The 549,742-nt window shown below is 42.3% G+C and overlaps 10 protein-coding genes and 1 pseudogene across 19 annotated transcripts; 3 read left to right on the top strand and 8 right to left on the bottom strand.

Annotated features, from left to right (window-relative positions):
- Positions 1-2,750: 2,750 nt before the first annotated feature.
- cd109 (CD109 molecule) lies at positions 2,751-49,217 on the bottom strand. The gene is made up of 33 exons (XM_085432640.1): positions 49,147-49,217; positions 48,537-48,703; positions 48,429-48,457; positions 47,557-47,793; positions 47,091-47,216; positions 46,233-46,272; positions 45,797-45,878; positions 45,626-45,719; positions 45,072-45,204; positions 43,910-44,019; positions 43,532-43,801; positions 42,293-42,394; positions 41,783-41,845; positions 41,390-41,563; positions 40,273-40,425; positions 31,419-31,508; positions 30,910-30,973; positions 30,711-30,825; positions 26,752-26,869; positions 26,487-26,600; positions 25,192-25,410; positions 24,534-24,675; positions 22,213-22,389; positions 15,775-15,856; positions 15,442-15,670; positions 14,423-14,594; positions 13,616-13,806; positions 12,015-12,170; positions 11,534-11,599; positions 11,069-11,205; positions 10,300-10,456; positions 10,127-10,229; positions 2,751-3,124 (listed from the first exon to the last, which is right to left on the bottom strand). The coding sequence occupies exons 1-33, from the start codon at positions 49,215-49,217 to the stop codon at positions 2,913-2,915; spliced, it is 4,395 nt and encodes a 1,464-aa protein (XP_085288766.1). The 3' UTR covers positions 2,751-2,912.
- Positions 35,554-39,477, bottom strand: LOC146692532 (uncharacterized). Its single transcript, XM_085432964.1, has 2 exons — positions 38,026-39,477; positions 35,554-37,538 (listed from the first exon to the last, which is right to left on the bottom strand). Exons 1-2 carry the CDS (start codon positions 39,475-39,477, stop codon positions 35,601-35,603), a joined length of 3,390 nt encoding a protein of 1,129 aa, XP_085289090.1. The 3' UTR covers positions 35,554-35,600.
- Positions 49,218-53,902: 4,685 nt separating the features above from the next.
- LOC146692533 (collagen alpha-1(XII) chain-like) lies at positions 53,903-75,057 on the bottom strand. Its single transcript, XM_085432641.1, has 13 exons — positions 74,957-75,057; positions 74,234-74,349; positions 73,167-73,316; positions 68,605-68,724; positions 64,175-64,339; positions 59,017-59,163; positions 57,461-57,628; positions 56,889-57,008; positions 56,636-56,800; positions 56,045-56,191; positions 54,998-55,143; positions 54,425-54,554; positions 53,903-54,282 (listed from the first exon to the last, which is right to left on the bottom strand). Exons 2-13 carry the CDS (start codon positions 74,310-74,312, stop codon positions 54,272-54,274), a joined length of 1,548 nt encoding a protein of 515 aa, XP_085288767.1. The 5' UTR covers positions 74,313-74,349; positions 74,957-75,057; the 3' UTR covers positions 53,903-54,271.
- A 3,111-nt stretch (positions 75,058-78,168) lies between these two features.
- On the bottom strand, positions 78,169-102,968 carry LOC146692534 (collagen alpha-1(XII) chain-like). 2 transcript variants are annotated; one of them, XM_085432642.1, is made up of 16 exons: positions 102,854-102,968; positions 101,749-101,862; positions 99,014-99,163; positions 98,241-98,360; positions 96,102-96,266; positions 95,771-95,917; positions 94,240-94,506; positions 93,176-93,365; positions 87,061-87,131; positions 86,382-86,540; positions 85,990-86,109; positions 81,625-81,789; positions 81,294-81,440; positions 79,868-79,998; positions 78,621-78,750; positions 78,169-78,413 (listed from the first exon to the last, which is right to left on the bottom strand). In XM_085432642.1, the coding sequence occupies exons 2-16, from the start codon at positions 101,825-101,827 to the stop codon at positions 78,403-78,405; spliced, it is 2,052 nt and encodes a 683-aa protein (XP_085288768.1). In that variant the 5' UTR covers positions 101,828-101,862; positions 102,854-102,968; the 3' UTR covers positions 78,169-78,402. The 2 variants fall into 2 exon arrangements, with proteins under 2 accessions (XP_085288768.1, XP_085288769.1); XM_085432643.1 differs by lacking the exons at positions 87,061-87,131; positions 93,176-93,365.
- A 6,270-nt stretch (positions 102,969-109,238) lies between these two features.
- LOC146692535 (cytochrome c oxidase subunit 7A2, mitochondrial-like) lies at positions 109,239-113,591 on the bottom strand. 2 transcript variants are annotated; one of them, XM_085432650.1, is made up of 5 exons: positions 113,475-113,591; positions 113,098-113,187; positions 111,113-111,158; positions 109,865-109,949; positions 109,239-109,501 (listed from the first exon to the last, which is right to left on the bottom strand). In XM_085432650.1, coding segments are annotated over exons 1-5 (279 nt in total). In that variant the 5' UTR covers positions 113,477-113,591; the 3' UTR covers positions 109,239-109,445. The 2 variants fall into 2 exon arrangements, with proteins under 2 accessions (XP_085288776.1, XP_085288777.1); XM_085432651.1 differs by lacking the exon at positions 111,113-111,158 and having other exon boundaries at positions 113,475-113,586.
- A 2,209-nt stretch (positions 113,592-115,800) lies between these two features.
- LOC146692536 (cell cycle control protein 50A-like) lies at positions 115,801-120,421 on the bottom strand. Its single transcript, XM_085432647.1, has 7 exons — positions 119,942-120,421; positions 119,503-119,622; positions 119,313-119,420; positions 118,496-118,583; positions 118,178-118,324; positions 117,391-117,597; positions 115,801-117,262 (listed from the first exon to the last, which is right to left on the bottom strand). Exons 1-7 carry the CDS (start codon positions 120,182-120,184, stop codon positions 117,069-117,071), a joined length of 1,107 nt encoding a protein of 368 aa, XP_085288773.1. The 5' UTR covers positions 120,185-120,421; the 3' UTR covers positions 115,801-117,068.
- Positions 120,422-120,721: 300 nt separating this feature from the next.
- LOC146692537 (filamin-A-interacting protein 1-like) lies at positions 120,722-177,706 on the bottom strand. 3 transcript variants are annotated; one of them, XM_085432646.1, is made up of 7 exons: positions 171,684-173,104; positions 144,604-144,878; positions 139,792-139,965; positions 138,943-139,121; positions 126,943-129,700; positions 124,979-125,036; positions 120,722-121,786 (listed from the first exon to the last, which is right to left on the bottom strand). In XM_085432646.1, the coding sequence occupies exons 1-7, from the start codon at positions 171,691-171,693 to the stop codon at positions 121,746-121,748; spliced, it is 3,495 nt and encodes a 1,164-aa protein (XP_085288772.1). In that variant the 5' UTR covers positions 171,694-173,104; the 3' UTR covers positions 120,722-121,745. The 3 variants fall into 3 exon arrangements, with proteins under 3 accessions (XP_085288772.1, XP_085288771.1, XP_085288770.1); XM_085432645.1 differs by lacking the exons at positions 120,722-121,786; positions 171,684-173,104 and adding an exon at positions 177,273-177,706 and having other exon boundaries at positions 124,453-125,036; XM_085432644.1 differs by lacking the exon at positions 120,722-121,786 and having other exon boundaries at positions 124,453-125,036; positions 171,684-173,103.
- Positions 177,707-190,682: 12,976 nt separating this feature from the next.
- senp6a (SUMO specific peptidase 6a) lies at positions 190,683-220,375 on the top strand. Of its 4 annotated transcripts, none has more exons than XM_085432652.1 (24): positions 190,683-190,821; positions 196,352-196,445; positions 198,313-198,376; positions 199,500-199,606; positions 201,020-201,163; positions 202,606-202,626; positions 203,736-203,806; positions 204,637-204,728; positions 205,942-206,338; positions 207,756-208,000; positions 208,093-208,233; positions 210,877-210,910; positions 212,759-212,947; positions 213,047-213,240; positions 214,517-214,716; positions 214,879-214,995; positions 215,106-215,228; positions 215,318-215,410; positions 215,513-215,844; positions 216,137-216,225; positions 216,313-216,401; positions 216,510-216,578; positions 219,358-219,508; positions 219,610-220,375. In XM_085432652.1, the coding sequence occupies exons 1-24, from the start codon at positions 190,791-190,793 to the stop codon at positions 219,844-219,846; spliced, it is 3,324 nt and encodes a 1,107-aa protein (XP_085288778.1). In that variant the 5' UTR covers positions 190,683-190,790; the 3' UTR covers positions 219,847-220,375. The 4 variants fall into 4 exon arrangements, with proteins under 4 accessions (XP_085288778.1, XP_085288779.1, XP_085288780.1 ...); XM_085432653.1 differs by having other exon boundaries at positions 202,609-202,626; XM_085432654.1 differs by lacking the exon at positions 202,606-202,626.
- Positions 220,376-225,889: 5,514 nt separating this feature from the next.
- LOC146692539 (unconventional myosin-VI) lies at positions 225,890-382,515 on the top strand. Of its 3 annotated transcripts, XM_085432657.1 has the most exons (36): positions 225,890-226,072; positions 258,463-258,597; positions 265,846-265,915; positions 267,129-267,202; positions 269,189-269,318; positions 270,033-270,138; positions 271,886-271,941; positions 272,018-272,115; positions 272,602-272,766; positions 277,043-277,123; positions 283,063-283,243; positions 287,650-287,794; positions 309,022-309,179; positions 309,430-309,521; positions 311,427-311,499; positions 315,413-315,540; positions 316,725-316,820; positions 317,094-317,264; positions 323,575-323,613; positions 323,844-323,937; positions 331,674-331,804; positions 331,902-331,979; positions 333,122-333,251; positions 336,472-336,562; positions 337,565-337,715; positions 340,404-340,612; positions 345,395-345,473; positions 357,517-357,677; positions 357,842-357,880; positions 359,059-359,106; positions 361,389-361,427; positions 364,931-365,034; positions 369,723-369,854; positions 371,424-371,450; positions 378,112-378,330; positions 382,239-382,515. In XM_085432657.1, exons 2-36 carry the CDS (start codon positions 258,481-258,483, stop codon positions 382,436-382,438), a joined length of 3,912 nt encoding a protein of 1,303 aa, XP_085288783.1. In that variant the 5' UTR covers positions 225,890-226,072; positions 258,463-258,480; the 3' UTR covers positions 382,439-382,515. The 3 variants fall into 3 exon arrangements, with proteins under 3 accessions (XP_085288783.1, XP_085288784.1, XP_085288785.1); XM_085432658.1 differs by lacking the exons at positions 357,842-357,880; positions 359,059-359,106; positions 361,389-361,427; XM_085432659.1 differs by lacking the exons at positions 357,842-357,880; positions 359,059-359,106; positions 361,389-361,427; positions 371,424-371,450.
- On the top strand, positions 349,186-352,229 carry LOC146692540 (uncharacterized; annotated as a pseudogene).
- A 2,817-nt stretch (positions 382,516-385,332) lies between the features above and the next one.
- Positions 385,333-445,086, bottom strand: LOC146692541 (uncharacterized). The gene is made up of 18 exons (XM_085432656.1): positions 445,020-445,086; positions 441,243-441,464; positions 435,945-436,111; positions 434,834-434,871; positions 429,587-429,633; positions 427,736-427,869; positions 424,612-424,761; positions 422,799-422,857; positions 419,707-419,727; positions 417,264-417,460; positions 416,467-416,522; positions 414,532-416,152; positions 412,492-414,441; positions 411,242-411,939; positions 406,363-406,582; positions 402,484-402,691; positions 390,705-390,787; positions 385,333-389,103 (listed from the first exon to the last, which is right to left on the bottom strand). The coding sequence occupies exons 1-17, from the start codon at positions 445,084-445,086 to the stop codon at positions 390,748-390,750; spliced, it is 5,895 nt and encodes a 1,964-aa protein (XP_085288782.1). The 3' UTR covers positions 385,333-389,103; positions 390,705-390,747.
- Positions 445,087-549,742: the final 104,656 nt, after the last annotated feature.

Raw genomic sequence — 549,742 nt, forward strand, 5'->3', positions numbered from 1 at the left:
TTTACTTTATAATATCTCAAAGATCGCTGGACTGCTGCTAAACTTTGGAAGGACATTCAGAGACCCTTTCACACTCCTTACACGGTTAGTTAAGAGAGAGATGCAGACTCACTGACAACCAAAGCCTTTCATCAGTTGCACTTCTGTCATCCTCACCTGGAAGATTAAAAAAATCTTTTCCATTTCATATGTGTTTATAATAAAAGCTTTTCTAAGCATTTTCCACTCCCACTTAGTAAACATGGTGTTCACTCTTAGTAAACATGGTGTTGGAACAGACTCTGTATCTTCCCACGTGAAAATAGACTGCAAAAGCAAAGCCGTAAACACACAGATGTTGGCCTTGTTTGTACGTCCAATAGACACCCAATCAGACGTCTCCTCCAAGCGAGAAATATACACTAGTTTGGCCACGCAGTGTCCACGTAATATTACTGGACCCCATTTTTGACTCTCAAACAGCACTTTAGAAATCATTTTATTTTATTCATTTTTTCATAGTGAACTTTGTTTTCTTGGACTGATGTAAACATAACCTCTCTGCGCTCTGACGTCAGCATTATAACCCCACGGTGTGGTCCGATCAGTGTCTCGATGAGTTTGACCTTCTGGGGCTTTTTTCACTTGTCACTTTGAATAATGTTTACTTTGTGTTCAGAGTTTATGTTATAATTTTGAAGATTGAGAAATGCCCTGATCACGTCTAACTCTCAAGTGACCGCTATGGTGCACCCTGAGTGGAGGTTAGCTGTAATGAGGCCATGGGAAAGGCAGATATTATCGATCCCAGCTGCTTCTCGTGTGCACACGTGGGTCAAATATTTCCAGCCTGCCTCGCTGTCGGAGCGCTCATCATCGGCGGGGCTTTAAACTTTATAGAGGCTTTGTCGTTAATGTTTATGCCTCGGTCACTTTGATTGTCGCACAGATTTATGGTGCTGCCGTGGCATCGTACCTACTTTAGTGTGTAGATTTATGAAAGGCCTCAGAGTGCTGCTCAACCTCCTGCTTCAGTTTGTCTCATCGCAGACACGTTTAATGCCCGCAGAATAAATTTAAATGTAATGTTTCATTTTCCGTCATTTATAATCTTTTAGTGGTGGGGAAACGGCAAGCCGCTCAAAAAACTCAAGTGATCAAAGAGACGCTTAAACTGTGAGGATGAAGTTTTTGCTTAGATGACGATAAGAACATGTTTCTGCTGCAGTTAAGTTCATGCAGGTGGAGGGAGTCAAACACATTTTTGTGACCTATGACAGCTGGGATAGTCTCCAGCTCCCCCACCCATGGATTCCTGCCTTGCATTTGAGTTTTTGTGTTTTTTTACTAAATATTCTTACTCTTGGTCATTAGTGTTCACCTGGCTGCTTGTCTTCTCTGTTCTTTTCTTTCACGTTCTTTGTGTCTCAGGGATTTTTGCCTTTCTCTTCCCTCTTTTCATTATTGGTCTCACCCTCGTTAGTTTCCTGGGTCCAGTCAGATTTCTCAAAGGCTGCTATCCTTTATCCTATAGCCTTTTCATGTCCCTAAATACACATCCCTGTATCAGTCTGATCCACCAGCAATGAGCTGAGGAATGAGGGAAGCGCAAGAGGAGAGTGGAGTTGAGGCAGCAGCATCTAATAAATTAGAGATCAAGGTGAATACAGGTGTTAGAGCCCAAATACTGCAGTTTTTTCTGATCTCAGATATAAAAGCGCTCATTACTTTCTGTTTATGGTCACTTTTAATTAAATCCACAATATGCACAATGTCAAGGATATTTTACCTTCACACTGCTTGTTTTCTATGAACCCACACTTTGTGCTTCAGGCTCTGTGCTCACTCTTTAAAACATGAATAATCTTTTGACTCTTCTTCTGCACAAAATAATCAGCTGAGCACATCAACTTCAGTCAAACACATTATCAGATCTGAGCTGGTAAATAACATAAAGTATAAAAGCAAAATGAAACACTGGTGTTGCCACAAAGCCAAGAGAGCAACGCAGGAGAAAAATCACATCTTGTGAATTCGTGAGTTTATACTTTTATTTGAGCGATTGATGCTTCTTTATAACATAAATCATAAAGGAGGTGTGGGAATAACCTCACTGATTCGCTCACTGAATATTTTCCATGATAAATACCATACATGTAACCTGTACTCGATTACTGCAGTTCCAGCAGTGTACAGTCTTGGCAGTAGATTAGGACCAGGTGTGAAAACATTTATAGAATATCTTCATCACCAGCTAAATACATACTCAATAAATTGCCAGGACATGCAGTTTGTGCTGCAGATAGTAAAATACCCCTGAGCACTTATATCACACTTACAGATTGTAAGTAACAGAATCAGTGAAATGTGGAGCCGATTTAAACCAAACTCTGAAGTTAGCCTCCTGCAGAGCAGTTTGTAAGTTCATAGGAGTTCAATTGAAAGAGCGCGACCTTGGTGACAGTGAAAACTCTGACTTTTTGAGCACGCCTCTGAACCTGAATGATCTCTGTTTGGACCAAAACATGTTCCTGTATAAGCTTTTAATGGGGGACTTCACCTCAAAATCATATTTAAATGTTTGCTTCTACAGACAAAAGAAACGCCCAGCTGCTAACATTATTGTGAACCAAGTGTTTTTCATATCCTGTCACACGCACCAGCTTTCTTTCACAGGTACATGCACGCTTCTTCAGCACAGCTGAAGTCGGTGAGTGTAGGGGAGTTTAAAATGAGGACACAAAGGGAAGAAAACCTGCAACGGAAATCAAAATTTATCAGTCACGTTTATTTTTGGACAGTACAAAGAAGAGTCCTGTGACTTTCTGCATCTCTAACACAGTTTTCTATTTTAGTCAGAAACAAAATAAGAACCCCACAACCTTGAACCGAGCCTGACAGATTTATATGTGCAGCTTTTTGTTTAGACATGTTTACAATTCAAAGATGATGAAGAGGAGGAGCAGTATGGGCAGAAAACCACTCAGACTGAAGTGGACACTGTTCCTGTTTGATGCATTGAAGATGGCTTCGTCGGGAATGAAGTCGCCGTTTACGTTGCACTGACTGCAGCTGTCCCCGCAGAGTGAGCAGGAAGATATGCTGCTCCTCCACTGCGACGTGTATGCCCTCGCCATCCTCCGCCCTGCAGGAGGACGTGAAGGTTTAGAGATCAACGGTTTCAGTTTCTGCCTTTGTGTTTCTGCTGTTTCTTTTTAATGATTAAAGATGGAGGATGTTTGAGACGGGAAGGATGAAAACAAAATCACCAGTTTTAGATATATAGATATCTATATATAGATATATAGATATATAGATATCTATATATATATAAAAATAATGATTTTTATTTTCAGTGGTCCCTCGTTTATCGCAGGAGTTACGTTCTAAATATAACCTGCGATAGGTGAAACCTGCAAAGAAGCCAACTTTATTTTTTACAATTATTATAGATGTTTTAAGGCTGCAAACCCCCTCACTACACACTTTATACACTTTTCTCAGACAGGCATGAACATTTTCACACGTTTCTCTCTTGTTTAAAAACTCTCAAAGTTCAAATCTTCATAGAAAAATAAGTCCAGTATTATGGAATGAAACCAAAGATCAAACCCTGTTTTCAGGTCCAGAACATGGGAATAGAGCAGCTGCCAGAGAATTGAACATTAATGGATCAATTGTACGAAAGTAAGGGAAGCAAGAAGAATGAGTTGAATCAAGTTTGACTTATCTGACTATTTTGCTTTGCTTAACCGGTGTGCCTTATGGTCCGAAAAACATCTACCTTCCTTTAGCATGTCCAGAAGTCCAACTTTTTATGCGATGGTAGCATCTTCCCCTGCCTTTTGGGTGCTACCACAGGTTCCTTTGACGGTGCAAAACACTTCATCGACATTGTTGTGTTCGTTGATTTGAAAACTTACAAACATACAGTACAGCACTTCAGAGTCTGCTAGCGATCGAAGATTTATGTAAATTTGACAAGCTGAACGCATTCTGTACTGTACAGGACCACGGCACAAGATTGACTGACAACGGTCTACAACCGATCAGGACGCAGAACAAAATGCACTGTAAAATAAATAAACAAATAAATAAAAGCATGCAAAATTGCCCCCCAAAAATCTGCAAAACAGCATGGCCGCAAAGGTGAACCACGTTATCCGGTTGTTCAGTCTGACGTCACTAGCCGTGTCTGGGTCTAAACTCCGCTGCAGGTCCATATATCAAACGATCACTATCAATCAATCAATCAATCAATCTTTATTTATAAAGCACTTTTCATACAGAAAAAATGTAGCACAAAGTGCTTTACATAGTTAAAAGCAGCCCACCCCACCCTCCAACTCACTCCCCACACTCTCAATACACATATATCCCCCTACCCCCACCCACACACACATACACACACGCGCACACTTAAAGAGTAAAAATTGGGCTGGGCTCGCATGAGCCAAGTGAGGAAACATTATAACAGGGAGCCGTCTGCACCGGGAGCCGGTCACAGACCGCAGCCTCCAGGCTGGGCACACAGCAGGAGGGAGGCCAAGGAGCCCCCCAGCCAGGCTGAGAGGACCCCAGAGACCCAGCAGCCACGGTCAATAACAGCCCCGGTGCAGAGAGCGCCCTCCGAGGAAACACTGGAGATATGACGCAATACGATATATACAGGGTAAAATGATAAAATAAATAAGAACAGGATACAATATAAATATAAATATAAATAGAGTAAGAAGATTAAAAAATGAATAAGAATAAAATCAAAAAAATATTAGGTAAATCCTAAATTAATAATAGAATAACAGGATAGAATAAATAAGCATAAAAAATAAATAAACGCTAAGTAAAAGCTAAATTAAAAAGGTGGGTCTTGAGCCTGTTCTTAAAAACATGTACGTTCTCTGCGGCCCTGAGCTCCTCCGGCAGGCTGTTCCACAGACGAGGACCATACCACTGAAAAGCTGCCTCTCCGTGAGTATGTGTCCTGACTTTAAGGACAATCAAAAGGCCAGTACCAGAGGACCTCAGGGTCCGCGAGGGTTCGTATGGTAAAAGCAGATCTGAGAGATAAGAAGGCCCAAGACCATTAAGACATTTAAAAACCAATAAAAGAACTTTAAAATCGATCCTGAAACACACGGGGAGCCAGTGCAGCGATTCTAAAACCGGTGTAATGTGGGCCCGCCCTCTGGTCTTCGTCAGCACACGAGCTGCCGAGTTTTGCAAGAGTTGTAAAGTTGAAATATTCTTCTTAGGAAGACCAGAGAGCAGGGCATTACAGTAATCAATGCGACTGGTAATAAAAGCATGCATCAGCATCTCCGTGTTGGCCCGAGAGAGAATAGGGCGGACTCTGGCTATATTTTTTAGATGATAAAATCCAATTTTGGTTACATGTTTAACATGTGGGATAAAACCAAGCTCAGAGTCAAAAATAACACCCAGGTTTTTCACTTGTAGTGAAGGACATAGTGAAAATGCCTCTAATTTAGACAAGAGTTTCTCTCTCTGAGCCTCAGGACCGACAATTAAAACTTCAGTTTTGTCCTGGTTAAGCTGTAAAAAGTTTTCTGCCATCCAAGATCTTATATCCAAGATACAGTTAAAAAGGGCATCCATTGGTCTGGTGTCATCAGGAGACACGGAGATGTACAGCTGCGTGTCATCAGCGTAACTGTGGAAGTTCACTCCATGCCTCCTGATGACACTGCCGAGAGGCAACATATACAAATTAAAAAGTACAGGGCCTAGAACCGACCCTTGAGGCACACCACATGTCACCACTATGGCATTACTGAGAGTTGAAAAACTGTCTAAAGTCTTTCATCTTTAATAAAATGATCAGCATTCTGCTCTACCACGTGTAACAATTGAGTTTAACATCCAGGCATCCATGAAAACGGAATTTATGACATTTGGAGTTAGAAGTTAGCAGGGAGTTAGCTCGCTAGCTTCTATCTAAATACAATATAGCAGAGGTGTGGACTCGAGTCACATGACTTGGACTCGAGTCAGACTCGAGTCATTAATTTTATGACTTTAGACTTGACTTGAAAAAATGTTCTAAGACTTGTGACTTGACTTGGACTTTTACACCAATGACCTGGGACTTGAATTGGACTTGAACCGATTTACTTGAAAAGACTTGATATTTTACCCCAAATATAAAATTTAACATGCATATTATATAGAGATTGAAAATGTGACGTCATTCACGGGTAGAACCGCAAAGGATTCTGGGAACTTGTGGCAAGAGGTACTAGCGCACGCAGGCTTTCAATTGAAATCAGTTATACAGCCATAAAAAGAAACACAAAAATGGCAAGAAGCTGTTGTATTATTAACTGCAATAGCCGGTCGAATGACAGCCACGGGAAGCCGACGGGTAAAGAGATCGGTTGTTATCGGATTACGTCGTTGAAGAGAAATTGTTCGAGCCATGTTTCCGAAGTGACACACAGGCGACAGATGGCCTGGATTGCAGCCAAGATCAAATATAACGTCCCAGAACACTCCAGCTCACAGGTTAGTCTGCTCCAAGCATTTACACAAAGGTCAGTGTTTTGTAGTAGTTAATACGTCATTTTCATAACATAATTGGTGATATAGGTTACAAGCAAGTCTGGCGCTGAACAGAAATTGTCGCGCTATGCTCCTTTGTTTATTGTGCATAAATAGTGAATTGTCCTGACACAATATTGCGTTTCGCTTCTGTTATTATGGTACATTGACAAAAACATATACTTTTATTCACAGGATAAAACAGGTTTTTTGTATCACTAATTGCCCAGTACGATTACAGCATACAGTATTATTGTCACTGCTACATTTCTGTGATGCGAACCAGAAATTATTTCCACTACTAATTAATTATCGTTGAGCTCAAAGGTCCTATTAATAAACGGTTAATGAATGTGTATTTATGACGACGATTTGTGAGACTGGTAAACTTATGATACGTACGATGGTCTTTCGTTCTACACGGTGCATTTCAAGGTCCTGTACCCATCCGTCGGTAAACTGTACCTGGGCTTGTTGCAGTGACCTGAAGTTACTAAACTTCATGAGTGTATGCACTCACTCCAAGAACCGTATGATTATAAATATGCATATAAATATGCTACGATGAGATAGCTGACTTCATCTAACTAGCAAATGTTTTCCAGGCTACGTTGGTGATGCAGTTTTTTTTTAATGTGTATGATATTTTTGTCATGCGATTTTAAAGCCGGTCCTACAACCGCATCCAAGAATAACATGCAGCTTATCTCAGAACTGTCGGTGAAAATTATTCTTGGAGCTAAGTTTAATTGAGCTGCATTTTAAAGAGGTGCAATTTCACAATTTGTGTATATTTTCTAAGTTCACTATTTTGTCATGTGTTGAGAAAAACACAGATTTAAAAATTACATGGTCTAATATTTACATTTATCATATAACTGCAACATTCTTTTTTTCGTTTTTTTTAATGACTCGAAAGGACTTGAAATTCAAAATTTCAGACTTGTGACTTTACTTGGACTTTTACACCAGTGACTTGAGACTCGACTCTGACTTGCCTGACATTACTTGAGACTTGACTTGAGACTTGAGGATAAAGACTTGAGACTTGCAAAACAATGACTTGGTCCCACCTCTGCAATATAGCATGTCCTGACTGCGGGGTTTTGGAAACAAATTAAACCGTACAGCTCTGTTATCACTTCCAGCATAAATGAAGACAGAAAACTAAACAGCAGTGACGTTTGTAGGGTTACTGAAGTTGGGCTAGCTGGTATATAATGATGTGCTACGTGACCGCTAGTGACACAGCTATGTTAGCATAATATAAACAAGCTAACTTTTTTTCCACTCGATAAAAGTTAATGTGAGTGTTCTCGGTGGTCAGGAACAAATGTAATCGCATGGCAGGATGCTGTAAAAGGACCAAACTTCAGCCAGGAGAACAACTGAGATAATCCATCCACAATACGAGGTTAGTCATTCATGTACTGCTGCATGGGCTGGGCTGTAGTTACATACTAAGGTTTTAAAAACTGAGCTTAAATAAATGATTAGCGGTAATAAAAGCCGAGAGAGGTCAACAGTGATCACTGACTGTTTTAGGAGCTTTTTGAGATCAAATAGAATAAAATAAAAAACATTAAACATGTTAACAACACAAAAGCCATATTAAACGCAGACTACTTTAGGCCCGGAAGTAGGATTCGTCACGTCATCACTGAACAACCGGATAGCGAGGGACCACTGTAACTGTAAAATTTGGCCGCTATCAGTGAATTTTCAGTTTTGCAGTATATTTTAAACTGAAAATCATTCTTATATACTTCTGCTTTTTATATTTTTAAACCTTATTTTGATACCCAATTTATTGTTTTATCACAAAGCATGTAAAAATGTATTATTAAATTAAAATGTAAATGTTTTTTCATTACCTCACAAGCAGTAATGTCAAACTCAAAACTCTTTTATCTCAAGTTGGCTGGAGCAGCAAAACTACATGATAAATGTGTGAAATTACAGAGAAAGTTGGTTCATTGCCCAGACTGTCCTATAATTATATAAAATACACATTTTTGGTTCATTCAAAGAAAATTTCTTCTTCTTTCTTTCTGAATCCACTGTATAAAAGTGTACATTTTTAGACATTAAAAATGTAGAACTTTCTGTCATTTAATTGTTCATCTATTACTTATTTGTTTTGGTGTAGAGCACAGGTGTCCAACTCCAGGCCTCAAGGGCCGGTGTCCTGCAAGTTTTAGATATCACCCAGGGTCAACACACCTAAATCAAATGATTAGTTCATTACCAGGCCTCTGGAGAACTTCAAGACATGTTGAAGAGGTAATTTAGCCATTTAAATCAGCTGTGTTGGATCAAGGACACATCTAACACTTGCAGGACACCAGCCGTTGAGGCCTGGATTTGCACACCCCTAGTGTAGAGTGATGGGCAATGGGAGTGAGGGGGGTCATCAATAGGAAAAGCTTTAAAATACAATTAAAACTTCAAAAATGTGTGCACTCCTTCAAATTTTCCAGATTTCCTGATCCAGGCCGGATTGGAGTCTTTGCCAGGCCCATTATGGCCCTGGGGCCTTATGTTTGACGCCCCTGTTCTAGAGAAAAAGGCTTGTAGCAATCATTCAGGCCAATACATTTTGTTTAATCACAGGTTTTTCGCGTGATTGGGTGAACACACAGTGCTAAACTCTTGCTAAACAAAAGCATAAAAAAACTCATAAAACGTCAGTGGAGGTCCTCGGTGTGTTTACATGGACATGACAGGCTGTTCTGGTTTGGATCATACTGCATGCATTTTCCCCATATACAAGATTATAAAAACATCAAAACTGAAAGTAAAAAAATAAAAGTGGACATGTTCTGCTTTAGGTCCATATATTTCTACACAATCGTGCATTTTATTGTGTCATTTTGCTTCCGTTTACTACCACAGTGGATCAAACAGCCTCAGTGAGGTTAAAGTGCTGATTTTCACTTTGACTTTAATGAGCTTAATTACAATATTGCATTAACTGTTTAGGAATTGTTTTATACAGTCCCTCGTTTTCAGGGGAAAATGATAACAACTGTGTCCCTGTGCAAACAGTATACTGTTTAATTGTTATTTGTTCATGAACTTGAATGTGGTCTTCATATAAGCTTCATATAATGAGCTGAGTACACACAGAAGTGATCTCTGTGAGCCATAGGATCCAGCTCAGCCTTCAGACTGCTCTAAATGCTCTGTTTCAAGCAATTTTTTCTACTTTCTGCTATTTATGATGTTGTTAAGATAATACAGTCATCCCTGCCACACTGCTTTGGCTAGTTGCACAGAAGCCCCCCACTCCCAGTTTCCATTAACGGCGGACAACTAATCAGAATAGAGCTGGTTTATAAGGGAAAGAGTTAAAACAGTTTGCACCTCAATTCATTCTCAGTCTGAAACAATGTCACATGTATACAACGAATGAATACGTTTGAGAGAGTTTCCGCCATGTTGTTACAACAACACTTTGTCTTTTGTGTTATAATTATATATCATTTTAAATAAGAGTTCTTTGATTTTATTGGGCAAAACACAGTATTTGCAGGGGAGAGTAAAATGATTATCCATTAATATAAGCATATGAGCGAAGTCTTACTTGGTTCGTAGTAATCATAGATGACGACCGTAGCTTCCTGGACTTTGGCAACTTTATACTCAATAATCAGAGGAATCTGGACACACATCTCCAGCGTTGTCACCTGGAAATAAATTTATAACTTAAGCTTCAGTATTTACACTCAGACACATCAGTGTTTGTGAGCCGCTCACTGAGTCCAGGTACAGGATGACTTTTCCCAGCTGCGTCTCCACTTTCTTTACAACGTCGTTAGTCTCGATGCCAACCGGCGACAGACTGAAGCCACTCAGCAGCCCCACCTCCATGATGGCCATTCCCGTTGCACTCAGGCCCAGACCATACACCAGCCTGCAGAGGACCACAACACCACACAAAGGAAAAGAAAAAAAAACATTTAAATGATATTCAAAATGTTATTCTAATCAAATCAAATTTTATTTGACTCTTAGCCTGTATTAAGTTTCTTGTAAATTAAAATAATAAATTTAATTGCTATAAAGTACTCCTTTATTTATCTTTGGAACTTTCTCAAGAGTATAAACATAATTAGGGTGAAATTTACCGACAATGATACATTTATTTAAAAAGAAGGAGCAATAAAAAATAATTTCTTGATGAACAGAAATTAATTTAAATGTTTCAGCAAACTTGTCAGAGCAAAGACCAAATAACCACAGTGATTAGAAGTTATCTGTGTATTGTTTTAGGCACTTTCCAAAAGTGAATAAATATATTTGGAGATGTATTGGTTTCAAAAAGGTTATTTCTAACAAATGTTTCAGTTTTTCTCGGGTCTGTTGTCAAACTGACATCTGGTGCTTTTGGCTGATTATGTTTTATTGTTTGTAAACAGACGATGATCGCTGGAAACGCTTCTCACACATCCTGCTGATTGCTGTGCTGATGAATCTGTTGCATCAAGCTGTTGGCATGTGAAGAAACAGATGCCGACCCGCTCACCTGGTGCAGATGTACAGATGTGCAGAGTTTACTTCGCTGTCGACCAGCTCGACGTACAGCTCAAACGCTTCCTGTTCGCCAGCTTCTCGCCTCCTTCTCCTCATCTCCTTGTTCCTGACGTTGTAGAAAACGTTAAGCTGAAGGAAGAGAAGAACCAAATTTACAGAATAAGAATGAGAATCACACAGAGGTTTAAAGGAAAAATGCAGCTTCTTTATTGTTTCTTTAGTTAAAAGTACTTGCTGTAAGTAGCTTCTGCAGAATTTCACTAAAGCTTTCTGCAGCATTGACCCAGTGGGCAGTCTGACATATGTGCTTCTGTTCTTTAACTTTTTAACTACCACAATTTAAGTGGCTTTGTTTTTGACATAATCTGAACAACTATTGTTCTTACTATTATACCATTCAGCAGACTGAACACAGACCAGCAGGAGGTGCTATTACACGAGTGACATGTCCTGTTACCTGAAACAAGGCGAGTCCACGACCTTCTGCTGTCACCTGCAGGATTAAACTTTCTTCTGGAGTAATCTAAAGCATAAAAAACAATCTCTATGTTTTTATTGACAGATTATTGCAGTTTTTTTTATTGCTGTGCACTAAACAACTGTTAAAAACTAAATTAAGTCCTTAACTGGACTAAAAGGAGTAGGCAACTCCTTTTAGAAGACTGACTCACACCAAGCAGTAAATCTTTTAGGGCATTTTTAGGAAATATAATATAGTTCCACGTTTTTCCTTTCAATATGAGGGAATATGACAGAGCTGAATTATCTGTATAATATTACATGCTGGATGTAATCATTTGTTTCACTGTTCCATGAACTCTGCTCTGATCAGTTGCTGACAGCCTTCAATAACCAGCCGATATCTGACTCATCCCCACAAATATTGCTGGATAATACTTCAGCCGCTGTTTTCCGATAACGCTGGCTCATCTGTGTACCTGTTGGCTCTGATGGAGCAGGTAGTTCTCGTTGTTGATTTGGAAGGAGGCGACAGTGGTCGAAGGGTCGATGTCCACCCTGATTGTGACGTCAGTGTCGTGCGACCCAATGCGAGCCGCGAACATAGACAAAGCCTGGAGAGCCACAACTGTGTCCTGAAAGAAAAAACGAGACTCGCGGTCACATGGTACACGTAAGCAAACGTGTGTCTGTGATGTGGGGGATTTCAATCCCTGATGATCCTTTGCTTTGATATTCATTGCTGATTTCCTGTTTACAGCTGAGGATGGGAGTCTGCTATTCAGCACATGTCTGTGCATCTGTTGTAGAGAAAATCTTTGCCAGACAACGCCTCACTGGGCTTTACTCACTGTGCTGTATTCGGATCTACTGGCAGTTTCCCCATCTGCCTCGCATGTTCTGCATGTACGAGTGGCCATGTGTGCTAAGAGGTTAATAAGTCTTTAGTCACTACATACCCAGACGGCCACAGTTGCCCTCTGATGTGACATATAACCACAGTTGGGGACTTTTTTTTTTTTAAACATGAATCCAGTTTAATCAGTAGAGAAAAAGTCCTTTATTTAGAGTTGACAGGGCCAACAAGTCTGTTTTATGTTTTGTTGGTGTTAAAAAGAAGATGATGCAGAAATCAAAAGCCTGTGTAGCTTTTTTTTCCCCCCTGACGTCTTTGTTCCGGTTTATTTCATCCTCGCATGTCTGTAGTTATCATGTGGTTATTGTGTCCCTGTGGCTCAGGTGAACTTTACTCTCCCAAACTCCACTGCAGAGATTTGGAAAGAAGACAATCACAGTCAGTGATGTATGCCAACATTTGTGGCTCCAGTGACAATTCGGGCCAGCAGGAAGGTGGATTGAATCTAAATAAACTACAATTAGTCTGTTTATGGTGTTAAAGGAACAGGGCAGCCCTGTCCACTGATGTCTTTTTAATCATTTTTGGATAATGATAGAGCTCCATGGCACAGATAAACACAATGCATTAAGTTCTGCATGAGCTCTGCTTTTTGACACATGTAGTTTTTGACAAGTGTAGTCAGATGATAACAAAGAGAGGGAAGGTAGTCAGAACTGAGGGGATCGAACTACCAGAGGGCAACATTGCAGACATGGAGGACAGCTCCCAGGCCTCTGGTAGAGGACCCGAGCTTGAGGGATTAACCGCCCACAGAGGTGAGTGGGGAATGAATATATATATAGTAACGGAATACATGTACCAGTGTTACGTATTTAAAATACAAAATATGAGTAACTGTATTGCGTTACAGTTACCGTTTAAAAAGGTGATATTTAAAATACAGTTACTTTGTTGAAATAAATCGATTACACGGCGGTCTTTTCCTGTTTCAAATGTTAGGCTATACCCTCTCTATTTTTGGTAATTCCACATGAAAAACCAATAAAAAAAATAAAATAAAAAAAACACGCATGAAGAGACTCTAATGCCTGTGTCTCAATCTCGCGACCCATGTCACCCCTATTTCTATAATGACGTGAAAAATTTTTTTTTAAGGATTGGTACAATCTTAATAATTTGAAGATTACATTCATGTACTTCTGTTTGGAGTTAAGATCTGACCTGAGTGCTTCCAAATCCTCCTCTGTGGTTTCTTTGCTGGCTGAGCCACTTCATTAGGTTCAGACCCTCTGGGATTGAGTTCAGCTTGTAATGAGACAGCAACACGTAGGACGCCATCTCAATGTCAGATGAACGAGGTTGCCACGATGAGGACAGGCCGTCATCCAGGGAGAACCACATCGGCACACCGTCTGCTCACAGAAAGACAGGGCATAATTCAGATGATTTATTTTTAAAAAGAGAAGCAAGATGATCAAAAAATATCTGGGGTAAAGACTCCCACAAATAGCTAAAAGTCAAAGCCAAGAAGTGGATTATTTTTCCAGCCATGCTAACTCTCAGATAATTCAATTAAAATGCTGAGAAAGACACCAATAAAAGAAACAACATCCGATTCAGTCACTAAAATTACCAGAGGTGAGGCATAGGGACAGGCTTGTTTTCTAGGCCTCACCAAACTGACCTGGAGGTTGGAGCTTGGTCCTGTCTAGCTGTCTGCCACATTACCATTACAACAGAGTTTTCTAGCTATGAACTTTTCAAAATAAGAAATAATTATTTATAATAGTGATTTTTATTATACAGACTAATTAATCATACAAAGACTAAAGGACACCATTCTTCAAGTAAAACCACTGTATGATCCAAAAATGTTTTTAACTGAATGTAACAGTTCTGTTCACAATCAAACAATGTAGATTTGCATGAAACTATGAGAATGAGGTGCATGAAGTTATAACAACCCCCAGAGAAAGCTTATGTCCCCCAAATGTTAAACTGGCTTTTAAGACACAGCTGCTGTTGTACCTCTTATCTCAGCTCGTCCAGTCAGATTATTGAGTGCTGATTGGGCTTTGGAGCTCCCTGCCAAAGCCAGAGCGTAGGTGAGTAGACTGAGGCTGTAGTTGCTGGAGACACCAAGAGCAAGATGGGTCTCCAGGTACATCACGGCTGCAGACACCTTGGTCTCATACAGAGCCTGACAGATATGGAATAGGGCAGCAGTAGGTGAGACGACAGGTTGGTACAGGCACATGTAACAATGTCAGGCCAAATTAGATCTTACCCATGAATGTGAGGAAAACAGAGACTTTCTCTTTATCGATTGGTTAATGATAATAACCATAAGGCATGGTCAGTTTTGGTTTTTAAATTGATTTTTACATTAAAAATACTACAGAAGCCTAGATAATTAAAATGCACAAGAAGTTTTTTTGTACGTCTACTTGGTAACTCTTATAAAGTGAACACTGTTTAAGCTTCTTCAGCCTGTCCATTGTTGCTACTGCATCTGCAAGCCACTCTGCAAGGCACTTTGCAACCCATCTCCACCCCAGGTCATTGTTTTTATGCTTTTAAGACTTCTGTGGCATATCTTCTCCATTTATGCCTGCTCTGTTATGTGCTTGCTGCTTCCAAATATAAATGACTGCAGATGGAAAGTTTTGACTTCAAAATATGAGTCACCACCCAAACATGTGTCACAAGTTAACACAATATTTTGTTTATCCTAAAGTTCAGCAATTATTTTGTAACTACAGTTAAAAGTTACCATAATAAACAGAAAATGTATAAAAAGGAACTTAAATAAGGAGACACATAGCTCAATAAAATAGGTATGACAGAAAAATAATCTTAAAGAGTTAAAAGCCAATCAAAAATCAAATAACTAAAACTAAAATAAGTATTAAATATTAAAAATATTTCTAACTCAGCAAAGGAAAAGCTGAATATAAAATTGCTCCCCATGTTTCAGTCTGAGAGGCGGACCCACACTAATCTCTCAAAATGTCCCTGGAAAGTGTGCCTAAACAATGGCATCTCACCTTGACGCTAGCGTCTTCCAGCAGGGCGATGAGGACGTAGGCCGTGAGAGAAACAGGCCCGTCCAGGCCTCCCTGGAGCTCGGTGTGGATCACCCTGCCGGGCTCCAAGAAACTCCCATCATGCCCTTGCTGGCTGGCTATCCAAGCTGCCACACTGTGCAGCACGTTGGAATCAATGTTGATGAAGGGCCGTGCCTGCAGGAAACACCTCAGCACAAAAGCAGAGAGCCTGTGCAAAGAGACTACCTGCTATTAGTTTTCCTGAGTTTTTCAGTTATATGAGCATGTTACTGATGTTTTCTTTTAGACAGACCTGGTATATTTATCACATACCAGGTGCTTCCAGATGAGTCCTGCTCTCCAAAGGCGCTAAAGGAGCCATCTCCTCTCTGAAAGGTGAGCTCCCGCTCATAACCTGGTGAAGAGGACATCAGATGATGGGAAAAAAGGCAAAGACAAATGACAAATCTAGAGGTTCTTAACCTAGAGAAATAAATGAGATGTGCATTTCAAATGTGTTTATTCAACAGGGTGTGATCAGATGTTCCTAAAGTGTGAGGCACCTGGGGTATGAATGAATTTAAAAAAAAGAAAAAAAAACCAAACTCATGGACACTGTTCACGTAATGGACCGGTATTTGACAGGGCTCCACACAAACGCAAAGCAGATGAAGCATCGCCAAATATGTTTCCAAACCAACTTTCTTCCAAGTCAAAGACTAGAAAATTTGATGAAACATATCTTGCCTTTGGCTTCACCTGCACAAGTGCCAAGGTATGTGGGGCGCCATTTGTAAAGTGAAACATGCTGAAATCAACGACAACATTTTTCCACATTTAACTCAAAACCTTACAAAAACATGTTTTTTGAGTCATTTTTCACAACATTTAGCATGAACATGTCCAGCGATTTTGGCTGGACATGTGCTGCAGTGATTGTGAAGTGGAGACTGCAGCTGCCGAGAGTCCACTACTGCTGAACCTTTGGATGGCTGACAAAACGGATCTTTGGATGTTTTCAGCTAAATCGCTGGATGTCCTGGTAGACAAGAAGTGAGGCAGCTCATGGCGGTGAGAAGTGACCATCATTGGAAAGCAGACACAATCTGACCACTACCGGCACACTTTTGCACTGGAATTTTTCATAAAGCTTTTATTTTGGTATTTCCGTTGAGCCATACAATAAATTTGCATGTTAGCTAAGTATTTAGTTTCCTGTAACATTTAGATTTAACATTTAGATTTAAATATAATATTTAGATTGAACATTTAACATCCATCCATTTTCTTCCGCTTATCCAGGGTCGGGTCGCAGAGGCAGCAGCCCAAGCAGAGAAGCCCAGACCTCCCTCTCCCCAGCCACCTCCTCCAGCTTATCCAGCCCTGCGATCCCAGGCCAGCTGAGAGATATAATCTGTCCAGCGTGTCCTGGGTCTGCCCCGGGGCCTCCTCCCAGTGGGACATGTCTGGGAAAACCTCGCCCAGGAGGCGCCCGGGGGCATCCTTATCAGATGCCTGAACCACCTCAACTGGCTCCTTTCGATGTGGAGGAGCAGCAGCTCTACTCTGAGCCCCTCATCCGGAAAAGATTGGAGTGCGCACTCCGCAAAAACTGAGTTTTCGAAAATCTCCAACTTGACAGGAGTTATTATGTGTGGATGACGGGTCAAACGCATGCTTTATCAGCCTCTTTATGAAAACACCATGTAGGTGTGGATGTAGCGTAAAAGAGTTAGTAGTTTATTTTATTGCTACCTGTAATTTATTGCAGTTTACTTTTATTACTAAATGTTTGAGGTGCGAAATAAACTGAAATGGAGTTTGAAAACATATATGTGTGTGTGTGTGGTTGGAGGACGTGTTTGTGCTGGGGGAGATTTTCTTGTAAAACAAAGGGGGAACCTAGCAAAAAAAGAAACCACTGAATTAGATGTAGATGATGAAGATAAAGGAGAAAGAAATGTAGCAGGGCCAGGTTTAAATTAAAAACCATTACTATCTAGTGAAAGATGTAAAGATGTTAACACTATGGACCAAGCACAAGCTATAAATACCTGGATTTAGACTTGAACACTAGACATTAAGCTGTCTGCATGAAAGGACAGAGCACAGTCTACTTTTTAAGGAAGCTAAGGTCTTTAATGTGCAAACAAGAACACATTTTTACTAACAGTGTTACCATTTTCTTTGTGGCTAGCTATCTTTCGGAGAAGCAGCATCACAGCCAGTGACAGTTGGAGGCTGAACAAGGTGAGTAGGAAGGCTTTGTGCTGGGGACTACTCTGAAGCTCCTAGAGGGAATTATTGAATCAAGGAAGTAGGAAGAAAGAAAAGAATATATAATGACTCCAAGATCAAGCTACTTTGTATTCTATAGAGATTTAAAAAAAAGATTTTTCATATTTTTTTCCTATGAGAATTCAGACCTGGTTTGTGTAATCAAAAAGGCTTCGTAGCACTACCATGACTAGCAGAATTTAGTGTGTTTAATTTCCTTTTCGTGAAATTTTGTGTTGCTGCAGTACTGAGGACAGGGCTAAAAACATCAGTACTGGTATAGCAACTGAAACCTATCCTCTGGTAAGTTTCCAAATGTTCCCAAAACATTGTGTCTACCTCCACAATCTGTCATGCCAAAGTGAAAACACGAACCTCACTGGTCTCCTATTCAGATCAGATGCTGCAAAATCAAACCTGACGAAAAGAAAACTGAACCTACCATAAGGGAAATACAGCAACATATGCAAACAAGAGTAACTAGGTGTAACCAAAGACAAATAAAACATCAAAGAAATGGGTCTGGAAACCACACACAGTAGGAACTACAGTTGTTATCACTTCTCACATGAAAACCCCAATGCTTGTAAAGTAACTGATTAAAAGAAAACAAATAGTTATGTCTATAACTTCTGTTCCCTGAAGGAGAGGAAGGAGGTGAAACACATAAGTATGGGATATCATGCCCTCGTGTGTCTTGGCTGAAGAAACCTTTATTCACGCCTTTAAGGCAGATGACGTGTGATGACATGCGCACGGCCCCGCCTGCAAATATAGCCGCTGTCATCATAGTCATCCCTCAGTTCGATAGCCGCTCTTCACCGAGCCAAACTGCTCAGTGGGGCCACCTTGTGTTGAGATGTCGCCTTTCTCACCCGATGGCACGGACATGGTCGGGGCTGAAAGCCGACAGCTCACCGATTCTGATGTTTCGGCGGGTCCGCGCTTTGTGTTTACGCCCTTTTTGCGCTGATTCTAAAGCTGTTAGTTTTATCTCTCTCCAAACTATATTGACTGAACCAGCAGCAAAAGAAGATCCAAACTACACTTCACATAAACATCGTCATGAATTCCCTCTTACTTTTGCTGTTTTGCTTCCAACATGATAAAAATCACACTTCATGCACAGCTCTCGCTCTCTGTGTACTTCAAGAACAGTTTCCTGTCTAAAAATCTGTTTTCTGCATTATTCGCTTGCTTGTTACGCACAGGTCTACCGTTTTTGGCTGCTGTTTTTTTTCCTTACTTCCGAAAAGAAAACCTAATTTCTGCTGTTCAATAGGCTTCTGAACAAATGTAAACTTTTTTAAATTATGCAACATGCTTAGCCGTGTCTCTAATAAAACCTCTGTAACTTCAGAGGTAATGTTCGTATGTTGATTCTTTCGTTTTTGATGTACTGCAGAATATTTTTATAAAATCCCAGGCCAGGAAAATCACCTTCATGTTTTTCTGCGTTTTATCTTCAGCTACTTTGACACAAAGGCATCTGCTGTGATGCTTACACCTTTGATAAAGTCTTGCGAGTGTCAGCCTCCTTTTTTATAGATACAAAAATATGTAAATGTACTGATCTGAATTATAATATTTCTGACTGTCTGAGGCAAAATTTCCCAGATTCAAATCTAATTGAACTGAATCGAATCGTGGATCGAATCGATTCGGGACCTTGTGAATCGGAATCAAATCGATTCTAGAAATCAGTGACGAAACCCAGCCCATATACACGCCCTGCAGAGCAGCCACCAAACCGGAATCGGACCACCACATCCTTAGTGAGCGGTAGACCCAGCAGAAAGGACGGTATGAGCCACTGAAGGGGCTGTAACGTCCAACCGATAAAACCGCAAAATTTTGAGTGGTGATGCCCAACTAGCTGCCGCACAAATATCAGCTACAGGCACCACTTTAAAAAGAGCCCACGAGGTTGCCATCCCCCTGGTGGAATGAGCTCTCACCCACTGGGACAAAGCAAGACCTCTGGTGCCATATGCCAGTGAGACAGCCTCTGTTTAGACAGAGCGAAGCAGACACACAGCTGGTCACATAAACGCACATTCTGAGTGCGTTCAATGTAGGTGCATAGCACACGCACTAGACAAAGAGAATGCATCCTCCTCTGCTCCTCAGATGCAAAAGGAGGGGAACAAATGCTCAGCAACTCAAACTCCATTGAGCTAATAGATGCAGGCATGAGCTTGGGAAAATAGGCAGCATTTGGACGCAATATGACCTTGTGGCCATCAGGTGCCGAAGCCAAAGCGAGAAGTAATGTAGTCTTATATGAAAGAAATTTCATATCCACAGACTCAATGGGTTCAAACGGTGGGCTACAAAGGACCTCCAGCACCAAAGACAAGTCCCAAGCAGGGACACTGGACTTAAGCACAGGTCTCAGCCGGCAAACCACTTTCAGAAAACGTATGGCGAGGGGATGTGCGCCTGGTGTCACCCCGTCAAAGTCAATATGACAAGCAGATATAGCTGCCAAATAAATCTTAATTGTCGAAAATGAAAGGCCCTTATCCAGCAGCTCCTGCAGGAATGTCAAAACATCCACAATAGTGGTCTGAAATGGGAGAGTGTGGCAGTCCTGGCACCATTGCTCGAAGGCTCGCCATTTGTAAGCATACAAGCCTCTTGTACAGTGGCTTGCAAAAGTATTCGGCCCCCTTGAACTTTCCCACATTTTGTCACATTACAGCCAAAAAAAAAAAAAAGAATCAATTTTATTAGAATTCCACATAAAAGACCAACACAAAGTGGTGTACACATGAGAAGTGGAACAAACATCATACATGATTCCAAACATTTTTTACAAATAAATAACTGAAAAGTGGGGTGTGCGTAATTATTCAGCCCCCTGAGTAAATACTTTGTAGAACCATGTTTTGCTGCAATGACAGCTGCCAGTCTTTTAGGGTATGTCTCTACCAGCTTTGCACAGAGACTGAAATTCTTGCCCATTCTTCTTTGCAAAACAGCTCCAGCTCAGTCAGATTTGATGGACAGCGTTTGTGAACAGCAGTTTTCAGATCTTGCCACAGATTCTCGATTGGATTTAGATCTGGACTTTGACTGGGCCATTCTAACACATGGATATGTTTTGTTTTAAACCATCCATTGTTGCCCTGGCTTTATGTTTAGGGTCGTTGTCCTGCTGGAAGGTGAACCTCCGCCCCAGTCTCAAGTCTTTTGCAGACTCCAACAGGTTTTCTTCTAAGATTGCTCTGTATTTGGCTCCATCCATCAACTCTGACCAGCTTCCCTGTCCCTGCTGAAGAGAAGCACCCCCAGAGCATGATGCTGCCACCACCATATTTGACAGTGGGGATGGTGTGTTCAGAGTGATGTGCAGTGTTAGTTTTCCGCCACACATAGCGTTTTGCATTTTGGCCAAAAAGTTCCATTTCGGTCTCATCTGACCAGAGCACCTTCTTCCACATGTTTGCTGTGTCCCCCACATGGCTTGTGGCAAACTGCAAACGGGACTTCTTATGGTTTTCTGTTAACAATGGCTTTCTTCTTGCCACTCTTCCATAAAGGCCAACTTTGTGTAGTGCACGACTAATAGTTGTCCTATGGACAGATTTCCCCACCTGAGCTGTAGATCTCTGCAGCTCGTCCAGAGTCACCTCTTGGCTGCATTTCTGATCAGCGCTCTCCTTGTTCGGCCTGTGAGTTTAGGTGGACGGCCTTGTCTTGGTAGGTTTACAGTTGTGCCATACTCCTTCCATTTCTGGATGATCGCTTGAACAGTGCTCCGTGGGATGATCAAGCCTTGGGAAATCTTTTTGCAGCCTAAGCCTGCTTTAAATTTCTCAATTTTATCCCTGACCGGTCTGGTGTGTTCTTTGGACTTCGTGGTGTTGTTGCTCCCAATATTCTCTTAGACAACCTCTGAGGCCGTCACAGAGCAGCTGTATTTGTACTGACATTAGATTACACACAGGTGCACTCTATTTAGTCATTAGCACTCATCAGGCAATGTCTATGTGCAAGAGATGTCCCAAAATGTGGGAAAGTTCTAGGGGGCAGAATACTTTTGCAAGCCACTGTATGTGTTGTGCCGAGAGAATCGACTGAAAGGGAACACCAACAGCTTTACTGACAAGAAAATTAGTTCAGAATTTTCAAACAAAGATGGGATTAACAAAGGCTAAAGTTCTAACCTTGGTTCGAATATCCCAGACAAGCCCCCATTTTTACAACCAGCTTTAAGTATGTATCAAGGAAGAAAATGTATTAAAAACAAACCTTAAAAAATAAAAGTTAAAGAGGGTTGATACTAAGTGGAATAAAAGAGTGTGGGTCCCACTATGAATCTCCAACCTGAACATTTTCTGTATTTGATCTTGAATTTGACCTTTTTAATTAACAGATTTGAAAACATCCTCATAAAGCTAAAACTAATATAGAAATAGTAGCCACACGTTTGTCAGATATCCTTCTGTGGCATGTTAATGTAACATGGTGCATGACTTGTTGCTCTACCTTGCATCATGTAGTTTATGGCTTGGTCTGTGGTTTTCTGGCTATCCTGTCCTGTGGCGTCCAGATACTGGAGAACGTAGATGTTTGGTGCAAAGTTAATCATGTTCTGTTCCCCACAGCCATAAGGCATTTGGATCAGTGAGTCCAGACCACTGATGGATGGACCGAGGATATCACCTTCATCGAGATGGAAACAAGAAAAAGAAAAAAAATTTGTATTTAATGGAAAAACAGAGCACAGGTGAGTCATTTTAATTAAAATTTTCAAACAGTAGCTTTTGGTTTGAGGAGTTACATGGTATAATCCACAAATGCTTTTCATATCAGCAGCAAAATTTCCAGTTAAACTTCTTGCATTTAAAAAGAATAGAAGACAATAATGGATACTTATAAGTATAAGACATTTTCCGCCATGAAGAAAAAAAGATTTGCCACATCAAACCAATATTAGTGGGCTCAACTTAGCAACAGTTAAACGAGAGAAACATACTCCCGTTTAACTGGAGTTAAACAGTTCAATGTCTCTTGAGAAACACTCTAAACAACTTGTCCGGAACTGTTTTTATCATCTAAGAAACATTTCTAAACTCAGACTACTGGCGTCAAAGGCAGAACTTGAGATGATTCTTCATGCTTTTATCTCTTCTCGTTTGGATTATTGTAACGGTCTTTTTACGTGTCTCAACAAATCAGCTCTGGATCGCCTTCAGTCTGTACAAAATGCAGTGGCAAGACTTTTAACTGGTGCAAACAAGAGGTCACACATTACTCCAGTTTTGGCTTCTCTTCATTGGTTGCCTGTAAATTTTAGGGTTCATTTTAAAATTTTAGTTGTAACTTTTAGAGCTCTGCACGGTGAAGCTCCCCAGTATATCTCTGACCTGTTGAAACCTCGTGCTTCATCCCAAGCACTTAGGTCTTCAGGTCAGAGGCTACTGGTGGTCCCACGTACTAGGTCTAAAACACGTGGGGATCGGGCTTTTCAGGCACTGGCACCTAGGCTGTGGAACTCTCTGCCTTTGTCTTTACGCTGTCTAGACTCTACTGACTCCTTTAAAAAGCAGCTGAAGACATTTTTATACAAACAGGCTTTTAATTAATTTTAACTTGTATGTCTGATCTTATTGTAAAGCACTTTGTGGTTTTTATCTGTGAAATGTGCTATAAATAAATTTTACTTACTAAATATAACTGCATAGTGCATATCAGTATAGCAGGATGCATGTTAGAAGTTTGAGGAAAGGTGGGATAATTATTTCTGTAGTACTTTGGAACAGTGGCGTTAATTAATATTAAAATTACCACAGTCAGCTTACCCTGGAGGGAGCATTTAACAAAAAAAATCTCAAAATTTTATGTATGTATAGGTGTGGGGTAAATTTTGAAGTTAGTTTTTTTTTTTTTTTTTTTTACTTAGGGTTCAGTAAAAGGTTTTAGATGTTTTCTCTGTACATGCTGTAAAGGCTGCAAAGGAAATTGGTGCCTCTTACCTGATCAGAATCAGCAGATTTTTTTTTTTAATGAACATTAGCATATTAAATGAGGCCATTTTACTTTGATTCTATTTGTAATTTTCTGAGCTTACAGGCCCTTGAAGTAAACTATTGAGGGTTGGAGTTTTATGCATTTTTAATTCAAATTTTTTTCAGCATTTTTAATCTCTTAGAAAATCATATGTCCAGGAGATATCCACATGACAATTTTAGGGCTGAAAAATGTATTCAAACTCTGTTAAAAACTGCAAAAACCAACATATGCAAATGTAACTTATTCCAAGATTGACAATCTAAATCATAATAACAATAATCTGCAGTAATTTAATATTTATGAGGAAGAGGAACAAAAACAATCACTGGTACCCTGGATGCTTAGTCTGTTTTTTGATAACTTACTGGAAGAACCCTTTAAAAAAGGAAAGAAATTGGTAAATTTTAAAAGAGCATATCGCCACGATATGGGTAAAGTGGTGATTGTTCCACTGTCTTTTTCATCTTCTAAATTTCAGTCAAAAAGGCGCCTCCATAGTTTTGTAAGTTCAGGATAGTACTTTCTTACGATAATACACTACGCTCTATCCAGGTACTTCCCTCACCTGATGAAAAGCCGTCTGAAATAAACCATTTCCTGCTAAGTCCTACACGTGACAAAGGACATCTGTGGAATATTTCCAAACTTTCCAAAGTTTGTGTGTGAAAACAACTTCAGTAAACCTTATTTTTAGGAATTATTGTCTTCTGTTTTGTTGTTTACCATGAATCAGCCTGCAATCTCAGGTGATCTGAATCTGTTACTCAAGGTTTCTCCCTGGTGTGTTTACATACCGACAGCCATAACTGAAGCTCTCTCGCTGCCCTCCACAACATCTGGTGGGAAGGTAAACGTAACGTTTCTAGACAGGCTCATCCCTGCTGGTAAAAGCTCAAGCAGCAGGGAGGTGGAAAATGACTGTTCAAGACCTTCGGCCTGCAGGATGAATGGACATGCAAAAGATGAAGGCAAACAAAAATGGTGAGTAAGAAATGGGAAACGCAGAGCTGTGAAACCAGGTCAACATTTCTTTAGTTACAGTGGAGTAGATGGCGAGGATTGGTAACGTTAGCAGAGTTCCCTGCCTGTTTGTGCTTTAGATGGCTGACAGGCACTTTACAAACAGGATATACACGTTCAACTTCCGCTGTCACAATTTCACAAGTTATTTTGTTATCTGTTAAAACCTGGAAAATGCTCCTTCTCAGTAAAAGCTAATAGAGAGATTTGGTGCCCCTCAGGCCTAGAGACCAATCAGTAACAAGATCTAGTCAGACTAAAGACTAACAATGTAGTAGTATTATAACAGGCTTGATAATAACAGAAGTTCATATTGATAATAAAATCTAAGCATGGGAGTTAAAGTTCTACAAAAACAACAAATAAATGTATTTTTAAGCCAAATTAATTATTTGAACTGTTTTAGGACTGTGGAAATTTTTCACTGCGCACCTTAACTAACACTGTTGTGTGGACAGAGTCGGACACTGCATCCGAGTTGGCTTTCACAGAGATGGGGATCTCCCCGAGGACCAGCGGCCTGATGGGAACGAGGACGGTGGCTCCGCTTTCACTCTTCACAAACACCGGATGAACACCGGGCGTGGAGAGCTGCTCGTTGTCTGGGAAGACGAACTCGAAGGTCTCACTCTGTGCAACAGTGACGGTGACCTAACGACAAAGGCACAGAGTGATCACATTTAACGTGGCACAAAGGGAGTCGGAGGAAACCAAAGAGGCCTGTTCTTTCATGAAGGGTTTAAAGAACATATCAATTTTCAGAAATACTGATGCCACCTTAGATTATGGCAACTTGACACGTAAAGAACCCCCAATATACATTGGTTAAACAGAATTTCGCATTTAAAAAGACGCAGATATGTGTGGGAAAGGTCACATTTTAAGTGTTCTCAACACTCTCGGTTCAAAGAAAACAAAGAAACTCACCACTGATACCACCAAGATCCTGGACACTGAACTAAAAAGCAGCCACCCTTCTATTATACTGTCTGCTTATGGTTCCTCTAGGTGGCAGCATCTTACAAAAGTCTAACTCTGCTGTACTGTATTGTGATTTAATAATGTATGGCAGGCAGAAGCTGCCATAAGTATGCAACAATTAATTAAATGCCCAAAATTTATTATTACATAAATACATACAGATTATGATTACATGTAATAAAAATAAATATTTTATTTAAAAAAATAAATATGGGAAATAATTAATCTATAAATTTGACATAAATGTATATTTCTGACTTAATATTCTTTATTTGTTTTCTTATTGCCTCAAATCCCACAAATAGATAAATAATAGTTAAAAAACTTTACAAAATGAAATTAAAGTTATCATGATCAAAACTTAAGAAAGCACACACTCTTAAAATAACAACCGATAAAATAAATAAAAACAATAAAGAATTTTCCAAAGGTCAAAAGCTGTTTAACTATTAAAGAAAAGGTTTTCTCTTACAGTATACTTTGAGAAGTAATTCTTTGATGTCCATATTTATATTCCTATATATAAAATATAGGACATTCTTTAGACCACACAGTTGAACATTTTTTATTTTTAAACATGTACTTTTCTTTTTTCTAACTTATTCGTTTAATTTTATTTTTGGCAGTCTCCATAATAAAGCTAATTTAGCACCGTACCAAGGGTTAAAAATGACCCATTTGTCTAATGCTGGCAGACTCTTATATTAATGTACACTCTGCCTGTGTCTGAGGAGAAGCAGATTCACCTTCTGGTCCTCTTGGAGGTAGTTGAACAGAATGATCTCCAGCAGCAGCTCCTCTCCCCGGATGATGAAGGCCGGAAGATTTAAGGACAGGAAGAAATCCTGGAACACTGTCAGCTGCAGGAAGGTTGCATAGAAAACATGGTTACAAGAGATGCTAATGCTAACAGCTACTGCTCAGATTAATAAGCCAAAAAGCCATACTGTGAATAAATTTAATAATACAGGGTTAAAAATTAAAATGAATTAAATATATAAACCTTAATACCTCTGCTGGTTGCTCTACAATTCCCAGTCCCAGATTCTCAGACATCACAAAGGCAGTGGCAATCCAGGTTGTGATGCTGTCTGGTACAGTTAGCGCCATTTCCTTTGTGTTTGAATTACTGCAACAAACGGCAAAAAAAAAAAAGAAGAGAGAGAACTTTAAATTTTAAAAAACTGCATCTGACCCAACGGTTTCTGAAGAATCATACCATGCAGGTCATCAGCTTTCTTACAAACAGTATGTTTGCTTACTGACTTAAAATGTTAGGTGTTGGAGGTGCGTTGTCTTTTGTCTTTGCAGGTTGGAGAATGGTTATTTGGAGAAGAAAAAAAAAAGTTCTTAAAAACTTAGATCCTGACCATTATCTATGAGATCTCTGACTGTTTGTGGCTTCACCTTCTTTGTGTTGTTTGAGCCTTTGTTTTGCACCACAGCTTACTCAGCGTTAGCTTGGTAATATCTTTTATCATTTCATAAATATGAATGTATATGGGACATCATCTCCTAAGGTTATATGCCAAGGTAACAGCAAAAATAACACCCACTCACATCCTGGGCCATTTAACCTCAATAAATCACATGATAGAGTGAGGCTAGGATTCACAATGGGTTCACCCAAAACCTTGGCTGATTGTGACTGTGGTGTGAATATGGCACGACGGGACCACAGATCGCAATTATGAGCCATTTATTTACATCTCATCACACCACAATACACACCGACCCCTGAGTCCCCATGTTTTAACTCGGTGGGCGTGATTAAGGATGCACGGCATCCACCCTCCCTGCACGGCACCGCAGACCACGTCCCACCACAGTGAGCCAAAACAGTTTTCACACCTTGGCTGTGTGATTAGGTAGAGGAACAATAGGGGGTCCAAGACCCTCTTGGGGACACTCCCATGGGGTTTAAAATCTGGGACTCTCCACCAATTACTCTTGGAACTGAAAAGCTTCTTGGATTAGAGGTGAAGCATCTTCAAAAAAACTTAAAGACGCCCAGACGCTTTTCTTTCCAAACTTAGACCACAATTACCTGGATCAGGGGTCAGCAACCTTTAACACCCAAAGAGCCATTTGGACCCGGTTTCCACACAAAAGAAAACACTGGGAGCCGCAAATGCTTTTTGACATCTAAAATGAAGATAACACTGTAATTATTGTTTTTTACTTTTATGCTTTGTGTGAACAACTAAGGTGTGTTGCTTATGAAATCTATGAAGTGCTACAGAGAAAATTACATTTAATTATGTAATTAACACTCTTAAAGAAATATAACAAAAGGAAAGACGCCCAACTGAACTAAAATGATCCATGTAGCAAACAAATACTGTTGTGAGCTGCCACCCTACTCGCCTTTGGGCTTTTGGAGCCTTGACCTGGCTTTTAAAAAAATAATTGGAAAAAAAAGCACTATACTACTAAAGAAAAGAAAAATAGATATTTGCAAAATTCTGCCTAAATATGTAATTTACCTGGTTAACGTGTGTGGCGGGGCGTGGTCTGCAGCGCCACTACAGGGGAGTCGGACGCACCTGAGCAGCACCCGCAATCACCCCTCGCCACCTGAACGTCTGTGCTCTCTATGCTGTTGTGTTGGTATGTGTCGGGCTGTGTATAGCAACCGTGTGTGAAAAGTGGTCAATAAAGAGATGCTGAAAAGCGTGTTCATGCAAACATCGTCAGGCTTGCCATGGTACAATGGGACTTCTGCTCCTGAATGTCTGCGCACAGCGTCTGCAAATCGGGGCTGTACGAAGTCACTTTCATCTTTACGCAGGATTGTAAGCTGTCATCTGTGAGGCATGAGCAGTGTTTGTTTTTAACATAGTTTACCAAAGGTCAATAATTGGCCTACCTGGGGCTGAAAGTCTCGATAAATGCGTGGTGTTTCAGCGGATATACCAGCTTCCACGAGTGTGACGCTTATTTTGAGCGATGAAAAAAATAATAGAATATAATTGTATTCTTATATTTCAATATCACAATAATCTTCCAATTTAGAACTACAAGTTAAACAAGAACTAACATAAATAAAATACACTTCAACTAAATACTTCTATTTTCCCAAACCACGCGGAGCCGCACTATAAGGACTAAAGAGCCGCAGGTTGCCGACCCCTGACCTGGATGAATGAGAACCTTCACAGAGAACAAAAGTAGAGGCTTTTCCCAAACTATAAACATGTTTATTTCTGCTGTTAACTTTGGGGTCTGTGGATTTATTGGACATTAGAGGAACTGCATTTCTTGACAGCCTCTTGGCCTCACTTCTGCTAAGTGGACTGATTGAATTCAACATCTCCACCTGTTTTACTCCTGCTATTGTCATGGTCTCTGTGCCTGTTCAGCAGACTCAGTATGGCTACAAGTGTTTCTGTATATTTTGCCCCTTCTCCCTCCCCTCTCGCGCCCTGCGCACTACCGGGGCGGAGTTCATTGTGACTCCCGCCCATGGCTCCCGCACCTGCAAACAATCATCTGACCAACACTCTCACAGGCTCCCTACTTAAGGCTAGAGATGGCACGTACCACTTTTTTATGTCCGATACCGATATGATGAATTTGGATATCAATCCGATATAGTGTTTTTTTAATCAATAAAACTGTTTTTTAAATATCTTGCTGCATTTTGCCTAAGTTCATACTCAAGTTAAAAAACAAACAAAAAAAAAAACAACAACACTAAAGCTATTCTGTTATACCTGTATGCAAAAAATGTTTTCATAGTTCAGCAATACTGATCAATCTAATAAACTTAAACCTACACCATCCTCCCTATTCTGGTATTTTAAAGAGTACTTAAGTGCCTATTGAAACCCTATTAGAGTACCTAACTAATAGGGTTTCAACTCCCAGCAACAAAGAAAAAAAGAAAAAAAAGAAAAAGGGAACCCTCCACCTCATGATGCTTAATTGACGTAATCAACTTTAATTTGATGCAGTGTGGGGGGGGAAAAAAATGCACAGAAATCTTTTTTTTTTTTTTCAAGAAATATTAAATAGATTCAACATCTTTCTTCAACAGAATTGCAGACTGCACAGCCTTCCTAAAGGAAAAAGTACTATAGCTTACTAGGGTATATTAGACTTAACAGTTACTATATAGATTGGTAGCGAGGCTCCAAATGCTGAACCAGACCACCGACACCTCTCGCACGCCACAGCCGCTCTATCACGTGATGAATACTGCTTCAATGTGCTAAGGTTATGAGGCGAGTTACAGCGTGTCGCAAGTTTTGTGAGGCGCTTTCGTGATTTAATGGATCGGATTACATTTTTTATTTCTTTCCGATATCCGATCCAGTAATTTAGGTCAGTATCGGACCGATACGAAATATCGAATCGGTCCACCTCTACTTAAGGCAGCCACTGGGAATGCTTCGTCGCTGGATTATTGTGTAACCTTCGTCAGTGTTTCCTGTATTCAGCAGCTTTCTTCAAGTTTCTCTTTGAAGTGCTATTCTGATACCAATCTCCTCTTTTCATGCCTGACTCTGCATGCCCCACCCGAGGACCTGCTACTGATCTGTTGTGAATGTGGTGTGTTGGTGCGGTGTGAGCGCGAAAAGGAATCCCTGGGAGGAGAAGTCCTGTGTCTGAATTAACCGTGTGCGTTTTCCCCTCATTGCCCTCGTGACCCCTAGAGACCCCAAATCCCTTTCCTTCACCTGTACATAGTGGCACTCGGTGTGAAGAAAATAAACTGCCTTGATATTGCCTTTTGCAGTATTTTAAATGCAACTGTCTCCAAAATAATGTGACCTGTGTTCTTATATCAACTGTTCAAGAAAATTGTGCTTTGCGTGTGTGAAATTCTGGTGTCTGTGTGCTGCAGCCTTACAATTTACATAAAATTTGAAAACTTTTGTTTAAACTCTATTTTTCAATATGTAGAGTAAAGGTCACATGAAACAGCAGGAGGCAACTGTTTCTACAGTCTGACACTGAAATATCACCTGGTGTTTGTGTCCATCCAGATCCAGGTCTCTGGAAAGTACCAACGCACACGTTCCTTTTGTTGCTCTCCACGTAAATGCTCTGTCGCAGTAGTGTAAAACATTATCTCCCCTGCTGTTTAAAAAAAAAAAAAGTATCAGTCACATTAGCATTACTGATCCACAATGTTTAAAATGTTTGATACTGTTTAACACTTACGGAAGTCGTGCATTATTTGATACGTTTTCAAACTGGCATCAGTGAAAACCACAAGATCACATGACTGTACAAAAAAACAGAACTATCATTACATATTATTCATTTTGAAATAAAGTGAAGACTGTCCATCTTCCCTCAGTGAAAAAGAGGAAAACCAAACCAAAACTCTATGTTATGAGTTATAAGTAATTACAGAAATATTACACATGTCAAAATATTAGAATTATGGCTTTAGTGTAGGTATAAGTGAGTTAAAAGCTCAGGCACCGACTGCTCTGAACACTCAGGGTCACAGTTGTTTCTACTCTTGGATCTGTTTGATATTATATCTGTAAATATGAGCATCTAGGGCACACAATGATCACGGAAGGCCCTCCCATGTCAAAGCCTGTTATAAGATAAGTAAGGATTATTTTGTGATTCAAACAATGCTTCTTGAGTCAAAGAATAGCTGAAAATGAGCAGAGTCACTAAATAAACAGAAGCGATGTCTCTCTGTGGAGGCTAACCTTGAAAACAGAGTGTGGATCCCCCATTTTTGGCGTTTCATTGTTGCCGTCAGCCATGGAATTGCCAAACTCCTTCATCTGCTTCATCACCTGAAAATATCACCAGCAATATAAGAGCTGCTACTGTTACACCCCATAAAACCGAACAAAGGAAACTGGGACAGAAACATGTCTAATAAAAAAGTTCAGCCTTGTTAAACTGATACTTGGGTGGGGAGGCAGGTTTGTTTTCCCAGGTGAACATGAAAGGGATCATATACCAGGAAGCATATGATTATAAAAGGCAGAGAACATTTAGCTGGAAAACAATAAACTACAGAGGACCCCAAGGAGATATGGAAGCTTCTAGTATTCACAGGTTACACTGTTGTAAACAATAAAGCATGTTATGTGATCAACAACAGTCAGTACAAATGAAAAACAGATGAGTCAAGGCTCCAAGTTTGATCTCTCAAATTAAGGATCAGATTGAAGTAAGCAAGCTGCCTCACATGCTGATATTTAATTATTAACATTTTAAGAAACCAATAATTGTTTTAGTTTGAGAAGCTGAATTACATTTATACAAACTATCCTATCATGTACGAGGAAAACATCTCATCTTCTTCACATATCTCTTAACCTATTCACTTTAAAAACATTTTTCGTAGGATTCAATGCAGTCTTCTGAACAATACTCAGTAAACCCTGATTGCCTCCATACGAATTAGGAGGATAAGGAACAGCCAACGTGCTGATTATCAAAAGTCAATGAGTTGCCATCAGTTCATCAGTCATCAGTTGTGAGCACCTCTGTAAAAGAAGACATTTTAGCAGCGTGCTGGGTATGTGTTAACACAATGCCAAAGTTATCCCAGGAGTACACGACCCAGTAAATTCCTTCCAAGGTCAGACTGTGCAATGCTCAGAGAAACTGCAAGATATCCAAGAGCTACATCTGAGACTCTGCAAGCATCGATTAGCAAGTTAAATGCAAAAGTTAATGACAGCGCACTTAGAAAAATACAGTGCTTTGCACAGTCAAAGTCTAGATTTAGATCTAGACTTTGACTGGGCCATTTTTTTTTTAAACCATCCATTGTTGCCCTGGCTTTATGTTTAGGGTCGTTGTCCTGCTGGAAGGTGAACCTCTGCCCCAGTCTCAAGTCTTTTGCAGACTTCAACAGGTTTTCTTCCAAGATTGCCCTGTATTTGGCTCCATCCATCTTCCCATCATCTCTGACCAGCTTCCCTGTTCCTGCTGAAGAGAAGCACCCCCAGAGCATGATGCTGCCACCACCATATTTGACAGTGGGGATGGTGTGTTCAGAGTGATGCACAGTGTTAATTTTCCACCACACATATCGTTTTGGCCAAAAAGTTCCATTTCGGTCTCATCTGACCAGAGCACCTTCTTCCACATGTTTGCTGTGTCCCCCACATGGCTTGTGGCAAACTGCAAACGGGACTTCTTATGGTTTTCTGTTAACAATGGCTTTCTTCTTGCCACTCTTCCATAAAGGCCAACTTTGTGTAGTGCATGACTAATAGTTGTCCTATGGACAGATTCCCCCACCTGAGCTGTAGATCTCTGCAGCTCGTCCAGAGTCACCTCTTGGCTGCATTTCTGATCAGCGCTCTCCTTGTTCGGCCTGTGAGTTTAGGTGGACGGCCTTGTCTTGGTAGGTTTACAGTTGTGCCATACTCCTTCCATTTCTGAATGATTGCTTGGACAGTGCTCCATGGGATGTTCAAGGCTTGGGAAATCTTTTTGCAGACCTAAGCCTGCTTTAAATTTCTCAATAACTTTATCCCTGACCGGTCTGGTGTGTTCTTTGGACTTCATGGTGTTGTTGCTCCCAATATTCTCTTAGACAACCTCTGAGGCCGTCACAGAGCAGCTGTATGTACTGACATTAGATTACACACAGGTGCACTCTATTTAGTCATTAGCACTCATCAGGCAATGTCTATGTGCAAGTGACTGCACTCAGACCAAAGGGGGCTGAATAATTACACACGCCCCACTTTGCAGTTATTTATTTGTAAAAAATGTTTGGAATCATGTATGATTTTCGTTCCACTTCTCACGTGTACACCACTTTGTATTGGTCTTTCACGTGGAATTCCAAAAAAATTGATTCATGTTTGTGGCTGTAATGTGACAAAAGGTGGGAAGGTTCAAGGGGGCCGAATACTTTTGCAAGCCACTGAATGGGCTGTTTGGAAGAGCTGCCAGGATAAATCGTTTTCTCTTTAAATAGAAAATGCCAGTACAGCTTAGGTTTGCAAAGGTGCATCTGAACAAACCACAAGACTTCAATGTCCTTTGGATAGATGAGACCCAAGTGGAGATTTTTTGGTCAAAATACAAAGCACATTTGGGGAAAACCAAACGCAGAATATAAGCACAAACAACTCATAAAAACTGTCAGCACAGTGGTGGAGGGTTAATGGTTTGGACTTGTTTTCACAGGACCAGGCGCTTGTGACCTGAACTTCTCTGTATGCTAACCAATTCTAGAGTCAAATTTCAGGCCATCAGTCTGACAGCTAAAGTTTGGCACAAAAACAAACAGGAGAATGGTCCCAAGCAAAGCAGCAACAACAGAATGACTGAAAAAGAAAAGAATCAAAGTGTTGCAATGGGCCAATTAGCATCCAGACCTCAACCTAATTGAAATGCTGTGTTGGGACATTAAGAGAGCTGTGCATAAATGCATACCTGCAAAATTACGATTAAATGAGGCAAAATTGTAAAGTAGAACCAAATCAAGCAATTTAATCGTGAGATAACGTAATCCCTGGTTCTTTGATAACAGAGTGAGGTGTTTCACTATGGGAATCGCCTCGTGACCAACTACGGAAGCTCCAATGACACCACGTCTGTCTATGACAGACCTGTCGAGCCATGCTCAGGGCTCCGCCCCCTCATACTAACACGGCCGACCAGCTCCTCCTAACTCATTCCAAGCAGATTTCTTTCCGTGCCTAAGCAAGGAGGGAAGTGTTGGTGAAACACCTCACTCTGTTATCAAAGAACCAGGGATTACGTTAAGTAACCCAACGTTCTTTTTCTAATTTCGCTCGGTGTTTCACTATGGGAGATATGGCCCACTCCCGGATTGCGCCAGCTCCCGAAGCTACTCTCCAGTGCTACTCCAGGATCTCAGGTCAAACCTGAGGCACCAGAATCCAGCACCGTCTGAGCCAGGGATGACTGTGCAACATCCAGCCGATAAAACCGGACAAACGTGTGCGGCGTAGCCCAGCTTGCTGCCGCACAAATATCCTGGACTGATACACCTCTGAACAACGCCCAGGATGTGGCCACACCCCTAGTGGAGTGTGCTCGGAGTCCCGGGGGGGCCTGCAAGCCCTTACAGCTATAAGCGAGAGCCAAGGCCTCTACAATCCAATGAGCTAGTCTCTGGCGTGATACGGGCCTGCCCTTGTGAGGGGAGGCCCAGGAAACAAACAGCTGATCCGACTTCCTGAATCCAGCTGTTCTGTCAACATAAGTCCCCAAGGCCCGGACAGGGCACAAAGTGTTCAGCCTCTGCTCCCTCTCGGAAGAGAATGGAGGGGGGTGAAAAGCTAGGAGCTCTACTGTAGAGCACCTGTATGATGTTTCCAACACTTTAGGGACAAAGGCTGGGTTAGGCCTCAGGAGTGCTTTAGTGAGTCCCGGGGCCAGCTGTAGACAAGAGGGGTGAATAGACAGAGCCTGTAATTCACTAACTTGCTTGGCTGTGATTAGAGCCAACAGCAGAGTGGTTTTAAGAGAGAGAAACTTCAACCCCACTGCCCCAATAGGCTCAAAGGGGTGGTGGGAGAGGGCGTCTAAAACGACTGACAGATCCCATAAAGGGACCAGTGGTCTAGAAACTGGGAGCGTTCGACGCGCCCCTCTCATGAAGCGACCTACAAGGGGGTGCTGCCCAGCAGGTTTATCACCAAACCCCACGTGGCAGGCTGAAATAGCTGCTAAATAGACCTTTATAGTGGAAAAAGCTTTCCTTTTGTCCAGCAAGTCTTGAAGAAAACACAACAGCTCCACCACTGAACACTGAAAAGGGATAATCTGCTTTTCATGGCACCACTCTTCAAAAACACGCCATTTACTGCTGTAAATGGAACGAGTGGAGGAGGCTCTGGCATTCTGAATGGTTTCAATAACCTTCGGAGGCATGCCTGCTGCCTTCAAATTCCACCTTTCACGGGCCAGGCCCAGAGAGCAACCTGGTCTGGATGGGGATGGTATATCTCCCCCCGCGCCTGAGACAGAAGGTCCCTGCAGATGGGGAGTGGCCATGGCTCGTCCACCAGAAGCTGGATGATTTCTGCTATCCAGTGTTTGGATGGCCACCGTGGAGCTATTAAAATCAGAGACAGCCCCTGATCCCTCACTCTGATCAGTGTTGGGGAGATCAGGCTGAGGGGAGGGAAAGCATACAGCAGAGTTTTTGGCCATGGATGGGCCAGCGCATCCACGCCCAGTGGCGCGTGTGCGTCTGACAGGGAGAAAAACAGGGGGCACTGTGTGTTTTCTCGCGAGGCGAAGAGATCTACGGCAGCCCGGCCGTATCTCTGCCAAATCTGCTCCACCACCTGTGGGTGAAGCCTCCATTCTCCGAACAGTGGATTTCCTCTGGACAGGAGGTCCGCCCCCCTGTTCAGAATTCCTGGCACGTGAGTTGCCCAAAGGGAGAGGAGCCGAGTGCTGCTCCACATAATTATTTCCCTGGCTAACCTGTGTAGCTGCCGGGAACGGGTGCCGCCCTGGCGGTTGATATAAGCAACTACAGTGGAGTTGTCTGTTTTCACTAAAACATGTTGACCCCGGAGATACGGCAGAAAATGCCGTAAGGCTAGGAGCACCGCACGGAGCTCCAGCACATTTATGTGATTCAGAGTGAGTCTCTGTGACCAAACGCCATTCACTGCTCTGCCCATCATAGTTGCACCCCAACCTGACAGGGATGCATCTGTGGTCAGCGTCACCCTGGATGATACTGCCCCGAGCGGTACCCCCGCCGCGAGAGCTGTCGGGCTCCTCCAGGGCCGGAGAGCCGCGATACATGGCTGCGTTATTTTTACACCACGACTGAGATGTCGGCGAGGGCACAGCTGCAGAGAAGCGACCCACTGCTGAAAATCTCTCATCATAAGCAGCCCCAAGTGTACCACCGATATCACCGAAGCCATGAGGCCGAGGAGGCGGAGACAGAGTCGGAACCGCACGACTTTCCCCAGCTGAAAACGGGAAAGACAGTGAGTGAAGGATGCGATCCTCCGCTCTGAAAGTGCGATACGATAAGAGATGGAGTCTATTCTGAGCCCCAGATACTCTGTAAACTGTGCGGGTTTCAAGTGGCTCTTTTCCAGGTTGATAGTGAACCCAAGCTCCGTGAGGTGATTCACCACCACCTCGGAGTCTTTGATCGCCTGCTCGCGCGATCGTGAGCATATTAGATAATCGTCTATGTAAGAGAATATTCTGATGCCGCTGTTCCTTAACGGAGACAGCGCTGCCTCCACACATTTGCTGAACACCCTCGGAGCTAAGGATAGCCCGAATGGGATAGTTTGAAACTCGTACGCTACGCTCTGATAAGCGAACCTGAGATATTTCCTGTGTGGAGGATAAATGGCGATGTGAAAATATGCGTCTGATAGGTCGATTGTAACAAACCAATCGCCTGTGTGAATTGAGCGACAAAGCGTCTTGTGTGTGAGCATTCTGAACGTGTACTTTCTCAAATGCTTGTTTAACACACGCAGATCCAGAATAGGACGGAGCGACGTTCCGTCCTTTTTCGGGATGAGGAAATAGCGGGAGTAAAAGCCCTGCTGAGCTTCTTCGCTCGGAACCGCTCCGATCGCCTGTTTGTGTAACAGGGAGGATATTTCCTCCTCCAGCACATTCGCTGAATCGCGACTGGCCACAGAAGCTAACACTCCGCCGAATCTCGGTGGTTTTGCCGCAAACTGTAGTCTGTAACCATGGGAAATGGTTGACAAGACCCAGGGATGAACTGCGCATGCGCGCCACTGCTCCAGCCGCGCTGCAAGCGGGCCTCTGAAGAAGCGGTAGCGTGACGTCACCCCTGTCTCCCGGAAGGAGTTGGGGCTCTCCCCCTCGGGAAGAGCGTGAGCTCACCCCGCTGGGAACAAAGACAAATTGCAGTGATTTTCTTTTGTTTTTATTTTGAAACTGGGGGGGACATTCTGCCCTTGGCAAACTGCCTGGCTGCAGAAATGCACGTTTTATTTCTTTTGTTACCCCCAAACCACAGTGAAGTGTCTGATGACTCTGGGCAGTGCTTGGTGACACAGACAGAGTGCTTAGAAGTGTTTGGTGACACTGCGCCATTTGTCCACAAGTCTGTCCTCCCTGAACTGGAGGAGGAGACTGAGAGGGTGCTCCTGGTGAACTGGAAACTTCCGGAGACCCTGAACTTTGGAGTGATTTGGTTACCCCTTCTAACACCTTCCTTCTATTTGGGGAAGAAAAGAGGGGTGACACAGAATGCTGCAGGTGTGCTAGGCTGACCGGGTGTAACGGCTTGTTTTTTGCAGCAACTGCTGCAAAGGAATGCTTGCCCCAAGGTCTTCGGTTCTCTACCTTGGCCTGGTGGGCACCCTGCTGGCCTCCTGCTCCTCTCTGCATTCTGACCCCACTCTGTCTCCCTCTCGCAGCTGCTGCTGTTGCTGCAAAGCCAGCTCTTGGCACCTGCTGGGGCTGAGAGTTAGGTTTTCTGGGTAAGCAGAGATTTAATGCTTCACCCTCCTGCTTTCTGCGGGTGCTTGTTTCTCTCATTCTCTCCAGGGCTGGGCCAAAGAGACCCTTGGTTGGGTCATAGGCTGCATCCATGACCTCAGCCTTCTGAGCATCACCTAGGCCTGACAGGTTTAGCCACAAGGCTCTCTCACCCGAGACTGCAAGGCCCATAACGCGACCACACCCTTGGACTGCTCCCCTGGAGGAGCGAAGAATGAGATCATTAACCACGCAGATTTCATCCCAGAGGGCTGGGTTCGGGGAACCCGAGTCAAGCTGACGGCCCATGTCTTCCAGAATTTCTGCCTGATATGCTGATAGCAGTGTGACTGCATTAAGCGAGCACACTGACTGTGCAGCATATTTGTACATCCTTTGATAAATAGATGCCGTGAGGCGATCTATCTTGTTGGGCAAAGAAATGCTAGAAGAAGCTGAGATTGCCCTGCGGTTAGGGTGAAGGTGATACGCCACTGAAGGCTCCACTGCTGGGGGTTCGGTCAGCCCCAGTTCACCCATCCCCTGGATCTCAAGCTTAGAGCAGCCCTTGTTCGGAAGCTTGCTTTTAAAAGGGCTTGACCAATAGCGACTCATTTCTTTCATGCAGGCTGGGACTGCTGGCAGAAGCTGCTTTGATGGCGGCAAGGCTGGTGGGAGCCTCTTGCCGTCATACAGGTCGCGTTCTGCCCCTTCGGCATCCTGGGCGGCTGGCCATGGGATGCCTAGCTTGGCAGCAACCCGTTTGCAGACCTCGTACAAATTGCTGTCCACCAGGGGTGCAACTTCAGCCCCACTCGGTGGCCTGGACTGCTGGGGAGGAAAGGTAGAGTCATCCTCCTGTTCCTCATCCATGTCCTCCAGGTCGAGGAGGTCGGAGTCAGCATCGCCCTCCGCGTCCTCGCCACCCGGCTCGCCCACGTTTTGATCGAGGAGGTCCTCGAACGATGGGGGCATGAGCGGGGACTCTTCTTCCATCATGTCCGCCCAGCTTGTGGAGGCTCGCGGATGACGGATATCGCTCGTAGCAGTAGCAGCCGACAAGCAGGGGTCCTGACTGTTCGTTACTGCTACTCTCAGCCTCCTTTCCAGGACTTTCTCTGGCATCAAAGCACAGTGTGGGCATCCCTGAGGGTCCGCCAGTGAAGCCCGAGCATGCTTGGCACCCATACAGACGATGCACATTGGATGAGGGTCCCTGCCCGAGATGGTGGCACCGCATGATGCGGGGCACGGGCGGGATGCAGCCTCTTTAGCCTTCGGCTCCGACCTTTTGGCGGGAGTAGGAGCTGTAGACATGGTTAGCGGAAAGGGGTGAGACTAGGCTACACCAGGCTCGTCTCGACACGTTAGCCCGTAAGTAGCTAGGACTAGCAGCGGGTGTTAAATCCGATCTAGTCGTGGCGGGAGTCAGCTCGTCGTGACACGTTAGCTGCACTCCGCTAGCCAATATCGTTAGCAACTTAATGCTAACCGAACCCTAGGTCGACCAACAAGCTAATGCTAGTGAGACGCTAATGTGGTTCGTGGCCTGCTAACAAGTTAATGCTAGCCGGACACTGAACGAACAGCTCGCCATAATGCGTTAGCCCGAGTCACACAACGTCGGCTACCTCGCTAACTAAAACCAGGAACCGCTGGGACAGCTCGCCTGACGCGGTTGCTGTTCCACAGTGCAACTCTAAGTACACTTCTTTCGAAGGACTTACTCAGCACGATCCAAACTGGAACCGGAAAAACTGCGTTCGGCGACGTACTCCTACACGGGACGCCTGAGAACTGTTAAGCAGCTAATCAAGTTAGCCTGGATGCGCTGAGGGAGCTCAAAGTAGTTTCTCACGGGAAGAAAGCGAGAATGAGTTAGGAGGAGCTGGTCGGCCGTGTTAGTACGAGGGGGCGGAGCCCTGAGCACGGCTCGACAGGTCTGTCATAGACAGACGTGGTGTCATTGGAGCTTCCGTAGTTGGTCACGCCGAGGCGATTCACATAGTGAAACACCGAGCGAAGTTAGAAAAAGAAACGTAGTTTTACTGTCAAAACTTTTATTTTCACATGAATGTATACATACAGTTCTTATCTTAACATTTTACATACCGTCTCCGTGGTGATGTCATTGTCTGATCCCGCCCACTGCGTCGCCTTGTCAACCACCAGGATCCCGACTACTGAGTTGGGCTCCAGTACACTCACATTCAGGGTCACAGTCTCAGCTGGCCTCTTTACAACACTGCTCCAACTAAGCGACACCTGCCAATCACAGGTTGATTAGTCACAAATTTGCAAAAGTACCATTTTACTCGTTATTTCCTGTTATATATGTCCTGCTCTAATGGTGGATGTTCATATTAAACATGCACAAAATTTTTAAACCATAATGTAAAAATAAGTCATCTCTGTGAGCAAAAATGTGAGATTTCAAAATTCTGAGGTTTGTTTTTTGTTTGCTTTTTTTTTTCAACTCTTTGATGTGTATGAAATCAGTGAAAAATAATGTGCCAAATGTGGTCATCTTAGGCGCAAACGTCCTGCCTACTAATTAGACAAAGTCAGCCTGAAAAGCTAAAAGCAAGACCAGTTTAAGAAAAATAATTATAATAATAATTATTTAGAACTTTAATAAAGTCAGGGAATAAGTCAGTTAGGATATTTAGGAGTTACGTATAAAGGTCCAGTCAGACCATCTTTTAACATAAGAAATATATTCACAATAATATAATAAAGAAATATTATTCCTGGTTGTGAACAGATAGTCACAGGATGTTCAGAGACACACACTAGCATTATGGCACAGGGCAGCAGAAGATATAAACCTCATCGGGATAAGAAATGGACTCCAGAGCAAGAAGACACCAGTTCATGTTACCTTTGCAGGTTGTTGTCTTTTCACAAAATACAATATTTTGCTTGTTTTTCTAATTTCTAGATAGTCAAAGAAGGACACCAGGCAGAGGGCAAACGTATTTCTCCAACACTGACACAACTTTCATTCAACTATTCTTTTCTTTTTCTTCTTTTTTTTTTTACTAAGACTAGACATTGAGAAAAGATGACGGTTACTCACTGCTGAAATGTTTGCTGGGAAATTATTATCATGTAACTTGGATTGTTTTTTCTTCACCGTTTTTTCCAACTTCATAACCTCATATTCACACAATTCAAGAGACAAATTAGTTTATTTTTCAAAGAAAAAAATGAAGAATGAAAAAATCACCTGGTTTTGTAAAAACTGCCTGATTGGCAGCTGGATTGCATCATTGATGACCTCTCCGCTGGGGTGCACACAGTAAACGATGATGCAGGCCAGAGGAGCCCAGGAGACTTCTGGGACCAGAGTCAGATCAGGAGAGCCTTTCCCGGCAGAAATCGCCTGTCCTCTTGACTTCACCTTTACACACAAGATACAGACGGAAGGTCTTATAAGAAGCTGGAAGCATACATTCGTCTTTCTTTGCTTACAGCAATAAACTGAATACTTAAAACTTCTTGTCACCACTACTGGAAAACAAACAACTTTCAACAGTTGGAAATGTGCTTTATTTAAATATTAATCAAATTAACTACAAATTTGACAAAGTGTAATAATATTTGATGCTTTTTTTCATACCAGGTAGTGAACCTCATTCAATGGAAAATTACTTTCAATGTGCAGCAGAAAGGGCGAACCAACCTGAAAGAAGGTCAAATGGTGACGTTACGTATGAGTATAAATGTTCTACAACCACAGTCAGTAATTGGCTGTAAATGTGTTTTTTGAAGATCTACACTGGACGAGTCATTCTAGAAGCCTCACCATCTTCACACAAGCAGTCACTTGGAAGCATTGTACAGCGCTTTGAGGGCCCCGAAAAGCGCTATATAAAATGCAATCCATTATTATTATTATTAACTAAGTTAACTTTAATTTGAATCATAGGCAGGACATAAAAACTGAATGTTTATAATTACTAAGCAAATGTAAATGAAACAAATTGTTATAATGAACTCAGTGCATGTGATTGAGGTGTGTTGAAAGGACATCTAAGGTAACCATAGACTATTTTGGCATATTACCTGCATGTTTACAATGCTGACACAAAGGTAATTTTAAATAGTTCCTTGTATTCTTCAGCTTTACCTCTGGAGGTGTGAAGGGTTTCTGAATCTGCAGGTAGCTCTCACTGGGGGATGTGTAGCTTCGCTGTATATATAGATTGCTATGGCTGTCCTCAAAAGAAGCCTGAGAAGAAAAAGAGATACCAAAGATTTTAAATGTAATTTGAAATCATGATCATGCTTTTGGGTTTAATTTCTGTTTTAGTTAACACGTAAATATTTTTCATATTAATTTATTTATCTATTCAAGTGTAATTTCTTTTGTACGTGATTTTCTTGTCAGGTGTGGATTTTTCACAGTAGATTACTTTATTCTTGCCTGTAGCTATTAGCACTCTCCACCTAGCAACTACAGAATAAAATAAGCCTTTAGCTTTTTAGGTACAATATGTGAGTTGTAAAATCCTGCTGCTAAATAAAAATACATTTAAGCAAATAAATGATAATATCACAAAAAAAACCCACACAAGATAAACAATATTAAACAAACATGTTGTGCTTTTTCTTGTTAGATATTAAATATGATAAAATCATTTTTCATTATACAGTTACCTTTAAAATTTTGTTTTGTGTTATGAATATAGTTAATGCAAAATAAATCTTTAAAAATCACATAATTCAGTTGATATTCAGAATTATCATAACACCCTGATATAATAAAGACATATATTCCAAATTTTTCACAAGTTATACTTAGCCTATTTTCTAAATTAAACTTAGAATTTAAATTAAATTAGCTTTCAGTTGGCCCCTGAATTGGTAAACACATAATTTTGTCCCTCTTCTATGCAGATGAGACACCAATTTATATTTCAGCGTAGTGCAATATGTCCTAAGACTTTAATGCATTTTGCCATTTCTTTCGATATAAATACATAATATTGAAAAAATATCAGCAGATGTCAATGATCTATCTACAGAGTATATTTGTTCAATTTAATGTTGACCAGTACATTTGAAATCATATGTTTAGCTGTGCAGTGACTCATTTGTTAATTAAAATTTAAATATAAAATTAAAAGTTAATTGAAAGTACTAATTCTGTAATTTTTTTTTCCAAAATTGGATCCTAAATTAAGAAATAAGCTGTGTCTGAAAGCAAAGGCTAAACAGATAAAGTAAAACAATAATAATTTTCAAGATTTCTTAACAGAACTAAAGGCCTTGTTACTTAATCCCACATCCAGACATTTTAAAGTCAAATTTTGAAATAATCTGTCTTATAATATTTAGTCAATGAGGGTATTATTGTATAACTTACATCAATACTGAGCATGTCTGTTTCACTCGTGATTTTAACGCTGAAAGGTATGAGTCCATCTGCAGGGACAGGAAACTTCATTTCTTTAGGTAGCATCTCCTTTGGACTTTCTGAAGTTCCTGAACTGTTCGATGTTTTAGGCTCCGTGTCTATCACCATGTCTCCGATCCAACCCCAAAATCTTTGCTTTTGCTGAATCACTGAAACTTCAACAAAGCTTTGGCGATCCTCCAGTGACAGTGGCTGATTGTTGTATGTAGATATTTTCAGCTACAAAATTAGAAAAAAAAATTAGCATAATTGTTTTACATTAACACTGGAATATCTGTTATCTGTACAGCTCAGACTCTGCATTTCACTTAAATGCTGCCTTCTTACCCTGGCGCTGAAGGTTAAAGAGGGCCTCAATAATTTGTGATATTCTTCAAAGGAGACTTTATATCTGGTTTTTGACAAACCTACTGTTGCCGTACTGTTATATGTAATGCCTGAAAAATGAGACGTAGTCACAGGAGTCAGCACCACAAACAAGAACAAAAGCTGGTTAGATTCCAAAAAATAATGTAGACTATCTCCCTGACTTTGTAATTAAAAAAAACTATAGCAGTTTAAAGTCCCACAGTAGAGAGCAAATGCAATGCATCTGGGAAAAAAAATACTCACAGCGCTTCACTTGTTTCCCATTTTGTCATGTTATAGCCTTATTATCATAAAATAGATTAAATTCATTTTTCACCTTGTCATTATGAGGTACACACAACACCACATAATGACAAAGTGAAAGAAGTTTGCTTAAAATTCTGGCAAATTTATCGTATGTCGTGATATTCAAAACGTGCAATGGTCCCATTAACACTATGCATCACATAGCTGTGTGTGCATGTCAGGCCAACCAAGCCACGAAGTCCTAGAGATTGTCTGTAGACCTCTAAAATTGTAAAGAGGCACAATCTGGGGTAGGGTACGGAAAAAAAGTATTGAAGGTCCGAATGAGCACACCGACTCCCCCCATCCAACCTAATGGTGCTTGTGAGGTTCTGTAAAGAAGAATGGGAGAAACTGCCCAGAAATAGGTGAGCCAAGCATGTGGCACCATAGCCAAAAAGACTCAATGCACTTCAACAAAGTATTAAGCAAAGGCTATGAATACTTATGTACATGTCATATTTTTGTCTTTATTTTTAATAAAGAATAAAAAAACTTTGCAGAATTTTCAAGCAAATGTTTTCACTTTATCATTACGGGATATTCTGTGCACAATTTGGGGGAGAAAATGATGTTTTAATTGTATGTAAATAATGTAAATATTGTAATACACACTAATTTCACAAAAATATGAGCTTGGACACTGCCTCGAATAAAACTCTACACCTGGAAATGCTGAAACTCAGAAGTTAGAACTACTTAAAACAATATATGAAATACATGCATACATAACATAACAAAAAGTAAAGAAATAAGCTGTAAATTGTCACTTCTGATCTGTACAACCAATCTTTTGGTATTTCAAGTTAACATTTATAAATAAAATCTGAATTACCTGTGAGGTATTCAGTCACATGAGCCACAACTGTTATGTCCTCAGCGTTTCCCTCGTAGTACATCATTTTGGAATCATTTCTCATTTGGAAATAATCAGGAGCATCAAATGTGAAGCTTTCAGTACCATCAATCTGATGAAAAGGAACACTGTTAATGTGTTAAATCTATGATGGTTAAGTTTAAATAAACTGTATATTCTCAAATGTTGTAATCAGGAAAGGAGTTCTTCAGTCAAAAATGATTTAATCAATATAAAGAGAAGGTAATTAGTAATCTTAAGCGTGATATATTACATATATCATGCATGTTGCATTATTAGTTTACGAGACAGTATAAATGTATGTTTATACTACATTTAGAGATATTTTTCACCGTGTAGAAAAATTAATATTTAGAAAAAATGTAATTAAAAATGCTTTCAGTCTGTAATTTTATTTTAATAGTTTAAATAAAGAAAATAAACAAGTTCAGATAGTGGGAGAGCCTATAATGATAACTGTACAGCTGAATATTAAAGGAATAATTACACAATGATTCCACTGACATACGAACCTCTCTGTCCTCATAGTAAAACTCGACAGTACCGTGAAAGTGATAAATGAACGTCATATTCAGGTGTCCCTGAACGGACTTCCCGTAAGTGTACCTGTGGATGGAAAGATCATAAATAATCCTGAGGAGCAACTTCATTCACACACAAACTGGATCAAAGCCAAGTCTCACTTTGCTGTGATGGAGCCCTCCAGAGGGTCCTCACGGTAAATGACATCCGGAGCATTGATCAAAACCTCAAACTTTGGCAGCACTGCAACCAAAAGATACACACACATGTTGGATATTCATATCTTGTGGGGACATCTAATTGACATAATGCTTTCCCGAGCTGCTTACCCTAATGAAATACGAATGCCTAACCCTAACCCAATTGTAACCCTGTTACTAAAACCACATTTTGAGTCTCAAAAATGCCTTCAAACTTGTGGGGACCAGGAGTTTGGTCCCCATAAGGACTGTTGGTCCCCACAAGTATAGTAAACTTCCTATTTTGGTCCCCACAAAGATATGAATACACACTCACACACACAAAATTAATATGTGTTTTTATTCTTCAAAAGGAGGAAGCTGTTCATGTAATGCTGGATAGAGAAAACATCCATACCATATTGAGCCACAGTGAAGTACTTCACACTTGAAATGTCCTGCAACACACAGAGGATCTTTATAACATCATCTCTCTTTGTTCTTTTTATAAGGAAAATCTATTCCTTCATTCTTTCACTCAGTCTGACTTTAACTGGTGTGTATAAATGTTACAGCCACAGAAGTCCCCTTCACATTCACAGCACGAGTTGTGAGTTACTGAAACTTAAGAGTTTTTTTTATGAAAGGGACTCTTGCCTGTGCTGCTATTTATCCATTCAATTGTTCCGATGGAATCTGCCCTGTTACAGAGTTATCCACTGCAGAGAGGTCCGATTACTCTCGTCTTTAATCACGCAAGATCAAATACATTTAAAAAACGCAGCAGTGATTTCTCTGACCAGAAATCACGCACAAATATCAAATAATAATATCCAAGAACCAAAAAATATTTAGATTTTGTACTTTTGCTTGTCTCCAAAACAAAGGGTTAGGGTCACCAGTGATGAGAAGGTTAGTATAAATCAAAACTACGAGTAAATCAGGTACGAGCAACACTGACATACTCTTTGAAGCAAAGATGAATAAGTTAAAGGAAATGATTCCATATGTTTTTAAATGTCTTAATATATCTTGTTAGGGAATCAGCCTTATATTTTAATGCAAACCTGGAGATGTGGAGGTGAGACATTTTTCATACTGTGCATTAATTATAGGTTTCCTGTCAAACAGATTAGTGCCACTGACCGCATGAATGTCTTTGCACAAAAGATCTGACTTTGGCAGAAGCAATCAGTGGTCAGGTGGATTAGATTGAATTATCAGAGGCCTGTCCAGCTTAATTACCCTGCAGAGGTTCACCTGCTAAAGGACTTACTTTGACTGTAGCGATGATGGTCCACTGACCCAGAGGAGGGTTTTCAGACAGCTGAAACTCTTTGGACACAACGCCAAGGACGCTGTCTGCAGCCAGCCACTGCCTGAGCAGGTTTCCCCTCGGATCCTGGACCAAGAAAAAACATGCTGATCAGACGATTTTCAGAATTTCAGTTTGTGCTTTGAAAAACGTCCAGCAAGTTTACAGGCAAGTGACTGATTTAGCCACCAGTGCTGACGAATGCTAGTGAATGCTAGTGCAAAGTTCGTGGCTGGAAATTCATTAATTAAAATGATGCTGATATGAATATGAAGCATGTGTAATAGAATTAACTCATAATCCAATCAACCAGACGCAGAAGTTTGTCCAAGTAAAACTCCCCTGAGATCTTTTAAAAATAGTCTCTGATCTTGCCCTCTTGTCCTCTCTTTCTTCCATGGTTTTGGTACAATAACATCATTCTTACCCTGATGATGATGTCCACGGGGCTGATGAAGGGCTTCCCATCAGAGTGAATGGAAACAACTCTGATCTTCACCGCCTGCCCAGGTAAGTACATTACTTTGTCTGTTTGAATGAAGGTGGCGATATCTTCAACATCCAAGTGGAGCTTTGTGAAGCTGGAGAAAACCTGGACTTCTCCTCTGTGACCTTTGACCTCCAGTATGTAGGCCTCCCAGTGATTGGGCTCGCTGTCACTAATCTGCAAGAATTCAACATGGAAGGAAATTCATCAACACTTAAATGACAAACAGTCACATTATCATCTTAACAAATTTAATCTGGCATACAGAAAGAGCAGGTTTTGAAAACGCTCCAAGTTTAAAGTTTAAAGTTTCTCGGGTGTAATCTGAACCGTGGAGGACTGAGAGCTCGCCTGTGGTCCAGATGAGAGAATTAGCCAAAATCTGCTCAACATCCATTTGAATTTTACCTGATGGTGTCTGTTTGTGCTCTACAGAATCAGAGTTAAGCCTCTCCTCGCCGACCTGCTCTCAGAACAGAAAACTGGCCTTTGTTCTGGGCTCTGAACTTTTACCAGGAAGTTGCTTTTAGGGGCCACAAGGGGGCATCAAAACCCACAATTTCAGCTATGATTTTAAAGCTGAACTGTAAAATATCCTGTTTTCAAAAAGTAGTCCAAAGTGTTATTGTTTATTTTCTAATGATTGTGTGTCATATTTAAAAAGAAATAAGGCACTTATTAGCATAGTGGGACATAGTAAACAAGTACAGTAAGTGCAAACAAAAAATAAAACTGACTTGAATTGTAGAAAGCTCAGACTGACTTTACAAAGACTGACCTTTGTATTTGTTACAGAGGAATTTCTTACTTACAGGCGGCAAAGTCAGCAGTGTGGTTGAACCTTTAGAAAGAGAATTTCACAGTGAGATTAGAGCTATAATTAATTAATTGTAAATTAATTGTTAGTGGCAGATACTTACCCCCTTCAACTTTAACAGATTGTGAGGCCATTGTTAGGTTTCCACGAACAATGTGAGCAGATACAGTGACCGGTGAAGGGATCAGGATGGTGACTGATATAGATGTTGGGATTCCATGTTGGAGGGCTTTGGGAGCAAGGAGCAGGTAGGAGGGCTGAGGGTGGGGGCTGAGGAAAAAACCCATAATATATAAATATATTTGTTTACACCCAAAAAAAACATCATTAAGAATAACAAGTTGGTGTAGAAAACCTGAAAGGGCGAATGGAAACAGAAACCTTCCCCACTGTGAACATTTATTATTTTATTGGAACTAATTTATTATAAAAATATGTACTTACATTAGTTTAAATCTATATCTTTTAATCAACTTGTGCAAAAATGACTGTAAGGCAATAAAACATGTTTGTAAAAATAATGAAAAATCAGCTTAGATTCAATGAATTTGTAACACCACTCCTGCAGTTTTGAACTGACTTTTTATTTTCTAAAATGTAGGAAAATATATTTAAAAACTGTAGATACACAGATGAGCAGAAGAGGAAAAACACTCATGAAGAAGCAGTTTAAACTGTCCAGGTGAGTCCTGTAGTTCAGCCTGTGTGCTTACCCGTTTGTGGTTTTCTGGGCGGCGGTGAGAACGATGAGGCTGAAAATGCCCCACACCTGGAGACGCTCCATTTGTATCAATGAAATTCACTCCAGAGAGCTTCTCTCAGTACTGAAAGCAGGTAATATCAGTTTTTGCCTTCATACCTGCAGACAGTAACCACACCCACCTCCTACTTCTCATCATCATCATCATCCGATATCACCTGAAGAATTGAACCAGGATCGGTTTACCTGAATCCCACTGGGAGGCTTTTATTTCTTGTGCTCTGATTCAGGTCATAATGAGAGTAGAAACACATAAACAGGCAAATATTGACAGCAACAGTAGTACAGCATACCTCTCCTGTATATATATTTTTGTATCACCAGGGGCATCTAGTATCTGAACAGAGTCAACCCAAGACCAATGATTGGACAATTAGTTCACTACAGTTGTACCTGGAGGAAGGATTGTCGTCTCCTCTCCAGAAAAAACTGGCAGAACTGATCATCAGGTTTTACATTCTGGGAACCAGACCTGTAAGTGATCACAAAGTTAAAGCAGGTGAAGAAGAAAGCCCACCTGGTGTGTCTAGTGTTCAGTCATTTGGTGGCTTTGAGTTGAGCGAGGTTTATGTTTTTTGTTTCTGACCAAATTATTAATGGATCCTCGGCTCCCTCAAGCCAGCGTTTCTGCTCTTTGAGCTCCAGTTTCCAACAGTTTCCAGTCACTGTTGTCAGTGTTGCATTTAGCTGGGGAGAGACATGAGAAGCAGGAAAAAGGATGCATTTGCTCTCCTTTGTACTGAGATTAACTTGTGCAAATTTTAACCACGTGAAAAAAAATTACTCATAACCATCTCACAGACATAACATTATGTACAGCTACTTTCATTATCAATTTTTTTTACTCTTTTTCTCCAATTGATCCGCGTTAAGTTCAGTAATAACTTCTTACAGTAATAAGTCCTACCACTAATTAATCTTTCAATCTTAAATATGATCAACCTCTCTCTAATAATTGGCTATGTACCACAGGCCTTCAAGCTAGCAGTAGTTAAACCGTTACTTAAACAGTCATCACTTGATCCAGAACTCTTAGGTAATTATAAGACAATCTCCAAACTTCCTTTTTGCTTAAAAATTCTTGATTGTCATTTATTATCTTACTAATATCATTTTAAATTATTGGATGTAACCTTAAAGCAAGGTTTAAATCAAGCCTGATGTTGTCACACACATTAAGGAATTAATCGCACTCTTATTAATTTAACACTGATATGAGATCAGTACTCGGTATCAGCAGATATCTTAAGCCAGAATATCTGTCAGAACTGGAAAAAGTTGCATTGAAGCAGCTTGTTGAGTCTCAGCTGATGGCTGTGTAGCACTTTGATCTGCTTTTTAAATGAGAAATACAAATGATCTGACTTGGCTTGTTTCTCAATTACTGATCAGACTAAATAAATAAGGAATACAATGGTGTGAAAAAGTGTTTGCCCAGTGCAAAAACAAACACTTTATCCTGAAAAAGAAGGAAATTTGAACAACAGACAGAACTGGAGAAGACTCTTGATTAAGAGGTGAAATGTTTTCACAGAAACTGGCCAGTTGTCACAAAAAACTGTTTTTCCTAGGAAAAGGTCTAATGTTTTGCTTACCATCAAACTTGGATGATTCACTGATCATTGGCACAAATTCCAATTGTAATGGGAATCAGACACAGTGACTGAATTCCCACCAATAAGGGAACAAGTGGAGGTTTCTACACAAAGATCCTTTCTTACTGAACTGCAGCTCTCACACTTTAAGTTTTTGACACGGCCATGTGATCTTGCAGGGCTGCCGTGGTCCTTATGAAGATAGTACAAGAGCTCACATTCATTACAACTACAGGCCTCACTTAGTGAAAGTCAGTGTTCATGACTCCACCATAACATGGCCATAAAATGGCCTGCATGGCAGAGCTTCAAGATAAAAACCACTGCCACACACACACACACACACACACACACACACGAACACCCTGTTCAAACATAAGAGTGTCCATAAGTGCACGTGGCACCAGGACGCTCTAGGCCGTAGGTCGATGATCGATTTTGTAATCGTATCAGCAGACCTGCGACCATATGTTCTGGACACTCGGGTAAAGAGAGGGGCTGAGCTGTCAACTGATCACCACCTGGTGGTGAGTTGGATCAGGTGGCGGGGGAAGACGCTGGACAGACCTGGTGCACCTAAACGCGTAGTGAGGGTGTGCTGGGAACGTCTAGCAGAGGCCCCAGTCCGCGAGATCTTCAACGCACACCTCCGGCAGAGCTTCAACAGCATTCCGAGGGAGACTGGGGACATTGAGTCCGAATGGACCATGTTCAGCGTCTCCATTGCCGAAGCTGCTGCATTGAGCTGCGGCCGCAAGGTGGTTGGTGCCTGCCGTGGTGGTAATCCCCGAACCAAATGGTGGACACCAGAGGTGAAGGGAGCCACTAGGCTGAAGAAGGAGTCCTATCGGGCTTGGTTAGCCCGTGGGACTCCGGAGGCAGCCGACAGGTATCGACAGGCCAAGCGGAATGCGGCTCGGGCAGTGGCTGAAGCAAAAACTCGGGTGTGGGAGGAGTTCGGAGAGGCCATGGAAAAAGACTTTCGGACTGCCTCGAAGAGATTCTGGAAAACCGTCAGACGTCTCAGGAGGGGAAAGCGGTGCTCTACCTGCACTGTGTATAGTGCTGGCGGAGCGCTGCTGACGTCGACTGAGAAAATTGTCAGGCGGTGGAAGGAATACTTCAAGGACCTCCTTAATCCCACTGACACGTCTTCCGAGGAGGAAGCAGAGTCTGGGGATGAGGGGAATGACCCGCCAATTTCCGGGGGCGAGGTCACTGAGGCAGTTAAACAACTCCTTGGTGGCAGAGCCCCTGGTGTTGATGAGGTCCGCCCCGAGTTCCTGAAGGCTCTGGACGTTGTAGGGCTGTCCTGGTTGACACGCCTCTGCAATGTTGCGTGGAGATCAGGGGCAGTACCTGTGGACTGGCAGACCGGGGTGGTGGTCCCCATCTTTAAGAAAGGGGACCGGAGGGTGTGTTCCAACTACAGGGGGATCACACTCCTCAGCCTCCCTGGGAAAGTCTATGCCAGGGTTCTGGAAAGGAGAGTTCGTCCGTTAGTCGAACCTCGGATACAGGAGGAACAATGCGGTTTTCGTCCTGGTCGCGGAACACTGGACCAGCTCTTTATCCTCTCCAGGATACTTGAGGGTGCATGGGAGTTTGCCCAACCAGTCTACATGTGTTTTGTGGACTTGGAGAAGGCATTCGACCGTGTCCCTCGGGGTGTCCTGTGGGAGGTGTTGCGGGAATATGGGGTGTCTGGCCCATTGCTACGGGCCATTTGATCCCTATACAACCGTTGCAAGAGCTTGGTTCGCATTGCCGGCAATAAGTCGGACTCGTTCCCGGTGGGTGATGGGCTCCGCCAGGGCTGCCCTTTGTCTCCGGTTCTGTTCATAATTTTTATGGACAGGATTTCTAGGCGCAGCCAAGTGGCGGAGGGCTTTCACTTTGGTGGCCTCAGAATCTCATCTCTGATTTTTGCAGATGATGTGGTTCTGTTGGCTTCATCGGGTGAGGGCCTCCAGCTCGCACTGGAACGGTTCGCAGCCGAGTGTGAAGCAGCGGGAATGAGGATCAGCACCTCCAAATCTGAGGCCATGGTTCTCAGCCGGAAAAGGGTGGAGTGCCCACTCCGGGTCGGGGATGAGTTCCTGCCCCAAGTGGAGGAGTTCAAGTATCTCGGGGTCTTGTTCGCGAGTGATGGGAGAAGGGAGCCGGAGATCGACAGACGGATTGGGGCTGCAGCTGCAGTAAGGCGGACGCTGCACCGGTCCGTCGTGGTGAAGAGGGAGCTGAGTGTAAAAGCGAAGCTCTCAATTTACCGGTCGATCTACGTCCCTACCCTCACCTATGGCCATGAGCTGTGGGTAGTGACCGAAAGAACGAGATCGCGGATACAAGCGGCAGAAATGAGCTTCCTCCGAAGGGTGGCTGGCCTCTCCCTTAGAGATAGGGTGAGAAGTTCGGCCATCCGGGAGGGGCTCAGAGTAGAGCAGCTGCTGCTCCACATCGAAAGGAGCCAGCTGAGGTGGTTCGGGCATCTGACAAGGATGCCCCCTGGGCGCCTCCTGGGTGAGGTGTTCCAGGCATGTCCCACCGGGAGGAGGCCCCGGGGCAGACCCAGGACACGCTGGAGAGATTATATCTCTCGGCTGGCCTGGGAACGCCTTGGTATTTCCCCAGATAAGCTGGAGGAGGTGGCTGGGGAGAGGGAGGTCTGGGCCTCTTTGCTTAGGCTGCTGCCCCCGCGACCCGGCCCCGGACAAAGCGGATGAGGATGGATGGATGGATGGATGGATATACTCAAATTAAACTGTTATATTTCAAGACCATGGACAGCGAACATGGTTTTCACTGTGATCTCCAACATGACTGTTTTTAAAGGTGGAACTACACAGTTTCAGCTACACTTCGACAATACATAAGATGTCACGGAGATCGTGCATTGCACTTGTCAGATTAGGCTCATCACACTGAAATGAATTGACTGCGCTTTTTAAACACACCTGAAAAACTAACCACACCTATCAACGCTATTGTGCGGATTGTACTCACACACTAATTTAGTTGGAAACAGCAGCTCAGTTTTGTGGACTCACACATTTTACCTTTATCCACCAACAGTCAGCCATTCTACACACAAAGAGCCACAAACTGGTTTGTTGATCATGGGAGCCATGTTGTTTTTATTGATCCTCGGATCAACATAAAGAGAGTACATGAAGTAACTGTAATGTAGTCACATTTATAAACAATTTGAGTCTGAGTGCTCGCACCATGAAAACTCCACAAAGGATGAAACCAGGAGCTGGAATCAGGAATCTTATTGCTGTGAGACAGAAGTGTTAACCATGGTGGTGAAGCAGTTAGCACTGATCATAATGATCCTAAAAACACTGAAATAAAGATATGAACACGCAGACCGACACAGATGGAGTATTTTCAAGTGGCTGACTGGTTTTGGGGGAGTGGAAACAACTGAAGAAGAGGAGTTAAACTTTCTTCTGAATGATGCCCCCACCGCTCAAATGACACCTATCCATCTCCTGAAAGGAAGAGTTCAAAGACGAAGATAGAACTAGTTTGTCGTGCACATGGTAACCTGAACATCAAACATAGTGTCCATGCACTAAATAAAATGATGAATTTTTTTTGTTCTTTAATTTTTGTAGAAGAGGAAACACTCACGGGTGGTCTCGGTGCCCCTGAGAGGCTCGCTGCTCCGCTCGCCCACCACAGCATAAACATTGATGACGTACTCAGTCAGAGGGTTTAGATTTTCCAGCACTACAGTGGTCACTGATCCCTCGACTTGCAGCTGAAACGATAAAGCAATGGTTCTTATTCTGTTGACCAGTGAACGAGTAAATGACAGGTGGATTTGATCAAAACCAAAGAATACTTCAAACCAACAGTTGGACTCACTTTTGGGATTTTGTGAGTGTCACAGTTCTGGGTCTTCAACACGGTTTTCAGTTCTGCATTAATTTTCTGTTTCTTATTGTGTGGCATTGGCCACTTTCTGGGCCAGGTTCTGTTCATAAGTTTCTGAAATGTAAAACTCTAGACTCAATGAGTCTTATGCAGCATTTTTATACACTGTTTATGCTCTGATGGGTGTATATTTTTATATTTGGGTTGTCACAAATAAATGAAATGAGAGTTTTGCCATCAGTATGAATTACATGTATTCTGATGGTGGGAGCTAAAAGCCTCTGGTCTCTGGTTACAAAATAACATAAAGGGGAGAGCTCATCTCACCTCCTTGTGGGGTCCTCCGGGTGCTATCGAGTAAGTGACGCGAAACTGGTCCACGGTGCCGTCAGGTGGAGTCCAGGTGGTGCGGAAGGAGCTCTGTTTCACCTCTGAGGTCACCAGGTTGGTTGGTGCCCCCAGTGGCTCATCGTCTGAATAAGAGACAGAGCACAGAGAATGGAATCCATCATGTTGACATCAAACGATGCAACATATCACATATCCTTTTATCATTCAGCTAAGCTAAGAGGATAATCTTCTGTTTTCAGTGCAGAATTGATTTGTGAATAACAAAAACAAAGTAATTTCTATTTCCTGTGTGTCATGTGTCGTCAGTTTCATTGCTGAAACAGGGTAAACGCTGCTGTGCCAATGAGTGCTTAATCTTTAAAGCCTGAACCATGAAATACTTGTAAGAATTTTCCATTTCTTTTGAAAATACAGTTTTTTTTAAAGCCTCTGATGAATCGGACTGGACAGCCGGAGAAAAGCAGCCAATGTATGAAGAAAAACTTGGAAAGTCCTGAAGAACGCATGGAAAGCTATTGCTAAAAACCACTTTAACAAATTATAAGAGTCAGGTTCCCCAGAAGGAAATCTAAAGGTATAAGAGTTGGCTCAAGACTTTTGCACAGTAACTGTATTAGTCTATTAGTTAGTATTAATTAGTAGATTTATCAGTGCTTTGCTCCACCGTCTTGTCTAAATATGGAAACCTCTGACTCAAAAACCAACAGAGCGATAATCGTTAAGCTAAAGTTGAGGGTTTAAAATTCACAAGCCAGTGGGTGATGTGACAATGATACAATGATATAGATATATATTTTTACTAAATGTACACTTATTAAATCACTTCAAAATTTCAGGAGATTAAGTTATTCAAGCTATATTAAAGGTTTTCTTTTAAGAATCAGCTTGATCAGTTTCATAGTATATGTACACATACAAGGAATTGGGCTCCAACTAATTTCCGACCTTTTGAAATCTTGACCAGTGCAAGATTTCATAAAAGTTATTGAGATGCTGGTCTTATAATTATCCAGTGTCTACAACCTGAGCCCTTTAAGCTGTTGTACAAGTTGATTGTGAGGTCATTAACGATGTCCGGCAGGAACTCAAAGTCAGTGACGGAGTATACGTGACTCTCATCTGGATCAGAGGCGATGGACTTCAGCTCATTCTCATCAATATGAGCTATACCTACCAGAAAAATGCACGATCAGATTGAGAATTACACATTTAAACAGAGACTAAGAACAAAAATAATATCAGTGTCTTCCAAATGAATCAGTCAAGCTTCACTCCTGTTAGCGAAGAACAGGAAACTGACGTTAAAATTGGTCAGTGCAAGACTGGAAACTCCTGAGATCTCTCTTTCTACTGCAACATTTAAATGCTGAGATTAGAATTTGCATAAACAACATAAAAGCGTGGACCCATTTTGCCTTGTAAGAACACTTCAGGCTAATGGTAGTGGTGGAAATGGTAGTGGGGCCCTTAGTACCAACTGAACCATCATTTAAATATCAAAGCATGAGTATTGTTGCTGGTGTTTTTTCTTTCTTTCTTTTTTAAATCACAGTCTGTAGCTCATTGCTGCTTTCCTTGCATTTTTTCCCTATGTAAACAACCAAGCTCACTAACCAACAGCATAGAGCTCAATGCCACTGTCTCTGAGTTTCTGTGAGACTCGGATGACTTCGTCCTGGGACCTTCCATCAGTGATCAGGATGCCAATTTTGCGGGAGTCTCCACGCATCCCCACATTAGGTTTGAAGTTGTTTTCAAGCATGTAGTTTAGAGCCAAGCCTACAACACAGCAGCAAAGATGTTTTACCAAGACTTCAGTTGGAAACATTGCGGTGGGGGGAGCCTAGCAATGCTGTTAAAAAGTCACCTGTCATGGTGTTTCCTCCTTTATGTGGCAGGTTGGCAATGGCATGCAGCAGGGATGCTTTGGTGGGGTGGGCGTTGAGGTGCCATTCAGTCCTTGGATCACCACTGTACTGAGTCAGACCTGCAGAAAACACATCCAATAATGTAGAACACCAAAGATACACAAACTCTGATCCTCAGCTTTTTCACAAAATAGACAAAATGATAACAACTACAAATAAAGAGGGACAAACAAAGCAACCTATTCTGTTTTTCCTTATTTTCTGCCATCTATACACTGTTCCAACGGTGGATGTTCAATGTAAACAAAGTTTTGAATAATGAGATTAGTGTACATACAAGTAATCCTTGTAAAGCCAGGCTTCAGACTACTCGAAATGTTTGGTACATGTTCAGCATAACGTAAAAGAAACCAGATATCCAGTCATCTCAGGCACAGAAGCCCCACCCACCTGCTGTTTAAATCATCTGCCTGTAAAGAACAGCCAATCAGAGGAAAGCTGACTTAAAGTAGTGATTCTGAAACTTCTTCTCATTTGCCCCACTTTTTAAATGAATCAAATCAACCTTTACCGATCTGGACACTTTCTGGGCCAATGTCAAACACACTGACCACACGAGCAATGAAGTTGCAGACTGTTTTGAAGTTTACGCGTCCAACACTCCAGGATCCGTCAACCAGCAGTACGATGTCGGCTTTCGCTGTGGTGTTACACTGAGCATCTCCAGAGAGAGGTGGTGCTGTTGGGAGGAGGGGAGGTTAGTGAGACACCTGGTACACAACAAATACCCACCTCACCTATTGAGTCCCATTTTAACTGTTTGTATGTGAGAGAAAAGTGAGAAAGAGTGAGATGAAATACATAAGGAGGAAAGAAGACAAAGGCACAGAAAAGACTGTCGATTCTTTTCTCGTCAGATAACTGGCCCTGTGTTCTCAGTAGGAAGTAGCCTCTCCCACACTGTGATCTATGGCGCCACCTGCTCCCAAAATTATTTACATGTTCCTGCTCCAGGAAAAGGCTGCTCAGCTGTTCAAAACAAGTTAGGAGACGTTTTAGCTCTTTTAAGGGACTGCAGTAATAAACACAGTAGTCTAAAAAGCAGCCTCCTATCTGGTTTTCCTAATCAGTTTTCCTTGACGTCAATGGAAATCCAAATGAGATCAAGAAAAGGTGCAAAGCAGATCATATAAAAAAGAACCACTGTTCAAAAATACAAGTTTAGTACAATATTTGAAATTTTAAATAGATACTAATAAAGTGAAGTAAAATTTATTTCATATTGAGGTGAGTTGGTCATTCTATCCGCTCTTATTTTCTCTCTCTACAACAGCGTTTGGGAATTCTCATTCCCGACCATTTTCATTCTTTTGGTCACTACCCAAACCTCATGACCATAGGTTAGGATAGGGACGTAAATCAGCTGGTAAATTAAAAATTTCACTTTTATGCTCACTTCTCACTTCACCACAAAAGATCAGAGCAGTGTCCACACCACACCAATCCACGTGTAAATCTTTCACTCCACTTTGTCCTCCCTTGTGAGCAAGATAGAGATACTTGAAGTCCTCCACTCCACCCTTCTCCAGCTTAGAACATGGCCCCAGATTTGGGGGTGCAAATTCTCATTCCAATGCACAATGACTGAAAATAGCACAACTAAAGAACAATGGGCTGTGAGGCCAGTTTCTTGATCATTAATATTCAAATTGTCATGACCATTGATCAACAGCCACTGGTCAAAGACCATTGATCAATAACCAATGATCAGTGGCCATGAGTACCATTTACAGAGAGTTGGGGAATAGCTGTAATCACAGCATTGTAAGATGGTGAAAGGTGTGCCCTACATGGCTATTTCTAACTCTAAATAATAGTACAAGCCATGAAAGTAAAGTCATGATTGCAATGTTGAACAATTAAAGGGCAATAGCCTTTATTAAATCACTAAAAAATGTGCCACTCTACACTTCCTAAAAGAGTTATACAACAGATTCAAATAACTAGCTATAGCCTCTTGTCAGAAAAACTAAAATTGGGAAGTCTTTTCAGCTTTGTAAAGTGTTGAACAATGTATCTAAAGCTAATTGTGATGCTGGTCTAATGCTCCAGTTACTCATTACCAACCTGAGGCCTTTATGCTGTTGCACAAGTTGATTGTGACATTGTCAACGATGTCCAGTAGGAACTGGAAGTTGCTAACTAGGTACATGTGACTCTCGTCCGGATCAGAGGCAATGGACTTCAGCTCGTACTCATCATAACTTCCTATACCTGAGGGACAAATGATTAGGTTGAGAATTTCACTTCAAAATAGAGATTTCAAAACAAAAATAGCATATCAGTGTCTGCTAAATAAATCAATAAACCATCATTAAATAGGTACACTTAATAAAAATTAAAATCTGGATTTAAGAGGGAGCCATTAAAGAGAAGCCAATATAGGAGAAAGATGCTCTCTCTTTCTAGCCCATTAGATATATATAATTCAAACTACTGCAGCACAGTACTTGTAATACTTACAGCATCCTCTAATCACTATAATACATTATTATGGTCAACAGTATCAAACACTGCACTGAGGTCTAGCAGGACAAGCACAGACATCTGTGATGAGCTCTGAAACCTGACTGAAACTCTGGAATAAACCATTCCTCTGCAGGTGCTAATTTAGCTGTTTTAAAACTACCCTTAGCTTAGACAGCTGGGTGCTGAGAAAGCTGGGATTGAGGGAGAGATTGAAGTTGCCCCGGCTTTCCTATCACATCTGAGAGGGTAAAAAGTCTTATCATCCAGCCTTTTATGCTTAAAATGATGCACGGTATAACAGGGCTTTTCCATATTTTCTAACAGTAAACCATCTTTATTCTTGATCAAAGATATGATCAAAACATACGTTTGATTAACATGTTGAACGGGAAATGTAGTTTCAGTAGTGAAAATTACATTAATGTCTGGATTTTGTGTGCATAGACGTGATCCAGCTTTCACCTTGGAGAATCAGTGTCTGCAGGAATGCGAGGAACGTCTTCTGCTGGAATTTTCAACAGTGAACATCTTAGGTACCATCTTATGAACTGTTCATCTCACAGAAGACAAAGGGAAGAACACGGTATCTCTTCTTCACTTAACATTTATACCTGTTTACCCTTTTCCCCCATTCTCTTACTTGACGTCACATCTTCTCAGATGACATCTGACATGTTGACAGGTTTTTGCTGCTGTGCTGAAGTCAAAGTGAACTTTATTTATATCAGGAGTCAGCACAGAGACTACAAGCCCATTATCATCAATGGAGCTCCAGTGGAGAGGGTGCAGTCCTTCAAGTATCTCGGTGTCCACATCTCCTCAGACCTGACATGGTCTGCCCACATTCATGTCCAGACCAATTGTCCGCCCTTTCTATCTGCCCCGTGAGTTCACCTCGGTCATCGCCACGGCGGTCTACATCCCACCCCAAGCGGACACAGGTATGGCTTTGTCCGAATTACATGATGTGCTGAGCTCGCTTCAAAACAAGGACCCAGGCGCAGCCCTCATTGTAGCAGGAGACTTTAACAAAGCGAACCTCAGACAAGTCATGCCAAACTTTTACCAGCATGTCTCGTGTCCAACGAGAGGGGATCGAATTTTGGATCACTGCTACACGCCATACAAGCAGGGCTACAAAGCTGTCTCACACCCGGCTTTTGGGAAGTCTGACCACAACGCCATCTTCCTCATCCCCCAGTATAAACAAAGCATACGGAGGGAAGACGTGACCACGAGGGAGGTAAAACGGTGGACTGCCCAATCAGAAGCTACGCTACAGGACGCACTCAACGACGTCGACTGGGACATGTTCAGAGCATGCGCAGTCGACATCAACGAGTTTACGGAAGTAGCAGTATGCTTCGTCAATATGCTAGCGGAGGAGATTATCCCCACTGCGAGAGTCACCACATTCCCAAACCAGAAACCGTGGATGGACAGATCGATCCGCACTGCAGTAAACGCCAGGACCGCCTCCTACAACGCGGGTCTCGCCACTGGCGATATGAGCGCCTACAAAGCGGCCTCATACGGCGTGCGGCGCGCGGTGAGAGATGTCAAACGCCGGTACCGGGAACATGTGGAGTCCCACTTCCACCAGGGCGACACACGGAGTATGTGGCACGGACTACGCACCATTACGGACTACAAAGCCAGGGACACTGCGCCGATCAACGCCGACTCTGCATTCACCAACGAGCTGAATCAGTTCTACGCCCGTTTTGAGGTTAGCCAGGCGGCTAATGCTATCTACCGCCTGACTACCGAGGACAGTGACGTCATCAGCGAGAGACCGGTGACCAGCATCGCGGAGCATGACGTCCGAGCGGCACTGAGGAGAGTGAACACAAGGAAAGCGGCGGGGCTAGACGGCATCACCAGCCGTCTGCTGCGCTGCTGTGCTAACCAGCTAGCAGGTGTGTTCACTTACATCTTCAACGAGTCCCTGGCGAAGTCTGTGGTCCCCACATGCTTCAAAAGATCCACCATCATCCCTGTGCCCAAGAACAGCAAACCCTCATCCCTGAACGATTGAATGAAGGTGTTTAAGAGGCTGTTGAAGAACATCATCTCCTCCTCCATCCCAGACACCAAAGATCCGCTGCAGTTCGCCTACAGATCCAACAGATCCACAGAGGATGCCATCACCCACGTCCTACACACCACTCTCAGCCATGTGGACAAGAAACAGGGTAACTATGTGCGAATGCTGTTTGTTGATTACAGTTCAGCGTTTAACACAATAGTGCCCTGCAGACTGTTCACAAAGCTGAGGGATCTGGGACTTAACAGCCGTCTGTGTGCATGGGTGTTGGACTTCCTCACTGGCAGATCTCAGGTGGTGAGGGTGGGCAGGTGCTTCTCCAACAGCATCACCATCAACACAGGAGCACCTTAGGGATGTGTCCTCTCACCACTGCTCTACTCCCTCTACACTTCAGACTGTGTGGCCACCCATGGCTCCAACACCATTGTGAAGATTGCTGACGACACAGTGGTGTTGGGTGCCATCTCCAACAACGATGAGACGGCCTCCATGGATGAAGTGAAGAATCTGGCATCGTGGTGCCAGGACAATCACCTCCAGCTGAACGTCAGCAAGACCAAGGAGCTGGTGGCGGACTTCAGAAGGGGTCAGCACAGAGACTACAAGCCCATTATCATCAATGGAGCTCCAGTGGAGAGGGTGCAGTCCTTCAAGTATCTTGGTGTCCACATCTCCTCAGACCTGACATGGGCTGCCCACATTCATGTCCAGACCAAAAAGGCTAGGCAGCGCCTGTATCACCTACGACAACTGAGGAAGTTCAGGGTCTCTCCAAAGATCCTCAGGATTTTCTATACAGGCGCTGTGGAGAGCATCCTCACACAGAACATGACATCGTGGTTTGGGAACAGCTGTGTGAAGGACCAAAAAGCTCTCCAGAGAGTGATCCATACAGCAGAACGCTGCTGCAGGGTTGCTCTCCCCCCGCTTCAGGACACCTACACCAGGAGATGCCGGACTAGAGCAGCGCAGATACTGAAGGACCCGTCCCATCCTGGCAACAAACTGTTCCAACTTCTGCAATCTGGTAGAAGGTTCCGCATCTTCCGGGCAAGGACAGAGAGACTCAAGAGGAGCTTCTATCCCCAAGCCATCCGTGCCCTAAACACACACACCCGCCCTCTCACATCATCTATAATTGACTGAGACAGGACTCTCTTCCAGACACTAAACCAAGGCACAATGTACATTTCAATTCCTTTAATTTTAAATATGTTTATATTGTCTATCCTGTAAAATAGTCAGATGTCTATTCATATTAATGTACAGAATTCACCTGCTTGCTGCTACTACTGCACATTCACCCAATGTATATACTATATATATATATATATATATATATATATATATATATATATATATGTTCTTCCTCTACACCCCCCCCCCCCCCCCTTCCACATGTCGAGGAGTCAGGCTACATTTCACTGTGTGTTATACTTGTATAACTATGCATGTGACAAATAAAGAACCTTGAACCTTGAACTTGAACCTTGAACCTTGAAAAAGGCTAGGCAGCGCCTGTACCACCTATGACAACTGAGGAAGTTCAGGGTCTCTCCAGAGATCCTCAGGATTTTCTATACAGGCGCTGTGGAGAACATCCTCACACAGAACACCACATTCTAGTTTGGGAACAGCTGTGTTAAGGACCAAAAATCTCCTCAGAGAACGCTGCTGCAGGATTGCTCTCCCCCACTTCAGGACATCTACACCAGGACTAGAGGAGCGCATATACTGAAGGACCTGCCCCACCCACGGGGTGGCTGTAGCTCAGGTGGCAGAGCAGGTCAGCCACTAATCAGAAGGTTGGTGGTTCGATCCCAGGCTGCATCCTGGCTGCATGCCAAATATCCTTGGGCAAGATACTGACCCCATGTTTGCCTACACAGGTGGCGCCTGTGTCCGGCAGCCTCGCCTCTGTCAGTCCAGGGCAGCTGTGGCTACAATGTAGCTTGCTATCGCCAGTGTGTGAATGTGTGTGTGAATGGGTGAATGACTGAATGTAGTGTAAAGCGCTTTGGGGTCCTATGGACTACAAATGCGCTATACAAATGCATTTACCATTTACCATCCTGGCAACAAACTGTTCCAACTTCTGCAATCCGGTAGAAGGTTCCGCATCATCCGGGCAAGGACAGAGAGACTCCAGAGGAGCTTCTATCCCCAAGCCATCCGGACCCTAACACCTCCCCACCACCACACACACACACGCTCTCTCACATCATCCAAGGTTGTTTTATTGTCAGGGTTAGAATTAGGTTATGGTTAGGTTTGGGCTAAGGGTTAGGCACAAACATTCATTTTTGATAGTTAAGTTTAGGGTAAGTGGCAAGGGAAAGCATTATGTCAATTAGATGTCCTCATTAGGATACGAAAACAGGATGTGCGTGCGCGTGTGTGTGTGTGTTTTTTTTTTTTATGTGTAGGTGTGTGTGTAGGTGTGTGTGCGTGCATCATGCGTGCGTGCGTGTTTGCTGGGCAAGAAACATTATACAATCATGTTAGAGTGGCACCCAACTACCCAGCACATTATGCCAGGCCCACAATCTGTGCAGGTGGTGGAAGCGTTTCCTTGTATAGTGGCTGAGCTAGCTAGCACGAACCTAAGAGTAAGTGCATTTTGTTTCAAGTGGTACAAGTTGTAGCTCATCACTGCTTAGCTAGTGTTACTTTTGTTTTCCCATTTAAACAATCAAGATCACTCACCAATAGCATAGAGCTTGATGCCTCTGTCTCTCAGGTTCTTTGACTTAAAGTAAACTTCATCTTGAGACTTTCCGTCAGTGATCAGGACACCGATTTTGCGGGAGTCTTCTCGCATGCCCACACTGGGATTTAAGTTGTTGTTACAGATGTATCTTAGAGCCCAGCCTACAAAATAGCAACAAAGAAGTTTTACAAAGAGTTCAGCCAGAACAGGTACATGTCACAATGCAGCAACAGACTCAAGCGTTGGATCAAGAAAAAAGTTGAACAGTTTATTTACAAAAGTCACACAAGTGATATATACAAAATGTGCAGGGGAAAAGAGGTCCAGACATCCTAGGGCGGGGAAGGGCAACAACAATCCTCTTCAGTCACACACACGAGAATGTTCTCTTCAGTCACACACGCCACTCGATACACTCGTCATAACCAACATACATACGTCAGAACTCCAATGGAAAACAGGCAGGGACACGTCCAGGGAAATCTATGCACAAAAAGAGAATGAAGTCACAAACCAGGAAAATATATCAGGAACGAGATTAGCATGAGAGAGCCGGGCAACACTGACAAGAATCATGCAACGATCCAGCGATGAGAAACACCGACCTGCCATCTTAAATAGTCGCCAGAGAGCCATGGTAGTGAGCAGCAGGTCCTTGTTACATACCTTGGTGCACAGCAGCACAGACTACGTAGCTCGCCAGGCATGACGGCACCTGGGGAGATGGTGGTGGTCCAAGGGTACCTCGAAGGGAGACAATCCGGTGGCTAAGTAGATTAAGCGTACTCTATCCAGGGAAGACAGTGACTCCATACGGACTGGTTGGTTGATGCCACACAACGGAGGGCTGCTTCCTGTTCCTGGCTCATGCGTTCGGTTTGCCCATTGCTCTGCAGGTGGAAACCAGAGGATCAACTAACCCTAGAGCTCTTAGCAAAACAGAACACCTTCCAGACTCTTGAAGTGAACTACGGCCCTTGGTCGGAGACGATATCCTCTGGTATCCCATGAAGGTGGAAAACATGGGTAGTCAGGAGTGGGGCTGTTTCCAGGGCCGTAGGAAGCTTGGGTAGTGTGAGAAAAAGGGCAGCTTTAGAAAAATGATCAACAATGGTGAGGATGACTGTATTATCTGCCGAGGGTGGAAGGCCGATGACAAAGAGGGAGACCCAATCTCCCAGGTGATGGCTCCCACTGTGCAGGATGGAGGTAGGATGGGTGAAGCTTCACAGGACTCTTCAGATGAAGTAAACTGCCAGGAAAGATGAGATGACTGAGATGTTTTGCAGTTTGTAGATCGGTCAGGTTCTTGAGATCCATCCAAACAATGAATGGTGCCCCCACTCCTCCAGGGCGAGCTTGATCACCAGTAGCTCATGGTCTCCCACATCATAGTTTCGCTCTGCAGGTGATAACTGACGAGAAAGAAAAGCACATGGGCGGAGCTTACTGGGAGAGGACAGCCCCAATTCCAGTGTCAGAGGCGCAGGTCTGTTTGAAGCCCAAGCAAACCACTGCTTGAGCTGGCTGAAAGCTGCCTGAGCCAACTGGTCCCACTGAAAGAAGCTCTTGGGAGAGGTTGGGCGGGTTAAAGATATGGCTTTTTTGCTGAGATCACAGATAAATCTATGGTAGAAAGTGAAAGAAAAAACAAGGAACCATTGTAATTGCTTTCGGTTTCGTGTTCTGGCCAATCCAACACATCCTGTACCTTAACAGGGTCTGGTTTCAGGTTCCCCTGCTGGATGATGTAGGCCAAGAAACTGACCGTGTCAATGTGGAATTCCCATTCTTCACCTCTGACAAAAAGTCGGTTCTCCGGGAGACACTGGAGCACCTGCTTTACATGATTCTTGTGTTCTTCAAGCGATCTGGAAAAGATGAGGATATCATCTTGTGGTGGAGGTGTGGTCCCTGGCTCAGCTGCAAGGGAGGAGTGGTGCAGTGAGCTCAAAGGGGCGGTACCGGGAGGCAGGTGAGCCACAGGTGGTGGCGACACTGGAGCCTTACATGATTCTTGTGTTCTTCAAGCGATCTGGAAAAGATGAGGATATCATCTTGTGGTGGAGGTGTGGTCCCTGGCTCAGCTGCAGGGGAGGAGCGGTGCAGTGAGCTCAAAGAGGCGGTACCGGGAGGCAGGTGAGCCACAGGTGGTGGCGATTGACTGATGATGGTATTTCTTTCCGTTTCTCTATATAGTGAAGGCAGAGTCGAGTGGAGAGAGGAGAGAGCTGGACTGGAACAGACTGTTTTCCTTGAGTGCCCAACTGTCAATAAAAAGCAATAATAGTGAGCACAATCACCGTGTATGTCATGTACGTCTACAAGTGATGCCGAAACCCAGGAGTGGGGTGTCTGACCCAAACAATGAACCACCCGCCCAGCCTGTGCAGTTGTTGACACAGTTGTTGGCACAGATGCTGGCGGAGATGGCAATGATGTGCCAAGACTGGGCGGTGGCCCAGCGGGAACACCTGATTAAGCTGCAGGAACACTCAGACTGGCAGACCAGGTCCTGGAGTCGCTGGCGCCACCAAAACTATCTCCTCTGTCAGTAACGATGCACTGGATGGGGGACGGTGACGATGCCCAGGTCTTTTTGGAGGCATTCCGTGCAATGACAGAGGCATGCCAGTGGTCACAGCGGAGTGGGCCCAGCGGCCGATTCCACTACTGTAGGGGGAGGCTCAAACGGCAGCCCTCAGCCTACCGCCAACCTTGTGGAGCAGCTTCTTAACAAAGAAGCTTCTTAAGCCTCCTTTACTGGCGGGCGCGACCTTTTGGCTTAGCGGGGCAAACAGCGATAATGTGGCCCTTACAGCCGCAACACAAGCACTCACCAGACGTAAGGCGGCAGTGCTGTTCAGCTACAGTTATGTGGTGAGTTGATTGCAGGTGTGTTGGCCAAAGGCCAGAACCTCTGATGAGTTCTGCCTTGGCAGATGAGAGATAAAGCAGAGGAAAACAAAAACAAACAATGGAGTGTTTGATCCTTGAGTGACGCCGAGAAGGCACGGGAACCACGACAGTACAGTCATATGAGAAGATTACAAAGACTTGTTTTTTGTTTGTTTGTTTCTCTCTTGGTGTCAGCTTACTGTGATGGGGGTTTATAGTCCCAGGAGCTGTTTTGTTTTTGGCATGCAATTTACTCCTGGTAGGATCTCCCTACAAACAGATCCCAAGTAAGGGATCAAATTGAGGGGATTTAGAAAGCCTCTATAAACAGGAACTCCAGAGACCACATTACACTGATTGGGACAGGGTTCCATGGCCCTACTTGGAGGCAATACTGTGGATTGATTGGCAGCCAGCGGCAGAAGCTCTAGCGGTCTAATCCCCAATTGCCAGTGACTACAAGGACATGGAACATCACCACTCTAGTGTTGATAGAGCCTAAGCTTGTGCATGAGGATGAAAGATCATGTCTAGATATAGTCAGACTCACCTCAACACTCCACTTCTGGAACCAGCTTCCTTGGAGAGGTGGTGGAAAGGAGTTGTATCCCTTGCCATATGGTGTCACTACACTTTTTTTTTCTTAGGGAAAAAGAGATTCAACTCTGCAGCTGCATGTCTTGTACACTCAGGTAAAGACAGGAGGAGAGCTGTGAACTGATCACTTTTGATGGTGAGTTATAAAAATCATCATGCCCAGACATATAGTGTGGGTGCACTGCAAGTGTCTAGCAGAAGCCCCTGTACTGGAGATCTTCAACTTCCACCTATCCCAAGGAGGCTGGATACACTGAGTCAGAGATCACTCCATGAATCCACAGACAGCTGCCAAGTATAGCCCATTGTCATAGGCCTTTTGGAGACTATAGTGAGAGCTTCTTTTGCATTGCCAATAATAAGTCATACTCCTGCGGGCTGGACTCCATCAGGATTACATTTGTCACAATTCTGTTCACATTTTTATCGAAAGAATTTCTAGGCACAGCCAAGGAGACAAGGGTGTTGGGTTTGGTGGTCTCTCCTTTTGCAGACGTTGTGGTTCTATTGACTTCATCAAACAATGACATCCAGTTGTCACCAAGATGTCTTGCAGTCAAGTTTGAATCAGCTGGACGAGAATTGGCCAGTAAAAGTCTAAGACTCAGGTTCTCAGTCATAAAAACTTGGAGTGCCCAATCAGGCTGTAACTGAGTAGCTGTCCTACATGTAGACGTTCAAGTATCTTGGGGTTATTGTTTGTAAGTCAGTGAAGGATGGTTGGTCTAGCATCTGTCATGCATATCCTATATCGGTAATTGTATTACTATTGCTATACACTATTGTGGTAAGTGTCCTAGTTGGACATCAACTAGCTGGACACGTTTAACTAGGACGAGGCCCCAGGGAACACTCAGGATGGTCTGGCATTGGCATTCGGGTCAGTTTAAATGCAGGAAGGACAGGTCTGTTGTGCTATTTAAAAAAATACCTGTCATGGTGCTTCCTCCTTTATAAGGCAGGTTGGCGATGGCCTCCAGTAGGGATGCTTTGGATGGGTGGGCATTCAGGTGCCATTCGGTCCTTGGGTCATCGCTGTACTGAACCAGACCTACAGAAAATACATCCAACAATGTAGCAAAACACCAAGGATACCCCATCTCTGACTTTCAGCTTCTTCACAAAATACAGGGAGTGCAGAATTATTAGGCAAATGAGTATTTTGTCCACAGCATCCTCTTCATGCATGTTGTCTTACTCCAAGCTGTATAGGCTCGAAAGCCTACTACCAATTAAGCATATTAGGTGATGTGCATCTCTGTAATGAGAAGGGGTGTGGTCTAATGACATCAACACCCTATATCAGGTGTGCATAATTATTAGGCAACGTCCTTTCCTTTGGCAAAATGGGTCAAAAGAAGGACTTGACAGGCTCAGAAAAGTCAAAAATAGTGAGACATCTTGCAGAAGGATGCAGCAGTCTCAAAATTGCAAAGCTTCTGAAGCGTGATCATCGAACAATCAAGCGTTTCATTCAAAATAGTCAACAGGGTCGCAAGAAGCGTGTGGAAAAACCAAGGCGCAAAATAACTGCCCATGAACTGAGAAAAGTCAAGCGTGCAGCTGCCAAGATGCCACTTGCCACCAGTTTGGCCATATTTCAGAGCTGCAACATCACTGGAGTGCCCAAAAGCACAAGGTGTGCAATACTCAGAGACATGGCCAAGGTAAGAAAGGCTGAAAGACGACCACCACTGAACAAGACACACAAGCTGAAACGTCAAGACTGGGCCAAGAAATATCTCAAGACTGGTTTTTCTAAGGTTTTATGGACTGATGAAATGAGAGTGAGTCTTGATGGGCCAGATGGATGGGCCCGTGGCTGGATTGGTAAAGGGCAGAGAGCTCCAGTCCGACTCAGACGCCAGCAAGGTGGAGGTGGAGTACTGGTTTGGGCTGGTATCATCAAAGATGAGCTTGTGGGGCCTTTTCGGGTTGAGGATGGAGTCAAGCTCAACTCCCAGTCCTACTGCCAGTTTCTGGAAGACACCTTCTTCAAGCAGTGGTACAGGAAGAAGTCTGCATCCTTCAAGAAAAACATGATTTTCATGCAGGACAATGCTCCATCACACGCGTCCAAGTACTCCACAGCGTGGCTGGCAAGAAAGGGTATAAAAGAAGAAAAACTAATGACATGGCCTCCTTGTTCATCTGATCTGAACCCCATTGAGAACCTGTGGTCCATCATCAAATGTGAGATTTACAAGGAGGGAAAACAGTACACCTCTCTGAACAGTGTCTGGGAGGCTGTGGTTGCTGCTGCACGCAATGTTGATGGTGAACAGATCAAAACACTGACAGAATCCATGGATGGCAGGCTTTTGAGTGTCCTTGCAAAGAAAGGTGGCTATATTGGTCGCTGATTTGTTTTTGTTTTGTTTTTGAATGTCAGAAATGTATATTTGTGAATGTGGAGATGTTATATTGGTGTCACTGGTAAAAATAAATAATTGAAATGGGTATATATTTGTTTTTTGTTAAGTTGCCTAATAATTATGCACAGTAATAGTCACCTGCACACACAGATATCCCCCTAAAATAGCTAAAACTAAAAACAAACTAAAAACTACTTCCAAAAACATTCAGCTTTGATATTAATGAGTTTTTTGGGTTCATTGAGAACATGGTGGTTGTTCAATAATAAAATTATTCCTCAAAAATACAACTTGCCTAATAATTCTGCACTCCCTGTATACAAAGTGATGAGAATTAAAATAATCAAAAATGTGATAAGTAAAGGAAATCTTGGAGCTGAAATTAGATCTGTGCTAATAAATTAGTTGGATATAGTGAATATTTGTTTTTAATTTTGTATTGCTGTGCTGTCATTTATTATCTTACTAATAAAAAACAACTCAGTAATTTTAAATACTTGGATGGATGTATTTGCTGGATAATATCCTACAAATCAACCTTTTAAGCTCAAGTATTGATGTGGAAGATTAAAAGTCCTGATATCAGATTTGTACTCAGTATCAGCAGAGTACCCAAAGTACCAAAGTATCTGTATCAATCGGAACTGGAAAAGTTGCATCGGTGCCCTTTGATCTTCTGTTCTTAAATGAGTCATATAAATAAACTGACATGGCTTATTCTTTAATAAATGATCAGAAGAAATTTTAAGGGAGGAGGAGCTACAACAGCTTTTTTTTAAGAGGGGGCAGAACAAAGGCTCTGCATACAGTGGGGCAAAAAAGTATTTAGTCAGCCACCAATTGTGCAAGTTCCCCCACTTAAAATGATGACAGAGGTCATGTCATGATCCTGGGTCTGCTGACCCAGCGTTTTGTGTTTAGTTTATGTAGCCTTCAGGTTTCCTAAGTTCATCATAATCATGCCTAGGTGTTTCTAGTTATTTTCCCCTCGTGTTTCCACTATGTTAAGTCTCCCCTGCTTTTCATGTATTTCATGTCTGTGGCTTATGTTGTCAGTTAAGGTTGTCATGTCTATATCTCACTGTGTTTCCTGTTTTATTGTGAAGAGGTCTGGTGTGTCTGTGTTCATCATGTTCAGTTACTCTCCCCCTGTGACGTAATTATGTTCATGTGTCAGCTGGGTTCCCCAGGTGCTGCCACTTCCCTCATTATCCTCCTGTGTCCATTTAGTCTGTGTGCTCTCAGCCATTCTTTGTCAGGTCGTCCGTTGTATTCACCCGTTGTACTCGTCCGTTGTTTCCTATGTCTCCGCTCCAGGTATCCCTGTCAGTTTGTTATGTTTAGAGTTTTCTATGTTTTGTTTTAGTTCACCCAGTTTAGGTCATTGTTTAGTTTTCATCGATTCCCTATTATTTTGTACCCTCGTTTCTTGCCTTAATAAACGGCTTGTTTTGTTATTCATATCTCATTTCGGTCTGCGCTTGAGTCCTTCCCTGCAACATACGGTCTGCCCTAGCCAGACCGTGACAGGTCAGTAATTTGCACCAGAGGTACACTTCAACTGTGAGAGACAGAATGTGAAAAAAAAAATCCATGAATTCACATGGTAGGATTTGTAAAGAATTTATTCGTAAATCAGGGTGGAAAATAAGTATTTGGTCACCTCAAACAAGGAAAATCTCTGGCTCTCACAGACCTGTAACATCTTCTGTAAGAAGCTTTTCTGTCCCCCACTCGTTACCTGTATGAATGGCACCTGTTTGAACTCATCATCTGTATAAAAGACACCTGTCCACAGCCTCAAACAGTCAGACTCCAAACTGGACCAAAGGGCCAAGACCAAAGAGCTTTCGAAGGACACCAGGAAAAGTATTGTAGACCTGCACCAGACTGGGAAGAGTGAATCTACAATAGGCAAGCAGCTTGGTGTGAAAAAATCAACTGTGGGAGCAATCATCAGAAAATGGAAGACATACAAGACCACTGATAATCTCCCTCGATCTGGGGCTCCACGCAAGATCTCATCCCGTGGGGTCAAAATGATCATGAGAACGGTGAGCAAAGATCCCAGAACCACACGGGGGGACCTGGTGAATGACCTGCAGAAAGCTGGGACCAAAGTAACAAAGGTCACCATCAGTAACACACTACAACGGCAGGGAATCAAATCCCGCAGTGCCAGACGTGTTCCGCTGCTGAAGCCAGTGCATGTCCAGGCCCGTCTGAAGTTTGCCAGAGAGCACATGGATGATACAGCAGAGGATTGGGAGAATGTCATGTGGTCAGATGAAACCAAAGTAGAACTTTTTGGTATAAACTCAACTCGTCGTGTTTGGAGGACGAAGAATACTGAGTTGCATCCCAAGAACACCATACCTACTGTGAAGCATGGGGGTGGAAACATCATGCTATGGGGCTGTTTTTCTGCCAAGGGGACAGGACGACTGATCCGTGTTAAGGACAGAATGAATGGGGCCATGTATCGTGAGATTTTGAGCCAAAACCTCCTTCCATCAGTGAGAACTTTGAAGATGAAACGAGGCTGGGTCTTCCAACATGACAATGATCCAAAACACACCGCCCGGGAAACAAAGGAGTGGCTCCGTAAGAAGCATTTGAAAGTCCTGGAGTGGCCTAGCCAGTCTCCAGACCTCAACCCCATAGAAAATCTGTGGCGGGAGTTGAAAGTCCATGTTGCTCGGCGACAGCCCCAAAACATCACTGCTCTCGAGAAGATCTGCATGGAGGAATGGGCCAAAATACCAGCTACTGTGTGTGCAAACCTGGTAAAGACCTATAGTAAATGTTTGACCTCTGTTATTGCCAACAAAGGTTATGTTACAAAGTATTGAGTTGTATTTTTGTTATTGACCAAATACTTATTTTCCACCCTGATTTACGAATAAATTCTTTACAAATCCTACCATGTGGATTCATGGATTTTTTTTTTCACATTCTGTCTCTCACAGTTGAAGTGTACCTCTGGTGCAAATTACTGACCTCTGTCATCATTTTAAGTGGGGGAACTTGCACAATCGGTGGCTGACTAAATACTTTTTTGCCCCACTGTATGATAACATGATGCAGTATACAATAGTAGCAGCAGTGAAAGCTTTACCGATCTGGACTCTGTCAGGGCCGATGTCAAACACTCTGACCAGGCGAGCGATGAAGCTGCGGATGGTTTTGAAGTTCATACGCCCAATGCTCCAGGAGCCGTCAAGCAGCAGCACGATGTCGGCCTTCGCTGTGGTCTTACACTGAGTGTCTGCACAGGCACAGTGGTGTGTGTGTGTGTGTGACATCTGGTACACAACAGATACTCACGACAAATGTCTGTTAAGTCTTATTGTGTGAGGGAAAATTGAGAAAGACAGACAGGAACTACATCAGGAGGGGAGAGGAGTACATCACAAAAACTCACTATCAGAAAGCAGATTACATTACATAACACAAATAATTTGTCTCAGAGTAGGATGTGATGCATAATAACGAACCTGATGTCTCACAGTGGTAAAAACAAATGACAAATATTCCAAATCCATTCTGAATGACTGTTGATCAGTCCTAAACCCCCTCAACTTTCTTTATAGAGCAGCATTTCAGAGTAATTGTTCTGCAGCATGTTAAATATGCCTTACAGCATCTCTGCCTGACCACATGGACCTGTAAAAAAACACTAAATTAAATCCTGCTGTGGATCCAAGATCTTGGAGTTGGGAAATCAGTCACTGTATCTGCTTCCAATTACAACAGGAACTTCTGCTAAGGATCAGCATGTCCTTTGAGTCTGATGGGAAGCATTGCATGAGACTTTTTCATAGGAAAAATTTGCATTGTAAATCTTAATAAACATGAAGCCACATTTAACTACACATTCAAGCTGCATTACTGCTCTCGGTAAGCTATATTTAGTGGATTAAACGTCTTTAAAAAATAAAAAGCTCCTCCCAGGAAATTCAAACTAGATTTAAGTTCTGATGGATTATCTGATCATCAAAACTCTTGCCTATGAGTTAAAGCAAAACACTTCACAGGCGTAGTTTGCTTCAGTTATTATTTTAATGTAGACAAAAAGTGCAGTTACACACAGCAGGAAGAGGACAGACAGAGGTGAGAGGAGGTGGAGGAAGTCAGATGTGTTGGATCAAAGAGGAAGAGGAGGGGGAGGAGGAGCGACTTTACCTTGCTCCTGGGCCTGAGAGGAGGACAGCAGCAGTGCCACGAGGGCCACAACTGTTGCCAGAGAGAGCCTGCTCTTCATCTTCAGCTCTACTGGTCTCAGCAGCGCATGAAGGAAGCTGCAAGAGGAACCAAGGAGGCGGTAAGGCTTCCTCGGGGCTTCACAAAACTGTTAATCCTCCCTGAACGTGAACCTCAGAGCTCATTATTGCACCTTTATTTTCATTTAAATCTACATTATGCTTAAAACAACAAAACAACTCAGCTTTGAAGAGAAAAATAACTCACATGAATATTACATGAGCAGCAATAAGATCACATGACAACCTTCTGTATGAAAGACTAAAATTCACCAAATTCTACAAAATATTTAAGAAAATCTTTTTTTCTGTCTCTACAATATATTCTTTTTCTGTCATTTCTGTGGCTCAGATTATTTCCTTTCAGAGTAAAGACATGCATTTAATATTTCTGCATGATGAGAAATATTCACTCATGAGGACAAAGTCATCCCACTGTCTTGCGTAATGGAGGATCAAGCCGTGGCACTGTACGCAATTACGCACAGCAACGGTGAGATATAATCCATATAAAAAGATGACAACAACAACAAAAAGTAATATTTCAGAATTTAAAAAGCACGCAGATTTTAAACAGGTGATAAATGAAGGCGTGTGAATCAATCCCCCTTAAATTGCACCCAAACAGAAACCTTCAGGCGCTGACCTTCAGAGGAGACGGACACAAATGTCGTTTGCTTAAACAAAAAGTCTTCGCTGTAGACTGCAGTCTTCTTCCAAGTGTGAAGAGTCTCCACACAATCTGCTACTTAACAGGGGGTGGGCTGCTCCCAGCTCTGCCGGCCCCGCCACAGTGAGCTCTTACGACATCCAGCCATGATGCTTCATTTATGGCACCGCTATTGTGTCTGTTTGTGTATCTGTTTGTCCACAGAAATTAGCTTTAAGCCAGTGCCAACCTGTTTCCGTGCAGTCTCCAGAGTTCTAACCGCAGCTTTTTGGACATGGATAGCACGGCCGAATGCTGATTGGTTGACAAGTGGGCAGGAACAGAGAAAGGACTGATGGTGGAGGAAAATTTGTCCAAAAAAAATAACAATACAATGAGATATCCCAGATATCATATTTAACGTACACACGCTTGACCTATATTTATATATTTTTCCACCTGCAATTAGCAAGCTGCGCCTGTCCTGTTAGTAAATTACCCAAAACTCATGTCTTAGTTTGTGATTAGGTGCTAAATTTCACTGCTCTTACAGTGGGGCAAAAAAGTATTTAGTCAGCCACCGATTGTGCAAGTTCCCCCACCTAAAATGATGACAGAGGTCAGTAATTTGCACCAGAGGTACACTTCAACTGTGAGAGACAGGATGTGAAAAAAAAAATCCATGAATCCACATGGTAGGATTTGTAAAGAATTTATTCGTAAATTAGGGTGGAAAATAAGTATTTGGTCACCTCAAACAAGGAAAATCTCTGGCTCTCACAGACCTGTAACGTCTTCTGTAAGAAGCTTTTCTGTCCCCCACTCGTTACCTGTATGAATGGCACCTGTTTGAACTCATCATCTGTATAAAAGACACCTGTCCACAGCCTCAAACAGTCAGACTCCAAACTGGACCAAAGGGCCAAGACCAAAGAGCTTTCGAAGGACACCAGGAAAAGTATTGTAGACCTGCACCAGACTGGGAAGAGTGAATCTACAATAGGCAAGCAGCTTGGTGTGAAAAAATCAACTGTGGGAGCAATCATCAGAAAATGGAAGACATACAAGACCACTGATAATCTCCCTCGATCTGGGGCTCCACGCAAGATCTCATCCCGTGGGGTCAAAATGATCATGAGAACGGTGAGCAAAGATCCCAGAACCACACGGGGGGACCTGGTGAATGACCTGCAGAGAGCTGGGACCAAAGTAACAAAGGTCACCATCAGTAACACACTACAACGGCAGGGAATCAAATCCCGCAGTGCCAGACGTGTTCCGCTGCTGAAGCCAGTGCATGTCCAGGCCCGTCTGAAGTTTGCCAGAGAGCACATGGATGATACAGCAGAGGATTGGGAGAATGTCATGTGGTCAGATGAAACCAAAGTAGAACTTTTTGGTATAAACTCAACTCGTCGTGTTTGGAGGACGAAGAATACTGAGTTGCATCCCAAGAACACCATACCTACTGTGAAGCATGGGGGTGGAAACATCATGCTATGGGGCTGTTTTTCTGCCAAGGGGACAGGACGACTGATCCGTGTTAAGGACAGAATGAATGGGGCCATGTATCGTGAGATTTTGAGCCAAAACCTCCTTCCATCAGTGAGAACTTTGAAGATGAAACGAGGCTGGGTCTTCCAACATGACAATGATCCACAACACACCGCCCGGGCAACAAAGGAGTGGCTCCGTAAGAAGCATTTGAAAGTCCTGGAGTGGCCTAGCCAGTCTCCAGACCTCAACCCCATAGAAAATCTGTGGCGGGAGTTGAAAGTCCGTGTTGCTCGGCGACAGCCCCAAAACATCACTGCTCTCGAGAAGATCTGCATGGAGGAATGGGCCAAAATACCAGCTACTGTGTGTGCAAACCTGGTAAAGACCTATAGTAAACGTTTGACCTCTGTTATTGCCAACAAAGGTTATGTTACAAAGTATTGAGTTGTATTTTTGTTATTGACCAAATACTTATTTTCCACCCTGATTTACGAATAAATTCTTTACAAATCCTACCATGTGGATTCATGGATTTTTTTTTTTTCACATTCGGTCTCTCACAGTTGAAGTGTACCTCTGGTGCAAATTACTGACCTCTGTCATCATTTTAAGTGGGTGAACTTGCACAATCGGTGGCTGACTAAATACTTTTTTGCCCCACTGTATTAGATTATTTTCATCATATTGAAATGAACTGACTGGGTTTATGGTTAAAGAATAGCAATAGGGATTGTCCTCACGCACTGTTTTACCCCATCTAGTAAATCTGGCCTTGAGTGGCCTACACCAGGAGATGCCGGACTAGAGCAGCGCAGATACTGATGGACCCGTCCCATCCAGGCAACAAACTGTTCCAACTTCTGCAATCTGGTAGAAGGTTCCGCATCTTCCGGGCAAGGACAGAGAGACTCAAGAGGAGCTTCTATCCCCAAGCCATCCGTGCCCTAAACACACACACCCGCCCTCTCACATCATCTATAATTGACTGAGACAGGACTCTTCCAGACACTAAACCAAGGAACAATGTACATTTCAATTCCTTTAATTTTAAATATGTTTATATTGTCTATCCTGTAAAATAGTCAGATATCTATCCATATTAATGTACAGAATTCACCTGCTTGCTGCTACTACTGCACAATCACCCAGTGTATATACTATATGTGTGTGTATATATATATATATATATATATATATATATGTTCTTCCTCTACACACCCCCCCCCCCCCCCCCCCCCCCAATTTTTGCACATGTCGAGGAGCGTGTCAGGCTACATTTCACTGTGTGTTATACTTGTATAACTATGCATGTGACAAATAATAAAGAACCTTGAACCTTGAGTGGTAAAATGTGAAACATTTTTGTTGGAGTCCTGCATTTCACTCATGTGGTGGCTGTAGCTCAGGAGGTAGAGTGGGATTAGAGGTTGGCAGTTTGATCCCTGGCTGCTCCAGTCTGCATGCCAAATATACCTGGGCGACATACTAACCCCAAGTTGCTCTCTGATGCATCCATTGGAGTATGACTGTGTGTGAATATTAGATAGAAAGCACTTGAAAGCACAGAAGAAGGTGTTTGTATGAATGGGCGAATGAGGCTCTGAGTGCCCTAGGAGAGTAGCACAGCGCTATGTCCATTTACCATTTATTTACCTTTATCCACCAACAGTCAGCCATTCTACACACAAAGAGCCACAAACTGGTTTGTTGATCATGAGAGCCATGTTGTTTTTATTGATCCTCAGGTCAACAGAGAGAGAGTACAAGAATTGTAATGTGGTCACATTTATAAATGTGTTTTGAAATGCCACAACATGAAACACGTAGTCCAACACAGATGGAGTATTTTTAAGTGGCTGACTGGTTTGGGGGAACTGGGACCATACGGCTGAAGCAGAGGAGTTAAACTTCCTTCTGAATGACGCCTCCACCAGCTCAAATGGCACCTATCCATCTCCTGAAAGGAAGAGTTCAAAGATGAAGATTAAAATGTACTTTTTTGTGCGCGTTAATCTGAACACCAAACATAGTTTCCATGTACTAAATAAAATGATGCATTATTTTTGTTCTTTAATTTTGTATTAAGTTTTCTGTATAACCAACATTACAGACTGTAACATGTCCATACACCCAGCAGCAGAGAAGCAGAAGAGGAAACACTCACGGGTGGTCTCAGTGCCCCTGAGAGGCTCGCTGCTCTGCTTGCCAACCACAGCGTAAACACTGATGACGTACTCAGTCAGAGGGTTTAGATTTTCTAGCACTACCGTGCTCACCGATCCATTGACTTGCAGCTGAAACAATAAAGGATTGGTTCTTATTCTGTGACCAGTGAACGAGTTAATGAAGTATTCTTCGAGTTAATGAAGAATACTTCAAACCAACAGCTGGACTCACCTTTGGGATGTCGAGAGGACTACAGCTCTCACCTTTTAATCATTAGATGATTATAGTTTGCTGAGCCTAAATCTATTGTGCTGCGTTCATGAGCTGGTGACAGTGTGCTTATTTGTGGACAGAGAAGTGCACATGCTATGGACGAGCAGTCTGCCCTCTTAAACATTCAGGTTGTTTTACACATGTTTGGTTGGAGTCTTGCAACATGTTAATGCTCTGATGATGAAATTTACGTCACTTGGATAACGGATTATGTCACTGTTAAACATTGCCTTAGGCTGATTGATCCTTTCTAGCTACTGGACTTGGCTACAGAAGGATGAGCCAGTAGCAGTGTGAGTCTCTTCCACACTTCCTCTTTCTGTACAGCACTTAAGGTGTGAAGCTGGCACACTATTTCTTTTCATCCTCCCTCTACCGTGTAAGGTCCACAGTTACTGCTAAGTCCATCCCAGCCTCTTTTATTGTTTTTTGTTCATTAATATTGATTTGATGACATCATTAGGCCAACAAACAGTGCCACCATCTATTTTTAATTGTCCTTGTCCAGCGATTGTTAATGAATTATTAAGAAATATTCCTGACACAGAGATCAAGTCAGTCAGTACCAAACAGAAACATCACACTTTGTACTTTTTTCACCCCAGACAGGAGGGCTGCCACAAAGAGTTGGAAGTTTGAAGTCATTTGTTTCACTGCTTAATTCTGTAGCACCATGACAGGTGTTGAGACATTTAAACATTATTTTTAGTAGAACTCGATTAACGAGTTAAGTTTAACGATTCTCCTGGTGCAGCGTTAGAACAATCTACCAAAATAACTGATTTTGCACACGGGTTAGCGCATGGGTTAATGCTGTATATCCTCTGGGGTACATTTTCATATTTTGATTGTTAAAGATAAATTAAATAACAGCTTTATCATCAATATGAATTAAATTTATTGTGACAGTTGAAATCAGAAACTTTCATACTCTTGTTTCAAACTAACATGAGGGGGAGAGTTTAATCTCACCTTCTCAATGCGTTCCCCAGCTGTCATCATGTAAGTGACATCGTATTTCTCCACGGTGCCATTGGGTGGAGTCCAGGTGGCACGAAAGGAGCTCTGTGTCACCTCTGAGGTCACCAGATTGGTGGGTGCCTCTAGAGTATGACATAAAAAGGAACGAAAGGACAGCATGTTCAGTATTTTCCTTTTTAAACCCACTACCACTCTGCCGCCATAAACCTGCCCTCGCTATTCTCACTCTTCTGACAGCGAGACTCCTGACCATCTGCTTCACTTAAAAACTGGGTTTTGGTTACACTTCCATGTGACCTTCACCACCAGTGATGACTAAAATGTCTAAAAATGACAGAGCAGTATTTAAATATTGATTTGTATAAAAAGCTTTGATCAGCTATTTACTTGTGAAAATTGCAGTTTTAAACTTTAAAATCTTACATTTAAATCACACTGCTGTAAACTTTCTGCTTCATTTGTTTTAAATCCTGGATGAATATGTGTTTGCCTAATAATACCAAGCATCGGCCTCTGGGTGTGAGGTGCCAAAAACTGCATTTCCACTAGTGTCCACTTGAGGCAGAGTCAAAAAGTGAGTCAGTTCCTATAGACTTCCATGATAAAATGTCCAACTTTACAGCAGAAGTAAAGACAGATTGATATAAATATATATATATAAAAAAAAAAAATAAGATCAATCGACTTGGGATAAGTCGATAACAACTGTTTGGATAAGTCACCCATTTGGATTTTGTTAAGGCTTAAAGTTAAGGATGTGGCCATTATGGCTAACGGGATGGTGCAGACACAGCGGTCGTAGTTACTAGCTGTCTCCACTTGGCTTCACCTATGCTAATTCAAATCACTAAAGTAGACCTCTAGAACAGCTTGTGCTGTTTGGTGCTTCTTGGAGCATTTTAATGAAATTATCTGCCGTGCAGCTAATTACAATAACAGACTGTCCCAGAAGTCTGTACTTCAGTTTTGGTGAGTTTGTTGTTCATAGCAAAACTTAGTTTATGTTTAGGTCCATGGATGCACCTCTATAAACGTAAATAAATAAGATGACCTGCTTATTCACATGTTTTATCTGTTAGTTAGCGCTCATTAGCAGGTATCTCTGCCTATGTTGTGAGCATGTACAGTTTATGGTTGCATCTTATTTGCATTAGCTGATAACTTCTCTCTCTTATCCAAATGTGGTCACTTCTAACTCCCATGACAAGCATAGAGGTAAAGTTGAAGGGTCCACAAACCAATGACTGACATCTCTGAGACAGCAATATTAATAAATCACTATTTGATTTAAGAAAATGTAAAATGTCTCAGAAGTCTTGTCCAGATCAGATGCAGACTAGATTCTCTGAGCAGCCTTTTGAAATACTGGCCCATCTTTAAGATTGTTCTGACAATGCTGAAATGGCTCCTTCCCTACCTGAGCCCTTAACACTGTTACACAGGTTGACAGAGAGTTCGTCAATGATGTCCACCAGGAACTGGAAGTCGTAGACGTTGTACATGTGAATGTCATCTGGGTCAGAGGCGATGGACCTCAGCTCATACTCATCAGCGTTTTTTACACCTGTGAGAAAAATAAACCATGAGTTTGATGAAGGAAGATGACTAAAGTGGCTGCTGGTTGATCATTTTCAGCCCATTCTAGTAAAGTCAGGTACTTTTCCTGATTGCTGCATGCAGGTAGCAATCATCCAAAAGTTCAAATGTGTTTTCATTTCCTTTTCTTCAAACCAGTGAAGCTCACTCACCGATAGCATAGAGCTCGATGCCGCTGTCTCTCAGGTTCTGTGAAATTACGATGACTTCATCCTGTGACTTTCCATCAGTGATCAGGATGCTGATTTTGTGGGAGTCTGGATGCAACCCCACGTTGGGTTTGAAGTTGTACTGGAGAATATGGTTCAGAGCCATTCCTAAACCACAGTGAGGAAGAAGTTTCATTTATGTGTGCAGATAACAAAGCACTGCTTCTCTGTTTTTTAACCCTTCTGAAACAAACCTGACCCATCAGAAAGCTTACAGCTAGATCAGGTGATGCTGAATGTGTCCATTATCAGGGATAGGAATCGAGAACTGCTTCTTGTAATTGAATTCCCCAGAATTGTTAGTCCGCTTCCCTATTGATCCCACTTAGCGGTTTCTCTTACACATGCTCCACAATCAGCTGATTTCAGTTCACGTGCCAGAGGACGAAAACAGTGGCACAGTCTAAGAGTGTTGATATGGACATTACTCTTATTTTTATTGAACAATGGGACAAGAGTTTGATGGCAAAGTGGAGACTGCTTCTAGGAAAGAAACAGCTGGATCAAGCTGCTAACACAACTTTGGCTTGTTGCAAGTATCTGCACGGACAGCATGTTAATGCTAAGCCAGCCAGACAACATGCTAACACTAAGCTAGCCAAGAACCCAGAGTGAAAGCTGCGTGAATGCTGACCCCAACTTAGCAGGAAGATGCTGAACTTCAACAGGTAACAAACTGATGAGCTGTCAGGCTGCAGCCTTTTTACTTGTGCATTATGATCGCTTTAAAGTTAAACCCTTTATTAATCTCCATCCATCCATCTTCTTCTACTTATCTGGGGCCAGGGCACACAGGAAGCAGCCTAACCAGAGAAGCCCAGACCTCTCTCTCCCTGGCCACATCCTCCAGCTTGCCCGGGGGAACACCATGACATTCCCAGGCCAGCCAAGAGATTTTATCTCTCCAGCATGTCCTGATTCTGCCCTGGGCAGTAAAGGGGCAGCCTCCCGGTGGAACATGCCCAGAACACCTCACCCAGGAGGCATCTTTGTCAGAGGCCCCAACCACCTCAACTGACTCCTTTTGATGTATAGGAGCAGTAGCTCCTATTCATACAGCAAGGGAGCAAGGGACAAGCCAGCCACCCTTCGGAGAAAGCTAATTTCCGCTCCTTGCATCCACGACCTTGATCTTTTGGTCACTACCCAAACTCGTGAGGTGAGGGTAGAGATGTAGATCGACCGGTAAATCACTCAACTTCTTTCTTCCCCACAATGGACCGGAGCAGCATCCGCATCACTGCAGCCACAGCACCAATCCGTCTATTGATTGTCCACTCCATTTTCCCGTCACTCATGAACAAGACCCCGAGATACTTAAAATACTCCACTTTGTTCAGGAGCTCGCCCTGACCCGGAGTTTGCACTCTACCCTGTTCCGGCTGAAGACCATGGCCTCAGATTGGGAGATGCTGATTCCCACCACTTCACACTCAGCTGCAAACTGTTCCAGTGCGAGCTAAAGGCCATCACCAAGTGAAAGTCTTCTGCCACTTGGCTACGTCTAAAATTCTGTCCATAAAGATTACGAACATGTCCGGTGACCAAGGGAAGCCTGGAGCTCTTGCAATGGTTGTATAAGGACTGAATGGCCCGTAGCAATGAGCCAGACACCCCATAGTCCCAAAGCACCTCCCACACGACACTCCAAGTGTCATGGTTGAATGCCTTCTCCAAGTCCACAAAACACGTGTAGAATGGTTGGGCAAACTCCCATGCACCCTCAAGTATCCTCGAGAAGGTAAAGAGCTGGTCCAGTGTTCCATGTCCAGGACAAAAACTGCATTGTTACTCCTGTATCCGAGGTTCGACTAAGGGATGGACTGTCCTTTCCAGCACCCTGGCACAGACTTTTCCAGGGAGGGTGAGGAGTGTGATCCCCCTATAGTTGGAACACACCCTCCGGTCCCCCTTCTTAAAGATGGGAACTACTGCCCTGATCTGCCATGCATCATTGTAGAGACATGTCAACCAAGACAGTGCTACAACATTCAGAGCCTTCAGGAACACCAACAATGATGACACCGCCTACAGAGATGAGGTCCAGCATCTGACAGAATGGTGCAACTACAATAACCTTACCCTAAACACCAGGAAAACCAAGTAAGTGGTCATGGACTTCCTAAGACAAAAACTGATCCCCCTCCCCTATCCATAAAGGGTGACTATGTGGAAAGGCTGCCCTTCTTTAAGTTCCTCTGTACCCACATCTCCAAGGACCTATCTTGGACCACAAACACATCAGCCCTAGTGAAGAAAGCCCAGCAGTGCCTCCATTTCTTGAGGGTTCTGAGATGGAAGAGGCTGCAGACTGACCTACTAGTGTCCTCCTATCGAGCCACAATCAAAAGTGTGTTGATGCATGCCATCTCCGTGTGGTACGCTGGTTGCACAACAGCCAATAAGAAGAGACTCCAGAGAGTCATCAGAACTGCAGAGAATGTGATCGGCTGTCCACTCTCCCCCCTGGACTCCATTGCCAGCTTGAGATGTCTCTCCAAAGCCAATGTGATTATAAAACCACCACCTCATCAACATCCTGCCCTCTGGAAAAAGGTTCAGATCCATCAGGTGCAAAAACAATAGACTAAAAAAAGAGCGTCTTCCTGTCAGCTATCACAACTCTCAATGCAAATTAAGAGTGTGAACAAACTTCTCCCACACAATCACTCTGTCGCTGCTATTGACTATGTTGCTACCATTCCATATGCAGTATTTTGGTCTTCCCTTTTTCTGTGCAATATTTTGGCCCGTGTGCAATATGTGCAATATTTTGGTCTGGCAGATGTGCAATTACTATCCCCATGCTAAATGACCATAGCCCTTCAATCCTTACTTATATATTATATTGTATTACTGCCTTTCTACGCACCAATATAATGTTTCTGTGACTCATACACTGTGTATATAGTTTACTTATTTATATATATTAGTGCTGTAAAAATTAACGCATTAACACAAATTAATCCGCCATCACGGTCAACACGATTAAAATTTCTAACGCATATTAACGCATCTGGAGTGCAGAATAACTCAAAATCCCTGAAATGTTTCTGTCAATGCATTTCGGGCAGTTTGTCCAAGCACCTTCACACACGCGCAAATGGGCAGTTGATCTGGTAGTGACTGCTGAACCAATCAACTCAATATGGAAGATGATAAACGCACATTGGCCCTCTCAATGGGAAATTTGAGTATGAAAAAAAATAAGAAGGAAAAGTTGACCGACATAAAGTATCATGCACATTGTGCATTTTCTTTCACCAAAGCGCTTCCATCATAAAATATCACATTGACGCAAAGCATACGTTAGTCGGGGATGCAGCTAGGACTTTGGCTAACGCGTCATCCAGCCTGCGACAAACCACTCACAGAGCATCGGGGACACAGTAAGTCTACCTCAAAAATATTAACTGACACAATTGCCAAGTAGATTGCAGACCTATTAATATACGTCCTATATTAATGCGAGAACATGCGCTTTACATAGCTTTGGTTCCTCGTTTCAAGGACTTGAAGTGCAAGAGTAACAGAGAGAGAGTGGATAAATGTTTACAGAGTTTTTTGTTGACGTGAATGTTCAAGATGTTTGATAAACATGTTAAGTGCATATATTTTCCGTTTTTTCTCCAGTCTGTTTCCTCATGCAAAAAGAAATGTGATTAATATAGAATAAAAATGAATTATATTAAAACCCCTCCATCACAACAAGGTAGCAATTCATAGAGGGACCTTTATTAATCTATGTGGGTGTATTTGAGTTGTAGGTATGGATTCCCATGGAAGATCATCATCTTGCAATATATCAGATTTTCCTTCTAGCTGTTCAATGCTCAGCTTCATCTCAGCTTCTGCTCCCAGTGTATTGTCGCTTTTAACTTGTACTACTTCTGTGTCTCTCCTTGGTTCACTTCTTCCTCATCATCCTGCTTATATCTTCACGCAACCCATTCACCTTCAACCGATAAAACTGAGTAATAACATAAAAGTCTTGTTGAATTATTACCTTGTATGCTTAGTGTGTCTCGCCTCTCTTTCAATCTCCATGAATTTTCTGCCCTGCTGCATCTCATTAACTTTGTGTCTACTCTCGCCGGTAGTTTGTCCATTGTCTTTCTCATACCTGTCTGAAGTTTCTTCCTTTTAAAAGTGAGCTTATCGTTCTCCACTGTGGCTGAGTCTCACACCAAGGGTTTGGCCCTATGTAAAGTGCTTTGAAAGCACAGTATATACAAATGAATTAAATTTGTCTCCCACACTGGCACCCATGTCAGTGATAGCAAGGCCAAAGTAATAAAAAAAAAAAACCTGTCATGGTGTTTCCTCCTTTATATGGCAAGTTGGCAACAGCATTCAGCAGGGATTCTTTGGTGTGGTGGGTGTTCAGGTGCCATTCAGTCTTTGGGTCACCGCTGTACTGAGCCAGACCTGCAGAAAATACAACACTAGATAAAGCAATTCTGATTTGGTGTTAAATAGCTTATTTCAGACAGAGCTTAGGGTTAGATTAGGGTAGATTTAATTGTGACTCATGCAAAGCTACTCTAGTAAATTTAAAAAATAAAAATGGGCAGATATGAGCAGAATATCTTGAGATTACAAGAGGTTCAGGTTAGGCAAATACTGAGAGACAGCTGTCTGGAGGAAAACATCCCTCCATGTGAGTCTTGTTGTTATAGTAACAACAGTGAAAGCTTTACCGATCTGGACTCTGTCAGGGCCAATGTCAAACACGCTGACCAGGCGAGCGATGAAGTTACGGATGGTTTTAAAGTTTTTGCGCCCAATGCTCCATGAGCCGTCGACTAGCAGCATGATGTCAGCCTTTGCTGTGGTCTTACACTGAGTGTCTGCAGAGACTGTGGTGTTGGGAGAAGAGGAGGTTAGTGAGACACCTTATCAATAGGAAATTTCTACTTTTGCATGACTAAAGACACATTTGGTCAATAGATCCAGAGCTCAGGAGTAATCTAATGTAGCTCTAAAAGGAGCTAATGAAGACATATGCTTATAGTGATGCCATTAAAGCTCAGTGCTGTAGCATATGAGGGGGTCAGTTGTGCAGTTTATATATGTTCATGTCAACACTTGATCAAATATAACTCTGCTCCACATTACACTCACACTGAGATAGTAAGGATAGTGCTATCCCTGTGTGAGTGTAATGTGAGGCAAGCATCTCTATATAATTTCATCCAATCGTAATCATCTGTGCCAAGTTTCAGTCCCAAAGCGACAGCGACTTCAATTCCGCGTGAGAACATATAAATCAAAGTCTTGGCACTAATCTGATCTCTGACTTCAATGTCAGAGATCAGAGAGCGTCTGCTCTGCAGGCCTGCTAACGAGTGCGGTGAGAAGTTTTTTGGCGGCTTTTACCAGAAGGATCTAGAGGAGGAGATTTGGGTTCATCCGTGAGGGTCGGCTTTTCATCTCCTGCACACTTTAAACTAAAAAAAAAAGCTCTATTATATTTTTGCATTTAAAAAAAACCAACAACAAAAAAACCCACACACAAAATAACAACAAGTTGGATTATAAAATCTATAAAACTAACCTAAGTGGTAAACCATTTACCAATATTTACTTTTTTAACTCCAAACTGAGATGTAACTTTACCCCTTAAGAGATTCCCTTTGAAGGAGTTTTCTCTGAAAACAATGTGTTTGTGTTCAGTGTTACTCGGACAAAAGAAAATTGTAAGTTTAGTAGATACACTATAAAACGTTACATTAGCTTAAAGTGCTAAAACACAGATTTGGGAGGTTTTACCTGTTGTTTTACAGCATGCCTGCTGTAATCAGAATACAATCGGCAATCATTGTACCAATGTAGACTACAAAAGTTTATTTTTGGAAAAGCTTTACGGTTTTTATTACTATGCATCAACCTTGTATCCTGTATTCAGCTAGCTAAGTTGCTACCTAAACATTAGCACTGTTTATGTGTTTAACACATATACACAAAGTCTAAGCACAGAAACACAACTTCCGCACATCAAAATGAATGATTTTAGTGTAAAAATGTACATTTCTATCAGTCTTTGTGCAATCATAAAGTAATATGGAAGAACACTGTAAAAAAGGTTAGTAGTCTACTTTCATGTACTGTATCCAGTTTGCTATAGCCTTCCTGTAGGAACCCATAACCTGTATTTTCATAGCAAGTTGTTAGAGTCACTATCTAACCCTTATCTTTAACCACATTAATTTTTTTGTTTTTTTACCACAGCAGATCATCTGCCTCCATCTCACCCTATCCCTTACATCTTCTCTCACATCAACCCTCTGAATGTCCTCCATGAAACTTGTCTGTGGACTTCCTCTTTTCATCCATTCATCTCTACCATACAAAGAAAGATTTATAAGTTAACAGAAATGCTGCTGTCTTCTCTGGGCCGAAGCTCTTTTAAAATGGACTAAGACAAAGTGTCATAATTTGGCTATGCAGCAGGCAGGAAAGGACCCTAGCACAGACTCAGAGAGGTGAAAGTAAACTAAAAAAATAAACCACAGATTTATTTATATGAATAAAACACACAGGGAAGCACGTGGAGAAACACACAACCATAAGGGAGATCGTCAAAGGAGCTTGCAAAGAAAAGCGTCTGGACTTCTTTAAGTTGCTTGAAGACGTTTCACCTCTCATCCGAGAAGCTTCTTCAGTTCTAAGGTCAAATGGTGGAGAGTCCCAGATATAAACCTAGTGGGAGTGACCCCCCACAGAGGGACAAAAGGACCCCCTGATGATCCTCTAATCGCCTGAGCCAAGGTGTGAAACTGGGCGTGGGTCCCAATCAGCCAGAGTTTCGGGTGTGTTCATTGTGAAACCTGGCCCCACCTTATCATGCGAATTGCTTGAAGAGGTGAAACGTCTTCAAGCAACTTAAAGAAGTCCAGACGCTTTTCTTTGCAAGCTCCTTTGACTACGATGACCTGGATGACTGAGAACCTTCACAGACACATAGGGGAGATCACGACACAGAACTGTGGGAGACGCTGACATAAATACACAGGAGGATAACGAGGGAAGTGGGAACACACGGAGAACACAGCTGACACAAATTAACATGACACCACAGTGGAAGCACATCTAGACACACCAAACACAGAACCACGAGACCGTCACAGTAAAACAGGAAACGGAGGAACACAAGACTGACACGTGAGTTTGACAGAGGAGTGGAGGAAAGGCAGACAAGAGGGAGCAAGGGAACAGGAAACAGGAAAGAGGAGACATGAAGGGTAACATACAATGGAACACAAGGAGGAAAACATGCACAGAAGAGGGAAACAAGGCACAAACACATACAGTGGGGCAAAAAAGTATTTAGTCAGCCACCGATTGTGCAAGTTCCCCCACTTAAAATGATGACAGAGGTCAGTAATTTGCACCAGAGGTACACTGCAACTGTGAGAGACAGAATGTGAAAAAAAAATCCATGAATCCACATGGTAGGATTTGTAAAGAATTTATTCGTAAATCAGGGTGGAAAATAAGTATTTGGTCAATAACAAAAATACAACTCAATACTTTGTAACATAACCTTTGTTGGCAATAACAGAGGTCAAACGTTTACTATAGGTCTTTACCAGGTTTGCACACACAGTAGCTGGTATTTTGGCCCATTCCTCCATGCAGATCTTCTCGAGAGCAGTGATGTTTTGGGGCTGTCGCCGAGCAACACGGACTTTCAACTCCCGCCACAGATTTTCTATGGGGTTGAGGTCTGGAGACTGGCTAGGCCACTCCAGGACTTTCAAATGCTTCTTACGGAGCCACTCCTTTGTTGCCCAGGCGGTGTGTTGTGGATCAGTCGTCCTGTCCTCTTGGCAGAAAAACAGCCCCATAGCATGATGTTTCCACCCCCATGCTTCACAGTAGGTATGGTGTTCTTGGGATGCAACTCAGTATTCTTCTTCCTCCAAACACGACGAGTTGAGTTTATACCAAAAAGTTCTACTTTGGTTTCATCTGACCACATGACATTCTCCCAATCCTCTGCTGTATCATCCATGTGCTCTCTGGCAAACTTCAGACGGGCCTGGACATGCACTGGCTTCAGCAGCGGAACACGTCTGGCACTGCGGGATTTGATTCCCTGCCGTTGTAGTGTGTTACTGATGGTGACCTTTGTTACTTTGGTCCCAGCTCTCTGCAGGTCATTCACCAGGTCCCCCCGTGTGGTTCTGGGATCTTTGCTCACCGTTCTCATGATCATTTTGACCCCACGGGATGAGATCTTGCGTGGAGCCCCAGATCGAGGGAGATTATCAGTGGTCTTGTATGTCTTCCATTTTCTGATGATTGCTCCCACAGTTGATTTTTTCACACCAAGCTGCTTGCCTATTGTAGATTCACTCTTCCCAGTCTGGTGCAGGTCTACAATACTTTTCCTGGTGTCCTTCGAGAGCTCTTTGGTCTTGGCCATGGCGGAGTTTGGAGTCTGACTGTTTGAGGCTGTGGACAGGTGTCTTTTATACAGATGATGAGTTCAAACAGGTGCCATTCATACAGGTAACGAGTGGGGGACAGAAAAGCTTCTTACAGAAGACGTTACAGGTCTGTGAGAGCCAGAGATTTTCCTTGTTTGAGGTGACCAAATACTTATTTTCCACCCTAATTTACGAATAAATTCTTTACAAATCCTACCATGTGAATTCATGGATTTTTTTTTCACATTCTGTCTCTCACAGTTGAAGTGTACCTCTGGTGCAAATTACTGACCTCTGTCATCATTTTAAGTGGGGGAACTTGCACAATCGGTGGCTGACTAAATACTTTTTTGCCCCACTGTATACACAGCAGGGGCCACAGAGGGCAAAGACACGAGAGGAGCCAAAATGCACAAAAGCTAATATAGAATAAACTTGGGATTACCTATATGAACCTTAAATAATAAACCATAAAATGGTATAAAAACATAAGAAACTCAAAATGCTGGGTCGAAAGGACCAATAACCATGACACAAAGAGGGAAACTGTTATGTGATCAGATGAATCAGAAGTGATTTAAAAAAAAAAAAAAAAAAAACATGGACACCATATTCCCCAGACTAAAGAGGAAAGGGAGCGCATGTTAACAGCACTCAGTTAAAAAATGTGCATTTCTGACAGGATGAGGAGGGTTTAATGCCCTTAGAATTCGCACCTTGCACATCTGGAAAGGCACCATCAACGCTGAAAGGTATTTACAAGTTTTAGAACAACATGTGCTCCCATCCAAATGTCTTTTTAAGGGAAGGCCTTCTGTGATCCAGTGTTATTTGTATTCCTTGATTATTGCTATTCATGGTTTTGAGTTATCTTGATGGTTTTCTGTTTAAATGTTAAGTTTGTTGTGTTTTTTAGCTTTTAGTTTATGACCTCCCTGTGTTCCATGATTCATGTCTTGTCTCCATGTTCCTTGTTCCCTCGGTCATGTCTCCCCGGTCAGTCATGTCTCTCTGTTTCACTGTCTCTGTGTTAAACTTCCTGTTTTACTTTGTCGGTTCCTTGTTTCATGTCAGTGTATCTAGTTTCGTTTCTCATGTCTAATTAGTCTCAGCTGTGTTTCCCTCCTGTTTCCCATTCCCTCGTTGCGCCCTTGTGCATTTAAGCCATGCATTTTCCTTGTTTTTTTCTGTGTTGCACCCTCACTATGCTGTGTGTTTCTTCCCTCAATGTGCCAAGTCGACTCCTAGTTTTGAGTTCCTGGTTTATTTTCTAGTGGTTTAGTTTGAGTTTCTTGTTTCTAGTTTCTTCTTTTGCTTTGTATTTGGATGTGAGGTTTTACAGCATTAAAGCTGCCGTTTTGAGTTTACTCAAAGTGTAGGACTAATAAACTCTTTTGAATTTATGAGTCCTACATCTGGCTCTCGTAGGTGTGCAGAATTTCCATAGAACTCCACCTGCTGCTCCGCGAGCATCCAAACCTCGTCCACTTCAGTTGGAAATCCTCCTGCGCACTGGAGGCACAGCTCAATTCTGTCCCCCGGACAAAGCGGTGCTTACGCCGCCGACACTCTTAATTCACTGAGCAACTGCCAGTGGTTAATGAAAATGACTATTTTTCTTTTGCTCTTCTCGACATTCAAAACTGTTCATCGTGGTGGAAAAGGTCTAAAACCTATTTTCGCTGCATCCGAGCCTGCTCCCCTGCCTCACTCTGTTCCTGTTCCTGGTCCAGCCTTCACCTACACCGGAGTCAGTTTCCCAGGTGAGGGGGGCTAGGCCCTGGTTGGTCCCTGCTCTATTTTCCAGGCCAGCTGAGGCTCTGCTAGTCCCTGCACTTGTACCAGCTTCTCAGGTGGGGACGGCAGCTGCCCAGCTGTTGCCACTGTCTGTTCCAGTCCCCAGGGTGAGGGCGGCCAAGAACCAGTTCACTGCTGCACCTGTACCTATTCCTTGGGTGGGAGTGACCGGTGTCCCCTCTCCCGGCACCTGTGCCGGTCCCTGAGGTGAGGCCTGCCAGGACACAGCCAACCTCCGAACCCATACCTACTCCTCGGGTGGAGTGGCTAGCACCCGGCAAGGGCCTTCACCTGTTAATGTCTCCACTGGAGGCTCAGGTGAGCTTGTCCAGACGTTTCTCTCATTTTCTGGGAGCTCAGGAGAACTGGCTCAACCACCACTAAACCACTGCTTCTATCTCTAGCTCAGTCACTAGCTCAGGAATCTGCTCAGCCACCTGGTCAGTCATCAACTCAGCCACCTGCTAAGCTGTTCAACCAGAGGTCTCCGCACCTGCTGGCTCTGCGTCTGTTCCCGGTGGGGGCTCAGGTGAGCCGCACCTGCTGTCTGTTCCCATTGGGGGCTCGGTTCCCATCTCTGCTGGTGACTCTTGAGAATGTGTCAAACCATCAACTCCATCAACCACTCAACCACCAATCAACTGCCTGTGGTAGCCACTCCACCATCAGTTGGCCTCCGGATCTTCTTTGCCTGCGCTGCCACCGTTTTCCACGCTGTCGGCCTCCAGATTTGATTCACCCACAACACTGCCACCTTCCTTGTTATTTGGACTCTTGTGCCTAGTTTTGTGCCTTGGACTCTGTTTTTCTTCTTGCTTGTTTTACTTCGATGGTCCCTTGTTTCATGTCCTTGTATCTATTTTTGCTTCCCCTTGTCTTATCATATCTTATCATATCTAATTAGTCCCAGCTATGTTTAAGTGTTTTAGTTTGTTACTTGTTTCTAGTTTCTTCCTTTGCTTTGTATTTGGATGTGAAGTTTCCCAGCATTAAAGCCGCTATTTTGAATTTACTCCTCTGTTTATGAGTTCTGCATTTGGGTCATCATGCCTGCCACACAGCAAACCATGAGAAATCCTGTTCACAAGTTATAGAAATAATAATAAGTGTGCCTTTTGGCATAGGCGCACTTAATGAGTTCTGCTACCATAGTGTCCATCTAAGCCTTTTCCTGTTGATTGTCTTCTTCACTGTCACATATTTGTTGTTTCCTTTTAAATGAAATCCTCTACGTATGGCATGAAATAACTCTGAAAGCTTACCTGAGTTTCTCTACAACAATTGTGTTAACGTCGGGGCCGATAAAGAGCTCCTTAAGGTCAATATTATTCCTTGAGTGAAAGGTGACTTTATAGCCACTGACATCCCCAGGTGCTGGATCCCAGGACACTCTGAAACTGGTCCTGGTGGGCTCTGAGGTCAGAAGGTTCCAAGGACTCTTGTACGGTGACACTGAAATAGAAGAAATCAGCAGGAAATTCAGGACAAACTAACCTAGAACTAAACTCGACACAACTCCAACTCTTGGCGAAGGTTTTTAAGGATCAGCCACGCCACATTCAAGCCAGTTTCTCATTAGTCCATAATACAATTCCTTGAACCCAGTGTCGACCGTTAGGAAGCCCATTGTCATGCTGTGTGTTAGTAATGCTAGCGTGTTATTGAGCACGTGTTTATCTGTGATTTTAGTGTTCTCGTGAGGAGGCGCTGCAGCACCTGTGGTGTGAAAAATACTCCTCTTAACAAGTAGTTTAAACTTGAAGTCAGTCCATGAAATTTTTGGTGGTAAAACGGGAAAAAAATCTGCAACTTGGAACAAAGAAACATATGTTTTTCCAAGGCACCGTGACTTGGTGTGAGGTTTCTCTGAGAAAGTGTGAATAAATCATCAAATATACCAGGTTTATCCACTGCCTGGAAAATACATACAATTCTTCAATCTTAAGTACTGAGGATTAAACCCTGGAGGCTACACATCCTCACACATCGTTAGTGTGGGCCTCAGATTTACTTTTCCTCATCATGTAAGATCTCCTTTAAAATTAGAAGCTTACAAAAATTGACTTTGAATGAGTGACTATGTGCCCATTGCATCCAGCATCTACTGAGAACATCTGATCTCAGTAGACTTGAACTTTACTAACTATGGATAAGCAGGGCTTCTACATTTTTAATAAGGGACCACCCAACAGCAGATTTTTTTAATCGTTCAGTTCCAGCAGCGATCATATTTTTAGACTGAGCACAGGTATAAACGTCTTGGCTAAGATGGACATGTTTCTGCAGTGTGCTGTCTCTCAGAGGGTTGAACTATGGACCAACGTACGTGTCGTTCCTACTCCTTGCTTTGCTTTTCCTTCGCTGCGCTTGTAGATGGGCAGAACGGTGATATTGTATGTGGTCGCAGGCTTCAGATTCTTCATGATGGTACAAGTGGCCTTTGCAGGGATTTTCTGGACCACTTCTTTGCCTCCGTTGTGGGGAACGTACTTCAGCCGGTAGTTGAGCAGCTTGCCCAGCGCCGGCGTCCACGTGACTCTCATGGTTTTCTCTGTCTCGTCTGACACTCTCAGTCTTTTCCCATCTGCAGAGCCTGAAAACATAGAATGCACTTTTAATACTGCAACAACATAATTCAGTTTCGTTAAAGAGAAACTAGTTGTACCAGTTCCCCTTTAAATTGTTCCTGGGGAAACCTAAACAAAGTATATTTGACTTATCCAGGGTTTGTTTTAAAGTAGAAACCTGCAGGGCTGAAAAATGCTCAAATCTGCAGTTCCCCCGATGCCCACTTGGGGCTGGCTCCAAAAACGAGTCACATCACAAATAATGTGGCTTATTGTGGCATTAACTGAACTAGCAGCCCTTCTACTAAGTCTACTCTAGTTCATAACAACTCAGATGGTGATGCAATAGTGTTAAAATTGAGGCTTCAAAAAGGATCCCATAAATTAGTGGGTAGCAAGTATTCAGTGTTCAAAAGCCAACCACTGACATCTATGAGCCAACAATATTAATGAATCACTACAATAGTGCTTTGAAAAAAGGAGGATAAAAAATTTGGATCCTTCTTTAAACTTGTTCTGATAAAATCTGTACAGGTGGTGAACACAACAGAAAAACCTTTTATTGTCATTGTACATGTACAATAAAACTTTGGGATAAGTCGATAACAACTGTTTGGATAAGTCACCCCTTTGGATTTTGTTAAGGCTTAAAGTTAAGGATGTGGCCATTATGGCTAACGGGATGGTGCAGACACAAGCGGTCGTAGTTACTAGCTGTCTCCACTTGGCTTCACCTATGCTAATTCAAATCACTAAAGTAGACCTCTAGAACAGCTTGTGCTGTTGGTGCTTCTTGGAGCATTTTAATGAAATTATCTGCTGTGCAGCTAATTACAATAACAGACTGTCCCAGAAGTCTGTACTTCAGTTTTGGTGAGTTTGTTGTTCATAGCAAAACTTAGTTTATGTTTAGGTCCATGGATGCACCTTGATAACATTAAATAATTAAGATGATCTGATTACTCACTGATTATTTACTCAGTGTTCTGAGCATGTACATTTTATGGTTGCATCTTATTTACATTAGCTGACAACTTCTTTCTCTTATCCAAATGTGGTCACTTCTAACTCCCATGACAAGCATAGAGGTAAAGTTGAAGGGTCCACAAACCAATGACTGACATCTCTGAGACAGCAATATTAATAAATCACTATTTGATTTAAGAAAATGTAAAATGTCTCAGAAGTCTTGTCCAGATCAGATGCAGACTAGATTCTCTGGGCAGCCTTTTGGATTACTGGCCCATCTTTAAAATTGTTCTGACAATGCTGAAATGGCTCCTTCCCTACCTGAGCCCTTAACACTGTTACACAGGTTGACAGAGAGTTCGTCAACGATGTCCACCAGGAACTGGAAGTCTTTGACGTTGTAGATGTGAATGTCATCTGGGTCAGAGGCGATGGACCTCAGCTCATTCTCATCAGCATTTTTTACACCTGTGAGAAAAATAAACCATGAGTTTGATGAAGGAAGATGACTAAAGTGGCTGCTGGTTGATCATTTTCAGCCCATTCTAGTAAAGTCAGGTACTTTTCCTGATTGCTGCATGCAGGTAGCAATCATCCAAAAGTTCAAATGTGTTTTCATTTCCTTTTCTTCAAACCAGTGAAGCTCACTCACCGATAGCATAGAGCTCAATGCCGCTGTCTCTCAGGTTCTGTGAAGCTAAGATGACTTCATCCTGTGACTTTCCATCAGTGATCAGGACGCCGATTTTGTGGGAGTCTGGACGCAACCCTACTTTGGGTTTGAAGCTGTTCTTGAGGATATAGTTTAGAGCCATTCCTGTACCACAGTGAGGAAGAAGTTTCAGTTATGTGTGCAGATCCCAAAGCACTGCATGCTGCTTTTCTGTTGTTTAGCCCTTCTGAAACAAGCCTGACCCATCTGAGGGAAACAACAAGGAATGCTTCTCTGACACTTTGCTCCACAAATGAGAGGAATAAATATGGCCCTTGTCAATGTATTTTTACCTAAACTGAAAGAATCTCCAAAAGTTGAATCTGTTCATCTGGACTTAGTGTTTTTGTGGGAGAAACGTTTCGTCACTCATCCAAGTGACTTCTTCAGTCTCAGCTGACTGTTTCTCCAATCTTATAAACAGTACATTTGCATAATGACTGAAACCAGCCCACTGAAGGAACAATGGGCTGGGAGGTCAGTTCCTTAATCTTAATTATGCAAATTCCCATGAGAATTGATCAACAACCACTGACCAAAACCCACTGATCAAAGACCATGAGTACCATTCACAGAGAGTTGGGGAATGGCTGCAATCACAGCATTGTAAGATGGCGAAAGATGTACCCTTGGGCCCCCTCCTTGATTCAGAGATGGTCTTTCCCTTTTCACGTAAATGGCCTCCTTGACTCCGCGCTCAAACCAGCGTTCCTCTCTGTCCAGGATGTGCACATCCTCATCCTTCAAAGAGTGTCCACTGGTCTGTAGGTGTAAATAGACTGCAGAGTCCTGGCCTGACGAGGTAGCTCTTCTGTGTTGTGCCGTCCGCTTCGCCAGAGGTTGTTTGGTTTCCCCGATGTATAAATCCTGGCAATCCTCCTGGCACTTAACAGTGTACACTATGTTACTCTGTTTGTGTCGGGGGACCCGATCCTTGGGATGGACCAATTTTTGGCGCAGCGTGTTTTGGGGTTAAAAAGCCACAGAGACCTGGTGTTTAGAAAAAAGTGCGTCTCAACTGCTCCGATACTCCTGACACATATGGGATCACTACAGGTTTCTGCTTGGGCAGTGGTTGTCCTTCTCTCCTGGATTAGCTGGAGCTTTCTTTAGGTGCCTTTCCCGCTTTGACAGAAGTCCAGCTGGGATAACCACATTTACTCAGGGCCTTCTTGATGTGCTGTTCTTCTGCCTCCCTGGCCGCTGTGTCAGTGGGGAAGGTGTTCGCTCTGTGTTGTAGCGTCCTGATGACACCCAGTTTGTGCTCCAGTGGATGATGAGAGTCAAACCTTAGATACTGATCCGTATGTGTAGGTTCACGGTACACGTCAGCTTTTAGATGTCCCCCATTACTGATGGAAAGCTTTAAAGAAGACTAAATCTTCAGCCTTCGGGGATTTATCATATCCATCCTTTTAGAGGCCTCCTGCTATCCCAGCCAAGCACTTTACCCTTAGGCTGCAGGCTTGTGGTTCCTGGAGTTTCTAAAAGGAGATCCTTCAGCTATCAGACCCCTCTCCTATGGAACCAGCTGCTCATTTGTGTTTAGGATACGGAAACTGTCTACTTTAGGATTAGGCTTCAAACATTTCTTTTTCAGAAACCTTACTGTTAGATCAGGTGATACTGAATGTGTAACTTTTCCTTGATTAATTTGTGTTTGAATGGAAGCTATCGATTCCTATGGAAGCGCATCATCTTCAATATATCAACTCCAGCCCTCCTGCCAAATTTTAAGCTCAGTTTCTGCTCCCAGTTCTTCTTGTTAAAAGGGAATCTTTCTTTCCCACAGCGTCCAACTCTCTGTAACATACTTCAACCTCACTGTATAAAGTGCCTTGAAACTATACTTGTATAAATTGTGATATAACAATGAATCAAAGTTGGCTCCCAAGCTGGCCCCTAGATCAGTCTGAACCCTGTGAGTGCTGGTAGTGCTGGTAAAAATGATGATAATAATAATAATAATAATAATAATAATAATAATAATAATAATAATAATAATAATAACAATAATAATAATAATAATAACAATAATAATAACAATAATAATAATAATAATTTTAAATTAAAAATTACCTGTCAGCGTGTTTCCTCCTCTATATGGCAGGGCGGCAACAGCACGCAGCAGGGATTCTTTGGTGGGGTGGGCGTTAAGGTTCCATTCAGTCTTTGGTTTATTGCTGTACTGAGTCAGACCTGCAGAAACAATGTAGAAAAACACCAAAGATACAGCAACTCTGACTTTTCCAAAAATATACCAAGATATGACATTTTAAATAATTAAGTCAACTTCAAAAAATGCAACCAATTTCTTTTATCTAGTGTGTAATTTTACTTCTTTAAATTGATTTGTTCTCAAAAATAACAGCAGCATGCAGCACCCTGTGACTCAAAGACTGATCAGAACATCAATTCAGTAGATTTCAGACACCAGTGTTTAAATTTAGCCTGATGTTGTCACACATCTAAAACAGTTATTATATTATTGTTGTTTAATGTATGAATTTCTCACTTTTGTTCTCACAGTACAGAATCCAGCTTATTACTTTAAGTTTTTTAAAGTACTGATTAGTACTCAGTATCAGCAGATACTTTGAGCCAAAGTATTGTTATCATTCCATCATGGCATCTCTAATATCAGCTGCTTGCTCGATTTTCTGTTTTTAAACGTGTCAGATAAATAAACTGACATGACTTGTTCTTTATAAACTGATCAGAAAAAAATTAAAGGCAGAAGGAGCTGCAACAGCTTCTTTTCTTTTTTTTCAAACGATGAACTGAGGGGCAGAACTAAGACCCGATGTATGATAATACGATACAGTATACGATAGCAGCAGTGAAAGCTTTACCAATCTGGACACTGTCTGGGCCGATGTTAAACACGCTGACCATGTGAGCGATGAAGTTGCGGATGGTTTGGAAATTGATTTGGCCAATGCTCCCGGAGCCATCAAGCAGCAGCACGATGTCGGCCTTCGCTGTAGTGTTACACTGAGTGTCTGCACAGAAACAGTGGTGGTGGTGGGGTGGGCAGTAGTGGGGGGGGTCAGACATCTGGTACACAACAGACACAATGTCTTTAAAGTCTTATTGTGTGAGGGAAAAGTGAGAAAGAGTCAGAGGAAATACATCAAGAGGAGAGAGGAGTACATCACAAAAACTCAGAAAGCAGATTTACATTACAAAACACAAATAATTCTCCCACCCCCATTCTCTGCGGCCTGCTGGAGCGGGAGGGCTAGTAGGAGGAGTTGGCCGTCCGACTGCGGTCTGGGGTGTGGGGCCTCCCTGCTGCTGCAGAGTCGGGGTGGTCTGCCTCTCCCCACCGCAGGGAAAAGGGTAACACCACCTGGGTCTGGGTGCAATTCCCCCCTCCAGGGGCAAGGGTACCTAGACCCGGTTTGTAGAGTACGCTTGGGGAGTGTGATTGTGTGTACAGCGTCTCTTTATGTCTGTCTCCACGTTGGTTGAGTGTGGAGTGAGTGCATATGAGAGCATGAGGGTGGGAATGGATGTTTGTGTCTGTGTGTGCCTGTATGTCTGTGTCTATATGTCAGGTTGGGTATCAGACGCCACCTCTCTGGGGACACCTCAGGCCCTCCAAGGTTTGGAGGCCTATCTCCACCCACCACCACTTCCCCTGCCGGTGGCGGACTCCCTCCGGTGTCGGTGTGTTGGTGGTTCTTTGTGCCTGGGGGTGGGCGTCCGGGTACACACCGGCTCACTCCTTGGCGGCCGCTTGTCGGGGCCTGGGGCCTGGGGCTCGCTCGGGCCCCCTTTGGAGGTGGGGTGCCCCCGGCCTCTCGGCCTGGGGCTCGGTCACTCAGGCACAGCTGGGGGCCGGCGGAGCTCACGGGCGCGTCACTGCAACTCCCCCTGACTTCTGCTCCGCGGCTGCTGGGCGAGCCCTCATCTGGGACTCTCCTCAGCTCTTACTGGAACAGTGGCGCGGCTGCCCCTCTGTTGGTCTTCCATGGTCTCTTGTGTTCTGGGGGCCTCTGGATGTCTGGAGTTTTGATCTCCTCCATACCCGCTTCACACCCTGGAGGACGGGGCTGTGGCCCCCCCACACTCCCTAGCAGATCATTACATGGAGAAACCTTTGGAATGCAAGCATGCTGATCCACACAGGTATGCACACATGGGTATTCACAGACGCGGACTAAAGCTTTCTTGGCTGCTGCCTCAAAGCACACTGTGCGCTGTCTATCTTGCGTGCTGCACAATATCGTTTATTATTTAGTAAATATTGATATCTATGACTAGCTAGTTTATTGTGATGGTGCTTTGTTTTCTCTATTATTATGTTGCTCTTTGTTGTTTGCTGTCTCCTCTGTTTGTTTTTTTTGTTGTTTGTTTTTTTTTTTCTCCATACAGGTGACCCAGGAGTTCTTTTTTTTTTTCTCTCTCTCTTCCCCCCCCTTCTCACCGTCTCTTCTCCCCTTTGGTTTTCTTTCTTTCTCTCCCCCTCTTTCTCTCATTCATTCCCCCTGTCCTATTTATTTAAAAAAAAAAAAAAAAATGACAAAGGATGAACTGAAGCTCTGCCATCACGTAATGTCGCATACTGCTGTTTCTGATGTCATAAAAAGAAAAAAAAAAAAAAAAAAAAAAAAAAAACACAAATAATCCACACACCTAACACACTGTGTAACCTATGCCCCTGTTTAAAATTTAAATTTCACATGTCTCAGTGTAGGTTGTAATGCATAATGACAAACCAGATGTCTCACAGTGGAAAAAACAAAAATCCTCACAAATATTCCAAATCCACACTGAATGACTGTTGATCAGTCCTAAACCCCCTCAGCTGTTTTTAAAGAGCAGCATTTTAGCATTATGTTTCTGCAGCATGTTAAAAATACCTTACAGCAGCTCTGCCTGACCACATGGACCTGTCGAAAACACTGAATAATGGATCCAAGGATCCATTTTTGGATCCTGCTGTGGATCCAAGGATCTCAGAGTTGGGAACGCAGTCACTTTTTGTCTTTTTCGAGTTACAACAGGAACTTCTGTCAAGGATTAGCACATCCTTTGGCTCTGATGGGAAGCATTACATGAGAACCTTTCATAGGAAAAATTCTGACTGTAAATCTTAATCACAAGCACAAAGCCACATTTAACTATACATTCAAGTTTAAGCTGCATTACTGCTCTCAGTAAAATGGTAAATGGCCTGTATTTGCATAGCGCTTTTCTAGTCCCTAAGGACTTCAAAGCGCTTTACACAATCAGTCATCCACCCATTCACACACACATTCACACAGTAGGCTATATTTAATGGTTTAAATGTCTTTTAAAAAATACAAAATAAAAAGCTCCTATCGTGAAAATAAAACTAGGTTTAAGTTTTGATGGAATTATTGGATCATCATACGCGTGAGATAAAATCTGAAGTTTAAGCAAAACACTTCACAGGCACACGTTCGCTTCAGTCATTATTTTAATTTAGACTAAACGTGCAGCTACACACAGCAGGCAGAGGACAGAAAGAGGAGAGGGGAGATGGAAGAAGTCAGATGTGTTGGATCAAAGAGGAGGAAGAGGAGGAGGAAGAGGGGAGGTGGAAGAGCGGTTTTACCTATCTCCTGGGCCTGAGAGGAGGACAGCAGCAGTGCCATGAGGGCAGCAACCACTGCCAGAGAGAGCCTGCTCTTCATCTTCAACTCTGCTGGTCTCAGCAGTATGAAGAAAGCTGCGAGAGAAACCAAGGACGCAGTCAGGCATCCTCTGGACTTCATGAGACTATTATTACTCCCTGAACATGAACCCTCAGATCTCATTAATGCACCTTCATCTTCATTTAAATCTACATGATGCTTAAAACAACCAGAAAACGCAGCTTTGAAGAGAGAAATATGTCACATGATTATTCCACGAGCAGCAATAAGATCACATGATAAGCTTTATTGTATATAAAAGACTAAAATTCACCAAAATCTACAAAATATTTAAGAAAAGAATCTTTCTTCTGTCTCTGCGTTATTTTCTTTTTCTCTCCTTTCTGTGGCTCATATTATTTCCTCTCAGAGTAAAGTCATGCCTTTAATATTTCTGCATGATGAGAAATACGCTCTATACTCCCAGCCGTTATTACGATCTTCTGGTCAGTTACTTCTGGCCCAGCCCAGGCTCTGTCTGAAGACTAGGGGTGATCGTACTTTTGTAGCACCAAACCTCTGGAATAATCTTCATGCTACCATTCATGCCTCTGACTCCATTCAGTCCTTTAAAGCACGCTTGAAAACTTACCTATTCAGCCTCGCTAATTCTCAACGCTCATTAACTGCCGTATCGCTACTCATTTCTCTGGATAATCATGATTTCTCCCCATCTCTACTTACTAATGCTTTTTGCTTGTTTCCTCTGTTTTATCTATTTTACCTTGTTTTAACGGCTTACTGTTCAGTGTAAACGTGCTATATAAATGAAATTGTATTGTATTGTGTATTGTCAATATTCACTCCTATTAGGACACAGTCTTCCCACTGTCTTGCGTAATGGAGGATCAAGCCATGGCACTGTGCGCAATTACGCACATCAGAGATATAATCCGAATGAAAAACAACAACAACGAAAACAACAAAAAGTAATATTGCAGAATTTAAAAAGCACACAGATTTTAAACGGGTGATAAATTAAGGCGTGTAAATCAATCCCCCTTAAATTGCACCCAAACAGCTGACCTTCAGATGAGATGGACACAAATGTCTTTTTCTTAAACAAGCGTAAAATTTAAAAAGTCTTCGCTGTAGACTCCGGCCAGAGAAAAGTGGGAGTGAGGTGGTCGGTCCTAGACTGCAGCCTTCTTCCAAGTGTGAAGAGTCTCCAAACAATCTGTTACTTAACGAGGAGGTCGGAGGGGCGGCTGCTCCCAGTTCTGCCTGCCCCACCGCGAGCTCTTACGACATTGTCCGTTTTTGTAGATGTTTGTCTACAGAGATGAGCTTTCAGCCAACGTTAACGTGTTTCCGTGCAGTTTCCAAAGTTCTAACCGCGCCTTACTGGACAATGCCGAGTGGTTGAGAAGTGGGCAGGAACAAAGTGATGGTGGAGTTCAGGACTGGGGAAAGAATTATTAAAAAATATCAAAAACGCAGAGGATAATTTTTAATGTCAGTTTCCCTTCAGGGCAGAATAAATACGAGTTTCACCACTTATTAAAAAGGTTGGGTTTAAACTGTTGTGCAGCTGCTTTTTATTCTAATATCTGGATGAGTGAAAAGTGATCTAATGAAGGCTGGACACTGGCCTATAGTTAGACGGCTGGGTCAATAAACAATGCTTTTTAAACAGTGGCTTAATTCCTGCCACCTTAAAAGCCATGGAGATCGATTGATCACATTAAGATCAAATAATTAATTTTCAGTTTAATTCAATTCGATTTTACTTATACAGGGCAAATCACAACAGTTGCCTCAAGGCACTTTATATTGTAAGGTCAAGACTCAATAATACAATAATACAGTAATACAAAAGAAACAGAAAAAACCCGAACAATCAATTAACCCTTATGAAAAAGCGCTTTGGCAACAGTGGAAAGGAAAAACTCCTTTTTAACAGGAAGAAACCTCTGTCACAATGAGGGGAGGAAAACAGGAAAACTCATGCTGTGGAAGAGAGTCAAAGATTGATAATAACTAAAACTTTAAAACCCTAACTATATGATCTAAGGCTCTTGTGTTTCTTAGGAAACACAAGCGAGCCTACAGTGTGGGAGCGAAGTGCTCTAATAGGGTGATATGGTACTACAAGGTCATTAAGATAAGATGGGGCCTGATTATTTAAGACCTTGTATGTGAGGAGCAGGATTTTGAATTCAATTCTGGATTTAACAGGAGTGAAGGGAAGCCAATAAAGGAGAAATCTGCTCTCTCTTTCTAGTCCCTGTCAGTACTCTTGCTGCAGCATTTTAGAATAGAATAGAATAGAATAGAATAGAATAGAATAGAATAGAATTCAACTTTATTGTCATTGCACATGCACAGGTACAGGGCAACGAAATGCAGTTTGCATCCATCCAGAAGTGCTTTAGTGATATAGATATATTACAATATATATTAGCAATAATATAGATATGTGAGTATATTACAGAAATGGGTCTATTATGTTATAATGTACACGGTATGAAGTATGTTGTGAATATTCTATAACTATAAGTATGTACAGGCTGTAGTGAGTACAAGCTATGTACAGGCTATGAACAGGATATAAATATGAAAAACTATACAGAATATGAAATAAATAACTTTACAGAATCTGAGATATACAGCTATACAGAAATGGGAACTATGCAAGTTGTAAACAGTTGTAGCATTAAAGATTATCGAATGTACAGAATGATTATTTACACAGAGCTATACAGTAGTTTAGATCAACTGAAGACTTTTCAGGGAGTTTTTAGGACATCCTGATAATAATGAATTACAGTAGTCCAGCCTGGAAGTAATAAATGAATGAACTAGTTTTTCAGCGTCACTCTGAGACAGGATATTTCTCATTTTAGAGATATTATACAAATGGAAGAAAGCAGTCTTACATATTTGTTTAATATCTTAATTGGAGGACATATCCTGGTCAAAAATGACTCCAAGGTTCCTCGCAGTGTTACTGGAGGCCAAGGTAATGCCATCCAGAGTAAGAATCTGGTTAGATACCATATTTATAAGATTTTCAGGGCCGAGTACAATAACCTCAGTTTTATCTGAACTTAGAAGCAGAAAAGTAGAGGTCATCCAGGTCTTTATGTCTTTAAGACATTCATGCAATTTAACTAATTGGTGTCATGGTCCGCGGCCCGGCGTCCGGGGTGCTGTTGGGATGCCCACGCCCACGGGCGTGGCTGCTAACCCCACACCTGCATCCCATCCCAGGCGATCACCAGGTGGACTATTTAATCCTGCCCTACCTGCTGCTCCACGCCAGTCCGTAGTCGCCTCTCAGCGGTAACGTACACCTGCGGGAAAAAAAACCCTTATGACAAATTGTCCATTGGAACTGATTCTGTTTTACCCTGTGTACTCAGATCACAACTCGGCGTTTTTGCGAGCCACCTGCCTGTCCACCTGTCCGCCTGAGATTCGGAAGCACTATCAGCCTCGCCGTCTCGACCCTTTTGGAGCTTCGGTTCATGACAATTGGTGTGTGTTATCTAGCTTCGTGGACAGATAGAGCTGGGTGTCATCTGCATAGCAGTGAAAATGTTTGCTATGCCTTCTGATGATACTAAGGTCCTAGCACTGAACCCTGTGGAACTCCATCATTAACCTCAGTGTGTGAAGAGGACTCTCCATTGTCATGAACAAATTGGAGTCTATTACATATATAATTTAAACCACTGCAGCACAGTACCTGTAATACCTACAGCATGCTCTAATTGCTCAGGATATTATAGTTGACAGCATCGAACGCTGCACTGAAGTCTAGTAGGACAAGCACAGAGATGAGTCCACTGTCAGAGGCCATAAGAAGATCATTTGTAACCTTCACTAAAGCTGTTTCTGTGCTGTGATGGGCTCTGAAACCTGACTGAAACTCTTCAAATGAGACATACATTAGTATTTCCACCATGTTACTTGTTGAACTTCTACAAGTAACTGCGGTTTATGGGAAAGCTTCAGCCCTTGTTACCCACCAAACTATTCCCATTTACTTGTCCCTGTCTGGTAATCATGAATTCTTTGGGTTTGAATATCCTTGTGCTGCTCTGACTCTTGGACATTCATGGCTGTAGGTTTACATCAAGGTCTGGCAGAGGTGTTTAGAAAAGAATAAAATCTTTCACCTCACTGACTGTATGACTGCTACTGATTGTTTTTATGTGGTGTACCCCTTCCCTTCAACCGTTTGTGCAACCATCCTTACTGGAACAAGAGGCTATGAAGAAATCTAGCTTGGATTTTCTGGTTATAGGTAAAGTAAGTAAGTAAAATTTATTTATTAAGCGCTTTTCACAGACAGTCACAAAGCGCTGTACACAAATATTAAAATAAACAATACAACCAACAGACTCTGAGTCTATGAGCGGAGATGAAGAGCAGCAGTGTATTTTATAAGAAGCTTGGATAAATAATCTGGAGCCTAGTCATTATTTAGTGCTCTGTATGTTAAAACAAGAATTTTAAAGCGAATTCTAAACTCTATTGGGAGCCAATGTAAAGAATATAAGATGGGAGTAATGTGAACACGCTTGGTAGAACGAGTTAGTAGCCTGGCTGCTGCCTTTTGTATCGCCTGGAGGCGAGAGAGAGATGATTTATCCAAGCTAGTAAACAGGGAATTACAGTAATCTAAGCGTGATGACACAAATGCATGAATCAGTTTTTCCAGTTCAACTGAAGAGACCATATGTCGCAGTTTAGAGATGTTTCTTAAATGATAGAAACAGGAACGAGACAAAGATTTTACATGAGAGTCAAGGCCCAGAGAAGAGTCAAATATTACTCCAAGATTTCGAATATTTGACTTGACAGATGGACAGAAAGAGGTAAGAACCTGACTAATGTAGCTCAGGAGGAGCTATGATCATGGTCTCGGTCTTGTTGGTATTTAGAACGAGGTAGTTGCTTGAATATAAAAATATAAAAAGAAAATAATAATGGACCTAAAACTGAATCCTGTGGGACCCCACAGGTCAGGGCAGCAATGTCAGAGGTGAACCTGTCAGTCCTAACAGAAAAGGTCCTGTCTGATAAATAGGAAGAAAACCAGTCTAGGGCAGAGCCAGATACACCAGCCAAAACCTTGAGCCTGTTAAGTAGGATTTTGTGGTCGATGGTGTCCTGCCACAAGAGGGAGGTATATTCAAACAGTAGCTTCTGGATAACACTGTTTGTGGCAGTCAAAAGAGACTAATTTTAATGTTCAAGCAAAATGATCACAGAATAATTCCCTGCATCAGATGCCATTAACAGATCATTATAGACTTTTAAGAGAGCGGTCTCTGTAGAGTGCTGCTTTTGAAGCCCAGACTGAAAAGGGTCAAGAATGTGTAATTTACATAATAGAGACCTGAACCGATTTTCAACAATTTTTATGGTATAATGGTGTTATACATCCATCTTCCTTTCCTCTTGCTGCTTTTTTCCTTGTGGCAAAAATGAATAATACACTATGGCATTTTATAGATTACTGTGGAAATATATCTAGCACAAGTAGTCAGTTCCAAATTTTGAAACTACAACATTTTTCCAAACTGGATCTCCATAAGGTCTATCACCCACTCCACATAAGCCAAGTGGATGATTTTCTTAACAATTTCATCTTTTTCACCAATTACATTCTTAATATTCCTGTAAGTTGGAGGGAATCAGTCAACAGGTGAGGTTAGTCTTGCAAAGGCTCTTGGAGAACAGGCTGTATACGAGTCATTTGTGAGTATGTTGACCAAACATGTATTTAGTCATGAAAAAGTACCTATTTCCCATTTCTATGGTGTGTCAGAGCTGTTTACACTTAGACTTTTTTCCTATGAAAAAGATTCGTGTTGTGATTCCCATCAGACTCAGATGACACGCTGAACCTGGCAGAAGTTCCCGTACTTGCAGGAACCACACACAGGGACAGACTTCCTCGCTAACCTGCAGCTCTCACACAGCAGGCTTTGATTCAGTTTTTTCGACAGGTCCAGAGCTACTTTAAGGCATCTTTAACACACTGCAGAAACATTGTTTTCACTCTCTGTGAAATTTACTATGTTGCTCTTTAACAGAGCCGGCCACTAAAATGTGGCCCTCATAGATAGTACAGGAGCACACATTCATTACATTACATACATTACACATTCCTGACTAACACCCCCATCACCTCTGTGGACTCATTCTGCTTCCTGGGTACCACCATCACCCAGGACCTGAAGTGGGAGCCCACCATCACCTCCGTCATCAAGAAAGCCCAGCAGAGGATGTACTTCCTGAGGCAGCTGAAGAAATTCAACCTGCCAACACGGACGATGATGCAGTTCTACACTGCAATCATCGAGTCCATCCTCACCTCCTCCATCACCGTGTGGTACGCTGGAGCCACTATCAGGGACAAACAGAGACTGCAGCGTGTTGTGCGCTCTGCTGAGAAGGTGATTGGCTGCAGACTCCCATCTTTGCAGGACCTGTACACCTCCAGGACATTGCGGCGTGCAGCTCGGATCTCAGCTGACCCTTCTCACCCTGGACACAGTCTGTTTGACCTGCTCCCCTCAGGCAGGAGGCTCCGGTCCATTCGCACCAGAACCTCTCGCCATAAGAACAGTTTCTTCCCCTCTGCTGTTGGACACATGAACAATAACCATATGACTGTACCCGCCACTAACACATGACCCTACGCTGTGTCACTGCATCATTCCATGTTTGGCACTGATCACCACCTGCACTCATGTATATATCTTTCAACGTAGCACTCTTAATTCTTATTCTCATGTATATATCTCATGTATAGCTCATGCACATATCTTTCTACGTAGCACTTTTAATTCTTATCCCTACTTTTATTTTTTTCCATGTCTATTTAAGTGCTATTTATGACACTGTTTGCACTGAAGCACCGCAGCAATTTCCTAATGTTGTAAACCTGCTCAACATTTGGCAATAAACCCCATTCCGATTCTGATTCTGATTACCTCTGCCAACAAAAATTGCTTGTTTTTTGGCAGGATTTATGGAGAAGTGGTAGCAGTGACCAAGAATGGTTTTAGAATATTTAGGATTTTTTTTTTCCTTCATATGAAAAACACAAAAATGGATTACTTGTCATACACATAAATTTACTGTCCAATGTACCCTCTAGTGCACGCTTTACAAAATAGCAAACAAAGGCTAGAGGCTGAAGGCTTTATATAATGTTTATTAACTGTGAGAAGCCAAAATTGTGACAGAGTGAGATTTCATTACTTGTGCAAGTTTAAAACTCTATAAAACTGAGACTGACGATGGGAAATCCTCACACTGGAGGAAAAAGGTTTACGCTTGCAGAGCCTCATGTTGCTTTACTAATAGTTTAAAGTTTAATTCCATTACTTCAGTAGCTTTTCACAGTTTACCACCATCAGAAAACTAAAAAGGAAGAGGCACGAGAAGGTTCTTGGTCATGAGAGGCATTTCTTTATTGATCCTCAGGGCACCAGAGACTACAAGAAATAAATAGTGATCCAATGAACACCACAATAGAATCGCACCACGACATGAAACGCGGTCCGGCACAGACGGAGTATTTTCATCTTCTTACACAATATAGAACAGCTGGCCGGTTTTTGGAAAGTGGAAGTAAACAGCTGAAGCAGAGAAGTTATTTCTTCTGAGGGAAGGCTGCCTTCACCAGCTCAAACAGCACATATCCAACACCTGGAAGGAAGAGCAAAAAGACGAAGATTAAAATGGATTTCAAAGTGCTTCACTAAGGATAAGGTCCCATTATTTTCCAATGGATCTGTATCCTCATATGTACTACTTCATGTTCTGTGGTCTGTGGAAAGAACACCATTTGTTAATAGCAGTAAGAGTTACCATTACTTAATCCCAGCAAGATTCTTTCTATTTGTTTATCTGAAAGGTATCAAATATCAACTACCATGGTACTAAACTTGTGTACCACCTGAGGCTAAATTATCAGGCTGGATTTTTCAATTTAAATAAAAACTACAGCAGCTCATGAGGTTCATAAAGTAGCTCAGAGTTTAAAGCAGTTACAAAGACAGGTGTACTTACCCAGGACGGTGAGTGCCATCGTTGTCCTGTAGAGCAGGGCGTCGGCACTGCCTCCCTTTAAATGAACCGGCATACCGTTATCCTCCTGCAACAGAAGATGGAGGGGAACAATCAGGTTTGTAAGCCCTGCTTTAACCAGAACTCATCCAGACACCGACAAAGATTAAACACAGTGAAGAGCAGCAGCAGTTTGCAAGAAAGCCTGCTGATGAGTGAGCATCAAAAACAAAAGAACAACTTTTCAACATCTCTATATATAAATAAATAAAATTTTTCACAATAAGGGTGTTTTATTCTATAAAAGTGATATCTGCTTCTATTCCAACATGGCACAAAGACTTTTGTTTTACACATTTTGGGGATTTGACTGATCTTTCCCCCCCACTTCTAAATCACCATACCAAAGTGACGTAACATGACCATAATGTTCATGTCCATCAGGAATCTGGGTAAGTTAGAAATCTGCATTTCATGTAAAAAATTTTTAGAAAAAGCAAACAATCTTTGTTATAAAATAAACAAAAATAACAGAAGAATACTTTTTTCCAAGAAAATATGAATTTATCAAGAAAAAGGTGGAATAAAGCCCTCGCTTTTTTTAACCTTGTGTCAATAAATAAATCCACAAAGCAAAAATAATCTTTTTTAAAAAAGTTATGAAGCCAACAAAATTACCTGACGCTTAAAAAAAATAAATAAATAAAAAAAATCTGTTACTCAGATCAAAGCTAACATTTAAAAATAGATCCACTTTCTTTACAGTAAATCTTTAAGATGTGTTAAAAAAATATTAAATATATCTACTATCCGAAAAGTGCTGCAATAAAAATATATTCTTAAGACACAGGAGGACGTTTTAGGGTATTCATTTTTATCACTGGTCTGAGTTACAGATTGAAAACGGACCTTTTGAAAGTTCAGGTCTAATTTTGTCCTCTTGTATTAAAGTATGCAATTATGTTTGCAGCTGTTTAATCATACAACACATAAGTAGCAGACTGGAGCAGCCAACAGCAGTGCAGGAGAACAAACCAGCTGGAAACTAGTTTAGTCTGCAGCACACACTGGAAGCTGTTCAAATCATCTACACTGTTCTTCATTTTCACACCGATGATCTGCTTCAGCACCAGCTCGTCCTTTTCCTGAAAGCTAAAAAACTACTGAAGCCCAGCTAGTGCTGCTGTTAGCGGCTGATTTACTGCAGGTTAAACATGCAGAATTAGTACTCCACTCAGTTCGGAGACTTATCTGTGGAGCTAAACTGACTGAGGTGTCCTCATTAGAAGAACCGCTGCTAAAGAAAGAAAAAAAAAAAAAAAAGCACCATTGACCACAAAACTGCAAGAGGAACACATAAATAATAATCCATCTTTGTGTAGACAGACCGGACACCAAAATCTAACTCTTTCAAAATTAAACACAAAGAAAACCAAGAAACTCGGATGGACGCTCGTCTCCACACTGCTCAGAGACTACAAATACGGTTTTAATGTCTGATCTCTGCAATTTAAAAAAAATTATCGTCTACGTTTTTTGCAATTACACAAATCTTAAATGAACATTTTATTCACTGAGGATTTCTGAAGCTCAAACTGAAGTATTTACTGAGTTTAAGGATGCCATCCAAAAGTGAAAGCAAAACCAACCAACTAAAAACAGTTCTGACATAAACATTTCCAGCAACTGCATTTTTCCCTGTTCTTCTCATCTACTTCTTCAGGGTTTCCTCCACTGTCTCATTTTATAGCTAAAGAATAAATAAGCTGATAGGAAAACTTTTAGTTTATAGTAAAACTGCTTGTTCTTTCTTTAAAACATTGCTGCAGGCTGACTGGACATGCAGAATTTACTCTACGATAATGTTTAAAGTTAAACTTACTCCTTATTTATGGCATTTATATCTATGATATTTATATAAAACAAATCTAATAAAAATTAGCAAACCACAAGTAATTAAAGGCATTGCCTTCATATTAAATACTTTTTAATTTAAGCCAAAATAAGACGTTTTAAGAACATCTTAAGGATTTGTAAGCACTGAGAGGTGTCACAGGTTTTTAAAGTGGTATGTTTAGCTAATTTTTTTTAAGAAAAAAAAAGCTATAGAATCTCATCTTAAGAGGTCTCAACTTGATTCAATTGCAGCTCCAGATTTTGGCCAGCAGAGGTCACCATTCAAGCTTGCATTTAACACTGGATCAAGTCATTGCTATTTTTTTAAGAGCCCATTTAAACTTAAATTCAGACCATGACTGAAAACTTAGATATTAAAGGTTTTTGTTTTATTTATTTCTTATTCACTGTACTTCTGGCTCTAAAGCAAATCTGATATTGGTTAAAAAGAAACAGTTATACTGTTCAAATCATGTTTTCATGGTCTGAATGCAAAGTTAAAACAAAAATAAAAGATCCAGATAATTGACTGCAGCTCTGAGGGGACCTTAGCTTCCCCAAGCTTTAAAAATGATTGATCCCAGATCACGTTAGGAGCGCCTGAAGGTTGACGTTCAGATAACTGAGTACACACCAAAACAAGAGACCATGAGAACATATTTCCTTTAAAATAAACACCTACTGAAGGGAGATAACAGAACTTTGGGTTTTTGTTGTTTTAAGTCAATGACACAAGTTAGGTGGGTGATTGTTGAGGGGCTTTGGTGTCCTCTGACTCCTTCCTTTGGTTGCTAAATTTAAAATGAACAGAGCAGATCTGTTGTCAGCAAGGTGAAGAAAATATGCTTAACTGTGATAAATATCTACAAATATGAACAGATGTGACACCATAGTGACCTTAGATAGCCACCAAAAAAAAATTACATTAAAAACTTAAAGGACCTCCAACTTATATTATTCAGTGTGGATCCCTTGAACTAATCACACAGAATGAACACATTAACAATTCCATCATCATTAATTCAGCTTTCTACATAGAGACAGAGACAGACACAGACACACACACACACAGGAATTATTATTTTGACATATTAGAATGTTTTCAATGCTCCTGTATCCTTTAAAATTTCCCAGCGCACTCCCAATACAAAGATATGAGGTTTGGATCACAGGACAGAGCCTCAGTTCAAATAATAATTAATATTATAGGTATACAGGAAGTAGGAAACGGTCGTATTCTGAATTTAAGGCCGACAACAGAAACACAAAGGAGGCCTTCGATGATGACAGGGTTTTATGGAACAGTTGGAAGTGCAGCGGTCTGTCTGTGTGACCTTTACCTGGAACACCTTCTGTTTCTGGGGGACTTTGTTCTCAACCTGCCGCCGGACGGAGCTGGAGATGCTCCGCCGCGCCACCTGCTGAAGCGCCTGGAAAACAGCAGCGCAAGGACACGGAGAAACACTCATTTAATGAAAATATAAGAACCCAGTCTTGAATACACAGAAAACAAACACCGAGAGGCCGGACACCACCGCTAAATACAACTCCTCTGCAAAGCTAATGCTAACTCTTCCCGGTGTTGACCCCTGCTAACCGTTCTAAGCTAAATATAGCCGACTGTTTTTACCCCGGTGGCTCATCCATCGCATTTATCCAGCTCACTAGTTTAAAAAACAACACCCAAGAGAAACTTGTAAATAGAAAATAAACTTACATAAAATTGTCTGTACATGCTCATCGACCGTCTACAGTCCGCTGTCTGTCACAAGGGCACAGGAAACCTTTACTTCCGTTTCCACTGAAATCTTCTTCGCTATCATTAACTGTGCTCATGCTGCGCGCTGCTGCCCCCTACATGAGCGTCAGGTACCCACAGTCAAGCATGAGAGCAGATTTACAGTTTTTTCTGAATGCCTAAGCACATTTTTTGTAACTATTGGCTAATTTTGCAAAACTCTTCACACAAATAAGAAAACCTGTCACCCAATAATCAAAACATTGTAGTTCTCTTGCAAAAGCAAACACAGCTAGATTAACTCTTCACACCTTCGTAAAAATGGTGTTTCCGTATCAAACAGTACACACAAGCCATCATCTACTAAGCACACAATGCGCCAACTGCACACTGATGGTATGAATACAAAACACATCTGGCTTTTGCTTTCTCTGTGCACAAGGTAGGCTATGTCTGTTTGAGCTCATACTTCTGTCATAGATCCATAAGCATAGAGGGATCCAAACTTCAAGCACTGGTGTTTATTCAAACACATCAAAACAAACACAAGTGTTTATTTCCAAGTATAGGATTATTTGCAATCGCCATAATGACTATATGGGTTACTTGGTCTGCAGTGAACATGCTGCCTCTGCCCCCAGCATCTGGTCATCTAGCAATTCTGTAAAGTAACAATTTCAGTATTTTTACATCAATGGTATTGGTGTGTTTCTCATTGGCATATGGCAGTGCTACAAATCTTTGTGCGAAGTGACTGTACTCACCGATTCTCATTTCAAGATGTCCTTATGGTACTTGCTACAGTGTAGCGGCTCGAGTTAGGCTGGACCCGTTGGCCAGCTACCCTCAGGGTCATTCGACGGTTGATTACATGGTCCACTATTGTAGCTCTGATGTCATCAGCAATTCTATTTCTTACTCTTCCTACCCTTCCTCTCCCCCCTCCTCATCTTCCTCTCCCTCCTCCTCGTCTTCCTCTTGCTCCTCCTTGTCCTTGTCGTCCTCTTCATCCTACTTCTTCACCTCCACGTCCACTTCCTCGGCCTCCTCTACTTCTCACTCTTCCTGCTCCCTCCATTGTACTCCGCACACACAGCTTACCTGTATTATAGTGCTTAGGCTGATTGCAAAGTGAACTAATTATCTAAAAAAGTTTTCACATGTGAAAGTGTGCCAGACAGTTGGCAAATTAGTGTTAATGATAGCCATACATGTGTATACTTTTGCTAGGAGTGTGTTGGAAATTTGGTAATTGAGTGTTGTGCAGTGAATTGTGCCTACAGTTTTGCAAAGTGTGTGTTACAAAATTGCAAACTGAGTGCAAAGCAGTTTTTGTGCTTTTAGTTTTGCAAACTCAGTGAGTGGTTTTGCTATAAGTCTGAATAGTTTTAGAGATTGTGCTACAGGAATCACAGTTAGGGTTTAAGCATTCAGAAAAAACTGTAATCAAATGAAATTATAGAATTTAGAATGAACTGGTTCATATATTAATAAATATATTATACATATTATCATATCATATATCATATAACTTCATATTTGCTTTCTGTTAAAGAACCTCTTCTGGGCCCTCAACACCAGCTCCATAACTAAGAAAGCCCAACAGCATCTCTAGTTCCTGTAGAAGCTGAGAAAAGCCCATCTCCCATCATCCATTCTCACCACCTCCTACAGTGGGACTAAAGAGAGCTTCCTAAGCAGCTACATTACTGTCTGGTACACCATCACTGCACCATATCAGATTGCAATACCCTACAAAGGATAGTGAGAACAGCTGAGATCATCGGAGCCTCTCTTCTCTCCATCACGGACACCTATCGCACCCGCTGCATCTGCAAAGCCACTGGCATTGTGGAGGACCCCATGCAGCCCTCACACACACACTTCTGTCAAGAGGTACCAGAGCATTGAGCCCCTCACTGCCTCACTGTCTTCCAATGTTTAAAGACGCCGCTGCTGCTGAACAAGCTGAAGCCAGTTTGAAGATGATCCATTCAAAATTTGTTGGTAATATAATAAAAATATATTTTTACTAATTTTTTTAACATTTCGTTTGATCTAGACCAGATTTTCACCAAACTGGAAGCAGCTTGAGCCATTATCGGTGTTTACCATCACACAAAATCTGAAAATGAGATCTTGAAAACTGTGGATGCTAGAGTGCTAAGATACTGACTACACACTCCCTCCCTTTTGGATTGGAGAATAAAATACAGTAAAAGTGTTTTATGACATAAAACTTATGAGAAAAATAAAACTATTTCCACACTTATCATTTCCGGCTGACGAATTAAAACGACTCATCTTTTTTTTTTTTAAATCACAAATTTATTCTTTTAAAGCAAAAACAACAAAACACAGGTGAAGTATCAAAAACACAAAAGTCAAATCCAACCAGACACAAATGCAGGTAATAAATTCATTTCTATGTTAAAAAATAAAAAGCATAATATATCTCGGCACATCTGAACATGCAGCATCTATTTAACGAGCAGGTGGAAGCAGCTGCAGCTCCTCGTAGCTTAAAAATGGCTGTAAAATTACATAAATTCACTCGTAGCACAGAAAACATTTAATCACATGTAGTGCTGAGTCATGCTGCTCTGTTGTTACTGCATGTAAACCACAGTGGATGAAACTACGCATCAGTGCAAATTTCTCTGGATACTCACTCAAATTTAAACCTGTTTCAGACTCTGCAACCCTGAGGTCTCACGTGCAAATACTGGCTTTACTCTAGCAAGCAAACATCTCATAAAACTGTTCATGTAAATACAAAAAATAAACACTCTTTTTTTTAGCTGCAGTACTCTGTGTGTTCCCTTGAAATTGCTACAACACAGTTAAAGCGCAGTTAAAGATTTAGGACAACGACAAAAAGGAGGCACAAAGACAAGCCACCCGTTCAACGCCGTACCAGAACCAACGAGGGGCAGAAAGAGACCGCGAGAGGGTCTCTTTTTTTAGTTTTTTCCTTATATTAATTCTGTCATATTTGCACATTTTGTTTCCCATGAACTTGCCAAATTTCTTTTTTACATTTTCACATTTTGACAGTCTCATACATTTTTACTATTAATTTTGCCACTTTTTCTGGTAAATTTACAACTTTAGCCACATTTTCTGCCTTCGGTGGGCCTAACACACCATCATACACCCGAGCAGCGCGGTGATAACAACATCTCAGCAGCATGCAGCTCACACACTTATACTCCCGCTCACTTCCACTTCACCATCAGAGATCCTAAAGTGACGTAAAAAACTTTCCAGACTCCTCCCTGTTAATTTTTTATTATTATTTTTTTTAATATTTGAAGAGCCTGGCTGGGCTTTAGGTCGTTCTGCGTGCTGACTTGAATCTCTGACACAATCGTTTTTGTTAGACTTGTATAGTTAGGAGAGGAATGAGCACATTTTCAGCTGATTTCTTTAAGATTGGCATTTTAGTGTGACTTTAGAACATGAACTCTGCACTACAGCTGAAGATGAATCTACCATCGTCACCCGTTTCCTCAGATTCATCATCGCATCACATTTATGGCGGTGGAGGCGAGCTGGAGCGCAGCCGGCACCTCAGTTTGAGATGTTAGCGCTGTTGTTGCGGTTCCCGTATTTGTGGTGGATGACCAGCAGCACGACGCCCAGGAAGAAGCAGACGGAGCCCACGGTGATGTAGGCGATGCCCAAGAATGGGTTCTTGCCTCCCATCCAGGAGATGGTGCTCAGGATCATCCGCTTCCTGCCCTCAAAGCTGCGAACAGGGTAATCTGGTTTTATCAGGTTAAAGGTACGACAACCACTTATTTTTCTTTTAAACCTTCATTTAAATTTTATAAGAATCTGTTTCTGTTTTTTTCATGCAGTTTTGCTGTCACGACTTTCACGTTAAGGATACTGTAGTCTACCACTAAGGTGTAGTTTCCTCGGGGGAGGGTGGGGGCCATATTGTTCTTCTTTTGGATGATGCGGTAGAGTTTGCGGAAGGTGGGCAGAGCGGCAGTTCTCATCCACACGATGAAGTCCTCATTGATGAAGCCGTTGTTCTCCGGATCAGTGTCCAGCTCGTACACAGGCCGGTGCCAGTTCACCGGCTTCACTGTTCCTGAAGTGGAAGTGAAAAAATAAACAAAAATAAAAACGGAATAGACGTTGATGATTATCTTAAAAATGGTCAGAGTTTCTGATATTGTAGCATTACCAGTATTTACTAGTAATATTAGTAACAGAGGATTACTATTAAACAATCAAATATATTAAATAATAAAAATCTATCTAATCTAACCACACAATAAAATATAAAAAGTGTGTTGTTAAATTATAAAAATACAAATATTAAAAACTAATTAATACAATCTAAAAAAAAATAAATGTTACTTAATAAAAAAAAAACAAAAATGTAAAAAATAAAGGTAAATAAATGCAGAATTTATTTCTGCCAGTCATCAATATTTACTTCTAATCTCATTATGGTGCATGTTACTGCATATTCATTTATTTATTGAGCCACTTTTAGGTTTATGCTTTATTTCAGCTGTTTTATTTCCTGTGTTTATAACACGGAAACAGTGCAGCTCTGTGCACAGGAGAACGAATCCTTTTTTAAGACTTGTCTGCAATAAGAAAAACAGACAGCCTCTCCCTCAGAGAGAGGGAGTGCAGCAGACGTAGCTGACTGGCGATACCTTGAAAAACAGCCGTGAGGTTTGAGTTGGTGCCTACAGGGTTCCTGAACTTCACATGTTTGTCCGTCCACCAGGCAATTCCTGTGGACGTCAGCGGGATCGGGACACTTGTGCCGTTGGGGTCGTTGTAAAACAGCTTCAAAGTGTCTGCAAAGAAAGCAAAGACGGCTGATAAGAGAAACGTGAGTCCTTCAAAGACACGTTCACACAAACTGATCTGTGATGATCTGTGACCATAATCATTTACTAACAGTCATTTTTTTATGTTTTCTTCATTCTCTCTTTGTTGTTAATCTGCAAGAAAAAAAATGGTCTCACCGTTAAACATGCTGTTGGCGATGGCCCCACACGGAGCAATTGGCTTATTATCAATGGAAGCATATGGTTCACACTCCTTGCTGGGCTTCTGTACAAGACGGAGAAGGAAAAGGTGACGAGAGAGAAGTGGCAGCACGTAGCGCAGCATTTAGAGCTGTAAGCAAGGATATAACCCAGCAACAACCAAGTAGAACTTCCTCTAATGTTGACCGAGGCTGGCTCCAAATGTGACACAGTCCCCACAGACTCCTATGTTAAAAAGTTCAGTTTTAAGGCAAAAATGAGCATGTTTACAGTCAAGATATTTTTTAAAAAAATGCATTTTGGCCTTTCTGGACACTTCATAAAGGTTTTACAGGATGACACCCCTATAAAATTGGGGGCGTAGCTGCTTGGACTGATAGATGTGCTCACACAGGCAGCTTGAACAATGTGTTTGTGCTGCTGTCTGAAGCGTGTTTAATATTATCATCTGACAAACGTTATGTCATCCTCTCCCGTTAAATGTGCTAATGGACCAATGAGGCCCAAGTCTGGGCTCCAGGTTTGGTTCTCCATACTTGTCTTCAAATGTTGAGATCACCACCATGTTTTGGTTTGTTTATTTATTTATTCACCTGTTGCTCTTCGTTTCTTTGACTCATGCCTGAAAATTAGCGTATATATAAAAAACTAAATATGTTTTTGAAATCTAAGTTTTAACTGCATTTAAACCCATTTTCCCTTGTTGTTTTCTTGGTCTGTGACCTAAAACATTTTGTCCTTGATATGAGTTCACCTTCTTTTTCCTGCTTGCCATTGGAGATGAAGCTCCTACCTTGAGGGAATCGATGTTTCCGTTCAGCTGGCTGTCATCTCTTGACTTCACGTAACGTCTGTGATTTTGGTAAAAGTTGGAGAGGCCATAATACATGAAGACGTTGCTCTGTTTGATTGAGAGAAAGATGTGTAAAGGTTAGCTTAATCAAACTGGCTGCCGCTGGGCTGTAGTCCTGGATGCATCTTACCTCATAAGGCTGATCCAGCTGGAAGGGGATTGTGCAGGTGCAGGACTTCGTGTTGTTCCAGCTGAAGTTCTTTGCACAGTTGTAGCAGGGACTGGACGTGTCATCTCCGGTATAATCGATCTGTAAGCACGAAGAAAATAAATATGATAAATAAATAAAGTTAGCTCAATATATTTCATGATACTGACAGCTTTATTTATTTAAGATATGTGAATGAAGAGATATTCAAGATACAATTATATCATGAATATGAGCGTTTTGGAGAAAATGTCAGTATTAACAGAATCATTTAGCTCAATAAAATGTTTAACCCTGTTTTGGAAGAGCTTTACCAGATAATGATCAAATTGTGTTTGTGCCATTTGATGGGAGTTACACTATGTGGACAAATACAATATTAATGCAATACTCGTGACACAGAGAAATCAGCTCAGTTTACCTCAAACTCCTTGATGTTGTTAGACGTCACGTACAGGCCGATGCCGATGGGGATGAAGATGAGCCCGATGATGAAGAAGGCCGGGAGGACAGTGCCCGCGGTGAGGATGGGCTGCCACGCGGGGAGCCTCTGCTGCTTAAAGGCGGTGTTTTCGGGCTTCTTGTTCCGCAGAGTCCCGCCACCGGGTCCAGACACGGTGATGTGACCGTCCTCGTCTTTGGCGCTGTAACTGGACGCCATCATAACTTCGGATCTGTGATTTATCCAGCTGACCGTAGCAAGCTAACGGGGCTAGCTTCTCGACGACAGTTGTTTTTAAAAGGCGCCGGTCTTAAACGACGTCGTCATTAGCTTGTTGCTAATTTGAGTGTTATTTATGCTAATCAAAGTTCTGTTAGTTCATCTCTAAACCACGGAGAGGCTAGCTAAAAACGGCTAGCACTTCCTTTCCCGGAAGTGTACAAACAGGTTTGTCAACAACACCCAGTGACGTAACTCTTGTGGTGGCTACTGCTGCATTCAGTGACCGCTGTGGAAACAAAAGATTCAGTCAGTGCTGTATTGAAAGGACACGTGGATTGGTGTAACATAAGAAGATGGAAATCTGTTTAGTATCTAATTACAATTATTTTATTCTACGAGTGATACAGCGATGGTTTTATTATTTCTCGCTGGAATGGCGAATAATTGTTTTCAATTTCCAAAGATGAGATTAAGATGTACGTGAATCACCTAAAGGCATCGTTATTAGTCATACAACGTCCAAAAATCAGAAATAAATAAGTTTCATTTCACTGCTAGTAGAATTTTATTGACAGATTTAATTCTATCAACATAAAGAAGTTCTTCACTGAGAATATCCGTGTGTGTGAATAAAGTCTCAGAAAGCCATCACGTAGGCTTCAAACAGCATACATCATGTATATTGAAAAAGAATAACAAAAAGCGAGATGTTCAAGGATTCGAATTGAAATTTCCAAGCACTGTTTGCATATGTTCACATCCACATAAATAATATGGCAAATAAACCATCAGAGACACTGTATGTCATTCATTATCTTCATGTCCAACTGCAGGATATTCAGCAACTTTCAAAACATGTTTGTTTGTTTTGTTTTTATTTCATTTCATATATGTTTTAAAACTGATTTAGCAAAAAAAAGAAAAGAAAAACTTCTTCTTTCCACTGTTCCCTTTAAGGGTCACCTCAGTGGATTACCACAGTGCCTCTACATCATCCCATCTCATCCTATCATTCCCTTTCACACCAATCCTCTGTATGTCCTTTTTCACTACATCCATGAATCTTCTCTGAAACCTTCCTCTGCTCCTGCCTGGCAATACAGACTAAAATTGTTAACGATTTGATGCCTAATAATCATAAATGTAACTTCAAAAGCCTCAAATGTGTTTTAAACTTTTGAATATTTGTCATTTAAAATGTATTAAAGCAGGTAAAACAGCGTGCCAGTACACCTCACTGGGTTGAGCAGATACAAATAAGCCACAAGGCGATTGCCAAGCCCCACATCTGAATTAACTGAGTGTTTTCCCACTCCTCTCTCTCCTGGCTTCCCTGGTATAATAAAGGATAAAAAGCCCCCAAATAATAATAATTCCATTTTATGGTGTTAATTTATTCCACTAATGGAAGGTGTTTGTTTGTGAACACAAAGGGGGGGAATGGGAATCATCAGAAGTGGGAGGTGTGACTGTTTGCATCATGTACTGAAGCTTCTGATTTTTTTTTTCTTTTTGTTTTTGTTGTTAAAAGTCTCCCATCATCTTCACCATTCTTCATGGCTCAGCGGTGCCAGTTTACTGTGCCAGCATCCATCAGTGAACCTGTGGTGGAAAACACACAGACAAGAAAACCTTCATTTGAGTCATCACGCTCCCCTTAGACAGCTCATCAACTTTAGAGCAGTAGGCAGTTTCATATGTATAAAAGATTTTAGAAATGAAACAGAGATTTGCTTTCGTCCGAGCTCTACCTCTAACTTGTTTTAAACTTACAGCTTACATAAATGAAACCATTTACTTCCTGTTCGACTTGTAACTTAATGAAGATAAAGGAAGTGATTATTTTGTAGTTATAGTGACAGTTATTATATTTATTCAGTTATTATATTTACATGAAGAAAGGGTCTACTTAGAACAGGACCTGGACTGAATGGATGGATGGATGGATACTGTTCACTGTGTCTCTTGTCTCTTTGTCTTCCACAGCTATATGTTTAGCACCCATCAGCAGATGCAGCTCTCTGCGTGTTTTTTGTGTATTTTTTTTATCTATTATCGTGTTTGGTTTTGTCAATTTTGTCTTTTGTCAGCATCAGTTGCTTGTAAATGTGCTTCATAAATAAAGTTGTTTTGAGTTACTGAATACTTCACATGTGCACAGGGTGTGAGAAGATCAATCAGTAGAAGCAAATACAGGAGGACAAATATCTGAAAAATGAGCACAGCACAATATCCGTGAGTGCATCTCTATCTCCGTCTTAGGTAACAACATCGAAAATGCATCCTGCTCTCTTTGGCATGAAAATATTGTCACCTTGATCTAAAGTCTGGAAAAACAGTAAACATTCCTCATCTGCACTAAAGCGGTGCAGTGACTTTGCTGCAGGCTATAATAGCACACATCAGAGTGACTGAAACACGCTATATAACAGGAGGCCAGACTCTTGTCCCACCCTGCTTTCTGGGTTACTGAGGAGTGCAACAAATCAGCTGTATGGGTGCTTACTTGCATAAATGGAAGTGCACAAATTGCACCTACACTGGGCCTTTAAAGGGGCTACCTGTTAGACTCCGGATTGGTTTTAAAAGCCGCTGTATTGCTTCAGACTAGCTCTCGCTCTTTTTCAATTCTTGACCATTTTATTTGTATCATCCTATTATGATAATAAGTCTGTTAATCAGGAATGGCTGTGGCTCAGCGGGTGATCTACTGAAGGTTGGTTGTTCAATCCCTGGTATCCTTGGGCACGATACTGAACTCTCAGTTCTTCCTGATGTGCTCATCAGAGTGTGAATATGTGTGAAAGGGTGTGAAAGATGTGTAAAGGGCTCCAAGTGCTCAAATAGAGTAAATAAAGCACTTTATAAAAACCAGTCCATTAAATCAAGTGACAATATATATACTGAGGAATCTGTCAATTTTTTATCTGTTTTATTCGAGTGTAGCCTGGATATAGTTGGATATATTATATAAATCTAGTTATAAATGAGTAAAAGAAGACACAATCAGATGAGTCCGAGCTGTAAATGATTGTTAGTTGTTAGACACTGTAATGGCCGGCCCACTCCCGGCAGTTTTTCAGCTCTGCAGCTGGACTGCAGCAGAAAAGTCCCGCATGTCGGTTCTGAGCAGTTTTCTCTGAGGAGTGTGCCCGGCTCAGCCCAGCTATGATTTTCATAATCCTGTTCAGCCTCTGATGTTGTTCCCAGAAAGGACTTGATCCCCCCCAAATCTCTAAGCAGCAGGCTCTGTGATTGATCATGTTTACCCTTCTGTTTTCCAGCTGCAGTCTTTAATATCCTGCCATCTTCCTCTTTCCTCCTTACATCAGTATATCTCACACTCTCCATCTTCCTGAATCACTCTAATTAAGTGGTAGCACAGTTGCTTGTTCATATCACCGCATCTCTCCACATCTCCTGACAGATTACACAATCAGCAGGTAATTGTGTTGGCTGTTTTGTTCAGCCTGCGCTGAGACAATCATTAGAGGAAGCGTGAGGCTGCTGCTGCCTCACTGAGGCAGTTTAGAGATGTCAGATTTCTAAATGTGATCAGTTTGTTGCTGAAGTGAATCTCAACTCAGTCGGTTTATGTGCACTTGTCCACAAGAGGGAGGTGAACGTTCACAATGTGGACTAACGCTCACAGGTCTGTGTGGAAACCATTCTGAATAATGGCCAGCAGGGGGCGACTCCTGCGATTAGAAAGAGAAGTCAGTGAGAAATGGGTCGACTTCACCCAGCTGAACACTTTCCTGATGAGTTTATGATCTCAGCTGCTATTTATATATGATGCTCATTTAGTAAATGATCCCATTAGAGCCAAACTGACTCACAGGTCGCCAACTCATGATGTACCTTGTCCCTCTGTTGCCACGGTACCAATATTTACATCATACAACTCAATAAATCCCTTTACCAGGTAACTTCAATTATCTTTAGTGTCTAAATTTTATTCTTGTTTTTCTTTACTTCTCAGGCTGAGGTCCACATGCATCTGTCCAACTGCTCACATTCTCAAATGCACTTTAGTTGAAACCGGAATAAGAAACCATTACTCTGCACACCTGTGATGAAGGCAAAATCCAGGCTACTTAAAGGTGAGGAGTACAAATATCTTACATGAAATGAATTTTTACTTCTATACAGGATGTGGAATCAAGTTCGGAGAATTAGTTTTCATGGTTTCCCGGGAGTGCTCTGGGAAGCAGCACGGGCACCACGCAGTCACAAAGATGGAAGTTACGAAGCAAAGCCGTACTTGGTTCAGAGATAAATAGTTTTTATTTTGGTGCGTGTCACAAACAATTCACAGTCAGCGCCTCGGTCACCAGAAACCTCCATGAGCTGCGGTGAAATAAACACATGCTATAAAAATACGATGATGACATTAAAAATCTGAACCATCTATGAAGGAGCGGCGAGATGGAGTTAATCAAATCAGCAAAGCTTTCTCGTGCAATTAACCGGCCGTTCAAATGACATGAATATTATCTGAAAACATGAGTGGTAGCACATTAAATGATGTTTGTAAAGCTAAGCTGTGGTAAAAGGCAACATCACACACAGTCCCATGGTGAATGCACACAGATGTGTTCTGCGTCTCTATTCTGGCAGCAGATTTGGGGATTTGGTGGTGAACCGGCACTCAGCTCTTTCCTGCTGCTGCAGAGGCCAAGCCACACACAGTCGGCTTCCTCAGCTCGATTTTCATCGCGTGGCTCTCGGCCCGTGACTCTAACCTTGTCACCGTGGACACGCCCAGGACCGCTTTGCTGCTTGGTTTCATACCTTTTGACACAGGGATCCGTGTTGCGGTGCTCCGACTGTACTGCACATCTGCACTGGGCTACAAAAAGAAGAAGAAGAAGAAAAAAAAAAGACAAAAGCCAGCATGAGACAGAGACAAGGATCTTTTAATCGTTTTATTAACTGTGTCACTGATTTCACTGAAGCAGGGATGGTGAGAATGTGAGCTCCCCAGTAAGCATGCTTTTGGTGGCTCTGATACACGATCAGTGGACTGAGTGATGGTGGGTCATTTCGGGGAAAGGGGAGAAACTCCTAACGACTAGGTACATAAAGCACCGTATTTTTCGGACCATAAGGCGCACCGGATTATAAGGTGCATCAAGCGAAACAAAACAGTCAGATAAGTCAAACTTATGTTATGCTAATATAGCTAGTGATCACGTAGCACATCATTATATACCAGCTAGCCCAACTTCAGTAACCATACAACTGTTACTGCCGTTTAGTTTTCTGTCTTTATTTATGTTGGAAGTGATAGCAGAGCTGTACGTTTTAATTTTTTCAGAAATCTCTCAGTCAGGACATGGTATATCATGTTTAGGTGGAAACTAGCAAGCTAACCTCCTGCCAACTTCTAACGCCATTAAATTTAATAAATTCTGTTTTTATGGATGCCTGGATGTTAAACTTCATTGTTACACCTGTTAACGAAGCAACGCTTATCATTTTAATCAAAGATGAAAGAATTTACAGTTTTTAAATCTCAGTGATGCCGCTGTGTTCGTTTGACTTTGCGACCTGAAACGGATGGAGTTTTGTACCCAGAGTACTCCGCGAGGCTCCTGACTACGGTAGCCATAATGCTCTGACAATCCATCAAGCTTACCAAAGTTGTACTAAAACATTCGAGGTCAGTAAGCGCAACCAGCATTCATACATAAGGCGTACCGGATTATAAGGTGGACTGTTGATTTTTGAGAAAATGATAAAATTTTAAGTACACCTTATAGTGCGGAAAATACAGTACACTGAAGTTTGTATTGCTTTGTGATAACTTTTCCATTTCTGTTATATTATGAAATTATGTAGTTCACTGCTGCTGGCGTTCATCATTCTGCACCTCTGGGCCAAAAAAAAATAAAATCAAGCCCAAGTACCAGAAAGCTGCAGTTCCTGTAGTGACCACTTGAGGCTGGCTCTAACGGTGAGTCACTCAGACGCAAAGGTTAAAATAAGAACTACTAACACACCCATTTAAACTGTCCAAAGGTTTAATTATGCATATTTAAGGGAGTGGTTTGGTTGTACTTAAATACACTCTTAGGAATCAGCTGTTGCGTTTTTAGCATCGTTAAATATTAGTTTTTTCTTTGTCCATCAGTTATCGGGATCTTCTTTGTGTCTCAGTTGTACAGATGTACTGTTTTCTTACCGATTCTTTATGTATAAATCCTAATTTAAACATTTATTGATATCTTTTCAGGTAAAGTTGTTTAGCAGTTTAACCTGAATGTCCACAAAACCTGATTTTCACCTGAATGTATTGATTTGACCAAATCAGCGCTTACTGGACCTTTTCGCACCAGTTTGTTAGGGTTATGTTGAGGTGACTTTGGTAAATGTAAATCTTAAGTGCTCAAAAGTCAAACCTTCAGTGCTCAGTAGCTGCTTTAACTTAGTTTGAAAAAGTGAACTTGTCAGTTTGTAAATTTATGCTTGTGTAGGAAAAGCCTCTCTACAGTGTTGAGCAGTTCTGGGTAAAGCATTCTGGGGTTAGTTCAGATTATATATTCACAAATTCAGTGTTTAATACCTGGACAGAGTGCTATCTAGGAAGCACAGACCACCTGTTTTCATTTTGAAACATTTCAGAAGCAACTGAAATGTAAAAAACAATTGAAACACTTCAGCCATTGCTGGAAACAAAGAGGAAGATATTCATGCCTCTAGGTTTGTATTCAGGGAGAGAGACAGATGGAGGTCATTAGAGCTAATGATCTCACCACTGACTGCGTCGGCCTGGAGGCGGCCGAGGTGATAGGCGTGATCGTTATGCTGCTTGTCATTTTGCTCAGAGTGGTTTTCCCCGCTTGGCGTGGAGAGCGGAGAACTGTTCCCGTTTCTCTGCTTTCTGAACTCAGGCCAGTTGGCCTGAGTGTCAGCACAGGACTGCTGCAGGCCTCAGATGGCCTCTTAAACTGTGGACCCAGGTGGATGTGGATCTTGTTGTCCTCCGTTGTGATGATGTTGCTGTTGTATTTCCTGACAGGTGCAGTTCCAGGCTGCTTCTCTGGGGTCACCTTGATTACTGTGCAGCCTGTGGAAACTTCGTGAGGCTCAGATAAAGCACACGCTTCAGCCACAGGGGTGGTGCTGACCGTGATGATGGACACTGGTGACTGATGGCTGCTCCCACCATTCCTCTCTGGACTCTTTGCTCTGGAGATGGTGGTGATTGTGACAGGAGATTTGGCTCGATTGAGACCTTCCATTCCGTCACAGGTTTTGGTCTTTGAGGTCACGGTCGTGGGTTTAGGGACGATTGTGATGCGGGGTTTCTGAAGACCGAGAGTCGGGATGATGGTGGTGCTGGAGAAGAAATCTTCAGCTCGAGGGCTGGTGATCTCCAAGGTGGCAGTGCTGTTCCCGTGATCTGGGGTCACTCTGATATGAAGTGGCTGACCCGGTTTTTGGGACATGGTTGCCTCCGGTGGATGAAGCAAAGAGACCCCGTGGATCTTCTCAGGAGTGGTCTGCGTGATTGTGATGGCCTCCTTCTTTTTCATCCAGGGTATCCAAGACTTTTTGGCTCCAAGTTCCGCTGAAGCTGGAGGGTATCGTTCGAGAACTGTTGGCTTCTTGAGACTGTGTTGCCTGAGGTTACTCATCAAGTGGTTCTCCTCAAGAACTGATTTCCGGATAAAGCCCGCTGCCGTCTCGTCCTCTGCGGGCTCGCTGGCCATCATATCTGTCTGGACGGCTGTGGAGGTAACCGGGACATCCACCATCCTCCTGCCATTCATGCTTGGCCTCAAGGCACGACTGTACCGCTTGGCAGCTTCAAGCTCCTTGTTGAGGTTCTGCATTTCTTGGCTCATGCTCTTATTCTTCTCTTCCTCCTCCATAAATCTCTGCTGGAGGACAGAGAAGTCAACCTGCAGCTGGGAGAGCTGGTCCTCTTTGTTCATCAGCTCGTGGATTTTCTCCTTTAAAGCCAGAACATCTGCCTGCAGATCTTTGGTTTTGGCCTCCTCCATCTTGCAGCGAATTCTCAGCTCAGCCTCAGGACTCATGACTTCTCCTTTCTCTATGGCTTTGTTTCGGGCAATCTGACTTTTCATCTCTTCCAGAAGCTTTGATAGAGCATTTGCTTTATCCTGCTCTGTCCTGAATTTCTTTTCAAGCAGATCATACTCATCTTCAGTTTTCATCAAATCGCCCTCAACCACCTCAAGATGTTTGAGCCGGCTCTTCAGTCTTTCGATTTCTAGCGTGAGCTCTGTTACTTTGTTATCCTCTTCTGGATTTTGGTTATTTTCCTTGCTGGCCCGCTTTCTCTGCATTTCCCTCTCCGTTTCCTCAAGTCTGTCTATCGTCATCTTCATCCCACTCAGCTTGCCATTTAGCTCCCTACACTTTTCCTCTTCACCTGCCAGTTTATTCTTTAACTCATCTCTCTCTTTGGTAAGCGTCGTCACCTGGATCTCCATCTCCGATTTGTATTTCAGAACTTTTTTGCTCTCCTCTATCAGCTTCTCTGTGACCTCTGTCACCTTCCCCTGCTCTGCTTTGAACATCTTACTTAAATCATCACTTTTCAGCTCTTCCTGTTTGAGTCTTTCTGCCATGTTTTTGCGTTCATCTACCAGAATAACCGTGAAGGACTTCAGCTTCATGAGCTCGTCTTTAAGGGCCATTTCCGCTTTTTCGAACTTTGACTCTGAGGACTCGAGTTCCTTCATCCGGGTTTTCACCATCTCCAGCTCACCGGCCAAATCCTTCACGACACGTCTCTCTTTTTCCAGGTTTGCGTGAAGCTGTGAGCACTCCGTTTTGCTCCTGTTAAAGATTGCCTCCAGTTTCTCCAATTCAGCCATTCTCTTCTGGAGTTTCTCAACTTCCAACTTCAGCTCCTTGCTGTGGTTCTCCTCTTCCTGCAGCTTCTTCCTCAGCTCCCTGCACTGAGTCTCTGTTTTGGTAATCTCCTCATCTTTGCCCTCCATCTCCAACACTTTCTTACGCAGATTCTCCAGCTCGGCCATGAGTGAAGAGTTCCCACACTCTCCTTTGCTGATCTTCTCCCTCAGCTCCTGCAGGTCCTCCTCTGATTTCTGCAGGACTTTGTTGCTCTCTTCCAGCTCTTCAATCTTGCGTGTCAGTCCAGCCAGCTTCAGCCTCAGCTGCCGGCTCTGGGACTCCTGGTTCGCCAGCTTGGCGGTCATCTCCTCATGCTCCTGTGTGAACTTTGCTGCTCTCTGCTCTAGCTCGGCCTCCAGCTTTAGGACCTTCTGGCTGCTTTCCTTGGCGGTGTCGCTGACAGACGCCAGTCGCTGCTCTTTTTCCTGAAGCTTCTGAGTGAGATCCTGGATCTTCTGGCTCTGCTGGTCGATCTGCTCAATGTGCAGCTGTCGCTCGTCTACCAACATCAGGGCAAAGGACTTGAGCTTCACCAGCTCTGCTCTGACCTTCTCTAGCCTTCTGCTGTGCTCCTTGTCCTTACGAGCCTGGTAAGCCTTCTCCTGCTCCAAAAGCCTTTTGAGTCTGAAAAACAAAGACAGTGAAAGATCTTAGTTAATCTCTGCTAAAAAAAAATTTTTTTGGAGCACTTGCTTTCATGGACCAAATGTGAATTGTTTGTTTAAAAAAAAAGAAGAAGAAAAAAAGCCAATTCAATTGTAATATTCTTGGGATGGTAGTCCAAAAAGATCCAAGTGCATGAATGCCAGCTATGAGATGGCAGTTTAGATTTGGCAATTTAATTTTTCAGTAAGTTACTACATTGGGTTTACACTTTTTAAATGTAGTTTGTTTCCTTAAAAACAATAATTTATTATTAATTATTATTATTATTATTATTATTTCAAATGTGTACACATGTAAACACATCTATGGGGAATATATAAGATGTTCTTAAGAGGCATTATAAAACACACTCACAGACATCCCCGTCATACGGACATGCAAGTCTCAAGCATTATCTGCATCTCCTAAAGCTTGTATTTCTGATCAAATAGATAATTTGTCATTTGTATATTGTACTTTAGTTTTGTAAGTGCACAATATTGTTTTTAGTTAGGTTTTTTGTTTCTCGAAAGTGAGAAAAATATGTTTTTTTAAGTCTACTTTTAGTTATGAATTCATTTTTTCATGTCATTTTATTCCAGGATTGTTTTAACTCCGCGAGTTTGTAAAGTAGATCAAGTCGAGTAAAACTTTTCCTTTTGATAACAAACATTTTCCATTCTATGTGGATACATTTTCACCTCATCGCCCCTAAAAATTACAAACTAATAGTTGCCTTTAATTTTTATTTTGAACACAGTTTGCAAAGACGGGAAGATAAATGGAGCAATTTCACAGATTTAAAAATGGCATCAGCACAGCACTGCACAGTGGCCTACAAAACTGAGAACTGAGCTTTTATTTGTAGATGTTTAACTGATCTCTGCATGAGTCCCTGCAGGTCTGAGAAAGACGCTTTACAGCAGTTACATAAGACACTGGGATACATCAGCTGAGCTCTGGATCAAAAAACAAACTTCCAACCTCTACGCATACACCTTCACAGCTTTATCCTCCAGGGTCAAAAACTTCTTCCCCTCCAAACTGAACTTACCCACCGGCTGGGCTGCAGTGCTTGCTGATCCATCTCTGAGGGTGTTTTTAAAAGTAGCAGCCAGACTGCAGCTCAGCGTCTCCTGGGGGGGTCAGAGAGGGAAGGGAAGGAAGGAGGGGCCCCAACTCCACTGGAAATTAGGCATCACATTCCAAACAGCTCATTGGAGGACAATGAGAAAGGTGGATGTCGTGCTAAACAGCACTGCTCTGCTGGATGGTGATGTCATCCACCCATCCATATATGGACACAGAGGCCCTGCCCTTGTTTGGACACCAAAGTGGGGGGAGGAGGAAAGGCTCAAATCTTCTTCACTGTTTTGCTTTCCCTCTGGGGAAGGAGGCACGACTAGACAGCAGGTGACATGACTCACGTAACGTGTCCACTTTCAAGTTCAGATTTCTTTTTCCTCATCTTTACTTTGGCTCCAGTTTTAACCCTCTGCTACCCACCATGCAGCCCTGCAGCATTTCCACAGAAACAAGACAACAATGCAAGGCGGGAGTTTTTGTTTGGGAGAGGACAATGCCAGAGTTGCACAGCCTTTCTCATTATAATCCCCTGGTATCGTGCAAAGCGAAAGTACATAGATATAATAATATATTTCTCCATAGTGGCTAAAGGGTGGGTGTGGGTGTGTGTGTGTTCCAGACAGAAAAGGCCTGTGGTTTGCACTGCAGAGGCTGCTAAATGAGCCAAATATGAGCAGTGCAAAGAGCTAACAGATGCTTACAGCTCTTCATTATTCCAAATGCATGTGATACATAAATACCACAGGAACAAGAAGCCACACTGTACAGTAACTGCCTGTGTTTTGTGGCTTCGATACTTACACTTTTGTTGGATGTTTGTAATTTAGAGATCTGGGAAATTGCTTTCTCAGCTTTGTATTTTAAATGAATAAAAACCATGAATGTAATCTTTCTTTTTAAGTTCAGAAAAAGCAAATGCCTATCCTGCCATTCAGTGTAGGAAATACTAGAGGAAAATGAGGAAGTACTCTCATGTGATTAGGGATTAATATCACCAAGGACTTTTTAATAAGTTCTGCTCAAAGAGCTGATGCGTTATCAATTTCTCACCGAGATGTCCCTCAGCCATCTGAGAGATACAGTCTCTCTGGTCACTGCCACCAGGCCTCATCCCACCTCAACATGCCTAAAATACCTCACCTGGGAGGTGTCCCGGTCAGATGCTGAACCACCTCCGCGGGTACCTTAAAGTAAAATAGGAGATCTACTCTGAGCTTCTGACCCGGTGTCTAAGGAGGAGTCCAGACATCCTTGACAGGAAGCATGCTCACATCCACAGTCTCGTTCTTACAGTCACTGGAAACATTCAATAACCAGTAAAAACCAAAGCTTCACCTTCAACGCAGCATTCGCATCATTACAGACTCTGCACCAATTCCTCAAATCCAAACATCTGGCAAGCAAATGTTTATTAAGGTTTAATTCTTTTTAAAATTCGCTTTTTTAAATAAATCTTGGTAAAATACAAAACCACATTTTGTAAGATTTAAAAAAAAAAAAAAAAAAAAAAACTGAGCCCATAAAGTTTTTACTGAAGGCCAGAGACTAAGAGCTCAAGTCTTTTTACAACGTCTGCCTAGTTCAAGACACTTCTGCCTTCACTTTTCACCTCCATCTTTTTGACCATCTGTGGTTAGCGAGCATAGCAATCCTGCTGCCAATGTTAGCTAAGAGCTCCACTCAGGTTTGAAGTGTCACTTCACCTGCTGTACCCCAGTATATGAAAAGCCCTGGTTTTAACCATCTTGGGAGTTTCCACTGCTTTGAACATCCATTTAGATATCAACCATCTATCCTGAGCCTACATGAGAAAAGCTCTGAGGCTTTTACACCATTTAGACTTAAAACAAATTTGTTTCAGATTAAAATCGTACCACGCATTCAAAAGTGCAGCTTTTGAATGCGTGTTTGCACATTAAAATTCTTCCCTTCCTCCCAAATTTTACTCTGATTGCTCCCCCATGCTCACAGGACACAGTATCTGTCATTGCTGCCTTGTTGGCAGATGATGGCTCTGCAGAAAGCCTCTCTCTGTGTTTGGGTCTATTCATAGCCTCAGCACTAACCGAAGCCTGTCACAGAGAAGGAAGAGAGCCCCAAACAACCATAAACCAGAGCATGGCTGAGCCCACAGCAAACATCGGGCCAGGAGATGCTGATCTCAAGCTAATAATAGTTGCAGTAATTACCATTAACGTGCTGAACAGACGCGTCAACAGGCACGCTTTGATACAGAGGAGGCACAGTTCATGTTCTGACACAAACTGGAAAATCTCCACCACTGTGAAATTACAGAGAATCAAACCTACATTTTTCTAAAGACAAGCCTGATTTATCGGTCAAAACGTCGATGTCTCAAACCACATTAACCCATAACCACACTGGGCTCAGGGCCCTCTGGGTGGTCATGACAAAAACTGACAAATCCATGTTGCCGAGACTGTTGGATTCCCCCATCAGGAATCGATGCAGATCGACGATATTATATGGATAACAGTTTTCCCCTTCATCAAAGCCACTGAAATTTGTATTTCTATAGTACATACCAGTCATGATGACAAGTCGTTTCCATAAATACATTTTAAAAAAATTAATGAAAATCATCCAGCAGGCAACAGGTCAAAACAAGAGCTGGAGCTTGGATTCTGTGAGGTAAAGTTAACTTTTACATCACAACCTTTTGGACATTTCTTCCTTCATTAGTTAATAAACATTTGGTTGGTTGCAGCCCTGGTTTGTTTTATTTTAGCCAAATGAATTAAATTTATTGCTTAGATCAAGTCTCTAAATGGCAGGTTTTTCGGCAAAACACTCAGCCGTAGCTCAAAGTAAATGGATGTAAACCCTGCTGGTGCACTGTGGTGGACATGTTTTCATTGAAGGATCTTAGCTTGTTTTTGGTGGGGGCCTTCCAGAGTCAACAGATTCATAAGCTGGTCTCTCGACACTTATTTTGTGTAGCTGTAGTGGTCTGTGACCGTTGTTACGCAAACAGAGCCTTGTAATCGGCCAGCGGGATCTCTGCTGGGAATGACATCATCAGGGTCGACATGTTGGTGATGCGAATCCACACGCTTACTGCAGCCAGCAGGAATGTGTTATCAGAGCAAGGGGAGAGGTGAGATCAGGGCGACGTTAGAGACACAGAGTCTGAAAACTTCCTAACGACCATGAAACTGAACCAACAGCTCTCTAAAAAAAAATTGAATACACCTGAACATCTTCACTGTTATACTTCAGGTCTGTCCTTCAACCTGCAGACCACTGAGCAGGCACCACTGCTTCAGAGTTTAATTCATTTAGATGGTCTTTTCTCTTTTTTTGAGCCATATTCTGTTTACTTGAATGTTAATTTGCAGTAACATTCACTCTCTTTTAACTCTCGTTTAGGTCTCCTCCTCCACCATTTTCTGAGAAAACCAACAGTTAAATCAGTTTATCAGCTACAAACCTAAGTGAATCAGGTTTTTATGACTTTTCCTTTAACCTGCTGCATCTTAAGGAAGCTGATGAGAAAAAAGTGAATGAGGAAGAAAAAAAAGGAATGGAAAAGCCCCACAATAATGAAGACAGCCAGTATCACACATATTTATGATTCTTAAACCATCACTGAAAATATGAAAGCAAGCAGAAAGATGCTGCTATGAGCCATGCAGACAGATCTGAGACTCGGTGAAGCATTTCTCCACATTCGGGCTGTTAAGAGTTTTTATGGAGCATGAGGAGCAGCTGAAATCTTCTATTGTGCAGATCTTCTTATGCCATCTCTCACATTTGGGCTGTTTTGATGTTGGGTAATGGAGGTCAGTCACTGGAGCCATCAGCACGCCTCAAACAAAGACCTTATCAGATCACTGCACACGTTTTCTGATGCTCAGTTTGGGAGGCCAGAGTTAAACTTTCCAAACCAAACAAGCTCACGAGTGACAACCATTTTCCACCATGTATAAAACCTACTGTATCATCATAAATTCTGCTTTTATTTGGAGCATTCATAACCATAAGCAGCCCAGACGTGAATTACAATGTGCAAAATGTCATAAAGTCAGAATTTGAACCTTTTCAGTCATCATTTCCTTGTTTTTTTAAATAGTCTTACACAAGCTATTTAGTTGGATTTAGTGATTGTTGCAAACTGAAATAAAAAAAAAAAATTCCATTATGTAAAAGAAAAGAAAAAGAAAGAAAAAAAATGTTCTTATTGTACAGATAAGGCCTCCAATCAGACTATAAGGATGGATGGAAAGACACCACAGTGCCACCCATTGCTTGATTTTATAACCAAAAGAAAGCTGCCATCATAAAATGTGCAGGTACAAAAACAGTTATCTGCTAATTACTGCCAAGAAACAGACCAACAGTTATATAAAAGTTGAGTTTCACTCACTAAAAATGAAGCACAGAAATCCTGTTTGTTCTTTTAGTACCACCATTTATGTAAAAATTCATATTTTTACTGACACGGGTGGCTACAGCCGCCCTGCTCGGCATCTGCTGCTTAATACGCCAATTCTTGATGATTTTTTTTTTTGTTTTATTTTGTTTTTTGTTTTTTTGTTTTTTAAAAACTCATTTAACATAATTGTTATGAAGGAGGAAATCATTTATGGAGATCAAACAGTTGGAACCACTTTGTGAAGAGGCTTTTTTGAGCCACATTAAGTGTACTGACATTTTCATTTGGAGTAATATTCAATCTCTTTTAGCTCCAGTTTTGGTCTCCTCCGCCTCCCACACCATTTTCCAAGAAAAAAAAAAAAAAAAGAAAAAAAAAACAAAACAGCAAATGTTGTTTATCAGCTACACTGACTTTTTCCTCTTACCTGCTGCATCTAAAAGCAAAGCTAATGAGAACCAAGCGAATGAGGAAGACATTAATTTGGACATTTTAAAAACTGGGAGATTATGGGGATTAACTCACTTTTGCAGTTTTATGTCAGAAGCAAAGTTGCTGCTTTAACAGTATTTAAAGCAATGCAGCACATCAGTTCACATCAGTCGCTGCTGCGTGTTCTGTTTTTGCGATGACTCTGTAAGGCATGTTTCACCACCTTGCCTATCAGACAGCATCTAAAACCCCGCTCTAGGTTTTATCTGACCTGGCCAAATAAACATGCATCTACAGAACACACGTTCTTTCAAGAACAACTCATCTCTCATCATCTTTTAAGAAACGTATCCCTAGAGTCTGCAAATCTTTCTAATCCCATGGAGTGAAAGATCACAGCTTGGTGAACTTCTAAAAATACAAACATTACACATAACATCAAATGATTTCAGCATCCGGCAGTGTTTGGTGTAATCGCATTACTTTTGTCATGATAGCTTGATTTCAAAATGTTTTAAAAATCCATGTGGGAGATGGAACAAAAAGGGGTGATGAGCACTTCTAGTTTGAAGAGTGTGGCTAGAAGCTGAAGCTGTTCAGCACAGCAAACTGAGCACAGGATTGAAATTTAAGTTTTTCTATTAAAAAGTTTGGGGTTTTCTTTAGCAGAGCTGAGCAGCTTCAGCTCATGATAACAATTTTTCTGAGAAACATCTGTGATGCAGATCCTTCCATTTGCTCTTTGTTTTTTTTGCAGAATACTTTGTGTGTGTGTGTCCATATGCACTTGCATCACTAACTTCAGGGTGAACTTCAACTGAACTTCAGGGCTTTTTCTGTAAGCCACATGACATCAAAGCTCAATAGAAAGCAACGCTGACCCTCTCTTAGCAATTTAGCTTTCATTTTCAGCAGGTAACCAAGGCAGATATGGACAGGCTTGTAAGCGTGATGATGCAGTCCCAGCTTTACTGCTTTCTACAGTAGAATCTCACCATTTTTCTGCTCCGTGGCCTCGTTTTCACCCACTTTACTATCAGCTTTGTCCCAATACTAAAAACTACTGAAAGAAAATTTGTGCAGATTCAGCTAGCTAATAAAAGCAGAAAAGCTTAATTTAAAAATCAACAAAGATCCAAACACCACACTGGGGACAAAGTTAACAGGAACACAGTTGATCAAACAAAGACAGAGAGGACGAGAGTAGCTAGGAAACAAGACACAGGTGGAAACAGTTAAGGTGGAGCAAACAATCAGAAACACAGGGTGAAAAACCAACAGAAACTGAATGTATATGAAAAAATATTCATAGTCACCCCTTAATTCAGGTCATGAAGTCTTGAGCTGACCGTTTTCCCCACCACCATCTAGGTGTTTTGAAACAGGATTTGACATGCAGAGAGGCGGATCTGACTAGAAACTGAGGTGACTGCGTGCTCATTGGATAAGAGCTTGTGATTTTCAAGTCATTAGCCAATGAGCATAACCCTCTGTCACTCTAAGGTAAAATTTATGTTGTATTTAAATCACACAGGCCTAGAGATTGGTTTGCGACCACCTGGCAACCCACTGGTTGCTAGGGGAAAAGCGAGTAATCAAGTGGTGGCCAGGGAGATTGCAGAGTGGTTTGTAGGCCTGTGTAACCAAAGCCATTAACTCATCATAATCGCTGGCCGTTGTGTTCCCATGAATAACTGGAGTTCCGATGAGCTGCCCCCTGCTGGTCATTTGATAGAATGCAGCAGCGCCTGAGAACAGATGGCCTGGATCAACTTTAACAGCGGGGTGTTTATTTTTTAAAAGAAAAGGGAGAGATTAATGCGCCACCTTCACAATACACAGCAAATTCAGGCATAAACAACCCATCTGAAACCACACCATGAACGCTTACAGCGAGTTTGCAGGTTTTAATTGAGCTGAATCCAGAACTGAAGTCAGAATCCTGCTCCTCACATACACGGTCTTAAATAATCAGGCAACATCTTATCTTAATGACCTTGTAGTACCATATCACCCCATTAGAGCACTTCACTTTCACACTGCAGGCTTACTTGTTGTTCCTAGAGCATTTAAAAGTAGAATGGGAGGCAGAGCCTTAAGTTTTCCGGCCCCTCTTCTGTGGAACCAGCTTCCAGTTTGGATTCAGGAGACAGACACTATCTCTACTTTTAAAATTAGTCTTAAAACTTTAAAACCTTTCTTTTTGCTAAAGCATGTAGTTAGGGCTGGATCAGGTGACCCCGAATCCTCCCTTAGTTATGCTGCAATAAGTGTAGGCTGCTGGGGGATTCCCATGATGCATTGAGTGTTTCTTCTTCACTAACTATGTGTTAATAGACCTCTTTGCAGTGAATCATACTTGTTATTAATCTCTGGCTCTCTTCCACAGCATGCCTTCTATCCTGTCTTCCTACTCTCTGCCCCAACCGGTCGCAGCAGATGGCCGCCCCACCCTGAGCCTGGTTCTGGCGGAGGTTTCTTCCTGTTAAAGAGAAGTTTTTCCTTCCCACTGTCGCCAAAGTGCATGTTCATAGGGGGTCATATGATTGTTGGGTTTTCACATATTCTATTATTGTAGGGTCTACCTTGGAATATAAAGCATCTTGAGGCGACTTTTGTTGTGATTTGGCACTGTATAAATAAAATTCAATTGAAAATTGAATTGGTTCGTGCGCTCTTGGCATCTTGGTACAGATGTTCCAAGCTGTTATAACTAACAAGGGCTTAGTTGTTAGTCCAATAATTTACAATAATCAGCAATGTGGGCATTTTATTAGCATTTTCATTATCAGCTGACGAGGCACAAAAGCTAACCTTCAAAATAAAACAGGAACTAACCTGAAGAAGGATCACAAAGGCAGAAGGGGACGCAAAGAGGCACAAAAGTTACAACGGGGCCGTGGAATAATGCAAAACTAATAAAAGCAGAGAAATATGAGTAGGCAGAGTAATGCATTACTTTAAAAAGCAATAAAGATTCAGTTGTTATAGATTATGTTTTTGGCTCACAAGACCACAAAATGTTGATTAAACCGCTGCTAAAAATAGTTCACAGCAGCTTATAAAAGGTGCAGTAATCCACCTCCAGCTTCATTTTAAACATCATAGTTTGAGCTGATTTTAAACGTTTTCTTTTATCTTCTTCAGGGACCACATGGCTTTGAGTTTTAGAGATGGACTCATTTTGTTGGTTTTGGCAGACTAACTAACTTTTTTCTTCAATATTTGAGACTGTTGAGCTCTTTTCATGCCAAAGTAAGCAATCTAAAAGAAAACAGGTACTTTTGTCCAGCCAGCCTGAACTCACCTCTCTCTCTCCTGCTCCAGCAGGTTGGTGAAGTCGTCACTCTTGTTGATGAAGTCGGTGTGCTTTTGCTTCTCGTTGTCCAGCTCCATGACGGTGCGGCGGTGGCATTTCTCAGCCAGCAGCAGCTGCTCCAGCATCCGTCTGTACGTATCCTTCTGTTTGTCCTCCAGACGGTCCAACTAAGGGCAAAACGCGTCAACACTCATTATGGACAACAACCCGCTCTCTAACATCGCATCTGCCAGCACAATATCACAAACCATTAGCCATGGTTATGGTGAGATTGTACTTGTGGGAGAGACTCTCTGCACACAATTCAAAACTTGTCACGCTTACTGCACATTTGTTCAGCCTTTCTTCCTCCACTGCACCCGCAGATTTCACCGAGCATGGAAAATCAGGTTTTGCTGCCATTCTGCTCACCAGAGAATCACTTTAGGATCTAATTTCAATATTTCTTTTTTTTCAAGAACTCCAAACCAAAGTTTTACAATAACTGTTTTATAGCTGGATATAAGTTTAATTTACTCTGTGTGTGTCTGACTGAGCACAGTGAGGACATTATTTCAAGCTGTGGTTACTCCACCTTCCTCTATAAATCATGTGTTGTCTCTGTATTCAACAGTCAAAGCTTCGACGTTTCCTTTTTAGTTTAGGTTCAGTTCACAGTCTCATTTACAACAGTGTATCATCAAATAATTGTTTTTATTATTATTATTTATTCCTAAAATAGCTCGGTACCTTTGAGATTAATGCACTTTTTTTGCCACTGTGTGCTCTAATCCAGTGTAAAAAACTTGTAATTTCCTTTTAAATGATGAAATGAAAGTTATCAGTGTGCTCACTGACCTCAGCCATGGGCTTCTCGTACACATCATCTGTGCTGCTGCCACTGTGGGTGAGCAGGGCGTCTCTCTGCAGGGCCTGCAGGGGTTTGGTGGGCACAGCCGAGCCATAGTGGGCCTCCAGAGTCTCAGGACGGGTTCTCTCGGACTTCAGCAGCCCGATGATGTCCTCTCTGGCCTGAGGAGACACAACAACGAAGGCGTATTGCATACATCCACCTCATTCATATATTATACTGTGAATATTTCTTTTCAGAGGTTTGGTCAGCACTTCCTGACAGAGAGAGAGAGCTGAGACACTCAAATGAGACAAAGCTGACTCCAAATAAAACAGCATGCAAAAAGCTTTGCGTCAAAAAAAGCTTTGCGTCAAAAAAGCTGGAATGATGCAATAAAAATACAGATTATAAAACATATCACATGATTTGATCATTTTAATCTAAAATAAGCTCTCCAATAAAATAATAATGGATTGCATTTATATAGCGCTTTACAATTCCACTATTCATTCACTCTCACACACTGGTGTGAGTAGTCTGTCATTCTACCCACAGCTGCCCTGGGGTAGACTGACAGAAGCGAGGCTGCCATATTGTGCCATCGGCCGCTCTGGCCAACACCAGTAGGGTAAAGTGTCTTGCCCAAGGACACAACGACCACAACAGAGAGAGCTGGGGGATTGAACCAGCAACCTTCCAGTAACAGATGAGCTTCCCAACCCCCTGAATCACGGTCGCCCCAAATGCTAATGCAAAAAACAAAACATCATCAACTGCCATCAGCTTCAGTAACACACATTAGCACACAGCTTTGCATGATGCACAGTTCAAAATAATCGTTCTTTATTTTATACCAAGCCTTGGTGCAGCTTCTCTAGTCATCATTTGTTTAAAATAAAATAACTCCTCCCCTTTTAAGCTAACGTTTCTCTGATAGGCTGACCTTGTAAACAGAAGGTTTAAACAGCAAATGGGAGGGGCTTCTGTCAGTAGAAGGCAAAACTGGTCTCCATGACATGTATAAATAGAAAAACCCTGCAGGAATTATTTGCACATAGACTGACATCATTATTTGAAACTTTGGGCATGTTTAATACGAGCAGCCACTGTTTGAACAGCATCTGTTTGACAGGAACTAAGAGGCAGAGCAGATGCCCTTCTAGTTTTATGTGCAGTCTCATCCCTGACCTTCCAGGTTTGTGCCAGCAGAGAGCGCTGTTTCCTTCATACAGCATTTCATTTCACAGATCTACAGCTATGAAGCCTGCTTGGTTTATTAAAAGCATCACAATCACCTCTATTTTCACAGCACTGGAAATATACATTGATTTAAAAAGCTGTTTTTACGTTACAGCCATTTAAAACATCCGCACACCTTCACCAAAGAGGGCTCTGTAGTCTGCTGCTCCACCGTCTCAGTGTGTGCTGTGACATCTAATTCAGAGCCTGTGTTCTTACTTTGTATATCTCATACAGCTGTTATCGCAGCCAGCCGTGGATCCTGAAGATTATAGTTGTGATCTCATAGAAAGCATCAAATCTCTGTCCTGTTATTTTCTGTCTTTACCCTACATGTCACTAGTGAGCTATTTAGACCAACACATGGTGGTGCTGAGATGAGCAGGATAAATGTGCATAATAGAAGTCCAGAAAGTAAGCAAGAGAGGAACTAAATTAAAGGAGAAAGCAACAAGATCAAAAAGACAAGGAATGGCTGAAAAAATGCAGATAGGTTCACAAACTGACAAACAGTGAGGAAAAGCACAAAAGCACAGCAGAAGGACAGAAAGTCAAACTGCAGCGTGTGCAGCTGAAAACAACCCGCCAAAAACTGCATTTCCCCACATGTCCACTCAAGACTGACGCTAAAAGTGAGTTACAGCTTTTGGGGCTGCAGATGTCTGGAGGAGCGTCCTCCTGTCAATCAAAGTAGCTACGCCCTGAACTTTAAGTAATGACAAAAATCAGGTGGATAAGTTTAAAAAAAATTGACCTCCAGAAAAATTAACTTTTGATAGAGACCACATGCAGCAGTCTTATTCACGTAAATATGTTAAAGTTAAACATCTCAACATGGAAGTCTATGGGGACTGCCACACAGTTGAAGCCGACCTCTAGTGACCATTGGAGGAACTGCACTTTAACACCGGCTCGGTTTTTCAGCTCCCGGAGTTGCTGCTCTGTTAAAAATCGATATAACTCGGGATTCTGTTGCGGCTTGAAAGTTGACATGTGGCCACTCGATTGGTGTCCTAGCTGTAGCTGCTAGCTGTCTGCTGGGCTTCACCTCAGCTAAACTGGACCTCTGGGCTGTGTTTGTTCTGTCAGTGACTTTAAGAGCATTTTTTATTTCATTCTTAATTTCTCAGAGATTAGAAATCAGTGGATGACATCATAGTGGCTACACCCATCTTTTATTTACAGTCTATGGTTGAAATGCATAAATGAGACTTTATTTAAAAGGATGCTCTTGTCATGGTTAAAAATGTGCTTATTTAGCTTGAATCTAAAGCAAAGCCTGACCCTAAATAGGTCACCAGTAACCTGGCAACGTTCCTTTCTCAAACAGGAAGAAAAGGAGTGTGTATGATGGGGAGTATTTTCAGCAGCGGTTAATCCACATTTGATACTCCTGTGAGGTTGTATGTGGGTCTGGTTTAAATAAACTGCAGTGTGTGTGTTCATAGTGATGAAGTATCATATCACCCGAGGGAAGAGTGCGGCTCACTGATGTGTTTTTAATAGTTCTTGGACGATAACGGAGCTCAGAGGAATAAGATATATAAAGGTTTAATCCACAGTAGTGGCATGTGATCAGCGTTAGTTTAGGTATATTTATGAGATTTGTCGACTTGGAGAAAACACATGATGATGCTTGTTGTATTTCTGGCTCTGTCATGCTGCAGCAAACTCTCCTTTTGTGTCTAAAATCTTGATCTGTTTTCTATTCCTGAGCACCTGACACGTGAAACAAAGCAGAAGAAACGCAGCTCTTCCTGTGCGAGACATTGCTCTGTGCTGATTATTTCTCTGCCTGATGGAAAATATTCAACACGCCCAAACAGATGAGCAGGATGGAAACAGAGGGCGAGGCAGCAGCATCCTGCCTCTCCGGAGAGAGCTTTATAAATGTGCCTCCATTAGAAAATCATTATCAGAGTGGAACCCAGAAGCAGCTGGTGGGCTGTTTCCACAAAAATCTCACCCATCACATGCTGTGAAACATCAATATGTCTCAGCGATGATGAAAAACTCCACTGCATTTATGGCTTTCACATCCCCAAACAGCTTCAGGCAAAGAAAAAGAAAGGAAATAATCAACACTTCAGCTTAAACGACTGAGCTGTCAAATAAACACTACTGCACCATCTCAACCAATACAATTAATTATTAAGACAACTGATCCTACTGTAATCAAACTCAGCTGATTCAGTCAGGTGTCCAGCATGTTCTCAGAGGTGCTGCAGGTATAACGCCACAGCCATGGCAGACATTATTACTGTCTGATGGTATGATGGCTAAACCCGTACATGAAAAGATGTTGACACTGTTTCCATGCACGATTGAAGTTCAGTCAGACACAGACACACTAGGATTACCAGAGCATGTGCTTTTAAATATAATGAACACTTTTCAAGCTATGTGCATATTTACATTACATTACAGATAAGAGGAAAACAGCTGTCCAATGGCTAAAAGAAGCAGCAGAAAGAGTCTCCAGCTGTTTGTGGTATAAGCAATAAAAAAGCCCGGAGGAGATGGGCAGTAACCACTCTGGGAAGGCTTCACCTGGTGACCTCTCCTCCACCTCAGGGCTGGATCCATTAAAACCAAATGGAGTAATTAGGCGTCTTTGATGTAATGAAGCCCCACCGTTAACAGAATGCTTTTCTAACCAATCAGACAACTCAAAGAGCTTTAGACTATGAGCCACATTTAACTATACATTCATGCAACGCTGCACTCTTTAAGCACTTGATCTACTTCACATCCACAACCAATAAAGAATCATCACTTAACCTGGCATGCATGTCTTTGGACCTGTAAACAAGATTAAATAAATAAATGTGTACTTTATTGATCCTCGTGGGGAAATTCCTCTCTGCATTTAACCCATTCACCCTGTGAAGCAGTGGGCAGCCATTGGGCGCCCGGGGAGCAGTGTGTAGGGATGGTACCTTGCTCAGGGGTACCTCAGGGTAGCCGTTCAGTGGAACCCCCAACCTTCCGATCATGGGGCCACCACTCTACCTACTGAGCTATCCCTGCTCAAAGCAGGTTCAAAGTGACCACTCAGTCTTCGCTGTCTGTATTAATGAGCCACACCAGCGGCTTTGACAAACTACTTTTTGCCCCGTGAATGAGAACGAGTCAAAGGTTTGGTTGAAAATACACTTTCTTTTAGGGAACATGGTTAAATATGAATAACCAAATCGAGTTACTGAGCTTTCTCATTAAATAAGGACATTTCTTTGAACTTTAACCAGCCACCATTTGAATGCACGTATTCCCTCTCAGATGTAGTTGGCAGCGCTCAAGCCATCAGTTCATTAGAGATTTGCATGAAGTTGGTTGCCAGACACATAAATGTGTACAGATGGTGTGCAATAATATGCATGTGAACATACGTATGAACATGTGATCACTGTACAGTATGGAAATGTTCATGACCATAATCACAAATGTGCAGTTAAATTAAATCAAATCAAACTGGAAAAAATGGGAAAGGGTGATTTTTCAATGCAACTGCTGCAAGGGGCAAACAAAAAGGGACAAATTTACAAAAATATGTCACATGACCTTGATGTCATTCATACCTGAACTTCTCCCTCCATGACTCCTAGCAGGTGAAGCAGGTCCTTCTTGGACAGATCTGGTGTTGCTGGCTTCTGGCTCTCTGCAGCTTTCTGAGGTTTCTTCACTGAGCCCGACACCCCCGTCCTCCCATCCTTCTCCTCTCGGTGAACTTTCATCTTCCTCTTCGTCAGCTCCGACATGTTTTCATCTTCCTGCTTGATGAAACCTTTACTGGGCTGGATGTGTCCATCATCTGGACCTTCCATGGTGCAGGTCCTGGATCGCATGTTTTTACCTGTGGGAAAGGGGGAAAAAATGGAGACCATTAAGTTTAAAAAAAAGACCCAAGGAAGCCAGATGTTTGTCTTTTTATATCAGTGTTGGGTTTCAGCTTGTAAAGATTTAAAAATGGTAAAAATGGCCTGCATTTGTATAGCGCTTTTCTAGTCCATAGGACCCCAAAGCGCTTTACACTACATTCAGTCATCCACCCATTCACACACACTTTCACACACTGGCGGTAGCAAGCTACATTGTAGCCACAGCCACCCTGGGGCGCACTGACAGAGGCGAGGCTGCCGGACACAGGCGCCACCAGGCCCTCTGACCACCACCAGTAGGCAAACACGGGGTTAGTATCTTGCCTAAGGATATTTGGCATGCAGCCAGGATGCAGCCTGGGATTGATTAGTGGCTGACCTGCTCTGCCACCTGAGCTACAGCCACCCCATTTACTTGGCTTGAAGGTTTGCTTTGGACACCTACGACATTAACAGGATCATTGTATTTGCAGCTCAGCCTCAAATTCCAGCTGTATGCACAACAAAGACATTAGCAAGTGATGAAAGCATGACAACAAAATAAAGGCAGTGAAATATTAACCATGATGGATTACCCAGCTCACCTTTCAGAATTTCAACCACTGCAAAGATGATTTTCATAGTATTCAAACTAACTGGCAGCGATGCAGCAGCTGCCTGGAAAGTCCAAACCACTAACTGTATATAAAAGATGATCATGGCCACCAGACTACAGATCACCCAGTGGCTTGTCGAACGACATTTGGAAGGCTTCTCAAGTTTGACGTTTTGGCCGTCATATAGCGGACGCCTTCAGTGATGCACAGCATTGGTGATACAATAACAACAGGTGACTCATATAAATATTTACTCATCATCTAAGCTTTAGACGTCCAAATGTTTCTGCAGCAGGCTGTAAAAATGTTCATTTCTGCTGAAAGTTGAACATTTTAACATGAGAGTCTATGGGAATTGGCTTTGGGAGCCAACCTCTAGTGGCCATTATAGGAACTGCAGCTGAGTTGAGTTGGTGAGAACTAAGGTTCATATCTTCATCATATTGGTTTCATATTGCAATCATGCAAACATCCCAAAGAGCATCATGTCACATTCTCACATATGCGGCTTGCATTACCCTGTATTTGACAATGATTGGTTTGTAGGTGGAACTGTGCAAATGATGTTGCTCAGTCATCGATTAGACAATCACCAATTGAATGAACCAAGAAAAACGATTCACATTCCTCTCAGGACTTTTTACATGACTCATGAGAAAAAGAAAAACAAGATATAATACAATGAATTAACAATTTAGAAAGGTTTAAACACTTTTTCAAACAGTTTGTTTTTTGTGACCCTCGTAGACAATGAGGACATTTAAGTATCCTTAGTAGGAGGAAGAAGTCACATTCATGCCTCAATTTATGAAACTGCATCCTGTAACGAGGTTTCTTAAACCCATTAATGGAAAGATCTTGGAGAAGCTCGCGGCTCTTCAACGGTAAATCGATACACCTGATGACCAGTGATGGTCCATCCATATTAAGTGACCATATTAAGTTAACTTTAAAAAACAGTTTAAAAAAATATTCCCATTCCAAAATGTTATGGGACAATCTCATTGGCTTACAGAGTGATGATGTCACAAGGACAAAAGGGGAGTGAGACGCAGCATTTTTAGTTGATTTGTTCACAGCAGTTGTGTTCGCAGCCTTCAAACGTTTGACCAAAGATACATTTGGAAACCTTCTCAGAGTCGCTGTGTACAGACTATGTATCCACAAAAACACCAACTAAGCAAAAAAGATTACGCTGCCTGAGGTGATACATTTCTCCAAGAGAAGAAGCAAAGCTTGATGAAGCACTGGGAAAAAAATAAAGAAATCCTCCAACAGAAGGAAGAACAGGACAAAAAGCAGAGAGAAATGGAGCGCAAATTCAAAGGCGTGGAGGGAGAAAACAAAGTGCTGAAAGTCAGGCTTGATCAAACACTGTGAAACAATGAAGAGCTTCTTCAAGAAAAAGAGCAACAGAAGAAAAGACAGGAAGAAGAAGAATTTATTCTCCAGGACTTTGAGAGGAAAAACCTACAACTGCAACAATTCTGTGATGAAATGAAGGACAAAACAACTGAACTGAAAGGAGAAAAGGAGAAAAGGAAAAACTGGAAAAACGATGTTCAGAGATGCAGCGTAGGATCAACGGAATAGCGAGAAACAACTCAGAGCTCATTAAGGGGATGTTGTTGAACTTCAGTGACTTCAAGCGTGAAAACACAGAAATGCAGGCACAAAAGCAACAACAAGAGAAAGTAAATGAAGACCTGCAGCGTACGCTTCAAGAAATCCAAAGAAGAAATGAGCAGTTAGAAGACATGCACAACAAAGCACAAGAGAGAAGTACAGACATGCACAAGATGACTCTAATGCACGAGGCAACATCCAAAGAACTGAGATAAAAGCTTGAAGACACACAAGCAACATTAGAAGATGTGCAGCAAATATACCAGAAACCCGAGAAGCAAAATGCTGAAACAACTGATGAGTTGAAAATCCTCATCCTGGAGAAAAAAGCGCTTGTGGAAAAGTGCCTGAAAAAAAGCTTCCACTTGTTCCAGAGGAGGGACATCCCCCCCCAGCCTGGTTCTGCCAGATGTTTCCGCCCGTTAAAAGGCAGTTTTTCCTCCCCACTGTCGCCCAGTGCTTGCTCAGAGGGGATTGTTGGGGTTTTCTCTCCTTTACCCTGTTTTTTTATTTACTTGTTTCTTTAACTTTTGGTTCTTACTTTGTTTTACCTTGTTTCTTTATTTACTTGTTTGTTGAACTTTTTTTCAACTTACTTAACAAAATAATAAACCAATTGAATTGATCCTTTCAGTATTTTTCATCTTATCTTTATATAATTTTTCCAAAACAATTTCAAACAATCAGATCTGTCTTTTATTTTCTTGTTGAAACCTCATAAATGGTGAACTAGGTGAAAGCTTTTCTGCTCTTTGCAGTGAGACAACAGAAATGCAATGATGGCAGAAAAAAGTCACACTTTGATGAGCCACAATTTAAGCTTTACTGCTGCACTGAATACTGAGTTTCGTTCTTTGTGCATTTTCGATGGGGGAAAGCTTTGGAGAGCCGGACCTTCCCATGTCTGAGCAAATCTCCTCTACGACCAAAGCCAGGTTAAACTATTGTGCTCACTGTGAAAGTGAAAAGTAGCTTCGGCATCACATCACAGGAAGATAAATGCAGTCACCTGGCTGTGACTTCTACCTTCATTCATACGCATAATAAAAAAAAAAAAACAAGTTACAACCAATTGAATCTGAATGAGGCCAAAGTTCATGATGTCTGGATGAAAGCAGGTCGTGACTAAGCCAAAGAGAATCCTGGCAGGCCAGAAGTAGCAACCACGTTACCGATACCCGTTATTAATAGTTGTTTCAGGGTAGATGCCAAAATTTCCCATGTGTCAAAACCACAGAGCTGAAAAGAAAAGGCTCAACCAGGGGGTCAAAATCTAAAGCCAAGACAAGCTCATCTCAGTAGCTGGAGGTCCAGGTGTCAGATGGAGAACATTTCGACAAGTTCAGGGAAAGAATCTGAACTTAAATCCATTCAGATTATATCCGCTGCCCCAAATCTGGATTTAATCAACATATCATGGATTCCAAACCACAAATATGGTGTCACTCCACATTAAAAAGTGTGCCTTGAATCCGGAGTCAGTCCGTATGATTTATTCTTCTTCTACCCTTCATCTGGAGTTAGTTTATATCATAAAATTAAATACTGAATTTGGATTAAAAATGAAGAGTTCAACACTCAGAATGTGCAGTCAATCCATATGATGAATTCTGATGTGATTCTGGAGTCAGTTCATAGGATGAATTCTCTATCGTCAATCTGGAGTTAATCTATATCACAAGTTCTTTAATCTGAATCTAAAGCTGGTTCATTTACACGTGACTGAAGCATGTAGCTCATGTTTAAGAAAGCAAACAGCAGTTCACAGTTTTAACAGTTACTCTTATGTCTGTCGTTGAGAGTAAAACAACTATTGCACCACAAGACCATAAAAACAAGCTAAATTCTAGTTATGCTAGTAAGAAGTTGAGATAATAAAATTCAAATTCAAAGGATATATTCTTTTAACCTGTAGAGTTTTATTTTGTTAAATGCTTATTCTGCCAGTCTGCATTGAAAAACTGTCCCAGGAGGAACTGCTTGAGCAGCGTTGATGGTACTGTACATAGACACAACATTAAAACACCAACACAATCTCTCCCACTTTTTCCTATTTTAGTTCAGATATGACACTAAATGCCCAATACGAGTGTGTCATGACTCACAAAGGATCCACAGGCAGATCACCACCAAGAAAAACACATTATTTCTAATTTTTGTGTACTCTTGGCAACAAACAGACCAAAATTTAACCAATAGCATAAAATCGTTGGAAGTCAGAAAGTTTTTGTCCACAAGGTTTAATTTCAATCCTAACTCTGAAACCTGCACTGATATCAAGCTCACAGGACAATGAAGCTCCTGGGACATGTTGCTGACGTTCAGCAGGCCTTTCACTGGAAGCGGCGCGTACGGCGTCTGTAAGCAGAGATGCTCTGTTTACAGGTCATGTTGTTTTCATTTCTGTTGCTACATGTCACATCAAAGACTTTTGCAGGCTTCTGATGGACTCTCACTCGTCAGATACCGACACACTGTTGCACCGAGTCCCAGATAAGTAAAGCCATCCCTATAAACAGTTTACCTCCCCAGAAGGAGCTCTGAGTCATGATTTCACTGTGACCTTATCAGCATCACATCCTGATGAAGCACCGATGAAAAGTCTACTCAAAGAGTTTTCCATCACTGAACGTCTTCAGCACAGAAAAACAGATTTATTTCTCGAGTATTATTAGAAACCTCTTCCTCTTTAATGTCGCCTGCAGTGTGTCGTCCACCATCTGTAACTTTCCAGAACTGGTGATCTCACTTCCACATACAGGGAGTGCAGAATTATTAGGCAAGTTGTATATTTTAGGGATAATTTTATTATTGAACAACAACCATGTTCTCAATGAACCCAAAAAACTCATTAATATCAAAGCTGAATGTTTTTGGAAGTAGTTTTTAGTTTTAGCTATTTTAGGGGGATATCTGTGTGTGCAGGTGACTATTACTGTGCATAATTATTAGGCAACTTAACAAAAAACAAATATATACCCATTTCAATTATTTATTTTTACCAGTGAAACCAATATAACATCTCCACATTCACAAATATACATTTCTGACATTCAAAAACACAACAAAAACAAATCAGCGACCAATATAGCCACCTTTCTTTGCTAGGACACTCAAAAGCCTGCCATCCATGGATTCTGTCAGTGTTTTGATCTGTTCACCATCAACATTGCGTGCAGCAGCAACCACAGCCTCCCAGACACTGTTCAGAGAGGTGTACTGTTTTCCCTCCTTGTAACTCTCACATTTGATGATGGACCACAGGTTCTCAATGGGGTTCAGATCAGGTGAACAAGGAGGCCATGTCATTAGTTTTTCTTCTTTTATACCCTTTCTTGCCAGCCACGCTGTGGAGTACTTGGACGCGTGTGATGGAGCATTGTCCTGCATGAAAATCGTGTTTTTCTTGAAGGATGCAGACTTCTTCCTGTACCACTGCTTGAAGAAGGTGTCTTCCAGAAACTGGCAGTAGGACTGGGAGTTGAGCTTGACTCCATCCTCAACCCGAAAAGGCCCCACAAGCTCATCTTTGATGATACCAGCCCAAACCAGTACTCCACCTCCACCTTGCTGGCGTCTGAGTCGGACTGGAGCTCTCTGCCCTTTACCAATCCAGCCACGGGCCCATCCATCTGGCCCATCAAGACTCACTCTCATTTCATCAGTCCATAAAACCTTAGAAAAACCAGTCTTGAGATATTTCTTGGCCCAGTCTTGACGTTTCAGCTTGTGTGTCTTGTTCAGTGGTGGTCGTCTTTCAGCCTTTCTTACCTTGGCCATGTCTCTGAGTATTGCACACCTCGTGCTTTTGGGCACTCCAGTGATGTTGCAGCTCTGAAATATGGCCAAACTGGTGGCAAGTGGCATCTTGGCAGCTGCACGCTTGACTTTTCTCAGTTCATGGGCAGTTATTTTGCGCCTTGGTTTTTCCACACACTTCTTGCGACCCTGTTGACTATTTTGAATGAAACGCTTGATTGTTCGATGATCACGCTTCAGAAGCTTTGCAATTTTGAGACTGCTGCATCCCTCTGCAAGATATCTCACTATTTTTGACTTTTCTGAGCCTGTCAAGTCCTTCTTTTGACCCATTTTGCCAAAGGAAAGGACGTTGCCTAATAATTATGCACACCTGATATAGGGTGTTGATGTCATTAGACCACACCCCTTCTCATTACAGAGATGCACATCACCTAATATGCTTAATTGGTAGTAGGCTTTCGAGCCTATACAGCTTGGAGTAAGACAACATGCATGAAGAGGATGATGTGGACAAAATACTCATTTGCCTAATAATTCTGCACTCCCTGTACACTTCACAGAGCAGTCATTCAGAGAGGGGCGAGGCACGGTGCTTGATTAAAGCTCCTCATTTTCTTACGTTATCAGTGTCTCCCATTCCACCCTTTTTTCAACAGAATTATATTCTGGTTATAAAAACATTTCATTTCTTTCACATGTGGCCCTGCATGAAGTCATGAACGACTGCACAACACCTCTGACATGTAAGCAGACATGCATAAGTTTACTAGAGCTTTACTAAAGCATAGGGCCAAGGATGTACTCTAATGGAAGCAACCACTTCGATGAGAAAGTCCTCCACAATACACTACAAACGTAAATAAATCAGACAAAACTGGGTCCTGAATAAACAGTGTTTCCGATTTTCAGTCCTCTGTTGTGAGCCATATTTCTGGACACATGATGAGTCTAAGATGTTCTCTGATTTACAAGACGGTGTGGATAAAACCTCTGACAGCTGTGGACTGACACATGAGACTGTGTGGATGAGTGGAAGCACGGTGCTTAAGAAGATCGTCCAATAATGACAAGGTCACAGCATTGACCCTGTGATCGACAACTGTTTCCAAAGCATTCTAGGAGATAATCTTTAATGTGAGCACTTCTGTTGTGTTATTAAATAATAACCCTACATTTAATGTAAAAGTCCAGATTTAAAACCTTTTGTGTCACATAAGAACCCCAAACATGAAGTCAGGTAGGAGACACTCACTAATGTTGCCGACAGGGGTTAGCGTGGGATAGCTTGGAAAAAGGCACTAACTCGTGTGCATTGAAAAATTGAAGTTTTTAAGTCTGTTGATGCTGCACGAATGCAGCGCTCTCTGATCGGGGGCAGGTGTAACTTAATCTGAGGCCTGATATGTCACTCATGTGCTATGCAGCCCGCTAACAGTGTAAATACAGCTAATGGGCGTCCTTGCAGCAGTCTCAGCTGTTTGTTTGGTGAAACTTAAAGAGGTATTTTTAGGGTGTCCCCACTCATGTCCAGGGTCCAACAAGGGGAGACTCTGGGGCTATCACTTTATGAGCCATCAGCAATCTCAGAGATGCCTGAACCTCAACTTTGCTTCACAGCTGCAGCTCTCGCACACATCCACAACAGCATTTGTTGTAAACAAAGTGCCCGTTAATCGGGCGAGCTTGAAGCGCCTCCAAGTTAGCAGAGGTCACATTTGGATGAAAACACCAGAGCAGTTAGCAAACAGCCACCGGCTCGGGTTTCATATTGTAAAGATGTGTCCGGGAGTAAATATAGATCATACTGACAACTTCATGTGGTCTCTTGTTCATTAAATGGATTAGAAACAAACACCACAAGTGCTGTCATGCAAACACAAACCTGACAAAGTTGGGAGACTATGATTTACAAATGATTTGCAAATCTCAGAAACCAAAAAGACCATAGAAAACATATCAAATGTTTAAATGTACCATTTTGAAATTTTTTTTTAGAATTTTGAATTTTAAGGCAGCAACACATCTCAAAAAAGTTTCCAACTGTGCAGCATCCCGTCTTATTTTAACATTAGACTGTAAACCTCTGTGAGCTGAGGAGAGTAGCTGTGGACTTTAACAGAGGAACGTTGTCCTGTTCTGGTCTGAGGAGGATTCTAGCTGCTCAGCAGTCCTGTTTCTGCTTTGTCCTGTTGTGGGTTTCATGATGCTCCAGATGTTCTCAGCTGGTTGAAGGTCTGGACTATCTGCAGACCAACTCAGCACCCGGACTTTTCTCTTACAAAGCCGTGCCGCTGGAATAGATGCAGTCTGTGGTTTGGCATCATCCTGCTGTAATATGCAGGCCTCCCTAAAATCGCACATCATCTGGATAGGAGCATGTGTTGCTCTAAAACCAGTATATACCTCTCAGCATTGATGCACCCCCACCATAGCATCAGAGATGCAGGATTTTGAACTGCGCACTGATAACGAGGAGGATGATCCCTCTACTCTTTAGTTTGGAGGACCTGGTGTCTTTTTTGGGATCCTCTTGGGATCCTCTTTGCCTCAGTCCATTTTAACAAGCTTTGGTCCACAGGAACTGGCGCTGTTTCTCCATCACAGTCACAGTCAGTCTGGCTTCTTCACTGCATGATGGAGCTTTAACCTGCGTGTGTGTGAGCACCACACTGAGCAGTTCTCAGACGGTGATTCCTGAAGTGTTCCTGAGCCTGTGCGCTGATCTCCTTCCAGAGTCATGTTTTTAATGCAGCGCTGCCTGAGGACCAAAGATCATGAATATCTATTATTGATTCTCAGTCTTGTTCTTCATGCACAGAGCTTTAACCCGCCCTAACCCCCACCAACTGCAGTTTTCTCGGCTGATTCCGAAAAGACTTTTTGTAGATTTTGAATTGGTTTATGGACAGTGCATCTGCATATGTGTTGGTCATTAGGCAAATGTACTGAAACCTGCAGTCAGCTGAGACTGAAGAAGCCACTTGGATGGATGATGAAATGTTCCTCCCACTGAAAACGTGACATCCAGATGAACTGAATCAACTTTCTGGGATTTCCTCACCTGGATGATGGAGCATGCATCAAGACTCTACTGGACAGGAGTGAAGCTGTTTTTGTGTGAACACTGCGTAAAATGTTTATGTGTAATATTTAAGTTTCCTTCTTTTCCACTCTAGCTCTAATTTTGGTTTCTTTAGTTTTGTGTGTGTTGCAGGGTGGATTAAGAATATAACAGTAACGACAAGAACAAGTTTGTTTATGTGTGAAGCAGAGAGTATAATTTTTTCTTAGCTAAACTTCAAGGATAGATTAATAATTCCAAATGCTGATGAACCAGGAAGTCACATGAATCTTTTTGTGAAAAATTTGAATGCAGTCTTTCAAAGGCTGTTTGACCTGTTTGTGAAGCTCAGACTGCTGAACATAATATTTGAGTAGCTAATAATCACAGAGGTGACTGCTGATATTTCATCAGAAGCTAACTTTCTCGTCCACTGGCAGCAGTAGCCGTTGCCTCACAGATCTCTCACCACTTGCTCTGTTTTACGAGCTCAGCTGTGAAGAAATAATCCTGCGAAAAGTCCGTGGCTTCCTGCCAGCTGAGCTCACAAACCTCTGGATTCCCAATAAAACTCCATCCTTTACTATGTGGGATTCGGCTCATACTGAAGAGGCAAAGAAGTGTTTATTTGTGTAAGGCCTATCAATAATGCAAGGCCATTCACAGCACTTTATACAAGACATAAAAAGGATCACGGGGGTGTCATTAAAAGATGTATGGTTCTGGTCTCCTTTATAGAGAAAGATAAGTTATGATGAAATGAACACTGGAGCAGTATCATAAAAATCACTGAGGTGAGCTGCAGTTCCTCTGATGTCCACTAGAGGCTGGCCAGACAGGGAGTCGGTCTTCACAGACGATATGTTAAAATGTCCAACTATACAAATAAACACGTGAATGTGAATTATTGTGTGACTCATCCAGGGAAGGTTTTAAATTAGAGGTGTGTAATTTGAGAGACGATGTGACAACGATCCACACAGAGAGTTTTTCTGCAACACAGCGTTAACGTCACAGAAACCACGCAGACATTAAGTGTTTTACTAACATTACTAAAACAATATATCACACATGGGGTGATGTTATAGTATAACTTTGTATTACTTTTATTTGTTTTGTAATATTGTTATAATGGGGTCTTACCTGTTCATGTTAGTCTTACATGATCTGACATGTTTACTGAAAATTTCCTGAAAATTTTATTACTATTATTTTTGTTTTTGTTTTGACTCCCACTGTTTTTATCCATTGGTTCATTTTACCCAGTGTGGTAAAGCCTTCGTTCTCTTGTATCTCTCTTGACCCCCTTTTCCATTAGTACCAACTTGGATCGACTCGCCATGTCAACAGCGTAATAAATGACTCGCCCTTTGTTACTTTGTCTGCGTGTGAGCCCTGGATTTGTTTCCTGTCCATCACACTTAATGACACAAAATTTGCTTGTAGGGTCTCAAAAATGATTGCAGTGTTGGTGGTGCATTAAAGGTAGTCATTAATATTTTAATGAAGTTCTTTGATTTCATTCTTCTCTTAGCATTGAAATGTTAACGACTGACGTCACAGTGGCTATGTCCACCTCTTATACACAGTCTGTGGTATGAACCCACTTTTCCCTGTGGGTAAAATTTCCTGCACTGCAGACTTGGCTCATGTTAGCCAGTCAAGTCGGGTGGGGTCACATGCACTCAAATGACCTCACAGTAACTCTGCTCCAATCAAAGTGCACTTTCTCTAATTTGCTGTCACGCATACAAAAATCCCCACATAAATTGACCGTGTAACACAAAAATCAAAGCACTAACTCAGCGTGTCATTCTCCGCTTCAGTCCATGGAAAATCACTGAGCAAGGCAGGCTGGGATAAAATGCTTGACTAATATCAGCCCATCAAGCTCTTGTGCTTATAATAGTGACACTTACAGTTGGTTTCAGCGCTGCTGCAGGCTCATATTACCTCCTTATTACCAGGCAGTCAAAGCCACATCAGAAATAGAACAATTATAAGCAGCACTCGACAGCCAGCACGTGCCCTTACAACCACATCCTTAATGCTGTTTCTATACCTTCCACATATCTGCTTAAATTAGCAACTTTCTTGCTTTGACCTTGTCCTGAAGTCACAGATATGACAAGCAAACGAGCAGCCAAGGTGAACTCATCTTAATGTTCATGGTTTTTGACACAGCCATTATTCAGCCTTAGTTCACTTTATTAATCAGCATCCATCATTTTAATCAGTGGGTGATTTTAAAAAATAATCTGTTGGACAAACTCTGATAAGGTTTTCTTGAGATGCCATATGGATGAATCTGATAGCATGAAGGGTCATTTTTTTACACTTAACACAGCAAATAAAAGACACAATAATCCAAACCTGCTCCAACATGGGAACAGCTATTCATGGATAACTTGGACTATGACAGAATACATGCACATCTGGGCAGTTCACTGAGGACACAGATGTTGCTGTTATGAAGGAACATTAATTCACTATGAATGCAAACTGTATCCTTACTTAATTTAAATTACAAGAATTTGTAGGTTTTTATAACGTTTTAAAGATTATTTTATTAACTGCTCACTGAGGAGTATAGCTTCATACACTTGTTTTATTTAATAATTTATACCTGGTTTTTCTAAGTTCAGACACGTTTGCATTTGCAAAGACAAAGACGCTTTGCAAATCTCAGCTTGCATAAAGTGAATCTTAAGTGTGTGGCTATACTGTCAAGTAGGGCTGGGCAAAACGATTATTTTCCTAATCGATGAATCTAGCGATTAATTTTTCGATGCATCGATTAATCTAACGATTCATTTTTCAATCCGATTCGATTTCGATTCGATTCGATTAACGATTTTTTCCCCATTATTTGACTTGTATAGCAATTTCACATTTATTAATTTATGTATATAAATGAAAAACACAAATCTATTCATTTGAAGACCTTTTAATAAAAAATAAAAAAATTGCAAAATAAAGTTGTAGAGGTCGTACAATCAATACAATAGAGATAGCATTTAACAAGAAATGAAATGTGCAAACATATATAAAATTAAGGAAAATAAATAAATAGCAACAATGGTGTCTTTAAACAAACAAAATGTAATATTCACTTTGCTTTCTGCCAAAAAGTGCTCTTCCTTCACAAAACAAAATCCACAATAACATTGTACTACAATCTTCTGTTTTTAGCAAAAAATTAAATGTTTTGCAAAACAAATATAACAAAGGAAATCATAGCAAAAAATTAATAATATACAAACAGCAGCAATGGCGTCTTTGAACAAATAATGAAATGACAAGTTTCCCCTAAGTAGGACTCTGTGACCAGACTTGTCCAAGCATAGGTGGTAAGGGAGATTTTGGATGTGGCTTTTTTTAGTTCATTCCTTAGTTTCTCCACTGAAGTTTCATACTTTCTCTCCATCATGCTTGTAAAATGACGCCTAGACGGCAGAGTGTAACCTGGTTGGAAAGTGGTCAGCATTTCTTTGAATCCCTCACCCACAGCAAGTGGTCTCTTGTCTTTTAAAATCATAGCTAAGACGCTCTCAGTAAGTACAGCCACCTCCTGGGGGGTGCATGGTGTACTTCTTCTCTGACAGTAGTCCTCCAGACTTTTCTGTTTATTCCTGAAATCATAAATCACACACAGCACACAGATGAATTCGAATAATTACAAAATAATTATATGGAAAGCATAATATCAAAATAATTTGATAAGGATCTGGTTGAGCTAGATAGATAGATACACACACACTGTTATGCCATGTGCTTTCATAGCATAACAGTAAGAGGTTAATAATAATCCCCAATGTTGAACATATGATATGCAGTAATCATGATGGCTGGAAAAGATAATGTTTAAACAGCCATAGCTGATGGCACCTTTACTGGTGCACTGCTTTCTAGTCATTAGATGGCATAACTTTGACTTATAAGATCAAGCTGGAGAAGCATAATGTATAAAAACAGCGTTCAAATAGGATGAAACACATTAAATTTGACAAATCAAGAGTTCATTGTCATTTTGCTTTTGCAAGCACTTTAACAATGTTGTAACAGTGTCCACGACGGCTACGTTTAGCAGGTGGTGCATTATCCTTGTTAACATTTCTCCTGCGGCCAATTCGCTGTCTCACATTTTTGTCTTTCGCCGATTCTGATAATCAGCCTGCGTGCATTCAGACTCATTTTGCCAGCATGGGCTACAAAAAAAAAACCAATAACAACAGCAGCTGCTATATGTTACTGCTCAGCAGCTTAAATGAGTTTTGCATTTACGGAGGTTGGGTGTTTATCTGTGTCTATGAGTGAGTGTACGTCTACGTGGGGGGGGGGGGGGGGGGGGGGGGGCGGTCTGGATGAATTAACGGGTAAAAACTAGCGTTAGTAAAAAAGTTGAAAACTTACGGTGGTTTGTCCTTTGCAGAAGCTGCTCCTGGATGCCGTCGTTTGAGGTGCTGGTGCATAGCCGTCGTGCTTTTATGATAGGCCATTTCCACCTCACAAAGCCGGCAATCACTTCCTTTTCTGTTAAAATATCCCCATACTGTAGAACTGCGTGTTCGGGTGGAGTGATTTAAGTTGACTGCAACTGCCTCACTCATGATTCCGCTACTCGCTGCCGCCATGTCTTTTTTTGAAAGTGACGACGCATCGACGCAGATTTTTTTACGTCGACGTATTTTTTGCGTCGACGTAATCGATTACGTCGACGCGTTGTCCCAGCCCTACTGTCAAGTTCAGGTGACTGATCCTTCTTAAAACAGCACACTCAACCAGTGTGAGTAAAACTTATCTATATTTTTTCTTACGTAAGTATTTCAGTGTTTGAGTCGGTATAAAAAGAAAGATATTTGTTACCTGTTTTACTTGTTTTTATTGAAAGTATACTTATTTTCATACTTCAAGCCTGAAAAATTATTAACCAATGTTTCCTACACTTCTAAATTCCTACACAGACCCAGAGAATCCTACACAAATCTGCAGAAAAGGAGACACGTAAATTAACATATCTTCTTCTGCATCCTTTTCCTCTTATACATTTACTTTATGTAGTATTCATGTAGTATTTATGTAGTATATGTGATTTTACTGAATGTTGTGCTGCACACAGATGCATGTGTTCTTATTGTCTTGCCGTCTGTGAATTGTGGGACAAATAACATACAAACAGATGAGGGAAAAGTAATTTTGTCTAAAGTATGCACTGTAAATACTGAAAGGCTGACCTTTGGTTTCATCCCAGAATGACTAAATAGATTATGAAATAAGGTGTGTAAACAGACAGCTCAGCCCAAATACACTGAATATATTCACTGTTTTTGTGTGTTATTGAACAAAATATGGCCTTTTTAAATCACTAAATCTATCCTACCCTCATTTTTCCAGCTGAAAAATAAAGGAAATGTTCAGTTTTTACACCCAGCAGAACAGAGTAAAAGGTAATGTTTCTTAGATCGTCATGTTTTATCCATCCTCTCCATCGCTGCCTGCTGCCTTACATGGAGTCTTAAGGCCGCTCTGGTAAGTGAGCAGCAGAGCCACAAAGAAGCTGCTACAAAAATAGAAATCGTAAATGCAGCCCAGTTTAACCTGCTCGCTCCAGCCTGCTCACCCATCTAGGTGAGGCAGGAGCCACAGGCATCCTCTGCACACGTCTTCCTTTGGCTTTAGTAATTCATCCATTCATTTACAGCCGACAGCCCTCATCGGCAGTTCGGTTATCACAGAGCATCCATGACTTACTTTTATCTTTTATTCAGGAGTCAGGAGAAGAAGCATACTGTGTATTATGGAATATTATGAAAGCAAAGGAAGGATTTCACTAACATGTCTGCACAAGGTATATTCTACACCTGAAGACTGACTGTGGCTTAAATGTTTGTATCTGTAACTTTCACTGATGTAAACTCTACATGACACAGACGTGTTCCTGAATCAAATCCAATATGTAAATTATTTTTTTCTATTTTCATTTTTTGTAAAAAGATCATGAAATGTTGTTTGCTCTCTGAGAAACAGAAACTCCAAACATGCGATTATCCTTGGGTTTTGAGCTTTGTTGAGTTTGTGGGTTTTGTAAATGTTTTTTTAATTTGTTTCTGGGTCCTTGGGTTTCTTTTCTTATTCATGACTGTGTCCTTTACATTGTTACGTTTGGTTTGCCTAGTTTACTCTTTCTGTCTCTCTGGTATTAGTTTGACATTGAAGTTGTCCGCATTTTCTCTCTGTTAAATTCTTGTTCCTGTTATGACATTATTAGTTTCCTGTTTGACTTTGATAGCTCTTTCTCACTGGTATCTTGTGTTTAGTATTAATTCATCTCCCGTATCACTGTCTTGATTGTTGTCACTGGTGACTTATCATCCAGCTGTTTCCAGTCTGTCTCTGGATCTATGTTTTGGGGCTTTCTTTGTTTTTTAACTCTGCTTTGCGTTTGGGTAAAAAAATGTCCTACATGCTATCCAGTCGTTAAGTGATGACGTGACAAATCCTACTTCCGGGTCTAAAGTAGTCTGCGTTTAATATGGCTTTTGTGTTGTTAACATGTTTAATGTTTTGTATTTTCTTCTATTTAGTCTCAAAAAGCTCCTAAAACAGTCAGTGATCACTGTTGACCTCTCTCTAATCATTTATTTAAGCTCAGTTTTTAAAACCTTAGGATGTAACTACAGCCCAGCCCATGCAGCAGTATATGAATGACTAACCTCATATTGTGGATGGATTATCTCAGTTGTTCTCCTGGCTGAAGTTTGGTCTTTTTACAGCATCCTGCCATGCGATTACATTTGTTCCTGACCACCGAGAACACTCACGTTAACTTTTATCGAGTGGGAAAAAAGTTAGCTTTTTATATTATGCTAACATAGCTGTGTCGCTAGCGGTCATGTAGCACATCATTACTAGGGTTGCCAACTCCCTGAAAAATAAATAAGGGACACCTCGTGGCCAGGGCCGGGCGACCCAGTTGTCTTCACCCTTCCCAGTGTGGTGAATTTTCTAGCTCTTTTTTTGTGTGTGAAATTATTTTTTTAACCATTTGACTTGAATTTGATTTAAGTAGATGTGTATTCTTTGTGATATGAACACATGTGAAACAAATGATCATTTAGCCATTTATTTTTAGCTCAAAATGACAACATTAACACAATAAAACAGGTCTCCTTCTTAAACAGAAGCCTGTCATGCTTAACTTTTGAGAATATAAGTAAATCTTTCTTTAAAAGAACTCTGTCCTGCTTAACTTAAAATAATAGAAAACAATAGAAAGAAAAACATTCTTGTAACAGTGCACATTTAGTGCATTTAGTACAATTGGCTTAATGCTAATCAGCTGCTCCTGTTTGTAAACCCACTTGTTCCCATGATTACGCATCTTAACTCATCATCATTATTCATCTATGTATTACTTTTATGTATTAGTCATCTATTTGTTGTAATCATCTATTCTTGCAGTTGTTTATTACACAAAATAAATTATATTATCACACTTCTGGCCACATAGCACTGATATTCACTGCACATGCCCATATTAACTTTTTCCAGCCAGGTGTTTTCCTTTTCCCATTTTTCCCTTTCTCTGAACAAACATTGCTGCTCTAATGCTGGGCTTACACTGTGCGGTTTTAGGCCCATTTTGAGCCGATTTTTGAGTGATCGGACCGATTTTGGCCTTCATCGTGCATCGTGTAGTATACGTGGGGTAACGAGAAGTGATTAACACCTCACGACCAGCTCCCGATCATCAATCGCTCGTGAGGGTCTCACCACAGCCGCTCACACTGCTCGCGCGCAAACACGTAAACGTTGGTGTAAAAGATGGAGCAGCACGGCTGTGCAGCGTGTGATCTGGACACAAGCGATGGAGGCACACAACCGTGAAAATAGTTGGATTTACATTGCTGCTCAGTCACAGCTGCCCGATCAATGTTTTTCATTAGCAATTTAGCAAAGTTGATGGTGGTGGTGTGTGTGTCTGTGTGAGTGTAATGCTGGGCTTACACTGTGCGATTTTTGGCCCATTTTGAGCCGATTTTTGAGTCGTGCGACCGTTTTGGCGATCGGCCCGATTTTGGCCTTCATCGTGCGTCGTGTATCGTGTAGTATACGTGGGGTAATGAGACGCGATTAACACCTCACGACCAGCTCCCGATCATCAATCGCTTGGTCGGGAGGGTGTCACCGCAGTTTGTCACACTGCTCACGCGCAAACACAAATGTCGGCGAAAAAGACGCCGCAACACGGCAGTGCAGCGTGTGATCTGGACACAAGCGATGGAGGTACAACTTGTAGAACTTTGGAAAGCTCATCCGAGCCTTTTCGATGTGGCCTCAGAAATTATCACGACACAACAACCGTGAAAATAGTTGGATCTACACTGCTGCTCAATCACAGCTGCCCGATCAATGTTTTTCATTAGCAATTTAGCAAAGTTGATGGTGGTGGTGTGTCTGTGTGAGTGAAAGACTGAGAGAGAGAGCACGACAGATTCTCTGTTATAACCTTCATGTTATGGAGGCACAGTGTGAGCACTCAGGTCGCATCAGAGCATCGGGCGGTATAGTGTGAGACCCTGCATCGTGACCTACCAACTTCTAACCCCTGCGAGTCAATCGTGCAGTTTGAGCAGGAGCTGAATAACGTGACTGAAAAAATCGCACAGTGTTTGCCCAGCTTTAGGTGTACTGTCGTCCGAGACTTGCACCGCAGTGTCGGCGTTTGTTTCCCTGTTGGCCATGCTTCTTGTTGTGGTCATCTGTTGTCTTCCGGTATTTTCTCCGTAAGCGACCTTTCCTTGACCAATGAGATGAGCGGTAATCTGAATTGTCATACTCGTAAGTGTGCTGTCAGCTCATTGGTCACAAAGCAGGAGAGGGGCTGGGAATTATGTTTTCAAACAAAGTGTTAATTCCATTAAAAGTTATAGACTACTTTTGATTCTCACTGTATTACGGGACAAAGTGCGTCCCTTATTAGCTCAATACGGGACGTGTACTTTTGTTTCTAAATACGGGACGATTCCGTATTTTAAGGGACGGTTGGCAACCCTAATCATTACATACCAGCTAGCCAAACTTCAGTAACCCTACAAACGTCACTGCTGTTTAGTTTCCTGTCTTCATTTATGCTGGAAGTGATAACAGAGCTGTACGTTTTAATTTGTTTCCAAAACCCCGCAGTCAGGACATGCTATATTGTATTTAGATAGAAGCTAGCGAGCTAACTCCCTGCTAACTTCTAACTCCGTTAAATATCATAAATTCCGTTTTCATGGATGCCTGGATGTTAAACTCAATTGTTACACCTGGTAGAGCAGAACGCTGATCATTTTATTAAAGATGAAAGACTAGACAGTTTTTCAACTCTCAGTAATGCCATAGTGATCATTTGATATATGGACCTGCAACGGAGTTTAGACCCAGACACGGCTAGTGACGTCAGACTTAACGACCGGATAGCATATAACATGATGTGTAAACATGGTAAAAGGATTTACCATGTAAAAAAAATGTATACGTTATTCAATGAGTAAACAGACACGCTGGCCCAAAGGACTCCAGGACCAGGAGCTCTAAGCTGGTCTGTACCTCGTATTTTTTTAATGTAAACGTAAATTACTCAAGATTTTATGTAGTTATTAACATAGCATAAACTGTACTTTCACTCCCCAAACTTCCTTCCTTCCAATTACTATATAATGTGCTACTGCTTTATAACGGCAAAGCTTTGTAACATCAGCTGATAAAGGTGAGGAAGAATTGAAATTCTATTAACAACATGTCCAAGTGAAATCACGTAACCTTAGATAATTACGGTGGCCTTGCAAAGAGTCAGTTGTGAAATTAACAGACTATCGTTCTGATCATCTTCTGAGTTGAAGCAGCAGTTCATGAAAGGAGGAAATGATTGCACTGAACATAATCAAGGTAGTTATTCTTTTTAAACATATTTGTCAGAACCCTTTAATTATCATTAAAATGTTATGGTTTTTGGACAGCAGATTAGATTAAAAAAATATTTTGTTACCTAACAAATCTTCTCAGTCAGTTTCACTTTCCTCCTCCTCTTTTCCTCCTCTCTGGGAGCTTTTATCCACTTAATAATTCTGCTCAAGCTTAAATAGCTGAGATGCTCTCAGCTTCATGGAGAATTTAGTTTGTTTGCTGTAGTTTCACCATAAATGATCATACTGAAATCTAATCTCTTGTTGCTTCTACCATAAAACTCCTAAATTAGGAGGTTTTAACCATCCAAACCCTGGTGCATTCTCGGACCTCGTCAGTCATCGAGGCTAAAATTCTTCGGGTTTATATGAGGCAGGTTTCCTCCCAGGAGTTTGTGCGTGAGCTCTAATCAGTGGTGACCAGTCCAGAGAGCTGACATCATCCCAACATGCAGTAGGCCAGCAGCCAAGTCCCACATGCCTTTCAAATGGACTGAGTATGAAGTCACTTGACTCATAAACTCTGAGAGGAGGAGGGGGGGGAGGGTGCGGGTGAAGTGAGAGCGAGGCAGGATATCACGAGGGTTTGAACGCTGCTCATTTTACGTCGCTTTAAATTTTTACAAGCCGTTTAGCTCCTGAGCGTTGACCAATCTCAAGTGGTTGGTGGTCAGCCCACCACATGCATGACTCGAGAAATGAGTCATGAGAGAGGAATAAGTTTGGACCGTATCATAAGACTCCCACCGCATCACAAACAGCCATACTGACTAAAGGGGACAGAGATTTATTAAGTATGCGTAAGGCTTCTCACATCAATGAAGAAGATCTACATTTAAATAGAAAATCTGGGATAGGAGAACCTGAATAACTAAATCAACATTTAATGAGAGCCTTGAATTACTGATACCTGTTATCAGCCGGCTGAATGGCTGTTATCAGTCGTTATCAGTCTTTTGCCAGCATGTGGCTTCTTCAGCCAACGAGGAGGCCGTTATCACTTCATTCACTGGTAAGTGCAGAGCATAGAGTTACACACCATGGCTCATCCACTGGTTAGTGAAGTCCTGTTGTGAGCTTAAGCTGACGTTTCTTGCATCATTTTGTGTTTATTTTGAAACCATATGTGATGAACAGCAGTCCATCTCACTGTGAAACCCTTGACAATGAGCACAACCACAGTAATCCTCCAGTTTAACTTGAATAAAGACCCTTATTTACAAAAATAACCTCGTGTTTTATTCAGAAGCCTGGAAACTAGCAGGAAAGTGTTTACTGAGGTAAATATGAGGGAGCACTGGGTCATTTTCCCACAGACTTCCACGATTTAAGCAGAAGTTTTTTATGGAAGTACTGGAGTCACCTCCTACTGGCCCCTAGAAAGAATGAAGATTTCAGTTGTTTGCAAATTAGTTTCAGACCCAGAAGTTACATCCATCTTTGTATGTTGCAGATCACACCGCTGTGTTACAGCATGTATAGAAAACCAATGCCCTGTGGATGAGAATGGACTGGGTTTTCCAGTACCATCCAAGTGGGAGGAAACCCTGGAGACAAACTATCTCATCTGGCCTGAGAATGGGTGGATGGGTGCATGGATGGATCGATGGATCTTTTAACTTATTTTAGGGTTCTCACCAGTTTTCTTTGGTTCTGCTGTTTTTAGGACTAATCTATTGAAGCAATCACTGTGTAAGGTGAATGAGGGGAACAAACTTGCTGGATTTCAGCACCCAAAGGAGTGTCAAAGAGGGGGATTTTACAGTGTGACAACCTGGGTCATAAGGAAGCCTTTGCAGTAAATATTAAGGTTCAGATCACACATCAAATGCATCAAACAGACAAAGTCTCAGTCCAGATATTGGAGGACATTATGTCCCTACTTCAGGGTTTCTGAAAGAGTAAAAATAAATATGATTCAAACTTGGATAAGAGTGCAGTATGTCTACCTTGTAATATGATGGCAAATTCAAGGCTGAGCTCAGACAGCTTGCCACAACATCAACATCCCATCTTTCCCAGCGTGATCCATCTTGATGTTATCAGCTGTTTGATATGCCCTCCTCATTGCTACAGAAAAGTGTAGCCAAACAAATGCAGTGCTCGCCTCTGCTCCCTGTTATGCTGTCATGGGAACAGCAGTTGTTGTTATGAAACCAAACATGACGGCGGACGCTGGTCCCACACAGATTAGTGAGCTGAATTAGCAGAATGATCTCATAGTTCCTGTCTTATCAGTTGGCCTTGGGTTGCAAATGGAAGATACGGTCACACTGTTACAAGCTGAAGCTGAGAATTTAAAGGCTAATGTGACCAGAATCTGCAACGGTTTTAGAAATCAGTTATAGTTTTTCCTCATTTTTTTTTCTTGAATCCAAATTCAAGTCAAACATTTGATCAAGTTTTCACAACCACCAGGAGGGTATTTTAAAACAGCCAAAAAGAAATGAGGGATTAATCTTTTGCTTTAATTGTGTTTGCTTTGGATCTGCAAAGCGATTTTCACCTCTGATGTCCACCTATAAATGTACTGGAAACATTGGAGCTATTCCTAGAAGCAAATCTTTTCCATTATCTACGTTTGCTGAGTCAAACTTGGAAACATCAAGTTTTATTCACTTCACTTATCCAGATAACGGAGTAATCCTACCCTATGGCACGGAGCCCAGGCAGTAAGGATTTTGGGTACAAGTTTCTGATCTATCAAAGGATTATAATGGAGAATTACAAGATCTAATAATGCTTAGGGACTGATTAATTCCTCACAACTACAAGACATTAATAAGAAACACTAAATTTGTCATTTTCAGCTCTTTAAATCATTAAGGAGATACCTATAATCGACTGTTTGACCAGTTCTGGAAAATACTCAATTTATAAACTTCTTATTAACATATACAACTACTTTATTTGTCATTCAGCTGCATTTATAAATGTTTCGCACTGCTTAGAAACATAGCTTCATGCAAACTCTCACATCCCACCTCGTCGTCAGTGTATCAGTCCATGTTTGCTTGTGGTGTACCTCAAAACTCTTTTAGTTTTTTTTTTACCTCTTGGTGAAATCTTCCAGAAGCATCAAATGTATGTACCACTGTTATGTAAGGAACTAAGATCTATTTTGCAACACAAAGCACAATAACCCTGAAACAGAAGTCAAAAACGTGATTTCTCAAAACTTTTTTCTGACTAGTTACTTTTTGATTTTGCACCAGATTATGACTGAGGAATCTCAGAAGAACCACCCCTTCTGAAACCCAAAGATTCCAGTTATTGGGAAATTAAAAGGAAAGAGACACAGAAGATGATGAAATGACACAATAAGAAGAAACTCTTGAGTTGTGAAAGCTGGGTTGAGATGAGATCTTTTTTATGAATTGCATGGTTCGAATGTTTGTTGGGATCCTGGTCATCATCAGCGCTGCGTTCACAAACCGTTACACCCAAACACATCCGCTCTTTCATCATAACAGTTTAGAGGAGACATATGTTGACCCATTTAATATCCTGTTAGGATTTGAAACAACTGGTGCAAATCAAACATCTGGATCGCCACCAAACTCTAATCAGTGGTTTCATGTTGCAGATTATGTTTGATAATTTTGAAAAATAACGTGCTGACGGACGGGTCAAGCAAACAATTTCCACATTCAAAAATTTAATTATGCTGCTTTTTATTCCCATCTGTTGGTTTTTGTTTGTTTTTTTGTTGTTGTTTTTTGCTGCCTGTATGCACACTTTTTAAAATAGCTAGCAAAGCAAAGGGAAGGTCCCAGGAGATCTGGGCAGGGTCGGAGTATGCTGAGTACAACAACAGAGAGGAGGTCGAGTTAAAGACCTTCTCTGTTTAACGTTCAGCTCTGAAACACATAAAAGCGGGAACATTTTTAAATAGAAGAAGAGACGTCTGATGTATAGTTCAATCCTCAAAGCAAAATCAGAACCAAAGCAAAACCATGAAATTAATCCAAAGGAAACATGTGAAGGTTTGTAGCCTGTGTCAGGTCCGGCTGTGCCCGAGGAGTCCAGTGCACAAACATTAAGGAGTAAAGGAACAATATATAAGCTTCTTATATAGTGCACATCGGTCCAGATTTCACAAATATGCAGACTTCATCTGATAATACATGATTAAAATATTTTCAGATGGTTTCCAATCTTCATTTTTTTTATGTGCAGAAACAAAATGTTAAAATACAGTACAATGTAAGATTTTAAAATGAAGGAATTTTTTGTATTCATTTTTTACTTTTTTCTGTTTTTTAATTTTGTTTTACCTGGAATTTTTTTTAGGGTTATTTTTATTTTATTTTTTTACATTTTTGTTAGCCACCAGAAAGAGTAAGATGAGCACCTTTTTCTTTCTGTTGTTAAGGTTTTACTAAACAAATACATTTTTGAGATTAAAACTCTCTTTTACGACAGTGTCCTGGGTCCAGGCAGTTCCACATAACCCACCATGTTTTATGCTACTGTGGGTTTATTCCTAAGAAGGTGCTACAGAAAATCTGTTTTCTTCCATTCAACCATTTTTCAAAACTGTTCATCCAGCTTGTCCTGGGTCTGCTCCGGGAGTAGGCCCCGGGGCAGACCCAGGACACGCTGGAGAGATTATATCTCTCGGCTGGCCTGGGAACGCCTTGGGGTTCCCCCAGATAACCTGGAGGAGGTGGCTGGGGAGAGGGAGGTCTGGGCCTCTCTGCTTAGGCTGCTGCCCCTTGGATAAAGCGAACGAAGATGGATGGATGGATGGATGTTCATCCAGCTTAGAGTCATTGAGGGTCATCTGTCAGCGCAAGGCTAACACAGACAAAACGTTCACACCAGCAACAAATTTAGAATCACTGGTTAAAATAATGCGTACGTCTTTGGACTGTGGGAGGAAGCACCCATAGCACCCGTGTGTGTGCAGAAAGAACACTAACTCCACACAGCTGACTGAGCACTTTTGGCCACTCCCTTATTTTCCAAGGGGTCGCCACAGGGATGGATCCACATTACACCAATACAGGACTGCCCTTCCTTCCTCCCTCTATCCTGGTTTGATACTGCCACGTGTCCCGTGGTTTCTTTCTCCCACCAACTTATGTTCACTACTACACTACGGTATTGCGAAAATGCATCTTTTTCTCTCCGTTTTGACCTTCCGTCCACACTGAGACGCCGTTTTTTGTAAAGGAAAACGCAGCGTTTTGAAAACGCTCTCCAAAACGGATACATTTGAAAACGCCGTTTTCACTTCGCAGTGTGGACAGCGAACCTGGAGCCTTTTCGAAAACGATGACATTGACGGAGGGCATTATACAGCAGTTGTTTTGTTTGCTCTCAATTTTGACAGCCCTATTAAATATTAATATCTCTTTGTACATGCTCCAGATAGCTTTTCTTCAAATTCTTTAATTCTCACTTGCTTTTCCAACTTTGTACTTTTGTGTTACTCGCAGCAACAACTCCACCTCATTGTAAGTCCATTTAAAAAACTCGGTGCTTTTCCTCAACATTTTACCGCAATGTTTCAAAGAGCCGGAAAGTAAATAAACGGCAGACAGAAATGAGGCAGGTCGAATCGTCTTGCATTGCACACATGCGCATGACTGGAGCGTAAGCGTTTTCAGCCGTTTCAATGTCCAAGAACGCTTACACAAACTCCTAAACACAAACTTAACAATGTAGTGTGTGCTGTACAGTGTAGCGAGGAATGCCCAGACCTCTACATTGGAGAGACCAAACAGCCACTTCACAAACGCATGGTACAACATAGAAGAGCCACCTCCACAGGACAAGACTCAGCTGTCCATCTGCATCTTAAGGACAAAGGTCACAAGAAGCAATTTATGTCCACAGTGAGCGACTATCTTTGAACAGAGGTGGTGGCTTAAGACACCAACTGTCTGCCATCTATAATACAGTTTTGAGATCCCTTCCCAGACGCCTTAACCCCCACATCCCGGGCCATCTGACCTCAGGAAATCACATGATAGGGTGGGGCTAGGTTTCACCATGAGCTCACCCGAAACCTTGGCTGATTGTGACCTACTCATGTGATTAGGTAGAGGATCATTAGGGGATTGATTGTCCCTCTCGATGGGATACTCCCACAGGGCTTAAATCTGGGACTCTCCACCATTTGACCCTAGAACAGAAGAAGCTTCTTGGATGAGAGGTGAAACGTCTTCAAGCCACTTAAAGAAGTCCAGACGCTTTTCTTTCCAAGCTCCTTAGACTACGATGACCTGGATGACTGAGAGCCTTCACAGACATCTGCTGTTTTGTGCTCTAGTTTTGGAAATTAAAATTCCAGGATTTTCTCTCAATGTCATCCAGATGCGCTGGTGTGTTGTGTATGTACAGTTTTTTCCCTTTTTGTTTCACAAACCAACATGGAGGTGTTACACTACTGGGTCTGTGTAATTCTGGGTTAAGTTATATTATTTGATTTGTTGTTTTTCATGGGTTTGGTTCTCTTTACTTTTTTTTATGTGTGTTATATTTATAATTCCTAGTTTCTAGTTTTCTGTCTCTATGCCTTCCCTGTGTTCCATGTTTAGTTACTCTAGTCTCTGTGTTTCATGTTCCTAGTCAGTCGTGTCTCCATGTCACAGTGTCAAGTCTGCATCTTTGTGAAGGTTTCCTGTTTATTTTGATAGTTCCTTGTCCTGTGTTCAGTGCATTTGGTTTTGCTTCCTCCACGTCTCGTTATGTCAGATTAGTCCAAGCTCTGTTTTCCTCCTGTTTCCTATTCCCTCGTTACTCCGTTGTGAATTTAAGCCCTGTGTTTTCCTCTGTCTGTTGTTGTAATACTCTATGTGCTGTAAGTTTCTCCAGGTTTCTGGTTTCTATTATTCTTAGTTCCCTGCTCCTTGTTTCCAAGTGTTAAGTTCTTAGTTTCCATGTTCAGGGTTTTGGTTTTTGTAAGTTATTTTATGGAGGATTTTTCCCAACGAAAAAAGCTGCTGCTTTAAGTTTACATTCCAAGTACAAGTCCTGCATTTGGGTCCTTCATTCTGCCTACTGCACCTGACATGATGCAACCAGAATCCTAAAACACTGAAGCTACACAATAAGGGGTACTACACCAATGAGTGACATCACTATCGCTATGTGCATTTTTTATACAGTCAGTGCCAGTCAGACCAACAAGCCTGCACCACTGCTAAACACTTCTCACTGACTCTCAATGATTACAGTTTTTTCTGATTGCTTAAGCACATTTTTTGTAACTATTGGCTAATTTTGCAAACCTCTTCACACAAATAAGAAAACCTGTCACCCAATAATCAAAACATTGTAGTTCTCTTGCAAAAGCAAACACAGCTAGATTAACTCTTCACACCTTCGTAAAAATGGTGTTTCCGTATCAAACAGTACACACAAGCCATCATCTACTAAGCACACAATGCGCCAACTGCACACTGATGGTATGAATACAAAACACATCTGGCTTTTGCTTTCTCTGTGCACAAGGTAGGCTATGTCAGTTTGAGCTCATACTTCTGTCATAGATCCATAAGCATAGAGGGATCCAAACTTCAAGTACTGGTGTTTATTCACACACATCAAAACAAACACAAGTGTTCATTTCCAAGTATAGGATTATTTGCAATCGCCATAATGACTATATGGGTTACTTGGTCTGCAGTGAACATGCTTCCTCTGCCCCAGCATCTGGTCATCTAGCAATTCTGTAAAGTAACAATTTCAGTATTTTTACATCAATGGTATTGGTGTGTTTCTCATTGGCATATGGCAGTGCTACAAATCTTTGTGCGAAGTGACTGTACTCACCGATTCTCATTTCAAGATGTCCTTATGGTACTTGCTACAGTGTAGCGGCTCGAGTTAGGCTGGACCTGTTGGCCAGCTACCCTCAGGGTCATTCCACGGTTGATTACATGGTCCACTATTGTAGCTCTGATGCCATCAGCAATTCTATTTCTTACTCTTCCTACCCTTCCTCTCCCCCCTCCTCGTCTTCCTCTCCCCCCTCCTCGTCTTCCTCTTGCTCCTCCTTGTCCTTGTCGTCCTCTTCATCCTACTTCTTCACCTCCACGTCCTCTTCCTCGGCCTCCTCTACTTCTCACTCTTTCTGCTCCCTCCATTGTACTCCGCACACACAGCTTACCTGTATTATAGTGCTTAGGCTGATTGCAAAGTGAACTAATTATCTAAAAAAGTTTTCACATGTGAAAGTGTGCCAGACAGTTGGCAAATTAGTGTTAATGATAGCCATACATGTGTATACTTTTGCTAGGAGTGTGTTGGAAATTTGGTAATTGAGTGTTGTGCAGTGAATTGTGCCTACAGTTTTGCAAAGTGTGTGTTACAAAATTGCAAACTGAGTGCAAAGCAGTTTTTGTGCTTTTAGTTTTGCAAACTCAGTGAGTGGTTTTGCTATAAGTCTGAATAGTTTTAGAGATTGTGCTACAGGAATCACAGTTAGGGTTTAAGCATTCAGAAAAAACTGTAAGTCAAAGTGTTTAAACAGACCAAATTACAGGAGACCATAGGGGTGGATGAGCAGGGTGCAGCACGAAGGTCCTGGGCAGGCTTGAACCAACCCAGCGGGGCTTTTCCCTCCACCAGAAGTAACATGCTATAATTCAAAAAACGTTTTACAATTACGTTCCCCTCATAATGATCCCATTACATCTCTGGAATACCATAAAACCATAACACAGTACATCTTTACTACTATTAGTGTAACACAAGTTTTCTTTCATTCAGGAAAACTAATGGCACTTGACTGCAGAGCATACTTGCACAAACGTTCATGTTTTCCATTCATTAGCTGCTTATAGATATTTCAGTCTGGACACAACAAACCTTGTGTGACTGAAAATTGTTTTCCTGCTGCAGCATCTCCGCCCAGCTGCTGTAGAAACTGTGTCGGAAAGAGCAGAGCTTGTCTCTCAGCTGAGCGGCGCTTAAGCACTCTGGTAAAACATCTATTAAATTAATGCCTCCTGATGTACTGCTTCCTGAAACCAGCCTTTACTGGGCTGTGAATAAGGGAGTCATAACTCACTGATTCACTGAGCGAGTGTCTCACAGACGATCCTTTCATGACTCAGTAACGACACACTCAGCGTGGCTCAGTGGGTGTCGCTCCATTCCAGTAACTCATTATTGAAGCCGTCACTATACATCTAAATGACGCCTGAAAGCATTTAACTGATCACACTTACACTTTAGTTCTGAAGGTTTTATTTTGGCCCCACTTGGGATCTATTATTTAAAAGGTTGATAATTTCTCGTTTACACACAGCACCTACACAAAGCTGAGCCGAGTCTGCTTTTCCTTATTCTCTGTCATGTATCTCTTGCTCCAAATGAAGAAGTCAGCGTACAGCATGTTCAAGAAATCCCTGCAATCCCCTATGATGCCACAGGAAGTGGATATCCCTGATGATCCCATCTTAAATCCCTCTGTTTGCAAGAGACAGCCAATCAGAATCAAGTTGTCTCAAAGGGGGAAGAGCCAAAATGGCTTGTTACAGAAATGACATGAAATGAGAGGTTGTACTGAGGCCCAGTATGAAATAAATAAGGATTATTTTGAACTGTGAATCATACAAAGCTGCTCTAATAGATCCCAAGTGTAACAGCAGGACCTGGAAAGGAGATGATTAAGGTCACTTCGCTTTTGTTGCATTTAAGATCAATTTTGGCTGTATAATCTGTCAACCAATCAAATTCAAGAATTCGAGAGAGTTTAAGAAGCCCTGAGTCTTTTCAGTTTCAAAAACTCAGCTGACTAGCAAGGGGTGCCTCAGAACCTCAGGGACAATACGTGTCAGTGTAGGCCAGTCATTAACCAAACCCTGCTTTTTTAACTCAAGTGGGACCAAAAGGCACAAACTGAAAATCCTCCTGCACTAAGTAAGACTTGAAACTAGAGACGGAGACCATAAACTCATCAGGAAAGTGTTTACTAAGCTCACACAGAAACCAAGTTAAGGACAGATTTCTTTTTGCCATCAGAGGAGTCACCCCCTGCTGGCCTTTAAAAACCATGCAGGTTTATGCAGATTGTTGGCTTCATGCTCCAGAACCAGAAGTATGTTGGCATACTTTGGCATGCAGAGAGGAGCAGCCAGGGATCGAACCACCAACTTTCCAGTTAGCGGATGGCCTGCTCCTCCTCCTGATTGTTGACCATCAAATCACTATGTTGCAGGATTTTAGCTCCTCCCTGTGTTTAGGTGGAGACAACAGTCTTGTATTAAAGATGTACCACGCCAGTTTTGGAAGGTTAAAAGCATGGGGGTAGTATTAACCCGCAGGTTTCTCAGCCAAACAGCCAAACATCTGGTTTGGAGATTTTTGTTTTCTACTTTTTTTCCCCCGACTTGCCATTTGACTTCTTTGCTACAACGTTAGGTTTGAAGATGGTGGTTTGAGTTAACATGCACCTCTTCACAACATTAACCCTGCACGAAAACCTAAGAGTTAGGATCAGTGACTGTGCCAGTCTTACTAATCCCATCCCTGAGTTTATAACATAGTGAGACCCTGGTGTTTGCTATGAAGACTATGGTTTCAGTCAGTGACACTACAGTCTGTTTCCTAGACTTTTTAAATACTCGAACACTTGTCCACCCAAGATTTAGTCACATCGCCATCTGTCATTTTTCTTTTCACTCTTTTCCTCTTTCAGTTCTCCATGGTGGACCATCAGGTATCATGGGTCATTCAGATGTTTTTGATCTCAATCTTTGTCTAGCAGCACCGTCATCCTTTTGTCCATTAAATACCTGAATTGTGTGGTTGGTTTGCAGTAGGTGTTTAGGTCCTACACAATCATTTTCACAACAGTTCTTTCTCAACTGTTGATGGTGCAAATCTACTACACTGTTTCTCTGTGCACACATCTGTCCCCTCTACTGTTCGGCCAGATTTCCCATCAGAGTCAAGGGTTGGGGGATGCAGGGTGTGGTATGCTGCACAAACTGAACTCTGAATGTTATTTGTGACACTTGAGCCTTTCTGTGTCTCTGTTTTGTAACTCCACACGCTTTCTATTTTTGCCAGTGTCAGGGTCTGCGGAGGCAGACCGTGCGGAACGGTGTGTGGTGGACCCAGGTGCGAACACAAACGAGGATGCAGGAGTGGATTCCAACAAAAACGAGCCTTTTATTATGGCTGAAAAACTCATAGAAAAGAACAACAAAGTAACTGAGGGAAAACCTGAACATAGACTGGGAAACTATGACTCTAATGAGATTTAGACAGCAAAATGCAAACTATGGCTGGGATACTACGACAAGGGGTAGGGGAGATAACACAGACGACGCGACACAGGCTACATGAAACACAGAGACTAAATACACATGAGGGATGATCAGGGGAAGTGGATGCACACGGGGAACACAGGTGACACTGATAATCATAACAAGACACGGCAGGAGTGAACGTAACACTGATGGGAGATGGGCAAAGTAAAGCAGGACGTACACAGAGGTTCAAACAGGAGGAGAGAGAGCACGGGGAGAACGCAGACATAACGGGCTGGGGAAAACATAGAATAAAGCACAAAGGGAGACGAGGGCTCATAAATACATAGAGGGCACACAGGGCGGGAGGAGCCATGAAGGGAAAACACTTAGGGAACAACACAACAGGGCAACTCAGAAAACATGGCCTAAATAAGGAACAAAATACAAAAATACATGAAAACTAAGAATACTGGGCCCACATGGCCCAGGACCATGACAGCCAGCTTCGCGCAGACATCTACTGCATCATCTGCTTCTGTCATATTTTCCATTTCTAGGTTAAAGGATGTTGTTTGTTGAAGAGATTGTGCAGACAAATTTATGATTTGGAGGTTATATTAATAAATCTATTAGAAAAACCTGGCATGGGATAAGAGTACAGTTTTTCTTTGGACATTTATTAAAGTGATCCGTGTGGGAAACCAGAGCATGGCCTCCCACTCTCCTTTTAGAGTCTAGAATTTGCATCATGAATGTGCAGTATGTGATGAAATAATCAAGTTTGGAAAGGAAGGCCTTTAAACCCGTTAAATTGTAAACAAAAAACATTTTACCGCTTTCAGTAATTCTGAGTAAGTTTAATCATTCATCATGAATTATTTGGATATGCTTTAATTGATAAAACATTTACAGGTGAGGTAAAAGGTTCATGAAGAGGTTTATTAGCCTGTGAGCTCAAACCTGACCCCAACCTCATAAAAATGTGCTTCATATTTTTGTCTCTGAGGTCTTAAGGTAGTTGGAAATCCTGTTGATTTTTCAGTATTATAAAAGTCGCAAAGCAGCAAATGTTAATTAGTGACCATTTTAACTGGATTTACAGCAATGACCTTAAAATATTTTTGCCTAATAATAACTAATAATGTTATCATTTCTAAACTGAACGCACACACATCACACTTAGCTTAGATCACGTTTTTCACTCCATTACAGATCAAATCCACCGTCATGAGTCAGGCTTCCATAAATAGCTTGGTTTGAGTCACTGCTGATGTTTTGTTGACCCGTCCATCCACCCTGACCTCCTCCCTCAGCTGACTATTTGGTTCTGCAACGTCATTTGTATGACTGATGTTGCTGTGCATCGACAAGACACATTTTAAATATAACATTTCCACACTTCTGATTATTAGTATTTTTGATTATTTAGTGAATGAAGTTACAAGGAAGCAGAACACCAAGCTTGTCTGATTTTTTTCTGATGAAAAAACGGGAAATAATTCAGCTGCCAATAATATGGAACAACACTTCAAAACTACCTTAAGTAATTAGCTGATATAAACTACTGTAACAAATCTTTAATGTAAACTGCTTTATTTATTGAAATATCCTGATTTCTTTATTTTAATCATTATATTTGGACTCTGGATATTTATTTGTTGTGGAGTTTTTTTAATTTCAAATAAACATTTTGATAACTTCTCATACTGTTTACTTGGTGATATAAAACCTATATTTATCTCAGTTTTTCTGTTAGCTGACATTTAATTTAGTTCAGATGATCTTGTCTGGATTTTATTTTTCTTTAATAGCAGTTGTGATTCACCAACTCTTTATACAGATCTCTGTATCTTTGCATTTCTGAATATTTGAGGAAAAAGTATGTTTTTATATGATTGTCCTGTTTTTTGTATAATAACTGCAAACAATAAATAAATGCGCAAAAAAATTATAAATACTGTTTTGCTTCCATCAGTGTAAGGTGTTTCAGTAATGGTATACGCCAATATATTTTCAAAATTATCGGTCTATGATATTGGCATGTTGGCAAATATGATGGCACATACCCATTTCAGTAGTGGTCAGATGTTTTTCTAGATTTCTTTGTGGCAAATTAAAACAAATATATCAAAACAAGCCAGAAATCAGAGTTACTCACCTGGTAGCTCTTAGTGTCACAGCTGTTCGGTCCCAAAATGACTCCAGTCCTTATTAATACTTCACTTCTTCTCCAGCACTCACCACACCAGTGTGTCTGTCTTCTTTCCTTTAAATCTTAAATCCAGCCTTCACTGTGTCTCCTTTTCTGCCAAAGTTGGAGCATGGTGAAGCTTTGTCCTCTCCAAGTTTGGGCTGTATGCTCACTGGCCGAGAGAGTATGAGTGAGAACTGAAGACAGAGAGAGAGGGGAGGGGATCGTGCGAGGGCAGAGATGAGAATAAACAGACTCTTTCTCTGAGCTGAAATAAAATAAGTTCTCTTTTTGCCGCAGGATGTTCAGCCTCTCTCTTTACGCCTGCTTGTTCCCGGTCATCAGCACTGAGGCTCTGCTCTATATTTAACCCGTGCTCTCACTCTGTGTTAGCAGCTCAACTGACTGACGGACTGACTGAGGCTCGTCCAAACCCCCAACAGCTGAGCTATCAGCCCTGACCACACCTTCTCCTCCTCTCACAGCCAAAGGACTAGGTTTGGGTGCGTTTGGCTTGAGTTGTGGTTTGTTTTGTTTCACTCCAAAATATTTTTATTCTTAACAGCATGAAACCCAGATGTTCCTGCCCCTCTGTTAATGTGACATCACTGTACTTGAGTTGATCACTCAAAATTAAGTGGATTTAACTTGAATAAACAAGATCAGTAAACTTCTGGTATTCATGGTGAACTATCAGCTCTCAGATTTGCTTTGTTTTCATGTGTTTTTACCTTAAATAGTCAGTTTGTCTCATTCACTTCTTCCAAGCACTCCCCATCTTCTTTATTTCCTAACCCTAACCCTAAACTTGAACACACCATCTTCTCACCTTTCCCTAACCCTAACGAGTGTCTTTGACAATCATTTCTTTGACCTTCTCACCCCTTCTCTAACCTCAGTTTTATTCCCAACCTTTCTAATCCTCACACTTTTACTAAACTTGACCTCTTTTTTAATAATTTATGTAACGTTTAGCTTTTTAGACCCACTTTTGTCCTGCTCACATTGAATAATTCTGAATACAGAATTGCCCGACTGCTGCTAAATATAATTTTATTTATGTGAATATGTCTGTACACAAACACAAACATATATCATGTATTCTCTATTTAAACAAGTTAAACATTCAGAGCAGGAACTTGGTAATGCAACAGTGCCACCATCTCTAATCTGACTCCTAATTTTTAATCCTGACCCCCTGAAATTTATCCACAATCACTGACCCTAACCCCCATGAATCTAACCCCTAAACCTAGATCCAGCATCTTCCCATAATGCAGCGCTGCAGCCTCCTTGCTGAACGCTAGGCTAACTGGGAACATTCCCGCGTCAATCAAGTCAAACTTCTGTTATTGCGAAGCTAGCCGCTCACAATGGTGGAGAGAAAAGTTGATTCTGAAAGCAGAGCCTTTCAGCGCCAATGGGTGACTGAATATATGTTTACAGACATTGCTGGTAAACCTGTGTGTCTTATTAGTGGAGCTAATGTGGCTGTAATTAAGGAATTTAATTTAAGACGGCACTACGAGACAAAACGTCAGGATAAGCTGAAAAACCTAAATGCAGATCAGAAACTACAGAAGTAGAAGAGCTAAAGAAGAATCTGACACTTCAGCAGACGTTTTCCACCAGAGCAAAATCACAAAGTGAAGCTGTTGTGAAAGAAAATTTTATTGTAGCAGAGGAGACAGCCAAATCAGCCCGGTACCACTCTGAAGAGCTGCATGATGAAGCTGTGCGTTGTCTTGTGTCCAGACAAAACGCAGATTTTGGCAAATGTGAGCCTGAGGAGAAATACGATTGCTGATCGGGTTTGTGAGATGGCCACTGATTTAAGAACACAGTTGTGTGAAAGAAGCAAAAACTTTATTGCATACTCTCTTGCTGTGGATGAAAGTACAGACATGATGGACATTGCACAGCTGGCCATCTTCATCCGTGTAGAGGAAATATTGAACATTAAATCAATGCACGGGACAACGACAGGAAAAGAAACTGCCCTGGGACAAACTTGTTGGACTTACAACAGATGGAGCGCCGGTGTTGTGCGGTGAAATAAGCCACATAACACCGGCGCTCCATCTGCTAGTCAGCAGGATGCGAGTAAAGATGCAGGAGGAGAACTGTACCAGTGAGTTAACAGCATATCACTGCATCATACACCAGGAAAGGTAAAGTCCTAAAAATGGAGCATGTAATGATCACCGTAACGCAGACCGTAAATTTTATCTGAGCTAAAAGTTTAAATCACCGTCAATTTCAGTCTTTTATGTGGGAAATAGATTCAGAGTTTGCCCACATTCCTTATCAGACAGAGGTCCGTTGGCTGAGTTGGGATAAAAATTCTCAATAAAGTTTTTGAGCTCAGCAAGGAAATCTGTCAGTTCATGGACATGGCATGTATGATGCAGTGAAGGCATTTCAAGTGAAGCTGTCACAAATGCACCAGTGCAACCTGCCTCACTTTCCCTGTTGCCAAGTAATGTTGAACCAAGTCAGCGGACTTTGCTGAACTGCACCTGTGCAGATTCAGATGGAGCTGCAGTGTAATGATACACTCAAAGTGGGCAAGTCCTCAGGTAAACAAGAGTAACTACCAATAAGAGTGGAGGATGTTGTTGATGCATTAGAGGGTTACCTAGGCAACCAGTGCCTGGAACGTCTGCAAAGTCATCTTTACCCCTAATCTTTAATCCTAATCTGTGTGTTTTAGGCTCTTCGTTCAGGTTCTATGTCCATGTGTAGGAAGAGTTGCTCTAATTTATAATACTGTTCCCGTGCTTTTAAGATGTGTTTCCATGTACCTCTAAATCAATGCATATCCAATCTGTGGGCACATGTATATGTTTATTTATACTACTTAATATTCTCATTGGTTACACAACTTAATCCCTAAGTAACCCCTGAACCTTAATGCTGAACACAAGCCCTACCTGGTAACCTTAAACTAACTCTAAGTTCTCAGAAAATGTGATTTTTCACAGTTTGAAATTTGCCCTTGAGAATCTTGTTAATAGGGTTACAAAAATTAGACCTTCTAACTAGCACACGTAAAAAACTATTAACATTTTTCCACCAAATATCCCTTTGTTCCCTTAAAGCTACGGGATATGACCAACATTAACGTAAGCAGACAAAACTTTAAAGGTCTGAGAATTTCTAAGAATCAATTTAAGACCTTTAACAGCCTTTTAAAGATGTGCATATGGAAAATATTTGAGTTCATGTATTTGTAATATGACTCAATTGAAACAGGAAAACAAACACTTTTTGGACCGACTGCTTTGTAATAGTGTTATTAATCATGTTGTGGTTTATTGTAGTCAGCAATGAGGTTGTAAATGTTATTTTTTCAGTGATCTTCGGCTCAGCTTGAGTCTGGCTCAGCTGTGTACAACAATGGGCGTGTTTGCGCGCTAATTTCTCGTCATTGATTGTTTTCAGATGTAAAGTAAAATCACTGTTTCAACAGCCATCCTGAGGCTGGATCAGACCAGGCTTTTCAAACACGACGTGATTTATTCAGGGCTGTGAACACAGCAACATTTGTTCCTAATAAAGCAGCTCTGAGTTTGACTTTATCAATGAGGAAGAGTGAGAACCGGAGCTGCTTGTTGTTGCAAAGTTTGACAACCAGCTTCAGCAGACACAACACAGCTGAGTTTGTGCTTTTAAGAAAAGTGATTTTCTTATCAGGGAGTGATCTCTCTGAGATGTTTTCATGAACAAACATTGTTAAAGGAGCTTTAGTTTTATCCTTCAACATATTGAATCCTGTCAGCGCCTTTCATAAAAGCGAAGCCAAAACGGCTTGCATAATTACACACACACACACACACGTTCATGTTCTGGAGATCAGCCTGGTCTTCCTGGAAATATTCAGTCTTATAAATGTGCCAAATACATGTGAAGGATCAATCCATGAAATAAAACAGTTGCTGGACGGTGACATGTTCACACACCCACACACTGAAAGGAGGTAAGCGTCAGTCCATTTTTGTTTCAGGAGTCATCCGGCAGAGGTGTGGACTCGAGTCACATGACTTGGACTCGAGTCAGACTCGAGTCATTAATTTTATGACCTTAAACTTGACTTGAAAAAATGTTCTAAGACTTGTGACTTGACTTGGACTTTTACACCAATGACCTGGGACATGAATTGGACTTGAACCGGTTTACTTGAAAAGACTTGATATTTCACCCCAAATATAAAATTGAACACTCATATTATATGGAAAGTGTCTACTATTAATTCACTTCATTTATTCAAACCACACTCCGTACGTATGTGTGCGTGAGCTGTAGCACAGCCAATCAAATTAACCAGATTTAAAAAAAAAAAAAAAAAAAAAAGAAAGAAAATGCTGCAAGGAGTTGTTTTTTTCCAGGTACAGTGGGGCAAAAAAGTATTTAGTCAGCCACCGATTGTGCAAGTTCCCCCACTTAAAATGATGACAGAGGTCAGTAATTTGCACCAGAGGTACACTTCAACTGTGAGAGACAGAATGTGAAAAAAAAATCCCTGAATCCACATGGTAGGATTTGTAAAGAATTTATTCGTAAATCAGGGTGGAAAATAAGTATTTGGTCACCTCAAACAAGGAAGATCTCTGGCTCTCACAGACCTGTAACGTCTTCTGTAAGAAGCTTTTCTGTCCCCCACTCGTTACCTGTATGAATGGCACCTGTTTGAACTCATCATCTGTATAAAAGACACCTGTCCACAGCCTCAAACAGTCAGACTCCAAACTCCGCCATGGCCAAGACCAAAGAGCTTTCGAAGGACACCAGGAAAAGTATTGTAGACCTGCACCAGACTGGGAAGAGTGAATCTACAATAGGCAAGCAGCTTGGTGTGAAAAAATCAACTGTGGGAGCAATCATCAGAAAATGGAAGACATACAAGACCACTGATAATCTCCCTCGATCTGGGGCTCCACGCAAGATCTCATCCCGTGGGGTCAAAATGATCATGAGAACGGTGAGCAAAGATCCCAGAACCACACGGGGGGACCTGGTGAATGACCTGCAGAGAGCTGGGACCAAAGTAACAAAGATCACCATCAGTAACACACTACAACGGCAGGGAATCAAATCCCGCAGTGCCAGACGTGTTCCGCTGCTGAAGCCAGTGCATGTCCAGGCCCGTCTGAAGTTTGCCAGAGAGCACATGGATGATACAGCAGAGGATTGGGAGAATGTCATGTGGTCAGATGAAACCAAAGTAGAACTTTTTGGTATAAACTCAACTCGTCGTGTTTGGAGGAAGAAGAATACTGAGTTGCATCCCAAGAACACCATACCTACTGTGAAGCATGGGGGTGGAAACATCATGCTATGGGGCTGTTTTTCTGCCAAGGGGACAGGACGACTGATCCGTGTTAAGGACAGAATGAATGGGGCCATGTATCGTGAGATTTTGAGCCAAAACCTCCTTCCATCAGTGAGAACTTTGAAGATGAAACGAGGCTGGGTCTTCCAACATGACAATGATCCAAAACACACCGCCCGGGCAACAAAGGAGTGGCTCCGTAAGAAGCATTTGAAAGTCCTGGAGTGGCCTAGCCAGTCTCCAGACCTCAACCCCATAGAAAATCTGTGGCAGGAGTTGAAAGTCCGTGTTGCTCGGCGACAGCCCCAAAACATCACTGCTCTCGAGAAGATCTGCATGGAGGAATGGGCCAAAATACCAGCTACTGTGTGTGCAAACCTGGTAAAGACCTATAGTAAACGTTTGACCTCTGTTATTGCCAACAAAGGTTATGTTACAAAGTATTGAGTTGTATTTTTGTTATTGACCAAATACTTATTTTCCACCCTGATTTACGAATAAATTCTTTACAAATCCTACCATGTGGATTCATGGATTTGTTTTTCACATTCTGTCTCTCACAGTTGAAGTGTACCTCTGGTGCAAATTACTGACCTCTGTCATCATTTTAGGTGGGGGAACTTGCACAATCGGTGGCTGACTAAATACTTTTTTGCCCCACTGTACATAAACTATGAAGTAGTCAACAAAAAACCGAAAGTCATGCTGATGTGTGTCTGTCATCCAGACACACATCAGCAGGTCTAAAGTCACTCTGGTGTGCAGTTTAGATCCCATTTAATTCAGGTTACATCAACGTATGATTTCGAATTTGTTTCTTAGTGGGATCACTCAAAAAGATAGAGATGGATTTGTGTGAGACTTTTACAAGAACTGAGTTAGTTCAGCTTAGAAGTTTTAATTTTTGGAAGATGGAGAAAAACTGAAAACATCTTCTCAAATACATGTCAAACTGAAAGAGTTTAGAAAGTTCTAATCCAAATCCAGTCATGACCCTTTGAGATGTGGGAACTTATTTCATGCCTTAAGAGGTACAGTATGTAGTCTCACACGTGTTTGTTGGTAAGATTACCTCAAAGCAGGTGGAGAAGAGAACCTATTAGACCTTTTGGTGCAGACCTGGATCTCTTTCTTTAAAGCTCAGAAGCGAGGCCTTGACTCTAATGGATGTCTGAGTGCACTCTGCAGACAGCAAGGAACGTCTGGTCCAAATGTGGCCCACATCGGCAGCTATCTCTGGGCCACGTTCACGAGTCTGACTCAAACCAGCCATACTGCCACCTGATGTGTGGATGCACTCATCTATAATTAGCTTGCATGTCATAGAAGTTACTTGCTAAAATAAATGTCTTCTGCTTTCCTTATATAGTCCCATGGAAACACTGCTGCAATGGAACAGGGTCAGTGTAAGGTAACGAAGGGTTATCTTGAACCTTGAATCATGCAAAGCAACTTTCGTGGAAATAAGAAGAATAGGTTGACGTTAACATTATCACTGCGAGTGGTGAGATATTCCAGCACAACAAATCGAACAAATCGCTGGTAAGTTCAACACAAGACGCTGGTGGGGAAAGTGTTAAAGATGCTGTGGTTTATCTTTGCATCATGATACTGGTACAGCGCCGTCGCTCACTCATTCGTCACACCCAACCTTCCTCCTGCACTCACACAGTTTGGTGCCACAGCTCGTGTTTTATCTGTAATGTTCCATTAATTTGAACCTCTGCGGGGACCGCAGATGAACGAGAGAACTGCTGCCATGTGATAATCATCTCACTGCTTCCACACAGAGGAAGGCAGTGACTCAATTTACTGTAATGAGCTCTGAACATCGCTGTGGATAACCAGGGCTGCAGAGGACTAAATATACTTCAGGTGACTGAGGTAATAACCTTTTCTTTTTTCACCTGAGGAGGAATAGGATCGTGGCAGGACAGCTGGAGATATCAAAATTTGCTGGAACATTTTTTGGGAATTACATTTTTTAATATCCTTCAAAAACAGTTTCACAGTAAGGTCCAACCAACATGAAATGACACCAACCGAAACTCACTGATCATCTTGTTTTTCTTAAACTAGCACACGGATACATTATGCAGTTATACAAAGAAATTTTTGCTGCATTTTACACATTTTTAGCAAATATTTGCTTAGAAAACACAATGTTGTGTATATTATAAGCAAATATTGCTTTGCTTTGGGTTAAAATGGTATTGGTCTCAAAATAAAAGATAAAATATGTGGTTATAAAACAAAAAAATAAACACTTAATGACTTGTAAGGCCGGGTCCACAGGACAGATGATGCCACCCCCCTTGTTTGTTCAGACTGAGCTGGCCAGGAACAACCACCAGGACTGGCTTAGTCTGGGTTCCTCACCGAGGCCCATCTTGCCTTGGAAGACTCTACCAGGGGGAAATTTCCCACGACATCATATCTCCAGGGAACACTCAGGCACACAAGCCACTGCACCATCATAGGATGGTGATTAGTACAAGCTCACAGTACAGATTCTGCTTCTCCACATCAGCTGTGGTGGTTTGAACATCTGACCCACATACAAGGCCTTAAAAAATCAGGCCCCATCTTATCTTAATGACCTTGTAGTACCATATCACCCCATTAGAGCACTTTGCTTTCACACTGCAGGCTTACTTGTTGTTCCTAGAGTATTTAAAAGTAGAATGGGAGGGAGAGCCTTCAGTTTTCAGGCCCCTCTTCTGTGGAACCAGCTTCCAGTTTGGATTCAGGAGACAGACACTATTTCTACTTTTAAGATTTGGCTTAAAACTTTCCTTTTTGCTAAAGCAAATAGTTAGGGTTGGATCAGGTGACCCTGAATCCTCCCTTAGTTATGCTGCAATAGGTGTAGGCTGCTGGGGGATTCCCATGATGCATTGAGTGTTTCTTCTTCTTTAACTATGTGTTAATAGACCTCTCTGCACTGAATCATACTTGTTATTAATCTCTGGCTCTCTTCCACTCTCTTCCTGTCTTCCTTCTCTCTCCCCAACCAGCCGTGGCAGATGGCCGCCCCTCCCTGAGCCTGGTTCTGAGGTTTCTTCCTGTTAAAAGGGTGTTTTTCCTTCCCACCCAGTGTTTGGTCATATGATTGTTGGGTTTTTGTCTTATGTATTATTGTAGGATCTACCTTACAATATAATGTGCTTTGAGGCAAATGTTGTTGTGATTTGGTGCTGTAAAAATAAAATTGAAATTGAAATTGTCCAAGATGCCCTTTGGAAGCCTCTTAGATGAAGTGCTTGGGTTTGTTCAGCTGGAGAGATTAAGTCTCATGAAATCAGTTCAACAAAAGCATCAACCATGCCTTCAGTTCACTGAACATGTAATGAGCTCAGGTGATGTTGTATGGAAACCACAGGCATTATGCTTTAAAACCTCCTGTTAGTGATCCAGTCAGTAAATTCTTTTAATTAGTTTCATATTTTCTGTTATTTCATTGGGTGATATAAGTTGCTCTTTGTCTGTCCCCTCACCCAGACAAAGAACTTTATCTCAATCTGCCTTTGAAGACCCTGCCAAGGACAAATTGCCTCTGACAATATACACAAACCCCTCCACTCCAATAAGGTGGCGATTCACAGGGGGGACCACCCTCCCCTATGGTCATGAGTTCTGGGTAGTGACTAAAAATTAAACCGTAGGTACAAGTGGTTGAAATTAGTTTCCTACTCTCCCTTAGAGATAAGATTAGGAGCTCAGTTGGCTGGGACTCAGAGCTTCAAGACCCAGAACTCGCTGGAGGGATTACATGTCTTGACTGGCCTGGGAATGACTCAGTGAGCTGGAAGAGGTGCCTGGGGTGAGGGAAGCCTGGGTTTCTGTGCTCAAACTCCTGGATGGATCTTCTGTCTTTTCCACCACTCATAAAACAATTAAAACAGTGAACTTGTTTTTAAAATGTATCATCTTCAGGTTTATTTCATTTCTCTCATTAGTCATCCATGATAACGGTTGTGTTTGATGTGTAATGCATTAACAGTACATATGATCTGTATTGTTAGGTTGCCTGGGTCGTCGACCCAGTGTTTCGTGTTTTTGGTTGTTTGATTTTGTTTATTTTATTATGTTCTAGTTTTCTTTGTCTAGTGGGTTAAAGGAATATTCCAAGTTTAGGTTATCTGAGTGGTTCATGTTAGGTTGTTTATTCCTTGCATTTAGTGATTAAATTTTACCTCTCTCAGTGTCTAGCCATGTCTTTGGTTCAGTCTGTGTGTTTCCTGTCTACTTTGATAGTCCTTGTCCTTTGTCAGCTAAGTCTGCTTTGCTTCATGTGTCTTGTTAGCTCTGATTTGTCCAGGCTGTGTTACCAACTTTGTGTATTTAAGCCCTGTGTTTTCCTTGGTCTGTGTCACAATCTCCATCATTCTAAACTGTGTGTTGTGTCTGCCAGCCTGCCTGTTTAGTTATTTGTAGTCACAGTTTAGTTCGTTTTCTGCCGTGTAGCAATAAATCTAAATTTGAGTTCACATTTGCCTCCTGGAGTCTGCATTTTGGGTCCATTCCTGCCTGCCGCACACAGCCCTTGACACGTATTGGTAGTGCTGGGGTAGGTTTCTGATGGTAGGTTTAGAAGCAGGACCAAAATCAGTTTCTGCTTTACGCCCCATAAAACCTTGGGCCGGCTCTGGATCGATGAAAGGCTGGATGGAAGGATGGGCAACCTTTTGCCTCTTTTCCCTTCATTCTACTGTTTAAATTTCACAGAGAAGAGGTCTCACAGTCACGACATTTATTTATTTTAATTTTAAGAGGGTTGTAAAGTTTATTTTGAAAATCTATTAGTATTATAGTCAAATACAGCTACATCTTTAAATCTGAAAACGAGGAGTTTAAAGTGCCTCTGACTGTATGTGCGGCAGAGTGTGAAATCACTGTGCAGGAATTTTTGCAATGACATCATAATTTGTCTCAGATCTATGAGGAACATCGCCATCTAGCTATCGTCGCCGTCTCTTCATGAAACTACAGAGTGCACAGCATGAAGAATAAAAGGGGAAGCGGGAAATCTTATCTTTTGACCTATCAGGATAAATCATTAATCAACACACCTGTCTCTGACAAGAATTGTTAGAGAAATTTAAAATGAAGTCATATTTTTGTCACATTACCTCAGTCTAGAAGCTTTTCTTTTCTTAAATTCTGGTTTCAGAATTACAATCATTTTATTTTATTTTGTTTTGTTTTGTTTTATTTTTATTTTATACTGCCTTGTTTAAAATTGGGATACCTGCCGGGTTTTTTTTATTTTATTGTTTTATTACTAATTCATTACTTTTATTTTTACTAAGTGGTAATCTGTGAGTGAACATCTATAAAACACGGATTCAGGATAAATGCCTTTTAAAAAAAAGAAAAAAGTTGTATTTGCTTATGTCGATATATGTGTAGGTCAGCAGTCGGCCAATTCACAAATAATGGAAAGCTGAACATCCGTAGGTTACTTTCAAAATAAAAGTCAGCCTATTAGTCATTTGGTGTTTCAGTAGAAGTGATCAAACGCGTGTAAAATTAAGATACGTCTCTTCATATGCATGTAAATACACTTAATTGTTTTTCTTGTACATTTTTTGTTTACAAAAATAACAACTGAAACTTTATTTTATTTGAAAAATCAAAATTCAAGCAACTCAAACTCACCTGTTTGAGTTAGTGATATTTTAATGATAATTTTGTGACTCAAATTTAAAAAGAACAACTGTATTTGACCAGAAGCAAAAAAAATCTGCAAACAGTGGTTAAAGAACTAATAACACAACCAGAAAGCCACAAATATGATCTAATCTTCACTTTTACATGTAATTAAATGTGTTTACTTGTAACCTTTCTTTACAAATGTACATCCACACCCAGAGACAGGGTCACAAAGTCTGCAAGTGCTTTAGTTAGAAGCTCAGGTCATGATGACACGCAAACAGAGGCAGAACTTCAGCAGCAGCAGGCAGCTACACACACACACACACACGCACGCACACACACACACACACACACACATATGCATATGTGTGTGTATGTATATGCATATGTGTGTGTACTTGTGTGTGTTGTTTAAGATAACAAAGAAAGAAAGAAGAAGAGAGTAAAGCCTGAATTTCAGCACAAGAAAGGATATTTTTTAAATTTGGAACTGACTAATGGCTGAATAAACTTTGTCTTATAGCAATCTTTCAGTCCAACATGTAGTCTCAATCAAACATAACCACACTGAGGTATAAAGACAGACTTCAGCACGCCAGAATCCTGTTTCACAAAGCAGTGCTCAGAAGTGCTTGGCTCATTTGTTTGTTAAATATTGGAAAAGTGAAGTTTGTTTGCACCGGTTTGGCCAGAAGCGCAGCTAAGGGGTGGCCATGGGTGCCTCTGACCCTGACCCCTTCAAAACAAAAGCATAAATCATGAATAACAATTTTTATAGAATGTTGGGATTATAAAGAGACTTCTGAGAACTAACACAATGAAAAGAAACTTGGAAAATGCTGGCCACCTCACAATGACTGGCCTGTTATTCGGATGGAAGGTCTTAGAGCTTATATCTCACAGCAACTGCTCTTGTAGTACATTTAAATTGTAATCTTAGAACCTTTATTGACACCTTTAAACTTTAGCAGCTCCTTCAGATTTTTTATTAATGTAGATTATATAGAAAATACATAAAATAGGCTATATGAACTACTGTATGTAAATATGTAAATATACTACTTGGTCCACAGTAATTTCCAGCAGGGAAAAATCTGTTTATGTGCCACCACCAAAATAACAAATGATACGACTCTGGCCACCCGTGTGACACCACAGAGTTATACCGCTTCTAACTGAGGAACTGGTTTTGTAGAGCCACTTCTGCCTAGAAAACTGAAAATACGCAGGCTTTATGTGTTTGGCTCAAAGGTTTCTTTTATAATGTAAAACTCAAGATAAGCCAGATGCTTAGTTAAAGATTTTTGAAACTCAGAAATTCTCTCTTCCTTGGTAGTAAAAGAAGACAGAGAGCTTTAAAAACTATCCAGGAACTAATCTCTGTCACATTAAGAAAGAAAGAAAAAGTGTTTTTTTCATGACACTGCGGTCGCGGGAAGCACTGCGGGAAGCGTATCTGTAACCGGAAGGTCGCCGGTTCGATCCCTGGGCTCTCTGTCCTGGTCGTTGTGTCCTTGGGCAAGACACTTTACCCTACTTGCCTACTGGTGCTGGCCAGAGGGGCCGATGGCGCGAAATGGCAGCCTCGCTTCTGTCAGTCTGCCCCAGGGCAGCTGTGGCTACAACCGTAGCTTGCCTCCACCAGTGTATGAATGCGAGAGTGAATGAATAGTGGCATTGTAAAGCGCTTTGGGTGCCTTGAAAAGCGCTATATAAATCCAATCCATTATTATTATTATTATTATGAGAACTCTTGGTGGCTGCCCAGGGTAACATTGGTGAACGTTGGGTGGAAAATTGATCAATTTGTGTGGTGTTTTTGGAAATGTGTTTCCACAGCTTCAGTGGAAAATGTAATGTTTTCATTGTAAAATTACACCGTTTGTCCTCAATAACCCTAAATGTTTTGGGGTTTGTTTGTTTTTGTTTTATTGTAAATTTACAGCTTTAATCGTACAAATTGTTAGTGTTTTCCTGCTGAATTTTACACTTTTTATCTTCTAAATTTACAAATTTATTCTAATTTTTTTTGTCATGACTTTGGCACTTTTTTGTAAATTTACAAAACTGATTTTAAAAAAATTAATGTTATCTCATAAATATGTATTTTTTTCTGCTAAATGTACTTCTTTAACTTTTTTTTAATTTAAAATAACTTTTCTCGTGTTTTCTCGTTAATTTCTTTTTTATTCTGTAAATTTACAACTTTAAGCTTGAACGATGTGAGGGTTTTTTTTCCACAGAAACAAAAGTTGTTTTTTGTGAAATTCGCATCCTTTTTACGGAATCGTGTATTTATTTATACCTAGTACACCGTGGTGACTATATTCCATTTTGTTTAGAATATTTTATTTTGAAAGCATTTACGCACACTTCCGGCACCGAGGTGAATTTCTGCAGCCTGAACTCCGAGCTGATCGTAGGCAGCAACATATCTGCTCTATTGAGTGCGCTGATGAGCAACACTATCATCCGAGGAGGATCATGGACTAAACATGGCCCACAATAAGAGCTTTTTCTTTGAAGGTAAGCCGTGACACTCTGCTCCGTGCTCCGGCCGCCCAGCAGCTTTTTTACCCACACACAGAGGCAGGTTCTGGCCGCTCTGGCGTTGAACACCATCGGTCCAAATTACGTGTGGAACACCAGCGAGTTATGGCTAGCATTAGCTCGCTGTTTAAACACATTTATCCTCACACACACGGGGTTGAACTGAGCGCTGCGAGGCCGCGGGCACAGACACACTTCGGGGCCCAGAGGGGGAAGTTGAGACACGTGCAGTCCAGTCCGGTTCGGTTCAGTTCTGCGGGCTTTACTGGACTCTGGGCTTGCACAGTCTGAGCTAGCGACCCCCTCGTTAGCGCTGACGTTAGCTGGGTTTGCAGTGTTCAGCGACAGGCCTTCCTGTCTCTGCTTGGCAGCTAGCTCTAACAACACGTTAATACAACAGGAGAAAGATGCAAAAACACCCGAGTGATACACAGAAAAGCGGCGAAAATGACACACGCAGCGCCCAACCTAGCAGGGTAACACCAGCCCAAGATGTTAGCATGCTAACTGTAACATTAAAAAAATGTAAACATTAACCCACCGTGCTTTCTCTCTGCCCTTCAGCTTAAATTCAGATTGAAAATTGAACTCTGAAGGGCTCCCGTCACTCACAGCCAGGTGGTTTACATATGTCGGTTAATGCCTTGCTCACCGGCTTTCTGAAAACCACACAAAACAGATTTTATCTGAAGGTGGTGCCAAGCAGTTAAGCTGTCTCCTCATGAAGCAGCCCTTTTTTTTTCTTTTTTCTTTTTTTTACCCTGGAACAAAAAATAAAACGTATATCTTTTTGTTGTTATTATTGGGGGCATTTATTTATGTATTGTTCAGCCCATCCAGTATGTTACATATGGCCCGTGAGGTTTGCTGTTATCTTTTTCTCATTGAAAAGACTGAGGTTTAAAAGGGATAATTACATTAGTGAATAATAAAATTCAGATAGACTCAGCAAGTTTATTTTGGTCGATTGTTGAGAGTTAGGAGAACATTTCATAAAAGCCAAAAATCACATTTTAGTCCCGCAGGCTTGGGGCATTGTTTTTCTTGGCTCGTGGGCATTCAGGGGCTGATTGGTCATGTTTTACTGGGCTTGGGATATTACACCTGCAAGCGCAGTTGGTCTGAGCTACCTTTTTGTTAAACAGAAATATGTGCTGAAAAAAGTGGATTTTTCCAGCTTTTGGGGACGTTGATGAACAAAAAAGGCCTTGTTTTGAAGTAAATGAGGTCAAAAAGCACCCTGCTGGTGATTTTCCTTTATCTTTGGGAGGCAGCAACATTTTCTGTTTACAGGGAAAACCTTATTACTGTTTCGATTAAAGCTTTGCAATCAATCAAAATTCAAACTCAACTGGCTTCCAACAGTGATTAAAATAAGATGATTAACGTCGTTCATCTTTAGCTCTTCTCTGAATCCTCAGTCAAACTCCCATAAACAATGTGGCAAGTTCATTTAAGCTTGAGCCAAAAATGGTATTTAAACCAGATCATTTGTTTTTAAATGATTTCATTTCAAGAACTCTGTCAAGGAACAACAAACATATAATAATAACTTTATTTTGTGTAGCATGATTTAAAACTCTCAGCTAAAAAGTGCTTTGGTTTGGATTAAAAATATATTTAACAAATATATGTAAATTATCAGTGTTTCAGTCATTGTTAGATATACACACACACACATTAGAACAAAAGCCGTAGACAATGGACAAAAGAATAAAGAGAAGCTAACCTATAAAATAATTGTTTAGTTCTTGTTAGTAGCCGAGCTACAGTGTTAAGGACCAGTTGAAGATGAGCTAAGGAGGACTGAGAGATGCATGTCAAACAGACAGTAATCGAAATGGGAGAAAATTAAAGCGTGTACTGGAAGTTTCAGATTATTTGGTGTCAGTAAAGGACTGATTTTAGTGATATTCATTTCATTCATTTAAGAAACAAAGACTGGATAAGCCTTGAGATGTGAGCTTTAAATTTGCACTTCTGGTTAAAAATGACAGCAAGGTTCTAAGTAGATGATTTGTTGGCGAGGGGGCAGAAGAACATCAGTTTTGCCAGGATTGAGAAAAAGTAAATTTGAAGACGTTCAGTCGTTAATGCCAGTGATTGAGGTAGGAGAGTCTCTTAAGGTTGTTTGGATTAACAATAAATTACAGCTATGTATCATCTGCATAGAAATGATGCAAATTGTCTTTGAAACTGTCCTGGGGTAACATATACGAGGAAAACAGTGTTGTTCACATGTGAGGGATGCTGATGACAACCTTAATTTTAGTTCTGAATTTTTCTTTTCTTCTTTCACTAGTATGATGGGGGAAAAAATGTCAGAGATGCCAAACCAGTTCTGTAATCTGTCAGTGAGTTTGGTATGGCCAGAGATGTTGAAGGCTGCAGATAAGTTAAGATTGGGCCTTCATGACTCCCAGTTCATTCTTATCTCATCCTGGACCTTCATGCAGCTTCTCAGGTCTTTCTGTATTGAGTTAGTTTTTCAGTCTTTTAACTGCGACCTGCTGGGGGTACATTTAGATGGGGCAGGGTGGCGTTTTTAAAAGCAGGTGGAAACCCTGACCTGCTTTTTGTGCAACTGAACAATGGAGTTGGGGTATGCATCTGTTGACAGATGGGAAATCCAGAAAGTGCTGCAGAAGTAGAACAAAAAGTTTGAAAGTGCTCAGATCAGTGCAAAGACATTTGTTTACACTAAAAACAGCTTTAGTTTTAATCTCTGTTAGTGCAGCTTTTTGAGACTGTGAGTTAACTACCCCACAAACTGTTGTAATTCTTTTTTTTATTTAAATACAAATATAGCCTATATTGTAATTTAAAAGACTAAAACTAGCACAGAAACAAAAAAAAATCTAAACTGAAAAGAGAAAATCTGCAGGCATCAACTGAAGCCCAACTGGCCTGAAAACAAACTCAAAATGAAATAAAAATTAACGCAAATACTAAATACAGGTAAACGTAGGAAAATAGTTGTTAGCATCGATACCCCACCTGGCTTTTTAAATCAAGATCAGAATAATATTCCCTCCCTTCCTGCTTAATCTGGGAAATGTCATGTTCTTAAAAAAAATCTCAATCTTAGTAGAGGAATTGCAAGCGTTGTAACCCTGAAGCTGCAGGCCAGGATTTGATGTCATGCTGTGGATCTGTAGAAACCGATTTCAGGACTGTGCTTGAAGTGTTTCAGGTGAATGAACTGGGTGTTTATTATGGGGGGAGGAGGGTCCCTCTGAGCTCATTTATGATTGATAATAAGCTGTCAGCTGCTCAAACATCTGTTTGGATAATTCCTGTGTGACAAAGATGCTTCCCAACCCTCTATCGTGGATTTGTCCTTCAGGAAATCTACTGTTAGACCCCCTGCAGTCCAGATAAATGAGCGGAGTAAACCTCAAAGAATTGAAACGGCCTCGACTCCCTGTTTTCTGGGGCATTTGTTGTGATTTATGAAGCTGGGAGACGGAGCCAATGTGAAGCTTGCAGAGTGTGTGTGCGGGGTCGTCTCTATTAGCTGGAAGAGATAGGAACAGGCTCAATTAGGTTTGTGCAGGATTGAACTAGATGAGAGGCAGCTGAGGCAGGGGAGCTCTGGAAGAGTAATGTAATATGTGCATTTGAATTTTAGCTTCTTTTTTCCCCCCTAGTCATTTAAAAAGACCCATAAAATGGATAAGTCACTAAAAATAGAGCAGTGTTTTTCCTTACAAGATGAAAATATTCAGCTGCTTGTCTCTCCTAATCCTGGCCTCAAGTTTTATGCGGGACACTTGGGGGGCAGTGGCCTCAGAATTAGTGTTTGTTGGCGGTAGAGCTTTAAAAAAGCATGCCTGTATGAACCGAGGGGACCTAATTGTTTAGCTGCTGGGCCTGCAGCCAGACGGATAACCTGCATTAACATGATGCCATCAGTTTGTCCACTTTCTGATCCCCTAGATGGAATAAATCAGCTGAAATGCAGCCTGTTTAATAACTGTTAGGTTTGTTTTTTCCTGGTTTACTGAAGTAAAATTCTTCCACCTTTTGAATTCCCTGCTGGGTGCTGTGGTTTTGAAATCCGCTTCAAAGTAATTTTTGGTTAATTTTTGGGGGGAAACAGGAAGTCAAGCGTTTGTGGCGACATCCAGCAGATGTTTTTGCATTGGTATTTGTCTCCGGTGTTTTTGTTTTTGGTCAGTGATTCAAACTAATATGCAAATTTTAAAAATATTTTTCTCCCTTGAGGAGGTTTAGGGACACACAAACACCAAAATAAGGTATTAATTCCTAAGAAGGTTGCATGTCACAGCATGACAGAGAGAAGGCGCGAGTTTAACAAAACAAACACAAAGGTGAAGAAAAACGCGCAGCTGACATAAAAGAAGCTCCGTTCCCCTTAAACTTAATATGGGTATTCACATGTTTAATGAGACTTCGTGGAGAAAGCTGGACGCTGCTTCAGGCTTAAGCTTCTTGTTAAAGGATATAGTGACTGTTCCAGGATAAAAGATGGCTCTAAGCCGGTTACCTTTCTAACCAGCAGCCGCTTGTTTTCAAAATGCCACCTTTCTGAGAAAAATTTGAGCTATAACTCAGTTTTCAGAGTATGTACTGTATTTTTAAAAATGTGTTCTGTGAACAGTAAATCTCTTTGAAAAGCCTCCCAGATTCTGTTTGCCAGGCTGCCTGGAAAAACAGATTTTTATTCATTTTAAATATGATTGTGCAGCTGTTTATTTTAACCCCATAACTCATGGATAATGCAGAGCATGGACAGCTGCTCACTGTGTTTTATCACATGAAACCTGTCAAGTTAAGGTCACCGGTAACAGACTACTTGCATATGTTTCTGTCAGTAACACACATCAGACTCGCTGAGTTTACTGTCACATGTAGTGACCGCTGAAGGTCCATCCTGAGATGATGAATCCACAGCAAAGCTTAGCTGGAGGCATTAAACTGCCTCTGACATTCATTCATACATTCACAGACATCAGTGACGTCTTTACGCACTACAAACCTCTTTACCTCCAACCTTCAAGACTTGGTACAAACATTTAAAAGCAGTTTTGTTTGTTGGAGGAAATGTCAGACATCTTCTGCAGGACTTCCAGGTTATTCCCACTGATTTGAATGTAGTTTCCAGTTGCTCGTAAAATGAATGAATTCTACTCTCATGTCACAGGTTATCACATTTGGCATCTGTTTAATAATCTTTATTTAGAGACACAAATTGGCATCGTTGTCACACTTTCTCATTGATGCTAACGCAGTAATTAAGTCTGTAAAATGATTAGAAATTTGCTGTTTGATCACACTTCATTGCAGTGACGTGAGTGTATTCCTGTTGTCGCCACGCTGCAGCAGGTTCCCGTCTTTGCTGATTATTACCAAGCTTTTCATATCTTCTAGGTGAAAGGATCAGCCCGTGAATTGCGGGGAATCCTGTAAATGGTCATTTCAGCTAATGCCTGTGTCTTGTTTCCGTGCACTGACATGAGTCTGATTTATTATTCAATTCAAGCCCTGGATAGATCAGAGACCAGGCGAGATGGAGGGTACAAGCACAACTGGAGCTTTTCTCTTTCTGGTGACTGTGAAGAGGAAAGGAGACATGAGTAAGCACTTCTCCAGCCCTCGTTTTCAGCACCACCATCAGCGCTGCACTGCACTGCACATACAGGAAAAAGACCCCAGTGACACCCCTGCTGCTGACGAGCAGCCTATTCCCCACTGATTATGAGTTCAGTGGTGTTTTAGCGCAGCAGACCTGAGCAGTGTGCTATTGTAAACCTCTGCGTGCGTGCACATCCTCGCCTGCTAGGGTTGGACCGATATGTTGGCTAATATTAAACATCAGCGACCAGGATGGGTCGCAGATTTGTAAAGGCTTCCAATAATAGGAATGTAAAAAGCAGGACATCAAAGCAACTGATGATTAATTTCTATTTAATAATTGCTTAATGTTCTAAAACCCAAGCAGATGTTCTTTTAATGTCTTAATCTGAATGGGCAGTAGTCCAAAAACAACACAGCCACCATGTATACTATATACTGTCCTAACGCTAAAGAGGAACACGAAGCATTCCTCTTTAGTGTCATTTTAGGACTTAAGCTAAACTACAAAGTCCTTGTTAGATGGCAGGTAGAATGGGAGTTGGCACAAATACATAAGCACCAACAAGAAGAATGGGACAGTAAAGCGGGTCCTGAATGTTAAAGTGCCTAAAAATTTGTGACTAACTTCAAAACAGAGTCACCTCTGGCTCCAAAAACCAACATAGCAGCGGCTAAAATGTTAATTTTTTGACTAGTTTACCAGCCGACCCTCTGGGAGGCATGGGGCAAATTTATTTTATTTTTTTTGGGGGGGGGGGCAGCTTCCTGTGGATCTCAAGACAAGACTTGGTTTTCTACTAAACCACCATCATGGTTTTGAGATTACATTTGGTTCATTTTGTGCCTTTTTTTTTGCACTTTGCATGCAAAAGAAGAAAAATTTGTTAGTCAAATTTGAAAACCAAACTGGGTGCCAAAAGTCCCATCTGTCTGCATCTGAGGGATCATACGCCCATCCCTGGGACTGAGATTTGATCTAAAATTGCTGCTTGCTCTAACAATTTGAGTTTTATTTAAAGTTCCTTCTTTTTAAAGTTACCAATGCTGATTCAGAAATCAAATCTCATCCCAGATATAAAAACAGTTTCTCTTCATTTATTATTAGTTGGCATATCTAGTAAAAATAAACTCAGCCTTTAGTGTTGAGATCACTTGTCTAAAGTTGAGGTCCACAACCTAAAACAACACACCCATTTAAAATTAAAAATGTAATAAATAAAAAATGGTGAAATGTTAGTTGCAGGTTGGATTACACCTGGAAGAATTGACGTAGCCACCAAGGCTACGTCCACACTAGCGGATAGATTTGAAAACAGCGTTTTCGTCCACACTAGCGTTTTCAGTTGTTTTCACAGAGTTGTGCGTCCACTCTCGAAAACTGATACATTTGAAGACTGTGCGTCTTCAAATGTATCAGTTTTCCAGAGCGTTTTTCTTCAGGTAAAACGCCGTCTCAGTGTGGACGGGAGGCCAAAACGAGAGAAACCGATGTGTTTTTGTTTGAAAACGCATTAGTGTGGACGTAGCCCAAATTAAAAAGAACAAAAGTGTCAAATTGGAACAAGCTCATGTTTTCAGATTTTCATTGATTAAACTTTTTTTTTTTTTTTTAAATAGCTTCTAATAAATTTTCTGTCTGCCTCTTAATTATCTCTGCTCAGTCTGTGCTAAAATGAAGGAATACAAATAGTGGAGTAATGAAAATATATCGGTCAAACCCTACAACCCACTTTGTCCCCATTAAAGTGCAAACGTGTTATTTTATACCCACACGGACACATTGAACAGCCTTTGACAGGCTGAGTGTTAAAATATGTTAAAGCCGAGAATAAACATGCTTTTCATCATGTCCTCTTTTCCTCTCAGTGCGAGTGTGGTGAGTGTGGAGGACATGGACCGGCAGCCGCTGAGCTCCCCTGAGGGGAAAAAGGTAAGCTACCCCTCTCTCTCTCTCTCTCTTCTCCCCGTCGCATTTCCTGACTCCCACCCGCCGGTGGCGTGGACTCCCAGCGGGCCGTGGTGCTCTTCGATCAGTCCTGCAGTCGGAGCAGACGATGCCAGAATCTGTTTGGCGCCCGGCGTGGCACCCGAAGGACCCCGGCGAGCTATGAGCTCATGCTGCCGGGGCGTCGTGGGAGTCGATTTTAAGGGCAGCTGATGATGATGTTGTTGGGGAAAATGTGAGCTCTTGGTGGGCGTTGGCCTGTAGTGATTCTCTCGAGGATGAGCTTGCAGTCAACTGGATGTTTTTTAATTTTCGAGACTTGTCTTCATTACAACAGCGCTCATTTATGCCCGTTTCAAAACTAAATGAAGCCTATGAGGTTGAATGCAGGAAATCATAATTAAATGCATCACTGTCTGTTAATCAGTTTAAAACTGCTGTTGATGTCATTTTAAATGTTTTTTTCTGACCAGGAATCCAAAATGCTAAAAGGGAACATTAAGAAAATTGAAATTAAGAGAAATGACTGATTTTTGCTAAAAAAAAAATGACTGGGAACACAGATTTGTACTAAAAGGTTCGCCACAACTGTATTCTAAATTTCAGTGTCTTCAGCACTATCTGTGGCACTATTTGTCAGTAAAATACTGACAAATCCACCCGGTTGGTTGGTGGTGCATTTTATTTACAAAATAATATTTATTCTGTATTCAGTAAGATTTGAAACTAGCAGCTTGGATCATGCACTGATCAGAAGACTGTTTACTGATCTCAGAAATGAATTGAGATGTTGGGTGGTTTTCCCATACACTTCTATACAGGTGAACTTCCTGAACCCAGAGTTGCTGTCCCCTACTGGTCGTTAGAAAGAATGCAGTTTAAAGGCACTTCCGTGTTGCTTCACATTTCAGATCTGGAAGCGAGTGATGTAATTCTCAGTGGCAGGAAATTTGTTGCATTGGGTTTCACAAAAGTGCAAAACTTTAAGGTTTACTGGTTTGTCTGTAGGCTGACTGTTTATCTTGTTTTGTCTCAAACTGCTGGCTTCCTTTTTTTTTCTTTTTTTTTTTTTTTTGTAATAATAATAATATACGTCTCCTCTCTCCAGTCTCCCACTCTTAGGCACTTCACTCCCTCGGATTCCTTGAGGACGTATGAAAACCGGACGAATAATCACATGAAGCCTCTGACCAGGCTGGCCCCTAAAAGGCTCAGGTATGCTGCGTGCTGTTTGTATAAGCTCTCTGTTTGCAGGCAATGGAGTCAGAAGTGACCACAACAGAGGGCGGAGTATTAGGTTATCAGATGATTGTAGCTTGGTTTGTTATAAACCTGCATCCATAAATCCCTTAAAAAGGCTCAAAGTCTCAAACTGCACAAAGTCTGATTAATAAGGACCATGTCAGTGGTTTGAATTCTCTGAAATGAAGTCAGGCCTCAGTGATAGACTGTAAGCCTTAATAAAGTATAAGTGTGTCATTAACATAGAATTAACCCCTTTGGCAGCTGGTGTGATGTGAATAATGGCTAAAATAGTTTCTTGTAGTGGGCTGTAAACATGTAAAGTTGGATGCTTGTGGAGCCTCAGGTGGCTGTTAGCAGAACTACAGTTGTTGACTTCACTTGTTGCCAGCAACAAGACGAGACACGGGTGAACAAATGGAGGACGATTTAAATGTTGAAGCAGCAGCGACGGAGGTAGAGCTGGTGGAGGAGGAAGAGGAGACGCTTGTTAACAAAAAAAATGCATCATCAATCGTTTGGCAACATTTTGGATTCAACAAGGATGATATTGATCAAAAAATTGTTAAATGTAAACTCTGCAAAAAGACTGTTGCGTCAAGTCAAGGTAACACAACCAACCTCTTCCACCACCTGCAGCACAAGTTTTTGTTTAAGAGTTTATAGTTTTCACTAGTCACATGGCAGTGCTTAGTATTTATTATACTTTTTTCTGTGTTCAATTGACATTTGTGTTTGTGACATTATTTGTTTACAAGTTATAGTACCTCAAGGCCTTAGCAGAGATAGGCCTTTGTCCATGATGGCATTACATTTGCACAATCATTGTTTACTTTGTGAATAGCCAATGTGAAACATATTTATTATTAAACTATTTTGTTTACAAGGGATATACATTTTTTAGAGAGCATGGTTACATATTGTATCCTACACTTTTTATTTTGTTCAGTTAATAAATCTTAACCACTAAAAGTACTTACTACTATTGTCTTCATTTATTTTCAGTGACATTTTACAGTCCTTTAAAGTGGTAATAATATAATTGCAATGAATAGGTGTAGGGGGAATAATATTATCAAAATAACTAGAGGAACTATGCTGCCTGCCACAGCCCCATCAAATGAAAAAAAAAAAAAAAACCGTTTGGTTTTTTGGCACTTGGGGTGGTTATCGTCCATTTATCGTTATCGAGGTTAACTGCTCAATTTATCGTGATATTGATTTTAGGCCATATCGCCCAGCCCTAGTCTCATTACTTGAAACTACAGGCACACTAAAGAATCTTTGGGGCTGAATGTGGGTAAAAATATTTTCAGAGTGAATTCGTGTTTTGTGTCTCTGTCTTTGTGTTAAAGGGTTAATGTGTTCTTTCTGTCTCTCCTGCAGTGAGGGCCCTCTCACAGTCGTGGTGCCGTCCATGTCCAACGGACCCACACGCCTAACGTCTGCACCTTCACAAGGAATTTTTATACAAGGGCGCCACTTTCAGCACGCACAACTGCCCTCCGCAATAAGGAAACCAGTCCAAAGGTGAGACAGAGCCAGTCCGAGCAACTTCTTGTACAACTGCAGATTTGTTTTTTATTTTTCTCCTTTTTTTTTTTTCTTTCTGGCTTACTTGGAGATAGGGCTGTGCGATATGACAAATCTCATATCCTGATATAAGACCTTTATCGTCCAGACAACAATATTTAACACAACATTTTTACTTTTTCTGTAAATTCTGTGAATCTCGGGCAACTCGACTTGCGTGAAGTGGTTTCACCTGGATGATAGCTGCTCCCTTTTGCAGTCTTCTTGTATATGTGCATACATGTCACTCAATTACTGTAGCAAAAAATAATGGATGTAGACATTTTCTACTGTACCTGAGCACTCAGAGCGCTTCATACAGAGAAGGCTTTGGACTGCGTCCCTGAGTGTGTCCTGTGGGGGGTGCTGTGGTAGTGTGCGGCATCAGGCCTGTGGTAACGTGATGTTTGATTCTTGCGCAGCTACAACGAGTCCTCGGTTTGCTTTGATGCCGACAGGCTCAGACTCGTTCTACATTGCCTCTGGTCAGTGACTCTGGTCATAACTTCTGTGTGACAGAATTTCCTGGTGCAGCCCAGTGATGGAGCGGTTCTGGTCTTTTGTGGATGATGAAGTTCTCTTGGCTTCACTTTGTAGCTGAGAGCGATGTGGCTGGGAGGAGCATCGGCAAATGATGCCACGGAAAAGTGCCCAGTGTGAGGGAGCTGCTGGCTCAGCCAGAGGAGTTTAAGTATCTCGGGGTCTTGTTTGTGATTAGAGGAGGGAGCAGGAGATTTTTGCAGCATCTGCGCTGATGTGGATGCTATACCTCTCTGTGGTGGTGGAGCATGAAAGCCAAGCTCTCAGTTTAGTTGTTTCCCACCCTCACCCGTCGTCACGAACCGTGGATACAAGCACCCTCCAGAGTTTTCTTTGAAGGGTGTCTGAACACTTGGTCAGCGGGGGCTCAGAGTACAGCCGCTGCTCCTCTGCATCGAAAGGATGCATGGACGCCTCCGAGGTCCCATAAACACATCACGAACGTCTCCTGCACGCTCGATACTGCTGTTTATGTGTGAAATTTGCTTGAGCTATGACTTCAGGAATCGTGTTACCGGCCTCAGAGTGAGTGCTGCTTCTTACTGGAGTCATTCTGAAAAACCACCGTTTAGCTTTTACATCCCTATAATTCCACTGTTGGGAAACAGGCTGCGTAAATGTTCCTTAACTAGATAAAACTAAGCTGATGCTTGATAAGCATGAGATATTCTTGACAGTAGATGAAAGTAATTTGAATCTAAGAGATGTGCTCGGGTTCCTTTTATAGTCTTCCTGTGTGTAAAAGGAAGTGTGCTGCAGAGAAATAAGTTTAATTGAACTGCAGCTGCAGAAAATGAATTACAGTGCAGGACTTGATTGCATTAGTGAGATGTTTTTCTCTCTTGATTTTCATCTTCAAGCAGCCTTGATTTGAAGGAAAGGTAAGGCTTTGATCCGAACTAACCGGAGCTCATTTCATGGCCCTGGATCGTTGATCCTCTCATTTGTTTCTAAAGGTTTTTTGTTTGTTTGTTTTTGTGCTCAGCACATTTTGTCAGTTTTTGCTTTGCTTAAGTTTCATGACTGTTTGATGGAAACACTCTTTCCAGGAAAGTTACTCAGGGCATGTTTTTCACAGTTATTGTTTCATTAACGGTGTGAAGTGTTGAGGTTTTTCTGAATGAAGAAGGATCTCAACCTCCATAAAATACCAGACTGAAAGCCAAACTTGCTGGATGGTCTGTTTTACACTGTGTTGGAATTACTTTGTCACATAATTCCATTTAAAAGTGCTGCCAGCTACAGCGGTCGTGTCACACTCCCCATATATACATAAAATTAAAAAAATTGGACCCCTGTGAAGCTGATGATCGGAGAAATTGTGCACATTGAAGAAGCACTCATGAAACTCGGCATATTTCTAAGATGTTTAGTTCTTGGAGCCTTTTGTTGACTGTTTGTTTTGTGCCGTTGGACGGTTATGAGAGGGGAAAATGAAGAACTTCAGTCCCATCCAAAGATACTGGGACAAAATCAAATGTAAACGGCTCTGGAAGCTTTACTTGCATGCCTCTAGTGCTCGGTCTCCATCGTAAATATCCCATCAAACACCTAAAACGAATTTTCTTCAGCCAGAGTGCCAAACCGTTCCGTTTGCAAAGTTGTACAACAGACTCTTTGTAAGTGCTCTCATCAGAAAACCTGGAATCAGTAAATATTTATCATTAATTGCTTCATAAATGACTTAATTTTTATGGCAGCATCTGTTTCTTGTGATTTTTAGCTTCAGACACCATCAGTCTCCGTGAGAGGTTTGTGTTTATTTTAAGCCCGGTTAAGCCTCTCAGTGTTCAGCCTGTTAATTATTTAGCCTGCGGTGTCTCCACCACGATCAAGATTATTTTTAAAGTTTCTCAATTTACAGAAGAAAAAAAAATGTCTGAAAGTCAGAGTGAAGATCTGGATTTGCTGAGAACATGAACTGCCAGCTTTGCCAGAGGTTACCAAAGTATTTATGTTTTGGTTTTTTTTTGGTCCCCTTCTCCTGCAGAAACGACTTCTCCACCACACAGCAAACTCTCGAGGTAGACAACATCGTCCTCACCTGCCCAGAGATGCCAGGTAACCTCACAGCACACTGAGCGCATCGCACTGCATGTTTTTAAAGACTTTCCCGAGATCAGGCTGCTGGCGATTACAGGCAGTTGGCTGGTGTTGAGTTTCGACAGGCACGCTGTGTTCCCGTTACCTGCAGAGAAAAGTGTGCGCGATGTGTTCGGCATCTGTGTGTGTAAGATGAGTGCTACTCGGTGTCTGTATTTGTGTAACGTTTGTGTAAGCGGGCTGCGTGTGTGTGCTCGCTGAGTGTGACAGCCAGCAGCGTCTGCAGGGCTACAGATCTGGGCTCAGCCTCCTCCTTGTTCCTGCCAGAGGACGAGGAGGAGGAGACCCAAGGCCTCCCACATTAATCCTCCAAGCTCCCGGCAGATGCAGGAAACTTAGAAAAACATTTGCTGAGCTAATAAATGCCAGGCTCTGAAGGCCATTGGGTTATTTTGCAAAAGATATTTTCAAAATAAAGTGTGACCTTGGAGAGGAAGGTTTTCTTATCAGTAGTTTTAATTTTGCCAGTTAAAGTGATTAAAGGAGCTCAGAGAGAATAAAAGAATTTCGTTACGTGCTGAGGCATGTTTCACTGCTCATAATAAAACGCTATGAATCAATATTTGGACACCTGTGAGCGCACCGAGCATTTCCACTTAAAAATGTACACTTCTCCAGTCTCACTTAATAAGATCATGTGGGACTGTTAGTACGCGGCAGCTCGTGCCCGCTGCACTAGTTCGCCCTGGGTTTCGCCTCCCAGACTGCACACACGCTGCCTTGTCTTTGTCCAGGAAGGTTTTCAGAATGATGCCACCTGTTGATCCTTTTATGGGTTCATCTTACAGAGGAGGAGACCCTGAACATAAAACGTCGTGTCCAGCAGAAGAGGAAACCGCTGGAGGGATGCAGCTTTTCTTCGCAGGTCAAAGCAGCAGAGGTGAGGGAACCCAACACTCGGCAAACAGTCAGACAAACTGATGAATGTTTGGCAGGAAGTGGGTATTCGCCACGGTCTAAACTAACAGAGTGAAGAGCTGGTGAACAAATGCAGAGTTTATCCATCCCGTGTGGAAGACGTTAGATGAATTCATTCATTTAAAATCCGTGATTTATTTATTTTATTTATTTTTAAATAATAATGCGTCAACTATGTTGTGAAAGTGATGACTGTACAGTTTGCTGCCCAGCTGAAGCTTCATGCACACAGAAGGGGCTGCAACACAATCATTTAAACGAGAAATCAGACTTTTGGCTGTGAAATAATCGACTGTGGGGACAAAAATCAACACCACCCAACAGTAACAGAGGTGATTGCATGTATGAGGGGTTTGTTTTATCATTTTCAGTGGGGAAAAAACATTTTGTCACTCATCCTCAGTCTGAGGACCAAACACTACATCCACATGAATCAATATTTCCAGACCTGGATGATTCAGTTGAATCAAGACAAATTATTTAATGTGGTGTTTGGTCAGTTTTGAAAGCACTAAACCAAATCTGGAGTACAGGTGTCTTAGACAGTCTGTTAGTACTGCTAACTGCACAGTAAAAGTACTTCAAAAGGCTCCAGCAACACATCCTTTAGACAGGTCCACTAAACATCAAGCCTGAACACAAATGAACAGGCGAGTTTTCACACCTTTATTTCTATGGGGCTGACCCCCTGCTGGAGCCTCTGGTGGACATTAAAGGAACTGCAGCTATGTTAGTCTTGGCGGTTAAAGGTCGGAGTACATGTGTGGAAAAAAAGCTTTAAGAGGCTGAGCTTGGCAGCTGTTATGTGTCACAGGAGTTGTAAAGTAAATATTGGTTTAAGATGCTGACTCAGATTCCTGAATGGGTAAATAAACAGTTTTTCCTAGTAAGGTCACCATATCTGATTCCATGTTATGTTCACTGCTTGCTTCTGCTGCACATAACTTTATTTTTTTAGCCTCTTTAAGTTTTGTCCACCTTCTTCCTTCTGATCCCATTTAACTCGTAGTTTTGGAGCTGAAACAATTTCATTAATTCTCACTCATACAGACTCTCGTCTTCAGTGGAATAAAGAAGAAAATCTGTAATTAAATCATCTGCTTGTAACTTTCAGATTGTTGTAGTGACCAGAACAAAACCTTTTATCACCTCTAATGAGTGTTTTATGTCGGCAGCCTCTCCGGTCGACCGTCTGCTCGAGGATGTGTGTGAAGTGCAACAAACCGAGTAACGACAGCAGCAAGTGTCAGAACTGTGGGAACAATCTATCGACGCCGCCGTGCCAGCAGACTACGCTGCCCACCCCGGCCCTGCGGCCCTCCATCAGATCCCAGCCCTCCTCTGGACCAAACAGCCTGCAGCAAAACTTTTACAAACCGGTCGTGACCGCAAGGGTTCCCCGCGGGGACGCCCTGTCCACACGGCTCGCGACCACCAGGGGGACCCTGCTGCCTCTGAACAACGGGAGGACACCCCTGTTAGCAGGGACGTCGAGCTGCTGCGCGGCCAGAAACCCACCCAAAGCTACGAGGACGGCGACGGCGGCACAGCAGCACGAACTGAACGATCCTAGTGAGTAAAGCATCCGAGCTTTTCATCGAGCTTCTAGGTAAAGCAGAGTGTGGAGATGATGAATTCACTCGTCGTGCATCACTTTGTGGCTGATGTTGACAGGAAAGTGTAAAAAATATTTAATAAGTAACTGCAAATAAGTAAGTACAGTAAAATGAGATTAACAAGTAGTCTCTGTAATTTAAGATGGCTTTTCTGCTTTTGAAGGATTTGGTTTCGGGTGATTGTGGCTCAAGAGTTGGGAGTTCGTCTTGTAATCAGAAGGTTGCCGGTTCGAGCCCCGGCTTGGACAGTCTCGGTCGTTGTGTCCTTGGGCAAGACACTTCACCCGTTGCCTACTGGTGGTGGTCAGAGGGCCCGGTGGCGCCAGTGTCCGGCAGCCTCGCCTCTGTCAGTGCACCCCAGGGTGGCTGTGGCTACAATGTAGCTTGCCATCACCAGTGTGTGAATGTGTGTGTGAATGGGTGGATGACTGGATGTGTAAAGCGCTTTGGGGTCCTTAGGGACTAGTAAAGCGCTATATAAATACAGGCCATTTACCATTTTATATTTTCATATCCAGTACCTTTCCTGTTTTTCTCTCCGAGATAGAAGCTTTAAAAGACTTCCCCTAGAAGTTCCACATTTTTGGGGGCTCAGGATGGAAAAACCAATTAATTTGTCGACTTGCTTCCTGTTTACTTTTGGGTTTTGCATAGTTTATCATACTGGGATAAGGCGTCCTTTTGATTGATTAAATGAGATGTTCTGGGCTTTTACTTTAACTGCCTGTCCTGAAGTTGATCCCACGTCTCTCATATTTTTAGTTTGATAGAAACTCGGTGATTGAAAGCTCTCAGACTTATTTTCAGTAGCTGTTTGTCCTCGTGCTTGAAGCCCGTCGTCGAGAGTGTCTCCAGTTTTTACAGAAATGCAGTTTTCGCCTGGTGACCGATCGGGATTAGCCGATTCATGTCTGCACACCACCTTCGGTTTGTTTAATGAAGCCGTGCAGGATTTGAAGATTCTCAGAGTTAAAGTTCATCGAGGGATCAGATTCGTAGTCATTTTGTTTGTCCACGTGTTTGGCTGCTAGAGCTGCACAGAGCTCAAACATCGGAGGCTTCGTATCAACCGGAGACGCTGAGAGACCGAGCTGACATTTTAAAGGCTTATAGCAAGAATGTACAGTAATTATTCCACCAGTGGAAGTGCATTTTTAAAAAGCTAGAAAAATTATGTGCTTCTAGTTCTGCCGTGTTTGAAAAGACACAACCTGAAAATCTACATCACTCCTCATGCAGGTCCAGATTTGTGTGGTTTGCTTTTTGCACATATGAGTAATGTCGTGTGGTTGAAAGGTTTCCGCTCACTTCAGGCACAAAGCTGAAAATGAGCCAGCGGAGAGACGTTTAACAGGGTTTCATGTTCCCCTCAGTCGTCCTGTCCAGTGATGAGGAGGAGGAAGAGGCCGACAACGCCAGCACAGGAAGCGTCAACAGACTGGACAGCGTTTCCCCTCGACCCGCCGACTCCGCTCACTCCTCTCCGGCGCCCTCCGGAGGCAGGGTGGAAGCGGCAGTGAAAAGCGTCGCAGAGGAGGAGGAGGTGAACCTAGACTTCTTTGAAGAAATGGTGAGCACGAAGATCACGATACCTCGGCGAGCGCGGATGAAAGATCAGGTGAGACGTGGTGGGATGTTTTTGGGGCTCGTCCGATTCCTCCTGTAGCTTCACCGCAGATAACTGATGCTTTTCCTTCTTTTCTTCCACAGTTTGGGAATCAACCTCCCGAGCAGTTCTCACCGAGGACGAAGAAACCCAAAATTGAGTCCAGCCTGTGCGACAGCATCATCCTGGAGTGTCGGAGCGTAAGAGTGGGCTCTCTACGCAGGATGGTGACGAAGCCCGTCGTCGTGAGTCTCTCCAGTTTTTATAGAAATGTCGTTTTCAGTCTCGGGATCAGGATCAGCTGAATTGTGTCAGCACACCACCTTTGGTTTGATTGATGAAACCGTGCAGGATTTGAAGATTTTCAGAGTTAAGATTCACAGAGGGTGGGTCTCAGATTTGGTGCTTCTTAATCATTTTTCTCACATTTTGAGCCCTCTGAGTGCAGAAGCTGGAATCATTACATTTTCAGGGCTGGAAAAAACACATTTAAGCTTTACAAACTGCATCCAAGTCAATTTTCACCCACTTAGAGTCACAGTCTAAACCTGCGTCACGTCTGTGATGTAGAGGAACACGAACGAGCTTCGGTAATTAAGATGCTTTGTGTGTTTTCTGATGATTCACTGGAGAAAACGTCAGAGTGCCTTTTCAAAGGTCATATCAACCAGAGTGCTTTCCATTTAAGGCCCATGTATTCACTTTCTTAATGACCAATCAATTCTCCAGAAAATAGCATCACCATTCCCGGAAGATCCCTCGGATCTGTGTGTAGAGAGCAGGAGGGCGTGAAGCGTCTGATGTCTTTGCATTTCCCTCACGATCAATAAGAAGTAGAACTCCGAGATGCAGCTTTACTATTTGATCTTTTCCAATTGGCTACAAACAGTTTAGTTGTTCCTATGAGCATTAATACCTGATCCTAAACCAGCTCTTTGCTCCTGCTGACATTCTCTAAGCCTGCACTTTAATGCTGGTTTTTATTTGTATTATTGAATGTCAGACCTTTGAAACAAAATGAAAATGAAACACTTTTCTTCTTACGCTGATTTAGTCAAATTTTTGAGATGTTGGGAAGTCTGTCAGCTTACAGCTTCAGTGATCACCGTCGGCCTCTGTTTTTATTACCACTATTCATCGGCAGTACGTTTTAAAGCTCAGTTTTTAAAACCTTATGATGTAACTACAGCCCAGCCTATGCAGCAGTATATGAATGACTAACGTCAGATTGTGGATGGATTATCTCAGTTGTTCTCCTGGCTGATGTTTGGTCCGTTTACAGCATCCTGCCATGTGATTGCATTTGTCCCTGACCACCGAGAACGCTCACGTTAACTTTTATCAAGTGGAAAAAAGTTAGCGTTCATCCTCCAGCTTAAATGTGTTTATATTATGTTAACCATAGCTGTGTAGCTAGCCACCACATAGCACAGCATTATATATGAGCTAGCCCAACTTCAGTAACCCTACAAACGTCACTGCTGTTTAGTTTTCTGTCTCCATTTATATTTGAAGTGATGGCAGAGCTGTACGTTTTAATTTTGTCAGAAATCTCTGAGTCAGAAACTCAGAACTTGTATCTAATATGTTTAGGTGGAAACTAGAAAGCTAACTTCTAACTCCATTAAATTTCATAAATTCTGTTTTCATGGATGTCTGGATGTTAAACTTTATTGTTGCACCTGGTAGAGCAGCCACACTGATCACTTTATTACAGATGAAAGAAAGTAGACCGTCTGTAACTGTCAGTGATGCTGCAGTGTTTGTTTGACTTTGGGACCTGAAGCAGAATTTGGACCCAGAAACAGCTAGTGATGTCTTACTGACCAAAGAGCTTAAGCATGCACCTTTAGCATGTCACTCTCGTAGTGCAGTTTCACGTTATTTGTGAAAACAGCCACTTACCCATAACTGTGATTGGGATGCTGCTCTTTCATGTGAGCACACAGGGGAACCTCTGGGTTAGCTTAGGGTAATTAAATCCTGATAAAGAGAAATTAATTCGATTGCAGTTTTTACACAGAACTTGAGTGTGTTTATACTTTCACTCCACTTCTGTGTTCTCTCAGGGACTTTAACTTGGATGATTTTCAGAGTATGAATTTTGTAGTGTAAGCTATTATACAAACCAAAAAAAAAATCAGCGGTGGGGGATGAAGGGGTCTATTTTTCATTAAATGATCTTTTATGTTAGTATTCTAAGAAGAGTTTTAAACACTTACCAGCAGCAAGACATAAACTGCTGATATGTGAAAAATGACTGAATTTGTATTAGAAGAGTTATAAGGATCTACAGTAGACAAATCTGCTGGTAAATAAATAAATAAATAATAAATAAGATGACACATTTAGACTTCTGGCAGATTAATTAAACAGATTTAATTAGATGTACCATAATTGTAGTTGCCATTTTTTGTGGTGTTACCTTATGTGTGACGCTAGGGGTCACTTTTTGTGTGTTAAGGTATGGCGTGTTTATGGAACTGCATTTAAGGTAGACACGGGTAATTGGTGTCAGGTGTTATTGGTCAGAAGAAACAAACAGTTTGTGACCGCTGCACTGTTGTGATTTTTATGATAAATGATGTTGGATAAAGAAAGTTTGAATAACTAAAACAACCGATGGAATGCAATAAAGATGTTAAACAGATGCGATAAGTACGACTGGAGTTATTGGACTGTGACAAGAAAATTCATAACGGTGGCATCGCGTCACCCCTGCCATCGAACACCTCAGTGGCTTCAAGCGTAGGCTTAGCCTCTACCGATGTACAATGTAAAAATAAAAATGTTTTAAAACCTGAGATTTAAGCCTCAAATTTAAAAACTGATCGAATCCTGAGTCCGGTGAGAATAAATTAGTCTGTCTTGTTCTTTTGTCTCCTCAGTTTTCCATCGAGCACATCCAGCTGGAGACCGAAGGTATGAAGCTGCACTAATGATGGCATTAAATAACTCGCAGAGAGGAGGAAGATGATGATGGATGCTGAACATTGCTTCAGAGTAGAGCTGGGCGATAGTACGATAACGATATGTATCGCGATATAACTTTTACTCGATAGAGAAATTAAGCTATCGCGATAGACCTCGCCGCTCTTGTCCTCCTTAAAAAAAAAAAAAAAAAAAAAAGGTCAGCCAATCCAAATTAAGTAGCGCAGAGCCGAACCAATCACAGCCGCAGCGTCACGTCGCGTGACTTGTTACGTACAGCACAAGTGCCAAGCCGCACGTGTGTTTGTTTGGGAAGCAGCCAGCGGGTAATGGAGGAAATGAGTGTGCCGACTAGAAAAATCAACCGAGCGTGACCGAAGAGAAAACAGATGATGGTTCCAATGCCGGAGAGATTGTCGAACGGAAGAGCCATAGAAGTTCCGTAGTGTGAAGGTATTTCGGCTATTTCAAGTCTGACAAAAAACAGAGTAGCGTGCACTGTAAATGTGCCGAAAACAAGTCTGGAAATACAATAAACTGGTGCATGCGTCACACTGTGCACCACGTTATTGTTTCAGTGAAATGAATTTCTACAATACTGTTACTGTTAATTGTACTCTCTGCAGTGTTTAAATGCTTACATATACACACAGTTACTGTCCCTCCACACTTACGACTCGGTTCTGCTTCTATGCCCCAGCTTTGTTTACTTTTTCCCACCGAGGCTTCTAGACTTCTGATTGGCCAACATTTCTGCACGGTTAGGAATCTAGCGCCACCTGCTGCTTTGGCATGTTCATAGCAGCGTTTCCCTTCATTTCTGCCTTTATGTGTGGACGGGATTATTTTTTAAAACAAAAACGGAAAATCTCAGTTTTCAAAAATACCCGTGTACGTGTGGACGTAGCCTCAGTCTCTGACTGGAAGCGCTAATTCGTCATTCGGCTTTTGTCAGACTAAAGTAACTGTTAAAACTGTTTGAAAAGCTCAGCTATACAACAAGGAGAGATTGAGAATTTCCTTTTAGTTCTCAGTTTATTTGATACTGACAAAAGTTAGTCAGTTTTGTCTGTTCTTCTGTAAAACAAACTAAGATTTATTTTTAGAATAAGTGGAATTGACAATTTAGTCTGTTTCGTTTGTTCTATTTTGAAACTTAAACGCTTTAGCGGCTGCCTTTTGTGTAGTTTGCAATATTTGCCTTTATTTATCTGAAAAAGTCTCATGTTCCTTAAGTACATCTACCCTGTTGAACTTATTATGGGAAATAAATATTTAAATAAGAACAAGCTGCTGATTATTTCACATTTTACTTGTGAGCAACGGCACATTTAAATCTTACAAATATAGTTATTTGGCTTATATCGTGATAGATATCGTTATCGCCTGAAATGAAAAAAAACATATCGTGATATGAAAAAATCTCATATCGCCCAGCTCTACTTCAGAGAAATGCAGCTGTGCAGTTTCCTCTTTGTGCTCGTCAGCAGAGATCAGAGCTGTTACTAGGGGGAGAAAAAAAACCCTGAAACTGCAGCAGACTGCAGCACGCTGCCACTGATCAGATAAATGATTAAATAAATCACATGACATCAGGGTGGAGGAAGCCCGCAGGGTGTCAGGGGCAGGTGTTTGGTGTACATTTCCTAATAATTAATAACACTTAAATGAACCTGTGATCTCTCTTTTATAAACCGATGAAAACATGTGGAGGACAGAAACTCTGAGCTTCAGCAAACGTGAAAATAAAGTTGTTGTTTACGCAAACGCACCCTCATGGTGTCCCTGTTCGTTTTTTTTGTTTGTTTTCCTGAAATGTGTCCATTTGTCCACCTTCAGGCTCAGAGCGCGGCACTGTAGAGAAGGTGTGCCTTCAGGCGTCGGAGCTGATCAGCTGCGAGTGGTGCAACGTGCGGAAACTTCCCGTCTTGTTCTTCCAGACGACCCCGCAGGAGTGCCAGCGCCTGCGCACTCAGCTCAACATGTCCAAGGAGAAGGGAGGCCAGTGGTACGACTGCACAGGAGACGGTGAGTACACAAATGTTTCCTTGGCGGCGTGGCATTGACGTGTCTTCATGCTGAGTCAAAGTAAACTCAAGTCAGACCGCTACCCCTTCTCGCCGCCAGAGTCGGACGAGAAGTACATCGTCCTCATCTTTGAGAACGGCTTGCCGATGAAGGAGCAGATGATCCTGGAGGACATCCTGGGCGAGATCGGCAGGACCAACAAACTCATCCCCTTCCCTGCCAAGCTGCCCTTCGAGGAGGCCAACATCCGACTCGTCAACTACAACAAGGCAACAAAGCAGAGGGAGGAGAAGGTGGGAAACCTGCAGATCTCAAAATAAAGTCAAAACTGGGCTTATGTAATGTTCGAGGTTAACGTTTATATGTACCAGTATTACATTTATGCAGTAAACTGGACGCCCTCTGGGGATGGGTATCGTTTAGGTTTTATCCGATACCAGTACCAAACCGGTACTTTTGAAACTGTGCTCGAACCAGTGCTTAAAGAATGGAGAACACAAACTTTGTCCTAAACCTCTCATGTTCAGCTGTTTCCCACTTTTTCTTTGGTCATTTTAGCCTTTTTGGCCAGGGTGAAGGGAGTATCTGCCATCAAACAAGAAGACAGCCGCATGTAACTACGACAGTGTTTGCTAGTTCACCTTACATGCATTAATGTAATAACGTGGTTAGCATACTCAACGTAAATTACACACGAACAACATTAAGCTACTCGCCCAGAGAAGAACGGCTGCTGCTGCCATCATCATCTGTCATCATTTCTGCTACACTGGCAGGGCTAGGGGCCAGGACTCTCCTCTTCGGGTTCTTGGGGGATGTTGCTAACTCCGGGTCCGATAACAGGCACCACACCCGCAGTAGATGTGCACGGTGTGAGTTCTTGCAGCAAGCTACCAAATACGGCGCATTTCTCGGCTTTTAAAAAAAAAAAACCGCTTTGCATCACCAGCTGTTTCATCGGATTTGAGGTGTTACCTCCTTTGCACAGTATCAGCTTAAAGCACTTGTTGCAGGCTGCTGAGTTTGCATCTTTTGCTGTGGAGTACAGCCAGACTTTTGACCGCTTTGCTTTGGGCATTTTTAATCTGTAGCTCTGCTCTAAAAGAACGTACGTACCTGGGCCCGCCTACTATCCTCGGAAAGGTAAAATGATTGGCTAGAATTCAAATTGTATGACATCTCAGGGGGGAAAAAAACACCGAAATAAAGCACCGAAATGTGCGCTGCTTTTCGGTCTGGTTACTACCGTTTATGACAGAACCGGTGCCATAATTGCACCAGATACCGGTACCCATCCCTAACGCCTGATGACTCATATCCACTATCCACCCCCAGGGCTGAAAAATAAATTGATTATGGCGTGTTTTTATATATAAAAACACGCCATAATCAATTTATCTATATGGTCATATTTATGTGGTATTGTGTTATACCACAGTGACTGCAGCTGGTCAAACAGTTTAAGATTAAAAGCCAGATTTCTTTTCCTTTTTTTTTTTTTTTTTTTTTTTAAATATTGCGCTACCTTTTATTTCTTTTTTTCTTTCTTCTCTTCTTTGCTCTCTGCAGGTGACGCCGGTACACACCCCACCCAAACTCACCCCCGCCTCCTCCCCAGTAACCAAGGCTTCACAGGTCTCCCCCGTAGCATCCGTCAGCATGCCTGTGCGCACGCGGATGGCCACCCGACAGCAGACCAGCGCCTTCTTTGAAGATGATGAAGACGACATGACCGACCTGCAGCCCACCTTCTCCGGACCAATCATCAAGTGAGCACCTCTGCTGCCCCCTGCAGGGCTTGTTGACCTGTTCAATTCAAAACTAATCCTGCAGTTTAAATCACAGCGTCACGTTTACTTTTCAGTATCAGGAGTCGTTTAACTGTTTGCCCTGTCGATGGCGCTGCTGTTACCCTCATCTCTGTGTTGCAGGTTAATGGTGTACCCTCCTCCTCCAGCCAAAGGTGGAATAACCGTCACTAATGAAGACCTGCACTGCCTTAATGATGGGGAATTCCTTAACGATGTTATCATAGACTTTTATTTAAAGTAAGTTTTCATGTCGTCTATACTCAAGATCATTCTGGGGTTTTTTTTGTTTGTTTTGTTTTTTAAGGCTGAGATCATTTTCGGTGACATTTTCTTCCTGTCCTGTTTAGATATTTAGTTTTAGAGAAGTTAAAAAAAGAAGATGCACAAAAAATCCATGTGTTCAGCTCTTTCTTCTACAAACGGCTGAACCAGAGAGAGCGCAGGAACGCCCCGGACACAACAAACCTGCCGTGAGTGTCGCCTCTGCCTGCACCGGATGTTTTTAAAGATAATTGTCTGACGGTTTGACTCCTAAACCTGACTTCTTTTGGTTTCCCAGCATCCAGAAAAGGAAGCACAACAGGGTAAAGACGTGGACTCGACATGTTGATCTATTCCAGAAGGATTTTATTTTCGTTCCTATCAATGAGTCGTGAGTGTCTGGATCTGTACTCGGCTGTTTTTCATGGGAAGCTTTGGTCCTGTGAAGCCGTTGAAATGCTGAATGACGGAAGCTCTGTTTCTATTTCCTCAGAGCGCACTGGTACCTGGCCGTTATCTGCTTCCCGGGCCTTGACCGTCCGGTGCTTGAGCAGAACCCGCTGTACCACAGCCTGTTTCCCGCCACCCTCACCGCAGAGTCTGAGGAGAACATCCCGGACCACTGCCGGCCTCTGTCTCCCGACAGAGACGGGCTGGACAGCTCCTCGGAGCAGCTTTCACCCGGAGGAGCTCCGGAGGGGTCCTTGGACGATCTGACTGATGGCGAACTCGCTACTGAAAGCCCTGCATTCACGGAGGGTGGGCAGCAAGAGCCCTCTGCAATGTCAGGGAACGGCCAGGTCAACGGCGAGCAACAATACACGAGTGAGTCGAGCACCGGGGCTCTGACCAGTGGTTCAGTAAGGGCGTTTCAGAGAAACACGGGGTAGTTAAACTTACTTAATACACCAGAATGTGGTGAAGTTTGAAACGTTCGTCTCTCGAGAGGCATTTAATGAAAACAAAGCTACATGTTGCACACAACGGCGTAGCAGGGAGTTTGCCTCACAGAGGCATCTTCATCACACCCTTCTCACCCTGCTGAGGGTTTGATGAAAGTTTGTATTCAAGTTTTCTTCTGTTTAATAATCTGTTGATTGGTTTCTGCGATTTCTAGGCGGATTGCACAGAATCAGTATGTGCTACGGTTCAGGAAAAATGGACGACGACCCCTACACCTTCTCCGATGACCAGAGCTCCTGTCAGGTGCTTCAGCCTTCAGTGTGTGTGTGTGTGTGTGTGTGTGTGTGTGTGTGTGTGTGCACACACTCAATGAGTTCTGTGTCTGTGCAGGACGAGTGCAGCGAGGACGGGACTCTGGCTGAAGATGGTCTCGGCTCCGACGCCTCGAGCCTGACAACCAAACAGAGCCTTTGCAAACAGTGAGTGCACGCACTGCTGCTACTCCACCTGCAGAGGGGGCCGCTGCCCTGCTGAAGCAAAGAGCAGAGCGAGCCCTCGCTCACACAATCGTGTGTTCTCTCTTTCAGGCCTTGTATTCTCATCATGGACTCCCTGAGAGGCCCGGCTCGATCCACCGTGGTCAAAACTCTGAGAGAGTGAGTGTCCACATCTGCACTGACAAACATCTGGCTCATTCCTGGTATTCGTCACTGTTTAAGTCCATGTCGTATGAAAATAGGCCAATGATCATTTCTATATAGCTTGTCTTACACGATTAGCCCCCTCTATCACAGGAAACAACTCTAGGTATCCAGTTATTTATTTTTACAGTCACTGATTTATTTATATATTATGTTATTTCTACTAATATATTCTTTTAGCACTGTAGCCTAAAATGCTCATTACTTTTGCATAGCATTAATAAATGCCTAACTTAACTGAATTAAATAAAATGGTATTATAAAGTCTTTATGGTTAATTAAAAGGAGTAAACTGACAAAAATGTAATTTTAAAATCTTGGACCTGCTCACCTGTAGCTGTGCTACTCTGCAACCAAAACAATGAGTGTGTCTTTACCGCAGCTTCAAGTTAATACAGAACACAACCAAAGAAACCCGATGCTGCAGTCAGCTAAGTTTGATGCCTAATCTTAGAGGAGACAAACATTATCAAAGAGATGGTGTCTGTCTCCTGAATCCAAACTAGAAGCTGGTTCCACAGAAGAGGGGCCTGAAAACTGAAGGCTCTGCCTCCCATTCTACTTTTAAATACTCTAGGAACAACAAGTAGGCCTGCAGAGCGAGAGCGAAGAGCTCTAATGAGGTGATATGGTACTATAAGGTGATTAAGATGGGGCCTGATGAAGACCTTGTACAGGGAGTGCAGAATTATTAGGCAAATGAGTATTTTGTCCACATCATCCTCTTCATGCATGTTGTCTTACTCCAAGCTGTATAGGCTCGAAAGCCTACTACCAATTAAGCATATTAGGTGATGTGCATCTCTGTAATGAGAAGGGGTGTGGTCTAATGACATCAACACCCTATATCAGGTGTGCATAATTATTAGGCAACGTCCTTTCCTTTGGCAAAATGGGTCAAAAGAAGGACTTGACAGGCTCAGAAAAGTCAAAAATAGTGAGATATCTTGCAGAGGGATGCAGCAGTCTCAAAATTGCAAAGCTTCTGAAGCGTGATCATCGAACAATCAAGCGTTTCATTCAAAATAGTCAACAGGGTCGCATGAAGCGTGTGGAAAAACCAAGACGCAAAATAACTGCCCATGAACTGAGAAAAGTCAAGCGTGCAGCTGCCAAGATGCCACTTGCCACCAGTTTGGCCATATTTCAGAGCTGCAACATCACTGGAGTGCCCAAACGCACAAGGTGTGCAATACTCAGAGACATGGCCAAGGTAAGAAAGGCTGAAAGACGACGACCACCACTGAACAAGACACACAAGCTGAAACGTCAAGACTGGGCCAAGAAATATCTCAAGACTGGTTTTTCTAAGGTTTTATGGACTGATGAAATGAGAGTGAGTCTTGATGGGCCAGATGGATGGGCCCGTGGCTGGATTGGTAAAGGGCAGAGAGCTCCAGTCCGACTCAGACGCCAGCAAGGTGGAGGTGGAGTACTGGTTTGGGCTGGTATCATCAAAGATGAGCTTGTGGGGCCTTTTCGGGTTGAGGATGGAGTCAAGCTCAACTCCCAGTCCTACTGCCAGTTTCTGGAAGACACCTTCTTCAAGCAGTGGTACAGGAAGAAGTCTGCATCCTTCAAGAAAAACATGAGTTTCATGCAGGACAATGCTCCATCACACACGTCCAAGTACTCCACAGCGTGGCTGGCAAGAAAGGGTATAAAAGAAGAAAAACTAATGACATGGCCTCCTTGTTCATCTGATCTGAACCCCATTGAGAACCTGTGGTCCATCATCAAATGTGAGATTTACAAGGAGGGAAAACAGTACACCTCTCTGAACAGTGTGTGGGAGGCTGTGGTTGCTGCTGCACGCAATGTTGATGGTGAACAGATCAAAACACTGACAGAATCCATGGATGGCAGGCTTTTGAGTGTCCTTGCAAAGAAAGGTGGCTATATTGGTCGCTGATTTGTTTTTGTTTTGTTTTTGAATGTCAGAAATGTATATTTGTGAATGTGGAGATGTTATATTGGTTTCACTGGTAAAAATAAAGAATTGAAATGGGTATATATTTGTTTTTTGTTAAGTTGCCTAATAATTATGCACAGTAATAGTCACCTGCACACACAGATATCCCCCTAAAATAGCTAAAACTAAAAACTACTTCCAAAAACATTCAGCTTTGATATTAATGAGTTTTTTGGGTTCATTGAAAACATGGTTGTTGTTCAATAATAAAATTATCCCTCAAAAATACAACTTGCCTAATAATTCTGCACTCCCTGTATGGTGTGGGAGAAATTTTTTAAAAAAAAAAATCCACATACCAGCGAATACTTGGAGTCATGGCTGGAAAGTTCAGAAAGTTGTTTTTATTGTTTGTTGTAAAATTTACAGTTTTTATAGCAGAAGATTTCTTTTTAAAAAGCTGCTGCACAGTCATCAGTTATTTGATTACCTGTTGCTGTTTGCACAAAATCATCATTACTGTGTTAAACACACATTTTAAACCTAATCAAGAATGTCAGCATAAATATTTATGAGAAACCCAAACTGTATGAAAATCACTTATTCGAGTTCTGCAGTCCTCTGCTTACACACACACACACACACACACACACACACACACACACACAGCACCTGTGCTGACGCATCTTCCCAGCGACCAATCAGTTGCCTCCATTTATCAATCATAGAAGTAATCTGCTTGGAGTGCATAAAATGCTTTAACGTTGAGGCTACTCGGACCTGCTCTGTGGGTTTCGTGGCGTCTGTCTGCGTTTGTTTTAGGTACCTGGAGGTAGAGTGGGAGGTGCGTAAAGGCACTCAAAGGAGTTTTGGGAAGGACGTCATGAAGGGTTCCAGCCCACGCGTCCCTCAGCAGGACAACTTCAGCGACTGTGGCGTTTACATCCTGCAGTATGTGGAGAGCTTCTTTGAGGTGAGAGCTTTATAGAGTTGGACATCGGTGCAGTTCTGGTCAGGAGTTGAAAATTCAGGCTGCTCTGTAAGTGACATTTGTCCTTCGTCCTTTCCGTACAGAATCCGATTCCCAGCTTCCACCTGCCAATGAACCTGTTGGAGTGGTTCCCTCAGCAGAGGATGAAAACGAAGCGCGAGGAGATCAAGGAGCTTATCCGAAAGATTCAAGCTCAGCAGGAACTGGACAAGAAGGAGTCTGACCAGGTCGAGGCTCCGCCAGGCTCCCCAGAGGAGCCGGAGATCGAAGAGACATCTGGGTTGAACGGCAGACTGCCAAACGTACCCATTAGACCCTGAATCCACCTCACCCCCCTCCTGTTTGGCGTGGGAGGGGGGCGTGGACCTGATTGTACGCTGCTGGTTTCACTTTGACGTGTCTGAAACGTTCCTCACCTCCCTCCGTTAACCACAGATCACACCTGAACTTTGTACTGAATAAATGATGAAGTGTAAATACGCCGGAGTTTCTCCCGCTGCCTTTGTAATTTACTGTTATACGAGTCATTCATGGAGTGCCCCGTTAAGTTATGTTTCATAGATGTTCTTCTCTCTGCAGGAGGATCCCTGCAGAAGATACTGTCTCGCTCTCGCATTGGTTATTTTCTAAGCTTTCAGGTTTGTGTAGACAAACAGAAGGAGAAGAATAAAAGAACAGAAAATTGCTGTCTAAGTTATAAGGATCCACCCGTCTGAGGAGAGAAACAGTTTTTGGAGAGTTGATTTCCAGCTCGTGAATCACACGGTCGTAGTTCAGTGCTTGTTGTGTCTCTTCCATGTGGAGTGGATAAATTTTCAGCATTAAAAGAAAACTTTTGATGCAAGAGCACTTCCTCTGCCTTAGCTTCTCATTTGTTTCCTCAGCCACAACATCAACACCCACCGTCACGGCGCGGACCGCCGGTCAGCTGATCCGGGCTCCAGCTTCAGGTGGAGGTTTGGTTTGAGCGTGATGTGGGAGGGGTGTAAATGTAGCAGGAAAATATCCTCCCAGCTACGTGCTGTTGATATACAGTGGCTTGAAAAGGTATTCGGCCCCCTTGAACTTTTCCACCTTTTGTCACATTACAGCCACAAACATGAATCAATTTTATTGGAATTCCACGTGAAAGACCAACACAAAGTGGTGCACACGTGAGAAGTGGAACGAAAATCATACATGATTCCAAACATTTTTTACAAATAAATAACTGCAAAGTGGGGTGTGTGTAATTATTCAGCCCCCTCACATGTCCTTTGTCCTTTCCGTACACATTCAGATGTGCAGAGCTGGTAGAGACATACCCTAAAAGACTGGCAGCTGTAATTGCAGCAAAAGGTGGTTCTACGAAGTATTGACTCAGGGGGCTGAATAATTGCACACACCCCACTTCTCAGTTATTTATTTGTTAAAAATGAAGTGGAACGAAAATCATGTCTGATTGTACACCACTTTGTGTTGGTCTTTCATGTGGAATTCCAATAAAATTGATTCATGTTTGTGGCTGACAAAATGTGGAAAAGTTCAAGGGAGCCGAATACTTTTGCAAGCCACTGTAAGTGAAATGAAGCAGGTATGTCAAACATCAACTCTGCTGAATTTTGTTTTCACCAATGTTTGGAGTTTTCTGTGACCTCATCCATCTACCTGAATGTCTTCCTTGACTTGCAAGGAGTGCCTGGAGTTGGCCACCCCTGCTCTAGACGCTGCTGAACTAGCCCAGGGGTGGGCAACTCCAGGCCTCGAGGGCCAGTGTCCCTGCAGGTTTTAGATGTGTCCTTGAACCAACACAGCTGATTTAAATGGCTAAATTAGCTCCTCAACATGTCCTGAAGTTCTCCAGAGGCCTGGTAACGAACTAATCATGTGATTCAGGTGTGTTGACCCAAGGTGAGATCTAAAACCCGCAGGACACCGGCCCTCGAGCCCTGGAATTGCCCACCCCTGAACTAGCAGATTAAGGAGCTGCTTCACTCCTGGCTGTTTCATCTGGGCCGCCTAGATGCCGAGAGGACTTTGAACGTCTCTGTGTGAACCTGCGTTAATTAGTTCCCTTCATATCAGACCAATCTGTGAACCTGAGAAGCAACCCCACACATAATGCTATCACCCCCATGCTTCACAGTAAGTCTGGTGTTAACAGTGCCTGGTCTTTCCTCAGCAATAATTTAGTTCACTCCCTAAAAATCCAAGTTTTGAATTCATCTTCAGGATTTTACGCTCAAGTCTGGAAAGTGGACGTCTCCATGTCAGGCCTCTGATGCTCAGTTAGAGGCTGTTGGGCTATGACAAAGGCTCTTGGCTGATAATCTCGGAGTATAACGTCTTTTCCCACGACCACCAGAGTTGCTCACTGCAGCTGCATCAGCTAGTGTTAAATCCCTTGAACCAAATTAATCGCTGTAGTAATTATCTAGTGGAAGGTTCTTTCTAATTTGCTCTGTTCAGTCCTGCTGGTGACTTTATTTTATATATGTGGTTTTTTTTAGCAGGCAGCGTTCTTAAGAGATGTGAGATGTCCACTTTCGACCAATCGTGGAACAGTAAAGATTTTACGTCTGAACCAGTCAACTCCAGATTTTCTCTTCTTAATTGGATCGAGCCCCACGTCACATAAAAACACATCCATGCAGACAGGCAAACCGAACCGGTCCCGTCACCATCCTAGGAAAGTCCAGAAAGGTGACTAACCAGCTGTTTGATTCTTTTAGTTTGATATGCCAGTGAGCAGAAACATCTGGACCTGCTGTGTGTCCTCACTCAGGTGTGGCTCCTCGCAGTGATCAACATGAAGCAAGTTCAGTTTGTTGAAGGTCGCCTGCTGCATCAGGTGGTTTGTTTGAAGCGCTGCTCTCAGCTTTCAGTTTTCTAACCAGCGTCCCATTACAGACAATAAAACATTCATGACTCCTCTGCGGTGTTTTGTCCTTCCACTTACCATGAAACCTTTACAGCATCAAAGCATTAAATATAAATTAAGTGTTTTGTGTTGATGGAAGCCGAAGCCCTGATCATGATTGTCTTTAAGAAGATAAAACCAGCGCCTGCTTTACTTCCTGGCTTCTTTCCAGAGTTTTTAAATCAAGAGCAGCCACTCAGGCAGGGCTTTCTCCAGCTGCTCTAACAGCCTGAGCTTGTACAGTCTTATTATTTCAAACTTTAAATAAAGCCTCGTAGACTCGAGTCTAGCGTTTCTGACTGACACAGACTGAATACATCACATATAACCTCATCAGATGCTTTTCTGCTCTTACTGATCACTCAAAGCACTTTTCACGCATCTTTTTGTTTTATTCCCTGAAATGCTTCATCCACTTTGCATCCACACCAAACAGACACAGCTGTGGTAGGAAGCCGGAGTACCCGGAGGAGGAAACCCGGGAGACCCCAGGTCTCATCTTGAGATCTACATCAAAGAGAAAAGAAAGCACCACAGGAGATGGCAAATACCATAAATAGACACAAACCACAACAAGAACAAAAACACTTCAAAGAGACACAAAAAACACAAATACACAAAGGATCTACAAAGAGACATCAGTAATGACGAAGACACAAAACTACCAGAAATAGACAAAAAAAAAAAGACTCAAGCATCTGCATGCAATGAGTAGGCAAAAATAAGTGTATGCAAAATATTACAGAAGACACAAAACCACGTGAAAGCAGCACACATTTACCTAAACAAATATAAAATGACCATGAAACAACTTTCTACACTTTTAAGAAGACAAAAATAATCTTAAAAGAGAAAAACACCTTGGAATGGACAGAGCAAAAGAAAAGGAAATAAAACGCCTATGTAACAGAGAAACAAGATTGTAGACAAAAACTGTCTCGCAACACACACAAAAATTACCAAAAGACACAAAAATGATAGCAAAAACAACAACAACGACGACAAAACACTCCTATGTGAAACAAACGATTAAAACGCATCACCACAAAAACATATAAAAACAGACACACTACTAAAAGGATTAAAACAAACATAAAAACAAACATATGGAAACGTCATGAAACAATTCGAAGACACAAAACAACAACAACAAAGCAATCCATGCACTGACTGCAAAACAACACAAACCGAGCACAAAGAAATCACCAAACTACGGAAAATGATTACAAAAACAAAACGACGTGAAATACGATGAGGCAAAAATAACCACGAAAAAGATGAAAACATTTTGTGAGAACCGCTGAAGAGACACAAATGTAAGATTTTTTGTGACCAGTGTTTAGAAATAAAAACACTATTTCGTATATTTCTTTTTTTTTTTCTTTTTTGTGTAACATTGTCAGTTTTTCTCCGTTTTTATTCAATTATTCTTTTATTGATATCGTGAGAAATTCAGTCCAGAACAAAGAAAACGCGTCACAGAAGATTTTGGCTCATCTTTAAATCACAGACCAACTTTGACTCGAGCAACGAGAAGAGTCCTCTCAGCAAACCAAAGCACAAACTCCACAAGCATCTCAACCACCTGTGACAGCTGAGGCAACATCTGCATCTCACCTGGTGCTTACAGCTTCATTGATATGACCTGATTAATTAATGATCATCTGTATTTTACTGTATTCCATCCGAGAGTCGTGTGCTGTGAGTGTGGCAGCAGACAGATTAGCACCATTGTTGTCGTCTTTGACATTATCCCTATTAATCCTTCCTCACACACACATCTGAACGTGTAAAGAGTGGAGATGATTTTTCTACAGCCTCTGTGGGACTTCAGATTTATTCGTGTCAGAGCTTCTGCTGATTTTCCTGATTTGTCTCAGATGCTTCTGTGAGTCCCAGTTTGGAGAGTGATTTTACTCATGAAAATGAGCTTCCTGGGAACATGCCAGAAACAATGAAGCGAAAAACTGCAGTTCCTCTAACGGCCACATGAGGCTGATTCTAAAGGCGAGTGCATCCTCACAGAGAGCGTAAAAGCTGGACCAGAGTCACCAGTGCTGTGCTGTACTGCAAATTTGGGTTTTGATCTAGTACCAAGTAAATATCAGGCCAGTACTACCAATAGCTATACTTTAAACTTGTAAAGGCAGCTTATGTACAGGGGAGCAGCGTGTCGTGATTTATGAAATGAATAATTATGAATTTTCTGAACTCATTTTAGTGAATACTAAATCACTGTAATTTTTACTTTCCACAGTAATTAGTTAGTACAATGAGTAGTTTTCCCTCTTCATAAAATCTCTAACAAGGATGAATAATTATTATGAGCCATCCATTTGGATGCTGCACCTCACTGTAGCTAATTTAAAACACTGAGCTGGACCTCTCATTTGGAGTTATACGACCAGTAGAAACCAGACCAGTGAGTGATGTCACGGTGGCTAAATCCATCTTTAAATACAGGCTGGGGGACCCTCAGGGCTCCGTGTTCAGTCCACTTCTTTTTTACAATGTACACAAACAACAGCAGACTTCCTGCTCAGAACTTTGATTCCTTCCTGGGATCTTATGTTTTTCACACTCTTGTTTAAAACGCAAGGGGTTTTATAATTTATAATATATAATAGTTTTTTAATTTTCTGTTATGTATTTGCAAAAAATAAATAATACAGCACCAAAAACATTTTCATTTCCTAAGTCAGACTTTTTATGAGATATTTTAGTTGCTGTGTGAAACCCTGTTACAAATGCACCAGATTTAAAAAATGTTCTTTAATAAACTCTTGGCCACTGGGCTGAAGGTCATCCTCGTATTAAATATTCAATTTCAGATAAAATTTAATAAAAATTACATTTAACAATTTTTCAATGGTTACACATTTTTTTTGTTAATTTTTAGCATTTATTTGCAAATCTTTGCTCAAATTTAAACTTTTACAAAGTCAGCAGATTTGCCCCCCCTCAATCTAAGAGACACATTTGTGATTATTTTATTAAAAATGATATGGGAACCGGGTTAAAATTAGAGTAACAGGATTGCACAAGTTATGCATTCAGCCACGTTAAGTAATATATATATATATATATATATATATATATATATATATATATATATATATTACTTGTATTTGTAGATTAAATGTGACAAAAACCAAACAAAAGAAGGAAAAAGTGGATTTATAACTTATTTTAGAAATGTTTTTCCATAGATTTCTTTTTTTATTTGTTTATTTATTTTTTACAAAGTTTACACAATAAATGTGTGTCTTAGTGTTTATTTTCAAATTAATGGGGAGTGGGGGACAGAAATTGTTGAATATTTTGCTTTTCTTTTTAGCATAAAAAATGAAACTATGATGTTTAAATAAAGCCCTCCTCTCCGGACAGCGGCCCCTGCAGGACGGACCCCTCCGCCGGAGATTATTGGCACAGCCAGTGACGTCACGGGGCCAGTTTCCCAGGATTGCTGCGGGAGTCGGAGGCTGCTGGGCGGGGAGAGCGTGGGCCAGGTTGCCGGAGCGGATCATCTGGAGACAACCGGCACTGTGCGGCTAGTACGAGCGCTCCTTTTTCTGGAAATTTCTTTTTTTAAAACCCTGCTTCTGTAAAACAAGCTGAGGAGTCCCGGGAGTTTCCTCTGAGAGCAGGTAGGTCGTACCGGCGTGCACCGGGGAGGTTTTATCTTTACAAGCCTGGGATGTTAGCTAGCTGACGGGCTACAGGAGACGCAGCGTCCCGGTGCTAGCAACAAGCAACCCGGGGAGGCAGTCCAGACACCGGGGACGAAAACCGTCGACACTGGGCTAAAAGCTGGGGGAGGAACTACCGAGTCCACTGGAATTTAGCGCAGTTTTCCCCTAACAGCATCCACCATCTTTATTTTAATTTTTTTTTTTTTTTACAATGAGTTAATATGCTTGGGTTTGTGTAGCTTTGTTGATAAGAGTTGATGCCACACTACCTTCAAAAACCTGGCCATTTAAAGTTTCTGTAACGACCAAAGGAGGGATGTACGAAAATTACAGTCTCCAATGCATATTTCGAATAATTAGGACCCTCTCTTAAATTCGGCTTACACAACAACTGCTGTGCCCCACTTTATTTCAATACAGCTTCCAACTTTTTAATGCGCTGCCATTACCACCCGATGGAGGGGTTCTGGTGGCAGGACTCAGTGTAAGAAGATGAAACAGCAAGATCAAAAAGTTGGATTATTTTCGTGGAAATTTTATACACCTGCCGAATGAAAACAGGTGTCTCTCGGATTATAAAAAACGATGACTCATTGTTCATATCCAGTGTGCGTGCGTGAAAGGCAAGGCGATTCAACATGTCACCTGTTTTGAACGAGGTTCGGCCCGGCGTGAGATCGCGTTAGAACATTTATCACAAGCCTTGTTAGGTTAGAGGGAGGTAAAAGGGGAAAGAGGCTGGCAGTTGAGATGCAGGTTCAGTGGTGCGTACATGACACGGGAGGCTGTGGTGTTACAGCACCGATATGTCACATCTCACAACACGAGCAGGGCTGCGGCCTGCACAATGCACACTCAGCACACTGCTCCTGAGCCTGGGAGGAATCATCAATGGACATGCTTTGCATAAGAAAAAAAAAGGCAGAGTGGGCGGTGGGCTCGGTCTTTGTGATATTATTGCTTGAGCGGTGATGGAAGATAATGTGGCATCTTCAGGAAAGTCAGGATGCAGAGAGGGAACGAGCCCAGGCTTTGCTCTGGTTTGATCTGTGTTGCATGATTATATAAGAGTACTCAGCTTTTATTGTGCGTTTCCTGAGCTCGTTGTTGTTGGCCTAGAGCTGCTTTGAAATCACTGTTGTGGAAATGATTATGACCCCAAATGCAGAAAACTGTGTGAATTACTCATATTTTATTCGATTTGTGATGCCCCACATTGCATATTTGTTCATGTATGAAGTTTTCAACGCCTCAGGTCCTTTTATAATAGAGCTCTGAGGTTATAGTATGCCTTTAGTTTGGGTGGAGGCCTCTTCAGCAGGAACCTCCTGATTTTTGAAGGGACTTTGACTTTTCTTTTATGGCCAGATTGCTGTATAATTTCATTATGTCACAACAGGAAATGACACTTGTTGTAAAGTGAGTTGCTCTTCCCTTCAGGAAAATGCAGGAAGGTCATGGATCAAGGTCCTCTTGACCACCTCCTGCTTTTAAACATGTCCAGTGGAAGACTAGCTTCTTTTTTAGATGTGTAACCAATATCAACAGCTGGATGGCACAAAATGTTCTTCAATTAACAACCTCAAAATCAGAAGTTATATACAAGTGTTCTGAAACTGTCCCAGGCCCCTTAGCATCCACAAATCTAGGAAACATTTTGATGGGTGGGTAAGTAGGTAGACGGGTACATATGTAGATAGGTAGGCTGATAGATGGATAGATACGTTGGTATGTAGGTAGATTGGTAGGTTGTAGATGGGGTACATAAGTAGATAGATGGATAGGCTGGAATTTATAGATAGATGTATATGTAGATAGCTGGGTAGGTAGACGATAGGTTAGCAGGTATGTGGGTGTAGATGGATAGCTTGGCAGGTAGGCAGATAGATGGTTCAGTTGGTTGGAGGATGGATGGATCATTAAGTTAGTAGGTAGGTAAATTGTTTAATGATTGGTAGATGGATACTGTTTTGTCCCCATGGGGAAGTCTGACTTGGACTCCAAAGCTACAACCCTGAGCACATATGGACACACAGCACCAACAGACAGATTTAAATACTAAACAAACAAGAAGGAGACATCACTCAGTCTGGAATTGCTTTGCAGTGCAACCTGTGGTTGTATCAATATATTCTTGGCCAGAAGAAAGGCATTGTTCAACCTGATAGAAAGATCAGTTTGCACTGCTGAGTCTGAATTGTCTGCCTGATGGCAGAAACTCATATTGAGACTACAGAACATGGATCACGCAGTATTCTCTCTTTTTGTGGGTTGAAGACCATTGAAGATGACGATCTTTCTGCAGTTTGAATATGCATGTTAACTATATTCTCAGTGACAAAGGACATTTCTTAAACTGTGACCTGATTACGCATTCTAAAGCAGCCCAATACAACTTAAAGAGATTTTGTTTTTTGTTCAGACGCAGTCTGCCATAACCATTGAGCCAAACATCAGAAAAGCTGTATAGTTCTGCTTCTTCTTTTTTCTAATTGTTCACAGCTTGTCTGTCCCTGTTCAGCTTTCCGTTTGAATTTCTGCTTTTGCTTGTCTGTCAAAGTGCTTTGTTATCTGTGTTCTTCCTAAGGTGCTGTGTAAATAAAGTTATGCCTGGTTATTGGATTAGTTGGATGACATGTTGCTCCCTTCAGCCCTTGCTCTTAAGTAGAAAGAGTCTGTCTGGATAAAGTTGATTTCTGGCTGCAGAGCTTCCATCCTCTGTGCTATGGCTCTTGGTCAAGTGTCTTATTCGCGATAAGCTGTTTATGTGCATCTTTATCCACTTTAAGTTCTCTCGTAGACACGAGGAGGCCGAGGATTCAGGACATGATACGGCTTCGGCGGCAGACTGGGTTTAAATGTTCATGCTGGATGTAATTTCTGTCAGTAAACACCTCTCGTGCTGTGTTGTGTTTTCCTTGCATTGTCACCCTGTGGAGGAAGCAGTTGGAGAGGTGGGAGGATAGGAAGGAATGAAGTTGTCCTTTGCCCAGTCCAGGAATCCCTGGAATATCCTGAAATGTTTAGAACGTGCAGAATCTGAGGATGTATTAGCCTCGAGTGTAATGAAGTAAGAACACAGGCTGACGCGTCACCATTTGGGCGCTTTGAACTTTTTAACAGCTGTTGGTAAACGGTGCACATATGTTGAAAAGTTGTGCAGATTTACCACCAATCAGACCTTTAAGATAACCTAAGTGTTACGGGAAGCTATTATGTAAAGTTCCATTTATTTTTCCTATAGAAATTTGAGGTACTTCCTTCCTTAAATGTTGTAGGGAACGGAGGGAATTTCTACACTCTGAGCTTATATAAAAGTCTTACCTCACCTCGTCTTACTTCAGATTGTGTTTGGTCAAACTCCAGCATGGCTGTAATTTCTGTTCGGTTTTTGTTTCGGTTGCTTTCTTTTCTTTTTCTGCTCTGTTCTTTTTGCCTCGTCATCACCTCAGCTCTGTGTATTTTACAAATCCGACAGCTTATTTCATGCTTAGAAGTTTGAGGCACAGTCAGAACTCATGTTTGGACAGTTGCTTCACTATAATAACTATAACCTTACTCGTCTAAGGATGCTGACTAGAGATGTACCTGCCACTTACCTAAGTAAGAAAAGCCTCAGGAATCAGTCAAAATGAGCACGATAACAGGCGAGGTTAAACTATGACCATGCTGGTACGCTGCCTGTATCTCAGTGCTGTGTGAACCCGCTGATCACAGCACCCAATAATCGAAACATGCTTTTAAAATTGCTGAAATTTGTGGCAATGTGAGCAAAGCAACGCACCTGCAATTCAGTGTGACAGTGCTTGACATCACCGCATTCGAGGTGAATTGGAGGTGAGAGCGCTGATGCCATCACCTCAAAGTGATGGGTTGCTTTTATAATGCAACAAAGCTGATTGTTAGTTTCCCACAATTAGACTTTCTTTGGCTGGAAAAGCATATTTACTTTGACATTTTTATTTTTTTATTCCTGTGGTCTCATTTTTAAAGCACAGCTGGTCAACACTGGCTCGCCCGGTCGGTTCCATCTCGTTTCCCACCAGACGGGGTGGTCAGGTCGCTGTTGTGGCGATTTGCGATGTCATTTAGTCTCAAGCCTCTCTTGTCATAGTTGGTCTGACAGTATTGAACTTCACCTGTGCTCCACGTGCTGTTCACTTTATTTCATTAATGCTTCAGTTTCTTTATTGCACTGCCAGATCCAGCAAAGGGAGGATTCCAGTTAAAGAGTTGGAGGAATTGAGAATAAAGCAGTTTGTAGTTCATAGTGTTTCTGACAGGCGAGGTCGTTCAAAGTTAGCTGTTTGTCAGAAAACTGTGCATTTTTTTACTTATTCCTTTCAGAGAGATTAGGTGCTAAAAATATGATCGAACTCTGTGGAAGACCCTGTGTCTACTGTCTCTACTGTGTCTGCTGTTTATACTGTGCGGCGGGCACATATCCTGACTCCGGACCTGCTCACTGATTGGCTCAGATAACACTCCAAAAGCCACGTTACATACAAACAGGACTTCCCGAACCATGACAAACCTCTTCAGCCTGCAGCAGCAGCTGATGATGATGGAGCAGCAGAGTTCATGCATATCTTGTTTCTGATGGAGATATATTAATGGTGGTGGTAGCGGCAGTGGTGGGACTCCACTACCTTCCATCAGCCTTTGTAATAAAGGGAATATGAGCTGAATTAGTCACGCCACACCGAGCAGACCACATCGCTTGTTGATGATGATGAAGAGTGTCGGCTTACACGCCGTCTGCCTTGCCCCAGGGTTGGGTTGTTTTTTGTTTGTTTTTTTGTTGTTTTTTTTTTTTTTGAGTCTCTGTGGGACCTAAAACGTGCTGTTATGTGACTGTTATGTGTTTTGATGAATCACACAAGCGAAGCAGGAGTTGTAAACAGAAGCCTCGTGGACTTGTAAACAGAAGCCTCGTGGACTTGTTTTCCTCGGAGCTAACAACAACCCCGTTTCTGGATCTTTTAAGATAAGAACCCTAAAGCTGAGAGCTAAAGTAGATAAGATGAATTCAGTAATGCAAAATAAACAGAACAAATGGCTCCCAATTCTTGTACCGACTCTAGCAAAGCAGACAAAATGAGAAAAGATCTTCTTTCTTTTTTTTCTTTTTCAAACATAACAGCTGGCTATCAGATGTCAGCATCTGTCTCTTGATATACCCATGAACCTTTGCTTTTTAGGTTGTTTCCTGCAGTTGGGTCAGATTTCCTTCCGACTCCAAAAACTTCAAAAGCTTCAACATTTGCCTGCTCTTCTTTGTGTAATTTTAAAAGGAAATTCTGGTTTAGTTCAAAATATAGGGCTGTGCGATATGACCAAAATCTCATATCCCGATATAAGAATTCTATTGTCCGATAACGATATAAATCACAAAAATGTAACATTTTCTGTAAATTCTGTGAATCTTGGGCAGCTTGACTTGCGGGAAGTGTTTCCAGCTGCGCGTCATGTACCTGGAGTTGAGTTTTTAACTGATGCATGAAACTACACATTTTTAGACATAAGTTGTAAAGGCCGCCGTTTTCTTTGCCAGTATTTATTACACGGCGTGCTGCGGGGAAAAGCCTGTTCTAACGTTTGAGTCTAAGGTTTATTTTTTTAGCACCTGGCGGCTCTTTTTTTACTTCTCATCCGTAAATAATCTGCTCTTTCACGTGATTCAGTTTATTTTGAAAAGTCTCAACAGCATCTTGAGCTTTATTGTGAAAGGTTTATGTGGAACATAAACAAGCGGAGAACTTAAAAAATAATGATTATATTTCATGCATGAACAAATAAAATGACTCTATTGCCGTTTCCTACATATGCCAGGTCTCTAATTTGACCAAAAAAATGGGTTTTAAGTGTTGTTTGTATTTTCTTGGTCATTACATACAGTAAATACAACATTATCAATTGCATGTTAGCTCCAGTAGTGGACTGGCTCCTTTTTGACCTGATCTTCTTTATTCCCGTTGGTTCTGATCTGTTGGAGGTGCAGAAGGTCCCTCCTGACTCATATCTGTGGTGCTGATGATGACACCCAATCAAAGTGGGTGCACCATGTGTTATGTAGGGGGCTCTTTGAACTCACATGGAATCAGAAAGCAAGATATGTAAATTCTGAAAACACAAAAAAGGTAATCACATGCTCATTTTTTATTTTTGTTTTTTCGAGTAATGAAATGTAGTGAGGTGCGTTTAAGAACCAGAGCTGTGGCTAATTTCTAAACCAGTTTAATCACAAGTTAATATATATGTTAGTCAGCTTTATCTGACTCACCTTTGAGCAAACTCTTGGCAACAGTGGGAAGGACAAACTCTGTTTTAAACATTTCACAATAAAAGCCTCACAAATAAATGATGTTTTTTTTTTTGTTTGTTTGTTTGTTTGTTTTTTAAACTAAAAAAAAATGTGTACAGGAGATTTTGAATCGATATAAACCAGTAAATTTAACAGAGTATTAAAATACCAAATAGGGTGAGAAGTAAAAATAAAAGGCAGGTTGTGATAAATAAAGAATGGTGACAAGAGTTCATGTTTACTTGTTGAAACATGAACAAACAAGGTGACAGAGATGTAAAACTCAAATTAAAGCGTTAAATATCATTAAAACTGCCTTTATTAGCTCATTTGCAGTGAATACTGCTCAATGATTGGCGATTTTCTGCAGGATTAAAGCTAAAAACAATTTATTCTGTTTCCTCGCAGAGTGTCGGAGGATGGTGCCGACGCTCCATGTTGTACTTTTATGTCAGGACAAACTATTTTTAATTTTTAGTTTATTTTAGACATGTTTATTTTTAGCGGCTGCCGTCGGCTTTAATCGCCTGTACTCTCAGTCGCTCTCTTCCTTCCTCTCTCTCTGTGGCTCAGCTGTGACTGAAACGCTGTGTCATGTGTCAACATGCAAATGCACCCGGGCCATCAGCACGCCATTATGGTAGTGGGGGCTGTAACCACAGCAACAGCGAGGGCAGCCATTTGTCTGCTGATGGTGACCTTTGAATACGAAGGCCTTTCTGGTAACGGAGGCCTTTTCTCCGCTCTGACAGGCAGCTCTGATGTTTGAATTCTGGGTATTTTTCCAGGGAGGCTGGCTGCTTTGACATGTTACTGTGTTTTAAGCACACAGCTGGTGTTGTCGGATATTATTAAGCTTTAAAGAAATCTGTTGAAAGCGATGGATTGTAAAAAGCTGAGCATGTTTTTCTTCTTGCCGTCAGTACTCAAGAGTATTGCTGTTGACTTGAGCACGGAGAGCAGAGGTGTATGTGTGCACTGTTTCTTCCTCTGATGTGGCGTTTCCTTGCTCTGGTTTTTCACACTGCTCATGAGGTTTGTGTGGCTCCACTCCAGGAGGACTTTGACCTGAATTAATCCGCCTCTCTTTAGCACTTAAATATCTAAATGACTCAGGAATACTGGCGCTCGCTGTTGCCAGGGTTTCACAGCGCTGGACCTTGTACTTCTAACTGCTGCTTTTGGGTCTGTTTTCGGATGTAATGTAAACTTTAAAGCTGCATCTGAGTGAATGTGAAGCTTTTTTTCGTTTGTTTTTTTTTTTTTTTTTGTCTTCCTCTTTTGACTGCTCCCTTTAGGGGTTACCACAGTGGACCATCTGCTTCTGTTTCACGCTGTTTAACCCTTTGCATGTCCTACTTCACCACATCCACGAATCTCCTCTGAGGTCTTTTGGTTAGTGTCACAGAATTTAAAGATGAGGCCTCGTTTGCCTCTTATTGAATCCTGTGGACAGATTTAAATAAGAAACCATAGAAATAAATTTATAACAAGGACAAAAACAGAAAAATAAAAAACATTGGTGCAGCTGTTTTTTATTTTGTTAGCCAAGATTAGCTTGAAGGGAGTCTGTTTTACCTGGTGTTACCTGTGGAGGTCAAACAGAAGTATGGCCAGTGTTGGGGCCAAACTGGGGCAGTAATGGGAGGGCGTTACATTTATGTAAGGACCTGCATTTGGGTTTTGTTTTTTTTTTGTTTTTTGTTGGGTTTTTTTTAGCTAATGCTAGCTTGCCCATTGACACAGAGAAACTGCGCAATCTCCTATGTCAGAAAATAATGACGTGGTTTAGGTCGGCTCGTTAAACCAATCTCCTGGAGTTTTACGAGAACCGATTGGTTTCAAATAAGGTTTATGGTCGAATTTTAGCCAACATTTCTGAGTAAATGCAAATTTGTTGAGTGTTTCTTATTGTTAAAGTTGGTTGATGTCATCTTTTTATTTTATTATATATATATATATATATATATATATATATATATATATATATATATTAAAAAAAAAAATTTTTGGGCCTTTTTGTGGCTTTATTTTTGACAGGGACAGTGAAGCCTGACAGGAAAGTGGAGGAAAGAAAGAGGGGAAGACAAGTGGCAAAGGACTTGAACCCGGGCCGGCTGCTCTCAGCCGTGTGGGATATGGTCGCCTGCTCATTCCAGTGAGCTAACCCGACGTCCAGCTTGATGTTATCTTATCTATAGCATGGACAAATTGACCTTCGTGAGTGAATTAGGTTGCTGATTTATCTGGGGCAGATCCTGGTTTCAGGAGAAAGCAAGAGCTCTGCTAGTCTTTCATAGTCTAACATGGAGAAATTGTTAGCCACAATAAACTGAATTTAATTAAAAACCTGGGCCCGTATCCCTAAAGAATCTTTGTGCAAAAAGTGGCTCCTAGCGGCCAAATTCTAAGAAAATTCTCAGAGTCATGACGTTTTCTTAGAATTTCCCCTAAAAGTGACACGACAATCCCAGTTAATATAAAAGCTATTCCTCAAGATTCCTAGCGCTTAAAAGGGCTCCTAAGGCGAGATCTGCTAAGAGCAGGGAAGAGGACTTTTAGTGGCTTAGGAGTTCCCCTAAGCAGCTGCACAAAATGGCCAACAGAAGAGGCAGGAGAGATGTCCTGCAAACACTGGATGACAGGGAATTATTGAGATGCTACAGATTGGATCGTGCAGGAATCATGTTTGTGGTGGATCTCCTTAGAGATGCAATTACTTCACCAACTCGACGCCACAACGCTATTACACCGGAGACGAAAGTAATCACAACCCCGAGGTATTTGGCAACCGGGAAAATGCAACAATGCAGCAGTGATGACTTGGGTCTTCAATCACAGACATTGCTAAAAGCTGAGCCGTGTTACCCTCGTTAAGACCACACTGGACTTGTAACGTTGTGATTTCTACTTCATTAAGGACAGCCTCTTGAGATAGGCCATCTTGTTTTCAACGGGGTCCATATGGGAGTGAAAGTACAAAATATGCCAGCTAGGATATTAATATGAGCAAATAAGACACGAATCATTATTTGAACAGGGTGTAATGAGTTTAAGTTTTCACATATTTTAGATTCTAATTGCTATAACCCCTACAGCTTACTATTCATTTTCCAGATATTTTCTTGAATGTGAAATATTATTTACAATTACAGTCAGCATAAGATTAGAGTATATAATATGTTTATTGATTTGAGGGTACATCCTTTGCTCATTATCACCAAAAGCTCATTTCCATCAAACTTGTAGGATCAACCAATCACGGCTTTTGAAATGATGACTCATACCTAGCAACGGGGTCAACCACACCTCCTCACTAAGATAGGATTTTCCATCCATTCCTTGCTCAGAGTTCACTGAAAATGTTCTGGAATCACTTCTAAGCTAAAACTCCTGGCAAGGAATTTTTAGGTTAAGTTAGGAGCTCTCTGAGAGGATTCTCAGAATCTTTAGGGATACGGGCCCTGGAGTTTAGGTTTAGGCACGCATCAGTGTACGTGATGTTGACTTTATGGGGTTTTTTGTTTGTTTTTTACATGATGTCAATTCTGAATATAACAATGACTCACAGTAAGCTAATAGCACACACAAGCTCCTGTGGCATGTTGAGATGACAGTAGCACACAAACCTGTAATTTTTTTATTCATATTTTACATTTTGTAAACCCATATTTAATACAAGTTGTTAATTTTTGGGTTGTTAACATAGAGAGTGAAGTACTGTTGGAAAATACTACAGCTGGCTGTTGTTGGACTCACTGTGGCTGATTGGAAAATTTCGTCATTGTGGTTTGAAGGCCACTAAACATTTATTTCTGAGAGATCAGATTAATTTTGTGTTGACCAGCTGATCAATTATTCCACCAATAGTTCCAGTTGTAGCTGGGCACAAGTGGCAGACTCAAAGTTCGGGGCCAGAGTCAAGCGGGGTCCCATGGTTCGGGCCCAGTTTAGTACTGGTAACGGCGTCACAGCCTTTATTCCTCTCTGTTTCCTGCTCGTTATATTTAGCCGATACGGGTGCACAGCCAGCTCTCCAATGGCCCTCCACACTTTGTTGCTATGAGATGTGTTATGTAACTGTACGTTGTCCACACTCAGGAAAAAACAGTTTTCAGGTGGGGTTGTTTTTTCTTAATGTGAACACATATGAGTATGTGTGTTTATGTTCCAGGATGCTCTTGGCTAAATAAGCTGATGCAGCTCTTGTCTTTTGGTCCTCGTTGTCTCAGAGTCTCTGTGGAGCCAGGCACTTCCTGTCCTTTTATTTTTTTTTAAATGTGAATCGTTTGCCTGATATCACCGTCTGTCAGCCCCATTCAATAATCTGCAGTCAGGAAGTGACAGCATGGAGGAAAAGACTGCTGGACAGGTCATAGAAGTGTTTCAGAGTGACAGGAAGCACACTCAAGAGTCACTTAGAGTATTTTATCTGTTGGGACAATTTCTGGAAGTCAAAGAGTGCTCCAGTTGTGGGTTTCATGACTACAGAGACTTCCATGATAAGATACTGCTATTGACATTTTGAGTCGGGCTGCAGTTTCCATGTTTATGTTGTTCTTAATTAGGATTTAAAACAATAAAAAAAGTTTTTAGCAGGTTTGGTGAAGTAAAGGCAACTAAGACTACTAGAACAGCTACCCTGAGGTACCCCTGAGCAAAGTACCATCCCATTGAGCTTAGGATAGATCAAGGGTAGTTAAAACCAGGCCAAATGCAGTGAATCATTTGAGGTAAGTCACTTATCAGTTAGAATCCAGATGGCCTTCTTTTAACATGTGGACTAAACTACCCTGACATCACGTTTTGGATTGTGGACATTTGTGGAAAGTTGATTCTGTTTATCTGGAAATAACATTTTTACTGGAAGAAACATTTAGTCACTTGTCCAGGTGACTTCAGCCTAGTTTGGCCATGGCCATCTTCTTAGAGCCAAAAATGACAATAGAGGGTTGGATTTGATGGATGCTGCTAATCTATTTGGTAACATCCAAAAAGTTGATTTTGTTCATCTGGACGAAGCATTTTCAGTGGGAGAAATGTTTCATCATCCAAGTGACTTCTTCAGTCTCAGCTGATTGCAGGTTTCCACAACCTTATAAAGAGTACACTTGCACAATGACTATGATAGCCCGCTGATCAGTGGTTGCTGATCAGTGGTTGTTGATCAGTGCGGATTGGCTTTAGTATTTTCAGGGCTGTCACTGCTCAGAGCGAGTCGGCTCTTTGACTAATGTACCACCTTTTAGCTTCTTGTGACACTTTTTATTGGGGTTAGACTTCAACTTGAGGAGGATGACTCCTGTCAATCTTTAATCTGGATTACAAACTGTTCATAAAAGATCAGCACTTCAGAAAGCCCAGACGTCGGCTGAAATTGCAAAGAAGCAGCGTCCGAGCAGGTCATGCAAGGGACAGATATGCTCTTTGAGACCAACTGTAATGTTTCTGAGTTTTAAAAATAGGATAACAGAGTATTCCTGATATTCCTGAACATTTTTGGATGGTTGAATTTGCTAATTTAAGATATTTTTACTGAGGAAGAGGATTTACTTCTTGAACAATAAAGTTCACTGCCTGAGCGTGCTGTACTACAGCAGCAGTCTATTAGGGGTGTGTCTCTAATTTATGTCACAGTGTAGAGGCAGAGCACAGGATCAGATAAAAGTACTGTATGTGAACCAATACAAATACTAGTTTTTATTCACTAAACTGAATAGTTTCTGTGTGTTTGTGTGTGTGTATCACCACCTTTGTGAGGACAAGTTTCAGTTTAATTGTCTGTAGTCAGGACCTTTCTGCAGACTGAGGACCACTTCAAGGGATTGTCTCACACCTTGTTTTAAGGTTTGATTTGAGATTAAGAAGTGCAAAGTTGTGTGTGTGTGTGTGTGTGTGTGTGTGTGTGCGTGGGGTTACCAACTTTGTGAGGACCTGGTTCAGTTTTAATCCACTGCAGTAAGGACTATTTCAAAAGACTGTTTCAGACCGTTTAAATGTTTGATTTGGTTTAAGAAATGTAAACTGCAGAAACACACACACACACAGGTTTGTATGTGTGTGTGTGTGTGTGTGTGTGTGTTGACCTATATTACCACCTTTGTGAGGACTCGGTTCAGTTTTAATTGCCTATAGTGAGAACTTTTGTGTGGTCGGTGAGGACCGCTTCAGAAGAGGTTTTCAGACATTGTTTTAAGGTTTGGCTTGGGATTAAGAAATTGAAAGTACAGAAGTACGTGTGTGTGTGTGTGTGTGTGTGTGTGTGTGTGTCAGGGAAGGTCACGTTACTTTCTGAAAGGACTCACCTGCTGACACGCCCTTTTCAGACCAATGTTTCTTGTGGGTGCGGCTGCAGCCGGTGAACTGCTTCAAAGAATGCTGGGTAACTTTCATGTGTGACTTTTTAAATAAACAAAACTTAACACAAGAAGAAAGTTTAGATCACATCCGGATTGGTTTGATCAGTTAGTGCGAGATAGCTTTGGTGTTTGATTTAGGCAGCAGAAAGTGGAAAGATGGCTGTGCACGAATGATTGTTTGGTTTCCTTTTAACCACTGAATAATAGAAAAATCAGCGAAGGTCTTTCACCTGATTAGCTGATTTAACCTCGGCTACTTCAGGCTCAAAGTTTTGTACATCTTTGAGCCCTCATACCTGTGTTACCCACATTAAATTAAATATTGCCAATACCAAATAAATATTGCAAACAGTCCAAAGACAGAACTGTTTTTTGTTTAGCTTTTTCAATGAGCATCAGTGTCATTAATTATGTTGTGGTCTCAATTGCAAAATTGCACCAATTTAAGTCTCTGATGTACAGGAAGAGGTCATATCACCATCAGGTGTAGGTGACTGATTTGACTACGTTATAGTATATTTTCTGAGACCCTCTGTGGGGGGGACAAAAGGATTGATTGCCCAAAGAGACTAAAAATCAGTTCAATAACCATTTAAAAACTCCTTTAGTGATACTATTACACAGAAGCAATGCACGACAGGTTTTCAAAGTTGCCAGAAGTGGGTCATTTAGATATCCCTGGGAAGGACACTGAAAATCAGAGAGTGTATGTGTGTGTGTGAATGGGAGACAAAAGCACTAAGACATAGATCAACAGTGAATGAGTGTGAAAGTGCTTTGAGCATCTAATTGTTTTTAGACTAACAATGATCTAATCCTTGTTATGTGAAACAGACTATCCTGCATCACATTAATCTATGAGCTAAGTTAAGACTGGTCTAACCCCACAGACCAGTCTAAACTATCTCTGTAAAACTGCTCCCACGCTTTGTTGCTCTTACTAATCAGCAGCCTTAAAAATACATAAGAAGATGTGAGTGAGCTGATAATGTTGCATCACGTCCTCAGAAGCGATGTCGTGCTGCAGTTTTATGGAGGAGGAAATGTGATGCTCGTTAGCAGAAAACCCTCACGGCTGCCCGTAAAGACACCCCGACGAAGGCCGTTATCAGCTGTGCAAAGTTCAGCGGCGCTGTGAGAGGGCGAAACACGGCATCATTTTCTGCACAGTTAGAGAACAGCCCGAGCCCATCAGCTGGTGTTAATCATCTCCCAGAGAGGAAAATGGCAACAGGACGAGCTGAAAAAGTTAGTAATCAGGAGCCCTTACTTCATGTCATGGAGAAAACGGCGTGTAGGAATAACCATAATCTAATGTTCGCTTGAATCGCTTTCACAATTCTGCCAGCCTAAAAATATACACATATTGTCTATTATGGTGGCTTATGCTGATTAACCTTTGTCCATGTCCATATAAGCCGGTGGGTCAGACTTTTACTGGCCCACATAAAACTCAGTTTAATTAATAAAAGTACTGCTACCTATAAGAAAGTATTTATTATGGAGACTTGAGTTTCTGAGTTTATATTAAAAACCTAACTCTATTGGAGTAAATGCTGAGCCATACTGTTTAGCAGTCTCTAGGTGATCGGGGCTTTTATGTTAAAGCCTCTAACAGCCCTGCTTGTTTCATAGTACGGAGCTCTGCTGCTGATGTCTAAAAGCTGTTTGGATTGTTTTTTTATCACGACTCTTTAAACGGTGCAACTGGATAATTAGCAGTAGTTTCCCTTCATTGCTGGTCGATGGGGCAGCAGTCTAAACAGACCTCCCTCTCCTCAGCCTCCACCTCCAGCTCTTCTGTGGTGTAGGTGTTCCCAAACCAGCTGAGAGACATAATCTCTCCAGCATGTCCAGCATCTCCTCCCAGTTGGGGATGGATGAAACGCCTCACAGAGGACATGTCCAGGAGTCGTCCTGTTCAGAGCTGATGCAGATTCATGACTGTACGCTTCCTGTAACTACCCACAGCTCATGGGCGAGGGTGGGGACGTAGATGGGCTGCTAAATCAACAGTTTCACCTTGACTCTCAGCTTTCTCTTTACCACAGTATACAAGGTCAAATGAAGCTAAACAATGGCTGTTCAACTTTATGTGCACACTTCCATAATATTTGCTTCATATGTGGTTCACTGTGCTTTGAAGAATACCTCACAGGGAATGTTATTGGCTCTTCAGTAGGAAAGGTTTTCATTTTGGCTGTTTGTATCCACAGATTTCCAGCATCTTCCCTGGAAGTTTCAAATAAAGAATCTATCATGGTGTAGTTGTATTTCCTCCCCTCTGTTGTTGTCAGTCTGCCCTCGGGGGGTTCTCTGAATTCATCGCAGGCTCTGCGCTCACCACGTGACCTGGCCGAGCGGTCCTGACAGCGAGCTCTCAGTTAGCAACGACGCAGATCCAACAATCAGCTGTTTGTCGGCTCGGCGCAGAGTGGGTCGGCACACATACGACCGCAGGTCGATTCGAACAGTGCTTCCTCTGCTGCCGTGAAGAGCGGCGTCCTCAGAGCCACAGCTGCTGCAGCGCGAGCTCAGCCACTCATTTCTGACCACTCCACCGAATAAAAGACCGACTTTAACGCTACTGTAAGGTGGCTTACGACACACTATGTGCAGATGTTTCAGAGCATGGTTTTTAGATTGATCTTTAAATGTATTCATTGTTCTCTTTATTTGTGAGGGAGGGACTGAGAAAGCATTTTTGATTTTACACTTCAAATCATGTAACGCTAAACCCGACTTCTCCAAAACTGAGATTAAAAATCGAGAAACCAGCCCCAAATAGCCAGCGTACAGCCTCCAGTGCAGCATAAACCTAAAGCATCTCCTTCATGTGTGGGTGTGTGAGCTTGGTTAGCGAGCTTTATTTACCTGCCGGGACACTACTGCACGGCTCGGGTGGAGCTCCTACTACACCTGTGTGACCAATGAATCATTGCTGGGGTGAGGCGAGAGATCTTTCACACAGTAAATGAATTTTCTTAATTTCTAGGAGTCGAGGCCTTTCCTTGCCAGCCAAAAGATATACTCTCTCCAGGGTGTCATGGCAGGGGCCTTGGTCTGGTTGAAGAGGCCACTTTGGGGTGGCACCTTAGGGAGGCATCCCGGTCAGATGCTTAAACCACTTCTTCGGTTGGGTGCTTTCTGAGCCCCTCCTGAGTGAATGGGCTCCTCACGCAATGTTTTATAACATTTTATCCACAGCAAAATGTCTTCTTACCAAAGAAACAACAGAAGTGGTCACAGATGATCACAAGTAAACCTTCCCATCAGTTGGGTTGGGCGATTGGACCAACTACGTCAGTGGGTTTTCTTTAAACTTTATTTTGCTAATGACTTTGCCTCGTGAGAGTTAAAAAAAACGGACACATCCAGGAATGCAGAGCAGAGATCGCCAGCTGTGCTCTAAAGGTGCCCTCACACCCAGTTTGGCCCCTGGCATTGTCGAGTGTTCAGCCTTTGGGGTCTGTAACACAGCGCAGCTCTGATTTGTTGCTAATGTGGCTGCATAAAGCTGAAACGAACCAGAAGCACAAATACCACAAAGGCGCACGTCTCAATAGGGCAAAGAAAACAGTCTGTGGACTAAAAATACCTCCTGCTATGATGTGACTCAGGTCTCACAACGAGACTCGGCTGACAGACCTAATCAAACGCTTTTTGCATCACAGGGGAAACCAAAAAAATCTACTTCAGCTCCACTCAACCACGCTCGTCTGCTTCAAAGCAGCTGCACACTGGAAAGAGAAGTTTTCACAACCTTTATTTACGCCCCAATGATTCAGACACCCCTACTGCCACCAGTGTAGTCCAACATCCTCTCTGGTGCCCACATTGAAACCGGTGGCATGGTGGTAACTCCACCCTTTACTTTGTCCTGCATCAGGATGTTTTTCCAGTCATTTAACCACGAAGAGCTGGTCTGTTGTTTGACATCATATCACGTTCTCCCGCTTTTATTCATTATTCAGATGAGCAAACAACTGGCTGCTCTTTTACCATCGGCATGTTTGAATATGCAAACTCTGAAAGATGTTCAGCTTGTAAGCAAATACTGAACCTCTTTGTTGTGGAAGTTGAAAGGCTGAGAAGCAGGTGTGTCAGCCTCCTCACTGGAGACTGGAATAAAGGGAAACGACGCTTCTTTGATCAAATGAGGTGATTCGGACGTATTTAATAATGTGGGTATAAAGTTTCCGACCTTGGAAACCGTAACCTCAAACTACTAAGTCACTGCACTTCTTCGAAATAGCCGTGGGACGTTTATGTTTGTTATGCTAAAATAATGGTCAGGACGCCATGGTGGTAAAATCCATTTTTCTGAGCGTGTGTTTAAACATTAAAGAGCACCTTTTGTTTTTGGTAAATATAGTATCCACAAATGATAAGTATTTTCCATAGCAGGCATTAATGTAATGTAGTGGTAATCATTCATAATGCTGATGGTGGCTTCTGTTAGTCATGGAGCTGCTAATGGGCTCGTCTGCTGATGTTTAAGGATGTTTTCCTTTTTAATTCATGTTTTTATAATAAATTAAAAAAAATATCTCAGTGTGAACCAAACTGTAGATGTAACAGTGTTTCTATATGTCTGATTATTTTTGTGCTGGCTCTCTTTTCTTTCTTCACCTCTCAGATATATGATCCTGTCTTTGGTGGTATTAATATCAGCTTCACTGGGACTGAGGCTTGTGCTTGTGACAGCATATTTTTTTGTCTGAATAAATTCCTCATCGTGTGATTGAAATTTTTTGCTAGCTTTCCGGGTTTCCTTTAACTTCTAGGTGAAAATAATTGTTGTGACTGTGTACGGGAATTCCTGGGTTAGAAGTGCTAAAGCAGTGTTTGTGTGTAATAATGATCATTCAGTTCAAGATGTTTGCCTGGATTTACGGAAAAACAGACTGTATATAATAGATGGACATTGCCACTGTGCTTGCACACTCACAGACGGTATAAGACATGGATGAAAAGGCTTCAGGTGTGAGAAACTTGTTTTGTTTGATCTGTGAATCTTGATCATACTGTGTTTTTTTTTTTTTTTTTGTTTTTGTTTTTTTTTTTAAACGGGATTATCCGGCGAGTACTCACTGGCTGACTTGTGATTGACAGAACATTAGCCGGTGAGAGTGCCGCGCTCTCTATCCTCCTTTCTGACTGGAATAAGGACTGTCATTTGCAAAATGAGCTTTACATTTTATTAATCAGGGGAGTCACACATGAGCTGACACATTAATAGAGCAGAGGGCCGTGTTCTGATACACTGCTGCAGGCAGTGGAGCTTCCCCGGCTCGTCCTTTCACGCTTTGCTTCTCAGACCTGGGAAATACTTGAATATATGCAACTTATGTGAACAATTATGCACCACACTAATGATACGACATGTTCACTGTGTGAAACATGATAGAATACATTTGAACAATATGAATGAAAACTAAACATTAATTTATTGTTATTCTGTTTTTTAAGCATATTTAATAACTTTGGTTTATATTTTATTACCGTGTTTATTATAAAGTGTTATAAAAAGTAGTAAAGGTTATTTTTACTCTGACTTCAGGCGTATTTGTCATGATGCGACCTCGGTGTGTCCCATTTATTTTTAGGATGCTCATCGTGCAGCAGCGTTGAGGTGGCCGGTTTCTAATATTTCAGTTTCTTTTTTTTTTTTTTTTTTTTTTTTTTTATTAATATTTTTGGATGGACAGAAACATTAATAAATAAATATACAACTGCAATAATCATACTGTCAGTTCTCTGTCCATTTCTAAACAAACAAACAAACTAAGACAAGCAAACAAACAACACACTAACAAACAAAAAAAAAAAAAAATTACATAAATAAATAAATAAATAAAATAAATAAAACCCAGGAGAAACAAAATAATACACCGCCTCCTGGAAAACATCAGCAAAAACAAAAACGAATAAGGGTAAAACCCCCTGGTGCAAAAAAAAAAAAAAAAAAAAAAAAAAAAGACAACAACCAAAATACCAATGACACATGAAATATCCCTCTAAGAGACCATTTATCATAATGTCTAAGAGACATTGTCAATGTACCGCAAAAAGGGACCCCAGACCTGCTCAAAAATATCTTCTCTTCCCTTCATTCTATACATAACCCGTTCATATGATGCCATCCTAGACATTTGTTCGGTCCATTCCTTGAAAGAACAGGGGCTGGATGACTTCCAATGCCTAAGAATTACCCTGCAACCAGTTATAAAAGCCAGACGCATCCACAATCTCTGTTTTTTTGAGAGAATGTTATCGTCAGGTAGTAGGCCCAGGACGCATATAGCTGGAGATTTAGAAAGATTAAGTTTAAAAATATCATTCACCAAGTTGATGATCCCATCCCACAAATAATCATTTTTCCGACATGTATACAACATATGAACTAGAGTCCCGACTTCCTGCTGACATTTCCAACAAATGTCCTTATCTGCGAGCTTCAACCTGACTAATTTACTGGGTGTCCAATAGTTTCTGTGAAGCAACTTGTACTGGATAAGTTGAGACTGTGTTTCAGGTGAGCAAACATACCATGATGAGATCAGCATCTTCCAACTGTCCTCTGAGATCTGGATACCCAGATCTTTCTCCCAACACCGCCTCAGTCCCCCCAAACTGGGAGCGTGTGCCTCTCTGAAGCTCCCATAAAATTTAGATGCCCTGATTCTGTTATTGTCAGGGGTTGCAAACATCTTCTGAACACTAGATGGAGGGTCTAGATTATTTTTCAAAATGGCTTTAATACAATGTCTTATTTGAAAAAACCTCCAAATTTCCCTTGGATCCAAATTGAATTCTCGTCTGATTTCTGCAAACGATTTCATGCCAGTCTGCCCAAATAGGTCCCCCATCTGATTAATACCTGTCCTAGCCCAGGCCTCCCACCAGACCGGTTTCTTACCTATTAATACTTTCTTATTATACCAAATAGAGGCTCTAGCGGTGAGATAAGGGCTGCTGTTGGTATATTGGTGAGCTCTAAGCCAGGTCTCTTGCATGAAAGACAGTACTGGATCTTTAAACGGTACTGGCCTTCCCTTCTGAGTAAGGAAGGCCTCTAAAGACGAAGGGGCCACAAGACTTTCCTCAATCCCAACCCATGATGGCTTATCAGTAGAGGAATTATGTATCTTAACTAACTGAGAGAGGGAGAAAGCATAATGATACCAGACCATCTTAGACAATGCCAACCCACCACTCTCTTTAGCAGCATATAATTTAGACCGATTGAACAATGGCTTTTTACCTGCCCACACAAAACCCTCTACACATGTATTATAAAGCTTTAGCAAATTATGTGGGACTGCTATCGGTAACATGTGAAGAAAGTACTGAAGTTTAGGGGCAATAATCATCTTCACCAAATTAATTCTGCCCAAAAGGGACAGATTTATTTTAACCCAATTCTGCAACAGCGAACGGATGTTTTGAATCACTGGGGAAATATTTACTTTCATTATGTTGTCTAAACCAGGGGTCAATTTAATCCCCAAATAAGTCAGACCCTCGGGCTTCCACTTGAAATGCCATGAACTCCTCATAACAGGCGGACACAATTTAGAAATAGGCATAGCTTCAGACTTAGACCAATTTATAGTGTATCCAGAGATTACAGAGAAAGAATCAATAATTGAGGAAATTGCAGGAACGGCCTGTTCTGGGTTAGTTGAAATCAGTAAAATATCATCTGCATACAAAAAAGTTTTATGTTCTTCTTGACCCAAATCCACCCCTCTAATTTTCTTACATTCACGTAAAGCTATGGCTAAAGGCTCCAAAAACAGAGCAAAAATGAGAGGTGATAAGGGTGAACCTTGTCTAGTACCCCGACTTAACAAAAATGAGGGTGACATTATCCCATTGGTAATAACTGTAGCCATTGGATCTGTATATACCACCTGAATCCACTGCCTAAAAAAGGGACCGAAACCAAATCTCTTCAAGGTATGAAACAGAAAAGGATACTCAACTTTATCAAATGCTTTCTCTGCGTCCAAAGAGAAGGCAACGACAGGGTCTAGCTTAGTCCTGCTCTTCCAGAGTATATGCAATAACCTACGTAGATTATCCGCAGAGCTTCTATTTTTCACAAAACCGACCTGATCCCTATGCACCAAATACGGAAGAACTTTTTCAAGCCTAAAAGCTAATATCTTAGAAATAATTTTTTCATCCACATTAATTAATGAAATTGGGCGATAATTCCCACAATGCTGTGGGTCTTTCCCTTTTTTATGTAATAACGTGATCACTGCCGATCGCATACTAAACGGTAGTCTCCCTCTTTGAAACGCATCTTGATATACCGACAGTAGTCTTGGAGCTAGTTCGTCCACAAACACCTTATAAAAATCTGATGGAAATCCATCATTACCTGGAGATTTACCCACTCTAAGGCTGCCGATTGCCTGCTTAACTTCAATTAATGTAATCTTACCTTCTAATATACTTCTTTGATCTTCCGACAGGCTGGGAATTTTAATAGAAGAGAAGAAATCTGACAGCCTCTGTTCCTCCACCAGTCCATTAGAAGTGTACAGCTCCTGATAATATTTAGTAAAAATATCATTTATTTCTTTTTTACTAGTAGTCAACTTATTATTATTACTAGGATCAAAAATAGATGGTATAAGGTTACTAGATTTTATCTGCTTAACCCTGTGTGCCAACATTTTACCTGTTCTCTCCCCTTGTTCAAAGTACTTCTGATTTAGACAAAACATTGCATATTCCACTTTTTTCTCCAATATGCTATTCATCTCAAATTTAAATTTAATTAATTTGTTCCATAAGTCCCTCTCTGGGAGCAACATATGTTGTTTTTCAAGCTCCTTGATATCCTGTTCCAACTTCATCAGCTTATCCCTCTCAGCTTTTTTAATCAAGGAGCAATATTGAATAAGGCGCCCCCTTAAATAGGCCTTAAAAGCATCCCAGGTCATTCCAACGTCGTCAATAGAGCCCTCATTGTACAACCAAAACTCCTTTATCATTTCCCTTATACATTCGCAATGACCCTTATTCTTCAATATTGAGTTATTCAAGCGCCACCTAGGTGACGGTTTAATATTATCAGTGTCAGTAAGTACAAGGTCAATGGGAGCATGATCCGATATAGCAATGTTACCAATAGAGGACCCAATAGTTTGACTTGCCAAAGAACGGGACACCAAAAAGTAATCTATCCTGGAGTAGGTTGAGTGAGGATGCGAAAAAAAGGTATAGTCTCTTTCTTGAGGATGAAGAAGTCTCCATATATCTACTAGACTCAGTTCCTCTGACATCACGTCCACCGCAGCATTTGTTGGGTCCTTGCTTAGTCCAGTACAAGAAGATTTATCCAATAAGACATCCCTGACCCGGTTAAAATCTCCCCCAATTACAATGTGTGTGTTACCTATAGTCCGCACCATGTTACAGACTTCATGAAAAAATTGTGGCTGAGGAGAATTAGGAGCATATATATTGACCAATGTCATTTTCCGCCCCTGTAAACATGCATCCAAAACCACCCATCTACCCTCCTGATCTGTATAATGCTTAAAGACCTGAAAATCCAAGTTTCTTCTAATCAATATGACCACCCCTCTTTTTCTAGCCGAAAATGCACTAAAATAAACTTGCGCCACCCAGTCTCTTTTAAGCTTTAATGATTCGGCCTCATCAAGATGGGTCTCCTGAATCAGGGCTATATCAGTCTTTTTCTGTTTCAGATATGTGAGGATTTTCTTCCTTTTAATAACATTATGACAACCCGCTATATTCCACGACACAATTTTACATAACTCCATCACACCATGTGAGCCGAATTATTATACAAATTTATCCAGAGGAATATCCCATTTACCCATATAACAACTCTTAGAGCCAGTAACATGAGACAACCCAATGATCCAAAAATTAGGTCTATACGGGACAGTTGGTACCCTAATATTTCAGTTTCATTATTTGCACTTAGGTGAAAACTCGTCCAGCGAGTTGCTTTAAATACACTTCCCTGTATTTCCCTGTTTTCACTCTAAGCAGCTTTTTATTATGATGGTCTGATGTGAACAATCAGCAGTCCTTCACTTCTCAGCTGCGTCTTTAATGTTTCGTCTGAATGACTCTGTTAATGGAAATCCTGCTCCAGAGGATGCTGACAGCTGGAGACGGGTTAGCTAAGGAGCTACACTTCCATGCAGGATTTTAATATTTAGGGCAGCAGCTAGAAATAGCTTCAGCCCTTTTAGTTTCAGGCTTTTGCTAGAAAAACCCCCCAAAAACATTAATGTGACGGTGAGCGCTGCAGTCGAGGCTCAGCTCTGCTGCTGGCCGGCTGTCGCTGGTACTTTGTGGTTTTCTTAATTAGCTGCTTCAGACGGGAGGGATCAGTCGTCCCCGCAGCTTTGTGAGCTCCGTGGTGAAAGCAACAATTATCGAGTGCGACGTTCAGAGTCTAAAATTAGCTGCAGAGTCAGTTTAATGTTAATGTAGTCAGCAGTAAGGCTCGTTTCTCCAAGGGCTTACCGTTGGAAATAAAGTTGATCCAACAGCAGGTTTGATCACCTTTTCAGCTGTGATGGGTAAACGTTGTGCCTTTGTTTACGTTGGAAAAACTACACGGGATGACAAATAGATCATTGTGATTTTTGATTTTTTAATGATTTGTAATCTTTTTCGTGGCAAAAATTTGCAGATTTCAGCAAAGATTTTATACATTTAAAAGTAGCTAGGTGTGGACAAAAACATTTTAGTTAGTTGTGGTTTTTCAGTTTTTATTTCAGCTATCTGAAATGATATTTGCCAGTGACAAATATAATGTAATATAGTGTAAAATAACAATTAAAAAGACAGAAACAAGACTGAACTAAAAAACCAAAACTCCAGACAAAATTAAAACTGCAGTCCAATCAGTTTCCACAGACTTGTTGGACTGTTGTTGGCTGTCGCTCTAAGAAGCTCCACATCACTTCCTGGGTGGCATTGATGAGCACCCACGAATTAAATCATGTTGCTATATGTTGATCTGATTAAATCTGGAACTTGTTAGAGTCCTGGGATTGGAGAAAACTCTGGGGGAAGTGCAGACTGACTGTCCTGAGGCAGGTTTTAGTGACAGTATTGGTATGCTTGACACGTTTGTGTCATTTTGCAGGGGAAAAAACTGAAGTGAGATAACTTTATTGGATAAAAACATGTATGGATATGCTTTTGCAATACTCAGCATATCGCAGAATGTTTAAATTGCATTGATGTTGTATTGTGAATGAAGTATTGTGCAAATATTGTATCGCGGGGTGTCTGGCGAGTCCCACCTCTGTAAAGTACAGCAGCTGTGAATGGCACAAAGCATGCCTGACATGCCTCTTTGGTAAAAATGGCTGACTTGTTGGGCGGAGCTTCTTTGTTGCAATTTTGTAGGCGGTGCTATGGAGCGTTTTCAGGTACAGGAACCATAAAATATATAAATTGTTACCACTTCTTAAAAATATGAAACTTTAATAACAGCTTCCAGCTTCACCAGATTAATGCTTGAGCTTTAGAGTGCTAGTTATTATTATTATTATTATTATTATTATTATTATTTTTTTTTTTTTTGTTATTAATACTATAGAAAACTTCCCAGGGTGCAGGGAGGCAAACACAGCTCAGTCCCACTAAGTGGAACGATCACTCTTTGATCTTTCAGCAGTTTTTATTGCAGTAGCTCAGCTGAGTTAAAGGTGATTACATCACATCCTGTGAGCTGCAGGAGATGTTTGCTGTGTCTCTGATGGTCTGTGCAGGCTGCGCTGAGCCGCTGTAGCAGGTTTGATCTTGTCTTTGTGTGACCCGCCGTGTGTGCGATTGTTCTGGAGGATTGCAGACAGTGTTAGACTCATAATGGAAAATCATCATATCGATTAGAGGCCAAGGTTCAAAGCCAAAGTGCCCTGCAGCAGCGCAGCATCAGTATACAGGAATGAATGAGTGAAGGCTCCCTGTGGGAGTTTTGAATGCCTTCATTAACCTGCTGTGAGACGCTGTGGCAGACTGAACCTCTGCTGTACAGTCCTGAGGTTCCTGTACACTTTGTGCTGCTGTCAGTCACTTGGTGTTTGAGGCTTCTACACTGTAGATGTGTGAATAGTGACTGGCAGCTAGTGCTGCACTGGAACAATATATATAAATACATAACTATATATATCTATATATCTATCTATATATCACTATAAATTTTTTTTTAAAGCTTTTATAGACCAAATAATTTCAGAAAGTTACAGTTTATGTTACAGTGTGCTTATTAAATAGGTTACATTGTTTTAGCCTGTTGTCGAGTGTAGTTATGCGTTTCCTTTTATATAACATCAGCTGACATTTATCTGAACTTTAACAAATGCTTTATTTGTAATACTTTGGGTATATTTTATTATTTTTAAGTACTTCATCAATATAAGATTATCTTATTTTTAATAAAGTTGTTGTGTTTCAGATATTAAAGGTTAAAATAAAATAATATAATAAAATACAATTGTAGCATCTGGACACTGTAGATCAGTCTGAGAAATGAACTTTATTTTTTATTCTTAGTTTAAATAATATATTTGACCTTTTTAGAACTGAACGTCCGAATCAGTTACCGGTAGTTCAAAGCTGTGCCATCAGGAAGTCGGTTTGGATGACCTCATAGTTTTGTCCTTTTTTTTTTTTTTTTAATGAACTTCCTGGTCATCAGTCATCCATTTGTAAGTGCAGCTTCCTTCTCAGCTGCAGGATTAAATGTCCTGATCGAGGAGCTTTTGGACGCAGAGTCGTGGGTGAGGTCATATCTGTAGATCACTACCTTCGCCCTCATTGGCCAGCAGAAGGAGTCGGCGAGCGTCCGTCTGTCCATTTCTCCGGGCCATCGGCTCCAGCTGTTTGCTCAGCAGCACTTCAGGCAAACGTCTTTACTTGGTTTATACTTTTACAGTTTGACTAATTAATTCGACCTGGGAAACGAAAGTGTGGTTAATTAAAACATCTTTGCCTTTGGCTTTGAAACCAAGCTGCCAGTTTGGCTTTTATTTTAAAAGTTTAATTTAAACTTGGAGCAGTTTACACAAGGACAGCACACCTGAAACTGCCTTCCCTCTAAAAGTAGTTGAAGTTAACACCCAAACCCTTAATCTGCTGGCTCTGCTGTGCCTCGGGGCTCATGTTTGGACTCGTGCATGTGTTACTTTAAAGGTGTCTCTTCACTCACAAAGCGCTTCAACAGGCTTTGATGAGCATGCTAAATGAGCCGTGCCTTATATCAAATACAGCACAGCGATTACTCACTGCAGTCATTAACTTCCACTTCATTTTGATGCCAGATGCTACGACCGACAACCCCCCGCCCGCCTCTCTCTCGGGATAGTTTCATAATGGCTAACGGCCGTGCTCGAACTTCTCTCCACTGCAAACAAGCCAGAGAACCCACATTTCAGTTTGCCAGTACGTGATGTCACCTCATTGAAAGTGAACAAGAGGCCTGAAACGCATACCCATGAATCCTTCCTCCGGCTGCTGCAAACAGAGGAATTAGCATTAAGTGAAGTGCACACTGTGACCTAGAGTCCCAGCTGATAACTACGCTTTTTTTTTTTTTCTCCAGTGACAACAATAATAATACTGCACACGTACAAGGTCACAGTTTGACCCTGTGACCTCGTATTTGAGCGTGCAGCTTGGGAGCGTGCATGCGGTGTGATCGGGTTTGCTTCTGCTTATGTAAATGTGCATCACAGTGAACACCTGAGGGGATCACACCTGTTGGTCTCCAATTACAGCAGCGTCCAGGCTGCTCTGATAAAAGGGGCTCATTGTACTGGGATTGTGATGGTTTAATATCCCTAATTAGTTTTGATGGGCTCTTAGTGCAGCACTCAGACAGTGCGGGGTAATTATTTTAAGTTCCCAGAGAAAAGCCTGCTGCTGTTTGGCAGGAAGCCACCGTGTGTGCAGGGAGCTGCTGGGTGACAGTCGCAGCTGTGTGGATGGAAACGAGCTGGCTCAGAGTCTCGCTTCTTATTGGCTGCTCACCCCGCCCGGCTCCTCTTTTTTTCTTAGCGAGGTCACGATGCTCCTCGATGGTTTTTCTTAGGCTTTGGGATGATGCTTAGTCATCCTCCAGTGAAACACAAGCTTTCACTTTAGAGCTTTCAAAGTTGTCTCCGCGTTCCCACGGCAGGATGTTCACTGATTTAGGAAGCAGATTTGTCATGTCCTTTTAAGAGTTTCTAACTTTGTGAGACACTAACATTACTATTTTTATTATGATTCTTTGGCAGTTTTTATAATCTGGTTTATTATAAAAACTTGCACAGAAATGTCACTTCAAAGGGACAAACAGACTTTTAAGATCAGTGTTATGTGTTTTTTTTTCTTTGCTCTACTACACAAAGGTCAGTCATTGTCTTCAGCCAACCACTTTTACCACTAATGTGATGTGTGGTTTAGAGACAGTGTCACGGATTTAAAAGCTGAAGATGTTAGCATTTCATTGCGAGGACAAGGATGGGACAGAATTGGAAATGAGTCCATCGGGTACAGCTGAGGCTGAGATGGTGTGGACATGTGGGACAAAGGTCAGAGATGATTCATGGATGTAGTGAAGGAGGACGTGCAGAGAGCTGCTGTGACAGAAGAAGCTGGTATGCTGTCTGTAACCACACCATCGCCGGTACTTCCTTTAATGTGACAAATGCATCAATTCTGCATCAGGTTAAAACCTCAGTGTGATAGAAAGTGTTTTTTGAGCTGGAAGTCCGTGCTGTGTGCGTGTAAACACGCTCTGGCCTGCGAGGCTGACCGTCAGGTTCTCACACATGCTGGTAGTTTATGGTCTGCTCTGCCTCCGGCCGCTCGTATTCACGGAAACAACGGAGAGGACAGGAATGATGAACTGCAGCTACTCCGGCTCCATCAGCTTGCATTTGTTTACATCACTACATATCCGGTTGTTCAGTGATGATGCGACGAATCCTACTTCCGGGTCTAAAGTAGGCCTAGTCTGCGTTTAATATGGCTTTTGTGTTGTTAACATGTTTAATGTTATGTATTTTCTTCTATTTGATCTCAAAAAGCTCCTAAGACAGTCAGTGATCCCTGTTGACCTCCCTCGGCTTTTATTACCGCTAATCATTTATTTAAGCTCAGTTTTTAAAACCTTAGGATGTAACTACAGCCCAGCCCATGCAGCAGTATATGAATGACTAACCTCATATTGTGGATGGATTATCTCAGTTGTTCTCCTGGCTGAAGTTTGGTCCTTTTACAGCATCCTGCCATGCGATTACATTTGTTCCACCGAGAACACTCACGTTAATTTTTATCGAGTGGAAAAAAAGTTAGCTTGTTTATATTATGCTAACATAGCTGTGTCGCTAGCGGTCACGTAGCACATCATTATATACCAGCTAGCCCAACTTCAGTAACCCTACAAACGTCACTGCTGTTTAGTTTTCTGTCTTCATTTATGCTGGAAGTGATAGCAGAGCTGTACGTTTTAATTTGTTTCCAAAACCCCGCAGTCAGGACATGCTATATTGTGTTTCGATAGAAGCTAGCGAGCTAACTTCCTGCTAACTTCTAACTCCGTTAAATGTCATAAATTCCGTTTTCATGGATGCCTGGATGTTAAACTCAATTGTTACACCTGGTAGAGCAGAACGCTGATCATTTTATTAAAGATGAAAGACTTTAGACAGTTTTTCAACTCTCAGTAATGCCATAGTGATCATTTGATATATGGAGCTGCAGCGGAGTTTAGACCCAGACACGGCTAGTGACGTCAGACTGAACAACCGGATTACTGTACTCATAGGGGTTTCCACGACATACTATACTGTATGGTGACACACATATGTGGTGATGCTATGGAGTTAAATCAGGGCCATAATGTTTGTGTAGTTAAAAGAAAAATTTGAAATCAAAAATATGTAAACTGAAAGCAAAAGTCACATTTTTCGAGTGAACTTTGAAAAAGAAAGAGTTGGATTTAAAATAAAATCAAACGTTTTGAATATTTGTATTAACTGAAAACCCAATGGTTCTTTTATCTATAATTTCTCTGAGTAAACTTTATTTAAAATTTTTCAGTAATCTTTTTTTCATTATTATTATTTTTAAAAAATCTATTCAGTCTCAGATTACATTTTTTTCAGATTCAGATCTTTTAAATTAATGTACAAAAAAAAATTCTTCAGGTTCGGATTTTTCTCTCAGCTTCAATTTTTTTTTTCACTTTCAAATCTCTATTTTTCAGTTACAGACTTTTGGCCCTGTTTTGGCCTGGTGGGCGTGGCTACACAGAGAGGGGCGGGGAATCATGAGTGACAGCAGACCGCTGCAGGCTCAAGATGGTCCATTTTTCATGTTGCCTTCAGGAAACCTGGGAATGAACATAATTTATCAAACACCTCCTGCACTGTATTATTTGATAATGTTTAGAAAACATGTCATGCATAACTGCTAAAAGTCAGTTACTAAAGCTCTTTCAAGCAGTAATGTGTACAAATTACGCCGTAACTGATCAATTATGAGACATTTTCCCAGCCACTACGTGAGAAGTGGTCATTTCCCATGCTCTCAAAGTAGCGCGGATTGTATCGGGTGGGGGCTGCTGTTAACTTGTCCCTCAGTGAACGATGGCGTCGTCTTCCAACAACACTGCTGGCGCGAACAATCAGGTGAGTTTTTAAGTTTGGAACAATTACACTGCAGTCTGTGAATACTACGAATTTAAGAAGTGGCTATTGTTACGGTTAATTTTTCGGCTATTCTGTTTTTTTATTTTATAACGTTTTTTGCTAGCTCAACAGAAACGCCTCGCTATCATTTTCGGCTGAAACTTACTTCGAAAGGTAAAGTAATATTAACAATTTGATCCTTCCCCAAAAATATGGAAAACATTTTAAAAGACTCCATAACTAATCGGGCTTGGGATGCAGTCTTCATCACCTGCGCTACAGCAATTTATTGCAAGACTCTCATCCATCCATTATCTGGTTCTGTTGAGCTAGCATTTCAGCAAAAAACGTTATAAAATAAAAAAACAGAATAGCCGAAAAATTAACCGTAACAATAGCCATTTCTTAAATTCGTAGTATTCACAGACTGCAGTGTAATTGTTCCAAACTTAAAAACTCACCTGATTGTTCGCGCCAGCAGTGTTGTTGGAAGACGACGCCATCGTTCACTGAGGGACAAGTTAACAGCAGCCCCCACCCGATACAATGCGCGCTACTTTGAGAGCATGGGAAATGACCACTTCTCACGTAGTGGCTGGGAAAACGTCTCATAAGATAAGATAAGATAAGATAAGATAAGATAGAACTTTATTAATCCCTCGGGTGGGTTCCTCTGGGAAATTCGACTTCCAAAAAGCACAGCAACGACCGAAGTTACAGTTACAGAATTGTTATATATATATATATATACACACACACACACACACACACATATATAAATAAATACAGAGACAAATATAAATAAAATATACAAAGGGGATAAATAGAATAAATAGGAATAAAAAATAAAAATACAAGTGAATTGCACATTTCAAGTATTGAGTCTATTGCACTGTTGACTATTTACAAAAAGTATTGCACAAGGTATTGTACAGTGAGGTGAAGAGGCACTACAGCTTAGTTGTTCCCCCCTCCTTTGTCCTCCTGTTTCCCCTCCCTCTCCCCTCCAGAGAGGAGTTAAACAGTTTGATGGCGTGTGGGACAAAGGAGTTTTTAAGTCTGTTAGTTCTTGTCTTGGTTAAGACATTGATCAGTTACGGCGTAATTTGTACACATTACTGCTTGAAAGAGCTTTAGTAACTGACTTTTAGCAGTTATGCATGACATGTTTTCTAAACATTATCAAATAATACAGTGCAGGAGGTGTTTGATAAATTATGTTCATTTCCAGGTTTCCTGAAGGCAACATGAAAAATGGACCATCTTGAGCCTGCAGCGGTCTGCTGTCACTCATGATTCCCCGCCCCTCTCTGTGTAGCCACGCCCACCAGGCCAGAACAGGGCCAAAAGTCTGCAACTGAAAAATAGAGATCTGAAAGTGAAAAAAAAAAATTGAAGCTGAGAGAAAAATCCGAACCTGAAGAATTTTTTTTGTACATTAATTTAAAAGATCTGAATCTGAAAAAATGTAATCTGAGACTGAATAGATTTTTTTAAAAATAATAATAATGAAAAAAAGATTACTGAAAATTTTTAAATAAAGTCTACTCAGAGAAATAGATAAAAGAACCATTGGGTTTTCAGTTAATACAAATATTCAAAACGTTTGATTTTATTTTAAATCCAACTCTTTCTTTTAAAAAGTTCACTCGAAAAATGTGACTTTTGCTTTCAGTTTACATATTTTTGATTTCAAATTTTTCTTTTAACTACACAAACATTATGGCCCTGATTTAACTCCATAAGATGCTAGCGTGGTAGTGCGATGAACGCTGTAAGGAAGAAATGGAAATCATCACATCAGTCTGTGGGGAAAAGAATATTTTGTGAAACTTTTCTTTTCGAACTTTTGTTTCTTACAACAAGGATTAACAAGTCCTAAACGTTACACTGCTGTTTTATAAAGTGCGTCATTTTTGTGATTTTTAGTGTTTCATGTTTGAATGACAGCTGTTGAAAATCATCATTTTTACAGCTGTCAATCCATAAAATCTGATAAAATATAAACACTGGTGTGCCTTGCTTTGTCCTCAGCGATGTTATTGTAAATTTATTGTCCTTTATTTAATTTTTGGGCCTTTGTTTTTGACTGTGTTCAGTTTCCAGAGCGGTTTTGGTTTATTTTAGGTTTGTTTTTTATTGTTTAAGGAATGCTAACGTTCAGACTTCATTACTTTGTGTGCTAGTTTTAATCTTATTAATGACTAAAGCTAAAGACAAATACTTCATTTATTGCACATTTGGAATGTCCTTTTAACCGACTTCTATATTTTATTCTAGATTTGTGAGTGCATCATGAGACTTCAGGGAGTTTCTGTCCCTGTGTCACCGCTGTAACGCGATCAGCTGCTGCTTTGACTCACTAACACTGTAATTGGTTTTCTTGCTGTCAGAAAAATCTCCAGAAAGCCCAGAGTCAGTGCTGTGTTTCAGTCTGTAGTATAATGAATATTTCTAATCTTGATGTCCATTTCATTGATAAACTAAAGAGAGACAAAATGGTTTAATAACGTGGCTGTTACAAATGCAGGAACAAAGTTTGTGCTCTAAAATATCTTTGGAAGTCAGGGAAGTAGGTGGCCCCACCCACCTCGTGTTTAAGCCTTCTGTTTGTGAGGGGCAGCCAATCAAAAGAAGGCTGGGCTGAAGGGGGAGGGGCTAAAACTGTTTCAGACAGAGGATCGTGGCACAGTGTCCGATAAATAAAGATTATTTTGAAATGCAAGTCATCAGGGTGCAGTGAGATAAACAGACTTTAAAACAGGAGGCACACCTCCTACATGTCACTCATGAGTACAGCATCCTTTCAGTGTTGTGTGATTGGCTGTTTGGGATTTTTATGGTTTGCTGAGTGAAACGAGTACCAAGGAGCTGAGGTGCAATCAAGGCAACACACTAGGAGCCAACTGAGCTTTAAACAGAAAGAAATGTTTGCATGTTGGAGCTGAAAGAGCGCCGCTGACTGTCGTGTGTCATGTTTTCCAGAGCCTTCAGAGCGGCGAGATGGAGGATGGGAAGCCGGTGTGGGCGCCACACCCAACAGACGGGTTCCAGCTGGGAACCATAGTAGACATCGGAGCTGACAGCCTCACCATCGAACCCCTCAAACAGAAGGGAAAGGTGAGCAAACTTTGAGGGTTACCTGCTTTACAGGAGCAGTTATTACTGCACTGCAGACTTATTTACTCGCCTGCCTTCCTACCCCGAGACCGTCCCCAATTTCCCAACTGCGTCCTGATGTCTGTGTGCAGGACTCGGGTTGGAAGGATGACATTTATTTTACCTCCAAGCATCAGCGTTGTATTAATAACACAAAGCAAAGACTTAAACGGCTAGCTGTAGCTTCATCACCTCTACGTCAGCCTTTTTATGCCTTCCTCTTTTATTTTGAAGAAGAATGAGTGAGATGAAAATGGTTTTGAATCGATCGGTCCGCTCTGGCCCTTCTTTGATGGGTTTATCTGATGTGCTCTCACCTGCTGTGTGTTAATGATTTAATGTCCCACTTAGCTCGCGGGGCTTCAGGCCACCTTTCTGGAAGCAATAAAGCATTGTTCACTCTGAGATTCACCTCCGGTGCTCAAGTGCTGATTAATCAGAAGCCAAGTGGCTCTGTGCAGCAAGATAAACGCGCTTTTTTTGATATCGCCTCCGTTGATTCGCTTTTCTGCTGCATCAGGTGCTGAATCGCCTTCAGCAAAGCTTTTAATGTCACTGAGAGTCTGTTGCTGTGGTAACCCCTAAAGCTCGGTGTCCGTCTCACTAATCTTCCCCCTCGGAGAGGCCTTGGCAGTGACAGCGTTCCTCTTTAAAGAGGCTCCTCACTGATTTACCGTCAGCCTGTAAAACACAGAACCGCATAGGTGTGTTTCCACACCTGCCTGAGTCATGAGTGATATTTAAACAGGAAAAGTGATTTTAATCCTGCGTTCTTTTAAGAGTGGCTCTCGTTCCTGGATGTTTTCTCTGAATAAAAGATGTTGCACAAGGTTGGCCTCACTGGATTTCTGGCCGTTTACTGGAATGAGTTGCAGCAGTTTTTACAGCAGTCATTCGACACTCACACAGCCAGTTTTATGGTTTTTATCTCCCTCCTCACCATCTCTATCCAGAAATATTTACTCCACCTTTTACTGTGCCCCTGATCTTTGCACATTTGCTCTGCAAACGACTGCATAAACGGGGCCTCTCTGCATTTACAGAGAGATTCCTGGTAAATGTATTTTAAATGTCACGCCAGTTTGAAATGATCTCCGTTATGGATGGAAAATTACAACTGGGGAATTTCAAGTGTTCAGTGATTCACAACAATTCATGGATTCAATAAAACACACGAGGAGACACTCCACCTTAAAAGTACCCGGTACCTGCTTCAGTAGTATTTTTTACTGCACACATTCTTCCATCTTTAGTGGAACAGTAAAAGTAAGCTAACGCTGACAGCTAACATAAACGTTTTATTTTGTTGGGACTGACCTTTATTTACCTCACCTATGGCCATACCTGGCCTTCTACTAATATATATTTATTATAATTAATTCCACTTTAGCATTTGTATCCTTCTTGCTCCTTCTTGCTACATTTCACTGTTTCACAGAAACCCTTCACTCCTTTTCAAGGCTTTTATTTTTAATCATTTGCACAAACTTGAGTGTAAAAATAGATGTTTTTCATTTGAAGAACCAAAAAGCTCCATGAATCTGACATACGTGTCTTATTATTTTTATCAAAGGAGCGACTGACAGAGGTGCAGGTAGAGAAGTGAGATGTGAGGAACAAGTAAAGGCTGATGAAGATGCTTCTAGACAGATGGCTTTATTATGTATTTGTGTACTCGGAGCGTTACACCTCTGCACACACAGTGTGTTGGTTTGCATTAATGAAGTTTGTCCCACGTGTATCAGTCTCTCACTCGTGTGCTGAAGTCAAAGAAATACGATGAAATATGAGACCTCACGTTACGAGCAGAACCAGCCTTTGTGGTGTTGCTGTTGCTTGCTGTGGTCTCATTTCAGGGTGTGAATATCGTGACGTGTCAATGATATGTTAACAACTGAGTTTATATTAAGTGTCATCAGTGATGTCGCCCCTTTTGAGCTGCTAGCTTCTGGTTTTCTGGTCACACATCCTCTTTAACAAAATATCTTCATGATATTCATCGTGACAAAAATATATTTCGTGACGATGGCGTCAGATAAGTCGCCTTACTGTGCAACTGAAAGATGAGAGCATCAACACAGGAAATGATGCTTGTGTCTTTGTAGCTGACTTGACGCATTGGACCGCTAATGGAGGCTGTTTCAGTCTTCTGTCTGTAATCTGAGAAAGCTTTAACTCAGGATCCGCCCACTTTGAGCGTTCAGCAGTTATCTCAGTCGTTGTTGCTTAAAGTGACTGAATGTCATTGGCTTTCTGTGGTCAGCAAAGTGCTACTAGTTGCTTCCTGTGTGGACGACCCTTAAATCATCACCTGCAACAACCCTGTGACTGATGATGCTAACCCCGGCCCTCTGCTATTAGACTGTGTTGTTTCTGTTTTTAAAAATAGTTTTCCTGAGTCTTTGCAGTTCTGGACAAAATCAGTAATTATACTGACTGCTGCTCATCAGAAAAGTCCTTTTTGCTTTTCTTCAAAGCGGCGTGTGGGCATGCACCGCGAGCCCGTTGAATAAATCGGCTAAAATGAACTCGCAGTGCAAACTTTGATGGCGTCGATCAGTATAAGAGTGCAAGCTGTCTGCCGTCTCAGGTGGATTTGTTAAAAACCTGAGGATTTTGCACCTTGGAGCCATGTGAGTAAAATAGTAGGGTCCCTGAGTTTTGCCTCAAAGGAGCTGATAAACCAGTTCTGACCCCAACTTAAACACCATAAATCAGTTTTATCGGTCGAGGCAGTACAAAGCCTGCTTCAAAGGGTTTCCTGGTAGGAAGGGTCCCTCTCTGGGTTTACCACAGAAAACAGTATTTTAACAGTAATGCTCTGATCTGCTGTCAGAGCGAGTTTCTGGGCTTGAATCTGAACAATGTCCCGTCTGTCCCGCTGCAGCCACTTTGTGCCAGTGTCTGACGATGTGCTCACTCGCTGGCCGGCCTCCCGGGATGGACGTCAGGGGAAAGACAGAGAGCATGAGACCCTGTCATACTATCGCTCACAAAGAGCCGGCCTTGTCTGTGTTTCTGTTTCCCAGAGAGTGTCTGATCTGCCTCGGAGCTGCAGATGGACAAAACTGTTTGAAGGGCATTACTGAAGGAGATGAAGTTATTTTTGCAGCAGATACTTAAAAAGGCAATTTTGGAGTTACTTATTTTGTAACTTATTTTGTTCTCGCCAAGAATGAAATAAGATGATGAAGTTTGATGATGTGGCTTTAGTGCCAGGAAGTTATTAGCTTTGATTAGACTGGAAACAGGAAGAGGACTAGCTTTGTTTGTACCATAAACCATGAGTCACTTGCACCAGCTATTCATCCACTTGGCCAGTTCGTTGCACCAGTTTATAGCCAATCCTTAATATCCAAATCACTGATCAGCCACAACATTAAAAGCAACTTAATTCCATTTAATTGCATTTATATGCCACCAAATCACAGCAGTACTTATCTGAGTCTGCTTCAGGTTGTTTGGTAAATACTACAGTACTTGTGACTAGGGCTGGGCGATATATCGAGTTTTTTAAAAATATCGATATATTTTCATACGAGATATAAGATGTGACAATATCGTTTATATCGATATAGCTTATGTTACCTTATAATTATACTTGTGGAGCCGCAGGTTTGCCTCTCTTTCGTCCACTTTTGTCTCTACGCAACGTTACTCGGCCTCGCCTCTCCTTCACTGAACACAACTCCCCCTCCCCCATAGCTTCACCTGCAGGCAATGACAAGATGAAAGCGGAAAATCTCCGTTAGCGAGTTACCGCGGATCGTCCCGTGCGTGGGGCTGGACGGCGTCAACGTGTTAGCGAGCTAACCGCGCTAACGAGCTAACCGCGCTAACGACATGCAGCCCGGAGGAGCTGCACGGCCTAAAATCCTTTCATTTTCTCAAAACTCGACAGTGCGCCTTATGTATGAATTCTGGTTGTGCTTACTGACCGCGAACCGATTTTATGTGGAACACGGCGCTCAGCAATCTGTCAAAAAATGTTTTAATATGACTTTGCTAAGCTACGGAGCTGCACCGCTTGATGGATTGTCGGAGGATTACGGCTACCGAGGAGGAGCCTCGCGGAGTGATACGTACTGTGCTTCAACGTAATATTACTGTACTGTGTGTGTATAAGGACCACAAATGGCACCTGTTCAGAGACGTGGTGCAGCTGTGAAATCTGTCTCTTTGTTATTATGCTCAGCGTCTATTAGTTTACATTTTGACTGCACAATTGTGAGCTTTTTGTTATGCACAAAAACAACATTGTTTTCTTTTATTTATGGGCCATGATTATTTAATAAATGCTGATAATTTATTTTTAAGTAATTTCTTCATGTACATCTACGCTGTATGTAAATAAAAGTGCCCGTGTGACATCTGGGACACAGTGTGACTAAGAACTCTCTTTTTGTTCTTAACTTATGGCTTTAAAAAAAAAAATCGAGATATATATCTTATATCGCCATCCAACTAAAAAATATCGAGATATGAATTTTGGGTCATATCGCCCAGCCCTACTTGTGACTGAATCCCCAGCCCTCCAGTCTGAGAAGGTGCTTGGTTATGGTGTTGTCTCACTGAGGCAGCGGGTCCACTTCAGGCCACTTGTCATCTTGACACATGGCTCTTTTTCCAGGGCTAGGTGTGGAGGGTTGTGTCCAAAGCAACTGTTCTTTTCTTGCCTTCTTCCCAGCTACATGAGAGTGAGCCAACTCTCATTACTACATTTTCAGAAAGTCTCTCCCCAGTGGGACGATTGGGGTCCTTGCCAAGATATGGGAAGACATTGCAAATGTACTTGGATTTTAGGTCGCAAGCCACCCAAAACTTGATCCCAAACTTGTCAGGTTTACTTGCAATATACTGCAGGAAACAGCACCGAGTCTTTGATGGGAAAAGCTGTTCATCAACGGTGATATGTAGACCAGGGTTGTAGCACGTGATGCAGTTGGTGACAAATGATCCCCACACACTGGAAATTGCAGCGAACTTATCAGTCTTTGCTCGATCACTGCAGGTGGACTTGTCATCAAAGCGTAGGTGTTGCATGATGTCTTGGAAGCGGTTTCGTGCCATAGTTCCAATTATCTGTGGGTTTCCCAGGTTTGCTGACCAGCAGTCATTTAGAGATGGAACCCTGTTAACCCCCCGCAAGATGACAATTGCAATAAATGCCATTAGTTCAGGGAGGTCCATGAACCAATGAACATGCTCCGTGCACCACTCAGCAGGCCATTTGTAAATATGTGTACAAATGGTTGGTTTTTTGTACTGTTTTTATCAATAAATCGCAGCAACAAAGGACATACACCCATGTGTGTTGATTCTCCCTAAGATGGCAAACTGAAACACTCCAAGTTGGTGACTTTTGGAGATTTATTTCCCTGGATGATTGAGAATGCATCAAGATGAAACACAAAAGGAAGTTCACAGCTTTTAGCAGCTCGCCCACCCCCTCATCCACACACCCCCACTCCCCTCCCTCCAGAATTCCCAGGTAACAACCTAATTTACATATGAATGAAGAGCCAATTTAGCTTCCACTTGGCTGAAGCTAAAGCTTAGCTAAAAGCCTACCAGCCATTTGGCTGCTCTCCGGGTTTTAAAGGTAGAAAGGTAGGAGCCTGGGGGTGCTACTGTTAAACAACTCTGAAGCATCGGGGTGGGGGTGGGGTCACAGGACCTCTGGGAGTGTCCTGTGGTGTTGTGGAATTGGATGTTGGGGGTAGGGCCTGCGTGGATCGGGCTCGCTCCCGGGCATGCAGCAGATGCTTGATCAAACTGGGACCCCGGGGAGTTCAAAAACACTTCAGGTCCCTTGTTGTGTTCACTGAGGCCTCCCTGAGCAGTTAGCATGGCGCTGTGGGAACGCCGTGTGTGTGAGTTCTGGACTGTTGGGTTTGGAAAGCTGGAGAAAAGGCTGGAAACTGATGAAACTGATGGTGTGCTATGGTGAGCATTGATATTCACTGGGACCAATTTAGCTGTTCTTCTAACATGTACCTCACACCTCATCCCACACTGTTGGCAGACGAGTCCTCTTTACACTGGCTCCCCGTGAAGTTTAGGGTTCAGTGTCAGGTTCTGGCCATTTCAGAGCTCTTCATGTTCAGATGCCTTGAAGTGTCCACTGATCCCTGCTCAGAAGCAGCTCTGTAGGGGTCTGCACATTCCAGGAAGGTTCAGTAGTAACACTGAAGTAATAGCTGGCTGTGCTATAACACATTATTTCCCCCCTTGTCCTCACGCGGCGCAGTGTTGTGGAATCGGTCCAGCTTGGGCTGAGAATGTGGAACATGCCACCACTGGAAAGAATGAATCGGCTGTACGTCAGTCTCTGGCTCGAGCCGAGGCCTGCAGCGCTTCTTTAAAGAGCCCGATTCAAAGGAGTGAGAGTCTGCCGGGGCCTTCAGGAGCTGGCAGCGATCGGCTTTAAGATCACACGAATACGACACACACGCCCCCGCACTCCAAAACACTGAGGTCACACGTCCTCGTAAAGCCTCCAGCATTGGTTCAGCATGGCCGGCTTCAGCTCGAAGTCATGTGTGCAGAGCTAATGCTCCAAAGCTTTTAGAGTAAAAGAAAGCTGAAGGTGGAACAGTGAAACAGAGAGCACTTTGATTTTAGTTTGAGCCCTCAGGTAAATGCTAATTATACGGAGCATTAAAGAGCAACAGAAATGCAAAAACCATCAAATGTTTTTTTTCTTTTTAAGAAATTAAATTTGTTGTTTTTACTTTCACACTTTCAAAATTCAAAACTGAGCGCTAAGTTTGGCGCCAGGTCTGAGCTGGTTGTGCTGACCTCGAGACCACGTGAATGAGTCGGCGGTTTCAGACGTTTGAGTGGAGCCGGGATTGTTGCCGACCCGATCGAAAGTCAGTAGTTGGATGTTAATAATGCAGCGCGGCATTTCTCTGCATCTCAGTCATTGGACAGTCCCGTCGCCCTGATCCCGTTACCTCCTGCCTCCAAATAATTCATCGTGTCTGCAGCAACCGGTAGATGACACTCACCCTGCTGGAGCCATCATTTAAAAACATGAACATGAAAGAAACCCATGAACTCTGTCGAAGGTGCATCATGCATCAACAGCATCATGCACTGAGTTTTTAAAGCCCCTCTGTATAAATTAACTCAGTTTAAATACATTAAGCTGACAGTTTATTTCATCATAATAATAAATCTCTCTTTTCTTTTCTTTTCTCTCAGACGTTTTTGGCTCCGGTGAGCCAAGTCTTCCCTGCAGAGGATGACGTCAACAAACATGTGGAGGATAACTGTGAGTACTTGTGCTTCATCGCTCCACCTACAGATCTGGCTCCTCCTTTTTTTAGATATTTGACATTAGACATTTGTCGTCCTCCTTAAGCTGCTGTTACTCTGGAAGTCTGGGATCAGCTGTTTCTGGTCCCCGGGCCTTATGTTTGACACCCCTGGTCTAAAGTCTTTTCTTGATGCACATCAAAAAGGAAATAAAGTTCCATATAGGAGTATTTTTATTGCAGGAATTTTACTTGCTGATCTGTAATTTGAGTTAAATTCAGCTTTAACACAGAGTTATAACAGGATGCACGTCAGCAAATGTTGGTCTGATATTTCTGAGTCTAAACAAAGCAGCAGTGATATTCATAAATTTATTAACGGACCAAGTCGTCTCTTTTTTCCTTCAGATTTTCCATCGTGGCTTTAAATAGATTTTATTTATGAGGCGTTCTTCCAGTCTTTTCCCGGGAATGCACCGGGCGCAGTGCCATCATGATGATGCCCACTCAGAACAGTCTCCTACTGTGTCACTATGCTTCTCCTCGCTTAAATAATGAGTTTTTTGCTTGTTTAAAGAGCTGCAGAGGGTAGGAAATCAGGTCGATTTTTAAAATAAAAGAACCTCTTGTAGGCTAAACACTTTTCTCCTGGTGTTGCAGAAGGTGAGGTTTGAGTACCCGGTATTGAAAGCTATTCGCACGTTAAAATGCAGCTTTTTTTATGCAGCCAGGTGTGCATCTACAGGGAGGGGATGGGGTGGCATTGGCCCTCCCTGAAGACCCTGCTGTTTATTAGTATCTACAGTCATTTAATTACTTTGCTGAAGTGCAGTTTTAATCACTTTATTGCAGTATTTTCATGTTATGCTGTCTGGGTTCCCTATGTGCCCCCGACTGATAAAACCCTGCACACTGCAGTTTTCCTCTCATATAATCTGCTGGTTTGCCGACAGCTGTTGTTGTTGTTGATGATGTTGTTGTGTCTATAGCATCCTCACATTTCTCGAGTGGCACTGTTATTTGTTTTTTGTTTTTTCCTTTCTGTAAATTCAGCTGCTTTGAGTAAACCTATGCTTGTTTCTGATTGGCTACATGCTGCTGAAGGTGGTTATCAGTCTGACTGATAACCACCTTCACGTGAGCTCTCGGCCCGATGGATGATGCGATGTGCAGCGTGGATCCGCTGCTCTGCTGAGTTTAGTAACATTTTGTCCTGCTTGTGTCTCTCAGGCTCTTTGATGTACCTGAATGAAGCCACGCTGCTCAACAACATCCGAGTGAGATACAGCAAAGACAAAATTTATGTAAGTACAGACATGAGGGGGAGCGGCCGGTCGGTGAAATACTGTGAAACAGAAACGGTTGTGAGGTCGTCCTCATCCTCGGCGTGCTGTATTCACTCCTGGACTCAATGGTGTGTTAAATGCACAGGACACACCTGAGGCTCAGCCTTCAGGTGAACTTGTGGCGCTGAAAATGAAAGAATAAACACCAAAAGGTCACAAAAGCAAAAAGAAAAACTTATAAAGGTTCGGGGTTCGTTTCCTCTGATCGTAAAAAGTCAAAATTTCACACCGAACCAAAATAATTCCGACCTCGGAAAGACAACGTCACACGTTATCATCACCCGATGAAGGAAACCAGCTGCCGTGTCAGCACAAAGCGTTGGTCGTGACCTGCCCGCACCACCTGTGGGCGGGCCGCACGCTCAGTCATGTTTCCACACTCCACTGAAGCAGAGATCTACTCCACCCTCGCCTGAAACAAAGGCATCAGAAAAAATAACATGTGTGCAGGTTACTGTGTAAATATACATGTAATGTACGGAGGACTGAAGCTGCCAAAATAAAACGTTTAATGAATGAATAGATTAAAAACAACTCATATAAATCAGATCAAACTTTATTAGATTTTTTTTTTGCATCAACATGTGACAATTAATATTTCTGATTCGTTTGTAGTATTTGTTTTTTCTTGTTGCTCTTATTTTTTTTCACTTATTTCCCCTTAATTTTACTTTTTTGATTTTTACATTTTTTTAATTTTTTTAACTGAATTTTTGTTTTTTTATTTCTGATATTTTTTCTAGTTCCTGTTGATTTCCTTAGTAAATTTATTTTTAAATAACTTTATTTATATATGTATTTATTCATTTAATCAGTTTAAAGGTTTTTTTATTTGCTTTTTTAAAATTGTTGCAGTTATTTCTACATTTTCCTTTTTCTATTTTCTTTATTTTTTCATTATTAGTCCGATTTTACTCACTAAAAATGAATTTTTGTTAGTTACTTTTTATTGCATTGCATTTTGTGTTGCTCTTGAAAACTCACTTTCACACTGATTGAATAACTGTTTTATTTTTTAATTATTATTATTTTTCCTTCATATGGATGTCTTCACTTCACGGGGTTCATGAATGATCTCGGCTCTTGTCACTTCAAAAAGACTTCAGTAATTATTCATGTCCATCCAGATAAAGAGGACGGCTGTCACGTGTTTGCTATTATTTAAATAATTATAATTTTGCTCAAGTCCTTAAGATGAAACATATGTGGGCCAACCAGAGTCTTCAGCTTACCAGCAAACCCTCAGCTGATGATTATTCCTCCACATGAGGCTCTGATAGGAGCAGCGGGGCTACACAGGGTGTCTTTTCACCCCAGGGGGCTTTTCGGCCCGGCCTCACACCTTGAGCACCCAGCAGGGGCTCATGTGACCTCTGCTGCCTTTGCTATTTAGCTCCATTTTCCTGTGAAGCTTCCAACTGATGTCAGCTGGAGTCAGACTTGGTCCACACTGACACCTAGTGGCCGAGGAGGGAACTGCACTGTGAAGCTCACAGAGGGCATTTCTGATATAAATCAGGTTTTATTGATAAATGAGGATATTGTAAAGCTTTAGAAATCTCTGCAGCGATTATAAATGTAAATCTAAACCTCTCCAAAACTTTTGAAAACACAATATAATCATTGTAACCTCCATGAAGACTGGAAACACAATCCTCAATCACAATGTGATGCTCAGGAGTTTTATGAATTCTTGAAATTCTTGAGATGTGGCTGAATGCTCGTATTACTGGCTGATATGGAGTTTGGATCAGTACAGAAATTCAGATTTTCTGATCCTGATTCCGTTAAACTCTGACAGATTTTGGAGCCTCTCACTTTTTATAAGTGCTGAAAGAAAACGTTTGCTGCTCCTTCAGGAGGAGGCAGAGAAATTAGAGACTTTGTTGGTTTTATGAGCCAAATAAGTGATTTTTATTCCTCTTGTTCTTGTTCTTCTTTCAGACATTTGTAGCAAACATCCTGATCGCCGTCAACCCGTACTATGACATCCCGAAGCTTTACTCGCAGGAGACCATCAAGAAGTACCGGGGCCGGTCGCTGGGCACGCTGCCGCCGCACGTCTACGCCATTGGTGAGCAGCTCAGTTTATCACAACTTTTACATGCTGGACAGTATTTCCAGGAACTTGTCCCACATTTTTGTTCTGTGCTCATGACTAAAGCTCAGTTTGAGCATTTTTGGTGTGTTTTTAGAAAGAGGGAAACCTTTCGTTTGCCGTGATTTTAAAAACACAAACAAATCGTAAGCAGAAAGCCTCACATTAAAGGAGAGACAAGAAATGTTCTGTTAGTTAGTGAAATCTACCTGTGGAGGGAACAAGGCATGATACATCTCTGCAGAGCTCATTTTAACCTGCTCGAGTTGAGCAAAGTTTGTTTACATATTCAGAAAGTTTAAGACTCCTGAGACGGTTTAGAGGTCAGTATCTTTATTTTAGACTTTTTAAGCAGTTTTTGGTCATGGATGCTTTAAAATGTCCTAATCCCTGTCATTTTTATAAGACTTATTTTAATGTTTCACAAATTGAACAAGATCATTAAAGTCATTAAGAAATTATCAGTTTAATCGTCCTCTAATAATTTAATACCAAAAGCAGTTCTTTTAGGGTGAGAGTTAATGTTGTAGTTCACAATTTGTTCACTAGGGGGCAGCCAGCACTCAGATTTCCCAGAGTCCCCTGAACATCACGGTACCAGACTGACTTATTGAAACCGCAGGGGTTTAATATCTGTTTGATTTTTGGGGTCAGCGTGGCGTCTGATCTAACTGCTGCCTCTGTCTTCAGCTGATAAGGCATACAGGGACATGAAGGTCCTGAAGATGAGCCAGTCCATCATCGTCTCCGGGGAGTCTGGAGCCGGCAAGACTGAAAACACCAAGTTTGTTCTCAGGTGAGGGAGGCGAGGGTCTCGTCTTTCAGCGAACGCGGCGACGACAAATCTGAGAAAATTATCCACGTTTTCATGTTCGTGTGATTATTGTAATGTGACCTGTACTCGGAGCTTATATACACAATCAGTTTTGATATCATCGATTTTCATTTGACCTCATTTGTGATTTTAATTATCAGCTTGTTTTCATAATTAATTGATTGTTTTGTCCAGAAAAGGTCGTAAAATGGTTAAAAGGCCTGTTTTAGTTCATTTAAATGTCCTGTTTCATTTGACTCACTGACCCCAAATATTTTCTACTCAGTTATTCTGATAACTCAGAGTTTAAAATATTTTGCAGTTTTTCTTAAGAAATTACTTATTTGATTATTAAAAGCGGTATTTGATAAATGCTCCCACAAAATCTGGACTTTGGACATGCTAAAAGCTGTGACATTACAGTGTTTAGACGATGTGAGCAGAAACGTTTACAGGCAGGTGAGAGCCGGTGATTCTAATAATGCTCTCCTCTGAAGCAGCTTTTCAGTAAGATGTCACGGTGTTATCCATGGTAAATGGCCTGTTTTTATATAGCGCTTTACTAGTCCCTAAGGGCCCCAAAGCACTTTACACATCCAGTCATCCACCCATTCACACACACATTCACACACTGGTGATGGCAAGCTACATTGTAGCCACAGCCACCCTGGGGCGCACTGACAGAGGCGAGGCTGCCGGACACTGGTGCCACCGGGCCCTCTGACCACCACCAGTAGGGGTGAAGTGTCTTGCCCAAGGACACAATGAGCAAGACCGTCCAAGCCGGGGCTCGCACCGGCAACTACAAGGCGAACTCCCAACTCTTGAGCCGCGATCGCTGGTGGGCGATTGAAGCCAGAAATGAGCCTATTTGGATGAAAGGGTTAGCAGAGATATCTGCTGAGTACCAAACTATTAAAGGTCCTCTCTGTAGACTTGTTGGATGGTCGGTACCACACAGGAAGTGATGTCATCGCTCAGATAACCGCAATAAAAATGCTCCAGTTCGGTGATTCACTTAGCAGGCACGAGGTTTAAGCAGTGAGGTGTTAAAATATTCACCTGCAGTAATGTGGGAGTCTCACCGATGAAGCCAGCCTCTAGTGGACGTCTGAGGAACTGCAGGTTTGGGCTTTGTTTTGCCAGTTTTTCGCAGAAAGGAAGCGTTTCTGTGGAGGTCACAGGAAACTGTACTGTAGGTCATCTACTAATTGGAAGGCAAATGTGTCCTCAGGGAGGGAACAGTGTGTTAATCAGAGCATGAATACATGTGAATAGGGGAGCGAGGCATGATGTATCAAGTGCTTTAAGTGCTCCAGTGGAAAAGCTCGATATAAGAGTCGTTTACCAGGAGCACTGCGGCAGCCTTAAACCTGTGCAGTGACCCTCTGGTAAACCCAGAGTTTCTGCTTTTCTGATCACTTTAACCTAAATATTTAACACAGTTGTACTTCCTGCAGAGCATTGTTCTTTGCTTTCACACAAACATCTGACAATCTACCGGATTTGTTTTGTTGAATATCAGAAATGGTCTTCTTCCTCCTTCTTACAGCATTTTCAGCAGTATTAAAAATGAAATATGGTCCAACAAAAACAGTTTTTATTGAACAAACTTTAATGTTTACTTGCTTTAAAAAACCTTCAAGGCTGTAAACCTGTGAGAACCTCTGCTTTAAAATGACAGACGAATCGCGTGTTCTCAGGTGTTGATGATGTGCTGTGCTTGCAGATACCTGACGACCTCGTACGGAACGGGTCAGGACATCGACGAGAGGATAGTCGAAGGTGAGGTCGCTTCTGCTTCTCTCATCAGCTTCCTGTTGAGGTTTGAGTTTGAACTCGACTTCTTTCTCCCTTGCAGCGAACCCTCTGCTCGAGGCCTTCGGGAACGCCAAAACTGTCCGGAACAACAATAGCAGTCGCTTTGGGAAGTTCGTGGAGATCCACTTCAACGAGAAGGTGCTCAGGGCCGTTCTCGCTCAGTCGATCACGAGCTTTAACGTCTGCTGATGAAAGTTATGAATTACAAATGAAGCCGCACTTATTCAGCACGATCTGTTTACGTTGATCTTTCTGCTTTTGTGAAGAGACGCGATTTGCCCTCTGCCATCTCAGATGCTTACGCAGCATAAACTCAGTAATGAGGCCTCACTTATGATCATTTATCTCTTTTGTTTCGCTCTTGTTTATGTGTCCTATAAATCACCGTATTTCCATGTTACCCAAAGGCAGACTCTTCTTTGTGATTTCCAGCTTTATTATCTACATTTTTCTTCTTTAAACTATAATATGAGATAAATTCTTTATATTTAATATTTAATTTCCATTTAATTCACCATATAATTTATTATAATGACAAAGTGGCAGGATATGAAGATGAAACGCGCTGATAGATGCCATAAATGAGGTTTTTTTTTTGGTTTTTCCCCTGCTCTTCCTCCTCAGAACGCCGTCGTGGGCGGCTTCGTGTCGCACTACCTGCTGGAGAAGTCGAGGATCTGTCGGCAGAGCCCCGAGGAGAGGAACTACCACATCTTCTACCGGCTGTGTGCCGGAGCTCCCGAAGACATCCGGCAGAAGTTTCACCTCAGCTCTCCGGACACGTTCCGGGTACGGATATTAAGATTTTTATCATCCTGACGCTCGATAAGCCCAATCAGATGGGCGGGGGCTGATGGCTGATGAATGAATGGAGGAGGTGCAGATGATGGGTGGGGGCCTGATCGCAGACTTGATGGAAGGACTCTGTATTTTTCTTGTTTCTGTCAAACCAGCACTGAGTGTGTTCTTCTTCATCAAAGCCCAAACCCCACAAAAGTCCTTCATTACCACGAGCTGCCCAAAATCTTAATCCGCCACTGAAAATAGTCCTCAAAACACCACAGTCTCCTGATGTTTAAGTCATGTTTGCTGCCAAAATAATCAAAATAAAGAAGAGAGGGATGACTTTCCAAGCCCACGGTTCAACTTCTGGATGCTGCTGTGTTATTTTTATCACTTTATTTCTGTTTTTTTACTCTCAGCCAGTGCAGCAGTACAGTTAACTGTACAGCAGTAATATTATTGGTCAGATAGTTGCATTAAAAATGCTTTTTTACAATTTAAATTGGTTTAGTTATACAAAAAATTCCAGGAGAACTACTTTCTTTCTGCTTCCAGCATCGCACACCATTACTGTTTACGTCCTGCCAGGAGCACTCGAGGCTCTCGATGTTGCTCTTGCACAGTGATTTGGTTTGTGTTTGTAGTTTAGTTATTGCAGCCGAGGTTGAAGTGCCTCTGCCTGCAGTTGTTAGGTTTGAATCAAAAACGGGTAACGGTAGAATTTTTTTGTTATTACATAATTCTGTCTGAAGCCTAAACTCCCTCCAACTCCATATTTGTGCTCTTGTGCTCTCTATATTTGTCCTCTGTCTGAAACAAGCCAATTTAGCTCCTCCCCCTTTAAGCCAGCTCTCTTCTGACTGGCTGCTCTTCACGAAGAGAAGATGATCCCTCGTGATGTCATACAGATCCAAGGGTTGAAAAAACTATGTGGAACTGAGTGTTTGAAGCAGTTTGAAGGCTGAGCTTGTGGTTCATGCGTGTACATACACTGACCTCATGTGAAGCGTCGGCTGTGTGTGCTCAAAGTCTGCAGAGCCTGGTGTGGGTGTGACTCCTGGGTCGACTCTATGTTAGGAGGATTCCAAAAGATCTAAATAATGGTTTCAAAATCCAAGAAAGTCAGATGTCACACCCTTTAAACTAAGAAATTCAGCCTGCTCTTTCCCTGTTTGAACAGCAGGGGGCAGCTCATCCTCAGTAAAGCCCACCTGCTGCACATGCTCTGTTTATCAGCTGTCAGCGGTGGATGGAGAGCGGGGAGAGGGGGTGTCAGGTGCTCGTGTTTGCCATCAGGTTTGCCACCTGCAGCCACAAACGCAGACGTCCACAGTCCTGAGGTAACGGAGGCAAAAGCAGCCGTGATGGCTGTTACATGACGGTGATGAACTCGTGTTGATTTCTGTGCCGTCAACGCTCTAACATGTAATCTGTGACAGAGCTGAGAGGTTAGACGGGAACGTGTGACTTCTGAGTGCTTAGCAACCGGATTTTAGGGAAAACAACAACATCACAGATACACAAGAATCATGACAGCAAATTAAAGTTAAAAAGCAAACAGACTGAGAGATGATGGTTTTGCTTTCTTTTGGTTCACCTGAGAAGAGCTGACTCATCCTCATACTCACATCTTCTGGAGGAGAAGAAGAAAACCTGAGGTCACTTTCTTTGTTCAGGGTCGTTTCTTTTATTGGCAGCTTCTAAATTCAATCATCTACTCTCACCTCCGACGTTTGCTCTACGGCACCCGCCCCTGTCCCCCTGCAACTTATTACACCACCTGCATCTTCTGATGGTTCATGCATCTGCACTTTCCCCCGATGATGCGGAGGGAGAAAAATGCTCACACGGTTTGAGCCGTGATGAACTCCTGAAGTTCAGCTTTTGTGCATCACAGGAGGAGCTGAGGTGTGTTCAGGTCCACGAAGGCTTGTTTAAAGGGTCAAAGTGCTGATGACTCCAAAGAGAGCAAGAAGGTGTTTTCATCATCAAATACTGAAGAGGACATGAAGTGCACTTTTTTTCTAAGGAGGGAAGAGAACATGAAGCAAAAAGGTAAAGGAAGAAAAACAGTGAATAAAGAAGGAAGCAATATGGGAAGATGCTGTTTCAGGAGGAAAGGCGGGAAGGAAGGAAAAAGGAGGAAAGTAAAAAGACAGAAGAATTTCACTTTTTAGAAGAGGTGGAAGAGGGGATAGAGGTTGAGGAAAGATGATAAAGAAGGAAAGAAATGGGAAGAAAGCTATAAGGAAGGACAGAAGGAAACAGATAAGATGAAGGAAGCAAGATGCAAACAAATGCAAGGGTGGAAAGAAGGAAATAGAAATAGAAGCGGTAACCAACGAGGCTAGATTAAGGAAATAAGGAGTCAAAGGAAGAAAGAGGGAAAGACAGAAAATGGAAATTAAGGACGTAGACAACACAAGGCTGAAGGAGGGAAGGAAAGAAGACAGAAATGGAGGGTAGAAAGGTGAAAAGAAAGGACATAACGAACCACATAAATATAAGAGTAGTCTAGATGAGTAGAATAGATGAGTGTGAAAAGAAGACATACAGGACAGGAGGCAGAGAGGGTGGAAGTAACTGAGGAAGCACCAGAAGGAGGATAGAAGCCAGGAAACAAAGGAATAAGGAGGGCTGGAAAAGAGAAGGACAGAAGGATGCAATGGAAGCTACATGAAGTCCCAGAAATCTTGAGAAAAAGTACTCAAGTATTTACTGCAGTAAAGGGGCCGAGGTGCATTTCACCTCGGCGGGGTGACTCTGAGGTTTTTCAGGAGGAAAACGAGACGCTCCCATCGGCGGTCTGCCGGGGAAATGGAGGACATTCGGTCCTCCCGGTGGCTTCGGCTCTAATGAAAGTTTTTGTTTATGTTCATCTTCTCGGCGAGAGAAGGGCTCGCCTCTGCAAACAACATAAGCCCTGGCTCGAACCAGCCTCCCCCTCTTCCCAAGACACCTGGGAGGTGAGCACCAGAGCCACTGTCATCTCGTGTCTGTGAAGAGAGGAGGAGGATGTCAGCAGAGCAAAGCTGCTTTTAATGCAAATGCAATTATCCAGGTGAACTCTGACCGTCTCTGAAGCAAAGCGTTTCCTGCACACAAACTCTGAGAGCACAGCGTTCCCATTTGACTGATGATTTAAGCCGTAAAACAAAGCGCTTCCATACATGGAGGCGCGAGGCCGCCTCTCAAACACTCGAGTCGGAAAATGACATTAGTGCAAAAACGCCAGTTTCTGCTGCTTCATTTCTAGTTATTGTTGCTATGTTTTAACTTTGACAACAGGACATTTAGCTGGATTTGTTTCATTTCTGCTCATTTTTTACCTTTTGAAACTGCATCTTGAAGTGTTTTAGATGTACAACTTCACAGGACGAGCCTAAACCTAAACTCCACTCTGAGATAAATATACGAATAAAGTTGTTTAAGAAAAATGCTGATAATAGTAAGTGACTCATATAAGACTACAGAAATTCACATTTTCTATTGAAAATATTATTTTTCCCTTAGTTATACTAGTCTGAAGCTTGTGCAGTCCTCCTTAATGTAATCAGTTATTAAAATGTATTTCCATGGCTCTGATTTTGCATATTTATAATAACACAGTGATGATAATTTTATTTCAGTTGTACTTTTCATGCAAGTGCTTTCCAGAGCAGGGAGTGCCAATAAAAATACATACATTTAAAAAGAATGGATAAATAATCAAAATGAGTTAGTTTTTTCCCCCCAGGATTTATAAAAGCTATGACAACGAACTAAATACTAAGTTAAAAACCGCAAACCAGAGATAAAAAAATCAAAGCTGCTGTCAGTCCAGGGGTCTGAGGATAAACAGCCTTTAATGTCTGATAGTTTTGGATCTTTATCTTTTATTTGTAGTTTTCAGGACTCTGGACTCCAAAGACCACCTCTGTCTGCCGAGTGCGATTCAAAAACCTTTTTTGTTCTTTGAAGCTGACAAACTGCGTGATAGTTACATTTATGAAGTCGAGACCCAAACAATCGAAGAAGCTAAAAGACCCAACTTAGCAGATCTTTCCCCCCATGGTGGTCTGAGGAAGAAGTTCAGGGCATTTCTGCTCGAATGAAAGCACGGTGGATTAATCTTATGAGTCTTTTTTTTTTTTTATAATGGCAGACTTGCACAAGAACAGCTCACGAGGTTAACCACACCGGCTTGTATAATGTCGGGTGATTTCTGATGTGCTCTTTCTTTTTAATCTGCCTTTGAAACTTTGCTCATCTTTCCTCTCTCTTGTGTCTCATTGCTTTGCAGTACCTGAACAGAGGATGCACTCGGTTCTTCGCTACCAAAGACACAGACAAGCACATCATGCAGAATCGGAAGAGCCCAGAGGTACAGTATGCAGAAAAGTCTCTGAGTTCAACCAGTTTATGAAACCTGGACCACAAAATAAGCAGAAAAACACAGTTTCACTGAAATGTGAGGCTGATATTACGATATTACAGCAATAAAGCAACATACTGATCATTCCAGTTGTATATTTTATTGTTGAACTCTGAATCATGCAAAGCTGCTCTAACAGAGTTCAGAATAATTCTTATATTCATGATTCTGGGACCTGTGCAGCTTCTCAAATCATCCTGTATCTGAAAAGAGGTGTTTTAGCCCCTCCTCCTTTAAGTAAACTGTATTCTGATTGGCTGCCACTCATAAACACTGAGTTTGGACAGCAGGTGGGTGGGGATTCTTGCCGGAGGTGATCATATCTGGGATATCCACACTCTGTGACATCATAGAGAGCAGAGAGTAGGAAAAAAACTGCGAGTTTAGATAGATCAGATACAGATCTGATGAGGTGATTTGGTTTCCACAAACAAGTTTAGTTGCTAAATTGAGTTTTTGAGCTGCAAATTTTCCCTTTTTTCTTTTCTTTAAACAGCAGAGAGGACTTTTTGTCCTCTTGTAGCTGCAGTAAATTTGTGTCCCCCAATAATTCCATTTCTTAGAAAGGAAACTCTAAAAACTGAGAAGAAAAACGTCGACTCATGCCCCTGTGGGCTGGAAGAAGGGAAACGGTCGCTTTGCAAACTCCATTAGCTCCTTGTTAAACCCGACTCAGCAGATTCGTTCACGTCGTTACGCCCTCCAGCTCCGCTTTTCTTCTCACAGTCGTTGTGTGAGCGAGCCTCTCTTATCTCTCCGATCACTCTGTCTGTTTGTCCAGTGGGAGCTTTTCAGAAAAGAATAAAAGATCTAAGAAGTTGGCTTTAACTTATTTGTCAATGTGTGAAATAGTCTTTTTTTTTTTTTTTTTTTATGGGGGAAAAGAAGAAGAAACCTGCCTGTGAAGCACGTGTGTGTCTTCACTGATAATTACAGACTTTTCATGAGAAACGTGTGTGATGTTTTTCATCTGCACAGAAAACCAACATGTGAAAGACTGAAAAATGAAAGAATTTATCCTGCACACGAATAAAAGTCCAAATTCTGATTCAGCCAGTACAATGCTTTTGCACGCCCAGCTTTGGTTTGTATGTCTGTTAAATTATTTCATTTAAATGATCTTTTTCTAAATTTGTTTGATGATCTGAAACATTTATTTGTTACAAATATGCACAAAAATAAGAAATCATGAAGTACATGAGTACAGCTTCACCATCATGACAGCGAACATCTGGAAGCAGCTGTTTCACTTCATGGCTGTAACAGCTGTAGCTGGAAGAAGCTTTCAGTTAAAATAGAAATTGAAGGAAGGAGATTTACAAAAATCAGGTTTCAGCTTCTTAGATTTTCTTCAAAAACATATATCTGTGTTAAAAATTTAGAAACAAAAAAAATCACGTATCACACAGCAAACGACCAGCACAAAAATGGACTCTGTAAGCTGCTGGGAGCAGAGAGATTCTGGTCCATGCTGACGTGACAGCTTCACAGACTGCACAGAACATCTGTGATGAGAATCAGAGGCGCTCTGTTAGATTTAACTGTAGACTCAGGCAGGCTGTGGGGTTTAGATGGTGCTCGGATGATACAAGGCAGGATGGATCCAAATTCTGTTGAGTCTGTGTGAACTTTATATCAGTTTCCTGTTTTTTGGCTTGCAAGACGGACACCTGGTGTGGTCTTCTGCTGCTGTAGCCCATTCAGAGATGCTCATCTGCATACCTTCACTGAAATGAGTGTTTAACCCTGTCAGGTCAAAGCAGTCTGGCCATCACTCTCCTGTGACATGTGACTGGATATTTTCTCCCTTGTGTGGGAAACTCCCAGCAGATCAGCAGCTTCTGAAACACTCGGACCAGCCTCAATCCAATCTCATCGACTTATTAGATGTAATATTTAATGAGCAGGTGTGTCTAATAAACTGGCCTGCAAGTGTATACGGTTAAATAATAGGCCCATAAGGCGATAAGAACGGCATTGGGAATCTTAGAACTAATTGAAAGTTTGAATCTGAGGTTGTTCGTTAACACGCTGGTCCATCTGTGCTACCTAAAGCCTCAGAGATGGAAATAAACTGACAGTAAAGCTTTGATTATATGCATTTCGTTACGAGGCAGCAGATAATCCTAACAGCAGCCACCCTGTGATAATTCATTAGTGCTGTTGTGTAATGTTCTTGCCTGAAATTGCTCGCTGCAAACAGGCTCTGCTTATATAATCTCCTTGTTTTCAGATGCTTCATATATAAACAGCAAACATTTTAATTAGCAGCCAGACCGAGAGCCTCGGTGCAGCGCGGGACATTTAACGCTGTGCATTAATAAGAGAAGCTCATCATGTGAAATGAGCTCCTTTCTTTGCCTATGGCTTTTGATTAATTATGCACAAGTGTTCTATTACAGCGTCTGTACACGGCTTCCTCTGCAGTGCGTCGGTATTAATTATTGCAGCCATTAACAGGAGCACGGACGGTACATCGGAGCGCTGCTGAAGATGGCGGATGGAAAGAGGAAGAATCCGGTCGCACACATCCATCACTGGTGGTTAAGAGCATTGTCGTTTTAGTCTTTCATCTTCATCTCACCGAAGATTTAAACTGTACAGGTCTCTCGGTGAAGAGCAAGAATAGTTCAAGGTCTTACAGAACAGTTTTTGTAAGGTCTTTATGTGAGGTACTCCTAAAATTGGATCCGGTACAGTCTCTAAAACAAGTCTACCAGCACTGTCCTCTATGATGATATATGCACAGCCATCCGTCCATCCATCCAGCAACAGTCTAAGACCTCCCTCACCCCGGCCACCTGTTCCAGCAACTTGCCCCCCTGTTGTTCCAGAGAAATATAATCTCTCCAGAGAGTCCTGGGTCTGTCCCAGCACCTCCTCCCGATAGAACCTCCCCGAAACGCCTCAACTGGAGGCTCCAGAGGTGGCATTGTTGGAGTTTAATGCTTTGTGGACTGGGTTGGAGGTCCTGGTGCTGCTTTTAAATCTGGTTATATGCACATTCAGTCTACCTTCAGTTTTATTCACGTAGCAGACCTTTATCTGGCTCAATGAACTGTGACTCAGTTCAGAGTCACAGTCGTCTTTGCTTTGTAGATGTTTTATAGAACCCCAAGAATCAGATGATTCTGTGTGAGCAGCATTTGGCAGGAAGAAACCTTCTGTAGAACCAGACTCGGGGACGGGAAGCCATCCGTGACTGACAAAAGAAAGTTTATAGATGCCGTGCATCATGGGAAGTCCCAAAGCAGTGTTATCATACAGCACGTTCTTATTCCTCAAAGTGTCCAAAATTCCAAACAGCAAACCAGTAAAACAACAATAAACACAAAAAACAACTCTAATATTAAATTCCAGTGACATCAGGGTTTCTCTTCAGAATAAAAACATGCAGAAGGAGAAAGAAGCTGACTGATTTTTCGACAGATCTGCTCCTCGTCCTTTAAGTCAGCGCAAGGGTGAAATAGATCAGGTGTCAAACTGTGGACTCGCAGAATTAAACTGTTTTTGGCAGAATGAAAAAAACAGATTGTTGGACAACGGTCCTTTTGTTGTAGCCCGGGAAACACAATTATCTGGCAGCATCAGAGTGGGAGGCTTGTTTAATAGAAAGGAGGCACACAAAGGAAGAAAGTTGTCCTGGGAAATGATCTTCGGAAAGTTTGTTTTTTGCGTGTCCTCTTGCTTTATTTCATGACTTCCTCAGAGACCCAAGTAAAGAAGTATTTGCAGACAATCTCCAGCTTTTGTGCCTTAACTTGAGCTCTGGGAGGGAGGGCGTGCGGCAGGGCAACTCAGGTAATATCTGATAAAATCCCGGATCACAGAGGAATATCCCGCATTAACTGTGAGGCGGCCTCGGAGATCAAACGTTAGGGAAACTCGAGCTTCGCCCCTCCCGCCCGGTCCTTCGGGTTCACGAAGACAAATTGTGAGCGGGATCAGTCCCAGATTAGCTCGAGTGTAGCTGCTGTAATCTCTGATAAATGATGTGCTGTATGTCTCCTCGCTGCTCCGGCTCGTGTCACGCAGGACGACCAGGTGATTGGCTGTTTCTCCTCTCGCTTCTGACTTTCCGAGCATGCTTTCAGCTCTGCAGTGCTTTCTGCTCCTTCCTGCTTTGTAGAAAATAATCGAGCCTTTCAGTCAACCTGTGTCTGCTTTTGTGCATCTGGGAATGTCACAGTGCAGTCGGCCTGTCTCAGAAATGGGAGCTTTGCTGGTCCAGCCCATCGAAGATCCAAGTGGACCGTATGTGGCTGTCTAAAGGAATTACTTATCTTAGCTTAATGGCTGCCTGAAGCTGTCCTGTGCCTAGATTTGACTCCACTGTGGAGTTTATTCTAGATGCGACAATATTTATGTCACTTCCACCTAAAACTGCAATATTAACTAACACTTAACTTTATTTTGATTTATATCCTAAGTTTGGATTTGACTCTGCACTGAAATAAGCACAATGGTGGCTGACAACAAACCACAAGTGCCGTGTTTTCTTCATTGCAGTGAATTACTCCTGTTTCATAATATCAAATCTGCGTAATTATACAAACTGGGGTAAATAAATACCAGAACAATAATTTATTAATAATAATTTGTTACATTGTAACACATTAATGTTGCAGCTGCAGATGATTTTAGTCAGGCTGTTTCAAAACAGGACCACATATTCACAAATGCACATTTTAAATAGAGCACAGAGTGTAGTGCATAGGTGTCAAACTCTGGCCCGCGGGCCAAATTTGGCCCGCAGCCTAATTACATTTGGCCCGCGAAGCCATACCAAATTACTATTAGAGCTGGCCTACTGGTATTATACAGCTAACATATATATTGTTTAGTATTAAGCTTTGCTTGTTCCATATTCAGTTTTCCAGAAAAACTTATTTGAGTCCATAAGAAAAGATTCATTCTTATATCTGGAGGAAGAATTTTTTTTTCAATAAATATTAATGTTAGCCCACGACTTTGTTCCAGTTTTGAATTTTGGCCCACTGTGTATTTGAGTTTGACACCCCTGGTGTAGTGTTTTCATCCTTAATGCAGTGGAGTAGAAGCAGAAAGCAGTACAAGTACTCAGTTACCTTCCATAACCTGTCCTATGCGAGCACCCAGCCCATTAGTGTTTGCTGGGAGGCTGCTGGGCTCTGGCCTCGTGCAGGTTTCAGCTTCTGTGTTGCTAAAGTTTTTCTTCAGATGATTTTCAGGCGTCTAAGTGAAATTTATTCACATTTTTGTCTCATAACCAAAACTCCTAATGCTCCTAATGCTTCTAATGTGTAAATAAATACCGGTTAAACTGACTGATGTTTGCAGAAATGCTCCCTTCTGGCTGTTGATTCGACTGCTTGAGCTCTATTGGCGGGGGGGAAGGGAGAGAGAAATCTGGAGAGAACCTGATTAAATGGAAGAACCGGCTAAGCAAAATAATTCGTTTTCCACTTAATCCACTATCACAAGGGACACGCGTGCGCTGGCGTCTATAGTTTAGCCCGTGGTTATCGTTACATTGCGGCATTCCTGAGTGAGTTTTTCAGGTGTGTGTGTTTTTCTTCCTACTTCTCTCTGCTGAAGATTGTGCTTCTTCTTTCGCTGCCTGCTCTGCTTTGTGCAACACGATCAGTGATAAACAGGGTGATTGCTGCACTCCGCAGAGTGAAAGCATTCGGCTCGAGATTAAGTTAGAATGATTTGGAGATTCAGATTTCTCCAAAGTGAAGGAAGAGAAGAGAGCAGGTAGGCAGAAAGGTAAAAATGACAAGCGGTAAAGAAATGAAGTTAGAAGTGAGTTGTGTAAGAAAGGACATGAGAATAAAAATATGAAGGAGATGGAGATGAACGAAGATTTTTAAATGTCGGTGACGTTTTCTCTCCTGGTTCCTCAGCACACAAAGTCGGGCCCGTTGAAGGACCCGCTGCTGGACGACCACGGCGACTTTGCCAGGATGTGCGTAGCCATGAAGAAGATCGGCCTGGACGACACAGAGAAGCTGGATCTGTTCAGGGTGGTGGCCGGCGTGCTGCACCTCGGCAACATCGACTTCGAGGAGGCCGGAAGCACATCAGGTGAGAACAAGAAGTCACACATGTGAACCTGTTTTTGGACTTGGAGAAGACGTTTCACGTCCTTTGTGTTCTTTGGGTTTGTGGGGCATCGCTCCTGTTGTCACGGGGTGTTCGGTCCGTTTACAACCTCAGACAGAGTTTTGGTCAGACTCAGTCAGAGTGTAGTCGATCGTATTGGGGGAAACTTGGTTCATTATTTTGCAGACTTTTTGAATCTGCTGATTGGTAGATGACTACTTGGTCCGGAAGCTTCTTGGAGATGATGTGATTCTGTTGACAACCTGCAGTTTGGTGCCCAGAGCGAAGTCACCGGGTTGTGAATTGGCACCTCTAAGTTCAAGGCTGTGTCTTATTCCGGGCTGGGAATGAGTCGCTGCTCCGATTGGAGGAGTTTGGTGTCCCGACTCGTGCTCAGCAGTGAGTGAAGAAGGAGCAGGAGGCTCACTAATGCAACGTACACGTTAGATGTAGATCAAGGCTGTTGATCTACATTCCCACCATCACCTTCAGCCACGAGCTGTCGAGCACACCGAACATTTAAAACAGAAAAACGTGAAATTCATTAACAGCGTCGTGAAGATAATAAACCCTTAAACTTTCTGAGAACCTCAATCAAACTTTTTTTTTCTGCATCCCAGGTTGGTTGATGTGTCGCTGCCATTTTGACTTCCTCAATTTGTCATTCAAATGTCAGATTTCACACGGAGATGATTCCAATCAAACACAAATAGCACAAGGCCAAACAGGTCGTTCTCTTCGACTTTAAAAATGCAAAGACGTCACGTCGAAGCATTCACTGAAAGACGGGAGGGAAACGCAGCTGTAGTTGATGTGGGGATGGATGTCAGGTTTACCTGCATGATCACGCTGCATTAAAATCACAGTCCTGAACAGGAAGGCATTTTAAAAAAGTGCCTTTGTGTGTGTTGGTGCTGCTAAAGCCCGTAACGCCGTCTGACCTGAAATTTAGCTAATGTGAATAAAGTTCTGCACCGAAATGTTATTTAATTAAACTTCCTGTGCTTGTGGTTTACATATCCAACCGCGTCCATCAGTCTGTCTGACAGAGAGCACCGATGGAGCGATTAGTTGTGCACATTTTCCAGAGTTTGGACCTTCCTGTTTGCACCTTCACTTCCACTCACTGATTACGTTTTAGCACTAAAGCCTACTTCAAGAACCCTTCTCGATCACTCTCCACGGTCATAAGTGAGCCACAATCCCAGCTTTGATGAAGCTGTGCTGATTGATGCCCCAGAAAGGAGAAAAGGGTTGCGTAATCCATAATCCACAAACCTTTTGTGTGGCTTTGCTGTTTGTTTATTAACCAGCTAGTTATTAAGTCTGCTAACAGAATAATAAGAAATTAAAACTACACCAGAAAGATTGACCCCAACAGATCAGGACGGATCAGGACGTGAAGCACTGTAACTCGACGGAGTGCGACGTGGCTGGTCGTGAGCTCTAACTGATGAGGTGGGCGTTCTCCGAGCGGAGCCCTGCGGCGCTCCGTGATTGCATTTGCTCTGTATCAGAAGTCATCCATCTCTCGGGCTTCCCAGCTCCTAAACGGCACCGGTTTGGCTCCTGAGAGGCCGACGCCTCTTTGATCTCATCCCTCAAAGCTCTGTGCTGTGATTGATTGCTGTAATATTCAGCCTCGATCTCCCTCCGTCTCACTTCAGCCTCGTTGCGATGGCTGATAGATGTCGCGGGTCTGACAGCGGCGTCACGGAAAGACGTTTTCTTCTTGTTGCACTTTGTTTTTTTTCGCAGATGAAAAACACTCAGAACACTAATGACTAATCTCGAGTTATTTTTCTCTGGCTGAGGGGAAATTCATTAATTACACAGCCAACAAACTAATTCTGTAATTATTCCAGTGAATATTTCAGGGATTATGCTCTCTGCACTCGCAGAGGCATTTTTCTGTGCCTCGTTTTTCCACAGCGGTTAAGACTCGAACCCTCAGGGAGGCTCAGTTTCCATGAAAATCAGCTGATCCTTTGAACTTCAACTCGGTCTTGAAGTTCCTCCCCGTCGTTTTCTCCCTGCCCCGGAAAGAAGAGGAAGCACAGCAGGGAGCCTATTAAACGGAAAGGTTCTCACAGCAGGGGGCTCACTTGGCACATGTTTTACAGTAAACGAGGACCGAGCGTTCAGGCCGAGGAGCCAATCAGATGGTGCTATTGAGACGGGCTTGGCTTGCAGTTGCAGAGCGGTCCCTCGGGGAGCTTTTAAAGAATATTTACTTATCTTAGACCCAGAAAGCATGTAGAAGTCAAGTTCATTTAAACAGCTATTCCTAATGCCGCCGTTCACACAGGAGGATTTCATTTATATGAGTTTTCCAGTGCGATCTGACCAATCGGACCGCAGCATTTGGCAATGAGTGCGCTCGTAGCTGAAAGCACGCATCAGCACTGAATATAGGATGATATGGAAACAGTCAAATAACTTCGACTGCATCTCTCAGCCTGTTTGTGGTTTTCAGGTTCTTTGATCACATGACAAAAGAGAGCGAGAGGGCGGTCTCATTAAAACGTTTCCATCAAGGATGAGTGGTGTAGAGCGGGGACGTTCTAATGAGGTCCAACCTTTAGCCAACAGATTAATTAGCGGATTCATCTCTGCTGTTTGGCTGTAATAAGTCCACTCAGACGACGGTGCTCTGAACGGCAGGATGGAGTCTCTTCAAAAGGTCAAACTGCTCTGAATGTTCTCATTTCAGCTCGTTGTTAAAGTCTTCCCATGAATCTCCTTTGGCGCTGGTGTCAACGCTCGCTTCTTCTCTGGACTCGATTCATTTCAGAGTAAACTGAGAAATCTATCCAGAGAGGCTGGAAATAACGGTCCTTAATTAACTGGGATTCATGTCCAAGTGTTCGTCTTCTGTTCTGATTTGTGGTTTGAGCGCTCGCCTCTGCGGGGCCTTCTTTCACCCTCCAGTTATCGATTAGGTATTAGCTTAGCTTAGCTTTCAGGGGCTATCGATTCCTGGCATTGATCGGAGGAGCAGCTGTAATGATGTGAAGCCGTGTCACGGGGGTTCACGGCTGCTCTAATCCAATCTTTGATGTGAACGGCTTCCGTCAGCAGCCTCAGCCCTGAACACCATCGGACCGCCTTTCATGTGAGAAACCAACTTGTCACTTCCTGTGGTCTGTTCACATGCCGAGGCGTTCATACGTAAAAGCCTGCGTCATATACGGCCTTCATCTTATAGTTGGATTCACTTGTCATGCGAGTGCTCGCTGTCTGGTAAGTGTGGGGGGTTTAGCAGGTTGCTACATTCATATTTTACATTCACGTAATCCTTTGGTGGGTCGGATCAGCTGCTGCCGCCATCGGCACAGAGCGGTATAGAAACAGCTTTTCTCCTTTTTCTCCTGCTCACAGTGAGTTAGGAAAAGATGAATCTTCATTGATCCAGCAGGGGAAACATGACCTTTTTAAATTGAAAATTTCAATAAATAACCCTACCCCTGACCCTAGATGGGAAGAAGTGTGGCATGGCTCCATAGTGGGGCTATTAAAGTGTAAAAATATAAAGGAAGTCTTGTGAGGTGTTAAAATATCAAAGTGAAAGGAAATGAGGAACATGTTCACAAAGACTTGCAGATGCATATAGATTTCGCCCCACCAGCATTTTTCCCATTTTCTGTAACCGCTGATTTATGTCGTGCCTTAAAGTGACCTCACAGCCGACGACACATCCGCTCTCTGGTGGAGTTTCACTTGTTGTGCATCTCACAGTTTCTATAAAGCGACACACGGTTGAGTTTAAGAAGCACACGTGTGATTGTTCACTGCTTTATCAGTGATGTATGAGTACAGGAGTTCGGAGATTCTCTGATTGCACATAGGAAGATGTAAAGATGAGACTTGTGGATGTTCTCCTCTGGTGGTCAGCAAGGCATGGTGACGTCACAGTTGGCATGCAACGACCAATGCGTTGACCATAAATCAGACCAAGAGTTTTGGTTTTAAAACCTGTGAAAATGTGGGTTGGTTCTGAAAAGACACCAGGTTAGAACTCCGTGTGGACCGCTGTAGTAATCATGCTCCAGGCTGTAAAAGCCAACCAGAAGACGTTTCTCTTAAGAGCACTCAAAACTTACATTGCTGTCAAACAAAGCAACAAACATTTCTTGAAGCGCCACTTTGATTTCTGGGTTTCCGGGTCAGGAATGTGTAGCTATTGTGCAATGCATTCCTCGGGTTGGATTCAATAAAAGTCTATAAGAAAACAGCCCTACATTCCTGGCTGCTCAGGCAAGATACTGAAACGCGAGTTGCTCCTGACATGCTGATGGGAGTGTGTGTGAATATTAGATAAATAAGTGTGTGTGTGTGTGTGTGTGTGTATATTCAGTACGAGTTTTGCCCTTTTCCTCGTCTTGCAGGCGGCTGCGCCATCAAGAACCAGTCGAGTCAGACGCTGGAGCACTGCGCTGAGCTGCTTGGCCTGGAGGAGGAGGACCTGCGGGTCAGTCTCACCAGCAGAGTCATGCTCACGACAGCAGGGGGCGCCAAAGGAACGGTGATCAAGTAAGAAGCTTCTGTCACTCACACAGACACACACAGACAGTCAGACAGCTGTGTTCACATCAGAGGACCTTTCACTGATTTATGTGCTACCCATGATCACTGCATTACTAACACTAACCAACAGTTTATTACAATGATGATGTCACGGGGACCAGAGGAGGTCAGGTCACCACCAGAACGTCTCTCTCACACACACACACACACACACACACACACACACACACGCACACACACACACACACACACACACACTCTGACATTTTGAGGATCTCAGAGACCGCCTTGCTGCTGTTGGGTGGGGCCTCATGCTGAGAGGGACTACAGGTGTTTTGCTGACTTTAAGCCAACCGGTTTGTTCCTTTGAGCTCTGTGGTGTCGACCAGTTTAAAATGAGACGCTCTCACACATAAAAACCACCAGCTGTGCCTTTAGAAGGAGCGTAGAGGAGCATGAGAGAGCGTGCTCGTCTCTGAGGGATTTTACTGATGATGATGATAAAGGTTTTAGGCTGTAGTTTGGCACCACCTGGAGCTCCGTCTTTGTATCAAGGACCACAAAGGAAGCACATCTTTGACTTTTATCTTTGTCTGTGTGATTTCATCTCTTTCATTCCTGGATTTTTTTTAAATTGCTTTTAACTGTCAGAAAACATTACTTGTAACTATTTGCTGGATAACATGGCAGCTTTTGCACAGTGAGAGGAAGCACTGACATTCTCCTCTTGATCACGTAGATTTGTAAAGCAGGGCTTCTTACGGCTCAGTTTAACTACAGAGCAATGTGTACTCCTAATGCCAGTCAGGAAGGCACCTGCTGTAAATCTTGGCCAGATCAACCAAGTGGATCATGAAAAATTAGATTTCCTTACTGGCTCGGTCAGGGCTCGGGTTAAGGACCGCCTCCGGTGCGGCAAACCGTGTTACTGTTTACCGAAAACAAAGGACGTCCAAGTGTGGTGCATAGACTGTATGTAAAAGATGTACATAGTCATTGGCTTAATATATATTGTCCTGAAGCCTCGATTGGAACATTTTGGCCGTGCTGGTGTTTTCAAAGCGGGAATGACAGACCTTCAATTATGAAGTAGCCACATCCCAAAGTGTGGAACATGGTCCCCAAGTGGGTTGTGAAGGTACTCCAGGTAATTTCTGTGAAATATTTACACTTTAAAAAGAAACTGAACTAATAAATAAAGTCATAGGATTTAAATATCAGTTACTTACTGTAATTTTTCCTCTTGCAATGTCTTTGTGATCCTGAACTCCTCTCATATCCCATCATTAGGAGGGAAGACGTTAGTTTGGAGAGACAAGCTATAAAAGTTCAACAAGAGAATCACTAGATCGAAATGATCCATTGAAATTCTTGATGAGATGTGATTATAGGTTTGGCTGGGAGCGTAACATTGGGCATTCAGTACCCTTCAAAACTGTCTGTGGTGTATATTTGCTGTCTTGAAGCTTTGTGTTTGGTCTCCACCAACCTGCGTGTGAAGTATCTGCCTCCTGAATGCACGGCAGTGTTTCCAGTTAAACTCTGTGTCTGCCGGCTGTTTGCTGCCGAGCGGAGCCTCCACGTGTTCACTTTGAGTTTTCAGTGAACTGAAACACGTTTTCCTGTCTGACAGCTCTCACCGTACAGCTTCTCACACTGTTATTGTTTAAAAAAAAATCTACTGTGCCTGCAAAAAGAATTGACAGTTTGAAGCTTGACTGAAAGCTTCAGAACAGCTGCCGAGTGGAGTTTGTACTCTGAGACTCAGATAGAAGTTGAGTAAATATGGTCATAATTTTATTTTAACTTTGTTTCGTGTTTTTTAAACCTTCCTTCTCCTACTGCATCTTTTGTAGGGTGTCCTACGTAACTCCTCGCTAAGAGCCGGCTGACTCTCCGCCTCATCTCGTTGTCCTGATAAACACCTGATTGAATCTGAGTGTTTTTGCCAAAACTTATTATGACTAAAGTGGAGGGCCATCTGGACTCTGATTGAAGCGCCGGGATGCTCAAATGAGGTTGATTTGAAAAGGTCAGAGTGGTGGCTGAATGTTTCAGGAAGGTCGTTCCATCGTATTTTTCATGTTTTCCTTCAGAAACACAAGAAAAATACGAAACAACCAAGCACGTACGCCCAGAATCCATATCAGCTGATCGGGGGCCAACAACCACATGGTCACATAGTTTCAACCCATCGGTGTCCCTGGCAGTAAATCGAAGCTGTAGGTATCTCTAATCCCCTCAAACTCTTTGACGTTTTCTCCAGTGAATAATCAGGAAAAGAAGATCAAACATCTACAAAAGAATCAACCAGAATGAGTCAGTTTTTAGCTTTAGATCAGGGGTAGGAAACTCCAGGCCTCAAGGGCCGGTGTCCTGCAGGTTTTAGATGTCTCCTTGATCCAACACTGCTGATTTAAATGGCTAAATCACCTCCTCAACATGTCTTGGAGTTCTGCAGAGGCTAGTAATGAACTTTTGATTCTGATTTGATTCGATTCTTTGATTTGATTCGTGTGTTTTGACCCAGGCTTGAGGCCTAAAGTTCCCCTACCCCTGCTTTAGGTGATGACACAAGGGCTTGAAACGCTGAAATACGGTACCAAGTCTCAGTCCACCCCAGTGCCCTCACTGGTCTCTAATTCTTTCGATAGTCACAGTGTGACGGGAACATTTTGCTCTTTGCTGCACAGAAGGGTTGGGTGGTGCCAAGAAAGTTAAAGCAGTACTTGGAAGCCAAACATCTGAAGGTCGCTGGATTTGAACCCGATGCAGAGAGCGTCGCATTGGCAAGTCCAGTTTTCATGAGCCAGGCGTAAAAAGATAAAAGCTGAATTTAATTGAAAGTGACTTCAACTGTTTTATTATTTATTCATGTTGTGACACTTGGGGTGGCTGTAAAACTCTTCTGCTTACAGCTTCTGGAACGTGTTTTTCAGCCCAGAAAATTTCAGCTCTCATTATGAAGGAAGCTTAAAAATATTGGAAAGAAACAGGGGTGTTAGAAAAACCCCATCCTCATGTGCTTCCATCTAGTTTCCTTAAAATCCAGTCCATTGTGACACTTTAATTTGGATTTTTATTCCTGGGCATAAACACGTAATCCCAAATGGGAATAAAAGAATCCTCATTATTTCAAACTACTTTCAAATGTATCTGGGGTCAGAACATGCTTCACTACATGCCCGCTCTCTGATTTATCTTAAACTTCACACTTTAACCCGTCAACAATGTGATGCAGAAACTTGTAACACCAAGAGGGAGCAGCATGCACCAGTGTGCTCAGAGTGAGGGAGTTCCTGGTCTTAGGCACTTTAAATCAGGGTGACCTTTACGGTTTACTGCAGCCTGAAAGGGATCACAGATAATGCTGATAAAAAACATCATCCGTTAATATTATTAATGGCTCTTATTTAGAAAGAAAGGCGAGAGGAATAAAGGCAGACACTCACGGTGGATTTAAACAGTTTGTCTTTGGCTGGCTGCTTCAATTATGTGAATCTAAGGTTATATAAGATGTTGACTGTCTATGTGTCCGACTTTTTATCATGCTGCTTCTGGACCAAATGTCCACTGAGGGTTTTCTGTGCTGGATGCTCATAGTAGATGTGGAAGTTCTTGAAAAAAAATGTAGTTTTTTCTTCTCTGGGCTCTCTGTGCTGTCATAGAAGCTGTTCAAACAGCAGCGACCAATGAGAAGAAAGCTTGCTTAAAGCAGCAGGTACAATTTTACCTTTTAAAGGTGTAAAATACCAGCACACGACAAACAGACACCATCAGCAAGGAGTCCAACAAAGGTGACAGAGTCCTGTAAACATCATGCAAACAGGCTTCTAGACCTCTTTACTGCTCAGGCCAGTGTGTTTGCCTCACACCTTTATATAAATGTGCACATTGAAATTCTGTCCGTCTCCTCCTTCCACATGCTAAACACCTAATTTAAGTTAAATGTGACAATTGGCTTGTCGGAGCACATATGGCGCTCCCCTTCTGCTGGAGGAAAACACTGTGCGTGTGTGTGTGTGTGTGTGTGTGTGTGTGTGTGTGTGTGTGTGTGAGTGAGAAGAACGGCGTGCAACTTAAATTTTCCAGGCTTTGGTTTTGTTCACAGACATATTTAACGTTCTTTACATAATGTCCTGTTGTTTCTGGATTCTGTTCTCTGTGCTTAATGTGTTTTAAATTGCTGGTAATTTACCTGCTGCAGCAGTTTCAGTGTAGCGTGCATCACCTACAGGCAGGGGAAGGTGTTTTCTTCCAGCTCAATTTATGCACTTTTGTAAAATTTGTGCATAAAAAGCCAAACTGGAAATGCTGAAAGGTCCAAATGTAAACAGAAGGGAGTTTAGTTAGTGAGGACTTATTTATTTTTATGCTGTCATAAAATGCGTAGAAACGCAAAATCAACCCAATAAAATGGGCTGAAATGGGACAAAGGTAGCACTAAATATCCAACTTTTTGAGAGGAGGTGTAGGAGGCTCTGAATAACTCCTCTTTATTTTACCTGCTTCATTGAAGACCAGCTAAACTGAGTAAACAACATGGAAAAAGGCTAAATACATTTTTTATTATTATTAGTCCTTTATTTATCCAGGTAAAAAATCTCATTGAGATTAAAAATCTCATTTCCAAGAGAGACCTGGCATCATGGCAACAAAAGTTACATACCACATAGGTATATAACATTTAAAGCAAACACAATATCCCATACCAACATGTGTAAAATATACAATAACAGATCAAATTAAGAGTACATTAAAAACAATCACACTGAGTAAAAGAGCTGTTCTCTCGTTCCTTTAAGACAGACTTAAACTCTCCCAAGGTAACCAATTCTGATAATTTCAGTTCCTTCTGCAGATTATTCCAGGAAGCAGGGGCAGCGTATTTAAAAGCCTTTTTCCCCAATTCTGTTCTGATTTTTGGGACAATCAATTGTATGATATTGTGCGAACGAAGGCTGTATTGGTTGTGGTTTTTACACATATAAACACATAAATAAGATGGAACCAGCCCAAGGAGAGATTTATAGATAAAGATCAACCAATGGGAGAGTCTGCGAATATGAAAGATAGCAGCAGCATACAAAGAACAATGATGTACACGATTTCCATAGCCAGTAATAAAACGTAAAACACAATGGTACACAGTATCCAACCTCTTTAGGTAGTGGGCAGGTGCATTCATAAAAAGCAGGTCACCATGCTCCAATAAAGGTAAAAAGGTTGCACAAATCAAATGTTTTCTCACTTGGAGGGAGAAACAGGATTGGTTTCTAAAAAAGTAACCTAGTTTTAGTTTTAACTTCGACACAAGCCTTTGAATGTGAGTCTTAAATGACAAATTCTGATCTATAATTATCCCTAGATACTTGTAAGATGGGACCATTTCAATTTCAGTTCCTTGAATTGTTTTAATCTTAGGAGACGTAGCTAACAACTCTTTGCCATTTGAGAATAACATGAGCTTGGATTTATCTGGATTTAACACCAACTTAAGTTGAGTTAAATGGGACTGAACGACATCAAAGGCACACTGCAGAAATTGCAGGGTGTGTGCTACTGAAGGGGATGAACAATAAATAATTGTATCATCTGCATAAAGATGAAATGCTGCATTTGACAAATTATCACAAAGGTTGTTTATGTAAAGAGAAAATAGCAATGGTCCTAATATGGAGCCCTGCGGAACTCCTTTGGGTACTGAGAGAAAAGAGGAAGAAGACCCAGCAGCATGGACACACTGTTTTCTTGCTGACAAGTAATTTGAAAACCAACTTACAGCATTTACAGATAGACCAATATTGTTTAGTCTATTTAATAAAATAGCATGGTCAACTGTATCAAAAGCCTTTGACAAGTCAAGAAAAAGAGCAGCACAGTATTTTTTTGCAGTCCATTGAATCAACAATGTCATTAACCACTTTAATAGCATCAGTTATTGTGCTGTGTTGTTTTCTGAATCCTGACTGATGTTGGGAAAGAACTGAATTTTCGTCCAAAAAGTCTTTCAGTTGTTCACTAATGAACTTTTCTAGAACTTCTAGAACATCTGAAGGATCGCCTCCTTTCAGCAAAGGGAGAACATAGGCAGATTTTCATATTACAGGGATCTCACTGTTCGAGAGGCTAAGATTAAAAATGTAAGTTATTGGTTCTGCTAAAAAATCTACAGCCATCTTAAGAAAATAGGGATCAAGTTGATCTGGTCCTGCAGATTTATTTAGATCCAACAGATTTAAAGCCCTGTGGACTTCAAAAACATTTAACGGAGAAAAACTGAAGGGTTGGACCACAGATTCAGTTTGAGCGGTTGCAGAGAGAGCCTCTTGTTGATTAAGCTGTTTAAAATCTGGATATAAAGATTCAAATAGAGATCCTGAAGAAACAAAATGCTCATTAAAGCAGTTTAGAATGTCAATTTTTCTCTGTTAAAGTGCAGGAGTCTTTTACAACAAAAGTTGGCATCTCATGTGTAGTTATGTCCCCATAAGAAGATTTTATTATTTTCCAGAATTTTTTAGGATCGTTCAAATGTTTAGTAGTATTTGAAAGATAGAATTCTGATTTGGCCTTTTTAATTAAGGAAGTTGAACGGTTTCTGAGCTGTCTAAAAATCAGCCAATCCGCTTCGGATTTAGTTTTTCTGGCCTTAGCCCAGGCAGCATCCCTTTTTTTGAGTAGACTGGAGAGCTGAGGAGAAAACCAAGGGTTGTTTTTGCATTTTACTCTAAAATTGCAGATGGGGGCATGTTTATTTATAATTTTGATAAACGTATCATAAAAATAATTCCATGCCAACTCAAGATCAGTTATCAGGTAGATTCTACTCCAGTTATAGTCCCATAAATCATGAAAGAAAGCTTGCTCACAGAAATGCTTAAAATCTCGTTTAAAAGCTATTTGTGGCCTTGATTTTGGGAGCTTTGATTGTCTGACTACAGCTACCACACAGTGGTCACTGATATCATTTGCGAAAACCCCAGTGTGAGAATATTTACACGGCATATTAGTTAAAAATAAATCAATAAGTGATGACTTTTCTGGGCATTTAAGATTTGGATGAGTTGTGCTGTAAATTAGTTGTGTGAGATTATATGAATCACACATGGATTTAAAACTGTCTCAGGCAGAGGACAATCAGTCCCAGTTGAAATCTCCGGCCAGCACAATTTCATTAAAATCTAAAGTAGAATGTTTTTCACTAAGTGAAACTAAAGCCTCACTACTAGCTGAGGGGGGTCTATAACAGCCCACAATGGTAATAAAATAGCCCTTGAAAAGTTGGAGCTTGAGGGCAAGAAGTTCAAACTGTTTACAAACAGATACTGATGAATCGACAGTAACATGGAATTTGCTTTTTATATAAATTGCAACACCGCCACCCTTTCTGGGGCGGTCGCAACGGAAAAGATTATAGCCCGTTATTGCAATGTCTTTGTCAGTAATTGATTTAGTAAGCCAGGTTTCTGATAATATAAGAATATCAGTATCTAACTCTTTCATCCAAATTTTCACAAAATCAAGTTTGGGAAGAAGACTTCTGACATTTAAATGAGTGATACCAAGACCTGCTCGAGTTTTAAAATCACAAGGAGTACTTAAGCATTTGCAATCTGGACCCGGATTAGGTTGCACATTTCCAGATAAAAGAAGCAGAAGAACAATAAAACATTTTCTTTTCACAGATTTTTTTTGTAGGATTACAGACTGATTTCTCTTAGTGCCCAATCTCTTTGGGGGGTGAGAGGATTGGGAAATAAACCAGTGATATGAATAAATCAGTTAAATCAGTTGAAATGAGATCTCTGCTGATCTCACGTTTTGTAACAAAGAAGCCTCCAAACAGCAGACACGGCTCCTCGTACAGGTTCAGGTTCTTCACTCCGCCCATCTTTTCTTCTTGCAGTTCTTCAAAAGTGGAAAATATTAATTTTCGTATGTGTGAAAAGTCATGTTTAAGGACACAAAGATGAGCGGTGGAAACGGTCACACATGGATGCTTTGGAGGTCCAGTTGGTCCTCAAGGATGTCCAGGGTCATCTCCTAGTTGGGCCAGCTCAGCTCGCAGTTCATGAGTCAGTAGCAGTGGCTTTACTTTGAGCCCCTAATGGGCTACTAACTCGCTCTCATCCCGTTATATAGGTGAGCTTGGTTGTGTTTTGAAACCAGATGTGACAACTTAGAGGTGGATCTGACTGTAAAGCCGTTAGCTCATTGGCTAACGACTTGTCAAACACAAGTTGCCATAAACTCATCTGAGAACTGAGCTCAGCAAAGCGAGCATTATTCCCATGGACTTTTACAGGACCAAAGTCTTTTTGCAGCTACTGGTGTCGCCCCCCGGTGATCGTTAAAAAGAATGCAGGGTTAAGTGTTACCTGTTTACCTCGGCCAGTTAATGAATGCTTTGCCGCTATGATATACCAGTCCTGAAGGTAACTCAAAAGGTTTAAGTTTAAACGCTACACCAAAAACCCATCAGTTGTCTAATTTTGTAAATTTGTTATTAAGAGTTTTAAGTTCAAATAAGTGAAAAACTATAAAATAACTTACAGACATTTATTTTCGCTTTTATTGTCTTTGCGTCTTTGCAGAGTTCATATTTATGGTAAATCCTGATGCTACCTAACTATTCGTAGTTCTCACTGTCCTAAATACGTTATTTTGGAGTGTGTACTTTGGTCTGTTGTTTGTTTGAAGATTGATGTGTGAAAGTTGCAGCAGTGACTTTCTGACGGGATTAACTGGAGTCCAGGTGGACACCAGCGTGACTCGGTGACGGATGAAGACTTGAGTGGCGTTGACGCATCTTCACTTGGAGAGATGGCCCGGACCTTTCACAGCTTTACCAGCTGGCTGCGGCTTAACGAGATAAATGCGAAGCCATGAAGCGTTCAGGAGGAGGAGGAGTTCAGATGAGTGTTATGCCATTTTTATGGCTCGGCGCTTGCCGCCGGGAGACAGCTTCATGCATTAGATTCTCCCTCTGGCTCAGAGAGGAGTGAATGCACCTAAACAAACCTTCCCCATCACCCAGTGCTGCTCCACCATGAAGGAGTTCAAGGCAGCTAATAACGTAATCCTCAGAGTGATGAAGAAGAGGAGATGGGAGGGCAGGGACACAGCCGAGCACTGGCCGGTGGTGATGAGAAAATAATACGACAGTCATAACAGAAACCGCCTAGCACGTTTACCTCGAGAGCTGTTTAACACTAACCCTAACCCGAGGAGGTCAGTGGAGGCGTTAGCTCCCAGCCTCTCTCATTTATGCTCTTCATTGTGCATGTTGCATACACTGAGCTCGCTCTCTGAGGCCTCTGATTGTTTTGTTGGCAGCTCGGCCCGAGTGTGCCATCTGAACGCCGAGCCGCTCGCCTTGGCTCCAAACCTCCCACGCCAACGTTTGTTTCCCGTCTTTTGTGTGCAGAGAGAGGAGTAGGTGTAGGTGCATTAAATGCCACTTCCAGCCTCTATCTGCCTGTCAGTTATCGACTCGCCGTACAATGCCCGTAATCTTCTGCTATTCTTCAAGTTCTGGTACTAGATGAGATGTTCTGCATCTGTTCGTCTTGGAACCCGCCTGCCTCGCATCACTGTTATTTGACTGAATTTCAGATCAAGTCTTTAGATTCCATGTTTCTCCTCTCAGTAATGTTAGGATGGAAATTCATTTGAAGCCCATTAACTGGCCTGAGTGTCACTGGATACAGGTCATCGCAGGGTCAACATTTCTGTGGTTTCATCACTATTTAGGCAAAAGAAGAAATGTCTTCTTTATTAAGAACAGAGAAACAGCAGAATTTGGTGCGGATTCCAATAAAGCCTGTCATTACTGACGTCTGTCTATCTGTATATGTGATGTCAGTGCTGAGCGCCTGTTCAACTGTTTGTGGTCCCTGAATGGATCTCAGGAGCGATGGAGGAGTGGACGGATTTGGACTAATGGACATCAGCTTTTCCTGCACGCTTCTCTGGGCAGTCATTTGAAGATTTTTGACTGGCTCATGGCCTGTAGCCAAATAATCAGACAGGCAGAGGAGGTGTTTGATGTTTTAGAATTTTAAAAAGTATATTTGACACAACTTTGCAACGCACATGTCCCAAATCACAAACACACACCAGGAAGGTCCTTCATTTATTACCTCCTGCTGGCTCCTGATGATCCTCTGATGTAGAAACCCAGAGTCCATCAGTCCAGCTGTTCGTCCTGTTCGTCCACCCCGTCTGCTTTGGAAATGTTTGGAGTTTCCCTTCCAAAGAGCTTTTCCTAGCAACAGTAAATTAGAAGAACCAAAACTGGCTGAAGTTGACACTGCAGTGCTGTCACACTGGGGACTGTTGTCTTGTGTGAGCGACTGAGTCTGGGGGAATTAGAGGGAGAAGTGCAGTCTGTTGATATTTTGGACTCTTGTACATTTTGCTTGTTCATTTTTTGGGGGTATCTTGTGTGGACCTCTGGGCAAATGCCTGGACCGAGAGCTGGGGTGGGTTTACTGTGGCGCCTTCAAAACTCTCAGGTTACAGTAAAGAGGACTGAATCCTAAATGCTCTAATGACCGGGTCGGGTCCAAAAATTATGATCCCTAATAAGGTCAGGTGATGTAGAAGAGAGCGAGAGAGAACCGATGAATATAAATGAGTGCACACAGCACCATAATACAAAACCATTAGTTTGAAGTGTGTGTGTGTGTGTGCGTGTGCGTGCGTGCGTGTGTGTGTGTGTGTGCGTGTGCGCGAGAGACATGGCTGCAGTCTTGTGGCAGATGGTGGAAGGAATGAAAAGCTGATGGGAAAAATCCCGTCCAACATGTTTATTCTCTCTGTTAAAGCCAGAAAGAAAAACCCTGTGACTGAGAAAGCAAAAGATCCTCTTTGCACGAGGAGGCGGCAGACGCACCGATGGAGGCAGATGGTCGGAGGGGATGGAGAAAATGCTTTCCAGCATGTTCCTCCCCTTCGGGGAAGAGGAGGTTTGCTGGGAAGCTGCACAATTATACAATTAGTTTAGAAGGAAATGAAGTCTTAATTTATCAGACGCAACATTAGTAATATAAGAGGTGTTAATACCCTGCGCGCCCGATGATTCATTTAAGTGTTTCAAAGGAGCACAGATACAACTGCTGATTTAAGAAACATATTGCTGATAAATAAATAAAACGTCATGTGACCTGTGGCATGATCAGCATGTACTGATCACAATATGGGGAAAAAAAGATTATTTTATCTGTTTATTTCAAAATAAAATGAGTAAAAATGTAGCTTCCAGGTCAGAAACCGGCCACCAGATGTCGACAGCTGTAGATGCTCAAAGACTTTCAGTCCTCTGGAAGTCTCCATTTACGTACTCAGTCGCTCATTTTGGGTCATAATGAATAAAAATAAAATCTCAGTCATTCAACATTATCTGAGGGTTATTTGGGAAATTATAAAATCCCACAGTAACTGGCTGTTGAGTGTCAACCACAAGTTATTAGACAAAGTCCCGCCCTGCCTCGTCACACCTGCTGTAAGCGCTCAACTCGCGGCTCCGAAACAAGACACCCGCAACCAGCGGGTGATGCCACGGTAGCAATGCCTCAAGTGGACATTAGAGGAACTGCAGCTTTTGGCGCTTCCATACACGTTTCATTTTCAGCCGCAGAGGTTGCTCCTTATTTTAAACAGACTTCAGTAACTTAGATGTTGGCCACGTTTTTAATGAGTTTAATCTAATAATTTACCACTAACTAATGCTCCTCTTACTATTGTTTTTCTTTGAGTGGTTTGTGTTTTTGCTGCTTGACTGTGTTTGCAGACTAGTTTTAAACTGCAGGCGACTGCGGAAATCTACTGACGATGAAAGCAAAGGGAGGGTTTTTTGACGTAGTAAGAATGGCGACACGTGATGTAGAATGGCGACGGTGGCTCTGAAAAACAGAAATGAGGTCGATGTTAAGATTTTAATTGGAATGGAGCAGGATGGAGGCGAGGCTGAGATGGTCTGAGCATGTGCAGAGGAGGGAGAGTGAACATATCAGACTAAGGATGATGAAGATGGAGCTGCCAGGCAGGAGGAAAAGGGGAAGACCTCATAGAAGATCCATGGTTATAGTGAGGGAGGACATGCAGAGCATTGGTGTGACAGAGGAGGATGCTGGGAGGACATGGAGGCAGATGATTGGCCGTGGAGACCCTTAAAGGCAGCGGGTGACTTTCATCCTCGTGTGTGTCATTCTCTTGCTTTCTCTCTCTCAGTGAGCAGTAACAGATGCCTTTGACCCAATCAGAGTTCAGTGGTGAAATTCACAGTGTTGCTGGTTTGTTGACACCTTATTAGGAGATATTGTTTGGAGGAGGAGGAAGAGTAGGAGGCCAGGGGGAGAGCGAGGACTGGGAGTTCTGCACAGATTGATAGCTTTACCTGTTGCTGTTTATTTACATCCTTTAAAAAAAACAAAAATCCAAACAAACAAAAAGTCTCAAACTCAGACTTTAATTTTGTGAGTTTCTCCCACATAGTGGCTGTAACTATTCAGAGCTCTGAGGGCGTTGTGAAAATGGTGTCGCAGCGTTGCGGTGGCACGGTCGGCTCCGTACTGTTGCTCATTTATATGAAAATTTCACACGCTATTGCTGTAATTTTCGCTGTTGGCAAAAAGCGGATAAAGCGGGTGAACTCTAGCGAGGCAGCCGGCTGGACCGTCGCCAGCTGAATGCATCGCGTCAGCCGGCTATTTGTGCGTGTGGTTCATGAAGGAGGAAGTGCAGACGGCGGCGTGTGTGAGGGCGAGAGACCGTCCGAAAGAGTGGGGGAATAAAGAGAGGAGAGGCGTGCGAGGCACATGGGATTCAGAGAGTCTGAATTAAAATCAGATATTTGTCTTTTGGTTCTTTTTTGGTCTAATTTCAGGAGAGACATTTCAGTGTGTTTAGGTGCGTGTGTGTGCGCGCGCGCGTGTGTGTGTGTGTGTGAGTGAGTGTGTGTGTGCTGCTGCTGCTGCTTCCTATGTGACCTGATTTCTTCAACTTTCATCATGTTCATGCAGACACACTCCTCAAAACAAATTAAAGAAAGAAAACAATCATTAAGATAATGGAACTAACAGCCTGGTCAATCATTTGGATTTCACTAATTTTATTTCTGCAGACTGCAAATGAGCCTTTCATGTTCACCATAATACTCGATTTCTGCACTGTAGCTCAGGCTGAAGACAAGTAAGTGCACTTTCCTGCTCACATTTACTCGAATATTTCCTGAAAAATGCTTCTGACTTCAGCTTTTAATTTTAAAAACTGTTATTTCAGCAAGTGCATAATTGACCCTTTTTCAGTGTTGTGGACAAAAGCTGAGATCTCACAGTAAATTGAGTTGTTTTACAGTCATGTTTCTATGGCTTTTTAGCAAAGTGACAAAGATAACCAGATATGGCCGAGTTCAGCCAGAGTTCAAACTCTGATTCTTTGATGCTTCGGCTTCGGCTGCTGCGCCTTAAACAGGGTTCATGGACCTGCGATGGTGTCCAGGTGTTCGTCTCTGCAAAGTGGAGGATCGAGGCGACGCAGAGCAGCAGACACCGCGGTGATGTGAACCCTCCGCGGGGGTTTAACTGGTTTAACCTCCCAGGACCTGGCGTCCGCATATGTGGACATCACGTTTTGGGTTGTCTAGAACAAAATACTAAATTTTGCTCTACAAGGGCCTGATATCCACTTACGAGGACATTATACTGCCACTGTTCTATTGAAATTTAAAACGAATGCTGACATGTTTCCCACATGTAGACGATGCACTGCAGAGCCTTATGTGTGCTGTGTATACTATCAGTGCACATCAGCACCTCCTGCTTTGTTTCTGAGGCTCTTGGAGGAGAAAACAAATATGATGGGGATTCAAACTGAAGCAAGTAACCGGCTGTTGTCTTCCAGTCTATACCTACAATCCAGCAATCCAGTCAACACAGGAACATTGTGTAAATCGACTTTGTGCCCCTAACATTGAGCAGAATATTTGACTGTGTTGACATTCATTTGTTTCTCTGGGATGAGGTCTTGGAAAAACTGGGGTTTTGAGTCACTGTGGCATGCATGAATAGACTGAGAGTGTTAAAGTTGTCGTGTCTGCAGGCATACTAGAGTTCGCCTGGTTTCAACGACTCGTTCATGATCACCATTCTCACCCCTTTGAACAGCGCTGATTAACTAAAGTGACATCAACAGTTTTAAACCCTTCAAAAATCCAGTTCAGTTCTGTTCATAAAATGCAGAAAAGCAACAGCAACATCCTCCAGTAATACAAAGCAAAGAGTGGGAAGGAAAACTCCCTTTTAAGAGGAAGAAACCTCCTGCAGGGAGGGACGGCCATCTGCTGCAAGAGCCCAAAATCAGCCAGTAGTTGTGAGGTCAGGTTGTCCGTTACATAAACCCTAACAAAGTTGTTTGCTCTCACTGCTGTCGCCTAATAACTTTTAGCATCGTCGCCGTGATCAGACGATGTAGGAGGAGATTGATCGTTGATGTCATTCACATTTGGACAGACTTTGAGCTCCACCTTGGACTGGTGTTTGTTCTGCTCTGAGCTGGAGTGCCGCTCTAACCAGAACCTGCAGCAGGTGGAAACTTTTGTCCTTACTCTGAGCGTGCTGAGGCTCCAGAGCAGATCAGACGCTACACTCTGCAGTCCAAGGTTGTATTTAGAGTTTACTCAGAGTCCACGTTGGAGGGGGAATTGATTATTGCATCACAAAGTGAATAATAATGTCGTCTATTCATTTAAAAAGCACCTTCTTTCTTGCATGCCCCACGCCCTCACTGCTGCCGTAAATACAAACCATGTTCTTTGCAGAAATAACAGATTAACATGGTCACGGAGTTTTTAGTCCTTGAACATCTGCAGTTGAACATCTTTTCACCTGCTGCTGATCTCACGTTCATAAACACAAAGACACACAAACTACTGACTTACTGAAAGGCGTCTCGTTGCTCAGTCAAACAGTCAATGTCAGGTCATCATGTCTCTGAAAGAACATAATTGCATGAAGATGCAGTTCAGAACGATTCAAACAAATGGCACGCTGGATGCATAATGAACTCGCAGAGGCTCTCTGACACGAGTCGCCTAATTACAAGTCAACAAACTGACTCATCGCGCCACCAGCGCTGTCGGGAACCTTTGATGCTTTTAAGGCTGAATGAGACTCGCTCTGTTTCGGCCGTGAAGAAGTCAGAAGACGCTTCAGTCTCGTTAGCGGCATAATTTATATTCCTCTGTGGCAGCCAAATGCGTACAAGGTTGCACAGTTTGTACTCAGGCACTCGGTAACAGCAGACTTGCGTGCACTTGTGCTGTTGTTTCATGGCTGCGTCCCTGGAGTGAACGTTTAATGGCAGCTTAGACTTGTGGAGAGTCTGTGCTTTGCTTGGAATTGCTGCGGCAGGTATAAATAAAGAGCATTCTGATCAATTTAATGCTGATGTATGGCAGATAAAACCATGCAGTGTGTCGTCTAAATCGGCATATGACGGCCATCGAAACGTCCAGTCACATTCACTGGCAACGAACACGAGAGCGCAATCATCGGCCAACTTGTTGCAACGGTGCGTGAGCTGGTGGTTTTCATGGAGCTGGTTTGCTTTTATTAACCAGAAACTCAATGATGTACCGCTTTTCCTTTCTAATCCGGTTGCTGCTCGTTGCCTTTCTGTAGTGCAATACTTCAACTGATTACATAGGCATGTGAGTAAATATGAAAAATTTAAGACTAATGTGCAGCGTGTCCCTCTATAATAATGGGTGACAGTAACCTCACCATTGGCGGATCTGATTTCCATCGATAAAAAGGGGTTTTGATGAATAACACTGGCACTATGAAAAGATCCTTTTTTCTGTGTGAACAGTTGTTTTTCTTTGCAGACTGTTCTCAGTCTTCTCAAGTTTGTTTGAATAAAGAAGGCTGATAATTTTGGGAGCTTTATATGTCGAGGCTCATCTCTCCAAAACATTTCTAAAGCAGTTCAGTCAGAACCATGTCAGTCGAGAGAAGATTTCTCCCTGTAGTAATTATGTCTTTTCAATTTCAATTCAATTCTGTTTTATTTGTACAGCGCCAAATCAGAACAGCAGTCACCTCAAGCGCTTTGTATTGTAAGGTAGACCCTACAATAAAACATACAGAGAAAAACCCAAAAATCATATGACCCCCTACGAGCAAGCACTTTGGCGACAGTGGGAAGAAACATCCGGCAGAACCAGGGTCAGGGAGGGGCGGGGCCATCTGCCGCGACCGTTTGGGGTGAGAGAAGGAAGACAGGATAAAAGACATGCTGTGCAAAAGAGCCGGAGATTAATAACAAGTATGCTAACAGTACAAAGCGGAGTACAGGTCAGTGACACCACCATGGGTTGAGGCAGGTTGCAAAGTGGCTTCCAGTAGTGAGGGTACCAGCTGATGCATGATGAACTGTTTGTTGCTGTTTAACTAAAGCTGTAGTGCTTTGGTTTGTTCTCATCGCTTGCATAATAATTCAGTTGAATTGAATTCAATTTCATTTCTACGGCACCAAATCACAACAACAGTCGCCTCAAGACGCTTTATATTGTACGGTAGACCCTACAATAATACATACATAGGTTATAGAACATTTTGTGAAACAGAAAGCAATATTTACTCTGTGAATAACCTCTGAAAACACTCCCTGCCATGTGCCAAAGAGCAGACTGACACAATCAGAAAGTGGGAATGGGCAGAAAATAACCAGCATTTGCTAGTTGTTGGGAACTATTCTCGCTGAAGATCACCTTCCACCTCAGACTGCTCACCAGGACATCAGCGTGGATCGCTGGGGCAGAGAGTGATGTTCTAGCATTCAGACTTTGGGACAGCCGTAGTCTTCCTTTGTTTGTACGGTATTGTCGAATCGTGCCGCGCATGTTTTAGGACGGCAACGCCTGATATTGCTGATGGCGTTGGTGTCATCCATCTTCAGTTTTTCTTGTTGTATGGAGAACAGAACATGGATGGATAAATGGAGGAGACCCCGAACGGGTCGCCAGTCCATTGCAGTTCTATAAAATATTGTTTGTTTGTTTTTTATATAGTAATGACTAATTGATTATTTGCGAGCAAAATGGAGTATTTCACAGCTAACGAGTTAAATTACAACAGGAGTTGGTAGAGAGCGAAAACGGAGAAGAAAAACTGGGTAGATCTTGGCGTTGAAATCAAAGATCATGTTGCTCCATAACTGAATGTAAATATTGTGTTAACAACTTGCTTTCATAGCCCGGAATAGCCCAAGCATAAACCTGCTGAAGTGATGGCACAGTGGGAATGTGTCAGATCAGAAACCACTTAATTTTGTCACTCTGGAGTGCTGCAGTCATACGGGGTCCATTTTCTTTTTAATTTGGTGGAAATAATGAGTGAAATGGGAAAAAAAAAACCAAACAAACCAGGGAAATGGAGTTACTTTAAAATGAAGAGGAATCAAGTGTTTTTATGTGACAAAGTAAAAGTGGAGAGAAAATTGAGTCGGGGGGCATGAAAGAGACGGACAATGTTCTGAGCATCAGATAAAATAAGCGGTGGTAAAAGAGCGACGGGCGGCAGAAAGAACTGAAAGCCAGGCGGGCAGAGTCGTACTACACCTGAAGCTTTACAGGGAACCTTTAATGTGAGTGTAATTTCAAACAGAGCGAGTGATTGGAGGAGTAATGAGTGGGAGGGCAAAGAGAAAATGGAAGATGCCAATCTGAGCGCTCGTGCCGGCTGAGGTCAACAGTTAATGGCTGTTGGAGGCTTGTTCAGTGACCTCACAGAAGATCCTGCACATGTAAATGTCTCCCAGTACTTTTACTCATCATTTCTAAGAAAAATTGTGGATCATTCTCTACCAGAAAGTTCGGTTCGTACTATTCCCAGATGTCACCATGTACCTCGTAGGGCCTTTGTGCTTGTTTCCTCTGCCAGTGTATCAGTTTGTTGTTGTTGCTAAAGCCAAACTTAAACTAAAGCTTCAGTCTTACAGTCTTACATCTTAAATCTGTACTTGTGTCAATTGTGCCCTAACCTAAGGCTGCTTTTAACCATGTGTTGTGTCTGTTAATTAAAACTTATTTTCAGACAAGAAAAAGTGTTTATCCACTCGACCAAAGTGGATTTCTTACAACCAAAATATGCAATCTTTCCCTCCATCCATCGCACCTGAATGATGAATGCGAATGACACTCGTGTACGTACTCGACAGCTGTGAGAGCCCCGTCTGCACATAAGTATATAAATGCAAACAAGCTAGCCACCTGCTGCAATGGGCATTCGGTGCAGTGTTGTAAATCATGCTAAGAAGGAGTCTTTTTCTTCGGGTATCATAAAAGTTGTTGTTATGACTGTCAGAAAAGTTCTGATTTGTATCTCAGTGTGCCTGAGGGGCAGTAAAACAGAGGAAAAGCTGGGTTTTCAAGTTTAGCCGGTGAATGCTCCGTGTGAATGTGTCTACATGAGTGGCGGTGTAGTGCCCTCTCTTTCATATGTGAGTGCTGCTTTTTTTGGCTCAGAAGTCTGATTTAAAAGCAATCTTCTTGCGCATGTGGTGTCTTTGAGGACGGGGCCGAGGAGCAGCTGCAGGCCAGCAGGCGTCTTCAGAGCGCAGAGTTTCTACACAAGGCGACATCAGTAATTACACCGAGAGAGAAGAGGAAGAAACACATTCTCAGCACCGAGGCTCACAGGGAATACATATTAGGCTGCTTGTACGATTAGTGTTCTGACATTATGTTGCCCTGACATTTAGACCTCTTGGTTTTTAAATGAGCAGGGCTCTCTGCAGTGTTAGAACCTCCGGCTGCGGTGCCCCGGCGCCATGAATTTAACATGGAGAGAGGGCAAGCGTGAAGGAGAGGAGCTCCAGGACAGGTTATAGGCGATGAGTCCGATTTTAAGGTCCCCTCTGTGGCTGTAACTTTGGCTAAGTGCTAAAACACTTTGCGTTACATTCTGAAGTGCAACTCGGGTTATATTTACATTTAATTTTGAACCTCACTTGTTAAAAGTGTTAACTCTGCGAAGGCTAAGCTGTCACATATAATGGAAAGCATATCATTTTTATCTTTCCGATGCTTAATTTTGAGAGTTGATTGCAGTCACAGGAGCTTCTGGGTTTTTAAAATCTTGTATCTGCAGCACAGAGCAGCTTAGGTTGTTCTGAAAATGGTGAGAAAAGTGAAAAAGGAATTAGAATAATCCTATTTCTATACATGCAATACATAAGTAAAAGATACATAAGTAAAAAAAAAAAGAAAAAGCAAACCAGAGATTTAATGTGAATCTCTAAAGTGAAACCTGAGTCACTTTCCCGATAGACGTTTTAGTAAATATAGCAAGGGGCACAAACAAGGCCTGTTTTCTCTTCATTAAATTGGAAACAGTTATCAGCAAACTAACTGTTAATAGAGTTTAAGGACCTGTGCAAACCCTGTAGCTTGGAAACAAAGAGTTAGAGATATATAACTGTATGTCGTCTGCATAGCGGTGAACAAAAATGTCCTTAGAAGTGCTCAAAATGTGGTGAAGAGGGAGCAGATGTAACAGAAACAATAAAGGCCCCAGAATGGATCCGTGTTTACTTTCACTTCCACTCCCTGGTAAACTGTGTGGTGGTTAGGGTTAAGAAAACGGTCACAGTTTGGGTTAAAATACACTGCTTCACAACACTGAGGTTAAAAAACGCAGAGTTCGTAATGTTTTATTAATTTGACGCCTCCAAAGGACGCCTGAGATGTGCCTTCAAAACAAAAAACATCTGCTTTTTACTCAAAGTGCAGTAAAGAGGGAAAAGCTTTAAAATAAGGACGTCTTCTGTACCATTAAATTCTAAGAAACTTAGCAGGTAGGTTGGTGGTTTGAAGCATCTTGGGTAATATAGCTGATCGATCTCTGTGGGGGCGGTCGGACCATCTGCTGCAGGACTCCTTGTTCTAACTGAGATGGTAATGACTGAGCAAACGGCTCCTCTTAATGGGCTGCACCACTTAAAATGACTCCAGAGAGAAGCTGCAGCTCCTGTTTATATAGATATATAGACGGTAGCGCCTACCACTCTCTTAAAGCAGTAATTTATTGTTATTATTAATAATAAAGTTTTAATGAATTCTAAGTGTGAGAATGTAGCTGAAGGTGATCTCAATTGGTGAAAATAACTGCTTTAATTGGTAAGAGAAATCTATATGAGCAAAGACGTATGTTTATGCACATGCTGGAGAATAAATTCACGATGCCTAAAATCTAAATGTGTAGCGCTTCACTGTATGTTTTCATGTATGCAAATAGACTGGAAATGCAGCTTTATTAGGTCTGCCCTTGGCTCAGGTCATCCTGCAGCATAATATATTAGAAAAATACCAACCGAGCCACCTGCAGGGATCACAACTCCCCTGATATAATGTGTGGCTTATACAGGTATGTGCAGAGGAGATAATTTGCCGCCGAGGGAGGGAGGAGGACTTTGGGAGTCGTTATTGGAAGCTTTGGTCGTCTGAGTGCCACTCGTGTGGAGTTATTTCCCAGCGTGTCCTTGAGTGCACTGCAGTCGTGCTGAAGTAAAGTCCAGAAGTAAAGCCGGCTCACAAACTCGGCCCCAGCAGCAGATTAATGCGGTGTATTTTCTCCAGCCTCTGCCATCAGGTCACTCCTTTTGTCTGCACTCAGTCTGAAGCAATTACAATGTACCTCCACAGAGCTCGCTGCCAGTTATGGTTTCTGTCGCCGTTTTATGGCCACTGCCTCCCACCCAGTCCCTCTTTCTTTGCAGCTGTCAATAACACAATTACCTGCTTGGAAGGTCCAGCTAGCCCAGTTCATTTAAACCCAGCATTTATCTGCAGGTGTGTAAGCACACGTTACACTTTATCTAGACGTGGCAGATTTGTTGTTTTGGGCTGTAAGCTCAGTGTTTTTAAATCCTGGAGTTGCATGCCTGGAGCAGAAAACCAGTAAAAGGGGAGTTAAAGCCAGCAGCACTGGGTATTGAGCATTTATAGCTGCCTGAGCATTATATGATGACCTGGGAGAGAGAAGAGGTTGCTGTGTCCGAGTGTCCCTGCTGGGATCTTTCTGTGGAACAAGAATTTGCTTTTGAAAGTGGAAGCCTGAGCACATGGTTTAACTTTTACACTTTCTCCCTATTTGACCATCTGTAAGTGAAAATAAAACCTAAAATCTCTGATTTATTTAAACCTGTTATCTTTGTGTCTTTCCCAGAGTGCCACTCAAAGTCGAGCAGGCCAACAACGCCCGGGACGCTTTGGCAAAGGCCGTGTACAGCCGTCTGTTTGACCACGTGGTGACCAGAGTCAACCAGTGCTTCCCCTTCGACTCCTCCGCCAACTTCATCGGCGTCCTGGACATAGCTGGCTTTGGTCAGTATCACAATAATAACAAAAAAACATCAGAATTTCAAGGTTTTTATAGATAACGTGTTTTTAAAACTAAGAAATGTTTGTTTGATGGTTTTAAGGGGAAAAAAACCTGTTGGTTGGTTTGATAACATTTTTTCTAAGGAGACAAAAAAGAAGTAATGCACGTTTTGAAAGCTCACATCACCTCAGAAAAGATCCTGTAATAGTCCACTTTGCTCTGACACACATTGTGTAACGAATATATTTGCAGAGTACTTTGAGCACAACAGCTTCGAGCAATTCTGCATCAACTACTGTAACGAGAAGCTGCAGCAGTTCTTCAACGAGCGGATCCTGAAAGAGGTGAGAACTGTTTGAAAGTAAAACCCTGCACCATCTCACCTCCGCCGGCAAACACCGTCAAATCAAAGCAGACATCTGTGGAGGACTCTCCATTTAAACTTTAAGTGTTTTTCTTATTGCAGGCAATTCTTTTCTGAGACTAGATGCCACATTTTCAAATTGCAGGTTACAAAGTTTTCATTTTCCAAAAGTCTGAACATGAAGTTTAAATTTTCATCTCTGCAAAACATGAATTTTATTGTAATAGGTTTTATTTTAATGTGAAAGTGTGCTTCAGGTTTATTGCTGTTTATGTCAGAAAACTTTTCCATCCGTTCAACTAAGTTCTACCTTTTATTTGCACTTTAAGCAGACACATGCCCAAATACCCTCAACCTGGCTCCATGGCTGAGCCTTTCACACTACTTACATCAGATCCTCACATGATCTCTGGAGAGACTCCCGTTCCCTGCGTTCTCTGGAGCTTTTCTGAAGCATGTAGCATCCAGCAGGAATTTACCTCCGATACGGACGGACCTTTACCTGCGCTGTTCTCTCAGCGTAGAGATGTTAACACCTTAAATGTGAGCTAGACTCGCATTTAAGGTGGAAAAGTATATCTGTTGCTTTTTCTAAGCTTCAGAATTAAAAATCTGTAAAAGTCAGAAACCTTACTAAGATATAAATCTGGCTGATGATCCCTTCAGGATCATCTTCTTGTGCATCGCTGGACCATTTTGTGTCCTTTTATTTCCCTTTGTACCTGTTCCACTGCAGAGTGTTCAAGACCTCATCCACTATGTCAAAATGGCGCTCTTTAGACTCCACAGGAAGTGAAGGACATTTAAGGGAAGACGATCTGCTGAAGAGGACTGGTGGTCCTCGTTTAAGACCATCTTTTGATGGTTTTTCTGGCCCATTATCAGCACGGCCGCTATGACAGATTTGACAGCTCTCCTTGAAAGTTAGGAGATCCTTAAAGTTGATTTGTCATTTTTGAGTCATCGACAAAAGTCCTGAACTTTTGTGAACACACTTCGTAGAAGGACCAGCCTTTAGGCTCGTCTCGCCACAGCAGACCGGTGTGTTGTCTGCGCTACTAACAAAGCTCAGCATTGAAAGGTGGGACGTTTCGTGCTGATTTTAGTAAACTTCTTCTTGGAACAGAAGTTGTTTCTTTTCTTTCACTTGACATCCTCTCAAGTTCAGATGAAACTCTTCACTTGCCACTTCTATCAGCACCCAAACAGTCATTAGCAACAGGTGGCACGGAGACTGACGGCGTCCAAGTCTGTGAAAAGCTGCGTTTCTGTGTGGGGAAAATAACAACGCTCTCTTTGAAGGTCTTCTTATAATAAAGGAGAAGGAACTCGAGCGCTCAGACCTCCGCCAACACACAGCGTTTGCTGACCTTGGAAAGCCACAGCCTCCTTAATGGGTTTATTGTCGTCGGGAGCTGTTTCCAACAAAAGAAATGCTGTTTAGTTGAAGACCCTGAGGTCCCTCTGTCAGACTGTTGTGTAATCATAGTTCACTCGCAGAATCCAGAGTTTTGGATCAGTGCCGTAATTGAATCATCTGCTCTGTCTGTAAACCGCAGACCTCAGAGAAGGGCCACATTAAATACTGGATTGTGTTTGACTTTCCCTCGACTGTGTTCTAACAGCGGCTGTCTGTTTCTTACCTTTAAAACTCCTCGTTTGCCCAAACATCTGTCTGCAGCATGAAAAGCCCCATCACCTTTAGATGCTCATTTTTGCATGAAAGTGTAATAGCAAAAAGCCTGGCCTAAGCGCCACTTGTTAGAGAGCTTGAATGCCCCCCAGGCAGAACCTCCGAGCCGTCCCTGCCCTCATTAGACGAACGCCGGGCATGCCGTGAATACCGTTATGATTTCTCATTAGAAGTTTCTCTGTTGCATTCCAGGAGCAAGAGCTGTACCAGCGGGAGGGGCTGGGAGTCAACGAGGTTCACTACGTCGACAATCAGGACTGCATAGGTATGAAGACGCCACTCCTCGCTCAGCTCGCGTGATTGTGCATTCAGAGCAGCTGCAGTCACTCCTCTGTGCCGATGAAATTCTCTGCAGAGGGGTTTGATATTTGTTCTCTTTTTACACCACTCCTTTTATTAGTGCATAGAGCATAATGTGAAAAATTCCCTACTCCAACTGTGCACCTCAGATACCCAACAAAGGTGCAAAAAGCAGTTCAAATTCCTCTTTAAATATCTAGATGGTGCATGAATGTGTGGAGGGGATTTGATCAGCTTCCCCCCCTTTCTGCTCTGGAACAACCAGTGCAAGAGTTAAAGAGCTGATGAGGAAGTAAATCCCTTTGGTTTGATACTAAACCTTCAGCGCACGCAGAGTAATGCATCTTTAAAAATCCCACCTGCGGCTTTCACACAAAGTTTTGCCGTTAATGTGGAGAGTTTGTTGTTTTAGTTCACAAAGCAAGATTTCCTTCTGATCCACTGATCAGTGCTACATCTTATCTTTTGTGTGGTTTATTATATTAATATTTAGAGCTATATTTTTTAAATATTCCTAAAGAAACACAGACTCATCCAGCTGTTTTCACTTCTCGAGCTGTTACTATAAAATTTCATCTCACACAAATAAAGTGTAATAAACCCGTTAAAATCTCTTCCTGAGAGTAAGTGCTCTGAGACCGAATGCTGGCTGAGTTTTTAACACTTTGTGCAGCACTTTATTGCGAGAAGCAACCTCGAGGCTGAAGTGAATGAATCCCCATTAGACTCTTAACGTTAAAATGTCCAACTATAAGGCTGAAATAAGCACGTTTACAGTGTCTGTGGATATCGGGGGAATCTTTGTGTGCTGCGTCCAATACAGTTTATGAATGCCGCTCGCTAACCAAGCGATAACCTCTCACTCCGCCCTCTGATTTAAATGTGGTCATTTCAGGAGCCAACACATCAATGCCTAAAATCCTTAGAGTTCAGATCCAAAATAAATAGCTGACTTCCAGACAGTGTTCATTTCATTGATTTTCATCATAGGTTTCATCAACAGTAATTTCTTTCAGGCAAAAACACAATAGCTAAATAAAATCTAATACATGAGGACGAAAACCACGACGTACTGAAACTTCTGTCAACGAATAAAAATGAGATGAAAACCTTTCGGGGAAACGAGATCCAATCAGAACTAATTAGGTTCTGATTAATTGAGGGGGGGTTAGCTAACTCCCATGCAAAAATAGCACTGCTTCAAAGATGGCTGTGCCCGTCGTTATTATACAGTCTATGGGGATGTGTTGATGTCCACTGGGTACATCAGACTGAAAAAGACAGCTCTAGTTCAAAGGTGTCGCCTAAAAATGAAATAGTCTATTTGCAGTGTGCCGTATTAAAGGAGAGCTAGGCCTCATGAAATTTTATTGTATACGAAAGAAAAAGAGCTTTGTATTTATATGTCAGCCCTATATGTAAGTGTGTCCTGTAAAAGCTGCTCATTATCCACCTCAGTGCTCATCATCCTCACTTTTAGGAGAGCTGCCTCTCTTCACTTTGACCTCCGAGCCTCGGTGGCGCTTCAAAGACCGCAAAGAGGACGAACGACGAAGCCCCCACGCCTGTGAACTCCCGTCCTGACTGAAATGTGTCTTAATAGTTCACAAACATGGAGGGAGACTGATGTGACAGGGCAATCTAAGGGGAAGGAGGTTAATGATGCTTTCTGTGCTTTCAGTATGAGATGTTTAACTACAGCAGAGCGAGCTGCAGGGAGGCGGGAGGCTGGCTGTGCTCGCTGGCTCGTAGCTTACCGAAACGCGGTTGTTTGTTTGCTGGTTTGGATTCCCGTTGCGTGTTATAAAAGGAGAAGCTCCTCTTTGTTCAGGGGACGTAAAAACCACAGTTGATGTAGCAGAAAATTACATTTGTACAAGCAGCGGCCACGTGACTGCACACAGAACAAGGTGGAGATGGAAACGAACAGGAGGAGGAGGAGTGGGAACTATTAAAAAGTTCTTTAACGTCACAGAAGTTTGTTTGAAGCGTTACTTTCACTTCATTCAGGTTTTATTAACTCGTGCAGCCATGTGCGCTTTCGTTTGTTGCTGGTTGTCTCCTGTGATGGAGAGAAGGTGGACGGATTGAGCAATGGAGGGGCAGATGACGGGATGCCTCCCGAGGTTTTTGCTGCTCGAAGCTCTGCTGACCTTCATTTGCTGAATAGTTTGTGAGTAGGAGTCTCCATCAAAGAGCCTCTACTGTGCAGCATGTCAGTTCCTGTCAGGAAACATTACTGAAAAAGACTGCTAAAGCTCACGTAGGTAGGTAATCATATCTTCTAAACAATCCCCCACGTCATCCTCTGAATCAGTCAGTCATCCCACGTAAACTTCCTCCCCTGCGCCTCAGTTTTCTGTCAGTTTGCTGGCTGTTTGTTCAGCGCTGACAGCTTTTCCTTCACAGGCGTGTTGTCGGTCACTGCAGACCTCACCTTCTTCCTTTATTTTCTTCTTTCTGTTAAAATAATCTTTAAAATAACATTTTGAAAGTAGGATCTGTAGCAAATTCAGAACATTTAAAGGGAAGGTTCTTTCTCCAGCTTCTTATTTTTTAGAGGAGCTGTTAAATATTAAAAATGAGCTTCCTAAATAGTTGTTTTTTAGGCTCTTCAGCTTCTTGAGTAAAGGAATCCATCTGTCTCCATCACTGAACAAAAGTGGTGGCCTATGACACCACCTGTCAGCCTCCTATAACACAGTCTTGAGAACCCATCACAAGAGATTCAACACCTGCTCACACCATGAGCCATCACGTGACCCCAACGGCTCACGTGATGATAGAGAGCCGTAAAAACTCTAAGGACCACCTCCTGACTGCACCTTAGAAGTTACATATCTGAGACCTGCATGAGTCTCTTGGATTAGCGATGGAACATCTTTAAGAACGGCTGCCTTCAGATCAAGCACCTGAGACAATCATGACCAGGATGACCGAGAACCTTCACAGATGTCCTTACAAAGACTGATATTCTTCAGGTGGATTACTTGAGTTCATTTTTCCTCAGTATACAGAAATAAAACAATACCACAACACCAGGTTCAGCTGTGTAATATTCTGTATAGTAACAGGAAGCTTCCATTTATCTTTATGCTCTCTCTGATTGTTTAAATAACCGTTCACGTCTCTCCTGGTGTGATCAGATATGCTCACAACCCAGGATGGTTCAAAAAAAGAATCTGTCTTTGTAAAACTCACAGCTTTGATCTCTCATAGTCACACAGAGGGCTTCGCCAATGACGAGATTTAATCATGTATTTTTATATGTACAACTGTTTTTGACTTAAATATGCAGAGAAACTGGTTTTTACTTAACATTTCCATGTCAGGACCTTTCAGAAATAAAAGTGCATCCAACTTCCATCACGTTAGATTTTGATACTTTTGTAGGAGAAAGGAGCGAAAGTTGGTGCACGGCACAAAACAGGAAGTAAGCAGTGAGTCCTCGGGTGTCCCAGTCTCCGTCATCAGGAGCTTGAAGCTCATTACGTCCTTAAATTGAGCCGTGGCTCTTCTCTTTAGAATGGGTCAATGACTTTTAATAGTGAGAAGGATTTGATGTTAAACTAATAAAATAAAAATCACTTCTGCACCATCCGAGAGAACTAAACTGCACTAATGCAATAATAATAATAATTATGATTTGGTAAATTAGGTCCCCATCACCTTTCAAGTCAGATCAGGTCAAGGAGAAACTGTTACAATCTCCACACCTCTTCCCATTCGATTAAACTTTAATTTGAATTTGCCTACATCGCACCCTCCGTGATTCAATCGGTCGCGTAGCCCGTCAGCCTCGGGGTGATCCGCCACAGCTTCATTAAGAGGACACGCAGCGTTTATTTTTCTCATGCTTGTCACGGTTTTCCCCGCAGACCTGGTGGAGGCGAAGGTGGTCGGCATCCTGGACATCCTGGACGAAGAGAACCGTCTACCTCAACCCAGTGACCAGCACTTTACCGACACCGTTCACAACAAACACAAGGACCACTTCCGCCTGACTGTAAGTGACCGCACAAAGGAAGGAAAGTCAGGGAAGCATGCCACTTTTAACGCGAGGATTTTATGGGACTCAGGGAATGTTTGATTTACTCAGGAGATTCTCTCTGAATCATTTCAGCTTAATCTTTAGACTCAGAAAAAACTGGAGCTGATTTATATGTTTGTCTGAGTCTTCTTGTTTTACCCCATTCCTCCAAATAATCTGCTGCAAGGCCTATTTAGACCTTATTTTCCCTGTTTTGGCCTCTTGGGCAGCATTCAGGGTGGGCTGATATTAAACCTGAGAGACTACAGATTACAAACGCAGAGCTGGAAAAAGTGCTTTTTTTCCTCCTATCTCTCAGGTAAAGGAAGTTCTAGTTTCGTTTTCGGCTTTGTAAATTTACCAGCTGCTAAAAGATCTATTAAATTAATAGAAAACCCAAGTGGTTCACCTCATTTTGTGTCCCAACAATTAGTTCTTTATATGTAAATGTGAAAATGACTGTCGCCAAACTGAGTCCTGAAATTGTTGCTTCTGTCCAAACAGCAGCCAAAAAACTTTATAAGACAAAGACTGCAATGTGAGAAGCTGCACGTTCTCACATTGACATGTTTCGATGAGTAAATGTTTAGACTGGGTCTGAAGACCTGCAGCAGGTGCAAATCTGTTACCTGTGCCTGCACGCAGGGTTCAGTGATGCTGCAGAGCAGAACAGCTGATATCACCAACTGCATTTAAAGGTGGTGGCACTACAGCCTGAACACGAGATGATGGACTCACTGCTCTGATATTTATCACCACTAAAGATTATTAGCCGAGGAGCACTTTATCTGCAGTATTAAACAATAACTTATCAACAAGGAGCTTCACCTTCTCCCATGGCTCCTTAATTTTAAAGCTTTTATTGATAATTTGGATAATATTGATGATATTGGTAAACACAAAAAATGGGAACTTTTGATATTGACTTGAAGTTTTGAGTTTCAGTGGAGTGACGTGAAGCCTGAGAGTGAGGTGATCTCACTGACGGTTAAATTACTGGCATCAAATCTTAATCTTCCCAGCAGCGAGTGATTGGCAGGACTGGGAATTAGTTTTCCATCGTAAATGGGAAGCATGCATGAACTCTGCTGAGTCTGCAGAGTTTTAGTGTGTGTGTGTGTTTCCACCCGTGATCAGGTGTGTGTGTGTGTGTCCTGCAGGTACCCAGGAAGTCTAAGCTGACCGTCCACAGGAACGTGAGGGACGATGAAGGATTTATCATCAGGCACTTTGCAGGAGCCGTGTGCTACGAGACGGTGCGTCACCAGAACACACTGCGGCGTCTTCAAAATGAATCATTTCTTTTCTCTGATCACTCGACCGCAGAAAACTCAACTTTTAACATGAAAGCGTGCCATCATTGAGATGAGAGTTTTAAAAACATACCGAGCGTAGCTGCGGAGAGATTCAAGTCATAAAATCGTGTAGAGATTTTTCCTTCTGCAGTTAAGCAGGCGTATCAGAAACGGGAACAAAAAGAAGAGACTCGAACCGAGCGCCCCGTTCACGCTGAAATGTTTCTCCTTCAGACCAAGTTTGTGGAGAAGAACAACGACGCCCTGCACATGTCTCTGGAGTGTCTCGTCAGCGAGTCCAAGGATCGCTTCGTCCGCGAGCTGTTCGAGAACTCCAACAACAGCAAAGACGTGAAGCAGAAGGCCGGAAAACTCAGCTTCATCAGCGTCGGCAACAAGTTTAAGGTGAGCTGCTACACCTCATTAATGGCTTGAATTAAAGATGTGCTCCAGACGTCATCCCCTCAGATCCCGGCTCATTGCCCAGTCTGCTCAGGCGGCACTTTGGGCCCCGGCCAGTTCATACTCACACTTCTTCTTTACTAAATGCTTGTTGTATGTTTATTTTAGGATGATCTGATACAAGCAATGTTGCAAACCTGTTATGTAGCTATCAAAAATGCAGGCCTCTGTCAGCTTACACAAAACACCCCGAGGCTAAAAGGAGCTCCTAACTGGTTGAGCTGGGAAAACTCGGGCCTAATTTGAAGACTCTTCAGATTTTGGTGTGAGAGTACAGGTCGCTTGAATAAGCCCTTTAGGGCTGACAGAATACCCTCAGTGTGTTCTCTCCAGCATCTCCTGGGCCTGCCCCGTGGACTCTCAGATGGACATGCCCGAAGCGCCTCACCTCACCTAGGAGGTGTTTCTGCTCAAATGCCCAAACAATGTGAAATCACTCTTTTCACCTCGGCTGTTCTCCTCGCCCTCCACTTTCATCCTACAATCTGCTCCCTTTATTCCTTACCCGCTGAACTCATCCCCAACCTTAAGTAGGCACAGCGTGAGCTTCAGAGTTTGAGCTGCAAATTCTCATCATTGCTCGATGAAGCGATGATGAGATATACACAAATCCAGAGGCCAGCAGGCTCATTCAAGGGTTCCCACTCATCCTTAAAAAGTCCTAAAATGTCATTTTAAAATTTAAGGTAATTAAATGCTTTAAAATCATCGTGAGAGGATAATCTGAGGGGCTGCGCAGAGGCCTAGTTTAACATAAATAACGATGATGATAACTGTGAATCATGCAAAGCTACTCTACTCTAGTCCATTAAGCAGAATAGTTCCTAAATGTTTAGTCTGCCTCATTATATACATGTCTGACTGATTGTTATAATAAAGCCGACAGCACCCAGGCTCACCTCCGAGGTCCCGTAGGTACAAAGAGTCAAAGTAAATGTATGAAATCTTCATCAAGAACATAATTTTTCACCTAAAAACAGTCAGATGAGTGTCTCTCTTTCACCCTGAGCACAGAGATGGCAACGTCTTTGCTGTCAGCTGGAGTTATAAACGGAGGATTTTTATTCTCCTCCATCGTGACTCATCCAGCTCAGCCTCTCACCTTGATGTGCGCTCTAATGTGTCACCTAACCAAAGGCAAGGTGAGCCAAAAACCACAGCGCCTGGCTCCACTCAATCATCCCTCCTAAAATATATAAATATATATATTTAATGGAGAAAAGATAACCTGAGGTAGTGATGGCCAGGTGTATTTAACAGGGTCAAAGCCAGAAAGCAGCGAGGTGTCCAGTACAAACAGGATTTGTTTCTTTTCTTTTTTTTTTTTAAATTAAAAACGCGGGAACACAATAAATTAATTTTCACGTGTACAGTGACAGTGATTTATATCAACCGGTCCACCAACATTCATAACAGGCCTATGTTGCAAAAGTCTGAAACAACAGCAGGAGGGAAAAAGTGTTTACTGGAGGCCATTTTTAACCTTGCCCTGCATTTTTTCCAGGCTTAAAATTAATTGGAACAATTGACTGATAAGAGTTTCATTTCCACGAGGGGCCTCGTTTCTTTCCATTTCCTGACAAATTAAGGAGAAAGGAGGTCTGGAGTCGTTTGCACTGTTTAATTTACATTTGGCAGCTTTCAGAATAGCCTGATAATGAAATGCAATAGTTCAGCCTCGAAGTAATAAATGCATAAAATAGTTTTTCAGCATTAGCTGAATAAGGTGTTCTTAGTTATTTAATTTGTAAGCTAATAGACATGTCCTTGTCAGAAATCACACCCGGTGTTGCTGGAGGTCAGCGTAATGCCATTTTTAGGACCAAGCAGAATAAACATCATTTGTTTTCTGAATTTTCTGAAGTAGAAAATTACAGCGGATTGAGGCCTTTATGTCTGTAGTTTATTTCAATGATTTGTGTCATCCTTCTTCACAGATTCGTAAAACTGCGTGTCATCTGCATAGCAAAGAATGTATGTATAATGAGAAAAGTATTGGGCCTAGTTGAGAGCCCTGTGGAACTAACTTCTAACTAACAGCTTCTAGTTTCTGTAATAAAATGTTATGATCAGTGAATTTTAGTGCTCTAGCTTTGAAGAGCACAGGGACGAGTTCACTGTGGCCGGTTTTCTTGTTTTTTAATGACAAACCAATAAGACGGGAGGTGTGGAGTCGGCTGGATACTTTGGATTTGAGCAGCAGCTGTTTGTCTAAATTCTTAATAAGTTATCCAAAAGTGGTGACGATTCAAGTGATGAAGGATTATTATGAAGCACAGTCGGTACCAAAGAATCTGCCGGCCATTACAATGAGCCTTGTATGGAGGAGTAAGGAGTCTTGCATGAGACTGATCTTAAGTTTGATTTCCACTTCCTGTTTGTTTAAGTTTATAAAACAATCATAGTTTGGGATGAAGTTGACCCTTTTTTACAATATTAATGCTTTACCCCATGGAGACGACGTTTGAAGACCTTCCCCCGACCTTTAATGCCGAGTTTTCACACCTCAGTGTAGATGAACATAGACATGGTTTGACAACCATTAGAACAGTTTCCAGGTTTTTCCAAGGGTAGCTGCATAGACAGAGACCGAATCACTGATTTCTGCTGCACATCCAGTCATTATGTTTTATAAGTAGGCATAAAATATGTCAGAAAACAGCTTCAGGTGTTATTCCTGGTAGGCTCAGGCATCTCTTCTTATTTGTAGTCATCCTCACAGTAAGTGTTTTTAATCATAGTCTGCTGACTGAATTGGGCCAGTACTCTTCAGGATTGGTCCACTGGTTTTCTGTCCAGCTGAGTACTGTGGCTCTCCATCACGAGGCTATGTGGAAAGTTCCTACCATAATGAGTCACAGAACAGCAGCGAATTTAAAAGTATGTGAGGATAAATATACACTTCAAATTTAGATGTGATAAGGTAATTACATGAAGCAGACATTTTTCTAATGTAGCGCCATTTTTATCAAATTTGTTGGTGCACATGGATTATATTCTCAGCCAGGTGAGGTCAGCTGACCAGCTGAAACTGTCCGATGAAGGTCAGTGTTTCCTGTGGGTTTATTGCTTTTGGATTTGGGGATGTGCCTCAGGCTGCACTGTTTCTGTGACGCACGAGGAGAATGTTTGAAAACCGTGAATGTCCAGCGTGGAAGATCAACTAAACTGATGCTTTCAGGAAAACAAAGAACAAGTCATGTTTGTCTGCCACTGCACCAGCAAAAGCATCCCGCGGTCGTTCGAGAGGGTTTAACTCGAGTCCGTGCAGACTGGATTTAGTCGTTATTACGTGTGTTAGTGTGTTCTGTGTTTTCCTCATCCCGGCGCTTCTCCTCCTCCTCCCCTTCCTGAGCCCTCACTATTCGAGCTATGATTACGGTTCAAAAGGTGTACCGGAGGACCCAGACGGGAGGCGAGCCGTGGGTGCAGAGGCGAGCGGGGTGGGGAAAATGAGCAGTGATAAATCCGAGACGGTGGAGGTGATGGAGACGCTGCTTCCTGGAGCTGCAGCGATGAAGGGAGATTGTGATCCGTGCAGGTTTTCATTTAAACCAGACACCGTGGCTTTGCCCCACTTCAGTGACCAAATACATCATATCAAAGGTGTCCTGCTCCAAAGGCTCATCCAGACATGGCTGATAATTCACCTGCCTGCCTCCGAATCATCTGCATGCTCCTCTGTTATGAATTACAAAGTCATCGTGCAGCAGCAGACCTGACCCGGTCAGATTGCATTAGCGGCTGTTTGTCTGTTTGCATGAGCATGACTGAGAGAGATGTAAATAACATCATAAATGCTTTACAGACATTTAAACCTTTAAATGGAGCGGAGGCCGGCCGGCCGTGCATTCTTCTGCTTTTTGTTCCGCACAGCTGCTTTTCGTCAGCACATGTAGGCTGCTGCATATAAAAGGGAGTTATGTAAGCCGTAACACACTCTCATACGTCCTCTCACGAGAAAATGGATGAGGCGAAGGCCAAGTCCATCATTTTATTAGAGCATCTCCAAGTATATGACTGTGTTAATTCCACAAGCAATTACAGTAAGCAGATGGATGGAAAGGCTTTCAAGCTGTCGTGCCTGTTTTAGCCTTACCTGTGCCGTGGCTTTAAGGGAGACATGGTGAGTTAGCTTTTTCATCACTGCAGTTTGTCTTTACTTAATTATATCACCAAAACTTGCAAAACTAATGATTTTCCAATCAGCCTTAAACGTAATTTGCACAGGTGCTGCAGTGGCTTTTTAGAAAGTTTGACGAAATAATTTTTTAAGCATTTTTAATACAATGCTTCCGAAACTTAACCAGCAGGGTCTCAGAAAAAGGCGTTGGGTTTTAAATAATGAAGGGTCAAGAAACTATCCCTGCACCATCGCATCACCGTCAGTCTGAACAGTGGATACAAGGCAAGATGGGTCCATGCTTTCACTAAACTCTGACCCTACCTGTCCTTGTCATGTGTCCTCATCCGCATCACATGACCTTAAAAATGCTTAAAAATAAATATCTGGTGCTCTTCCTCAGCCCTGCTCTGCTTCTCTGGTCAGGCTCACCAGCCTGCAGAGCTTCTTCTTCTGTAGTTATTGTGGTGCTCAGTTTGTGAAAGCGTGAGGAAAAAATTTAGTTTTCGAGACAGCTTCCTGCTCGCATATGACAGTGTTTGCCACATCAGCCGAGGGCGTCATTGCGAGCCTGGATTGGCCGTTGTGTGTCCGCCAAACACATTAGTGGACAAACAAGGACGTTGTTGTGGTGTTAATTGCCGTTAGCGGGCCGTCCTTTACAATCCGTCACTGTTTGCTTGGCTTCACTGTGCACTCATCTGTCTTCCATTATACCCCCTAATCAGTATACATCATTTACATTTGCATATGTTCACATTCACAGATGCTCCTCGTGTCCACAGTCACATCAAGAAAAGCTACAAGAAGCTTTAATAATGCAAGCATTAGTGAGAAGTTTCCCCTCTCTGAATCCATTTCTGTGCTGACTTGTAACTCTGTTGTTTGGAACAAACATTTTTTTAAAGAAAAGGCAGAGACCTGATCAGAAACTGCACCCAGCAGCTTACTGGGTACAAATATGCTGATAATGTAGATTTACAAAGGTTTTGGTTCCGTATCAGAAGCGCTGCCTGCAGACAGGGCGGCCCTGCCGTCTCCCTGCGAATCTTCTTCTCTCTCCAATCACAATTTTACCTTGTATCTGCTCCTCTTCCTGGAAAAACAGAGAAAAGATGCCTCCCTGCCTAGCTTTGACTATAAATGTCATTCTACCAATTCTACTTACTATCTAAGTTTGGGACATTCTGTTTGGACTCCGTAGGCCCAGAAAATATCCTTCTGACTTTTAAACCAGCATGATGTTCTAAGCATGTTTTGCAAAACCCTCAGAACTTCTACATGTCAATCACGATAATTCAATTCAGTCATGGTGCTGAATGAAGCTTCTGACCTTCATTACACGGAGTGCCAACTCTTTAATGCGCACAGCAATGTGTAAAAATCATAAAAAACAACTTTATTTAATCATATTATCCCTAACAGCAGCAGCAGTCTGCAGATGGACAAATGTGCTGCTTTCAGGGATTTTTGTATGTTGTTTGCAGCCCAGTTAGCCAAATCTGATCTCCTCGGCACTCGTCTCTGTGCAGATGCACAGCTGCTAGCTTTCAGAGGAAGGTGCAGGTTCAGGCGGTACATCCCACCTAAACCAGCCAATTATGGACGGAAGGTCTGATATGACTGTCACGCTAAAACTGTGCAACCTCCTATCCCACATGGTCATGTAACCCCTGAAATTTGAAGTAAAAGCACTTTGTGACGCTTTCTTTAGTCAATTATCAGAAAGCAGATCAACATCCACAGTAGCATCGTGATACATCACATGATAGTGATGTTCAGTGGAGAAACCAGACTTTGGCTTTAACAATGAAGTTTGTAGCAGGACTTGAGCGTGTTTATATTCTCTATTCTCTATATTCTCTAACGTGGATCTCCTGTCCTCGTGAAGCTATGAGGGCTCAGAAATGCTGGAAAAATTATTTAAAAGGAGCAATTTTGAACAGACTCCTCGTGCATTCTTACGGCCTATGACTGGGAAAATATTGGGATGTGATGTGGAATAACCCGTACCCAGTTTTGCAGTCACATGATGGATGTCGGGCGATTGTGTGTCTGCCTGTCTCTTGAGGTTTTCTCAGTTTGTTTGAATAAAAGTGATGATGCGTCTCCCTCCTCTGTCTCCCGCAGACCCAGCTGAATATTCTCCTGGACAAGCTCCGCAGCACGGTCAGTGTTTGCTCCTCTTTTGTTTACATGATTGATGTTGCGAGCCGTCCTGTCCGTACATCTCGCAGTCCCCACCTCCCCTCCCCCTCGGCGCCGTGCATCACGTCCTGAGCCCGATATGATGAATGCCATGAATTTGTGATGTAGGTTGTGGATCATGCTGTTGGTGTAATAACTTGTTTCATCTTCTCCGCTCTGGTTTCTTTACCCCCCAACTCCTCCTCCTCCAGGGCTCCAGTTTTATTCGCTGCATTAAGCCGAACCTGAAGATGGTCAGTCACCAGTTTGAAGGAGCTCAGATCCTCTCCCAGCTGCAGTGCTCTGGTCAGTGTTTCCTGCACACTCTGATTTTAATGTTTGCACCTGGAAGGAAGTGAGGTCATTTCACTTCTAACATCACTTCCTGTCTATTCTGTCTTTTTGAGGAAGCAAAACATGTCAGGGCCTCGTTGTTCTGGTGTTTGAACACTTTTAATAGACTTAACAGTCTCCTCGAGACACTTTGTATTGTAAGGCAAGACTCTACAATAATAGAAAGGAAACCCCAAGAATCAGATGCCCTGCTATGAACAAGCACTTGGCAACAGTGGGGAGGAAAAACTCCCTTTTAACAGGAAGAAACCTCCGACAGATCCAGACTTGGGGAGGGGCGGGGCCATCTGCAGTGAGGGAGGAAGATGTGACAAAGACATGCTGTGGATGAGAGACAGAGATGAATAATAACTAATGAAGCGTAACTAAGGGAGGATTCAAGGTCACCTGATCCAGCTCTAACTATACACTTTAGTCTTTAAGCCTAATCTTAAAGGTAGAGTTAGTGTCTGTCTCCTGAATCAAAACTGGAAGCTGGTTCCACAGAACAGGGGCCTGAAAACTGCAGTTCATAAATGGCAGCACATTATTACAACGGTTATGGTTTTGGACAGTTTTCTTTCTTCACCAACAAAAACCTCACAGTACAAGTGTCACATTAGCTCTCTGTTAGTAAAAGTTAATGTTCTGGCACTGTCTGTGTGCCTGAGGTTTGAGATTTTCCCATAAACTGTGCCTCAAACAGCAGTGCGTAGGTCTGACGTCCAAAGACGGCTGATTGTTTACTTATTAAAAAAAAAAAATCTGTCCTTCTGTCCACAGCTGTTGATAAGAAACAAACTTCTGTGTGACTATTTTATAATCTCCCCTTCAGCGCGTTTCACACATCTGTTATCAGTACGTCCTATTTGTCCTATTTAAATGACAAAAAACATGCAGCGCCTTTACAGGTGACACCGAGACTGCAAATAAGAACAAAATGTCACGAAATCTCAGAAAAACACGGAAAAATTTAACCAGAGAGAGGGCGAGACAAAAAGGAGGCAGTGACTCATCGTCTTTTACAACAAACAAGGATGTTTTTCAGACGAGTCTGCGGGAAAATAACAAGGGTTTAACGGTGTGAGAGCAAGGTTTGTGAATTATTTGAAAAACGAGTTTAAAAGTTGTACAGAAGGAAAACAAAGTGAGTTTAAAAAGTGACAAAACTGCTGAAGGTGAGCTCTCTGTCTTTATCTCCACAATAAAGCTCTCACACTGTCTTGTGTTGTAAATCAAACGCACCCAAACCGCCCACTGTTGGGTCAGGATCAAGCAAAGGTGATACGCCTTTGGCCAGACTGTGATCAGGTTGTGATTAGGAGACCCTCATCTTGGAAGGATCACTGCATGATATTTGTCAGGTAACACACAGTTGCTAACCAAAATAATGTGCTAATTTTTTCCATAATTAAGGAGCTCGTCAGGTTTGTTTTGGCCCGGTGTGCTCCGAGAACACGATTTCAGGTTGAGCTTCGTTTCGGTTACACAGACCTGCAGATTTCATCAGTAATACAAGCAGGAGAGTGCATCAGGAAAACAAACCGTCTGAAATTCTTTAGAGCTGCTGTTGATCTGATCGTCCCCACAAATGCCAGCTCACCTGTGGAAAAGCCACTCGTGGATGAAGCAGGTATGAGGCCTGTTCTTCCCTCTGTGCCTTGGAGCTTTGATCTGCTCCCATACTGTACATTAAACTCCAGCTCATGATTTACAGTCAGGAAGATTTTTATAGGCTGTTTAGTAAAAAAACGCGGAGATGCTACACACTTTAACATATCTCACTGCCATCAAATTAAAAAATGATTTTCCTGAAGGTGGTTGTTTAAAAAAAAAAAGTGTTTTCTGTGAGTGATGCTGTTTTTTATTGCACATCTGTAAAGGAAATGGCTTCATTAATAACACGCACAACAAAACGGGAGCTTCCAAATAAAAACGAGTGCAACAAAGTGCTTGTTTATGCCAATGATCTTGTTTTCCTAATTGTTGGAGCTCATCGCTGGTAGTTCAAATTAAACTGTGATTAATTGCCCAACACCCATTTGAAGCCACACAGCAAATCAACCTCCACACTGCGAGAAGAGAAATTGCGACAGATGTGTTTCGTTAAAAGACTTATATTTTTTAAAAAGGTGTTAAAAAGGATTTGAAATGTGTTTTTGATGCAGCTTCGATTTGATAACTCACGAAAAGTGCAAATAACAGAGGATTTACTAAACACAAGAACAAAAGTTGATTTTAAATTGATTCTGTTCATTACTTTTTCTTGCCTTTTTTTTGTTTTTTCAAGTAAATGTAAATTGTAACCAGTCGGTATTTTAAGCATACCCAGATGGCCTGTATTTCCTGTGGTCCTGTTTGTGACTGTGGCCTTATTCTTAAACATTTTCTTTTTCCCTCTGTGAGATTCACCCCCATCTCTTCCCTGTCCTTGGCTTTGGAGGTAAAGAAGTGATGAGTTCAGATTTAATATCCTCAGAGATTCGGTTCATGCTCGCAGAGCTCAGATACCGCACCCCGCCGAACTCTTTATCAGTTTTATTGTGCTGAGAATCGAAGTGTTGTTGGTCTGGAGTAGACGTGAGAGACTTCGGTGTACCAGCTCGACACAGTCGACAAAGTGGGAAGCTCAGCAACAGCCGGGGCACAGAACCTCTGAAAATGAGATGTAGATTTAATCTGAGCCTGAGACGGGGCAGGGTTGTCTGACCCGAGCTGCCTTGAGCAGAAAGTACAGATAGACTTAGAGGGCTTAAGTAAATCAGTCCACGTTGAAGTTGTGATACACCTTGCGAGTTAGACGCAGGACTTGATAACCACGTGTGGTGTTACAGCTGCTGGAGGGGAGGCTCACAGATTCAGGGTTTCTTTTCTTCTACAAACAAAAGCGCAGATCAGCTTTTAATACCTTCATGCCCCCCAAAAGGGCTCCAAGGTGAAAGCCCACACTTCTGAAAATTGCCTCCATGTAGCTGTGAAGGGTGATGTTTCAATTAAAGATGATATCAAATCCCCAAACAGGAAGCCGTGCAGCAATTACAGCTGAAAGCCCGATATGAGTTGTGTTCAGCTCGGGGCCAGCACTCAACAACTTTCAGCTTTATCTGAATACACAAGAGGGAACTTCTCTTATCACGGGGCAGCGGGCGGAGGAAGTCATTCAGCAGAAGAAAGTGCTTCGCGGTCGATGGGCTGAAGGTAATGATGGGGAAGATTTGAATTTGATCCTCGGGCTCCGGACGGTGTCTTGTGCTGCTGATTGTCACTCATCACCACAGTTTTATTAATCAATGGAAACTAATGAAATAGCAGAGACGTGAGCGTAGGCTAAACACAGTAGGAATCTAGGCAGTGTCTCTGTTGCTCTCAGTTAGTGATGCACCTCCAGGGTTCAAGTTAAAATAATCCTAAAATGTCTTATTTTGAAATTATATCAGTATCAAAGCTGGATATGCTCGCTGCTGTGGGAATGTCCTCATGCATTTTTTTTTTCTCTTTATTTTGGAACGAAGTCATGTAAGCAAAACCATAGACTGTAAACAAAAGATGGACACATCCAATAAAGCAGTACTGAAGCCGCGGCATCAGCAGTTTGCCTCCCGCCATTTTTCCGTTGGATGCTGAGATTAATAAAATACTGACATTACACCTACAGAAACTGAAGCACAGACTTTTTGCATGGTTAGTCTGTACAATCCAGTCTGTAGAAACCAAAACTGTTTCTTTGACGGGACGGAAACGTGATATTTAATGCTGGAGAGTCTTTTTTTTTTTTTTTTTTTTACAGTGATATCTGTGGGTTTGAACAGTTGGGCATAGCCATTTCAGAAGTGCCTTAAACCTGCATGACCAGCAGGGGGCGACTTCACTTGTATCCATGTACAGAGAAATATAAATATCAGTATGTACGATAGTGCAAACAGACACAAAGTGGCACAGTGGTAATTCTAACAATAATGCTGTTGGCAAACACCATAACAGGGAATAAATTATAGAGGATGCCATAGTGCTAATCCTCCCATCTGGTAAAGAACAGATGGATGGAGTATGATATCAGAGTGCTGATGTGCATGTGCAGATTTTTAAAGTGTTTTAACTGGTTGAACAGAGAGGAGTCATACAGTCTAACAGCCACAGCTGGAAAGGATCTCCTGCCGTGCTCAGTCGTGCAGCACTGAGCCTTTCACTGCTGTGGTGACCAATCGGTGACTCGCGCACGGCCTGGATCGTCCACGATGCTGAGTATCTTCAGTGACCTCCTCTTAGACATCTCCACCAGTTCCTCTTCCAGAACTGACACCAGCCTTCCCAATCATTTTCTTGGCATCAGCTGTTTTCGCCCTACTGCTCAAGCACAACTCCACATAGAAGACCACACTCACCACCACATCGTGATAGAACATAGACCGTGTGCTCCTACAGACGTCTGTCATTCTGCACGGTCCAGTGTGCTTTCTGTGTGAACCGTAAACCGAACGGTTCTTACGCAGCTTCTGTTCATATATCTGAACTGCCTGAGCCACAGTGTTCATCATCCACCTCAAAACACTTTTCTAACGAGTTTATGGTCTCAGTTCTAGTTTGAACAAAGCATCAAGATAATTTTGTAAATTATATTATTAGAGTCAGAAAGGGGGAATAGCTAGTCTGTGCTCATTGGCTAACATCTTGTACAGCCAAAGTCCACGAACCAGAAAGCGACATCGCAGTGGCTCTGATTGTGTTTTATGTTCAGTGTGTCATAGCAAATACAAAAAAGTTCTCTGGTGCATGCTTCCGTCTTATGCAGTTTGAACGCTGTGTTGTCATTTTATTTCTTTATTTTATCTTTGAGCCATATATTCTGCGTTTGTGCCGTCCTGTGATTTAAACTGTTAACTCATTTAACGTGGCTGTGAGAGTACTTTATGTTGAGGAGGGGGTTGACGAAATCAGTGGAAAAACACTCGATGGAGGTCATGAGCTCCAAAGCAACTTAAGGACACGAACAAATACTGCAGAGAGGATGAATGAATGCCAATTAGCAGCATCTGTTTGACATGAAAGAGGCCTGAAAATGAGCCCTTTGATAGAAGCTTCCAGAGCAAAATGAGATGACTAACAATGCTTCAAAAATGGCGAATGATCTCCGTTTACAGGCGGTCTAAATAAATAGATTAATGTAATGTGTCAGAGGAAAGTTGTGGCAGCACAAGCAGCAGACAGAAAGGGTCACAAAGCTGAATATGCAGTGTCTGATAAAGGATGCTAATTGGCATGCGCAGACTGTTTGGACCAAGCTCTTTAAGCAGCCTTTAGCTGCTTTGAATTTTTTCTATTTGGAAGTTCTATTAATGGGATCAGCCGAAGCTCACTTCCATTTTTGTGCCAGTATACCTGAGAGTATTTTGATTTTTACCCATACGTCTAACAACAGATTGCACAATCCAGTGTCTAAAAAAATAACAATGCCATCTGTTTTGTTTTTCTGGGAATTATATTGTTCCTGTTTTTCCTGACAGCTGCCGTCAGGTCCGTAAGTACTTGTACAATGACAGAGCTTTTGTAGTTTTGCCTCTGTACACCACCACTGAGGATTTCAAATCAAACATTCAAGATGTTTATGACTTAAGTGCAGACTTTCTGCAGCTGTAATTCAAGGTGCTTAACAAAAGTACTGCATCATTTTTTTAGGAATTACAGAAGTTTTTATACAAAGTCCTACATTTTCTCAAAACTAACTGCTAGTCTGACATCATTTTAAGTATAAGCACGGCTTTTAATACTTTGACTGCAATAGATTTTCATCCGTGATTTCCTGAAGTCTAGAACCCGTAGACATCTTGAGATCCTCTGCAGGCCTGTTTCTGGGTCTCTGTTTTTGTTTAACACCTGCAAAGCTGCTCTGTTGGGTTCAGACTTAGGTTGCTTTTGCAGTTTATTTGGGTCATTATTCATCTGTTTTGTGAAGCTCTGTCCGATCAGAGAGTACAGCCCTGAACACTTCAGGACTGAGCAGAGCAGTCATTGATGAGCAGTCATCAATAAACTCATTTCAGTCTATAAGTTCAACACTTTGAATGACATCCAGATCATTTTATCTGCTCAACTTATCTTGAAATAATCAGGGAACAGGCAAAATGACAAAAACTGTGTTGTTGTCCAAGAGCTTATAGAGCTGTCTGTATTACCTACTTACCCCAGTCAAACCTGAAATGAGTGTTTTCTCATTTTACACAGGTTAGTTGGCATCAATTCATATGCCTACTTATTAGCCTATAACAGTTTTAACCCTGGAAACCTAAGTCCTCATTAACAATGAGGAACACTAAGTCCTAAAACAAAACAAAAGTTTGGTGATAAAAAAAATTTAGTTTTTAATAAGTCATCATGTTGTTTCCTCTTCAGTGTGTTCAGATTTGAGGAGTCCAATGGTGCTTGGGAGGGGTGTAGAGGAAGCTGTGATGCTGGGTTAAAACAGCGGTTTTAAGTAAGACTCTCATGTTTATAATCGGTTCTTTAGAAGAAAGAAGAGATTATTTCGACTGCCAGATGGATTCATAATGAATCCTAATGTGAGATGATCTAAATCTATTATTAGTCAAATTCAGTGAAAAGATGTCCACATTGGTCACAGATTAAATTTTATTCATAACTGATGCTTTTTTTTAAGAGTAGGTCTCTTTTTAATATGGTCGGATCGTCAGAGGTCATCCACATTCGAGCCCTGCGACGATGCGGCTCGTCTATGAACTCGAGGATCTCCCCTCTGTCACTTCTATTTGCATCAAGCCTCGAGGTCAGCCAGGCTTCCTGGTGTCAGTTATCTAATTTGGAAGACGGTCTTGGTCCTCGCTGTGCTCCTGTGTGTGCATAAGGAAGTAAAAATATTGTGTTTTTGTATCGTTGAAACTTCCTCTGTGTTCCAGTAACTTTCTATTTCTTTTTTAGCTGCAGCTAAAAAGGGACCTGCTTAAGAGAATAATTGAGTGAATAATAATTGAGTGACATTAATCAGTTAAGTCCATGAATGCAGAAACAAAAATGAATGCAGCAAACAACAAAAATGTATAAACAAGACTTTGGGGGAATTAGAGATCAGCTGTACATGGATACAAGTGAAGTCCAGACTTTATTGAGCCTGTATGTGATGGAGGAAATAAAAGGTTTCACTATGTCAGAAGGAAATATAAAACTCTCTGCTAGTAAACTTCAACCTGCTCCGCACCATCCACCACACAGCAAAGAGAGTGAAGAGGCTGCAATGGGATTACAGAAACTGGCTCTTCATCACTTCAGAGCTGCTGTTAGAGGTGCTAGTGTAAACAGGAAGCTCCCAGCAGGGGCTCCCCGGTTGGTTTCTATCTGCAGGCAGTCCTCAGAGCTGTTTGATGTGAAAGCAGGAGGCATAAAAACTGCAGAACTGGGCAGCTCATACTGTGGACTCATGCCTTTTCTCCTTGGTATCAAGTATTTGTGTAATTAATTTATCTTATATGTGTACAGGTGGAAACCTCGTGTCGAGTCTTTTCGTGTTCCAAAAGCAGAAACGTCTTTTCAGACGTCCACTGAGATATTTGGTTTATGATTTACTGGTTTGGAGTAAAATGCCTAAAGCTCATGAGCTAACTCTGAGGGATTGTTTTTATTGCCTTTCTTGGCTGTGCGGTTAGTGGATCTCGAACTTTTTTGTCTGGTAAAATCATATTTTCCTCTTTTTTTGTCTGTAGGTATGGTCTCGGTGCTGGACCTGATGCAGGGCGGTTTCCCCTCCCGAGCTCCATTCCACGAGCTCTACAACATGTACCAGAAGTACATGCCTCCCAAGCTCACCCGCCTCGACCCACGGCTCTTCTGCAAGGTCAGCCCTCCGCCCCTCGGGTCTGGCCCTGAGTGGTTATCATTTTAACAGAGCTATATCCCCATGTTTATCTCTGCCCTGCATATCTGTGTTGCAGGCTTTGTTCAAAGCTCTGGGGCTGAATGAAAATGACTACAAGTTCGGCCTGACCAGAGTGTTCTTCCGGCCTGGGAAGGTGAGGCTCTATTCCCTGCTCACTCTGGCTAATATAGATTTTGTTCACCTAAAGAAAGACAATAGAGCCAAAGGAAAAGCGCATTAGTTTTCTTTTGCTGCCGAGGTGAGACTAGATGAGGTTTTCTAAAGAAGTGCCAGAGCCAGCAGATGGGCTTTTTTTCTCCACCAGATGAATAATTAATCAGTCAGACGCGTGGCTTCCAGGAGGGACTTATGAAAGTGCACACATTTGCAGCAGAGAGCCTTGAAGCGCTACATGCCGGACAAACTATAAGCCTGACAGTATAGCTGCAGGACAGGGGGATACATAAATACTTAAGTCCTCGCTGGCTGCTTTCTGAAGACGACACCACCCTCCAGTGTAGACGCAACATCACATGGTCCCCGTGAATAACTGTTTGCACCTGCGAGCAGCCACCGACAGTTGTGGCTTCCAGTTTTAGCAAATGTTAGGTGGCAGAAAAGTAAGTTTTATGTGTCAAAGCTTGAAGCACAGCCTTGGTAATCTTTGCACATTTCAGAGGCAGTGTAGCTCCTAATGTGATGGTGTGAAGCTTCAGACATCTGAAACCCGGAGGCGGGCGGGGGTTTGGCAGGGCTGCGTGTCACTGCTGTTAGAAATCAAGATTTGGAAAACAAACAATAAGGACACACAGATGTTGAGCAGATAATGCAGGAAATTCAGCAGTTTCTTTCATCGTTCAGGGGTGTTTGGAGGACACGATCACAACAAACGTCAGCTGCACAGTCGTAAAGAAGAGCTCCGAAGCCTTATAAATCCAGAGCAGTTAAGGTTAGAGAGCATTAAAGCGTGGGAGATATCCTTGACTTCTAAAACATTCATGAATGGAGTAGAGAACTCGAACTAGAATAAACGTACACCTCCGGTCTTCTGGCTGCTCTTTAGTGAGATACAAAACACACTAACAGAAAAATAAACCTGCTTTTAAGACTGAAGGACAAGGATTCAAGGCTATGATGATGATGATGTGTTATTTGTTTGGGATTATTTTCAGCGGAGTATTTGATAAAGAAGAGGCACACTGCCCATTAAAATGGCTAAAAGAACAAACGAGGTTTATCCGGGTAAAAATCAAAGACAATCACTGCTCTGATCACGTGTTTCTCGTCTCTGTCCAGTTTGCAGAATTTGACCAGATCATGAAGTCTGACCCCGACCATCTGGCCGAGCTGGTGAAGAAGGTCAACAAGTGGCTCATCCACAGCCGCTGGAAGAAGGTCCAGTGGTGCGCTCTGTCCGTCATCAAACGTACGCAACGTCTGCTCTTATATCACGATCGTGAGCTTTAACATGACGATGATCTAACAGTGTTTGAAAATGTGCGTCCATTTAAGATTCTGAAATGATAGAAAAGCATCCTCAGTATGAATAACTGGCTTTATGTTCTCTCAGTTGGTGTCTCAGTGGTCATACTGTAGCTGATGGCAATGAATAAATAGGCTCACTGAGGTTCTGTTGTAACCACCACAAAATCACATGTGATTTTTTAACTATACATAGAAGCTCCTTTGTTCACAGCAGGTTGCTTCGCTCGTATGACTTGTTGGGTTTTTACATCGGGTGCCCTCCTGATGCAACGTTCCTCCTCCCGGGATCAAACCAGGGATCTCTATCTTGCTGAGGCATAGAACGCTGCACTTGCTGAATTTCATATTAAGGTTTTGCAGGTCTTTGCATGTGAGCACTGCCCACGTGACGTTAACTTAACAGTCATGGGGATCATTTAGGATCCAGTCACACACTCCTACAGACAAGTCTGCAATTGTCGGCAACCACCTGTCGCTAGGAAGAACGGGCAGATGTAGTCTGAATGTCAATGGACTTCAAACACCCTGCAGCTGTTCTCCAAGCTGTAGTGCAGCTGGGAGTCGATAAGATTCCGCTTCAAACTTAAGGTTGTGCCTGCTGAAGCCAACATGTGGAAGTGGAAACTTCCATTAGTTGGCGAGTATTTGCAGAGAGACAGGAAAAACTACAGGTAACCATGGCAACATGGTAGAAACCAAAGAAAACACCTTCTTTGCAACAGATTGCACCAGATGAGAGAGAGAAACCTCCAGGAACCACCGCCAGCCAATCAGGGGGTTGTTTTCACCTTCAGTGTGGCAGGAAACTCTTGAGCATGGCGTCACCTGACAAATTGACACAGTGATGTAACTCAGAGCTTCGTGAGTCCAGTCATGCCAAACCCCAGAACGGAGGTGGCCACCGTCACCCACTGCTTCATGAAGTCCCATTTTAAAGCTTCCTGTCTGCATTTGGGACATTGTCATCTTGTTTGCTGAGCACTCACATTGACCACCTCTGTGAGTGTATGCAGAATACTTATCTGCAGTAGAGGCACCTGTTGATCTGTCATCAGAATCCTTCAGGGTTTTTGTTTTTTTTCATTGAGTAAAAAGAACCATTTTTGTTGCTTAAAGGCATTTAGGAGACCTTCAGGGACAGCAGCAGCAGGTCAGGTTTGCGCAGATTTGCGTAATTCTCGTATAAATCTTGCTCATTTAGCTCGCAGTGTAGTGCAGGCAGATGTGTTTGGAGCCCCGTCGCGCAAACAGGAGGTGCACGGAGCAGGGAAAACAAACCACTGGCTGTTTATGTGCAGCAGAGGCTGCTGTGATAATGTGGGCTTGAGCTGTTGGAGGAGCGGTCCGTCTGTCTGCTGGTTTTTATTACTGCAGTGTCGGTCACTGCCTCTCTGTCTGTGTCCGTCTCCATTTATCCTGCTCTTCTCCGTTTTTGGGTTTTTCTCTCTCTCCTTCTCCATATCGATCGAGCTTTATTTGCAAAAACTACCCAAGCACGTCACCCATCCCATTAAAAATGGATCCAGGAGGCGTGGGGATGTTTCAGCCGTAACTGTTAGACAATACTTTGACTCGTGGGCTGCAGGAGCGCCCGGTGTCCTCTGCTCTCTAAATGCAAAGTCATTAATTCATCATCCTGTTATTGACGGTGTAGAAGTTACATATTCTGAGGTCATAACAAGATGAAACGAATTTGGCAGCGAGCAGAGATGTTATTGATCTCTGTCTCTATTTATCTTTCACACTTCATCTCCTCGGGCCTCCCTCGTAACCCCTCCTCTCGCTCTCTCTCGCTTTAATTTTCTCACTTCAATTCAATCCAAACTTCCTTCATTGGGAGGACGGAGAAGCGCCGGTGCTGTCACAGACTTGGAGACGGGTGGGTCTGAATCACAAATGATGTTTCTCTGTGAAGAAATCGTGAATTTCTGCAAACAACAGAAGGTAAACTGCATCAGAGAGCAGCTCGCCTCAAATTAAACCGATCTGTAGGAATTCAGCGGAACAAGGTTTCTTATCAGGACAAAGTCTGTAAACTTTAAGTTTTCTATTATTTACTCCTGAATTATGAGACAGAAAAGAAAGCTTCCTGCTGGCTTTGACCAGACCTGTACCTCGCATAGTCTGGACCTAGCTTCTGGATCTGCGTCTCCAGGAAGATGACCCTCAGCTCTGCTGATCTGAGGCCTCGGTCTCACATTTCAGGTCTTTTGGATAAAACAAATCTGATGTTTTATACCCAAATAGATACGAAATCCATGTGTGTTTTAGGGAAGGCTTACCTTGTGGTGCGTGCCAGGTCCTGTCTGCTTTCATAACACCAAGACGGGGACGGCAAAAGGTCTATAGTGAAACTTTACTACAATAGATTCAGTTCAGTGTTATTTATATAGCCCTAAATTACAGCAAGGTGCTTTATAGTGTCAGGTCAAGACAATAATACAGAGAAAGCCTCAAGAATCAGTCCCTATGAGCAAGCACTTGGTGACAGTGGCAAAGAAAAACTTCCTTTTGACAGGAAGAAACCTCAAACAGACCCGGGCTCAGGGTTGTTTTGCAAAAGACTTTTAGCTATCCTAGTAAGGAGTAAACCAGCAGTCTGAGTGCTCTCTCCAGGTGAGCGGTGCTATGAGCTCTTTGAGATGGAGCCTGATTATTTAAGACCTTTATGGCCAGCAGGGGGCGACGACTCTGGCTGGCAGAAATAAGTCGAGTTGTTTCGCATTCTGTAGTTTAATGTCCCGCTGAATAAAACAGGAAGTTAATTTATCTAATTATCGTCGAACTTATACTCTTGTAGTGTAGAGGTTTGCACATTTTTCTAACAGGAGGAAACACAAATCACTTCAGAGTTTCATCGTCCGGTGCAGAAATCTGCCAGATCAAACATGAGGAGATACCTGCTGTGAGACTTCTTGGGAATAAAAGCACAAAGCCCATAAATCACAGTGGTGTGAAGTCGTGACTAATAGGTCGTTAGCCAATGAGGTAATGACTGGATAAACCAACCGCACTTTGGGATTCTGAATGATCCCTGGTTTCCTACAGGATGCTGAAGTCGGGTTGTTTTGGTCTCGTGGTGCAGACTGTGACCTCGCTGCTTTCAGCTCTGAGGTTAAAGTTCCCATCTCGTTCTGCTTCTTTTCTTCTGTTTGTCACAGTGAAGAACAAGATCCTGTATCGAACCAGCGCCTGCATCCAGATGCAGAAGACGGTCCGGATGTGGCTCTGCATGAAGAAACACAAACCACGGTGGGTTTCCTTCTTTCTTTCCTTTGTTCCTCACTCCTCCTTTTCTTTCCTTATCTTTGTCCTTCTCTCTCCTCCCATTTTCATCCATTTATTCTTCTTAATTCCTCAGCTCCTCTCTCTCCTGCTCACGAAGTTTAACCCCCTTTCTCTTTTCTTCTTCATCTCTACCTCTTCATTATTTTCTTCATCTCCCTCTTCCTCTTTATGCTCACACAACCCTCATGCTCACCTGTTGCTACTCATGCTTTCTCTTCGCTATCGGCCTCTTTCACGTCCACGGTGTCGCGTTTCCCTCGGAGACGGCTGCTCTGTGATGCTTCAGCTCTGCTTATTACCACCAATCTCTCGCCGATAAACAACCTGCCGCTCCACGCTGCGTCCCTCGCTGCAGGATGTGCTGGAGAGTGTGATTACAGAGGCCGGGTGGGGGTGCGCTGATGACCGGCGGGAAGAGTTTGGGCACAAATTCAGATTGAGCAAAGCAACATGACAAGGTGACAAGCATGAAATGAGCATCGTCAAAGTGGAGGTGGCACAAAGTCCAAGTCTGGCACGTCATAAATATGGTTTCGGTCATCGCGTGAAGCCCAGGCATCCAAGTCCTGAACAAGACTTTACACACCTGCATCCATGAATCATGCTGCACACACCTGATTAAAATATCGAGTAAAGTGGTGACACGTGATTTTCAACCAAACTCCTCTCTTGAGTAAAAAGATGCAGTTTAAGTGTGATTAAAATGAAGAGCTGATCAGATGCAGGCGAGTGTGAGCGTTAAACAGCGCGTCATCAGAGAAACTAATCAAGTGTTGAAGCCCAAACTGTGATTGAGATTATTCTGCGAGTAATTAGCGAGCTCTGCAGCAGAGCTGACGGTGCTTCGCTGACTGCCAGGTGACGAGATTACCAGCGTTTAACGGCTGCCCGCTGTTAACGAGCCCCCCGGCGGTGCTCTCTCCCTCTGATGCTTTTCATTACTGAGGCCTTGTGTTTGTGTGGCAGGATCGACGGGTTAGTCAAGGTGCGTAACCTGAAGAAGAGGATGGACCGCTTCAACGAGGTGGTGGGCGGGCTCAAGGAGGGCAAGCAGGAGATGAGCAAACAGGTCCGGGAGCTGGACGCCGCCATCGACACCCTGATAGTCAAAATCAAGGTGGGTGTGGTGCATAGTTTGACCGCGCACTGAAAAAGTGCCATGTTTATGAGAAATGAGATGTATACAACATTTATGAGAAAAAAAGTTTGCAAATTTGGAACAAAAATTATGGAAATTTACAAAAAAAGATATTTTTTCTTAGATAAATGCTTGCAAATTTGTTTTAAAAAGAGTCTTTGATTGAATGATTGAATGTGATTTGAGGAATTTTATCTGGTTATCTCGTTGATTCACAGGCACTCAGCCTCTAAAGCGACCCTCTCACTGTCATAATGGTATTTCCTGTTAAACTGGATTAAACGGTGTGCTTTGTCTGACTGTAACGTCACCTCCTCTTCTAAGATAATCTTACCCGTGGATGTCATAAATCCTGAACGTGCCGCAGTGGATTTATTTATTTATTTTAATTTCCATAATTTAGCACACCGTAGCTTCCCTGTCACTTTTCTTCCTGGAGGGAAGTGGTGCAGGCGTGAGGCTGACAGGTGTTCACCGCGGTATGTGTCGAGATAAGAGGGACAAACGCCGGTGGAGGAAGTCTGACTGAAAGGCTCCCGTCACTTCAGACTCCGCCCCGTAGCTTTGTTGTGGAGTGACTGCTAGTTGGAGGAAAAGTGGTGCGGTGACAGCCAATGTTCCCTCTAATTTTTCATGTGTCTGAGTGAACACACAAGCTCCCTGAGCGGTGAGCAACAGCAGACGTGTGCACTGTGGTCACGCCGGCATCGAATCCATCCAAAGTTACATGGTTTATTAAAATAATCAAATTACAGCATTTACATTTATGTTAAACTACTTTTAATTAAGTGCTTTAGCCCACTTACAATGAAAATTAAAAACAATCTTGTTCATGACCTGTTTAGCATGTTAACACTATTGGAAGTAAAAATAACTTGAACTCCAATTTTGAAAACAAAATTTTCTTCTTTTTTTTTTAAGTAAAGCTCTGACTTGTATTGTAAGTATGAGTCTGTGGTCTGGGAGAGAGTCCTGTAACTCTGTCTGCAAAATACAGTAAATAATGACCAATGTTGGGCAATTAATTATGTAGTTCTTCAAAAAGGGGTTAGGGTTTGCAAACAACAACGTTTCTTGCAGCTGTTTACCTAAAAATGCAGCCAAGGCATTTTTAAACAAACATTTCAAACTATTTACGGAACAATCAGGTGTTCTGCATCAAATTTGATGCCACACAAATCATTTGTGCCACTCCACAAAATAATTTCTGTCCACTATGAGATAAAGGAGAACAACAGCCTGATACCTGCAGGCCTGACAGCAGGACATGTGTCACTCCTGTAACATTCAGCAGTCGCCTCGTTGTTCTGACACACACAACAAAACTATTGACTACACTACACACTAACTACACAAGATTTGCGGTAAACGTTGCAAATCTCTCACATCCCAAAACACCGTCACTCCTGAAACTCCCCCCATTCCCAAACAACTAAGTGCGATGTTGCCATATATTTTTATGATTGGTCGACATGGTACATTTTTCGACCAATAGGAAAGGGTGGGGGTTTTCAGTTTTGTTTTTGCTCGCAGGTGGTTTTCCTTATAAAACGCTGTTTTTACCGTTTCTTCCCGCAGTAAATATAAACAACGATAGTATTCAGGAAGAAAACCAAACATTGCATATAATTTTATCATAACTCTGGTTTTACGTGGCCTATCAACACAATTTCAAAAATGGTATAAAGTCCACACTTTTTCCATCAATTGTTCCGTCTGTCCTGCTCACATCTCCAATGGTTGTACACGTTGTCATTAACGTGCCAGCCACGCCGCTTTGCCAGCTAAAACACTGGTGTCAGCACATCAGGACGCTGTCATAGCCTGCCAACGATGTTGGTTAGCTGCGTATATACGAATGTGAATCACATCATTGGCTGGACTATGGGATAAGGTGGCATCGTTCTAATCCCATACGCGCAGAATTGTTAAAGTTTTAATTTTTATTTCAATTCAGGTTAGATTTTTTTTGTGCGCAACGCAGATGTTCTGTGCTCAGAGACCAGCAGTGCGCAATTCCGCACGCGCACAGCTTAGAGGGAACATTGTTAACAGCAGATGCACATAAATATTCATCATCCTGAGACTCCAACGCGTTTCCCTCCTCTGGTTTACACGACCGCCCCGCCCCGTGTTTGTCTGTCAAATGTCAGATCGTGCCCCGATGACACCTGAACACGCCGTGACGGTGAAATGTGAGAATACCGACGCTTCTGAGGGAGTTTTTGTAGCCCTGGCAGAGACTTAAAGGCAGGCTTCTTCACTCTGTGATCACAGATATCAGATGTGGCCTACACGACCACCGGCTCAGCACAGAAACATAAACGGGGCCAGGGGTCTAAGCCCACCTACTCAGCGTGTCCTGGTCTGCCCCGGCCTCCTTCCAGCTGGATATGCATGAAACGTCCAGGAGGCATCAACCGAGCTCCTCGCCCTGTCTCTAAGGCTCCCTTCAGAGGAAGCTCGGTCACTATTCGTATCTCGTGGCTGGAGATGAGGGTGGAGGGTGGATCATAACCGCATTTCACATGCGTGATGCAGTGAAACAGATCAGCCTGCACAGATTCTCCATCCAGTGCTTTGAATCCGCACGGTCCAGATATCGGGATCGGTGCTTCCTTTTGTGAGACCTGACTGTAAGTGCAACCTTGTTTTTGTGCCTTGTAGACCACCATAATGGGCCGCATCGACATCGACCACGAGTACAAGGGCCTGGTGACCCGGTCAGAGAAGCTGCTGACCGAGATGCAGAAGAAGAAGAAGGAGGAGGAGGAGCGCGAGCGGCTGCGACGCATCCAGGAGGAGATGGATAGAGAGCGGAAGCGAAGGGAGGAGGAGGAGCAGCGCCGCAAGCAGGAGGAGGAGGATAGACGGCTGTAAGTGGGACGGGGGGGTTTAAAGTTGGAGTACTCGAATGTTTCTGGCCTCTTCACTGAAATACTTTTGTTTCGTTGTCGCAGCCAAAACGTGGAGAGGCACTCGTAGAAGTGACAAACACACTCAGACGGCTCGGCACAGATTTACAGCAGCGTTTACCACAGCAGTGTGTGTGTGTGTGTGTGTGTGTGTGTATCTGTGTGTGTGCATGTGTGTGTATGTATATGTGTGAGTGTAATTCCTGTCCATAAATACAGCAGGTCATTGAAAGGATTTAAGAGATGATGCCTTCAGGATGAAGATTTTGTTGGAAGTTTTTACTGTTACTGGGCTGCGTTGCCATGTAACCTTTAACACCTGAGGATTTAAAAATGGCAAAAGCTAAATTTACATGTTTATATCGATTGGCTTCCTGTTGGTTTCAGGTTTCAGGAGCCTTTTGTGTCCAGCTGGAGTTGTTTTAGTTTCCTGCTGTTTCCGAGTCTCTGTTTTAGCTCAGTTTTTGTTCTCCACCACCTTCTGTGAACGATGTAGGGTTTCTTAGCTTCACTTTAACACCACAGCTCTGCAGAATTAGTCTCAGGTTTGTGAGAGCCTGTCTTATAAAACACGCCAACTCCTCCTACACCATCAAACAACACTGGCACACAGGTGCATCTCAGGCCCCTGTATCCGATGCTATCATGTCATCAGATTGCTTAGCAACCACCAAGCAATGTGCTAAAGTGACCCACTTGTAGAGTTTATGCATCTCCTGAAAACCATGGTTTCACAAACACACACACAGGTTATTAATGCTGCCTAGCAACCACCTAACAACCCACTAAAACACAGACCAACATTTCAAAGCGCAGCACTGACAGCCCCTCTGTGAGGTCATCAATAATTGCTTAAAAAAAAGTGTTTTTTGCATCATTTGACAATAAGTGGGAAAGTCCACACAGGAAGTAAGATTTGGTCTTCCTGTGTGTGATGCGCCTAGTGGGTGGGGCTTTAGAAGATCTGCTTAGATTCAGCAACATCTCTTGTCGACAAGAGAAAGAAAATAGTTCCTTCATTTAATGTTTTTCAACAGAGGATTTCTGGGTCATGTTGTATTCTCAGTCTTCACAGCTTACCACAGTGTGTGTGGTGTTGCACGCCATCTTCACACACACACACACACACACACACACACACACACTCTCTCTCTCTCTCTCTCTCTCTCTCTCTCTCTCTCTCTCTCTCTCTCTCTCTCTCTCTCTCTCTCTCTCTCTCTCTCTCTCTCTCTCTCTCTCTCACTAAACAGCTGGAAATTACATCTAGCTCCTTATTTATAAGGAAGTCACTCTTTTTTCTTGGTAAGCTTTCAATCAGCTCAGCAGCACTGTCTTTATATGTACCTCTAAAAGCTAAAAGCTCATTTAATGTCACAGAAGCACAAAATGTGAATAAGCATGTTTTCAGACTCTTTTATTCTGACATGTGTCCTGCACAAGCATCACTGTGCAAACACAGATGTCTAGTGTAAGTTGCTCTGTGCCGGAGTTTCCCAGATTCACTGTGGTTACGAACATCAGTCACATGTCACGGTGGTTTCCATGCCGACCTCGGCTCATGCACCAGTCTCTTTCATCCGCAATATAAAAGCACACCACACACACAAGCACATCTTAGCTTAAAGCACAGAGCATAAAATTGAAATTAAGAAACAAAATCTGTATAAATATATAAGTATGTCCGTGCAGCGTCTCAGTGATCCAGGTCGAAGGCAGATGGACTTCTTTTAGCTTTCTGAAGATGTTTCACCCCTCAGCTGAGAGCCTTCTTCAGCTCTGAAAGCTCCAGTTTTCTTTCAGCTGAAGCACTTTGGACCAGATCACGGGGCGAGGGCCGGCTGCTTCCATTATACTGAAGTGAAGGCAGACACGTCTACCTCTGAAATCTCCAAAACTTGAACCAAAAGGAAAAGGGCATAAATTTGGAGTGAACTCTTTCAAAGTTCTGCTGTATTTGCATGGTCTGTAAAGATAAAATACAAAAAACAAACTTCATATTATACAGTTATCTTTAAACATCAGCCGGGCTTTAACACCTCCACCTGAATATCACACGTCCTTTAGAAAAGAAACTACAAGCTCTGTTTTATCTGCTTAACGTGCGCAAATACCAGCCGTCCTCCTTAAAAAGTTCATTCAAAGTTCAACAGCCCAGCTTCAGCACTAAACCTGCCTTTGGGGGCTCTGGCTGTGGAGGTAACCTCAGACTGCTGTCCAATCAGAGCTGTTACAGCCCTCCTCAGAGCGTCGTATTTGTAAGGCTGAGAAAACCATCCAGGAGTGACGACGCGCCGCCTCCCGCGCTCCGTTTTCACTCTTTATCCTTTTCCTCGGGTCTTTTTTGATGTTTAAGAGACTGCTGAGGATTTGAATCCATCACACACCCGCAATCGCTTACACGGAAAATTTCATTTCCCGCCTAGATTGTGGCATTCGTATTCCTCACACGGGTTTGTCCTCCACATTGCTGCTTGCAGCGGGATGGAAGGTCTTTTAGGAGGACTGATGGGGGCCATTGTGTTCGTCACAAACCACTAGCTGCTAATATAAGACATTAGAGACGACAGCCTGAATTTTATGGCCCTCTTCCCTTCACTTTATTCTCCTCCTCTGGCGAGTTATGAACCCCCAGGATTCACCTGAAGGTCACAGACTGAAGGTCATGAGAGCAGATCTCGTGCAGCCTTAATCCTTGTAGTATCTGTAAGAACACACTAAAGCCTGCCAGGTAATGAGAAACCAGAAACTTCTGTCTTGACGACGACTGTCATGGCTACTGAACGGACCCACGCGCAGACAGTTCTTTCAAGGAAACAAAAGGGGATTTATTTACAATAGGGATCACCTTAGTGCAAAATATATGTACAGTGAGTTGGGAGGGGGTCCAGGGCTCCAGGGAGAGAAGGGGGGGGGGGAATCCACACACACGCTTCCTCTTCCACTCAGTCACCGCCACCGCTCCTCCGCACACACGCACTCCTCTTCAGCCGCACTCGCTCCAACACTCCACAACTGCCCCACTTGGACAGGTCCGGTGATTCGGTCCAGAATCTACAGACAGAAGGTCAAAGGTTAGTTCCACAACATAAAACACGTGTAAGCGATTCTTCTTTGAATATGCCGCGAGCACGAACTCAGGTGGTTCGACGTTCCAGCGGTGAGCTGCTCTGTGCCACTGCCTTAAATAGCAGCTGGGGAAATCAGCCAGATCAGCCGCAGGTGGACACCATCCACAGGGGTGCGTGGGCCAAGAGTGAGAGCCCGTATTGAGCTCCACCCAGGCAGAGAGGAGGAGGAGAGACAAAAAACAAAACTAACAACAACAAAACCTGTAGCCAGCGTGGGCCAACCAGAGAGACACGGGGACCGTGACACCCGTGTTCTGTCATCTTTTTCCACACAAAGATGACGTTTCTATTTACGGCGGCCCGCAGCGTGTGCAGCAGCACAATAACCTTCAGGTCCTGCATGACTGGCGAGGACAAGCTGGAGGTAGTAAAGAGGCCAAAAGTCAGAGCTTTGGTGGTCTGATAGTTTTCCAGTGAGCGCACAACAGAAATAAAACGGCTGAGAGACGACAGGAGGAATCCATCAATCAGCAGATTTCTGAATATTCTTCATTCCACCTTCGTAAATGAGGTTTTTAAAATATATGCTTGACTGTGTGTCTTGTTTAAGTAATTATAAAGTCTTACACTGGGATTCTTTGTCTTTTAATGAGAGAGGAGAGTAGAGAGGTTTGCAGTTGCCTAAAGGCCACCTCAGCTAGGTGAGCTCTCACAGGAAGTCATTTCCAGCTCCGTGTTTTTTAATGACTCTGCTGGAGTAGCTTTGCAGGATTCACAGCTTAGAATAATCCTCCTTTAATTTTTACTGAAAATTATATGAAACGAGCCATTCTTGCTCCTCGGTTTGTCAAGAAAACTTTCTTCTGATTAGCTGCCCCTCATAAAGAAGGAGGTGGGTGGGGCTTCTGTATCTGGCTCTCAGGATTTATGTGCACTTATCATCGAAACCTTGTTTAATAAAAATGTGTGACAGGAAACGAAGAGAAGCCAACAGGTCTGTTTTTCCACTTTAAATCAGATTTTTGTACAGAGCAACTTTTTGACGTGTAACCGAGTTTAAATGAAAGTAGGGTTTGAAATGATGCACCTTTCTTTGCTGTGCTAACTTAAACTTCTGATAACAAGTGGTTGGTGGAGACCAAATATGGGGCTAAAAGCACATTAGCTACAAAGCCACATGTTTTTACAGATCAGTAACCTGCAACAAACGTTTCAAAAAGCCTTTTAAAGGAAAATATTAATTCTGTTAGAAAATCATGCCTCTGGTAAAAGGTTTCAGCTGTTAATAATGGTCTTTACTGGGCCGAGTCGACGCTGCTGAAAATGTGTTGGTTGTGTTCGCGTTCATCCCCCTCCAAGCTGTTTTTACTCCTGTTACTAAAGCGTCAGAATGAAAGCTAGGAAAGCAGGTCTGGTTCTTCTGGAGACAAACAGAACAAGAGGCAGTTGGTGTCACACCGCAAATATTTCAGTGATTACATTCAGATCTGAGTATTTATGAGTGATTCATCATTGTCTGAGAGCGCTCAACATAACGGTGAACACACAGAGAAGCGCTGCACTTTCAGTCCCCCTCTGTCTCCTTTTCTCTGATGTTTTACTCTTCTTCCAAATGTGTTTTGCCTTCTTTCCGCTTTTCTGTCCTCATCTCTGCTTTTGTGTTTCGTCTCTGCAGGAAAGCAGAGATGGAGCTGAAGAGGAAGCAGGAAGAGGAGGAAAGGAAGAGGAGGGAGGAGGAGGAGAGGCGGATTCAGGTGGGTGTGTGTCGCTGCAGGCGGCCCGCAGACAGCAGAGCTCTGTTGGCCTTTGTTGTTTTTAACCCTGGAAGCTGTTTGCAGATGATTTACAGGACGGATCCTGCAGGTTAACAGTCCAGCGTCTATAAAAGGGGCTGTTTGAGTTTAGGTCTTCTATTTTAAATACATTCCAGAGTGTGACACCGTGATGAGTAACACTCTGCATTTTGGTACAACAAGAGGATGTGGATTCAGTTTGTTTCTATTTACAAAATGTGTCCTTTTTTTACAGAAAGGCACAATTAAACTTAATTAAACTTTTTTTTAACCTTTATTCATTCGTATAAAACGACACCAAACACAACAAAGTGCAACATGTGCAGATATCTTCACATAAATACGTTCCTAAATCAGTGCTCAGTTCCACCTTGGACATTTCTGTGTTACAAAAAGCAATGAAACTACCTTTTTTTTAAAAATGAAATCTTCTTTGATATGAAAATCCTGCAGGAAGTCTCCCCACAGAGGGGCCCTTCCCAGGTTTGAACCCACGGCCCTCGAGCTGTGAGGCAGCGGTGCCGACCGTGCAGTCTAAACACATCATTTCAGTTCAACCTGCGGGCATGTGAAACTGCTATTGTTTCTATGGTTACAAAAACACATTCAGACTTCAACAGGAAAATGTTGTTCAGATTTTGTTGTGATGAAAGAAAATCAGCAAATGTTATGTCTTATCACAATAAAAGGACCAGTTTTTCTATGTCATCCTCTTCTGGTGGAGCCCCACCAGCAGACTGGCTGCCCCTGCCTTGCTCTCTTGGGGGCTCTTCCTGTTATGTTTTATCCTCCCCACTGTCACAGAGTACTCCGTGTACTCCCCCCCCCCCCCCCCTTTTTTTTTTTTTTTTGGTAGATGGTTTTGTTTTTAACAACTAGAACTGTACTTGTGTTGAACTTGGCCAGAGTCTCAGTAATGGTCAGTGCGTGTACAAATAATGTGTGAGAGCTGAATGCTCAGGTTCACTCTGTTTTTTTCTACTCTTGTCCCTGTGTGATGTCATACAGAGGGCATATCCCTAACATAGTGATCGTCTGCCCAAAGGGCTGGCCCAACTCCTGTTTTAAGAGGGGCAGCCAATCAAAAGAAAGTTGACTTAAAGTGGGGGGGCTAAAACAGCTCTTGCTGTGATGCAAAGCTGGTCTGTAGAGTGTAACTGAACCCTTCCGATAATTAAACTATTACAGGAGATGAACTGAAGTCACGCTATCACCATCATCATTTCGAATCCCACCTGATCTCAAACTCCTTAGCAGTTCTCTTTCATAGCATTCGTTTCGTGTCTCACTATGGGAATGCCTCCTGCGTGACCTCATCAGAAGCTCAAATACCATTACGCCAGCCCTTACAGGCTGGCTAGGTGACGCTTATGTCAGAAGGGGCCAGTGCCTCCCTATATAATAGGCTGACATAGCGTCAGATGTCATTCAAAAACCTCTTCTCGCCTCTCACCTGTAGACAACTGTGCTGTTGGGTGCTAAAGCTAAACTGCACACAGATTCGAGTGAACAACTCGGTCGCCGGGCGCTTTGTTCCCAGCTTTTCAGTTGTCCACTAGCATACAAGCAGTAGCAATACTGTTCTGTGGCTAGTGCCGGTGCCAAGTAGCAATACTTTCACCCAGCGAAGTAGCAACACTTTGCTAATAAAGGTACCCCTAGCTTCACCATCAGGTAGCAATACCCTTCGACGCTAGCGGTTTTACACATTAGGTAGCAATACCTGTAGAAAAGTAGCAACACTTTTCACCCCACGTTAGCGAGGAATAGCAATATTCTCCGCACTCGGTGTCAGTCTCGCTAACGTGCGCGACCCTCTAGCTAACCATGGCTACGACGGCCAACGAAGTTGCAAAACTTTGTCCTTGCGGAAAGAAGATTTCTGCCTGAGATACACACCCCGTGTGTGCGGCATGCCTGGGTTTATCTCACGCTCAGGCTGCCTTGACACCTGCACATGACTGTATCCACTGCGCGGCTTTCCCAAGCAAACTACTCCGCCGCAGGCTAGCTCGCCAGGCTAACCTGTTGGGCGGCGACCCTTTGCTGTGTGAGGCTGCTGCGGCGCAAGGAGAAACTGAGATGCCCGATGATTTGGCCGCAACGCCAGGGCCGAGCTGGGCAGAGGCAGACCCTCAGCCCATCACGACTGCTTTCCCGTCGCTGGAGGCACACGGAGATCGTGTGTTTTTCTGCGATGCTGGAGTCACCTGGGGAGGAGATGCTAACGAGGACGGAGATGAGTCAGCTGACTCTGAGCTCCTGCTGTCTGACGACGGTGAGGAGGAAGATTCCACCTCCTTGGCTAGCATCAGCTGGGCTGCAAAGCCCTCGGCTACCGGCGAGGTTGAAAAACCGACACCGCCGTCTCCCCTGGATCTCGACATGCAGGACATGTGCAAGTGCGCAGCCGCTAGGCTCAATATCCCGTGGCCCGCCATACAAACAGAGGTTGTAAAGTCTCGTTTTGACGGTAAGAAATTGCCGAAGGCGAAAAAGACGGGGAAGCATGTGTTGCCTGTTTTCCCTGAGCTACTCGATGAAATAGCGGTGACGTGGACAGCAAAACCTTACAGCGAGAAACACCCCATCGTGGGGAGCTCCCTGCTGGATTGTGAGGGGATGGAGTCTATCGGCCTCCGCCAGATGCCACAAGTGGAGCCGTTGGTGGCGAGCCATCTTCACCCGAAGACGTCTCTGTACTCATCGGCTCCATCTCTCCCCTCCAAAACAGACCGCTTCCAGTCTAGCCTTACAGATAAGTGCTACAAAGCAGCGGCTCTGTCGGTAAGAGCCAACAACGCCTCTTCTATGCTAATGGATTACCAAGCTGAGCTAGAAGAGGACATGACAGCTAACCCAGATACCACAGTGTGGGAAGAAATCTGCGTTATAACTGACCACGTCCTCCGCCTCCACAAGATAGCCATACAGGCTACTGGGAGAGCCATGGGCCTCATGGTTCTTCAGGAGCTAGCACGCTGGCTCGGGCTCACCAACCTGACGACCAAGGAAAAAGAGGAACTCCTCAACACCCCTGTCGTCCCTCACGGTCTCTTCGGTGCAGCTTTTACATCCATGCAGAAGACATGTGAGGAGAAAAAGAGAGATGATGAGGCTCTGAAACTCTGCCTGCCGAGGAGGGCCCTGCACGCCACCCCAGCAGCGCCGCGCCAGTCATTCGCGCAGGCAGCGTCTCGCCCGGTCCCCGCTTTCAGGATTCCCAAAGTGCCTAAGACGCAGGCAGCCCCCAGGCTGCCCCCCAGGCTGCCGGGGCCCCTAAGAATCCATGGACTCAGAAGCAGTCTCCCCAGGCCAGACCTCAAGCGGCCCCTCCTCCTCCTCCCCCCGCTGCCGCGATCGTAAGGAGGAAGAAGTGGCCGGCCTGACAGCCTCTCCTCTAGGCGGGAGCGAACCCAGTTTCTCCCCTTCATGGGCCGCCCTGCCGCCTCCCAGCTCCGTTCCAGAGCAAGTTCAACGGGACATGTTCCACACAGAGTGCTTGACTCGGGCCGGCGTTCCTGTCACCAGACCCGCCAGAGGGAAAGAGAGCCAAAGTTCGCAGTGTTGTTTCACGAGCACTTCTCTCATGCATTCTGTATTAAAAAAGCCCCGACACGTGCATCCAGGCAGTTAGCCATCGAGTGTTGCAAAACACATGAAAAAATCAAACATGCTGAAAAACAGAGCACCGTCTGCCATAACGCAGCCCGTGGAGACTCGCGTTTCCACGGCTGTGATGATGCAGATGAGCCCGTCACCTCGCTCGCCTGTGACAGAGGTGATGGGACACCGAAATGGCGTATGTTTCGCGCTGCGACCACAAGGGGGCGCCAAAACGCCATATTCGGTGGAGTGGCCAGTGAGTGCTCTGTCTCTCCACATGAAGAGCTGGGCCACCTGCACTCAGTCAGCATGGGTGCTGAGGACATTGAAAAAGGGCTACAGGCTGCAATTCAGTGTCGCTCCACCACATTTCAAAGAAATCGTTTACTCTCGTGCTCTGGGTGAGTCTGCCAGTTTTCTCCTGGAGGAAATTTCCACCTTGAGAGACAAAGGAGCTATAAGAGTTGTCCCTCCCGAGGAAATGCACAGCGGATTTTATTCAAGGTATTTCCTTGTGCCAAAGAAAGGGGGAAGGGGGATGAGAGCCATTCTGGATCTCCGTGCCCTGAACCGGCATTTGAGGACATACAAGTTCAGGATGTTGACGCACGCCTCGCTGCTACGGTTTGTACGAGCGGGCGACTGGTTCACATCAATCGACCTGAGGAATGCTTATTTCCACATCCCCATATATCCCCCACACCGAAAGTATCTGAGATTTGCTTTCCAGGGGATGGCATACGAGTTTGTAGTCCTGCCTTTTGGTCTCTCACTGAGCCCAAGGGTGTTTGTGAAATGCACTGAGGCAGCAGTGGCCCCGCTCAGGAAAAAGGGCATTCAGGTGGCCACATACATCGACGATTGGCTGGTGGCAGCCCTAACCCGCCAGGGAGCGACTTGTCACACAAATGCTCTCATACACCATCTGGAGAGTTTGGGTTTCCAGGTAAACGTGGAAAAGAGCACATTGACGCATTACTTTCATAGGGCTCAGCCTAGACTCCCTTTGGGTGAGGGCTTTTCTGTCGCCGGAGAGAACAGCGGCCATACAGTCATTCCTAGCACTGTTTCGCAGAGGCAACACAGTGACCCTCAAACAGTGCCAGAGGCTGCTCGGTCTGATGGCTTCTTCTCTAGTGGCGATAACACTGGGACACCTGCACATGAGAGGCTTTCAGCGCTGGGTGGGCTCGCGGGGACTGGACCCTCACCGAGACGGTCACCGTCGCGTGAGAGTCTCTGCAGACTGTTCACTCGCTCTCCGCGAGTGGAAGTGGCCAGGTTTCTTGTCTCAGGGCGTTGCCATGGGGGCAGTTTCAGCCAGGAAGATGATTTCCACAGATGCCTCTCTTTCGGGCTGGGGGGCCACCCACGAGAGCAGAACAGTGAATGGGGAATTGGGCCCTCACATGCGCTCCACCCACATAAACTGTCTGGAACTGCTGGTGGTTCACCTGTCACTAAAACACTTTCTCCCTTGGCTGAGAGGTCATCATGTTTTAGTGAGGTCGGACAATTCCACCGTTGTGGCCTACATCAACAGACAGGGCGGTCTGGGGTCCCCTAAGTTACACACACTGGCACACAGACTGACAGTCTGGAGCAGTGTCCACCTGCTGTCACTGAGAGCAACTCACGTGCCGGGGATCTTGAACTTTGGAGCAGATCTTCTCTCCAGGGGCAACCCGCTGTATGGGGACTGGTAGCTTCACCCAGAGGTGGTGAAGCAGATCTGGCTGCGATTCGGTCAGGCGACCGTGGATGTTTATGCATCCAGGGCGAATGCTCAGTGTCCCCTGTTTTACTCGCTGCACGATCAGAGAGCTCCACTCGGGGTGGATGCTCTAGCTCATGAGTGGCCGAGAACCCTCCTCTATGTTTTTCCCCCAGTGGCCCTCATTTCTCCAACTCTGGCCAGAGTGAGGGAGAGAAGTCACTATATGATCCTGAAAAATCTCCGCCAGCCAGTGCTTCCCTGGCCCCGCACTGGCCAGGGAAGCACTGGCTGGCGGAGATTTTTCAGCAGCTGTGCGGCCCAGCTTGGCCGTTACCACTACGCAGAGACCTCCTGTCTCAGGCACAGGGGGAAATATTCCACCCCCACCCAGAGAGGCTAGCTCTATGGGCTTGGCCCGTGAGTGCCCGTGAGCTGGTGCTTAGAATCACAGGCCATCCCTTTTCAGTGCTCTGTGGCTGTGATTCTGTCATTTCTTCAGGACCTGATTGATAAGGGTAAAGCCTTCTCCACCATCAAGGTGTATTTGGCAGCAATTTCGGCCTGTCATATTGGTTTTGAGGGGAAGACTGTTGGCCAGCATCCCTTAATATGCCGTTTCATGAAGGGTGCACGGCGTAAATTGCCTACGTCATGGCCGTTGGCTCCATCGTGGGACCTTCCCACAGCATTGGCTGTGCTCTCCTGTTGCCAATTTGAACCCCTGGAACAGGTTGGGTTAAAATTTCTGTCCTTGAAGACGGCTCTATTAATTGCTTTAGCTTCTGCTAAACGTGTGGGAGAGATCCACGCTCTCTCAGTGCATCAGTCATGCATTCAGTTCTCCTCGGATAATACGAGGGTCAGTATGCGGCTCAACCCTGCCTTTGTCCCGAAGGTTGTCGGCACATGTTCCCCTATGGAACTGCCGGCCTTTTGCCCACCGCCTTTCTCCTCAGAGGAGCAACAGCGGCTGCATACCTTGTGTCCAGTCCGTGCTCTGCGCATTTACATGGACCGAACCCAGAGTGTCAGACGAAGTGACCAGCTGTTCGTGTCCTGGGCTAAACCACATATGGGAAAGCCTGTGTCTAAACAGCGCCTCTCCCATTGGATAGTAGGAGCAATTGCCCTGGCCTATACTAGCAGGGGCCTTCAGCCCCCTGCTGGCTTACGTGCGCATTCCACTAGAGGTCTGGCAACCTCATGGGCTCTCTTTAGGGGAGTTTCTATTCAGGAGGTGTGTGCAGCTGCATGCTGGACCTCACCTCATACATTTGCTAGGTTTTACAGGTTAGATGTGACAGCACCTAACCTAGCACATTCAGTCCTCAGTGCAGGTTCTTCCCGGGTGGGGGCCTCTCCCCTGTGAAGTGCTGTTGGGGACAGTTGTCTTCTTAACAGGCATGTTTGGCAATCCGGGAGTCAGTATTTCTCCCATAGTGAGACACGAAACGAATGCTATGAAAGAGAACTTAAGGTTATGTATATAACCCCGGTTCTCTGAGTAGCATGAGTGAGTGTCTCACCAGACCGCCCTCCTTGCTATGGAAGCGAGGAAGAGGTGGGCTTGTTTTGAATGACATCTGACGCTATGTCAGCCTATTATATAGGGAGGCACTGGCCCCTCCTGAAATGGGCGTCACTCAAATACCGTAATGGTATTTGAGCTTCTGATGAGGTCACGCAGGAGGCGTTCCCATAGTGAGACACTCACTCATGCTACTCAGAGAACCGGGGTTATATACATAACCTTAAGTTACTCTCTGTGAGAGAGAAACAAGGTTATGTTTCGGGTGTACTCACCAAATGTCTGCAGATAATGTTTCTCCGGTTTAAATTAAGGCCAGCAGTCGGGCTTGATGTGAAGCAGTTTTGTGTGCTCGGAGCTTTTGTGTCTCCATCCTCACAGATTTGTCTTTGCCGTACGGCTGAGTTACAGCCCTGAAATCCCTCCTGTGGAGCTCTGTTTTTGCTCTAATCCATTTCTGGCTGTTCTGGCAGGAACCCGGCTGCTCTTCATCTCTCTCCATCACACTCTCTAATGGTCCTCTCTGTCTTTCTGTGTCACAGAGAGGATGTTCACTAAGATCAGCTCAGCGCGGTTTAGGAGTTTTAGGGGTTTCGAGCTAGTTTAGTCCCACTTTAGGTGCAATTGAGGCTGACGTGTTAATTATTAAAGCATTAAAAAAGCAAGTGATGAACCGGGTTGTCTGCAAATAGCGGATTTTTATCTTTGCCTCCTTGTCACCACCACTCTCTGTCACAAAAGCACACACTCTGAATGGCCGTTGACATATGAAACCATTAATGACTATGTTTGAGTGAGAGGGTGAAGTTATCAAGTTATCAGCTAAGGCTGGTTAACTTGGTGGACACACTGCGTCGCAGAGATATCTGCTGATTGGGAAAAGATAATATCCTCGAGCACAGACTTCCTGGATGGTTTATTAGTACATTTAACTGCTTCAGAGTCACTTCTGGAGCCCCGAGTGGCCACTAAATGAACTGCAGCATTAATTATTGGACGAACTTAACAGCTGTGGTTTTTGTCGAGTTAGCAGAGGAGCTGAAGTCGCTCTGTGTGAGCAAACAGCTGCAGAATGAGGCAATACTGCATGAAGAGCCACGCTTGTACCAAGCTGAATAGCCTTTTGTAGATTAAAACATTTATCAGGGTGTAGCTTTGTTGAAATCATAAAGATTTGATGTTCCGAAGCAGAGCAAGAAACCAGAATGTGTTTATGTAACATCGCTAACACGCACACGTCCCACAACGCTTTACAAAACCCTGCATGCAGCATACAGGATGAAGAGAAGAAGCACTAAAACTTAAAAGAAGAAAAAGCAGCCAATGTCTCGTGGTCGTTCTTTTGGTTTTGAATATGAATGAGAATAAAGTGGGTTACAGACTCTGGTGAAGCAGACAGGAAGTTGCAGAAGACCAGCGGGAGAAATCCTGATTTAATCCCAGCAGATACCTGTCAGTTGACTGACAGGTGGCTGTAGCTAACTGAAATCCCTGAATTTGATGTCTTCAAGCTAATGTTGAAGCTTTAAAATGTCCAAAGCAATGGCTGACATCGCGGAGGAAAATTTTATTCTCTGTGACCGAAACTGTTGGTGTGGCGGAGTCAGCGAGGCTGCAGGTGGGTCAGACGTGCTTTTAAAGGCGGCTGTGACGCTTCAAACATGTGCGTCATGTGTTTTCAGACTGTGCAGGTTTCAAAATCTGCTCTTTGATACTCGCGCTCTCTGCAGATGGTGTGTGTGTGTGTGTGTGTGTGTGTGTGTGTGTGTGTGTGTGAGTGTGAGAGAGAGAGAGTGATAGCGGGTTTTATGGTCACAGGGTTTTATGTTTATCATTTAGCACATCTCCGTTTGGCCCATCTGTTGCCGTGGCGGCTGGTGCCTTCGGGTCCCCGGGGCGTCGACCTGGCCCGGATCAAGTGCAGATTTCGGCAGCTGTTCAGATCAAAGCTGTTGGCTGGCAGCCCAGATCCCCTGGGCTGGTTTACCCACAAATCTGCTGCACTTCCATCAACTTGGAGCTGTTGGGCTTCTCAGCACGTTCGCAATGCTCAGAATTTTCACGAGTCGCGCTGCCGAGTTTATCGGGCCTCAGGATCCTCTACGCTGTGAAGTTTGGGTCGTCAATCTGAATGTGAAGCGTTTAGAAGTGACATGCTGAGATCACATGACCCATCAGAGTCAAATCAAAGGGGTCTTACTGCAGCACATTCTGCTCCTCATTCAGCCATTGTGTCACTGTTCTTAGCTCAGCTGGTCAAAGGATCGATGAGCTCGACACAGCGAGGCGTCCATCCTCCGTCCACAGAGATCACTGCTGCTCCTCTGCTGTTGGTCAGAATTTGGTCAAACTTGCATGCAGTGGATCAAATCAGATGTGTCATTGTACAGGCAGTGACCTTGAAACTCCACCCACCTGCTGTTCAAACCTTGTTTTTATGACGGGCAGCCAATCAGAAGTAAGTTGACTTAAATCTGTGTTTTTTCATACACACACATCATAAACTCAGTCACAGACTTTTCTTCTGTTTTTGTTGTTGCTTATATGCAATATGAGCCGGGCACTGATGATGTGTGTGGTTTAAATAGGTGATTTCTAAAAAAGCAAACCCTTGGAGGTTTGTGAGACAGGAGGAAACGATCCACAGAGGCTGAAGCTGATTTTTACAGCAGGCTGTGAACCTTTTTATTTCTGCTGTAATGCTGAACATGCTAACGTGGGACTCGCTGCTGGAGCCTCAAGTGGACATTAGAGAAACTGCACCTTTTGTTGTTTCAGTGTTGGCTTCATTTTTCAGCAACAGAGACATCGGCCTCTCCACTGCAGCTCCTCAGGTTTTTCTCCAGGTGTGCACTTTAATCGGTCCAAAACAAACAGACTGAAAAACACTAAAACTTTTTTTTTTTAAAAACAGCATGTGGAGTACTCTTAAATCCAACTTGTCCCTGAAGCAGCTGACGACTGAATTCGCATTTAAAAATCCAGCTGAGGTCTGTTGGCTCCAAACCTTCAAATGTTTCACCATGAAGCAGGAACATAAACAAAAGGCAGCTGTGTAATAAATTAAAATGAGTATTGCGGATAAATCTGCAGCTGCTAAACTCAGAATATTCCTGGAGTGGTCTCATGTGAACAAAACTTGCTGCACTGCGACGTGGCCTCACAGAGGAGTTACCGCATGGAAAACGTGAAGGCTAAAGAATTCGTCCACATCTTAAAGAAAGATGAACTTCAGTTAATGAAGTGATGGCCTTCAGATCCCTGCGACCTTCCTTAGCCAGTCAAGGAGCCGTTTCCCTTGATTCATGATGGAAAATGGAAGCCAGAGCATTAATCATCCAGTTTAGCGCCGCCCCTCGTTTGCCACCCCTTGTTCCTGCTTTAATGAGCAGCTCAGTCAGTGATTATTGGACTGTGTTAGCATTGAGCAGTGATACGAACGGCTGCCTGATTAATCAAAGCTTCATAATGATCGTCCAATCAGGAGAAGATGACATCATCTTTCTTCTGAAGATTGGGAAGGTTTGCCCACACATACGTCAGAATGGCTTCAGTGAATCAATGATGACCAAATAAAATTTATTTTGATTATTAGAAATAAAAGGAGCTAAAAAAGATGAACATGCACTAAGGAATCGAAATAAACTCTATAAATGTAAAAATAATTTGCTTTGGTTTGATGTTACAGCAAAAAGACTAAAAGCAGTCATTATTTTAATGATTTAAATATTTTTCCATAGTTTTTCAATAAAATTGCAATCCTGTGCTAACCTGCAGGAGGCCGGCGATGTATGAAATCATTTTGGTGACGCTGTGCCATCTAAATCCTGTTTCCCTGCAGACGTGTTCAGAGTGTCCTGATGGACGAGCTCGGACAGGTTTGATGAAAATCGTCTGTGATTAAAAACAGGCGTTGTTTGTAGGTTTTTTGTTTGTTTGTTTTTTACAACTTTTCGATAATGAGTTATTCATTCTGGAAGCTTGAACTGATTATTATTTTTATTATTAACTGAACACAAAAAAAAGAAAACCTATGTTTGACGCACCCACAGAGCGGCACACAGCTCGATTCGTGTTTGTTTTCCTCGTTCTGTGTTTTGACAGCACACAGCTGAATGAATGCAGCGTCTCAGCGTGTCTGTGCAGACAAAACTCACTGAGGCACGTTTTCCAGCAAGTTTCAGGCTCATGCAGATGGAGGATATCTGGGAGAAACTGCAAAACCAGGAGATGCACAGAAAAACTCTGGAATAATGGGAATGTTGGATGAGAAGACCTGAAACTGGATTTGTCAGAGATGCTTCAGAGGAGCTGTGATGAAGGCCAGAAGGCCTAAATGTTAGCATGTTTGTTGGTGTGAGCAGGAAGTGGTTTCCTGTAGGTTTTTGTCAATGCTACTTTTTTCATTATTATTCAGCATTGGAATGACACGACTCTGAAATTCGCATCCTGCTTGTCAGTGGCAAGTGGCTGGAGGTTGCTCGGTGAAATCAGTTGCAAAAACCAGCAAGTTGCCAGAATCATATGTAGTTTGTATGAACCTGGTCTGCAAACACTCTCAAAATAGTCTCCAAGCTGCAGTGAAACCATGAAAATCAACCAGAGGATTCTGGTTCATCAGAGAAGTCTCTGATGAAAAGTCGGCATGTTTGCTGACACGAGCGGAATAAAGTACTGAAGCTGAGATCTATTAGCGTTTGTGTCACCGCTGCATATTTACCTTCAGCACTGTAACTGCATGAGCCTCCGCCTTACTCCATCCTGTCAAGCCATCTGACGTCGCCACACTGTGACATCAGATGGCGTCTATCCTGATCTCTAAGAGTCCCGTCTCCTCACCAGGTGAACGTAGCAATTAGTCGTTTTGTGTGCTGCTGCAGTTTTTCTGATGTTTTGCAGCTGAAAGCGTTTGCACGCATGAGCAGCTGAACCTTCCTGCGCTGATGCAGCATCGCACGCCAGCCGTGCCGCAACGAAGCTGGCAGACATGTTCGTACCAGCAGATGGTTGACAAAGTGGGAGCGTTCAGAAAGTGAACTGAAAGCTGGCTACAGCAGCACTTCCAGTCGTGAACATATGTTAACTGCGGCGGAGATGCGCCAGGTGTGCTGCGACTGAACGAGAGCGTGTGTGTGTGCTCGGTGTGTGTGCAGATGGAGATGGAGCTGCAGCTGCAGGCGGAGCGTGAGGAGGAGGCCGCTCGGCAGGCTGTTCTGGAGCAGGAGAGGAGGGACAGGGAGCTGGCGCTGAGGATCGCCCAGAGCGAGGCTGAGCTCATCCCCGAGGAGGTGGCCAACGACTCGGGCCTGCGCAGGTAAGCCTGAGTTTAAGGAGACCCTCTGCGACGCGTCTTCACGGGACGGAGACGTCTTTGAATGCCGCTCGGACTCGTCCTGGAGAAACCATCGTTTCCCTCTGATCCTGAGTTTAATCATTTTCTTCTTCTTTGTTTTCTTTTTGTTTGTTTTTTCCTCTCAGTAACGGCTCCTCAGTTCCATCGTCCCCAGAGCGATCAGCGTAAGACCCGTCGATTCTTAACCCTTTAATTTAACCCCCTCACTCCCACACACCTGACCTTTGACCTTTCAAACCATAACAAACCCTCTGCATGCTGTAACAATCTGCCAGCCCGGCTCTGCCCTCTGATTCCAGCTAACGGATGCATCAGTTTGAACACAGTGACTTTTATTAACTTACATTTAAATCCAGATATGAGCACCAGGTTTGATTCTCACCCACCAGAAACTCGATCCAGGCTCAGGTTTATCAGACTTCTGAGGGTTACGACCTTACAGCCATAGAAAGAGACAAAGTAGAAGTAAAATACTCCAAACATGCACCCCTAGATCTATACTAGGATCCATACTCTGTAATTAAATAATTCAAAAGCTATAAACCTGGAAACGCTAAGTGTTATTACTTTTAATAAATAAGTAATATTGGTGTATTTTCATTGATATATACTGATATTTATATTTGATGTTAGACAGTTTTAAATAAAAGAAATCAAAAGAAACGTTAATAATTACCAAACAAAGGGGGAAAAAAGCAGAAGCTTCAGCTCATTTTTTTTAATGCACAAAATAATAACATTTTAAGAACTCACACGTTTAAAGGATAATTTTAAAAAAGCTGCCACGTTGGTCACAAAGATTCTTACAGAAACACGTCGCTCATCGCTGAAGATCTGCAGTCATGTGGTTCAATTTCAGACTTTAACTTTCAGTGCAGTAACATTTCAGGAATAAGTCACCCTTTATACACGGATCAGAGGTCAAAGGTTAACTGGAGAATTGATTTGGAAGTGGCTTTCACAGCCAGCTGAGGTCAGTCTGCTAGTTATTGCAGCGTAGATGAAATAAAACATCGAGAGGTAATTCAGGTGATTTTAATCTTCTGTACAAAAAAAGAAACGAAAACTTAAATGTGCAAAAATCTCTGCTCTCTAGCCCCACCTCTACTTCACCTCCAGATCATCAAGATGCATCTGAAAGCAGGCTTTAGTCCAGATTAGTTTTCCTTCAGGTGTGACTTTCAGGAGTTTGATGAATCTGAGGCCTGTCCTCAGATCACAATTTGGAAGGAGAATGATTTCCTGATGAGCCTCGGGGGAAGGAATCACCTTCGCCTCCCTGATTGCTTTGTTATGTTGTGCTCTGCTGCTCCGTTATAATCCTGTAATCCTCTGTTTACAGCGCTGCCGCCGCTGCTGCTGCCTCCCCAAAGCTCAAGAGCTTGACCATGTAGGTTTCCTGTCACACCACACGCCTCAGACAGCTTCAGGGCACCGTGCGACGCCGCCGTGCGCTCACAGCGGCGAATCCAGACATAAAGCACTCGGTGTAGCCTTGGCCTCGATCACTCTTCTCACTTAGCCTGAAGCGACACGTCTCTCTGAAAGTTGAAATTGATGCTTCACGCCGTGACTCGGCTTTGTTAGTGGCTACATCAAACTGTTTGACCTCCCTAGAGCGCTGCGTCACAGAGCTTTGCACTGCGGGTGGATCGGCCACGTAGACCATGCCTCTCTGTTCGGGTTCTGTTCTCCACATCACCGAGTAAAACCTGCACATGCATCAGTGTTAAAGATGTAGATTTGAAGAAAAGAGTCATCACAGACATTCAGACAAAAGAATCAAAGGCAGACATTGAAACCTCTGAGCAGGGCTGCCATGATCAGTTTTATCTCAGGTTGATCTGGACATAAAAATATGACTTTAAAAGAATAAAACTTGGAGGATGTCTTTCTTTAAGTACTTAACACCTACAAAAACGTACAAAAAGCGTGAGTGCGTAAACACGCCTGACCTCACTGTGTGAGAAAACAGCTGATTTACAGCCTGAGATGTCTGGAGAAGAGCGAGTGAGTTAAAGGCCCTGTATGTGGTTGTTTCTACACATCAGTCTGTGTCAGAGCTCATAGATCCAAATGAAAGACATTAAAGTGTCAGTTATGAACTTAAACATGTACTCTTTCCTTTCCCTCACCTCCTTTCTTTTGGCATCCTTGCCTCCTTCCTCCCATTCCTCTCACCTGACTTCCTGTTTCTCTCCTTTTGTCTTCTGGAAGTTTAAATTCTCTTAAATGTGTCGGCTGTGTGCGTTTTGATTCAGAGCAGCTGTACTGGCAGTCCGCATCATGTTTCATGCTCAATAACTGTGAAGTTAAGTCATTTATTTTCTAAGCTAAGCTCATCTTCTCATGGCTCCAGGGCACCTGAGTAGGAAGGAAGTGCAGGCGTCACTGTCATGGCCTCTGATTTGTTGCCAGTTGAACCTCTGGACTCAGCGTGACAGCGTTTAGTTAATGGCTCAGCGGCCGCATAATGACGCCCGCTGCACCTTTTTTTGCTTTCTTTTAACTACAGCAGCTGCTTCCTCCCTGATTTCACCTTCCTCTGTTTAATGCCTAATAAGGACTCGTGTAAACATCACAGGAGCGTTGTTAATGGCTCGCACGCAGGAGGAGGCTCGGACCATTAAACGTGTGACCAGAGACGACATAATGAATACATGTTTCTGAAGTGAACGAGGTCGTCCGTGCACAAGCTTATCATGTTGGTAATGAGAAGAATTATCAGATGAAGGTGGAGGTCTGCAGGCTCGCAGGCTTCAGAGCTTCTGCAGTCAGAAAGCCGAGCTGTGGGCGGCACCGTAGGGACCTTTTTTATAACGTGGACAAAAAGAAAGTTTAATTGTAACAAACAGGACAAGTAACGTCTCCGTCACACTAGAGTGAAAATACCACAAAGAATTGGTCGAAGCTGAGGTCTCTGATGTCTCAGCCTAATGGGAGTCGACCTGTCTCCAAACAGAAAGCTACCTTTAGCTGCTCCTTCATTCAGCGGCGTCGCCCAGCAGGTAGCTCTGCATGTTCGATTTGCTAGTTTTTACATTACATGCTCCTCCCGTCTTCTCACGGGATCTTTCGCTTGTAGCCAGTAATGTCTCCAACCGATACCGGTTTGTCACTCTTAGACCAGTTTAAGAAGGATTTTAGATGGTTGCTGTGTGCAACGACAGAAGACTCCACTCGGATGTTTATGTTCCTGTGTGAAAGCAGCAGAATTGAATTTCTGTGTATGCAAACAGCAACAGACTTGCGATATTCCCAGATTTATCCCAGTTATTATTGATCACATGACCACATTCAGTTCCAGACCAATAGCAGACTGACTGTTGAGTGGTTGCAGACCTGCTCCCGGTCTTTAAAGGCATCGAGATCACATGATCACTGCACACAGTGTGACTGTAGCATGAGCTTCTCCTCCGTTTCTGATCATCTGTGAAGTTACGAGAAGTGTGAACAAGTGTTGTCGTGTTGTAGTTTCAGCTGTTTAAAAATCGAAGTGCATGAACACCAACTTCTGTTTTTCCTTCTTCTTCTTCTTCATTTTTAACCCTCTCTTTGTTTTCCTTTCACTTACCTGCTGTCCCTGTTTAGTGAAAAAGATGGTGATGAAGTATTTTGTAGTAAATGTCTCGGCAGCATACTAACAGTTTATCCTAACATCGTGCTTTTTAGGGAGGAAATGGCGAGGGAAATGTCCGAACTTCTGGCTCGGTGGGTAGAAACACTCTATGTGGATCACACCTCAATGACCAATCAACTCACTCTTTGATCAAAGTTAATAGAAAATTTTAATGAGAATTGAACAAAAACTAAAACTGAATCATTTTTTGATTGTTGATGATCAAAAGTAAATTGAGCAGTGTTGATTACAGGGTTAATAATAACTATTTAGCCTCCACTGTAAAGAACATGATTTATTTTTCTTTTGTGATTTTGAAAGTCGGCCGTGTACACGGGGACGCCGTGGCCCGTTAAATGTCACCCAGCTGTTATTTCCCGCCTCCATCGCCCGGCCGCCGCAGAGGCTCCAGCTGCTCCTGTTTTTAAGATTTTACAGATAAAAGCTGTAACTTTCAGAAAAATGCAGAGTTAGTGGAGGATTTTATGCTGCTGCTTATTAAAAGTCCAGCTCAGCTTTAAACGTTGAAATGTTCACTTCATCATTTCAGAGACAAAATGATTTTGATCTAAATTTCTTTACTGTCCTGATATGTTAATGATAATAATATTTATTTGGAAATGTAAATATTTTAGTTTAAAAAAATAAAAATAAATTTACTAAGAAAACCTTTTTAGATGTTTTGGATTTTTGGAAGCAAATAAAAAGTAGTTTGTTTTCTCTCAAAGCGCTGTTTTAAAACAGGGTCCAAATGCTTTATTTCCAACAGTTTTTTTTCTTCTAAATTCAAATTCGAATTTGAATATTGTCTCTTCAAGATGTTATAGAGGCGATATGTCTAATATGGTTAGAAAACCCACCCACTTACTCTCTAACGAGGGGCAGCCAGTCAGAAGAATGTTGGCCCAAAGTGGGAGGAGCTAAAATGTTGCAAACAGAGGATGAACCAAAGGGCTGCTCTATTGGAGTCCAGGAATAAAAACATGGAGCTGGGAATGAGCCGAATAAATCTCCTTCAAGGTTTTTCTCTTTGGTCTCTGACTGGATGTTAAAAGGAGGGTGATGCGTAGCAAACAGCTGAGAGCACAGTCAAACCTGGACCTATGAGATAAGGACACAGTGCATGTGCTCCGGCAGGTGCTGCTCAGGTGGTACACCTTTTGATCCTAATGCTGGAAAGCATGGAGTACAGAGTTCCAGATCTTTGTCTTCAGCCACACAAACAGCTTTTTTCTGTAATTACCTCTGCAGATGAAACACAATTGAAACACACTTTGAAACACATGCTCCTTTGAAGGAGCAACTCGAGTTCCAGTGATTTAATGCCCAAAAATGTAAAGCCATGACTTTAATAGAGATTTAGAGTTCAAATTCTTCCTCCTGAAACTCCACCACAGAGAGTTATTCCACCTTTAACCTATAGCAGGTTAAACTGTCGGTCCCGTCAGATTACTGCGAGCATACGCTGTTTTCTGCCCGTGTTCCTGTCAGCATCCCCGCTGCTGTGAATGAGTGATGTCAGCTGAAGCCGTGCCAGTCCCTGCTTCCCGTGTTCGCCTGTCTGCGGTTAATTGGCGACAGGAAGCAGGGGCAGAAGGTGACTGCAGCGCTTGGCCACTTAGCACGCCAAAGTCACCACGTGCTTGTGAAAACACGCTCAGCAACCCCGGGTCTGAGGCCCAGCTCGGGCTAAACATGAGATCCAATAGGATTAGAGGAGCAGCGGGGTCCCGCCTCCAACTTCCCGGCGTTCTAAAAAGGGCAAATCCAGGTCACGGATTAATCAGGCCTGTCAGCAGCGCCGCAGAGGAGCGAGCAGCTGGAGGGTAGCCGCTGTTCTCTGCTGTCAAACGGTCATTCATAATTTAACAGAGCGAGCCGTCACGCTGTGGCGGCCACACGCCGACACAATGGAGGTGCTGTGTGGCTTCCTAGAGACTGAAACAGCATGCATTTTAATGATGTACTCACACCTTCTGTTCTTCTGGTCCTCTCCTTCTTTATAACGCTGCTGTCTGACACCCTCAGTCCTCCTCACCCTGACGTTCATAATGAACCAGCAGCTGTTTAAAGAACGTGGCGCTGCTTCTGTTCCTCGTGGAAAACTGGTTCCTGTCTCACCTGGTGACTTTCACCTGGGTGGAGTTTACTATGTGGGATGCGTCACTGACTGTGTTTCCATGCACCCTAATGAACTATTCAAGTCACAATCAGGCGTTATAGAACACATCCGGCCAACAAATCGTGGTTTGTCATCACTTCTGTGCAAAAGTTAAGGCCGTTCATCTCCATCAATTCAGTCGTTTTTGTCATCATTGCTTTGGGCAAACATATCCACCTCCGGGCTCCAGCGGCTGTGAGCCATGTTTCACTGCAAACGGTTGAAATATGAACCAAACTTCTGTACACCATAACTTCATTAATGATCAATAACCGTCCCACTTATGCTTCACACATCAGAAAAAAGAAGAAAACATTTGAGTTGCCTGGATGTAGAAAACCTTCCCCTGCGTTATTTTTCTTTTCTGAGATGCCGCTGTTGGGCTGTGCGATCATTTATCTCCAGGACCCAAAATTATAAATGTTAATAAGAAATCATTAAAATCTGATCCTCGCAATAATCCATCAAGTGTGCAGTTATAAATGGGATTTAGGTCCAGATATCCTGCGGCTCCTTTACTGAAGATTAATGGTCGAACAGGCCCGTTGGAGGCTTTCAAAAGCTAAAATGGAAATCAAGCTTTAATGCTGGATGGTTTTTTCTACAACCTGGCAACTTAAGTCATTCTTAGTTACAGATTACACTATGAAACATTAGCAGATCAGTTCCAGATAATAATAAAACCATTAATTACAGAATTGCAGGTCTTTATAAATGAATGTTCTGCAGGTCTGCAGCATCCTTTGCCTCTGAAGCCACCACTTTAACTAATCTTATATCTGCACAAGCTAGAGAAACCTAATAACCTCAGTTCAATGGACCTGATCCAGAATTCCTCACAAAGAGCTTCTTTTCAGGACTTTTAAAATCTGAAACATGACTGAAGTTTGTCTCAGTATTTTAAGATTGAGATAAATGATCCCATCCTGTACGTTGAACAAAGACTTGATAATTTGATTTCTTCACTGGGTTGCTGAAACAATTCGCATCTATAGATGGCTATCACGTTTCAAATTCTTAGAGACTTCTGGGAAACACTAGATTGAAGTTTAAGAGCCGTATAACAGAAACCAACCCGAAACCTGCCCAGTCAGATACTCAAACAATGTAAAGGGGCCAGTGTAGATTGGAGGCAGGTAACCATGTAGGCCAATAAATAAATAAATAATTGACTAATACGCACAATAAGAACAACTCGTAAATTTTTCTTCCCTAATAAATTTGTGACTTTTATATCATGGATGGATGGAAAACCTATGAAGAATCCAACTGGGTGCATGGCACAGTCCTTTAATGACCCTAACAGCGACCCCCTCAGTAAACTCACCGATGTGGTGTCGGTGGAAATGATCACCTGCTGACGGTCCCCCACAGTTCTCAGCTGTGGGTCTATGTCACTCACCTCTTGCATCCTTCTTCTGTTTCCTGTATTAGAGGTCCGCAGGTCCAGGCGTCCAAGGCGGCTGCGGGCACCAAGAAGTACGAGCTGAGCAAGTGGAAGTATGCTGAGCTGCGTGACGCCATCAATACCTCATGTGGTGAGTGTTTTCTTATTTACTGTTGCGCTGATAGTTTTCCAATAAAGATAATTGTTTGACATTATTTAATGGCTATCCACACTTCCCCAAGCATAAACTAGACATTCTACGTGCCATTGTGGGTTACAAAGACAAATTTTCACTCGTTAAATTTTTTTTTTTTATTGGATAGTCAACGTTCTCAGAGGATGAACCACTTACCAGAGGTTGATGCTTGACAGCTGCAAGGAAATTATTCAGATAACTGACAGTACACATATTGAGTACCTTAACGTTCCCAAAGGATGAATCTTTCCCATTTTGGACACAGTGGGAGCTTCACCCTGGTGCCACATTCAAGTTGAATTAGTTTCATGCATTGACCTTGTGCATTTTGCTCTGTCGAGAGAATCAAGTCCAGACTTTGCCTTTTAAGAAGTGCTTTTCAAAATAAGATCTCTTTAATAATTTATCACCAGAAATCTGTGATTTTCAACTCCAACTTTTCAGCCTGTCAGATTAGAGATTAAGATTGTAAATGATATAAATAACCTTTTTTTTTTACCTTGCCTTGAAGTATTAATATGTAATGGACATATTTACTGTGTATATTCATATTCCCAGAGGTTGAACCTTTTAGATTTTAATGAACCTGTAATGTCCATTGTTGTCTTCTAAAATTCCTAAACTTTATGTTAAACTCAGAGCTTCATGTCCACATTTTCCTTAAATTTGATGTTCTCTGTTCCTTTGTTCTCACTGGTACTTTAAAGCTACTTTCGTGATGGACTTCTTCTGGAAACTGAGCAGACTCTCCTTAAATTTTTTAAAGTCACTGTTCTTGGTCCTCAGAGGATTAATAATGGATCCGGTAGACATTTCTCCAGCACTGCTGTGAGGCGAAATATATTTAAAATGGCTCAATTTGACTGACAGACTTGAAAAATCCTAATTTTCTCAGAATGTTCATACTCCTCAGAGGATGAGCTCTTTGATTTTTTATTTTTAAACTTTTTTCCATTATCAGCGCGCTTGGATAGAAATCTGATCTTTAACGGTGCAATGACAGGCACACTGATGGGAATTGCTGATTGTATTCACACTCCCTAAGAAGACAGACCGCTGTTATTTTTATCGACCCCATGGTCTTCCTTTGTCCTCGCTCTGAGAATAGCTAAATGGTCGTAAAGGCTGTTTGTTCTGAGTGAAGAGTTCACTCCTCTTGTTTCCAGCAAATGGGCAGCTTTGACAGAATTGTTTGCCACCGCTCGCTTTCCACACCACTTAATTTTATTTTTGTAAACGCCGCTTCATTTTATGACCACTTCTCTCGTGTGGGAGTGAACTGCCGGTCGAGCAGAACAGAGGACAACTCTTTTAGCCAAACTCATCGTGATGATACCACAGCTGTAGCAGGTGCTTTGTCAAACAGAAGAATTTCAGTACGAGGTGATATCACTGTAACATATCAGAGTGTCGAACCTACTCAACCTTTACACTGACATTTAAAAAGCGGCTGATGATCCTATCCAGAATATGTAGAATGTGTTACCTGTGCCAAATTTGACTGTTATTGAATTGTTGTTATATAATTTAAAAATGTTAGAGGAAAAAAAAGTGTGATTTCATATTTGGACCTGCACAGACAGGAAAGAGACCCAAAGGCAACAAATACAGATATAATATGTCTATATAGGTCTTTTTTTAAGGAATATGTTCAGTTACTACGTAATGATAGCAGCGAGGCTGCTGGTTTTAACTGCTGCTCTGGCTGATTTGCTGGTTTAGCTGTAAGGACAAGAGCAGGAATGTTCTTCTACCATAAAAGGCCAAATTTTTACCCTTTAATGTTGTGTTGCATCAGTTCATTGAGGTCTGCAGGGATTTGTTTATGTCCAGTTCTGTCAAGGTCCTGCACCAGTGTTTAAATCAGGTTGAGGTCTGGACTTCGGACTGTTGGGGCACCTTGATTCTTTGCTTTTTCAGCCGTTCTCCTGGAGATTTGCTGCTTTGCTTGGGATCATTGTTCTTCTCTGTGACCCAGTTTGGTCCAAGCTTTATCTGTGGCACAGATGGCCTCATGTGTCTATAGAGTACTTTGATATACAGTTCATGGTCCACTCAGTGACTGGAAGGTGTCCAAACCATCATCCCTCCACCACGGTGCTGAAAGCTTGTCTCAGGTGTTTGGGCATTTCCATTCAGAAATTATTTGACTTAATAGGCTTCCAGTTTTTCTTCAGCTTCCATACCAACTGGTGGATAAAGAGGCCATAGGTGCTGGCTTTGCCCCTCAGCAGGCTACCAGAAGCTGGACAATAGGAAGAAAGTGGTCTAATAAGCCTCAGAACCCTGTTTGAGGTGTTACTGCTGAGTTGGACGGCTGTAAAATTGTAGCTTTTGTCATCAATACACAAAGCAGTTCCTGCTTTATCTAAGATCTAAACATGTCTTCCATCCCTGAAGCCGTTATCTCAATGTACAGGAGGTGGAACATCCAATCAGGGGACTCTGATAGTGGACGAACAAACTTTCATCCTTGGTTTGATTTTGATTCACTTATAAAAGAAAGTGAAACTTAAAGAAAACAGCCAAGAGGAGAATATCCGCCTGTTTCCTCTCTTTCTTTCTCAGTTTAACCTCAGAGATCACCTGTCCTTATCCACGCAGCAGGAAGCGTGGAGGACTGGGACAAGGAGGGTCGACGCCCGCCGGCTTCTCTGAAATGAATGTGCTGAGAGTCGCCTGCGGGCGGCCGCATATAAACACATAGAATGACTCGGTCAGCGTTTAACAGGCCGCTCACCTCCCCAGACAGAGGAGGGGATCGCATACTGATGCGATCACGTCCACAGCTACGGATCATCACGAGCAGCAGAATAAAAAAGTCCAGCGTCGAGGGCCTGTTGACACGCAGCGTATTCTGCAGAGGTTTCCGCTCGCCTCAACAAACGGAGGATGTTTTTTTTGTTCGTCTGGCGTTACCTAAGCACTTAGTGTGCATTATGCATCTCATTGCTTGGTGTTAGCCTTCGCACTCTGGATGATAAATTGAATGTGTGTGTTTTTCTTTCTTTATTTCCTTTCTTTCTTTATATATTACTGAAGTCATTTATCTGAATCGTCCAGATGAAATGTGTGCTTAATGCTGCTGCCTGCCTTCTCTCGGGGCGCGCGCACTACATTGATTATGTTGAGATGAACATCAGCGCCGTGTGTGGGGGAATCAACAAAAGTTGGTCCATCTGCCAATATTAATTATGTGAGTTTTAACGGTTCAATAATGTGGATTTTTTTTGTCAACAAATTGTACTTTTTATGGCCAAAGGTTTGTGGACATAGAGAGCTGTATAATTGTACCCTAAAAAGTTCATAAATAACATCTATGTACATAAAAATCCACAGAGAAGATTTGTTTTTCCAAAATGTTAGCAATCAGGCAACCCAAACCAGCTGGAGAATTTAAATCTACAGCCACAGATAAAGCAAACCAACCTTCACTCAGTGCTTGCTCTCTGACAGCTGGTGACTAGTGGCCATGGCCCTGATTGCCCTTTAACCCTGTGGAGAATTTCTCATCCTAAATGCTTAGGAAACAAGCGGGGAAGTCACTGAGGGCGATCTTGTCGCTGGGCCTGTCACGTCTGCCATCCAAGGCCCGGATTTCAGTGACCTTCTACGTCTTATGGTCGCTGCTACTCGTCCTTATACTTGTGTCTGCCTGTTAAAAGGCTATAATCCCTTTATTTGATACAGCCTTTAGCCAAACACCGTCTGCTGCCTCAAGAAAACATGAATGAGGGAGTTTAATGTCAGGTAACTTCTGTTTAATATGGATTCCCAGCACCTGGTCCACTGCAGCCTCTGTGATTATGCAGTAAGAATTAAGCCCGGTTGACGGGATGTCGGACATCCACAGAAAAGGTCTGAACCAGTGAATCGGTCAGCCGTGCGCTGCTTCAGTTTGTGTTCACCCTCTTTGCTGTTTCAACCTTGAGGCGACTTTTGTTGTGATTTGGCGCTATATAAATAAAATTGAATTGAATTGAACATGACAGAAACAGTGAAAGCCAGCTCAGTGAAGAAATGGTTTCCCCACTTAAGTAAGAACAGAGCTCGGATTTTAACACCGACTTGAACTCAAACCTGATGACTCAGTGGCTGATTGGAGGAAGATGTGCAGCCAGCACTAATCAGAAGGTTGTTGGTTCGATCCCTGTCGGCTCCAGTCTGCATGGACAAGATACCAGCCCCAAATTGGTCTCCAATGCATCAGAGTATGAATGCGTTTGAATGTCAGCTAGTAAGCACCTAAATAAAAAGAGCCGCGAAAAAGTGCTCGTGTGAAACTGTGAATGAGGCGAACTGTGTAAAGTTTGAGTGCTCAGAGTAGCGGTGCACAAGAACCAGCCCACTTTCAATATGTAATTATCACCAAAGCTTTCAGTGCATGTTGTTATTAACTATTATTAAATATAATGGTGGAGTTGATGAAATCGGAAGGACAGCACTGCTTTTTCCAGAGCGACGGGGTTCAGACTCCTGTCAGATTCATGGTTCTCTGTTTGAATATGACTTTTACACAGATTCGTCCAAGTTCTCGGTTCTTTCAGGTTCTCCAGTTTTCAAATCGATGTACGTCTCTGAAATGTATTTGCAGAAGCTGTCAGTATTTCTTCTGCCTGATTTTCTGACCCTGTCTCCTCCAGACATCGAGCTGCTGGCCGCCTGCAGAGAGGAGTTCCACCGCCGGCTTAAAGTTTACCACGCCTGGAAGTCAAAGAACAAGAAGAGGAACACCGATACAGAGCAGCGAGCACCGAAATCTGTCACCGACTACGGTATGACGGGCGCCGCAGCGTTTATTCCTCTGGAGCTGTCTCTCTTTGTGTTTTTCCCACAGCGAGTGAAACGCTTTCTGCATTTTTCATGCACTCTGTACAAAAACAGCTCTCTCGTTTGCAGATTGACGTTGAAAGTACCTCAAAGTACCTCAAAAACATTTTTCGAACACTTCTAACTCCTTTTGTATAACCTTGTGGCCACAAAGGTCTCTCATCCATTTAATCTTTCTCTCTTATGTTTAAACTTACACTTGAAAGAAGGAAACAACCCGAAGCTTTACAGGAAGAGAGAAACACACTGAGCCTTGAACAGCCTGCAGGTCAGAGGTCACAGAGGTCGACTTTTGTTTGGATGTGAAGGAGTCTCAGATTTGTGCAGAACGGTGAGACGGATTTGGTTTGTGCACATTTATAAATGAGATCCTCTGACCTTAAAGATTCCTCTGAGCGATTTTAAACCTCTGAAGTCTCCAAAATCTGAAACTGATTCACCGTGCTGGACTCTGACCAAACAATGCCTTCATTTGAATGCCAGACTTGATAAAGACGAGCACTTCGGTCTGTCGGGGTCGCTGACAGCTTGCCGTGATTGTCAGTCAGCAACAAGACGAGCAAATGGACTCAGTCTCTCACCTCTCCACCGCCATCGCCTCATTTCCTTGTGCCACACGTTGAGTTGTCATGACGACAAAGAGCTCTTATTCAGAGCTGTCTATTGTGTGCACTGCTCAGACTACAGATTGGTCCACGAGCCCCCACACGCATACTCTCTTTTATCCCTCATCCTTCATGTGAGAGTCACAGCTTTTGTCCTGCTGCTGCTTCGACTCCGGACATGTGACATGTGCAGCCGTCAGAAGATCCGGCTTTAACGGTGGCCGTGGCTCCGTGTGTGAAGGTGATGACATGTATTTATAATATCCGATCCCCAAATCACTCCCAGGGTCTTTGACGTGAGCAACCCCCTCTCTGGTTTTCTGTCTAACATCCACACTCATTAGCACCACGTGTGTCAGTTTTCACACGTGGTGCTGCACCGCTGTGTTGCACCAGAGTGTCGACAGAACCATCATGATGATTTATGCTTGCGTAGAGCTTCAGATGTAGTCTGTATAAGAGCCTGCTGCCCGTCACCAGGCGATGGGGTTTCTATCATGTTGGTACTGGTTCATTCTAAAACCGGAGGAAACGGCAGGACAAACGTGGCAGTACATCTTCTCGTGCTCTGCATCGATGTGATGTGCAACAGGTTACGGAGCAGATGCAATGCAGACGCAGATTTAAAGCCCCCAAAAGTTTTAGATTTGATGAGTCGCATATTTATGTTTAGTTACGTGTAAAAATCTGACTCTCCGTTCCTCCGTGTCGCCCTTTTTCTCGTTGCCGCTGCTGAACACGCCTCACTAACACCTGACTGAGACATGATGTCGAAGCGCGGTGCTGTCTGATACCGTCAGTGTTCATGTCTTCATTCTCATGTTCTCATTCATCACTGTTATCATAAAGTGTCAGTGTTGCATCACTTCCTGTGTGTGTGTACGTGTAACCTGGCATGTTTACTTTCAGATCATGCACCACCTGTGAAAACAGCATGTAAGTGGTCCTCTAGTGTGTAATGCTACTTACACCCCGCCGCCATTACTAACCCCTTCCTCCCCTCCCGCTCAGCCCTGGGATCGCTGCTGGCCTCAGGCTTGTGCTTTCGCTAGTAAACGTACTTTTTTTCTGTGGTAGGAGTAGGAAATAGATGGTGGATGGGTTTCCGTAGCAACTGCTGCCTGTATTGAGACATTATTTGGGCTTCTTTTTTAAGCACCATTTTGTCTTTACGAGCAGCGTGCTGGTGCCAGCTCTCGCCTGCCTGACAGCCATAACGCTTTGATAAAGAGTGGAGGATATTCCTGCGAGCTCTTTAGGCTGCTGTTATTGATACTCCCACAGAAAGGACTTCTCAAGGAAGAGGAGAGGGAGGGAGAGGAGGACAGAAGGCTTTCTGGGTTTTCAGGGTAGTTGGCTTCTGTTTGGCGAGGGATGATAGCATCATGTTTACTGCGCTGTGACGGGAGGAAAAGGCCGCCACGCCGGCTGATCGGAAGAGAAACGTAGTAAAAGAAGTCATCAGTGAAGCAGATGGCTCACTCCCCTCACTCCAGACTTAATGAAGAGTTTAGATACACGACAGCCTGTTCAGCTGAGCAAGGCACAACAGGGAGATTGAACTCTGAGTGACCAAAGAGGTTTATTTTAACAGGTATACATTCGAAATTGTCCCTAAAGATGAGGTAGATCATGTCATCAAGACTTGAACTCAAAAACACTGGAGAAAAAAGGTCAGGTCAGCCAGAGGAAACCAAAACATGTTTTATTGCTTGTTCCTGCTGAGGTTTTTTTGTTTTGTTTTGTTTTTTAATACAGTTTTCTCAGTCATTTAAGAAGCTCTTCAACAATATTAAAGCTAGCAAGTGAAGCTGTTGACGTCTGGACTGTATGTTGTATAAAGCAGGAGAAAATGTGGAAAGTCTTGAAACAAGTATCTGGATTTTCAGGCTGAATTTTGCCCTTAAAGGTTAAATCTGCAGCAGCAAACATCAGCTCCTCCAAAACCAAAGTGAACCAACACAGATGGACTAATCGCAGTTACCGATGGCCCACTGACCAAGTAAAGAGTGTCACTTATCATGGCTCATCAGCAAGAACTGTACAGCACGAAACTAGATAATTACAGGCTCATTTCAGAGACTCCAACCCATCTAGAAGTCAATGCAGTGCAACCTGAGAACAGAGGTTATAATACAAAACCACAACATCAATCCCTACAACATTACAAATAGCCAGAGCATGGTGTGCCTACCACCATAAATTGGACACCACCTGGAAAACACAAACGAACGTCGGCCCAAAACATCATGGAACTGTGAAGGCGACCTGAAGGAGATGGATCTGGTGTGGGTAAGCCGGGTTGGGCCCAGATGGAGGCAGATCAACAATGTCGTCCAGGGATGATGAGGACTCATTCTCACTGTAACGTTCCAGAACTGCTCCCAATGAAGACATCTGGAAGAACACGTCAGCTACCTTACTTCCAAAGGCAGATGGAGACTCGGGTCACTCATCAGTTTGTTCATTCATACGTGGTACACGGCAGCGTGCAGCAATTCATCCACAGAAACCAGTTCCACCCTTTGTCAGTGCTATCCTGCGCGTTCGTCAGCCTTGAAGCCTGAACCCTCCTCTCGACCCCTCGTTGAGTCACCTCGGGTACTAAAATACGACAAACGGTAATCAACAGGCCGAGTGAATGCAGCAGGGAGTTCAGCACAAGTACCTCTCTGAAGGGTAAACCTCCATTTCTGCTGCTTCTTCTAAACAAAGAAAGCTGATTTTTTTTTTCCCCTCTTTTTTGGCGTTTTTCTTTTGAAGTTTGCTGACGCCTGGAGGTGAAGTTTGTTTTCTTGGTTTCTGAGGTGGTTTGTAGGTGACGGCTAAACAAAGCGTTGCTTTGTAGAAGATTGTTTTCTCACTTTTTTTTGAAACGCTGCAAAAAACCAAAACCAAACAGACCTAAAGATGTTTGAAACCAGGTTTAAAATAACACGTTGCCTTTTTCTTCCATTTGTCAGCTTGAGAAATGGAACAAAAAGGCAATTTATATCAACACGAGCTGACATGAATCGAAAACTAGATTTTATTTTGTGAGTTTCTTTCTGAAATGTGATTTTCTGCCGATTAAATGTCCTTTATCACGTAGAGAAGCTTCTTCAGTCTCTGTAGAGTATTACTTTACACTCCACTTTTTAGAAAGATGCAAATTGTTTTTGAAATGTTTCTCACGAGTGTACAAACCCCTTCGTAAACATCTGGCATCTGCTTCACGTCTCGCTGATTTCTTTGCTCTTCCACCAGCTCTGCTGTGATCTCTAACCCTCCTCCTCTTCCTCCTCAGCTCTAACAGCAGGACTCACTGACTGCACTTAGACATGGAGACCAGGGAACGGGCTCTTTGTTCAGACCTAATGGGAGTACGGCAGACGGGGCTTCATGTTTACATGCTGTGGGTTAATGGGAAATATGAAAAGGAGATCAAACATTTGACCAGGTTGTGCTGATTGAGATTCTGTGTTTAGTCCTGTTCCTGAGCCTTGACCTGTGTATTAACAGCTGTAGATATAAAGCAGCATTTCAGTAGAAGGTTCGTGGTCAGGAGTCCATGTGAATCGTAGACAAGCGCAGGGTAAGATTTAAGCATGAGAGCCAAAAGCAACAATCAGATATGAGCCCGTCCTGAGTTTATGCTGGTTGCTGTCCTCACAAACAGCAGACAAAGCTTTTGGATTTGTTTCATCCAAAAAGTGTGCAGGCCTGTCAGACTTTACATGCATTTCAAAGATGACTCAGTGCACTGATGGAGATGACCGCTGGAAAAAGAGATTTAACTTTTTTTCTGAACTTCCTGTGTTGAGATTCCCATCGTTTAGGCAAGGCAAGTGTATTTATATAGCACAATTCAACAACAAGGTGATTCAAAGTGCTTTACAGAGACATTAAAAAACAAATAAAAAGCATGATTTAAAATTGATTAAAAAAACAGTAGATACAATCAGAACAGTAGATAAAATCAGTAGTTAAATGTAAGTTTTGAAATTTAAGCTTAAAAGTGTGGATTTGGTGCTTTATTCAAATGCAGCTGGGTGGGTGAGTCTTCAACCTGGATTTAAATAAACTGAGTGTTTCAGCTGATCTGAGGCTTTCTGGGAGTTTGTTCCACATATATGGAGCATAAAAGCTGAATGCAGCTTCTCCGTGTCTGGTTCTGACTCTGGGAACTGATAAAAGACCAGATCCAGATGACCTGAGGGATCTGGAAGGTTCATACTGGGTCAGGAGGTCATTGATGTATTTTGTAGGGGTGCAACGATACACAAAATTCACGGTTCGGTTCGGTTCGATACTTTGGTGTCACGGTTCGATATTTTTTCGATACAAAAAAAATGTTCATGCCTTTTTAATTTGTCATTTATTAAAATTATAAATATATATTTTAACTCAAAAGTACAGTTTTTAAATTTAACCCTAACCCTTGTGCGTGTTTTTTATTTTGACAGCGAATGCGCACCTGCGGACCACTTATGTGCAGCCCTGGTTATTTAGCTCGTCATATTGCAGCCACAGAAATTATTTTGTCCATGAAACCATAAAGCTGCACTTTCTTTTTGCCTTATAGTCTGATTTGTCATAACTTCTCCTGCTGCTTTTACACACGCACTCACATAAGCTCAGCGATTCTCTGCGCGATCAACCTCTCACATGTTTAAGCTTGCTGCAGGAGATTTCACTTGTCATGTTTGCATAGTAAGCTAACGATTAATAAGACGATGTCAGAGGAATTGGTGCACAAATTATCATCACTCACAGATCAGTGCTGTCGCTCTCTATACACAGTTCGCACGATTGCAAAGTGAAAGCAAAAAAACAAGCGCAAATTCAAACGCGACTTCAATATGTCACATATTGACAGTGGCTCACCGATGCCAATGACATAATTACCCAGCTACATTTCTGAAAGAATGCAAAAGCATTGACATATATTTTTCCTACAATAGCCCGACGGGCAGGGAAGAGAGAGATTTTGGTAGCCCGACTGAAAACATCGCTAGCTCCGGGACGTCGGGCTAGCGATATTGCAAGCCCTGTATCTGATTGAGGAATCACTCATCTTTGGAAAAGAGAGTTTATTACAGAGAAATGTCTCTTTCCAAAATAAAAGCTATACTATCAGCTTCTTCTGGGCTATATTCTCAGCAGCATAAGGAGAATCATGTGCTAACAGCTGTCTAAATGACTCGGCTAAAGTTAGTAGCATGCTTGTTGTTTTTGTCTTTGCACTAGGATGATGTCGGCGTAAATGTGCAGTCATATTCGTTGTGTTCCCACTAGTGCTTTCAGGTTAATCTCGTTGAAATGACCTTAACGCCACAACACGGCAAATCTCCGTTAACGAGCTACCGCCGATCGCGCTCCGTGCATGGGGCTAGACGGCCAACACGTTAACGAGCTAACTGCGCTAACACACTAGTTCACACCAATGTAATTGAGCATTGCATGGCACATCCAACATACTGTTTTACTTTAGTCCATGACTCGCTTACCTTCAGGGTCATACGTCACATGAAAACCAAAATAATTCCAAACGCCAGATCTGAATGAGAGTGGGGGAGGTCCATGTTGCTGAGAGCTTAACTTCTGTCTCGCTAGCTTGCCCTGTGCTCTTCCTCCTGACTATGCTGTCTGTGTGGAGCGCTCAGTGGATCTGCGCTCGACAGTGCAGCCTAGGCGGAGTAGTCGAACACAGATTCACTGAGCGCTCAACACAGACAGCATCGTCAGAAGGAAAATTGATAAAATAAATTACAAATGTTGTATTGTTCGATACATATGCGTACCGAACCGAAAGCACTGTATCGAACGGTTCAATATCGATACGAATATCGTTGCACCCCTAGTATTTTGGTCCTAAACCATTCAGAGCTTTATAGGCCAGCATCAGAACTTTAAAGTCTATCCTCTGACGGACAGGCAGCCAGTGTAAAGACCTCAGAGCTGGACTGATGTGGTCCACTTTTTTGGTCTTAGTGAGGACTCGAGTAGCAGCAATGAGCTGTAGTTGTCTGACTGATTTTTTTTTTAGGTAGACCTGTAAAGAGGCTGTTACAGTAATCAAGCCTACTAAAGATGAATGCATGGACTAGTTTTTCTAGGTCCAAGACATCAGATCTTTTATCCTTGAAATATTCTTGAGGTGATAGTAAGCTGATTTTGTTATTGTCTTAATGTGTTTTTCTAAGTTAGGTCTGCATCCATCACTACACCCAAATTTCTCGCCTGGTTTGTGGTTTTTAGGTGTATAGATTGAAGTTCTCTGGTGACCTGTAATCGTTTTTCTTTGGATCCAAAGACTATTACTTCAGTTTTGTTTTTGTTTAGCTGGAGAAAATTGTGGCACAACCAGTCATTAATTTCCTCAATGCATTTACCAAGAGCCTGTACAGGGCCTCGGTCTCCTGGTGACATTGTGATATATATTTGTGTCATCTGCATACCTGTGGTAGTTTATTTTGTTGTTCTTTATAATCTGTGCCAGTGGGAGCATGTAAATGTTAAACAGAAGGGGTCCCAAGATGGAACCTCGGGGAACTCCACATGTGATACTTGTCTGCTCAGATGTGAAGTTACCTATTGATACAAAGTATTTCCTGTTTTCTAAGTATGTTTAGGGGAATACTGACGCAAGGTCAAGCAGCCTCTGACTTACAGTGCTGTGTTGATGTCAAGAACAAGATCATTTAAACTCAACACAGGTCAAGCTTTTTTTTAATCACTTGCATTTTAATGTACTTTAATTGCAGATTTGGTATATGCAAGTTTGCCTTAAAAGACTTTCATGTCAGCTGGTAAACACGAAGCTGCATCCTGTAACCAGATCTTCTAGTAGAAAAAAGGACAAACTTGAAGGTTACGAAGCTACCAATGACACCCCTACGGCTTTAATTAGATGTGCCTTTAAAACACCTTAAAGTTTGTCAGATTAAATGTATGTAAAACTGTATCTACTGAATTCACAGAGGTTGAAGGTAGATATTATTTACCAGGATCAGCCTCTCTTTTCCAGTTTTTATGCTAATCTAAACGGTCGCTGCTGTTTGGAGTGCTACTGAGTAAAATGCAAAAATATTCCTTTAAACTGTCCAGTTTGAGAATGTCAGATGTAATTTGTGCTCAGGCAGCTGTTGTTAATGTCTGTATGCTCACTGCAACTCACTATTGTGTCTCTTGCATAATTAACGAGGCCGAGCAGCTTTTAGCTAAAACACTAAAACGAGCTGTAAACATTGGAATTAGTAAGTTCAGATAAAAACAACTCCAGCCTTTTCTTTCATGTCATTAAGCAAAAAACTAAAGTTTTAAACATCCTCTGAGCCTTAGTGTGGTTTGTTGAAATTCTTACCCTCGTCTCCAAGTAGAAAACTATTTTTTTTTAAAAACAACAACAACAACATGTTTTTGTCTATCTTTAGTCTGCAAAGAACTCTGTCTTTACTCTGCTTCATAAGTTAATGCACAGGTTGATAAACAGGAAACAGGATAAGCTACATTTACCATAACCACTTCCCAGGCTACTGCATGTAAACATGGTCTCTGATTTATGAAAGACTCCTAACTTTTTTTTAATATATTTCCCTCTGCATCCAATCAACAGCCCAGCAGAACCCAGCCCCGCCTATACCGGCCCGGCAGTACGAGGTGGCGATGAACCGGCAGCAGCGCTACTTCCGCATCCCGTTCATCCGGCCGAGCGACCAGTACAAGGACCCCCAGAACAAGAAGAAGGGCTGGTGGTACGCGCACTTCGACGGACCCTGGATCGCCAGGCAGATGGAGCTGCATCCCGATAAACACCCAATCCTACTGGTGGCAGGTCAGTACAACCCAGATATCTGAGGGAGGCAAAGACTGAGCATGGAAATAAATCTCTGTCTTTACCTTACGTTATACATTCACCTGTGTTGGAAACATTTCTGCACACATATGTTAGTCGACAGTGGCCGGGTTATTCTGTTCTTTGAGAGTCTATCCATCTACAGACTAAATGAAACAACATATATATGCACCAAGTTAAACACAGTTACACCACCCATTGGGCTGCATCACAGTATGACAGAGTGAGTGACAGGCATAAGGAAACAAGCAGTTAAAGAGTAGAAGAAAAAACGAGAAGAAAGGGTGGAGGTGGAGAGGAAAATCGATGAGTTGATTCTGCGACAGCCACAGAAAGAAATGAAATCAGAAGCAGCACTTCGCTGTTAATCAATGTTCAAGACTTTGACTTTGTGCGAGTGCAGCAGATTGATTATATTCTAGTCATAATGCACCGTCAGGTCGTTCTCCGTAGAGACGCAGAGGCTTTTATTTTTAGGAGGCCCGTGCAACGAATCATCAACCGCGATTTGACGAGCTCTCCTTCGAGAATGCCAGAAATCACGCGTCAGCTTTTATCAGAACATTAGAGCGATACGCTGCAGTTTTCATTCTACATGACTTTATTCAGTTCAATTTAATTTAATTTATACAGCGCCAAATCACAACAACAGTCGCCTCAAGGCGCTTTATATTATAAGGTAGACCCTACAATAATACATACAGAGAAAAACCCAACAATCATATGACTCCCTATAAGCAAGCACTTTGGTGACAGTGGGAAGGAAAAACTCCCTTTTAACAGGATTAAGAGATTAATAACAAGAATGATTTAATGCAGAGAGGTCGATTAACACATAGGGAGTGAAGAAGAAACACCCAGTGCATCATGGGAATCCCCCAGCAGCCTACACCTATCCAGAGTTACTAAGAGAGGATTCAGGGTCAGCTGATCCAGCCATGACTATATGCTTTAGCAAAAGGGAAAGGTTTAAACCTAATCTCAAAAGTAGAGTGTCTCCTGAATCCAAATGGGAAGCTCCATAGAGGAGGGGCCTGAAAACTGAAGGCGCTGCCTCCCTTTCTACTTTTAAATACTCCAAATGTTGCAACACTACTTGTTTCGCCGTCAATTTTCCTCAACACCTCACTTCATATTTATCATATTTCATATTTGTCTGTAGAGAGGGTCTAGCCTAGGACCCTTACTGGATACAGGCGCCCCCAGGTGGGAATCGCACTTGCGAATCCCATTCCAAAGCCGTGCAGTCTTACCACTACGCTATCCAGCTGCAAGCCTCCTGAATATGTGCCTTTCATAAATGCCTTCCTTTTTTTTTCCTCAGAAATTTCCCTCATTCCAACAGTTTACCTTGTCGATAACATTCAGTTTTTACTTAAATGTAATCCCTTGATTGACCTGATATGCTGCTCTTTAATTCCCGTGTCTAAAAGAGATTTTATGAAAGTAAATGTTTAACTGGGGATAAACATTTACTTTGAATTGTTAAAGTGTGCCTGGGATTTCTTTAATTGTCCTCTATACAGAGCACTTCAAAGAAAAACAATCTGGAATCTTTTTCCAGTTGCATTAAAGAAAAAAGGTTTGAAACTCCAACATTTGTCAGAGCAAAGTGTAATATTTGTATTCTATTGATAACATAATATAACAGATATCCACAGATGCTGCTGCATCCTCCCACAATTTGCCAAATTAAATGAAAGCGCCTGAGTGAGTGTTTGTGTCAGAACAAGCTGTAAAATCGCAGATTGTACCAAATGACGAGTACAACAACAGTAAAGAAGGAAAAAACGAAGCGTTTGTTTTGTTCACCCACCTGTCTGAGCATATGTGTGCTTGATGAGTTCAAACATCACAACTCCTAGCAGCATATTTCTCAACTTTAATTTGGCTCTGAGGGCTGCACTCGTCTGTGGGTTTGAGGCTTTATGAAAGCGAGTCACGGCTGTGCAGGATGTGTGATTTGAACACTGTGAGGTCGTCGGTCTCAGAAAGCTCATGTCGTAGGGAAATAGCTGCTGTTTTGCAGCCGCTGTGTTCAGACGGCGTCAGTATGTGGGTGAGTAACTGCCTCATATGACACTCAGAGAGCACACTGCTGCAACTTGTTATTGCCTTAACAGCTGTAGATACACACTGAATGTAAATTGCAAGCATTGAATATGTTTGGTGGAATAAAGGCATTGAATGCTTCTAGGGCTACAGATTTAATTCAGACTGTTAAAGTGGGCCTTAAACACTCTGTGATTTCAGATATTAAGAGGCAGTATCATTCAGGGCCATTTTCATTCTGGGACTCTAGTAGAACAGCTTTGCTTGACTGACAGGTCAAAAGACTTGAATGATCAAATATTGGCCTTTTAGGATGCCCTTCAGTATATCTTAAGAGGGTTTAGTTAACCTAAACACGCAATTCATGTTTCTGCCCATAAAATTTTGGTTGTTGGTTTTTAATTTTCAGTGTTGTACTGCTGTATAGTTTTTTAGTATTACAGAGGTGTATTTGCACTAACTGGGAACATTTGGTCTGCTAAAAGAGCTGAAATTGAGTATAAATATGCTCTGTATTAGCGTTTGTCTCCTTGAGGGGCCCTTCCTTTAAAGACCCCCAAACATCTAATTGGCCAGCTTCTGGAAGCCTGCCGGCAGCACCAGGAGCTTGTCAGTTGTACTGCTCGTACTTTGCGGCAGTCACGATGTTTGTCTGCTGTTCCTGTTGAAAATGAAGCAAAATTACTTTTAGCTACTTTTAACTCATTATTTGAAACTTTGGCTGTGTTTAAGCCTCTAATGTAAAAGTAGATAGCAACCACATCTATAAAAAAAGATTATTGGTGAAATATTTAGAAAAACTTTGTATTGTGTTTTTTTCCCTTTGTTCACATTTAAACCCCATTTACATAATCTCTATTTAAGATGACGTTATTTTTAGCTAACATTTTAGATATGCTAGCAGCAGCTTTGGGTTTTTTGTCAGTTGTCAACATGTTTCACAATAATGTCTAATTTTACCACCATAATTTCTCCCCATTTTAGAGATAAAAAACTTTTTTAGTTTATGGTGCAGTTTAACAACATTTATACATTTAGTATTTTAGCATGCTAACATGCTAAGTACATACATTTGAGCTATTAACATGGTAAAAAAAAAGTATATACTGTATCAGAACATTATTATCAACATTATTCTCGTGTCGTAACAAAATATTTCAGAGGAAGTTAAAAATTCTTACATTTTTTAAACAAAGGCTGTTAAGGCTGCTAACCTTACGAACGTTAGTTTAGCATTATATAACAATATGCACAACAAAGAAATGTGTTCAAGATGTTAGCATTCAACATTTTATTTAAGTTTGATATTTTTGTTAAATATCAAACTGATTTGTGTAAATATGCAATCATATTTAGCTTTACATTTATTTTGTGGCATTTATTATTAACACAACTTTTATATTTTTCTTTAAAGGGTTTATAACTCTCATAGACATCTCTCCCATTGTTTTCCTATTTGAGACTAATAGCAGCTTTACACTTTAACTAATTTATTCTTTAACTTTGTATTAAACTTTGAGCAAACTTAGAATCGGAGAGGATCTAAAATAGTAAATAATTAAATGAATGCATTGAAAGAAGAAAAATGGCTAAAATGACTTTGCTATCCAGAGAGAAATACATTTCTTTATACAACAGGCATCTGCACTTGGTTCTCTCAGTTAAGTAAAACTTCCAAATGAGAGATGTGAACTATTGCCACAGACTCGTGGTGGTTTTCCAGTGTGAAACTATTCTGCAAGCATTTTTGTTGACAGTGCAGTTGGCCTTGTTTGAGTTCCTCATCACTGCGTTTCACATCTTTTTTTTCTTTTCTGACTCGTTTCTTCTCACAGGAAAGGACGACATGGAGATGTGCGAGCTGAGCCTGGAGGAGACGGGCCTCTCGAGGAAGCGGGGCGCCGAGATCCTCCCCCGGCAGTTCGAGGAGATCTGGGAACGCTGCGGCGGGATCCAGTACCTCCGCAGCGCCATCGAGAGCCGGCAGGCGCGGCCCACCTACGCCACAGCCATGCTGCAGAGCATGTTCAAGTGACGGGGCCCGGAGGCGGGGCTTCGCGCTGCAAACAAAGGGACGAATGCACCAGCTACCTGACACAGATGGAGTGCGGGCGCGCTGCACAGGTTCTGACTCCAGGGCGTTCGACGTGAACGGCGTTTTGTTTTTCTCAACTGTCCTTTTGTTTTTCCTCCGTTTGATGAGTTTTCGTTCTCACTGGCTTTTGGTTCCTCAGTGGGGGCAGGGCGGGGAAGTTTTGCATTGAACCCTATGCAGAAACGAAAAATCATGCTAAATGATCACATCCGGTTGTTTTCCAACATTTCTGTAACATGTGTGCAAGTCTAACTATGAGGCCTTAATACTACTTTAACAGGGTTTAAATGCTGAAAGGTAGGACTTTCTGTTTGTTTATTCAAAGCTGCCTCCCCAGAACAAGTTTAATTCCTCTGTAATTATGCATTCCTGATGATCCTGATGATTACACTGAAATCTCACAGGTGTGTCGCTTCCGTCTTAACAGCTAGCTGGTGATCCCGCTCCGACTTAAAAGCTGCTGTTTACGTCGTCTTCATGCGGTTATTGGAGGGTGAAAAAGAGAAACTCGCACAAGGAGCTGCAAGCTCTCACCACGAGGCTGCATGCATGGGTGTCCGATTATTCCACCGAATTAAATCCAATATTTACAAATACTTTTTTTTTTAATTACCTCCTGTTTTTCCAGCTGAATGTAACTTGAGACCTTGTTGATTTTTTCATGTCGTGATTCTTTTGTTTCTTCTCATCGTATGTGATTTAAATTAGTAAAGGGTCCAAAAACCTTTTGAGACCAAACGTGGCTCCGGACATGAAACCTTGTTTTTGGTTTTTTTCCTCATTAGCGGAGCCCCATCCATGATTAATTTCTGTTTAAGGAGCCGAGCAGAAAATGTGAATTAATTATGCAACTGCTGAGTGCTGAGATACGACTCCACGTGTTCGTGGTGTTTTTCAGAACAGATCAGCGCCGCAAAAAGAGACCCGAATAACTCAGCCATGCTTCAACACTTTGAATTTGATTTGTTTAGTAATTTGCAAGTGCAGCGAATCCCAAGGTAGCACAAAACAATATGGTTTGGAATCAGTTGTTAAGATATTCTGTCAGACTGGACATTTCCCTGCTGTGTGAGAAGCTTTCGAGCACGAACTCTACGATGCACTGGTACTTGGCCTCAAACTGGAACATTCATATAACACTGAATATTTTCTATAGGGCGGTATGTGCAGACAGCAGTGTTATTCCTACTGGAATGTAAAAGTTTATTTTTCAAAGAACAGTTTCTACTTCATCGGCTTGGGCACATGAGATCGTCAAGCAATAAATCACACAAACTCAGCTAAGAAGGAAAAAACAGGCCTCTTTTGTCATTACTTAGAAGAAAAAAAAACAACAATGACAGACAATCTGTGGTGACGTCGCACTGCGTTATTCCCCCGAGCCTGTTTGTTCCCAAGCTTTCTGTTCCCCCTTTGATGCTCTGCACAAGAAAAATGTGGCTGAGATTGTCTGAAAGCATGAACATCCGTCTTGTTGCAAAGTAGCCGAACCCCTTTACAGACAGCGATAACAGCACAGCCAGGATGGATCTGATAGTTGATGAAGACGGCTCACTTACCACCAGCTAAATTTAAAAAGAACCTAAAACTTGATTTAAACATTATTTTATTAATCTCAGAAGTAGATTATATAAACAACTGCATGTAGCAGAGGGGTTTAATATAAGCATGCTCTGCATAGCCAGGCTTTTGTTTTAGCTGCTTTAGCTGGCTATACAAAACCTGAATTATCACAAAAGAGGCTGACTCAGGTTTTTGGCATTGGGCTCTGAGCACGATCACTGAAAAGGGGAATTTAATTCCCACATCGTAAACAAACGAGGCCCAATTTGTATCTGAGACATGCAACAATATAAGGTCATCAAAAACCATATATCACACGTCAACATCAACAATTGATGAAATCATACCATTTGGGTACTAATTAGGTTAGAACGACTGCTATCAATAGTTAAGTGAGTCCTTTTGGGACATTTCCTGTTAAAAGCTGCGTACAGTCTTGCCTACTGGAGCCAGAGAAAGACTAGAAATGCCAACCAAACTGATCAGAGGGTCAGATTACAATTTTGGACCCACTGCGAGCTTGGTGTGTGGGCCTCTTCCACAGCAGACATGTTGACCTAGCTCGGTTCCATTTACTAAGCCATCGCACTGAACCAGGAGCCGAGTGGACTGCGGCCATTGTTGATAGACACAAAATGTTTTGCTGGGGAAAAGGCCCATCATCAGTGTGGGGGGAACTGCAGCAGGACTATCTTGGAGACCGTATAATCTTCATGATTCATTTTGCCAAATAATAGCTTTAAAAAACATCAACATGGAAAATCAGACTGGTCCAGGAATTTTCATTTGTAAGGATTCCAGCCGTGTTTGAAGCAGGTCAGAAAACCTCAAATTTCTTCAGTAAAATCTGTACCAAATACAAAGATCAACTTCACCAAGCTTGGCATTTGTATATAATGTGCCAGTACACGTGTTAATGCTGAGTGTAAAGGGGACGCGCTCTGAGCTTTGCCGTCATTAAGACCTCAGTGTTTGTTTTAACCAAGTGATGACCTCGAGATATTTTCCTCCATAACATGCAAAGAAAGTCTTGTGGATTTGCTGCGATCTGTTTCTCGCCACACATTGCAATCATTCCTGGGGAAGCACTGCCTTTGTCCACTGTCATTTTTCTAACGCTGATCTCTAACGGATGAATAAAAGCATTCCATGATTCACTCACCTCTCGCCTCCTCTTTTCCACCTCAGAGAAAATGCTTTCAAAATGAAGAAGATGGAGTTTTATTCAGCACAGTTTTGTATTTTCAACTACTGATTGTGAAACAAACACATAATATTTTAAGACTTTAAATAAGAAAAGTCCACATTACAGTCATTGGGGGAGGCTTCCCTCCCCACACAAGCAGCAATAACCATCAGTAGATGCATTGATTTGAGACAAAAACAGCGAACAGTTTTTACATCAATAAGACGACAGCATTTGGGAAGTTTAAGTATCGGTTTGATCTGTGACATGATCCGTGCGAGTAAGATTAATCCTGAGAAAGGTAAGATTTGGTCTTACTACCTACGACTTTAATGGAAGATCATTTGACTCCACAGAATTCATTTACAAGTATAACGCCATATAAATGAAACTAAAAACAAAAAGCTTCTTTTGTTCTGTTTTTTTTTTTTTCAGTTTCTAACACAATGAAAAATGTGTCCCGAGCCTCTCAGCAGGAAGAGATTTACAGGGCCCGCTCACCAGTTTTATGGTGTGTTCACATCAAACATGAATACCGTTGCATTGGGATGCTTATTGTTATTGTTAATTATTGTTATCCATGCATTTTTTTAACCAAAAAAATGCAAATAATTTGTTCTTTAAAATGCCAAATTACAGTTATTTACTTGCATTGCTGAGCAGAATGACGAACTGAACGTTCTGTTTGATTCATTTCTGGCTTTTCAGAATAGAACTGCATGGCGGCTTACATTTGGGCAAAACCACATCAGTTTTCAGTTTGACTAATAAACCATATAATTTTTAGTTTTAAGCAAATATTTCTGACAGATTTCCAAAATATTTGTTTTCCTGTGCCCAGTGTAATAAGCACTTACATATAAATTATATACATTTTTTGTTGATGTCAATCAGAATTCCGTTTTTTTTTTTTTCTCTACATAATATTAGCTTACGTGCTAGCGTGGACAAATTGCTGTGTCCTAGGGTTTACTTGTTTTTAGACAAACATTAACACTGCTGACTGTTCACCTTTTTTTTTTTTTTTTTTTTTTTTGCAAAGGAAAGTCTATGACAACTTCATTTACTCCAAGCTCTTAACTTTTTTTTCTCGTCTCTGTGTAAAAGTGAATTTGAACTGTATAGCTCCAGCTGCCCTGAAACAACATCAGATTTGACAGTTTAACTCACGTAAACTGACCACTACCAGTTCATGTTGGTGCAAATTTGCACCATAATATAGACTAACATATGTAAATGCATCACGCAAGAGAAAGTTTATAACTGGCGTCCTGTTTAACTGTCTAATAACTAAAAGTTCATCCATGCTTTCTAACCAAACAATGACAAATAATCCTAATCCAAAGGATATATTACTAGCTTTGTTGCTACAACATGGTTTTCAGCTAGCTCAATTTACTAACTGTTTGCAGTGCAGTTTAAGTTTATGGCAACTACATCCACTTCTAAGCCTCTAAACTGACTCAAATGTACATTTCACAGGTGTGCAAGTCGCACCTTTGATGGTATGCGGTACTTGAGTTCAAATTAATCCCCTCAATGAACTTTAGGGGGGTTTTGCGTATTGCTTGACTTCCTGTGTAATAGCAGCAGAATGTAAATAAAAATTACAGAAATATCACAAACAATGTAGGGAACAATTAGATAACACCAAGAGTTACACGGTAAACGTTTCTAGTTCACGGTGTCTGTCAGAGCATGTAAGAGCTAATATTACATTAAGGATAGTTAATGCATGTACACAAAGGATAAATCCATGAATCCATGTTGCATATATTTAGAACTTTGAGAGCTATATGTACTATCATGGATGAACAATAAAAACTTTGGTTATCCTCTGACAGTTCCTCTAGCGCCACCACCTGATCAAATTAATTCTCTCCCAGCTCTGCTGTAAAATGTTAGTATGCTAGCATGCAAATGTTAGAAACGTATTCAATAAAGCAGGCACTATGTTAGCATTCAGCCACCCACTAATGGTGCCACCTTTGATCAGTTATTGTAGCTGTAGACAACTGCACTGCATCTCAAATTGTGTACTTTACACTTTTGCTGTCAAATTGTTGTCAGCGACCATAGTAACAGTAGTGGTCAGTATCATAATAGGGATAGTGAAATTAAAACAGTCCAAATGTTGAGAATGCTCAATACTTTTAAGTAGTCGCCATGTTAGCTAGGTAGCAAAAAAGACAGAACCACAAACTCATGCAAAAGTTGTTAACTAGCTAAAAGCACCATATTTTTATTGGGCCTTTATGCTAAATGGCTTGTGGTATTGTTTTATGTTTAGCTGTGTTGAATTGTTTCTGTCACTGTTAAATGTATTATTAGAAGACTAAAAAGTTTTAAATTTTAGCAGTTAGCATTACAGTCACAACCAAAAACTGCAAACAAGAAACAAACACTAAGTACTGTGTTTGATTTATGACTACCATGCCGAAAACACAATCACATACATAGTGTTACATGAAAAACTCTTTGGGTCTTGTTAAAGGTTTATTTTTTGACGCCTGAAAAAATGTCTTTGGTTAACTGTGGTTTTGTTATAGAAGGGTTCGGGGTTAGGTCAAGGAAGTGGGTGGATTTTTATTTAGGTTTTGTTGTAACTGTAGATTTAATGTTTAATACTAGCAGCTAGCACACAGTGAGTGTAATGTTCAGTTTGTGACAACACATTTAAAAGATAATAGCTTTTCATTTCTAAACGATCTGCTTATTTAACAAGGCTGAAGCAAAATCAAACCTTAACCATTGATGGGTCACCTGAGTTCATGTTTTGTTCTACATCATAAAATAGATACAACTATTCTGTAATCACCCAAACTCCTGGATTTTGAAGCCACTACATGTGGCAGAGAAGGTGTGATGGTAATCCTCAACATTTTCACAGCAAATACAGGAACTCCGTAATTTTACAACAGTTTGTCAACAGTTTGTTAGTGTTTCATTAAAGTGTAAATCATCTTGCAAAAAAACATGGAAGTATTCCCACAGCTTAATTTCTGCAGTAACATCCAAGAAAAACCCTGTGGCTACATCTTAAAGGATCCAGGTGTTAACATCAAGGTTGGCCAATGCATACACGTTTTACTAACGCGGAGTCTTGAGCAATCAGCATTAGCTCAGCACTGCACTGCAGCTAGCCATAGTTTAAAGCTCTAGATTCCCAACCTTGGGATTAAGACGAGACCATAAAACATTACAAAAATTAAATATGGGGCATAATAAATCTAATAAGGGATGAGAGAAAGAATAAATACTGGATATTTTAACCTCATTAAGCATCCAAATGTCCTTTGAATCAAACTTGATAGAAAAGTAATAACTTTTTTTTATCACTACTGCATCTTCACTCGATATATAAGGTTCAGGTGTACAATAGGAAGTTAAAGAACATCTCTATTATTTATCTAGAAAATATTATCTGAACAACATAAAATTATGCTGGTATGAAACAAATTGCTACCCACCACTGGAGACCTTTTTTTTTTTTTGTAAATTGCATTAACATCTGGGGGAACCATCAGATTACTTCCTAATCATGTGACACACAGCCTACAGACATATAGAGTCAGCAGACATATATAAAAGCAGTCCAGGGTCAATCGATATCAACCCGATCGATGCTGTGGTCGTCCCCTGAGCTCCTCTTCATCGTCAGCTGCAGACGACAGCTTTCTGACATTTTTAAAATGGCCTAAACGTTTGTTTTCCCCGATGGCTGGTTGTCCTCTGGTATGAAGCTCAGAGCGCTGGGGAGTGTAGAAGCCAGCGGTTTGTCCCGAAACCTCCTCAGCTCTGCATCAACTTGAATTTAAACCAAGTGACTGAATGAGGCCGCGATGAGTCCGAGTTCCTGTTTCAAAGAGACAAGAAACAAGATCGGTGTTTTACATGTCAGTCGTTGAGCAGCCTTTGGGGAATTAAAACTTTGGCACCACAGCCAGAAAAAATGTATAACAATAAATAGGTAAATTTATGCTTTACATAACAAATTAGTGATTACTTTTTTCTGCTATAAATCTTGAAACAGTTTTTCTTTCCATATCAGGACATCTACCCTCAAACTTTCCCGGATTAGGACCAGTTTTACCCTACACTGTTAACGAGCCCTGTAGATTACCACACGATGGGCTTTCTTAATTGCCTTTAATGGCTTGATTTGTTTACCCGATGGTTTTAATTGCTTCTTAATGGCTTCATTTGTTTTAATATTTTTGCAGCACTTTGGTCGATGTGACATATCAATAAACTCTCTTGATTTGTGGTCCATCGTTTACAAAATCCACAAACTTACACAGTCAAAGAAGGGAGATTTATTAGCTGTCCCTATCATCACTGTAGCTTAATGTCCCCTGTAATTATTCATGTGGGTTTGGGAGAGCTCCAGACACCAAGATGTATTCAGTGCAGGTTTTGTTTTCAATATTCATGGAACTCAAAGCAAAGTCTCAGTGTTGAGTTTTCTTGTCATTCAGTTGTGGTTTCTCCTCCATTAATATTACAGAAAATTGGTACTTTCATTATTTATATGAAACAAACAGCAGTGGTAAGTTTAAGTTTCAGGGGAGAAAAACTGGAGCTACATTACACTACCAGGCTTTTTTTAATTTATTTTGAGATTTCATATAAATAAAACTGAAATCAACAGATTACAAAAGTATTTAAGAATAGAATTTAATTAATTTAATTAAGCAGTTAAGTACATCCACTTCCAGAGCCCTGTAAAATAAATATTTTTCCAGTAACTGTGGATCCAAAATGCTGCTTTCTGCCCTCAAACTTCTCCGGTGTTGCAGTTAATCTCAGCAGTAAACTCTTCAGCCTTTTCAAGGGTTCAGAATCTCTTTCTAAACGTACACGGAGTGATGTAGGAGCCGGCACAGCAGAACAAAGACTTTAAGGCGTGTGACCCTGGTGGAGGCTGCAAGCCGCTGTCGTGGTTTATCTTCCTCTGAAAGCCTTTCAGAGATGTGGTTTCCAGGGTTTTTCTTGTTGGGGGGAGATGCTCTGAAATTACCTCGCAGCTTTGTGGCGACTCAGACCCCGAAAGAGGATCAGAGAGGAGGTAAAAGGTGGGCTCAGGACAGTTTGTACTAAACAGCAGCGTCAGGTCAGGGTTTAGTCGTCCTCCTTTGGGAGGTTTAATTACTCACTGGTCATCTGCCTAAACACGCAGCAGCTTTAAACCAATCGGGGGTTTAGACTAGCAGGACAGATTATCTTACTGTGATTATTTTATCGTGCTGTAAAGGCGTACACAGGTGTTCGTGTTTGGGTTTAGAGCTAATCTCACACTGGGAGAAGGAGGAGGAAGGTCTCTGCATCATCTGATAACACTACCACTTCTTAATCAGCTCCACTTTACACAATGAAGTCCTGCTGAGTGTGCATCATGTTCTCTCCTGGCTGCAGCACACGAGTCTACATGAAGGACACAAACCAGTCCCCTCTCACCTGTGGTGGTGTTCTCATGTGCCGTCCGATCCTTTATATTCTCTTAACTGGAAAGGGCTGGGAGGGAATAGCCGTCTTTGTGTCTGCAGAGAAAAGAAAAAGCGGAGAAAATGAGGTGGGCAGGTATGAAACTGCAGCTACAGCAACTCTGCACATGCACCAAAATCAGCCTCTGTCCTGAAGCCACAGATATCAGAGAAGATCTGCAAATACTGCAAATGTTCAAAATACCTGCAGAGGAAAGAGAAAAAAATTACCTAGACTGTCAGCAGATTACACCAAACAGACTATTTATTTAACTCCTGTGAGAAGCACCTCGAGCCTGAACCTGATTGATTTACAACTTTCCACTGCGGTTTATCTGCATGTAATCAAACGGTCCCTCCTTCACAGCCGAGGCACAAATGAGCAGACGCTCAGCTCCTGCGAGTACAAAGCTTCAGACATGCAATGTTTTTATTTTCAACCGCAGAACATGCATTTTATTTAATGACCAGCTCAGCTGTTAATCAAACTGAGCGTGTCTCTCTCTGCAGTGTGATTTGGTTTCATTGCTACTCAGATCAAACATGAAGCTTGATTTGAAGTAAAAACTCTCACTTCTCTTTTACTCTATTTAGGCAGCATCATCCAAGGGCAGCATACAGCCATTTGAAACACATTTAAGTCATAATCTAATGAATTTGTTAGGATTTCTAAGTTTTTATTACTATGCTATGCAAATTAAACATTTCCATCTGAAATATTAAGTTGATGCTGTGGAGTCCATTGAATCTTGTTGTTAACGGATGACATATAAATCCTGCTTCCAGTCCAAACTCCTACTCCGTTCATTAAGGCTGTTGTCTTTATAACGCATTTTAATGCTTAATATTTTATTATATTTAACCTGAACACGTTTTAATCCCTCAGTCAGAACACGGTGTATTCCGGTTTGGACCCGGAAATGGTTAATGATGCCTCAGGAACAAAGTCCTAGGGACTGGCCCAGTCGTTGTAGGAGGCTGGTTGCAAAGAGACATACAGTGGGGCAAAAAAGTATTTAGTCAGCCACCGATTGTGCAAGTTCCCCCACCTAAAATGATGACAGAGGTCAGTAATTTGCACCAGAGGTACACTTCAACTGTGAGAGACAGAATGTGAAAAACAAATCCATGAATCCACATGGTAGGATTTGTAAAGAATTTATTCGTAAATCAGGGTGGAAAATAAGTATTTGGTCAATAACAAAAATACAACTCAATACTTTGTAACATAACCTTTGTTGGCAATAACAGAGGTCAAACGTTTACTATAGGTCTTTACCAGGTTTGCACACACAGTAGCTGGTATTTTGGCCCATTCCTCCATGCAGATCTTCTCGAGAGCAGTGATGTTTTGGGGCTGTCGCCGAGCAACACGGACTTTCAACTCCCGCCACAGATTTTCTATGGGGTTGAGGTCTGGAGACTGGCTAGGCCACTCCAGGACTTTCAAATGCTTCTTACGGAGCCACTCCTTTGTTGCCCGGGCGGTGTGTTGTGGATCATTGTCATGTTGGAAGACCCAGCCTCGTTTCATCTTCAAAGTTCTCACTGATGGAAGGAGGTTTTGGCTCAAAATCTCACGATACATGGCCCCATTCATTCTGTCCTTAACACGGATCAGTCGTCCTGTCCCCTTGGCAGAAAAACAGCCCCATAGCATGATGTTTCCACCCCCATGCTTCACAGTAGGTATGGTGTTCTTGGGATGCAACTCAGTATTCTTCTTCCTCCAAACACGACGAGTTGAGTTTATACCAAAAAGTTCTACTTTGGTTTCATCTGACCACATGACATTCTCCCAATCCTCTGCTGTATCATCCATGTGCTCTCTGGCAAACTTCAGACGGGCCTGGACATGCACCGGCTTCAGCAGCGGAACACGTCTGGCACTGCGGGATTTGATTCCCTGCCGTTGTAGTGTGTTACTGATGGTGACCTTTGTTACTTTGGTCCCAGCTCTCTGCAGGTCATTCACCAGGTCCCCCCGTGTGGTTCTGGGATCTTTGCTCACCGTTCTCATGATCATTTTGACCCCACGGGATGAGATCTTGCGTGGAGCCCCAGATCGAGGGAGATTATCAGTGGTCTTGTATGTCTTCCATTTTCTGATGATTGCTCCCACAGTTGATTTTTTCACACCAAGCTGCTTGCCTATTGTAGATTCACTCTTCCCAGTCTGGTGCAGGTCTACAATACTTTTCCTGGTGTCCTTCGAAAGCTCTTTGGTCTTGGCCATGGCGGAGTTTGGAGTCTGACTGTTTGAGGCTGTGGACAGGTGTCTTTTATACAGATGATGAGTTCAAACAGGTGCCATTCATACAGGTAACGAGTGGGGGACAGAAAAGCTTCTTACAGAAGACGTTACAGGTCTGTGAGAGCCAGAGATTTTCCATGTTTGAGGTGACCAAATACTTATTTTCCACCCTGATTTACGAATAAATTCTTTACAAATCCTACCATGTGAATTCATGGATTTTTTTTTTCACATTCGGTCTCTCACAGTTGAAGTGTACCTCTGGTGCAAATTACTGACCTCTGTCATCATTTTAAGTGGGGGAACTTGCACAATCGGTGGCTGACTAAATACTTTTTTGCCCCACTGTATTGTGCTGCACCAAAAACCTCTCTGTGACTGCTTGGGTGGGCAGCAGATGGCTGTGGTCACTCGTAGTTTGCATGGAAAACGCAGACTAGTCTGCAAACACTGGCTCACTGCTCTCAGAGTGTAAGTAACACTTGGAAAATTAAGACACAAAGACGAAGCAGAAAATTTTCTCCTTCAAAGTAAAACTTTGGAATGCTTTGGCTGTAGTGGTGAGGCACAACTTTTATTTTGAAGGCCAATGTTCCCCATTTCCAGTTTTCACAGTTTACTACTTAACATTATTCGTTTGCATTAGAGCCCTCTTGCAGTAAAAGAGAAAATATATAAAATACATAAATAAATACAATCCATCAATAAACCAGCGTGGCATAATAATGTCTTGCACAGCTTTACTATCTTATGTGCATTTGGTCTAAAACACAGGAAATATTTCTGTCTTTGCAACTTGGTGAGTGTTTGCAGAAGTCAGCGTATTTCATGGAAACTGTGGACAACTGTGGTAATCTGCGAGTGACCAAACCAATCACAAGGTAGTTTCTGATTCAGCACCGTATCTTAGCAACCAATTTCACCTAGCAACTGTCAGCAACTATTTGCCAACCAGTCAGGGAATAATACATTAGCGACCAGCAGTGACCAGGGTTCACTGGTCTCTAGGCCTGTGTGACTGGACCTTTGTTAAAGTCATGTGAATAGTGGTCTAGTTAGTGAACAGCAAAACCTGAATATACACTGGTCTTGCAGTTGCACAGTAGCATCATATTGCAGGATAATGGTTTGTACACAGTGTGTACGTGCGAGCTGTTTCTGAGGTTGCACAGAGGTACTCTCATCTTAAACTAAAGAGCTAATTACACTGAGTTTCTTTATGATCTTTCTTCATTTTGTTCTGGTTCCAATATCAAAGAGCGCTTGTCTCATGTTGCTGTTAAATTGCAGTTTGGCAGCAACAACGTCACTATTTCTGGATTTCTATTTCAAATCTGGTTCTGGCAGGACTCTGAAGGTAAACCGTTAATGTGAATTTCTCTGCATTTAAGCAGCATCAGATTAGCAGTTTTTACTGATTTACCCTATTGTTGCAAACAGATTGCACATAATTGCCAAATTTATCCAATTCAATGTAGACTGATGGACTGACTGTTTGAGTTTCCATTTTAACACCAGTTGAAAATGGCTGCGAGAGGCTGCAGACTTCATCTCCGTCTTCTGTCATCTCTAACCACTGAAACATTAGCTTAAGTAATTTGATGGACAACAGAAATGGAAAATATTTCAATTAAAAAAAAAAAAAAAAAATCACAGTTCTGAAAGAAACAAAATGATTTGTTGCAGCATCTTGAAGTGTACACGAAACACTATGTGGATTTACACTTTGAAGCCCTGCTCAGGAAATGTAAATACATGTAACTCTGTCTGTGAAGCTGAAGTTAAGAACTCTGTGCTTAACATCCATCCATTTTCTTCCGCTTATCCGGGGCCGGGTCGCAGGGGCAGCAGCCCAAGCAGAGAAGCCCAGACCTCCCTCTCCCCAGCCATCTCCTCCAGCTTATCCGGGGGAACACAGGCCAGCCGAGAAATATAATCTCTCCAGCGTGTCCTGGGTCTGCCCCGGGGCCTCCTCCCGGTGGGACATGCCCGGAAAACCACCTCAACTGGCTCCTTTCGATGTAGAGGAGCAGCTGCTCTACTCTGAGCCCCTCCTGAATGGCCAAACTTCTCACCCTATCTCCAAGGGAGAGGCCAGCCACACTTCGGAGGAAGCTCATTTCTGCCGCTTGTATTCGCGATCTTGTTATTTCAGTCACTACCCACAGCTCGTGGCCATAGGTGAGGGTAGGGGCGTAGATCGATCAGTAAATCGAGAGCTTCACTTTTACGCTCAGCTCTCTCTTCACCACAACAGACCGGTACAGCATCCGCATCGCTGCAGCCGCTGCACCAATCCGTCTGTCGATCTCCGGCTCCCTTCTCCCATCACTTGTGAACAAGACCCCGAGATACTTAAACTCCTCCACTTGGGGCAGGGTCTTGTCCCTGACCCAGAGTGGGCACTCCACCCTTTTTTAAAGTTATAATTTTTAATTTTTAAGTACAGAATGTCACCGGGTTGGTTTGTTGGTAGGTTCCGCTCAGAGCCATTTAATGGACCGATAACTGAATAAGACTCAAAGGCTCTGAATGTGTAATTTTCATGAACTTCAACATTGTTCTCATCTATAAAATGCTTTACAAACCTGAACATTACAGCTAACAGGTGGATTTTTAGTGCAGCTGGCTGTAGCTCAGTTCGCAGAGCGGATCAGCCACTAACCAGAAGGTCTGTGGTTCGATCCCAGGCTGCTCCAGTCTGCATACCAAATATCCTTGGGCAAGATACTAACCCCATGTTGCTCTCCGATGCATCCATCGGAGTGTGAATGTGTATGAATGTTAGATACTTAGCACTTAAGCTTAGAAGTGCTTGTGTGAATGGCTGTGATTGGGTGAATGAATTAGCTGTATAAAGCGCTTTGAGTGCTCGGACAGAGTAGAAAAGCGCTATATAAGAACCAGTCCAAACAATGATGACTCCTTTACTGCTAAAGACAGAGAGAGTGAAAGTGTAAAGAATATCTTTGGTTTGTTAACATAAAACTCATTGTTACAGCCAGGAGCAACTCAAAGGACTGAGTTTAGGTTTAGTCCCTCATTTTCCTCTGAGTTATCGGTTCTGTCACTAGTTAGCTAACATAAACTAATTTAAGTCTATTAGCCGCAAATCTCAAAGCTAAGCTGGAGAGACAAATCAATCAATAACCTTTTTATTTAGCAAAAACCTATTTTTTTTAATGCATGAACCAGTATTAGGATCTGTTTTCATAAGCCCTTCATCAACTCAGCTGGTCTTCTGTAGAGAACCCACCAACGCAGGAACCACAAAGAAAGGCAGGATTTAAAGTGAGATCTTTCTTACTATGAAGCGACAGCTCTCCTTTGCTCCATTACTTCCTCTAATGTCCATTTAAGGCTCGCTCCAGATAGGAGTCGGTCCCCATAGACTTTGATGTTAAAATGTTTCACGTTAGAGCAGAAATAAATGCATTTAGAGCCTGCTACAAAAAAACGGTTTGGGCCTCTGTGCACAATTATCCAATTTAACTACAGAAATTACACACAGGCTGATGCTCTGCAACACAAACTGTCTTATTTTTAGTGCTCCAAAGTCACTCTTTTTTAAACTGTGCAATTCAAATAACTTCACAATATCTGCTTTAAAACACTACATTAGCATTTATTTGTGCCAGGTTGGTAGGTAAAGTCACCCAGTGCGAGTTTGCAGCAGATAAAAACACATTACTGAGGAAATTTTTTTTTGAAATATCAACTGAAGATTCACCCTGCGTGGAACTAAAACCTCCACCTTCCCCAGCTTCACCCTTTAAACCGCATATTAGAAAACCACACATGGTTGTACGCCTAGACACTAAAACCAGTCTGTTACACCTGCACTCACCCGGGCAAACACCCAACTAAAACAAGTCTGAGCCAGCCAGCGAGCAGGATTAAAGAAACGTGACCTGGAGTATCAGGGACACATGGAGAGCAAGGTGCCAAAGAAAACCTGCACAGCTTTGTAGGAAAAAGAAATGGGACTCCTCGGAGTCGTTCCCTGTGTGCCTTTTCGGGGAGTCTTTTCATTAGAAAGCGTTTAACTTACACAAAATGATTTCACTGCTGCCAGCTCTCTGTGCTGTCAGGCAGCCAAATGAGATTAAAAGGAATGTGCAGCGCCGCGGTACTAACCTGCCAGGTGGTGTTCGGTGTTTACGGCTGTTTTTGGTTTCTTTGTCCTCTCTCGGCCGGTCTGGACGCTGGATTAGACCTAACAGGGTTCAGTGTTAATGAAACGTGGCAAATCTAAGTCGACCGCCACCCCCTCAATCCCCCAAGACGGAAGAGCGTTTCGGGAGGAAACCGGCAGCGGTTTCTTTCTGCTGCTCGGGCCAATCGGGCCAATCAAATATTCATGTTAAACAAAACCACAAACCGCAGCTCCGGTTCAGGGAAAAATCACGTCCGTGTCCTCGGCTCCGAATGCAAATGAAGACATTCGGGTCATCGACTAAATGTAAGAAAATCAGATGTCAGACTTTGCTTCAGGTGCACATCTTTCTGCACTTCACCTGTCATTTGTGGGCACGAGCATTCAAGCCTGAACTGTGTTTACTTATTTATAAAATGCAGAAATATCACATTTATCCAATTAGTACTGCTGCTTCACTCTTTCCTAGAAGCCGTTGGCAGTTACAGAACAAATACCCCTGGTTGTGGATCACTGGGCTAAGATGCTGACCGTGTATTTGTGTGTCCCTGGAAACCATCTCTCCTCCTCCTCCTCACATTTCCTCTAATCTCTCTGCTGTCCGCTGCCTACAAAGAGACAAGAAATCCCCCGAGATAATAAAGGAAATCAAAATAGTTTCCAAGCACCATCCAAATATAAATTCCTGTGCCCCCAAAAATGCTCTTTTTCTTCTGATTGATGAAACTTTTCATTATTCATATTCAGTTACTTGGTAAACATAGCCCTCCTCTCCTGCAGAGGTATGTGGGCCGTCGCTATGAGTACCGTTGGTGCAGCTGTCCGCACGCTGTTGCTGTTTCTGATGGAATCGTAACGAAAACGGGAATTTGTTTTGGAGCTGCTCTTTTGGGCTGCTAATCTTAACCCACCCCAAGTTTGGTGATCACGACGTGGTCAGGAAGGTCGAAGAGGAAATGCAGAAATAAAAAAAGATCAAAAGAATGTGGAAATATGTTGTCACTTGTTTTGAGTTCTGTGCAAAAGTCTTGAGCTGGTCAAGGTGGAAGCAAGAGAGCTGTTAACCATATCCTCCAAAAGCACTGTATTTACTTATTTATTTGTTTATTTGGTATTTTGAGGAACAAGAAACTTCCGTTTTTAGTCTGAACCTCCAATTATGATACTCAAATTAGCTGCTGTGCTGTCCCTTATTTTCCTGCTTAAGTTTTTAACAACTGGGTTTCGTGTAGGTCAGGATTTTACAACAACGCTTAACAAGATGAATTCAAAGGAGATCACAAAGGATTAGCCCCTAATACACCACACTTCTTAGTTTTCTTGTGTTTTTCTCCAACGAACAATAAACGAAGTCCTCAGTCTAGAAGCTCAGAGCTGTGGATCTCCTGCCTGTTAATCTGTGGACACAGAAGCTGTAACGATGGCGTTTTAATACGTGTTTTACGCTTTTGTGGTTTCTCTAATGTCTCACCACTGCAGATCCAGAAAATGAAGTTTGTGCTGTCTGACAGGTGAAACAATGCAGACCCAAAACTATCTGTGCAAAGGTTGAGCTGATGGAAAATCGACGTTTGAGCGTGAGAATCTCTGAGGTGCTGTGTGTCAGGAGGCGAGGTGCTGGCATATAACGGTGCTGAAATTAGATTTTTCTGGCAGTTGAGCGGCAGCGACTCTCTGCAGGTGGTTAATAAAAGAAAAAACGCTTTCTCTCCGTTAAAAATCAACTTAGCATTGATTTACAGTGGTGAGGGGCTGGATGATGGAGGGACGGATCAGACAGAGAGAAGGAGGATAAACACCACAGCAGAGCAGAAGACCGCTAAAGGCTGTGCACAAAGATATTACTTCATACAAGCATGGTCAGTCTGAATTCAGAGGCACATTAAAGCTATTTGGGGCAATTTTTCCATCATTTGACCATTAAAGTGACAAGAAACTGAAAAATATCAATCGCACGATCAATCCCTCAGTCACAAAGTGACAAAACCCACAAAAAGAAACCAAAACATTAAATCAATTTTCTTTGCAGCGTTGGATCTGTTTGTCCATCTCTCCTTATCGCTTCTTGCTAGAGAAGATTGGATTGGTTCCTGAGTTCCTGATCCCAGATTGGATCAGGAGCTCAGTGGGCTCCTGGGACAGTCTGAATCAGATAGACAGATAAGGATTTTTTTGGTTGTCTGTCCTATTGTGGCCTTTTTGTTTGTTTCTTAGGGGGTATATTTGGGTGGCACAGTTGCCTAACAGCAAAAAGGTTCTGGATTTGAATCCGCTGGCCCGCTGAGGCCTTTGTGGGAGGAGTTTGCATGCATACCAACCTAACCGAGTAACTTATTGGCAATTAAAGAGCTTCATGCGTTATAAAAAAATCCAAATGAAGCATGAAAATCTGTGTATGAGTATGACTCTGTGTCCCCTCCAGCCTCCACATGTGGACTTTTTCACTTTAAAAGATGAAAGTGTTCACTTTCTCTCCACAGACGCCTCACCTTACCCTTCTCCCTGTGACAGCTGTGACAGGCTATAAGTGGTTAAACAATGGATGTTTACTAATCAGATTTCATATTTATTCTACACTGAACAAAAATATAAACGCAAGACTTTTGTTTTTGCTCCCATTCCCCATGGGATGGACGTAGAGACCTAAAATTCATTCCAGATACACAATATAACCATCCCTCCCAAACAGTGGTCACAAATCAGTCCAAATGTGTGGTAGTGGGCACATCTGCCATATTGAGATAATCCATCCCACCTCACAGGTGTGCCACATCAGGATGCTGATCTGACATCATGAGTAGTGCACAGGTGTACCTCAGACTGCCCACAACAAAAGGCCACCCTGGAATGTGCAGTTTTTTGCGCTATTGGGGGTCTGGGGACCCAGAACTGGTCAGTATCTGGTGTGACCACCATTTGCCTCATGCAGTGCAACACATCGTCGCATGGAATCTATCAGATTGTCAATTGTGGCCTGTGGAATGTTGGTCCACTCCACTTCAATGGCTGTGCGAGGTTGTTGGATATTCGTGGGAACTGGTACACGCTGTCGTATACGCCGGTCAAGCACATCCCGAACATGCTCAATGGGTGACATGTCCGGTGAGTATGCTGGCCACGCAAGAACTGGGACATTCTCAGCTGCCATCTGCCCTGAACAATGTGAACCATGATTCATCCGTGAAGCTCACACCTCTCCAACGTGCCAGACGCCATCGAATGTGAGCATTTGCCCACACAAGTCTGTTACGGCGACAAGCTGGAGTCAGGTCAAGACCCCGATGAGGACGACGGGCATGCAGTTGAGCATCCCTGAGACGGTTTCTGACAGTTTGTGCAGAAATTGTTTGGTTGTGCAAACCAATTGTTCCAGCAGCTGTCTGGGTGGCTGGTCTCAGACGATCTTGGAGGTGAACCTGCTGGATGTGGAGGTCCTGGGCTGGTGTGGTTACACGAGGTCTGCGGTTGTGAGGCCGGTTGGATGTGCTGCCATATTCTCTGAAACGCCTGTGGAGACGGCTTATGGTTGAGAAATGAACATTCAATGCACGGGCGACAGATCTGGTTGACATTCCTGCTGTCAGCATGCCAATTGCACACTCCCTCATTGCTTGTGGCATCTGTGGCATTTTGCTGTGAGACAAAACTGCACATTCCAGGGTGGCCTTTTGTTGTGTGCAGTCTGAGGTACACCTGTGCACTACTCATGATGTCAGATCAGCATCCTGATGTGGCACACCTGTGAGGTGGGATGGATTATCTCAATATAGCAGATGTGCCCACTACCACACATTTGGACTGATTTGTGACCACTGTTTGGGAGGGATGGTTATATTGTGTATCTGGAATGAATTTTAGGTCTCTACGTCCATCCCATGGGGAATAGGAGCAAAAACAAAAGTGTTGCGTTTATATTTTTGTTCAGTGTATTTTAGTGACACAGTTTACGATTGAGGTGATTGCTAACACTGTTTAATTGTATGTTTAATTCCTGTCTCATATTTTATTGGGTATAATTTGGCTTCAGTCCTCTGTTTTGCATGCTTAAGGTTACCCTGCGTTAACCCCAAGCTGAGGTTGTTAAAAAGTACCTGAATAACTTTCTACTTTTAACAGAGAAAGTTAAAGAAGGCTGCAGAGAACAGCTTAAACTCGAGGCATCACGACCCTTTACAAAAAGAACGATTCCACTTAAAAAAAGAAAGCAGAAAATCACATTATACACCGGCAGGCTCCAGCTCCCTCTGATAAAAATTATACATCTGTAATGAAAATTATGGCTCTTGGTTTGAATCCAGCGGCTCAAAGAATGGCAGCTCAGTCTGAGTGAGTATAAGACAGTCACACATTATCACTCTGAAATGATTGTTCCCACATTCCTGCAGCCGGGACTTTGAAATGACTGAACGCTGACTTTCCCGCTGTACCTGTTTGCAAACCCCAGTCCTGAGATTTAAATTCTGCCTCACCATCACTCCAAAACTGAAACACGTGCTGCCCATGGTCTATGTTCCTGTTCTGTTGTTCAGCTGAATGTTGTAAAAATCGTATTTTTAACAGTCAAATCAGTCGTGAAGGTCAGCTTTTACAAAACTGCAGCTGGTTTTAACTTTAACGGCCCTTTAATGACTTCTCAGTTGAACTGCGGTGACCCGTTTATGTTCAGTTTGTCCAAATCCACTCAGTAATCACAATTCAGCTCCTACACATCACGCAGTGGTCACTGCACTGGCTATCAATGAAATTTGCCCTCCATGAATCGACTCCACAGCCTCTCAAATAATCTGCCAACCTGCACAAAGTTCAGCAATCGACCGTTTGAAATCCTATTTAACACTCGTCCTGTTTTCATTCGCTGAGTCTGAGATGTCCTGTCCACCGTGAATGTTTCTTCCTGTTTTTTCAGTTTGTTGTTTTTATTTGCAGTCTTTTTTTGTATTAAAACCTATTATTAGCTTTAACCTAATGTTTTATTTGATTTCATTCATTTATTTGCTTCCTTCAGTTTTGTTTAACTCCTTTTTTCTTTAAACAACCCCCCAACAAAATGTTTGGGACGCTGTTTTTGTTCCTGTGTTCTGTTACTTCCTGTCTTATTTTGAAAGTCCCTCATCTCATGTGCTTTTTGAGTTAACTCTTTGTCTCTAGAGTTCTGCATATCAGTGTAATAAGTAATATGGAGGGACAGACTGAGACTGCCATTATATGCTGATGATGTGGTTGCGTTTACTGTAAAATTATAGAAATAATAAATTTTGTGATTTCTGCTCTGTGTTCTTTGTAACACTTTATAGACCAAACTGTGGACCTGCTGATACACAGTCCGCATACATCGTCATTTACCTGCACACGGCTCCGTATCCGGGAACTATGCGGCACTCTCCTCCTTGGCAGTAGTTCGGCTGGAGGACACACAGGCTCTGGCAGGGCAGACCGTCCACTGACACGAAGCCCAACTGGCACTGACACTCCGCCTCCTTCGTCCAGGCGTTCACCACGCAGCGAGAAAACTCACCGCAGGCCTGGAACTTGCAGGGATCGGCCTGATCAGCTGCAAGGAGAGGAAGGCAGAAAAACGTGGACACACATTAGTATTCAGGAGGAGTTTCCCGCGCCTTCCTCTAACCACCCTCCTCTCTCCGGGAGGTGTTGAGGAGTGTTTGATTTTAATGAGATCCTCTCCTCCTGCTCTGCACTGAAATGTAAGGTTTAGCCGGCCTCCGAGACTAAACGTCAGATTCACTCCGGGGAAATTAGCATGTGTGCAGGGTGTCACGGATGAGAAGTACATCATGTTGTGAAGCCACAGCACGTGGTCAGTATCTGTAATCCAAACATACATCAGCAAGTATGTGTGTTTGAATCAGGGCTTCTGCTGGGGGTCTACAGCCTTCGTGTCCTGGAGAGTTCCTGTTTATTTATACTGTATATTTATTAGAGATGGCACGATACCACTTTTTTATGTCCGATACCGATATCATAAATTTGGATATCTGCCGATACCGATATGAATCCGATATAGTGTTTTTTAATCAACAAAACTGTTTTTTAAATATCTTGCTGCATTTTGTACAAGTTCATACTCAAGTTTAAAACAACAACTACACTAAAGCTATTCTGTTATACCTGTATGCAAAAAAAATATTTCATAGTTCAGCAATACTGATCAATCTAATAAACTTAAACCTGCACCATCCTCCCTATTCTGGTATTTTAAAGAGTACTTAGCGTAAATATTAAGCAACCTAACTAATAGGGTTCCAACTCCCAGCATCAACAAAAATAAATAAATAAAAAATAGGGAACCACCCCTCACGCTCCACCTCATGATGCTTAATCGACGTAATCAACCTTAATTTGATGCAGTGTGAAAAAAAAATACACAGAAATCAATTCTTTTTCAAGAAATATTAAATAGATTCAACATCTTTCTTCAACAAAATTGCAGACTGCACAGATGGTACCTTCCCAAAGGAAAAAGTACTATAGCTTACTAGGGTATATTAGACTTAACAGTTACTATATACAATAATGGACTTCTATACATTTTACATCAGATTAAAACTTTGGGTGTAAGATTCAGATAAATATTAAATAATTAAAAGCTAGACATTTTAAATGAGAATAAGAAAGAAAAGTATGTCTTTGTGCCCCCTTTTCCCTGTTAATGCCCTATCGGCCCCCCTGGCTAAACTTTGCTAGATCCGCCCCTGCACAGTTACCAGCGTCAGCTACGTAGAAAAAGATCCTGGAGTAGAAAGTAATATTAAATACATTCTAACAACAGCTGATCAAGCTTAAACGTGCTGCTGTTGTTCAGCCGCTGGTTTCCTCTTTCTGGTGCAAAGTGGGCCAAAAGCAAACTAGAGACACGGACTCGCGACAGAAAAGCCGATCAGCTGATCGTTAAGCAGTTTCATGATTGAAGTAGCAGCAGGAGAGGCAGTCGCTTGTTAAGCTTAACGCAGGAATGCTTTACAAACATTCAGAGATGGACTTACACACTTGCTTTACTTCTCTCGGGATAACTTTGTCGGAGATGAAATGCCAGGTTGCTAGCGAAGCTCCACATGCTATCCAGACCACCGACAGGTCCCGCATGCCACAGCCGCTCTATCACGTGATGCATACTGCTCCGACGTGCTAACGTTCTGAGGTGAGTTACGGCGTGTTGCAAGTTTTGTGAGGTGCTTTCGTGATATTTAATGGATCGGATTACATTTTTTTATTTTTCTCCGATATCCGATCCAGTAATTTAGGTCAGTATCGGACCGATACGTAATATCGGATCGGTCCATCTCTAATATTTATCAGTGTATGCCAGCTGGAACAGAAACAGCTGCTTTTACATCATGACTTGGAATAAATAGCCATATTTAATCTGTGTATGTAAAATGTCCCTCTTACTACTTTTCTTAGACTGTGTAACTGGCAGGTTTGAGGAATCTATCAAACATATCGCTGCACAGTTTTTGGGAGATTGCTTGTAACCCTCAAATCAACTACAAGAGAATTTAAGGTTTTATAAACCTGCATTTACCTTTGTTTTTACAGTGTATGTAGTGCTTTATAGCCTCTTTTAGTTCAAAATCTAGTCTTGCCAGCCACTTTATTAGGTATCCCTTGCTGGGGAACACTCCTCAGAGATGTTGGTCCATACCGATGTGATAAAAATCACACAGCTTCTGCAGCTTTGTTCACAACAAACACGAGTGTTTCAGCAAAAACCTGATTCCCAATCAGGATTTTGCTGAAACACACACACGCTCGCCTCGAGACAGAAGATGTTGCAGCAGCACTTCTCCTCTCAGCAGCTCACTTCTCATCTTCATCACCATTATTCGGGCCCTATAATGTTCTCTACGATCCCACCGTGTGCCGTTGGATTTGACATATAGACCTAATTACCAAGTCTGTTTGAATGTTTGTGATCTCTGCTCCCTGCCTCAGACTCATCTGTGGAGAATATTACATCACAAAGCTTTTAGAGTGTGAACTGCATGCAGAGGAGCGCTGCTGATACAACAAATGTGAATTATTCTAAGATGCCTGTTTATATCTCATACATAAAAAGAAATCCTGGCATCATAAAACACCACCGCACTGCAGCTAACAAAAGAAACGGCATGTTGGCTTTTTAATCTTTCATGTTAAGGAATAAAAACACCATCGCATGCAAAAAGGACTCTTAGATATTCAGTTGAACAACAGTAGAATCAGCACTGAGCCAGAGCTTGCTTTAATCACTGCTAACATCAGCCAAAACAAACTGTCTTCCTGTGTTATATTACTCTATTTTATAAACTGCTACGGACCCGTTGAGGCATGCACTCCACTCTACTCCTGAAGGTGTGCCGTGGGATCTACACCCAGATGTAAGCGACAGATCCTTTAAGTCCTCTAAGCTGCGAGGTGGGGGCTCCATGGATGGGACTTGTTTGTCCAGAATATCCCACAGATGCTCGATTGGACTGAGATCTGAGAAATCTGGAAGCCAAGTCAACACCTCAAATTGTTCCTGAACTATTTCTGGTTTGTGGCACCTCGCATTATCCTGATGAAAGACACAGCCATCAGGGAGTACTGTTTCCATGAAAGGGTGTACATGGTCTGCAACACCGCTAAGGTAGATGTTACATGTCAAAGTGACGTCCATGTGTTGGCAGGACCCAAGGTTTCCCAGCAGAACACGGTGGATGGGGTCAGTGTGGGAACCCTCGCTGTCTGTAGTGCCAGATGTTCTGTGTATTCTGACAGCTTTCTATCAGAACCAGCTTAAACGTTTTTTGCAATTTGAGCTAAAGTAGCCACACGGGCCGGGCTTCGTTCCCCACATGCATCAGTGAGCCTCAGCCGCCCATGACAACTGTTCGTTCCTTGGACCACTTTGATAGATACTGACCCCTGCATACCGGGAACACCCAACGAGAGCTGCAGGTGTAGAGACACTCTGAACAGCTCGGCCCTTGTCAAACTGTGATGGCAATCCTTACATTCGCTCATTTTACCTGCTTCTAACAAATCAACTTTGAGAACAAAATGTTGACTTGCTCCCACCTGCTAACAGGTGAAGAAATAATCACTGTTATTCACCTCACCTGTCACTGCTCACAATTTTAGGCCCGGCTGGTGTACATGAGCAGCAGACCGGAGTTCACATTCAGTTCGGTTTGGGGCAGAGAAAGCTCAGGACACCTGCAAACCCGGTAGCGTTTCACGCACCTGGTTCGATGTCCAGAGAGTGGGTGTCAATCTGGATGTGCAGCTTCTTGGCGGCAGCGGTGCAAAACTCCTCCAGGATGCAGTGGACCGCCTCGGTGATGTTGTACGGCACTGACTTGGTGAACTTCATCTTGCTGTTGACGACCACGCTGCCCTTCCTGAAGTTGAGGATCTCCAGTTTTTTGAAGCCCGTCAGGTTGGCCTGCAGGAACGGCAGCAGCTGCAGAAGAAGAAGAAGCAGAGAGTGACGCGTAGGCCATAGGGGAGTCTGACTGATTAACAAAACTGAAGGAAAAACAGAAGAAAATTGATGTAAATGTAGTTTGGGCCGATTAAACTGTCTCATCATGAATTCTGTCTAAACTGAGTGAATTCATAAATAACTTGATGCCTCTCTGCTCACATAACTCACATCTTTTATGCCCATGAAGTCAAAGCCTTGGCTGAATTGATGCACCCAGTCTGATTTTATCCAGAGTTTTGTGTGAATGTCTGGAATTTCTTTCTACAAATCAATACATTCATCTACGTTTCCTCCTCCTGCTCGAGAAATTCTTGCAATGCCTGAACTCACACTGAAGATTTATATTGTAATTCAGAAGCTGCAAAGAATACAGAACGCCTTTTAAATCACACAAACATCTCTCTGAGGAAGAAACCATCCCACTGTTTGAGTCAATCCGCTGTCAGCAGACACAGAAAGGAAAGATTAAAGTCATAATTTTAAACTTTAATGTGATATGGATGAACTGTGTCTTCAAACCAGAAAGTAATCAGAGGATTTATCCGGGTTTTTTCTAGTTAAATCCCAGTTTTTGTGCCCCAAATTGATTGGCTTATTCTTCTTAATAGGATTACAGCCCTGTTCTTTTCTCCCTTCAGTTTAAGTCAGTACTTCTTCTTCAATCCCATTTATCTTCAATTCACTTTAAAGTCGATCCTTTGGTGCAATTAATTATAGAAATTACATGTAAATTTTTACATGTAACATGGTTTATTCAATAACTTTGCATTAGTATGAACATCTGTACTGGAAGCTGTTTCCTCTCGTGCATTTATTTGTAAAAGATCCGCACAAAAAGCATCCACCTCATAAAAAGAGAAGAATGGCTTTCACCACATTTAGCCCGACGAGCTGCTTTCCATCTGTTATCAACCAGACAGCAATCGCTTCTATTATTTATAGTACAGCTAACAGCGGCGGTGTTGAAGGGAGGCATATACTTGGAGCTGACTATCTTATTTGTTCACATCTTACCGTTTTTGAGAACCTTTAGAAATGCAGGGACCTAAGTGTCTTCTGTTTGGTGTTGATCGCGTTGCCTCAAAGAAAGGAACAGCCTGTTCTGTCTTCCTCCCCACACAGCAGATAGCCGCAGATTCTTCCTGTTAAAAGGAAGTTTTTCCTTCCCACTGTCATCAGTGATTTGGTGTTATATAATCAAACCGAATTGATTATCTATGCGATGAGTTTACAAAGTTTACTTTAGTCTCTATCAGTGATTCTAAATATTTTTCCTCATTCATCAATTTAAACTTTTTTACGAATTTTTAAAATGTATTTTTATCATCGTGATTATTATTATATCATAAATTTCAGTTTAAAACAAATATTTTTCGACCTTAAATTGAACCCATGAGAGAGAGACAGTGATATATCACTGGTAGAAAAAAAAGGTTTTACTCTTTAAAGTCGGGTTAAATCCCCACAAGTCCAGTTTACCGAACATGCTTGTTTCTTCCTTCATTACACAAATATTTATGGTCCTTTTTGCATGTGCGTGTAAAATGTGTCCGGAAATAATAAGTACATTTATAAGTGCCGCTGGCAGCGAGTGCCACTGATGTGATTATGCTGTTTACGGAGGAGATGCAGTAAAGCAGCGCACTTCGTTTCAGTCATCACTCCTCTTCATGTATTCCTCCTGTCATTGAGTTTTTTTGAGAGCATCCTCACCTTAAATGAGACACTGTGCCGACAAATTAGTATCCCTGAAAATGAAGTTCAACACATGCACACACACACACACACACACACACACACACACACACACACGATCTGCAGAGTCAAACTAAAAGAGAACAAATAGAAACACTCGACAGTTTTGTTTCTCTAATTTGCATTGACCGGACATAATTACCTCTATTGATGCAGTTTAAACTGTTCAGCAGATGAAGAGTAAAATCTATTCAGAAAACGTTGGTCCCCAAAAGGATTTAAAGTACTTTCTTTACCAGGCAGTATCTGTCGGCCTGAGTCTGTATTTCTATTCATGTGATAATTACTGCGTCTTGCAGGGCTTGAATTAATTTTTCACCGCCAGCAGCAGAGCGAGGACACAGAGGAGACGACTTAAAGGCTGCTGGTTCAATTCCTCGAGTTAAACACAAATAAAAAGCTTTTCTGTGTTTTTTGACTCATATATTACCCAGATCTCTCCATTTTCCTGCCTGCCCCTCTTTTAATTAGCTGATATTGCTGATAATGCAAACTCAGCATTTCTGCAGACTCAATGGTTTCCTTCCAAGTTTCCCAATTAAACAAAAAAGAACAGTAACTCCAGCTCCATATTAGTATGTAAATGCCTCCAGGCTTGAACTCAATACTTTGAAACGTCAGTACGTAACGGTCACCAAAATGTACATTTGCAGCAGGAATTAGTTTAGGGTAGAGTGTTAATCATTGATGGATCCAAATGTGAAAAATAAGAAAGGTAAAGAAAGATGTGAGCGCCATGCAGAGAGTTAAGGTTGATAAAACTGTCTGAATGCTAAGAAATCCAGATAGAGCTCCCACTTCTTCAGACATTATTTGATCTGAAATCTCAGCTGAAGGACACTGACGGCAAGCAATAATCTACAAATAAAACTGCAGTAAGTAGGAGGCACGTTTCATCTTTAGATTAGTATTTCAGGCAGAGGACTCGCACCTGCATCATCCATTTACCATTATATTCCCCCGGCGTGTTCTTCCTGCCTCATTAATCCAGCAGAGTCATTGTTCAGAGAGAAATAAGGGCTGTATTGTACCTGCCTGAGCTTGAAATTATTCTCTCACTTCATCCAAAACATCAAAACATATCCATTCACTGCGCAACAACCTGCAGCTCCGACGCTGAGGGCTCCAGGAGAACTCGGAATGAAAACAGAGCTTGTGTTATTAATTGTGTCTGGCTTTCTGTTTTACCCATCAAGTCATAGAAGTATGAGGTATCGCACTCACCAGGCACTGTGTCGATACACTCTAAATATCCCTATTAATATGAATATTTTAATCAAAGAAGGAAAAATAGCTCATTGGCATCAAAGCGGGATGAAACCAGCTCCAATTAGGTCTCAGTTTGGGGAATATGTTCTCCTCTCCTCTTATAATAATGTATGAAATGACATGAAAGGAGTCTCTGGTGCTGATGGAGCCACACATGATTATGATCCGAGTCTGTAGCTCCCCTCAGCTCTCAGGCTACAGCTTCATGATGTGATGCTCTCCCAAATATTAAACAGTTTGAATTTTTCTGCATTCAGCAAGTGCTCAGTTTTCGATTTTAGAATTGGATAATTGCTTCTTCTTTTTTTTAATGTGGTGATATAAACCAAATATATCGGCTCTGCCAAAGAGAAGAAAATATCTATGGACCCACGTTTAACGAGGAAAAATACCCAGAGTAAACGGATATGTCAGGTACAGCAGCTAAATCTAAATCTATCACACTCCAGAACATTAATGTCACATAAAACCTTGAACTTTATAGTCTGTGTCATTTAACACTCTAAAATCACACATTAAAAAAACCTGCAGACATGACATGCAAATGAATGCATTAGTGCCAATACCTGCAGTACCTCTAGTTTCCACATGAGGCTCCAAAAGTGAGTCAGTCTCCATAGACTGATGGATAATATGTTAAAATATGTTAATATGTTAAAATGTCCAACTTTACAGCTGAGATAAAAACCTTCAGAGTCTCAATGATGCATTGAGTTTTTCCTTTGCAGTCACCTTTCTCACTCACTATGTATTAACAGACCTCTCTGCATTGAATCATATCTGTTATTAATCTCTGTCTGTCTTCCACAGCAAGTCTCTATCCTGTTTTCCTTCTTCCACCCCAACCGGTCGCAGCAGATGGCCGCCCCTCCCTGAGCCTGGTTCTGCTGGAGGTTTCTTCCTGTTAAAAGGGAGTTTTTCCTTCCCACTGTCACCAAAGTGCTTGCTCATAGGGGGTCATATGATTATGTATCTACTGTACAATATAAAGCGCCTTGAGGCGACTTTTGTTGTGATTTGGCGCTATATAAATAAAATTGAATTGAATTAATACAAAAAACTGTTTTGACCTCTATGGATGGTTTCCTCCTTCAGAACAACAGTAGTGGAGAAAACCTTTTATTCAACTCTCCTGTTTGAGTTACATCGAGGTTTAAAGCTATGCATTAATATTGCCGTGGCCACTTTCACAGACAGGCTGGTGCCGACAGGGCTAGCTGCTGTCAGCTCTGCATCATCGTAGCTAGTTCATCCAAGTTTACACAGCACATTGAACATGTTTTATCAGTCATTAAGAAAAGCAAAGGCCCAAGGTTAGCAGTACCCTCAGGTTTACCCACAGTTTTATTAATTTTCCATCCATTTGTATTTTTCAGCTGGTTATCGATGCCCCACCTGCAGCGGCTCATGTCCCACAGTTTGAGAAATGCTGCAGTACGTAAAACTTTAAATATATTTTTACTTAAACAGCTGTAATCCACTAACTGGTGATTGCTGATATATTCAAAGAGGTGTGACAGTTTTGCAAACAACACATAATGACTCTTTAAACCAGACAAACCAGCAGAATAAAGAACCCTAAAGAAGGATGCAGGTTGCATTCCAACTCACCACGTCTAAGAAGGTGTTCTCCAGGGACCTGTACTCAGGTGAAGTCTTGTTGAAGAGGTCCTCAGAGAAGTCCATGTTGGTGACGCGCAGGCTGAAGAACACCACCAGCTCCCGGCCGTGGCTGGCCGTGGTCATGGTGGGAGTGGTTAGGTATCTCAGTGGAGGTGTGGCCGTGGTGACAATGGTCCTGTGTTCCTCCTGCACAGACAGGAAGCCGCTCCCCTCTTCTCCCTTTTCCAGGAGCTCATTTGGGTCTGTGGCCACCACGCTGGTTTGATCCAGCTCCACAGCCAGGTCCTGCACAGCTTCTTCCACCATGTCTTCGGTAGCATCCGGCGGGGTGGTGGGGCTTCCGCCTTCTTTTTTTATGTAGCCTCCTAAGTCTTCATCAATAATGACGACAGCTGGCTCGCTTTGCTCTGACTCCACCTCCGGCTCAGCGCTATCACCCTCAGGAGACTCAGTAACAATGGGGACTTCAGATTCCTCTGCTACCTCAAAGAGTCCAGAGTCAATTGTTGGGACGGGTAAAAACACTTCAGAAACATCGACAGAAGCTGCCGGAGGTGTAGGCAGTGAGTCTGAAGCTGGTGGTGCTGTCACACTGATGTCTGTTTCTGGGGATAAATTACTTTTTTGTGTCTCCTCTGGCAACTCTTTAGTGGCTTCTGATGTGCCTGTTGTGTCTGCAGCTGCCACTTTGAAATTTCAGGCAAAAAGGATTAATTAAGTCATGAGTGCACACAAAGGATTTCAACAAATTACCAAAATGTGCCTGTATACATACATAATAAATTCATACAGCTAATGCAGAATCCTCACTTCTGCACTAAGATAAAATCTTACAGAAAAGATCCATCTGATGGAGTCTTTAATAATCAAAAAATAACCCACAACTTTTCATGCAGCACAGACACATTGCACAGTCTGCACTGAAATGTAGGGAGATCACATTTTGGTTTGTACACGGCTCTAAAATTATATAATCAATCCATCAGAAAACATGTAATCATCTCACTTCCATCTCATTTATAATTACTGTAATTCGCCCATATATTATACTCTTTATAGGTTTTACAAAAGAAACACTTAAGTAATGTAACAAGTAGTGTAGTGTAGTGTAGTGAAGCGAACTGATTTCTCCGGCGAGTAATTAAGTACTGCATTACTTTTAAGGAAAGTAAAAAATTATGTGTAATAAAGTACTTTTTTGAATAACAACCCCAACACTGCTCTTCACACCTGCTCACCTGTGATATGAGAGATCGTCTCCAAGTGTGAATTGCCTTTTGTCGTTTCTGTCATTGTGGTGGAATTGACTTCATGCTCCACCTGAACGTCTACACTCTCTACATCCTCCTCGTTGTAAAAATGATCAATGATGGGATAGTCATGGTCAGGTTCGCCTACATCTTCGCTGGAAGGCTGGACTGGTATGATGGGTAAATTATGCTCCTCTGCTGGGTGATGATAGTCAGTTCTGACAGGATACAGGAGGTTTTTATCTTCAATGACCTGAACAGCATCCTCTCCAAAAGGAAGGTTGTCCACACCATCCAAGGAGGGCAGGATTTTAATTGATTCGGCAGGTGGCTCAGTGGCATCTATTTTAGGTTCTGGTTCTAACATCTCTACTACCCCCTCACCTGGATCCGATTCTAGGCCATGAAGATGCTCCCCTTCTGATTGTTGGACTTCCTCTATTACCTCTTCTTTAGATTCTGGCTCTGAGACTTCTGGTAGCTTTTCCTCTGGTGGTAAACTGTCAGCTTTGCCTTTGACCGGTTGAGAAGCTTCTTTTGGTTTTGGGCTTTCAGCAACCTTCACTTGTTCCACGACTTCTTCAGATTGTGGTAGTGGGACCTCAGTTACATCCAGTACTTCTGATTCTTTCCCAGGTAATGGTTCGTATGGTACCTTTTTCATCTCTACCACCGACTCAGTCGGTTCTGGTACTTCTTCTTGCTCCTTTTCTGATTCTGCAGTCCCAACTTCCACAGGTGCCATTTCTGTTACTTTGGGCACTTGGGTTTCCCTTGTCGGTGCAGTTTCTGGTTCTGCAGTTTCTTCTGCTGGAGATTTAACTTTTTCTACCCGCAAAACCTCTTCCTCCTTTCTTTCGACATCTTTATCATCTTGTGCTGGACCCTCAGAAACCTCTTCTTCTGCTGGTTTCACATCTGCTGGCTTTTCCTGAATTACTTTTGCTTCAGGTTCAGAGGCCTCTGGCACTAGTTTTTCTGATCCTGTGGCATCAACCACCTCTCCTTTTGGTTCTGAAACATCTTCTACACCTGTGAGTTGTGACTCTTCCTCTGGTTCTTTAACACCCCCCACATTTGGCTCAGGCTGCAAATTTGGAATTACATTTTCGTCCATTTTTTTAATCTCTTCTGTAATTTTTGCTTTTTCCTCTTCTGGTTGTAAAACACTGGGCTGTTCATGCAGTGCTTCTTCTGTCAGATCTTTGACGGTGCTTTCTTCTGCTTCTGCCTTGGGCTCTGAAAATTCAAGGTCCTTCTCTTCAATACCTAGAGTAGTAATTACTTCTGTAATTACTTTTTCTGGCTCTGAAACAGCAACTTCTTGAGATTCTACTATAAACTCTTCCCCTGGCTCTGAGTCTACAGGCACTTTTGTGTCTGGTTTTGCATTTTCAGCTACTTTGTGACCTGGCTCTGAGGTTTCAGCTGGCTCTGAAACTTCAGGCACTTCATTATCTACTTCAGAAACTTCAGGTACTTCTTGACCTGGCTCTGAAGGTGCAGGTACTTCTTGAACTGGCTCTGAAGGCGCAGGTACTTCTTGACCTGGCTCCGAAAGTGCAGGTACTTCTTGAACTGGCTCTGAAGGCGCAGGTACTTCTTGAACTGGCTCAGAGGGCGCAGGTATTTCTTGACCTGGCTCAGAAGGCGCAGGTATTTCTTGACCTGGCTCCGAAAGTGCAGGTATTTCTTGACCTGGCTCTGAAGGCGCAGGTATTTCTTGACCTGGCTCTGAAGGTGCAGGTACTTCTTGACCTGGCTCCGAAAGTGCAGGTACTTCTTGACCTGGCTCTGAAGGCGCAGGTATTTCTTGACCTGGCTCTGAAGGCGCAGGTACTTCTTGACCTGGCTCTGAAGGCGCAGGTATTTCTTGACCTGGCTCAGAAGGCGCAGGTACTTCTTGACCTGGCTCAGAAGGCGCAGGTACTTCTTGACCTGGCTCAGAAGGCGCAGGTACTTCTTGACCTGGCTCTGAAGGCGCAGGTACTTCTTGTCCTGGCTCCGAAAGCGCAGGTACTTCTTGACCTGGCTCTGAAGGCGCAGGTATTTCTTGACCTGGCTTTGAAGGCGCAAGTACTTCTTGATCTGGCTCCAAAGGCCCAGATACTTCTTGATTTGGTTTTGAGGCCTCGGCTACTTCATGACCTGGCTCTGAGACTACAGTTACCTCTTTTACTGGCTCTGAAACTTCAGGCACTTCATTATCCCTTTCAAAAACCTCATATACTTCTTTTTCTAAATTTGAAACTTCAGGCACTTCTCTGTGTGGTTTCGAAACCTCAGCTACTTCTTGGTCTGGCTCTAAAACTTCAGGCACTTCTTTTTCTGGTTCAGAAACCCCATGTACTTCTTTTTCAACTGATACTTCAGCTACTTTTTCATCAGGGTCTGCAACAGTTGCTCCTAGTTTGTCAGGTTCTTGAAGTTCATCTACCTTGGAAATTTCAGCTACTACTTCTTTTAGTTTAAACACATCAGCTGATTCTTTGACTGTCTCTGAAACTTCAGATACTTCTTTGACTGTCTCTGAAACTTCAGATGATTCTTTGACTGTCTCTGAAACATCAGATACTTCTTTGACTGTCTCTGAAACTTCAGATGATTCTTTGACTGGCTCTGAAACTTCAGATGATTCTTTGACTGTCTCTGAAACATCAGATACTTCTTTGGCTGACTCTGAAACTTCAGATACTTCTTTGACTGTCTCTGAAACTTCAGATGATTCTTTGACTGGCTCTGAAACTTCAGATGATTCTTTGACTGTCTCTGAAACATCAGATACTTCTTTGGCTGACTCTGAAACTTCAGATATTCCTTCAACTGTCTCTGAAACTTCAACAGTTGCCTGCAAAACTTTGAGCGATTCTTCATCAGGTTCAACTGCCAACCCACTTTCTGGTTTGAGCAGGCCCTTTTCATTTTCCAACTCTGAAACATCCTTTGTTTCTGAAATATCACCAGCATCGTGGGTTTTAGAGACACCCAAATGTACCTCCTCTTCTTCCTCTGGAAGAGCATTTTCTTCTTCGTCTTCATGAAGTATCACTGTTGGCTTTGTGGGTGGCTGGTCTGTTATGGCGGAGACTGTTGTGATGGGGAGTCTAACATCAGGCGCCTCCTTTGCAGCCGGAATTGTAGTGAATATAATATTAGCGGTTGGGGTAATCTGAACAGTGTCCAATCTAGGACCTTCTCTGTCGTCACCAACAGGACTCAGGTCTCCCTCTGGTATCAGGTTAGGAGACAAACTGACGTAGGGAGCATCTGTCTCCAGCTCAAGAAGTGCAGGAGGGGTGGGAATGTAGTCTCGCACAAGTTTACCGGTTTCATCATGATGAATGGTTTCAATCTCATGTGTAATGATCAGCAATTCTTCTCCCTTCCCCTCTTCCTTTACTGGCCCGGGTTCACTCACATAAATCGACTCATCAGTAACGTCCTCCGAGCCTGGGAGTTGATCGCTGCCCTCTGCCACCCCACTGGTCACTGCTGTCGCATCATCATCTGGGACTGCTGTTGGGTCAAGCAGGATCTCCAGGGCATTTTCCTTCTCCATGGGGGTGAGGGAAACTGCCGGCCAGAGTTTGTCAAACTCTGGCTCCACAGTGGAAATTTCCAACTCGTTGTGTGAATCAGGCTCACTGGACTGTGGAAGGCATGTTGGCAAAAATGAAAACAAAACAAAAAAAACCAAAAAAAACTATTAGACAACTTTAATTTACAATATTTAAGTCTTAAGGATTGTATTTAAACATGTTACCAATCACACTGAAAGCTGTACAAGACAACACAAACAAAGACTGCTCTAGTGTGACCTGCACAGTTCTGGAGATCAGTTGTCTTCAATTTAATAGAACGTGATGGATAGAGAGCACTGCAGGCTCTATGGGGTTTCATCTGGGGTGGTCTCTCTTTAAAATAAGCCAACTACAGTTTCATTAACCATTATAATGGTCTTACCTGATTCATTACTCCAACTGAAGCGGTGGCTCTCAATGCTGGTAGGAGGATCTTTTCTATGACATTTAAAAAAAAGCAGGTTGAAATCAGATAAAACCAATCAGTTACTCATATTTCTCAAAATCTTGTAGTGGAATTATACACCAAGCCTTAAATGCTTTAACTAAATAGAAATAGCTGATTGTCCAAATTAGGAGTTACGTAAAAGTTTCCACCGGATGCTCCAGGTATCACTGAGCCCAAAATTCTCAGTGGAACCACAATGTCATAGAGCTCCAGGGAGCCTGATTATGTAAGGTTTTCTATGTTTACAATTGGCCAGTACAAAACTGAATTAAAGTGAAGCTCTTTAATTCAGTTCCTCATTTTTAATTCAGATAAACGAGGCTTATTTAAAAGAAAGTGTCAGATGGGACGTTTTCGACTGTTTTCTGAGAATTCACTGGAGAAGTCTTTATGAAAGGTGTTTTTTTTTGTTACAGACTGTAGCTGTGAATCCTTCTGTATTAAAATAATGTTCTAACATCGTTCTCGTTGAAGACTGAACAATGCCGGTGTTCACATGTTCTAAATAATCATTTGGGTGAAACAAATTTAGGTCCTGAAGAAATTTTTTAGCTTTTGAAGGGCCTGGATCACAGAGGACGATCTGAGACAGCTGTGTCACAGTAGCTGGATGTTGCCCATGCCGTCTAAAAAATGCAAGTAGAGCTGTTCATGACTCTTTACGTGCAACTTATTTGCATTTATTTCCATATAAATGAAACCAAAGAGTGACCTCTGTGGAGAGACGTTACCTGGTTCAAAGTTAATTGAATCCAGGTCGACTGGAAGGGACGCCTCCTCACGCAGAGCCTTGGTCACCATTTCCCTGAGTGCAGAGTTGGCTGAGGAAGACTTGGGTGTGTCAGTCGCATTCTCTGAAATCTCAGAGGTGATTTGAGGGGAACTGACCTCAAAGACCAGAGAGTAGTGCACCGAGATTCCTCCAGGCCTGAAAGAGGAAATATTATCCTTTTTATTTTTTAAAGATGGCAAAACAGACATGAATATGGGGAGCAGATGAGGGATGACATTCAGTTTCATGGGTAGGTGGGGCAGAGACTCTACAGGGTGAGCTGTGTCAGGGTCAGGAGATACTGCCTCTGAATCTTCTCACTAACCGCGCTGATCAATAAATGTCTGAACTCTGCAAATACAGGTCGACTGTTATGGAGATTTTGTGCTTCTCAGCTTTTGTTTCGTCAGTCCTGTAACATCGTGTTTTAACATAATGCTGCAGATTTCATCGTGATCTCTGCTACGGAGTGTCCTTTGGCAGAAATATCCGCTGTCTTTAAAGCAGCTGAGGATGCATAGGTGGCAAAAATCTCAGATTGGCACATTTGTGAATTGCACTAAGTTTTAGATGCCTGGTCTGTTTCGCTTGTTACTCTCTGATTGGATTTAGGCAATAAAAACTACTAACTACAAACTATGAGTTTGCGCTCATGTATGCATGTGAGATCACAGACACTAAAGGACAGCTTTGACAAAAGGAGCCGACATATGGGAAAGAGTTTCACATACATAGTTAAAAGGTTGCACTGAGAAACACTACTTTTAAAATGCCAGGCATTAATATCTGAAGCTACACTTCAAAAACAAGAAGAGAATATTGAGCTGCATCAATATTCTGCATCGCTATCATCATCAGCAGAGAATAAGCTGATTTGTTAGATGGGACAATTAGAATGCCGATGATGTGAATTTCTTTGTTTTGAGTGAACTGACGAAGTGAAAGCACTTCTTCTTTAGGCCGCGAGATGGTTCTCCATTCGGAACTTGTAAATCACCAGGTTGGTTTTACACTTACTTCCCTCTTATCGCTGTTTTTTGTCTCCTCCACAGACTGTACATAAAGGAAAGGCGTAGTGATCTCCGCCCTAACACACCTTCCACCTTATTTGTCTTGTTGAATCCAATAATAATTACAATAATAAACTTCTTATATTCAAACAACCTAGTGGCACAGACTCATCAGTCACAGATAAATGAGTCCATGCTTCCCCTACCAACGCCAGTCACATGGTCCATTTGAGCACTTCACTAAAATAAGTTTTGTTGTACGTTGTTTGAGTATTTCTACTCCGCTGTATTGTGGTTGTAAACACTCTACTTTGCACTCCATTTATTTATTTACTACAGATTTGAAAACAAATGTACTCATGCATGGTAACATATCGCTCTAAAGCTAAATCACATTTATGATTCTACATAATCTGTACTTTTATTTTAGGTACTAAACATATTTTTATGACTTTTCCTTAAATAAGAGACTGAATACTCTTGTCACTCCTTCGTTTTGTAGAAAGTTACTGTTTTTAATACCTGTGATTCACATGTATTTCTGCATTCCTCCGTGGCTGGCTAACTGAATGAACGCCAGTATAACGCGCTTCCTTTTTCCATCTTTTATGTACAGTCTGTGGTCTCCAGCTACCCCTGACTAAAACATCTGGCTGCTCAAAACATCTTTAAGACTTGAAAACCAAAACAAGCAGCTTAAAGAGGCTAAAATCTCGAGGGGACGCGGTCAGTCAGCCGTAGGTTTGTGAGGTCTTCGTTACGTGTTGTTGTTTGATTTTATTTTTACTGACATGAGTCCAGCTCTTGCTGCTTATTAAGAAGTAAGAACAAGTGTACAGACATGTGAAAATATTCTTGCTCATTGTCATAATTCAAACACTGAGAAAAGTCACTCTTTGCTTTGTTGCAATCTGGCAGGCAGATGAAGGAAGGAGGAGCTGCGAATCCTTCCCAAGATTAGAGGACGAGCTCCCGCTGAGGCCTCACCTCCGTGTTATTGGCCGTGACAGCCCCAGACGCCACAGGGGAAGGCAAATTAATCGGGGGAGCAGCCTGACAATTACAGTATCCACAGGTCTTCCTGTTTCCCTGCTCACCTGTCTTCTCCGACACTGTCACAAACTTCATGAAAAAGCATCTGTGCTCCTTGTGTTCACCTGTAACGCGATTGCGATTCACAGGAAGCTGTCCGCCTGTCTGAGCAGTTATTTGGTCCCCGTGCAGATCTTTTCACTGAGCTGTGTGAACAGTTTGGGGGGAAATAATCCCCCCTCTGTGAGTCTAACTCGGACACAAATAAAAGCTGAGCCGCATGTTGGCAGGAAACTGAACACAAACACACAACAGGAGGCGGATACTACAGGGGATGTTTCATCTCTTGGTGCCATTTACCCGTCAGTGTCCTGGGTCTCGCTTACATTGGGGAGAAGAAAAGAAGGCATTAGAGCTGGAAATGAAAGTGTAACAGAAAGAAAGGCACCACCAGGATGACAAGAGCCACAAGAAAGCCATTTGAGTGTCACTTTAAATTCTAAGTAGCTGACAGCTGGTAACTGTGCAGGGGCGGGTCTAGCAAAGTGTTGCCAGGGGTCCATGTAGGGCATTAAAAGGGAAAGGGGGGCACAAGGAAATACTTTCTTATTCTCATTTAAAATGCCTCACTTTTAAAAAAATAATTATCTGAGTCTTACAACAAACAATTGATAGATTGATACATATATACCATCAGAACAGTGTACATCACTGTCACAACAGTGTTTATTTTCATTCAAAGGCTTTATGATTTTTCCTATAATGGTTAAAATGCCCGGGACGATTTTTTTGTCCCAGTCCAGCCCTGTATGCAGCTCATCTGCAGTCTGGTGTTGCCTACATCTTCCGATTCAGAAGGAAGAATTTCCGAGTTCTGAGTACAATCGAAAGCACCACGACTGCAGTTTTTGTGTTGGATGTAAAAAGCAGGCTAGGATAGAATCAGGCGTGGGATTTCTCTCATGGAAATGATTACATTATTTTTTCCTTTAATTGGTAGGTGGCACAGTGCACTTGTGGCAAGTAAGCAAGCTAGAAGACTGGAAATCTTGCTGGGTATCCAGTTACGGAAGCAACACATTAACAAGAGAATTCTGAGTAAAACCAAAGTTACTTTCCCTAGTAACTAGTTACTCTGAAAGTAACGAGTAACTTGAAGTAACTGAGTTACTTTTGATAGAAGTAACTAGTAATGTAACTAAGTTACTAATTTTAAGTAACTTACCCAACACTGGTTGTAATATTACTCTTTCTGGGTCACAAAATAAACTTTTAAGATATTTTGAGGCGTGAACGTAGTTGTGTAAATGTCAGATATCTGCTTGGTTTACAAGACATCACATATTTGCAAAAGTGCTCCGACGTTTTTGGAGATCTGACACCCACCATCTCGAAGCTAACGGGAGGTCGAGACCTACTACAGCCGGGAGGAACACCGCTTTCCTGGCACATCGTGCCTCAACCTCCCGGTCGGCTTCGAGCTGGCGGCCTCCGAAGAATGCGGTTTAGACTTTTGCGAGATCTCGCAAAACTTTTGTGAGATCCCAAGTTTGTTTTGCGAGAACTCGCAAAAGTCTGTCTTAATTTTTTTTTCTCCCATGTCCCTTGCGGGGCTCCGTAGTGTGGCATTTTAATGAATGCAGAACACCTGATGGTTATGTCAATAGTTTGAAGTGGTTATAAAATAACGGGTAAAAGGTAAATGGCTGCAAATAACTTTTTAACTTTTTTTAAAATTGACAATTTATATTTGCATTTAAAGTTATGAAATATGATTCAATAAACATGTTTGTGGTTGTTAAAAATATAACTTTTTCAACTCAGATTTTATGTTTTTTGTCTGATTTTAGATCAATTGTGTTAATACAGTATGTCAAAATGAAAACATAACTGTAAATTCAGACACGTAAGGATGTGCTGAAAAGATTGATACCAAACAAGGCGAAGTAAATAGTTTTTAAAGGTGAGGCAAAGGTAGTTAAAAATGGCCAATTATACCCTGGACCCCAGAGGGTTAAAGAATTTTTTAAAACGCAATAGTTACTTTTCAAGTAATTAATTACTTTTAATATCTTGTAACTCAGTTACTAACTCAGTTACTTTTCTGAAGAAGTAACTAGTAACTATAATTAATTACTTTTTCAAAGTAACTTGCCCAACACTGCGTGTGAAAGCGTTTAATGAGACTTCTTCAAGAAGTCCTCTTCACAGTCACATATGCTCAGAGACACAACGGCGCCCCCTGGTTGGTGAACAGTTGCTTGGTGCAATTGACCTCAAACAGTACAGTGAAGCACTAAAATCCTTCTCATAGTTGCTTTGGTTACGAGCAGGTTGTCACGAAGATGCCGACCTGTCTGCAAACACTCGGAGACTCAGTGAGCAGCAGTGAAACATGCAGGATTACCAGTGGTGTCTACGGTGACATTCTCAGAGTTTTGGGGTTGAAGCTGAGGTACCGGGTGGTGAAACTGGTCTAGAGGTGCACGTGAGGATGAAAGGTGAATATAAGATTTATAACCGCAGATGTCTGCACAGGCGTGGGAATGCTAGCCCGCAATAACAGAGTCACAAACAAAGCAAAGTGCTGATCATCTGAGTCAGAAAATGAAATGAGCAAGTGTTACTTTTATGTGCAGCCAGTTTGGTGGCAGGGTCGTCCAGGTGAAGTATGTTATCGGAGATAATTTCATTCTTTGGTTTTTAAGGAAGCTAAAACAGGCAGGATGCACAGACATCTGTGTGTGAAGGAACAGCATTAATCGATTACTCTTACATCAGATCATATTGTGGTTAGAATAAATGCCCCATGCTGCTGCGAGGTGGCTGTACGGGAGGCGTCTTGAATAATTTTGCTTCGCTAAATGTTAGAAAAGCTCATAATCGTATTTGGCGCCTTGGTCAAGGGCTTTATGTGGACGTGAAAAAACCATATCAGGCATATATTTGTGATTGAGCCTTGGTGCGCTCGGTGAAACTGAATTCGAAACGCTTGGATTATAGAATCATGCAAAACAAAGCGCTCTGTGACGAACGGTTGAATGTTTGCTTAATTCATTCCTGTTTGACTGATTTCAAACCAAGTTTTTTTTCCTAAACGGTTAAAAATGACTTTGTTTTTGAGGAAAAACTATAATAATATTTTCTTCCCCCGTCAGGTTTCGATGCTGGCCCGCTGTCACTGCTTATAAACTGGAAACGCATCCAGCAGAGATAAATAATCTTTCCATTCAGTCTTGTTAGTAGTGGCACGAAACATTCGCCTGCGGCGGTGTCTGAAACAATCCGACTCACAACCGGCCTCTTATCTATTCACAGGCCGCCCACGCCAACTGATCTGCTCGTTTCAGATGTGATGAAATTATCGAGCCTCGCTGGATTGCCTCGCTGCCACCACCACCACACTGGAGAGATTTGATTACTCAGATGTATGCTTCACGGTTCGAACTCACCTGATACCCAGCACATGGATGGATCTAAATCCAGGAAGTTTATCAAAGACATGCTGCATCTGCAAAGGAAAGAAACAAACTTCTTTATACCGTCGTCACCCTCTTCCCGCTCCAACATAATCAGTTCTGGGCCACCAAACAAGAGCCAGCGTGTGAACATGCACAAACACCGCATGAATGGGAAACCCCCATTGATATCTATCTTTGGGCGAGTTAAGCACCTGGACACTTATGACATAATCGTCTTTAAGAGCTCCATCAGGCAGCATCCCGCTGCGCCTGGCGTGACTTTAAAGGACCCAGCTGCCTTTCTTTAGCATCAGAAAAAGAGAAAATAACTTTGAAGGACTCGATTTCTCAGCAGGGGACACGACATGACTCGCAGCAAGGAGCCCAGAGCAAGGAGACAAAAGGAAAACCCTCGTAGGGAGAGCGGGCTGGGGGTAATCTTCTCCCTTTCTCTGAACCCTGACCTCGCTGCCCTGTGGTGTAAGCTTCTTTACTATCAGCCTGGACCAGCAGCGCCGGCACAGACGGACGCTGATAGAGGAAGAGGAGGAGGAGGAAGGGCAGGAGATCAGACTGTCACAAGCGAAGCTCGTTCAGAAACTGAGAAATAAAGATTTAGTTCTTTGATTAAAAGTGCAGACTGAGCCTGATGCAGCAATGCAGAATTAACCAATCAGAGTTATTTAATTCTTCCGTTGCAGCCGTTGTAAAGAGCGAGACCCAGGAAGAACAAGGTCATTACACGAAGAGTGCCTCCCACCTCAACCCCTCAGAATCAGCTGATGTTTTTACAGCAACTTGAGCCCAGATCTTCCCCTCATATGTTGGTTGAAATTTGCTGATTTGTCATTATTTTTCCAGCGTTTCTCAGTGTTTGGCAGATATCCACAAGAAAGTGTCAGTGTGGAAAAACACGTTTAAACTACTTGTGTATGATATCCAGTAACCAGCTCTGAACATCAATGTCATGGGATATATCATAGTTTAAATAAATTGCACCAGTTTAACACAGAGGACCTGAAAAGAGTGCTGGTACCCTGGATGTTTGATATTTTCTGATAATTTTCTGAGGAAAACTGCAGAAAAAGTGAACTTTAAACGAGTTTCCACATGGTGGAGGACCCAAATGCAGACACGCGAAACAAAACCTTTAACAGAAAGCGAGCCGTTTATTGTGGCTGATAAAAAGTACAAACCAAACAGCTAGGCAAAATCAATTTGACCCTAAAAGAAAAAGCCTAAAATGAGAAAACTAGAAAGTAAACATAAAAAACCTTGAACACGGAAACCTGGGGAGATTACGTAAATACCTGAAAGCACAAAACCTTGGAAACATGGCATGAACATAACAGATGACCTGACAATAAATGAATAACAACAGACTACATAAATACACAAGAGGGTGACGAGGGAAACGAGACGTAAACTGGGAGCTTGACACGAGAGACAGAGAGGGAGTGAGACATGACGGGCTGAAGAAACATACATGGATACACATGACAGACAGGGGAGACATGGAACAGAGCACAGGGAGGACACATGTAAACAAGAAGGGTTGATGAGAAAACTGGACCAGACAAATGAAACTAAACATACAGCAAATGCTAAGAAAAACTAACATATTCCAAACACAAAGAATTCACAAAAAGACGATAACCTCAAAATGCTGGGTCATAATCACTTTGTCTTTTGCAGTTTAGGGAGCTTAGGTTTATTTTCCCACTTCTCTCTATTGGTTTGAGTGAGGTAGTTTTTTTTATTCTCATCAGTAGAGGTTGGAAAAAAAGGAATCAGGAGGTCTCACCTGGTCCTGCAGGTGTTGTGCCAGGTCGATGTACTGAGGGGAATCCGGGTCATCCAGCAGCTCTCTGTAACCCGGATCCACCAGGTCGATACTGAACTCCACGATCTGCTCCACCGGACTATCTGGGACGACGTTTGGAAGCTCCGGGTCCTTCAGGACGGCAAACGAGACAAATGAGAGGTGCTAAAAAGGGACAGCTTACGTGCGTCTCTTCGTTATGCTTTAACATTTTAATTTGCATTTCCAAATACATGAAACTGACTGGTATCAGAGAAAATAACAAATCTGCTTGTGTGAATAGAACCACATATGCAGACGAGAAAAAAGAAACGATAGAGCGGGAAATTCAGGCTGAAAGCTCTTTTTATGATTCATATTTCAACAACCATAAGGATCAAAAGGAAGTTTTCATACATCCAAGCACAACAGGAAATAGCGTATCTCTTTGTTTATGTTTGAAACTAAAGCAAAGATATTCCATAATGAAAGTATGAGGAAAAAAATGGCTGCAAACATGAAATAGGCTCGTACCTGTATGTTTAACGCTCCTGTAGGCCGTGAAAGAGCAACGACCTCACTGCTGCGGTCATTTCAGAGAACAGTCAGCAGCGAAATGACGCCATGTTCCCTGCTTTAAAGGAGTTTGATGTCAAATGTCAGCCCGGGCTTTTTGTCCTCCTCCTCTCACCGTAACCATGAATAGGTCAGTGGTGTGAAAAAGCAGTAATTATCTGAGGGGGAGGAGTGAGGCGCTTAACAGCTCCACCTGTGCAGCAGGTAAACCCGCTGTCTGCAGACTGAAGGTCATGTGATCCTTCTCCAACAAACACAGCTGCCAACGTGCACATCTTTCAGGTTTTTGCAAAGCTGGCTTTTTCTTTTATTAGCAACTGTTTCACTGAAATGAGCTGAAAAGAAATTGATGTGACTAAAAATAAGTGCAAAAAACTTCACTGGCTGAAAACTGGCTGAGGTGTTAAGTGAAGTGTGAATGAAGTTTGTGCCTCCGTTCATCTTGTGTTCAGCTGGTGATTATCAGAAAACCTCCATCTGACGTCTGATGTGCAGTCGAGGACATTTCAAGAACAACCAGAGGAAAGCTAAAGGAAGCACGAGGACCACAGAAGAATTAAATGTAAGAATCTGTCACTCGATGGAATTTGACAAAGTAATAACTGATCCCAGCACTGTGAACAGTTTTTAAAAAACTAGACACCACCAGGTCCCGTGGATGTGATGGGACTTTCTCCTAAACACTGTGTCTGCTGTTGTGACTCCAGCTTGTAGTCTGTTGTTTCGGCTCTCAGCTGACTCAATCTTCATCCCTAAAATAATGAGACCCGTAGCTCTAACGTAACCATGATGAAATGCTTTGTTTGCATTCTGGTAGAGATGCTGTGGAGTGAAGCAGAGATCTGATGATGCTTTGATGGGTCTGAGCTCAGCGTTAAACACCAGCCTCCCTCACAGTCTCCTAAACAACACGACACACAAAGGTGTGTATTTTTTATATAATTAAAAAACAGCAGCAGGTGGAAAGTAACCTGGCTGTTTCACTCGTGCAGGAGTACAGGACACCCCCCCAGGGTTGTGTGAGCTCTCTCCTTCCTGCAGTATACAAACAAGCTTGTGATTCAATTCTCAGTTCATATAGAAATTCTGTTTGCTTATATAAGAGAGAGGGCAGGGACGCTGCTTTGGTGGGAGGGCAAAACCAAATGTTAAATGTAAATGAAACCGAGGGAAGATCGCTGATCTGAGATCAGGCGCTGACCTTGGTTGTCAGTTAAAACCGGTTTGAAGCGTTGTTGTTGCCCCTTTTTTAAAGAAGGCTAACAGCACAGCGGGAGGATATTATTTTATAAGGGACCTATTGAATCTATTATCAGTTTTGGTATTACGTTTGGTAACCTGTCTGTTGAGCTCAGATCACAAACTCAAAATCTGATCAACAGGGCTGCAAATCTGGGCTCTGTGTGGATCTGATATCATGTTTATTTTAGGCCATGTGCTCCCTTGTTTGTCCGAGACAATAAAGTCTAATCAAATCTACCTTCTTCTTTTCCCACAAAGGGAATCCCGAGCTACTTCCTCCTGCTTTTCCTGGTGGACCCCAAGGCATCCCCAGGTCAGAGGCGATATAATCTGGGTGTGCGGATTTTATCCACTGCAGTGTTACCCTGAGCAAGCCTCTCCAATTCCCACTGAAGGTCACTGTTGACTGAAACCAGGAGGACATTGGAGGACATCAGAGGGCTGGTGGTTTACGTGCCACAGGACCTTCGTTTTAGCACTTTGTTTTGCTTTGTTCTTAATCACCTTTTTCACCGTCTTCTTGTTTTCACACTACACTACACAAACGCTGTGGGAATAAGAACGAGGTGGATTATGCTGGTGCAGGAACCGGAGGGCTCACTGTTGTTTTGGCTCGGACAGACGTGAAAGAAGACAAAACCGATCTTTGTGCTTGTCTTATTTATCGATGTAGCGTTAAAAAAGAAAATCTTTGCTTGTGATTTGTCCACAGTGCGACGTCATCCCTGCAGTGGGTCATACAGCGGGACAATGATCCCAAGCAACAGCAGATCTCAGAACGGCTGAGAGAGAAAAGAATCGAGGTGCTGCGACGGTCCAGACCTCAGCCTGACTGACATGCTGTGCTCAGAGAGCTGTGCACAGACAAATACTGCAAACCTCAATGAACTTATGCAACACTGTGAAGAAGAGTGGGCCAGAATCCCTCCACAGTGACATGAGAGGCTGATAAATCACACAGAAAATGATTACTTCAGCTTATTGCTGGTAAAAGTGGTTCTACTCCATCATCAGAGTAAATTAGTTTTCACAGGACTGGTTGAAGGATAAACCTTTGAGTTCTCAAGTACGGAGCAGTTAGTAAGCAGCTCTTAATGGGTTACTTACAGGTGATTACAGGTTAAGAAAGAGGACAGAGGGACAGAAGTGATGCCTTTCACTCAAATTAACTGATGTATAATTTCATGAACGCCCCAGCGTGACATTTTCAGCCTGTCAGACACTTGAGCTCCTTCCTCCTTCAGCTTCCTGCGGCAGATAAGAGCGCCAGATTGATACTTCGTATGTAAATGTAAGTGCTCCTCTGTACCTCTTTGAGCTCCTTGGCAGGGTGGCTCGTTTCAGGGGCGGAGCTTGGAGAGGCACTCGTGGAACTGAAGAAGACAGTGGTGCTGGTGACGAGCACTGGGGGCGCTGACGGGGGATCGGTCTGAGCCTCAGGACCTGAAGAGAGACAGGAGCAACGTTAATCTCAGAATAAACCAACTACAATCTACCTGTATAATATATTTGTGTATACAGGGAGTGCAGAATTATTAGGCAAATGAGTATTTTGTCCACATCATCCTCTTCATGCATGTTGTCTTACTCCAAGCTGTATAGGCTTGAAAGCCTACTACCAATTAAGCATATTAGGTGATGTGCATCTCTATAATGAGAACGGGTGTGGTCTAATGACATCAACACCCTATATCAGGTGTGCATAATTATTAGGCGACGTCCTTTCTTTTGGCAAAATGGGTCAAAAGAAGGACTTGACAGGCTCAGAAAAGTCAAAAATAGTGAGATATCTTGCAGAGGGATGCAGCAGTCTCAAAATTGCAAAGCTTCTGAAGTGTGATCATCGAACAATCAAGCGTTTCATTCAAAATAGTCAACAGGGTCGCAAGAAGCGTGTGGAAAAACCAAGGCGCAAAATAACTGCCCATGAACTGAGAAAAGTCAAGCGTGCAGCTGCCAAGATGCCACTTGCCACCAGTTTGGCCATATTTCAGAGCTGCAACATCACTGGAGTGCCCAAAAGCACAAGGTGTGCAATACTCAGAGACATGGCCAAGGTAAGAAAGGCTGAAAGACGACCACCACTGAACAAGACACACAAGCTGAAACGTCAAGACTGGGCCAAGAAATATCTCAAGACTGGTTTTTCTAAGGTTTTATGGACTGATGAAATGAGAGTGAGTCTTGATGGGCCAGATGGATGGGCCCGTGGCTGGATTGGTAAAGGGCAGAGAGCTCCAGTCTGACTCAGACGCCAGCAAGGTGGAGGTGGAGTACTGGTTTGGGCTGGTATCATCAAAGATGAGCTTGTGGGGCCTTTTCGGGTTGAGGATGGAGTCAAGCTCAACTCCCAGTCCTACTGCCAGTTTCTGGAAGACACCTTCTTCAAGCAGTGGTACAGGAAGAAGTCTGCATCCTTCAAGAAAAACATGATTTTCATGCAGGACAATGCTCCATCACACGCGTCCAAGTACTCCACAGCGTGGCTGGCAAGAAAGGGTATAAAAGAAGAAAAACTAATGACATGGCCACCTTGTTCACCTGATCTGAACCCCATTGAGAACCTGTGGTCCATCATCAAATGTGAGATTTACAAGGAGGGAAAACAGTACACCTCTCTGAACAGTGTCTGGGAGGCTGTGGTTGCTGCTGCACGCAATGTTGATGGTGAACAGATCAAAACACTGACAGAATCCATGGATGGCAGGCTTTTGAGTGTCCTTGCAAAGAAAGGTGGCTATATTGGTCGCTGATTTGTTTTTGTTTTGTTTTTGAATGTCAGAAATGTATATTTGTGAATGTGCAGATGTTATATTGGTGTCACTGGTAAAAATAAATAATTGAAATGGGTATATATTTGTTTTTTGTTAAGTTGCCTAATAATTATGCACAGTAATAGTCACCTGCACACACAGATATCCCCCTAAAATAGCTAAAACTAAAAACAAACTAAAAACTACTTCCAAAAACATTCAGCTTTGATATTAATGAGTTTTTTGGGTTCATTGAGAACATGGCTGTTGTGCAATAATAAAATTATTCCTCAAAAATACAACTTGCCTAATAATTCTGCACTCCCTGTACGACAATATACAATGAAAACAGTAAAAAACTATCAGTGTATAAACAGATGACATGCATTCCGCTGAAGATGTCCTACCTGTGATCTCCGGGAGCTTCTGCGTTGGTGCAGGAGTCGTCGCTCCCCTGCAGAAAGACAAACACATCATGACACAAAAATTTCACATTCTGAAAGTGAGCAGGGGCATCAAACATAAGGCCCAGGGCCTAAAGTCGGCCGAGCAGAGACTCCAGTCTGGCCCCACTTAACAGCACTGAAAAATGTGAAGCAAGGTGTAAATGATTACGTTTTACAGCTTTATCATTACTGACAAAGACCTCCCACATGCCCATTCATGCTACAAGTAATTAGAAAATACTTTTAAAAACATAAAAGCTCCTGTTTATTCACTGTATGTGCTACAGAAGTTCCTGTTTTCACATGGATGCTATTTTTCTGTAATTTCGCACATTGATTTTTACAGTTAAAGAGTGCTTTCTTTCATTCACTTCAGCAGAATTTCTTTATTGTGTGGAAAAAACAGATGTGTTGAACATTGCACTTCTTTTTCTTATACTAGAATATCTCAGGGATTAGATGTGAAATTAAATTTCTTTGACATCCCCAATTTGGAGTTGTTGAAGAATTTCAAAACTACTAATGCACATCTTTGACTCATCTTTTCAAACATTTACAAACAATGAACATAGTTACAGGAAAACATATTACACAAACATATTTATTTGTGGCACAAAGGTATATGTTAGATTGTATAATGAAAACAGAGGATGATCTAGATAAGTACAGTGGCGCAAAAAAGTATTTAGTCAGCCACCGATTGTGCAAGTTCCCCCACCTAAAATGATGACAGAGGTCAGTAATTTGCACCAGAGGTACACTTCAACTGTGAGAGACAGAATGTGAAAAAACAAATCCATGAATCCACATGGTAGGATTTGTAAAGAATTTATTTGTAAATCAGGGTGGAAAATAAGTATTTGGTCAATAACAAAAATACAACTCAATACTTTGTAACATAACCTTTGTTGGCAATAACAGAGGTCAAACGTTTACTATAGGTCTTTACCAGGTTTGCACACACAGTAGCTGGTATTTTGGCCCATTCCTCCATGCAGATCTTCTCGAGAGCAGTGATGTTTTGGGGCTGTCGCCGAGCAACACGGACTTTCAACTCCCGCCACAGATCTTCTATGGGGTTGAGGTCTGGAGACTGGCTAGGCCACTCCAGGACTTTCAAATGCTTCTTACGGAGCCACTCCTTTGTTGCCCGGGCGGTGTGTTTTGGATCATTGTCATGTTGGAAGACCCAGCCTCGTTTCATCTTCAAAGTTCTCACTGATGGAAGGAGGTTTTGGCTCAAAATCTCACGATACATGGCCCCATTCATTCTGTCCTTAACACGGATCAGTCGTCCTGTCCCCTTGGCAGAAAAACAGCCCCATAGCATGATGTTTCCACCCCCATGCTTCACAGTAGGTATGGTGTTCTTGGGATGCAACTCAGTATTCTTCTTCCTCCAAACACGACGAGTTGAGTTTATACGAAAAAGTTCTACTTTGGTTTCATCTGACCACATGACATTCTCCCAATCCTCTGCTGTATCATCCATGTGCTCTCTGGCAAACTTCAGACGGGCCTGGACATGCACTGGCTTCAGCAGCGGGACACGTCTGGCACTGCGGGATTTGATTCCCTGCCGTTGTAGTGTGTTACTGATGGTGACCTTTGTTACTTTGGTCCCAGCTCTCTGCAGGTCATTCACCAGGTCCCCCCGTGTGGTTCTGGGATCTTTGCTCACCGTTCTCATGATCATTTTGACCCCACGGGATGAGATCTTGCGTGGAGCCCCAGAGCGAGGGAGATTATCAGTGGTCTTGTATGTCTTCCATTTTCTGATGATTGCTCCCACAGTTGATTTTTTCACACCAAGCTGCTTGCCTATTGTAGATTCACTCTTCCCAGTCTGGTGCAGGTCTACAATACTTTTCCTGGTGTCCTTCGAAAGCTCTTTGGTCTTGGCCATGGCGGAGTTTGGAGTCTGACTGTTTGAGGCTGTGGACAGGTGTCTTTTATACAGATGATGAGTTCAAACAGGTGCCATTCATACAGGTAACGAGTGGGGGACAGAAAAGCTTCTTACAGAAGACGTTACAGGTCTGTGAGAGCCAGAGATTTTCCTTGTTTGAGGTGACCAAATACTTATTTTCCACCCTAATTTACGAATAAATTCTTTACAAATCCTACCATGTGAATTCATGGATTTTTTTTCCACATTCTGTCTCTCACAGTTGAAGTGTACCTCTGGTGCAAATTACTGACCTCTGTCATCATTTTAAGTGGGGGAACTTGCACAATCGGTGGCTGACTAAATACTTTTTTGTCCCACTGTATAGGATTTGATAAACGTTTGCGTTCTCCCCCTAATATGGTCACTTTAAGCGATTTCATGTTTGTCTTTTTCTGTATTAACATTTATTACTTATATGTTTGAGATAAAGATTTGATTGATTGACTTCCTGTCACATCTCTCCTGCTCCAGGTTGGTGTATGTACGAATCAGAACATACACTCAGCTTCAGGCAGTTTTTTCTACTCGTGGTTCTTAATGACATCACAGGGAGAGGATATCCCTAATATGGTAATCTGAAACAGAAGCTCCACCCACCTTCTGTTCAGACCTTCTGTCAGAATGCAGATGACTTAAAGTGGGAGGAGCTAAAACAGCTTGTTTCACACAGGATTAACTGAGGGGACAGCAGCGAGGCTCAGTGTGACATAAAGAAGGTTTATGTTGAACTGTGAATCATGCAAAGCTGTTCTAGTATCAGTAATGAGCACAGCTGTAAGACTTCCAACTTTATGTTTTACAGATGCACTGATCTGAAATTAAAGACTTTTTTTTTTTTATATCCGTCAAATTTTTAGAACTCTATTTGGTTCTTCCAGAAGTTTCTTCCTGTTAAAAGGGAGTTTTACCTTGCCACTATTGCCACTCTTGCCAAATGCTTGCTCACAGGGGGTTGTTTGGTGGGGTTTCTTTCTATCACTGTAGAGTCTTTACTTTACACTATAAAGCACTTTCAGGCAGCTGCTGTTGTGTCTGTCCTGTTTTTGGCCGAGTAACGCAGCTTAAAACTTTGCTCTATGTTTGGTGTGAGCACCGGTGGAAAACGGCCGATGTTTGAACAAAATCTGTTTTACTTCATGATGAGGGTTACACGCTGATATGCATTTGAGTTACTTAATAAAACATGGCCATGCTGTATGTTAAATGTAATGCTAATCCCATATAAAGCAGTGTTTTCGGGCTTAAGCCTGTCGTATCCAAACGCCACCACAAACACAAAGGATTTTGCTTTTAAGAGGGAAGAAGGGCTTCTTCCAAAGTCTTAAATGTTTTACAGAGAACATTTAGTGCAGATGAAATATTAAAACACTTCAAGTTAAAAAAAAATAAAGGTCTGGATGTTTTTTAATCACGTTGAATGAATCTTGCATAACCTGCCTTGTACTTCTAATAAGAGTCACACTCGACTCATCATAACTTCATCTATCTTTCATGAAGAGAGCAGCAGAACGAGCTGAAACACCGACGCTCAGATCAATGAGTGAAAATGATGAATTAAAGTAATAAACTTCACTCTGCTAACAACTCACACGCACACACATTACTTTGTATTTATTCCTTTATGGAAGAGACACAAAGATCAGAAATAATGACGGTGCTGAGTCATCCACGAATGATTACAAACGCACAAAAGTGCACCTGTCAGCTCCAAACGGCACTCTCTCCACCGTGTTCATGACATTAAAGCAACATCTGCACCCATGTGACGTTTCTCCCTGAAACATGACTCACTGACAGACTGCTCAGCTGAATCTATGAAAGTGATGCTTTGCTGCAAATCAATAAACACTTAAAATTTACAAATGAAAACATACATTTCAAAATCCTTTACTGTAGCACTTCAGTCCTTAGTAAAGATCCAATGAGGAACCTTTTGATTGCATGTGTGTAATTACCCCTCAAATCTGCTATTTGTTAAGGGAAGTTATTTATTTTTCATGCTCCTCTCCCTCTCCCTGCACACGTTATGTATGGTAAGATGTTTCTGATGCATGAATACATATTTTGAAGGAATCTTTCGATTGAAGTGGCAGAAATGTGTAGACAACAACAGAAAAGACCATAACGACCACCAGAAGCTCATCCACTGTTATTTTTGCCCAAGCTGTCATTGACGTCAGCATTGGAAACATGTCTGTAAATTTCAAATATTGCCAAAATATATTTGGCACCTGCAAAATTCCCAACCTGTAAATGGCCAATAACTGCCTGGAATCGATTAATTTTGCTGGCAATGACGGTGCTGAAAATCTGCTTCTCCATTCAATTCAATTAAATTACATTTTATTTATACAGCGCCAAATCACAACAACAGTTGCCTCAAGGTGCTTTATATTGTAAGGTAGACCCTGGAATAGTACATACAACTATATTACCAGTGAGCCAGCACTTTGGCAACAGTGGGAAGGAAAAACTCCCTTTTAACAGTAAGAAAGTTCTGGCAGAGCCCGGCTCAGGGGCAGGTTGCCGCCCCCGCCTTTTTTGAGTGCTCATTGTTAAGTTTAACTAATGAATATTTCTAACAGCTATGCAAAGTTCAGCACGTGGTAAGACACTAAAATCGTGTTGGTTTGCATAAAACCTCTGAAACACGCCTCAGGGAGTGAGGGTTCAATCAGAACCACGATCCTTTTAACCAGATTACAAAATCTGATCTTTAGACTGTAAACGTGTAAAATTACACAAATGTGTATTCATGTGTACAGTGTATAGTTTTCAGTGGATACACAGGATATCCTGCGTAAAAACAAAATGAAATATCTATAGTAGGTAGTGAAAAACAGGAACTTTTATGTAAGTGTTTTATTTAAGTTTTTTTTACCCAATTACTTTGGTGGAGCATGAATGACCATGTGGGAAGTTTCTGTCAGTAAATAAAGCTGTAAAACTAAAAGTCCAAAGTTTACACCGTCTATCACTTTTTTCAATACTGTTTAATGGGACTGCATTATTATTATGTTTGATACCTCTGCTTTAGACATTTTTTTAAGAAATCACCAAGTTTTTAATGTAAAGCTGATTTTCGCTCTGACACTCGAATCATTTGTTTAAATGACATTTCTGGACTCCTGCGGGTTCACACCCCCACACACACTGTTTAATGGCCTTGTTTGCATCATATTCACATTATCAGTGTGCATGCAGTCAGAGAAGCACAGTGAGAGCTTAACGAACATGAATCATCTGTCAGCTCTTACCGTGATGAAGGCCTCCTGTCTCTCAGCCGGTCCATCCTCTGTAAACCAATCAGAAACCAGAACAATTGTTTACTTTCACCACACATTATTTCAGCTCGTGTGCAGCTGTTTGGTTTTACTTTAACTGATTATTTGATTTACTTTTACACCAGGCTTCATTTAAAAAGTGCCTCTTGTGGTTTAAACCTTCATTTAGCTGCAGCTGTCCCTGAAGTTTTACAAACCTTCTGGCGATTAAACTTATTAAATCTCCACAGTATCATTTTTTAAAAACGCCTCTGAATGTTAATGAATGTTTTAAATGTCCAGCTCGCTCATATTCTTGGCGGTTTTGAGCAGCTAAATGCTATTAAAGCATCTCTTTTCTCCTTTGCAGGTTAACTGGACTGATTCAGTACAAATCTCCGCAGTTTTTAATCTTCGTGCCGTTAATGTTGAGACTTTACAGACAGGACAGATGCTGCGGTGACGAATGTTTGCATGTTTGCTGATGGATTTACAACGCGGCTGCCGGCCAACAAACTCCAACCACCACACTCCTGCAAGTGAGGTGCCTGAATGATTTAGAGGGACTGATTCATGCTGGGATAATCAGCTTATTTGTTGTAAAAACAGCAAAAAATATCCTAAATTAAGAAAACTAATTAGCTCATTGTGACCAAAACATTTTAAATGGAAGTGAAAAAAAAGTAGACTTTAGGAAAAAACAGTAGAAATGATGCAAACAAACACAACTGAAAGCAAAACATTAAAATATACTGGAAGTGTCTGTAGCTAAAGGCTCAGGTGAAAAAAAGAAAAAGAAACCAAAGAAAGTGAAGGATCTTCAGAAAACTGTAAATAGTATAAAGTAAAAACTGTCTCCATTCAGTTTCACTGTGATTGGATTAACATCAGGTTCTCAATTAAATACAGATGACAAGGAGCACTGCATATTTACTCTAGTTCACTGTGTGTCTTTGACTGACAGCGAAACTCACTCCGCTTCGTTTATTTAAAAGCATCCAAGACGTAACTCACGCCTTCAACATAACGATGAAAACAATGACAGGTTAGCTGGGATGAACATGAAACATGGTTTGCAGGCAGATGTGAAGAATCTCGTTCGTACCCGCTGAATCATGCTCACGTGCTCCTCCGAGTCGCTGAAGTTTTTGGCGAGGTCAGAGATGCAGAGCGACTCGTGCTGACACGTGTGAACCCATCGCTGGTACTCGGCCGTCCCCGGAATCCTGTCGAAGAAGATCCTGAACGCCTCCCACACCGCCTCCTGACAAACTGACCACAGGACCACACGCACGCACGCACGCACGCACACACACACACACACACACACACACACACACACACACACACACACACACACACACACACACACACACACACACACACACACACACACACACACACACACACCATGTTCAGCACTGAACACTTTGCTGCTGGATCCGGAGGTTTCTTTATATCATCACAACATCGTTTTCTAATCAGATCTGCACTTTTAAACTTGTACAAAGTTATTCCAAGTGTCCAGTGTTGTCACATCTCACAGAGATGACAATTTATTTAAATCCAGATTGACTCCAATAGTTAACCAGCAGACATCAAATGTATCCTAAACCTTAGATCAGGTTTAAACCTTCGACCTGGTCTGATGACAGAAAAACTGCACAGGTGGATGTTGATGTTGTGCCACATCACTAAAATAAAGAAGATGGGTTTTAATATAGTGACATTTCCACCTCCTCACCTCCAATATCCACCTCCTCACAGCAGCCTCATTCTTTTAAATATAAACAACATTTCATCCATTTATGGATGTTTATATTCATAAACATGTACATGTTTATCTATTTGCAAATACAGATTTGTTGCGAGGTATTTTTAAATGAATCAGACAGTTTCAGCTCTCCAACCTCCAGAGGACGTATTTAACTCTGCAGCAGTGTCTGTGATGGATGAATTAACTGAGGAGGATTAAAAAACAAAAACTGATGGCACAGTAAGATTGGTTTAGTCGTCCATCCATCTTCTTCTGCTGAAGTCTAACAGGTGTGCAGTTTATGTCTTCCAAAACCAAGAAACTGCAATGAATTGCAGACATGTGGAGAAAGGCAAACTAAACTAAAGTGAGCCTTTCTTTTATGGGCTCTTTACTAGCCAAAACAAAGTCCATCAGAAAAGTAAAAAAAAGAACCCCAAAGCTGGAGACACATGTGGGAGATTAACAGACGCTTAGACAAAGACTGAGGGGAAGACAGTGCTGTTTATACACGAGGGTAAGTAAAGCAGAAACAGCAGGGTAACAAGACACAGGAGGCAAAATCAAAGAAATTAGGCTAAACACAAGACAAACTACCAAAATAAAACAGGAAGTGACACATGAATTAACTTAACAAAAAAATGAGACAGGAAACACTGAGGGAACAAATCTACAAACAACCTAAACCACAGTCACACCCGGGGTCATTCAATTCAATTCAATTCTTTAAGAGTTGCCTGAAGTAGCTTTGTATTGTAAGGCCCCACAATAATACTGAGAAAACAGAGAAAGCCATCTGCTGTGAATGCTTAAAGGTGAGTGGAGGAAGACGATCAATGATTTCATCGACTGAAAGAAAATATTCACATGAGAATGCTGCACCACAGACGTGATTGTGGTTTTATTTAGGTAGCAAAGATGCAATACTTATTATTACTGCAGAAATCAGACCAGTATTTCTTGCTTTGTCTGAATGAACCACCACCATCTGTGGAAACGTCAGCTTCTGTCTGGTTTCACTGGGAATAACTAAAGAATGTCCATCGGTGGGATCTGTGAGCAAAGCTGTATGATTTTCCCTTTTTAAACAACACACTGAAGCCTTCGGTATGTCCAAATTTACAGAACACACACGAGACTTTGAGCTAATCCGCTCTGAATCAATCGGAAAATAAAGTCCGTGTTAGACGAGGATAAAAGATCAAACAGGAGCGTGAGCAGAGATAAGACGAGAAAGATGAAAAGATATTTGTGCATGACACGAAAATCAGATGAAGGGTGAACGTCTGAAAACAGAATTAAGCCATCAGAGTGGGGCGGGATCTTTCTGACATTTACAGCACAGGATAAAGGAACACGGACACAGCATGCAGCTCTGCAGGCTGCAGACGCTGCGCATACATGGGTAAACATTAAAACACATTTAATTTGGCTTCTTGCAAGTAGGAGCTCCTGGGTGCCGGTAATAACAATAAATAGTCATAAAAGAGTGAATTTTAACTGAGGGAAAAACTCCTCGAACACACAAATAAACTCTCACTGAACATCTGAAGAGATTCACACGTCTTGTTTATGAAATTCATGTTTTATCCACAGCTACTCTGGCCCGTCTTTCTTTGGTAGTATCCGGCTAAACACGCATACAGCCCGAGGCGAGCTGCATTTAAAACTGATGTCACAAACAGTTTTCATCCGTCATCTCAGAGCTGCTCTGTCAGGGGCGACTCAGATGAGATCGAGGCTTAAAAAGAAAGAGATTTATTAGACCAGCTATGAGCACAACGAAGAAAAAGCTGAATTATGTGAGGACTCTTTGGCCTTTAGACGCCATTTAATTATTTTTAGGGGGTACTTGGGGCGTGAGGTGCACAGCTATGCCCCCCGCGGGGGTCTAGACGCTGAAGGTGTGGGGAGGGAGGTGAAGGCTGATGTGGATCAATTTGAAGTGCAAGGGGAGCTCGGATGGAAAACGAAGATGGAGGAGGGCGCCATCGATCTGAAGCCACAGAAGCGGCGGTGGAGGGAGGAGTTTAAAAATGATGGCAGCGAAATGCTCGAGGTGGATGCCGCGACCAACTAGTACTTTTATATATATAACCCCATGTTTTCATGCACATGGGCGCCCGCTGCTGAAGGTTATAGGGCACACTTGATTTTTGGGTAACGCTGAATTCTGTTTTCATGAACAGTTTGTCCATATGAAGAGTGGTGTGGCTTTACTATCAGGAGATGGCGTCCCACGACTTGTGCCGACCGTTCACAAGCAGACTGAAGGGCGATGAGGTTTTCCACTCATGCTGTAACCTGCTGACATGCTTTAAAGATTCAACAACAGGCTTTTAAATCCACAGCTGAACTGCTGCTGTATTAAGATGTGCTTGTTATAAAGCTTCTTCTCTTCAGAGCTGACCTCTGTGAATAACGATAATGAGCTTTGTGAAAATGGAGTGAAAGTGGAGGTTGATTTGGTTTTGTCCTCTTTCTGGGCATTCTGCACTGACAGATTTGATCATCATCACAAAGCCATTAAAACCACAAGTTTCCTTTAGCAGCAAGAGAAGATACGAGACACATTTATACAGCCTGCATGCAAAAACCACACATGTGAAGAAGTATCTATGATGAGGAGTTTCTAGTCCAGCAGTCTGATCTTCCTGGCCTCATCAGCTCTCCTTCACACCTTTCCTTAAGCTCATGGTGTTTTGTATAAAGCTCAAGAAAAAGGGATTAGAAAACGTCAGTGGGGGTGGGGGGGCGTCACCTTTTGGACCACCTGCAAACATGGGACTCCTCACACTGTCCTGCATCTGTCGCTCAGAAGATTCGTGCGGAGGCCGTTTTGTTTCACAGGTATGATCCCCGTGCTTCTGCTCCTGTGCTGAACAAGCCGCACAGCTCGGCACTTTTCTGTGCGGAGGAGGGGAGTGACTCACGCCTGTGACTCACTTCATCGCTCCTCAGTGGCGCCGTGACGGGTCAGCTGGCTCGAGTGTGGGATCGTGTACCTGTGCTTTCCTCCACTCCCCCCCCCTCCTCCACAGTGACTGCCTGCTGGAAACTGTGTGAAGAAACCGACGCTTCTGCACTTCAGCTTTGTCTTTTCTTTGTGTGGATGTCTGCAGGTAAAATCTGCTAAATGTAAGGCTTTTAAAGCTACTCTTGAAGTTCAATCTGATTAAATTTAAGACTTGAAAGCATGCAAACACTTAAAACCAGTAAAATTATATTCACAGCATCATGTTTAATTGCTTTGTCCTCCACATTTAAAAAAAATTGTGGAGCCACAAATTTAATTTTCTCACAACAAAAGGCAGCACAGTGGTGAGAGCAGTGCCAGTTAAAGTTGAAGAAAAGCTATAAATTTGGAGATTACCTTTCCAAATGTGCACGTTATTAGGAAAAGCATTGCTTCCCTTTCTGATACTTAACTGAAATCCCCATGCTGGAGCACCAACATTAGACTATTCTTTGAACTTTTTTTTAACTTTTAACAACCCCTACATCCCCACACCTCACCTTTTTTTATTTTTATTTTTGCACCATCAGTGGTTCCAACACTCTATCGTACTGCTAAATGTAAGGACCTCATCTTAAGGAAGAGGTAATAATAAGGCGTGCATTCAGCGCTGTCATCCGATCCCTCCAGATGTTCTTTGATATTTATTCCCTCTCCCGTCTTCATCAAATGATTTCTGAACATTTCTGAACAAACTGATGTAAATTCATTCTGATGCCAGTCAGTGAGGCTCATAAACAGCCAGAATAAAGAGGAGACATGGTGCTCAAAGCACGCCGTGTCACGAACAGAAGCGTATGGGTGCAGTCTGTAACAGGGTGGAGGTTCACGACTGTTTCAGCTGTTTACTGCCTCCTGCATCCACCCACATACACAATTCTTACCAAAGCATCAGAAAACATTTTTTTTCACTTCTGCAAAGAAAATAAGCAGATAGTAAAATATTTTTCACAGTTTTTATTGCTGTTGTGGGAAACTTTCTTACCTTCAGCCCTGCACAAAATGCAAATAAGAGCTGCTCTGACGAAAGGACCCCCATAATGAGCCGCTAATTAAGGCATAACGTCGTGTAACTTTGCACGTGTGCATCAAACCTATACTCCACTGGAAAAAAAATCTTTCTAAACTTTACTTTGAAGCAGATTTACCAAACCCAATATTTGTCTCATGGTTTCATGCATGATTTTTACATCCTGGTGACCACAGACACATTCTTTACACTTGAGCTTCAAAATAAAAGCCCAAAAAGGGCCTGTTTGTAGAAGGAATTTGAACAATATCAATATTTGGCCGATAATTCGGAGTTGTTTGCAGATTTATAGGCAGAAAACCAGCAATTGATTTAGGAAAGGTAAGATAAGAAGCCCTCCTTGAGACTGGTTCTTCGTGTTAAAAGGGTTTTATTTTTCTTGCCACTGTCTCATCAGGAGTCGTCTGATTGTAGGGGTTTCCCTCTATTATTGCAGGGGCTTTACCTTACAACATAAACCACCTTGAAGCGACTGCTGTGATTTGGTGCTATATAAATAAAACTTGAATGCAGTTGTAGTATACCTATAATTTATCAGAGGAATACTGCTGACAACAGCGATTAGGGGGTATTATTGTCTCCAGACTAATACAAATTGTACCTCTGAGCTGGTAGTACGCCTGGTGGCTTGCGATCACTTCACTGATGGTCTCCTGGGGGCAGATTCTCACTCCGGAGTGTAAAAACACCGACCTCTTGGATCGGCGTAGCTCTGGTTTAAAACCTGAACTTTTGGTGAGGGCGGGCATCTTTAGCAGCTGCGCCAGTCCCGCCGGGCCAACGGCCTCCATCTTCACCCCCGAGTCCATCCTTCCATCGCCCTCTGAGCCAGACAAAGAGAGGAGGTAAAAAATAACTTCAGGGTCAAAACACAGTCATTGCAGAGCAGATCGCGGTCAGTTCCAAATCCCTGGCATTTGTTTAGAGCAACAGATGGGTGGTGTTTACTACAAAGAGCAGCGCAGCTCATGTCACCAGATTTAAACAACATTTGAAAACAGTCGAAATCGGATTTAGAGTCATTTTCTGCCACTGGCGACACAAACGACACTGCCTGATTTAAACCCCATCCGTCTGGTACTACAAGAGGCTTAAAACAAACAGGAGAAGAAGCTTGGAGCTGCAGGAGAGGAATCAGAGCCGAACGCAGTGAAGAGCAGATAAAACACCAGCTGCTGCTACGCTGCTGTGGTAAATAAACAGATGCCAGATATTTCAGAGACAAACACACATCGTGACGAGTCAAACGCAGACTGATGGAGCAGCATCAGGACCACAGTGACACCACCGCCGGTCTGATTTACTCTGCAAAGAGTCAGAGGTAGAAAAGACGTCCATAAACCAAAAAGCCTTGATTAGCATTTCAGTAATTAGACAGATCCACATTAAACTTGCTATTTTCTGTCTCTATTCATTAGAAACGGAATATTCTGAGCCTTTGGACGACTAGTTTCTGACATTTAATATGCAAAACAACTCTTTAGGAGACAACAAAAGTAGTTCTGGTCACTTCAGAAACAAAACTACTTATCCAAGTCTGATATGTCCAGAACAGGGGGGCACAAAGACTTTACCAAAGGGAAAATCTGGGTCTGCTCCCAGTAGGACATGGCTGAAACACCTCAGATGAGGGCCCAGACACCCTTCAGTGTCTATGAAAAATAAAGCTTATAGTTAGGGCTGGATCAGGTGAACCTGAATCCTCCCTTAGTTATGTTGCAATAGGTGTAGGCTGCTGGGGGATTCCCATGATGCACTGGGTGTTTCTTCTTCAGTCACCATGTGTATACACTCCTCTGCATTTAACCATTAGTTCTTATTAATCTCTGGCGCTCATTTCTACTACTATTGCTCCCTCCTTATTCCCTCACAGATAAGCAAAGACCTCAAGTCTACCTCCTCAACTTTACCTCCTCCACTTGAGAACAATGAGAAAGCAGTAAAAGAAAATCAGTGACATCACAGGATTAATTTAAAAAAATGGTTGTCACTTCCAAAGGACACATCATCAAAGATGTGCTCTGAAAGCAAATGCACAGCTTCATGGCTACGAGCTGGTAAACAGAGTCAGAGCGTATTTTATAACCGGCAGATTTACAGTTTTTGTATTTTAGCTCATAAGATAAACCTGAACTTTCAGACACCACACCAGCATGCTACCAGTTTGTTAGCAGCATGTTACCAGCTTGTTAACAGTGTGTTAGCAGCATATTACCAGGATGTTAGCAGCGTGTTAGCAGCGTGTTAACAGCGTGTTAGTAGTGTGTTATCAGCTTGTTAACAGCGTGTTAGCAACATGTTAGCAGCGTGTTAGTAGCATTTAAGCAGCATGTTAGCAGCATGTTAGTAGCATTTAAGCAGCATGTTAGCAGACACAGATGCAAACTCTAACATCACTGCCCAGATCTGAGGAGACTGGATCCACACTTTGTTCCCTCAGTGGTCTCATTCAGAGGGTAAAAGGTCTGGAAGTGCTTAGTTTGACTTGTTTATCATCACAGCTAATTTTTACATTCTCCCCTCTGGCTGTCTCGGTTAGTTACACAATAATCACTCGACAAATCTTTATATTAAAATGTCATGGACAAGACTACAGAGCACAACAACGTAGGCATCAAGATTTGTGACTGAGATTTGTGTTCTTACAGGCGAGTCCCTGAAAGCTTTTAGGTTATCAGTATCGAAGTGTCAGTGGTTTGAAGCCTGGTATTAAATGATCTTTCTAGAGACGCTGACTTTCTGTGACCTCCTAACATGCTGCTACACAACACGTATCCCGTTTCTTTTTCTTTCTTACAGACCTTTAAGTTTATTTTAGTTCAACATACATAGATGACAATAACATATTTACATGCGTGACATTTTTTGCAAAGAAAATAAATCGTAAAGAAGCTGCAACGTTACAGCTGAATGCAGAAGAAAGTCTCCAAGATATGTTATGAAGCATTAATGTGACTAAATCCTCAGTATCCTACAGAACCTGATGGATTTTGGACATTAAAGTCAGCTTTAATCAGAGGATTTTATAACTGTAAATTATGCACATTTTTTCTAGTTTTCTAACTGTAAACATCATAATTGTTAAAATTTATGAATCCTGACATCTTCTGAACACCGAAGCTTTTACTGTCTGCACTGACGGTGAATGTGGGATGTAAAAGTATTTAAATACTTCACTTCTGAGTTTGCTCTCATTAGATACCGTTTTCTATCCAAAGAAGCTGCAGTGTTGAAAATGTCCAGGTTAATTTTGATGATGTGCTTTTTTATGCAGCATTAATGTGACTAAATCCTTCCGTATCACTGCCGACGCTTCAGTTTGAAGGAGCAGTAATACCTGTAAATGATACAGTATGTGTTATTAATAAACAAGGGAACATCAGGAAAAAAAGAAACGGATTAATTAAAGATATTAAACCTGTGAGTGATGCAGAAATGTTTCTAAAGGTTTCTAATGACTGAACTGAGAAAGAGACCACCACCAAATTGCACCAATAAAACCTTTCTGTGTTGAATATTTTATAAAGCTGTCTGCTGCTGCATGTAGCTCCATGTTTTTGACCTTTTCTTCTGATTCTCTCTATGTTCTTGTTTCTAAACCTCCACGTATCCCTCACATTCACTTTGGGCACATGCCGTGATCTTTCCCTACATTAATCTGTGTGAGTCCTTCAGCATTTCTCTGTTTTGTGTTTATCTGCTGCATGGAGCTGAGCCGAGTTCAGTGTTTGCCTTACAGTCATTGCTCAGGGTCGACTCTCTCCTTCAGGCGCCCACACACACTAAAACTGGAAGCACTTGGTGTACCAAAAGGACGCTCCTAAACAAGAGGTTTGTTGTAGATAAATTTAGGACAGCATGAGTCAAAGTGAGGGTTGTAATTCATCGGGCTGCTTTTGGGAGAAATAAACAGCCTGAGAAATGTTTTGAAGTGAAGGTGAACTTTGTTTTATAACTTTGATTATCAGCCCCTCTTTTGTCAGATTTTTAGCTTTCTTTCTTTCCTGAATAAGTGAGGAGAGAAAGCTGTAATTCAAATTGTCAAGCTGTCAGCACGCCAGCCATGAATCTACTGAACTGCCATTATCTGTTTCTGCATTTCCATTTGCATTGAGGACATGTTTGCACACACATAATTGGAGGAAGGCAAACTTCTTGCGATGTCACCATGCATTTAAACTGCCTTTTTGGTATCCTCGGGGGAAAAGTGACAGTCCAACTCCACGATGACTTCACAGCCAAGTACTTACGCAATCGTAATAGGCTTTGCTTCACATTGTGACCAAGTTTAGTACGAGTATAGATAGCCTTACTCTTTAAACCCTCACATCTAACCTCTCTGTTTGCAAAGAATAAAATGCGAACCAACGAGGCTCACCTTTAATCACGGCAGCCTGCGGAGCGACGGCGAGCAGCAGAGCAAGTCCAAACGCCCAAAGCATCATGTAGGACGGTCTCCTGAAATATGAACGTCAAAGTTAATCCAGCAGCACAAGGGAAGGTGTCAGCGAAGAGGAGGGGGCTCCTCTGGCTCAGGTGGAGATCATGGGCGTGGGTCGACCTCGTGTCATTTGGGGGACCCTGAGCGGCTGCTGAAACGCTTCCGATGAATTCCAGGATGCGTGTGGAAGCGTAAACCGATCCAGAACAGGACCTGCTGCAAAGTGTGGCAAGAGTGACGAGGTTAAAAAAGTAGGCACTGTTTCTGGAATAATCTGTTTATCTACTGCTCAGACATAATCCGTCTTTACCTCGCAGCCCTCGCAGCGCAGGCGTCATCCTGTTAGTGGCTTTCTGGGGGCATCTGTCAACCACGATGACTAGTTGGCTCAACACACCCCCTCCTGGCCCAGCCGGACACGCCGTGCCATGGTTCCCCGGCTGCTTTCAATCAAGGCATCCTGCAGGCCTCACTGCTCCGAGCGGTCCTCACGAGCACATCACATGTCTGCACAGACTCAGGTTGCTGGACCTTTGAATCTTTGCTGATGTTTTTCTCTTTCGTTTGGCGGTTTCCTGCACGTTTCTGTCTCCAGGCTTCATTGTTTCAATTCGAAAACCTGATCGCTGCACAAAACTGTGACAACCGTTGGGCTTGGAGGAATAAATGAATACTTAAATCCTCCGCTCAATGTACTTTCATGCCTTTGTTACAAATACAATAAGTCCAGAAGCTTATGCCATCTCAGGGTTTAAGTCCCAGGAAGCTCCAGACAAATGATGTTTGTTCCACAAGTGCAGAAGTCCTTTAAAAGGAAATCTGACTCCGACACATGAAAAGAAATGATTTTAGATCAGAGAGCTGAAACTGCACAGTGTGCAGAGCCTTGGGATGAAAAGAAGAAATAAGATCAGTCGCTTTACTTGAACACAGTAAAAAATATTAACATTTTAATGACTCTGCTCTTTTACTTGAACTATGATGTTTCTGCCAACAAAATAAAACTCATTTAAAACATTTAAATTCCTTCTTGCCATCTTATCTGTAGCACTTTTACTTTTATATTCTGCTTAATTAATAAATAGAGTTCATTTAGAATATGGATCAGTTTAATATTAAACTCCTCAAATATCTGATGTGAAAGTCTTTATTTAATCTGCCTGTAAAGAAGCCGTTTACAGAAATCTGACTCTGGATAAAGAGAAAACAAGCTTGTAGATCAGAGAGAGGGACAGAGCCTCCATATACACGTTGTTGTAATTCAAACATATGTGAATAGTTTTCTTTATATGTTGTTGTATTTTCTTCCATTAAATTACTGTGACATTCAAAGCCCTGAAAAACATGAACACGCTGTTATCACTAATGCAACAATTAAAATCCCTGTGTTCACAACAAATATGAAAAATAAACCCACTTTAAAACAAAAATCTTTTTTTACTACTTTTTAACTGTCCTAAGCTGATTAATGAATACATTATGTGTACACATATTTTGCAATTTTCAGTTTTCAATTAAAAACTTTTCTTCTTAATCAGCCGACTTTTACTTAGTTTCATTTGGTTAATATTCACTTTAGAAAGACACAAACCGTGATCACATCCAAGTTTCTGCTCTCGAACAGAAAACCCAAACACGTATAAATACAGTATATAAAAAATACTTTTATGTCCATCTTATAAAAACAATATAAAAGCAACAAAATACAGTCGCACTGGAGAAGCTGCAGGCAAACACTGTCAGGTATGTCATCATGTTACTCAGATAAAAGCCTTAAACTAATCTAATTCTTTTAGTTCTCCCACAATGGTTTAATATTTAATGAGTGAATAATTAGATGAAACTTTCCCAAAGGACACGCTGACAGATCATAATCTCCTTTTTCCCCCATCCAGCAACCAAAAAGAATAAAAAATAAAATCACTCTGAGGAAGCTGGAACCAGATTATTTTAGACTGTCTTGCTTAAAAAGAGAGAAAAATTAATTACCAAATCTTTGTTCAGTAACTTGTTTGCATTTTTATTTTATTTTTATTTGCCTTTACTTTGCTCTATCCAAACACTGCAGCACTAAACCAAACTTCGTGCGACTTTAACACATGAAACCAAACCTAAAAACTTCACACTGTTTCGAATGGCTGTGAACTCCAAACCTCTTTCCTTCAGGTGAACCCGACTGATGAAAGGTGGAGTGAGGCTAATGGCTGGGGGGAGCGAGGGGGTGAGGGATTGTGTCTCTTTGAGGATTTGGAGTAAAAATAAAACTTCTGGCATTGAGGAAGACCTACTGCCTGTGCACTTTCATACGCGAGGCTTCTGATGTTTTCTGGTGACCTCTGTGACGAGCAGAGATGGTGGAAAGTTGAAGGTCTTATCTTATTGTAGGTCAGCTGGAGCTCAGACATCGCCAAGTTGGGCCATATCTGAAGAGCCGTGCAAAAGAAGATTAGAAATTGCTTTTAATCTGTAATCCGGTGCCTGTTTTACTGTCCAACACAGCCTGTGTGTTTCACTGCTGCCAGACTGAAGCACTGGGATTAGCAGCTGTAACCCCCCCCCGACACACACACACCCACACAGAAAAAGAAAATATAAGAAAAATATTAAAGAAAAAATAAAAGGCAAAGTATTTGTTCATGTTATTTACCTAATCTCTCCTAAAAACAAAGTTAGTCCATACGAAACTGAACACGACGGCGGTGAGGTCAAACACAAGGACTGGTTTCTGTTATGCTGAGCTGCATATTTGAGTTGTACGACTACCCAGCCTGCTGTCATTCCTCAGTTTGTTGATCAAAGTCCTGATCGGTCAGCGGACGGACGAGGAAACCGTGCAGCATCACGTTCACTCTGGACTCGTGGCACCTGCTTTCAAAAAGCTCAGCAAAGACACTTCGGCCGAGGCTTCAAAATAGCTGACATCACAGCGGCTGCAGCGATGACTCAAACTGAGTCCATCCACTCCTCATTATAAAGCTGCAGGTCTGCAACAAAACAAAGTGATTGACTCCACGTTCTGGTCCTCTGAGGCACAAATTCTGGTACTCTTGTTGATTATTTGGCGTGTTGCGCTTTGACCTGGACTCTGAAGCTTTTGTAGCACATGTGTTTTACTTCATGTACTTTGCTTTGTGCTTGACTTTGATGTAGTTCATTTAAAGTGAGTCCAGCAGTAGCTCAGAGTCCATTAAAGCCTTTCTGCTCTCAGTGACAACACTTCACTTGTAGCATTGTCTGCCAATCTCTCCTCCATCCCCCTCAGCTGTTTTATCTAATAAAGCCGAGGAGCTCTCAGGGAGCCGCTAATAAAAGTTTCACTTTGCACATTAAAATCCAGCTCCGCTTATCACCACATTACATTTAAAGAAAAACCCTCCTCTCAGGGCTCAGACTAAATGCACTCTGACATTTGATTAAATACTGAAATATTCACAGTTGATACTCCGCTCTGTATTCATGGCAGCAAAATGAAAATAAAAGGGAGAGATAAGCAGGAGTCTCTGTCAGGTCTCAGGCACTTTAAGAAAATAGGTGAAATTATTTGGTATTCAAATGGGAGTTCCTTATCATTTGGGCTGATTTTAATCAGAGGAGAAATGTGCGGATGCCGGTTTCCAGCTTACTGCGGCGTCACTGGTGAATTGTCTCAGATGGCCCGTCTCCCACTAAATCCTACTATGATGAAATCCAGACAAGAATGGCAGATAATCTGGTTAGTTCAGTCAGTCGAGCTTCTCCGTTTAACCTTTCACCGCTAAAAATAACACCCGAGACTCCCCCGCAGGCTTGACATCACACAAACAACAACAACAATGCTGCCGCCGCGGGTCACAGGGCGATCTTCTGTTTCTGAAGCGAACCTGCCCTGGATCCGTTTTACCACATGACTCTACATTGCATTTACTTTGAGACACATTGGTAGAATTGAGAGTTCATAACAGTCGCCCGATGCACAGTCGAAGCTCACAGACTACGTAACCATCGATCACACAAGACCGCGACACACCTCAGTGTCAGACTAGTGACCTGGACACCGTTTCTCATTAGGAACAGATAACTGTAAAGAGCCCATCTTTAAAACTGTTTCAGTGCATGTTTGTCTCTCTGCAGCCAGTCAGTCAATAATTATTCATCCAGACAGCATCTTCAGCTACAGTCTGCTCAATAAGCTTTTAGACAGCAACACTTTTTTCTACATTTGCCTCTGTAAACCAACACAGAAAATTTTAAATCAAGCATTCAAGATGTGACTGAAGTGCAGACTTTCAGCTTTAATTAACAAGAGTATGCCATGATATGTTTAGGATTTACAGACATATTCTACACAATCTCCCATTTTCTTAAAAAGAAATGGCTAAACTAACAATTTTAAATGTAAGAAGTGTTTTTGGTTGAAATCCTTTGTGTTCAGTGACTGAAGTCTAGAACCCATGGACTTCAGATGCTCGTTGCTGCAGCCACCATTGGTTGTTGCTTGTTTGTGGGTGTCTCTGTTTTCAGTTTTCCATTTAATACCTGAATAACTTGCTCTGTTGGTTGAGATCAGGGGAGTGACTTGTCCATTTCTTTCCTTTGAGAAACTCTTGGGTTCCTTTATTTGTTTGCAGTGATGTGGAAGCTGTACACGTCTGTTGTGGTGAAGAGAGAGCTGAGTGTAAAAGCAAAGCTCTTTACCGGTCAATCTATATCCCTACCATCACCTATGGTCACAAGCTGTGGGTAGGGACCGAAAGAACAAGACTTTGGATACAAGTGCCAGAAATGAGCTTCCCCTGAAGGGTGGCTGGCCTCTCCCTTAGAGATAGGATGAGGAGTTCAGTCAGAGGGCTCAGAGTAGAGGTGATACTCCTCCACATCAAAAGGAGCCAGTTGAGGTGGTTCTGGCATCTGACAAGGATGCCTACTGGGCCTCAGATCAATGTTTGTTTGGGTCATTATTCATCCGTTCTGTGAACTCTGTCCAATCACTTTTACAGTATTTGGCTGAATCTGAGCAGAGAGTACAGCCCTGAACACTTCACAGCACATCCTGCTGCTTCTGTCAGCTTCTGTCTTTAAATCCCAGTGATCCGGTTCCACCGGCAGCCATTCATGCCCATGTTATAACATTACATGTTTGAAAGATGATGTGATATTCTTCACATAATTAGCTGGTTCACTGCTTCTCCAGACCTTTGCCTTCGTATCATTCTGGTACAAGCTCATCTTGGTTTTACCTGTCCAAAGAATATTCTCCAGACCTGTGCAACTCTTTACATGTTTTTTAATGAAGTCTAACCAGACTTACCTGAGTGTAAACAAGTATTTGGATCTTCTTGTAAATTCTGTATTTCCATTTTAGAAGCATGTAATGGTGGAGAGGCCAGAGCGAGAGAGTGGACCCAAATAGCAGACTCAGACGGAGGCAGTTAACGTGGCTTGGATGTGAAAACTTTAATACTCAAAAACTCTTAGGGATGCTAAATGTTATGAGCAAACTATGACTGGAATCTGGTGCTTACAACTAAGAACTGGTAAACAGGCAAGGAGTCGTGGTTCTGGGCTGGCGAACAGAGTCACAGAAACAGAGGGAAAGAGGAGTCAGGCGGTTCACTGGTGAGAGGTCCAATATATTTTGCCTTACTTGTCCACAGTCCGGCTGTGGCGTGGGGGGAGAAGCTGATGGCAAGGTCCTGGTGAGTACTCGTTAATCCTGAGGGTCTGGTGGATCTAAGTGATTGAGACAGGGAGGCGAAATAGTGAACCACAATTGCAAGTATGGTGGCTGTGGTGGATTGCGAGTCCAGAGTCCAGGTGAGTGTTAGCAATGGTTAGACATGGAAGGGTGATCCGAGGAAAGCTAAAGCACAGGAGATAACAGTTAATTCACTAGAACCTTATAACTTTACAAGAACTTGAACTTGGTGGCTTGGCTCTAACAAGAGTTAGCAGATAATCTGGCGATGATTCATTGAGAACGCTCGACTTAGATACAACCAAGGAATTAGTGACAGGCTAAGAAACCCAGCCACTCACCCAGACCATGACAAGGGTCTTCTTGACTTGTTTAGATGGTGTGAAGTTGTTTTTCTTCATCATGGAAATAATTCTGTGGTCTTTTGGCGCATCAATGCATTTTAACAATGGGTCTGATTGTTGATATGGCCACATCAAGTTTCTGTGTAACCACAAAAGAGTAAATGTCACAATTCTGGTACTTAGTTTTTTATCTGCTGCACAAAAACTGTTTCCCAACATATTTTCCATTTACAGTTAGCAGATACATCGGAGTGCCTTGTGTCAGTTAAGTCTATGAGTGGGAACCTGATATGTGTATGATGGCAGTACTTCTTACTTTCCTCTGTTCTGGCACTACAGAGTTCTTCTTCAGGGTTCAGTCTCTACTTAAAAACACCTCCAACAAAGAAATCCTAGAGGTGGTGGTAAGGAGATCACCAAACTAAGCCCCCCATCTGTTCAGCAACACCTGGAAGCTAATCTGTTGCTCCTCTGCACACACAGCATCTATTTCCTGTCACCGTCCTGCTTTCTAAGTAGCTCTGTAAAGAATGCAGAGGAAAGGACCCAAATGCAGGACATTTAGAGGCCGAGCACAAGTTCAAAATCCAAGTCTTTAATCAGAGGTTGGCAGTGAGGCAAACAACCCAGAAAGAGAGCAGGCAACGAGGCCGAGTCCATAAAAACATCTCTGAGAGTCACACACAAAGAGAAGAACAAAAGATTCAGGAAACAGCGTCTCTCTCTCTCTTTCTCTAATTACTGGATTTCGCTTGCATACTGTCTGCTATCCAGCTCACATCCTGTGATGTTGCATAATTTAATAAAGCCTGATCAAACACAGCTCTGACAGACAGCCGGAAGGACAGACTCATTTGTATACAGTTTGAAGCATCGTGCATTGAGTTCTGCTGTCACTGCACTTTGTGAGTCACTGAACTTTGTATCGCCAACAAACCCAATTAAAACAACCTTCATGAGATGCAGAAGATTAAGCTGTTTGATGACTCCTGTCTCTCTTGGAGGGGAAGGAGAATCAGCATTGTTACTTTTTCCCAGGAGTTAAACTCGTGTTAGCGAAGCCTGCTGCTACAACACCTCTGAGTTTTTACAAGAAGTGAAGAGGACTTCAGTGAGCTCATCTGTTACAGCAGTGGCTCATGTTTCCTCCGCTGAGACTGGCTCTTTCCCAGACACCACACAAATGTGTGTCATTTACATTAAAGCTGCTAAGATTTGAACATCTGAGCAGGTCAAGTGGAATTTAGAGCAAAGATCCAAGAATCTAACTTATTCCAGCTCCAATATAACAGGTTACCTGCTGATAGTAAGCACTGATCTGAGACCAGCTGTATTCCTCACTGTGAGGAAGAGAGTGGGAATCCTTTAAATGTATCCTCACACATGAAGTGGAGCAGAAAGCAATAGGAGATGGAAAATAACATAAATTGATGTGACAACAACACATTATGTTACTGTAAGTGCAAAAAAGGCATTTCAACAGGTTTAACACCAGGCGGGAGACTGAGAGCGAGCATGAACGAGAGGCTTTTTTGGAGTGTTTTGTTTGGAAACATTTGCAAACATAGAAAGACAAAAACCTAAAGCAGCACCAAAATTCAAATATGTGTAAATTATTGGATATGTGCATCTCAAAGTTAAAAATGACAGTGTAGTGTAGTGGCTTTGAAAAGAATGATTTCCTTGGGGGTTCATTATTTATTACTGGTTCATGTCTCCCTGCAAGCTGCTGGAGAACTTTTACAACCAGTCTGAAGTGTAAAGCATCTAAAATTTATGTAAAACATGAATTAAGTCTATGCAAGTGTGCTGGAAAGGAGAGTCAGTCCCTTTGTCGAACCTCAGAGACAGGAGGAACAATATGGTTTTCGTCCCAGTTGCAGGACACTGGTCCAGCTCTTTACCCTCTCAAGGATACTTTAGGGTGTATGGGAGTTATTGTCATGGTCCTGCGACCATGACTCAGTGACTTTGTGTTTATGTTCTTTATTGTTATTACTTTCATTATTATTCATGGCTGTTTTGGGATGGTTCGTGTTTGGGATTTTAGACACTGGGTTCTGGGTTTGTGCTCCCTCTATTGGTCCCTGGTGTTAGTGTTCCCCTGTCTCGTCAGGTTAATCAGGTCCAGCTGTTCCCCCCACCTGTGTGTGATTTCCCAGTGTCTCTTTGTGTACTTATAGTGAGTGTTTTCCTCTGCTCCTCGTCGCGTCGTCTGTGTTCATACCCTGTGAAATCCCCTGCGTGCTCTCCCTGCTGTTCTCCCTTCATGTTCAGGTTTGCCACTCCTTTGTGTAGTTTCACCCAGTTTAGTTCATCCTTAGTTCTGTTTTGCCATCTCCACTTTATGTTTGATATTGTCAATAAATCGCCTTCACATCTAAGTGCTGCATTTGAGTCCTCCTTTCCACTCTTCACACGGCCGCTGCCCTGGACCGTGACAGTTATAGCTGGTAATAAGCTGGACTTGTTCCCGGTGGGTTCTGGACTCCGTGTTGTTGAAACAGTTTGGAGGAGAGTGTGAAGGGGTGGGGTTCAGCACCTCCAAATCTGAGGTGATCCTCAGCTGGAAAAAGCTGGAGTGCCCACTCTGGGTCAGGGACGAGTTACTGCCCCAAGTGGAGGAGTTTAAGTATCTCTGGGTGTTGTTCAGAAGTGAAGTGAGAGGGAGTGAGAGACAGATTGAGAGAGAGAGGTGAGCGTAAAAGTGAAGCTCTCAATTCACTGATCGATCTACGTTGCTACCCTCACCTATGGTCACGAGCTGTCGGTAGTGACTGAAAGAACAGGATTGTGGATACAAGTGGCGGAAATGAGCTTCCTCTGAAGGGTGGCTGGCCTCTCCCTTAGAGAGCCAGCTGAGGTGGTTCGGGCATCTGACAAGGATGCCTCCTGGGTGCCTCCTTGGTGAGGTGTTCCAGGCATGTCCCACCGGAAGGAGGCTCTGAGGCAGACCCAGGACATGCTGGAGAGATTGTATCTCTCGGCTGGCCTGGAGAGGCCTTGGTGTTCCCCAAGACAAGTTGGAGGAGGTTCCCAGGGAGAAGCTTCTTTGGTTAGGCTGCTGCTGCCCCGTTTCAGGTGAGTAAACTGGACCTTTTCACTGTTTCTTACATTTTCTGGCTCATAAAATGCAGTGAAGAACCCACTGTCCAACAACTTAGTGCTTTAGTCTTGATTCAATTAATCCATTACTGAGCATTAATTAGCCATGTCTGTGCAGTGCACTTGAACGGTAAACAATCCATAAAAAGCAACTTCAGGCTCCAGAAAAAACAAACTGGTAGAGGCTAACACACCAATACTGATGTCATAGGTGATGTCATCTACAAACGTTTTAAATTTACTTCGCCCAAGAAAAATTATTGATTCAATATACCCCCCCACCACCAAAAAAAAAAAAAAAAAGCAAATTGTGGAATCAAATCTGGTTGGTATGAAAAATGTGCATAATAACCACCAAGCATTCATCTCGACAGCTTCCATATGAACACTTGACATCTGATCCAAACTGAGAGATGCACAGTAAATATCACTTGGCGGCTGCACTAAGTTGTTGATGAATACCTAATACTGGAAAATGCTGAGAGTTGTTACATCAACCCAATTAAGATGTAATTGAGTTGGCGCGCTCCATCATTAGCACATAATTTGCCATTTATACGCTGCATATTTACCGTTTAAAGTGATTAACTTGACAATAAATTGCCCTCTGGGTCTTATCTGCACACTTGGCGTGGGCCAGAAACACAGACTGCATTAACCCGACAGATCAGCAGTCTGATGAAAACTCGCTGTGCAGAGGGTAAATACGGAGAGTGAGGACTGTTTACTCGGCAGATAGTTCAGAAATCAGTGTGTGTGTGTGTGTGTGTGTGTAAGTGTCAAATATTTTACAACTTATAAATAAAGTTATGGTTTTTAGGTTATTTCTGTTATTTTGGGTTTTTCTTCCTTTGAGCCATTACTCTCTGCCAGGACCTCTGGTGTTCACCTGACTGTGTTTGTATACCTGTCTGTCTTCATGTCTCTGTTTTCCTCTTTTATTTTGCTGTTTGAACAACACAGAGTATTTCCGGTAATGACAGCATATCTGACACTGCTATATGTGAGAAAGGACGACTTCAAAGAACAGCTTTAAAATGACTAAAACAGATATTTTTACTCACTAATCTAAATTCAGTAACCAATAAAGACAAAGTGAAATGTGTTTTTAGAAAGCTGGTATAGGCTCTGGAGCTCTATCCATTTGGCTTCTCAGTCACCTCTCATGGTTGAGAGTTTTAAACTTCTTCCATCTCACTGTTATTAAGGTCACTGTGCTGCTGGGAACGCTCTGAGCCTTAGAAATGGTTTCAGACCCTTAACCTGATCTATGACTCACCACAGTTTTATTGTGGAGGTCTGCAGAGAGTGTTTTTGCTTTAATGCAGTCCAAAATGTGAACCCTTTGATACACAGAGTGTCTCCAGCCCCTTGAGTGTGCCACAGCGAGTCTGCAGTCAGGTTCAGCGATAAACAAAGCAAACGGGACGAATCTCACCAAACAGCACAGGGTCTATAAAAACACCTCTGTGGGTTATTAAACTTGGGATGCATGGGGGAAAATGCCATTTTTCATGTAATATTAAAAGTACATGCTTAGGAACAGTGCAGAACCTGATGGGGTCTGAATAATAATAATGGATTGCGTTAATATAGCGCTTTTCGAGAACCTCAAAGCGCTGTACAATTCCACTATTCATTCACTCTCACATTCACACACTGATGGACGCAAGCTACAGTTGTGGCCACAGCTGCCCTGGGGCAGACTGACAGAAGTGAGGCTGCCATATCGCGCCATCGGCTCCTCTGGCCAACACCACTAGGCGGTAGGTGAAGTGTCTTGCCCAAGGACTCAACGACCGAAACTGTCCAAGCTGGGGCTTGAACTGGCAACCTTCATTTACAAGACAAACTGCCAACTCTTGAGCCACGATCGCCCTTCTGAAACAACTGTAGCCTATGAAATATGAGAGTTCTGCAGAGATGGAGAGATGTATTGTATTACTGCAGGGTCTGTAGGACTGCTGTTGTGATTTGGTGCTATTTACATCAAATTGAACTGAGCTGAATATTAAACCAAATAAAAATGTCTACTCAGACTGCAGGAAGTTTGCATGACAACTTTTCATGTTTCATAGACTATATTAAGATAGTAAGGGACTGATAATAGAAAGCGAATGCATCTCAGCAGGGTTTTTCTGGCTCACAAATCAGCCTTTTTAGGGCTGGCTACACCTGTAAGCACAAGTGCTCCCACATAGTTAAAGTACTGAGTGTACGTTCTCGTACTTTAGTGAAGTCTCTGATTTTCCTGTTGCTCTCTGATAATTAAATATTTTTATTACAGTCTTCCTTTCGGTCATCAATTGCAATCAATATTGGTAATAATATAAGAAGATTATGTATCTCAGTAATGCCATCTGTCTCTTTATAAAGTTCAATAAATCCACCAGGAAACTAAAACTAATGGTAAATGGCCTGTATTTATATAGCGCTTTACTAGTCCCTAAGGACCCCAAAGCGCTTTACATATCCAGTCATCCACCCATTCACACACACATTCACACACTGGTGATGGCAAGCTACATTGTAGCCACAGCCACCCTGGGGCGCACTGACAGAGGCGAGTAATATATCACATCTGCTTCAGTATTTTCCACTTAGCTGCATGACTCAGGTTTGTAAAGTTTGTACTTTTTATTTTGTCTGTTTGTTTTGGTTTTTAGGCTTTCTTTCTATGAAACATCCCCTTGCTCTGTTACACCTAAGCATGTAGTCCCAATTCTTTCTCTGTCGTTTCCCTACTGGCTGGTATTCCTGGTCCTGGGTGTTTAAACCAGTGTTTTTGAGTTTTGATCTTTCTAGTTCTATTTATTATTTTCTCATGTATTATTACAGAATTTTTGTTTGCTGTTTGCTGGTTATATTCTTTATGCATTTTGAGTTCAGTTAGTTCATGCTTCCTCCACTTCCATACTTCTATAATTCCATGCGATTGCATTTGCCTATAACTATTGGGGAACCCTCACGTTAAACTTTATCGAGTGGGAAAAAAGTTAGCGTTCATCCTCCAACTTCAATGTGTTTATGTTATGCTAACATATCTGTGTTGCTAGAGATCACGTAGCACATCATACCTGCAAGACCAACTTCAATAACCCTACAAATGTCACTGCTGTTTAGTTTTCTGTCTTCATTTATGTTGGAAGTGATTGCAAAACAGTACGTTTTAATTTTTTCAGAACTCTCTCAGTCAGAACTTGGTATATCATGTTTAGTTGGAAACTATAGCGAGCTAACTTCCTGCTAACTTCTAACTTGTTGTACTAAAACATTTTTGACCGATTTTTGAGCGCTGTGTACCATATAAAATCAGTTCGAGGTCAGTAAACACAACCAGAATTCATACATAAGTATGTATCAAGAAAGATTGATATCAAACTGATCACTTGACCCATATTACATTACTTGCTCTTCAAGTGAATCAACAAATGGCGAAATGAAAAGCCGAACAACTTTAAAGAGTCTCAGCTTGTGTGTTTATTTCATATTTTCAGTTGTTACCCTCCACGGCTAAATAAATCGGTTTCAGTAATGTACTGATATACAAGAATGGACATAAGGGGCTTCTTTCAAAGAAAAAACTCTGGTAGTATTTTATATATTATGCTTTGTATGTTGTTCAGTATATTTCTATGCAAAACAAGAGGAATTTCAATACACAGCAGTATATTCACAGTTTAAACCAGATATTTACATACACTTTGTGGAAAACACAAGAAATTTTTTTTTACTGTACAACATCAATTTAGAGTAAACTTGTTTTGGATAAATAAATATTGAAATATCTTTTGAATTAGTTAAATGTCAGAATAAAGAGAGACAGAGCTGTCTATTTATTATCACTTTCATCAAATGTAGGAGCACATATACACTAAGTTTATTGTTAATTAATAAGAAAACTGCAGACTATTCCATTCTGAGCTGAAGAAGCTTCTGATAGGTTCGTAGAGTCCATGTGAGTAAATTGGTGGCACAGCTGTGGATGCATATAAGGCAAAACACAGAGCCTGTTTCTTTGCCATGGGAACATCAAGAGATGTCAACCAAAACACCAGGAACAGAACTGTGGAGCTCCATAAGTGTGGCTCAGTTTTGAATACAATTTGGTGCCATTTGCAATTAAGAAAACAGATAGTTTCTCTCTTTGCTCTTAAAGTTAACAAATATGTTTTTATATTTATCAATCTAAAAAAATAAACATTTAGTCTGATTTGATGTTACAATTAAAAAAGTGTTTGTGTTTTGAACTGAAGAGTATGTAAATATCTGGTTTCCACTGTATGTTTGATGATTGTCAGCACAAAGAGGGAGAGAGAGGAACAGAGAGGGAGAGAGAGGAACAGAGAGGGAGATGGAGAATGAGGACAGAACAGAGATGAACAAGAGCAGGTACGACACACATGTTAGTCAAATGGTTGCTTACCAAAAGTATCACCGTATCATAGGTCCTCATGTATCTCGTACCTAGTGTTTCTTTTTAGGTTTGTTATTTTTCAAATTCTACATTTATTAAGTTATGCAGGCTTGTTTGCACAACAAGGCTAAATAATTATATAAACTTTTCTCAATCTAAATATTGTACTTTGGTAGAATTAAAAAATAAGTGTAGTGCAGGTCTATGATGATTTTTAGTGCTACTATCATTTAGTTCTGATTCTGGTTCTGTCTTGGTTAAATCCTAAGTAGTCCTGATTTTGAACTGTTGTGTCCTGTTTTAATTCCGGATCAGTTCTGGGTCTGGTTGAATTGGGGTTTAGTCCGTGTGTCTTGATACAGCCCTGACCTTGTTCTGCCTTGCTGCTTAATTAAAAAACTAGCTTAAGATGCTCTGCACATGTGGTATATATTTTTCCCTATATGAAGCCATTCTTTTTGAACAAAAGTCAAAACAGAGGCAATTAATCTTTCAGTCATTTCTAACACCCCCCCCCCCCCCCAAAAAAAAAAAAATCCCACATGCATACCACCCTTTAGGGCTAAGCTCCGGGTGTTTCAAATGTCTGGCTCCGCCTCTGATGGACACAAACCTTTAGTGACTGCTGGTGTAATGAAGTAAGGACGTACTCTCACTGTCTTCCTGCTTTTTCTGGGAGATTTTTATTCACTTCAAGTTTTGGGAGGTTGATGAAACACCTCTGTCATTGTCACACTCTGGAAATCTTTTGTTGTAATTTTTGTTTCTGATATGAAAGTCAGCGAGCGAGCTTTAAACTGCTTTGTGTCGGTCGGTGCGTGAAGATGTTCATCTCGGCTCCTGAAAAGTTGACAATTGAGAGGAAAGTCATTCGTGGGAGCAGAAAAATGTTCCCACATCCAGCAGCCCGAGTTGAGGGAAGCTCTAAATTACTGGATGTGAAAAGTATTTTTAAAGGCCAGCAGAGAAGGAAAAGGTTTTATAATGAAGCAGCTGAAATGTAAAAAAAATTGTGGTGAATGTGAAAGAAAAATCTGTCCCTTTGATATGAATTAATTTATATGGAGTGAGATTTGTTGCTTCAGTGAATATCACTGACCTCACTCACAGTTTTTGACTTTTATCAAGACGGTTTTCTCTCTTCACGTTTAAAGAAGACAAAGAAGAGGCCACTGGGCTTTCCCTGGGTTGATGCCTGTCTTTGATCCTGAGATTAGTATCCCTGCTTTTTGCAGAGGATGTGGTTTGGTTTGCAGTGTCAGTGTTGTACTTGACCATCTACCTCCTAACCTCATGTGGTCATAAGATCTGGGTAACAAGTTTCCTCATCAATCAGTTTCCTCTATAGGATGGCTCGGTTCAGCCTTACAGAGGAGGAGCTCAGACAACAGAACGAGATCAAAGTAGAGTCATGTTGAAAGGAGCCAGATGAGGTGATTCACGTATCTGGTTAGGTTGGACGATTCCAGGCATGCCCAGCTGGGAGGCCATGGCATACACCATCTTATAACACTTGGCATCCCTCACAAGGAGCTAGAAAAGGTTGCAGAGGAGAAGGTTGTACTGGAATACTTGCAAGAAAATTCCCACATGGAACAAGTGAAAGTAGTTTTTGACCAGTGCTACATAGAAAGACTTTGCCTGAGAGCAAAGCGTTATAGTTACATTTGATCAAAGCTCAAGGTGATTTTTATGTTCAGGGATGTTACAGATAAACCACATCATCCAAGATTTCTTCCACGATGTAAAGTATTCTACTTGCCAGCTGCTCAAATTGGATTTTATGCTTTTCTTTCTCATAAATAACAAAATGAAGTTGAATATTTTTGGACTCCCAGGATATTTGCCAACAGTACAAGAGGTGACATTGTTGGCTATTTTTTGACATTTCAGTGATGAAGGGGGGGGGGGGGGGTGCTTAAGATACTTAAGATCTAAGTATCTTAAGCACTTTGGCAAAATTACATATCATCTGTTTTATAATGTCTAATAAGCTTCATACAGTTAAGCACAGTCACTAAATGACTGAAACACAAGCTTAATCTCTCTATCAATAAAAATAGTATACATGTATGCTTTAATTAAAAAAACAGGTGAGATGTTAGAACACTTTTATTTTAATTTTAGTAGACTCAAATTACAATAGACAGCTGCACATTTGTAGTCCAATTATGTCACAGCAACACGATGAAGGCTGTCCAAATTTATAGACTCCGCCAAATGCTGCCGACAAATGCATCCTGCTTTTCCCCAGATTTGAACAATGGGTCGGGTGTATCCTTTGTGGCCCAACCTATCCCAGAATTCATATCGCGGCCCAGCCAATTCCAGTTTTAACATTAGTCTTATTACTCTTTCTGGTTCACAAAATAAACTTTTGACTTTAGGCTTTGACTTTAGAGCTTTTATTGTCATTGTGCAGTTTCTTGCACAGCGAAATTGGGTAGCTGGACCACAAAGGTGCAAAAGTAAAGAAAACAATATGCAACAAGAAAAAAGCAATATACATGTATGTGGGAGTGAATGTGAGCACGAATATGTGAGTAAACTATATACATGGTGTATGAGTAGAAACATTGAAACAGAAACATTGGGGCTTTATACAAGGGCAGATATATAATAAATAAATAAATAAGGGTGGAGGAGCTATGGTCATTTAGGGTGGGGATGGTAATTTCATTGAGACCAAAATATTACACAGAACAAGGAACAAGGAAAGACTGAGCTATTGGACATGGGATGGCAGCAACATAGTTAATCAATAGCAGCGTCCGAGTGGTTGTATGGGAGAAGTCTGTTCACACTCTTAGTTTGCATTAAGAGTTCTGACAGCCCACAGGAAGAAGCTGTTTTTTAGTCTATTGCTTTTGCACCTGATTGATTTGAAACTTTATCCAGAGGGCAGGATGTTGAAGAGGTGATGGTTAAGGTGGAGGTGGTCTTTTATAATTGCCCTGGCTCTCGAGAGACATCTCGAGCTGGCAATTAAGTCCAGGGAGGAGAGCGGACAGCCGATCACCTCCTCTGCAGTTCTGATGACCCTCTGTAGGGATGGCGTGCACCAGCACACTCTCGTTTGTGGCACGGTAGAAGGACGCGAGTAGGTCAGTCTGCAGCCATCTCAGAACCCTCAAGCGCTGCTGGGCCTTCTTCACAAGGGCTGATGTATTTGTGGACCAAGATAGGTCCTCAGATATGTGGGTGCCGGGGAACTTAAAGGAGGACACCCTCTCCACATAGTCACCTTTTATGGATAGGGGAGGGGGATCAGTTCTTGTTTTATGGAACTCCATGTCACTTCCTTGGTTTTCTTTGTGTTTAGGGTGAGGTTCCAAGTTTAGTCCAAGTTTACCGGCTTGGCTATAAGATTGTCTGGGATTCAATTCAATTCAATTCAATTCAATTTTATTTATATAGCGCCAAATCACAACAAAAGTCGCCTCAAGGCGCTTCATAGATACAGAGAAAAACCCAACAATCATATGACCCCCTATGAGCAAGCACTTTGGCGACAGTGGGAAGGAAAAACTCCCTTTTAACAGGAAGAAACCTCCGGCAGAACCAGGCTCAGGGAGGGGCGGCCATCTGCTGCGACCGGTTGGGGTGAGAGAAGGAAGACAGGATAAAGACATGCTGTGGAAGAGAGACAGAGGTTAATAACAGATATGATTCAATGCAGAGAGGTCTATTAATACATAGTGAGTGAGAAAGGTGACTGGAAAGGAAAAACTCAATGCATCATGGGAATCCCCCGGCAGCCTACATCTATTGCAGCATAACAAAGGGAGGATTCAGGGTCACCTGGTCCAGCCCTAACTATATGCTTTAGAAAAAAGGAAAGTTTTAAGCCTAATCTTAAAAGTAGAGATGGTGTCTGTCTCCCGAATCCAAACTGGAAGCTGGTTCCACAGAAGAGGGGCCTGAAAACTGAAGGCTCTCCCTCCCATTCTACTTTTAAATACTCTAGGAACAACAAGTAGGCCTGCAGAGCGAGAGCGGAGCGCTCTAATAGGGTGATATGGTACTACAAGGTCATTAAGATAAGATGGGGCCTGATTATTTAAGACCTTGTATGTGAGGAGCAGGATTTTGAATTCAATTCTGGATTTAACAGGAAGCCAATGAAGGGAAGCCAAAACAGGAGAAATATGCTCTCTCTTTCTAGTCCCTGTCAGGACTCTTGCTGCAGCATTTTGGATTAGCTGAAGGCTTTTCAGTGAGTTTTTTGGACATCCTGATAATAATGAATTACAGTAGTCCAGCCTGGAAGTAATAAATGCATGAACTAGTTTTTCAGCGTCACTCTGAGACAGGATATTTCTAATTTTAGAGATGTTGCGCAAATGGAAGAAAGCAGTCTTACATATTTGTTTAATATGTGCGTTGAAGGACATGTCCTGGTCAAAAATGACTCCAAGGTTCCTCACCGCGTTACTGGAGGCCAAGGTAATGCCATCCAGAGTAAGAATCTGATTAGATACCATATTTCTAAGCTTTTCAGGGCCGAGTACAATAACCTCAGTTTTATCTGAATTAAGAAGCAGAAAGTTAGCGGCCATCCAGGTCTTTATGTCTTTAAGACATTCCTGCAGTTTAACTAATTGGTGTGTGTTATCTGGCTTCATGGACAGATAGAGCTGGGTGTCATCTGCATAGCAGTGAAAATGTATGCTATGTCTTCTAATGATACTGCCTAAGGGAAGCATGTATAATGTAAACAGAATTGGTCCTAGCACTGAACCCTGTGGAACTCCATAATTAACCTCAGTGTGTGAAGAGGACTCTCCATTTACATGCACAAATTGGAGTCTATTAGATAGATATGATACAAACCACTGCAGTGCAGTACTTGTAATACCTACAGCATGTTCTAATCGCTCTAATAGGATATTATGATCAACAGTATCGAACGCTGCACTGAGGTCTAGCAGGACAAGCACAGAGATGAGTCCACTGTCAGAGGCCATAAGAAGATCATTTGTAACCTTCACTAAAGCTGTTTCTGTGCTGTGATGAGCTCTGAAACCTGACTGAAACTCTTCAAATAAACCATTCCTCTGCAGATGATCTGTTAGCTGTTTGACAACTACTCTTTCAAGGATTTTTGATATGAAAGGAAGGTTGGAGATTGGCCTATAATTAGCAAAGACAGCTGGGTCTAGAGATGGCTTTTTGAGTAAAGGTTTAACTACAGCCAGCTTGAAGGCCTGTGGTACATAGCCGATTATTAGAGATAGGTTGATCATATTTAAGATCGAAGAATTAATTAATGGCAGGACTTCTTTGAGCAGTTTTGTAGGAATGGGGTCTAAAAGACACGTTGATGGTTTGGAGGAAGTAATTATTGAAGTTAACTCAGAAAGATCAATTGGAGAAAAAGAGTCTAACTTAATATCAATGGTACTAAGAGTAGCTTTAGATAATATTACACCTGTGGGATGATTATTGGTAATTTTTTCTCTAATGATAAAAATTTTATTTGTGAAGAAGTTCATGAAGTCATTACTAGTTAACGTTAAAGGGATGGTTGGCTCAAAAGAGCTCTGACTTTTTGTCAGCCTGGCTACAGAGCTGAAGAGAAACCTGGGGTTGTTCTTATTTTCTTCAGTCAGTGATGAATAGTAAGATGTTCTGGCTTTGCGGAGGGCTTTCTTATAAAGCAGCAAACTATTTCTCCAGGCTAAATGATGATCCTCTAGATTTGTGACACGCCATTTCCTCTCCAGATTACGAGTCATCTGCTTTAGGGTACGTGTTTCAGAATTATACCACGGAGTCAGGTACTTCTGATTTGAGGCCTTAGTTTTCACAGGAGCTACAGTATCCAGAGTCGTACGTAGTGAGGAGGTGAAATTATTAACAAGATAATCGACCTCTGTTGGGGTAGCGTTCAGATAGCTGCTCTGCTCTGTGTTGGTACAGGGCATTGAAGATGATAACAGTGGGTGGATTATATTCTTAAACTTAGTTACAGTGCTTTCAGAAAGACATCTACTTTGATAAAGTCTACTCTCCACCGCTGTGTAATCAATTATTGTAAATGTAAATGTTATCAGGAAATGATCAGACAGGAGAGGGTTTTCAGGAAACACTGTTAAATGTTCAGTTTCTATGCCATATGTTAAAACAAGATCTAGAGTGTGATTAAAGTGGTGGGTGGGTTCTTTTACATTTTGAGAGAAACCAATTGAGTATAATAACAGACTAAATGCCATGTTGAGGCTGTCATTTTTAGCATCTACATGGATGTTAAAATCACCCACAATAATTATTTTATCTGAGCTCAGAACTAAATTAGATATAAAGTCTGAGAAATCAGACAGAAACTCTGTGTAAGGCCCAGGTGGACGATAGATGATAACAAGTAAGACTGGTTTCTGAGTTTCACAGCTGGGGTGGACGAGGCTAAGCATCAGGCTTTCAAATGAATTAAAAGTCTGTCTTGGTCTTTCATTAATTAATAGGCTGGTGTGAAAAATTGCTGCCACACCGCCCCCTCGGCCTGTGCTTCGAGATTTCTGGTAGTTAGAATGACTCGGGGGTGTTGATTCATTTAAACTAACATAATCATCCTGCTGCAACCAGGTTTCTGTGAGGCAGAGTAAATCAATTTGTTGATCAATTATTAAGTCATGTACTAACAGAGACTTGGAGGAGAGAGACCTAATATTTAATAATCCACATTTCACTGTTTTACTCTTTGGTTCAGATGTGGATACTGTATTGTTCTTTCTTTGTAATTGTTTATGTTTAAGTTGTTTGTTGCTGGTTTTTAGTTTGTCTGTTTGGGAGCTGACACAGTCTCTATGGAGATGGGTTTTTGGGGGGTAGCAGGAGGAGAGAAGCTGCAGAGAGGCGTGTAAGACTGCAACTCTGCTTCCTGGTCCCAACTCTGGATAGTCATATTTTGGGGGGTTTAATAAATTTGTCCATATTTCTAGAAATGAGAGCTGCTCCATCCAAAGTGGGATGGATGCCGTCTCTCCTAACAAGACCAGGTTTCCTCCAGAAGGTTTGCCAATTATCTATGAAGCCCACATCGTTTGTCACTGATGATACTGAAGTCAATATTTTTAAGACGTTTTCAAGTGAAGATTTAGCTGTATAAACAGTAAACAGTACATTCGCATAATGACTGAAACTAGCACCACTAAAGGAACAATGGGCTGAGAGGTACTGTTTATAAGATTGGGGAAACCTGCAGTCAGCTGAGACTGAAAAAGTCACTTGGATGAGGGACAAAACGTTTCTCCCCCTGAAAACGCTACATCCAGAAGAACAGAATCAACTTTTGGGTCATCAGTTTTTGTATTTCATCCCAAATACCCCCAAAATCCCTGGTTACATCTGAACAAATATAAGACAAAACTTTTTCCCAGTTAGGTATAAAAAGGTAAAAAGATCTAAATGAGATGTTTCATTATTTAAAAAAAAAATCTGTATGTATTTATTGGTCTTATTTAAATTGATTTTTCTTTATAAATTCTGTTCATCTCTTCATGTTCTCCCCGTGTTTGTGTGGGTTCCCTCCGGGTACTCCGGCTTCCTCCCACCGTCCAAAGACATGCAGTTTGTGGGGATAGGTTAATTGATTAATCCAAATTGCCCAATAGGTGTGAATGTGGGAGTGAATGTGAGCATGAATAGTTGTCTGTCTCTGTATGTTAGCCCTGCGACAGACTGGCAACCTGTCCAGGGTGTACCCCGCCTCTCACCCTATGACAGCTGGAAAAGGATAAGGATAAGCGGAAGCGAATGGATGGATGGATGGATGTATTATATAAGTTCGATTTTTGTTTTTCTGATGTTCAGCTGAAGAGATGATCAGCTTTGAGGAGGAAATGAGATCATTGAAAATGTACATTTACTGGAAATGTAAACAAACAAACTTACATGAAAGTATACAGAGAGGATGTGTGTATATATATATATATTTATTCCTTACTGAGACAAACTGGTGAATGCAGAGAGGGTAAGTGTGCTGCATTCGCCCTTCTCGTCATGGCTGGGGTTTTTGGATTCCCTTGTCAGTGTGGCTTCATCTCTGTGCAGAGGGTTCTGGCTGAGAGGAGACCAGAGCATTTGTAATGAGGTTGGGAATCCTCCATTGTGTTTGATTTCATGAAGCCAAAAGGTTGTGTGGGTTAGTGACAGCAGCTGAAGATTGATTTTGGTCTGCTTTCAGCACTCAGATATGGGCTTTCATTTCTGGGACCAGTTTGGACAGCCAGTGGTTGTTTCTTTGGTGGTGGTTCGCCCAAAATGTCAATCACACAGTTCTGATTAGGTTTAGAGTCTGTGAGTGTACACACACTAAAAATAAACCAATAAAAACCTTTATTTACATGTTAACAGTAGGGATGGGTATCGAGAACGGATGACAACAGGGCAACTCGCAATACTTGCAAAGTAGATATTTCATTTAAGGGAGGAAACACGACGAATATGCAAAAGCATTTGCTCACAAAACACGCGATGACCTTAAATGAATGTCGCGTTTTTAATTCCGCTCCGGACTCGTGAATCTCAACCCAGCAGCAGCGGTAACGTTTGCACGTCCTCTCCTGTTAAAGCGGCAGGTAAATAATCAACTAACAGTGCATATTATGTTAGCGCGATCTGCCTTATTACAAAACCTGCCATTACTGTGCATTTAGGTGACCATGATGAGAGAGACAGAGTCTGGCTCAGATGCTGGCAGTTCTCGCTGCAGTCTACCGGTAGCGTAGACTGCAGGATAGACGAATGTCACCGAGCAGAGACTCAGTTTGTGGTAAAAGGCTTGCACCCATTTGCCACAGCAGATGCCCCCGATTTTCGGTAAGTGAATGTGTTTAATTGTAGGCAGGGACATTACTGGATATTCTTGTGTAATTGCTACAGAATATTTTATGTTGTACTTTGTTATTGCTACAGAAGAATATTTATTTTATTATTTTACATTTGCAATTTTTTTTCCTGGGGACCCTGTGACACCCCATTGAAGAGCCGTAGGCTGGATCTCTTAAGATCTCACTGTTGGGTTTGTAAGGCCATGTTACTCCTAAATTTCTGCCTTGTTCAAAGAGAAGATATAAAACAAAGTTCTAAGCTATTCGACCTTAGTGTTCTCCTTTTTAAAAAGAATCGATAAGAGAATCGATAAAGAATCGAATCGTTAAACAGAATCGAAAATGGAATCGGAATCGTGAAAATCTTATCAATACCCATCCCTAGTCAACAGTTTATCATGTGAAGCAAGTGGCTTAATAACAAAGGCTAAAATCATAAAAACTCCACCCAGTTAATCATCCTCCACCGTACAGAATACTCTTTGTGCTTCATCTATGTTTTGCTTCACATTAGCTGCCTTGTGTTTTAGCCCGGCCTCTAGTTTGGACTGGGCCAAACTTTTTCTGCTCCGACTCAGACGGTTTTCTGTACAGTTGAAGTTCATTTTTGCTCTCACTTCAGGAGGCTCAAGTGGCCCCTTAAACCCACATTCATACTGACTCCTCTGGATACAACATTAAGTCAATAAACACTTTGAGGAGTTTATGGTCTCAGTCACCAGTTTCAAGTTTTATTACATTAAATATGATGTCCTTTTGGGAATCGTGGTCCCATTAGAGCCAGAAGGATGATAAACCAGAGTATATTTGAAGGCAGTGGTTCCTAATTGGTGTTCTGTGGGAAAAGTCAAAGTCTGCATTGAGATTGTAGCTTTTAGAAGTCCCTCCATGGATATTCCTCATAAGGACATCACTAACCCATTACCAAACTGGTCATGCTAAAGAACGCTACAGGCATAATGAGGTTCTCCACACCTTCTCCAAAACATTTCACGTCTGTCACAAGTGCTCAGGGTGAACCTACCAATTTTGGTATTCTATGGTAAATTGCATCTGGGCTTCATGGCAGTGGGGAGATGGCACAGAGCCCACTAGAGGACGTCATGCTCTCAGGCCATCTTCATGTAGTCTGTTTCTAATTGTTTGGTAAGAGACATTCACACCAGTGGCCTCCTGGAGGTCATTTTGAAGTTCTGGCAGTGCTCATCCTGTTACTCCTTGAACAAAGGAGCAGGTGTTGGTCCCGTTGATGGGTTAAGGCCTTCTACGGCCCTCTGTAGCTCTCCTAGAATAACTGCATGTCTCCTGGAATATCTTCCTTGCTCTTAAAACTGGGAGACACAGGTGTGCCATCCTGGAGGACTTGGACTACCTGTGTAACCTCTGCAAGGTTACATGCTACCAATACTGTCTTTCTGATGCATTCATAGAGACTCTGAGCCAGAATGAGAACACAGCATCTTCACTGGTGAAGTTACAAGAGGAATAACTTCAAATTTTGAAAAATCCTAATTTAGTCTTCAATGAGGATTTTTCCAGAACAGCATCACTGCTGCAAGTACAAACTGTCCACTGCATAGTGAACAAGAGCCCAAAGCGTATTATACACCTGTAATGATGGGTGAAAATGATTGTAAGACTGCTGCAGGAGAAAAATGAGGAATACAACAGCTTGTGGCCTCATGGCATTTACTTTCTTCCTTAATTCAGTCCCTGGATGAAATAAAAATTGGGTCTTTTCAGTGAGGCTTTTAGGGGTTTTTAATTTAGATTCAGTTCCCAAGTTCCTAAACCTTTTAGATACCCTCTTCCTGACTGAATACTGCAGCATAAAGAAATGCTGCTGCTTTATTTCTCACATTGTGAGTCCCTGAACACTGAGATGAGCTGAAGAGATTTCACCTTTTTACAGGCTCATCAGTGTTCACGTCTTTATTGCAAGATGTTAAAAAAAAAAAAAAAAAGCGGAAAGGAACAAATAGAGAAAAAGAACAGAGAAGAATACAAATAAGATAGCTGTTTAATTTCTCAGCACAGATAAAGAGAGATTAATGAAAGCTTGTTTTTTGGTGTCCTGCTTCACCTGCATGAAACATCATTATAATGCAGTGCTCAATTTCAGATCAACACGAGTCTTTGGCTGCTCTGCAGAAGCCTCCTCATCATTATTATTAATTGGAAAGAGGTGAAATTACACATTTAAAAGTAATCTGGCAGAATAAATGGTAGTGTCTGGGTAATTTAATGAAGCGGGGGCTAAGAAGAACAAATGCACAGAGGTGAAATCTCAGAACAAAAACACTGAAGGCCGCGGAGAACATAGAGGTCAGCTTGGTTTTCTAGTTTGCCTGGAGGGAAGTGGGAGCGTCTGTTAGGCTACGTTCACACTGCAGGTCTTAATGCTCAATTCCAATTTTTTGATCAAATCCGATTTGTTTGTCTGCCTGTTCACACCACAAATAAAATGCGACAGCAAACGTGCTCTAGTGTGAACGCCCAAAGCGGCCCGCATGCGCAAAAGAAGACGTCACACACAACACTCTGTTTAGACCCAGAGCAACAGTATTGTTTGACTGATGGCCCTTAATATAGAGACTTCAGACTTCATGTTTCCCAATTTTTGCTTTAAGTTATTTTGTTATTTACACAATAATGTAAATAACCTCATAATTATCCTTATTGTTGTTTTAGAGAGGAGCGGTGCTTCAAAGGATAGTTGCAGATTTCTGTCAGAATCTGCAGATTATACAGTACAAATAAAATGTTCACGTTTCTCAAACGTTGTCTTCCCAGCTGTTTCACCGGATGGCCAGGAAGCGTTTGCGATGTCTTATCGGGCGCTTCTCTGGCGCTGATAATTGGCGTCTGTCTTGTGTCAGTGACGTAAAAGACGGATTTAATGCGACATGACCGTTCAAACAGCAGTCGCTTTCTAAAACATCGGATATGTATCGGATTCAGTACCACATACGAAAGTGACCCAGATCGGATTTGAAAATATCAGATTTGTGCCGTTCACACTGTCATAGCATGATCGGATATGGGTCGCATAGGGTCAAAAAAATCGGATTTGATGCGCTTTCGCCTGCAGTGTGAACGTAGCCTGTGTGTCACATTCCTACTGACCCGTTTTGAGTTTTAGTTTATTTGGATGTTTTAAGTTCTTTAGAATAGCTAAGTTCATTTGTTTATTAGCTTCTCTTTGTGTTTTTCTACCCCTGTATTTAAGTTTCCCTCTCCCTGTTTCATGCTGCGTATCTTATGTTGTCAGGTTTATATTGTCTTGTCTACATCTCATGTTTCCTGTTTTATTTTGAAGGTCTGTGTCCTATGTCAGTGCAGTCAGCTTTGGTTCCTTTGTCTGTTATGTCAGACTAGTGTCAGCTGTTTCCCCATGTGTTTCCACTTCCCCCTAATCACCCTTGTGTGTATGCTGGTCGTGTCCAAATTCATGGGCTGCATCCTCCTGAGGACCCGGCCTTTGCGGTCTACGTGGGCCGGGTCCTCAGAAGGTCGAGTAGGCCGGAAGTAAACGGCCGTGAAATTGGACGGTCTAGCCTTCAGATTAGGGTCACCGCTGTCTCGGTGGAGTTTAACCCTTTAAAACCGGTCAGAGCGGGCACGCTCCGTTTTGTGTAACTATTTTTAAATCCCGGTAGCACTGCAACCACGTGAGCTAGCGCAATAATTTTTTTTTGCATATGAAACCGGAGGAGTTGTACTTACATCTTATGCCATCAGCCTGTCCTAGGTCACGGTTTCCTTCCACATATAGCTTTGCAAAAACTGCATAAAAAGCACTTGCAGCAACAAAAACATAATATTCCAGAAACACGCTTTGCCGATCCGATCAGCTGTTCATAAAACTTCCTACGTCCATTAGCACAAGCTATCGCATGTCCGCCATGATCTGCCTGAAACCGGAAGTGGCATCATTTTCGCGGAAATGTAGTTGTTTTTTTTTTTACCATCAAGGCCTCATGAGCTTATACTGGTGTTTTTAAAAGTTATGTTTGACTTTATGACTTTGTGTTGTTTCTGGGATGCTTAGGACTCATATTGCACTGCTGGAAATAGTTTATTTTGATGCATATGCTGCTTTTTTGCAAATTTGCACTATAATATTTATTTTCGTTTTTCCTGCAGTGTATAGAAATTGGTGTATTTCAAAAATAAAACTATGAAGACACTCAAAATAAATTTCCTGTGGTGGGAAACTATTTTGTGCAACTTTTTTGTATTTCCAGTTTTGAGGGATAAGCCTCTTAAATTTCTCTAACTAGAAATATATGTTAAAAAACAAAAACGATTTTCAATGTTTTTGTAGTTTATTGCACTTTTTGCAATTTATGTAATTACTATGCACTTAATGCATGCATATTATTAAAATTTAGGCTGTAGTGGTTGTATTGATGTATAGCAACTTGAAATGCTCCCAAAAATGGCTCTACAACATGTAAAAATATAATATAAGCTCTAGCGGACTTGGTTCTATGGCAGGTCTTAAAGGGTTAATAAACTCAGCCGTCTGCTCCTTGCTATCTAAAATATAACAGGACACTGGCGTAAATTCTTGACTGTCTCATACTTCTGTTTAATCAGTTTTCTGTTTGACGTTTAGTCAGCTGTGTAAAAACCAAGGAGGAGGGGGATTAATAAAGTTTTATTTTATCTAATCTAATAACTTTAATCTCAACCAAACCGATTTACTCACGAACAAACAAAACACTGAAAAAAGCCCAACGATAACATTTTTAGGTTGTCTAAGTGAATTATATATTACGTTTAACCCGAGCAGCGAAAGTCCGCGGTGATCTGAAAATGATGTGCCGGGAGTTGTGCCGTTCTTGGCCGCATCAGTAACCCTCGAGCTCCCGGCTAGCTGTCGAGCTGGTGGGTAGCAGACGCCTCTGAAAACGTCGAAGCACTTTTGCAAATATGCGATATCTTGATAAAACCGAGCAGATATTTGATGTTTCCACAACTACTTTCTCACCTGAAAATATGTTAAAAGTTTATTTTGTGACCCAGAAAGATTAGTATGAGTAATTTTAAAACTTAGTAGCGGCCACCATTGTTGGAAACTGGAGTTTGGCTGGGCTGCGCTATGAATTCTGGGATATGGTAGGCCACGAAGGACACACCCAACGTATCCTTCAAATTCGGGGAAAAGGAGGACGCATTTGTCGGCTGCTTTCGGAGGAGTCTACGAATTTGGACAGCCTTCGGCGCGTCGCTGTGACGTAATCGGTCTACAAATGCGGCCTCAGGAGGATGCAGCCCATGAATTTGGACACGACCTTAGTCTGTGTGTTTCTGTTCATTCACTCTCAGGTCGTCTGTTGTCCTTTGTGTCATGTTTCCAGGTTCTGTGCTCTCGGTGTTTTTGTGTCCATGTTTTGGGTTTCTATGTTATCTTAGCTCTCCCAGTTTAGGTTATTATTTAGCTTCTCCTCTGCCTTTTGTTTTGTAATGTTTTCACCAGCCTTAATAAACGGCTCGCTTTCTGTTAACATTTAAGTTTTGTTTCATGGTGTCTGCATTTTGGGTCCTCTTCATAATACAGTCTGCCTCCGCCAGACTGTGACAGTTAGAGGATTTCTAAATGATCAGAAACACGTTTCCTTCCAGCATCACCTGAATCTGAAATGAGAGACGTAAACTCTCCACTTAAAAGACAAAACCTTCATTTTTATGCTAATAATGCACATGTGAGATCATCATAAATAAGTGTAATTGGAATTTTTGTCATGATTTAGCTGTGTGGCAGGCAGGAGAGGACCCAAACGCAAACTCACGGAGACAAAACGTAAACTCAAAAACACAGCTTTAATGCTGGCAAAAGGTGAAACACAAAAACAGTACTAAACTAAACTGGGAAAGCTAAACATAAAGTATACCAGGAACCACGGGGAGAATCACACACAGCATGAGGGAGACTACGACACTGACAAAGAGAAACACAGAGCTTAAATACACAGAGGGATAACGAGGGAATGAGACACAGAAGGGGAGCACAGCTGGGAGTAATCAGGCTGGACGAGACAGACGCAAAACTAGAAACACTCACATGAGGCATGGACCTTCAAAGTAAAACAGGAAACACACTGACTGAATTCTAAAACACGCAAACTTAACAGCAACTGGGGAGACATAACATGGAACACAGGGAAGCCATATGACAAAGCCAAAGAGCTAAACCTAAGATAACCATAACTGAGATCCAGGGAAACAAGAAACAGTACATCAAAGGACTCAAAACATAAACCATGATATAAAAGCACAGGATCTCTTCCAAATAAAATAGGAAACATAATGAGACGCAGACATGATAACCAGAACTTGACAACGTAAGACACAGACATGAAACACATGAAGAGCAGGGGAGACTTAACATGGGTTGGAAACACAAGGGGGAACTAATAAGCAAATGAACATAGGAGACCTAAAGAGCTTAACATACTATAAACATCAAAATGAACTAAAACTCAAAACACTGGGTCCTAAGACCCAGGATCGTGACAATTTTTGTTTGCCTTCTGCAGTTACAGGCGATCTTGCCTCTATGAACTATTTTAATGTCAGAAAAAAATATTTAATATGACTTTTTTTTTGTTAAATTGATTATAAGTGTGAGGCTAACATCTTACTTTGTCACAGACCTGCTGCTGTTTTACATGGTAAACACCAGTAGCCTCGGACTCTCTGAGCTACAGTTCCTCTAAAGTCAACTTGAGGCAGGCTTTTATGTTTCTCTCTGATTGAGATGAGTTAAATTTACCTTAATTTTTTCCTCATGTTAGTGTTTTCATTCATTATTTTTTTAAATGACTATATAACAAAACCTTTGCTTTGGTGTTTTTTTTTATTTATTTTGCAGGTCTTGTAAAGTCAGGTTGTACAGATTTTTTTTCTTAAAGTATCACTCTTCACCAGCTAATTGTGCTGTTAGCTCGACTGGCCACAGTGAGCCTGTAATCCCAGAGGACCTGCAGAGGACCCAAAGAGACTGCACGTCATGCGGAATGATCTGAGGCGAGGTCCCAGCTTCTCTCCTCCTCTGAGAAAGGCTGCATTGTACGAGACTGATTTAGCTGCTAGCTAATTTTCATCTCTGGGTAGGTCAAACAGTAAATACATTGCAAAATGTCAATAAACAAATTATACTACTACAAATGTAGATGACACTTTATCATAATAAGCTAAACATTAATTTTACTATTTTTAGATCAATCTCGCCACTTCTCTGTGTTTTGTGGTTAACAGAGCTCATTTTTAACCTGTAGTATTATAACCTCTCCTAGGACAATAAATAGCAGGTGTGAAAAGAAGGAAGCCTGGGAATGGAAAACTCCACCCACAAGGATGCGCCGGGCTGCATCTCTACCTGAGACAGAGAATCAGAATCAGAATCAGAAAGGGTTTTATTGCCAAATGTTGAGCGGGTTTACAACATTAGGAAATTGCTGCGGTGCTTAGTGCAAACATACTGTTATAAATACTGTTATAAATTAAGCTTAAATAGACATGAAAATAAAAATGAGAATAAGAATTAAAAGTGCTAAGTAGATAGATAGATATATACATGATATATACATGAGTGCAGGTGGTGATCAGTGCCAAACATGGAATGATGCAGTGAACACAGCGTAGGGTCATGTGTTAGTGGCGGGAACAGTCATACGGTTATTGTTCATGTGTCCAACAGAAGAGGGGAAGAAACTGTTCTTATGGCGAGAGGTTCTGGTGCGAATGGACCGGAGCCTCCTGCCTGAGGGGAGCAGGTCAAACAGGTTGTGTCCAGGGTGAGAAGGGTCAGCTGAGATCCGAGCTGCACGCCCCAGTGTCCTGGAGGTGTACAGGTCCTGCAGAGATGGGAGTCTGCAGCCAATCACCTTCTCAGCAGAGCGCACAACACGCTGCAGTCTCTGTTTGTCCCTGATAGTGGCTCCAGCGTACCACACGGTGATGGAGGAGGTGAGGATGGACTCGATGATTGCAGTGTAGAATTGCATCATCGTCCGTGTTGGCAGGTTGAATTTCTTCAGCTGCCTCAGGAAGTACATCCTCTGCTGGGCTTTCTTTATGACGGAGGTGATGGTGGGCTCCCACTTCAGGTCCTGGGTGATGGTGGTACCCAGGAAGCAGAATGAGTCCACAGAGGTGATGGGGGTGTCAGTCAGGATGATGGGGGGGAGTGGAGCTGTGTGCTTCCTGAAGTCCACAATAATCTCCACTGTCTTCTGGGCATTCAGCACCAGGTTGTTGTGGCTGCACCAGGACACCAGACGTTCAGACAGGGAACAACAGTTTATTGTCATTTGTTTTGTCTTAGCTCTGTTGTATGTATGTATGTTAGGACCAGTGTTGGGCAAGTTACTTTGAAAAAGTAATTAATTATACTTACTAATTACTTCTTCAAAAAAGTAATTGAGTTACATATTCTAAAAGTAATCAATTACTAGAAAGAGTAACTACGGAGCCCTGCAGGGGACATGGGAGAAAAAAAAATTAGGGAGAAAAAAAAAAAGTTAAGATGGACTTTTGAGAGATCTCGCAAAAGTATTGCGAGAGCTCGCAAAAGTTTTAGCCGCATTCTTCGGAGGCCGCCAGCCTCGCAAAACTCCAACAATGGCGGCAGCTACTTAGTTGTAATATTACTCTTTCTGGGTCACAAAATACACTTTTAAGATATTTTGAGGCGTGAATGTAGTTGTGTAAGCGTCAGATACCTGCTCGGTTTACAAGACATCACATATTTGCAAAAGTGCTCCGACGTTTTTGGAGATCTGACACCCACTAGCTCGAAGCTAACGGGAGGTCGAGACCTACTACAGCCGGGAGGAACACCGCTTTCCCGGCACATCGTGCCTCGACCTCCCGGTCGGCTTCGAGCTGGCGGCCTCCGAAGAATGCGGCTAAAACTTTTGCGAGATCTCGCAAAAGTCGGTTTTAATTATTTTTTTTTTCTCCCTAATTTCTTTTTTCTCCCATGTCCCCTGCGGGGCTCCGTAAGTAACTATTGTGTTACTTTGAAAAAAAAAATGTCCAGGGTATAATTGGTTGTTTTTTTTTTTTTTGGTCATAAGCAGAGAGTGCTCGCTAGCGCTATCCTTAGACAGTAAATGTGATGAAACTATTCAGGAAAAAACACCGTGTATATATTGTTTATCATGACTTTAAGTGGCCTATCAGCACAATTTAAAAACTGGTATATATCCCCTTGTTGCTTTGTCATCTTAAAGTGGTCATGTGATTGGCTTACCACGACGACGTTATTCTTCCTCAGTCAAACAGCAGGGGCCCGTTCTTCGTACCTCGCTAAGTAGGTTAGCCGGATTAGATTGTTGACGATTTCGCGTGATCCTGGATCGTTCGGTTCCCCGAAGCTCATCCGGGACTTGCTGTCATAGCAACAGAGCCGTAAGCGTAAACCTGCTCGGGAGCAGGTTCACTTTATGTAAACAGGATTAGATCGCGGCCACGCAGGTATGTCCGCTTCATTTATACGAAAGCAACAGCGATATTTTTCCACTGTTTCACCATAAATAAATATTATCAATGTAACTAAAGATAATGCAGCACTTGATCCTTTTATTGATGTCACACAGATACATACAGGTCATTTCCTAAAAAAGGGAAATGAACTATTAACATTCTATTACATGTATGTGATTATTACAGATGTAATTCATATTTCAGAGTAGTAATTGTAAATTACTTCGTGTAATCAAGATGAGAGACCACGGCTATAAAAGCGAAGGTGGATTTGGGAAGCCTGTCGCAGCCATGTCCTGTCCGTATACGCGACCAACCCATTGCGGAAGGTGCAAGATTGATAAGGAGGGTCCTCAGAATTCAGCGTATATTGCGGGATAGACAGGATCCTTTAGCTCAGCGCGACAGTGTGCTCATAGAGAGATATCGATATTCCCGTGAGGGTATTATTTACTTAACCAACTTGTTGACGAGGGGGTGCAGGACCACCACCTGTCTTTTTTTCCTCTGCCCTTTTCTTGGTTGCTGTTATGAACAAACTAACAGAGTATTACAGGCCAGTATTACCTTGCCAAGAGACGCAAAGCAATCTAAGAGATAAATATTACCATTCTGTAGAATACTCCTGTATTCCACTTTTACTTGTTCCCATGTTCTTGTGGGTCCTGTTGTGGCTCTAATGTGAAAGGGGATATAATATAACATATTATAATATAATATAATGCCATATGATATTGGACAATATAGTGTCATATGATAGATCTACCCTACCGCCTACTGGTGTTGGCCAGAGGGGCCGATGGCGCGATATGGCAGCCTGGCTACAACCGTAGCTGCCTCCACCAGTGTGTGAATGTGGGAGTGAATGAATAGTGGTATCGTACAGCGCTTTGGGTGCCTTGGAAAGCGCTATATAAATCCACTCCATTATTATTATTATTATTAAATTACCTACGAGTTTGATTTGTCAGCAACTTTCTGCCAGCCCTCTCTCCTTGCTTTTGCAGCCTTTGCAGTGTTCCCTTGCGTTTTAATTAAACTCTGAAACTCCTGAAATCCCTCACTCATGAGTTCTTGCTCTGCTGCCGGAAAATACCGAGCATGCCCCTTCGACATTTTCGCCGACCAATCAGCGGGTTGCCGATCAATGTTTCTACTATCGATGCGTAGCCCCTTTTACTACACCCAGTGATGTCACATTCCTGCGTCCAGCTGTAGTAATCGTCAACAGCAGGTGTGTTCGGGGAACCGGATTAGCGAGCTCACGGTTAGCGCGATGATTTGATCTTGGATGTGTCATTTGATCTTGGATGTAGTAAGCGACGTACGAAGAACAGGCCCCAGGACTCCTGCGATTGTTTTGCCCGCTTAGCTCCAGGTGTTGTGCCAAAAAGTGATCGTCTGCCAGACAGTGATTGCCATCCGCGGGAGCGCGCGCAGCTACTTAAAGCTGTAGCGCCCAGATTACTTACAGTTACTTCCGTGCAACTGATATAAGGTGCGGTAAGCTGAACACAGCTTCACCCGTCTGTTTGTTGAAAAATAGTAATGAGACTGGTACCCGTACAGTACCAGTGTTGTAACGATAGAAATAGTAATTAGTTAGATTACTCGTTACTGAAAAAAGTAATGCCGTTACTTATAACGCAGTATTCCCATCGCTGGTTAGGACCCCATTTGAAAGTGACATGTCACACATCACAGAGTTCACTCAGATAAAAAAAACTGGTCTATTTTTCCTATGCTGACGTTAGTGATCAGGAAACAGGATACCTGGGAAACATGCTGTAAAACTAATCAGCTTTTCCAGCCACCAGGGGAGCCACAAGGCGGGAGAATTACCGAGCAGAGGAAGATGAATGTTTCAGTTAGACTGCGTCCTGCTCAGAAGGAGTGCTGCAATTTAGGTCAATGTACAGCCTGCCCACAGTAATTATAAGTCAAGCTGCAGGAAGGAAATTTAATAAGACATTATCTGCAACAAAAGCCTCACAGAAGTAGAGTGAGAGTCAAGCGCAGCGCACAAAGAAAGAGGCCAAAGATGGACGTGAAAATAATTCTTAAAATGAGGCTCTGTCAGATTATCTTTGCAGGGGAAGTATTGTTATGCTGATTAGGATCAAACGAACAAAAGGCTTTGGGTTTAAAGTGAAAAAAAATTGCCACAGGATTCCCGAAAATGGCTTTTTTCCCCCTCCTGCTGTCAGAAGTCACACAACAATTTGGTAAAAGTGTCACCCGCATTATTATTCGTTGTCACTTTCATCATCACCAAGTTGTGCTGTAATTTATTCAGTGCTGCTGGAGTTTAAAAGAAGCTTGAAACTTGGATTAGGTGAGAAAAAATCCAAAGTTGGTTGTGTTTATTGAGAATAATGGGCTGTGTGAGCATGTTGTAATAATGGTCGCAGAAGGATGCCCTTTAGAAACAGGAAATGTGTTGTTTTCTAACATTTTTACCCACTCATGATTCTCCCTGTGGCAGACTTCCCTACTTTAAACTGGTTTTTGCACACTTAGCTGCTCACAACATATAGACACAAAACAAGAGCAGAGATGAGGAGCAAACTATCTTTAGGATGGGAGCAGCAGCGTCGTCCCTGTCACCTTGTCCCCTTTTTGGAATTTCTTTAACATCCTGAGAGGTTTGCCAGGATTCTGCAAGGACACCTCATTCTATCAACATCTGCATACAAGGAGCTGTAGGCTGCTTCCAGCTTTTATGCGCAACTTATGGATAAATCATACTAACACTTCATACTAACATATTAACAAAGTAAACCTGACTTGCCCTCTCTTACTTTAAGGCCAACAATTTGTCAGCTAGCTGGGTCACGGTTGTGAATGGGTGTGTTTTAACCTAAACCTAAGAAGTGAATGCAGGTAAAGGTTAAAGGAAAGGTGAAAACACAAGTGAAGTCCAACAGGACTCCAACCAGCATCTCTTGGCTGTAATCTCTCAGTGGCCAACATAACTGCCACCACCATGCTTGGCAGTTGGTACAGTTTTCTTAGGTTTCAAAGCCTCACTTTTACTCCTCCAAACATACCTCTTGTCATTGTGGCCAAATAGCTATTTTGTCTCTCTGACCATCAAGCTTTTCTCCAGAAGACATTTGGCTGGTCCATGTTGACCGGACGCTGCAAATTTCATTCAGGTTCAATTTTGGAGTTTTGTTTGATGTGTAATCTGGAAAAAGAACAAGTGAAAGAAATCATTAAAACCCCAATGACCCTGCCGTTCATGCCCGTGATGAGTGGATATGAACTTCTTGCCACAGCAGCTTTTTTCTGGGTTCCAAGAAACCATAAACTGTGACAGAGCACATCCCATCTGCACCCAATTCTTCTTTTTTAAAGTCATTAAAGATGTATAATCATCCACCTGGGAAACGAACAGGTCAAAGAAATCATGATGACCTTCATTCTCACGATGAGTGGACGTACACTTCCAAACACAACTCTAATTGAGCTGTGAAGCTGACTCGACTGTGAGGGCATCGTTTCTGGTCACAATCAACAAATAAATAAATAAAAGCAGGATTATGGGGTTAAATTAAACATACGTTACCAACATTGGTGGCAATTATTTTTCTGTCAGTCATCTAATGCATTAATCTCCAATGTCTGGCTTCGGGCTGTCTGAGAAAATAATGATACTGTGATAGATGAAGTGAGGCAGGACAATGTTTTTGCCTTCATGCCCTCAGGAGGTTAACCCGGCCATCATGAATATACATAATAAACTTCACTTCCAGCAGATGACAGGATCTATAACTCTGGAGTAGACAGGTAAACGGTCTGACCACCAGTGTCACGAGGTTGGGCTGCTGCTGGAGGGGAAAAATGGGTTTTAATCACAATAAAATCGGGAAACCAATAACTTTAAATGACTAGTTGGCAAATTAGACTCAAAGACATGAGGGTGAACCTCCCATTAGCAGCATTTCCACCTTGATGAGCTTTAAAACTCACTCTGACCTAAAAACAAGGAGCACAAATGAAATCAGTCTCCTTTTGTGACCAAAGCAACACATTAAAATGCACCAGATTTTTCCTCCCCAAGTGGGAATGGGCAAACACAGCCATTATGTCGTCATGTCGCCTGAATTATTTATTCGTTGGTATTTTTCAATTCAGTTCTCTATAAATGTTCCTTTACCTTTGACGCTCCGGCCTGTGCTGAAGTGAGGAGTTAAAACGGGGATAAAGGTGAATATAATGCCTCTCCCTGGTTCAGTGAATTCATATTAAAAGTGCTCTGCTGAAGCGCAGATGGAATCGATGCTGCTCCAGCTGGCCAAAAGGGCTCCAAGTCTGAACCTCGCCTGCTTCAACAGCCGTGGCTTTATTGGATTTTCTTACTGCTTCCAACAGCTGTTTAAATTTGCAAAAGAACAATGATACATAATTTAGAAAGAGCCGTATATGACACGATGCTTCACGATATACCGACATGCCATGCAGGGATGCCATCGCAGCCGGAAAGATGTTCGCCCGCGGCTTGCTGGCATCAGAAATCTGGTCATTTTCATTCAGGTGCCACCCTGCTGTTACATAACACATCAGGACTCAAATGAAGCAAAGAAGAGGCTGTTAAATACGTGCTGCAGCTCCTCTCTGAGCCTATGACCGGCTGATTCACACCTGGAACATCAGCTGAACGCTGTTAGCTGAAATTAGCTGTGTAGAAGGGCAGGAAGGATGGGTGCACTCAGCCTCGCAATAAATGTTTGCCTCTGAAAGACGTGTTTTTCTCTCTCAAATGAGTCGATTAAAAGACGGCTGTCAAACAGAGAAACCGGTACAGCCTTCATGCCATCAGAAGGCACAACTCCCGCCACCTGGAGCAGGAAACACCGATAAAACAAAACAGAGTCAGGCTTAACCTCTAATAATGGATTGTATGTCTCCCACAGTCTCATGGTTTTTATGTAATATCATGGTCTGAAAAATAACAGGTAAGGGGAGCTGTGAAATGAAATTCAGTATTTGTCAGTGAAATGCAGCAGAGTGGAGGGATAAAGTGGCGTGAAAAAGAAAGTAAAGTACCTCGAAGTACTACTTTTATACTACTTTATTATGTAAGTAATGGTGGATGAGTGAATGAGTGAGGGAGAGGCTGAAAAGCACAGTATTTAGGTTCCATTTACCTAGATGATAAACAGTGGTTATCATTAAATTTTTTACAGCTAAACGAAAACAAAACTGAGGTTGTCATTTTTGGCAATTTCAATCATATCGACAGCACGTTGGGTATCCTCTCCTCGTATTGTAAAACACATGTAAAAAACCTCGGAGTTTACATTGATGGTTCTTTTAAATTGAATAAGCAGGTGAGTGCAGTAGTTCAGTCCTGTTTTTTTCAGCTAAGACAGCTAGCCAGGATAAAGCCATACCTTCCGGCTGACGTCTTCGAGCGTATCATCCACCTTTTTCTTACTTGCAGATTGGACTACTGCAATTCATTGTATTATGGCCTAGATCATGCCACCATCCATCGCCTTCAGATGGTTCAAAATGCTGCTGCTCACCTGCTAACCGGTACCAAACGGAGAGAGCATATAACCCCAATTTTAGCCTCTTTACACTGGCTCCCTGTCCCCTACAGGATCCAATTTAAACTCTTACTTTTTGTTTTTAAGTCACTCAACGCCCGAGCCCCCCCCTACTTGTCAGAGCTCCTCTCTGCCTATGCTCCAGGAAAACCCACGAGATCTAGTTCAAAACTATTGTTGTCCATTCCACGGACTAACCTCAAATCTCGTGGTGATAGATCCTTCTCTGTGGCAGGTCCCAGACTTTGGAATAGTCTCCCCTTTAATATTAGATCTGCTCAAACTCTTGAGCAATTTAAATCTTTACTAAAGACACACTTTTACGCTCTGGCTTTTAACACATTATGACCCAAGCATTTTGGATTTATCTGAATTAGTTAGTATTGTTTCAATTTTTCTATTTTATTGTTTCTATTGTTATTATTGTATTACACTGTAGTTTTTAATTTTATTGTTATTGTTAAGCACTTTGTGCAGCATCGGCTGTTGGAAATGTGCTATATAAATAAATCTGACCTTGACCTTGACCTTGACCTTGAGTGTGTCAAATTTGGATTAAATGCAGCGAGCCATGAAGGAATTACATTTCTCAGGTTTGAATTTCTCGCCGGGTAAATTGGCTGTTATTCTTAATTACTGCTGCAGAACTTGGATTCATGTGTAAATATGCATTAGACTGGGGAGAGAACTAAAAGAAAACATCAGCTCGGGTTTTTAAGTCGTCACGTCGGTGAATAATAACGACCTTTCTGACAGCGGGTCTGTTTAATATGCAGGTGAAGCTAATGATAGTTGCTATTAGCTCTTCTCTATTGTGTGTCCTTCTTTAAAAAATCTGCTGCAGGTACAGACGTGTTATTTGTGTCACCTCCAGGTGTTGGTGAAGAATGATCTGATATCCTCGTGTCGGTGTTGTTCCCACATCATCATAATAAATGTTGTTCCAGGTTCAACATTGCAAGTGACCAATCACATTGCAAGTGACCAATCACATTGTTGTGACGTCCCCTTTTTGTGCATTTGAAAAATACTGCCTTAAAAAAATCGACTTCACTTGCGAGAAGAGAAACTGCTTCTGTCCGCCGATCCAGGAACTTGAATTCTTTGAATTTCAGGATACTTTTTTTAAGTAAACGGTAAGCATTATACATATTGTCCTTACAGAGGCGGTTTCTCTTCACGCAAGTGAAGTAGATTTTTTGAAGGCGTTTGTTTTTTTCAAGGTCGCGGATGACGTCAGGAGAAGGTGATTGGTCACTTGCAATGTTGAACCTGGAACAACATTATTTATGGTGACGAGGGAACAACACCAACACGAGGATATCAGATCGTCCGTTGGGGAATCTGTAGCTGACCCAAGACAAACCTAAAATAATCCAAAGATCTTGAACGCTGAGGAGTGAAGTTTTTATGAAGTACTGCTCTTTGTGTTGTGCTGCTACGGCCACAGGTCACTGAGCTGCTGAACCCAGCCAATCAGGAGTCCAGCACCATGTTCAAAGACAAGTAAAAAGTAAGAGAGTTGTGCTTTCATTCAGGGCTGCAGAGGAACTGAAGTTTCCCAGTGGAACGGGTCTTCTGGTTTGGTTGTTAATTCAGGTGTTGGTGGAACAGTTGACACTTCTTTCAGGTTGCAGATGTTGCATGCTGGGGAATTACTGGTTCAATTGCAGTTGTTTTCAGCATGCATGGAGTTCAAGGATCTGAATAATAACCATATCTGTTACAACCAGACTTATAAGCTTAAAATGGGATTAGGTGATGAGTTTTATTTAAAGTTCTAAAAAAAAAAAAAATCTAGTTAAAATGTGTGTATAATGTAACCAGGTGTATGTGATAAGGTCGAACAAGACATGGTGGTTCTCCACAAGCCAAGCCAGCCATGCCTTTAATCCACAGCTCATCTGACGAGGACAGGAAACGGGTGAAAAAAAGGAGAATGCCCTGCTTTGTCAGGCTTAAAGTTAGCTGCTAGCCATCTGCTAGGTTTCACCTTCAGTGATAATAGTCACTGAGTTGGACCGTGTGTCACAGTCCTGATTTTTGGTAATTATTTTACATTTTCTTTGTTCTCAGTCTGATTGTTATTGTTTGTTTATGTTTGCCACATTTTTAAGTACATTAATTTTCAGTTATTTTTTTCAGTTTGTGGTTATATTCTACGTTTACGTTTATTTTGTTTAGTCTGTTGGAATTTTCTCAGAATTGTCAGATAAACCTGTCTTTATTTCCTTCCCAAGACACTTGTAACCCCCTTCCAACTGAACCTCCTTTTAATGCTCGGTCTAACTCATCTTACTGAATTTTTTCCCATCTTCCTTCTACACAATGCTTTCTAGTTACTTCCTGTTTTTATTTTGGTAGTGTTTTGTCACCTGTGATTTATATTGAATTTTACTTCCTGTCGTATTATGTCGTATTATCCCTGAGTTGTTCCCCCTGTATTACCCACCTGTTTCCCCTAGCCTCTTTACCGTTTATATTTACAGTCTCACTCGCCCCTTGCCCTTTGTGGAGTCTTCTCCTTCTACCTTAATATGACTGCTGTTTTGTTTACTGACAGACAAGAAGTGTGTATCAGTTTTTTATTGGTCTATTACTTACACAGACACAGGTACCAGTATCTCTGTGCTTGACCCTTACCAACTTTTAGCGCTCCACCCTTCACCTTCTCATCCAAATATGGACACCACACCAACATGATGGCACTGAGGCTTCAAGATCTTTTAGTGAGTCCAAAACCAATAAGTGAACTCACAATGGCTATGTCTACATGAAGTCGGTGTTCTACTTACATAGTGTGATCAGATACTCATTCACACCACAGGTAGATCACAGAAAGAAGGAAAACAGGTCAGTCAAACAATACTACAACCAGACTGTCAGAATGATGATGCCGTCAACAGAGCAACTAGCACTGAGATTTCTCACATGACGCCATGTATGCATTGCTCAAGAACTATGTGCCATATTAGACGTGATACAGCTGACTGTCTATTTGCTGACTGGTTGTAGTGTTTCTTGGAAGTTTCTGGCAGTCATTGGATGAATTCAGTCGCAAAGACAGCTCTGCGTCAAAAATCTCTTAGTGATTGCTGTGATTGCTCGCAGATTACATTTAGCTTTTCATATTTGTCAGCTGTGCTCACTACCAGTCCAGCAAAAGGTTACTTTTCAGTGCTAGAAAGGCAACAACTTTTACTTTGAAGGCGAAACATCTTCATTTCCAGTTTGTGCTGCATATTTCACAGTTTCATCACTGCTAAGGGAGAGTAGATAAACAGTGTTTGTACACAAGTCCAGCACTGGGCCATGCAAACTCTGACTGCAGAAACATGCAGTCAGAAGCCAGCTTCTGCCAACCAGTTGGGGAATACAGTTTTTCCTGGTGACAGTTGTTTCCACCTGCAGCACAGGGACTTCAGGAATCATTTTCCAAGTGACTCAAGTCAACTTTCATAAACCACTCACAACCACTCGTGAACTACTCATTTTTCCCTCACAACTTTAGCTTGCCAGATGGTTGCAGATGAGTCTCTAGTTCTGTGACTTGTCACTTGGTCCTACATTATCACATGTCCAAAATACAGAACAAGTTACCGTAATGTGGTCCATGTTCAGGTGTCTAGGTGTCTGCAAAACCTCAGGAAATACACTTGTGTCCTCATCTCTTCAAGAAAAAGTGCCACAGTGTCAGAAACCTCTGGTCATGCGATCAGTTCCACCTCCTCCTTCCTTTCAAGAGGTACAGCCAATTTGACACCACTGAGCTTACATCAGTACAAAAATGACCCAAGTGCACAGTATTCGGACTCTTGATGATTATGTGAAGCAGAAATAACTCCAGGACCTCTCCAAATTATGCTAACAGACTTCCGGTTTTGACAAGCATGGGGTGGTCACACTTTTCCTTAGCTCCTGCGACTTTTAGTTATTTGAGCGAGCCCACCTAACTTATCTTTTGATAAATATCTTGGTGATTTAGTGAAGCCGTCGGAACATTTGATGCCCTATCATGTCGCCTAAACCTGCGAAGTCGAATGGTAAAACAACCGAATGCGTGGCTTCTGGCGTTCCTGCGAATGTTAGCAAAGCCGACATAACAGCACTGCTAGCGGAGCACCGTTCAGATTTACTGGCAGAGCTAAAAGTCAGCTTTTTTGATGATGTGAATAAAAAGCTGGACAGACTACAGAAGGCATCGGACAACCATGGTTGCTACGTGATGAAAACTTTATAGAATTTATTTTGGATCAAATTACCTGCTTTTTGGAATTTAATTTAACTCCAGATATTTCCATCTCGTCGGTCTGGGAGGCTCTTAAGGCTTATCTTCGCGACCAGATTATATCATTTACAGCTAATAAGAAACGTGCTTCTACTTCTAAACTGAAGGATTTGGAAAAGCAAATAACAGACTTGGATAATAGGAATTCTCAGAACCCCTCACCAAATTTATATAAAGAATGTTTGAAACTGGGTGCAGAATATGACGTGCTTGCCTCACATTCTATAGAATATTTATTGTTAAAGAACCGGAGTGATACCTATGAACACGGAGATAAGGCGGGAGAGATTCTAGCAAGACAGTTGAAATGTGCAAGAGCCAGGCAAACTATTAATGGGATCGCAACCCGAGATGGTGGGTCTGTTACAGATCAACAGGGAATAAATGATGCTTTTCAGCATTATTATTATAAGTTGTATAGCTCTGATAGTACCAATGATTCTAACCTCCTTTCTGATTTTTTTAGAGACCTAAAGATTCCAACATTGTCCCCAGACGAGGTTTCCACCCTGGATGCACCTCTGCAGCAGCAGGAGATCATAATGGCAATAAAGTCAGTCTCGTCGATCACCAGGCCCTGATGGCTTACCGAACGAGTTTTATGCCGCCTTTGCTGGAAAACTAGCCCCTGTGTTAGCTACGTTATATACTGACTCTCTTGTCAAAGGTGTTTTGCATGATAGCCTAAATCAAGCTTGTATAACATTACTTCCCAAATAAGATAAAAACCCTTTGGAATGTGGATCCTACAGGCCGATTTCACTCCTGAATTCAGACTATAAAATACTAGCGAAGGTTTTGGCCAACCGATTGGAAAAAGTTTTACCCAACATAATCTCTTCAGATCAGACTGGGTTTTATTAAAAACAGGCACTCCTTTTTTAGTATTCGCCGACTACTTAATATAATGTACACCCCCAGCCAAGCTGCTTCCGAATGCCTTCTCTCCACGGATGCAGAGAAGGCTTTCGATAGAGTAGAATGGGAATATCTATTCGAGGCCTTGAAAAGATTTGGGTTTGGAAGTTCCTTTTTATCCTGTTTGAATTTAGAAGTAATCATAGCTATAAGAAGTAATCATGCTATTCAAGGCATTTCGCGATATGGCACTGAGCATAAGCTATCTCTCTATGCCGATGATCTCCTGCTGTTTGTATCCAAGGCTGAGGTAACAATTCCCTCCATTCTTGAACTTTTTGATACATTTGGGATTGTGTCAGGCTATAAATTGAATCTACACAAGAGTGAATTACTGCCTCTAAATATGCCTCTCTCCACATTAGCAAACATTACTGTTCCCTTCAAAATTGCAACACACAGTTTTGTCTATCTAGGCATAACTGTGACGAAAAACTTCAGTGATCTCTTTAAAGAAAATTTTACCAAGTTACACCTCAGTATGCAGCAAGACTTGTCAAAATGGTCGCCGCTTCCTCTCTCGTTAGTTGGGAGAGTGAATGTGGTTAAAATGTCTGTATTGCCTAAATATCTTTATCTGTTTCAAAGCCTCCCTATATCCATTCCGAATGCTTATTTTAAGAAATTGGACTCTGTAATTACATCATGCCTTTGGAACAATAAGAAACCATGTTTGCGCAAAGACCATCTGCAAAAGTCAAAGCAAGATGGAGGCCCGGCTCTACCGAATTTCCATTATTATTACTGGGCCTCCAATTTATGCTGTCTGACCTACTGGCTGCACTATGAGCACGATTGCAGTGGACACGTATGGGTAGAAATGGCGAAGCTTTCTTGCTATCGTCTGTCGTAGGTGCATCTATCCCATTACCCAGAAGCCTAACAATTGAGAATCTTATAGTCAATAATACTATCCAAATTTGCTTTCAGTTTAGAAAACATTTTAATCTTCTGAAGATGTGCTTAGGCAGCCCAGTAGCTTCCAACTATGTTTTTTCTCCTTCAGTGTATGATGCCACATTTCTGACTAATGAATACAACTTACCCCCCTCTCATTTTTTTAGGTACCTACAAATACGACACTTTCTTTCAGGCTCTATCCCAGGGTTCCCGAATAAACCCCCTCATGATGTAATGGATGACATTATGTGTTTTAACCCGGCTAAGAAAAAGGCCATATCATCAATACTTGTTCTGATTTTGCACCTGGGTTCTTGTTCTATGTCTGCAATTAAGCGATCCTGGGAAGAGGATCTTAAAATCTGTATTACTGAAGCAGACTGAGGAAATGTTTTAAGTAATATTCACTCATTCTCCATGTGTGCAAGACATTGCCTTCTGCAGTTTAAAATAGTGCATTGGGTACATCTCAGCAAACCAAAATTGGCAAAGATGTATCCTCAGATTGACCCAACGTGCGAAAGATATAAATTGACAGAGGCCACCTTGATCCATATGTTTTGGTCCTGTCCCAAAGTACAAAAGTCCTGGACGGATGTCTGTGAGGCTTTGTCATGCATATTTGAAATGAGAGTAACACTCAATCCACTTTTATTTTTATTTGGGGTCAATTCCGATGGTCTGGCACTACCGGCAGGGGGTCAAAGACTTATTGCCTTCTCTACACTATTGGCAAGACGTCTAATACGTTTGAAGTTGAAGGACGCGGCCCCCACCCACGGTTTATTTTTAATTATATTTGTTTGCTTATTTTTCTTCCTTCTTATTCTGTATACCTTGGTTGGCGTTATTTTGCACTTTTAAACTTTTGATTACTTGACAGCGAACAGGGGTTTTGTTTGTTCGGGTGGGTTTTTTATTTTAATTTTTCTCTCCTCTTTTACTTTTATTTTATGCTTTGTATTTTTGTATTTCATTGTGAAAAATAATAAATATATTAAACACCAAATTATGCTAACAAACCCCAAAGGACCCCATCGAGGACCCCTGGGGAGGAAGGAGGGTCCAGACTCCACTTTGGGAATAAACTCTTCTTCTTCTTCAAACAAGTGTGCCTATAAAAAGAGATGAAGGAAACTTGTGAAGCAGCTCCTGTCTTTGAAAAAGTCTGTTTTTAAGTCAGTGAAGTTTTGAACTGGGTCATGTTGTCATTGGCAGCTCTGTCTCTGGGCTGGGTCCTGTGTGGCTCAGAGCCCTCCTCTGTCCACTCATGACTGATGCCACTGCAAACTGGGTTAGCTTGATATATAGTGCACCCACTGCATAGCTTTATATTAAATGTGACATGATAGGAGGAGGTGAGTGTTAAGTTGAGTTGTTCTGGTGTATCAGCTCTTATTTTAGTGCATTAAATATGTCCTGGTGATCTTTTACCTTTTATTTAAGCGACTTTAGTTTTTATCCCGCGTGTCTCTTCACTACATCTGCATGATGGCAGATTTTAACATCAGAAAAGGAACGATTCTGCTAATGGCTAGAAAATTGCCTCAAAATGCAAAGTTTTCAGGCAATATATATGCTAAACACTCCTGCTCACCTCAATATTGCAGTCTTATAACTTACATCATCCTGATTCACTTGGAAACCCCAATCAGCCATGTTTTCTGGTGTCTTTGACAGACAAACCCACCCAGGGGGCCCAGCCAAAACCAATTAACCAGTTTCTGTCCTGCTGGATGAACTTCATCCTCCATCGTGGACAGCAGCTGGTAGTCCTCGCTTTACTCTGCAGCCTTGGTGAGCTCAGTGTACCCTCACATGAAGCCATTTCTACCTGCTGCAGGTTCCGGTTAGAGTGGCTCAAAAGTTTACAGGTGATCTCCAGAGCAGAGCAAGGACTGCTGTCAACCTGCTGCAGCCCAAGATGGTGGAGTTAGAAGTGGAAGCTTAACTGTTTTCAAGGACTACAACCAGTAAGCCAAGGCAGTAGGGAGAACCCATTAAGGAAAGCACTGGTCTTTTAAAGTTAGATATTCACGAAGGTTGCCTGATGGATGGATGGTTAGTTGGTGCATTGGGGTGTAGCAGGAGAATCCACACAATCACAAAATGGTCACAGGGATCTGCACATCCAAATGAGATCTAGTGCTCATCGTCTAATGACAACATTTCCACCTGCTGGATCAAAGCAGACTTTTGCAGACTAGACGTAACAACTGTGATGTCACACAGTGGCTTCAGCATTTTGGCCACCAACATGTAAAATGCTCATATCTGGACGAAAGGGTGCAAGGTTCATCAGCTTTATCACCTTTAACTGCACGGGTGCAGCACATAGACACATATAACTGCTAATTAATGCTAAGTAACAGATGATTAAACTATCAGAATTTCACTCACAGTGTGTACCACACAGCGATCCGTGTCATTAGTCAGATAATCCCACTGAAATGCTCCCACAGACACCAGCACCGCACACATCCAGTATAATAAGCTGAATTAGTGGAAAAGTATGAAAAATAAAAATGGCATTTTAAAACTTCTTGATCATTTGACTACTCCAGCAATTAATGCTAAACATTAACTTCATCACCAGGAAAATGAGAGAGTGCAGCTTTTATTAGCAGGAAATGTTCTTTGTCACTCCATTACTTATGAAAAATGTCATTAAATCATTTCTCTCATTTGTTCAGAGTTAGGCAGACAGATTAGTTTTAAGAGTCCCAAACTCCATCAGGATTGCTGATGTGCATAATATACTGCCTGCTACTCCATACAGGTTATTTATCAGTAACAGCTCATTTCTTCTCTGACCTTCTGCAGTATTCAGATTAAACAGCAATGCAGTGAGACAGGCTGACACATCTAAAGCCATCAGAATCACAAAGTCCATTTATACAAAAAAGACATTCACATGTAATAGACCTTCCTCTCTAACATCAGTCTTTGAATACAAGTCATTATGTCTGTGGCAAGAGAGAAAGCTGCTAACTTTGCAAGGTCTTTCATTCAAGCTTAGAGAAGATCTCTGTAGACAGAATGACTCTAATCCTCTGTATCCTCCATTCATTGGACTTTGTGTATACACATGATGTCCTCTGCAAGAGTCAAACAAAGCCTACAAAAGCAAAAGCAAAACTATATAAAATATAGTTACAAAAATGAAGCAGGCTGGTGGCTGGGTCTCTGTGTCTGTCCTGGATTATTGTATTGTAAATGAGAATGTTACGTTTCTGTTTATTGGGACACTTCTGTACATGTTCATGAAGTCCATGTGTGGATTTTCCCACAATAGGTCTCCAGAACAGCATCAGTGATCCTTATGTCACAGCCGGGCGGCCAACACAGGTGAACGGACTCAGGAGCAGAAAACACTCGGAGGCATGAGGGATGAGTGCAAACCAGAATATTTACAAAGAATAAAGTGAGCGACAGAATGAGAACTAAATCCATGAAACATTAAGCGCGTTTTATGAATGAGGCCATATATATATAGAACTATAGAGCAAACTATGAACTTAGATAATACTATATATTTCCTAGTATCAATACTGTGAGAAACATGACACCACAAGCACATTATTCATGAACCAAGCAACACTAGCGGCCAGGTAATGAGGTAAAAGATCACCAGGACATATTTAATGAGTCTTAGGCTGATGTGGACAAGACTCAAGGGAACCTGATACTGGGTTTTTTTTTAAGTGAAAACAATCGCTGTTTAAAAAATAAAAACATTAAAAACTTAAAGCATTGAAAATCCAGAACCCATCCATCCACCCTGGCCTCCTCCCTCCGTTTGCCCTAAAGACAAACGGTCACACTTCTTCTGGCCACTAGATGGCTCTACCACATTTGAATATGACCTGTTAAGGCATTTGCTTTAGCAGGTAGAGATAAAACCTTCTTTATACACTTGTGTCGCTCAAATATTTTCAGAGCGATCATTAATACTTGTGTTGAGCAGGCAGCTCTCTTCTTTGTGTACTTTGTGTTTTAAATCCGGCCCTTAATGAGCCTCTTCCTCCTGAACTGTGGGGATAAGCTGAGCGCCTCGTGTTCATCCCTTACACTCTGAACCTGTCAAAGAGACAAATTGCATCTCCTCGGGGTGAGAATCAGGAGGTAAATGTAGAAGTAACCTTCGGCCCTGTTTCAGCCCACTTTCCCAGCGCCGCGGACGACTCATCAACTTTTTCCAGTTTAGCAAATTCTTCATGCTGCATGAGGGAAGGCGGCCAGCGCAAACACCTGGAGGAGGCAATTCAATGGGTGGTTAGCAGCTTCCCGTTACTGCACAAACCTGCCTTCACAATGCCCAGGAGTGGCCTAATGTGCTATTTCTGTGCATATAAGAGGGTGCACCCTATAGAGGAGATAATGACCGGAAAAGCAGCCAAGAAACATCAGAGCTGAAAATATCTTAAGTCCAGATTTGGTTTTTCAAGTTTGCACCAACTTTAAAGATGTGCTCTTACAACTTGGACTCTTACAATACTGAAGATTATTTAAATATTATAATCTGCTGTATTACAGATTTACTGAGAAAAGTAGAACACTTTTGCGGTGACTTATCTTGACTTGATTTTATCTTGACCTCTGAGTGTACTGACTTTGACTTCAGTGTAAAGCACATCATGGCAACAAGCCTGTTAACAGTCTCTGTTTGGTCTCTAAGCAGTCTGGTGTTTCCTGTTTTACTTCAGTCTAGTTTTGGTTGTGACCTCCTGTTTTCACCTGTGTTTAATTGCTTTTTCCCAGTTCTCCTTCGCTTCCTTTGTTTCAGTTCTGGGTACATACTGTACACAGCCCCCACCTCTGCAAAGCCCTCAACTGTGAAGCAAGTTCAACATGATATCTTTGCATTATCCATCTTTACTTAACCTAACACTGGCAGCCAGGCTACATAAAGCTGGTTAGTAGCTCAGTGAGTTAACTCACTGTTCAATAAATCTGCAAGTGTGTCAACAGCATGTGACCAAGCAGAAACATGGATGAGTGTGCTGGCAGCAGAGTGGATAATTTTACAGAGAGCTTAAAACTAGTATAATAAAAATATGAAGACGTTAAACACACAATACAAACTGAAAGTAACACAGCAGCTGCAGATGGAGCAGAAAACCAAACTATCGAAGGGACTGTGAATGTGTGTGCTTTAAGAGTAAGAGCGGAAAATACCTACTACATTCATAACATTTGGCTTATTTGAATGCAGGTTAACAGGTTCTGTCATTCAGACACATTTGACGGATTTTATTTCATTAAATAAATGTTCAGTTTTAGTTTTTATTATTTCAGCTGTGGTGCTCAACACTGAGCGAGGGTAAAGACAAAAATCAAAACAGGATAATGTCCACAAGTACAAACAGGCCTCCTATTTCAGGATCATACAGTGGCTTGCAAAAGTATTCGGCCCCTTGAACTTTCCCACATTTTGTCACATTACAGCCACAAACATGAATCAATTTTATTGGAATTCCACGTGAAAGACCAACACAAAGTGGTGTACACGTGAGAAGTGGAACGAAAATCATACATGATTCCAAACATTTTTTACAAATAAATAACTGAAAAGTGGGGTGTGTGTAATTATTCAGGCCCCTTTGGTCTGAGTGCAGTCAGTTGCACATAGACATTGCCTGATGAGTGCTAATGACTAAATAGAGTGCACCTGTGTGTAATCTAATGTCAGTACATACAGCTGCTCTGTGACGGCCTCAGAGGTTGTCTAAGAGAATATTGGGAGCAACAACACCATGAAGTCCAAAGAACACACCAGACAGGTCAGGGATAAAGTTATTGAGAAATTTAAAGCAGGCTTAGGTCTGCAAACAGATTTCCCAAGCCTTGAACATCCCACGGAGCACTGTTCAAGCAATCATTCAGAAATGGAAGGAGTATGGCACAACTGTAAACCTACCAATAGTGATGGGCAGATGAAGCTTCATGAAGCACTGAAGCTTTTCATCCAATTGGTTCATCCCAGCGCAAAGCTTCTTGAAGCTTCATTTGCTCTAGTAGGACACCTACTGGACGTAAAAATATTAGTTGGCATGAATTTGAAGAGTGTGGCCTTTTGCACACAGCCTGTAAATGTCAACAACAAAAGGAGTGTGTAAAACATCTATATTGTAGTGATGGCAGTATACTGTGTATATTTATACTGGCAGTATGGAAAATGATTATTTGGAAATGCTTAAAATGGAAATGATCATTTACTGTGAGGTGAGGTGTGGTTGGGGTGTGGACAGTGGTTGTGCTTTTGTAACGTTGAGGTATGGACAGCTACACACTGAGGCTTTGAGCCTCAGTCCTGCCTGTTCATATTTTATTCTGTAAAAACTACATTTTCACTGCTTTTATGACCTTTTTAGTGGGGAGAACATAGCTAGGATTTAATGATTTAACAAATCTTTTAAATCCTTTGTCCTCCACAGTGCTAAATGGCTGGGAGTCCTCAATCACCATGCTAACCAGGTCTTCATCTATTTGAGATTGTTCTCCTGAGGAAAGACAACAAAATCAAAGCACAAATATAAATATCAAACACGTAACTTATTACAGTTGTATAATATTGTTATATTATTTAGTAACATTACTGCATGCTATATTATCATGGCATTTGATGGCTCACCTGGTCTTGCTCCACAATCGCTGTTCCCCTTATTCTCATGCAAAGCTCTGTAGTGCCTAAGCATGGATGAGGTGTTGTTGTTATATCCCAGCTCCCTGGCACATAGCAAACACTTCACCTTGTACAAAAGTAAAGCCGCTGAACATAAATTGTATTGCACCATCAGTATTATGAAAATACATCTTCTGTAGAAATTTATATACCTTGTTGGGAGGAATAAAATCAAAATGTTCCCACACAGGGGAGGACCACCTCCTCTTCTTAGCTGGCTCCATTCTCTCCTGACTTTCTCTCCTCACTACAGCTCAGGTGGGGGAATCTGTCCATAGGACAACTATTAGTCGTGCACTGCACAAAGTTGGCCTTTATGGAAGAGTGGCAAGACGAAAGCCATTGTTAACAGAAAACCATAAGAAGTCCCGTTTGCAGTTTGCCACAAGCCATGTGGGGGACACAGCAAACATGTGGAAGAAGGTGCTCTGGTCAGATGAGACCAAAATGGAACTTTGTGGCCAAAATGCAAAACGCTATGTGTGGCGGAAAACTAATACTGCACATCACTCTGAACACACCATCCCCACTGTCAAATATGGTGGTGGCAGCATCATGCTCTGGGGGTGCTTCTCTTCAGCAGGGACAGGGAAGCTGGTCAGAGTTGATGGATGGAGCCAAATACAGGGCAATCTTAGAAGAAAACCTCTTGGAGTCTGCAAAAGACTTGAGACTGGGGCGGAGGTTCACCTTCCAGCAGGACAACGACCCTAAACATAAAGCCAGGGCAACAATGGAATGGTTTAAAACAAAACATATCCATGTGTTAGAATGGCCCAGTCAAAGTCCAGATCTAAATCCAATCGAGAGTCTGTGGCAAGATCTGAAAACTGCTGTTCACAAACGCTGTGCATCTAATCTGACTGAGCTGGAGCTGTTTTGCAAAGAAGAATGGGCAAGAATTTCAGTCTCTAGATGTGCAAAGCTGGTAGAGACATACCCTAAAAGACTGGCAGCTTTCATTGCAGCAAAAGGTGGATCTACAAAGTATTTACTCAGAGGGCTGAATAATTACACACACCCCACTTTTCAGTTATTTATTTGTAAAAAATGTTTGAAATCATGTATGATTTTCGTTCCACTTCTCACGTGTACACCACTTTGTGTTGGTCTTTCACGTGGAATTCCAATAAAATTGATTCATGTTTGTGGCTGTAATGTGACAAAATGTGGAAAAGTTCAAGGGGCCGAATACTTTTTCAAGCCACTGTATATCAACCGTCACAGAACAATAAAACAGTTGTGAAGAAGTCTAAGAATCTATATTTCTCACTGATGCTCATCAGGGAAACATTAAGAGGTTATTAAAAAAAATTCAGACCCTCCTACTATCTGCACACAATTCTTTTTTCTTTTTTTTTCTTTTTTTGTGTCCTGTTTGGATCTTTAGCCATCAGAATTGTTGTCTTAAGGCGAAGAAAGATGCCAAGCGGATTTATTTTACCAAGTGGATCATCATGGCCTTGCCACATTGGTCCATTTGATTGACCTTTATTATAATTATGAATTTATTATTCATCTGCACACAATTCTTAAGGGTCTTCCAGGAGTGATGACGCTATTTTCCATAGATTTGATTGGTCAGTATGAGATGACTTTATACCCGCTGATGTCTAATTTGCAATGTGGCTTGCTCTGGAGCAGGTTTGCAGTATAAGTCAGCATGAACCAGCGTCATAGTACAGAAAATCCACAGTTAAATCTAAAGTTATCTGAGTAAGTTGAAATCCTAGCGGCCTCAGATAGGTGTTAGCTGTTTCCTCAGGCTTGCTGCAGTTTTCTTGGGTTTCTGTTTGTTTTTGACTTAATTGGATTTTCCTACTGACCCAATACAACGTTTGCTCTTCATGACTTTGCCTGCTTGGAGTCCTGCATTTGGATCTTTGTGCAAACCAACCCAAGCTTGGATTCTTTGATGCATTTTGAAGCATTTTTTATGAGGACATTTTATAAACATTATGAGCTGCAAAACATGAATCTTTATAAACAATAATTTTACTCTAGCAGCTAAAAAGTATATTTAAAAAAAAAACTATATTTCAAGGAGAAACATGGACGTGAAAGAAGGTCTGGTTGTTTTTCCGGTTTGCCAACAGTTATTTTTAATGTCACACCTCCAAAGCGTGTCCCCCGACCTCTTTGTCCGTCTTCTCCTGTAATTTCCTCTCGCTCTATCACCTTCTCTAAAATCTAATAAAGCAGCTATGAAGCTGCAAAAATAGATTTGGGCAACATCCCCGGAGCTCCAGCGAGCTCTCCCTGGCCCCGTGTCTGTTTTTATAATTGAATTATTAAAGTGAACAGCATTTAAAAACTCAAATGCAGCCCAGAAAAATTCCCAGAGCAATCGTTGGCAATTTGAATAAATCCTATTACGAGATAACTGCCGAGTCTTTGTAGCATCATTTGTAAGCAGGAGCTGTAGGCTCTCCTCCACAGCCAATCACAGTCACTTGTGCGCCCACTCACTCGCACAAAGACACACAAATCCACTACTCAGGGCTGTGTACAAACACACGGCTGCAACCTGCTGCCGCCGACCCACAGTTTGGTTTTGTGTTGTGTTATTACTGTTTCAGAGACGCAGCAAGTCTGCTTATTAATCCTCCCCAGCTTCACTCAAAGCCACAGCTTATTTTAAATTCCTCTCATTCAGAGGTAATTAAAGTGTTATCTAAATGCTGCTGTAATAATCATATCCTAATGGAGATCTGATTGAATCATTTTAGTAAGTTATAATGTATTAATTTAAATTATTAATGAGGATTCATTAATTAATTAATGTTTTTACTGAAAATCACACGTGACTTTACAGTATGTAGAGATTGTAAGAGAGATGGAGGTGACCTTTGGGTTGGTCAGGTCACACTTTGGAGCTGAAGATGAATTTTTATGCTTAAATTTGAGAGATTTTATCTGCTGTGACTTTTTTTGTAAAAAGAGAAATATATGAAAACCCTCAGTTTTGTTATGTGCCAGTTATTTCTTATTATTTATTCTTAATTATACTATCAAAGTTAGCAACAGCCAATTTTATTACATCCCATGTCTTCAAATTTAAGATTTAACAACAATAGTGTGTGTGTTGGGGGGGGATTTTTGTATTATATATTAGAGATTTATTCATGCATATTGTTGATTTTTTCTTCATCAACTTGCATTTTTTCCTATTTATTTATTCATTTATTTTTCTTGTTTGTTTCATAAATTTGCGTTTTATTTTATAATTTTTCCTCTTAATACTCTTTTAATGTATTGATTAATTTTTACCCTATAATTGTATTTTGAATTTTTTTTTTTTTAACTTTTCCTCTTATAAAGTTGTGATTTTTTTTTTCTTTTAACCCTGAAATTTTTACAGTTTGAACTAGAGCTTCTTTTACTTTGGGTTTTTATTTGAAAGAAAAAAAATAATATATATTAGTTATCCTAATAATTTAACGAATCACTGGAAAACAAAGAAGCTGATTAGATATTATTCATGTTATTCACCTCCATCCCAGTGGATGTGACCGCGGTGTCCTCAGTGGTGCTACAGCCCCGGGTCATGATGATCTGTTCATGTCTTTTTTTCTGTTTGCACAGTGAACAGAAAAGAAAAGCTTCCCTTAACCCTGCTGCTTCTCCTTTCTGTTTTCAAGGATTCAAGCTCTGGAGAAAAATCCATCACAGGCAGAGCCAACGTCCATCTGAACAGATTTATCTGCCGGGCTGAAAGCCTTTTATTCTCCCTGAGAGTGATTGTATCTGCGAGCACTTGTACAAAGGGCTGCAGCATGTGACTGGGCTTCAGAATGCTGCCTGGCTCTACGGTATGCATAGGTACAGAGTGTTTCATCTGCAGGTGAATAATGCAACAGTGGAAAAGGTCTCTGTGGAATCTACGCATTACAAAAGCATCCTGGAGCCTGCAGGGCTGCAGAGAAATGTACAAGGATTAATTATGTTCATGAGGAAAGATTTACAGAGCAGATTCTAGTTTGCAGAGATTGTAAAAGTCGAGATGAAAGGCAAGCGGCTGATGTGGGGAAAAAAGGCTTTTCTCTGAGTTATACATGCAGCATATATCCCCTAGGCAACGGGTGGTCTGGGGAGCAATGTGATGCATGACAATGATGCTTTCCAAATTCAAAAAGGCGGACCAGTGCTCTGTTTTTGTGCAGTTTTAATCTCTGCAGGTCACCACAGGGTCAGTTTGCACCAGATATCTAATAGGTTCAACCTGATTATGTTCAATGTGACACATTAAAATGTCAGCTTGGATTTTGGAGTTGGTCTTGAATAGATTTCGTCAGCAGGACAGTAGCCTGGAATTTCCATTTAAATTTGTCTTGGTGAGTTTGTGGGAGAGAAATTTTCGAATTTCCACTGGAGATTCAAATTACGCACTTAGACATGGACGAGATGGAACCACTGAGTGTTTGCATGAGCAAATATTAAAGTGTGAGAGGGAAGGGGGGGTGGCCGTACTTTGATGTGAAGTCTCCTGAATTACACATGCAGTGTACAGCTGGGAACACAGTGATGTTGCTCTCGGACTCACTTTATGCCCGTTTCCATTTCAAAGTTATCGTCTGGTACCATTTTACAGCCAGACGACAGGCAATTATGTAAAAATTAGTGTGACAAATGTCGTGACGGGCTAACAGGGACGTGAACGAGTTTCCCCAGTTTGGTTGACATTGGTTAAAAAGCCTGTAAGGAATTTGAAACCTTAAAGGAGAATCCAAGAGTGGAAAATAACTGCTTCCAACCCTCTTGGCCTTTGTGTTGATGTTAATGAATATTTCTTCATATTTTGCTTGCAGGGAACCAGACTTGAGCAGACGTTCTCCAGGATTTCTGAAGGCCTTTCAAAGCTTTTCGTTAGACGTCGGTCAGCCAGACGTTGACCCAGCGCTTTGAGTTTTGTGTATATGTTTTTAAGCTCTTGCAGTAAGTCCGAGGCATGACTGCTTCGAACAGGAAACAAACCACTGGATGACTTTAGAGTGGGCATCTCTTATTTTATGGTGCAGTGTTAAAGACCAGAGCCATGTTGTATGTTTTGATCTCTCGGCAGGATGTTCACTCTGTTTTTATACTGCATTAACAATAATATTTGGATACTCTCTTATTGAGTGAGCACCATCAGAATCCCTGCAAATTCACATGGGTAACATCCTAAAAACAGAGACACAGCTATGAGGAGGTGATATGCTTGCCTTTACCATCCCAGTGAGTCATGAAATGCTAAAGCTACAAAACCACAAAGTCACTCTATGTTCTGAATAGAAAACGGGAGCACAACCCTGATGACTGATTCAATCAGACTTTATCTGAGTTACAAACGCTGCATGATTCACCTTCAGCCTGACCAAGCACAGCAGAGACGGTGTAAACCTTTCTCTGCAGAGAGCCGGCCAAACAATTAGTACACACGCATTATCGGCTGACACATTAATTATTCCTACTGATGTCCTCACAGTCAATCTTCTGACAGACAGAACGTTAAGCTCGGGCCGATGTGCAATTACCAAACTGATCGCTAATGAAGCCAGAAAACACCGTTAAATACTGTAATGCAGTGTGTCAAGTGTGGCTGTTTATTTATAGGCGCGCAGTGGATTTCAGACAGTTTACATGCATATCACATAATCCAGACCTTTCAAAGGAAACAATTATCCTCATGTTCTGCTTCTGTTGTGCTGCTCCTATTTGCTTCAAATGCAAACAGACACAAAGCTTCAGAGAGGGAAAATCGGCCTCTATAATTTTTATGTTTTCCATCATCATGTTTTATTACTCGAGTGTTATTACTGTAGTCATTACACGTGTCATATGCAACAAAACTAGAAGGAAAAAACCGAAGCTCGTGTCTTTGATCTGATTCTTTGAATTCCTATCGACACCTTGAGGTCATAGGTGAGGGTATGAATGTAGACTGACTGGTCTTCTTCACCACAACAGACTAGTACATTCCATATCAGTGCAGCAGCTGCATCGGTCACCTCCCCTCCTTCCTTTCCTTAAACATGATGAAATCCTGAGATACTTAAACTCAACCAGCAACTCATTACCAACCTGAAGTGGGCTCTGCAATGTGCAGCATGTCGCCACATCATCCCAAAAAGAAAAAAAAAAACAGTCCTGAGAACACCAAACTGTATACTCTCCATCTCTCCATCCTTCAGCTGTGCTATAAAATTACAAACAGAGTCAGTGACAAAGGGTAGCCCCAGCGAACACTAACCAATAATTCAAACCAAGTTTTGGAACAATAATCCTGGAATCACAGCTCTGGTACCACAAACTACTGGGACATTCCCTAAAGGACACGCAGAAGGATGCAGACTGATGGGGCAAATTCCCACACACCACCAAATATCCTCAAGGTGGTAAAGAGCTGTTCCAAAATGATTTGGCGCAGAGTTTTGAATTTGTATATCCGTAGCTCTCCATCGGAGCAATCTAAGTTAACATGTAACAAAGTAAAGTTACCTCTCTCCTTTGATCTCATACAGAATGCTGTCATGAATCCTCTTTCTTACCTGTTTGCCCCCATCCATCCGTTACATTACTGCCATCTTGTGGCCACAGTTGTTTGTCTAACCCGGTCTCTGAAAGCAGGATTAATTCCGCTTGATTGTGGAATCCTGGAATCTGAATAGTGGATCAGTGATCGATGGTCATCTCTGTGTTTGTTTTTTCTGCATGCTGTAATAAACCTCTGCTCTTTGAGACTGATGGGAAATTACCACATTGCTCTACTTTCGCTGCTCTGAGATAAGTTACCAGCTGTGCTTTCAGAGCTAGCATTAGCAAGTGATGAAATGAGCAAGACAAGTTTTTTCTGGTTTAGCAAATTTAGTAATGAAAACTTTGAACACTTTATGCTTAGAATCTCTGAGAAGTTTAACCACGAACGTTTTTCATTAGTCTATAATCCCACGATCAATGTTGACAAGATAAGATTGGGGAAACCTGCAGTCAGCTGAGACTGAAGAAGTCACTTTGATGAGTGATGAAACGTTTCTCCTACATCCAGATGAACAGAATCAACTTTTGGAGATTTACTTACCTGGATGATTGAGAATGCATCAAGACGTCGACAGTTAACCATGTTGCACAGTGTTCACAGTGTTTTTCATGATTTTGACCGACCACTCAGATTATCCAGAATATATAAATAATGAGGAAATATATTTTTACAGTCTATGAAAAGCAGACATATTCAAGTAAAAAAATATCAGCTTACAGGACTTTTTTTGATAGGTGAGGTCAGGTTGTTCTCTGTGCTTAGGGGAGTAAACGTTTCTCTTTATCTGTGCATTCAGCATTCAGCAGCAAAGCACTGTGTGTTTTTTACTTTGCTGTTTTTCTATGACCAAGGTCAAAGCGAGTCCAGCCTGATGACAAATCTGCAGCAGAGAAACTCAACCAGACTACCGATGATAGAGAAGACCTCTGATTACCTCCCATGAGACAGCTCGACAGCTCAGGCACGAACCCAAAACGCATAATCTCACAGGTGGGCTGCATGATGGCATTTCAAGGACTCTGATTTGCTTTTATCGAGTAGAAAACAGATCTTGTCTGTTTTCCATTCAGGATGGAGGAAGGTTTGTTTCTCTTTATTTGTATGACCACTGAAAGTGCTGAAGTAAGCAGGTTTAAAATGAAGGTAGTCTTTTTTCCCCCCATCAGGCTGTTGTTTGAAACAATCCAGGTTTTTTTCAGCTGGTATTTCTCACTTTGAAATAGCTGTTGATTGAACTATTGTGCTCTCATGTGCAGCACTATGATTTAATTAACTGCAAAAAGCAAAAACAGCCTTTTTTTCTGTTCTGTTGTATTTCTGTTGTATTAAAGCAGATGATATTACACGCACGAGAATCGATCTCCTGCACAAATCGAAGAGGCTGCTGTCCCTGTTGCTTTAATAAGCTCGGTGATGTGTTCTTTTAGAATTAGTTCATTACGTGAGATGTGTCAGATGGACTTGCCGCTCTGCTGGCCTCAGTTTTTATTGTATAATATAAACTTCTATTTTTCATCCTTTTATTATTTCCACTTCTTGCTGTTAAATGTTAAATTCCTTCTAGGCTTTTATTTTTGAAATATCCAAAGAAAAAATCTCAAGAACATGACTTTTCTCCCCCCTCATATGTTTTTCCTGATTGTGAACAACAAAAATAACTTTCATAGCGCACACGTGTCATGGTGGAGTGAGCAGAGGAGGGCGTAATGTCAGAAGAAAAGCAAGTTATTTATTGGATGTTTGAAAATCCATGGACTATGACAACATTTGCATCACATAATAATTGTTCCCACAGAAGATGCAAGTTGTTGTTTTTGTTAAAAAAAAATTTATTTCAGGTTTTAATCAACAAATCAATAAATAAAATCCGGCACAGGTCGGTGGAGGTTGCTGGCAGTTTCTAGGTGAAGTCTGTCGCATAGAGGTGTAGGGTGGTGAGCCAGAAATCTCCTTGCGATTGCTTTGATTACAGCAGGTTACTATGGTTTCATGGACGATGGTAAGTCATCTTCAAACAACTGCTAGCTAAACATGAGATTCAGATTCCTTTCTAGTACGTCACAAATGAATTACTGAATAAAATAAGAAGCACAGAAAAACACACAAAAAATTACAGTATAAACAAAACCAGGTTAACAGACAGTAGTGCAGCTGTCTATTTAGACAGTGAACGGTGAGACAAATGAGTGCAGTATTTCACTGTGTTAGAACATTAAATTAAAAAAAAAAAAAAAAAAAAAAAATATATATATATATATATATATATATATATATATATATATATTCAGAGGCATGCTCAGCTATTGTACTGGATAATGACACTAAAATGTGTCATTAGTGCTGCATGTAACATTTCAAGCTTCCTGCACAGGGGAATCATGTGTCAGCCTATCGTGCTAATTAATGTTTTAACACAAGAACATGGATATTAGTTGTTTAAGGTTACCCACTCTACAAAAAGAAATGATCTTGTGCTAGGTACAAACTTAGACTGGTTAAGACTAACCCCAGAAAAAAAATTATAATTCAGTTTGAATTTGGAAATGGATCTCAAAATAAAAGAATAAACTAAATAATTAATTTTAAAAAATGAGTCTTGGTAACAAAATTAGTCAAAATGATCAGAAACCATTTTTCGCAGTGGATAAGAAGGATATAGCAGTCAGTACAAAGTGAATCTAAATTATTCCCAGGCTCATGGTGTGTTTTGATGCTCCAAAGGTCTTGGAGAAATTCATCCCGATGTTGGTACAACTGATTTTGGAACAACATCAAAGCCAAAACATCTTGATTGAACATTTTAAAGTGTTTTCTGGTGCTGCCCCACAAAAATCACAATTTTTACACTTCTCAGTGATCATTAAAAGAAAGCTGTGATTGCACTAATGTTTTTTAATCACGTTCGGACAACAACAGAGCTCTGCTTGTTGGTAGAAGTTCATTGTTGATTTTCTTTTCCTGATGGGATTCATGACAAAAAGAAAGAAAATAGAATATCACCCAACTGAATACATCAAATCTCTTGTAACCTCCTTTGTGTATATTTTCAAAGAGTTTTCTGTCTCCCACTGTGGGAAACATTCAGACGTGATTTGAGGCTCAGCTTTTGTTTAAAATCTGTCACCTCTGGCTACAAACTTCTTTTGTCTCAAAGAACCTTGAAGCAGCGGGAAACATCCAAAACACATCCAATACCTGAATAAATAGTGCTCGACAGGCACATCTGCAAGAGACTCTCAGGCTCATGTTCTCATAAAGCTGACAGACGAGATTCACTCATACAAACTGCTCTGTCCTCAGTGGAGTGGAGCTGGCAGAAATTCAAGTCTAGCATGTTAAAACAGAACAGAACCACAGTTTGTGTAGAAGATACGAACATGTCACAGTCGCCCTTGTCGCCCAGATGTGGACTTACCTTATATCTTTTGTGGATGTCATGTCTTGAGCCAAATGTTGTGATTTGGTGCCATATAAATTAAACTGAACCCCTCTTTTTCAGCAGTCGGTGTAGTCCATGGAAGACTCATGGAGGCATACCGGTTTCCGATATTACCAGAAGTATTTAAACACAGCTCTCACATGATAATATAGCTCAGGCTAAACCTACCTGCTGTCCAGTTGTTCGTGTCCCTTGTGAAACCCTAGTCTGGAAAAAAAAAAGCCTGGTTCTGTGGAAAACTGAACTTGAGTGTCACCCATTGATTTCTGAAACCTTCATTACAGCCTTTAAAACATTTAACCTGTGTCCAGTGTTTCCTCAGAGTCAACCATAACAAACTAACATTATCCATTAGCTTGATAAGTCCCATCTTTAAGCCTCGAGTTGGACAGATGTTGACATCATTGGCATTACGAGAGCTTGATGTGATCCAACAGGCACAAGTCAACTAATTGAACTCATCAGTCAGACTTGGAGTTTCACGTACAGGACTTGAAATCAGGCGGAAGCTTGCTGGAGCAGGAGGTCGTCAGACCTGACGCAAAGCTCCAACAGCAGGAGTAAACCCTGAAAGAGCTACAGAAGCAAAAGGGTCAAGTTATAAGGAGAAGATGCAGGCAGCTGCAACAACGGATGCAAACAGACCCAAAGAGGAGGGCAGGACCCCAGGGCATGCTTCAGGCCGCTGGTTTACCTAAACTACAGAACAGGAAGGTGATGAACACAAACATACACCAACACACAAACACACACTTCTGCATGCGCCGACTTAGAATGAAGAGAAACACACACATGAACACTTATGCACTCGTTGAGGGAGTGAAAACTGATACATACCCATGCACCAAAATCAAAATGTTGATTTAATTCACTAAGAAGTGACACACAATGCTCCAGCTGCTGCAATGAAGAATGCTTTACTGACAAAGGCTCAATGCTGCACACAACAAATTCAAATACAGAATCTGTTACAATAATAAGCCCAGAGGGCATTTGTGTGGTCTGGGGAGCAGAGTCCAGAGCGGTTTGGTTATGAAAACGATGCCTGTGCGAGATATCTGGGGCTTAAGGCCTCGACTTAATTGTTTACTGTACACTAAAAAAAAAAAAAAGAAAACAGCCTGAGCAGTGGTGCAGAGTGAAAACGATGAATTAACAGTGTGAGTCTTATTTCAGCGCGCCACATCATTGTGATGGAGATTTAATAAAAGGAGGAACACACGGACAAAGAAGAAGAGAAAGGGGGGCCAGCCCTTGAACACGATTGCCTGAGGTATTAAAGTTCTGTACTAAATTCTGGTTTCCAGTGTGAGAAAAGTCACGCAGTGCCAGTAGTAGAGCTAGGTTGAGTGATGATTCTAAATTACTGTAAGTAAATCATTGTACACCCGTTCAAGTTTCATGATAACTGGGATCTAGACTTTGTTGAACTCTAGGCAATTTGAACAGCTAAGATTTGAGTGACCAAGTAGCAGTTGAATAAAAGTCATTGAATAAGTGTTGAGACAAACTGGCAGAATTAAGAGAATTAAAATATTTCAAGAGCTCAAATTACTTAATATGGAAACGGTTCTATTTTGTTGCACCGAACGATCCAAGATCACGCGAAATCGTCAACAATCAAATCCAGCTAACTTACTTAGCGAGGTACGAAGAACGGGCCCCTGCTCTAATAATAATTTGGTATGGCTTCGCGGGCCAAATGTAATTTGGCTGTGGGCCAAATTTGGCCCGCGGGCCAGAGTTCGACACCTATGCTCTACTCACTTCACATTTCTTCTGGGATATGTTTGGACCAAGTAAAGATCTATTTCAGTGGTTCTCCTTTTAAATAGACCAGTTTGATGCAGTCTGCAGATCCCTTAGCTGATCTCCTCATCCTGCAGATGATTTCAACACCAACCTTCAGAGGTTTTAGAAAGGACTATGTATTTCCAGGCCGGGACCTTTGCTTCAATTTTCTGGTCACTGTTGCAAAGCCAAAAGAAAAAAATTGAAACTAAATCGCTGCCAGAAAATAGACACTGTGGCCTCAACATTCACAGCTCTCCACTTTTACATACAACTTGTATGAATCTTGATCGGCTCTACTTTGACTCTGAAACTAGACTCTGCACTAACTGATCTTGTTCCTTTCCTTCAGATTACACATATTTATGCGCAGGAAATGCAGATGTTCATGACTACACTAATGCATATGCTGCTGCACAACTTTTTAGTCAGCAGGGTTTATGGGCACCCATTGGTGATTAGGTTAAGCTTCTCCAAAATTCAAACCCATTACACTCCATCCATCCATCCATTTGCTTCCGCTTATCCTTTTTCAGGGTCACGGGGGGCGCTGGAGCCTATCCCAGCTGCCTCAGGGTGAAAGGTGTACATGGTTGCCAGTCTGTCCCAGGGCTACCACATAGACAAAGACAACCAATACAATTCAATTTTATTCATACAGTGCCAAATCACAACAACAGTCACTTTATATTTTAAGGTAGACCCTACAATAATACATACAGAGAAAAACCCAACAATCAATCACGAGCAAGCACTTTGGCGGCAGTGCGAAGGAAAACTCCCTTTTAACAGGAAGAAACCTCTGGCAGAACCAGGCTCAGGGAGGGGCGGGGCCATCTGTTGTGAAAGAGGAAGGAAGACAGGATAAAAGACAGGCTGTGGAAGAGAGTCAGAGATTAATAACAAATAATGATTCAGTGCAGAGAGGTCTATTAACTCATAGTGAGTGAGAAAGGTGACTGAAGAAGAAATACTCACTGCATCATGGGAATCTGCCTATTGCAGCATAACTAAGTGAGGATTCTGTCTTTACATGTTGGCAACCTTCATTTAGGGATGAGTTAACAGTTTAGCATGCCTCTTCACTTACTTTCGTTCCACTTTCCGATAAAACCACCAAAGTCAACTCTACACAGATACCACTCTTTTCGTTGACTTTGGTGTTTTTATGGCAGAATTTGGCCTACATCTACGTCAGTATTTCTAAACTCTCGGTTCTCAAATCTATTCTGTAGTAACTGTGCTGCTCATCTCTTGAGGCCTAAATCATCAAGAGACCCATTTTCATTCACGCAGACAATCTAGCCACGGTCAACAAAACCATCTGAGACAGAAGCGACTGCCATCTTTGTCTTCATCTAATGTGGCTAAATTTAGAATCTTCAACTTGCTTTTCTGAATTTTCAGTGTTGCTACCTCATCTCCCATACCCATCTGTTCCTGCAAATTAAGAGCACGTCCCATAAACGTTATCACAGTGGCATCCTTTTCATCTAAATTAGACACTGGTTCCTCCCATCCACGCTCAGCTGTCGCTACTCATTACAAGCCTTCAGCATCAGTGAGAGGATCAGAAGCTGACAGTAAACAGTGAGTTTACTGTTAGCTTCTGATTTTCTCTTCTTCTGCATCATAAAACTTAATTGAAAATACACTAACAAATCATATCCTCTGGAAGCAAAGCTTCATGATTCAAACACACTTAACCACTCCTTACTGCTCCATATTTGTATTATTGGAGGCTTGTTCAGTAGCTTTGGATGATTCATGGCTCAGAATAATCCTTATTTATCCTACACTATGCTTTGGCTGAGCCCCTCACTTCATGCTCTGTCTGGAACAAGCTGTTTTGGGTCCCGGCCGTTTTCTGATTGGTTGCTCCTCATGAGCAGAAGGTTTCCAGAGCTGGTGGGTGGGACTTCTGTGTCTACTCTTCATGACCTCAAACAGAGCCAAGAGTAGAAACCCCCCCCCAGAAAAGCAAGAGGTTTTTTTTTTTTGGAGCCTTTTGACTTGAAATGGTGACATCATTATTTGAAATCTGTGCACATTTCATATTAACACTGACAGCTGTAGGACTAGATAATCTGACCTTTCCCCTGGGATACGTTTACCTTGTGAGAACCCGGCAGGGAGTGTTGGTCCAGCTAATACGGCTGCTGGACCACAGCAGCATGAAAACCCCTCCACTGTATTATGGTGGCGATTCTTTGGTGGGTTGACCTTCCTCAGGCCGAAGCAGACGGCTGAGGACTCAATCAACTCTGAGACAACCAAGGAGCTGGTGCTGGACTTTCAAGGCACGAACATCCTGCACGTACATAGAGACCGTTTATGAGTCTCTGGTGCCATCGGCCATCTTTCATGGTGTGGTCTGCTGGGCACAGAAAGGAACTGAACAGGGTGATCAAGGAGGCCAGCTCTGCTCTCGGATGTCCTCCACACCCAGTGGAGGTAGTGATAGTAGGATGGTGGCTGTTAGAGAACACCTCCCACCCTATGCAGCTCCATCAGAGACGGGCTGCTGGACCCGCAGGGTGTGGTGGAGGTCCACGTGCACACAATGGGGGCTGATAAATCCCATTCTGCAATGCTCAACACTCCATCTCTGCAGCCATTAACATCCAATATAAAACATCTTGTTTTGCTGTTACACAGTGTGAGTGTAACACAGTGTGTGTCACTCACACACGTCTATTCTTATTTTTAAATCATGTTTCTTCCATCTTGTATAGTGTCTACTTTTTTTGTTGTTATAAGTTATCCTGCATTTATTTATTCTGAACAGTTCAGTTTGCTTCTGTAATATTGTGAATTTCATAATTATTCTAATAAAGGCTGTCTAATCTACCACAGAGCTCTAAAGTCTGATGCATCAATGCTGCCTTTATCAGACAAAAGTAAAACAAAAAGACTTTTTTCTGCAGAAGATTTACCTAATTTCCTGTTTCACAGATCTGACGAACATCTTTCTTATAACGAAGGGAAGATTTGAGAGACACAACAATGCAATTAACCAGGAACTGTGATGTTACCGCGTGGGATGTCACAGTCATCAGGACTAAAATCTTAATGATTGTAAATCACAATGCGGTAATATTCAAATCAGCTAATCAGATGGAGGAAATACTGATGGTGTGGTATGAAAATTAAATCTCTCCTAAAATTCAGCCTGTTCCCAGCCTCATTCTGTCCCGCAGATGGAAGGGGTCACGGTTGCTAATGCATTTCATAGGCACCAATAAAGTTCACCAATAATTGGGGCTTGATCACTCCAAGATCAAGGCCCAATTATCTTATGGTTACCTCCAGATAATAAACTGCTTCCTTGTCATGACTTAATACAAAAGCACTGACTCATGACTTATTACATTAACAGTTGAAGCTGTCATCATCTGCAAATTAAGAACCCAAATGTGCACTGTCAGACAAGCTGAAGTAACCAAAAACAAACCTTTGTTTGGACAGTGGCCTAAATAAAGTCCATGAAATAAAGATGAGAACTAAATCCAAAAACTAGCGAAGAAACATGAAGGAATGTTAAACAGAGATGATGACAGACACTAAGACAAAGACTGAGGGCAAGACGCCTCTACATACACAGTCAGGGAAAGTGGACACAGCTGGGAAACAAAACACAGATGATCACAGAGACAATATGAAGAAGGGACAGTACTTAACCTGGGTGTCTGTTGTGTAGTCTGGGAGATGATTGTGTATTCTGGGAGATGATTGAATGTTGGGGTGGGTATAGTTTCCTCTGTGGTGGGGTAGGGTGGGCTGCCCCGGGTCCTGTGGGGCTTGGCAGTGCTGCTGCCGTAGGCCCCGGTCTGGATGGACCTGGGCTCCCTTGCCTTGATGGGTACCAGAGGACGGGGGTGCCTACTGGGGTCAGCAGGGAGCTGGCCCTAGGGAGGGGCATCCTCCCCTCCCTCCTTTTCCTCCCCATCCCCGATACCTCCCTCTTCCCGCTCCACCACACTCACCCACACAGGTAGGGCCTTGGGGTGCGGGTGTGTCACCAGGGTGCAGGGGAGACATTCCCCCCCCTCTGTCCCCTCTGTCCCCTTCTGGCCACCTGTGCCTCAATTTTATCTCACAACTTAGACATCCACATTACTTACGCTCTCATAACACACACACATATATATAGGGCCTTGAGGGTGGGCACGTTAACGGCGTCCAGTGGACGGTCTGTGTACTCAAACCTACCTCTGGCGCCGGTGCCCACCTCTCATTTTTAAATCCATGTTCTCGGGAGGGGCCGTGCTAACACCTGCTGCTCTCTGGCAGCAGCTCTCCCTTGTCTGTGAAGGTTCTCAGTCATCCAGGTCATCATAGTGAAAGGAGCTTGCAAAGAAAAGCGTCTGGACTTCTTTAAGTTACTTGAAGACGTTTCACCTCTCATCCGAGAAGCTTCTTCAGTTCTAAGGTCAAATGGTGGAGAGTCCCACATATAAACCTAGTGGGAGTGACCCCCCACAGAGGGACAAAAGGACCCCCTGATGATCCTCTAATTGCCTGAGCCAAGGTGTGAAACTGGGTGTGGGTCCCAATCAGCCAGAGTTTCGGGTGAGTTCATTGTGAAACCTGGCCCCAACTTATCATGCGAATTCCTGAGGTCAGATGGCCCAGGATGTGAGTGGGCGTTAAGGCGTCTGGGAAGGGATCTCAAAACTGGATTATAGATGGCAGAGAGTTGGTGTCGTAAACCACCGCCTCTGTTCAAAGATGGTCGCTCACAGTGGACATAGATGGCTTCTTTCACTCCTCTTTCAAACCATCTGTCCTCTCTGTCCAAAATGTGAACATTGGCATCCTCGAACTTTTGTTTTAAATGCACTTTAGAGCAACACGCAGCAACACTACACATGAGCGGGAGGAGGGAGGTATGGGGTCTTCACACACCCCCGCTCTCTACTAGCCATCGGGGCGGGGGGGCTGGGAGGAGATGTTGGCTGTCCGATTGGCCTCCCTGCTTCTGCGGAGCCTGGGACGGTCTGCTTGCCTCCACCCGGGGGGGAAGGGTAACATCTCTTGGGTCTGGGTTCTGTTTCCCCCTCTGGGGGCGAAGGTACCTGGATTGTGTGTACGTGTGATTGTGTGTACATGTCCATTTATGTCAATCCTTACGTTGGGTGAGTGCTGAGTGTTTGTATATGTGTGCATGAGGGTGGTAATGTATGTTTGTGTCTGTTTGTGCCTGTTTGTCTGTGTCTATATGTTAGGTCGGGTCTTAGACTCCACCTCTCTGGGAACTCCCAGGCCCTCCAAAGTGTGGAGGCCTATCTCCCCTCACCACACTCCCTGCCGGTGACTGATGCCCTCAGGGGTCAGTGCATTGGTGGTTCTTGGTGTCCGGGGCTGGGCGCTCAGGTATGTACCAGCTCACTCCCGATGGCTACTTGGCGGGGCCTGGCGCCTGTTGCTCGGTCAGGCCTCCTCCGGGGTGTGGGGGGCCCTCAGGCCTCCGGCCTCTGGGCCTGCGGCTCGGTTCACTCTGGCACAGCTGGCTGCCGGCAGAGCCGGCGGGCACGCCGGTGCAGCCCCCTCTAGCTTCTGCTCGGTGGCTACTGGGTGACGCCTCGTCTGGGGATCCTCAGCCCTTCCCATGAGGGTGGCACGAATGCCCCTCTGGTGGTCCTCCTTGGGCTCTCGCACTCTGGAGCCTCTGGATGTCTGGGGCCTGGATCTCCTCCATGCCTGCTTCATGCCCTGGGGGACAGGGCTATGGCTCTCTATATCCTCTTGAAGACCATTACATGTGGAAACCATTTGAATACAAGCGCGCTGATCCACACAGGTGTGCACACGCGAGGAAGACGACCTCTCTGATGCTAGCAGTCAAGCTAACTCTGCAGGTGATGCTAGCCCTGGGAGTCTCCTGGACGTGAGTACTGGAATGGCCCATAACATGGATGTTATTCAAATACTCGACGGAATCAGAAATGACTTTTCCACAAAACTTGATGTGGTCCTGTCAGCGATCCAAGATGTTAAAAGAGACGTGCAGGACTTTTCGGTGCGCATGGATGGGGCAGAGATGCGCATTAGCAGCGTGGAGGATGCCATTAACCCAGAGAAAGGCAAGACAGATGCGCTAGTTAAACAAGTGCCCATAACAACTGTAGTTTGAAATTGTTGGATTTAATGGTCAATATCGCTCATCCTTACTGTTGAATTTTTTGAGGAGAGTATTTTTCTTTTTTGTATTTACTTTGGTTTACCATTCCTTCGTTCTCCTCTGTTGTATTGGGCATTTTATTTATCCCTTATAGATAACTAGCCACGCCCACTCGTTGATTGGGCTTTCATTTGTGTCTTGGAGTACTGGTTGTTTGATACACAGTCGGCTCTCCGGGATGAGAGTTATGCTACAAGAAAGTTTGTAATGATCATTGTATACATACTTGTTCATGTAGGATATACATTTTCGTCAGGAGACGCAATTGTCTAGGTGGTTTGGTTTTGTTTGACCATAATGTCAGCTCGGTTTGGTCTAGCTGCTCCCTTGTTTACATTGGATCAGCGTGTGCACTTAACTGCACCCCAAGGTCAGGGGGAGGGCGGGGTAGGGCGAGGGGCTGTCCAGTTCAGGTTGACAGCTAAGGGGGTTCATTTATGGCAGATATCACCGCGCTTCACTCGGACTTTCTGACCACGTCATGATCCACCTAATCCCCGCGTACAGACAGAGGCTGAAGCTCTCCAAACCTGTCGTGAGGACCAAAAAACTGTGGAGCAACGAGGCTGTGGAGGAGCTTCGCACGTGTTTGGAGTCTACAGACTGGGACACAATGAAGGCTGCTTCTAACAGCTTGGACGAGTTTACGGACACTGTCACCTCCTATATCCACTTCTGTGAGGACAGCATTGTGCCATCACGCACCAGGGTGAGTTATAACAATGACAAACCCTGGTTTACTCCTAAACTCAAAAAGCTGTGGCTGGAAAAGAGAAAGGCGTTCAGAAGCGGAGACAGGGACTGCTACAGAGAGGCCAAGTACAGGTTCACTAAAGAAGTGGACATTGCTAAACATCAGCACTCTGAGAAGATGAAGCAGCAGATCTCAGAGAATGACTCAGCCTCTGTGTGGAAAGGTTTTAGGAATATCACCAACTACAAGCCTAAAACCCCCCACTCCACTGACGACTTGCTCTTGGCCAACACCCTTAACGACTTTTACTGCCGTTTTGACGAGCCATCAGGCAGCCTTCACACCTCCAATGGCCCCAACAATAGAGACACTTTGGACACTCATTCCCCCACCTCTCCCCCCTCCATAGAGCCATCACCACCTTCAAACTGTTCACCTACAACACCCCCCTCCTCACCCCACACAAAAGAGGATTTCACACCACCTCCTCCCACCACAACTCTTCATATTCATGAAGCAGATGTGAGGAAGCAGTTTAAGAGTCTGAATGCTCGAAAAGCTCCCGGCCCAGACGGTGTGTCTCCTGCCACCCTCAGACACTGTGCAAACGAGCTGGCCCCAGTGTTTTCTGGCATTTTCAACTCCTCACTGCAGGCATGCCATGTGCCTGCCTGCTTCAAGTCCTCCACCATAATCCCTGTCCCCAAGAAACCTAGGATCACTGGACTAAATGACTACAGACCCGTGGCTCTGACATCTGTGGTCATGAAGTCATTTGAGCGCCTAGTTCTCTCCCATCTCAAGACCCTCACGGCCCCCCTCCTGGACCCCCTGCAGTTTGCATACAGAGCCAACAGGTCTGTAGATGACGCCATCAACATGGCCCTACACTTCATCCTGCAGCATCTGGACTCCCCAGGAACCTACGCCAGGATCCTGTTTGTGGACTTCAGCTCTGCCTTCAACACCATCCTTCCAGACCATCTCCGAGGCAAGCTTTCCCAGATGAATGTGCCTGATCCCATCTGCCGGTGGATCACTGACTTCCTGACGGACAGGAAGCAGCATGTGAGGCTGGGAAAGAATGTCTCGGACTCCCGGACCATCAGCACCGGCTCCCCTCAGGGCTGTGTTCTTTCTCCTCTGCTCTTCTCCCTGTACACCAACTGCTGCACCTCCACCCACCAGTCTGTCAAGCTAATCAAGTTTGCAGATGACACCACCGTTATCGGACTCATCTCGGACGGGGATGAGTCTGCCTACAGGAGGGAGGTTGAACGTCTGGTGTCCTGGTGCAGCCACAACAACCTGGTGCTGAATGCCCAGAAGACAGTGGAGATTATTGTGGACTTCAGGAAGCACACAGCTCCACTCCCCCCCATCATCCTGACTGACACCCCCATCACCTCTGTGGACTCGTTCCGCTTCCTGGGTACCACCATCACCCAGGACCTGAAGTGGGAGCCCACCATCACTTCCGTCATTAAGAAAGCCCAGCAGAGGATGTACTTCCTGAGGCAGCTGAAGAAATTCAACCTGCCAACACGGACGATGATGCAATTCTACACTGCAATCATCGAGTCCATCCTCACCTCCTCCATCACCGTGTGGTACGCTGGAGCCACTATCAGGGACAAACAGAGACTGCAGCGTGTTGTGCGCTCTGCTGAGAAGGTGATTGGCTGCAGACTCCCATCTCTGCAGGACCTGTACACCTCCAGGACACTGCGGCGTGCAGCTCGGATCTCAGCTGACCCTTCTCACCCTGGACACAGTCTGTTTGACCTGCTCCCCTCAGGCAGGAGGCTCCGGTCCATTCGCACCAGAACCTCTCGCCATAAGAACAGTTTCTTCCCCTCTGCTGTCGGACACATGAACAATAACCGTATGACTGTTCCCACCACTAACACATGACCCTACGCTGTGTTCACTGCATCATTCCATGTTTGGCACTGATCACCACCTGCACTCATGTATATATCATGTATATATCTATCCACTTAGCACTTTTAATTCTTATTCTTATTTTTATATTTTTATGACAGTATGTTTGCACTGAAGCACCGCAGCAATTTCCTAATGTTGTAAACCTGCTCAACATTTGGCAATAAAACCCTTTCTGATTCTGATTCTGATTCTGAATAGATGACTTCATATAAGAATTTTAAATTTACTTCTTGGAATGTGAGAGGAATGATAAAAGTGGTTAAACTAAAACAGGTTATTACCAGGCTTAAACAACTTGACTCATCAATAGCGTTTATCCAAGAGACCCATTTACTCAGAGAGGATCTGGTGAAAGTACGTAGGACATGGCCAGGCAAAGTGCTAGCATCCTGTTGCCCTTCGCACGCGAGAGGGGTTATGGTGTTAATTCATAATTCAGTGCCTTTCCAAGTAAATAACGCTATTAATGATAAAGCTGGCAGATTTTTGGTGGTTCAAGGAACTCTCTTGAAAGAGAATTTCCATTTAGTTAATGTTTATGGCCCTAATGATGATAACCCTTCATTTTTTGAGAATTTATTTCTATTGATAGCTACCCTTCCTGGTAGGATAATATTGGCAGGTGACTTAAATTGTACCCGAAGCTTGACTGCTTATCAGGGATAGACACTTCACACTCTCAAACAAGAAAAAAAATACAACAATATTTGAAAGATCTGAACCTCTGTGATCCATGGAGAATTCAAAAAAATAAAAGGGAATTCTCATGCTATTCAGCAGTATTTAAATCCCACTCCCGAATAGATTATTTTTTAATTTCCTCATCTTTGCTACCCAATATAACTAAGTGTATATATGACAGCATTGTGTTGTCAGATCATGCCCCAACCTCACTATTTTATGAGGTGGAACAAGTGAATAGCCGCTCAAACAAGTGGCGCTTGCACCCTAAATGGATACATGATTCTGACTTCATGAAATTTGTAGGAGAACACATTGATCTCTACTTCTCAATTAATACAATTCAAACAACTGCAGCCGTTAGGTGGGAAGCTTTTAAAGCATATATTAGAGGACAAATGATAAGTTTCACCAGCTCTAAATTTAACAAATTCAAACAGACAATGAATGAAATAGACAATAAAATTAGAGAATTAGAGAGAGAAGTTAACATAGATGATTCAACACAGAAAAAACAGGAATTATTGACCCTTAAAGCTAAATACGAGGAGCTGTCTATGCTTAAAGCTGAAGATGGTTTAATAAGATTGAAACAGACGTTTTATGATCAGGGTGAAAAGCCGGGTAGACTACTAGCTTGGCAGATAAAGAAACTTGAATCTGACAGAGCCATTAATATAATTAGGAATGATCAAGGGGAATTATCTACAGATCCCACAGAAATTAATAACACCTTTGTCTCGTATTATAAAACCCTATATAAATCTGACAGCCCACTGGACCTGGTAAGCCAAAATGCTTTCTTGGATAGATTGATCTTTCCCTGTATTTCTGAGGATATGAAAAATGAATTGGAGAGAGAAATAAATTTCAATGACGTTTCTGATGCCATTACGAACATGAGAGGTGGTAAGGCTTCGGGTCCTGACGGGCTTCCGATAGATATTTACAAGCTATTTAAAGCAAAATTAATTCCCCCATTATTAGATGTTTATTTGGAATCCTATGAAACAGGTCGCCTCCCTGCTACATTTCGTAGTGCCCTGATCACTCTCATTCTAAAACCGAGCAAAGCGCCAGCCGAAAGCGGTTCTTACAGACCCATATCGCTGTTAAATTCTGACTCCAAAATCATAGCTAAGGCTCTGGCTATGAGGCTGGAGAGGGCTCTTCCAGCCATTATACACGGAGATCAAAATGGTTTAGTTCAAAATCGTCAGGGGTTCCACAACGTGAAGAGAGTTCTCAATATAATCCACGAATGTGAAGAGTCACCTGATACTGCAATACTATCACTCGACGCGGAGAAGGCGTTCGATCAAGTTGAATGGCCCTATCTAATTGAGGTGCTTAAGCGTTTTGGATTTGGTGATCACTTCCGCCGATGGATTGAAATTTTACTTGCTGATTCGGTTGCAATGGTATCTACCAATAATCTCATCTCTAGTCCTTTTGAGCTATCTCGAGGCACCAGGCAAGGGTCTCCGATTTCACCTCTGCTTTTTGTACTAGCCATGGAACCTTTAGCGATAGCAATTACAGTAGATCACATCCCTCGATCCATGGTATTAAAATCGGGGAGATGCTACACAAAATTGCAATGTACGCTGACGATACTGTTGTGTTTCTATCACACCTTGCAGAATCAATACCATCTCTCCTGAAGCTATTCGATCAATTTAGCAGTTTCTCTGGGTTCAAAGTGAACGAAGAAAAATCATCCATTATGTTTTTAAATATGAACGAGAGGTTGAAACCAGTTGTATCCCACCCATTTGTGAATGCCACAGAGGGATTTAAATATTTAGGCATCAGAGTAACCCCAACGATAAGCAATCTTAGTTCAGCCAATTATGAGCCCTTGGTGGTAGGGTTGTCGGATGAAGAATAAACATAGTAAAGATGACTATATTACCTAAATTCCTATATATCTTTCAGTCAATTCCGCTGGCCCCTCCTCCTTCCTTCTTTTCCAAGACCAGAAAGCTTCTTTCTAATTTCATCTGGAACAATAGGAAGCCAAGACTCAGACTCTCCCTCTTGTATTTACCATATGATAGGGGAGGACTACAGTTTCCAAATTTAAAATGGTACTATTGGGCTGCTCAGCTGAGGACCACTATGTTTTGGTTTTCAAACGATATTTCCCTTCCCTGGTTAGCAACTGAAAGAATGTCCTCAAAGGGTCTGTCGTTAAATAGCTATTTATACTATTCCCTTTGTAAAAAACACTGTCTTTGTTTGGCATGAAGTACAAAAAATGTTGAATGACTCTCCTGGGTTGTCCTGTTTCTCCCCAATTTGGGGTAATGAACTCTTTGCCCCGGCTAAGAATGACATGGGCTTTAAAGCTTGGCTGAACAAGGGCATTGCGAAACTACAGGACGTATATGAGGAATGTTCTCTAATGTCATTCAGTGAATTAAGGGCAAAGTTTGATTTACCGCAGAAACACTTTTTTAAGTATCTACAACTTAGAAGTTTTATTCTGGCACACTTAAACAATTCAGTGCACCAACCCCCACTCTCCATCCTAGAAACTCATGTTACAAAAAACTGTTTTGGTAAAAGACTGGTGTCCCAGTTTTATTGCATGTTAGTTGAAAACCATAAGGATAACTCTGATAGTAAAAGACGGGAGTGGATTAGTGACTTACAAGAAGATATTTCATATACTGAATGGGGTAAAATATGTTCAAAAACACACACTCAGACCATTAACACTCATTTGAGAATGATACAATTTAATTGGATAATGCGAACATACATATCCCCTGTACAATTAAATAAATTTGATCCTAATATAATTGATCTATGCTATAAGTGTAATAGGCATCAGGGTACACTATATCACTGCCTGTGGAAATGTGAAGAGATCCAAAGATTTTGGAGCTCTGTGTTAAAATATATCTCTCAGATCACAACTTCTCCTGTACCGCTTTGCCCTAAGATAAGATAAGATAAGATAAGATAAGATAACCTTTATTAGTCCCACACGTGGGAAATTTGCATTTTAGGCTTGTATCCAGATGACTGTACTCTGTCGTGTGAGGAAAGAAAAATGGTCAATCTTTGTTTGCTACAGGCCAAACGCTGTATCGCCTTATGCTGGAAGAATGTTGGTTGCCCCTCTTTTAACCACTGGTTAAATAACTTAACATCGAGTTTAGCTCTTGAGAAACTGCCCTATATTGTTAGAAAGAAGGCTTCTGAATTTTACAACATCTGCAAGATATTTTTGGATCTACTGAGGAGTGGGGATGTGGGGGGGGGGGGGGGGGGGGGGGGGGTGAGTGAATAAGACAACTAGATAATGAATAATGTCTGACTTGTTGTTGGGAATATACTGTGTAACCTATATTATGATTTTTTTTTAATTATATTTATTTGTATGGCTTGCTATCTTAATTTATTTAACTATGCATTTATTTGGAATCTTTTAGGATTAACACTTCAATTATCGTTGTTATTATTATTATTATTATTATTATTATTATTATTATTATTATTAGTGTTGTTATTATTATTATTAGTGTTGTTATTATTATTTTAATGACTGCCATACGTTCATTTTATGTTGGTGTTGATACTGTTGAAAAAAACAAATAAACAAACGTTTAAAAAAAATAAAAATAAAAATAAGCTTACTGAAGACGGTGGTGTAGAAAACTGGCAGGAAGAGAGCAAAGGCTGGAAATAAAGTGCACCAAGAACTACAAAATAAAACAGTTAAATCAAAGTAGACAGAGCAGCTATTGCTATTGGTCGATGGCACCAGTCATCCAAACTGAACTGAACACTTCAAAATCTGTTCAAAGTACATCATTGTACTTTTAGGGCGAGAGCAGCAGGCAACTGTTTCACCTTACAGAGACTAGTGCTGAAATTTTAAGTACAGGGGGATCCATTCATTTATACCTGCTCTAGTCCGGCAGACCGCCCAAAGCTTGTAAATCTGTGCCGAGTATTTATGCTGGTGTCACTGGGCCTATAAACTGTCATCGAAATGTGCATGAGGCATTATCATTTCCGTTTCACCAATTTACCCAGAGGTTGGAATCTGAGCGTGGTCTTATGAATCTATCATATGCTCTTAAATACTGATTCACAGTGTTTAAAGCTAAATTTATGTGCTTGCTTAAAGGCTTCATCTCTAATGTAGTGCCATACATGAAACGTCATATTTCTAGGTGGAACGTAGTGATAGAACATCCGATCGGGCATTAAATTAAAGGACTGCAGATGGCCGCGCTGAGGTGACCTTTTTTATATACTTTGAACATTTTTAGCTTCACATTAAAACTTTTCATTTCCCACTTTAAAGCTTCATGGAGTTTGAGTAAAGAGAAAAGTCTGATCTAATAGATGCTGTGATTAACCTGGGCATCTCTCTGGTTGGGTGATTTTCAGTTTAGTTTTCCAGTGCGCTCATTTTTTCTGCTCCCCTCATCTGCTGCGGTGATTTCCTGTTTCCCAGAATGCATTCTTCTTCAAACTGTCTTGTTGCTGAATCACATTTTGCCTGATTTCCTGCCCCTCAGGGTGCAGAAATTGGTATCTGTGTTTCCTCCCTTGTGATGGATTTCTCCCTGTATGACTTTTGAATGCCGGGAAAATAACATGGAGGCTCTGTAAAATCCTTTGATCCTGAAGAGATGGTATCAAAACATGTTTACAGCTGCTAATTCCACATCATAGAAACATTTACGTCTATTAAAAAGCCTCCAAGAAAATTCAGTTTCCACTGGTGGAACACATGTTTGCTGAGCAGGTAAATCTCCCCATCAGCAGGATCAGAGTTTACCTGAATTAATCCATCCATGCAGACACACCACTCCTTTGATGAAGTGTCAGGGAGTTCATATAGGACGCACTGGGTGCAGGTGTCTACTGCTGATGGTCTACTCCGCCCACCTGCTCCACCACAGAAATACAATGGTTAGACACTCTCAAAAAAACAAAACGAAACAAAACAAAAAACCTCACCTTGGGCCACTCGAGACCCTTTTAATGTTTGCATCTATGGTAATTTTGCCCAGCAATCATTAAAAGCCAAAACAATACAGAAGTACAGATCCATGGTGTCGTCCTCTAAAGAAACACCTTGCAAAAATCAGATCTCAATAAGAAAAATCATCTAGAATGATATGTACTGGGTAATGTGTTAGGAATGAAAGGACGCCACATTGTTGGATGGAATTTAAAAGGATCAACCTACAGAGTGCTGAATTTAAAGACACCTTGAAACTCGAAGTAGATAGTAAATGTCTTTGGCCCCCATGACACTTGCATGTATGGCTGACAACCCTAGGGCTCCTAATGAGATGACGGATGGCGTCCTGAGGGAAATCCTCCCTGGGATGCTCTGAACCAGAGCATCACTGAGCTTCTGGACAGTCTGGGGTGCAACTAGGAAGCATTGGACAGACTCAAACATCATCTCCCAAAGTTGTTCTGTTGGATTTAGGTTAGGCGAGCATGGGAGTCAGTCAGTGGTATCAATTCCTTCATCCTCCAGGAACTGCCAGCATATGTCTCATCACATGCAATCAGGCAATTCAATTCAATTCAATTTTATTTATATAGCGCCAAATCACAACAAAAGTCGCCTCAAGGCGCTTCATAATGTTGTGCACCAGGAGGAACCCAGGACCCACTGCACCAGTGTAGAGTCTGACAGTGGTCCAAGAATTTCATCCTGATCCCTAATGGCATTCAAGGAGTTTATCTGGCCTGTAGACATCTGTGCGTCCCTTCATGGATATGCTTCCCCAGACCATCACTGACCCACCACCAAACCATTCATACTGAGCCATGTTACAGGCAGCACAACATTCTTCATGGCTTCTCCGGACCATCTCACATTTGTCACTTGTGCTCAGGGTGAACCTGCTCTCATCTGTGAAGAGCACAGGGCACCAGTGGTGGACCTGGTAATTCTGGCATTCTATGGCAAATCCAAAACAGGCTCCATGGTGCAGGGCAGTAAGCACATGACCCACTAGAGGACGTTTGGCCTTCAGGCCACCTTCATGTCAGAGGCACTCACACCAGCATCCTGCTCATTTTGTAATTCTAGCAGCCCTTATTCTGTTCCTCCTTGCACAGATAAGCAAATACTGGTCCTGCTGATGGGTTAATGGCCTTCTACGGCCACGTTTAGCTCTCCTATAATAATGACCAGTCAACTGGAATCTCCTCCTTGTTCTTGAGACTTTGCTAGGAGACACAGCCAGCAGTGACACTGACCCTAGCCAAATGTAAAACTAGTGGCAAATGAAACACCTAGTCACTCTGCCTGACTATTACCCAACTTTTGTCCTGGTTTACAGGTTTAATTTACAGCTTTTTCATCCGAAGAACTTAACAACAAGAACAACAACAACAGTAGTCTAAGATTCTAGGAAAGAAAGTGACTGGACTTCTTTGAGTTTCTTGAAGATGTTTCACCTCTAATTTGAGAAGCTTCTTCAGTTCTAAAAAGCAACAACAGTAAATGCTTTTTGAGCCAGTGGCTCAAAAAGCATTTACTGTTGTTGCTTTTGACTCAATCAGAAGTGTCATCCCTTTTGAACAGAATTAATCTTGATATAACCAGCCAAGATCTGTGGTGTGTTCATATAGAAAAACCTCTCATGGAGATGTTAAAACATTAGCACATTTCGTATAGCCTTCAATTAACAGATCTTGTCTTTGTTATTACCCAGTTTGTAATTGTGCAGACAGTAAGTTCAAAGAAAACTGTGAATCTTAGTCCTCATAACTTGAGTCATGCACACAGTGAAGAAAGTTTTATTCTTTTAGTCTGGAAGGCTTGTGGATCACTCCGGACCTGTGACCGGGGTCAGGTCAGGCCTCTTAAAAACATATTTTTTAAGGTTTGGTATCCAAACTCCAGGTTGAGTTTCTTGTCTAAATGCATTCTAAAGAAGATATCTTTACTGAAAGTTAAGGTGTTGGACAGAAATATGTCAGCACACTCCAGTCTTCACTGCTGAACTACTGCCTGCATCTACAACCTTTGCTTTCAAGCATCCACCCTTTCAGCCGCTCTACAGTCAGTACCTCCAATGTCACCTATGGCTAAACTCAGCCACCAACTCTGTGTCCATCTACCTCCGACCTTTGCCCCTTTCACGTCCTGTATGAAAATAAACCTTTTGAAACTTTGACTCAGTATTTATTTATTTTTTAGTCCCGCCATCTGTGGCTGAAAACCTCACCTCTTTCGGCCTTTACACCCAACAGTTGGAATCTAATGTAGTGCCTTCACAGAAATCTCATACCTGCACAGCATCCAGCACGGTTTAAATAAAACAGGCAGCAGCATCGCTGTGACAGCAGCATGAGTCAGGGATGACTAAAAGGAAAAACTCAACTACAGATGGACAGAAGCAAACAAACACGATGACTGAGTCTTTGTGGAGTTGCTGAGGGGTTCTGTTTCTGTTCTGCGGCAGAGTAAACTGCATCTATCATCACCCTGAAGTGCAGAACTACTAAAACAATTCATTCCACTTCAAATTTTTCCCCAAGAATCCTTCTCTCTGAAGACAGCAGGCAGCTTCCTGACCTCTGACCCCCTGTTTGTTTCTAATATCCCACATGGAGGGTCTGGAGCTCTGCTTAAGTGAGTCAGCTAACTGCCTAAAAGGTCACTTTTAATGCATTGTTGTACATTTTGACAGCGTTCTGTGGCGATCTTTGACTTCCTGCACATCAGCTCTTTTAAAAGTAAAAGCACCTCCAGTGGGAGTCTCGACCTCCACCTCGGCACACATTAAGAGACAGAAACCCAAATGAATGTAAATTACAGACATCTCACACAGTAGAAAGCCACGGAGGGTGCCAGCTTGACATTTTCTCTTAAACTATTTCCATTTCACATGCAGCGAATCATCAGTTTATTCTTTGAGCAGATCAGCTTATTGTTCCCACAGCGCTACTTGTTTAAAATGTATTCACCAAAGTCCAAATGGGGCATCTGTAATTCTAAAAAGGAGAGGAGGGGTTACAGGATAATCACGCTTACATGATTCCTGCAAATTGCATGTCATGATGCTCGAGTCAGAGTCGAATCCTCACACTCAGGATGGAAATTAGACCGTCAAGATGAAATAACTGAACTGTCTCGGCTTTCCGTCTGCTGCCGATGTGGATAAAATCAGAACAAGAAACATTTCATTTTCACTGGAAACATTTTTCACAGCCAGAATCGGAGCCTGCATGTGGATGATTTTACAGAAACGGAACTTTTATCAAGCTCCAGGGACAAAATGTGAAGTGCGGTTGCAGGAAAGATACAGTCCAGAGTCCTGGCAGCCTAAACTGCAATGGTTGCTCATGTTTTAGGGAACAGCACAGTCCCTGCTCTGACAGGGATGTTATCTTTTTTGTAGCTGCACTTTACTGATGTCCCCTAAATGCACCACAAGGAGGTGACTAATCCTTACTTTAAATTGATGTTCTCCTGTGTCTTCATCGTTCAAATGTGGTCAACTGTATTAACACAGTAAATGCTGATCAAAGCAATTTAAAGCAAGGAAAGGCTTTCAGTCTGACTGATAAACCACCTGTCCTGATTGCAGATGTTAGGATAATTGAATCCAGGGAATGAGAAGATATCCCAGATACTTTAAGCTTGTTCTCACTGCTTGGTTCGTGCACTCACTGAGTTCTCCTCAAACTTGTGCAAACATCAACTTCAGATTCAAACTGACTGTGATATAGTATAAAGAACTAACAGTGGTAAGGAAGGTTGGGATCGCTGCAGTTTTCAGTCAAAAAGTTCACACTTTCCAATCCCGAAGGCAGCAATGCGGAGCAAGATGAGTGTTATCAACATTTACAGGGTTGTGAACTGCAAATTCACATCCCTGTAAATGTCACTGCAGAGATGTACCGAGCAATCCAGAGGCAAAACACTTAGCCGAAACGATTTGCCACCTCACGTCGTGTTGATTTTGCCCTCAACATCCTTTTTCTCCACCTGCACAGCTGACACTTAGTCCACTGTCTCAAAATAAAAGATCAACTGAGGCTCACACTGAAGCAGAGGAGTTGGCACACAGGGGAGTGATACAGCACTTATTCCTTCAATCTGTCTATAAAATGTCACAGGATTTAGAGAAAGTGTTCAAATCTGCCAGAATCATCATCGTCTGCAGTTACTGAATCCATTTAAGGTCATTCTGAGTAACCTACACGCCATGTGTGTCCTGAAATGATGATTTATTCCAACGCCTGAAGTGCATCGGTGTGTTGCTGTTTTTATTACAGTTTAAATAAATTGTTAAATAAAAAAAAACAAAAAACAGAGGTGCACAAGGAGCACATTTTCTCGGGAAGGTTCTTGTGCTGAGATCTTTCTGATTTCACCTCGTATACGTGACATTAAATTCAGTGTGACACAGAGACCCCTGAAAGTAGAAGACTGCTATAATTTCATTACATAATCCATATTCCTTCACACACGGACAGATTGTGTTTAAACCTGCGCTTCACGAAAACAAGCCGACGCCACATCTAATAATACCGAAGCGAAAATTACATTTTCTGTCTCCTTCCTACGGCGGCTGTCACAATCGTTTCTGCTTGCTGTCAGTGAGCGCCGCGGCCCGTCTCGTCCCCTGGCTCTGATTTTGTTCTCATTTATGAAAAACAAATGCACCTCAGAGGTCTGCTGATATTCAGCTCTCCTGACACAGACATTAAAAGAACCAAGCTTTTCAGGATATGATGCAACTGAGTGGCAGGTTTGAACGGTTCCACGCCGATTTCTAAAGACACCTTTTTTATTTTTGCTTTTAGGTGTTGTTTCCTTTCAGTTACAGGAAATTGGATGGTTTTTTTCCGGCGGGAATATCCGACATGTAGAGAATTTCTGGTGGAGCCGAGCGTTTAAGCATCCGTTACGCCTCCTCCTTCTTTAAACGGAAGAAGCCTTAAAGCTCCACATCCCTCCTACCATTCACGACACGTCTTCTTCTTTGACTTTAACATCTCATCTTTAGCTCTTTAAGTCTGTCTTTCGGTCTTTCTTGGATAAAAGGCTCCTCTTGATGTTACACCACCCACCGTCCTAAAGGAGACCCTTTAAACTGTCAGTCAAAAGATCGTCTACACTCACATACTCCGGGATAGTGAATTTATTTTACACAGTGGTCACAAAAGGGTGATCTTTAGACTAGCCGAGTTATAATTTGCATCCACGATTGCCCCAAATAAGGATATTTAGTGAAGTATTGAGAACTTTGACCCAAAAAACTGATTCGGATGTATTTTATTTAATTTATTTGATTTAATCGTCTTTTGAGGGTTACAATGCTTCTAAGAAGTATTTTCATCCTTATTTGTCACATTTACATGTTTCAGATCATCAAATAAATTTTAATATTACACAAACAGAAAATTCACTTTTTAAATGATGATTAAAACCAAGCCTAACTGCCCCTGTGGGAAAAGTAATTGCCCCCCCCCCCTTTTTAAACATAAATTAACTGTAATTAGAAATCAGTTAAACAGAAGCTGTCTGACAAACAAATTCAAATTCAAATTTTATTTGTCACGTACACAGTCATACACAGTACGATATGTAGTGAAATGCTTGGACAACTGCTCGTGACCTAAAGAAAACAAAAAAGGAAAAGGCTATGAATAAGATAGGAAATAAATATGAAAATTAAAAAGGGTAAATTTAACTAGGAAGGAATAAAATATAAATTGAGGTTAAAAATGAAATAACTGTACAACACAAATTAGAATGAAGGGTAAATTTAACTGGGAAAGAATAAGATAAAATATATAAATTAAAGTTGAAAATAAAATAACTGTACAACAAAATACACAATATAGAACTATATAAGGCAAGGCAAGGCAAGGCAAGTTTATTTGTATAGCACAATTCAACAACAAGGTGATTCAAAGTGCTTTACAGAGACATTAGAAACAAGAACAAATAAAAAGCATGATTTAAAATTGATTAAAACAAGCAAATAAACTAACTAATTAACAAACAAACAAACAACAGTATATAAAATCAAAACAGATAAAATCAGAACAGTAGATAAAATCAGTAGTTAAATGTAAGTTTTGAAATTTAAGCTTAAAGTGTGGATTTGGTGCTTTATTCAAATGCAGCTGAGAACAGGTGAGTCTTCAACCTGGATTTAAATAAACTGAGTGTTTCAGCTGATCTGAGGCTTTCTGGGAGTTTGTTCCAGATATAAGGAGCATAAAAGCTGAATGCAGCTTCTCCGTGTCTGGTTCTGACTCTGGGAACTGATAAAAGACCGGATCCAGATGACCTGAGGGATCTGGATGGTTCATACTGGGTCAGGAGGTCACTGATGTATTTTGGTCCTAAACCATTCAGAGCTTTATAGGCCAGCATCAGAACTTTAAAGTCTATCCTCTGACGGACAGGCAGCCAGTGTAAGGACCTCAGAGCTGGACTGATGTGGTCCACTTTTTTGGTCTTAGTGAGGACTCGAGCAGCAGAGTTCTGAATGAGCTGTAGTTGTCTGACTGATTTTTTAGGTAGACCTGTAAAGATGCTGTTACAGTAATCAAGCCTACTAAAGATGAATGCATGGACTAGTTTTTCCAGGTCCTGTTGAGACATCAGATCTTTTATCCTTGATATATTCTTGAGGTGATAGTAAGCTGACTTTGTTATTGTCTTAATGTGTTTTTCTAAGTTTAAGTCTGCATCCATCACTACACCCAAATTTCTCGCCTGGTTTGTGGTTTTTAGATGTATAGATTGAAGTTCTCTGGTGACCTGTAATCGTTTTTCTTTGGCGCCAAAGACTATTACCTCAGTTTTGTTTTTGTTTAGCTGGAGAAAATTGTGGCACAACCAGTCATTGATTTCCTCAATGCATTTACCAAGAGCCTGTACAGGGCCTCGGTCTCCTGGTGACATTGTGATATATATTTGTGTGTCATCTGCATAGCTGTGATAGTTTATTTTGTTGTTCTTTATAATCTGTGCCAGTGGGAGCATGTAGATGTTAAACAGAAGGGGTCCCAAGATGGAACCTTGGGGAACTCCACATGTGATACTTGTCTGCTCAGATGTGAAGTTACCTATTGATACAAAGTATTTCCTGTTTTCTACATATGTTTTGAACCAGTTTAGTACAGTTCCTGAAAGACCTGTCCAGTTCTCCAGTCGTTTGAGTAATATGTTGTGGTCAACTGTATCAAATGCTGCACTGAGATCCAGTAAAACTAGGACTGACATTTTTCCACTGTCTGTATTCAGACATATGTCATTAAACACTTTGGTCAGAGCAGTTTCAGTGCTGTGGTTCTGTCTAAAACCTGACTGGAAGGCATCGTAGCAATTATTCTGTTTTAAAACAGAATGTCTAGTGTGTGTGTAAGAACTATATGTGTGGGTCAGTACTGTGTGGTGGTGTGATTGAGAGACCGTATCGCCTGCGGGAAGAAGCTCCTCCTCAGTCTCTCTGTGTTGGTCTTCAGGGAGCAGAATCGCTTTCCTGACCTCAACAGAGAGAACAGTCTGTTGTTGGGATGGCTGAGGTCCTTCACGATCTTCCTGGCCTTGGTCCAGCACCGCCTGCTGTAGATTGAGTGCAGGTCAGGGAGCTCGGAGCGGATGGTGCGCTCAGCTGATCGCACAACCCTCTGTAGAGCTCGTCTGTCCTGCATGGTGCTGTTCCCGAACCAGGTTAAGATGTTTCCCGTCAGGATGCTCTCTATGGTGCACGAGTAAAAGTTCCTGAGCACCTTGGAGGGCAGTTGGAAGTCTCTCAAGCGTCTGAGGTGGTAGAGACGCTGACGGGCCTTTTTCACCACGGTGTTGATGTGACAGGACCATGACAGGTCCTGCGTGATGTGAACTCCGAGGTATTTGAAGAAAAAACTGAAAGAAAGCTAAAAGATCTCAAAACAGCACGAATCATGCCTCCATCTAAAGAAATAGCTGAGAAACAGTCATAACATCTATAAGCTTGGAAAGGCTGATAGATGACAGAGACATTTCTAAGGCTTTGGGATTCACGTGAACCACAGTGACCATATCCACACAGGGAGAAAAACTGGAACTGAACCTTCCCAGGAGTGATCAGCCTACCAAGATTGCTACAACATCTTGGTGATCCCAGAGACCTCTGGGAAAATATTCTGTAGACTGACGAGATAAAAGCTGAACTTTCTGGAATGTTTGAGTCCCGTTACATCTGCCATCCAACACATGTGATGGTCTGGGCTGCTCTGCTGCTTCGCGACGACTCGCTGTGACTGAGGGAACCATGAATTCTGCTCTCTATCAGAAAACCATGACGGAGGACGTACAAGTGTCAATTCATGTCCTGCTAGTCCACCTTTGATTGGCTCAAAAAAACACAAAATTAAGGTTTTGGAGTGACCGAGTCAAAGTCTGGACTGGTGTGACCCTAAACAGGCTGCTTATGATGGAAAACCCTCCAACGTGACTGAATTCAAACAATTCTGCTAAAAAGAGTGGACCAAAAAATGACAGCGTCATTTAAAAACTGCATTTCACGTTTACTTGTGTTATCTCTATGTAATGTTAAAATTAGTTTGATGATCTGAAACATTTACGTGTAACAAGTATGGGTAGATACTCCTCCAGCCTGGGCTCATTGCTCCATAACCCGAGGAGGTCGCAGCTGTCAGTAGCCCCAACAAAAGCACACCTTTCCCTGAGACCAGCCTCGTTCTGCTGCTGATTCATCCAGCTTCAGCCTCGGTTTGACTGTCAGCCTCACGTGGTCCATGAAATTCCTCAGCGGTGCAATTACTGCTCATCTTTTATCACCTTGACAACGCAATTATGACTTTTTCAGAGGAGAATAATACCTAATTTATTTCCACTGAGATTAACTAAAAATTCAAACTGAGGTTATTACAGCACAGAGTGGAGTGTAATCAGACATTAATATTTGCAAGCAAATAAAGGATGTGAATGTTTTCACTGTGGCTTAGTGTTTTGTTTTTAAATATCTTTGGGGGGGTGTCGTTCGTCTTAATCATGTGACACAGGTAACCTTCTGACTTGTCGTGGTTGTTACTATCAGTCCCAGCTCGTTCGTCATGGAGCGTGCATATGATCGTCCGCAATGTTTAAGGACCCAAACCCATGAGCATGCTCTGCCCCCTCCCCTGCATCTTTTTTTTATCTGTTCCTCCTCAGCCCCAACTCAACACGGGCACCCGTTTAACACATCAAATAACAGATAAAAGTCGCTCGATTGAGCCGCATTCTCAGAAGGAGCCTCCCTGCAATATCTTGACATTTACTGTCCAGAATCTGCAATCACACGGCAGCGCTGCTCCTGAGTGGAGGCGGGCTGATAAGGCAGCAGAGACGCGGCGCCTGAGCGGCTCTTTATCCCCGGCCAAGAAGCTGTGAAGGACTGGGCTTCTGCCATTGTGGGGCCATGCTGAATCTCCCCTGAGATATCTGTAGCTCAAACATCCGAGGAAATTACTCTGAAGGTGGAAAAAAGAAAAAATGAAGCACAATTTCAGGAGAAATGGGTGAAAGACGCCAATGTGCAGCAGATTTCTGAGGACAGAAGTGGAGGTTCAGTGTGTGTGTGTGTGTGTGTGTGTGTATGTGTGTGTGTCAGCCTCACACACAATCAGGGCTATGTGGCAGCGTTAAGGACTCACCTGACATGTAATATTCTGCTGCCAAGCCACAGAAACGTTTCCTATCTGAGAAGCAGCACTGAGCAAACACCGGGGCTGAACGTGCACATAGCACACTAGCAAGCATCCAATCAGAGGAGGCGGCGCTCTGTGTGAGTTGTACTTCAGTCGGTTTAAACTGCAATGGGGCGTTGTATCACGCACAGCCGTGGACGGATTACTGAACCAAAGAGTCTGTAAGAGGCAGAGACTTAGGTGACCTGAGGTTCAGTATCTCGCCCAAAGGGCAGCATCTCCAGCAGTGTTTAACCCGGACTCTGCTTCACACCCATCACCCTCACAGTTCCTTTAATAGCCCAGGCTGGTAGAGGATCCAAAGAACAGGTTGTACATCGAGCTGCATTTACAACCTTAGTTAATCCAGACAAGGAAATAACCTTGAAGACAGAGAATGCTTCATCAACACTAATGGGCAAAGCAACTGAGTAGTCTGACAAACTGCCCAAAGAGGGAACAATTTCATTTCTAAGTTTTTCAGCCCTGTTTCTAAAAAACATAAGTAAGTCATGAGCTGTCAAATTTGAACAGCTAGGATAGTTGACTTACTTTCTGTAAGTTGCGACACCGCGTTGAAGAAACATTTTGAGTTATGCCTATGATTCATAATGAGAGTTGAGAAATAATCTGTTTTTGCTGCAAACATCGATGATTGAAAAAAAGACAAAGTGTCTTTCCAAGCCTGCAGAAATACTACTAGTCTGGAACATCGCCAGTGACGCTCTGCTTTTCTATTTCTATTTTTATTAATTTCTTCTCAAATTCATTAGTTCCTCATTTAGCCAGGGCATAGGGCTCCTTTTATGACGTTTTAACTTCTTTACAGGAGCAACAATAGTCCAATAGTTCAAGAAGTGCTTTATTAAAGTTCAGTCAACGTGTCCACACATAATTCATGGATAAAAATGGGATTCAATACATCAGGTAAATGAAAATCAACTCTAAGCGACGCTTCATGGCTAATGTGACGAGATGATCTGAGGGGCAATTTTCCCCTCTCAGAAGCTGGAGATTTAGGAATTAAAATATCAAAATTGCTAAATGGTCTAAAGTAGGTAAACCACAAGTTTCAGTCAGCGATACATTCAGTCCATAACCCAAGACAAGGTCGATGGTGTGGCCCTTACGTGTTGGCCCGGACACAAATTGCGTTTATTTAGGGAATCAATTATATTCAAGAAATCTTTAACCGGGGATTTATCCTCACAACACAGATTAATAGTCCCCCACTATAAGAATCCTTTCATAGTGAGCGATAAAACAAGTCTGAGAATTCCAGAATGAACAAGTCATTATATTTAGGTGGACGATAGATGGCTATAATTAAAATCACAGGACAGCTGAGACTCAAATCAGGTAAGAACACCAAGACTTTGTATCTGTTTGCATTTAAACAGTCTTTGATGATAGAGGCTACTCCGCCTCCCCTCCCAGACAACCTGGGGGAGCTGAAGAGACTGGCATCTGGGGGGCAAAGTTCCAGCAAAGGTGAGACTTCACCAGCGTGCAGCCATGTCTCAGTTAGGAACATGACTTCCAGCTTATAAGTACTGAAAAAGTCCTGAAGCACATTTGTTTTATTCAATAAAGATCTTGCATTTAAGAGAGCTAACTTAACTCTCTGCCCATCCATGGTAGCAGAAGTAATTGCAAGTTGTTTATGACGCAACTACCCATCAGCTCATCTGGTCATAACTGCAGGAACATAAACCTGAAAAGCTCTTCAAGGGACTGGACTTGAAAATGTCACATATGTTTGTGATTGATGCCTTTCACGAGGAAGCGTAGGCCTACTTCATGTCTGAAGCATGTTTCATAGGAACAGTAAGTGATGGATGAAGCCAGCGTGGCGTGGCCTCAACTCTTTACCCCTCGAAAACTACCAGGAGTAACTGTTGAACTGAGTGGGTTCTGGCCTGCTGACTGGGTTTACATCAGAAGGTAGTGAGAGTGGTCTTTGTGTATGCAGCTACCCTGGAAAAACCAAGAAAACTCTTGTAATGGTGGTCAAACCGAATCTTCATTGATGTGCAGCAGGTAAAATAAGTACTGAATTTTCCAAATAAATATATTTCTAAAGGTGCAATTGACCTGAAATATTAATCAGAGGTTGGCAACAACACATCCAAATACAAAAACATCACACCATAGATGTCCAAAAATTAAGTACAATAATGAGAACGCTTGAATAAAGGGACACCAGCTGAAATCTATCGGTGATTATAAAACAATCCTGCTACTCAGAGCAAATTCATATCAGCTGGTTCAGCTGATGCCTATAAAAAGGTGTTATTACCACAATATCACACAAGAAACATCTCACGATGGGTAAAGGCAATCAGCTCAAGATCTTCACATCCTTAAACTCATCATTAAGGGTTCAGGAGAGCTCATCTTTATAGGTCAAAGAGTTAAACCAGCCGTCTTTTTAATGGCCACACCTGTGGCTGCACAGGGACGTCTGTTCCTACAGAAATTTATGGAAAATATCTGATCTCTGAACACGATGATGATAGGTTTGCTAGCACAGACCTATTGCTGGAACGACCAAGACAATTCTACTACAACAGAAAAAGCATTAGACACCAGGCTGAACTCTTTGGGTAATCTCGTGCACGAGGGAGAGAACTGTGACGAGCGCTGTTCCTGCCGCTCAAACCCCAGTCGCTCTCAGTGAGCTCCCCCATAGTTCTGCTCTTCATTGAAGTTTCATGAATATGCATAGATTCATTAACATATGACAGCTTACACAAGAGTACCTTGTCTGTGTGTAGTGTAGGTATGTGTGTGTGTGTGTGTGTGTGTATGTGTGTGTGGGTCAAGATATGACCCTGCGAACGCCTCCTTAAAAAGCCGGTGCCAGGAGTCCAGTGGTCCACCTAAACAAAGGGCTCTTATACTTAAACAGATACAGAGTAGGTGTCCTTCCATAGTATAAATCTGAAAGACAAGGTAGGACCGTGCTGACATCTGATGTTTGAATTCAAAGAACACAGCGTTAAAAACAGTACACAAGGAGCTTGGTGAACATGAGGTTTCCAAGGAAGCAGGGCTTTAAGAGAACTGGAAACCATCGAACTGTGATCTTTATTTAAATCTGAGTAGTTTTACTATAAATGTAGCACAGAGATCAGTGCCGTGTCATTTCCACCTCTTCCGTGAGGAGCAAAACGATTCACTGCCCTCCAGTCTTCCTGCTTGGACTCTTTCACCCTTTAAAAGTAGAAAATATTAATTTAGTGTGCATGGACATGAATGTGTAAATATAAGAGCAGGCAGATGATGAAAAAATGTATTCAAGGACTCAAAAACAGGAGGAAATTCATATCCAGAAACAAATCAAAGGATGGAAGGTAATGATTACACAAGCAGCACGGGGACACGGGTGATGGACACAGATGATCTGGCAGAGGGAAAGAAAAGCACATGGCTGCAGGCTGCAGTCCAGAAACTTAATTCCCCAATCATTTTACCTGGTGTAAAGAAAATTCATAAAGAAAAAGAACTATCGATTTCCCCTTATGTGATTATCTGTGCCACTCTGATCGTTTTCATTAGCGCCGATGGTCAGCTCCTGAGAATTGTGGGATGGCATTATTTCCTTTTGTTTCATAAAGGATGGTCCAGTGTATCCTCTATTAGTGGAGATATCATCTGAATTTCAGGGGACCATTCCTCCTTCACGCCCCCTCTGGCCTCGGCCTATAAAAGCCCCCGTCCAATACCCGCTGTTCTCATTTTCATGCAATACTCCAACCTCCGATCTGCTAGAGGACGATCCCCTCTCAGTAAAAGTTCTCGGCAGAACTCCACTCCGGATCACCCTGAGGCGCGTCTCCAGCCCCGCGGAGCTTCCCGGAAACACAATCGATCTCAGCGTTCAACTCCGAGGTCGCGTCGCCATTTCCACGCTCCGGTAAGGTCTCCCGAAGCTTCTTTGCCCACGAATATCTCCGACTTTACTGTCGCCTGTCTCCAACGAGCCCTGAAAGAGAGGAGCATTCACTTTCGTTGATCCGATAACAAGGCTACATTATTCCGTTTCTTCTTAACATTTCAGCGCTCCCGCTCTCATTCACCGAACGCAGTCTCTTCCGGACACAAACTAAGCTAGCGCTTCCATTAACAACGCTTCCTCGCTCCTTTCAGCCTCACCCAGCCAGCTACAGCCACAGCTCGCCACCACTCCGCATGCTCCCTCCTCAGCTGCTCCTCCCACTCAGCGTGACACTCGTCAAGGGTTGCCAGTTCTGTGTGCCCGTATCCCTTCGCAGCTTGCCCCAACAAACCCTCTCGGCACCGAGTTGCCAGGCCCTCAGCCACACATTCCTCCATTGCTAAACTCTGCCAACAACCTCGGCACCGGGATGCCAGGGTTTTCAGCCACTCATTCCTCCTCTGTTAAACGCCACAGCTAACACCTGCACAGCATTGCCAGGTCCTCTCACCTCCGCTACTTCCCACTGTATTTCAGCTAACATTCCTACAACCAGCCGTCCGACTGCTCCAACCTCCTACCCAGCAGCCTTTCCTTCTCACATTGGTGAAGTTCAGAGCTGCACCTGGCCTAGCCTTTTCGCCCAGGCTCCATTTCTCCAAGCTAACACCACCCAGTTTTTGCTGGCCACAGCAATTCCTCCTCCCAACCCACTGGCCCCAAAGCCTTCTCCCGTATCTGCTAACCTTCGCCAACTAATCACCGCCAGTAATTACGTGGATTTAGCTGAGCTCATTCTTCCTCCTCCCTCGCAACCTGCTCTTCTTAGGGTGCTAGATGGCCATGACGGTCCCATTATTATACATGGTGCGGCCCCTTCTAAGTTGAAAGAGCTCACCCCGGTCAAGTTTGCTCTAGCCTTCTCATTATACAGCGACGTCCTCTGCACCGCTTTTTCCTCCCGAAGACCATAGTTTGACTCCTATCTGACCATTGTTCTCTACCTCGCGCTACGATTCGGCAGCACCGGATTCTATCAGTACCACATCCAGTTTGCTTCAAAGGCAGCTCGCCTTCAGCAATTTAACCAAGACACCTTCTGGGGCAGTCTCGATCAGGAAATCTACTGCCGCGTCTTTGCTGCCCGTTCTTCCCTCTCCTGCAAGTTGTGCGGCACCCCCCCACATCCCACTTCCGCCTGCATAGTCCCGGCCCAAAACGATTCGCAGCCCTCGTGCTGTCCTTCCGTTCTCTCCCGCAAAAGCAGCCCCAAGCTCTTTGAGTCACTCTCCGAAGCTTGATGTTTGATCCTCTCTAACAGCCATAAGCTGCCTTTTTTGGTTCACCTCCTCGACGACTTCCTAATCATCTCCCCTCACACGTCACCACCAGCTCACGGGTTATCCACTCTGAGGTTAGTCTTCTCCGAACTCGGCGTTCCTTTGTCGGAAGAGAAAACAGAGGGACCTTCGACATCCCTGGAGTTCCTCGGGATAACCCTCAACACTGAACGTTTCCAGGCCTCCCTGCCCACCGAAAAGCTCAACCCTTCTCCTCCCAAACTTTCTCCTCGCTCCCACTTGCTCAAAACGACAGCTGCTCTCCCTGTTGGGACACTTAAATTTTGCTCTACACATCATCCCTCAAGGCCGCTCCTTCTCACTTGCTTTCACTCGCTGCATCTAAACCATCACTCCTCGACTCCAGGGCCGAACTGCGTCTCTGGCAACTTCTGCTCACCAACTGGAACGGCATCACCTTCTTCTACAACGATCGGCTGTCCCACCCTGATGGTGTTCAGCTCTTCACAGATGCTGCCCCTTCTGCCGGTTTTGGGGGCAATTACGGCCGAAGGTGGTTCTCTTCAGCTTGGCCTCCCGAGTTCCGTAAATATATCCACGATCGGTTCCTGCCTTCATCAGCTGTTTACGAAATCTACACTGTAAAAAGAATAACCCTATTCAAATTTTAAAAAATGATGTCCAATTGTCACATCCAAAATATTTGGCTTCATAGAATCCAAATTGAGTCACTTGATATGACCTGATACTTTTATGTTGATATAAACAATATTACTATACTTGACTGAAACTTTAAATTTTGCATTGATCCAAATTGATTTTTTTTACATAGAACCATATTTTAATTATTGAACCAAGCTAATATATTGAAATTTAACCAACCTAATGTATTCACATCGAACCAAATTAACATGAACTAATATGTTTGTGTTGAAGCCAGGTAATTGATTTACATATATTCAAACTATATTTTTTACATTTCATTTTATTTCAGTTCAAAAATGCTCTGCATTTCCTATAAAAAACAAGACAGTTGGCCTACCAATTATTTCAAAATTGTTTATTGTTCCAAACCATTTTAACTATAATCAATAGAGTGGATTAGTAATATACAGATTTAGTGCTGCGGCAGAAATGATTAGAGAAATGTTTGTTTTATAAAACCTGCAACCTTTTGAAAACCAGTATAAAACCTGCAACCTGTCTAAAACTGGCATAAAACCTGCAACCTGTCTAAAACTGGCATAAAACCATTATAAAAACTCTTTTTAAACCAATTTGCAAGTACTCAAAAATGTTTATATGTGCACTGTGCCTGTACAATGTAAAAAAAAAATCTACACATGTATCAATGAAATCAACTTAAATCTCCCTTTCAAATGGGTGTTCTTATAATTTTTGAATGTAGAATACCACTTCAGGCCAACCAAGCAAAATAACCAAGCACACATGCACATGCATGTGCACATACACATCCACACATGCATGCAAACACACTACTGTGCAGTGTTAAGTTCACAATTAAGTTTGCGAATCTTAGAGGTCATCTTGTTAAAGTCAAGCTCCATCATAATCTTTTGAAGAGCCTCAAAGGTGAACCTGAATCCTCGTGGATATTCCATATTAAGAGCATAACAGAGTCCAAAGACCATTGCCACTCCAGCTGCCACAGAAGGCAACTCATTCAGGACTTCCACACCATCAATGATTATCCCGATGTCTCGAGGCTGATGTAGGAGGCTTGAGTTGTCCCTGAAGACGAAGAGTGCCATGGTGGTACTCTGCAGCTCTTCCTCAGCTTCATCTTTCTAGGATATCTTGAGGTAAAATATGGAACAAAATGCACAAGTGAAGAACTGAAGTCTGGCACAACTGATAAATCTTTGACCATAATAAACTACTATTTTGATAGTTGTTTGGTCACAGACTATTAGAACAATTATTTGACTAATCAGATTGTGAATTGCATAATCATTAAATTAAATCAATGGTTTCAATTAAATCAGTTTCATAAATGTTCCACAAAGCCCAAGAAAAAAAAGAAAACGATACAGAACCCTAAGATATTAACTTGATGAGTTGATTAATCGTTGCTGTCCTACATTAAACACTGCATTTAATAGCAGAGTTGTCAAATTTACATCAAGAGACTGCATCTCATGTAGAGACAGAACAGATATGGACATACCATGTATTCTTTTATCAAGTCCTCAACATCAGCAAGGTGAATGAGAGGATAATGAGGGAGGGTCTAGATTATTATGAAATGTTTAAAAAGGATGTGCAGTGTAAATGCAAAATGATACCTGTTCAAATTAAATGAACATGTATGCTTCAGCCATGGAATGGATGGAGCGATCTGTGGTTCTGAAAGCATACAAAAAAAAAGAATAATGTTACTTCTCTATAAAACACATAACATAGAAAAACCAAGAAATACGTAACATGACATACACATCCTTATAAAAAGCTAGTACTATAATTTGATTTAGGTTTACCAAACAGTGTACAGACCAGCCATTAGCGACTAAGTTTGGCATAGGGTCAATTTTTTGCTGTTAAAATTAAAATTTCTTCAGAAAATGCACATTTTTCCGAGCCGCGCCTGAAAGTCAATTGAAGGAATTAGTCTTATGTCATTGATCTTATAGGCTGGCGTGTTATTTCTGTCTCTAAATCATGCACATTAATAATTATCTCTTGCGCTCGGTGTACACACACATAACACACAGATATTTATATGAAGAGAGACAGAGACAAACGTGAGCGCACAAACACAAGCTTGTGTCTAGAAACAGCGAGCTCACCAGAAAAATTCAAACGAAGCGGAGCACGGAGTTATACTATGAATGTTATGAACTATGAACTTATACTAGCTAGCTGTATCCACCACCGATGCATCGTGGTAACGCTAGCTAGCTAATTAGTATACTGGTAAAAAACGGCTTTTTGCCTAACTTGCATTCCCGACTGTGATGGTCGGTTTCTGGTAACCAGTTCTAACGTCGCGCCGGATAGCTAGCTAGCTTGAAGCTAGCAGCTACAATCATGCAAAAATTAGGGGTGGCTGTCGACCCAGCTTAAATGGGGTTATTTTCTGCAATTTTGGCAATACAAATTATAAAAGCTTTTGTAACACACTTGGCTTTACTTACGTTTATTTTCAGATGAAATTAATCAAAGATGTGACACGATGTTTCCAGCAGCCATGCAGAACAAAAATGGGTCCCGGTCTATTTCTGGTGGGCGTGTTCAAGTGCAAATCACTTTGACTCAAATTAAAGATATTATCTGTTCAACATGAAAAGAAATATATGTTTTGAGAGAAATCAAAAACTTTGCGTTGTGTCCTTTGTACAGATATTTAGTTTCATCCAAATCAAAAGTGGTATTTTAAAATGCAAAAAGAAAGGGTTTCACAATCAAATCAATGATTTCATTCTGTTTTGAATGGCACTTATTAGATTGAATGAATGACTGCATGTTAGACTTTTTTCAGTGTACCCGGTAGTCATCGCAGCCTTACTGTGGGGCCACGAATGGTCAAAAAAATCCATCCTCATTCGGTCACACAACTTAGCCGTAGTCGACTGTTAAATGCACTATACACAGGTACACACACACACACAGGTCTTTATCACCAGGTTCCACATTTATTTACAATTTTCCCAGGTTATGACTGAACACAGTCTGACAGCTGTCGGTCCCAGCTGATTTCCCTCTCTCTCCGCTCCTCGCCGTCTCACTATAAAAAGGGAAGGAAACCATTATCAGTCCAAATCGCCATCAGCTGTTCTCACCGGCATCTCCAGCACCGCCCCGTTGAGCCCACTGCACCACTCCTCCCCTGCAGCCGCGCCCAGGACCACACCTCCGCCACATCGACATTATCAACAAAGGCCGAAGCAGCTCTCCTTCCATCATGCCCTTCATGCGGCGGCTCACGTGGCTATCAGTCACCCATCCGTTCCTATTCAGAGCAGAACACATTCCAGGCCACATCAATTCCATTGCCGACTCCCTGTCTTGTCGCTCCCTCCAGACATTCAGAGCCTTGGCGCCCCACGCAGAGGCAGCTCCGACCCCAGTTCCTCCATTTTCAGCCACGACGATCTAAACCCCAGCATTGCAGAACTCATCAGCATCTCCCAAGAAGCGATTTTAAATAGCCTCATAGCATCAAAACTCCAACCTGCCCTTCCCATCATTCGACACTGCAACAGTTTCCAGCTTCATATCCATGCCTTCCGGTTCCAGAGCATCAAAATTCCCTCCATAAAGCGGCATCAATTTCCTTGCCAAACTGCTCACAGGTTCACCATGCCCAAACATTGAGTCATTCCAGATATCGCTACTCATCAAAAGTCTCCAGCGTCAGTCACCTGCCACGACCCTACACCGCTTACCCCTAACTTCAGATCGTCTGCATCGCTGCATCTCTACCCTCCAGCTGAAGTATAGTGACTACTTCCTGGCACGCACACTCGAAGCCATGTTCCTGCTCACCTCTTTGGCCTTACACTGTTCCAAATTCACCCCCTCATCCTCGAAGTTCCATCCGACTCTACATCCATGCACGAGTGCCATCCACCCAGACTCCGAAGACTGCTTCATTTTCATACTCAAACAAAGCAAACCAATCAATCAATCGGGCAGCACCATGCCTACATACTACTTCAAAATAAACTCTCCTTTAAGACCCTTTGAACGACTAACCCTTTACCTTGACTTCAGAAAATCTCAGCACACCTTACCTTCAGATTCTCCGTTCATCACCGAATCTGGCCACGCCCCAATCAGGACATGGCCCCTCTCACACTTTCGCCAAGCGCCCTCGTCTTCTGGGATTCCTCCAAATCACTTCCCTGGCCATCCCTTCCTCACCGGCGTCGCGACTTCTGCCTCCCACAAAGAAATCCCTGACCACTCATGCAAGCTCTTGGGTCGATGGTCATCACAAGTCTACCTGGTATACATTCACAACATTCTCCAAAACCTCCATTATGCCCAGTCTTTGCTTCTGCAGGGGATGCCATCTTTGGGGGTTCTGCCCGGCCCGAGAGCCGTCACCAGTCCCCTTCAAGGCCTTCCACAAACCGCAACACTAATCACACTTCCTCATCCCTCATTGCTCATCATTGCCAAGGGAGTGGTCCCTGCTAGTGAAATGCAGGTAACGGAGGAAGCACTGAAGCACCTTTCTTGAGTGTTTGGAGAATTTGACCATATGTGCAGAGACCACCAGGAACCTTCCAACACAACACTCAGTATTCATTGACACCCTTAAGCTTCACGAGGGCAGAATGGGCAACAAGGCAGGGTGCACAAACACAAACAAGGAAAAAGAACAAAGGCAGGAAGCAACAAGAAGCATGAAAAAACGCCCCTTCAAAGTAAAAACAAGGAAAAAGAACAAAGGCAGGAAGCAACAAGAAGCATGAAAAAACGCCCCTTCAAAGTAAAAACAGCTGTACCAGCTGGGCTTGTGCTAAGTTAGCCCTGTGTTAACCACCTGAGGGTAAAATAAGAGCGGTTTGGTTAGAGCAACATAAGATCTACTCTGAAACCTTAGTAAAGACTAGAACGGATATCCGTGCAGTGGCTCCTGAATGGTGTACCATGGGAAAAATGGACATTTAAACTTTTTTTTGGTAACATACGACTGCACAAAGTAAACATTTACTATATTTATGCACTCATTTATAACACAAAATAAATACATGAAAACTGGAACCATGATCATTCATAAAACTACCAGATCACAGAAAGTGAACAATAAATCACTGCCTGACAATGAGGAGAATAACAACAAGTGAAATGATTTGCTTACTTGTCTGCAGCAAACCACAAATCACCACCGAACAGAGCAAACTGGGACTTTAGCCTTCTGTTGGCACTAATGAGGTGCCAAGGATGCTGAAGAGGGGCTGAACATTCCCTCTGAGGGCCACCTGAATTAATCGTGGAAACCTGATCACCTGGACCAATATTGATTATCACGATACAGGAACAACACCAGCATGGGGATAACAGATACACCTGTGTGGGCGGAGTTCAGGTGTATCTGTTATCCCCGTGCTGGTGTCAGCTGACGCGGTGGCTGCTTGGCACAGAGGTGATGCAGCGGTGCTTTAAGGTTTGCTTCCCCTTTGGTTACAGTGCATCATCATATGCTGTGCGCAGGGACTAGAGGTTGAATCGTGACAAACACAACAGCACTGAGTGATTGTCTCACTTTAAGCTACATCAGCAGACAAATAAAGGTTAAGAGAACAGCCCAGACAGCATAGGGCTGTGGGATCGTGAATTTTGTAGAAAGTGAAATAAAACAAGCTGTGGGACCTGACCTTTGATTTTCAGAGTCGCTGAAGTGAACTGTCAAAACCAATTTCTGTTTTTATTCTTAGACATGATCGTAGTTCCCTGCTGCAGAGGCAGCTTCTCCCATTAGCCCAGAGCTCACTTTGTCTCACCAAATGCAAAACTTTTGCCACAAAACTGTCGATACTCAGATAGAGAATCATTTTGTGAAAGAAAGGTTACGGCGTGAATTTCACTGTTTTCCTCTTCAGAGTTTCTCAGTCCTTTCCTGAGGTCACTCGGCCTGAAGCGGGGAAATACTGAGTGTACAATGGCTCTCCATTGAAGGGCCGGAAAAGCACATAATCCGATCAATAACAAGCACAGTCAGTATAAAATGATAGGAGCAGACAGAAAGTCAATAACTCAGCAGAGTGTGAAGTTACTCATCAGCTCAAAATCCCTTGTAGTAGCATGTTCCTTCATTTCCTTCATTTCTGGGGGAAATTAAATGATGCTCAGCTGCAGCTTAAGTTTAATTTGCTGGAATGTTTGAAGGTCATCTCGGACACATTAAACTATGATTTGCATGTTTGCGGTGCATTCGTCATGCCTCGTGCTGGGCTCTGGACTTTGACTCAGTCAGTGTTGTAATAACTTGTACAGTTTTCCTTCAGAATTGCCAGGTTAAAGTGAAAACGATTTCTATGTTCATATCCTGAAATTATCTGAAACAAATGGATTTAAACTTGCTTTACAGCTGCAATTTTCTCCTGATGCGAACATTTTTTGAAGTTCCATTTTGCTTCCATTACCATCAGATAGCTCGTTTTAGCTCCTGATGGCTCCTATTAGGTTTCTTTATGCCCTGTTTGCTTCTGAAAAATCATCTCAGGTAGTGTGTGCACTGGCAGATTTCAGGTTTTCCATAAATGTTCTAGACTACTTTTTTCTGCTCTTTTGCAGCTTCTGACAGCGTCACCACCACCAAAGGACACTATTGCAGGAAAGCTGAGGAAGAAATATTTAGGACCAATTTTAATTAAAATCACAGCATTCAGAATTTTTTTTAGCCTTTTAAGAGAGAGTGGACCTCCTCACTCACATCAGGTAATTATTCACCATCTACAGCTCATGTTACCTGTGGTAAGGTCTGAGTTTAAGCCCTATTTTATTTTCTATCTGGTCTTTAAGTCTGACTTCAGTTCCCAAAGTCAAATGAACACTGCGGCATCAGTGAGAGTTAAAAACTGTCTAAATTCTTTCATCTTTAATAAAATGATCAGCTTTACCAGGTGTAACATTAAGTTTAAAATCCAGGCATCCATGAAAATAGGATTTATGAAGTTTAACAGAGTTAGCTAGTAAGCACAGAGTTAGCTTACTAGTTTCCATCTAAAGATGATATACCATGTGCTTACTGCTGGTATATATTGATGTGCAACGTAGTGGCTAGCTACACAGCTATAGTTAGCATAATATAAACACATTGAAGCTGGAGGGTGAACGCTAACTTTTTTCCACTAGATAAAAGCTAATGTGAGGGTTCCCGATGGTTAGGGACAAATGCAATCACATGGCAGGATGCTGTAAACGGACCAAACGTCAGCCAGGAGAACAACTGAGATAATCCATCCACAATACGAGGTTAGTCATTAATATACTGCTGCATGGGCTGGGCTGTAGTTACTTTCTAAGGTTTTAAAAACTGAGCTTTAAAACGTGTTGCTGATGAATAGTGGTAATAAAGACCGAGAGAGTCCGACAGTGATCACTGTCTTTTTTTAGGGGCTTGTTCAGATTAAATAGAACAAGATAAAAATCATTAAAACATGTTAAAAACAAAACAGCTTAAATAAATGCAGAGATGTTTGGACCCGGAAGCAGGGTTCATATGTCATCACTTAACAACCGGATTTAGATGCTTCCCCTTGGCCAAATTAGTCAAAATAATTGTGGCTGGGGTGTGGTCTCTGGCCTGTTGCAGAGGAGGGGTGACACAGTGAGCTGCAGGGGCAGGCTCCGGGGATGGGTTGGAACAGGTGTGCTCGGCCACATTGATTGACTGGGTGTTTCTCTTTTTGGACAGTAAGAGCTGAGCAGGAAAAGAGTGCGGCAGCCATCAGCCATCCAGGAGTATCTGTGTCCTGGGCTGAGAAGCTAAAAACTGCATTGTGTGTGTACACGTGTTGCCACAAATAAAAGAGCTGTCGCTTGACCTTGACGCTGGTATGTGTGTGCGTTTGGGAGTCCAGTGTCACAATAATAATGTCTCTTTCCACTTTTATACCTTATGCAGATGTACTTACCACTGAACCTTGAATACCTGGTGAAAGCCTAGCTGCCATGATCTGAGTTTATTTTCTCATTTCTATGTCCAGTTTCTCTTCCCCTGCCTGTTGTCTTAATTGTTTTCATCTGTGTCCCCCGGGCGTTGACTGATAATGTCTTTGTCACGGCATCTGTTATTCTTCCAGTATGTTTCCTTGTGTGCCTCTAGCTGCTGGATTTATGATGCCTTCTATATGGACATATTACTGGAATGTCATTCCCCAAGAAACGTGTATTTAACTCTCTTGTGTGTCATCCAGACCACATCACCTGTTCTGAAAGTGTCCACAGGCCCTTATATGCCAATTTGAACCCCACCTCTTGAAACTCAGGGCTATGTTTGGACTCAGTCCTGACCTTTGAACCACACATCAGAAAAGTTGGACACTGCAAAAATTAAACCAATACTTCCAAAATCTGCTCTTAAAACTGCATCCATGCGTTTGTTTTCTGTAGGCCGCAGCTCTCTGGTCACTTTGTGTCTCCAGCTGGTCCAGAATGCAGCAGCTTGGTTACTTACTGGTCGTTCAAGATGGCATTACATCATGGTCCAGACTTCCATCGGCTTTGTGTTTTCATTGATTTTAAGATTTTGCTGACCAGTTTTAAAGCACTTTTTGGTCTGTCTCAAGCTCTAGAGCACATATGTTGACTCCATATGAGATGTCTCACAGCCTTATAAATCTTGCTTTGATGCGATTTTATCTCCTTATCCTCGTGTCCCCCTGCATTCTCTTGTTGTTTGTGTACTGCAGATGTGTAACTGCTGTCTAAAGCTGGGCATACACTGTGCGATTTTTAGCCCATTTTGAGATGATTTTTCAGTCATGCAGCCGTTTTGGGGAGCGGCCCAAGTTTCACCTTAATCACGTGCATCATGTAGTACACATGGGGTAACAAGAAGCGATTAACACCTCACGACCAGCTCCCAAACAGCAATGGTATGGTCACAAGAAAATAAAACCTGTTTGAAATCCTGGTCGCCCCTCATGAGAGTATTGCACTGCTGAAGCAGTGCCACGAGCCAATTTAACACAACCTCTCACACTGCACACGCACAAACACAAACACAGAAATGGAAATGAAAAAGACAGAGTAGCACGGGAGTGCAGCGTGTGATCTGGACACAAGCGATGGAGGCCGAACTTGCAGAACTTTGGCAAGCTCATCTGAGCCTGTGGCCTCACAAAATTGTCACGACCGCAACAATGGAAAGAGTTGGACATTGCTGCTCAATTGCAGCTGCCTGGTCAATGTTTTTCATTAGCAATTTAACAAAGTTGATGGTGGTGGTGTGTGTGTCTGTGTGAATGAAAGATACAAAGAGGGAGAGCGAGAGACAGATTTTGCATGATAAGCTTCATGTTATGGATGCACAGTTTGAGCACTCAGGTCGCATCAGAGCATCAGGCTGTATAGTGTGAGACCCCGCATCGTGACCTATGAACTTCTAACCCCTGCAATTCAATAGTACAGTTTGAGCAAGAGCTGAATAATGCGAATGAAAAAATTGCACAGTGTATGCCCAGCTTTACTGAGTCATCCCCAGTGTGTCATGTCTGTTTCATGGTAACTCCTGGCTCTTTAGAATATGGATTTCTCTGGATCTATTGTGTTTAAGTTTGACTGATCAGCCGCAATACAGGCTCACCTTGTCATATTACGGATGTGTGAGCAGTGGATTAATTCGCACAACCAAATGCAGGAGACAGAAATAACACCAAACTGAGCTTCAATGCTGGTGGTCCAGGTCTAAATGAGACGTGTAAGTTCATTACTATATATTTATTAAAAATCTACATCTCTGTAAAGCCGTCGCAGTAACACATAGTTCTACCTGAAGCGTCTCTGAGTATTTATTTGAGGAGGAGGAGGTGTGCCACCTCGGTGGAGGTGTGCCCTCTCTGGGAGTTTTCTCGTCTCTGCTTTGATTTCCGCCCCTTTGAAGCTGTTCACCTCTGAGCACATACACAGTTCACTTCCTGCCTCACACCCGTGACCTCCCCAGCTTTCTGCGCCGTGACTCCACAGTCGATGCATCGATCAAGGCTTGAGGGGCAAAACAAGGCAGAGATCCAAAAGCCTCCGGCGAACTCAGTGAAGCAGCACGCAAACGATGACAAAGGATTGACGCTTCATGCTCCTGGACGGCGTCTTTTTTGTCTCCTTCTTTTTTCTTTATTAGTTTCAAAGTTTTGATGTATGTGAGGAAATGCCCAGCTTCAGTAATGAGAACAAATGTAATTTAGCACTTCCAACCTCGTTATGGATCGTAATGTCTGCAGTAAAGACTTCATAATTCAGCACATATTGAGTTCCTCACTAATTACAGGATGGGTGTAAAACAGAATGCAGGAAAACACAAAAACACTGGTGGGAGAACGAGTCTGTGTGTTGTGGGTAATGTGCACAAATATGGCCTTAACCACTGAAGCTCCTCCACGGTGATCCGTGTGATGAACGAGCATTTAAAGAACTCCAACTGTCTGATTGTAACGGCTCGAGTTTGACTTTTGTCAATGCTGCAGACAAACACAGTTGATTAAGCTTTCACACTCGACAGAGTCGCTCCCAGCAGACCTCCGCATCAATACGAGGCTTTAAAGCAGCTGTGTAATTGTGAGGAATGAGGTGTGTTTGGAGCTGAGGGGACCGGCCGGCCTCTGCAAACTGATCCATGAGATTGACCAGGTTCAGAGAGCTGCCTGACGGCAGCCGCCGATGAGTTCCACCGTAAAAGACTGCCGAGGCACACGCTGCGCATTCATAGCCGTACTGAAATGATGGATTTACAAATTCATAAAAGGAGGATGGAAACATGGAGACTGTGCCCTGGACGGACTCTGTAAACCTGAATATGGTCCCAGAAATTGAATTCAGCAGGTGAAAGAATATTCATGCTTAACCTCGAACTGCAGCTAGAATTTATTTTAATTTATGGATCATCTGATGGCTTTGTGTTTTCTCCTGGAGTCACAGCTTTGGATTTATTTTCTGCACAATGACTGCTTAATGCTTAATTACTTCTCGTGTAAGCATCACAGGACCTTTGCTAATGGGTTTAACTGAACAAGATGCATTACCATGACAAAAAGGGACCTTTGATACACATTTTAATATAATTTATAAGTATTTGTTGCTCAGTGAAGTATTTTACTGACATGAATTTATTATGCGGCTCCTTTGATGGTGACTATTTGTTGGTTGTAGAAAAAGATGGTCAGAGTGGTTTGAAATGTTCGTAAATGACCCGTCAGGTGCATATAATGTACACACGTGATAACAAGATAGGGTGGATGATGCTAATGAGTCTGAATCTTGTGCTTGGACCTTGTATATATATATCAGGTGAGGTTACTACACATTTACTTTGATTTCATCACACTTCTTTAATTCTTAATGGCCGTTTTTAATTCATGTCATGCTTTTGCTGTAGAGTGGAAGGGAATGAATCCCTTTGACATTGCATCAGGAAGGGCAAAAATGCCAAATCAAATATGTGGAGCTGCTGTAGTTTGACTAAAGGAGCAGTTGAAAACAGCTTTTCCTCTTGCTTTATTGGCTAGCAATAACCACAAAAGGTGGGCTTTATGTGCCCATCATCCGCCCCACCACCTCCTTCAGGCTGCGATTTACTTACGAGGTGCTTAATTGATCGTTTGTGGCCCAAACATAACAAAAGTGACACACTTTCCTCCTTCATTAATCTCTGCAGCAGAGTACCAGAAACAGCTCAAGACCAAAAACTAACTTTCATTTAGTGACACTTGCCAAAATACAGAGTATATCCTCGAGGTCTAACAAATAAGCTGGATGCATTTCATTTAAACCTGCAGTGCACTTGAGGTCAATAACTCCACGGGGAGCCTTTAACGTCAGGCAAGTAAAACAGTTTGTTTCATGTAATTTTGGGACTAAAGGAGCAGTTTCTAATACAGCTTTGTGTTCAGCACAGAGCTGGAGTCGGGATGTTGTTCACCCGGCTTAGCATGGAGCCTGGAAGCAGGGGAAGAAGAGGAGTGCGTTTGTATAACAGAGATAATTTAATCTTTTAGGGGCAATTAGGGGAAACATAAACATTAATAATAACATTTTGTGTTTCACATATTAATTGCTCCTTTCCAACTCTTTTTGTTTCCCCACTCGGCTCTTTTCCAGCTGGTCCTGAACGTGATCTCCTCAGGCTGCCTCTTACAGCATCTTCAGTTCTGTTTGCCAGCAGCACCGATTTGTTTTCCTGAGCTGAGGCGATCATTACACCCACTCTGCAGCCTCGCTCTGCGCAGGCCCTCGCCGGCGGCCACCCAGTCAGGCCAGCGGTCTGTCTCGCACATTGCCTCCTCCTCTTCTTGCTCTTCAGCTCCTCTTCCTTCATCCACCACGAATACAGCAGAGACCGTTATGCAAAAAGGTCTGTTTGTCTCTGAATCACCGTCAGCTGAAGGCCTGATGTTGGCCGGTTTGGCTGATTGCCAAAATAAACGTGACGTTATAAATTGCCGTGCTGTGAGTGCGAAGCTCTGGGAAGGAGCAGCTGGGTGTCACGGCTGGCGGGGTGAGCCGTGTGGTGTTGGAGGAAAAGGAGGACCCAAAATGCGGCAGTGACTGATGATT

Source organism: Copadichromis virginalis, linkage group LG15, assembly GCF_057382275.1.
Source record: "Copadichromis virginalis isolate Kocher_CV1m ecotype Utaka linkage group LG15, C_Virginalis_male_GT1.1, whole genome shotgun sequence".
Lineage (NCBI taxonomy): Eukaryota > Metazoa > Chordata > Actinopteri > Cichliformes > Cichlidae > Copadichromis > Copadichromis virginalis.

What these genes read in the sequence shown, in the direction of transcription:
- LOC146692541 (XM_085432656.1), bottom strand. Translation starts at nt 445,086, where the DNA reads ATGATGCTTTGGGCGTTTGGACTTGCTCTGCTGCTCGCCGTCGCTCCG. An exon ending in GACAGGAGGCCTTCATCACG is followed by an intron (nt 429,634 to 434,833) that starts GTAAGAGCTGAC and finishes GTCTTTCTGCAG; the next exon opens with GGGAGCGACGACTCCTGCAC. An exon ending in GAGACCCAGGACACTGACGG is followed by an intron (nt 417,461 to 419,706) that starts GTAAATGGCACC and finishes TTCCTCTTTCAG; the next exon opens with GCCTGGAGGAATCTCGGTGC.
- LOC146692535 (XM_085432650.1), bottom strand. An exon ending in AGAAACAGAAGGTGTTCCAG is followed by an intron (nt 111,159 to 113,097) that starts GTAAAGGTCACA and finishes TTCTTTCTTTAG; the next exon opens with CAGCGGTTCTTCTAATGAGG. An exon ending in GATGGCACTCACCGTCCTGG is followed by an intron (nt 109,502 to 109,864) that starts GTAAGTACACCT and finishes TCTTCCTTCCAG; the next exon opens with GTGTTGGATATGTGCTGTTT.
- LOC146692532 (XM_085432964.1), bottom strand. Translation starts at nt 39,477, where the DNA reads ATGTCTACAGCTCCTACTCCCGCCAAAAGGTCGGAGCCGAAGGCTAAA. An exon ending in AGGGTGCCCACCAGGCCAAG is followed by an intron (nt 37,539 to 38,025) that starts GTAGAGAACCGA and finishes GCTCTTCCCGAG; the next exon opens with GGGGAGAGCCCCAACTCCTT.
- cd109 (XM_085432640.1), bottom strand. Translation starts at nt 49,217, where the DNA reads ATGGAGCGTCTCCAGGTGTGGGGCATTTTCAGCCTCATCGTTCTCACC. An exon ending in CCATCATCGCTACAGTCAAA is followed by an intron (nt 46,273 to 47,090) that starts GTAAGTCCTTTA and finishes TGTGTGTTGCAG; the next exon opens with GACATTTCAAGTGTGAAGTA. An exon ending in CATCTGTACATCTGCACCAG is followed by an intron (nt 10,457 to 11,068) that starts GTGAGCGGGTCG and finishes GGTCCTCTGCAG; the next exon opens with GCTGGTGTATGGTCTGGGCC.
- LOC146692536 (XM_085432647.1), bottom strand. Translation starts at nt 120,184, where the DNA reads ATGATGGCGTCCAGTTACAGCGCCAAAGACGAGGACGGTCACATCACC. An exon ending in CCTCACGGCTGTTTTTCAAG is followed by an intron (nt 117,598 to 118,177) that starts GTATCGCCAGTC and finishes CTTCCACTTCAG; the next exon opens with GAACAGTGAAGCCGGTGAAC. An exon ending in CACCTTAGTGGTAGACTACA is followed by an intron (nt 117,263 to 117,390) that starts GTATCCTTAACG and finishes TGATAAAACCAG; the next exon opens with ATTACCCTGTTCGCAGCTTT.
- LOC146692533 (XM_085432641.1), bottom strand. Translation starts at nt 74,312, where the DNA reads ATGAAGAGCAGGCTCTCTCTGGCAACAGTTGTGGCCCTCGTGGCACTG. An exon ending in CCCAGAAAGTGTCCAGATCG is followed by an intron (nt 57,009 to 57,460) that starts GTAAAGGTTGAT and finishes TGTTTTCTGCAG; the next exon opens with GTCTGACTCAGTACAGTGGT. An exon ending in CATTGAGCTCTATGCTGTTG is followed by an intron (nt 56,192 to 56,635) that starts GTTAGTGAGCTT and finishes TTTTTCTGGTAG; the next exon opens with GTATAGCTCATATTGATGAG.
- LOC146692537 (XM_085432644.1), bottom strand. An exon ending in TCATGGAGGGAGAAGTTCAG is followed by an intron (nt 139,966 to 144,603) that starts GTATGAATGACA and finishes GTGTCTCCTCAG; the next exon opens with GCCAGAGAGGACATCATCGG. An exon ending in CCAGGCCGACGCAGTCAGTG is followed by an intron (nt 125,037 to 126,942) that starts GTGAGATCATTA and finishes TTCTTTTTGTAG; the next exon opens with CCCAGTGCAGATGTGCAGTA.
- senp6a (XM_085432652.1), top strand. Translation starts at nt 190,791, where the DNA reads ATGGCCCACAATAAGAGCTTTTTCTTTGAAG. An exon ending in GCTCCCCTGAGGGGAAAAAG is followed by an intron (nt 198,377 to 199,499) that starts GTAAGCTACCCC and finishes TCCTCTCTCCAG; the next exon opens with TCTCCCACTCTTAGGCACTT. An exon ending in ATAAGGAAACCAGTCCAAAG is followed by an intron (nt 201,164 to 202,605) that starts GTGAGACAGAGC and finishes TTCATCTTCAAG; the next exon opens with CAGCCTTGATTTGAAGGAAA.
- LOC146692534 (XM_085432642.1), bottom strand. Translation starts at nt 101,827, where the DNA reads ATGAAGAGCAGGCTCTCTCTGGCAGTGGTTGCTGCCCTCATGGCACTG. An exon ending in CTCTCAGGCCCAGGAGATAG is followed by an intron (nt 99,164 to 101,748) that starts GTAAAACCGCTC and finishes GTTTCTGTGCAG; the next exon opens with ACACTCAGTGTAACACTACA. An exon ending in AGGAGGAAACACGCTGACAG is followed by an intron (nt 96,267 to 98,240) that starts GTAATTTTTAAT and finishes ACTGTGGTACAG; the next exon opens with GAATGGCTCTAAACTATATC.
- LOC146692539 (XM_085432657.1), top strand. Translation starts at nt 258,481, where the DNA reads ATGGAGGATGGGAAGCCGGTGTGGGCGCCACACCCAACAGACGGGTTC. An exon ending in ACGAGCGGATCCTGAAAGAG is followed by an intron (nt 309,522 to 311,426) that starts GTGAGAACTGTT and finishes GTTGCATTCCAG; the next exon opens with GAGCAAGAGCTGTACCAGCG. An exon ending in GAGGAGGAGGATAGACGGCT is followed by an intron (nt 340,613 to 345,394) that starts GTAAGTGGGACG and finishes TCGTCTCTGCAG; the next exon opens with GAAAGCAGAGATGGAGCTGA.